This window comes from Drosophila kikkawai, chromosome X (genome assembly GCF_030179895.1).
Source record: "Drosophila kikkawai strain 14028-0561.14 chromosome X, DkikHiC1v2, whole genome shotgun sequence".
NCBI classification, from domain to species: Eukaryota; Metazoa; Arthropoda; class Insecta; order Diptera; family Drosophilidae; genus Drosophila; species Drosophila kikkawai.
Genome location: NC_091733.1, coordinates 17,177,323 through 17,728,100, shown reverse-complemented (window position 1 = coordinate 17,728,100; position 550,778 = coordinate 17,177,323). Strand labels below are relative to the sequence as shown.

Genomic DNA, 550,778 nt, shown 5'->3' with positions numbered 1-550,778 from the left:
TCTCGATTCTGTAATTTTGTTTATAATTCAACATAAAAAGGTAACAGAGCTCTGTGTGATTGAATAGCGTCACCTGTGTACGGCCGTTACAGCGTAATTTCCTGTGCCTGGCTATTGGATTACCTTACTGCTAAAATATTGCCAGCAGATGTTGGCAGGGGCCAGATGGGGTTTTCCCAATAAGTAAATACGAACTGAGCTGTGAGCTACTGCTCCATTATTATAGATATGTATCTACGGGCATCTGTGCAATTCGTCACCTATGCAAACGGCTGTCTGGCGTTATTACAAGGTAAATAGTGTTAGTGGTAAGGTAACTAGCTGGCTTTCCGGATGACCCATGGGCAATTTCCTATTGGTGGCTCGGTTGCAGTGCATCCGCTGGACCAATGCTGGCCATAAGAACGTCTGTTAATGGCTTTTAATGTCCAGAAGGTGCAACGCAACAACAATTGTGTGAGGGGTATGCATGTATGTATGTATGTGCGACACGACGCACACTCACATCCACCTCCCAGGTAGTAGGTGTGTGTGCGTGTAGTTCCCACAACGGTACTTTCGGCCATTGCGCTTTACTTACAGATCTTGGATACCAGATTCCTTGGCAGGGCCATCTTCACTCAACTTGGTGTTATATAAACAGGGTGACGGCGCCGAAAACCCTTTTGCAGGCCAGTTTTGTAAATAAATCTCCCTTAATCGTAGCAGGTGTGAGAAGATATAGTCTGTGATCAGCTGTCTTGTTTTTTGGCTGACGGCCTCAACACCAAACCTCCTTTTCGTGCAAACAAATACGAAACGAACATAAGCGCGAGGACACCGGACACCTACACCGTTATACGTTGCTACCACCGCGCTCTCATCGTATCAAAACAAATAATGCAACTGGAAAATCGGACAATTCTGGTGGACAAAAACAAATGCACATTATAATTACAGCGACGAGGGCTGCACCAGCTATCGATGAACACCGCAGCCAGGGCTGCGAGCCAGTGGTTCGCGATTGAAATTAATCGAACTAGTGTTGGACAATAAATATAATTATGTATTATTTTCCTATTAATTAATAAGAACCACTAATTTTTAAGGGTTAATAATATTATAGTCGTCCGATCCGGCCTGTTCAGACATATATATAAGCGAAAGTATTCAGAAGACTATGGTATGTGCAAAGTTTTATTCAGACAGACGGATATGGCTAGATCGACTCGGCTGTTGATGATGATCAAGAATATATAAACTTTATAGGGTCGGAAATGTCTGCGTCGCAAACTTCTGACTGAAATGAACAAGTTATTTAATTTAATTTATTAATATATCGAATAAACAAGGCTTGTGGCATCGAAGTTCTCCACCTAGTGGCTTATTTAGTACATATTGCAAGCCTCGTGGTATATTTGAACTGTCCAGCCGCGGTCACACTATACCGAAGCATCAATTGCAAATTTTGTTTTTAATTATTTCCAAAGGGCAATCGGCTAAAGGTGCGGGAACCTAAGCTTCTGACTCCGCTTCTGATCGCGAGACGGAAACGCAGTTGATCCTGCTGCCCACTCGCTATCCTTGCCGTGGTGCGAGTGTCGAGTGCTTTCGCTGCGCCAGTGTGTGTGTGTGTGTGTGCGCCTGTGTTTTTGTCCGCCTCAGTGTGTGTGCTGTGTGTGTGAGTGTTTGTGGCTGCAAGCGCGTTTGTGTGTGTGGGGATCTCGCCGAGAGCAATTACCCGAAAGTCGCTCTTTTCCACTTGGTAAACAAAAACAAAACAATTGGATGTGACCTGGTCCACATCCGCGCCAAGCACCACCATTACTCGCCCAAGAAGCAACCGAAACAGCCGCAGCAGCAACAGCAGCAGCCAGCGAAGCAACATGTCCTCGTCGACGTCAGAGCGCAAGCGCTACCACAAGGACAACGCGCCCACCGACGACATCCTCACGCTGATCAATCTGGTGCGCCAGAACCCGGCCCTGTACAACTACAAGCTCCAGCCCAACCAGCGTCGCCGTTCCGACGTCCTTAATGGCTGGCAGGAGGTGGCCCAGCAGATAGGCAGTGAGTATTAGAGTCCTTCTTTTGCTGGCGGGGATTTCTCTTTGTCCCTCTCTAAAAACATTCTTCAATTCTATTAAATCGACCATTCAAATTTCTCTAAATTGGTTGGCCGCAATAGATTGCCTAATTTTAGGCGGTTTGGTAACGGGTTTAATCGATCGATCGATTAAAGATTAATTTCCTTAAAAACGAATATTTAAACTGAGAAAGAATCCTTATTACCCTCTTCCAGACAAGTACACGGTCCAGGAAGTGCGGCGCAAGTGGAAGAACCTGCGCGACACGTACCACCAGTACCGACTGCGCACGCCCAAGTGCATCGAAGGAAGGCTATCCAAGTGGCGATACGCCAAGGAGTTGGATTTCCTCTCAACGGTGTACCAGCCCAAATTAAAGTCGCATCGTACCACCCAGAGCAGTGGCTATGAGGCGGGCAACGGCGGCGGGGACGGTGGCGGAGGAGGAGGAGGAGTAGGCGGTGGCGGTGCCTCCAGCAACAGTTTGCCCATTGGGGCGATGCTGCATTTGAAGCAGCACGACGAGGACGACGATGATGACGAAGTGGTTGACGATGACGGGCAGTCAGATCACGATACAGCCACATTGTCCTCGCATCACGGCGCCTCGCAGATCACCCTGGTCAGCGACGAGGCAGAGACCTTCATCCTGACCGCCTACGAGGAGGGCGTTGCGGATGACACTGTTTCGCAGCACCATCACCACCACCACCATCATGGCCACCACCACCAGCAGCACCATCACCATCAGCAGCACCATCACCATCATCACCACCATCAATCCCAGCACGACGGCAGCATCTCCAGCATCGAGCTCTCGCAGATTGCCCACGATGACGACGTGGTCGACGATGTGGACGACGAGGACGATGTGGTCGATCACGACGGCCATGTGGTGGACATTGTCAAGCACGAATTGGACGAGGACGGAGCCACCGGCGCCGAGGTGGACTACGAGGAGGTCTGCCTGTACGAGGAAGCCAGCGGAGCCCATGTCGACTGCGAAATGGGCGTTGGTGACGGCGTGGACGGTGGCAGTGACGTGACCCATGGCAAGAGCTTCCACTACATCGATGCCCACGACTTTTGCATAGCGGACATTGAGCCGCAGCCAGTGCGCTCCAGCCAGCATCAGTTCCAGAGCGCTACGGCCTCCGCATCCAATAGTGTCCTTGCCGGCGGCTCTTTGGTTGATGGCAAGCTTAAGAATCTCACGCTGGTCACCACCACGGCGGCGGGCGTTAACGGTGGCGCCTCGAATCGTCACGATTCCTCCTCGTCCGTGTCAGCACAACAGATTTCGCTGGTGGATGTTACCGAGGCGACCAGCACCAGTGTAACCATTTCCAGCACGCCGGCAGTGTCGTTGAATGCGGCCACAGTGACCACAACGCCGGCAGCCGCCTTGTGCAACACCACATCCTTCACATCCACGCCAACGGCCACGATTCTGCAGCTGCCTTCGCTGAGCTGCGGCTCCGGGAACAGCAATGGCAACGCCACTCCATTGGCGGTCAGTGCGGCGAGCAGCAGCACCAGCAGCACTCTGGTCAAGGAGGAGGACCATCTGCAGCACCAGCAGGCCCAGCAGGTGGCCCAGGCGCTGGCCAAACGGGATGAGCTGGATCTGTTCTTTGACTTCCTCAAGAAGAAGATCCAGTGCTTCAGCAAGACTCAGATCACGCACATCCAGATGGAGTTCCTCAACTGTGTGTGCCGGCAGGAGTCGGCCGATCAGGATGGCAAAGATTAGAGTTTGCTCCGCCCCAGTTCCCCGATTCCTTGTGCCCGAACCCGGATAACCACCGTAATTCCGGATTCCAGCGTAGTTGCTTAGTTTTTTTTTTGCGTGTATAGGATTTTAGGACTCGTATCGTTTACCAGTTTCGCAAGATCGCGTTCTTCACTTAGCTTTACCCCTGCCCCGCCCACAGCCCGCACCAAGGTCGGAAATACCTTCATCCAAATTGCGTACATATATACATACATATATATGTATATATTATACATATACACATAACCCAGAGTTGTAAACAATTGTAATTGATAGTAAGTAAAATAAATCGATTCTCGAAAGTGATGTGACAGGTGGTTGTTTTATGGATACGTGGATACTCGGCGGGTTGAGTTACTCCCAAGCCAGGCAAGACGTTCCCGCTCTCCGTATAAGGGTTAACTGAGGAACTTGCTTTTTTTCACCTGGTTGAATTGAGTCACAAGCTTGAGGTCGACTCTTGAGAAGCGTCTGTTTCAGCTCTGCTGATCCGTATCCTTGACCTGGCCGAGTCCCGCTTGAAGCTCGTTCTGAAGATAAAGGATTTCTTGGAGGGTTGCCTGCAGACACAGCAGTTCCAAGTTTGTATTGGCCAGCATCAGATTCCCCTGGACTTTCAGAAGCACAATGATCAGTTCCTAGAATCCTAGAACCTGACGGGGAAGACTAAGCCGTGATGAAGAAGAGGCTCAGATGTGTATAAGAATTGAAAGCGACAAACTTGAAATGACCTCCCTTTTCTCCCAGCTTTTCTAGCTTCTTAAGAACTTAGTTAAGCTTTAGGCAGGACAACGCTAGGAACTACACCACGCAGCAGAGCGTTCTCTTGAAACAGATGCTTCTCGTCAAGAGTGAGCACCTCACGCTTGCTCGCCAATGATCTTCAACCCCTGGTCAAGAGGCGCCTCTACATAGGGGTGACAGGGCATTTCATCTTGGTTCTTCTCTTTTTGAACTGCCTTGGAAACTGTTAGCCAAACTTGCATTTTGTGATTTTCCGCGTGGAGATTTATTTGGCGCGGCGACAGTCGTCCGAGGTCCGTTGGCGGATAAACAAACTTAAACGCAACACTTAGGCTAGGCGATTGTTAGGCTGAAGGTTAGCTCGTTAAATATACACATACTGGGTTCTCACGGGGATCACGCTGCCGGCGCAGTGTCCCCCTTCGAAGACGTTCCGTCCTGCTGGAGCTGATGGGCGATGTGCTCCGAATTAAAGTAGATGACGGTGATGGTGATGTCGTCGCGGTACAGACGCACCACATCCTTGGGCAGCGACAGATAGTACGAGATCTTCGAGTGCTCGATGCCATAGTCCGTGGCACCCAAAGCGTTTCGGATGAGATGCGTGGCCGCGTTCTGGTCGACGGGCTTGCGGGTGAGGCCAGCTCTGGCAAGGGAACAAAATTATTTGTTACGTTTTAACGAAATTACAACAGGAATACTGACTTTCGCTCGGCCAACTGATCGGAGATTTCCTGCAGCGTTATGTCGCCCTCGGGCAGGCGCATTGGTTCGAGGATCTTCTTCGAGTTGATGTGCTCGCCGACGAGGCTGACCACCTCGCTAGGCGAGAGGAAGTCCCAGAGGCCGTCGCTGGCTATGACTAGAAACTTGTCGTTGGGGCCCAGCTCATGCTGCTGAACGTCGGGGCGGGCGGTCAGGTACGGGGGCGTGTAATAATTGGGCGCCATCGTGTGCTCCCCAAACATGGGCACCACCTTCTGCTGCATAGTGTCCACGGACCACTTGTAGCGGAAGTCACCAAAGGCCCTCAGTGGCGCCAGTTGGCTCAACAGTCTGCCGTTCCGGATCACTGTCTCCCGCTCGTCCTTGGGATGCTCGGCGAGTATGCGACGAACCTCGGACATGTTGTCCGCATTGTGCTCGGTGTTGAGCTTCTTTGGGTGCCACTGCTGCGTCTGTGGATCCAGAACGCCCAGCACAGCGCCGCAGTCACCGGTGCTGGCCACGTGCAGCTGCAATCCCTCCAGATGAACCAGACAGGCAACGGCTCCTAAAGTGGGAGGAGAACCAAGTGAAGACTGTGTAAGGTGGACAAGTAAGTCGTAGACTCCTCACCTGAGAGCGCCACACTCATAGTGCGCACATCGCTGTGGGCCAGCGCCTCCTCGGACAGGTTCTCGTCCAGCTGCAAGAAGGCGTGTACCAGCTCACTGGTCACGTCCCGCTGAGGCGTCTCACTTAGCTGCTTAATGTACTTCTGAAAGCTGGCCTCGTAGATGGGCCTGATCTCGCTGACAAAGTCCACATTGTCGTTGTGGCACTTGAGGAACGACTGGCTGCTGCAGCCCTCCTTCATCTGTGCCTGCAGCACCTGGCGCGGCAGCGTGGCTGCAGAAACGTATCGTAGCAGCCGCTTGGATACCACCTGGCCGCAGGAAGCCCCGGCATGGCCATCGAAAATGCCGCAAATGAAGCCGTTGCGATGGAGCAGGCTGGCCTCAGTCCGTGAGTCCTCGCAGGGCGAATTCGATCCCAGCTGATTGGTCTCATAGCTACGGATGATCCCCTCCACGGGGAAGTTGTACACGAACTCGTTCTCCCTCAGGACCAGGTTAACCTGCGATAGATAGATCAGGAGGAATCCAAGGTAAATTGCATACTTTTGGATGGGATTTATATGGGATTTCAAAACCAAGGATTATGCTAAGTAAAAGGGAGATTTGGATTGGTAATTTGATAACAATTTTGTACATTTATCTGGGAAATTCATATTAAATATAAAAATGTAGATACAATTCCCGAATTTTACATAACGAAATAAGCTAGGAACTGCATTGGACTCTTGGGGAACGTACAAGTAAAGGCATAAAAATAAAGATATATGTACATATGTATGTATGTATGTTTTTAGATATACAAATTGTGGACTATACGAATATATATCCCACGGGCACCAGGCACCTGGCACTAGGTATCTGCCCCAGGCCACCCTTTTGTGCTCCCCACGGCACTTACATCGTATGGACTCAGCTGCGGCAGTTGCGGCAGCAGGCGCAGTGCGTTCAGGCTAAACTCGCGGACATTGGCGCGCACGTAGCTGGCGGCGTCGTTCAGCACAAACTTGAACATCTATGCGGCTATATAGCGATATCTCCTATATGCGCACCGCCTGCAGCTATAATTAACGGTAATAATATTTGTTCCGTAACCTTGCGCGCACGTTGGAAACCGGCGGAGAGGGAGACAGAGATTCGGTACAGTGCGGAACGGAGTCGGGAGGGGAGGTGGGTGGTGGGTGGTATGGCAACAGAGAGTCGGATCGGATCGGGATGGGATTCCAATAACTGGGATTACTATTAGGTTTGACTAGCTGCCTCGCTGTCTGCTGGATGTTAGAGGGCGAGTGTTTGTCGAAGCTGCTACCGATTGCCCGGCGTTATGTCTGAACATTTGTGTGCGAGAAATACGAACAATTTCCACGGAAAACAAACGTAAAAATATACGTACAAATATATCTACTATCAAACAGCTGTCAGACTGACAGTTGGCCGGTGTTGCCAGATTTCGGCGGCAGCACGATTAAACTTGTTCAATATCGGAAATATATCGCGATAGTTAGCCGATATTTTTAGCCGCAATCTCAAATCTCAATTGCAAAACAAGAATATATGTATTCTCCTATATAATCTTGAAATATTTTAAGCAATGGATCTTTATTTTCGCAAATTTTAAATTTAGTATTTGTAGAAAAAATTTAATATAGTATATATTTATATATTTGTAAGAATTGAGAAAAAAAATATATTTTTAAGATTTTCATTTAATATAAACGTTGATTTGTAAAACAATTAAATTTATATAAAAATATCGATATTGATTTAAAGAATGCGAATATCAGAAACCAAAAAAAGTGAACTGACGTATAATTATAATCATTAAAGAAATTAATATATATATTTTTTTATTTGAAATGTTTTTTTTTTTTTCTATAACACAAGTTTTATATATTTTTAAATATAACTGATTTTAAGCCGTTTAATTAGATTCTGACATTTGAAATATTCTTTATATATCATCGACTATTGTAGCTATCGATAGTTGCATGCTGTCTGGTAGCACTGTCTTTATCACACACACTCACACAGTCGCATTTTCGCATTAGAAAAAAACACAAAACAAAACAAAAGGCTGCAGTTGAGTCCCCTGATATTTTATTTCCGATTTACAATCAACCAGCATCGCGGAGGCCGGGAAACAAGCATTACGGAAACCAGGAATCCGACAAGGGGAAACACCCGCAGCCTGGCAGCACCGAGTCGGCCGACACACAGCGGACGGAATAATTTGCGTCTCAATCCGCATCCGCCGAAGCGTCTGAGAATAGTTCCAGTGTCTGGTTTATTGAAACACCTGCTCCAGCTTCCGCAGCTCGGCCGCAGCCATGGTGGAGCCAATTTTCGAGTACCAATTTCGGATGATCCTCATTGGCGACAGCACCGTGGGCAAGAGTTCGCTGCTCACGTTCTTCACAGACGGCAAGTTTGCCGAGGTGCGTATGCGTTGCGGCCCACTGTACTATTGTGGGTCAAGTGCGATCTCCGCCGATCGGCGGTCAGTGCAGTTAATGCTTCGATTACATAATTAAGTATCAACAAAGAATAGACAAAGGAAAGGGAGTAGTCGTCGAGATGCTGCTGCCTTAGTCACCTTGTGTGTGCGTGTGTGTGTGCTTGCGCTGTCGCCTGATAATGCAGGCGCACAGCCAATAACAACAACCACACGAGGCTGTACAAGGAACAGGGTTGCCACATTGAAAGAGCGCGCAATTTGAAATGACATTTTAGATAGCGAAGAAAGGGAAATCACGAAACAATTGTGAATTTAATACTTATATTAGTTTTGCACATTGTTATCCATGTTCTAATATCCGTACGTGTTGTTACAGCTCTCCGATCCCACAGTCGGAGTGGACTTTTTTGCCCGCCTCATCGAGATGAAGGACGGTACACAGATCAAACTTCAGCTATGGGACACCGCCGGTCAGGAGCGCTTCCGGTCGATCACAAAGTCCTATTACCGCAACTCGGTGGGTGTCCTGCTGGTGTACGACATATCCAACCATGCCAGCTTTGAGCACGTACCGCTCTGGATGATGGAAGCCCAGCGTCACATTGAGCCCCATCGACCCGTATTCGCGCTGGTTGGCTGCAAGCTGGATCTGATCAATGCCGGCGGCCACCGAGAGGTAACCACGGAGGAAGCCCAGAAGTTTGCCAAGCAGTATGGCCTGCATTTTGTTGAGACATCGGCCAGAACGGGCGCCAATGTGGAGGAGGCCTTCCGCATGGTCACCCAGGAGGTGTACGCCCGCATTCGGTCCGGGGAGTACAAGGCCGAGGATGGCTGGGATGGCATCAAGTCGGGCTTCGCGAGGCCCAACAGTCTCGACTTTAATCTCGTGGTGGCCGAGCCGGAGAATTCGTCCTGTTGTTGATTACCCCTGTCCCTGTCAATATCACTGTCGCTGTTCCAGTCCCTGTCCCGTCATTCATTACGTCTCCCCTTGTACATTTATGTGTACCTTATCGGTGAGTCCAGGTCCAGGCCACAACTCTGTCCCCATCCCCCTGCCCATACCCACTTTGTTGACTCTTATAATCTTGTTTAATGGCCTAGTTTAGCTGAAACCAAACCAACCAAAACATTTATACAGTACTCTTAGTTTCGCTCCTAAGTTAATGTTAGTTAGTTGACTCACGGGAATTGGTCAAAACACCTTTAGTTCCGAAATTGGTTAAACAAATTTTTTGTTTTTTGTTAGTTTATTTTTTTTACCCCTTTGATTGGCAGCGAGTCACACGAGAGATACGTAGTTTCCGAGTTGCTGTGCTCCTAACTCATACATCGCATAACTCTACATATAAATGACCGGAAAACCTATACTAATACTTGAACTTGAAATATAAACGTTTTTATTAATACGAAACCTGATCGTTTTCCCTGTATGTGCAATATGGTAAGTATAGTAATCTAATCACGGCGTTCAGATAATAGTGCACTTTACGTATTTACGCAATTTTTGATGCATTTTCAAGGTAAAACCAAATTATACTTGGCAGATATTACAAGAAATCTGCGTTCGTCCTTAGTAACTGATGTATTTTAAAGGCATATCTCTAAAAGTAAAGTGGACCAATGTGAAATAATGGGCTTTTTGTGTGTGTGTGTTTTTTTTATGATTGAAACAAGTTTTTAAAATAAATTGTTTTTAATTGAGTTTTTGTATTTATTTCTTCATTGAATTTAACTTTTTAATTCTAAAAGTTATCTGGCAGCTAGATAATAAAACACAAAAATAATGGCTTTTTTCTATACGTCATAATTTGTATTGTATTTGCCTAAATTTCTTAATTTATTTAATTTTTGAAAATAATCGGATAAGCTTAAATCAGACCAGTCTGGCAACCCTGCTGGGCTTTTGCCTTATTTAAGATTTTATCGAGTATCGCCTTTCGGGCACACTCTCACGAACATCCAGCTGGTCACGCTGATTTGCCGTAACTTACAAAAAAAAAGCACGATTTAGCGCGTGCAGCTTGAAATTTCATATATTTTCACTACATAGAAATGGGCAACGTGCTAGCGGCATCATCTGGTCCGAGTGGCGGCGTTGGCGCCGGCGGCCTGGGCCTGGGACTGCCCGAACCGGCGCCCCTGCCCGCCGAATCTGCCTCCCCCGCCACCGGAGGCGGCAGCAGCAGCACCTCCTCCCTGGCGGATTTCGGTGCGGCGGCCAAGGATACGCAGCTGGAGAATCCCGGAACCGTCGAGGAGTTGCACAAGAAGTGCAAAGGTAGGTGGACTTCAGTCACCAGTTGGCCGCCGGGCCCTTCTGAGTGTGTCGAGTGCCGAATCTCGTCCCTCACTGATGACATAACCTACAACATGTGTGTGCGAGGGAGATGGGTAGTGCTGGTGCTGGTGTTTTTCTTTTTCTTGTGCTTTGCTCGTCCCCCCCCCGCTGCCCATCTGTGATTATGTATTATCAGGCCAGCAGTGGCCGCCTTTCCATGACATTCTCATAATGTTGCAATGTTTTTATTACAGACATACAGGCCGTCACTTTTGAGGGCGCCAAAATCATGCTGAACAAGGGCCTGAGCAACCACTTCCAGGTGTCGCACTCCATCAACATGAGCAATACGGTGCCCAGCGGGTACCGGTTCTGTGCCACCTATGTGGGCACCAAGCAGTACGGCCCCACAGAGGCCTTTCCCGTTCTCCTTGGCGACATTGATCCGTCGGGCAATTTGAACACCAATGTCATTCATCAGTTTACGCCGCGTGTGCGCTGCAAGTTTGCCGCCCAGGTATGAGTGTGCAGTGCTTCTCCATACAGCCTACAGAGCTCATATCACATCCCTGAATATCCAATCCACAGATCCAGGACTCCAAAATGGCTGCCACGCAAATATCGACCGATTATCGTGGCAACGACTTCACCGCCTCGTTGACAGTGGCCAATCCCAGCATATTCACCAACTCCGGTGTGATCGTTGGCCAATATCTGCAGTCAGTCACTCCAGCCCTCGCCCTGGGTGCCGAGCTGGCCTATCAGTTCGGCCCAAATGTTCCCGGCCGTCAAATTGCCCTTGTTTCCGCCGTCGGCCGCTATACGGTCGGCAACTCGGTGTGGTCGGGAACATTGGGGCAGAGTGGTCTGCATGCGTGCTACTATCAGAAGGCCAGCGAGCAGCTGCAGATCGGTGTGGAGGTGGAGACCAGTCTGCGCATGCAGGAGTCAGTGGCCACGTTGTCCTATCAGATTGATCTGCCTAAGGCCGATCTTGTCTTTAAGGGTAAGCTGGCTAGCTTTTGTACTTACCCAGATATATATATTCTCAACTTTGCTCGTTTTTAGGCGCAATCGATTCCAACTGGCTCATTTCTGGTGTCCTGGAGAAGCGTCTGAATCCATTGCCATTTACATTCGCCCTAAGCGGACGCATAAATCACGTTAAGAACAACTTCAGACTTGGCTGCGGGCTGATAATCGGCTAGAGGCCGTCACAGTGCAGCCACAGACCACCTCCCCTCAACACACACACATACACACCTGCACACATCCATCCTATATTTTTTTTCATTCGCAAACCACAAGAACAATGAGATATACATATATAAATCAGCTGACAACCGTTTTTATGATGACCTGACTGTCGTTTGTGTATAAGATGTTCCTCATTAAAAGAACGAGAAAGAGAAATGGAGAGAGAGAGAGAGGGAGAGAGTAAGGTGTAGATCAAGGATCTGATGGCTCCGTTTGAACCCAGCCTTTTTCAGCCAGTGTGCCACTGTGCGTGTCGTCCGTTTTCCGTCACCTAGTTTATCCCACTGACAGGAGTCGCCATAGAAATGCGGAGTCCGAAATTCAAATGAGAAAAATATTCCACAATTAAATTTATATAGCACACCACACAACAATAACAAGCAATAACCAGAAGAAGAAGAAAACACAGCAACAACAACAACTACAAATTGTCACAGTACACTTTAAGTAGCTTCCTATTAAGAGACAGAGCCATACGCATTTATTTCAACAAACAAACCTAAAGCTAAGAAGCCTATAACGAAACCTGAGCAGCCAACCAGCAGAAACTAGCAGCAATCTTCTAATAAATGCGTATGAAAAATGTATGTTACAAACTACAAAATTGGTAACAAACTGCTTTAAGTTTATAATTTATAAATTTATAATTAGTTATAATAACAAAAACTTTGTTAAACCCACTTTAAATACCTTGAGAGGGCGCCAGAAGAAGGAGATAGCCAGAATTCAAAAGGAGACGGCGCGCCGAAATGTTGTGAGGGGCAAATAATAATTATATTAAAAATACAAAATAAAGGAAGAGAAACCAAAACAACTCCTTAAAACAAACCCAACCAATGTGTTAAATTTGTGAAATAATTAATTTACATTGTAATCTACCCGTTCCCAAAACAAAAACAAAAAGAAAACAAAAAAATATCAACAAGATCCACAAAACAACAGAGAAAACAAGAGATGATAAAAACAAAATAGGTTTTAGCAAACAAAAATAAACAATTTAAATACAATTCTGCGGTTTTGGTTTTACTTTCTCGGCTGTTCCTAGTTCCTCGGTTCCAGTTGAAACATCCACTATCTATTTCTTATCTGCCAGACCACTTGAACTTGCAGGTAATTCTCATTAGCATTAATTGAATGAGTCAATTAGCGTTTTATTATAAATTACTATTGAATTATGATTGCTATGAATTTTTGAGTTGGATAGATGGAATTGAATTTTGAACATAAAGTTATACTAATACTATTACTAATTTACATTGATACAAACTTGTGGGTCAAACTTGATCTAAAATGACATTCACTTCTGGAAAGTTCAAGTTTTTTTATAAATAATCATGAATAATGCGCTCAAACTTTTAAAGTTTTTCATAATTTTAAGCACAATTTCGTGTAGTTCCAGTCATTGGTCGCATATGTTGTTGCCATTTTTCCATTTGCAGTGCAAAAGTCCAAAACTTCGTATAGAAAAAAAATAGCAAGTTTCACGATAACAGCAACAACCTATAAATACCCTGTTTTTAAATAAATAATGCAAAGGTGGCAAGAAACAAGGGTATTATATAGATTCTATGGATTATATGACGTGTGTTATTAATTTGTATATAAATAAACACTTATTGGTCGTAGAAGAAAATATTAATAGTCTTTAAATTCTCAAGATTTCAGAAGCCACAAAAAGCGCAGATTTTTAAAACACTTTCCTGTCAGAACTACTTGAGAATTTTAATTTGTATTACCCTTAAATACTTTTTGGTCGTAGAAAAACATATACAAATAATACAATAGTCCTTAAACTACCAAGATTTCAGAAGCTACAAAAATCATAAATTTTCATGGCACTTTCCTGTCAGAACTACCCTATGGATACCCTATCGTTATGACAACAGCGAAAGCAAATTATATGCAAGCAAACTTTGTTCAATCAGCCATAGAAGCGATTCTGTTGCTGTTGCTCGTGTTGTTGTCGCTTTGCCAGTGCAGTAGTCGCAATATTGTTTAGATAAGAAAATGTTGCCACTCATACACACATTTTCCGCTTTTCCTACTTACCCCCCTCCACTCCACTCCGCTGCGCTCTCTTGCTGCCTATCAAAATGGTTTTTGCTGTGCACATTTTCTTTTCGCTGCCGCCTCCCCCTGCTGCTTCTGCCTTTTTGCCAAATGCAATTTGAACTTTCGGAAAAAGCGGCCGCCGATTCAGCAGAGTTTTCCAGTGACCTACCACCCCACCCCGCAACCCTTTTTTCCCCTTGGCCATGCCATTTGTGCGATAAGCAGGACAGCGACTTTCATATTTTGTGAAATTTCCAGCGTTTCCTTTTCCCCCAGAGAGCAGCTCTTCCATGTTAGTGGATGCACGAAGAGAAAAATGTATAGAAGTGTTGATTTTCAAAGGGAATTTAAGTAGTTTAAGCAAATGAAATATTAGATATTATATGTATTATTATTGCTGAGATTATTTTCTCTGATTTGCTTTTAAGAAATATAGAAGCAAGAAAGTTGCCCTCCTTACAAGAAAGTTAAAGCAGAATGAGATTGTTGATCTTCTCCTCCTTGTATTATTTTTAATTTTGCAGTGTGCACAGTATGTATGTAAGCCGCGAAAGCTGTTTTCCAATTCAATTGTCCCATGCCCTCCTAGACTGCCAAATCCACTCATGGCCAAGACAAAGGGAATTTGTGTCAAAAGAAGAGCCAACCAGCCAACCGACCAGCAGCAGCAGCAGCAGCAGCAAAAACTCATTAACATATAAAGTAGCCGCGAGAATTGCGCAGACAAATCTGGTAACTAATTACGCAACAGACGTCCAGTGCCAGGGATGGGATCCTGACATGGCTCATAAGGCGCAGTGCCCTCGGGAATGGGGGGAACTTAAGCCAAACTGCACTTGAGCCACTGAAATGTTTATTCGCCCTTTTGCGCACTTCTCCAGTTGGTCAGAAGAAGAAGGGCTCAGTGCGAGGCTTAGCAAGTAATTAGCAGCTCATCTCCTCCTCCCTTTCCAGGATTTTAAGCTTGAGATAGTGCCACGAGATTTTAAAGTTAAGTCGGAGAAAGCTTCAATTACTTAGGGTGTGACCTATTGTTTCACAAAAGCTTTAAGCTAATTACTTTTAATTTAAGCTTAATCACAACATCTCGTGTTAGTAGCTAAGATTTTAAACTAATTTTATTTATTTAATATAATAATTTTCTTGTATCCCTTTGGACTACGGAAATTGAGATTTCAAATCTCTGATTTGTTGGTTAGAATGAAATCAGCTAGAGATGTTCAAAGAGCTTACAGCATACTTTTGGGTTGCTAAAAATATAGATTTCAAAATCTCGAGTTTTCTTTTTACCTTCACCCTTAGCACAGAATTCCAGCATAAATATAAAATTGCTTTTCATTGAAAATTTAGTTTATGTTTGATTTGAATTAATTATTTTGCCAATGCCTACAGTTTGGACAGGCTAAGTACTATATTAAGAGCTGCTGGTGGCATCCTTTGACAGCGCATTCTCGTCTTGTTGTTTGCTTAAAACAAATTACAAGCTGAGTGAGAGAAATTAATGAACTTTAAGCCGGGGCAGCACAGCAACTAAGTGCGTGAGCAATTGTCTTTTGCCAGTAACTCAACTCTACCTCTGGAACGAAACGAAACGAGAGGCGGACGGGAGGGCGAGTGTGCTGTATGCTTGGCATATTTACGCCAACTTTAGTTATTTGAATTACGTGACTTCAGCAACAGTTCCATGACTGACTCGCACACAAACACACACACACAAAGCTTAAACTTTGTGCAATTTTTTAAGCACACACTACTTACTTTACTCACCCGTACTTACTATCTTCGTCTGTTGATTACAGATGCATGTACTATACACGAAAAAATAATATTGGAAAAGGGAATCCGTACGAAGGGGCGCATTCCCTTTGAAAAGGACTCATAAATATGCATTTCTAGGGATTTTAAAGCATGGCATTAAAGTCAGTACCGAGTACTTTTTGGCAGCACTTTTGGAGATTTGAAATCTCCAGATGATTTAAGTCCACTCAATTAATTAACAATATAGTCTTCTTTTTAATCGAATTATTTGAAATTTTTTTACATTTTCATATAATTAAAACCAAGAACTTTTAGAGTTTCATTTTATGCAGCATACTTTTTGGCAGCACTTTCGGAGATTTGAAATCTCCAGAGACCTTTCATATTGTTGATCTGGCTTAGCTTTGTCTAAATCTGCTCTGGTATTGAATATATTCCCAAGAAAGTGTATCAAGTCCTTAGTCTTTATTATTACAATTCTTCCACCGCCATCTCCGTTTTGGCCCCTTTGTTGTTATTGCCATTTTTGGCTTCGAGTTTCTAGCCTTAAGCCAAATAAGTGTTTTAGCCGTCATGCAGGAGATAGGAGGAGGCGAACGAGACATGGGGGGAGGGGAAGCGAGAGAGAGGAACCGGATGTTGCCACGACAGCTGCAGGAAACTCTAACTCACTTACACAAACAGCCAAAGCGCGCACCTTTCGTGTGCGTGTGTGTGTCTGTATGTGTGTGTGTGAGTGTCTGGCCACGTTTGTGTCTGTGAATTGTTGAAAGTTAGCAATAGATTTTTAACGGAAGTTGCACATGTGCGCACGTGTTGCCCCCCGAAAATTTCTTTGCTCCCACAAAGACCACACATCTATTCCCCCCTCACTTAACCCTCTGCCGTTGCCGCAGCAATTCATTCGTCTTCTTCTTTGCCTGCCCACCAAAAAATATTCGGCTTAACTCTTGGCACGTTGTAATTAAGGCTTTGTCTATGTGCATGTGTGTCCGTGTGTGGGCGGGTGTGTGAGGGCGTTGGGCAGTGGGCGTGGCACATCATCATCATTCAAGCGCAGCAAGATTAGACCAACAGATTATTGCACGGTAATAAAAGGAGTGTATACAATAAATATCTAGAGATTTGAAATCGACAAAAGTGATGCCGAAATGTATGCTGCAACAAGGTATATTTCTATTTTACTGTTCATTTCGTGTGAAGTAGTACTTAAAAACGAAAAACAAACGCAAATAATTTAAAGTCTTCTAAGATAGCATTTAAAATTATTCCATAAAAACTGCCTAAAAATAAATCCTAAAAATTATTTTTTCCTGTCTAGATCAGTAAGGAAAAATCTTTAGTGCTTTGAAATTCACAAAAAAAAAGATTCTAAAACTATGTGATCTTAAAAAAACCTGTACCATTAAATTTGAATTGTTTGCATACTTTTAGACACATTAAAAATACAATTTTAACCCCCAACAATTTCTATGGCACCTTCCCCATATTTTTGGACTATTACATGATTTTCTAGATTTACCGAAAGACAAAGTTTTCGCCCAGTGTGTATCTCCATCTTGTTGACTCGGATTCTCCGCGAAGTGATTCTTCTACTTCTGGCAGCGATTGCGTGTGCGCGTCTACTTAACGAAAATTTATGTTCCTACTGCCGCTGACATATTTACCACTTTAACACTGCTTTGCCGCCTGGATTTTGGATTTGGGACTTTGGATCTCGACCTCCGCCACCGCCCCGCCCATCTTGCTGCGGTTAAGCCAATTATGAGGTTCGCAATCCTTATGCCCAAACATAGAGAGAGAGAGAGAGACAGAGAAGGAAAAAAATAATGGGAGCATTTTCTTACTGCCGAATTTCCATTTCGCATTAAGATTCAAGGAGGGGGGAAAAAGGGCTTGCTTTCTTTCTGGCTCTGCAGGCCTTCTGCTAGTGACTTTCGGTGTAATTTAATGGAAAAATCGCTGAGGATCCTGTGTAATGCATAATGAATTCGAGCAGATGAGCATCGCAGCATTGCTCATACGCCTATTTGTCACTCCTTAAGGGGTGAGCGAGCTGTTTTTCAGGGGTGATATGAGAGGAGGGGGCGTGGTCGTCTGGTGTCTGCTGTTTGTGAGTTGTGTGACAGCCGGAGCTAACAGATTCTGTCGCAGTCGCTGCCATTTGTGCCTCAATTAGTTCATAAACCTGACAGCGACACGAGCCACCTGGCGGCGGGTGCTGGCACTTGAGCTTCTTTTGCTCGAAATACCCATTAATTTGTATATATTTGGAGTATATGTGTACAATGGGTCATTGTGAAATAATAGAAATTAATTTGAAAATTCTTGTTAATTCAAAAGTTTGCAAATTTCTTATTTTGAATAGTTTTTAGTTTGCCAAAATTATTTATTATTTAATTATTCCTTAAGTAAAAAGTATTTAAAATTTCGTATGCTATTTAAACTCTACTTTCTGGGACTGAAAACACATGTAGATGATTGGGCATTGTTTAACCTAAGGATTTATTATTATTTTGCATGTTTCTCGACTTAGGAACTGCAATTGCAACGGCAAACTGCAGCAGTCAGGTAATAAAACACAGGTGGGCGTGCGCTTCTAAGTAAGCAATGCTTTGTGGATTGCCAAATTGCCGTAGAAATGTAATGAATGAGAGGGAGAGTCGAGTCCCGTCCAGTTCAGTTCATAAATAAATGCCTATTGTGCACATTTGATTCATGGATTAGGTCAGCCAGGTGAGAGATGGCAGACTATTTCAAGAAAGTGTTCTAGTTCTTTAGATTTTATACTTTATTTTGTATTAAATAAGATATTAATATATATTTACTATATATATTTAAATATCTAAATATAATTACTTATAACAGAATTAATCAATAGAGCTAGTTCACACTCGAGCATCACATAAATTTAGCAATTTAGTCTTTTGCCTTAGCACCAAATCCTCTTCTTCCCTTTGACTTCAGTCGGCAAGCAAAGCAAAATAATAATTAAATATGCTCGATTGGAATTGTCAATGAAACGCAAAACCAAAGACAACGCCAAATAACGAAGGAAGAGGGAATAAAAATTGTGTGCTACTGCTGCATCATAAATAAATGTTTATTGTGCTCAAACATTGATTCATGGACGAATGTCGTAATGGATTCGAGTTCGATGTCTGCGAATCCTATGAAGCGCCTGGCTCCCCCGTCCTGGCGGTGAATTAAGATTCAATTGTCTGCATTTCAAAGTTGTCAATGTTCATTATCAATGGAACAAACGTATCGGGCGTGGACGTGGCTATCGATGCGCCCTTTCGTCCTTCCTCCGGCGACCATTGTCTTGCATTGGGTGCCAGATTATAAGAGTGTGAGCAGCGGCAGTGGAACAAAAGTTTAAAAAAAAAATCTGTTAAATTAATTATTAAAATAATTTATTACAAAATAATTAATGTAATTAAACTTATCATCAAGAAAATCGTTTTCAGATTCTTCTCAAATTTTACTGTATGAGAAAAAAATCATAGTGCTAATTTTGCAGTTAGTGGTCAATTTTTGCTGTAAAGCACATAATTGTGCTGTAAGGCGCATTATAAACAAAAAAAAAAGCTGTAAGTATATATTTCTTCTTATCCACTTGGGTCTGTTTTCAAAAATGTTAACAGAGGAAAAGTAGCGTAGCCAGGAGAGTTAATTTAGAGCTCATGTGAGCTTGTTTATTGGACTCATCCCATATCCTGTGCCTTCTTTCTTGTTTTTAGCTACTTTTGATCCCATTTTAAACCATCTCAGCCACTGTAACTCGAAGTTGATTAAGATAATTTGGGCGAGTGAACCTAAACTGGCCATTCCCAGACTTGGTCTCTATCCAGACCCAGCCTTTTGGCTGAGTAACGATGCAACTGGACAACAGGACAACCAGGCCAGGACTTCCGGGAGGGAGGAGAGATTCCAGATCCTGCGAGTACCGTTCAGCAATTGTTGTGCCGCACATTTCGCTGCACATTTGTGCGCTTAATGGACTTCGTATGTCATTTTCAAATTGCAATAGACTTTGAACGGGTCGAAGCTGAAGCTGAAGCTGAAAAAAATGTCACACGCAGAAGGGCGAAGGACGAGCGAACACCCAGCATTTATCTGTCCATCCATCTCTCTCTCTTTCTCCCTGCCTCTCTCTCTCACTCTTTCGCAGGGATAACTGTCAACGGCAGGAGTGTGTGTGTGTGTGAGTGAGTGTGAGTTGTATCTGTGTGAGAGTTTCGAATAGCGCTAAATGACCGCAAAGTGTTTTCATTATTTGTGGCTGCCAACAATTTATATCGTTCATTTAGGAATTTCTCTTTTTACACTCTCCACTGGGTAGTGTGTGTGTGTGTGCGGAAAAAGGGATGCCAGTTACAGTACACTGTCAGAAAAAAAGGTAGAAGAAGGAATGACTTAAGAGCTAGGCAAGCGCCAGTGGGTATGCAACACATTTTGAGGAGCTCAGTTAAATAGTTGAAACTTCTGTTTTCACCTTTTCCCCAAGACAGTTGAAACAAAAACAATACTGGAAATATATGGAATATATGTAATATGCTTTTTCGCTCTGTGTAGCAAGGATTCACAAGGCGGATCAGCTGAGAGGACCCTGGTCTGTGGTTCTACTTCTGCCCCCCAAAAAATTCCCTCTTCCTTGTGATGGGACCGCATGTGCATGGCTTCATTATCGGCTCTCATCGGGGAAGTACCCAATGCTCGGTCTGTACCCAGTCCTCTAGACCCATTCCTATTCCCCCTTACGGGCACCATCATCATCATCAGCATTATCGTCTTCACTTACAGTCGCATTGAACTGGTCGTTAGAGCAACAAAAATGCCATCTCAACTTTTATTCGATTTGCGCGTTTCGCTTCACAAGCGATTTATCCGAGAGTAACTATAGCTCAGACTTAGACTCCAGGCCAAGGCACTGAAATATTATTCTATATTTCGGTTAGAGTTACCCTTAATTACGTAAGCAGGACTAGACAAGACCCTTGGCCCAGATCGGAAAAGTATTTTTATAATTGTCCTTTTCGGGAGTCTTTAATTTTTAAAAGCATTCTTGGTTGGTATTAATATCCAGAAAATGTATTAAAATTTTAAATAAAGTATATATACTACCATTAAATCTCTCTTGTTAAAAAAACTTAACTATAGTTACTATTGGCCAACAATTTGCGGGCAAAAACAAACTGCAAACTCCATTTTGGTCAGGGGAGAATCGAAGCAACAGTCCAAACAACTGCGACGACTGTGCCGGACAGTTGGACAGTGTTTTGTGTGCAGTTTATAAATGTCGATGACGATGACGATGACGACGACGATGGCAATGGCGATGCGGTAAGGACACCAGGATGGGGCCGATGGGTACTCAGGACGCAGCGGTTAAAGTTGCTTGATGCGGTAAATGCCAGCGACCGGAGGAGGCTGAGGTTGTCGATAATGGTCGTGGCGTTGACTGTGGCCTTGTTGGCGGTGCCAGTTATTCTATAGCTCTATTGCAGTTTTTCCCCTTCCTTTTTTTCCCCCATCCCTTTCGTCCTTCCATAAGCACTTACACATACACTTACTTAGTCAGTGGTGTGTCTGTCCTATGCGTCGATGCAGGGCATTTTAGTTGATAACGACAACATCAGCTAGAGTGGCAGCACTTGCTGTGGCTCTACTTCAGCTTTTGCTTCAGCTCCTGGCCCAGGTCCTTTTTCTTCTCCTGCTCCAACACCTGCTCTAGCTGTTGTAGTATTCGATGATGGTGTTGCCTCCAACACTCGTAGAATAATAAGTCGATAAAAGTAAGGTTAATAATGCTTACAATATATAGTTGTGTTTAAAATGACCAAAACATCCGGCTAATATATTTTATGGCAAAGTAGTTCGTCGAAAGTTGGAATCATTGTTGGTGTAATTGTTGGTGTTGCTTAAAGTTGCTTAAAACATTTGGTTTCAGTTTGGAATCTTTGTTGGAATCTTTGTTGGTGTAATTGTTGTTGTTGAAATTGTGACATTTGAGATGGTGCTATTGAAATAGAAATCGGCGTAAAATGGTCCTAGTTCAATAGCCGATAAGCCGGCAGGCAATCGCAATTACAATCGAATTCGTAATGCAATGGCAATTGCAATTGTCAGCCATTCAATTGCGACTTTATTGAGCCGTTTGTCTCTCCTGGCGGCCACTCCTCGGAGGAATCCAACCCTTGCTCCTCCGCCAGGACAGTCATAAATTTTGTGGTGGACTTGCAATAGAAAATCAGCTGGCAGCCGGCTATAAGTTTATTCCACTCAATTGAATTGCAATTTCGGTTATTTTCCCCAAAAGCGGATGCATTGCATCTTGTGTGGAGCCCTTTGAGCGAATGATAAATGTTTTTTTATTTAAGGAATTCCTAGTGGTTTTTAATTTGGTGACTCTGTAATTTTTGCACTCAATTTGCGATGCATTTTCGAGGGGTTTACCAAATAAAGATGTTGGGTGTGCTGCCTCTCACTCTCCACCCTGCCACCCTGTGTTATTTTCATTATTTATCCTAGGATAAGGATAATGTAATCAGATAATTACATTAGACGGGCCCAAAAGTATGGCCCCGGGCTCATTAAGGCCACCGCCTCCTTAGCCTCGTTTTCAGGAAGCTGAAAGCAAACAAATCTCTGCAAAAAAAAAGGAGCATAAAATATTTATGCGAGCGAGGGGACTTGAGCCATGATGTCTCCCCGCCATCGAGGGCTTATTGATGAAGCCATTTAAGCGCACGAAGGCCATTTATTATGATGCCGTGAAACAGGATGCAAGGCCCTCGGCAGAGTATCTGCAATAATTGCTGCCAGCAAGTAAATCCAAATCCAGGAGCTTCATTAGTATCGATTATGCGTTTAACGAGTCCTGGGAGCGGGGGCAGGAGCCGGGCACATAATGATTGTCGCCATAAATGTCAAAATACCGAAACGGTACGAGCAGCATTTATTGAATAACTTTATTGATTTATACGAAATTTTCTTCTCTGGCAGCCAACCAGCCGGGGAAAAAGATATCTGGCCTGTATTGCTGCAGATAAATACCTACACTTTGGTGTGCGTGCGTCTGCAATTTCCACAACTTTTCGCAGTGCCAGCAATAAAACAAATGGTATTTTACAAAAGAAAACTTTTTCGCCCGGACCTCTTTTCTATTCTTTTCTTTGCACCCATCCCCAGCAGCTACTTTCCATAATCAAACTTTACACATTTACAGCGAGTGGAAATGATTTTTAGTTTGAGTTCACTTAAACAGGGATATACTTGGGAGAAAAGTACAAAACAAATTGCTGAAAAATGTCTCTTAACTACGTAGGATCGCTAAATTTTCAAAGAAGGTTTAGTAGTAATTACTTGAGTGGTGTAAAAATAGTTTAAAATTCATCTTTCCTTTCAATTTTATCTGAATTCATTGTATAAACTCCAAATAAATAGTAGTAATTGGTAATAAATGCCAAGCTATCGGCCTGAAAGGACTCCCTCAATTTCATGCAATTTGTCTGACACTTTTCTCGGTCATCCTGGGTCCGAAAATGATTTTTCATGCATTTTTAAGTGAAATTTCATTTGCGAGCAGAGCAAGTTGTTTGGCCAAAGGCCCGTGACCAGGCCCAAAGCCCAGGATTCAGCCAAAACGCACTCGCACATGCACTGGACAAAAAAAAATCACTCGATCTTGGTAGAGTTTATTTACAAATAATAACTACATCTAATGGGTTTTTCTTTTTAAGGGAAATAAATAAGAACTGACAGCATTTGAAGTTCCTCTTATTCTGTGTGATATTTATTCAAGAGGGTTTTTAAATATTTTAAACTATTTTCTCTCTGCACCTTCTCGAGCTAGCTGGTTGGGCAAAGTTTTTGGGCTGCTAAACTTTGGGAAACGTACGAGTATCAGTGGCAGCAGGAACTCGACTCGCAATTTGAAGTGGCTCAAAGCGACTCCGGGAATTTGTTCGCAAGTCGTCCTTGCCCTGGGACTCCTTGCAACTAGTTGCAATTTGTTTGCCAAAGTTTTAACACCATTTAGTCGGTTTCACATGAAGACAATTAAGCGAACGATTAAATTTATATTATCAAGGGATAAAGTTGCTCTCCTCCATATATCTGTTGTCTGACTCGGTCGCCCTGGCCATATCTTCATATCTTTTGGTAACTTTTTCGGCCTTGTAAACACATCCCCCAGCCCCGAAAAGGGGCGAAAAAGGGAAAGGACAAAGGGAGCAAAGGGATTTGGAGCAAGGAGCACGGACCACGGAGCCGTTAACTGAAACAGAGACAAAAACTCGGTGCGATTTTAATATTCATATTTGCATTTCAGTTTGCATTATTTTTTCATGGCCCCCTTAGCTCACCGACCCTGCTGGGCTCGGCTCTGCTGCCCCTCAGGCTCATTAAATACACATTAAAGTTTAATTATAAACATTTTGCTCTTGCACTTGGCAGCAAAATGGCCCCGAAGGGATGCCACGTCCCGGAGTCCTGGGCGCCAAAAAGTGGCGAAAAGCGCAAGCGAAAGTCAAAGCAATTTAACCTCTTTGCACTCTTTCAGCCAGGACCAGAGGCATATTGACTGCAGTTTTCCCCAAAACAAATCGGGAAAATACATGTTTATCGAAGAGTTATAATCGAGTTGCAAGTGGTTTGAATAATTTACTACAAGTTTAACTGCAAAAGTTTGCCAATAAAAAAAAGGAAAATAAATAAAGGAACTTTCGATCGTTTCAAAATTGGGAATTATTTTGGGAAATTGCAAAATTAGGAAATTAAGCATTAGCGTAAGTTAAGTTTTCTAAACCCGATCGCTGCTAAGGAAAAATGGTTTTGGCTTGGACTTACGCGCTGAAGAGGACACTGTGTAGCCTTTCATTTTGACACAGAAGCTTCGGCTGAGATTCATTAATGATTAAATCCTTCGATGGCAGAGATTCTTGGTGTTTTTGCACGAATATAATAAGAAAAGACACTTTTCCACTGATCCAGGGGTCTTCCAAAATGGTTGAGATGCACACGTGGCAGGTGAACACGGGGGGAGGCGCGCACAGACTGAGGCTGCGGGAGCAGAGGGGCCTCTATTTATAGGTAGGTGGTGGGAGGGAGATAGAGAGTAAGAGAGAGAGAAAGGTTGATCGAGAGAAAGAAACAGAGAGATATCTGCCTCTCACTCCCACTCTCTCTAACTGTCGATCAACCTCTCTCTCTCTCTTTATCTCGATTAGTCTCTCTGTCTCTCTCTAGACACCTATAAATAGAGGCCCCTCCGCGGCCGCAGCCTCAGTCTCAGTCATCTCAACCCTTCTGAAAGACCGTTGGATCCGTGGAAAAGTGCCAGTTCATATTATATTTATGCATAAACACCAAGAATCTCTGCAATCAAAGGAATGAATCTCATCCAAGTCTGCAGTTTTAAGATGAAAGGCAACAGAGTGTCTTTTACGGCGAGTACGCCCAAACAGCGATCGAGTCTAGATAAAAATTACTGCTGGTAAGTCAAAGCCAAAACAATGGTTTTACAGACATAGAGTTACAAGAAAGCTTTAAACTAATATTATAAAATACCATATATACACCAGAATGAATAGATTCTTTATGATTCAATTGTAAACGGCAAGGAGGGCCGAAGTTAGCTTCCTTTCTTGTTCTGATTGAAAGCCTTTGTAATTGATTAAAACATTGCATTCAATTGTTAATAAATAATAATGTAAAACATTGTGTACATTTTTAGCCAACATAATTAACAATTATTCAGGACATCGGCATGCTCGGCTGATTGTAGCGCACGAGATTCGTAATGGCCGCACTTTGCATGTCCTGCCTTCATCCCCAGACCCAGCACCATCCCTTTCTGGAGGTCCTTTCCAAATGACTTTTATAAATGCCATGAATATATATATGCATACTGTAGTTTTTGTTGTTATTTTCTTTTCGGAGCCGAGTGCGGGGGCCAAAACATAATTTTTAACGCAGCATTTCCTCTTGAAGCAAATGGGGGCGGAGAAGTTTTCCATGGTGGGGGAGTGTCGTCCTTCAGCTCTGGCCCTTGCAGTTGACCATTTAACATTTTCACATTTCGCACTTTGCACTCGTGCAGCTAATTTAGCCTTAGCCCCCAAACATTTTCCCTGTTTTACACAGAGACAAAAAAAAATGCGAATATAATATAAATAATTATTATAATCAAAAATATTCTATAGAGACAATTAACCGAAAATCTATCGATTCTAGGACAACCATGGGTTTCATTCGTATAACCTTATGTTAAACACATTTTAAAATCTTTTTCCCCAGTGCACTTTCCTCGACTCTTGCCTTGCTCGAGGAAAATGCTTAAAGTTTTCGGTCTTGGGGTGCTAATAAGCTTTAAACAAAGACACAAATGGAATATCCTTGGAGCCGAGGACAATGCCGATGCTTATCGGCGTTTAATGCGGTGGCTTTGCTGCCGCACCACCGATTCTCCTATTTTTTTTTTCGTTTCTTTTTTTTTGTTGGCCAGGAAAGGGATACAAGGGATACATTCAATATCGTTTTACTTATCGTTTGGCCATAAAAATTGCCAGCCCAGAAAATTGTTTAGTCCTTTTGGCATGTCTGGCACTTTGAGAGATTGGCTCGAAGGAGGAGGAAATAGAGATAGGGGTTTAGTGGATTGGTTTGTAGTTCGTCCTTCCTCTTATCCTTATCGCGGCAATATTTTGCTCCTTTTCTTTTTTTTTCTATTTGGTTTGCTTTTGGGGGAGCCCTCATTTGGGGCTTGTCTAGTTTTATGGCGGCCGGGCAAATGTTTCGATTTATTTGCGGCCAAATCTGCACATCGTCGCCGTCGCCTGTCCAGCGATGATGATGATGATGATGATGACGGGGAAACTCTGGCAGGGAATGAACTAAATTCGGGGCAGACTCGTAGCCATTTTGTAATTTTAGTTTATTGCCCAGGCATTTGCAGCCATTGAAAGTCTCGACATTGAACTTGATGGCAGTCTTCAAGTGGGTTGAAATGAAGAAGGGTTTGGGACTTAAAGTTGGCTCTTACCTTACGGGTTTTCACTGATAATTTCAAGTTGAAACCGGGAAAGTCTTTTATTACAAGTAAATCTAAGAAGTTAATCTTGGATATATCAAAAATAATTCAAAAACAAAACGAATCACAATTGAAGTCGTGTCGTGTCTTGTTGTGTTTCGACTTCCGTTTCTATTTCCGTTCCCTCTGTCAGGCTCTGCCGCTTCCGTTTCAGTTCCCTTAGTTCCTGCTGCGGTTGTCACTGGCAGCGGTCGGTTAGCAATTAAAAACTTTGCAAATTTGCTGGCCTCTGACTGTGTTTGCTTATTTTGAGTATATTTTTTGTATATGGAAGGGCGTTGCCTGGGGAATTTCGAATTTCGCGGGTCATTTCAATCAGCGCAAAACTTAAATTAAATGTCACCAAAAAACAAAAAAAAAGGGAAACCCAAAATGGGCATTGGTGGGGTGCCCTGTTAGCAAGCAGCTCGTGTCAGCCGGCATAATGAAATAATTAATTGCTGGCAGGATAAGGACAAAGGGCATTGGACAAAGAACATCGGATGGCTCCAGCGGCAAGCCAATTAAATGGGGGCTGCACTTGATTATTAAGTGATTTATGCTGAGCACCTGCCGTAGCCCAGATTCTTGGCTCCCACTCCCCGCAGGATGTGCCCCTTGGCCCCGGCACTTTGTCCGTGAGCCTTGCGGCTCAATTTGTAATTTGTGCTAATGAGTGCGTTAATTTAACGCCTGATTAACGTTGCGGTTATGACAGAGCAGTCGATTGTCCTTCACTGATCAAAATATTTACAAAATTAATTAAAAAAAAAAACACATTCTTATAAAGAACATTGCTTAATTTTATTAAAACCATAAGTTAAGTGTGTATTTTTAAATTTTAATAACTCATAATGCAGAATATCATAGCTCCGATTCAATCCTTATTTCTCTCTCTATATCGGTCAGTCTCAAGTCGAAAGTCATTGGATAAGTCAGTTAGCCTTAGGCCTTAAGGATTTTCCACTTACAAGGAGCTTAGCATTGGCCTTACATCACCGTCACCACCCAGCAACCAGCAACCAGGACCCTGCAGCATACAAAGTCCATTCCTCTGGCTATTCCATCGCATTTGTATCATTTTGGGACCTTAATTATGATTAATTGTTATTATGCGGCCTGGCCGGTGTTTACTTTTCAATGACTTGTTCAATGGACTGCACATAATTCGCAGGGAATCGAAATTAATCGGGGAATCTGGGGGTAATGAGTGGATCGGATATAAATGGCTGTAATGCCGTTAATGAGATCAGGCAGAAGTGAGAATAATTTGCGTAATCAAGTCAAAGGAGACTGTCTGCTTAAATATTACATAACAACCGGCTATAAATCTAATTTCCCTTGAAGGAGCTTAATAGTTTAGTCCTTGAAACAAGTGGATATTAATGGTTTACTTTAAGATACAAAATTCTTATAAATTCAGAAGAATTACGGAAAATGGCCCACACTCACACATACTTATGTCAAAGTGCACTCAAATAGATACATTAGTCGTCACTTCATAATCACATTGATAGTCACGTTAACAGGGCCCAAAGGAGCGGAGCGGGAAAAGGTGGGAAATGCCCACAAACAGAAACATACACTCACATACGTTGGTGGAAAAGTTTGGCAGTTCTCTCTCTCTCTCTCTGATTCTCTCTTTTTCCCTTCTGGAAGAGGCAAAACAACAAAAACTTTGGCTAGTTACTTTTACAGTTATTATTGAAAGCTGCAAAAACTTTGGCTTATTTCATTACGCCAAAAACTTTTCATTACGCAGAAGAAGAAGGAAGGAAAAGCCAGTGAAAATGGTTAGGAATGAGCCATGAAAGTGCGTGGAAATGCTGGCAGAAAAGGAAAAGAACAGATCCAGATACCATTCCATGAACAGTGAAGAAATAGTGATAAATTTAAAAGGTTTAAAAAGAAAAATAGGAAATAAGATAATATTTATAACCAATTAATTGAAAACTATTGATAAACAATACGTTCAGCTCGATTTATAAAAAATTAAATGTAATCGATCAAAGAAAATGTAAGAAAATCATTAGAGCTCAAAGTTAACAGACGAACATGGCTAAATCGAGTCTGCTGTTGATGCTGATGAAGAATATGCAGACTTTATAGGGTCGGAAAATGTCTCCTTAACTACGTTGCAAACTTCTGACTAAAATTATAATACCCTGCAAGGGTATTCAAATAAACTTCCTATGGAATAATAGTAATACCTTAAAATAAAAGTGAACTTCATTACTTTTTTCTCAGTGTACTGTGTCTGCGTTAGCTTATCAATGCGAAAGTTTTGCCAAGCCAACACAAAGTAACCGAGAAACAAAGCGAAACGGATGGAAAGGAGCGGATAGGAAAGAAAAGCGGGGGAGTGTCGGAGTGCGGAGAAAGTTGATCCAAACTAGACGACATATCATGTGACCCTTCAAACAAAAAGTGCCAAAGCCCCGGCCAAAGTCAAAGCCATTTAGGACGTCAAGCAAATTGAATTGTTGAACGAAGGACATTCGACCCAGTTCCCAGCTACAGTAATATCCCCAATAATTGTCGCTCAGTTATGGCTTTTCCATTATGCTCTCGGGAGGGAGAGACAGCGAGACAGGGAGGCAACGAGACAACGAGACAGAGGAGTAGCGAGACAGCGAGAGAGGGGCAGCGAGACAGCCGTGAAATCGAATTGCTTGCGACGTGTGTGTGAGTAGGCTTTTAAGGTTTTTTATTACATTTCATAAATGAAGCAAATATCAATTTCCGGGTAAGGGAACTACCACTACCACTTGAGTGCCTCCTCGGCTATCTGATATGAAAATTGATTTGTTTGATTAATGCCCATTGTCGCCGGACATGTAAGCAAGTTCCTATTAATTGACCCCTAATTGCTCACTGTCACGCAAGCGAGAGAGAAAGCACTTCACTTTGGTTGTTGTATACCCTTTCATAATTAATTTGTATTTATATTGATTTAATAAATAACAATATAAATAAGTAATTGTTTTTAAAATATTTTTAATATAGGTATTATTATGGTTACATCACCATATTTCTCAACTACCCCCCTTGTAAGGGTATTACAAATGCCACTCCCCTGAGATTTGCTAATTGAAAAAGTCGCCGCACAAAACTTATTTAAATAAACATTGGGAGTTCGTATACTATATATATAAAAATGTGCATATATATAGAGCCACAGAGTAAAAATGCAAATTAATTTGCTCCACAAACTTCATCAAAATGGGTAAAGGGAAGGGCGAGAAGTTGGGAGAAGGGAAACAAACATTTTCACACCATAACCAAATTAAAAGTTCTGCCAACTAAAAAACAATTTGTAAGCCAAAGTTGAAGCAGTCAACAACTAAAAAAAAAATGAAAATAGAGTGAGATGGCTGCTGCCCCCGCGGGCCATTTTGTTATAAATATTTCTTGTTGTTTTTAGTCCCCTTTTTTTATTTTTGCTTATCTAATCAGCGCAGTTGGCGCCACAACACTTCAAAGCTCCGGGGGCCAAATGCAATTTTTCCTTCACTTTTCTCTCTCTATTTTCATATTTCTTTTTTGGTTCTATTCGATTTTACTTGATTTTTGCACTGAGCTTTTGCTGTTGGAAAATGAAATCAGTGGAGAAAATCAATTTCATTTTCATATGGCAATTTATAGGCAGCAGCAGCCGTTGAAAGCACAAAGAAAATTTTGATTGAAGGCAAAAGGAGTTTGGAAAACGGAAATAGAAATACAAATCTAGCTGAAAGTGGCGACCGTGACAGGGTCAGAAAGAGCTGATTTTCCATGTCAAAAGATATTTTGTAGTTGTGTTTTGTGATTAAATTGAATTTATTTACTTTAATTATATTTATAAAATATTTTTAAGGAATAGTTTAATAGTTTAAATACATTTATATACAAGTTAAAAGCTTATTTAAACTTTGTTTTTAGTTCTACAATAACTGCACGTATTTTCTAAGTTGATTATAAGTAGTAACCGTTTTTAAAGTTCCTTTTCAACTTTAAATTAAATTTAAAAAATAAACTACCATCCTCCAAGCATTTTCCCCAAACATTTTCCCCCTGGCTTTTACTTTCCACCAAAACTGTCACACATTTTGGGGGCTATAACACCGCCCATTTAAATCCATAAAGCCCTAATAATTGTCTTTTGACATCATGTTTATGCTTATTGTTGTTGTTTCGCTCCTACTAATTGTTCCAGTGATAAGAAAGCGAACAGCAAAAGGACTATGGGGATAATGGATAAGCTTTCCTAACCCTTTTTTGCGGGTTTCAACCGTTTTCCCAGCCAGGCAGCCGTTTAACGTCGTTTACATGACACTTGAGGCTTAACCCCCGAGAAAAGCCAGCAAAATGTGTTAAACCATTAAATGAAATTGAAATTCTTGCCGAGTTTACTTGATTATACTGTCACCAATAATTAAATGTCGCAACAAGTTGCCAAGTTGCCCAGGGCCCGGGTATTCCCCGACAGTAAGGGATCCCAACGATTTCAGGCATCCGCAGCGATGAAGGACGGGACGGGATGGGATGGCCAAGGACGCTGCCGTGCGAAGGACAAAGCCGCCGGGTTTTGGCGCTTTAAATAGCGAGCTGCCAGAGTCGAGCCGCTGGCGCGTGATAAATTGTACTCATTAAAATATTTTAATTTACTTGCCAAAGCGCGACCCGCACAATGTCGCGATGTCCCTCGAAAAACGGGGTGGCTGTGGGTTATCCCCGGTTAAATGTGACATTAAATTAATGCCGAGCACATTTTCGGAGGTGTGAAAAACCCGCACTAGGTCGCTTTTGTTTGGTTTTTTGAAATAATTAGTTATATTAGGCAGAGCAGCAGCTAGCAGGTTCTCTTCTAATTACCCACTAATCTTACATATATTTTTTTCTGTTTATCTCTTTGTTTTGACTTTATTAATTAATCAAATAGGGGGTAAAGGAAGAAGGAAGCTGCCTTTCTTTAAGTTATAATTTAACTTTTAATTAAGGTTTTTCTCTATTTTTCCAGTTGTATGTCCCGTTATTCTATCCCTAAATGCGAATTTTAAAAATATTTCGTAATTCGTATTCTTTATTTTCCACTAATATATCTTGTTATTCTATCTCTAACTAGTAAATACGAATAAAATAAGAAAGATATTTCTTTGTTTTTACCTCGATTATCGATTGCTTATAATTTCATATCGATAAAGCTTCGATTACCTTGAAACTTTAACGAAATCTTGTTTTCTTATTTTCAAGTAATAAATCTAGTAATCCCATCCCAAAAAGCGAATATAATAAAAAAAAGAACTGCAGCAACCATAATTGCGAGATCGCACCTCGTTAATCGACCGCTTATGGTTTCGATAACGATAAAGAAGCTTGGATGGCCGCCTGGGGAAAACCCAAAAGGGACTCCTCAGGGCAAAACGGATAAACAGAATTGTGTAAATTACCCGAAAATGTCATCAAGTCAATTTGCAAAATGAGAAAAGTAATCAGTAAGAGAAACACTGCAGAATGGGGGGTGTTGGGGGGTGGAGGACAAACACACAAATGCAAAAAGTACTTAAAATTTAAATCACTTCACAGCAAATCCTCTTCCTTCCACCACACAGGACCCGTCCCTCTTCTGGCGTTTCTTTTCGCTCGCTCACACATATCCCAGCCACAATATAAATTATATTCTGAGGGTAAATAAAACACTTAACGCCCTTTTAGCGGTTGTGCATCCCCAACCCCAACCCCAACCCCCTCCAGTTTTTGGCCAAAATCCCACCGAAAGCAAAGCCACGACATGCTCTGTTAACGGCGCTTCCTCGCGAAAGGACGCGAAGGACGACGCCAGGCACAAAACAAACACATTGTCGCAGCGGGGCGTCCTTTAAGCCATCATTACCAAAATGGCATGGCAGGCGAAGGACGTGGGGGAGTGGGAAGGGGTGGGAAGTGAGAGACTAAGACTAAACAAATTTGCCCCGCTGATGTCTTCGTCAGCTTTACTTTTTCTCATAACTGTCAGTTGACAGCTTCAGAGTCGCTTTTCCAGCCAGCCGGAGTTTTCCTCGTTGACGAAAAGCAAAAGAAAAAACTTTGGCGCTTTTGTTTTTGTCGCTTTCTTTGCCATTTTTTCGCCATTCTCTTCAGTTATCACCCGCTAACCGTACTTTTCTACTCTTTTTATAAAGGGTATTTTGATTTATAAAATAATTATATATTGAGTAATTGATGAAGCATAAAAATGAAGGTGAAAATGTCTAAGAAAATATTTTAAAACATTTTTAAAACCCGGATTAGAACTACCCAAGCTATTTTCAATGTTTTTTTTTATAACCTAGCAGGGTATTAGAATTCATACTACTAAATATCGAAACTAAATATGAAATAATAAAAATTAAACTTTTCTATTTATTCTCTTTCAGAAATGAATAAAAATAAAAACTATATTTTGTATTTCAATTATTTACTAGAGCATTTCTCTCTTCGGCTTTCATCTGCTAAATATTTTCCTTGCCAGTGCTTTTCCTTTGTTGTTTTTTTCCTGTTGGCTTTTCGGTTTTGGCTCCGCGATTTGACATTAACCTGTCAGCGTTGTGCCTCCGACTGCCTGAGTGCCCGCCTGCCGTCTTGCATTATATTTATGGGCGTGAGCGACTGCGACTGCCTTCATGTCTGACGATGTCTGAGGGTAAGGCACTGGGACAGGCAGGACATACTGATGAACTGACAAACTGAGTAACTGAAACTTTTAGACGAGTTCTTTTTTATTTACCGGCATTGATAGACTGCCTAAGCCGGCTTGAGGCGCTTCCGCTCAAGTAAATCGCTATCGGCAAGAGTTGTCGATTATTCGTGGTAATCGTTTAAATTGGTGTCAAGGGACTATTTTCATAGAGTGTAATCTATTCGGATTTTTGTTATATATCTCTCTTTTTCAATATCTTTCGAGCTTTCTTTTTCTTACTCGCTTTTCTTGCTTTATATATCCATTGCTGTCTTTTTCTCTCTCTTTTTCAGTCTCTACTTCTCTTTTTCTCATTCTCTCGCTATCCTTTTCTATAACTAGCTCTCTAACTCTATCTATTTCTCTCTGTCTCTGTCTTTGACTTTTCTTCTCTTTTGCTTCCTCTGAGTTTTTCTGTATCAATTCTCTCTCCCTCTACATACATATCTATCTCTATCTCTTTGTTTACTTTTCTATATATCTCTTTCTTTCTGACTCTATATCTTTAATTTGATCACTAGCTCTCTTTAAATATATTTTTCCCTTGAAGTTAGCATCTATTATTCTTCTACAAAATATTAAACTAAAAGATATTATGAAATGCCCAATTTTGGAAGCCCAATCCATCCCCTTTCTAACCCTAGGACCCCATCGATTGATAATCGCCTCATAAAGCCGCAGGACACTTAACCCTTGAGAGGCCGCTGGGCGCTCGAAAGTATGCAAGGAATTTTTGCATTCAGCCTGCGAGCCCATGAATCAAGTAGCGCCCACGCACATGCCGCAGGATCTGCGGATAACCGCACACAGACAGGGGGACAGTGGCAAGGTGCTCAAGGACACACACATAGACACCCCAAAAGGACCCTCTACACACTCGCACACACACACACACACACAGAGTTCTGGCAATGTAATTAGTTGCTCGAGGTGCTTTAATTAAAATGTATATCCCTATTGTTCTGCCAGCAAGCCAACTACTACTACTACTACTACTCCTGCTGTCCCACTCGCCTCGTAATTGTTCGTGTTACAATTAATTATGTCAAATGGACCAGCCCCGCCCAAACGATTCGCCCACCAAAAACGGAAATACCCAAAAAAAAGAGAGAAGGCTGAAAGCGGAAATAGGAAATGGGAGGCTAGAGGCACGAGGCAGGAGCAAAGGAGAGCTGTTAACTAGAGTGTTTTTGTCAATCAATTTGCATATCGATGACCTAAACGCAAAGCCCTCGACCGGGGACCATCGGGTGGCGTTTTCAATAAATAAATTTAATAACTGCGAAGCGGCTCGCGGCCATAAAGTCGATGGATGCAACAGCAGCAGCAGCAGCCATTGCAGCTCCTTGCTGCCGCATACTAAATGAAATTGAAATTGCAATTGAAATTGAAATTGCAATATGAAATATGAAACACGAGAGGCCACCACGCCAGCCACCGCAGTGCTCAAGCTTTGTTAATAAATAATAAAGCTGCATTAAATACTTTTCTTATTTGCTTGGGCCACTCAGAGGGGGTTGACCTCGGACTAAAGCTTGATTTATAAAATAAAAATAAACTAATCATCACTGTAAAATGTAGCATACAAATTTAATAAATTACTTAACTTTCAATACTTGCTTTAATTATTATTTTAAGAAATTGAAAGTCTTTTCTTGAAATCTTATTTAGTCAAAATATTTCCTTAAAAATTAAATTTAATTTTAATTTGATTATTAGTTTGTAATTTATGAATATTTTTTTATTTATTATTCAATTCAGTAAAGTTAAGCAAAAATCGTATTTAATTGGTTTACTACAAATAACTATTGTTTAAAGCATTTGGAAATTAATTTATGGTGTTTAATTCTAACAATTTTTTAGTGTTTTTAAGGCTTGTAAATGAAATAATGAAATATATGGAATAAGTTCTCTTAAGAAACGAACGCAAAACCGACAGCTGTGAAAGTCGGCCAGCGACTGTCGGCAATCCGGCAAAGGCAACCGGCTTTTAAGCAGCAAAAATCCGTATAAGACTGAAAAATAATGGGAATGGTTTGTGTCCAAGGGCTATGAATGGAAATAGTAAACAAGAAAAGAAGTTAAACTTGTATACTCTAGGTGACGAGTTTGAAATTGATTATAAGTAAGCCAAAAAAGCATTAATTTGAATTTCTGTGTTGATATTTTTGGATTAACAAACAAGCAAATTGAGTTTAAAATACAAGAAAATTTCATTTTCAATTATAATAGTTCGAAAATATTTTTAAATTTAATTTAAATATATTTAAAATATTTATTAATTTAAATTTAAGTAATTTTTTCAGGCAAATAACTGTTTTAAAATATTATAACTAAGCCAAAAATGCAATAATTTAAATTCGATCTGATTTTTACTATCGAACATGGCTAGTTCGACTCGGCTGTTGATGCTGATCAATGATACTGCATTGAAAGTATACTTTTAATACCGGGATCTCCCTTCCAAGGCTTTGATCAAACGCTGCCCCAAAGCACCCGCAGGATTTGCTGACTTCTGAAATAACTTCAGGAAACTTGATTGCTTCTTATTTAAAATTTTCCAAATATATATAGTCAGCATCAGAGCTTTCTCCTCTTGTTTTATTGAATTATTTTATATTTATTCAATTTCCATATTGTAAAAGCCATATTTTTGGCGGTCTCGTTTTCTCAATATTTGTAAAACATTTTTAATTTGCTTTTCTTTTTGCGGTGAAGCCAAAATGCATCTCGTTTCTTTCCTTGTCTTTTCTTTTGTATTTTTTCTTTATATTTTTTTACGGCTGGCGGCTTTGGCGCTTTATTTGAGTTACGTGACCCTGCGCCATTGAGAGCCGGAGAATTTCTTGCGACATGAACATGGCACACATGGGGGGGCGTGGATGTGGATGCCCCCGAATCGCACCGAAACAACATGCAACATACGTAGTGGCCCACCCAACATCATCATCGTCCTTACCGTCGTCGCCCGCTGTTTGACTTGTTCGTTTGCCTGTCTGTTCGGCGGGATTCCTGTGTCCAACTGTCATCCTCTTCGTCCTTCGTCCTTCTCCTCCTCCAGTTCCTTCTCCTTTCTCCTGCTCCTGCCCCCAGCTCCTTATCCTTTTTGCAGTCGGGCTGTGCGAGCTTGTTAAGTTCATTAAGGTTGAAGAATAACAACAGTAACTACATTTTAAAGGAGTTGTCAGTTGTCAGGAGCGTGGCCTGTGCCCTTCCAGTACAGTAAGGCTAGACTATGTGGGAAAACGGAAATTAATTGGAGCTTTGTGTAGTTAACAAAAAGAGTTTATTTTTTTTTTTTTTTTTTATAAAATGTGTAGTTGAAATGATTCTATATTTTAGGTTGTTTCAATTTCTAAAAAACAGGAAACACTTTGACTCCTTTATATTGAAAATATATTCAAGAGCTGTTTTGGCCATCTGATGCCAGTCCGTTCGAAAAACCTATATTTTCTATGGTAGAACATGTCGCTTTTAAAGTTAATTGGTTTGTATTTTTTAATATAACATGTCCATACATTCTAGGACATTTTAATTGAATAGGCAGGCCTCTATTATCCATAGGGGTTTTCACTGTGGCCACGTTCCTTCCGTGACGCTCAGGTGTGCTGGTGTCCTGGTGTCGTGGCGTCCTGACTGCCACCCGCCCCCGCTGTGTGCTCGCCCTGACTTCACTCATGTTGTTAACTGCTCTTATTACAACTTATTCTACTTATTCTACTTATGCGCTCCTTGTTTGTCAACAACAAGTACGAAAAAATAAGGAAAACAAGGACATGCCAAAGGGGCGGGCCACCTCTCGTGCGAGGTTAAAGTTGCATTTACATCGCATCGGAACTCTTTATTTTTAACTTTTGGCCACAGAACATGTCTATATATACACAAATATTCCCCTTAGTTTTCTTTTTTTTTTTTTCTTTTTTTTGGGATGATGGGGCTAATCCCAGTCTGCCTCTGCTTCTGCTCCCTTTCTGTTTGTCTGCCGCGGGGCCATCCAGCATCCAAAACATCTTCGCAGAGGGAAAAACACGGGCCGGCGATTCCTCGACATGTGTGGGCGCAAAACGAAAAAAAAACGAGATGAAAATAATCAAGTTTCCGACAAACATCAACATGACGCCAAGATAAAAAGCTTCCAGGATGCGCTGGCATCGCTCAGCCACTGCAGGACAAGATAAGACACATCATCAGGAGCAGCAGCTGGGGCAGAGGGAGTGCACTGAGACAAAATTAATATTTACAAGGTGCTTAAAAAAGGTATATTTTATTTTTTAAATCAGATCACAGAAATATAACAAATATAACAAAAATAACAAATATAATAAATATAACAAATATAACAAATATAACAAATATAACAAATATAACAAATATAACAAATATAACAAATATAACAAATATAACAAATATAACAAATATAACAAATATAACAAATATAACAAATATAACAAATATAACAAATGTAACAAATATAACAAATATAACAAATATAACAAATATAACAAATATAACAAATATAACAAATATAACAAATATAACAAATATAACAAATATAACAAATATAACAAATATAACAAATATAACAAATATAACAAATATAACAAATATAACAAATATAACAAATATAACAAATATAACAAATATAACAAATGTAACAAATATAACAAATATAACAAATATAACAAATATAACAAATATAACAAATTAAACAAATAAAAGAAATATAACAAATATAACAAATATAACAAATATAACAAATATAACAAATATAACAAATATAACAAATATAACAAATATAACAAATATAACAAATATAACAAATATAACAAATATAACAAATATAACAAATATAACAAATATAACAAATATAATACAAACACTTTTTGTTTCGCGTGCCGCTGCAGGACCACAAGTTGGTCCATTTCCAGGACTTGGCTTGAAATTGGCTGATGCCGCCGCTGTTGCAGTCCAGAATGAGGCTCCCTGTGGGTGAGTGGGTGCTTTTCCGGATGCGGGCTCAAGTGTCAGCCTTTTGCCATCTTCTTCGGGCCTTGTGGCAGCCTCAAGTTGTATTCGTGTTTGCTTTGAAAAGTATATTGGATTGCCCGGCCACAAATATTCCTACTGCGCACATATATACGTACGTCTGTGCTCATCTATGGCTATAGCTATGTGTATATGGATATGTTTCTGATATATCAGCGGTCTAACCAAAGGCCGTCTGCTGCTGACGTTGAAATTTTTCCACTCTTCGTTTGTTTTGCTTTCTTTTTTTTTTAACATTTTTGCGGGCTGCCATTTGGCTTTGTTTTTAATTTCTCTAGATCGAAATGGGGCTGATTTTGGGCGTGTTCTCGACTCTACAAATATTTCCTTTGCTGTTTTTCTTTTTTTTTGGTTAGTTTGCAAACAAAGGCACTTTAAATGTTAAACAAAATTATAACTATGGATTCATATTGGTGGGAGTTGGAGGAAAAAGGGTTAGTTCGATGCCAGTGGCTAGTGGAGTGTGTGGCACATTGAGGCGCTGTTTGAATTTCTGCTGAAGTTAACATTTTTATAATTCCATTAAGCGGCAGGGTCCTGCCTCTGTCTCTACTCTCCCCACCCCCCCATCACCTTCTCGTGTGTAACATGAGGATTTTCCCCCCATGACACACACACACACGCCCACTCACACAATTCACAAAGTTGGTCCGAAAAGTTTTTCGCATTCATAAATCATTTCCCTCTTTTTTCCAGCCTTCCACCTTCATGCCACGTTTTAAAGGTGGAAAATACTTTTCGCTGAATTCGTACAATTTCTCCAGAGGGGAGTGAGGGGCGGTGCGCGTTCATGTTTCATATGCCCACAAGGGGCTGGGGCAGGATAAAGGGTTGGATGCTTTAAGGACAACGTTAGGTTGCAACTTGTTGCCTGCTTGGGTTACATGATGCCGCCCACTTGTCCTGGCATATCCTTGTCATTTTTAATTTATGCGCAGACCAAGCTTGAACTTTTGCAAAACTTAAGAAAATGTGGGTTGTGTTGGGGTGGAAAAGGTAGCCCCAAAAATGGGCGCTCTTATCAGTGGAGCGAGAGATGTCCCTTGTCCCTTGCCCATGGCCGGTAATTTAATTGCTTCGCTGATCAGGACATCTTGCAAATATTACATAAATATTTAAATAAATACAATTGTAAGAATGGTCATATTCTTTGGGAAAACGTTGAAGAAAAATCTTTATTAATATTTTTTAATCCTTGTTGCTCTGGCTCTGAAAAGGACTCTGGATCGTGAAAATTCCTATAAGATTTTCTCGATTTTCCACTTTCTCTCTCTATCTTAGCTTTTCCTACGCTTTCTCCTCGATTGGCCCAATCTGATGATGTCTTGTTAGGCAGATGAAAGAGCTGCAAAGTTCTTATTCAGATGCAGGATTTTTGCTCAATGGGTGGGTTTTCTTAAATGGCATTTTCCAACCAAAATCCCATATCGCTTTGTTTATGAAAGTTGCCCACTAATTGCAAAAACAAAAGGTTGCAAGCAGCGCCAAGTGGAGATAAGCGTGGGGGAAATGCATGTGTGTAAGTTTCACGGATCTACTAGGCACTGAAAAAAATAATTTGAAAAGGCTTGGAATTAGAAAGAATTATTTACAATTTTATAGTATTTAAAAGTGCATAAAAAGTTTATTTTATTCTTATATTTTGAGGATTTTATTGCTGTACTATCATTATTATTATTACTATAATTTCCAATATAAAAGTCATTTCCGAACCTTTAAATAAAATATATAATTTGGGTCAGCATCAACAGCCGAGTCAATCTAGGAACTAATTTACGAGTTTATTTATTTATTTAAATTATAAAAATTGTAAACAAAAAAAAAATAATAATAGATTAATTTTGCACATCATTTAGCAGATTTTTTGACCTTATAAAAACTAGCACAGAAAAATATTAAAAATAAATGTTTTTGGGCGCAATAATCAGTCATTACCATTATTTGTTTTGTTAACCAAAATACTGAACTACAAGTTATAATTTATAATTTCTCTCAGTGTACGCTGTGTGCATTCATGCATGCAGCTACTGCGGCGCTTCGGACATATCGCATCGCTTTCGCCCGGGACCCAGTACCGCATTTGCATTTATATGCACATCCTTTGTGCCCAAAGGATATTACATTTTTCCACTTCAAGCATTTTTGTGAATTTAATGAAATTTTTAATTTTTATGCGCGCCAGATGGGTTTCAAAGGGAGGTGGGCGTGGTGAGAGGGTAGCAACGGTAGTGGCCTTTCGCTTGGACTAACAAGCCGCAGAGATATGCTGGCATTTGCCTTGCCTTCCCACTGGACTTTCCTCAAAGATAAATAAAAACTGTGGCGGGATGCCAAAATATCCTTTGCCCCCGCCAAGTCTTTGGCTTTGCCCAGCTCAACTGCACTTGTGGCAACAGAAATTTTGGATTATCCTTTGCTTTGCACTTGTTGTGCAGGATTTTACATTGGCTCAGCCTGTAATGATAATATTTCTTTCGTTTCTCTACGATTTATTTACTGAGCTAAACTTGGATGATGTAGAGCTCTCTTTGAATTGTAGCCTAATGGATCGTTCTCGAATCCTTCGTACTTTTCATGTGCTGCTCTTGTACTCTTTCCCAATGGAAACCTATTTTAAACTAATACATTTAAAAGCAGTACTATGTATGACTCCCTTTACAAGTTACCCTCAAGACCCTGCCAGGACTTTACCAGTACGACATTAGCTAATTAGATGCTTTATTAAGATACAATTGGATCGGGGCAAACATGGCTAAATTTCCACTAATTAGAATTTGATTAAATCGCAAAAATTAGGTTTGCCATTAGGGTAATTGGTCAACTCCTTCGGCGACGATGACCAACTGTGACTGGTGCAGTGTACTTGCAACGACTGTGGGCGAATGATGATGTTGCAGCAGCTGGCTTTCCTGCTGGCCCTCAGTGCCTTGGCACTGGGCGCACTGCATCCGCCAGAGACCGGGCACATGACTCCCTTGGTGGCCGCTGCCCTCGATATTTTGGACGAGCAGGTGAGCCCCTCGCAGAGCACGCTGGCAATAATAGAGCTGATCGGCAAGGGTGAGCATCGAGATCATGAGCAGGAGGAGCTGATGACCACCATAATCGCGGAGGTCGGTGACTCGATGGCGCTGCGTACGTTCCAGGCTCCGCCCCAGGATGTTCCGGCCAACTATGTGCTGTTCCTGGTGAACTCCGCCGAGGCCTTCAGCACCCTGAGCTTTGACTTCACGGAGATGCACTCTACGCGGGAGTACAACTTTCTGATCCTGCTGACGCGTCGCATGTCCTCGCGAGCGGAGAGACTGCAGGTAAGTAAGTGCTCCGCCCTAGAAACAGAGGACTTCTGCATACTATGTATCCATGGCAGGCGCTAAGGAATATATCTAGGACCTGCGTGAGTTTCCACACCCTCAACGTGATCCTGCTCACCCAGAAGAACAGCGGAGTGGTGCTCACCTATGGCTATCGTATATACAACCAAAACTGCGACCTGAACCTCTCCTTGGAGCTGATTGATCGCTACGAGAACGGCTCCTTCCAGCAGGGGCACCAGGATCGCACCTTCGACCGGGTGCTGAACAGCCTGGCCGGATGTCCGGTTCGAGTCAGCTGGTATCCGTTGCCGCCGTTCACGATCTTCAAGGGAAACGAAAGCGATCCGGAAGAGCGGGCGCAGACCTGGCGCCTGACCGGCATCGATGGCGAGCTGATCAAGCTCCTGGCGGAGATCTTCCGCTTCCGCATCATTCTGGAGGAGCCCTGCGACAAGTGCCTGTCGCGGGACATCAAGGACGGCTGCAGTGGCTGCTTCGACCAGATGATCAACAACGACTCCTCGATCCTGATCGGTGCCATGAGCGGATCCCACCAACATCGCTCGCAGTTCGCCGCCACAGCGTCCTACTACCAGAGCTCCCTGGTCTTTGTGATGCACATGGACACGCAACTGGGTGCGGTGGCCCAGCTGGCGGTGCCGTTCTCGGCCGGCGTGTGGCTCGCCCTGGTGGTCAGCGGTGTCCTGGTGGTGCTGGTCATTTGGACCTGGCTAAGGATCAGCACCGGTCATCCGGACGTGGCCGCTCACGCCCTGCAGGTACTCACCACCCTGATGGGCAATCCGCTGGTGGCCCGGAGTCTGCCAACAAACGGCAGGATGCGTGTCTTCTACGCCGCTTGGCTGCTCCTCGTCCTCGTCCTGCGAGTCGTGTACCAGGGCAAGCTGTACGACTCCTTTCGCCTGCCCTACACCCAGCCCATGCCCGGACAAATATCGGAGCTGATAGCCGCCAACTATACGCTGATATCGCAGGAATACCTCGATTTCTATCCCCGCAACTTGACTGTGCTCACCCGGAATGGATCCAGGGTAGGTAGCAGCATATATAGCTTTCATTTTAGTAATAAGATATCACTCGCACCCAAGGACCGCTTCGATAACATTCAGGAGCACGGCCAGGATGGTCGGCTGACCACCACCTCGCTAATTGCCAGCATGTCGTACTACAACCTGATGCACTGGAGCACCAGTCGGCTGACCCACATCCGGGAGCACATCTTCCTGTACCAGCTGGTCATCTATTTGCGCCGGCACACGCTGCTCAAGTTCGCCTTCGACCGGAAGATCAAGCAGCTGCTCTCCGCGGGCATCATCGGGTACTTTGTCCGCGAGTTCGACAGCAGCCTGTTCCAGGACACCAACATAGAGCCGCACGAGGTGTCGCCCATTCCGCTGGAGATCTACTGCGGCCTGTACTATATCTCGGCCATCCTGCTCGGTGCCTCGGGCATAGCCTTCGTCCTGGAGTTGCTGAGTGTTCAGCGAGTCAACTGGTTAAGGCGCTACTTTGAGTGAGGAAATCGAATAGGTTTTTTATTAGTAAATGTTATCAATGTTCTCTTTTTTTTCTAATATAATAATAAATTAATTAAAAGTCAGTAGCCGCTCAAAATTTATAGAAGGTAACCTTACCTGCCCCGCCAGGATATCCCGAAATCTTTATTTCACAATCTGCGTCCTCGGTTCATCCATCTGACAGCCAAGTTGCGATACAGCCGCCGGCGGCGTTTTATGGGTTTTGTGGCATCCACAGGACAATGGAAGGACCTCGTTAGTTGGCGCAAAAAGAGCAGCAACAACGCAACAAAATCAGAGTGCAAGGAAAACAAAAAGGAAAGCCCAGGGGAAGGGTAGAACAAGACACGTCCGACACAGAACGAACTCATTAGCCTACATGGCCGCATTTTCCGCCTACACATGTGTGGAGATGTGCACAGGCTAGGCCAAGTTGTTAGGTTCAGTTGGGGTTTTTGTTTGTAGAAAGGTATTAGGAAAACACAAAGTGCAAAAGAAACAAATTTACACGGAATTTTGTATCTTTAAAATAACAAAGCATACTTTTAAACACGTTTTTAAAAGTTTGAAAACTCCTAAGGATTTCTGGAGTAGCCTAGTAAGTATAGAGTTCCTACATTAACCTCTTATTTTGTATTAAATATTAAATTTTATTCTTGAACTATTATCTTGACTGCAGCTGTATCCAAAGAAAGAAACAAACTGGAGAAAGGATGCAGAAGGGTCTAGAAGGGTCCCCAAATGGAAATGGGAACACAAATGCGCTCTGGCCCGTTGCAGCCGTGTTGTGTCCTCCTTGTTGCCACATATTTTGTTTGCTTAAATGCCGGAAGTGTTGCATGCCACAGCAGAAGGACAGAAGGGCAGAATTTTCCAAGGGGAAACCCTGGTGCCCCCCAAAAACTGCTGCCACTAGCAAAGTATGGTCAGCATTTAGTTGCCAAAGTATGACAAGAGTAAGTAAGAGCCAAGGTCTAAGAGTATTTGCAATGAAAAGGGAAACAAAAAGTATTTGGTATATTTTAATATATATTTTTAATTATAAATTGAAAAGAATATAATAATCTTGTATATTTTAATAATAAAATAAAGATAAAATTAAGCAAATAATTCACAAAGTTCCTCAAACTACATCGACATTTTTATAATTTCTGTGTTTTTTTCAGCTTTAACCTAAATCCCTTTTGCTTTATTTTCAATGTCACAAACAGCATTTGGACACATATTAATTACTTTAAATCGCTTGCTTAGGTGTTGAGGGAAAAATCTAGATCCAGAGACCCCCAACTCCTACCGAGTTTTCCAGCCAATGGGCGGGCACTTCACCGAAGTCCCGAGGGGGAACAGACCTGGCCATGGCCCTTGGTCCCTGGTCCCTGCGATTCCGCCTGATAAGAACTGATAACAAAGGTAAACAAAGCGCCGCCAGATGATGCCCTGGTGCCCTCCATCCGTGGACTTTGGCGGGAAACGCTGTAATTCGTCAGATATTCCGCACCCGAGGGCGCATGCGTCTCAAAAGGCCACGATTCGGTGGCATTCGACACTCGAATTTCCATTCGTTTTTCCCCCAGCTCATCGGTTCCAGTATAAGAGCGGAAAAACCAGTGGCAGCACAACAGAAATATTGGGAAATTTATGCAAGATAAAGCTTTGTTGGCAGTCGGAGATCAGGATCGGCATAAATGTATGTCTAATGAAAGCCGAAAAAGTTAATTTTAGTCCAAGGTCTGGCTCGAGTTTAGATTGATCTTTGAGGGTGCACTGAAAAAAAAGATATTTTATAAGAATATCTTTAGTTTAATAAGAGTTTAAATTTATGTTTTAACTTCAGTTTAGAGGAGGAATGGTAAAAATGTTGCGGGAACTTGTTTTAATATCACAAAATTGATACAAAACATACATTTGTAAATTACTAATTATAAGCAATGAAAATGCTTAATGTTTTATAAATTATATTAAGAATATTTTCACTTTCCCAAATGCATATATAAAATTTCGAATAAATGGTAACGATTTTTCTCCAAGTTCCCATAACTTGGCCTTGCAGTTTTGGCCATAAAAGCGTCTCATTTGTCGTCTGCCAAGCACAGTTGGACTTAGGGTCTAGCAGAGCTAAGAGTTTTTCTTTAAATTTTCATTCTTCGAGATGCTGCCACAATCAATGACATTGATTTTGATCCTTTTGGTGGTCATTGTCTGTGGTTTGTCAGCGGAATTACCAGGAAATGCCTACTTGCCGCCGCCACCGCACCCCAAATCGTCATTCTCGATGGCCGCCGACGAATCCTTGCTGTCTGCTCTCAATAGATTTTTGATCTTCGATAACTCAGAGGACTTTCAGGACTCACAGAACTCATTCGCCCGATATGCCCCCGTCTTTGTGGACTATCCTGGCCTTCAGCAGCAGGAATATGCCTTGGACCTGCCCTTCAACTAGAACTAGACTCTAGTTCTCTGGCCAAAAAAGGAGTTGGTTTCTTAATGAGAAATAAATAAAGGATATTGCTAAAATCCACCTTTTGAGGAAAGCAAAGTGATCCGATCCTAGTTTCATTCTTTTTTCCTGTGATGCGTGTGCAACTTCGACTTGCTGCCGCATAACCGCAACTTAATCCCCGACCTGTCCTTAGCCGTATCAGAAACTTTTCCCACTGCATCCGCACCCCCAAAAAACGCCCTGGAGGACTGCCCAGGGTGTGTGTGTGTGTATGTGCGGTTTTAATCAAGTTTCGCCACTTAAGTTTGTGCTCAGGTGGAAAACACTCAAAAGCCGCCTGACCGAACAGAACTCTAGCCTCGGAGCCCGCTTGAACCCCTTCTCTTCCCAGCCCGACGAAGTTTGAAGAGCTTAGCGACGCGTTGTTGCTGTTGATTTCGTTGCCGAGTTTCAGTTTTTTTGTTTTTAATTTTTTTTTGTGTGTGTGCTTCACCTGTTACACATCTGTTGTTTGGCTTCCGGTGTGTGTGTGAGTGTGAGTGTCCCCCCGGCAACTAGCTGCAACTTCCGCTGGAACTTTAAAATCAATTAAGCTGAGTGCCAGCATGATTGGTCAAAATGATTGTGCATATGTCTTGGTCCCGTGGCACCATCAACTAATGCCATTTAAGCCATTTTTGGACACAAAGAGGATAATATTGCTTAGGGGAAAAGAGGGAGAGGCAGTTAATGAGGGTATCGGTTCCTTTGCAAATATATATTACTTACACCTTTTTAAAACATATATTTAAGTCTGTACTGAAAATATCGAATAGTACTTTAAAACTATATATTTGTACCACTAATTGTGCTATAAGTTTAACTATTAGCAACAATTTATCGATTTAAAATCGATTTTTGCTTATAGACTTTGATTCTTATTATCAAAGTGAGTGATTAGTGATTACAAAACCAATGATTGCATTAAAAGTTTATTGAATATTTGTATTATTATTTATTTTTAAACTTAGATGGTCACTTTTTTTTAGAACATTGATGTTTATCGATTTATAATCGATGTTTATAACACATTTACTAAGCAAATGATTTCCTTTTGAAGACAATTTTCTTTTTGAGACCCAGTTGGGCGTTATTTATTAGAATAGCTGTTCTCCACTAGCCAGGGCAGATCAATAGGCATATACTATATACATATATAGTACTGATAACGCCAATAAGTAAATAAATCATTTTATGAAAATCTTCCAAGCCGCAAAGCTAAATTACTTGCCTCAAGAATGAGTTCTGGATGTGCGTGTGTGTTTGTGTTGCTAAGCCAAAGTCAATTGTCAAATTGACACACACACACCGATATAACATATGCTAGTGTGTGTGTGTGTGTGGGTGGGTGGGAGGTAGGGTTTTGTTGTAAGCTTCATTATTTGCCAAGTAAAAGTAATGAGACTTTTGTTGCCTTGTTGGGTTGCACATGAGTGCGCCTTCTATGAATTCTTTGTGTTTACACAGACACACTCGCACGTTGGCAGAAAATAAGGTTCCACACAGACACACTCACACTCTGGCGGTGTATCTGTGAGAGTGTTGGCCTTTTGTGTATTGGACAAACAAAAGAGCAAAGCGTTGACAGCGGGAGAACGCACAGTGGGTTGCACAGTGGGCCTGAAAGGTTTTTACTCTTTAAAATTTCAAGAAATACCCTAGAGTTTATCCTAAGCCCTAATCTTTTTCTACATATGAAGACCAGCCCATTTTCTCTCAGTGCATTGAAGCAACAAAGCTCAACAACTGTTGGCAGGAAAGTAAACAAAGTAAAAGCATTTGGAAATGCAGGAAATGAGCGGGTTTGGACTGCAATTTCACTGGCTAAGTTGCCCGGGGCCAAATGGGAGGACCTACTCCTACCTCAACCCCCTTTTCCCACGTTTTTCGCGCAAAAGTAGGGGCCATAGGGAGTTAAAAGCGCTCTACTGGCTGCTGGCCAGCTTGCGATAAGAACCAGGAATGCTCTTCCTGGTCCTTGTCCTCGTCCACCCTAAAAGTGGCGCCCAAATGGGCCCCATATTACCGATAGAAAATAAATTAATTTTCATAATAATTGACCCACACTTGACTGTGCCCTAAAGCACCCCTCCTCTCCTCTCTCCTCTCTCCTCTCTCCTCTCTCCTCTCTCCTCTCCTTCTTTCCACTGAAACACCAACGTTCAGGAACCAATTCACTGCATTGCCCTGGGCCTTTCGCAAAAACCCCTTTTTCGGAACCGGGCGCCAATAATAATAACATTGTTAACACAACGTGCGCGTGTAATAAAATCGTTTATTGAATTGGCCATAAATTTTCGCAGCTACAACAGCCGCAAAAGGCGCACAAGTCAAAAAGTTGCAGTCCATTGGCAGCAAAGGGGTTAACGGGGAAGTCCCTGCTGCTGCTTCTGCTGCTGCTGCTGCCTTTTGTGCGAACGGTTAGAGAGGGTTTTAGGGAGCGCATCAGGCCAGAAGGCAAAAGGCAAAAGGCAGGATAATGGAGGAATATCAAGGGATATAAAGAGGAGAAGCGGGGGGAAACCTGTGTGGGAAAAGCCAAGCGGAAAACTCGATGGTTAATACTACGGGCCGGGTTGCCTGGGTGTTTATCTCTTTCCCAATGGGAAATATCGTTCACCTGTAAGCTGCAGCTACCTCAACTACTTACTCAAATGCTTCCAGCACTCTCACTTGAGTGTAATGAGCCAGCTTAAGTAATTAAATTTGCAGTCTGCCAACGCTTTCCACTGATTACCAAAGTGTTTTAGGCCACAATTAACTAAGGATATAATCAAGCAGAATACAAATAAAACAGCTCGGTTCTCTTGATCATTTTTCCATCCCCAGGTAAGGTTCTCCTGTGGCACAGGTTTCTTTCTTTAAGAGCAAAAGTTGAACTGAGATATGTAGTCTTATAAGTTTCCTGGCATACGGCTTCCATTAATATGCGCCAGCGTTTCAACAACCCAAAATAAATTGCATGTAGCGTCATTAATAAGCATAAAAGCGCCTCGAAAGAAGGTAGCAGGCGGAAAACGGGTGGATAAAAGGATGGAAAATAGCTGGGAAAGGGTGTAAAGAGGCCACAGCTTCTCCACTTGCCTGTCCTGTCTCGAGGATGCGAAAGACGCGCTTAAAATGTTTTCGATGCTGTTCAATAATTCGCCGCAAAAGGACAACAGAGTGCCTGCAAGGACGTAAATGAGGACGAGGACGAGAATGCGACAGCGACTAATGAGCTTGATAAACGAGCTGAGACGAGAGACAGAGTGAGAGAGATAAGACTTTCTTTTCCCCAAGCAGGACTCGTTTCTCTGCGTCACTTGTTTGCTTAAAAAATTGCCAGCGCTCAATGAAGTGATGTGTAAATAACGGTATTATATTTCAAAAGGCGCTCCAGCGAGTAAAAACCAGCTCACAGCTCTCATCTCTCAATCCAGCCAGTCCTGCAAGTCCCCATCCTCCGTGCTAATTATTGGATGAATATGCAACAGGAAGTGCAGACCAGGGCGGGGAGCCTGAGGGGGGGGGGGCCTTATCTATCTAAGTGGTACAAAGGACATTCCACACGAGGACTTGCCAATGGTGAATAATGAATGGGATCAGGCGAGGGCAACAATAGACTCTCCTTGCCGGTCCTTCTACTCCTCCTTCTGTTCCTACGCCTTCCTAAGTCACATTTTTCTGCTCCCTTTCTTTGGCTCATTGTGGGCTTTTCCTTAAGGCAGCCTATGACTGATGCACTGAGGAAAATCTTACATGTTTTTGAAGATTACTACTAGTACTATTTTTTTTTATAAATAACTACTATTTACTACTTTACTTTACCTTACTTAAACATCCTTAAAATATGTAGTTTTCTAAACTACTTTACACTTTCTTATTATTACTTACTTACTTATAACTGTACCTTTTTTCTGCCAGTGTATCCACGCTTCACTTTACTTTTAATATGTTAAACTGTGAGAGTTGACGACGCACAAAAGTGCGGCATGCCAAGCATGTGGACCCATTACCCACCCATTTCCCCGCCCATTCCCCCCAACTAATGTGGAGTTCATAAAAAATGTAAAGAAAAGCGGTCAGGGGCAGGAGCTGAGGCAGGAGCAGCAGCAGGAGCATAGGAATGTGCGCAGATAGGACACAAAGCAAATGCACAAACTGTGAAACTGTAGCCAAGCACTTTTTGATTTATGGAGAGCCAAGCGGGACTAGGTTAGACAGAGGCGGGGTCCTTTTCCATGAGAGCGCAGTTTGGTCGGAAGTGTAGACAATTTGTTAGAATTTATACAAAAAATGCAGGCATGGAAGCGGGGTAGCACTGGAGTGCCGGCGAATTGCGAGTGGGTAACAGTAGGACCTAGAATATATATATATATATATATATAATATTTAAGGCAAAAGGATCCGCTCCTTTTTCGGCCATATAAAACATGAGAGGCATTTCATTTTAAAGCAGCTCAAACAAAACAAATGCCTGGGCTTTTGTGTGGACTTGAAACTAATGATTTTCACTTACCACAGCAATGGAGTAGGAACTGGGGAAAAGCTAGGGGAAAAGCCAGGGAAAGCACAGACACACACACACACACATGGTACGGAATCTCTGCACAGATTTACATGACATTATGTCATTGTTGTTGCTGTCTGTTTTTATGACGTCAATTATGTTTATGAGTGTCTAAACAAAAAGTCCTCGACAAAGCCTTCAGCATTCCCGTTGTCCTTGTTATGCCTGGGAGGATGGACGGAGGGTCCTGCGACTGTAGTTTGAGTTTAAGTGAATTTATTACCATGAGCAAAATTTATTTAAGCAGTCAAATGCACGTGAAGTGCATCTCAAGAAAGCTGTCACACTGTCTGCCTGCCCCAGCCCCTGCCCCTGCCCCTGCCCCTGCCCCAGTTGTGACGTCAAAGGAGCAGGATATGTGTAGCAAGATGCTGCCACTGCTGCTGATTTTTTTTTCGGGCATTAGGGGTTCTATCAGGATCATGCATAAGCAAATAAATATCTGATGAATATGTATATTCTTTGAGAAATGCTTTAAAATAATTTAATAAATTCCAATTAAACGATTATTTTCTTTATAACTTTTATAGAGATTTTCAATTGTCTGAGTGACGTACCCTGATGCCATATCCTTGTGCCAATGACTGACATCCCTCGCACACACTCACTGCCCTCACTCACTCGCAGGACTCTCACACACGTGGCTCTGGGCTATGCAAATTCAAGTTTGCCGCTGCAGCTTGAAGCAGTTCAGTTGTCAGTAATTCCTGGCGAATGGCAGGCCAGGACATTTCACAGAGCATCAGCTTAGCAGCGAGGACATGACAGAGGATCGGAGCGGGATGCAGCAACTTCGTTGCCACCGTTCGCTGCTGGAAATCAAATCAAATTCCCGACAAACATCAACAACAACCAGGACATGTCGGGGGCATACATATGTATGTGTGTGGCTAGGTCTGTGTGTGTGTGTGTGCAAGATAATCAGTGTGATGGGGGGTGGGGGAAGTTGAACAACAAGTTCCCGATTGCCTGTCTTGGCCAGAAATTACAATTTTTAATGCCAAATAATTCGGGCCCGACTGGCAGGCATTGGTTTTGCCTCATTATTTCCTCCATTTTTATTTTCTGTTAACCAGGACAATTTCCGGTGTCCTGTTTTTCAGTTAAACTTGATCTATTTCCGGGCTTATGTGTGTGTTAATTGCACAGAGCATTAAGAATCGAGTTTAAAATGAATTGAAAGTCAGGTAAAAAGCAACCCTGCTTTTTGTTATCGCTATCGATCAGGGTATATCGATGAATCGGCTAGCTAATTATTTATATTAATTCCCTGGGATCTTTTCAGAGTGCGATTCCGTGTCTTTGAAGAAGCTTCTGGGGGGGGGGACAGAGAGCGCGCACCTACAATTTCCGCATGTCAACTGCACTTTGCATGAGTGCTCAGGCGGCGTGTGGGCGGGGCACACAGCCCCCTTACTCCGTTAGCCCACTCTTCTGCCACATCAGCACTTCAACTTTTGGCTCCTCAACTTGGTTGTGCTTTTCCGCAGACCGACTCCAACCGAGCGTCATCATGTGGATCATCATCGTCGGCATGGTTCGCTTCCTTTACCGCTTTTCCGGCCCCATCCGCCTCCCTGAAAATGTGTTGCTTCAAATGCCCATTACTATATTTTATATTTTAGTTGTTGAATTTATCGATATTATAAAGATCAGTTAGCGTTATATATTCAGTTTACTTTTATATCGAAAGTTATCGTTTTTAAATAAACATTACTTTTAATTTAGAACCCCGCCATAAAGTAGGCAATGCCTTTAGTCCAACGCATACAGGGTACCCCATAGTCGTGGCACAGTTGATGTAACCGCTTTTCTTTTTTTTTTTTTGCCTTCTGTGTGGCATTTCCACTTGATTTACAAAACTCAACGCAACAACGGCTATGGGGCAAGTGGAGCAACAACAAAACCGCATTTGACTGACTGACGACTGACTGCCACGCCCCCTCCACCACACCCACCACGCCCACGTCACTGTCTGGTGTATGTGTGAGGGGTGGTGTGTCTGCCTGTTACGGAGTTGATTTATATGCACGTCGATTCGACGTAATTGAAGACGTGATCGAAATTCAAATTTTTGATTTTTAGAGCCCGTGACTGGATTGGCATTTGTACAAGGACCTTCCGCTGCCTCTTCCCCCACGTCCTTTTCTCGTTGCCACTGCATTTGCCGCCCACTTTTCACCCACTTTCCCATGGTCCTGGGCTTAATGTGATTTTGGTCTGTGAGTCGCTTCCTTGTCCCATGTATTTGCAATGAAATAATGTCCTTTTTTGTGACAGCTCCTTATTTTGGCAACAAGTAGTAGTAGTAGTAGTAGTAGTTGTAATAGTCGGATGCAGTGGATATATCTCTATATGCCGACAATGAACTTCAAATATAGACTTGGATGGGGTTTTAGATCCTTGGAAATGCTCTTGAAAATATATAGAAATTATAAGAATTGACAGTTCTTTTTGCATTTCAGCTCGATAAACTAAGGAGATGATTTTTTATAATTTAAAGAAAATGCAGATAAGCTAACTCGAGCATCAGCTAAATTTTAAAAATGTTCTCAACTTTATTGAGAAACTATAGTAATTTTTTAAAATATATTTTTAGTCAATAAAATAATATACTACATTTTCCTCATATATATATTAGAACCTCTTCAGTATAGGATCCTAGGGTATTATGGCTAGTACCTTTTTGGGTTTTAAATCCCCGTGTAGCGGCGCGGGCCTCATCCCTGAATCTCCATATGTTTTTCATCCCAATCCCGGATTCTCTCAACTTCATTTTCCGTCATGGCATTTCCATTCCAAACTTTGTTAAATCAGCCATGAAAACGGATTGTCGTCTGTGCATTTTTGCGTTTCTTTGCTCATTTCATTGACTGACTGACTGACTGACTGAGTGAGTGACTGACTGGCTGACTGGCTGAGTGGCTGAGTGGCGTGGCCTGACAAAACGTGACCTGCTGTCATGTCTAACAGTTTTCAATAATAATGGCAACCCCCCAAGCCCAACCGCCTTTTCCTTATTAACACAGCCTGTCTTGGGGATTATGTCTCCTTCACTCACGCACACACACGGCCTCACAGCTGACATTAACTTCAACACCTGGTTTTCAGGTGTGTTTCACGAGGGGGGAGGGCGGTGAAAACCTGGCCCGCACTCATCCAGATGCTAATGGCTGTGTTGTCGACACTCCAGACATTTACTGGCTTTATGTGTCACCCGTTTGTTGCTTCTGCTTTTGCCCCGCACCCCTCGGTGGGTGGGGTTGCCCACTTTTCCGCCCACTTTTTCACATGTGTTCCGCCTCAGTGTTGTTTTTGCTTGGGAAAAGTCCTGGGCCTCAGTGATGAGCAGGGGGTTGTGACTTTTCTGTTACCCATCACAGTTTGGGATTTACATAGTTAAGGTTTTTATTAGACGTATTAATGATATTCTTATAAATTATTTAGCATTAATTGTTGCTATTAAATATAAAAAGAATTTAATTTTATTTACAAACCAATTTCAAACACAGCCATAGTTAAAAAATGTGATTTTAGAATATCACTGTTGACTTCACAGGTCCTTTGGTGAACTGTTTCCTCTGCCTAGATCGTATTGTGCTTTTGTCTTGGGCTGCATTTGTGTTAATATTTACATAATTGTGGTTAGAAGTAGCTTTTAAGATGTTTTTAACTGGCATATGGTGGGGGGAAAGGTGGAAAGTGGAGTATGGAGTGTCTCCTTTCCCCTGCGTCGAGTTGGGCTTTTGTTTTCTTGCCTTTGAGTAGGGGGAATCCCCGACATATACAGGACAGACAAATGTCAGAATCCGTTTTATTGCCAAAGTCCTCAGCTAGGTACCCCTTCCACGCCCCCCTTAATGGCTTGACATTTTAATAAAGAGCCAGTTTTAAGGGGGCAGAGGGTAGAGGGGGCAACAGCAACTTCAGCTATTTTGGTTTGTTTTGGCCACACACGCCGCACAACAAAAGCTGCCATTTTTCACTATTTACACACAGAGAGACAGAAAGAGAAACAGAAATGCTGCAGAAATATTTTTGGCAAACCTCAAACATTTCATTTTGCATTTTTCAGCAACTCTTCTTTTATTTTTTTTCCCATTTTTTGTCGGCTTCATATATCTATCGTATATCGTATCTCATCTCAGCTTTTTTGGCTGCATTTTCAGATGAATTTGTTGGCAAAATTGTTTCGGCTTTTAAAATATTGAAGAGCCAAAGAGGTGAGGGGGCAGGCAGCACGTCCCCGCATCCGTTTGTGTTTAGTTTAGTTAGCTCTATCCCCCCTCTGATAAAATGTTTGTTGGTTTCTCACAGGACCAAAGTCCTTACCCCTAAACCCCTTAAGCCCCCTAACAACCACCACTCTCTATACTTGTTAGCCATCGTTTATGTGTGTGTGCGTGGGCGTGGCACTTGATGTGCTGCAACTTTTGTTGTTGGCAGCCACAGAAACTTTAACTTTGCCGGCAACTTGTTTCAACGCTTCCATCAGGGAAAGCAAGGGTTAAGGGGGTTCGCCTGGTCAGCCGCACAAGGCAAAATTGTGGCCGAGAAAGCTGCACAAGGGCCGCAAAGCGAGGAATAAGTGATAATGGCCAGAATCTAAGCGGAAACGGATTACGGAAATTCTTGGGAGCAAAGGGGGTGAAAGTTAGGCAAAGATTTCTTTGAAAAGTAACTGTCATAAGGAAAGTGGAATGGATAAAAATATATAGAATTTACCTATCAAAAATAAAGCTGTAGCTGCCATATAGACTCTTATATTGATTTTGTGGTAAGAATTTAATAATTTTAAAGGCTTCTTGTTATTGTTTTTCTTGCTGCCAAGTGTCATTAATATTGCTTAGCTATTTGAAAGCTAAACCTTCATTTGCAGCACTCAATTATCCCTGGGCCTGTGCAATTCCAACTGTCAGTTTAGGGCAAAAATGAGAAGGAATCTCGGAATCGGTGGGCTCTGGGGTCTCCACTTTCCGCCGGACAATTTGCGGCAATTATCGTGGCGATTAAAGAGTTTCCACGGAAAAACGGCACAGGGAAAGTTTTTGGAGCAGAGCAGAGCAGAGCAGCTGGCGCGCAATAAACGTAATCAAATTTAATTTCGACAAATTGCTTTTGAATTACGCGACGCGACCTTCGCTGGCGCCGCTCAAGCGCAAAAGAGTTGGAAAATTGTTAAAATAATAATAACTTTCCACTGAGCCATTGCCACCCTTTCGATATGTGTGTGTGTGTGTGTGTGTGCCGCAGCAGAACAATTGCCGCAATAACAACAGCAATTTGCTCGCCGCCCACGCGACGTATACGTAATCATAAAAATTATTACTCATTCGCCCCGTCAGACACCGACACAGATTGCCTGGCTGGCTGGTAACTTGACGGTAGTTGGAGCAAGCTCTGGCTCTGACTCTGACTCTGGCTTTGGCTCTGGCTCTGTTCCTAATAAACAAATTAATTTGATTGAAGCCGGAATGCAAACTTTTCATTACAAATTGGCAAAAGCAAACTCGCCTTTGGTTTCTCATCATCGCTAGTGGCTGGCCTTCTGCTGATGTGGGAAAGCCAATAGTATACCCTGCTTAAAGTTACTGGAAGAAATTGGTTTACTGTTTATTTCTTAAATTATAATTTCAAGTAAGCATTGCCTGAGAAGGATTTACTTTGTAGATGATATAAATGGGAAATTATTGGTTATTCAAAGGCTAAGCCTGTAAATCGATATTACTTCACTTTTTCATGTTCACAATTAATGGGAAAACGAAGTTAATTATTGTTTTTATTTATGGAAATTTAAATAAATTTTAAAGGAAAAATAAAAAGTTTATTCTGGGTTTTGTGTGTGGGAAATTGAAATAAATAAATTAGTAAGTAATTAATTTGCTAAATCCAACTCAATACACGTTTAGTTCGTTGCTTTGGCTTTGATAAAACTTTGCAAAAATCATCAGGCATCCATGTCCCGCTGGGACAAGCCACAAATCTGGGCGTTTCATCAATTCCGGTTGGTGGAAATGCAACTGGAAAGCTGCTAATTAAGGCTTTGACAACGACTGCTCTGGAGTGTTTTTGTTGTTGTTATTCCCAGGTAATTTACAGGTAAACAATTGTTTAATCCCTTTTTTTCCTGGCTGACTTTTTTTTTCCAAAGCCAGCAATAGTGAAAAGGGATATTCAAGGGGTATATATGTCTGCCATAAAATAATTTTTAATATGTTTAAAAATATGTAATTAATTATTTGAAACTATTAATATATTATTATTAATTATATAATACTAATACATATTTATAAAGATTTTAGGGTGCTTTACAAAAAACAAACGGGTTTAAAACCCTTAAACATGTGTCTAAAAAAATCTACACCTTTTTCTAGGTACAAAATACAAAAATTCAGGGTAAATAATATTTTGTTAAATTTAAAATTTTAATTAAATTAAATTTCTGCACATTCCGATTAATTTTTAAATGAATTCCCAGCAATATCAAGCAAGCCGCTGCCTGAAAGTATGCAACGATTTGTGGTGATATGAACACCGGGTGTTTACTGGTCCGGACACTCTTCGCTGGCCCTCTGGCTTGTTTCTATTCCAGTTTAAGCCATCATCAACTGACAATTTGGCGGTACTCACTACCGGCTCTCGCTCGGCTCGTTGCACATTTACATTTTGGCCAAAAGGCGGGACTGGAGGGTCGAAAAAGTCAAACTAATCTAACAACTGCTAACAATAAGAACCAGATTTTGCCCCTTTAGCCCTTCTACTTCTATTTGTTGTTTGTTTTTATTTTTTTCTGCATTTTTTTTTTTACGCCAAGGGCAGCCACCGGGTTTCCCCAGCATTTCCCGTCCGCCGCCAGCGGCATTTTCCCGGCTTTGTGTTAGTTGCTTTAACAAAGCATTTTGTAGTTGGCAAATATATCTGTTTGCAGGCACACACATACATATATAAATATATATATATATACGTTGACAATTCTGCGTTGTCAGTTGTTGTTTTAATTAGAAAACTTTTTTACCAAACAACAGCAATAGCAACAGCAACAGCAGCCATGGCAGTTGCAAAACACAAGAGCATAGCTCAAAAAAGCGATTTGAAACACCACAGAATTTGCAGAGAATATATTTCCCAGCCCCCTTCTACCCAGGGGGCAGGCAGTAGTGCCAGGCAGTATTTGCATTTTCTATTTTATTTTCCAGCCTGCCAAATGAATAATGAATTTCTCTTCATTTTCACATTTTCAGATTTTCAGATTGCTGTTGCCAGGACTCGGACTCGGACCAGGACTCTGGACTGGTGCTGGTCCTGGTCCTGGTCCTGCTGATGGTGTGTGTTTGAATTACTTATCACTGAATTCATGGGCTCACATAAAAGCTACCCACTTCAATCAGGCAATGCGATGAAGATCTATAAAGCAGATATTTCATCCAATCCATCTGCTCTAAGGAGATGCTAGTGCTCAGTACTAGTTCCCTCTTATGTTTCCCCAGTTCCAGTTCCATTTTTTTTTTTGTTTTTGTGTTTATTTTGCAAAATTAAATCCAACGTTTTAGTTTTATGAGGCAAAACTTGCTTTGTTTGCTGAATGAGAAAGCGAGGCGGGGCGAGAGGCCAACCGCAATCCCAAAGGCCAAGCCTAAAAATGAGGCAACGACTTCTGAATGCTCTATGAAAAGTAATTTTAATATTTCTTGAAATATATTATTATTTTTAAAATATATAAAAGGCATTTCTTTTGCAAGGTCAATTTGAATGTATTTATAATTGAAAGATTGATGAGTTAAGGAGCAAGTTTAACTATATAAAAAAATTTTAAAAATATTTGCGTTTGGTTTTATTAAAACAGAATAATTTTTATACAATTTCCATTGTTTTTACAATATTTTAGTAATTTTAGCATAATTTTATTATTAAATAAACAAAAAAGTTAGCAGGGCATCTGGCTTAAATAAAAATAGAAACGCTGCATCCGATCAGTGTATATCCTGGGTGTATGTCCTGTGTGTGTGCTGCCAATGCGGTTTGTTGTCAATCTCGTTAGAAACGAATCCTTTCGTAATCCTTGTGCTTCAGCTGCAGTTTTTTTCTCTTTTCGAATCGAAACCCACAAGGCAGTTCATGCGTTTTTCCTGCTTAATCCGCTGCCACTATCAAGATGAGCTTCATGTGGGGGGAAAACCTTGGGAAAGTCCCGTTTTTGGGGGAGTGGAAATGCTGGGCAATCAGCAGCTCAGCATCTTGCCTCCACCCCACTGGCAGCGTTTCCAATTTCACGAGGACGAGGAGGACCAGGACGAGCCCTGCAAATCCCACATAAGAAATTGTTTTCGAGTTATCTTTCATTTTCCGCCGTTTTTCTTTTATTGTTTTTCCACGACAGCGAGTGTGTGAGTAAGGAAAGAAAGTCCTCTAATTATTTAGGCTAGTTAAAAAATAGTAAAAAAAGAGAAGGAGAAGAGACAGCTACAAATGGGCATCATTATTTATAAGGGATCTGCCCCCGATTTCCAACGCCAGGCTAAATATGATTGATGGCCCTTGTCGCGTTACGTAATCGCTGTCATGAGTGTGTGTCATATGTGTGTGTGTGTGTGTGTCGTGAACTCTGAACCCTTCAGTGGGGAAGCCATAAAAACTCAAACATTTTTGCAGGTGCGCCGCCGTTGTTAACACTTTGTTGCCATTTCAGCCACTGACATGCAGCCGTCACAAAGTTGTTTACGTGATTTTCAGATCATTATCAGCATATTTTCAGTGCACTGTAAAAAATTTAACATATTGAAAACTGAAGAAGATTAGTTTAAAGGCTATTTAGTGTAAGAGAAGGTGGTATTCTTAGGCAAAAGTTTTCAAAGGGAAATTTAGTCTTTCATCTTTGTTTTTTTACTGAAATTTTTATGCATATAAGCCTTACAGATATTATAAATATTTACCAGTTTCAGATCTTAAAAGAAATATATGTATACAAATAAGATGTAAGCTTTAAACTCATTAGAAATGCCTTCGAGGACACTTACAGGACATGGATATTGATCTAAATCCTCTCGTCTAATCTTTTAAGCTGAATGGCGCCGGGGTGCTGGTATTCTAACGCCCTTGGCTAAACATTTATTTTGCTAATAATTTATTTATATGCCCTGTCAATATATACATGCTGTAAGTACGTCGCTCGACCCTCGGGGCACACATACAATTTGCTGAAATAAGCAGAAAGAAAACAAAACTGTTACGGCAACAAGGAATTGATTTGCTTTATGGAACGTCAACGCTAGACTTTGTCGGGTTTTCCCCGCTTTTTCCTGCTGCCTTTCTCCCTCGATGCGATTATTATGCACCCCTGGAAAACGACGACGAAGTCGTTGTCGTTGTGGAGTCAGTGACTCATATCATTATGGCGCCTTGTCCTGAGGCGCCACGCGCCTTGCATCAGACCGAGCGTCTTGCCACACCCTCAAGGGTAATCCTTGAGTATCGGGGTATATATAACAGAGCAGATAAGTTGGAAGATAAAGTATATATATAAAATAAAGTGTACTTGCAAAAAAGTAAATACTTATTATACAAATATCTCAACAAATAACAGAACACTCTCTACCGGGTATCTCATAGTCGGTGCCTTGGTTTGTGGCCTTTCCTTCTTGTTTTTATTTCTGAAAAACGGAAAACCGCACTCGATTTCCAGATGAATGGGTCCGGGCAAGCTAAGGATCAAAATGGAAATGAGAAGGAGGAAGCACGACGCAGGCTAGAGGAGAAAAATGTCTGCCAAGGACTCTCGGTGACTCCCTCGGAGGTGGTGGCCTACCTGTTTGTTTGCCTCATCCATTTTTATTCGCTCCTCTAGCCGTGTTTGCCCCATTGATTAATGCGTAAATATGCGTTCCATTGCTCCGATCCAAGTCCGAGTCCAAGTCCTGTTTGTTGTCTGTCCTTGACTCGTCGGCGGCGGCTGCTTTGAACTCAATCGAAACGAATTGAATTGGAAAGGAATATGGAATATGGAAACTTTAAAAACCAGAGGCTTTAAAATTCCTACCATAATTTTCTTGAAACTTTTAAGAACCTTTTAGCAATTAGAATTTAGTGTTTGCTTCATTTAACATTTCAATTAATTTATGGAATGTTTGGTGTACTTTCCCTGATAAACATTACAAATTCCTGGACTAAACTAAGTTTTTATTCCTTAGCTTTCATTTCTTGCCACATAAACACAAATCGATTCGCTTCATTTGTCTTAATTTTATATTTTTAAGGATAATTGTCAGGATAATTGCATGCCAAGAGTGAAAGAAAGGAATTGAAGGCGCTGAAACAGTCTTTGGGACAAACTGATGCATAACACATGACGATGATGCTGATGCTGATGCTGGAGTTGGCTTCTGGTCCTGATCCTCGTCCTGCTGCTATTTGCATGCGCCGCCGAACAATGCGAGGACGAGAATTAAACCAAGTTTATGCCAGGATAACTGACAGATGCAAAGGACCAAAGACGACGCGGGGCTCTCGGCTTCGGTTTTGCTGCAAACTTGACGACAAAAGTTTTTAACCGAATTAGCATCTTGCCAGACAGTTTCCGGCCATCACACAGAGGCATGGCATGGCATGGCAAGGCAATGGAACTGGCAACGGAATTGGCCCAAAGGGGGGAGCAACTCTTCCCCCTCCCCCCGCCCCCCTCTTTGATTTCCATATGTATTGTTATCTGTTATCCTGGCTGCCCATTTGTTTGTTGTTTTAATTAGAAAACTTGCCAAAACAGTCGTCGACATCGGACCGAATTAATGAATTTCCCATTCCCAGGGCCATAAAAAATCGTCCAACCGGCAAATTGGCAATGCCCATGGCCACACACATACTCTCACACTCACACACGCACATTCTGCAGAGAGAAAAAATATAGTAACCAAAATGTGTTTTTTTTTAAATATTTTTTTTTGATAAGTTAAAACAAAAAGTTTGATATTAATTACATATTTATAAAGACTGACTATAGTCCTTATAAGGATATAAAAATATAAGAAATATATCTTGTTCCAATTGCAAATATCTCTATAAATTTTGTTTACTATATAAATTTTTAAGAATTTCCTTTGGCGCGTGCCAATTTTCCGCTTATCTCTGGCAGAGGTCCAAGGGGTCTTCCTACGGACTCCATATGGAGCTAACAATGCCTGCAATTTATGTTGATTTGCGTGTCATTTAATTGCAGGATTCGAGGGTCCTTGCCGCCGTTCTGTGCTTTCTTCTGCTTTTTCAACTTGGGCCGTAATTAATGGGACCATCATAGATTCGTTGGGGAGTGGGAAAAGCGCACAAGGAAGTGTCTTTTTCGCACTTTCATTTCCATTTCCGGTGGGGAAATATTCCAGGGATGTACAGAATTTTTCAAAATATTGAATGTAATTGGTTTATGTGTATAGATATATTAATTGTTATTGCATAAGTTATCGAATCGATCAAATATCGAAACTGTGTTCTACCTAAAGATGTTGTTTTTTAATTGTTTTTTAATTATTATTAAATATTCCAAAACAATCACTTCCGTGAATATATAATGCTTTCGTTTTTATCAAGATCCTATCGATATAATATCTAAATTTTTTATATCTATCTAGCAATCGAAATAGATTTTGAGGGATGTGTAGAATCTATAAATTAATCGACACCTTGAATATCGAAAAATAGAATATCTAAGCGTCTTAAAACAACATTTCGATAAAATATCTAGCTAGTTTTATGTTATATTAGTTATTATTGAATGAGAAATATCGGTTAATTATTTCTAAACTATCGAAGATCAAAATCTAGACATGTATCTCGCCAATTTCAAGCAGTTAACGCATCACTTTACATTTTCCTGAACCTTAACCCTCGCCCTCGCCCCTCATTTTTTTCGCCGCCGTCAAACACTTTCTCTTTTAATTACCGCGTGGCGCTGGTAAAATTAATGTTTGCTGTCATGTTTGCCCGGCGAATAAAAAATGATGGGCGAAGCCAAGAGTACTTAGCGCGAATGACAAATGCTCTGGGGTAAATGGAGTCCTTTTGCAGGAGGAAGCCCCACACAAACACACACAACGGACAGTGGCCAGTTTATTAAGTTTCGTATCCTTCCGGCCAAAAACAACAATAGCAGAACCGTGAAGGAATCCTTTATGCCCGGCGGGCCACTTTATTAAAATCAAACTTAATGCCAGAGCAAATTAATTTTCTCGGCTGCCCCCTGGTAAACATTTAATCTTTGGCCGGGATAGTTTTAGGCCCCCGACAAAAAAAAAAAAAACAAAACACCGGACAGCTGTCAGTGGGGAATAGGGAAAATCTGAGGGAAAACAATGGAGGGCCAAGAATTTCCCCTTTTGTCCAAGGCAGCAGCAGTATTATTTTAATAAAGCAAAAATGTGAGTGTGACATTTCACCTTTTTGTTTGTCTCCAAAATGGAATTTCCATCTCGCCCTCGTCTTGATGAGGGTCAGTCGTCGTCGTCGGCATCTTAAAGCTGGCCAAAAAAAAAAGGGAAATGTAAGGAAAAATAGATGAAGAAAACGCTATGGAAAAACCGAAAACCGAAAACCGAATGCCTGAATGGCTCTGTGACTGTGACTGTGGCTCTGGCTGAACGAAAGCATTTCATTAAAAACTTCCAGGCTATTAAGCAAAACTTTGTGCAGCGTTTTGCCAAAACTGTGTGATAAGTATCTGAACAAAATGCAAAGCTGCCAAAGGACGCAGGACTCGGAACGATGACGATGACGATGAGGACGACGACAGCTGATGGAAATCGCGCGCGGGCGCCTCAGCTTTCCTCAACAAATCACAATTTTCGCCGCAAATTGCTGTCGGGGAAAAAGAAGTTCAAACATTTGTCCAAGGATCCAGAGAGTCGAAGGAATCCGGACGAGGCGTTGTTGAGCAACAATTGAATTGCAGTTGCTGGCCGTGCCTGGCGTGACAAGAGTGCACGAAGTGGGCCAGGAAAATTGGTGTGTGGGCGGGAAATCAAGGAGGTGGCGCCAAGCGACGCCGCTACGAATGCGTGCTCTAAAAATTCAGCTAAAAATGAAATGAAAATAAATTGATAAAGATCGAATACTAAATGCTCTTAAAAAAAAGAAAGACTCATAAGAAAAGCCAAGTGTTTATTATTTTTCAAGTTTTGATACGTTTTTTTAAGCCCTTAGATGCGGTAGTTATTTTTCTCACTGTCTTGGCCAGAGTTTGCTGCGTGAATGAACTTCATTTCCGCTGGGTGTGGGCATTCCTTGGAGATCCTGCAAGCTCTGCAATTCCTGCGACGCCCTGCCTGTGTTTGTTTTTCTATAAATTTTGTGGCAATTGGCAGAAGCCACAAGAGCCGATGGCTTGGCTAATGTAGCACATGATTTATAATATTTCAAATGACAGCGGCTGCTGCGGGAGTCCCCCGTGAAAAGGAAAAGGATTTCTTGGTAACGGTACGGTTGGGTTTCCGTTTTCCCCCCAAATGCCAGTAAATATATGCTAAATAGGCTTTTTGACATCCTACCTGACTGTCTGTCTGTTTGTCTGTCTGCCTGCCTGGGCTTGGGCCAGCTGTAGGCCAGGTCCTGGCATCCAGTTACATTTCATTAAATTTTATTCTTTCGTGCCGTCTGCCAACCTTCCTTTCCCCCGCCCTTCAGCCGCCTTGTGGCATTTTCGGGGCCATTGTGCGCCTCGTGTGCGCGACCTTAAGCGGAAACTTCGACAGGAAACACCTGATTCGTAAAATATTGAAAAAGTTTTCTTTTTTCCCCCCAGCCACTGCTCTGTTTTTCAACGTATATAAATATCATTTTTGGATTTCTTGAGACTCCTCTTGCCTGATGCTCTGCAATGTCTTTGGGGCTAAAAATCGAATAAAAGATTACACAAGATTTTTAAGATTTAAACACCATCTTCATGGCTAGCTAAAAATATAGTTAAATATTATTTTACATTTTAAATAAATCTATTGAAGTGGGACAGAGCATCTGCAAGGAATTATGCCCATCTTGCGCGAGGGATAAACATAAATGTTGTTGTTGTTGGCTGATGTTGATATGAAATTATTGCAAAATAAATGCAAATTGAATTTCTCATGCATAATTTGCTTGGAAGTTGAGCCGAAAAGTTAGAGCCTAATGCGATGCGATGTGAACTTTGATGTATTTTGTGGGTGTTTATGGCACAGTGTGTTTTGTGTTTTGAATTTTAATGCGACATGTGCTCAGTGATGCGTTGATAATCGAAAGGGAAATGTCCACCAACAGGACAGGGGGTCACTAATTGCAGGAAGAGAAAGGAGTATCTACAACATATAGTATATCTTGATATTTAAGAGACCTCTACCTGGACCTCATTAGCTAGACTCCTCAGCCAAGGACATCTTGCTCACGTGTGAGCTCTCGTATTTCAGCACGTTTCTCATATTTATTTTGATTAATGTCCACTTATCCACTTGCCACCAGCAATTTCAATCGTCCTCAACTTCTTGGCCGCACGTGCTGTCGAAATGCTGGGAATTGTCTATTGGCCAGTTAGCTGCACTGCAAAAAATTAAGGGTATAAACAAAAAGAGAAACTGAGAGAACCAAGCAAAAAAATATATAGAAAATGAGAAGAAGGGGGAATTAATTTGTAGAAAATTATATTAAAAATATTTCTGGTTAAATTAATATTGATATAAATATTTAAGGCAGTTAAAAACTTATTTAATTAATATTTAGATGAAAATTTCATACAATAAAACAAGCATTCGGGGTTTATCACAATATCAACCTTCGACTAGAACCTTTTGGGAAGTATTAATAAAACTTTATATTTCTTTTTTTTAATTTCTTTTATATTTATTAACCCTCTTTTTTGATCCGTGTAGCTTTGGGCAGTCTGTTGGCCAGTTGGCAGAGACAGCAATTGATGTGCCGCCCACTTTTCACGACCTTTGCACCTGGCCCAAGGCCCATAGCCCAAGGACCACGTAGACAGGATCCCAGGATCGGTTCGGGGTTTCGGCTCCTGGCATCCTTCGCATCCATCGCATCCTTGGCATCCATCGGCATCAGTTGCACCGAGCTGTGTACGTGTTCGCACTTCGCCGCGCACGTGACTACTAAAGCCAAATTTATTGAATATTTGCCATTGGCCATTTGATTTCTTATTAACAGGGGTCCGAGCGAATCCAACTTTAATGCATACTACACATAAGCCACAAGCCACACATTCGAGTATGCTAATCTAAGGCCGAGTGTGATACTTACATAATTAAATACGAACAGAGATTTGTTCGCTTTAGTGCATATTTATTCCTCTCACCACCTGGCGACGACCTTTAGCCCAAATACCCCCACAACACCTCCCAGGTGCTTGAGCCACACCTGCCAGTGAATGCTCTACCGGGAGGGGATATTATATATATAACTGCTACCGGAGTTATTTTAACTGAAACTATCCTGTAGTAACTCGGGACTTGATAAGCGGATTGAGCTGAAAATTGGTATCATACTTCATGTTGCTTCAGTTGCTTGTAATTCAATAGAACACATGGTTATTATTGATTTATATTTATTTTGATATATATTTGATATTATATGGTAAGTGTAGTCAAAAGTTAGCAATTCAGTAAATGAGACAGACATCAGGACAGACGGACATGGCTAGATCGACTCGGCTATTGATGCTGATCAAGGATATATATACTTCTGACTGAAATTCTAATACCCTATAAACATAGTTCCTGGCACAACCAGCATGCCCCACCTGGCTGCATTTTACGAGTTGCAGGTCATACTAGAAAAACACTCGCTCGCTCACACAACATACTTACTGGCTTCCGACTGCAACTACAAGTTTATAGTTAAAGCACATTCCTGTTTGTGAACGTGGTGGCATATGCATATTTTCATGATTTTCCAGGTTTTTATGCGGCGTACAAAAAGTGTTTTAGCAGCGACCGGGAGCACTGGAGCTCCGAGCTGGGAGCTACGAGCCCGGAGCTGGGCGCACTTTGCACTGGCAGGATGACACTTCCACTTCCGTGTTATCTAGCCTCGTGGAACTGGGAACTGGGTTAATGTGGCAACTGACAGCGGCAAGAACTGCGAAAGTTTCTGGCCCGCAATTTCGCCACTAATGTCCTTTTCAAAGGGATAGTGCAGGATGGCGGAGAGGGTAAGGGACAGTCTTGGCTTGGCTTTTTGGGTGGCATTTGATGTGTTAATCATGCGTGAAATTAATTCGTTCCACAATGTCTCATTAGTCTGCATTAACTGAAGCGGCCAAGCGGTCAGGCCAACAAGGACACAGGACACAGGGCACAGAACACAGGACTCGGGGCACACACAACAGCAACGGCAGGACATGGCCACTCGCTCACATGGCTCATATATTATTAAGTTAATCCCAAGCCATCGTCTCACCATCGTCGCTCTGTGCGCTCAAGTGCTTAAAATTAAATAATTAATTAAACTTCAGCCTCAGCGGGGAGCGAGGAGAGCCAGGAGGCGGGAAGGACCTCACGCTCTGCTGTAACAGCATGGTATCTCTATTTAACTGTATTTGTACACTGAAAACAAGGGAGAGGGGAAGAACTAAATATAATACTTTTTGTTTTTCTTTTGATTTAAAATTGAAAAGAGTTTTTTAAATGTTTTCTTAGCACTTATTTTAAAATATTTAATATATATTTATTAAATTTTTTTCAGTGCTGTAACTGTAACGGATACCGTATCACAATGCGAGTCACATCTGCGCTTAGCAGCTCATGAATATCGTATTAACTTTTACTTTTCGTGCCCTCACTCGTGAGTACGTGTTTGGTTTTTGGCTTCTTGGTGTTTTTGGCCAAAAAGGGGGGCTCCGAGCAGGTGTTTGCTGGGCGTCGAGGGGAGCAAAGCCCAATGAGGGAAACCCCAAAATGAGGCTAAGACCCACATGACAGCCGAGCGACAGGCAACAGTCGACGGACGACAGACAAATCGCGGAAAGTGAAGGGAAATGCTAGCAACGGATTTTCCAGGTTTGATTTTATTATTTTTTTATAGTTAAATCAAATCGTTAATTTATACATTTTTCAGCCTAATCTTTAAATCACCTCCGATCAGTGTTCAATTTATGTGAAGAAGAGACTTTTTCTGGCCAAGGACTTCTGTTAAAAGGGCGGGTGGGCGTAGGCGTGGCAGCAGGTGTCATCTCAATTTTATGACCAGTCGCTGCTGTTCGTCCATCGCTGGAAGTGAAAACAAAAGAAGCCGATGATTTATGCGCCTGGCTACAAACTTTGCGGTTTTTACTTTCCGCAGCATTTATTTTTTCTTCTTTTTTTTCGTGTCCTTTGGGAGTGGGCGTGGCCAGGTGAAAAGGGGGCGTTGGCGGCATCTCCAATACTTTGGCCAACTGAATACAATTCACACTCTGTTTGCACTTATGGCTCAGGCACAGGGAAAAATATTCATAATCGAAATGAAAAAATCATTTTTTATTAAAATATAAATATTTTTTTACAATACTATAAAAGTAAGTTAATTGGTTTAAGTAAAGTAAATGTATAATTTCATAATTAGATGTATGATATAGTCGTCCTATTTGGGTATATAGCAGTGAGAGAAGTCAGAAGACTATCTCTAAAGTTTCATTCAGATAGATTCAAAACTAAGGGAGTAATATGGCTAGATTGACTCGGCTGTTGATGCTGATCAAGAATATATATAGCTTCTAACTGAAATTATAATACCCTGTGAAAAGGGCAAGTAGTTAGTCACATAGAGCATCCAATTATGATGTTGCAATGCCTTTGAAGGAGTTCTGTGATCAGAGGGGATTGTTTCGGGTAGAAATTCCGGGGGGGTTAGAGGTCAGTGTGCGGTGGACTGGCGACTGGGTGGGAGGGAGTTTCGGCAAATGCTGCCTGCAGGTCACGTAGCGCAAATAATGAACTTGGTTCGACTCAACTGGCGACTGCAACCGCTCTCTCCTACCGACCAACTGCCGCAGTTTGTTTTGGCCCCGAAGTCCCATGGAAGACTGGGGTCTGGAGGAGTATACTCCTCTTTTTCCCCGTTGCCCGCTGCCCGCTGCCCGTTTCCCGTTTATCCCGAGCCGGCTTTAATGCCAACAAGGATGGACCATTCGAAATGATTACGGGTTACTGATTACGGCTCCTCCAACAGGCGATTCCGGACAAAAGGGGTGACGGGTCATGGGTGACGGGCCAGGGGCCACGGGTAATGGTTGGCCATCGACTGGGATTGAAGATGATTCCACGGGGCAGGCGCCGCCATATCAGGAATAAGTAAGAAGTTAAGCCAGACAAAACAATTAGCTTTGGTTCGCTGGGCATGTTTCCTAGCAATCAGAGCTCGCCTCTGCTCTCCAATCACAATCGATCGACTTCGTTTCATTAATTTTTCATTAAGTTTGCCCAGATCTTGGCAGGTTTCTAAACAACCCGACCTGTATTTTTAGCCCTATTTTTTTATTAGTTCTTTCCAATATCAAATACCAGCTCTGCTCTCTATAATTACTAAGGATAAATAGGTCCTGGCCACCAAAGCCGTTGGCAAACTATCATTAATGCCGGACAGGCAACGGTGGCGAGTGGTTGAAGTGGTCGAATGTCAAATATTCAATTTGCGCCATATTGATTGACTAATTGAGCAATCTTGATAATTCGAGTGACTTCGTGGCCGCAGGCCTCGCAATTCCCCGGAATTAAACACGGCGCTATATGCGAGCATGCGGGTTCCAATCAGCAAATTAACCCCAATAATCGACCGCATTATTTGTTTAGATTATATATGTATGTATGTAGTATGTGCATGTGTGCGGCACAATGGTCGAAATCAAAATGCTTAATTAATAGATTAAAACCGAATTATGTGTTGGTCAAGTCCCCCCCATCTAGCAGCCATCAATCATTCAATTGAAACGTAAATAATGATCCAGGACTCCAATACTCGAATGCAGGAGACCCTGAATATGAATATAATTACGGGAAATTGTTGCCAACTAAAATTAAGTGGATAGAACAGTGGGTCTCGGTCTCGGTCTTGGAATATTGCATTTTATAGCCACTTTTCAACGTAATTAACTAACTTAATTGCAAGGCCAATCGGTGGCCACTTGATGTCACAAATGTTTAAGGCTTCTCTGGCAGGATTTTCTATATATTAGAGAGTTCTTGGTAATATTTGCTAGTAACATTTCACTAGTCTTTGCCTTAATCAACCTGAAAATGAATGATCAACAACTTGACCGACTGCAACTGTTTTCCCAATGCTTTCGAGGCCCTATTAAATGTGATTTTAATGACTTTGCGGGATGTGAATGCATATTAGTCCATGATCACTATCACTAGCATACGCATTTGTTTATTGTTTGGATAATTACCAGGACATTGTAAGGACAGTGTAAGGGGAGTGGTGAAATCATTTCCATCTCCCTTGTGCTTGACTTGCCATAATATTAGAGCTAATAAATGTGGCCCCGTCAGGGCAATCAGGCTAGTGTTTGCCCTTCGGTGGGTGGGATTGGTGACGAGGAGTGGTAGGATGGCGATGGGTAATGGGAATGGGCATGGGCATGAGCATGGGCATGGGCACTCTCCTGCCAGATGAATGGCTGATGGCCTCCGGTTATGCGAACTACAATCACGCCAATAAATATGCAACATGGAATGGCACAAATAAAATACATGTATTTATTTATGTGCCATTGCAATGGAATGCGTGTGTGTGAGACAATTTTGCATTCCTAATGCGACAAGGCAAAAAATAATATATGTATATGTATTGAAAAAAAAGAAGAGAATTCATAACAAATTTACAAAAATACATAGCATAAATAAAATACCCCAAACAGCAGAGGGTGTCATCTACTCCTCCCCACAAAATGGCATATATGTATGTACAGATACTTGTATTGATACACCGAGAGAAAAGGGGTAATTTAAAAGATTGTATTATTAGCTAACATCTTCCTTGATTTTTAGCTATTTTTAGAATAATTACGCTATTTATTTTTACATATTTAAGACTTTACATTTCATATTATGGATATTTCTAAACTTACTATAAGATTTCCTATTTTGTCAAGCATCTAGCCTTAGAATTCTCAACTGGTTCTAGAAAATATTCATTGAAAATCCCACTGCCAAGTCTCTTAAGGAAGCATCTCTCTTTAAGGAAGAATATTTTCTGGTGTTCCCGCTTTCTCCAAGTCCACATCCATCTGGCTATACATATATATTTATACTTATATTCGGGAAGATAAACAGCGTCGCGTTGCGGCTGTCCAAGTTATGGATAAGCAGGAAAGAGGGGCTGGGGGTTGTTGACGTGGCCCGCAGCACAAATCAATTGGATTAGAAAATTGTCAACGAGAATGTCAGTGGGTCCGGGGGTGGTGGTGGGTCGGCCAATGGGGGGTGTGACTGTGGCAAGGACGCCGGCAAGACGACGCTGAAAATGTTGCAGCTTACATTGATAAATTATGGATAAGAGCGACAAGCAAACCAGCAACAACAATAACAAATCGAATAAATATTTATGAAACTAATGAAATGAAATCAGCGGGATTTGCTGTGCTGCCCATTCGAACATTTTCACCCATCATATATTCCTGTATTTGATCCTAGACGCTTTGAATATATTTGAATATTAGCTTTGTGTATTTAATAAATTTCTCTTACGTTATTATAATACATCTTTTGGAAGGTCAAATAATTCAACTATTCCTATTGTTATTATTCTTAGTTTTCCATACGATTTTCCATTAGCTTTTTCTTCATTATATTGCCTGCCAGCACTGGTATCAGCGAATCCTACGTATCTGTGTGTCCTCGTTTCGGTGTCTGTTAATCTGAGCGAAGAAACACACCTTGAGAAACGAAACAGGATAATGGAAACGACTGCCATGCGGGGATGATGATATTCTGATGGGGCTTACAAGGATGTTCGCCGCTGGAATAGACCACGAAAACCTTTTAGAATGCTAATGACTTGCGAGGGCCTTGGTAATCTCCCAACCCTCCCCCCCAAGAAAACAGCCATGATGTAATGTCTTCTTTGCCGGGGCATATTTTTATTGCTCTGTTCCATATTTGACTCAGGGCAAGTCGTTAAAAACACAAGCCAGGACATTCCACAAGGCACAAGGAAACTTTTGGCAAAGCAGTAGCCGAAAATAAATGTATTGGGTTCGGGGAAAGGGAAGGCAAAGGATTAAAGCCAGCTAGTTTTATTGCCATAATTAAAATATATAGAAATATATAGAAACGAGCGTTAAATTTCTATTATTTACTTATCATAATTGAATTTTTGACCTTTTTTTGCCTGCATTACAAATTGCATTCTTTGGCTCTTTGGGGCCCCGAAACAATTAAATGTCCTTTGTTTCCAAATTGAAATTTATTGAATTTTTGTATCGTGCGTGTGTGCGCTCGTATTGTGTGGCCCCAAGCGCTTTAATTAATTAATTTGGCTGCGTTTAATGTTAACTAAACACGCAAAATCGTTTCGTTTCTCAAGTCAAGGCGAAATGTGGAAAATCAAAGCCAAAATCCAATCGAAGTTCCTTTTTAGAGAGAATAATGGGGAATATGATGCATCCTTTATTTATAATAAATTAATATTCTGAAGCCCTCTAACCTATTCGAATTTTAATTTACAAAAGTGTTTGTTTTGTGATCGATTCTTAGCCACAAAGCCCCAATTTATAAATTACCAATGCCATTGTAAGCTTTCTTATTTAGGTTTTAACATTATCCTTTTTTTTTTTTGAGGAGAAAACAGTCTCACGTGCTACAGTTGAAAATTGATGAGGCAGGCGGTGGCTCGTCCCTTTCCTTTTTTTTTTTTTGTATTTTTTGTATGGAAACGGTGTAGTAAACATTTAACGGCGTCAACATGACAAAGGATAACTCGGCCGGGCACCACAACTGACCGCAAAAAATCCGATGGGGGGAAGGAGGCTACGGATTGAGAATTGGTATTGGGTTTCGGAGCTCGAAAGTCCGGGAGTCGGAGTCAATGAGCCATGACGAGCAAATCGATTGCTCGAGTGCAAAACCGCAAGCGAATTTAAGACCAGGCCAAAGCCCAAAAGCTAATGTGGTTTAGGTTGAGGTTGAGGTTGAAGTGGAAGTCGCATTCGAAGTTGGAGCCAAGGGAAATACATATCTTCGACGGGGAGTTGCAAATCTATTTCACAGGACGAGGCCGCCTTGCCTTGACAGTCGATAGATTGGTGCCGCTCTTAGAGATTGCAGTAAACGTCAAAGTATCGATATTAAAAATCGATTATTTATGGTAAATCGAAAATAGCTTTAACAAATCAATTGATGTTTGGTTGTAAGGCCGCGCGCACACTACGAGCTGAAAGCGGAGCTGACGGCTGGCGGCTTATCAGCTCTCTGAAACAAACACACTACTTGTATGAGAGCGCGCACACTGAAAGCGGAGCTGAGCTGAGAAATTTGCACTGAAATTATCAGCTCGCTTATCTCAGCTCCGCTTTCAGCTCGTAGTGTGCGCGCGGCCTAATTCGTTATAAAATATATTTAAAATAATTTCTTAATACCTTTTATATATTATAAAATCTAACGATTTTGTTTTCGATTTGTAAAATATCGATAATAATTCCGCTCTTTGATTACATTACTTAACACTGTAGACTTTTTCCCCTCGTGACAGGACATCCCTAGCATCCGGGATCCTGGCGCAGTCAGCCAGCCATCCATCAAGAGAATTTGGCGCCCGAAGCGTTAATCGTTGTCAAAACCTGATAAAGACTGATTGAGTGCTTAATGGCATCGCTGGACACAAAATCGAACGGCAGCGGTCGGCGTATGATAATCAACTTGATGTCCTCGCAAATAGAAAGTAAATCTCAGCGGGGGGAGGGCGGTAAAGCAGGCCGGAACATTTAGGATATATGGCCCATGAGACACGAGGAGCTAGGGAATCAAGATGAGGGTAACACGGCTCTAGGTGAGTTGGCCCAACTCTGACGACAGCCCTGATGAAGATTGAACAGCGGCGAGTCCCTGCCAACGGCATCCGCTTTGCTTAAAGCCAAATATTTACTGGTTATGAAGGCAACACAGTCGTTGAAACTAGGGAATTTATAGAGTAACTCCTTCTTCTTATAGAGCGTACACCGAGAGAAAAAGTAGACAACTCAAATGAAACTAAATTTCAATAAAAATGCAATTTAAAATGGAACACCAAGTTTTTTCATAGATGTATATATATTTTATAAGAACTAATTTGATAGGAAACAGACAGTTTTTAATAGTTACATTTTTCTGAGTGCAGCAGGTTCCCATCCTTGGGGAGTGCCATCAGAGTGAGTTTGGCTTATTTAGACTTTATCTTCAGCTGATGCTCTGCTGCTCTTGGTGCTCCTACTGCCTCCTGCTGACCTCCAGAATCCCTGAGAGCCCTTGTTTTTGTTTTTTTCGGAACGCGCTCCTTCACTTCTCTTAGTTTTTTCGGGACTTTCAATTGCAGCCAGCGTGTGCGGGTAAAGTATTTGCATATGACGCTATGTAGACTGCATTAGAAAATGGCTGTCCTGCCCCTGTCCCTGTTCCCTTTCCGCTGCATTGGTGTGTGTTGGCACTTGGCAGATGCGGATGTGGATGTGGATGTGGAGTCTGAGGCGGAGGAGGAAACGGAAGCAGAGCTCGCCCTGCTGTTTACAGTGCAGCGAAAGATGGAAAAATGTGTGAGCGCAAATAAAAACGTGCTGCACACGAACAAACAAGTACCAACACACACTCGCAGATGCACTTACACCAGCAAATAAACACACACACACACACGCATGAACGGGACCAAACATGAATATATTTTAAATATTTCAGAAGAACTCTGAGAAATGTGTGTTTTAAAGACAAAATCACCCGTACTTCCAAGAAAGTCAATGATGAAAATAAACATAAAATTTAGCTCTACATTTGCCAATAATTTACCAATCATTTTCCGAAAGTTCAGTATAAATTCTCTTTTAAAACGACTTTAATTTTACTTTCATAAACCTTATGTAATGACTTCCATAAGCTATTATAAAGTGAATACAATGCAGGACTTGAGGTGATCTTAATTGGGCACTTTGCATCAGGACCTAATCCCAATATTTGCACCAGACTCGGATTAATCTCGACTCCAACTTGCATGGAAGGTGGCCAGTGGCCATGACCACTCCGCTGCCACAGGACTGGTAGTCCAATCAATTTATGGTAATCAATTTCAATAAACAATAAACAATCAATATGCCATGTGCATCGAGAGCGCTGCATTGGGCACATGGCTTTTTAAAGCCCTGCTTCTGTTTATCCTGCTGCTCCCGCTCCTGCTCTTGTTCCTGCTCCTGCTCCTGTTCCAGCTCCCTTTTGTGCTCCTTCTGTGCACCTCCTCAGGCCTCAAAATGTTCCATTTTCCACTTAAATGGCAGGCGGCAGGCAGCAAGTCAGAAATTTATGCATGTCCACTTGCTCTTAGCGCTGCCACGCCTTCGCCCCCGCACACCACACACCACACACCACACACTACCTAGCCACACCCCCTCTCTCTATCTAGTGTATGTGTATGTTCGCAGTTATAGCTGCAATCATAGATTTCAAGCTGAACAATTCACGTCAACTGCAGTTGGATTGTTGAAGAGCAATGGGGAACGGGTGTGAATTTGGGTTCCGGATTCCGGGCTCCGGGTTCCGGGTTCCGGGTCTAAGGATCGGAATGAGTTGGACTGCTGTTTTCTGCTCCAAAATTCTACGGGCTGTGGTGTCCAGTGGAATCGGTTCGGTCCAGTAAGGTGTTGGCATTTTACACGCTCGCAATCAAAGTCAAAAAGTGCACAGGACCAAAAATTATTCAGAAAACCCATATGGTATATTTATTTATTTAAAAATGCTAAAATATATATGTAATAATACTATTCTGTTCTAAAAATACAGTTATTAATCCCTAACTTTATTAAAATCCATAGGTAATCAAAGATCTCAAAGGGATGTTCTTTCAGTGCACTGTCGAGCAACCCCCCAACCCTTTTTTACCCACTTTGCTGGGAATCCGAATCCGCATCCGAATGTGAATCTCAATCGGAGTCAAACTCCAGGCTAGCTGCCCGATGCACCGATGCACTTCATCTCCACATCTACACCTACAGCACTGGAGTTGCCGCCGCCGCCTCTGGGGCGATTCGTCCTTTCGTCCTGCCGGCCTTTGTTCGCAGGCGGGCTCAGTTTAGTTGGCCTAGGTAAATACATCATTAAACATGTAAGGCAAATGCATTGTCAACAGCAACTGCAGCACTAATCGAGTTGTGCTGTTCTTGTTGTGCTGCCATAGGGGGTCGTGGCGGGGGAGGGGAGTGGCCGAGGCGAGGACCAAGAACTTGGCTTGGTGGCGGCCAAATTCTCTCACACGAAATGCGTTCGCATTGCTCGACGTGCTCAAGTGTGTGCCATTGTGCACCTGATGTATCAAGAAGGGGTCTAGGCACAGACCGGGTCAAGTAAATAGGCATTTCTATTGAGCTTTCATAATGTTTTACTGTAAATAACGTTAAGCCCGCATGAAACTGTTGATCCTGCTTTCGGACTTGTCCAAGATGCAACTAAATAAGGTGGTCTTATCAGCTTACATTTTCAGCTCTCTCGCTCTCCGCTTCCAGAGAGCCAAGCGCTGTATTTTACAGCAGCAAATACCGCCTTTCAAAAAGAGAGCACTTCTAGGCTGTGAGACCACCTTGAAAGGTTCCATCATAGACTGGGGTCTCTCTCTCTCAGTGCTCTCTGTATGACGCAGATCGAAGAGAGCACAAGCTCCTTCTGTTACAAAGAGGCAAGAAACGTATTACGTATACGTACATATATAACGTATACGTAAGATACACGGCCAAGAAAATAGTAAGAAGTTTTCCAATTGATCACAATTGCTAGGTATATGTCCTCCTTTTGCATCACAATTAATATTACCGCTGCTGTGATTTCAAATTTGTGCAAGTGTTCGAGTGTGCGTGTCCTGTGTCCTGGCATTGACGTGCCAAACAGCGGGCGGTTGCCCGGCGCCAAGACAAATGCACATTTTGGTAACTTGCATTTGCATTTCGAGAATTTGCAATCATCCGCTCCCGATCCTGCTCCCACTCCCCCAATTTGTGGAACTCCCCTCGCCCTATATGCCATGTATATACTCTCATTCCCCGTTCAATTGTTGCATCCAGACCCTTAATGGCAATTTTGGTTTTTGTGCCCGTGCCCGAGCCCTGGCCGCTGTGTTTGCGTATGTCTTTGTTGTTATTCCCTGTGAAAGTGGTTTTCATTTAAAGCGGAAATTAAAAAATGTCCAAGCGTGCAATGCAAACAACACCCATGTGTAGTGCGGGGGCAGCAGGGTCGAAGGAGCGCAAAAAGAATGAAAGAAAATAATGAACAACGAGGGATTAACAAGCGTCACGCTCACGCCCCATCTCCAGCTTTAGTCGATTTTATAAAGGGCAACGAGAGGGTATATTGCATGTGTCTACTTCTACTATTAAAGGCAAACGATAATGCCAATAAATCTGAACAGGATCGCGGGTTTATTTTGATATGTATTATCTTACAGATATTGTAAGCAAGGAGAGAGAATAGCTTCGGCTCTCTCGGGAGCAGCTTGGCAGTCCACTAGACTGGGCTCTCTTTCTCTCAGTGCTCTCTGTATAATGCAGATCAAAGAGAGCACAAGCTCTTTCTGTTAAAAAGAGACAAGAAACGTATAACGTATACGTATAACGTATACGTATAACGTATACGTATATAACGTATACTTTCCAATTGCTTAGAATTGTAGTTTTATATTTCTTAAAATTAATAATAATATTTCTATTAACATTGCTATTCCCAATATTTACTTTTGGGTATATCAAAGTCGTGGCTCTCTTCATACTTTTATTATTGGCCAAGCGCCAGCGAAAGTGTTATCAACACCAATCCACAGCGGCAAAAAAGAGAGTGGGACCGAGATGCAAAAATTGCTTTTGTTTATTTATTTGACACGTTTATTGTTTCGTACACTGTGCTTTTTGTTTTTGTTTTTGTTTTATTTTTTATTATTTGCTCTCTCTTTCTTTCTTTTTCCGTTGCCCCGCACTAACTTAATATTTATTTTCAATTCCATCTATTTCCCGTTTGTATTGGTGCTGCTGCTGCTGTTGCCTTTCTATCTCGCGAAAGGTGTCACCTCTCGGTGGATTTTCCTCGATTTTTCCCGCCGAGCTGGTTGTCTATTAGCATTAGAAATCGAAACCAGCCAGCTTGGCTGCATTGCAGTTTTCACAGCAGCGGGAAAAACGAAGCAAGTTTTTCACATGATTTGTCGAGAAAAATAGAAAGAAGTCGCTTTAGGAATACTCTTTTTTACTAACTATATACTCTAGTGCCAAATAAATAATTTAAGTTTTCCAAGGACCTTCCCCTTAATTAGCTAGGATTAACATTAGCCCATTAAAATCTCATCGAGCAGCCACATTCCCTGGATATATTCAAAGCCATATCAGGGCAGCATATTAAACAGCAGGTGGCGTTGTCCTTAATGTATGAATGCGAAATATGAAAATGAATATAATGATGTGCATGTGTTCGCTTTGAATACACACAAGGGTACATATACATATATCCCTGCACAGATTGGGCTTCGATTGCAGTCGAAAAGGAAGCTGTGGTGTGTGCCGAGTGTGTGTGTGTGTGTACGTCTCCAAGCACTTCATCATCATCGTTATCATCGAGGGCATAATATCATGGCCATATCAGCATCATAATCATCATCGCCTGCGCCATTTTCATCATCGTTGTTAGCTTTGGCTGTCATTATTGTCCCCACGTCATTGACACCTCATCGATGGCAGGCCCTATACATCCGAGTCCTTAGCAAAACACTGGCAAAATAAAACGAGTGGAAATTGCATTAAATTTTCAATTAATTCTTAGAAAATCTCACAAATATTGCATATTAATTCCCGTTATTGTTCAAATATTATTATCTTATTTGGATATCAATACTTCTCGCAGTGTAGGCAACATGTTATTGCATTTGGCTCTCGCTAGCTCGTTCACCCACTCGCCCACGGAGACAGTTGCAGTGCCTGTCTGAGCTTTACAACTTCAATCAAATTCAATTGAGTTCAATTCAATTGTAACGTATTGTATTTTTATTGAGGCATAAAAAAGGGAAGCTGTCGCGCCACATGTGAGGGTGGGGAGTGTGGGTGAGGGTGTGGGTGTGTGAGAGTGTGTGGCACACTCTCGGATTTAACAAGTGCGACATAATGGCGCTGACAAGCAGCAAACTGGAGCGAGACCTTACATATATACTCGTACAGTTGGAATTTTATAAAAGGAACTTATATATTAAATACAACTTAATTTGTATTATTTTTATAGTTCAAAGTAAATACCAGAATTACTCCTAAGGCAAGAACCTTTTCTTTGTTATTAACTATATAAATTTATTGATTAAGCGGAGTATTAGATTTAAATATTGGCATTTTACAAGTCTTTATTTTTCTTTAAGCCTTTATTTTCCCATTCTTTTTCTTCTAGCAGTTGGTAGTCCTGTCAATGTTAGCCAAGCTCTACTGTTTAGGACGTGGAACATCGCAATCACTGACACGCAGCATAAGGCTTATGGACCCCCCGCCTCCGCATCTCTCATTTTCACCTCACTTCTTTTGGGGCGACGACTTTTATGACTTCAATTCAATTTGTTTACGAGCCAAGGGCTCCCAAAGTGCGAAACATCCGCATATTCCCGGCTTGGCCTCAGCCTTGTGCCATTTTCAAAGGACCTTTCGCGCGCTCACAACTGTATGCTATGCTAAATAAGTAAGCAAGTCGGCGGGAAACACAACAACAAGGTCACAGCACAAGCACAGCACCGCCAGCAGGTGAATAGGGGGCGTGGCAGGGCGAACATTGGGCGGAACAGCGGCAGGTGATGAGCGTAAAATTTATGCAGCCACATGTAAGGCAGACACCATGAAAGTTGTGCCCCAAAGGGGCAAAAACGCCAAACCAACACTGAAGTAAATTAACAAGCTAAGAGAGAGAGAGAGAGAGAGCTTTGATTTGGTTGAATGTTGTTGTTATTTTAAATATTTTCTTTAAATATACATCAGAAACTTCTAAAGAAATATAATAATTATATAAATACCTATTCTACATTTTAGACTTGAAAATTTCTCACTGTGCAGTAAAAAGTGTAAAGTACTCGCTGTGCTCTGGAGCAGGGGAAATGGGCTTGGGTTTCCCCGCATTACGTTGACAGATTTTTCGGTATTATTGTCACGTCACGTCTGGCGGCGGATTTGCCCTGACACCTTAAAGCACTAGCAGCAAGGACGAACAGGAGCAGCACACACTGCAGGACGGCTTTAAAGGGCGGCCAGGACACTAATTAAACAAAAACTCAAGTGGCCCGGATGCCAGGTGGCATTACCAGCTCGCTACTTCTTTAGCTTTCTTCCTTGACTTTAGCTTTCTCTCGCCAATTGCTGTCAATTAAATTTCATAGATAAACACGGCGAGGAAATGAGGAAAACCAGAAGGGGACTTCTGGCTATTGCCACCTCTTGGTGGGAGGAAAAATCGGGGCTTTGCCGCTAGCATTTTCAACTTTCGCTTAAATTGAATTTCCAACAACTTTTGCCGCGTCGACGTTATGAAGGCGGTTTCCCAGACCCCCTTTTTTTTTTGTAAACACAAGAAGAAAATCCAAAATAAAGGATGGATATTCGGAACAGCACAATGGGTAAGCAGAAAAAAGTGCCAGCACAATGGGCAACAAAGGGTTAAGCGTTTGATGAGCGTTGAGACTAACCGTCTAATTTCGGTTTCCCCTATGGAGATGGGCTTAGGTTTTTAGTGATTCATCTTACCGATGGATATTGCCAGTTACACTGAGCCAAATTTTGGCATCTAAAGGCTATAGTTCACTTTAATAATTTGCATTTGTAAATGTATATTTAAGGCTTTCTTGGCTGAGTGGCAACAGATCTATGCAACGAGAATGAAACCAGAGGGACGAGTAAAAACAACGAGTACAAGCGACGAGCAAGCGATAAGCAAGACGACGAGTAAAGACAACAAAAGGAAAGAGTAGAGAGTAACGCCTTTTCTCATTTGATGTTGCAGAAATCATAATAATTTTACAACATTTTGTAAGGGGTTTTACATTTAATGTTTATTTCGGTAAAAAACCAATCCTTATTTAGGCTCAATCCACTGTGCTTAATTCGACACTGGCGGGAATGGGTTAATCGGTAACCAGAAACAAAAACCAGTTAACAGCATTTTAAAATTACAAACAAACAAAAAATGCAAAGGAGCGACGGAGGAAAAACCTAAATCAACTCGAGGATGACGTCGTCGGCTGCCTTAACTCCACTTCAATTCTTTTCACACTCTTTCCGCCCGACTCCCAGCCACCCCTGCAGCCCTTAACCCTCGTCGTGCCACCCGCTTGATGCTCTTAAGCGGCGGCAATCGCGTTTTTGCACCACTTTTTCAGACGTAATAAAAAGTTCAACTTTTGCCTAGTGCCTTGCCTTGCATTCTTCTTTTCTTTTTTCTATTTTCATTACTTTTTTGTTTTGTTCTTTGGTTTTTCCTTTTTGTTTTTTTTTTGCATTGCTTTTGCCTTTGCTTTTGGCATTTTCATTTGCCGCCACTGCAGTTTTCCTAGTTGGCGCAATTTTCCGCGTTTTCATCGTTTTAATCGATGTTGGTCAAAGTTGATGGCGCACAGCGGCGTGGCTGTGGGATTTTCAACGGGGGCGGGATGGATTCCGGGAGGTTTTTCTACCCGGGCAGACAGACACTTGGTGGTGGAGAAGGGGTGTGGAGTGGGAATAAGCGGGGATGAGCGGCGCAACAGCAGCCATCGACAAGGACTAAAAATCTTTGTAACCATAATTAAAAGTTGTGCTGCCTTGGCGAATCCATGAACACCGAACCACACCCCCCAACCGCCGCCACTGGCACTTGTGGTGCAAACAATAATTAATTTAAATTGAAACATTTTAGCGCGCTTACTGCGGCGGGGATGAGGGGGAAAATAGCCCGGGAAAAATGAATAAAAAAGAAGCTTTGCAGCCAGCATGGATTAAAGGTTAGCTTAAATTCAAGATGAGAAATAGTTATTAAAATTTATAGAAATTTAATAAAATTATTATAAAATTGTAAGAAAATCGAATCTTAGTTCCCCTCTTACCTTTACCCTAAAACTACGATCGATAAGGTATGATTTTAGTAGTAGGAATTGGCCAGTCTTGAACTTCAACTTGTGAAGTAAGCCATCAAAAGCTAGCAAAGCTGTATTGCTTGTTTTCAAAAGAATTACACATATTTACAAGTAAAACAAAATATATACTTTTTATTGAGAAACAATCGTGTGACCTAATCCTGGCAAATACTTAGCACAAAATCGATTTACTATCAAGAAAGGAAGCTAACTTCGGCACGCCGAAGTTTGTATACCCTTGCATATTGGGTTCGATGTTTATATTATAGATTTAAATGCTGAAAACACTCACAAAACAGAGTTTCATTACATTTTACCTATACTTATTATGTTTACAGTTTGACAGTTACAGTTTTACATTCCCAGGTTTACATATTTTATACATTTACCGATCGCTTCTATGGCAGCTATAAGAAATAGTTGTCCGATTTTCATGAAATTTATACCAAAATTCTAGAATAATAAAAAAAGCTTATATCTCAGAGTAAATAAAAATGCGTTGAAAAACAACGAAGCTATAATTTTATTTCTATTAATTTCCCGATCGTTCCTATGGCAGCTATATCATATAGTCGTCCGATTTTCATAAAATTTTTTACCAAAATTCTGAAATAATATAAAATGGCCATATCTTAAAAATTATGCAAAAATGTTTATTATTTTTCTTAAAATTTATCGAACATTTGTATGGCAGCTATATGAAATAGTCGTCCGATCCGGCCCGTTCCGACATATATAGCAGTAAGAGCATATAGAAGACTATATGCAAAGTTTCATTCAGATAGCTTTAAAACTGAGGGACTAGTTTGCGTAGAAACGGACAGACGGACAGACGGACATGGCTAGATCGACTCGGCTGTTGATGCTGATCAAGAATATATATACTTTATAGGGTCGGAAACGTCTCCTTCACTGCGTTGCAAACTTCTGACTGAAATTATAATACCCTGCAAGGGTATAATAAGAACCTTTCATATTCAGCACATATGTTGAGCAAACTTTATATGTATATACATACATTTATCTATATAATAGCTTATAAACAAACTGACGATCCTGTTAAAGCACTCAAGTTCACGGGGATTCCCCCGAATAATTGCAAACTGCATTTAAGTGGAATTTGAGTGCAAACTCCAAGACTTGAGCTCGAATATTTTTTGAATATATTTAGCCAAGAGGGCCTTGGCCAAGTTTATAATTTATTTAATTTTAGTTTATTTTCCCTTCGACTGGCAAGCAGGCATTTATTTATTTATTTATTTATGCTGAAAATGTCGACGCATTCGAGCGGCAAAGTCGCTTCGAAAAATGGTGTCTTCTTCGCCTCTCATTGTTATTGTTATTGCCCTTTGAATTGTTATTGTTTTTTTGTTGTTGTTGCTATCTGAGTTTATTGTTTTTATTATTGTTTTTGCTGGCGCCGTGTTACTGGCTAATTGTGATTGCATGTAACTGAAGCATTTTTAGGGGAATTATCTTTGCTTAATTGAATGACATGGCAATTAATTCAGCCATGTTGGAGGAGGGTTCTTATAAAAAAAAAAAAAAAACATCACAAAACTGGGGGAAAATGAAAAGGGTTAACAAGAAGTGCGGGAAAACATGACCTCTTCCTAGCAGCTATCGATGTCCTGAATTATTGATTCTCGTGTTTTCAAAAAGCAACAGGAAAATTGGATATTGAAATTTCGCTGCGGACAGGCATCACTTATAACTAGGACGTGTAATTATGGCATAGACTGTGATTCGTGATTGGGACGTTAAGTTAACAGGGTAAGGAAATGTAAATATATAATAAATAATATGTCAAACTATAATTTTCCTTTATTCTTTTTATTTTATTTAATCGATAACAATATCCCTGCTTTTTTTATATTTTTAATAATTTATATTTACAAATTAAAGTACATAATACAAGTATTTCCTTATAAAATTAATTATTATTTGTCCAAGTGTATTTCTCCAAGTGTAGCTTAGACCTGCCCGTGGTCGGAAACGCATAATTCATAGCTGCAATCCTGCAAAGCACCTGTCAAGATGCAAACACTGTAGCCTACTTTTGTGGGTGTCCGCAGCTATTTGCATTACCGCCACGAAAAACAGTGGCGGTGGCAGTTGCACACGGCTGCACTGCTGCAGCACAGTTGCTACAGCTGGAAAATATAGCGAAAATCAAGAAAAATGAGACGGAAATGGCGCTGAATGGATGCGGCTGTCAAATGCCGTGCAATTTGCCATGCAGCCAGCCCCCTGTCCCTCCCTCCCTCGGTTGCCAAACTCGACTCAATCTCAGCTGCGGCAAATGCACAACAAAGGGGGTTTTTGTTAAGGGGGGATTAACAGTAGCAGGGGTGGTGCGTGGGGGGGATCCAACAACAATGAATGGCGGGAAAAACGGGGCCATCTGGCAATCTATCTCCGCCGACGCTTGCCATGAATTTTCACTCGAGTGGGGAGGGGGAGGAGAAGTGGAGTTCGTTTTAAGGGGGTGTTTGGGGGGGTGGGGGTGAAAACTCCCGGGGCATGTGTGATGTATTGCTTTGTGTGATTCTGACAGAATTAGCAGCTGCTGCTGCCGAAAATTGCACAACAATTGCCGAAAAGTTTCGCATCTTCGATCAACGAATGGCCAGTCTCTCTTTGGTCATATTCAAAGTGAAGAAAAACACAAGAAAATCTCAAGAAAAACCCAAGAAAAAACCCAAAACCCAAGGCAAACTTCTTGTAAAAATACACAAAAATAAAGACAGTAGCTGGGACAGGAGGAAGGTGCTTCAGTTTTAATGTACTTTCGGTCTCCAAGGATATATTAATTTGGTTTTTATGTAGGCCCGCTTTTAGCCCAGCAGCAGGAGCAGCGGTAGCGGCATATTTTTATGTTTATTAGCCATTAATGCCGACCACAAAGTAACCATCCGGGCGAGGTGGAGCCCACAACCAGTTCCGGGGGCCATAAATTGGGAATAGAAACCGCAGAACTTTGCCAATTAAAAGTTGATGCGAGTTCGGATTAAAGGTTGCCAAAAATCAAACGAAATGAAACTTTCCCCCGGAAATCGAAGTGGGGTGAGCAAAAAGGCCCCGACTGTTGGTGGTGATTTTGTAAACCTTATTACAGTCCTTTGCATACAAAGGATTTGTTATTATTCTTGAAGAAATTCCTATTAGTATGTGGTAAAAAGAGATACATTTTCTTAATGAAAATTCAATTTCAATTTACTAAAAACTAATTATTTGTTGCCTCTTTAAATAACTTTTGCATTTGTTTATATGTTTAAATGGCCTTAATTATTACCCTCTAATCTGGCAACCAGCCGAAACTCGCATCTTAAGCGAACACATGGATACACATATATGTAATTGCAGTTACAGTACAGTCGTCACACAATAAAATAACTTTTAATTACGCAACAACTAAGGCTGCTTTGCATACATACGATGCGTGTACATTTTCTGTGTCTGTGTGTGTGTGTGCGAGATGTCCTGTGGCTGCAAGGAGTCTCGTAAAATGTAATTAGAGTTTTGTGTAGTGAAGTTGTCAGCTTTTGGATAACCGAAAACGAGCGTTTTAACAAGTTTAATTGGTGCAAAGTTGCACACAAGTTCATCGAGTGCTCGCTGCTCGCAACTTTCTCTTCCAACTTTTCGCAGAATTTTGCCAAATATACCACAAATATATGTACACATATATATAATATATATACATTTATGCCATGTGTGTTGTAAGTTGTAAGATTGAGTGGCCGCCAACTGAAAGTTGTTACACAAATTGATTGACATTTGGCCGAGTCGTCCGACTCGGTATTGGTTTACTTAAAGGCAGCGAACTTCTGTGATTCAAAAGATATATATATCTAGATTAAGTGTGATAAAATTTGTATAGGTAAAGAGAATATCGATTGAGTTACGATAAATCATTGTTTGGCTATCATATTTACGAGTAGTTTCTACTCGTCGCCTACTGACCTTACTCGTCGCTCGCTCGTCCTCTTTATTGGCCGTTCGGTTCACTCGTCTCAATTGTTATTCCCTGGACAATCTTCCTCGCTAATTATCGAATCTAAATTTAAATTTAAAAAAAATTATTAGTTTCGAAATCCTCCGAGAGCACTCCTACTCGTTTCGTTTACACCGCTTTCAGTTACTGCTGTGACATTCCGATCAAAGACCCATATTCTCTTAGCGGGTTAAAGCAGGGGATTAACGCTTTGTGGTCTGCCGCTGACAGGAATACCCCTCTTTATTTCCCAGCTTGAGGATAAGAAGCCAAGCCAAAAAGCGACAAACTTTCACCGGGCAACTTTTGTCATCTCATTCTTGACTCCAGATTTCTTTCTCAGCTTTTTTTTTTTTTTTGCTGTCTTTGTTGTTGCTTTTGTTTTGCTTAGCTGCAAAATTTTCATATTTACTAACTTATGCAAAAAGTGGCAGCCGCTGCTGCTGGTGTTGTTGGCTAATGAAATGCAGTCGCTGCTGCAAAATCTTCCTCGGCCCCTGAGTTGAGGTAAAGCGAGCACAAAAAGCCAGAAAAGAAAGTAACAGCAAAAAGCAAAAACGCAAAGTGTCGGCGGCAACTTTTGCCAGCTGCCAAAACTGGAGACAGTTGATGGCCCCGAGGGAGGAGTGCCAACTTGGCCCTAAGTAAATGCACACCATTCCTTCGGGCTTTTGCCCACTTTTCCACCTGCTCAACTCTCACCTGTTCACCTGAAGATTTGGCTGGCAAATTGCCCAACAACAGCAACAAAGGAGCTTCAATTTGCCGCTGGTTAACAAATTGAATTGCCAGCGACTCAGTTTCACTATCTCTGGACATTTAGCACTGGTAAAAACGAGTGTTTGATACAGGAGACTTTTAACCTTTAACCTTTATTGGTTATCTGCATTAATGGCATTTAATTTTCAATAAGTTTTTAAGTTTTTCTAGTTAATTTATATGGTTTTTAAAAGACTCAGTGCTTACCTAGAATATCTTGGACAAGAACCCTTGAAGTAAGCGAGCAAATGAGGATCAAAACAACGAGTAAACACAACGAGAACGAGTGAAACAGAAGACAACGACATGGAGAGTAGAAAGGTGACGAGTTTAAAAGCTGAAAGACGAGTAAAGACAATGAGTTGAGAACCAGCAAGGATTCCAATGTCATATGTACCCCTATTCTGTTAGAATTAGCCGCATAAAAATCTGTTTCCTTTGAGCTAGATTTAACAGATTTATAGCTGTTAATTACACGATTTTAAATCACACCATTTTCCTAACTGCCCCAAACGCCTTTTCACTCTCCCCAGTTTTTTTCCAACACCGCTTGTGTTTTTTATTCAAGCTTCTTTTTTTTGCAGCTCCCCGAGGACTATTTAAATGGAAAACATTGACAAACAGAGCCCACCGCCTGTCGAGAACAGACCGAATGGAGAGCAGCGGCCCAATTGACAGAGGGAGGTAACCCATCCAATACCCAGTTGCCAGTTCATGTTACCCACTTCCCTTGGGGGATTGCGGAGGAGCACCCCATTGTGAAAACAAAAGTTTGACTGACTGAGTGAGAAAGGCCAAGAGCAACGACACCCCTGATTTTGCCCCGCCTGTCAGTCTGTCTGGACGTTGTCCAGCATCCACATTGATTTACAGGAATGGAACCGAATCCCTTCCGGGGGCACTGGCCAGTGGCCACTTAACGCAGCACACACGCTCCCAGTTCTTGTGTTTTTTTTTTTTTTTTGTTCATAACTGAACTGTCTGCCTCGCATTTTATGGAGTTTATTAATTTGAGTGCTTTTCACCCTCTGGTGACACGGTTCAGGCTCAGGCTCGAACAACAAATGGCGACCGAGTGCGAGTTCGAAAAACGAGCCAAGGGTATGGGTGAGGCCCTCCAACGCATGTGTCGCAACTGTCAATGAAAGTAAACGGATTGACTTTCAAACACACAGCTCTTGACCCTCCCGGTGTTGCAGTGGTAGCAACAACATCTGTCAGTCTTCGGGCAATTGGTTTTCAACTTTGTCTGCCACGTAGTTTAAAAATATTTTATAAATATTGACACTCCCGGGCTAAGCAACTGGAAGAGAGAGAGAAAACCCCGACCATGAGATACCTCAAAGAAATAACAAAGCATCTCTTATAGCCAAAAGTAACGTTAAAGAGATTTCCCAAGGATTATTCAGACTGATAGAGTTTCCTAAACATACCCTCCTATATCCAAAAATTTTCCGGCCTTAAAGAGTTGAATAAAAATACAAGACAAGCCAAGGACTAGCAGGCCAAACAAATAAATCACGTATACGCCTTGTTGCCGCTGTGTGTGGGGGAAAAAGTGCGTGAGTGCAGCAATTAGCATGCAATTAGTGGAAGAAAGCAGCCGAAAGCCGAAAGGAGATGGAAAATCCAAACGGGGAGGTGGGAAAACTTTTTGATTTGTGTCATTGTCTTTTCCACAGACACTCTGTGCCGTTGATGTTGTTTGTGCCTGGCGAACGTGCCACAAGTTGAGTTTTCCCCGAGAGAGAGTGAGTGTGTTCATCTTGAGGCAGCCGCCAAAAATGTTGTTGGGGCGCCAACTTTTTAATTGTTTTCCATGCGGAAAACCCAGAGTGTCCTTTAAAAACTCAAAACCCAAAAAGAAGTCGTGATACTTTAAGCTGATTTGAACTTTAAACAGGGAACTTCTCCTAAGTCTCCATGTCTATCCGACTCTCTCAGTTGGCCACAAATTGCCAGACAAGCCGAAACATAAAACAATTTGCCGGCTAAATAGCAAAACGCCGGCAAGATGCGACAATGAAGCTGCTGGAAGGAACCATGATGACAATGACAATGATGATGGTGATGATGGAGATGGAGATGGAGATGATGACAACATCGCCAGACGGCAAACCACAACAAAGTGCAAATTTATGCCACAATAAATGTAGCCAGCACCGGCCACTCTCTCTACCTCTCTCTCTGTGCCTCTCGAAATAAAAACAAAACTTTAAGGACTGCAGTGCCCAAGAGGTGAAAACAAGGACCAGGATCCCTTACAATCCATTCAGAGCTGAGGTCAAACTAGTAATATTTTGTTCCCTAAACAGTTTTTTTTCTGAAAAGTAGAACAAGCCGGATCGGACGACTACATCATATCGGACACTATATCAGCTATATGATATAGTCGTCCGATCCGACATATATAGCGGTGAGAGTATATAGAAGACTATATGCAAAGTTTCATTCAGATAGCTTTAAAACTGAGCGACTAGTTTGCGTAGAAACAGACAGACGGACATGGCTAGATCGACTCGGCTGTCCTTTCTTCTTACAATTGAAATTATCTATCTTATCCCAATTTCTGGGCATAAATGAATTATTATCCTGACTAGGGGTCAGTTCGTCCCCCTTTTTAACCCCTTTTGGCCCACTTCTAAGCAGCTTGACGAGCCGAAACGAAATGAAATGAAACGAGACGAGACGAGACGAGACGACACCTTGAAAGGCCGCTCAACCTTAACCCACAACAGACCATAAATAAAACGCCTCTTGTCTGGCTACCTCAAGTGGCCATACCTGTCTGTATATATATGGCTAAATATATAGTACAGGATCTCAAAGTATACTGTGTGTGTGGGTGTGTAAGTATGTAGGCGAGGCCCGTCGCCGCAATTTTAGTCTCCATAAACTGTCAGGCATCAGTAACTTATCGACCCTTAGCTTTTAAGTGGATGATTCCAGGTCTCAGATTTCCGCACACTCGCACAGGGACACTCGCACAGACACACACACAAAGGACATCACCTGGGCAAGAAGGAGCTCTTGTGTGCGAGGGTATTTTGTTTTATTTCACTTTCTACGCCTGCTCTACAGCTGCTGTTGCTGTTTCCCTCTATTTTCTTTATGTTTCCATTTTTCCAGCATTCTGTGGGCTCAACCATTATCCTCATCATCTGATACACTCGAAGGAAAGCTGGGTTTATTACTTACCTTGAGCTGGAGAGCAAGTAAAAATAAACAGAAAATTAAGAAATTAAAGTTGTATATAGCTATGTAGCAGGTTTCTGTTCAGATTTTTCAAGTTGAGTGGGAAATATTTATATTATCCAACTCTTTCTCCGACTTGCTGCCGCATCACCATCATCGCTTTCATCCTTGTTGTCGTCATTTTATTTTATAAACTCCAGCACTTCTGGTCAACTTGACTGACTTTTAGTTTAGCGCACGGTGGGGAAGGGTCTGTGGACTCAGGACCAAGGACTAAGGTCTACGGATTCCGGGCAGGAGCCATTTCGACTTGGTTCGAGGTGTGCCCAGCTTGTGGTTGTTGTTGTTGCTCCTGCTGCTGACCCTGCTCCTCTTTCTGTGCACACGTCAAGTGTCCTTAAAGGGATTAAGAGTGAATGATAGCGGCTTATGTCTTAGGTGTGTCCGCTGTGTGTCCTTTTTGTAAAATAACTACACCCGGTGTCCTTCACTCGGCTTTGATTGCCAGTTTTGTGGTTTCAGTTATTAATTGCAAGGAGCTTTAATAAAATTTCTAGTGATCATCATGTATATTTTTAGTTCAACTTCCGCTCATTGGTCCTGGTTTTTCCATTATGGCGAACCCTTTCCTCTTCTCAGGGCAAAACTTATTCCATTTGGGACAAGACCAGCCTTTCGAGGCACTTAATTAACAGCAAACAATATAATTTTTGCAAACATTACCCCCCACCCCCCCTCCAATGTCCATCGGCCAAAACTTTTGTCATTTGCGACCCGCCCACACCCATGATTCCGAGCATCCCAATGCCATTTCCATTACCATTTCACTACTCATTAGGAAAGCTCATTATTGTCAATAGTTTGCAGATAATTTGCAGACCTTTTCGCCGTTGTTTTATTTCCTTTTTCCTGTACACACTGTGCCGATTGGCCCTCTTTTTCTTTATTTTCCTTGTTTTTATTTTCAAAGTCATTACGAAAGTTTGCCGCATCGATAAATGGATAACCAAAACAGGAGGAGCCGCCGCAACAGCAACAGGATGTTGAAGAAGGAGGAGGAGCAGGAGCAGGAGCAGGATAAGGGCATCCTGACCAACTTTGTGTTGTCATTGTACCCTTTCCCTTCCCCCTCGGCTGACCAGCCATTTTCCTACCTGCTCCTGTCTGCAGAAAATTTCCAATTGACTGCGGTGCCCCCACAACTAATTGGCAACAAATGAGCCCGAAGTCGGGCTGGCCAGGTGCATTGTCTGGCCTTGAGCTGCGGAGAAGGGGAAGTTGGAGGGCAGAGGACTAGAACTTGGACTTAAGGACCTGCAAATCAATTAGGCATCGCAGCACGTTGTTAAACATGGCAAAGAGCCGTTTTGCTTTTGCAAAAAGTTGTTAATTGAAAGCGGCGAATGTTTCGCCGTCTATTTCCTTTCCATCTATTTTCTTTTGCTTTTTTTCCGCTGGCACTAGACTTCCTAAGCTTTTTCCGGTTCAATTCGAACGGCCAAGGAGTCACTCGACTTACTCGACTGACCCCTGACACGACAAACCCAACTGAATTAACACATTAAAATTACATTTTATTACAAGTCACACAAGGACAAAGAAAAGGCTCTTCGTTGAGTAATAAAAGGAGGAGGAGGCAAACCCACGCCCAAGAAGACACACACACACACACCCCTCGGGGCGTCAGGTGTTGCGTGTCTGTGAAATGTTGAGCGCCATGTGCGTGACCGTATAAGAAAAGGCTGCTCAGGCAGCTCCTCAGGCACTCTGCCATCCCCACCCAGCGTCCCAAAGGGCTCTGCACACACACACACATGTCGGCCAAGTAATACCGTCCCTAATCTGCCTAAAGACTTAAGACTCCGGCTCCGACTCCAACTCCAAATCAGTAACTGCTAGCTGTAAATGCCCAGAGTTTTGATTTCAGCCTGGTCTTTGCTGGGGGAATAATCAAAGATGGCCGGAGATCATGATTTATATTCAGAGTGTGGATACTCGAGTGGCTATCAAGGGTTGACTTTGGCCTTGGGAGGGAGAAAAACTTGAGCTGAAATCTTGTATTTATATAAATATAAATTTATATAATTAAATTTAAATTCCCCTACCACTACTCCGCGATATCAGGACCATAGAAGACACCTTTCTGGTCTTCGTAGAAACCTATTAATTCTCGCATCCATCCTGGCCATAAACATTGGTAAAAAATGTAAGATATTCTCAATAGTTCCTATGGAAGGTATAAATTATAGTAATCTGATCTACCTTGATCTGATCTATCTTGACTACAAAATCAAGATTAGTAAAGTTTCAAGTTAATATCTTACAAATTCATCAAAAGAGTATTAACTTTTACGTTCTGGAAACACTCCTCTTCAGCTGTAACTTTTTAATTCCATCCTATAATCAAAAATGAAGCTCTTTTTATGGTAAAAACAAATTCAATCGGATTTTTTGAAACCATGACATGGGTCAACCCCCTTTAAATTCGATCGCTATGAACCCGTGGGCTCCATACAAAGCAATCGCACTTGCAATCGCAATGAAAGTGATGCCATCAAGCCACGCCGGAAAAGCTCGACAAACTCGGAAAATTGCCAGGTTGTGCAGCGAATTTGTTTGCGTCACCGGCAAATTAGATGAAGGAGCACTGGCATCGGGCAGGAACGATGACTGGAGGGGCATGGCTGAAGGACGACCGCAAGACAGCCGGGTGATTGAGGGTAGGAGAGAGTAAGGTGAATGGAAAAAGCGACAGCTACGAAGAGAGGGAGAAAACGATGACGATGACGATGGAACCGCAAAAATTCAATTCAAGGAATGCAACAAACGAATTCGATTTCCCAGACAGATGGCGTTAGGAGAAGGGAGAGCGGAGAAAGGAGTCCAGGTAAGGTCAGGTTAGCAGCAGCGTCAATTCAATATTCAAAATGTAATTTAGCGTAATGCATACACACACACACACACAAACACCAAGGAGCAAGCACCCAGGACCAAGGACGAGAGAGAGCAACAGTCAAGTGCTGGAAGATGAGACGCAATTGCAGCGATAAAGTTGCTCTTCGATTGCCCAGACCGCAAAGATAGGATGTGGATGTGGATGTGGATGTGGCTCCCCCTCAGCTCCTCCTAACCCCTACTGCATCCAGCATCGGCAATAAATTTCAGCTTGGAGCGTGAAAATGCAGATAATGTTTACACCTGAAGGCCAAGCACACACACACACACACACAAAAACACACAACAGGCAGTCGGGAGATTGTGTTGCAGTCGGTTGGGAGGGGGGCAGGAAAAATGGAAAGCGGATATGGCGCCTTAAACTAAAACGGAAACGGAAATATTTGTGTAAACCGAATTAAAAAGGCTAAAGGAGCAATGCTGCTGGACAGGACAAGGACACGCTGGGAGCTCGGCAACTTGAGCTATGATAAGTTCTGGATAAATAAATAAATACAAATTACATGGCTCGAGGGCTGATATGGCTGAATATCAGCATTTATATTATATATATTATAAGCTAGCTCTAATTAGTGTGGAAAAAGCTCAACACCTTGGGGGGCTTGCCTTTTCTCAAATGAATTGTCTTTGCCTGGAGTTGAAATTCCAATTAAACTCGAGTGCCTTGCTGTCCGCTTACTAAATCCAGCGTTGGCCTAAGGGTTAAGGCCAGGCTTCATTCATCACACTGCGTGTGTTTGTGTGTAGTTGGGGTTTTTGTAGCCACACACACACACAACACAAACACAAATACAGGCGGAATTTCGCATCCAATACCCAAAACCTAAGCAAATTTACCGCTGACGAAACATGGAATGAAACAAAAGGAATGAAATGGAAGGTAACGCACTACGGGCATTTTCTGGTTTTTAGTTTTCCCGCGAACTTATGGGCGAAAGGAAAACCTAAGCACACATACCATATATGGATGTATAATCATTTATGAAGAAAAGAACGACGCAGATCTAGTGACTGCATCGACTTTGAGATACCCATTAAATCCTGAATAAAAAAATTCTACCTTAAGGATGCCAATTCTGAATTTTTAAAATTTCAAAAATAAATTTTAATCCTTATATATCCTTTTTATAAAGATTTGGAGATTTTAAATCTTTCTCAAAAAAAATGTATAAAACCTTTTACTTTCCCTGACAGACATACACTCAAGCTGCAGAGTTATAAAGCTAGAAAACGTAAACATAAAGCGAAACAGGGGACGTGGCAGGCCAGAGGTATCCGTCAGATACCCAGGCACACCAAGCCGATTGAATGCGGCGCCATAAAACCTTTTAGTTATATTAATTTCAAATCACACCCCGTGCGCGTGAAAGGCGTAAACCCAAAATGCCGTAAAACTTGTATGGCTTCTACTTTAGTATCGGCCCTGTCGTTTTTTCTTTCCTATTTTTTTCGGCCCAATTTCGCCAGCTTTAGTTATTTATTTTGGATTGGTGAGAATTTACAACAATTGCAGACCTTGAACCTGCCCGTTCGCATCCAATTCGATGGCCAAATTGATCTTGTCGCATAATTCTCAGCAAATTGCCACAGCGATTTGTCTTGTTGCCAATTAGCCGCAGTTCCTGCTGTCGCCGGAGGGCGCGCGGGCGTGGAAATGAGGTGGAAAATGAGGCGAACGGTGGGTGGGGGCCAGGGGTCAAGGAGCAGGGACATTTGCTGATTCTACACGGAAATGGCAATGGCGATGAGGATGCTGCTTCTGGGTACGCAGGCCAATGGCAATTGCCGTTGGCGTTTTTAATTAGAAAATGCGCAGTGTCTGCGAATGAGCCACCCAATCACCCAACCACCCATTATCCCGGCCCCACCCAACCACCCACACCCACTCACATTCAATTCGCCGTGTCGGTTTGGCAAGGTGTAAAAACTAATTACATTAAAACTGCCACGAATTCAATTGCATTGCCTGCAATTGCAATGTGCGAATGTGCGATTGTGACTGTGTATGTGTCTGTGTGCGTTCGTATAGCTGTCAGTTTCTATGTGTTTGTGTGTGCCCACTCAGAAATACGTTGCATACTTTTTGGCGCTCACGGCCTTAATCAATACCGCATGCCTGCCAATTACATGAGCATCAGGCAAAAAGCATGGCAATTGTGATCCCTGAATTAAATAAAAACAAGAAAGGAAGCTAACTTCGGCTCGCCGAAGTTTGTATACCCTTGCAGATTGGTTTTCATATTTATATCATAAATTATAATGCCGAAAACAGACACTAAACAGAGTTTCATAACATTTTACCTATACTTATTATGTTTACAGTTTGAAAGTTACAGTTATACATTCCCAGCTTTACATTTTCTCTACATCTACGGATCGCTTCTATGGCAGCTATATGATATAGTTGTCCGATTTTCATAATATTGTTACAAAAATTCTGAAATAAGCTCATGTCTTAAAGTAAATGAAAATACGTTGAAAAACAACGAAGTTATAATTTTGTCTATTACTTTCCCTATCGTTCCTATGGCAGCTATAAGATATAGTCGTCCGATTTTCATAAAATTTATACCAAAATTCTGATAAAATACCAGAAGCTCATGTCTTCTTTTTTTCTAATATTTTAACTTATTTTTTTGGATTTTTAAAATTTTTTTAGAATTTTAAAAAAATTTTTAAATATTTTAACTGCCAAGTTTGAATTTGAATTTAACTGTCAAATTTGAATTTAACGACGATCAGTTTCAGTGTGCCCAGGTGCAGTTGTAAAATAACACCTAAATTTGGATTCAAAAGGTTTGAGTCTCCGCTTACTTCCGCCGGCTCCGAAATGGTTTGAAACTTGGACTTTTTATAACAGTTTATACCAGTTTTCAGTTGCTTGCTGCTGATTTCTGTTCGCCTGTTACCCCAATTTGGGAAACGGGCAATTTGCATGGAAATGTTCGGAAATTTGGATTGGCTGCTGTAGGGATTGTTTTTGTAAAAAGGTTGTTGTTGCCATAAGCTGTTGTTGTCGGCAACAAATAGGTATAAATGCATAAAATGAAATATAACAGTTTATACCAATTATTATTTTTGCCCAAATGTTTTTATAACAGTTTATACCAGTTTTCAGTTGCTTGCTGCTGGTTTCTGTTCGCCTGTTACCCCAGTTTGGAAAGCGGCCAAATCGAATGAAAAAATTTGCTCACTTGCATCAGTGATGCTCATCTCCATCAGTGATGCTCACTTCCATCAGTGATGCTCAATTCCTTCAGTGATGCTCACTTCCATCAGTGATGCTCACTTCCATCAGTGATGCTCACTTCCATCAGTGATGCTCACTTCCATCAGTGATGCTCACTTCCATCAGTGATGCTCACTTCCATCAGTGATGCTCACTTCCATCAGTGATGCTCACTTCCATCAGTGATGCTCACTTCCATCAGTGATGCTCACTTCCATCAGTGATGCTCACTTCCATCAGTGATGCTCATCTAGCTATATTGCAATATTGGGAGGCTATAAAATCGGGCTTAATGGCAGTGATGCTCATCTGGCTATATTGCAATATTGGGAGGCTATAAAATCAGACTTTGCATCAGTGATGCTCATGTAGCTATTTTGCAATATTGGGAGGCAATATATCAGGCGTAATAGCAGTGATGCCCATCTAGCTATATTTCTTTATTGGGACAAAATAGATAGATGAGCATCACTGATGCAAAGTCAGATTCAGTGTGCCCAGGTGCATTTAAGCAACATTTTAGCCAAAAAATGTACAATATGGTCACATCTGGTTTGAGTCTTCGCTTACTCCAAGATCAATGGTTCGAAACTTGGACTTTTTATAACAGTTTATACCAGTTTTCAGTTGCTTGCTGCTGGTTTCTGTTCGCCTGTTATCCCAATTTGGGAAACGGGCAATTTGCATGGAAAATTTCAGAAATTTGTATGGACTGCTGCAGGGATGTTGTTGTAAAGGGGTTGTTGTTGCCATCAAGCTGTTGTTGTCGGCAACAAATAGGTATAAATGCATAAAATGAAATATAACAGTTTATACCAATTATTATATTTGCCCAAAAGTTTTTATAACAGTTTATACCAGTTTTCAGTTGCTTGCTGCTGGTTTCTGTTCGCCTGTTACCGCAGTCTGGAAAGCGGCCAAATTGAATGAAAAATTTTGCTCACTTGCATCACAGGATGCTCATTAGCATTATTAAAAAATTAAAGCATACTTTTGGGGTTTTCTATTAAAAACGTGGCATCTTTTAGGCGGAAGTTCAGATTACAGTTTGATAAGCACTGGTCGAAGTGAGATTCAACTTTTACAGTTTGACAAGCACTTTTCGGATAATATAAAATGGCCATATCTAAAAAATGGTGCAAAAATGTTGAAAAACAGCTAAGTTATAATTTTTTTTCTAAAAATTTATCGAACATTTGTATGGGAGCTATATGATATAGTCGTCCGATCTGGCCCGTTCCGACATATATAGCAGTGAGAGTATATAGAAGACCCTATACAAAGTTTCATTCAGATAGCTTTAAAACTGAGGGACTAGTTTGCGTAGAAACAGACAGACGGACAGACGGACAGACGGACAGATGGACAGACGGACAGACGGACAGACGGACATGGCTAGATCGACTCGGCTGTTGATGCTGATCAAGAATATATATACTTTATAGGGTCGGAAAGGTCTCCTTCACTGCGTTGCAAACTTCTGACTGAAATTATAATACCCTGCAAGGGTATAAAAATAAGTATTAAATAAATATATAAATAATTATTACAATCTGCAGCACACTGCGGATTACCTTTACGAAGAATTCAGAAGTCAGGCTAATATAGTGTTTCCGTAAAAATCAAATAATAAAGCAAAAAACTATGACGAAAATTCCCTTTTCCCTACTCAAAGGGTCCGTTTTAGTGTTTCCCATATATCACTAGGGTTTTAAACCTCTTTAAAATGTGTCTAAAAGTATGCAATACAATTTGTTAGGTACAAAATTTAGAATAAAACTGTTATTATAATATTTTTAAAGTTTTTGTTTTAAGGTTGCAGTAAGAAAAACTTAAATAATAATAAAAAATGAACCCTAAACGATTTTAAGTTAAATATACCCGAAATATCTGCCCCTCTGACGAATCAAAAACAGAGTATTTAAAGGGCTATGTGGGATTTTTGTTGGATTTTCGTTATTGTTACCATTAGCTGCTCTTGTGGGGCTGCCTTCGCATTCAATTGCAATGTCAAGTGAATTGGCTTCCGGGGGGGGGGTGGTTTTGGGCCAACTGCCGCCGAGTGACTTTGATTGAAATGCCGTTAATAATGCAGCGAGACATTTGAATTGAATTACGCGGTGAGAGAGAGTTTATGGATTAGTTGCTGTCGATACGATTCGATTTTGGGTTTTAAAATGGATACTGTGTAAGCGTTTAGCCCGCACATTAATATGTTATTCAATCCCCCTCCCCATATATAGTTATATATCATATACATATATATTATTTTTCGCTAATTTATGCGCACTCGCCGATTCTCGTCCTGATTTGCGATTCATCGACTCGACACTCGCTCTCATTTGTATGCAAATGAGGTGAAAATCTAATTACTGGCAAAACAAAGGCCCAAATCTGTGCTGTCTGTGTTGTCACCAGGCAAGACGAAAAATTGCTTATGCCTTATGTCCTTATGTCCTGTCCCCCCATATCCTTGTTATGTAAGGCGATTACATTATGTGCGCCCTCCCACACACACACACTCACAGGACGACAATTTGTAATGCGCCAATAAGAATTTATATCAAGCTGAAGAAGAAACGACGACTCCCGCCGAACGGCACAGGACGAAGGACTCCGAGGACGAGTCCTCGCCTTCTTCTTCTTCGCCACTGATAAGGTGCCCCCCCACCCCTGGGCCCCGGTCCTGGAGCACAAAAAACAGGCAACGCACGTAACGTTTCGCTGATTGCCAGCAGGACTACAGCAGCAGTGCAAAGGAAGCGCCAGGATAACAAAAAAAATAGAAGTAAACAGCAACAACAAAAAATCTACAAAAAAATAAAAGGGAGAAAAAAGCCACAACCATAACCCAGGACAATCAGGACAACACAGCGCACTCCTAGCACGTGGCTACCAAGCGCTGTAATTCGCCGGATCCTTGCCACTCGTCGTCCCAAAGTCGCGCAGGCGTCGGCAGCGACGCCAGCACCTCGTGTCCTTTTGCCACGACCTCAGCGCCAACGAAGCCAAGCGACCTAATAGAAGAGTGTAGTCCTTGTATAAGAGATAACCCTGGGAACAGTCTTGTATTGTCTTGCAAACACTGTGCTAAAGTTGCTTATAATAATTAATAACTAATATTTCTTAGGGAAAATATGTTGTTTATAAATTCTTAAAAAATGTATTACTATTCTTACTCCTTTTATAAACATATATAATAAATATCCCACTGATTAGATATATATTTAAGAGTCTAAAGAAAATAGGGAAGAGTTGGTGATGATAAAAATCTTGCTGAATTTTAAAACTTACGTATATTATTATTCATATATTATATATTATATATTATTATTTATTATTATAAAAGCCCTATATCTTAAGAATGTTGTATTAAAGTTTCACATCGTTTAAAGCAAAACTGATAAAGTTTTGGGTACTTGGACGTAGTTCGTTTGGTGTTCAATAAACGAGTATCACAAAATTTTAAGCGCTTTTCGAAATCTATTAAACCAATGTTTTTGAAATTTGGAACATAACACCTTTAACTAATTCTCATGTTGAGCTTTAATTAATTTAACAGTTTTTATATTTTTTATTTAACAATTTAACCCAATTTTGTAGACAAAATGTATGGTTTAAACTACCAAATTAACCTTCTTCTTAATTTCGCAACAAAAATATAACTCGAACTCAGACTAGAAGTATTCTATTGGTACAACAAATCTAAATATTAATATTTACTACTTTCTCTATGATTGTTCCCAGTTGGATTTTCTTGGGCTCTTGTTATCATATTCAATGTGGTGTTCCTATTATATGTTCCTGCAAAAGCAACATCCATAATATTCACCAGTATTTCCTCGAATTCCTTCACAGTGTTCCCACAAGGACTCGTGGCGCCGGGTGCCCAGACCCAGTATTTTCTAATTCCAACTCCTAGTCGTGTGCCCTCGGCTAACAGACTTCGTTGGCCTTCGCCGGCCTTCGTGTGGCTTCGTCCTTGGCCCCGAAACACACCCCGCAAGCCGAATATTCATTCGGCCAGCGACTAGGACGACGGTGTTGGTGCTTGTGCTGCTGCTGCTGCGGCGGCAAGTGCTGCTGCTGCTGCGCGCCTGCCGACAGGACGTTGCATATCCTTTGGCGCTGATGCCACTGACAGTTCAGTTCAGTTTCAATTCGGCATCAGGCACAGGCGGACGCGTGTCCCTTGCAACTGCGTTCTGGCGATACTCGAAGAAGCGCGAAATATTCTCGGTGAACGGTCAGCTAGTTCTTCTTATTTTCAACATTTTTTTCAAGTGCAAAGTGTCGAGACAGAGATAGAGGCAGAGAGAGAGAGAGAGCGGGAGAAGGAGCCGTGTGAGTGGGAAGAAAGAACGCTTGAAGGACGGAAATGAAGGATGCCAGTAGCGGAAATTAAAATTTGCATATATGCAAAGAGGCGGCGGGGGCGGCGGGCCATTGGCCCAGCATCAGTTGAGCGATGAAGATGGAAATTAAGATGAAACTGAAACTGAAATCGAAACTGAAACTGAAACCGAATTCCAAACTGAAGCCGAGGAGGCCCAAGCTGACCGATTCGAGACTCAAGTGCCAGATCTAACAGCAGACTTTGTGTGCGCAATCCAACCCACCAGTAAAAAACCTAAAAACGCAACGCAAGAGAGAATTCAAATCACAAAATCAAGAAAAAGTAAAAAGCATAAAAAATATACATATATAGAAAAGTGACTCCTCCAGATCCACTACCAAAAGCTATACCCCAAAATAGAGAGACAGCGATGCCGCCAGGACACACATTCTGCTGCTCCACGGCAGGATTTATCGCTTGCTCAGCAATCGTTCTGCTCTGCAGTTCCGGTAAGTGAAATATGCCCAACAAAGGGATCGAAGGGATGAGGCCCGAAGGGACCCCACTGGGGCTCTCCTCACTCACTCAATTCTCGGGCTACGGGCCAGGCACTGGACTTTACTTTCTTTTTCAGCCCGATTTCTTTCTGCTTTCTACTATTTTTTCCCCCTTTTTTTTTTTTGATAGCAAATTTGATTTTGCCAGAGGAATGCGCTGAGGAAAATGTCGAGTAACAATTGCAGCTAAGTTTCAGCCAATAACAAGCATTCTTTGAAGGGTTTAGGTTTTAAGTATGAATAAGAAATAATAAAGTTATACAAAAGGGAATAAAGCATTGTTTTTTAAATATAAGAATCCAACAAGAATAATGTTGGTTTAACTACAAGATTCCAGTTACACATTCCCACAGAACTTTCTCTCAGTGTGTTTGTGTTTATTGTTGACGTTGCATCTTGCAATGAAAACGTCATCGAATGTAAAATGTTTTGCGAGGCAAGTTTAAAAGGATTTTGGCAGGCACACACACTCTTACACTCCTGTCAAGCAGTGACTCCCGGACACATACATATAGTACATCCACATATATAGATAGAATGCGGAGTCGAATCCCAGAACCGCAACAAAAACGCACCGACACTTGCCACAAACAGAGAAAAGGGACGAGGGATCAAGCGGACAGGGACAAAAAGCAGAGTCTGCTGGGACAAAAGGACTCTGGAGCCGGCGGACAAAGGACGTGTGGCAGGATGTTCTTGGACAACTTTAGCTGAGTTAATGCATTTTGTAGCACACAAAAACATACCCAAACGCCCACTCCAAACACAAGTGGCCAAAAAAATAAAAGGGAAAGGAAAGTGGAAGTGGAAGTGGAGGGGAAAACATAAATATATTTTCACTAAAAATGTGAGGAAAACAGTTGCAAGTGGAAACAAATTAACGTTCAAGTAGCTCAACCTCTGACCTCTGGCCCAAAAATATTTCAAACAAGAAAACTGGAATTATAGATTCAATTCCGAAAATTCAAATAAATATATTTACAGCACTTTACTCTCAGTCTTCATAAATTTTTAATTGAAATGAAAACAATTTAAGCCTCAGATTTCCTACTTAAATCCGATCGAAATAAGAAAAATCTAAGTAAACCTGAGGCAAAACGTATCTACAAACTGAAGGAAACTTTCAACAAGCTCTTGCCTTGGGAAACTTTTCATAAATACAAATATATATATATTTTTTTCCTGTGGCTACAATTATTACAAATTGAAGTGGCAACAAAAACGAACAGAGAAACACATTTGAAATACTCAAAAAAGAATTAAAAGCGGCAAAGCTACACCGAGACAGTTCATCAGGCTCATGATTTAATTCCAGGAATTTTTTCCCCTCAATATACACTGCGCATCATATAGCTTTATTTATATAAATTTAAATCTTGTATTCATAATGTTTTTACATACATCGAAAACAGAGCGCATTAGTGATAAAAACCGCAGACGGATCGAGCAGGGCCGCGGAAAATCAGGCTGAAAACTTGTCAGGACGCGGACACGATGGCGTTTATTATAAAAATTGCAGCATAAACAAGTGCAAATAAAAATAATCGGGGCAACTAACAAAACAACAACAATAGCAATAGCAACTATAACAAGAACAACAAGAACAACAATGCCACACTGCGGTCAGACAACAAAAACCGAGTGGGAAAAACAACAACCGAACGCGAAACTGAAATTGCATAAACTGCAAAAGTGCAAAACTGAAAAACGTGTGAGTGAGAGAGGCCAGTGGAAAATGGGCGTGAAAACACTGAAAATTCCAAACAGGGGAAGCCCCGGTGTGTATGTGTGTGTGTGTGCGTGAAATGGCGACAAAACATTGCCAGCCATAAATATGAAAATATTAAAAATGAAACTCGAAACCAGAAAAAGCCAACTGCAAATGCTCTTTTCGTAAATATAAAATGTATTTTGCATTTTTTGTACATTTATATCTATATTTTTTGAGGTGGAACTTTTTATTATAAAATTTTTAAATATTTTTTTACAGTTCCATCTTTTGTTTGGAAATACAAGAAAATCTCTAGCTTTTAATAAAGAAGTTTGTTAAAATGTTTAAAAATCAGAAAAGTACGCTAACATTGGGAAGGCAAAGTTTTTATAGACTTGCAGCTTTCCAAAATATTTTTTTATCATTTTTTTTCCAACAGATCAAAGCTTAAAAAATGATAACTTAGACCAAGAAGCATAATTTTTTAAATGAAAATATTAAATTGAGACTCGGAAACCTTGAAACCAAACTGCAAATGCTCTTTTCGTAAATATAAAAAATATATTTTATATTTGTTCACATTTACATTTTTGAGGTAGATTTTTTATTATAATTTCTAATCCCTAAAATGTTGTTTAATTTTTTTTAAACATGATTTCAGTTCCATCTTTGTTGGAAATACAAAAAAATCCTATTTAAGAAGTTTGGAAATGTATTTTAAAACAAGAAAGAAAGCCAAGCAGCATGCAAAAATATTTTTTTATGATTTTTTGCACAGGTCAAAGTTTAAAAAATCATAACTTAGCCAAAAATACATAATTTTGAAACCAAAAAGCCTGTCTGTGTTGGTTTTTAAGGGATTTTGAAATAGTATAAGAAAGTAATACTGAAACTATAATTGTTGCAATATTTCAATTTAATTTTAAAGTGTCTAAAAATCAAAGGAAACCCCCTAAAAGCATAGTTGAAACTATGTATATTTTATTTACCAATCAGCTTACTTAAAATCTAAAATCCAAATAATCATACGAACGTGGCCAAAACGGGGGCCTTGATAATAATCCGAAGGCCTTTTCCGTGGAAGTCGTCCCATAAAAATGTATGGCGGGGTACGAAAAGTCAGCCAGGAAAAGCGGAAAGCTTTTTGTGGGCCGTAACACAGGCGAGCTATGGCTGAAATGCATGCAGGACAATCAACTCTCCCACACACACACCCACACACACACACACACACACCCACGCACACAGTCTGTGGCCAAAAGGGACTCGGTGGTTTATGATACCATTTAGCCGGAGGGTTGTTTTGACAAATTGTGCAAATTATTGTGTTAAATTTGCCCTTGAGGTGAAAAATCACTTTGACATGGCAAGAGCTAAGAGCCCAGAGCCATTGAGTGAGACTCTACCCACTTTTCCGGCTTTCCACTTTCCCCTATTCCCGCTCCGCCAAGTGTTTAGTGCTTAGCTGATTGTCCTTTTGTCTGTTGGCATTAAGAAGTGCCAATATGTCAGCCAGCGGTGGTAAACGCCTCGATTTGACCACCGATCGAGCTTAAGTGGCTGTCTCAATCTGCTGAGTGAGTCCAGAGACAGGATAATTCTTTATATTCCCGAAATATAATATATATAGTTAATCAGGAAAGGCTAGCCTTCATTTAATGCAAAGATTTGATTGATTTTATTGGCTAAATGTTTGGTGTTTACTTAAACTTCAAGCTGTTTTTGTACTTGTAAATATTACCAAGAATTTTAAAATTAATCGAGACTCTTTAGGTCCCCTTTTTAAGGCCAGTGCCACTAATTGAGCCACCGCAAATATTTTCAGGATGAAGTTCCCTTTTCCCAAAGCTGGAAAAAGTTTTCAAAAAACGATTTCGCATGTAGCGGCGTTGACGTGACTCGCATTAGTCTCTCCCCTCTAAAACTGCACACACACGTGTGTGTTTGTGTACACCTTTCACCCCTTTACCCCTGCTGCCCCCTCGGTGGGAACAGGAAAGTGCACTGTGGATACTGTTGCTTATTATCGAAATTGTATATGCCAAGCAGCAGCAGCACCACCACCACCACAACTTCCTCTTGAGCCTTATTCGGCGCTTTTCTTTTCAGCTTTTCAGCCACTTTTCCCCCGGTCTTGGCCCGCCATTCCTTTCTTGTTTTTTTTTCTTGGTCTCTCCAATGGAGTTTGAAGCCAAAGTTGGTAAAAGTTTGTTGGCACCAACAAATTAAGATAGTTGGTTAGTTGCGAGCGGCGAATGTCTAGACGGTTTTAGCCAAATTATGGTTTTCAAGCGTTCTATTTGCTAGCCTTTACCAGGGTTTCCCTTCACCTGAACATGAGCTTTTGGCCAATTAACTCCTGAGGTGCACCTGGAGAAATTTTAAGCAAGTTGTAGGTACAACTTAAAGATGCTTTACAGGTCAAAGAGAACTCTTTATATTAAAAAAACAAAAAGAGGGTACCGTTATTAATATCATTTTAAACGGAAATTTATCTACTATTTGAAGTTGTTTTTTAATATTTAAATGTTTATACATAAAACCCAATTTTGGCTCTTAAAAACTGTTGTCTTTTGGGATTTTACTGGTTTGTTTCTGGAGCTCATTGCTCCTTCTCTTTCTCTCTCTTATTTTGGGTATTATTTTCCTCCGCCAAGATCCTTATATGAGTTAAATTGCTTTTCAATCAACGCTTTCGAGAGCATTTAAACGCATTTTTCGCAGCATGCGAAAAAATAACAAATCAACCAGCAGCACAAACATCAACTTTTGCTGTTAACTCATCGCGTGAGTTGAACGTTTATTTCCCTTCAGCATTCCCAATTCCCATTCCCATTCCCATTCCCAATACCCATTCCCTTCCTATTATTTGCTCTGACCCATTTTTTAATTTACCCGAGAAGATGAAATGGGAATTTTATTTTTGGCACCAGGAAGCAACAAAAGTATTTCACGCAAAAATAAAATGGAGAAGCGAAATGAAGTGCGGAATTCGTACAATGTTTCTTGGTCAAGGAAGAGGAATGGAAAAAGTTGAACAACTATTTAGAAAAAACAAAAAAAAAACATGTAATGGCTTGGAAATTGTTTCTGTTCCTCATTTTGCGGGTTAATTTGTTGGCTTTGCCTTTGTGAAAATGTAAATAGCTGACTAAAAAGCCAGGGAAACTTTCATCTGCAGAATATTAGGTGTGTCATTTTTTATAGAAAATTAATTGTTTATTTTTTGAATTAAATTCAAATTTAAATTACAGTTCAAATCGAAAAAAAGAAATATCAGAATGAAGGAATTCAAAAATGATGGTATTATGACACTAGACTCTTTAAGGGGTTTATTGGAGAGGAAAATAAATCATGATCCCCTTTAAAATATTGATTAATTTCGATTTAAGAAAAGCAAATATTAAAATTAAAATTTAGTTAAACTTAGTTAAAAAGAAGTTAGTGTCATAAGCCAAATAACCAATTCTTTGGAATTTAAGCAAAGTTCAGAGCTGGCAATACGTTTAAAAATGCTTCCCTGTCACTCTCTCTCTCTCTCTCTCTGTCTCTCTCTCGACTACCTGCAGTTTTCCGCAAATTTTCCGCACTTTTCCCAGCCATGCATTATGCAGCTAATCAGTTTTAATGCGCTTTCCATCGCAATTCAGCGCGAGCTCTCAGCAAAACAAATTAAAAATTTAAGTGAAAAATGAGCAAACAACACAACCCAGAAAATCTGATCGAATGTTTGCGAGTAAATTAACTCGCTGAAAGCGTTTTTTTTTTATAGGGAAAGGAACGCGGGGACCTTGGGGGAGGGAGGAAAGGGAGAAAATGTGAGAAAATGGGGGAGTTATGGTCGTCAATCTTCGGGGACTGCCAAGGCGACAGTTTGATAAACTGAAGGCAGCGCTTCAGATACTAATCAGCGCTTCGCAGGAAGCAATAAATTTGCCGAGGACATGCCAGGATATATAAGCATACCCATATACACACACGCACATACAATATATCCGCGCCCTCGTCTGGAGATTTTAATTAAAAGCGATGACACAGCGAGTAATTCTATATCAAAATGTCGCCTATTAATTTTAAGGACATTTCCTTTATTGATTCATTGTCAATATAATATTGAAGCCATAATTTACACATAAAAGGGCTAACCCCGCCCCACATCCTTTGGCGTCCCCCCATTTGGGTCCTTTGTTTGGCCTGTTTAATTCATTTAGACATTGAAATGTTGCCGGGCGTGTTTGCCTTTTGATGGGACCCACGCACGGCATTGCCAGGATATGCGGCAGGATATATGTATGCGGGGATAGTGCTGATAGTTTACTTCAAAATAAGCTAAAAAAGGTACAAAGAAACGTGTTTAATGAAGAGGTTAAGAAAAATATAAATTTATAAAATAAGGCTTATAAATAATATAAAAATATACAAATATATTCTTAGAGTAGTTGGATTTTATTGAAAAACTATACAATTTATTTAAAGCTGTAACAATTAAACAGCTAAAAGGATTCTATGACAAACTAAAGTCCTATAAATCTATTGATTTTGAATAATTAAGTAATTTATACTAGTTAAAAAATATGTAAAATATACCCTATAAAAAAGCTAAAGTAATGCCAGAAAATGGACAACTTGACAGCACTGCTGTGCGTGACTGTGTAACCCGGCGTATCCTGACCAAAGTCGAGGACATTTCCCTAGCTTTTGATAGCCAAACATTCCATCTTTACGCCATTTTCATGCACGAGAAAGGCAAACAAACGAATAATAATAATACCAACAAATCCGCCTCCACCTCAGCCCACTTGATTGTGATTCAGATTCAGATTCAGATTGAGATTCAGTTTCAGGCTCTGATTTAACGTTCAACTTAATTGCTGGTTATGCAAATGTCGAGGGAAACCGAGTTAATTTAGCCATCTAAACGCTCTTGTTATTGATAAGAAAGTGACTAGTGACTCCGTCCGGCACTTAATTTGTCTTTTTTTATGAGGTCACTGGGGCGTAGAGAGAAAACATTCAGAGTTGAGAGGGTAAGGTTGGGGGAGTGTTCCATATATAAATTGTAAAGTTCATTAATAACAAGTCAATTTGATTATGAGAAAAATAAAGACAACTAGACGAAACTTAGAAACTTATAGCAACTTAGTCCAGCTTCCTTCTCTATATCTTCTCATTTAGTTCTTAGATTGACAAACTCCTTAAAGCAGCTTGAAGCTGGCACAAAGGCCTAATGCCTCCGAATGCCAAAGGGGTCAAAAGATATAGTTGTACATAAATAGAGTGGGTTTCGGGTTGGGTTTAGGGACTGGGTTAGGGATCGGGATCGGGTAGAGATAGAGACAATAGACCGAGAGCCAGATTCCACATTTGAATGGCCAACAGGAACCCATAAACCATTGGCCGTGTACACACAATTGTGGCGACAGACTGACTGTCTTTGCCATTCCATTTTTTGTTGATGCACTGCCAGAAAAAGAGCCTGAAAATGTAGAAAATATATATAATAATCAGACAATTTAATTTAAGTATATTTTTTAATAATGTTTAAAGAAATAATATAATAAAAAGACGATAAAACCTAACACTCTCTCAGCAAATGTTGTTTAGAGTTTAATTGGTACTATACTTAATTATTTTATTATTCAAAATTAAAATACAAGAAATATACAAGTCTTATTAAGTTCTTAGATCATTACATTATTTTAATGTTTAGCAAAGAAAATTCAAGAGAAAGTAATTCTTTCACTGCACAAATACCCGAAAATTGTGGGGTCGATGAAAAATAGAAATAGAACTGTTATAACAATAAATTAAGTTGCTGTTGCAGCATAAAAGCGAATTTGCCAAATGACTGAATTGACTGAGGGCCGGGCCAAAGGGGTCGGTGCTCGGTGCAATCTGTTGAGGAATCATTGGGAGATGAGTCTGCAAATCGGAAAGGGGAGACCCCTTCTGGTCCCAAAAGTGGACTCTAGCGGGGGCCAATTTAATAGCATACTTTACAGCGCTAAGCAGACAATAATAAAAGCCCAGAATGGAGGCAAAAACGATGTCGGACGGCGACAACAAGAAACAAACAAAATGAAGTGACGTCGCCGAGTCGCAAGCCGCGAGACTCACAAAAACGGACGTTCATTGTTATGCCAAAAAAAAAAAAAAGACAACACGACAAACCGAAAAGGAATTCAGCGGAGCAAACAGAGACAAAGGACACCGAAGATGTCCAGGAATGGCGGGGCAAATTGGTGACACACTCTTCCCTGAAACAGGGCCTGAAAACCACTAGTCTTAATTATTTATAAAATATTCCACAAGAGATATAACCTCGATCCTCAAAGATTTTTTAGCAAGGCATAGATCTGTCTGCCAAGAAGGACCTCTTACTGAAAAAGAACTTGCAAATGGACTTCCTTCATCCAAAAATCGTGGTACTTACCCACAACCCAAGGGTATTCGCTATGATGGCGGCAAACAGGAAGCGGGGCAACGGTTCCACCGACTCCCTTTTGAACTTCCGCTTTGGCTTGCAGCAATTTCTTTGGGCTTTATTGCCGAACTCCCCGATCCCCCTTTCCTTTCGGAAAAGAGAGCTACCCCCGAAAAGCCAAAGGACGACCGACGCATATAGCATAAATTTTGAATACTCAAACGGGGCGGCAGGGAGGCGGAGGAGGGCCATGGAAAAAATGGCGAAAATTGTCTGTCGCTTGATAAAGCGGAAGCTGAACTTGCCCATAAACGAAATGTGGCAACTGAGTGTAAACTTTATTGGCGCCAGACTGCCTGGCGACATCGCTGTTGTCGTCGTCGTCCTACTCACCCTGGCTCTGGCTTCTGGCTGCTGGCTGCTGGCTGCTGGCTCCTGGTTCTGCTTGTCTTTTTTGCTGGCCTGGACACGCACTGCCGGGATAAGCTCCCGTCCAGGACCGATGGCGTCTCGATGGCTGGCAACTAAAGTCATCGTTTACCCCCCAAGAAGAAGCTGCTTGTTTGTTTTGTCTGACTCCGCCGGTGACTCTTAGTCTGGGCCGGGGAGAAATGTGAATGTGTGCGGAGGATATGCCGTATAAAAATCGGGGGCAAGTCTTACATTAGTTGATTTCATGCGCTGTTTACATTGGCAGCGAATTATGCGCATTGGAAAACCAAGATTTGGCTGCCAGCGCGATATGAGATGAGATTCCCACTCCCTCAAACTCTGCATATATGCAAAGGGATCTGGGAATGTGCATCCTTGGAGTGCATTCGGCTTTCTGGCGTTTGGGGGCTCAGTTTGTCTAGACTTTAAGCTCCTTGGCACTTCAGTGCTTCACACTCTTCCTGCAAATGCTTTCTTTCATGACCTTTTCTATATCTTTTCAGAGGTCCTGTCCAGCTGGGAGGAGTGGTGGACTTACGACGGCATATCCGGTAAGTGGTAATAAGGCAAAATCATTCCGTAACATATACTATATATATGTACCAGACTTATTTCTTAGTTCTTTGTAGGTATTGAAATTAGAAACCCCCTATTTACAATACCCAAAACTTTGTTTTAATTAATTTCCTTTCGCTTAATATCCTCTATGAATAAATTGGTTAAGCTTTGATATATAGTATGCAGTGGCTCCTGCCCCCCGCCTCGAATGCTGCGGCTGATTTAATTACATTTCAAATCGTTCGCCAACAAAAACGCAGACAGGACAAACACAAACGAACGAATGAGCGGGGGGCAGGGCGACAAACACCGAGCACAGGACATATCTGATGGTTTTTGGATTGTAGGATGTTGTTGCCGTTGTAATTGTTGCTTGTCACTGTCTGCATTGCCGGCAGTGGCGCCCCTTTAACCCGCAACAGCTCAACCCCTTAACCCCAGTCGTTGACCAGCGTTGCACTTTTATTTATGCAATGCCAGACAAAGGAGGCAAAAAAACAGAAACAGGCAACATTGGCTGCAACAAATGAATGCAAGCTAGAGATGAACAATGAAATAATCGAAATATCTGAAAGAAAAAATCGATATGGAAACGATATTTTATTCGCAATGGTAGTTCTTAATATTTATAATAGTTATCTATTCATTTCAGAATTAAATGTTACCTATTAAATATATTTATTTAGTTAAATTTTATCGATATCAAATCGATAGTTTGAATTTGTTTTAGTTATTGATAGGCATAATTTGTCCTTTTCAATTGTATATTAAAATGTAAAGAAAAATATAAAAACCCGCAAATTAAGTTTTCAAAAACGTATATAATTAATAAATATCAATAAAAAAAAATCGATTTTTAATCGAATTTTGTTAAGTACTATTTTTTTATTATACATTTGATATTACGCTCCTAGGCCAAATTGTCAGCTCATTGGTCCTGGAATGTACCGAATCTTAAAAATCGATATACGATACAATTTTTCACAGATCGATACTTTTTCATATTTCAATTGTCATCCGCAATGCCAGACCAACAAGAAGAGTAGCCACAAGCGCGACAATTGCAGGGGGCTGAAACAGGGGTGTTCTGTGGGTGGTTTCGTGGGCGGGCACAGGAGCACTCTTTTTAAAGTTTGGCATTTATTGCCTCTGTGTCGCGTGTCATCATCACAAACACACACACACACATAGAGAGAGACTTTGGTCATCGAAACCAGAAAACGGAATTCGCATTCTGGCAACTGGTCTATGAATCGTCATCGGATGGGTGATATTAGCTAAGTGAAGTGATATTACCTGCTAGGGAAATTTTTAAAAAATTTGAGATTTTTTTATCAAGAGACCTATTCCGATTTCTGATATTATAAATTTTAATTATGTAGCTTAAATAAAAGTAAAAATTTTAAGTACAATTAAGGCCAAGAGTTTCGGTTCTTTAACATAAATTCCTTCTGGTATTTCTCTTTAAAAAATATATATAAATAAAATACCGAACCCATCTCATAAAAGAGTATTTTGTTAGTCGCTACACTTGGTTTTTGGCTCAATTTATTTGCGTGCCAGCAACATATGGAAAACTATTACATTTTGTATAAGGCACAAAGACCTAATTCCCCCAATGGCCTCCCAACACAGCATCCTCTTCAGTCTCTATTTTTTTTTTTTCTTTTTTTTTTGTGCCCACGTTTCCCCGGGTTTTCAACCAAAAATAGCTGAGCGTTGTTTTGAAAACTTTCGACAGTTTGTAGCCCGTCACATCACTTTTGGCGTAGAGCTTGAAAAACGCAAACAAGTGAGGGGCGTTGGGACTTCCCCCTACGGGGCATTTAATTGCCATTTAAGGGGGGTCAAAGGGGGTTGAAGCTTATGAAATTTCATTTGGCATTTGGAATTGTCATCGATGCCGCTGCAGTTTCTGTTCCTGCTCCGATGAATACTCCTGCTCCTGCTCCTGTTTCTGTTTCTGTTTGCATTGCGCGAAGAGGCGAAGACACGTTTTCCATTTGGTCGATTGACAGAACTGTAAGGGGGATGGGGGAAAATGGGAAATGGGAGACCAAGAGGGGCCAATAAATGTATGCATATGGCATAGTGCAGTCAGTGATGAAGAGTTTCCATATACCTTTCACCCAAACAGTGCATTTTTCATTCGCAATTCGAACTTTTTGCAGTACGTTTTTTAATCGTTGAGCTTAGGGAATGTTTTTACGACCTTTTAAAATATATTTTCTAGAAAGAATTTATTCAAAAATAAATTTTAACAAGCATAAAATGACTTAAAGAGTTCGTTTTAGAGCTAAAAAAATATTTAAAGTATTTAATTTATTTATTTGCTCACCTTAATATTAAGTAGTTTCAGAACCACCATTTGCCTCCTCCTCCTCCTTCTGCTTCCTTCCTTTAATTTTCTTCCTTGTTTGTTTGTGGCAGGACCAAGCTTCTGGGGCCTCATCAATCCCCAGTGGAATATGTGCAACAAAGGACGACGCCAGTCGCCCATTGACGTGGTGCCGGACAAGCTGCTCTTCGATCCTTACCTGCGGCCCCTGCACATAGACAAGCACAAGGTGCGTATACTTTATATTCTGTGAAAATTACGTATACGCCACCGAGCTGACCCACCCGCCTTCTTCCAGGTGTCCGGTACCCTGCACAACACGGGACAGTCGCTGGTCTTCCGCGTGGACAAGGACACCAAGCAGCACGTGAACATATCCGGGGGACCGCTGGCCTATCGCTACCAGTTCGAGGAGATCTACATTCACTACGGCACGGAGAATGTCCGCGGATCGGAGCACTACATCCAGGGTTACAGTTTCCCCGGCGAGGTGGGTCTATATTTCGAAATTCTTATATTCCTAGGCTATATATTCTGGTGTTCCCCCCCTTTGCAGATTCAAATCTATGGGTTCAACAAGGAGCTATACCACAACATGTCCGAGGCCCAGCACAAGTCCCAGGGCATCGTCGGCCTCTCGTTGATGGTGCAAATTGGTGAAACGCCCAATCCGGAGCTGCGCATCATCACGAGCACCTTCAACAAGGTGTTGTACAGAGGTGGGTCCTGTTCTATTTCACCACTTCATTCCCTTCCCCCTTTAAGGATGCCCGCCTTCATTTCCGTCTACGCAAAATGCTACCGGAAATGTTGCAATGTTAATACCCGAAACGAACCCTTGCTAGTTGCCTTTCGACTTGCGGGCTGCCCTTTTTTATGATGTCATTGCAACGGCAACCGCAGCTGCAGTCGCTCCATAATTATGTCCTGGCGAGCCATAAAAAGCGGCTCAAGGATCAAAAGGAGCAGGGAAATTGAGACTGCTCCGGCACAAAGTGACGAAAATGAAACCTCGAATTACACTAAACCGACACTTAATAATTCCCCCAACCCAACCCAACCGAGGCCAAGCCAAGTCCAACCCGCTGGCCAATTCCACTGCACGTCTGGTTGGCATTTTCCTGGCCAGTTTAATAGCCTTTTTACAGGTCGTACAACTTTATGGGAGCCCCGGCCGAGCCAGGACCCAGCCTTAATTTGTGAAAAGCCAAAGTAGCTCGACCGACAGAAACCGAGAAATATGCCAGGCCACCCATCTTCTCCGCCCTGCGAACAACAACAACAATAACAGTTGCACAGCGCGAAAAAAACGTTGAGATCAAATTAATATTAAGAGTAAAATTTGAAATAGGGAAAGTCCTTAAAATCTTAAATTCATAAAGCGTATTATTATTATTATAATTTATTATTAGAGAAACTTTCTTTTGTCTCCCATATCTTTAGATATTTTTTTCGTAAACTAAAAATACTGATGTTATTTCCTTATCCGAAAGATACCGCCCTTCCATTGGCTGATTGAGAGCAGAACTTATACCACCACCTAGATATAGTCCGTCTCTGAGGCTTAGACTCTGAATTGGGGCTCAGAAGGCCCCGCGAGTTGCTTTATTTCCGGCTGGCAAAATGATTTGTATGAATAAAGCAGAGCGCCGACGTTCAAGTGGTGTCAGCAGAGCTGCACATTTGTCTTTTTTTTTTTTTTTTTGGGTATATAGTATGATATTCTATGTCTATTTTTTAAGAAACGTAAATGTACATAGATGAGTCTCTAGTAAAATTCAGACAAACCAAACAGTTTCTGGAGAATAATGAAAAATAGAAGTAACGAGTAACGAGAGAGCCGCCTGACGAGTAAAGACAACAAACAAAAGAAGAACGAGAACAAAATCATTCTCAATTACAATTAACACACAAAAAGATTAATATATTCCCCAGCCTTAAGGTATTAAATTATATTTTTATTTTATATTACTTAGTATTTCATAGCATATAGGGAAATATCTCTAACTTAAACCTCTTGAAACATATTTTACGATCTCAATTTGTCCTCTTTTTCAACTATATCCTTTTGGCATCACTGCTGTATGTCCCTGGGAGGTTCTCCGTTGGTTTTGAATTATTCATTAGACTCAGGCAGACGTGTTTTCGTATATTTTTTTTGGTGCGATATGCGCATAAATAGCGCAAACTACGACCCCGCCTCTTTTTGCACCTTGAACTTTGCATTTGGCCATGTTTTATGCACTCACCGTCTTAGGATTTCTCGCCCTTCGTCCTTACAGGCTTTTCCACGCCCATCAGGCACATATCCGTGAGGTCGCTGCTGCCAAACACGGATCACTACATCACCTACGAGGGCTCCACGACGCATCCGGGCTGCTGGGAGAGCACCGTCTGGATCATAGTTAATAAGCCCATCTATATCACCAAACAGGAGGTGAGTCCCCCCGAGTACCAGCAAAAATCTATCTTCCCCAACTTACAGGCGAGCCGCAAATAATTAAATGCATTTTGTGTGTGTTTTTCGATTGCAATTAGAGCGGCTTGTAGTTGCCGGTTTATTTATGTTCAATTCGATTCGATTCGATTTTTATTTTCAGTTTTGTTATTTACGTTTTTTCGTACCATTCTCGCCTTTTTATTGGTCGCTGATTGGAAGTACAATGAAATCGCATAAATGCAATTATAAAATTGCTCATCAATTTTGGCATTGGTCAGATCGCGGTGGAAATGCGGTCAATATTCCGCTCTGTGCATAATTAAAAAACAATATTTGGTTAGTTTAATCAATTTGCATAAATGCATATCAAACATGTGTAATGGCCATGCGGCGCGGGGGTCAAAGGGCAGCGAGTGCCACTGCCGAGTAAATGAGTCAACAATAAAATAGAACAGGCAAAAAATTCCTCAAAAAAATACATAGACTGGAGTGCAAACAAGTAAGCGATTGACAAGAGTGATTTTTTTTTTTTTTTTTATATAAACTCAATGAGCTAGTTGGGAATTATTTAGTGGTTAAAAGAGGAGGTAAATATGACAAAAACTGTCTATATTTATTAACAAACAAATTGAGAAAAATTCCAGGGAGTATAGAGAAAACAATTGAACGATTATGGTAAACCAGTTGAGAATTATAAGCGAGTCTGAGAAGTAACAAGCTTAAAATTTATGAGGAGTTTGAGAGAAGAGAATGGGAAAATACATTTTTTTTTTAAACAAATAATAATTAAAGTTTTAGTTTAGAATTATAAGGAAAGTTTAAAAGAAGAAAATGAGATATTTCTTAAAATATGTTGAGAAAAATATATACAAAACTTATTTGATCTATCTAACCATAAGAACCACTTGAGAATTACAAGGGAAGATAGTTAAATAATTTTAATAATTTTCAAGATAACAAAATTAATTATTTTTGGGAATTATATGTTAAATTAAAAAGTGTATATTTCACTCTTTCTCATTAATAATAATTCTGTTGCATTTAAAATATGTTTAAAAATATATAGAAGCTATTTCGCTAAAGAATAAATTTAAAAATAAATTTGTAATATATAAATATATATTTTACAATGTATAAAACCATCGACAAAGCATAAATTCTAGTCTAGCCTTAAATTTTAATTTTTAATTAAACACTTTAAAGCCCAAATTGACCAAAGAATTTACCAATTAATTAAGTGGCAGCTAGTTGGCTATTTAATGTGACGCTGTTGTGGCCATTTAAATGCTTTTGGTCGCTGACAATTGTTAAGCCCTTACCATATGATTCAACCATTATCCTTTAATACCTTTTTACAGTTGTACCAACTCCGACGACTGATGCAAGGCTCCGAGAGTACACCAAAAGCTCCACTAGGTAATAATGCGCGACCCGTGCAAAATTTACATCATAGAACCGTAAGAACGAACATAGATTTTAAGCGCAACAAGGTGAGTTCAAACCTGTAATATATAAATATTATTTCTTAATTTAGTTATTATTTCCAACTAAAACCCCATAGTAACCAGAAACCTAGATGCAATTATGGTTTTATTATTGTTTACTTTCAAGTTGCCCCCCTTAATAGCACCCCCCTGATATATATACTTACTCAAGTGTCTCAATGTCTTCTCATTGTTTACTCAAATATCCACAAAACATGGACAGAATCAATATGCGTGCCCCTCGATGTACAAGGATATGTACTACCGGGCGAATCGGTGGTCGCCCGACACGGGACTCCTGATACGTTGACGACTGGACATCGGCGAAAAGCAATTACTGCTATTGCTATTATTATTATTATTATTATTATTATTATTATTATTATTATTATTATGTGTGGTAAATAATGCCGCGGCAATTACAAGTATAATAACTGCAATAAAGGAGGTTGCAAAAATTGTTACAAAAACGTTCAGACACACCAACAACAACCGAGAGGCTGCATTTGCATTTGCTTTTGCATTTTTTATGTCCCATTCAATTTTTATACTCATGTTTACAACACGAACTCAGGACTGGTTTTCCTCCTACAGCAGCAAATTATATTATTTATTTCAATATTATTAACAATAAAATGTAGAGAGAGAGAATGCGGCAAAATATATAAATAACAATTGCGTAAAATTCCAGGACAAACGCAAAATGTTAAATTCAACATTTAGCAAAAATACCAAATAGTAGCTGAAAATATGAAATTATTTCAATTAATTCAATGAGAATTCAATAAAATTCCTTTGTGTCTTGGCTTTGGGCTGGCATAAAATGCTTAAATTTAAGTGTGTTTAATAAACCAACCAGGACACTGTGGAAATCTGGTTGGTTTAAGGGCTTAGACTTAATCGGAGTGCTCATTTAAATATTTCCAATTCAATGCATTTCATATATATTTATAATTATTTTTGATTTGCATTTGTTTTGCCACACGAATCCTTTGTTCGATACTAGCCAAAAACACAAAAAAAGAAGGAAAAAAATATAAAAAACAAAGTGAAATAAGAGAATTTCCGTAAACTGGATGGGTGGACAATAACTAACGAGTTGGAGACGAAACATAAACAAATAGCAACAGAAATTAACAGAAATAAATATTCATATAAATATATATAATAATATATATAGCATATACACATCTCTCTATATATATATACACACCACATGCAATATATAATACATAGAACAGCAATGCAGCCAGGAAGTTGAATAAAGTCGGTACACCATAGAGGAACCTATATATACACCATGAATATATATAGCACACACTCCCCAGAAACTATAAGCGTCTATATACTTGGCTTCGCAGATGACAGCCCCTCATCATACATATATAAACCACTTGTAACAGGGATGCCCAGGCCTAGTCTACAGCGAGTAGCATGGGCACCGCTGACATCTATATAAACCCCCCCTATATCTAGTCACCAGTCATGGAGTATACACCAGCTAAAAGAATGGGCTACAAAACGTAATCTAACTGTAGAATGCAAGCATTAGAATTAACTATAAAACCTAACTAATTAACTAGCCGAGAAAATCAAATTCGAAGTAACGAGTAAACTACAAGATAATGTGTTTTTTTTTTTTGGCGAGTGACGAGTAACGAGCAGGCGAGTGCTGTAAAGACAAGTATTATGGCTAATGTAGAACCTAAGTTACTGAATAGCATCTAGCGGTTAGCACCACCTGAGTTTGTATGATATACACGAACGAACATATAAATACCATATAGCTAACATATATCGGATCCGTTCAATTCCCACATTCGCAGCTGTCGAGCGACACCTTGTGCAATTATTTTTTCGGGCCAGCCACTAACTAGCTAACTTACAACTATCTTACCAGCTCCGACTAGTAGCTAGTGTGTAGAGAGCATTAACTATTTGTATAAAAAGAAACAACTTTGCTACGACTGTAAGTTACTATTGTGTTGCCATACGAAAAACCCAATCTTGCAAGGTCAGAAACTATATATATGAATATATATATATATATAAATAAGTTATACAAATTCTATATATATGTAACTATAAATGCAAGAATTACTAAGCATAGCAGCAGTTGCGAGAGGGAAAACATGAAATCGAAGAATGCAAAAACTAATAAATGAAAAGCGAAAGTATTATATGAAAAACCAAAGAGAAGAGAAGAAAAACCCTTGTTTTTTATATGGGGCGGTGGTGGTTGTGCTGTAATCCTGGACAGCCGATGCTCCCAATATCCGGCTTCTCGTAATCAGCAGCTCCAAATAGAAATGGAATTTGAAATCATCGCCAGATGTTTGTCCTGTCGGGTGAGTGTGAGTGAGGTAAGGATTATAAGTGTGGCAGAGTCCGTCATCCGCCTGATGACTTTCCGAGCATTTCCCGGCATCAATTGGGAAATTAATTCGATATCGTAGAGGCCTCAACACCATACATTCTCTCAGGCAATGAGAGGGGGGATCCCAAAGCTCTTTAGTTTGGTTTCTGTTCACTGAGAGAAAGCGAGCTAAATTCGTGGCCTCTGATTATCGGATTAAATTTAAGGCCATGGCTTGTATTTAATATGGAAATATGACCAGACAAAACATTTCTTTCATTTAAAAATATAATATATATAATTTCAAGAACATCTTATTGTGATCCCATGATATATTCCTGTCGTAATAATCCCAATTGGAATGTCTTTGGTCAGTAGAACAATAATAATACAATTAATTAATTAAAAAACCCCATTTTTGATTACCTTAATCTTGCTCAACATTATGTCTACCTCAAAAATATAGTTAAATTATATGAAAGAAAATTTTAAAAATATTTTCCTGTTGGCCAGTGTAATCGTAATTCAAATGTCCTTGGCCAGTGGAACAATAATAATTATAGAAGCGACTGCGTAACGCAGTAAAGTGCTTAGAAATGGGACAGTAACAAAAACACGCTGTAGTATTTCCGTTTCCTGCCACAATGACGCACATACACCCATCTATATATATGAATATATATATTTATATATATATATATGTATATATATAGTAGTAGTAGTATACGGACACAGTGGGAATGGCCTGTTTAAATATGCAATTTCAATTTCCGAAAAACACAAAACGCGTGCAACACGCAGAGGATCTGCTAGCAGCTCAGGATTTCAATGGGCATGGATATGGAGAAGGATGTGGCTGTTGTGGAGATGTAGAAATTGGGTGGATGTAAAATTTGATGTTGGACGTTGCCAGGCAATCGGAAATGGCGGATTTGAATGGCGTCCGGGCGGCGGCCGCATGTTTAATTGGACGCAATTGAAACTAAACTAGCGTAAAATAGAAATAAAAACACAAATAGAGCCCCTCGGCCATATTGCAATGGGAATTCATTCGTTTCGATTCGTTTCGTTACGTTACGTTACGTTTTGTTTCCCATAAAAATTAATTACAAATTAATTTACCATAAATTTCAATTGCAGCAGCCCTTCGCCAAGTGCCCTGTTGGGGGGGGGGGGTGGTGTCTCCATATAACGACTGTTTATTTGCACCCCCTAAAACCATGCACAGTGGTCAATTAAATCATTTTTATTATTATTATTTTTATTATATCTGATTTTGGTATGAATGTGTTATGTCTCAAGACAATATTCAAAGTCTTCAGATGAAAATATTTAATTGATCCATGGATATTCATTGCAATACTATTTATTCGATTATTTCGATAGCTAATATTGGCAAATTATTCGATAATTACTTTAATTTATCTATTTTTATTAATATTTTAAGAAAATATTCAAAGTCTTTAGATGCAATTATTTCATTGATCAATGGAATACTATATCTTCGATAGTTCGATGTATTACAATTGATTTCGATAGCTCACATTGACAAATTAGTCGATAACTTCTTTAATTTATCATTTTGCTTTATTATTTCAAGATAATAATACAATTATTTGACGAGCTAATCTCATTTAATGATCTGGAATATTATTTTGTATGTATTACATTGATGTGGGACCCACTTTACCTTATATGTGTACTATATTTATTCAGTGTCAACAGTTTTAAATGTAATTTATTTCGACTTGCACAACATCCAAGTGTTTTCTTGCAAACTGAGTTTTTCCCACATTAAACCATACTTTTTTTTATTACTGTCGATTTTTGGTCATTGTTGGGAGGGTTCTATGGTGGAAGGCAGTGGGGCTTTTGGGCCCCCCCAACCGCATTTTACGAAATGCGGTCAAAAGGACTAATTATGCTAAATGCCAAAGCCGCAACAACCAGTTAGCCATGGCCAGAAAAACCCTTCATTTGGCCGCCTCCGGCGTGGCCAGGCATTTTTATTTAGCATTTTTATTTCAACTGCGATGCGATAAACCAAAAATTGTGCGCGATATTTCAATTAAACTCGTATGCCGATGGCCATGCATATGTAATGCATTATGATTCCATCGAATGCGCACAGTTTTGGCCACATTTTAGATGCTTTTTTCCACTCCCCACGAAAACAAAAAGTGTTTGCGCAACAAAACAGAAAACGGAGGAAGGCCAGAGAGGAAAAGGCGGGACAGGCGGACTGGACATGTAAATAACAGCAAAAGTTTTAATTAAATTTTAAATACAAGTTAATTTTTGTGTATTTTTCCCGCTGCACACACACACACACACACACACACACACACACTTGCCATCCTAATGCTGGGAAAATCCGTTTTATTTAACTTTGTCTATTATTTATCTACGAGAATGTGTGTGCGAAAATGAGTTATAAATATTTAGTTGTAATTCATGTTTAGTTTGCATTGTTTGCGGCCTTAAATTCGAAATTAATATTCATGAACAAGCGGCGCGGCGCGACCGCTTCAAATTTTAATTACAAATAAATAATAAATGGGATAAGCAACAATTGCAGCACTTGTTGCTGTGCAGGCATGGGTTTTTCCCCCCAGTTTTTCCCACCGTTTTCCCCCCCGAGTTTCCAATCGGTACTATCACAAAGGCCACATCCATAATTCGCATCGCATTCAGGTGATTTGCAAGTAATCATGATGTACATGGCCAAGGCACACATCGCATATTGATGACGGGCTGCCTTCCCTTCGATTCCAAATCGGATTCCAAGTCCTATTCCTCTTCCGATACCGAATCCGAATCCGATCCCTACTCCTATTCAGATTCCAATTCCTGCCCTCCTTTTTTCAGTAATAAACGTGCGTAATCAAGCCAGGAAGGAGCCAGGCTATATATGTATCGAGGATATGTATATATCTGATATATCTTGTTGAATGTCGGAGGCGCACAACAAAAGCCAATGCATGGCACATGTGCCACACTGCAAACTAAAAGCATTCTAAATTATGTATTATGGGGATTCCCAGAATGACTGAACATGTCTTGCAATTGAAACTTGGTTATAAAATTTAACGGTTGAAAATATCGATTAAATATCGCCATACATCGAAGATCCCTTAACCTCTCGATATTGAATAATGTAATGATATTATCGCATCAAATATCAAATTCTTAAAGTAATTTTGAGAAAGGGAGGACCGGGCACACTGTCAAAGTTTACATTCGTCATTAGATTCCCAGATTTCTCATTCGTTATCCGGCAGTTGTGTCTGCCAGTTGTTCTTTCATTTAATTTTTTAGTTTAATATTTTTTTTATTTTTTATTCTAAAACTATTTACCCTTAAAATTCGCTGATCAGAATCACAGCAATCCCCATAAGGGAGATTCAACTTTTCAACGGGTTTCCTTTTTCATTTTTTATTTTATTATTTTCAAGCTAAAGAATTATTTAATTTTATTTTTGGGTTTTGTCAATTGGCGACAGATTCTCCCTTTTCATTTTTTAATTATCAAGAGCAGATCAAACTATTTCATAATTTTAATTTCGAGTTTAATTTTGCACGTAAATCGTTAACATCAATTTTCGTTATTATACTATTTTTCGCCAGGTGTAATATTTGATTTTGATTGAAGTGCAGTCGGGCATGTGCGGCCAAGGAAAAATCGCACGAGACCTTCCTTGCCTGTTGCCTATTCAGGACCTGTCAGTCCCGGAGTCCGGAGTTGGAAGCCAGGAACCAGAAGGAGTTCAAGACGAACGCATAATGAGTGCCAGAGGCAAAGCCGGAGAGAGGATGGTCCTGCAAAAAAAAATGCATTTTAATGCCGCCTGCCAACCGACATGAACGTGTACGAGGAGGCTGCCATCCTCCATTCGGGACACCATTGAGGCTACGTGACTAACGGGGCCAGGAGCAAGTCGATCCTTTGGATTTTATAAATTCGAAAATAGTATATATTCCAAGTATTATTTGTAAGCTTAAACCAACGAAAAAAGATTCTAAATTATTATTAAATATTAAAAAATAAATAAATATTTTTCATACATTTTACTGAATGAAATATATTGCCTTTTCTGTATATTTTTACCAGTTGCACTATGAATTTCGCTTAGGGATTAGGGTAACGCTTTGCCTACTCATCTCGATGCGAGCTGTCGGGCACCACCCCCGGAACACGTTGAGCTCCTTTCATCCAGAGGCTAAGCCGGCTCAGACTTTTGGACTTGGCTTCGACTTGGGCTGGCTGGTCCTCTCTCTCTCTCTCTTGGCCTTTTTCACGCCAGGCAATTTTATGGTCTGCATAAATCAGAGAGATGCCTCTCGGAACCCATTCCCATTCCCATTCCCATTCCCAATGCCATTGCCATTCCCCGAAAGCAATTTATACATGATGACGTTATTATTTGGAGGAGCTACCGAAACTATATATATATACTATATAGGGTGTATATGCCTGGCTACGTATATAGTTTAGGCCTTGGTAATTGCCGACACTCGTTGCGCATGAAAATTTAAAACGCAACAAATGAAAGAAAATGTTTACTTTTTTATGCTCTCCCTCGCTTTACTTTTTTTTTTATTTTTTATTTTTTGCAACCGACACATTTCCAAGTGGCTTTCTGGTTTTGGCTGCGAATTAAGGCAGGACGGGGGAACGACGGGCTCTCCCTCTCTGGGCCACAATTTGTTTTGGCCCGTTTTTATTTGGCTGAAAAAAAGCAAAAAAAAAAAATACAAAAAAAAAAACATTTAGGCAACTTGGCCCTTTGAAGGCTCGTGGTCATAAATTCCGTTCTCACCACATTTTCCCCAGCCAGCAGCAGCCCGCTTTTCCTGCGTTTTTCATTTATTCGCTTTCTTTGTTTGTGTGTGTGTGTTTGGAAGGTGGGGTAGCCGAGGCATTTTCGTCTGCCAAGGTGCAAAAAACTGTGGCAAGCAGCGTCAAGAGTTGGCCACCAAGACAGCTAGCAAAAAAAAAGGTGCCCAAAAAGGACAAATTTAAATGCTCTGTAAAAGAAATTAAAGACTTATTCTGGGAAAAATTATTAATGGCCTTAAGAAACTATATATTATAATATTTGTTAAATTTAACAATAAACCCTTAAAAGTTATTTTATAATTGCAGATACGAAAGGGTACTAGTGTAATTTATAATAAGATGGGTAATTATATCAAGCTTAGTCAACATACCATAAGTAACAACTTAAATTTATAATTTATTAAATATATACTTGAAAATTTAAATATTTTAAACAATCAAAGCCCAGCCTGTTCAGTTTTGGCCATAAGCCCCATTTTAGACACAGACGATTCTTTAGGCTCTGGCAAATGCCAAACAAAAGCATATTTCTGGCCTTTTTGACTTTGCTTTGGCTTGGTGCTTCGTCTGGGTCTGGTCCTTCAGAGGGAGAGAGGGCAGCAAGGAATCTAAAATGATAATAAAATATTCATATTAATCTGCTTGGCTCATAAAATATTCAGCTGCGTAATTGTTGGCATTACGTTCGAGTCGAAATCCAGGCCCAGCCAGCTATGACGACAGTCGTCCTGCCCGGGAGTGCCATCATCATCATCAGTAGCAACACGGAGAGAGATAGGGAGAGGGAGAGTGAGACACAGGAAATACCAAGTAAAAATCTCACAAGTTTTGTAATTTACACCTGGCTGCCCGCCCAGGCCCTGCCCCAGTCGGTTTTCCTCCTTAAAAAAAAAACAACTTTAAAATCCACTTTAAAAGGGAAAATCAGGACAAGCTAACATTTTCATGATAAGGAATCAGCAAATAAATAAAAAATATATGTAAGCATATCTTGAAGTACATTTCCACCTTTCTGTTTCATTTCCATTGTGTTTAAAATCAAAAGAACTAAAATCGTTTTTAATATAATAAATCTGAGCAGATAAACTCACAACATATACTACAAATTAAACTGGGATATATTTTAATTTGCTCCTTTTTGACCACAAATTACTTTTATAATTAAAAAAAAATAATATTCAAATATAATTATCACTTTATAGTACATGAAGAATTGAGATATCAAAGGGAATTGAGTTGAGGAAAACCAATGCCAGTCACTGGCAATCCCATTAAGCTATTCATAATTGCTCATAATTTTTGGTTGATTTCATTAGCATATGTAACATTTTAATTTGATGTGTGCTCCCACCCATCTGGCATACACCTGCCACCCTGCCACCCTGCCACGCCCCCATGGCCGCAAAACTCATATGCATAATCAATGGAGCCTCATTAACCTGTCGCTGGTGTCTGGTGTGTTATTGTTGTTGCCTGTTAATTACGCAACCCATAAAATATATATTGCTTCTCATCGCGCTTTACATCAGAATGACGTCGATTAACACCTCATAAATGGCCGTGAGTGTATGTGCGGTATGTTCTGTGTGTGTGTGTGTGTGTGTGTGTGAGTGTGTAAAACCTGTTAATTGGTTTAACGTTATAAAATTGAAACCGCCGACGTTGTTGTCGGAAGTCGGAAGCCCATGCGGCGTATGCGTAATATATTTGCCACCGCTCACAGCGAGCACACCCCGCTTCCTGAATGCCATACACCTGCCCGAAAAAGGGAAAAAGGATAAAGGATAAAGGGTTATCCCCGCCGCAACTCTATTGCCATAAAGTCCAGCCTGTGTTCCCAGCTTTAAATCCTTCCTAGATATTTGAAAAAAAGAACTTGAAAACTTAACAATTTAAACAGCGAATTTTCCTGATGAACCCTTTCTGGGTCAAGTTTGTCTGATTTTATTTCTACATTTATATGTTATCATTAATTTAATCTTGGAAATATAACTGTAAAAACATTGATAGTTTTCCTAAAATTTTTCAGGTTACTATCGATACAATGCAATACACTAACTATCGGTTAATAAAGGCAATAATGTAATGATATAAGATTTAAGATTTGTCGACAATTTGTAAGCGATTTGAGAGATTGGAACAAAAGCCAGCTCATTAATATTAATGCATTTTGTTTGCCAATAAAATGCCGAACGGAAAGGATGGAACCACACACATATGCATTTAGTGGCTTCTGTTAATTATGACGCAGACTGTATATAACACATATCAGAGAATTTTGCTATTGCCTGTGTCCTAAGAAGTGAATCAATATGAATAAAACGGATACGATTGACGGTGATACCGAATCTGTATGGCTTTAATTTGATCTGATTCCAATAATAATTCATAATTGACTTAATAATGGACTTGATATTAATGTTAATTAAACCCGGCCGCATGGCAATTAGTTTTTGAGCCCAGGACCCAGAAAACCGGCAATGTGCAACCTGCAACCTGCAACTTGTAACTTGCAATTGCAGCTTTTCCAGTCTCGACCCGAGACAAAGCCCCAAGTTATCCATGCAAATGCATGACTTTGTTCAACATTTCCGTTACACCCTTCACACACACCCCACACCCTGTCCACACTACCGCTAGCTGCATATGCCACACAAGGCCACAATCCAGGGCAGAGGCAAAAATTGAAACATGAATTTGTTGGGCCTGGACTTTGTCGATTTGAGCGAGGGTTGACTCAGGAATAAATCCCTAGACATATCGATAAATACACTTATTGTTAAACATCGATAAACATTGCTTTAATTTAAATTAGTTTCGATATTTTTTTATTAAAGAAAAATTGGGGTATTACAAATTTAGTTTATCATTTAGAAACATCGATGAGCAATGTATTTTTCAAATAACTATCGATAGTTTGAGTATTTTATTATTTAAAATGATTTTGGGAGAAGTATTTACCAAAATGGTTAATAACATATGTAGAAACCTTATAATCTACTTGAGAGGTAACTTGCAAATCTTATGTTTTCAATCCGCCCTCGTTCCTTCCGACTGACCATCTGACTCTGTCAACTTTGTGCCACCATCCCCCAGATCCAACTGCCCCTTTATCTCCCAGTCATCGCATCTTTATGAAGCTGAAGACAAAATTGTGTTGCATCGTTAGTCTAATTGCATTTTGGCCAGGCGACAGCGACAGTAACAACAGACTCGTGTTTTGCTGCTCAACAGTTGCCGGTCGGTAACTACTACAACAACTACCATATAAATCAGATATATATATATGCATATATACTTATATATATGTATTATCCCTACATGCAGGCGGGCAGGCATGCGTGAATGTTGCAGGAATCAAGGCAGTCTCGGCAACAGGACACGTAGTCCCGGACGGCTGATGGTATTTTTTGGTTATTAAGACGATACGGCCATGTCGTCGTCGTCGTCACACACCCGAAAAAGGCACCAAAAATCACACACACACACACACACACTCATGTAATAACTAGTAATTTGGGTGCTGCGACTTTCGACTCTTTAGACTTGTCTTGGCCCAAATGAACCTGACCAACTCGTAACTGGCATTTAGGCATTCGATTAGAGCCAGCTAACCGACTAATAGATACCTGTGCCAGTAAATGGCCTAAATGCAGGGCTAAATAGCTGAGTCTTGGCTTAAATAAATGTCTTTATGGATCATATTTATTATGATCATCAAAATATGAATCAGTAATTTTGCTAAACCCTTTTTCTATTTTGAGGAATAAGCAAATCGGAATCAAGTTCAATTCGAACGTGGAACCAGAGGGTCTGGAATCCAGATGCCATTCCTGATCCTGCTGCCGCTCCTGCTTCTGGCTCTGTCCGCTGGAGTGTGGCCCACAAATGTGTCGCATTCAAATGAACCAAAACTGAATTGTGTCTGAGCCATCAGCCCCATCATCTCCAGGATGGCCTGGCCAGGACACAGTGCTGCAGCAGTCCTGCAGTCCTGTTGGCACATTTCGTCGTAGATTTTTGATATTTTCATTACGTGCATCTGCCAGTTACGCTCCATTGTGTGTTGTGTGCGGTGTGTGGACTGTGGACTGTGGTGTGGTGGTGGTGGTGAGTGCGGGGGAGCAGCAGTACATAAAGTGCGGTACATGTGTCCTTTCTTGGCCACTTCCATTCTGGCAGGACTTTAGTCGCTTAATCTCTGCTGACATTTGCTGAAACAGAAGCAGAGACAGAGGCAGGGCAGCGTCAGATAAAGAGTCGTGCTGCTGCTTTACAAGCTCATGAATGGGAAAACAACGAGAGGATGTTCGGAGAGATCTACGACTCTAAAAGGACTCGGAATCCTTTCGGTTTATTAACTCTGAGTGCTGCAATTCAAGTGTGTGTGTAATCGAGGCGCAACGCAGTCCCCTCCCAAAAATCTAATATTCATTTTAAACGAACTGATTATATATGAGATTATTTATTTTTAAGGCTGCTAACTATTTATTATTTATAGAAATAGAATATAGTGTGGAAGTTTGATTATCGAATTCAATCTTAAAGTACTTCAATCATTCTCCGATTCCCCTTTTTACTATCCCTAATGTTTCACTATTTCCAAAAGCGCAATCGTTACCTTTACTCGTCGTTCTGTTCTCATTTTCTCCATCTTTACTCGTTCATTTAGTCTCGCTTGTCTGGGGTATTTCGGATATACTTCTTTGTGACTCGTTGTTCTGTTCTTATACTAGTCGTGTATACTCGTTGTTTTAATCTTCGGTTACTCGCTCGTCTCAATGGTTGCTGTCTAAGGTATCTTTGATACACTTTTACCTTTGTAGGTTTATTATCGAAATCGGAAGCAAACTTATTTGCTTCATTTATTTATTAAACAATATTCATTGAGATATATCCAACAATTTACTATACAACTCTGATTTGTCATTTTCCGACTAGGCTACTCGGCTATGCTCACGAGGAATCCATCATCGTTCTTTCTCTTCCCATCTATTTAGTCCCCAAGGGGGGGACATTAGTATCCAGGTGACGCACCATCTGGATCTTGGGCACCGTACGCCAAAAGAGCAGGCCTCCACGGTGGTGGCCACCGCGGGCTTGAAGATCGGCAAGGCAGTCGACCCAGTGGTTATAAAGCGGCATCCGTGGCGGCTCGCAGGCGGAGAGCGGAGCTCCGGTGGCCGCCATGCAGGCGGCAGTGACATGCAGGGGATACACCAGCTTGCTGATCACCATCTGGATAATGACGCTATTGTACTGCTGCTGGATGAAGCTCATCGGAACGAGGCGGTGGCACAGGTGAGTCGCAACACTGGTGCCGGCCAGGATGGCCCACTCGCCCAGGAAAAGCGGCACGACGCCGGCATAGAGTCCCGCCAGACCATCGGTGTCCAGCAAAGTCTTCAGACTGCTCCAAAGGCCCTCGTAGACTGCTTCCCGGCCCACGAACTGGGCGACCTGGCGCACCATTACCACGTAGAAGGGATGCGTAATGGCCACCGACGAGGCCAGCCTCATGGTGTCGCACATCAGGTTCCAAAGAAACTCCTGAGCTCCGAATCGGGACTTTGCAACGCAGCGGGTGTAGGGAGTTAGGTGGATGGCATCCAGGATCACGTCGCCCAGCAGATAGTCAAAAGCACCAGAGACTAGACGGGGACCGAGTCCGCGATATAGACCCCTGAAGCCGTCCAACTGATAGATGTGCATGACATACTGCTGCACGCCGGGCAGATAGAAGCGTGGACGCCATCCCACAAACGGAAGCTGATATGGAAGCGCCGTAATTGGCTCGTGGCCCAGCTGGATGAGTATCTTTGCCATTTCGTATGGATGGAGTAGGGCGCTTAGGCCCAGGCGAAGGCAAAAGCGCACCAGCGGATTGGGCTGGGGCGCGGGCGTGTCGGTTAGCTCGGAACCTGACAATGGCTCCGCCACTATAGCCATAGCAGCACCTTCCGAGGTAGCGGCTCCAGCGGCACAGGGCAGGATTATGTCCACCCGATCGGAGCCGGATCGACGAAGACGAGGGCGAGACACCATCTGGCTGTTGGCTATCGGACGCTCCACTTGCTGTTCCACTGGATGATGATGATGCTGTTGCTGTGGCTGCTGTGGCTGCGGCGGCTGCTGCTGCTCCGCATCCGGTGCACGCCGCATCAGGACACTGTTGTCCGCATCCCCGCCACCCAGCGACGGGCTCTGCAATCCTCTTGTGTTTATCTCGCGACGATTATGTTCCATTGTATATAAATTTCTTAGTATCTTTCTCACAAAACTCGAATTTGGGCGAACGAACGGATGATCGAACCGAATTTGCCTTTAGTCGGACGAACAATGACTAGCCAAGGGGGTCTGATTGCCACTTGAACTTTGACACTTGGAGGAAGGGCCTGCTGGGATGGCACTGACTTTCGGTTTTTTTAACTTAACCCTTATTCAATAGCATTGTATCAAGTACCAAGTTTTTTTTATTATATTTTACTATTTAAGTTTTATCGCCATTTGTAGCTTTAGTTTCAAAGTTCAGAAATTGAACTCGACTCATTAAATTTTCCTTATTGGCTCTTCTGCTGGCGCTGCTTTTCTTCCTCTGTTTCTGATTACAAATCCCGGAAAATCTGGAAAATGGCAGCCCTGGCTACACCCGCTCTGCGACTCCCCCAATGGCTGTCTCGTACTCACTTACTTTTGTAACATGAAATTTCAATTAGGCTGACCCCGCAGCCCTTTTGCTGTTTTTCTGGTCAATTAAATGCAACCAATCCGGCATCAACCCCGGCCCCCAGCGATGCCCTTTGCCCAACGGACTGCATGTTTTTCTTTTTTTCTTTGTTAAAAGCCGTTAAGACCTAGTACCAAAATCGAACAAAACAAGGGATATCACTGGGCAGGCCAACACAGTAAGCTCTCCTGAAAAACAGGAAAGATAAAGAACCTAAAAAGGGATTGTTCGCGGTTTCCAAAAAATACGAATCTTTAAAATTACATTTGCCATAAATAAATCTCGGCGTTAAATATACCAGTTTTTGACTAACCACTCGCACTGAACGACCTTGAACTTGGCACATCATTATTCGACAATTTTCCACTTACCTCTCGTACTTAGAGGTTCGCCGGGTTCCGTTGAGTCCAGTTAAGCTTTGGCCTTTTGGAGCCTGGAAACCAATCAAACAGCCCTTAGTCCTTTCACCCTAGTTGCCCCATCCTTAACCCCCCATCGCCCCCACGGTGCATGCAATCCATTCCGACCAAGCGACCGAAAGCAAATGCAACTTATGCGACACGCACAGTTGATTAACAATGTCGCAATTTTTGAACCGACCCAGCGTCGAGTCGAAGTCTCTATTGCCCATGGCTAGATTACACAGGGAAAAAATGTTTAGGAATTATTACAGTTGCAAATGGGCTTTTGTAAATTGTTGTATGTTATTATTGATTAGTTATCCTCATTTGTTTTATGTAATTAGTAATTATTTTAAATATTTTAACTAATTTATATTTGGTTATTTCAAAGGTTTAAGCCTTCATGATAAATGGTTTTTATTGTAATAATTTAAGACTTGACATAACATTATCATTTGGAATTTAAAAAGATTATGTATTTAGAAGCGAAAGTATATTTATTATTATCAACATTTATATATATTTATTATTAATTATATTATATATTTCATTGTTTTCCGTGTACCCACACACACTGTCACGATTATTGCACATCACTAATTAGTGATGTGTGCGACGCATCGCGCCTAAAATTTCTGACCATCAGGGAGGTGCGTGTGGTGGGAAAGGGCTTTATAGCAGTGGGCTAGGGGGTGAGGCTAAAAGAGGTGGTGGCCATTGGCAGAGCGAGACCTGACGTTGACATTCCACTAACAGTGAAATTGTTTTCCAAATCCTAAGCTTGCATGTTAGCCACAAGCAGCAGCATCACCATCCCCAGAGGGGTTTTCATGGGGGGGGGAGGCTTTCAAGGGGGTTTTTAGGGGGGTTTATGAGGGGGTTTCAAGGGGTTCTACGTGGTGGGGACAACCACGAACGGCAGTGGCGAATGAATGGCAATGAATGCGACACTGGACAGGCGGCCGGAGCGGACAGTAGGCATTTTCAGCGCCATGGCCATGGCCATGCATCACCGAAAGGCCATGCAGTCGCCGCCACGAGTTGCCCCTGCACCTCTATACCCCCGCGAGCTGTGTGGATCCCACATTGCGTGTGTGGTAAATAGTGAACTGTTCGCATTTTCCCCGACTCCCTGCTACAGTTCCCTTACGGAATGGGAAATATCCACTAAGCTGATAAGTTTATTTTTTAAAGAATTTTTTCAGGCCAAGGATTTCGTTTTTTGAAGTTCAAATTCGGTTGTTTTTTAAGGAAAATTACTTTTGAATGGGGGAAAAAATCTTAAAATTAGATGACTTATTTTTCCAACAAATACACATTTGTGATTTTTATTTTAAATTGTAACATTTTTCTTACAAAATTCCCTTGAAACTTGCCATTTAAACTAGTTATATAATATTATTTAAGTTTAAAAGTTGACTTTTATTACTAATTATTTTTATAATTATTATCCTGGAAAAATCATCCAAAATCCCACTTTCTTGTTGCATTTGCACTCAAACAATTTTGTTGTTTCTCTTTTTTTTTTTTTTTTTTTTGTTGGTGTTTGGAAGAGAACTGAGAACGGAGGACTGACTAACCGAATGGAGTATGAGCAGAAGCAGGAGCAGGGACAGAAGTTGGACTACGATAGGCGGGAGTTAGTGGACATCGCTGCTGTCTGGGGATTAAAACTGCCGGATGCAGTGCGGAAATCAAAATGCTATGGCGGCCAGCCATCGGACACAACTGACGAGCGGATGGTGTCCGCTGCCAGGACTCCTCTTCTCTACCCTACTCTTCCCCCGACAAAAAAGGCCAAAAACCCAAACGATTCAGAATCAAAATGGAACTGGAAATGGGAATGGGAACCGGACAAGGATTTCGGGTAGAGGAGGTTGGGAGGGGCGGTAACAGAAGTTTAAATGGCAACTAATCGCAAAAGGCAGTTGCTCTAGTTTCGTGCAGAGAGAGAAATCGAATATTATATTATTTTCTGATTTTTATTTTTATTATTATCAATGCCTTTTCTTAATTATTCTGAGTTTTTCAAACTCTTTTTCACAATATTTTGCTTTTAAATTAAATTCAAATTTCTTGCATTCTTTCATCTAGAACATCTTCTTTCAGTGTGAACATGGCGCATCGGACATGGCCACGTTTAGATAGCCATGTGGAGGTGTTTGCATAATGAATGAGCCCCGGCCATCAACTGCGGCTGCTGAATTGGGGAAATGGGTGGAAAATGGGTGAAAAATGGGCGGGTAAATCGGGTACGCTGACTTGGTCTCACGCACAAGACAATGAAATCAAACGACAAACGCAAATGTGATCAATTACAGTTTGTGAATTTTAACGGCAGGCGACCAGGCCAGAAGGCCAGAAAGCCGAAAACTGCAATTGCGATTGTTGTCCATTTGCGGCAACGTATCCTGCCTGCAGCAGGCGGACTTTTTTGTGCTGGCTACAAGTCATTAATGTAATTATGTTAAAACACACAGGACCCAGAGATCAGAAGGCTATGACAGCTAGGAGACCTAAACTGCTGCTTGCCGGAAGTCTGTCAATTTGCGTATAATTTGTTTATGAGCTTCACACACGCACACCAGTACAGAGGGAGAGAGAGGGAGCTGCACAGAAACGCCACCAGAACGGAAACGGAAGCTGGAAATCTGAGCAAGGAAACATTTTGATTTCATTCAGACGTCGCTCTCTCCTCCTTCTTGGCATATTTGGGCAAACAGCAATGACCATTGACATAGCAAAGAATAATTTAAATTAAAATTAATTAAATGTAGATATACCAAATATAAATATCTTAATACCATATTACTGTTTTTTCAACTTGAAAGTTGTAATCGAAAAATATTTCTCATTTAGCAGAATGCTATTCGGCTGACCGCTGCTGTAAGTCTCTGACCTCGTGACACAATCGTTGCATGGAATTCTTAAGTACTTGAGGGGGTCAGCAGTTCAGCTAGTGTGAAGCCAGGCGGGAAAGTGTTTTAAAAATGAAGGCATCCTTTGGCACTTGCTGCATTTAAGACCCAAACTTGTAGAGTCTACATTTTAATGCTTTAAAGCTACAAATATTTGCCAAAAGTTTAAAGGCACAACCTACTCAAAGCATATTTACACACTTTTCTGGGGCAGTTAACAGTCATACATCACTCACATTTTCCGAAAAAGCATCGTAGTTTGTGTGTATTTCTAGCTCTCTCTTTTTTCTATTATGTTCAGGCTGTGATTTCGGAGACTTCTGTAAGATCGCGTGCAAAATTCATTATCGTCGGTACACAAGCAGGCAACATTGGAACCAAGACATGGCTCGGTACCTTGCGAAGATCATCGGCCTGGGCGCCCAGGCGATGGGTCGGGCATTAGTGAAGACAGTGCGCCAGGAGATCGAGGCCTTTAATGAGGCCGCCCGGCTCCATCAGGCGCTCAACAACAACAGCAACGACGCCGCCGTCGACGATAACAAGGTGAATGGTATGACTCTGACGGAGGCTAGGCAGATCCTTAACGTCAAGGATTTGGACGATCAAAAGGCGATCGATACGAACTACCAGCACCTGTTCCGAGCCAACGAGAAGCCCTCCGGCGGCTCCTTCTACCTTCAGTCAAAAGTCTACCGCGCCAAAGAGCGCATTGACCAGGAGCTGGTCAAGCTACAGACGGTATTCCCAGGTGGCATTCCTCCTTCGTCTGCAGCCGCATCCATTGGGGCGGAAGCGGAAGCCCACTTCAAGGCCACAAAGCCAGGCCCAGAGAGCCGGACAGACTAGTCGTGGTAGGACTTCAAATATCCTCACCTGGCTGGCTGCTGGTGTGTCATCGAAATCCATCCTGTCCTTCGTTTAATCACCAAAATCGTGAAATATGTAGATAGATATATGATAGACATGTGAAAAATAATGCTATATACATTTCTATGAATAAGAAATGTGCTTTTAAGTAATAAACATGTACAAATATCAATGAAACTGTATTTTGAAACTGTATTTTGACTGAAATAATACTTTTACTTGTATCTTCTTTAAACATATCTCTATCCTTCTAATCAAAACAGTTTATATATTTAAAATTTCGATATTTTTTATTAGAATTTATGTTTCAACTAGAATATGTCACCGATAAGGAATTTTTAGTAGTTTATTGATGTTTCTACTTCTAAGTATGTTGAGTCTTAGCATTTTTAAATCGAAGTAAAACTTGAAATAATACATTCTCCTTATAAATATACTCTCTTTTAACATATCTATTATATATATTTCTCGACATATTTTCCGATAATTTGCTTGTCAACCAGCATACGTCACCGATAACAAATTGTTAGTTGTCAACTTTATACGATCTGGAGGAGCAACGCTACTACGGTGACTCCACACGGCCAACAGTTGGATCTACCAATATGACAACAATGCAGCAGTACCTGGCAGCAGCAGAGGATGTGGCCGATGAGGTCATCAGAAGCGGCAGAAAAGTAATACCCAAGGTAGGGAAAATTTGCCTCATTGCCAGCTTTCTGGAGGACGGCCTACGGATGCTCTATCAGTGGGACGAGCAGCGAGAGTTCGTGGAAGAGACCTGGCTATGTGGAGGGTTCCTCGCCACCCTGTTTGTGCTTATCAACATGGTCGGACAGCTGGGCGGCTGCTTGATGGTGATGGCAGGCAACAAAACCAACGTTGCAGTGAGGGTGCTCCTCTCCATCGTTCTGCTCCAAATAATGACCTACTCCATTTTCTGGAACTTGCAAATCCTGTTGCTCAAGCTCGGGCTGATCGGCGCTCTGCTCCTCGCCCTGGCCGAGGCCCAAATGGAGCAGCACCGCAACCTATTTGCCGGCTTGCCCTCGGTGGGCGACAACAGGTCCACGATCTTTATGCAGCTAATCGGTCGCACCCTGTTGGCCTTCATGTTCATCGGTCTGATACGGTTCCAGCTGAATGTGTTGCAGATGATCCAGGATATTGGCACCTCCTTGCTGATGATCTTCGTCGTGCTCGGCTACAGGACGAAGCTGTCGGCCCTCATCCTGGTGGCCCTGCTGACGGTGCTGAATCTGTACCACAATGCCTGGTGGAACATTCCGAATTATCGGCCCCTCCGTGATTACTTGAAATACAGTTTTTTTCAGACACTCACGGTCATTGGGGGACTGCTAATGATAGTGTCCTTGGGCCCTGGCAGGGTGTCCCTGGATGCGAAAAAGAAGTGGTAGAAATTAGATATTTGATGTTCTTAATATTTTTTACTGAAAGGGGAATGTTTGTATTTGTTAATTAAAATTTTAAATAATATTATTATGAAATTATTTGCAAAAAATGTGTGCAAAATGTTGTATTTCCTCCACGAATTTCAAGAATTTCCATTCCTCTCTCTTTAGTAACATAAAATCCACTCTGTAGAAAAAAACTTACTCTCTCAAGCCTTTACTCTTCACACCAACACTTGTAGGCCTAGGCCTTGATGGATGCACGATCTCTCTGAAACCGCCATTGGTATTGGTATCTCCTAGTAGGAGTAGGAGAGAGAGAAGGAGAGAGTCCTAGGCAAAGCTTATAGGTGGGTCCCATCAGCTTTGCTAAGGACTCTCTCTTTCTCTCTTTATAATTCCAGCATGGCTGTTGGCATCTCCTGATTGCGCTTGCTTCTCAGAGAGCAAAGACAGAGCTTCAAATGCTCAGTGGCCTTGGCAAAGCTTAAGAGACCACCTTATACATACATACATACAATCTCACCATGGATTAGGCTAAGCATGAGAGGTGCGAGACCACCTTTTATGGTGGCAGCACCATGAACTAAGCTAAGCATGAATTAAAAACATCGAAGCGAACAATTAAGACGCCATTAAATTTTAATGGTAAATTAGTACGTCATCGGTTAATCTATGGCCACACACTTTAATACTAATTTTCAGCTACAGACACATAGGCATAGGAAAATGTCAACGAAAATGAAAAAGAGCAACAATTTACATTCGGATGGCGTTTAATATCTGTTCGGGACATGTCATTGATCTCTATAATGAGGCACGTTTTACCAAAGCAAAAGTTTTTCACACACACACACACGTGCATATTGTATTATGGCAATTTTCAATTTGCGTGTGCATTTTAAATGCAATTTTCCTTTTTCCACCGGGGCAAAGTGAGGCGAGGCAAGGCGAGACGTGGCGAGAGGTTCAATAAAATGCATGTGATTTATTTATCCTCATTGTTCCGTGGCGGATGCGGGCGAAGGGCAGCAGGCGGACCAAACTCTTAATAAAAACAATTAAGCCAAATTGGCCACAATTGTAGGCAAAAATGGAAATAAAAACGCAAATAAATTGAAATTGGATGAACAAATAAAGAGCGAGCGTTTCTCAAGATGGCGGAAAAGTGAGTGGAAAGTGTATGATGGTGCGAAAAAGGCAAGCACTTGAGTGGAAATGCAGCCGAGTGTCGTCATCATCATCAAGGGGACATCGCATCGCATCGCAGTCAAGGAAAGCTCACACAAGTGCGGAAAATCGAGTAAAGTGACACTTTTACACTGGGGAAAACAGTAAGCGGGAAATCATAAGCAAATGCTATTTAAATTTTTACAATTACATTTTTTGAAAATTATATGAATTATTATTTTCTATATTTTTTTGTTTTAATTAATTAGCTTTTTATTTTGATTAATATACTTTTCACAAAAATACCCTAAAAAAATATACAAACAAAAATAAATCAATAAAACAAAATTGTTACTTGTAAAAAATCAGCTATACATGGAACAGCTGCCTAATAATAAGTATTCGTAAATAGAATGCTAAGTTATAATCATTCATTATAATCAATTCTATTTAAATACAAACTCCTGCTTTAATTTTGCTCAGTGTACATACAGATATTGGCAGAAGTGCAGCAGCAAAGTCGGCGATGCGATTTGCGTTCTTTCTGGTGTTCTTTTTCTCCAGGAACTCGTTTTAACTTTTTAGTATGGAAAAACTATTCAAGTCTAATGGCACGAAAGAAAATAATGACGCGCAATACACTTCGACTGTTTAAGCGGATTCACATGATTACAACTGAGTGGAGGGAGTGGAGAGTGGTGAGTGGAGAGAGGAGGATCAGGGAGAGTGGAGCGTGGAGAATGGAAAGTGTAGAGTGGAGAAAAAAAACGGGAAGTAAGTAATGACGTCAGTCGGTGGTTGCAGAAACTTGTTAACCATTTGAGGGCGACAAATGTCAGTCGCATTAGACCAAGTTATAAGAGATGGTAGTGGAAAGTATTTGAAAAATATATGTATTAAAATATTTGCAATAGAAATATATATGTATTTTTGTATATATAGAAATATAGAATATTTAAATTTATAAAATATTTATTTTTCTCATTCTTGTTCCTGTTTAAAACTATTTAATAATCTTTGTTCCTATGCATTTGCTAAGGCTTCTATTTCAGTCAATTTTCATTCCATTTTATGTTGGAAAATCCCCCTAAATCATCCACTGTCTTTGGCCACTGTGCCTTGATCTCCATCAGGCACTTGATGGCGTCTAGCTCCACTCGAGGAGCTTCTAACAAATTGCTTGAGACATGAGGGGCCCAGAAAGCCCATGAGGAGCTCTGCTCTCGTAGTTTTAACAAATTTATTGCTTTTAATTGCAAATATTTGACAGGACCTGCTGGTGCGGGTCAAAAATCGATGAGGATAAAACATGGCCTAATAAAGTGGCTGGTTTATTGGCGAAAAGGGGAGCAGCTAGTGGAATAGTGAAAAAGTGAGAGAAGGAGTGGCCCCGAGTGCAAGGAAAAAATGCATGTCATGTACTGAGTACAGTGTACACCGTTGTCGTCTCTGTGATTGCCTAATTCAATTATTATTCAAATCATATAATTTCATTTTTTTTATTTTATTTTTTTTTTTCTGTGACACGCACCGACTGCGGTGACAGGATGTTGTAATCACATTACGTATACGACCGCGCATGTGGCGTATACTTGATTCGTGGCATACGCCAAATCCAATTTCCCGCTGTGCGAATGAAAATTGCTCGCTTCATTCCATACATTGTTCCATTCCTTGCGAGAAGTATGCTTTGTCTCCGGCTTATCCTCCATTTGTAGTCGACGCCCACCCGCCCCCGCCTGTATTTATTTTATTCGTTTTCTTGTTCTTTTTTTTTTTTTTTTTGCATATTAATATTGTTAAAAGCGAGCCGTCGCTCTACAAAATTAGCCAGCCATTCATGAGCACTCCGCGCTCGCCATTCACCAGCCGCCAGCCGGCATTCACCGTTCCGGGAATCCCATCATGGAACAGCAGGAGTCGGAGGCGGAGGCGGAGGCCATATCAATTTACCCACCGGAAGGCACGCAGAAGCAACATCGGTGGCAACAAAAGGTATGAATCGGTTTGGTCCTTCTCGGCGGGAGTTCAAAAATCGTAAACATATCCCCGACGTGTTTGGGGAAAGGATACAGGAATGCCAGGACCATGAAGACCAAGCTGGAATGAATATAAAATAAGAATAGCAAGCATCTTGACAAAATGTAATAAATTTTATAATAATATTTATTATTATTATTATTATTATGTTACTTTTATTTTTTTTTTTAGGCATCACTTGTAGCCAGTCTTCACTGTAACCTCGTAATATGAGTGTGCGTCTCTGTCCGTTTGTATGCACTTATTAATGCGTATTCATTGTCACATCCGGCGCGAGGAAATTATATTCCCCACCAGACGGGACGGAGGGAGTCCCTCGTCAGTCCAATGCCAATCCCCATCCAGCCACCTCCCTTCCATTTACCTTTTCCAGAGCCACAATCATCGACTCATTTGCCGGCACCGCCTTGCCTTGCGGAGAGCAGACGTTTTCCTTTTGTCGATTTAATTGAAATAATTGCAAAAATGCAAATTGAATGGACAACAGTTGACACAGGATATTAACCATGGACGGGAGCATGGCCGTGAGGAGTAACAGGAGCAGCGGGATCTGCCGTTGGCCGTGGATGAGGTTGTGGGTGTGTATGCTCCCGCTGAGCAAGGAACCTTAATGAGCTAACGAATGAACGCTGTATAATTGAGTGGAGACCACATGTGCAGCTGGGCGGGATCAATGAACCTTTGTCGCGGATCAGGAGCAAAGAAAGCAGTTGCCTGCTTAAATAAAGATTTCAAAATTCAAAAATTGAATCAAGATCGAAGGGAAGCATTCGATAATGATATTCCTTGTTTTTTTCCCTTTCTAGCATCCATCCGTAATGAGGCCAGGAGCGATTCCAATGTCCAACAGACACGCTCGCCACATTGTGCAGTGGTTCCCATTACCATGAAGGACGAAGGATACGGGGTGGAGGCGTGGCCGGATGCGGTGGCAACTCTGGCCTAAGCTGCGTCCTCATCGAATGTCGATGTCGATTTCGATGACGATGACGCTGTGTCTGGGCAACTTCCGCTACATTGAGTGTGACTCTCTGTGCGTCTGTGTGTGTGTGTGGTGTCCTTTTATCCTGCGTACGAGCCAGCGAGTATATGTGTGTAGCCGCAGGTTGCACCGTAATTGTGTTGATTAGCTAATTAGATGTAATTTCGCGGCCGGAAATTGGCAGTTGCTGCAGTCGGGGCAGCCATTAGGACAAGGACAGTTTTGCCGAGTGCCTGGTCCTTGTTGCCACCGCCCCATGCAAATTTTTAAGTGCCACCGCAGCGTAATCTTGTCATGAATATGTTTGTTTAGCGAGCGAAGCCTTGAAGAGTTCCGCTCTATAGGATTCGGATCCGGATCCCGATCCCCATGCCCTCTTCTCTTTTTTTTTTTTTAACGCAACTCGGATGATGCTGACGTAAAAGTCGCGCCATAAAAATTCATTGCCAAACGAGCCAAAGTATTCTTGGCATGGGGACGAGGACGGGGATGAGGATGAGGAGGAGGAGGAGGATGTGGCAGTGGATGTGGCACTGGCACTGGCAATTGCCGAGAGTAGTCGCAGTCCAGACTGAGCTGCAAAAAGCCACTGGAGCGCCGTTTGGGTAACGGATGTGAAACTTCAACTGGGCCACGGACTGGGAGCTGGGCGAGACCCTGGCCTAAGAATCATTTACAACGTTAACCCTAAATGTTAATCATTCAAAAATATCAAAAAATTTCAACTAATAACTATTAATTTCTTTACATTTATAAAACATTTTATAGACTCCTAAAAATAAAAGACACATCAATAGCTGTGCTAAACAAACTTTCAGAACCGCTTTCAATTCTTTAAAATACATCTTTAAAATCTTTATTTTTAAATCCCTAAAAAGCAGCGAGTGTATAAGTCATTTACACTCGCTGCTGCAAACCAAAAATAGGAAACATTTTATAAAAGAAATTGCATAAAGTTATCTTTCTTATTTTTTTTTTTTTTCTTTTTACTTTTCCCCTAAACAGCGCAGCGTATTAAAGGCGACAGTGGGGAAAATGTGGGCTGGAAAATGGGAAATGGGTTGGGAAATGGGCGATGGGCGATGGTGGATGGGATGTATCGCTTCAGACTGTGCGACGAAAACGACATCGCAGGCAATGAGCTTAAGTTCAATACATTTACTTGAATTTCCAGCAAGCGACAAGAACGAAGACGATGTCGTTGACTAGTTGGCTCCCAAGGATGAGTCGAAGGCAGGGCGAAGGAAACGGGGGGGCAACAAGGAAGCTGCAAAAGCTGGCAGACCGCACACAGAGAGAAATATAAGGGAATATACCAAAAGTAAACTATACTTTAATTAATGTATGAACTACATTTTATTCAGAAGTATAATAACGACGAGATTATGACCAAAATGACGAGAAAAGACGGCGTTCAAGGCACGACGAGTCTGAGAGCAGAAGAACGAGTTAAAATGACGAGACTGAGAGCAGAACAACGAATAAATACGAAGAACCGAAGTCATAAAGACGAAGAATAACGAGTCATTCATCACGCATTTTAAATTTGTAATTAAATTAAATAAATAAAATATATATTATATAATAATCTATATATTGATACTTTAAATTATCCAAATATTTTTTTGCTGTGCCCAAAGCCGAAGCCGGGCAACGTTGTGCCCATTACAGACAGTTTTTGTGGCGAGAAATTTCAAAAAGCTCAAATGTGCGAGGCGATAAGCAAAGCAGCAAGAGATTGGCCCTGGTAAGGTCCCGGCTAGGTCCTGGACTGGAGAAGTGGTGGAGGAGGGCAAGGGGGCAATGGCAGCACTTACATGTAACCAGTCGATGGCGACAACGGCAGCCGCAAATGTTGCAAGGATTGCCGGCAAGAAGCACACACAGAATTGATGTCTATGTGGTGTGCGGCGAAGGACGAGCGGGGACGAAGGACGTAGCTATACGGTGGTGGTCCTTGCCAGATCGGCGGGGGTTGATTCGCCAGCGCAAGTTTTGGTTTTCAAAATTTATCGCTTTTAGATAAAACGTTTTGCGTTTTTACGATACGAGCAGCGAACACTTTGGCCAACTATCCTCGAAGCCAAGCGCAGCTGGAAGGGATGTCCTTCGAGCTGTGCAGCAGGAGCAGCAGGAATGGCGAGTGGGAGTGGCATCTGTGGATTATGAAGTAATTTAATTAAAACGCCTGGCCCGCAAATAAATCGAGCCTTATTTATGCGCCGCCCCATTGAAGAAACGTGACAGCAGTCGTCGCTTAAATCGGTATTTTTACTTGTCTAACAACGTTTAAATATACATTTAATATAAATTAATTAAATAAATAAATAAAGTTGTATTCGAAACAAATATACTTTAAGAAATATTATTTTCCATGCTTGCGACATAAAAACCCCTTCATTTTGCCATACAAATCCTCGGGCATTAGTAATTCCAAGACAAAGACAAGCACCGCCACGATATTGGCCCAGAGGATGAGCCAGAAGAGGGCAGCCAGCTCCCGCATGGAAAGAACATTCTGATGCACGGGGGCCACCTGCTGCTCCTCAGCCTCTGAGAGCCGTGGATCCCCATCAATACCGTCCAGGGTGCTGTACGCGGTGGTGGCTATCCTGGAGACACTCTCGTCCGCCTCGTCCACGGCACTCACATACTGACGCGTCCAGTGCTCCAGGAAACCGTGAGCATGGGCATGCTGAATCTGCTTGTTGAGGACGCCGACCAGGTGCGAGTGACGGCGCACATAGAAGGCCAGTTGCTGGGTGTAGATACGCTCCCGGACCAGATGCAGGCGCCGGCTCATCGGATGCACCTTCCGAAAGTAGCCGAAGTACTCGTACGGCGTCAGGATGGCCAATCGGGCAGCAGTGCCACTCTGCCTGGCCAGGACGGGAAAGGACTGCAGCTCGCTGCCCTGCAGCTCGACCAGCTGGCTGGGCTGGAGCTCCGGTAGGCTGGCCAGGATTCGGGCCTCATTCCCCTCCGCCAGCTGAATGGTGAAGCGCTGGGCCAGCACCTCGGCAATTGTCTGCGGCGGATTGCGCTGAGTGTCCTGGCGCAGCAGTTGGTACATCCCGGACTGATAGCCGCTGCGCAGGACCAAAGAGGACAAAAGCCAGGTAAGGATTACGAGCCGACCGGGCAGCCTTCGAGGCAGGAAGCGATCCAGCAGGTTGCCGCCCATGGTCAGCACCAGTAGCTGATAGTACGGATGCGGTGGCAACTCCTGCTTGGGCCATCGCCGCACCACCACGCCCAGGAGTAGGCAGGCCAGGATCAGAACCACGGCAATGGCCCGCCACAGGAGGGGGGCAAAGGGAAAGGCCAGCTTTTCGTAGGCGGAGTAGGCGCTCTGCAGGTTCGTCACCAGCATGATGTGGCTCATGAAGTAGTACGTGGACTGCGAGTAGGGGATCTCGCTGCCGGCACTCGGCTTGAAGTGGAATCCGCCTAGCGAGAAGTCGGCGTGTTGACCGAATATCTTTTGGAGATGGAGATGGAGATGGAGATGAAGATGGACATGAAAGGGACTAAAGGACTCGTAACATACCTCATCGAAAATGCTGCCCGACTCGTCGAAGGTGGCCAGGACCTCGTCCTTGTTCATCCAATACAGGCCAACGCTGAAGTTAAGGTTATCGGCCATGAACTGCAGCAGTGCCCCCTCGATGCCCACAAAGGAGCCAGAGCCGGAGTCGGGCCGCCAGACCAGGTACGGCATATCCTCCCAGGTGGCACAGGTCAGCCGGCAGCCATGGAAGTTGTCCAGCTTCTCGGGAAAGTAGTCAGACCTGGCCCAGATCTTAGAGTCCCAGTGAAAGCGATTCACCACGCTGACTTTGATCTCCTTGCAGCTGTGGTCGGGGCTGAAGGGGAAGTAGCTAACCATGATGAGCTCACGGGAGCCAGAGCGCAGCACCAGGCCCACATTGAGGACACTGAGGCGCCACAGCAGCTGGAGGGCCAGCTGCACCTCGTCATCATCCGCCACCGTTGGCAGGGACATGTAGATCAGCGTGTGTGAGAGATCCTGCGTGGCCCGGATGCGTCCGTAGATCTCAGCCAGCGATCGAAAGTCATTTACCAGCACCAGAACAGCATGCACATAGGGCTTATACTCCATGGGCGCCTGGCGGTAGAGCTGCCTTGCCTGGCCCGTGGCCGGCAGGCTGACCAATAGTCGACTGAGCAGCTCCTCCAAGTGGAGCCCCGTCGCCGCTGGGCCACTGATGTGTGTATATATGTACAGGGTATTCAGCTGACCCATCTCAGATTTCACCAGCACTTGGGTTAGAGCCTTCGCTAAGCCCGAAACCAATTCCGATCCCGACTCCGATCCAGATCCAGTTTCAGATATCACTCTTGGCACTGTGCCAGCAAGAAGGAAGCAAATCGCGACACGCAACCACCACTGCATGGTTAAGGACTCGTTCAAGGAATAAATGGAATAGAGCCTCCTGTGCTCGCTCCACCCCTTCTCCTTTTCCCGGGGGAAATCTTTGGAGTGGCTCTGACCAATCGCATTAATCGTATCGCATTAACGGGAATTCCCCTGGGACCGATAGTTGGTTACGAAGTCAACCCATTATTAGCTCCTCGTGGCACCTGTTAATAGGGAATCCTAGCCAGCTTTGGAAAGTATTCTATTTTATTTATTATATTTATTGATTTTTGTATTTGTGTTTATTTGAAAGTAAACAAAATAATTTAGAAGAAGTTACCAACTTATTAGGATAATTGTAATACCACATTTGGTATTAATTTTACCTTGTCTGAATTTTATTTAAAATTTATATTTAATATAAATTCGTATTTATAGCTTCCTTTTCTATAAGTTTAGTAGAAATTCAACAGCCTATACGATCTAGAAATGTTCGTTACTATCTTTCTTAAATGTATATAAAAGAGACCCTTTCTCTATATATATTTTTCATATTTTCTTATAATTTTATTAATTTTTCCTTGCCTTGCACTCTCTCAATTTGCATCTTTCTTTCTTTTTTCTTTATTTTAATAACTCACTAAGTCTTTATAGTCTCAATCTCTGTGGTTTTCGCTACCTCTTTCTCTCTATATCTTTATATTTTCCACTCTCTCTCTCTCTCTCTCTCTCTCTCTCATTCTCTCTCTCTCTCATTCTCTCTCTCTCTCTCTCTGACATTCTTTTTTAATTTGTACCCACATTTTAAAATTAAAATTAACATTTTAATCATATTTTTATTGACATTTGAACAAAAGTCTAGTCATCAACATCATCGTCGTCATCGAACTCAAAGTAATCAATGTCATGGTCCTCTCTCCAAGGTTCGCTGCTGATGTTGTCTTTGGGCTCACGTTCACTGCTCTCCTTGGCCACCGCCTCCTTCGGGTCCACCTCCGCCTCCTGTTCGGACTCCTTTCCGAGGGAATCCCTTTCCGTGTCGTCCTCGAAGAGGCTTCGCTCGGCGGCACCCAGCTCATAGACAGGTGCCTCCTCCTCCTGCTCCTTCGTAGGTTTGGCATTTGGTTTCTTATCGTCGCTTTTAATTTTGCCCAGAATCGGTGGCTCCACCTCCACCCGAGTCTGGTTCTGGTGGTGACTCAGCATGCCCTTATAGAGGTGGGGGAAGCGTCGCTGGAAATCGATCTTGATGCGGAGCAGCCTCTCCAGCATGCCGGGCGTAAGGATCCCCTGTCCCGGTTGGCTGCCCATGATGTGCGTGTCCCGGCGATGGCGACCGTCCCTCAGATAGGCGGCGTAGCTGCCGCCGCCCGTATAGAGGGGATAGTGGGGGTCGTAGGGCTTGGTGTTCCAGGGATCGTCTGGTCTCTGCACGGGCAGCAGGCCCATGAACGGGTGCAGCAGTCCCTCGCCGTAGGTGAAAATGGAGCCCACTTGAGGGTCAGATGGTGGTGGTGGTGCGGTGGTTTCGATGTCGGATGGTGCTGATGATGGACTGATATGAAAATGGAAGATGAAGATGGATGGGTTGTGGTGATTAATGAACTACTTTGTCTAAGCTCTAAGCTAGGATTATGATTATGATTATGGTTAAAGTTAGGATTAGGGTTAGGAGATGCTTATGGACATGGGCTGGAAAGGATTACATCCCAATGTGGCTTCTGATGGTGCTGGATGGGGCTGGCTGCTGCCTTTTGCGGAGTCTCTTGCGCTTAACGAGCTTGCTGCTCGCCGAGGTCTTGGCGAGCACATTGTTGCTCTTCAAGGAAGCATTGCTCTTCAAGGCGCTGGATCTGCGCTCCTTCTGCAGCTGCAGACGCAGCAGATCGTTGAGCACATCCACCAGGCGATCCAGATTGGTGCTACTAACGCTGGCCTGGGTGGTAACCCTGGCGCTGCTGGCTTCCTTCTTCTTCGGTGTCACCTTTCTGGCCAACGGGGTAACCTTTTTCTGGGGGCGCTGTGGCATCTTTGCCTGTCGCGTGGACCTCACCCAGCCCTCATCGCTGGGAATCTCTATTTCCTCTTGGCTGATCTGGCTGATCCGGCTGTTCTTTTTCCTTCCGGCGCTACTCCCAGCCGTGCTGCGCCGTCGCATAAACTTACCGCGCAGGGCATAGGGAGTGGGTGCTGTGGAGGCGTCACGGCGGCCACCCCCGTTGAGGGCCACGTTCAGCATATGGGCCCTTAGCTTCACGCTCAGCGGAGCAGCTGCCCTCTTGGCCTTGACTTCGGAGTCGGAGTCAGGGGCGGGTTCATCGGCCTGAAACTCCGGATACGAGGAGTACTCCTGGCTAAGGGGTGCATCGTAAGGCGAAACCTTGGGCAGCTCCAGGTTGCCGCCTTCGGCGTACTGACGCTCGTGGCTCTTGGTCAGGTAGTCGGTGTCGTAGCCCCGATTGGCCAGGATGCGCTGCCAGTTGCCCTCCTCCTCCTCGTAACCCAGCTTATTGGCGTCAATGGAGGCTGAGGCGACGGCAGAGGCGGTACCAAGCTGTCGGTCCACCTTGGCTATGGCATTGGCTTCTTGGGATCTTTGCGATGGAGGAGAAGGTGGAGGTGGGGGAGGAGGACTGGGGGTTACAGGAGTCTCTGTGGTCGTTGTGGAGGTGCCCGTGCACTCGGTGTCCTCCTCCTGATCATCTCCTTCTTCCTGCTCCTGCTGCTTTTCTTCCTTGGCCTGATTTTCCGTGTCGGACTTGTCCTTCAGAGCCTTGGGTTTCTCCGGTTCCTTTTCTAACTCTCTGGTTTGCTCCTGAACCTTGGCCTTGGGCTCCTCCTCTGTGATTGGCTTCTTCTCTTTCTCCTCTTTCGGTTCCTTCTCCAACTCCTCCTCCTGCTCCGGTTCCTTGACCAAATTCACCTTGAGCTGCTCCTGTATCTTCTTGCACCTTCTGTTGGCATCGAGAAGCTGCAGCTTCAGCGCATGCACTGCCTTGTGCAGCTCGTGAATCTCCTCCTTCTGCTGGGACATGGCCTCGGCCACGCGCAAGGTCTCGCTAGCCGCGGAGTCCTGCTGCATCTCCGCCTCGTCCAGGGTCTCCGTCTCCGTGGGAGGACTCACTGTTGTGGTTGTGGTTGAGGTGGTTGTGCTTGTGGGAGTTGCTTCAGAAGTGACACTGGCCTCAGTGGTGTTTGAGGGCGGAGGAGCAGCTGTCGTCAGTCGCACAAAGTCCTGGTGATGGTACTGGTGATGGTACTGGTGATGGTGATGCTGATGCTGGTGCGGATCGTGCTGCAGTTGCTCAGCATCTACCGGCTCCTGGGGCAAATCCTCGGCATACTCATCCCCGCCAATCTCTAGCGGCACCTGACTGGCCCGCTCCAGGGCCTCTCGTATGGAGGCCGCGTTGTAGCGCATCAGAGCCTCAGCAGGATCCTCGTCCGGACTCAATGTGATCTCCTTGAGGCCCATCTTGTATTCCCGCCGCAACTCGTTGAGAGAGCCCTCGTCGATGGTCTCCAGGGTTCCGTACTCGGCGGTACTGCGTCGATTGCGTCGATTACTGCGTCGATACAAGGACTTGCAGGGGCATTCAGAGCTGCCCAATCCCCTAGAGCTCCCACACTGACAGCTTTTGCCGCAGGAGCACTGAGATCTGCCGCAGGCGCATCCCTTGGGCGCCGAGTTTGACCCATCCTCATCCTCATCCCCATCTCTGTCCCTCCCGAACCTGCTGTGGAAGATGGCTAACCTTTTGTGGATTTGGTGCGTCGGGGACGACGGCGCTGGTGTGGTTGTCGTCATGGAGGCATCAGCTGTGGCTGGGCTCCCGGCGACCTGTCCTGGTTGCGGGTTTATTGTCTGAAATGCGTCGCCTGTTTAATGCCATGAGAAGAAGGGCGAATGAATCGTATGAAATGGATCAGATGGCATCTACGGCTCTACGGGGTGTGTCATGTGTGTGTGTGTGTGGTGCTGATGTGGTGTGGTGTCTGGTATCTAGCGGTTCTACAACGAAACTCACCCTGGCCAGTGTCTGGTGGCGGCGCAGCATCTCGTCCACTTCGTCATTGCCCACGGCTGCCCGATACCCTGGCGAGGCTGGCCTTTGGTAGGAGGAGCCGCCGGCTCCATAGGCATTCGATCCGTAGCCACCGCCTCCGTAACTAGTTCCATAGCTGGGGGCGGAGTAGCTGGGACGCGGAGCGTAGCTGGGACGCGGATCGTAGCTGGGTGGTGCATAGCTGGGTGGGGCATAGCTAGGTGGGGCATAGCTGGGCCCATAGCTGGGACGCTGCGCTGGTGTAGAGTAGTACAGGTTGACCACCGTGGGTGTGCCTCCAGACTTGGACTTCGACTTGGACTTCTTGCGCTGGTTGCCGCCCAGTCCCAGGGCATCCACTGTAGGGGAGACGGAGATGGAATCACGATTTCGGAAGACGCCGTAGAGATTACCTTTATGCCGGGCAGTGCCCTCGTTCTCCGGCATCTGGGGACCTGCCTCTCCCAGGATGAGATCCTCAGACTCCTCGTTGTCCAGCTCCGGCTGCTGTGACATTTGCTGGATGGCCTTGGACTTCTCATCGGCCCACTGGCGTTCAGCTGGCATCGTCATCGTGGTTGCCTGACCTCCCATTTGCCTCTGCTGATCCTCGCTCCTCTGCTGCATCTGCTGGATCTGTTGAATCCTTGATGGGTCTTCGGTCCACTGGATCGGCTGTTGGTTCTGGCTCTGGGCTGGTGGATTCTCCGCAGCCATTTGGCGCTGCTGCATCATCTGTGAGGGATCCTGCATCATTTGCCTCTGCTGCTGCTGCTGCTGCATCATCATCGCATTCTGCTGGATCTTGGCCTGCTCCTCGGCCCACTGTCTTTGCTGCATCTGCTGGATAGCCTGAGGATCCTCAGCCATCATCTGTCGCTGCTGCATAATGGGATTCTGTTGGATCATTTGCTGCATCTGCTGGATGGCTTGGGGATCCTCCACCATCATCTGCCGCTGTTGCATCATCTGTTGGTCCACGGCTGCCATCTGTCGCTGCTGGATCTTGGCCTGCTCTTCGGTCCACTGCATTTGCTGCATCTGCTGGATAGCCTGAGGATCGGCCATCATCTGTCTCTCCTGCTGCTGCTGCTGAATCATCTGTATCTCTGGCATTTGCCTTGGCATCGTGGGAGTCTGCTGGTTCATCTGAGGTTCTTGGATCATTTGGCGCTGCTGGATAGCTTGCGGATCTGCCATCATCTGCCTCTCCTGCTGCTGCTGAATCATCTGCTTCTCCGGCTGCTGCTGGATCATCTGGCTCTCATGTTGCTGCTGCTGCATCATCTGCCTCTCCTGCTGCTGCTGGATCATCATGGGATTCTGCTGGATCATCTGTGGACCCTGCATCATTTGACGATGCTGGAAAGCTCCTGGAATTTGTAGCGGGACCTGCCTCTCCTGCTGCTGCTGCATTTGCTGCATCTCCTGGACCATTTGGCGCTGCTGCTGCATCTGCTCCTGTTGTTGGCGTTCCATGGGCTTCGTTGAATCCTCTGATCCCGTCCTGTAGGCGGCATAGATCTTGTCCTGCTTCTCCTTTTCGGCCATCTGCTCGCTGGCCATGCGATAGGCATAGGCCATGATCTGGACAATGTCCTCCTTGGACATACTCTGGCCGGGCTTATCCGCTTGACGCTTGTAGCCGCCGGTACTGCGTTGCAAATCCGAGATCCTAGCCTTGCGCTGCGCCTCCTTCTGGAGCAGCCGACGCACGTAGTCATCGCGGAGAGCTCGCTCGATGTCCGAGCGCGTGATCTTGTGCACGGGCGTCCGGCTCAGCGGATAGCTGATTTTGTAGGGCGAGTCCTTGCCTTGCGACGCGGATGCACTGGAGCGCATTTCCTTGGCCATCAGCTCGATCTTCTGGAGCATCTTTAGCTCGGCAATTACCTGGCGCTCGAAGGCCCTTAGTTTGGCCTCCACGCGCAGGTCCTCCGCAGTCCTCTGGTCCTCCGAGGTCGGATTGCTCGGCATGCGGAACCAGAGTAGTGGCACTCGCTCCTGCTCCTCCTGCTGCTGCACCTTCTCGGTTTCCTTCTCCAGCGCCGTCTTAATCTTGAGCTGTGCCACCTGCGCCTCCGGGGCGTAGGCTACCTCTGGCCTCACCCGCACCTCGGAGATGTCGGAGGCGGCCGGTGTGGGAAACATTTGACCCAGGAAGTTGAAGTTGGGCAGGTTCGCCGGAGCCTGAACCGGCGGCATTTGAGGCATTTGGCTCAACAGGTTCATGGTCTGGCCTAGCATGTTGTTGGCATCGAAGTTTTGCAGGTTCCAGGGTGTCTGACCCAACACTGGAACAGGAACAGCAGCTGGAGCTGCGGCTGCCTCCGCGGCTGGAGCCGAGGAAGAAGCAGTCGCAGTCGCATCACCGGCTGGAGCGGCAGCTGGCGTGGAAACGGGACCAGCAGCTCCCAGCATGCCCTGCAGGCCCTGCAGACCCGAGAGGCCGGGCAGGCCCTGAAGCGCGGTGAAGGCAGTCTGCGGATTCATCAGCGACTGGCCAAGCGTATTGGGATCAAAGTTGGCAACGTTAGGAAGACCTTGAAGGTTCTGGATGTCGGTCAGGAACGAGAAGGGATTCGGCTGACTAGCAGGATCATTCTGGCGAGTGACTCGCGTTTTGGCAGTGGCATCATCGGCTAGGACAAGCACCACCTTGGAGGCAGCGGCCTCCGAGCCGGGAGCCGGGGCACCCAGGAAGGAGTAGGCGGGGAAGAGGCTGCCCCAATGGATGAGGCTGCCCAGGGCCGGGAACATCATGTACAATGCATCCACCGTTGGGTTGCCACGGCTAAAAGCCCTAATGGGCGGCGTCTGGGAGAGAATCTGCGGGGTGGAAATATTGTTATGAAATTCCCCAGAGAAACCTCTGGCCTACACTCACCTTGGAATCCTGAAAGCCGTCTCCAGCGGCCGTGCTTGTTCCTCCATCCTCTGCAGTCGCAACGGCTGCGGTGGCAGCTGCTGTGGCGGTGGCATCCTCGCCAGCTTTTGTGGCAGTGGCCTGGCCCAAACTGGCCGGGTCGCATGAGGATTGGGCAGCCACCTGGATGCCGAGCAGCGCCAGGATTAGCAGCTGGCTGTGCGGTCTCATCCTGCGATTATCTTTGGCGGAAGTCTCGGGAAGATCGATCGATGCGATCGGTGTGCGCCGGAGCTCGTTGGCCGACTGACTGCCGATTGCCGCTGGACAGTGGCCCAAATAGATTTTTTGTCGCCTCAGAAGTGCCGACGTCGTCGGATTCGTGACCGATGCACTGCAGCATTTTGCACGCACCATCACGGGCAGCAGCAGCTGCGGGCAGGGGAAATGGAAATGCAAATGAAAATGAAAATAAAAGTGAAAATGGGAGGGAAAGGTGGTAAATGGCAAGCGTTTCCGTGTGTGTGCCCCCAATCGAGAACGAGACCACAGCAGCCGCCGCAGCTGCAAGAGCTGCAAAAACCTTGCTCAACTATTCCGCTGGCCAGCGTTTCCATAGAATCAGCGCAAATGATGCACGGTAAACAGTACGCCGGAACAGCAGGGCCGTAGCCACGCGGAAGGGGTTTTGGGCGCTTAATAATATATGATTACTAATTTGTTATCTATTTTATGTATTAAATGACAAAAAGGAATAGCAAAGCGAACGGACAGGCGAAAGGACAAGTGAACGAATAAATAAACGGACAAATGAACGGAGAAATGAATGAACAACTAGGCAGTTAAATGAACAGACAAATTAATGGATAAATAAACGGACGAAAATAACGAAACATAATAAACAAATCAATGGAAATTCGAATAGACAAACGTAGCCTTAGGACAGACTAATAAACAGGTTATTATTATTAGATATTTTTCCATTTAATAAATATTTATTAATATTATTACCTAATTTAATATTAGAATTTTTGGTTTACTAAAGAAATATAAGTAATATATATTATCAATAATATAAAATATACAAGATCACCAAGTCATAAAGTTAAAAAAAACCTTTATCACCCTGAATTCGCACCTGATTCAGTAGTTGGGGGCCGTGCTGGAGGTGCTGCCCTTCAGGCGGCAGCGGTGATCCATGGCATTCTCGATCGTCTTATCGTTTGTGTGTCACCGGCACCACCTTCGGCACCACCTCCACCTCCGTGGCCACCGCATTCAGAGAGGTGGCTGAGGTCAGCATTGAGCTGAGAGTCGGGAAAAAGGTAAAAACTTGTAGTGACAAGGGAAACAGAGTTTCGGTCAGCGGGTGGTTTTCGCAGAGGTTAGCAAAAAACTGCGAAAATCAAGAAAGTCAAGAAAATGCAGAATACATATACTAAGTATGACTTTGAGTCCGCACAGCGACCTTTGACAGGTTCAGATTCTCATTCGCATTCAGATTAATAATACTGGCGACGCGTAGCCGAGATTGTAAAATTACTCACATCCGAAATTAAGTCACGATTCAACTGACATGAGACCGACATAATGTGTAAGTTAGATAGCTAAGACTTTAATTCAAAATAAAATTAAAATAAGTTGAGAGATAATATAAAATGGTATTAAAAAAACAGCCATATATCATGAGTATCATTTTTATTTCAATGGAAATGTGTCTTGATAAAATAAATATTATACAAAGATCGCGTTACCTTTTGGTTTTATTCAATGGAAAGCTCAGTTATCTCTCGGCGAGTGTTCATTGACATATTTATACTTTGTAGATGTTTTTATATATTATATTTTAATACCTTATATTATTATTTACTTCTTTATTTATAGCATTTGTTTAACCCTTTACCGAATCAATATTTATTCCGGATTAAACAAAAAACGCTTAGCCCTAAAGGTGTTAACAAAAATAAAAATACCTTGTTTAATTGCCGTGTAATCACATTTTATTGTTTTTATTTTTGACAACCTACTTTCCTGCATATTTTTTAAGTTAAGAAATGTTTTGTTACATGTCTTAATATTCAAGTATATATAAAAAAAACCCTGAGTTTGTGAATTTTATTAGACATTTAAAGAGACCTTCATGAAATCGCCATTAAAAAAATATTATATATATTTAAAGCTAATTAATAATGCATTTGCATTACAGATGGCCATAAATGGAACCTTCAGCACGCAACTTGATCGGCCAGCTAAGTGCTTCCCTTTTGGATAATGCTAACGAGCCACTGCATAGTGGTGCAAAAATTTCAAAAGATAAGAAAAATAATAACAAAAAATATTTAATAATTCACTTAAAGCACAACAACAATATGCAACACCTATTTACCAATTTATAAACTTGAAAATTAGTTTTTTTATTAACTTTATTATTAAACTTTATAACTTTATTATTAAACAATTTATACAGACCAGAAATCACTGTGTCTTAAAAGCCTTAAAACATGCCCATGATGGCTCACCCAGGACATCGTCCAGTTAGACACCGACCAGCAAAGAAGCCTCATCATTAACATGTTGCCCAGCGGCACACAAAACGTGAGCCTGGTCTACGCCTTGGTCTGGGCCATCGACCACTATTACGGCCGCTCCACGAGCACTGCCCTGGCGGTGGTTAAGTTCCCCACCAGTCGGGCCAGCCGTGGCCACCACAACGATCTGATCGACGAGGCTCTGGCCAGATCCGCGGGCTCGGGACGGATCAAGTTCCAGCTGGAGGACGACCACATTGAAAGCACCACCAATGGCACCGATGAGAGTGAGCTGCCGCCGCCGAGCGGAGTGACGGGCAGGCCCATTGCCATCTGGTTCCTGGACAGCCTGCGCTCGTACTTCCGCCTGGAGCTGTACCTGAACCAGCTGGGCAGTCCCTACAAGCGGACCGGGAACTTTCTGCTGGTCTACACGGGCCTGGAGAGCCAGCCAATGGAGTCCATCAAGATAATGTTCCGGCGACTGCTTAACATGTACGTGCTGAATGTGAGCGTGTTCCTGCAGCGCAACGCGAGTGTCCACGTGTATACCTACTACCCCTACGGACCGCATCGCTGCCAGTCCTCGCTGCCCGTCTTTTACACGGCCTTCCAGGAGCTGGAGGCCGGCGTGGTCGGTCTGACCAAGCCGCTTTTCCCCAGCAAGTTGGCAAATATGCATGGTTGCCAGCTGGTGGCCGCCACCTTTGAGCACCGGCCGTATGTGATCCTCGAGGACGATCCGCTGCAGAAGGACGGCAACGACAGGATCCTGCACGGCATCGAGGGCAGAATTGTGAAAACCCTCGCCGAACGCATGAACTTCAGCATTAAGCTGGTGGAGCCAAAGGACAAGGATCGCGGCCAGATCCAGCCGGACGGCAATTACACGGGCATACTCAAGATGGTAATGGCTCCTTGCCAGACTACGCATACGCCCAGTAAACCTTCTCCTCCCCTCCTCTTGCAGATTGTCGACGGCGAGGCGAACCTCACCTTCGTGTGCTTCATGTACAGCAAGGCTCGATCGGATCTGATGCTGCCCAGCGTGTCCTACATGAGTTTCCCCATCGTCCTGTGCGTTCCAAGCGGCGGCTCTATGACTCCGCTGCAACGCCTCACGCGTCCCTTCCGATACATCATATGGTCCTGCATCCTCGGGAGCCTCCTCTTTGGCCTGCTGCTCATCGGCCTGCTGCGTCTGAGGCAGCCGCAGGCACTGCATTACCTGATCCTAGGCAGGGCTAATCACCGGGCCTGCCTGGGCATGTGGAACGTCCTGCTGGGCGGCCTGGCTCTGTACCATCCGCGGCGGAACTTTGCCCGGTTTTTGCTGCTGATGTGGCTACTCCAGACGCTCGTCCTGCGGGCCGCCTATACCGGGCAGCTTTACTTGCTACTGCAGGACGTGGAGATGCGGGCGCCGCTTCAGAAGCTGTCCGAGGTGGTGGCCCAGGGCTATGTGTTCCACATGCTGCCCGCCCTGCAGAACATCTTTCGGGAATCGATGACCGGCATCCGGATTCATGTTGTGGCCAGTCACGAGGAGTCGCTGCTGCGGCTGCGAGAGGAGGACGATCCGGGCATAGCAGTACCAGTGCTCCAACCGACGGTGTACCAGTTTGACTACCGCTCCGGACCGAACCGGAGGCACCTAGCCGTGCTACCGCTGCCGCTGATGACCGCCCCGCTGACGATGTACATGCGACCCCACTCGTATCTCAAGCGACGCATCGACCGCCTACTGATGGCCATGATGTCCTCGGGCATCGTGTTCCGCTTCCGGGGTATGTACCTGGACCGCATCGAGCGGATGTCCAAGCGGCGACGCAGCATGGAGCCCCAGTCGCTGACCCTCTGGCGGCTCTCTGGGATCTTTGCCTGCTGCGGTGCCCTCCAGCTGCTGGCCGTCCTGGTCTTTGGCCTGGAGCTGCTCTCCGCCGCCACCGGGCATCCCCAGTTACGCAGGGCTTTAAGCTTGTTAAATGATTTTATTGCATAAGCCCAGAAATAGAAATATATGCCAGACACCGCCTCACAGCCTCTCCATTAGCCAGGCCAATCTACGCCAGCTTGGCCGCCTCTGACTTAGCAATTCCAGGCCGAGCACCGCCAGGGAGATGCTAAAAGATGCCATTAGGCAGTTGAAGGCGGCCAGGACGAAGCCCATGGACTCGGCACGTCCCTTGACCGCACTCTCGCAGGAGGAGGAGGAGGAGGAGCGAGGATTTGCTGACCTCCCCAACGAGTCCGAGGTGGTGGGCATGCTGCCCCAGTCCAGCCGCTGCGAATGATGCTGGAAGAGACCGAAGCTGCGCATGTTGAACAGAATCTCATTGAACTCCAAGGCAAAGTAGGAGCCGGGCGGGAAGTAGACACATAGCATGTTGTCCAGCATCTTCTCGGCGAGAATCACCAGCCGGTGGCGGTGGTTCCGGTGCCGTGTTAGGTGCTGGGCCAAGAAGACGCGACTGGTAAAGGCGCCGGCCCTGCCGGGCTCCCTAAGCAGGGCATCGAACACATCCACCGGCTGTCCCGGCGAGATGCTGGTCCTGCCCTCAAAGGCGGGGAGCTTGAGGGTCATCCGATAGGTGGCATGATCCGTGATGAAATGGAAACCCGCCGCCAGCGTCTGCTCGAAGGTCTGCGGCAGCGGCTTCACCGGCGAATTGTGTATAAAATTGAACACGGACGCCTCGTAGCTGGCCCGGATCACAAAGATCCAGAGCATCCAGCCCGCCAGAGCGGGCGATGGCAGACGCCAGTGGCTGCCCAGGAGCCAGTGAAAGCTGGAAACGAAAGCCAGGAGCAGCCAGGCATAGCCGTTAAAGGGGAAGAGCATCACCTCGTAGATGCTGTAGCCGCTGCGCGGACGCATCACGATCACGTAGGCCATCTGGCTGTAGGGACCGGTGGCGGCCAGGTAGGTGGATCTCTCCGGCGTGCAGGCGGCACAACCTAACGTGAAGTTGGCCCTCCGTTCGCGAAGCATCTGATAGGCGCCGGTGAGGGTGCCGTTCACGTAGCTGGAGCCCCCGATCAGACCCTCCGGCTCGTTCCGTATCAGTCGCATAGTGAAGTTCATCTTGGCGGCCACGATCTGCAGCAGCAGCCCGTCCAGTCCCTCCAGTTGCTCAGCCGGTTCGCTCTTCTCCCAGTGCACCGTCATGTAGGGCGGTATGTCCCACACGATCACGCTCAAGGGACACCCGTAGAGGTTCTTCAGGCGGGGCGGAAAGATATCCCATATCCCGGCATCCTTTAGCTCGATCCTCACCGGCACCAGGCTCATGCAATCCGTGGGCGTGTACGGCCGAGCATTGTAGGCCCGGACAGCGTAGAAACTCGGCACCAGGATCAGCACATTGATGTTGTAGCGTTCCAGCAAAAAGTACGCGAATATCCGGGACATCACAGGTGCTTGCTTTGACTCCGGGAAAGTTGTCAGCCACACAATCAGGTACAGGCCGTTATTCTCCAAGTCGGATGCAATTGCTCTGAGAAAAAACATGAATATATATATAGTTTACCCTATAGTGCCCAAGTAATTGTTTCGCAGTACATAACCTCCTCGGGGCACTCAACGAACAGCAATTGGACTAAGACCTGGCTGCTAAGCCTTTCGGACAGACGGGAAGCCAGCACAATGGGCACAGCCGACTGCCGGTGACCCAGGCTGCGGTCCAGGACCCGCTGTACCAGCTGCACCCGATCCCTGGCCATCTGCTTGTAGGCGGTGCTGATGAAGACGCTGATGTTGTGGGCGGCAAAGGCATTCGTAAAGATCTTCTGCAGCGTCCCAGAGATCCGCGTGGCCAGAAGCTCCTCCATGGGATGCTGGTCGGGCCACAAGCTGGAGTGTGCCAGTGCCACTAGAAGCACCAGTAGGAGTAGCCCACTCGCTGCTCGGCGGAGTTCCATGTTGAAAGTGTAACATTTTACGGAACATTTTGCCGATTTTATAGCGATTGAACCTTTGGCAATCGAAGGAAGTCGAGGGAATTGATTTGGCAAACGGGAATTGGTTGGTTTTAAGGGTTTATTGCTTTATTATCAAAGGGCCAATATCTCGAATCTGTACAGTGTTCTTTTTTTTTAATTTTGCATTTTAAATTAAATATTAAGGTGTCTAAAACTATCTTTTAGATTTTAAGGGGGGGGTAAGGTATTTAATTTTTTTTTTCGTAAATTTTTTTTATTTTTTATTTTAAAAGTTCAATATCTTAAGAATATTGTGTCCAAGTTTTACATCAATCATAGTAAAATTGACGAAGTTATGCGGAGCTGAACGAAGGTCGGTTGGTGTTCAATGCATGAGAATCACAAAGTTTAAAGCGCTCTCCTGAAAAATGCCATTTTGAAAATCGGTGTACACGATAACTAAAAATATACTGAACCAATCGGTTTGAAATTTGGAACATAACTTCTTTAGATAATTCTACAGGTATTCTCGTCGAGCTTTTTTTAATTTTTAATTTTCTTATATTTTTTATTTAACAAATTAACTTAATTTTTTAGTCAAAAATCGGGGTTTTGACTTCAAATTTTGATAAAAAATAGGGAAAAAATTTTAAAAATAAAAACGCTTCGAGAATACCTCGGGACACTTATCCTTTAACGAATGAGGTATAATTTTTGTAGATCGGATGATTCTGTGGACAGTTAGGATGTACACCGCAAACCAACTTTTTTTGGAGGCGACTCGGGAGATTCCCTATAACTCCTCTACCTCTAAATATTTTTCAATACAAAATTTATCACAAACTGTTCAAATGTTGTGTTATTATATGGTATTTAATTCGTTAAGCTAGCTTTAGCCGTTTCGCCACAACATTTTTTTGAAAAGTGGGCATTTTTGCACCAAAATTCATGGTATATAATTTTCTGACATACTTTTAGGCTGCATTTAAAGTGATTTCAAATCAATTGCGATTTCTTGGCAACCCCATGCCTGCATATTCAGAAACTATTTTATGTTTTAATTACCTTACTGATATTATTTAAATATTTAAATTAACACCAATGTTTATAAAATATCCTTAAGCTTAAATTGCTTGCACTGTTCGCCCAGCGGAACCCTCCATGTATTATTTGGGTTTCAGAAGGTAAAAAACTACCAAACAAATTACTCGTGGGTAAAAGTAATGCATTAACAAATCCGTGTTCATCACTTAAACTAATTGCCGCGCACAGGCGAGCACTGCCTAGCCACCCATCCACCTCGCCAACACCCAACACCCACCACCCACCGGTACCGCACTCTCCGGAGTCCGTTCCGGAGGCATGTGCGTGACAGGTTTCGGTGTCAGTATTATGCATGAGGCGCATAACCATAAATTAACACCATCAACGGCACACGCACACACACACACACATCTACGAGTTAAAGGGGGCGGCAGGGGTGGTAGGGAGCTAGAGGGGGGCAGCGGCGAGAGTCAGTGTCAGGTTCATGCAAACGCCATGTCGGCCGTAAGAGGTTTACAAATAGCCGGATAATGTCCTGACTGCCAGAGAAACCACACTACCGCTCAAAGTCATTCAGAAACACAGCAATAAAATTGGGTTAAACTAGAACAAAAAAAAACTTTAGTATATATTTCCTTAATTTAACATTTTTTGTTTATATTAATTGTTTTTTTTTTTTATTATATATGTATACTTGGATTTTTCTATCTTATCTTTACAACTTTAGGATAGTGAAATCCAAATTAAAGTTTGAGTTAACGCAATAACGCAGCCTGGTGTAAATAGACTATAAGTTTTCTAAAAAAAAAAAAAGACAGAACCTATGTATGTATCCACCCAAACCAAAACCAAAACATGCTCAACACCCACCTTAAACCTATACAAAACCTACCTAAAACAGCAAACAAGTCGACATAAAATCAACCTCAAACCTACCCAAAATCCAAATCAAATCCAACCCAAAAAAACACCCAAAAATCCACCCAAATACAAAGCGAAACACACTAAAAATCTACTTAAAAGCGACACAAAATCAAGCCAAAAGCAACCAAAGGCCTTTTAAAACTCCTTAAAACCCGCCTTTGAACTGCTAGGAGAAGAGCCTTCTTAGGAGCCGTGATCGTTGGGAGAGCAGCTCGCAGAGAAAGACAACGAGGCTGAGAAGCAGGCCAACAAAGACCATGAGAAAGATGGCATAGAGCTCGACGAGGCCCAGAATCTGATAGCTCTGCTCGTTCCCCAAATAAGTTTCCACCAGCTCCCACCTGGACCATACAGCCAAGAGGCCCACGGACCTCATCCACAGGATCTCCTCGTTGAGGTGGTCGATGAGAAAGGAGTGCTTGGCCAGGTACATGGTCAGCTGCATGTTGATGATGTCCTCCGGCACGATCTCGAAATGGGCTACCGTTGCCGCCACGTTACCGCCTTGACGATGCACTCGCTCGGCGCTCAGGCGATTGAACTGGATGAAAATGTCCAGGGCAGAGGCGGTAACATGCTGGCGCAGCTGATGATTCGCCTCCAGGAAGTACAGTGGCTCCAGCTCAGAGTCAGTGTCCTCCAGTAGGCGGAACTTCATGTGCTGGACGCTGGGTATTTCCTCCAGCACCTCGAGGACAATGGGCGTCAGCACCACCGTGTAGTTGCGCTCCACCAGCGATTCGATGGTCTGTGGCCACCGGTTCAGCTGGTGAGTGCGGATCAAATGATAGAGCAGGCCCTGGTAGATGGTCCGGATGATTAGTGTGTACATCATCAGCATCAGGCAGTAGAGGCGTGCGGTGTGGCTCCTCGGGATATCCATTAGCGGCATGCCCACGAATATGAGCTCCAGATTGAGCCAGGAACGTGCTCCCAGGATTGCATTCGTCCCATGTTCCTGGAGCAGCCGATCCACGGCCAGCTGGAGGAGCGCCGAGAGAGCCACCACACCGAAGATGCCCAGCCAGATCTGCAGGCGGTACGGGTAGAGCAGAATGTCCAAGGAGGTCAGCTCGTAGCTGGAGGCCAGTACGCCGAAAACTTCGCGGGTCTGGTGGTAGTTGTGCGTCGACGTGGCCACCAGACTCCGACCCACCGTCTGCCGGATTCTGCCTAGGGTTAGATCCGCTTCGCCACGCTGCAGCTGCAAGGAGGGAGAGGTTGCACAGTAAAAAATATCTATATCCCATTTCCAAGAGGAACTCACCATCTCCAAGGCACCATCAATGACATTCGTCTGTATTGGACGCACCGCGATACTAAAGTTCATCTTCTCGGCGAGGGCCAGCAGCAGACGCCCCTCATAGCCACCGGTCACCGTGGGGGCAGCCACATCCTCCTCCGCCAGACGCAGAAAGGGTGGAGTATTCCACAGAGCACACCTCAACGGACAGCCGTAGAAATTGCGCAACTTCCGCGGGAATAGCTCCGGCTCCACCAGCGTGCTCCCGTTGTAGCGATTGATCAGCTGCGGCTCCATGTCCGCACATCCCCGCTCCCCGAACGGATAGTAGCTGTAGAAGAGGATGTCCCCGTTGGATTTTTGCACCTGGACACTGCAGTGGATGAGCTGGTAGCGCCAGCAATAGTCGAAGATCAGCCGCATCTCACCCTGGAGCAGCCGGTCCCGGGCCTGCAGAAAGATGAAATAGTGCTCATTGTAGTTGTAATCCCGGGCATAATACTCCATCCGGATCTCCGCGAAGGCCTCAAAGGAGTCCGTGAAGATGACATTGAAGTGCCGCCGCCCAGCAACCGGATGCCAAGGCACGCCCCGCTCCACATTGACAATCTGGAGCGGGGCCAGGCCCCACTGGCGAAACAGTGTGTTCATCATCTCGTTGTAAAAGTTGCACGTGTGCTCGCTCCGACAGCACAGGGTCAGCACCAGTGACGGCGTCACACTGAGTATATAATGGTGCACCACATGGAGCAGAGCCCGGGCCACCACCTCGTTGATGTGGTTCATCTGCTCGCCGGATAAATCGTAGTACGAGTCGAGCAGCGCGCTAATGTTCATCATGGGCTGCCCGCCGGCTAATGACGAGCCCAGTCTCTGACTTTCCGACTTCCGGGTGGAAAGTACACGCACATGCATTGATTTCCTGAACTGTTTTGTGTAACTTGTCTCCTGGCCATTAGGTGAAAGTTTTGAATGTGATTAATGACCTGATCGAGTGGGGCCCTTGCTCACAAAACTCAAATTAATATCGCCTTAAAAGCAATTATTGAATCGGGAATGCCTCGATTTTGACAAATGCCTGTCGGTCTGTCCATAAGAAGCATTGAAGTCTGCAGATTAAGTTATAAGTTAAAAGCTTTATTTCTAAAGAAATTGGTAAATCTACAAAGTTTGAGGTACCCCAACCCACGTCCCAGTCCAGTTCCACCTCCGAAACAATAGTTCGCCGGCAAACACAAGCCCGGCGAGTGTGTACATCGCCGCCATGACCATGTAAATACCGGAGAGCTTTGCATGATTAATGTACCGCCGGCTGGTCTGCTGCAACACCTCCCGCCGGTGGGCCATAAAGGAGGCGCGGCGCCATGCATGGATAAAGCCACCGGCGTCCAGCCGTCGCACTGTCTCGTCCACCTTCTCGTAGAGATAAGAATGCTTGGGCATATAGATGCCGGTATACTCCACATTCACCGGCTGCCTGACCACATGATAAGCTTTGGGATGGCTGCTGGAGTGCAGAAAGGACAGGACCACGTCTTGGTTGGCCACGGCAAAGATCTTGTGCTTGGTATTCCGCTGCAGTGCCTCCAGCACGGCCCAGTCGGAGGGCGTGTCCAGGGCATGGATGCTGTCCGGGCTGCCGGCCAGCTGCGGCATCTCGAGGAGCAGGCGTCGCGTGTTCGCCGTACAGATCCCCTGGAAGCCCTGCGCCAGCAGCTGATCCAGCGAAAAGGATGGCGTGCTGTACAGCTGCAGGCGGATGAGGTGGAACAGTAGTGACTGGTAGGAGATCCTTAGCGGTATGCTGGCCCACAGCCAATGGGCGGCGATGAGACGGTGCCGCCAGGCGCGTGGCAGCCGGGCCAGAGCAGCGCCCAGCAATAGGCCCAGAATCTGTAGACCTCCTCCATTGACTTCTCTTTCTCCCCCCAACACATTCCTTCGCCGCCGCCTACAGGGCAGGTAGAGGCCCATGTGAATGACCAGGGCGAGGAGCAGCAGCAGCCATACGGGCAGCTCGAAAGGAAACACCAGCAGGGCGAGAGAGCCCAGGCGATAGCGCTCCAGCTGGAGCACGGCCACCAGGTTGGCGGAATAGTACGACATGGGCGTGGTCAACAGCTGGTTTCGGCGCGCTGTCTTCCGGAAGTAGCCCATGCTCATGTTGGCACTGCGATGCAGAAGCTGTCCAAATGTTATATAATACAAATAATGTGTAAATCAAAATATATTAATATTTTTAACAAATAAAATGTAAATATAAATATTAATAAAAACACATAATTAACCAATTTTTATAGTACACTGCAAAGATCTCCCGCGCAATCCCAGTTGACTCACCCGCTCTATGGGTCCATCGTTGGCTCCATCCGCCAGACGGTAGGCTTCCGGTCGCAGCAGAGCCAAATTTTTCAGCTCTATGCTGAAGTTCATCTGGCGGGCGAGGTGGCGCATCAGCTGAATCTCAAATCCTTTGGCCCGGACTAAGCCGGAGGCCGCATCCAAGACCAGTTCCACGAACGGCGGCAGATGCCACGTGAGCACGGTAAGCGGACAGCCGTGCATCTGGCGCAGCTTGTCCGGAAACATGGAGGAGTTCGTTAGCCAGCGACGGCCATCGAAGCGATTCACCAGCACTGGATGCGCCTCCTGGCACCTGGCCGCCGTATAGGGATAGTAGGTGTACACCAGAACGTCCACTTGGGCGGTCTGGACCATAACGTTGCAGTGCAGCCAAAAGTTTGCCAGACAATGGTTCAGAATCAGACGCAACTCCTCAGGAATGAAGGCATCTCGCGTCTGCAGGAAGATAAAATAGTAATCCGGATCGTCAAAGTCGGCATTGTCCGCCGTTATGTTGGTGTCTCTGCGGGGAGTCACGGGTTAGTGTAATCTCTTTCGTTTTGGATGCTGAGCACTCACTGCAATCCGCTGTAGGAGTCCACCAGGAGCAGGTTGACCCGCTTCCGTCCCGGCACTGAGATGTGCACCGAATCTGGCCGGAATCGCAGCAGCTGGACGGCCGTCATCCGCCATGAATCGACCAGGTTGTTCATCATGTACTCAAACCACTGGGCGGTGCCCAGATGACGCGTGGAGATGGTTACCACCAGCGTGGCGCTTAGCTGGGCGAGCACATTCTCGATGACTAGGCGGAGGGCCCGGGCCACATACACGTTTGCGTCCTCCCCCTGCATGTCAATCCGCGAGTGCTCCACGTAGCTGCTGAATATGGCTGAGGTACCGAAGCCCGGATTTCTGCTAGAGCTGCTGCTATTCATGACGCCGTTGGAGGCCTGACTGTAAGAGGACTTCTTGGCTTTGGACTGGGCCAAAGGGTCGGTCCTTCAAGGGCCAAAGATCCCAACGGAGATTTGACTAATTAAAAGCAAACAGGGACTGAGATAGATTACGATTTTGAGGTAAAGGAAATCCCTTTCAGAAATACCTACATTTAAAATCAGGTTTTTATTTTAATTTCTTGAAATTTATTTAATGTTTGTATTGATTAAAATTCTAAATAGATTTTGAATGATTTTAAATCATTTTAAAACTGGCTAAAGGAATGCAATTAAATACTTGTAACATGTTAGAGCGTCGTTTTGTGCTGCATTTTAGACACAGAATTCATTGATAGTATTATTATCAAATAGAAAATCATCAGTTTTATAATATTTAGTTCAGTGTAAGTAATGCCCAGACAAAGAAGTGGGAAATCCGTGTCCTCATCAATCAATGAAGCATTTCCACCACCTTATAAATAGAAAAACACGGCCGATAAAGCCATAACAATATACGATTATTGACATCAGTTAAGGTCGGACTCATAACCACCACCATCTTATATAGTAGGTGGGAGTATAGGATCTATTTATGGTTAGTCATAACGGACAGATGTGCGTTAATGGATGAGCATTGATGACCAAGGATACAGGTACGGTTAAAAATCAAATAGGATTTTTAGTCAAGGGACAAAATACCCACAAAATAATACGTACAATTAACCTCACCGGAACCTCACCTAAAAGTCATTTTTGGTACAACTGTCTGAGGTACACCTGTCCAGGTACTAGCCCAGCACTGCTATGGAGTGTCCAACTTGGTGCGTGACGTGACCCACAATGGTTACTGTTTGACTTGTCCTTGTCCTAATCGATGCGACGCGGCTAATGAGATGCAAACAAGGCTCGCAGCTGGAATTAGGATTAGGGCCCTGTCCGGCTGGCAGTACTCTTCCCGATTGCCTGACAGACGGGACGGAGATGAACGTGACCAGCCTGCTGCAGTTCGAATCGATGAAGTACATCGGCGCCCAGACGCAGACGGCGGCCATCAACCAGCACGTGGCGCAGGCGCTGAGCGTTTTCATCGAGGACTTTTACCAACGGATTGCGCCCGCCTTCATCGTGATCCTCTCCTGCCGGCGGCCCAGTCCGATGAACTTTTACCGCACCATCATGCAGTTGCTGTACGAGAGCGTGGATACGATGATCATACAGCTGGTGCTGGTCGAGTTCGGGCGACCGCGTCGAAGGATCGAAGGACCGAGGACGCACAATCTTCTCCTTGTCGATTCGTTGGATGCGCTGCTGTAAGTTGGCCGATTCTGGGTTGTAGCCCACTTTAAGGTTCCTACCGTTCCAGGGACATCGAGATCCACACGTACACTGCCCAGTCGGACGGCAGCGAATACTACTTTATATTCCTGCAGCAACGGGATGCCCTCATACCGCAGGACATGCAGGGCGTCTTTGCGTATTGCTGGCGGCACCAGCTCATCAACTGCAACGTGATGACACAGAGCTCCGGCGGCCAGGTGCTACTCCACACCTACTTCCCCTACGAGCCCGATCGCTGCAGCGAGACGTCCCCCCGGCCTGCAAGAATCAATCGCTTCCTGGGCGAGTCCTGGCAGCACCGAAACTACTTTCCCTCCAAGCTGCACAATCTCAACGGGTGTCCTTTGGTGGTCCTGGCCCGGTCAGTGGCCCCCTTCTTCGAGCTGCAGGTGGGGGGGCCCCGACATATACTGGTGGGTCTGGAGGGCCAGCTGCTGCAGGAACTATCCCACCGGATGAACTTCAGCATTCAGTTCGAGGGCTTGCAGGAACAGCAGAGGAATCAAAGGACCTGGACAGAGCGCCAGCTGCTTCAGCGGTTTCAGATGGAGGGCCGACGCACAGCGGCGCACCTGGCCATAGGCTATGTCCGAAAGCATATCCAGTACTCCGGCAACCTGACGCCGGTGTTCCCGCACTACTCCAACCGCTTGGTGGGCTGTCTGCTGCTCAATGCCCACAACCTGACCAGCCGGGAGATCTGGGCCTTCCCGTTCCAGGCCCTCACCTGGCTCTGCCTGTTGGCCAGCTTCGTGAGCATCTCGGGTTTGGTCGTTCTCCAGGGACGAGGGGCGGGCGATCGGGTGGCACTCCTCCTGACGGTCTACGCCGCTGCCTTGGGCCTGCCCATCGATCCGCCGGAGCGTCCATCGCTGTCGCTGCAGTTCCTCTTTGCCAGCTGGCTGTGCTTCGGCCTGATCGTGCGCGCCATGTACTCCGCCCTGTTGTTCCTCATCCTCCGCTATCATCTTCACCAACGGCTGCCAGACACTCTGCAGGAGTTAGCCGACGGTGGCTATGCGGCGGTGATGAGTCGCTCGACGTTCGAGGATCTGCAGAAAGTGGCCAGTTTGCAGGACCTCCTGGGACTGGGTGGATCCGTGATGGTGGCCTCCGAGCGGGAAGAGGAGGTCCTGCGGCAGCTGGATCTCTGTTCCACTGGATCACATCCCCTTATCTTTGGCCTGCTCTCCGAGGACGCCCTGCTCCATCTGACCCAGAGGGGACATCGAGCGGGATCCTATCACATAATCCAGCAACACGTTCTGGAGCAACAGCTGGCCATCTACCTGCAAAAGCACTCGCATCTGGCGGCCCACTTGGACCACCTGGTCATGTCCATTAGGTCGGTGGGTCTGGTCCACCACTGGGCTGGCCAGGCGGCTAGCGAGCGCTACTTCCGCAGTCGATTCCTCTACCGGGAGAAGCGCATCCTGCTGCCGGATCTCCTTGCGGTCTATCTCCTTGTCGGTGGACTCTACCTCTGTTCGCTGGTCATCTTCATCTGGGAAGTCTGGGGTGCCAGACGGGGAGTCGTAAATCCAAGAGCCGGAGAATAGAGACTAGTTAGAAAAAAAAATAAAACAAATTAAATTGTTGACAGAAATCGTTGGTTCTTTACCTTAGAACATTTATTAGGCATTTTCGAATCATTTTCCGATCATTTTCGAATTGCGCATGATATGAAACCTGTGTTATCATTTCAATGACTCAAAAAAGACTCATAGAAGGGGGATTATTGTAAATATGACCTTTCATATGTTGGCTGGGTTGGTTTTTGTGTTCCTAAAAGGGCCACAGCGCGAAAGAATTATGTTTCGCAGGCAATTACAAATCTAATCTCTCCCAAAACTGAATGTTAATCTCACTAGCTCGCAATAAGATCAATTTGTTCCTTTAATTTTCACTGTTTCATAATTTTATTATGCGAATCACATGATTTCAATAAATGCTGAAAATAGACAGACAGACATCTACAGATTTAAAAACAAAAAAAACTTTCCATGAGTCCAATGACTACGATAATAAATGCATTTCTGGTTGAGAGAGAGTTTAGCTCCGGATCTATAGCTTCTCCAGCAGAATGGAGGAGGCACCGCCGCCGCCATTGCAAATGGAGGCGCATCCAAGCTCGCCCTTTTTCAGACTATGCGACAGATGGGCCACCAAACGCGCTCCAGACATGCCAATAGGATGGCCAATGGACACAGCTCCGCCGTGCACATTCACTTTGGCGGGATCCACGTCCAGGGTCTTGATATTGGCCAGCACCACCACGGAGAAGGCCTCATTGATTTCCCACATGGCCACATCCTCCTTGCGGACACCGGCACGCTTCAGTAGCTTGGGCACAGCCAAGGCCGGGGCAATAGGGAAGTCAATGGGATCTGTTTCCGCATCCTGAAAATATATAGAAAAAATATTTAAATCTTTTGAATACCATTTGATTTTCTGGAAAACTCTACCTGGAAGGCCACAATTCTAGCCAGTGGCTTGAGTCCCGCCTTCTGGGCTGCCTCGGCGGTCATCAGGACGACGGCTGCTCCTCCGTCGTTCAGTGTTGAGGCGTTGCCGGCGGTCACAGTCCCGTTTTCGCGCTGGAAAACGGTAGCCAGCTGGCCAAACTTGTCAAAGTTGACCCTCTTATACTCCTCATCCTCGGCAATGGTGACTTCCGGCTTACGCTTCAACTGGATCTTAACGGGCACAATCTCGTCCTGGAAGACCTTGTTGCCCCACGCCGCCGCCGAACGCTTGTACGACTCCACGGCGAAGTCGTCCTGCTGTTGGCGCGTGATCTGAAGCTTCTTGGCTGTGTTCTCGGCACAGTTACCCATGTGGAACTTGTTGTAGACGTCGAACAGGCCATCAAAGACGATGCCGTCGGTGAGATTGACACCGCCGTAGGGCGTGGCGCCGCGCTTCATGTAGTAGGGCACATTCGACATGGACTCCATGCCGCCGGCGACCACGGTGTCGGCATAGCCAAGCATCAGCGACTGGGCGCCCAGCATCACGGCCTTCATGCCCGACGAGCACACCTTGTTCACGGTGGTGCAGCACACACTGGTCGGCAGACCGGCAAAGATGGCCGCCTGGCGGGCCGGAGCCTGTCCCAGGCCGGCGGACACCACATTGCCCATGATCACCTCCTGGACATCGGATTTTCCAATTCCCGCCCGCTCAATCGCCGCCTCAATGGCCTTGGCGCCTAGTTGCGTCGCCGACAGCGGCGCCAGCTGGCTCTGGAAGCTGCCGATGGGTGTGCGGGCGGCGGACACCACCACCACTTCGGCGATCTTTGAGCTGTAAGATCGTAGCGATCCCTGGGCGCACAGCTGGCGGGTGGCCTGCAGCAGACGGGCGGACATCTTTGGATTAAATATAGTTATCTAAACAACACGGGGCTAACCACACTTGGGCGGTGATAAAACAAGAACTTAACTAAGAAATCAGACCAGATCGGTGCTTGCGTAACAAACCGGTTATCGATAGCGCTGGCCTATCGCTAATCGTCAGCTGGCGCGAGGCAACAGTTGTGACACCTGTTGAATAACAGCATTTGCCTGAAAAAGTATAGAAAATGGCTAGATTTGTAAAAGCTTAAAATAAATTAATTAAAAAAGAAAAAAAGAATATATTAACAAAGAAAATATAAATATATTATTAAACCTTTAAATTAAATAAATAATATATTTAAAAACAAGTATATAAGAAGTTTATTAAAAATTAAATATGCACTCTTTACCCATTAATTCTATAGAATGTCTTGAAAACCAAAATTAAAAACCTCAAATAAATATTTTTTATTTTTTATTTTTATTTCACATAAAAAGTTTATTAAAAATTAAATATACACTCTTTACCCATTAATTCTATAGAATGTCTTGAAAACCAAAATTAAAAACCTCAAATAAATATTTTTTATTTTTAATTTTTATTTCACATAAAAGCCAATTAATATCGTAGGCAAATTGCACAATGTTTGGCAGCGAAAAGGACAAATCTTAAAACTAGTAATACACTCGCAAAAAAACGGACAAAAAAATATGATATATGTACATATAAAATGTATTAAAAAAAAAAGAATATATATGTTATATTTCGGAACTTATTCCACATCACAACGCGGGTAGTTTCCATGGTTTCCATGGCTCTTGACTCCACAGTCTTCCCTCCTTAGATCATCATCTGGTCGCGCGTTGATTGCTTCTGGTGGCCACTGGCCAGGACCATAGATCGCCGCATGCGATTCCGCTGGAGCGTGGAATTCCGCTCCCTCACCGACTGTCGCAAGTGCTGGCGACGCGCTCCTCCGGCGCCCGATAAGCCCGACGCTCCGGTCGCCTCCCTTTCCGCCGCATTCATGGCCGCCAGGAGCTCGAAGGCTTGCTTCTTCTGCTCCTTGGTCCACAGATTGGCCACCGCTGGAGTGGCCACCGGCTGTTGTTCCTGCGTGATTGGTGGCTTTACAGTCAATGGAGGACGCTGGACCCGTGCTGGCATAGCAGTCATTGGCTGATTCACCGCTGGCAGGGATTTCGACGTGGCTTTAGAACCGCGACTCAGCCCAAAAAGGGACAAAATGGACTTTCGCCTGGTGGAAGAGGCCTGACTATCGCCGGAATCATTGCTGGACACACTCATCTGCATGGGTACACCACCAACTGCAGCAGCAGCAGCAGCAGGAGGAGGATTACCCGTGCCGGGATTAGCCACTGGCGGCATATTCTCAATTCCGTAGGTGACAAACTTCTGGGGCGACTGGAACGTGACCTTTCGCAGGGTATTCATCGACTTGGGAGGCGGCAGGGTGGCCAAATTGAGTTTGGCCACTGTGGGCGATGTCTCGTTTAGCTCGATGGTGCAGTAAGTGTCATCGTGGTGGCTCTTGGCCGGTTTCCGGGGCGGAATCGGTGGAGCTACCGGGTGCTGAGTGCAACGACACGAAGGCTTCTCCTGCTGCTGCATCAGCTTCTCTTGGAGCTGAAGTTCCAAGGATTGGACGCGCTTTTCCGCAAGATTCAACTCCTGCTCTCTCATCTGCAGCTCCACTAGCTTCTGCTGGAGCAGTGACTCCTGGGCGCGAATGGCATGAAGCCTGGTCTTTAAAACCTCATCGAAAATGTTTTGTGTGAGAGCACGAGGACTGCTATGGCCTTTGCTCTGCTCATGCTTCCCATCCTGTTCCTGCACCGGTCTCTTCAACTCCTCGCTTACGATATCCATCTCCTTTCGCCGTCGACGCTCATCCTGCAGCTCCAACTGCCGCTCCTCCTCGCGTTCCTCTCTCCTTATACTCTCGTATAGGGCGGGATCCGATAGCTGCAGTTTCTTGGAGGGAAACATCCGTCGCTTGGCGGAGTAGAAAAGTTCGTTTCTCAGGTCCGGGGTGAACACGCCCGTGACACTCAGCCTCCTTTGGCCATAGCCTTCGTTGAAGCTGTACTGCTCGGTGAACAGTGTGCTGGACAGCTCGGGCGGCACCTCATGCTCCTCTTCCTCCTCGTCGAAGAGTCTGCCGCCGGCGGGCAGCCTGTAAAAGTCCTCACCAGTCTCGACGAGGTTCGGAAACTCTCCGTCCAGCTCGCAGATATTCCGGACCACCAATGGATGCCGGATGATCACCTCGATGCCGGGACGCTGTTCGTGATCGACGGCTAACATAAATGCGATAATCTCTTGCAAATCGGAGCTGTAGACGGCGGGAATACGGCTGAACTCGCCCTGGGCGATCTTCTCGGAGAGCTGGTCGAAGGCGCGTCCCCGAAACGGCGGACGCAGGGCGCACATCTCGTACACCAGGCAACCCACGGCCCACACGTCGCTCTTGCGGTCGTACTTCCTACCGCGGACCAGCTCCGGACTCATATAGTGTGGCGTGCCCACGAACGAGGCGGCGAAGCTCTGGTCCCGACGCAACATCCGGGCCAGGCCGAAGTCGCCCAGCTTGGCATTGCCGGCGGCGTCCAGGAAGATATTCGCCGGCTTGATGTCCCTGTGCAGGATCGTTCCATTTGGAATCTTGTTGTGGCACACCTGCAGGGCACGGCACAATTGGAAGAGCACCCGCCAGATATAGCGCTCCTCGAACCGGCGACGCTGGGATCGCGCCCGTTGAACAATCTGGGCGAGATCGCCGCCGGCACAGCACTCCATCACGATGTAGACGGACTTGGCCTCGCGGTTAACCAAATGGTGGTAGTACTGCACTATGTTCGGATGCTGCAGCTGCCGGAGCACACTGATCTCCGAGACCAACGCCTCGCACTTGTCCTCGTCCAGCTCGTCGTAGTTCATGCCCTTCCAGGCGAACAGTTCGCCAGTGCTCTTGTCACGCACCTTATAGCAGGTGCCGAAGGAGCCGTTGCCCATCACGGCCAGAACCTCGTAATCCTGAAGAGTTTTCTTGCTGAAGTCCATTCCCGTCGCTCCACCGGACGCTCCTGCAGACTCCTCCCGCCTCTCTCGCTCCGTGCTCATTTTTCTGTGATTTAATTCTGTATTCCTGTTCGTTTGCCTCCCGATTTCTTCACTCCGCTCACTTCAGAATCCCAAATAGAATTGAGACTGGTTTTCGGTTGCAGGATTTTTGAACTCTCTTGATTTCGGACGCGCACCCACACAAGCAAGCGGCGTACCTGCAAAAACCGGCGATCAACAACAAACCATACAGACAAGTGGAAGGGGGGAAAGGACTAGTGCTGCTCAATAGTAGCCTGCCCGCTAGATTTGGCTAGAAGTCCTGGAAAATAGCTAGGTTCTTGGTCAGTTTCCGCTAAAATTTTAGATTAGATTAGATTTTAGTTTGAGACTAAGTTTTTATATTTACATACATACATATGTATGTACATAGATAAGATTGACCATCCAAACTTCGTATAATTTTCGAAGCTAAAATATGTATATATTTCTTAAAACGTCCAGGACAATATCTATTTCGTTTTAGCACTTCCATTAGAGATCCCTTAACATTAACCTTCATATTAAAATTTAAAATTATTCCTTGAACTTTTCACACCTAGTTGTTAATGCATTTAGCTTTTTTCCTGTTATAAGCCGGTCTCAACACTATTCCGTTATTGCTGCCCGTCTAAATATCTTGTTTCTTTTCGTTCCTAGAAGGAGGATCGTGCTCTCCCTCTCTCTCGCACTTGGCCAATTTGGGATCTCACTCCCACCCCCGCTGTGAGAGCGCTTGTGCACTTGTGAGAGGCGAAAATCCACTCACCCCACCCCCTCGAACGATCCCACTGCGCCTGTGTGCAAACTGGTGACCAGCGGACACAATGGAAAAGAAAGAGAAGGAGGCAGCACGCCCGAAGTGCACAATTCCATCGATTCATCACGCTCGATCCCTCAAACTGAACCTGAAACCCTAGCCCTGGCCATAAAAATAAATTAGTTTTGTTGCATTGGCATTTCAATTTGCTGCCTTGTTTGGAAAATCTGGAAATGTGCTCATCGAATTTCATATTCATTTTTGGAGAGAGCAGAGCGCGATCCCATTGAGCGGGGCATTCATTCTAACGGTTTCGGTCAAGAGCACACAGAAAGAAATTACGGAGCTTGTTCGTATTGTTAAAATTGTTTTGTTTGATAAAGAAAATTAAATTAAAAAAAAAACTTTAAGTTGAACCAAATACATTATGAGGATTAATCTATGCATAAAACATTAAAATTGATTACATCAAAATAAAGTGAATTCTGTACGGTCGCGTGCAAATGCCGTACATTTTTGTAATTATTTGGAAATAACAATGTTTAGCTATAATATATTAATACACATCCTAAAGAAAAATCCAAATGAAAATTCACAGCATACGCCACAGATGGAAACTAAAGGCACTATGGACTAGGGATCAGGCCAGGTAGAATCCCTAGAAAAACGAGTTATCTAGAGATTTTCGGGCTTATCGTTGGCCGTGTGCTGATGGTTTTATGGTTTCGTGTGTAAAACAAACAATGCGACGCAATCCTTCACAAATAAATCATGTCTCCGGTAGGTTCGTCCCCCAAACCGCAGAGTTCCCGGCAGGTAAACATAGATCCTCGCACATTTCTCCGGTTTATTGTTGTTCAACAGGGAAGAAAAAAAGAAAACATGGGATTACACTAGACGGATGTTTCCGCGATGAGCTGGTTTACCAGGACGGCGGCTTGTCATCTCCGGATCGGCCGTACAGAGCGCTCTTGTCCCGGAACATGGTCATCCGTTCCGTCTCCTTCTTGTCCAGAAAGTGTCCGATGGCGAAGCCGAGCAGGGGCAGGGCTCCCCACAGAGCCCGCTTGTCCAGGCCGAGAACCATAATGGGATGTTCTACTTCCTTAACTCTGACTCCTGAGCTGCGCGCTGCGTGCCAACTGAAGCTGCTGGCGTTTCCACTCGCGGGTGTGCGACCAATCTGCGTAAATCGATCCGACTGCAACAGTGGGAAAGAATATCACTGCGCCGTACTTTCGAGCCAATTGCACCACAATCCCACTGCCCATAGGTCTGCAACACAAACACGGATATAATGATTATGAGGCTTATGAGGCACTGCGTGCGGAAAGATGTTTTTGAAGGAAATGGAGTGGAAGTATTGTTCTAGAGCCCCTGCCCGGGTTACGTAATAAAACTGCTTGAGCACTGGCCCGCTGCGTATTAATTTCGAGCCGATCCGTGTTCCCGGTTTACTCCCAAAGGGTGCCAATACACTGACTTAGGTTTCCGGGTGATTTACCTAGGAATTCGGGCTCCAATTGCCAAATTAGTTTTTGTTTTCAACTCACCTACTTAATGTCAGTGTTTTATCGGCCACGGGCTATCGATAACTGCTGGGCGGCGCTGCCAACTCGCTAAAAAGGCAGCAAAAAGCCGCTAAAGAAGTTATAGCTAGATTTTAATAAATTCAATTTGGTTTTTTGAAATTTTATAAATAATTTTAAAATGTTCATAAAAAAATGTAGAAGGATTTTACCGAACAATGAAAAAGGAAATTTGAGAGCTTATTTTTCCTTTAACTTACTGATTTAAGAATCAGCGAATCGATTTTTCTGATTGGAAAATTATCGATGCCCGGCAATGTTCAAACTTAATGTATCGGGGTATCGATTTATCGATATGAATTGCAGCTGTATTAGCCGCGTCCGAGCGCGGGACATTTCTTTAGCTTAATCGCAACTCTGGATGAACTTGCCGTCGAGGAGATGATCGCCGTCGCAGAACCGCCGCTGGAGTTTGTGCCGCGCGGCCGTCAGTCGGCCGCCGAGCATCCCGGGCCGCAGGATCAGCCGCTGCCGAGGTACCAGTTACCCACCTCAGAGCATGTTCTGCTGCAGCGGCTGCAGAACGTTAACATCTCGGCTGCTGGCGAAGATTCGTCGGCTGGCCAGGAGTCCTGGTCAGTCCGGGAGATGTACGACGACTATGAGGCGACGGAGGATCGGGCGGCGCGACGCAGACAACTAATAGAAAGGACTAAACGATGTGGACCGAAGGCTGCGGCGGCTACGCAGCTAACGTCTCTGCCGCAGAATCTACTCAACCCGGCGCCGGAGCGGCGCGAGGAGCCGATGTGCGACTATATGGTAAACAACGAGGAGGAGCTATATGTGTACCGGAACACTGTGGTGTGGACACAGGGCCTCGACGACGGCGACGATGGCGTCTACAAGCGCATGTGTTTTACGGCGGACACGCCCGTAAGGTATGCCTGCTTCCTGAATCGTAACTTTGTCCGCGGACGCCTCGCTCAGCTGGAGGCGGCCATCCAAACGAAGGACGACGCCCTCACCGCCATCTGTGTGATGGACCAGGACTCGCTGCGCGTCTATTGTGACGACGGCGAGGACTTCCTGGCCAACCTTGACTTTCCGGTCTCGCAGGTGTGGCAGACCATCCACGGCCTGCTGCTGCAAAAGGAGTCCGGCCAGGCCCTCGTCTCGCACCTGTCCTTTCCCATGCCGCGGCTCTTCTCAATGTCGCATCCCCTGCACGAGGCCTGCCCGGTGGTCCTAAAGACGGCCACCAACTCGATCGGCTACATGACCGAGCCGGAATACAGTGTGGTTTTCACCACGGAGGACTCCGACCTGGTTCTGCTGTACGACGTCAAGTTCTTCAAGCACTTCGTGGCTCGGCTGCGAAAGGTGACCGTGGAGGAGGTCAACCATGTCAGTCAGACCCAGGACCTGGGACAAACGCTCCTCGGGCCCAGGTCACAGTCGGCGGGCAACAGCCTGAGTGGCATAAAGCAAACGGGAGGTGAGTAGGAAAACACTAAGGTTCCTCCCCGATTCTAACTTGTATGCTCCGTCACAGCAACGCCCAAAGCTCCGGGCGGGTCGTTTATGGTCAGGAGCAACACCACCACTGGCATGGGCAACATGTCTAAGTTCGGGCTCAGCCAGTCGCAGTCATTTAGCGGAGTCCTCGGGCAGTCCAAGTAGGTTTTTTGGAAGGAATTAACATAAATCCAAGGTTAAACACTCACCCTTTTTCTTCTCCTCCTCCTCCAGCCGCGCCTCCCTGGGAACGCCCCTGAGCCAGCTGCATAGTAGCATTAGCCAGCAGTCCGCGTCCATGAAGGAGATGCGCAAGATAACGAACGTGAAGCCCGCTAAACCGATCGAGCCGGAACTGTGTCTAGAGCACATCTGGACAGAGAACATCTACGGAGTGTGAGTAGTGTGCTGCCTGCCATCCGAATCCGCCCTGCATCTCGTATTATCATATCCGCTCCCCAGACCACGCGACCTGTGCGAGATGGCAACCCGAGCCTTCATCCACACGGATCTGGTGGGTCAGACGTTTCTGTGCTACCTGTTGGCCCGCTCCAGCCGCCTCCAGATGGTCCGCCTCACGGGCTACGGCAGCAGCGAGGTGCAGCTCTCCACGCTGGCCACGACCCTAGCGGCCAAGGATGCTGTCGGTCTGAGCAGGCTGCAAATGATCGCAGTCCTCGATCCCAGCGGCAGCCTTATCCTCTACACCGGCACAGTGCTCATCTCCAAGGTTCACATAACGCCGCTGCTGGCACCCACTCCATCACCAGTGCCGCCGCCGCCGCCACCGGCTCAAGGGAAGACTGGGGCTTCCGACAACACCTCCTTCGTGGAGGTGCGACGGAGCAGTCTGCTGCCCACCAAGGCGCCCGTGGATCTGGCTGGCTTTGATGAGGAGCTGCACATGCTGTCGCCGATCCTGCCGCAGGCGGTGTCCTATGCCCAGCGGCAGGCGCATAATGTCTGCAAGTCCCTGAGAGATCCGGCGGGCAATCGGTTGACCCTGGTCTACGCCACCGGCCGGATGCTGCGAATAGCCCTGCCGCTGTTGAACGACACCCGGCTACTGACCCGATGCGTGGCCACGCTGCGTCAGGTCCTGAGTCCCAGCCAGTTCCTGCACTTTGTGATCCGCTGGTACAGCGCCAGGAATCCGCCGGGGTCGCGGGACTACTCCATCGAGCAGGAGTGGCTGCTCTTCCGCAGCACATTGCTCGCCTTGATGGGCCTGACCGCTGCTCCCGATGTGGAGGCGGCTGGGGGCTACGGTCGATGCGCCACCCCGCCTCTGAATGCCAGCTTCGGTGGCGGAGTGGCTGGCTCTGGCTCTGGCTCCGGCTCCAATTGCAGCTCCAACTCGACGCTGGGCGCCCAGGACGAGCCGAAGAAGCGGAGAAAGTACAACGACTGCGAGGACTACACCGATGACGACTGGGAGTTCCTGCTGCTCCAAACGACACTGGCTCCCTGCGGCGCCGATGGGCACAGCTACAGCGTGGACATCGGTGCGCCGCTCTTCCCGATGATCCCCGCCATCTTCTACAGCCTGCATTTGCTCTACGAGGACCTCAAGCTGGACGCCGTGTTCCATGCGGCGCTCCCCTACCTGGCAACGGTAACTGTTCCCTGGTCCCTGGCCTGAAATCCCTGGTAACCTTGGTCTCTTCTCATCTCTTCTATCCAGTATCTCCACCAGCTGGCCATCGACATGCAGCTAGACAGCTACGTGCTGCACTACATCCTCGACTTCCCGGAGCTGAGCCATCGGACGGGGAAGCTGTCGCTCCTGGGTGCCGCCCATGGAGCCATGATGATGCACCAGGAGTTGCTCCGAGTGCCCGCGCCCAGTATATTTGCCCAACTGGAGCACATAGTGCTCGGCGAGGAGGAGGTGCTGCCCTACAGCTTTGTGGGCAACGTGAACGAGCGGAGCCGCAATCTGCTGCAGCTCGTCTCCTTGGTGGTGCACGGTCAGGAGCGGCTCAAGCACTGGTGGCAGTTGCTCGAGCTACCCGAAGCCGTGCAGGCCAACTATCCGCGGAGGCCCAAGCGCAGCATTACGGCGGATGCGCCGCGCAGCCATCAGCTGCTGGAGCTGATACTGGCCATGCAACTCACCCGGCGTGACATCGAGCGCTTCCCGGCGGCCGTCCATCTGATCGTGGCGGAGGCGCTGGAGGAGGCGCGTCTGGCGCCGCCCCTCGGCTGCAGCACGGCCACCTACGACCTGATTCTTCGCCCAGAGCTGGCCGAGCACACCCAACTGCCGTTCATGGAGGCGAGCATTGGGCAACCGCATTGCGGTAGGGTCTACAAGGAGGACTCCTTGTCCACCAGATGCCCACCGCCCACTACCGGCGTGATGCCGGAGCATGACTCCTCGGACCCCATGCGATACGATGACATGGACAACATGGACACGAAGCTGCTGCGACTGCGCTTCCCGGACGACATGCGCGTGGAGGAGGTGCGCCGCTTGCTGAACAGCTCGGAGCCGGTGCTCATCGAAGTGCAGCAGTCGCCGGGTACCAGCGACCACGAGTTCATCGAGGAGCAGGAGAAGCAGCTGTTCGCCCTGTGCGCCCGGACCATGACCCTGCCCCTGGGCCGGGGCATGTTCACTCTGCGCACCATGATGCCGCGTCCCAGCGACAGCCTGTCCATGCCCAGGCTGTGCCTGGTGGGCCGGGAACCGGTCAAGGGCACCACCATCGAGATGCAGCAGATTGAGTTCCCCGCCAACATGCACATGTGGCCGTCGTTCCACAATGGCGTGGCCACCGGCCTGAAGATCTCGCCGCAGACCCAGGACATTGACTCCACGTGGATCGTGTACAACAAGCCAAAGGCCCAGGCGAACAATGCTCTGGAGCACGCCGGCTTCCTGATGGCCCTGGGCCTCAATGGCCACCTGAAGAGCCTCTCCTTCATGAGCCTGTACAAGTACCTGGTGAAGTGTGACGAGATGACCAACGTGGGCCTGCTGCTGGGCATCTCGGCCGCCCATCGCGGCACCATGGACACGAGAACCACAAAGCTGCTGAGCGTCCATCTGGAGGCCCTGCTGCCGGCCACAGCCATGGAGCTGGACATACCGCAGAGCACTCAGGTGGCCGCCTTGATGGGCATCGGCCTGCTCTACCAGGGTTCGGCCAAGCGGCACATAGCTGAAGTGCTGCTGCAGGAGATCGGACGGCCGCCGGGCCCGGAGATGGAGAACAGTGTGGAGCGGGAATCGTATGCCATGACGGCCGGTTTGTCGCTCGGCCTGGTCACCCTGGGGCAGGGCGAGTCACCGGCCGGCCTGAGGGACCTCCAGTTGCCGGACACGCTCCACTACTACATGGTTGGTGGCGTGAAGCGTCCCATCAGCGGCTCCCAGAAGGAGAAGTACCGCCTGGCGTCGTTCCAGGTGCGGGAGGGCGACAACGTCAACATAGACGTGACTGCGCCGGGAGCCACGCTGGCTTTGGGGCTCATGTTCTTCAACTCGGGGAACACGGCGATTGCCGAGTGGATGCAGCCGCCGGACTCACGGTATCTGCTGGACATGGTGCGGCCGGACTTTTTGCTGCTGCGCACCATAGCCAGGGGCCTGATCTTGTGGCAGGATGTGCGGGCGGATAACGAGTGGTTCCAGGCGCAGTTCCCGCAAGCACTCCGCGTCCACCTGCGGCTCTCAACGGCGGATGAGGATGCGGCCTCCTCCGATGACGGTGATGTGGACTATGAGGCCATTACGTAAGCATCCGCTATGAGCACCCATCCGAGGGGAAGCCCCATAACCATTTCCTCTTCTTCCCCAGACAAGCCTACTGCAACATCATGGCCGGAGCAGCCTTCTGCATTGGGTTGAAGTACGCCGGCACGGAGGATGCCGTGGCCTTCGCCACACTGCGGACGGTGATCAAGGAGTTCCTGCGGTTCCCCTGCTCGCCGATGATCGACTGTGCCGGCCGCACCACCGTGGAGAGCTGCCTGATGGTCCTGCTTATCAGCATTTCCCTGGTGTTCGCCGGCTCCGGCAACTGCGAGATCCTGCGCATCATCCGGTATTTGAGGTCGCGCGTCGGTCCGCAGTATCCACACATTACCTATGGCTCCCACATGGCCATTCACATGTCCCTGGGCCTGCTCTTCCTGGGCGCCGGTCGCTTCACCATTGCCAAGACGCCCGAATCGATAGCGGCGCTGGTGTGCGCCTTCTTCCCCAAGTTCCCCATCCACAGCAACGACAATCGGTGAGCATTCATTTAGGGATTCTGTTGAGCCACAGATGAGACTCATTGCACACATATTTCCCCCCCGAAAGATACCACCTGCAGGCTTTGAGGCATCTGTACGTCCTGGCGGTGGAGCCGCGGCTGTTTCTGCCCCGCGACATCGACACCCACCAGCTGTGCTTGGCCAACATTTCGGTGCTGGAGATCGGCGCCACCGAGATGCGGCGCCTGCCCATCGCCCCCTGCATCCTGCCCGAGCTGAGCAGCCTCCAGCTGGTGGTGGTGGACGACGAGAACTACTGGCCAGTGCGCTTCGAGCGATCGCGTAACTGGCATCAGCTGGAAAAGGCGCTGGAGATGAGTGCACCGATCGACATCAAGAAGCGCACCGGTTGCCTCTCCCACCTCGAGGACCCGGACAGGCTGAAGAGTATGCTGGCCCAGACGCTGACGATGGAGCAGAGCATCTGCTGGCAGATCGACATCAACGATCTGCACCAGTTTGGCAACGAGCGGCTGGTGAAGCCGTTCCTCAGCCGCTGCCTGGCCACGAAGGGCACGGACTTTAGCTACCCGGAGCTGGTGAAGCGCCACCAGATGATGCTGCTCTTCTACAACGCTGTGGTCAAGGATCGGATACACCTGCTGCCCGTCTACCTGACATTGTACGACGTGAGTATGCCGGAAAAATCGGGGAATTCTGCAATAGAGATTCAAGATTATCTATTATCTATTTCGCTAGCACGTGACCAAGTCCATGATAAACAACATCGACGTGTGGCAGATGAAGTTGGTAGACGCCTACTTGGGCCGGAGGGACCTGGCGGAGCAGCATCCGCTCATCTCCGTGGAGCTCATCCAGATGATGCAGGAGCTGTTCAAGCAGGAAATGGAGGACTCCACGTCAGAGCTGTGCCTGCCGCTGAGGGAGTTCCTCAGCCAGAAGCGTCTGGAGCCCAGCTACGTGACCACGGTCAGTGGTCCGGACCTGCAGCGCGCCTTCTGCGTAATTAACTACTACAATCTGATGCCCAACATGCTGAGTGGCGTTGACCTGGGCACGGGTATGGGTCCCGTCAACTACATGCGCATCCTGTACGAGTGCCGGCAACAGAATCTCGAGGCGCACACCATCTTCGGGCTGATGAAAATACTCCAGGCACTCGACGCCACTACCGAGGTGGTGGTGACCCTGGACGAGGCGTCGCTGCTGGCCTACTCCATGGCCACCCAATGAGCCAAATGAATTGTTAGTTAAGCTAGAATATTGGTATAATTTGAGAATGCTCTAAAGTGATTTCAATACTGAAAGTGTGTTAACTCTGCGGGAGGTCTTCTGTCGGGTATTAAATTTTTAGTGTGGCTCGAGAGTAATTCTTGTCTGCAAGTATTGTCGAGTATACCAAGATAACAAGATGCATAACGAGCCACAATTATTTTAAGTCTTTGCCCAGGGACACGCGTCCCACAAGTCCTTTCCCATTGTAAGACGGACAGTTGAAGTATCTCCAAATCGAAGTTTATTTTAAAATATATATATATATACATGGAATGTAATACGCTTGAGATTAATGCATACCTGCTGGGCCTTTGTCAGCCAGCCTCAATCCTATATTAAATTGTATATAAGTTATCAAAAACATAAATACATATATGTATGTACAATCAAACTGCATACATATATAATTTATATATATAGTATCTATGTATAAATAACAATAAAATCTTCCTCAACGACTTGAATTACAGAGGAATTACTGATGACAGGTACTCCAAGGAAGCTATAAAGACACACGTAGAAAATTTAACAACATTGAGCTTACACAATCCGCTCTGCCTCGCCAGCGGAGCCCTCGCTTATTTTATGTCTGCAGCATCGATTGTACACATAGATGCCCAGCAGGGGCAGCGGCGTCATCACTGCCACAGCTACCGGCACAACTGTGGTAATGTCCCCCACCGGCGATCCCAGCGCCCCCAGAAGCAGGAAGATGGCAATGCCCGTATTCTGGATGCCCACCTCAATGGCAATGGTTAAGGCGTCGGCGGCGTTCTGGTGCAGCAGCTTGGACGCCAGCCAGGCGAAGATGTATCCGAGCGATGGCAGAGCCAGGCCAGCCACGGCAATCTGCCAGGAGAACAGGTAAAACAGATAGTAGTTGGTGATGATGGCGAAAACGATGATGATCAGCAGCAGGGTGGCGGAGATCGGCTTCAGCAGGCGAACCAACACCCGTGTGAGCCTTGACGATCGCTTCTGGATAACCAGACCGATGATCAGCGGCACGATCAGGCCGGCGCAGTAGGTGGCGATCTTCCTATACGGCACCTCCATGCCAGCCCGCTCGAAGATCAGCTGTCCGAGCGTGAATGTCCACAGAGGTATCGTGGCGAAGGCGGCCACGTTGCCCACAGTGGTCATCAGCACCGAGAGATGTATATTGCCGCCCAGCACAGCGGCCCAGGTGTTCGAGGCGCCGCCGCTGGGCGAGATGCCGGTAAAGAAGAGGCCCAGCTGCATTGCCGGCGACTGGGGGAAAATGAAGACGCCTAGGGCGTAGCTAAGCAGGGGCATGCCCACCAGCTGCATAACCAGTCCGATGCAGGGACCAATGGGCCGCGTGACCAGGCCGCGCAGCACCTCCAAATTAAGAGCAGCGCCAAAGTTGATGTACAGCAGCGACATCAAGACAATGATGGAGCCCAGGAATATGTGGTCTAACACGCGGTTCGGCCGCTGGACGGTCACCTCCAGCTGGCTGTCGTTACTCCAGTTGGTGGGCAGTTCGCTGGTGTTCAGCCTGAGATCGTGCAACCGCACCGTCACATTAGTCAGCCCTAGAAAGTGGGCCTCTATGACGATGGGGCCGCTCCAGTCGCGGGTCTGCGGATCAAACAGGCTCAGCGGTATGGTGGCGTTCTCCTCGGGCACTCTGGCCAGTCCCTCGTTGAGGCTCTGCAAGCGGAACACGAAGCGATCCGGCTGCTGCAGTGTCGACGGGGCCACATTCCCTAAGAAGAGCTGCACCTGCGTGCTGTTGCCCATGGGTAGCCTCAGCTTGGACGGGCGAAAGTGGGCCATCCAACCGAAGGCGGTTGGCGGCAGGCCTGCGGCCAACACCAGGAGTAGGAGACCACCGTATCCGTATCCCATTGTGTGTGATGTAATTTCGGTCCGGGAGTGCTAGAATTTTGCACCCCTTTCGCACTTGTCGAGTTCAGCGGGCGAAGTGAAGTGAAAAACAACGCAAATCACAACCAAAACAACTAACAAAATAACGCCAAATGTGTTTTATTTTACCGCTGCAATTGCATGTGCAAGCGGGACGGCTGTACTTGAACACTCACTGCACTTGGCGCAGAGCGTGGGAGAGAGAGCGGGACAGGCCTAGCTGGCGAACAGGTCGCGATCAACGGCATCTGATCTGTCATCTCTAATCTCGAATACCCTACACCCGGGTGGGGATGCTGATAAGCTAAGCGCGCAGATGTGCGAGTGGAGTGAAACCGTTGAGTCACTCCATCTCACGCGACATATTGTTTCTTTTTATTTAATTAGATTATGAATTTATTTTCTGTCGGGTCATGGAGCAATTACGTTGTTTTTCGAAGATTTCCGCATTTAAGGGGAACTGGAAACAATATGTTTTTATTTAGCAACTAACTGAATGAAAAGTAATTTTTTCAAGGCCTTTTAGATTTTTTGAATAAAAATCATAGGTAATATTAATATATATATATCTATATAAAACTTTAAGCAATTAAGCAAAATTGTTTTAAATTATTTCATAAAATTCTTAAGCTTGTTTTTAATGTATAAACTAATTATTTAATTTAATTATTTATTTCTCTCCAAAATATCTCCCAAGCCAATATACCCCATCTGCTAGAGTGTAGAGAGAGAGCGAGCGTGTAGAGACATTTACTCAAGCATGAATTGGGGTTTTTTCTCTCGCCGAGAGTACGTGAGTTGTTTTTTTATTGGAGCTTAGGTGAACAGTGAATTGTGCAAACAATAGATATAACTAGTGGGTAACCATAGCCGGCTCTGCCGCACGCGGGCGCGGGTGCAGAGATCGGAGTGGGCACTCAGTACCGGTAGTGATCGGGCTTGAAGGGGCCGGACTGCGAGACGCCCAAGTAGCTGGCCTGCTTGTCCGTCAGCTTTGTGAGCTTCACGCCCAGCTTCTCCAGATGAAGGCTGGCCACCTCCTCGTCGAGGATCTTGGGCAGAACGTGGACGCCGACAGCGTATTTGTCCGACTTGGTCCACAGCTCAATCTGGGCCAGCACCTGGTTGGTGAAGGAGTTGGACATGACGAAGCTGGGGTGTCCGTGGGCACAGCCCAGGTTAACCAAACGGCCCTCGGCCAGCAGGATGATGTGCTTGCCGTTATTCATGGTATAGCGATCCACCTGCGGCTTCACGTTGACCTTCTCCTTGGCGTTCGCATTCAGCCAGTCCACGTCGATCTCGATGTCAAAGTGACCGATGTTGCAGACAATTGAGTCGTCTGGCATCTGCACTAGGTGCTCGCCGGTAATGATGTCCCGGCAGCCGGTGGTGGTCACAAAGATCGAAGCCTCCTTGCAGGCCTCCTCCATGGTGGTGACCTCGTAGCCCTCCATTGCCGCCTGCAGGGCATTGATTGGATCGATTTCGGTGATGATGACACGGCCACCGAATCCCTTAAGGGCCTGGGCACAGCCCTTGCCCACATCGCCGTAACCGGCGACGCAGCACACCTTGCCGGCGATCATCACGTCCGTGGCCCGCTTGATGCCATCGATTAGTGACTCCCGGCAGCCGTAGAGGTTGTCGAACTTGCTCTTGGTCACCGAATCGTTGACGTTGATGGCCGGGACGCCCAGGCGACCCTCCTTGAACATCTTATACAGGTTGTGCACGCCAGTGGTCGTCTCCTCGCTCAGGCCCTTGATGCCCTTCAGATACTGGGGGAACTTCTCGTGCACCAGGTTGGTCAGATCGCCGCCATCGTCCAGGATCATGTTCAGGGGCTGGCCGTCGGGGAAGACCAGTGTCTGTTCAATGCACCAGTTGTACTCCTCATCTGTCTCGCCCTTCCAGGCGTACACAGGCACTCCAGAGGCCGCCATGGCTGCCGCAGCATGATCCTGTGTGCTGAAGATGTTGCAGCTGGACCATTGCACCTACAGGATACCATAGGAAATGAGTTCTATTGAAATTCTGATGTATACTACTCCCTGGATAGATCTTCCTACAGATACGAGGACAACGAATACTTTAAAGCAGATGTATCTCAAAAAGAACCTGCCAAGATCTTGTTAAGGACAAGAATGTGCGATTATTTTCAAAAGGTAAGCTAGGCTTCTACATTAACATTGAATTGGTTACCGTTGGCTTGATGGAATAACTGATTGGGAATCCTTGGTTACATTGTAAAACTAGTTGGAAAGTTCTGTTTGAATAGCAAACTAATTTTGCTAAGTGGAAGACGTTGGGGTCTCTTAGAAGCCCATTATGATTCCGCAACAGTTGCCATGTGCGAGGATCAAAAAAATAACAAAACGTGCTGCGTCAGAGGAAATAACAATCTTATCTCGGGCGCCTTGAACTTGCCCCCCCTCAGTCAAAACGAAAGTTTTGTTATTCAAATCGGTGCGTAAACAAAAGATGATAAGGGCACGGCCCTTTGACACCGATGAGGAGTATCTATCTATTTTTAGTGCTATTCGGCAAATCTAGGTTTCATATAAATACAAATTGTATTAAAAAATTTCGCAATGTTTTTCTACATCTTGAACTATAGAAAATAAAGTTAGGTGTATTTTCTAAATATCTATAAACATGTCTTAAAACCTGCAAATTAATTTAAAAAAAATTACATTAAACATAAATAAATAAAATATATTTTGGAAAGGAAATTGAGTTGAATATCTATCTAATCCCTATTCCAGCCTAAAACTTTAAAAATATGTTTGTTTTGATTGTGATGCTAGTATTGTGATCGTAGCTGTGGCACTTTTATCTAGTATAATCTTTGCTTTGAATGGAAACTCACCTTGGCGCCCAGTTCAATGAGGGTTTCAATGAGAACGGCCGTCTGGACGGTCATGTGCAGGCAGCCGGTGATGCGGGCGCCGTGCAGGATCTTGGAGGGACCGTACTTGCGCCGAACTGCCATCAGGCCGGGCATCTCGTTCTCCGCGATGATGATCGCCTTGCGTCCCCATGGCGACAGACTGATATCGGCTGTCGGCGGCAACAGAAGGGCGAAGGAGGAGATAGATAGAGTCAGATAAGCTTCCTGTGCTTGATTTACGCCTCTTTCAGCCTGGCCCGGCAACAACGTGCTCTTCTCGCCGGCGCACGTTTAACCTCAGAAACATGTGCGCGCCGCGCATATGTGAGTGAGCTTGTCGCCTGTTGCCGGTCGGCGATGTTCTGCACTTATTTATAACTCACCAACTTTGTAGTTAGGCTTCGACATTCTCGCAAGGATTGGGTTCTGGGCTTGGACGAGGAGCAGACAGAGAATCGCACACAACCGAATGGAAGACGCGGGCAGCGGTGAATGAAAAAAACCCAAAACAGTGGATTCTTAAGGCACCGGGCGGCGATAACGATGCAGTCGATAGTTTTGGGGCCGGCCGGCACGATGATATCGATAGGACCCCAAGTGTGGCTGTAGCAAAACCATTAAATTATTTTCAACTAAATTTTACATAATAATATTAGTTCTTGAATTTAATTATAAATGGTTTTTCAAAATTGCTGAAATATCAGCAATGTATTTGGCGAGTTTTGAGAACCAGAGTTGTCTGGGGCAGGGCAACGCTGTTATTTGCCAACTCGAAATGACAGGAAAATGGAAGAAATCCAATTAGAAGACTAATTAATGGATATTCTTAATAAATTGGAGTACGTATTATTGCATTTCTCTTAATTTGGCGACATAATTTTTTAAATTGCCCGTTTCGAGTGCTATTTAGTGTGACCACTCGTGGGATGTTTCAGCTATCGCCACCTGGCAACACTGATTTCTACACCTCCGGTCACACCGTCCATCAACTAGCTCTTTCTTTTTTGACGTGACCAGCGAGAAAATGGTTGGTGTTTTTTGTGCGAAAATTACTTTTAAAAAATAAGTGACATCCGTGCACGAAGTGGACTGCAAGGCCTAAGGATGCACAGCCAATAGAGTGCTTTACACGATGGAAATGCTATTTTTTTGTGTGCCACTCGAGAATGCGAAGATTATTAATGATATGTTTTTTGTATTGTTTGTGTTGTCGACCAGGTGAAGGTTAAGTGCTCCGAGCTGAGGACGAAGGACAAGAAGGAGCTCACCAAGCAATTGGAGGAGCTCAAGACTGAGCTGCTCAGCTTGCGTGTGGCCAAGGTGACGGGCGGAGCTCCCTCCAAGCTCTCCAAGATGTGAGTATATGCCCCTGTGTTCCCCCTGTCCGTGCCAAGCTAATCTAACCATTCGCTGTTTATGTTTACAGCCGCGTTGTGCGCAAGGCCATCGCTCGCGTCTACATTGTGATGCACCAGAAGCAGAAGGAGAATCTGCGTAAGGTCTTCAAGAACAAGAAGTACAAGCCCCTGGATCTGCGCAAGAAGAAGACCCGCGCCATCCGCAAGGCTCTGTCGCCGCGCGACGCCAACCGCAAGACCCTGAAGGAGATCCGCAAGCGCTCCATCTTCCCACAGCGCAAGTTCGCCCTCAAGGCCTAGACCGTGGATCGTTTTCGGTTGTCTATATAGTGTGCGTTAAGGTTCTCCAGATGAAGAAAAGAAATAAAACCTTTTTTTTAAAGTGAAACGAAAAACTGTGTGCTATTTGTTATGTTTTTTTTGTCTGTGAATAAGAGAACCGCGAGTGTCTGTCACGTGGATGCAATGATTCTACTATTGAAACAAGCTTTGTAAGCTGTCCACTGAACCGGAAAATGGCGCGCATTTGCTAGCTGAAAACTAGAGGAGTAGAGGCTTACTCTCTTTATGATTTTTAATAACTAAATGACGTTCACTAAACAAAAAGTACTTGCCTCTATAGTTGTCATGTGCCTATGGTCGGTGGTTACTTGTAAATTCTCTTGAAAAGCTCCGCTAATCTGACTTGCAACTTGAAGTTGTTTAATCATATAAATATGGAAGACAGACCAATGATTTCGTGCACCCATCACTCCTTTATCGGAAGACACTCAATAAGCAGCATGGATATAAATATTTTAGGTTTTCAAAGTTTCTACTGGTAGTTCCTTAATGTGTTTCTTGATTAGGCGTTCTAGTAGAAGGCCGTCTTATATGACAGTGTATTTGCTAATCGAATTTTAAACAGTTTTTCATTAGAACTTTACACAGAGATTGAAAAACACTAGCATTTCTCAATTGGTCTACGTATATATATTTGTCTTTGATGTAAGCGCAGCCATACATCGATGCGTATATTTATAAATTAAACGGTAATAATTAATTATAGTTGATAAACGAATTACAAGTTCTTAATGCAAAGACTCGACACTGATTCCGACTCTGATTCGATTCGATCATACTGAATATGTTTGGCACATTTGGTTAATACTATTCTTCTGCACAGCGTGGAAGAGCGGCGTGCTGCGGATCACGCCCGACAGCTCCTTGGAGTTTTTGCTTTGGTGATAGTTTCTACTTGCCGTCGTCGACAGCGGCTCGCCCCAGAACTTGAGCAGCGCAAAGATCTTGAAGTAGGCCGCCCTGTAAGACAGTAATTATTGCAATTAACGAGTTATGGACATCGATTAAGGTGAATGAATCCTACCTGTAGTTGCGATTGCTGGCCGCATAAATGATTGGATTAATGACGCTGGAGGCCCAGGCCATCACCGAGGCGATGATGTGCAGCCAGGGATACGAGGTCTTTCGCTCATCGTCCACCACATTGGCCAGCATCAGCGGCAGGAAGCAGATGAGGAAACACAGGAAGATGGTGACCATCATTACGGTCAGTCGGTTGTCTTCGCGCGCCTTTCTCGTACTTGTGGTGGTCACATAGGAGCCGCCTGCCGAGGATCCCTTGCCCGCCGCATTCGCTCCAATCTGAAAGTTGTCGTGGCTGCGGATCTTCTTCTTTTGGTGCAGCACAGTAATGTAGATGCAGGAGTACGAGACGATGATCACCAGGCAGGGCAGCAGGAATCCAATCAGGAACAGTGTCTTCTTGATCGATCGTCCCTCCTTCTTAAGGATCGTGCAGGAGAATGTGGCTTCGTCCAGTCCCATTTCACCCCAAATGCCGAGAATGGGTGGCAGCTGCAGGAAAATGTATTATTTTTTAGTAGCATGTCTTTAATGTTTTTATTAGCGATTGAAAATCACCCTAAAGACATTTCTATCTGGAAATCTCACTTCCTCTTCTTTGTACTCACCAAAAGCAGAAAGGAAACGGCCCACACAAACAGCAGCTGGAGGGTTATGAACTTGGGCTTGTATATCTGCGAGTATCGGCTATGGCAAGCGATGAGTATATATCTGTCCAGGGGATTAGGTTTCAACGTGGAGGATTAGCTGATTTGAGCCGGAGCGGAGAGGGGATTTTGGTTTACCTGTTCAGGGTGATGCCCACCATGCTGAGGAGTGAAACGGCCACGTTGCCGTAGAAGATCACGGGAAAGATCTTGCACAAAGTGGTGCCAAATGTCCAGCTCTGGTTTAAATAATAAGCAACGATTATAAATGACACTATTATCCTCTCAGCTCGACTATTACACTCACCTCCTGGAAGAATCGCACCGCTGTCAGCGGCAGACTGAAGGAGCAGAAGAGCAGGTCCGAGATGCTCAGCGATATGACGAAGGCAGTGGTGGCATGCTCCCGTATCGTGGGGCTCTTGAGCAGCGCCAGCAGGGTGATCAGGTTACCTGCGTGCAATGTCAAGCCAAGCAGGTTAGTGGGCAGGAGATGCAGGAGAAGGAGGAGGATTACTCACCCAGCACACCGATCGTCACAAAGACGCAGGCACTAATGGCGGCGAACAATGTCGCCGAATGCGGGTAGATCGACTGCGTGGCCGCTGGGGCATCCATCTGCATGTCCGTCGTCTCCAGGTTCATCGTCATTTCCATGTCCATTCTGGAAGAAACAATGAAATCGAAAAGGCAGCATTAGCGATGTTGAGAGCAGGACTAATCCCCATTTGCAAACCAGCTGTCCTCTCTTTGTTTAACTTAAACCCAAAGTTTAATCACATTGATATTGTATATATTTCTGAGCAGGATTTATGCAGTTTATAATTATTATAAGATATATTGTTTGAATCATCAAGAGTGCACTACTTGAGCCCGCATAATTTCTGATAATCTCGTGGGGCTCTTTTAAAGATTAGATAACCGGATGTGTATTAATATATATACCTAATTAATTATTCCAATTAGAGGGGAAGCCCGGAACTTGGATTTAATTGTACCAAGGGTCCAGAAAACCTGGTAATGTGAATTAATCTGCCATTATTGGGAATGTAATTCTGATAATTACGAATAAATTGAAGAATTTATAAGTATACAACAACATGGTGACCCATTCCCAATGCATTTTTCTGTGTGTAAGGAAATACATATATAAAGGAAATACATATAATCACCGAAATCAAGTTTCCATCGCGTGAAAATGAAAAGCTCTGGATGAATGAATGGACGCACATAAATAAGTACGTGAGACGACTTAAAACATTTAACTAATTTCTGCATTGCGGATGCAATATAGCCCAGTTTGCTTCACTGGAGTTTAGCTCAGTGCAGGCTGAACTGTGGAAAAACTCGATCTAAGCCGATCCTGTAGCCGGGATTAGCGAGGAAGTCTGCATACTCCCACTGGCAACGACAGCGACAACGACCTATTCCGTGAGATATCGCATCCGAGACATTTGATTTATGCGGACTGATTTCGTTATAAGATCGAGCTCGGCCGGTTAACTGGCCATCGTAATGATCGAGATCCGATCCCAACCGAGCCAGTTTTCGCACGAATTTAAATTAAACATTTGTACGAATTTTTCATCGCAACATTTCTAGTTTTCCGGTTTTCGGTTTCCTCCAATTTCCTCATCAGTCGGCAGCAAGGCGAACGGCTCTTTCTGTGGCTTTGGATAACACAGCATGACATACACATATCAAATAGCTGCTGACTGTGACTGTGTAGTGATTGATGGCCACAAGATTATTTATTATCAAATCAGGATTCAAATGGAGATCAATGTCAGCGCCGACCGGGAACATGAAAGGATAATTAAGGAGTCGTCGGTGCCGAAAATTATAACGGTCAGATGGCTTTAAGGCCTTACAACTGAAAGATATAATTAAATGATAATTTTACTCGTTTTACAGTTCCGTTTTAATTTATTATTGGAGTCGCTAGCTAACAAATACTTGCAATTTGCTTAAAACTAAATAGTAATGGCATCTCTGAAAATCAGGTAAAGTTAGTACTGATGACTCAGAATCGACCAGTTTCTGCGGCTTTCTTTTTATTAAATCAACGTATTCATTTTGCATTTAAATGGTCTTTCTTCTTAGTCACGTTCTTTGTATGGAAATGCAGTTTCTTTAACTTAATACACGCAGACCTATCAGCACTGATATCGGAGAGCGTTTAATGTGAATGAGAGTGATTAAGATTCCGGAATATTATGGGTTTTTGGTTAGTAATGAATAATCCCAGCCAGCTGATTCTGGTAAAGCCAGTCGGGAAAATACAGTTTTTATACATTTTTAACTAATCGGAAAACTGCAATTTGGCTATTGTATGTCTGGTGAGGGAGTTATTCGACTTAATCTGTCTTTTCCTTGGTCTGTGGACTAACATGCGAGAAAAGCTATTAACATAAAGTTTGCTACCGTGTTTGATGATTAAGTTGTGATAAAACCTGTCATGAATTTTGAATAAAACCTGAACACATTGATAAACTTATATTATTCGGTTTATTGAAGAAAAGTGTTTACTTTTTATTAAGGAAAACGCGTTTTGATTACATACAAAACTTGACTGAAAGCGATTAACACATGTATAGTTTGATTAGAGCCGTAATTCGATAACCAAAACCGATTGTCGCCCTTGTTAGTGTCTTATTTCTGATTTTGAAATAAATAATGGTTTTGATATGCTGTCAGTGAGTTTTTGAAAGCGATTTCTTATCTGCTTGAGGCCTTACACATAACATACATACACAAGTTCTGGGTTCCGAAACAGTCTTTTTTCGAAATCTCGCTCTTAGCAAAAGGCCTCTTTGAATTTGTAATTGTTATCGTTGCGAACAAGGGCTGTAAGGAGGTATCAGCGACATTAACATTAATGCACTTTTTTACGACCAATTAAATTTTCATTTTCCTTTCTCTTCGAATTGATAAGAGGCGAAAGCGATGGCTACAGTGCCCGACGACACAAATTGAATCAAATGGTTCCCGTTCAAGTTCCCAATCGCATTTCCATTTATATTTCCATATTCACTGCCGAGTTACACCCGTCTTTCCGTTGCCCAGTAAAAACAAGAACCGACCATCATATGCTGCGCGTATTGAATCAATGACACTTTCAATTAAGCCGCGCTTTGTCACTCTCTCAGTAACTTTTTGTTTTTCTTGTTTTTCAGTTGTATTTTTTGTGCAGAGATAACGCTGGTTGCGTCCAACTGTTTTGCATATGCACACAATTCCATTTATTTAATGCTTTCTATTTGGTTCGGTTAAATTAAAAAGCGCCTTGTTACGCATTTAACGATGTTTCCGGTGCGTGCTGCTAGCTACTCTTCTGGGAAAGCTGGGAAAGGGACCGAACACCACCAGAAGAAGGGGGTGCTACGTACACACATGCATATGTACATGGACATATATGGAACCATGGGGAACGGGAACCATGGAAAACCAAGGAAGCCCAGAGGAAGGGGGTGATAAGTGGGGACAGCGGTTCGCTTTCATGCATGATCAACATGTGTGTTTGTTTTCAGAGCTCTTGTTGTTTCAGTTCTTTCCTTTTTGGTTTTTGGACAGGGGAGAAGCAGAGTAAAACAGCCCGCAACTGGGAATCTGAATATGCATCCCACATAGCACAGAACACCATGCCCAGGCCATGCCATCCCATACCACCGCATCCCATATAAGAACAGTCCCAAGTCGTGCGTGATCTTACAACAGCGGTGGAACTAATAGAGACAATCATCATATTTTATCATATATTTTATAAGGATTTAAATATTTAGAGATTAAATATACATAGATTCTATAGAGTATTTCAACGATTGTAATATTTACGTACGTTTTAAAGCTAAAGTTTTAGGATTCCGAGTTCTGGGAAAGAACACACAATATCAATCTGCAAGAGCTATGCTGCTGGCCGCGAGTGTGGGGGAGGAGGAGTGCCCCTCAACAGTTGGCAATGATGATGGCACAGATATCAGAGATAACGCTCCCCACTTTCAGCTGGGATGTACGGATTCCTCCAGTTTTCTCCCCCTCTTTCAAAAATACGCACATTATGTACACACAGCTAAGCACATAATGTTTATACATACATACATGTGCATATATTTACATCAAAGTCTTATCAGCCTTGGTTTCCCACCGCCAAAGTTCCTTATAAGCCCCCCTATCGAAAATCCAAGAAAAGCAGCGGAACGAAGCTTAAATATAATCAATCAATAAATATGTGTTTTACGTACGGAAGGAGGAGGCAATTGTATGCAAATAATTATTTCCCACAGAGAGAAAAATATGTGTCATCTTATCTGTGTGTGACGTTATCGACATTACAGACTTACGCTTGAGTATTATAAATGATGGATTAAAATAAATATACATATATATTTAATATCTTCATATTAAGCTTTTAAATATTTAACATAGACAGCAACAGTTCATTACACCCGTCATCTAGTAAATCCAACTTTGAGATCCTATTGTTAAAAGTTACAAAATTAAAACCTTTAATAGGAAGCAATAGGTCTTTACTTTTATTTGCTGTGCTATTGTACCATAAATATTTCGCACTTTCGTTGCACTTTGCTGACTAATCGAAAGCTAAGTAGCAGCTTTAAATCCCCAATATGTTTTTTGAAAGTATATATGTATGTAAGAATACATATATAAATCTATGTATGTATGACGTACATATGTAAATAATGCACATGTGTATTGGAACGTTTTGGAGCTGGGTTTTTTCTCAATATTTTTTCAGAGACTTGAGTTGAATGAGTCGCCGCAGTTCTGCTACCAACTGTTGTTGGGCGGGAAAGAGATGGACAACGGGGCAATGGGATGATTCATGCAGCTGACGTTTTAAAAGAGCTGGGAGGGAAAGAGAAGGCGAATCGGAAGCAGCAGAATCAAAAATATCGGTGTAAATAAAAACAAAAGCCTTTGCGGGAGGAGAGGAGGGGATTATTGAAGACCAAGAATGTAAATAAGCAGAGAAAAAGATAAATAATATAACAATATTATTTAATATTAAAATATTTTAACTAGTAATTTTCTATTACCCTGCCTGACCTTCATATTACGATAGGGATTTTTCTTATTTATTATCGCATGTATTATTGGCAAACATTTTTCTGCCAGTGTATTGCATTAGCCTGCTCCCATCATCTCTCCCTCTCCTTATTCCACTAATGTTCTCCCCCTCCCTTATCATTGCAGATTTTTTTTTGTTTTAAGAGGGTGGAATCGGGATTTCGGATGCGGCAGAGCGAGATGGGGATAAACTCATGAATAGGGAGAAACAGCCGTTCCTTAATCGTTTTTTTATACCCATACCTATGCAGTTCTGCGCGTGCGTGCATGTGTGTGCGTGTGGACCAAATGCAGCAGCGGCAACAACAACAAGGCTAATAACAAAAACCCGCACAATTGTCTTGACTTAAATTGTTAACAAAAGTGGCTGATTGCTTTTTGGACAGAATCTGGTATTGGTAACACTCACCTGAACTCGTTTCTGTACGCGTCTGTGTGTTTCCGCTCGTTATTTTATTTGTACTCTTCGTTCCTTAAATGCGTTTAAATTGCATTTTGTTTGGCGCACAGCACTCGTTTCGAATTAACAAACACAGATATTAAGCAGGACAACAGGGAAAAAAATGCAAAAATAAATAAAAGTATAAAGTCAACCGATTCTGGCCTTCCTCTGACTGTGGCCTTTTGTTTTTGTTTTTTTTTAACGTTGGCAGTGACACGCTGTATGACAGAGGGGGGGAGGTTAGATCTCCGATCACGCAGCTCGTATTTCGTACGTTTCGTATTTTCTTTGGCAATTAACGGCAATAATAAGAACAACACAACGGAACGGGAATGGGAACGGGGGAAAAAAGAGTCTCCGCGGAGAACTTCTTTGCTCGCGATTTCGATTTCGTCTTAGAGCTGGGAAACTATCGATGGTACTATCGAGGTATCGACTTTTTCCTTTTTTTTGAGCCACACAATCGCGATTTCGATTGCCAAGCTGGGTTTGGAGAAAAATATCGATACCCTTGGAGAGTTTATTCTCGTGCCGTTCTGTTCTATCGATATTTCGGAGCCGCTGCGCAAGCGCGGGTGAACAGAATTTTGAATTGTTAAAACTTACTTTTATATTTTTTGAAAAAGGAATACGATTGCAATTTAAAAATTAGAAAAATACAATTTCCATACTTGTAAATATTTTATATTTTTGATGTGCCCCAAAAAGGAATTTCTGAAATCTCAAAATTCAGGAAAATTCAGTTAAAATTAAAACAAACCTAAATCATATTAGATACATAAATACTAACAATTAAAAATTTTTTAATATCCGGCCACTCCCTTTTTTATTTATTTCTGTCACTTTAAATATTTTGCGCAGATTTCTCCTGTTAGTTGTTTAGTTTCATTTGACCAAAATGGATAATGATCCAATTGTAGACTGTAACAGTAATTATTTAGACTTTTTTTACATTAAGTTTATGGGTTTTGTATGCATAGTTGAATTTTGTCCACCTGTGTCCACAATTTGCATGTTTTAGCACCATTTGGCTTTCACCTTTTGCCGGCAATTAAACTCTTATTAGCAGTGACAATAAGGTATCATAAGTCATGTGTACCTAATTGGGGTTTTTAGGTACTTTTTAATATATAAGTAACCTATATACTATAGAGTCGGTTGATTTTTTGATTAAAAAAATGTATGCCCTATAAGTAAGAAATCTTTTGTCGAGTGTACTCCATTCTGAAATACCCGGAACCCAAAAGTGGGCATGAAAGCCCGTAGGTACAATTTCCGAATACTTGGCATCACTGCTCATTAGTGGGATAACAGGTGGATTTTCTGCACCTTTGCATTCGAGGATTAGCATACAGGCAGGATGCGTTCGAAATGGGAAAGGTTTTCAGGACGGACTAGGCTATCGAATCGTTTAAACCGGGCCGTACGCCAATTCCATGATCAAGGAAGGACCTTTCTCGAACATCTAAAAAGGGACGTGGCCCAAAGTCGAGGTGGGGAACTACACAAGACTACTAAATGGCAATTAATTAATTATATCTGAGGATTTCCAGAGACCCAGGTGCGCGGCACAAGACAGAACTTCCTCCACAACGGCACCTTTCATGAGGCAGTGGCTCCTGTCCTGGCGGTGGCCCAGTTCTTTTGCATAATGCCCGTCAGCGGGATATGTGCCGTCACCCATCGAGGATTAAGCTTCAGCCGAAGGAGCTGGCGGTTCTGGTACAGTCTCCTTTACCTCTGTTCCACATCCGTAGACCTGATGTTCAGTGTTCGCAAAGTGTTTCACGGTGTCCTGGATGTGCGCAGCGTGGGTGAGTGTCCGAGTCCAGGTTCAGTCTTAAGCCTCCACATTCTCCTACTCCTCCACAGAGCCAATTGTTTTCCACGTTGGCATCCTGATCGCCTCCTGGCAGTTCCTAAACTTGGCCAGCCTCTGGCCCGGCCTGATGCGTCATTGGGCTGCCGTCGAGGATCGGTTGCCGGGCTACCGTTGCTGTCGAGACCGGGATCGTCCTGCTCGTCGCATCCAGTTCGTGGCCTTCCTTTTGCTGGCCCTATCCCTGAGTTGGGTGAACCATTAGATACCAAGAATTATTCCCGTTTTGAACTCTTAATTCACACCTTTGCAGTGGAGCACCTGCTGAGCATCATCTCGGCGGTGTACTACGACTTCTGTCCCCAGAGAAGCGACCCCGTGGAGTCGTACCTGGACAGCACCAGTCTCCAGCTCTTCTCCGTGTTCCCCTACTCCAATTGGCTGGGCTGGCTGGGCAAGCTGCAGAACGTGCTGCTGACTTTCGGCTGGAGCTACATGGACATCTTCCTGATGGTGCTGGGCCTGGGACTCAGCGAGATGCTGGCCAGGCTGAACCGCAGCTTGGAGCAGCAGGTGCGACAGCCAATGCCGGAAGCCTACTGGACGTGGTCGCGCACCCTTTACCGCTCCATTGTGGAGCTCATCCGGGAAGTGGACGACGCCGTTTCTGGCATCATACTAATCTCCTTCGGCAGCAATTTGTACTTTGTCTGCCTGCAGCTGCTCAAGAGCATAAAGTAAGTTGGAGGAGGAGTACTTTTTAGGAGGAAAAGAAACTAAATCCACCTTGTCCCCGTCCCAGCACAATGCCCTCCTCTGCCCACGCCGTCTATTTCTACTTCTCGCTTTTGTTTCTGCTGGGCCGCTCCTCGGCCGTGATCCTGTTCGTATCAAGGATCAACGACCAGGCCCGGGCGCCTCTGCGTCTGCTACGCATGGTGCCTTCGGAGGGCTACCATCCGGAGGTTTCACGTTTCGCCGCGGAGCTGGCCAGCGATCGGGTTGCGCTCACCGGTCTCAAGTTCTTCAGTGTCACCAGGCAGATGTATCTGGTGGTGAGTTACCTAGAGTAGCCCGCAAATGATATATTTTCAAGGTTTTGAAGCATGACTTGGCATTTCCTAGGTGGCAGGAACAGTGGCCACCTATGAGCTGGTGCTCATTCAGTTCCACGAGGATAAGAAGTCCTGGGACTGTTTGCTAAACGATGATGATTAAGGTTATACATACATATATACAGTTTGGCAATGAAGGATGGCTAGCTTTTTGTTTTGTGGTTTTCGTTACGCATACGCAGTGTTGCTTTAGCTAAAATTGATTTTCTCGTGGGTTTGTTCCCTCAACTAATAGATAAATTTTATGGATTTTACTGTACTTTATTAAAGATTGGATTGGCTATTTGAGAGAGATGTCATGACATCTAGTTGTTGGTTATTAATCCCATCACGTATACGCAGTGTGTTCCTCTATTATTAGGCTTTTATTTATACATTTAATGTGATTTTTGCCCAACTGAATTCATAAGCTATTGGCATATATATTTGGTCATTAAAAATGCAACTCGGTTGCGTTGGAACAACATAAACACTGTGCTACACAGCAGCTGTCAGGGAATTGGAGCTGGATAACCAGTTTCCATCTGCCCGCTTTTTCTACGCGCTTTTCGGCATTTACTTTCCACTTTTCACATTATTTTGGATTTGGATTTGTCCAGTCGTCGTCCAGGCGTGAGTATGGGTGATGCAATGGCCGGCCATAAATGGTGCACGCTTCCTAGGCACACCGCAATGCGTGGATAACGGCGATTGCATTTGAACTGCGACGAACTGAACCAGTTGGCCAAATGCCAATGCCGCTTGCCTGACTCCTCTGCATCTCTCCAGCTCTGCTCCTCGACATCCCACAACCCACATCCCGCATCCCAGCTCCTCGACGCGCCGACACTTCCGGCCAGCGGTCCGGTTCCAGTTCCAGCCAACTCCAGCTCCAAGCCAGTCAGCTAGCCAATTGTTAACCCAATTCGCGACGAATGGAGTTCGGGGATCATATCCCCGACATGGTCGCTTTGGGGTATATAAAGCAGCGCATTCGGTTCACCGCGCAGACACACATCGCGCACTGCAGCTCCCGTCGAGTCGTTGTAACTATGGCAAGATATCCGAGTAACACTTATTGCCTGGGCGGGATTGGGATCCTGTTGGTCCTGGCCCTGGGCGACCAGTTGGCTAGCGGCCAGTACCTTCCATCGCCTCGATTCCCTGGTCCCGTGGCGATTCCACGACCGCAGAGATCCCTCTTTGGTCCTGGTCCGCCTATCGGTTGGAGCAGCGGCGGCGGTCATGGGTGGAGTAGCAGCCCGAGCTTTGAATTCAGTCATTTGCCGCCATCTTCCAGTCCGCACGTAACCAAGGATGAGCTGCTAGCCCTGCTGGCTGCCTGGAAGGATGTGGCGAGGCCGACTACACCGGCGCCAGCACCGGAGCCGGAGGACGAGCCAGAGCCCGTGACGACTGCGGCACCGCCACCGCCGGAAGATGAACCGGAGCCAGAGCCCGAGCCCGAAGCTCCGGCACCCGAGGCCCCGGCGGGCCCACCGCCCGGCGTTCCGGTGACCGTTTCGCTGCCCGCTCTGGTGCCCATTCAACTAGCCGCCATGTGGCAGCAGCCAGGACCCGGAGCAGCGCCCGGTGGATTGGGCAACTTGGGCTTGGCTGGCCTGGGCCTGGGCGGTGGGGTTGCACTGAATAATCTAGGAGGCGCAGCTACTGGAGCCGCCGCCGCTGCTGGTGGAGGTGGAGGGGCTGCAACCGGAGCCGCAGCTACAGCCGGCCGTACCCAGGCGCGGGCAAGAATCGGAGGAAGGGCGCAAAGCATCCGTTTCCCGGTGGCCAATCCCCGCAGCTTTGCTTCGGGCAACTATGTGGCGCCCAGGCCGCGTTACTACCGCGACACGGAGCCCATGCGGTAAGTATTTATAAATTTACCCCGAATCTGGAAAACCAGCTTTATTTTGAAGTCAATCCAAGTTAAATGACTCGGAATTTTCTCCGTTCCCGCAGCTTCAACGTGATGGCATCGGCGCCATATCAGCAGGGTCCCGTGCAACTGGCGAGTGCCTACTGGCAATAGTCTGCAATTTTTATAACTATGTATATAATCGTACTGTCCATAACTCTCTGTATAAGCTCAAAACTGTACAAAGCTATATAGTTATATGCACATGAGTATGTATATAGAATGCCATGGAATGCCTGTTAACAAAAGTCGTATTTGTATTGTTTTTTTTTTTGAGATTTACCAATAAAATATTTTAACAAACAATTCAAACACAGAATTATTCTTGGGAGTTATTTAAGATTAGAAAGATCGACAATAATTTAGGTTATTGGTACAAAACAGGAATCGTAACAGTTGTAATTTGTAAAAAATTTAAAAATAATGTTCATTTTTAATTATTTTAAAAATTTAAAATAACGGTTATAACTTCATTTTACTTTAAATATACTTTAATTTGAGAACTCATATTTCCAAGCTCTGCTCCTTTAAAGCTATCAGTATCGAATGAATGAATTTGTAGAGTTAATTCAGCTATAAAAGATTCAATTTTTTAAGCCCCCATTAAGGCCTCAATAACACCATAAACACTTTGGCTAATTGAAAACGAGTAAACAGATATCATTTACGAATTCAGTGCGAAACCAGTGCATTTTATCGCTGCATGTTACACAACACCACGAAAGGTGCCTCTCGTAATTAATTGATTTTTTAATGGTAAGTCTCGTGTCGACGTGCACTAGCACCTGTTTGGGCTGCATTAGCATATGCCTGGAGAGCGAAATGTCATTATTTAACAAATCTCGACTTTCGTCACATTTTCGCTGACAGATGTCGGCATCCATAAAAGCATTGCTTATGAATCTCTGCATGTACATATATATACACTGATGGACAGGACAGGACACCTAGCCTTATCGGGAGAGCGTGTTTAACTACTGAATATCAAATCCAATCCAAGCCAATTCCCGATGGTGTTGTAGGTAGCCTCACCCAGTTTGCGTGATTGCCATGACTGCTCCAGATTGCCGCCAAATGAGACATTAAGTATGTGAGGATGGTGTGGATGGCACGAAACTGGATTTTGAATCCAGTTGGGCAATGCTAACACAGCACCAAATCAATAAATCGAAAGTCTGCTGTTGCATACTGTTTATTGTTATTTTTTTTTATTAAATTATCGTATAAAATTGTAAGTTTGTTTAGGAATCTAAATAAAAAAAATTTTTTAAAAATACTTGACAGGACGTTTTACATTGTGGCAGCTACCTACATGTATCCCACGTTGATTATCTAATTATTTGATCATATGGAAACTATATAAAAGTAGTATCAAGGTAAGCACAAAACAAAACAAAACAAAACTATATCAACTATTAGTAAGTCTTTGGTCTTTTCAAGCTAAAAGGAAAATCCGAGTGCTGGTGGTTTATGGCATTTTCACACATTTTACGCAAATGGAGATTGACGTCGTGACTGCCGCCACCCGAACGATGACCAAAAGTGCCGGCTGTCGGCTTGCTGGCAGGCGTAAAAAACAATTAATACGTGCATTACGCACGGGAGAGCACGCCCATTCGGTGTGTGCCCAGTTTTGGACTTCCCGCTAGGACCCAGATCTCGATCTCGTGGTCTCTTGCGTAACACTGGGGGACTGAATTAACTAACGCACGGCAATAAATAACAAATTAACACATGGAGAACGAAGAAATTAAACTAGATTCCAGCCACACGACGCCAAAGTATCCAAAGACTTTGGTGCAGCGCCAGCAGAGCGAAGGCGGCGGCCAGCACAAAGTTCAGCCTGTAGATGGCAGCCTGGCAGTACAGCAGAACGATGCCGGCCAAGAAGTACAGCACGATGGAGAGCATCCAGTAGCCATAGCTGCAGGGGGATAAGGTGTTCAATGGTTTCAGTAGAAGAGGAGGAGGAGGCACACTCACCATTTCTGGGGCGCTCGTAGTTGGAGAAGCAGGCTGAGAGAGCCCAGAACCACGATGCTGGGATACAGATTCGGATCTGGGAGCTCTATTCCGTGGCTGAAATCGAGAAGGTTTAATTATATAGTATATTCCTGGACCACAACTTACCGGCGACTGCGCAGCCAGGCCAAGCTGCTGGGGGCGTTGAGCAGGAGCTGCATGAGCAACATCAGGAGCAAGGTGACGTGGAAGGAGAAGTTCTGAAGCCCCAGGCAGGGCTCTGATTGCTCGCCCTTCCGTCCCTCCTCCTCCTCTTCGTTATCTTCCTTCTCCTCCTGCAGCTGATTCTCCGGCTCCTCTTCTTGGGCATCATTCTGGGCCACCGCCCTGGGCTTTCCACGCACCAAATTGGCCGCCTTCTGCCACAGGAAATCCTCCAGATAATCCTTGTAGGCATTCGACAGCATCAGGAAGTAGAAGACAAAGGCCAGGAGCAGGCCCAGGCCGCTGCACGTGCCCACGGACGTGGCAATAGTCAGAATGCCATACGTGATCGGCAAATGGGTCATGATGGAGATCATTATATTGGAGCTGGCCTGCGAAAGGCGGGTGAGCCGGAGGGCCACGCGATAGAAGGCATTGCCGTATAGCGTCAGGGCCAGCCAGGTGCACAGAGTGGCCATTAAGGACAGGGCCATGGCTGCGCAATGGATCACGATGGACACATTGATGCTATAGTCCAGGTTCTCCGGCTCTGGCAGGATTCGGCTCGTAATGATTACCTTCTTCAGTAGGCGACAGGCGGTGACCACATAGAGCGAGGTGTACTGCAGGTAACCCACATAGGGCCGCAGGCTGCGGAAGCTGCCCACCTCGTGGAACAGCTGCACCTGCTTCCTGAGCACAATTAGCAGGACGCAGGCCAGGTGGGCGGGCAGCCAGCCATAGAACTCCAGCACCAGACGGGACAGGGCCGAGGCATAGGAGTACTCGTAGCTGGAAGCAAAACAAAGTGGATCAGAGCGAGAGGTGGTGGGTCAGTGAAAAAGAGAGAGAGAGAGAGAGAGAGAGAGAGAGAGAGAAAGAGATTTCTCACCTGATCCGATATCGACACACGGGATCCAGATACAGGTCGAGTGTCACCGGGTTCAGCGTGGTATTGTAGTGCCTGGGCACCAGGGTGGGCACATTGGCGAACAACTGCGGCTTCTGGTCCACCGATCTGCAATAAATTGAAAACCACAAGTTAAATCCTTTCCCTGGAATAGCCTAGAATTGGTAGTCCGTCCTACTTCAATGTCTGGTAACGTTCAAAGCCCGCTGCCCAGGGAACACACAGCCTGGCGGTCACTCGGTACTCCGGATTGATGCACTGCAGCGACTCCACGATCACCCGGATACTTTGGTAGGGATCCACCATCTCGGCGATGCGAATGCGATGATGCAGAGTGCCCTGGAGCGTCTCATTGATCATCGGCAGCCGAGCCATGGTATACCAACGGGGCATCCGAATGTCTGTTACCCGCTCCTTGGGATCGTAGATGTCCAGATTATAACCGGTTCGCCGTTGGCTGGGCGGTAGCCGCACCACCACATGCGTCCACTGAAGGTACGTCTTCCGCAGGTTGTGTAGATCCAAAATGGCAATGCTGCGCGGATCGCGATCTTCGTTGGGCAGCCGCTGGACGAGATGCATCAGCGAGGTGGCCTTTTCGCTGGATTAACCAACCAATCGATTAGCTATACGATTTATTATACTTCTTCGTATATTCACCAGTAGAGCTGCCCTGTTTTGTTGTGCTCCTCGGCGGCGCAGCCGAACAGCCAGTCATCGTCGTCGTCCACATTCAATGCCTCAATGGTCATCTTCTTGTACCGCTCCTGGCGTTGCAGCCCGATCAGATCGTAGTAGATGCCTTTCAGGCCGTTGGTAAAGAACTTGTTGATCACCAGGCGCCGCTCCTCGTGCCAGTTGCCAGCGGCTCCCAGGCGCACAGTGCTTTGCTGACGCCTTCGTGGTTTCTGGGGGTTAATTAGTAATCAGCGGCATGGAATCGTCTGGGCCTGGGGGAAACTCACCACAAAGTGGGCGAGGGCTGACTGCAGGTTACGCTGCTTGTTGGTGCCGAATATCACCGATGAGCGATCTTCGCGGACGTGGGCAATGCTGAACAGGAAGCGGTTGATTGCCTGCATGAACTGAAGGCACCACACGGCGGACAAGTGGTCGCAGCTGAGACTCACCCGCGGAATAGCCGAGGTCTACACGGGGAGAACGAACATATTAGACTAGGATCTACACTAGATACTTGGATAAAATACCATTGCGTGCAGATCGTTGAACCTGGAGGTGGTCAGCCCGGGTCGCACAAGGAGATCCCTGTTTCCGCCGCCCGTGGAGATGAGGAGCACATTGTCCAAGCGCGCCGAGCTTTCCTGGCTGGCCATTCGCACTACACTCGGCGGCCGCTGGTGCAGGCTGTCGCATACGTTCGTCGTACTCGTGGGCACCGTGGCAGTGCGCAGCTTCCCCAGAACGGCGTCTGTCTGAGCGTAGAAGGTCTCCAGCTGGCCGTCCAAATTGAGCACAGGCTCATCCAAGGGCGTAGAAATGCTGATAATCGTATTTATATGTTGGCCAATCACCGGGTCCATCAGCACCGACTGCGCCAGCTTGCCGCCCATGGAGTGGCCAATGAGCACGATCGATGGCTGCTCAGCGCGATTCTCGTAAATGGATAGAATTGTGCGGATGCACAGCTTCAGGTAGCCCAGCTGGCGGTGCAGGTAGCCGCCATAGAGAGCGGACAACTCCTCGTCAAAATCGATGGTGTAGTAGTCCAGACGGATGCCGGCATCATCGGACATGGCCTTCCGCAGGGCCACGGAGCCCAGGGAGCGTACCTGCTTGTAGGAGCCGGCGTTGCCTGGAACGAATATCACCGGTGCTCCGGTCATCTTGCGCTTCAGCGGATCCACCGGCTGCCGCAGGGCTTCGTAGTAGTAATACAGTCCGTAGTTCGGGTACTGGTCGCCATCCTTCACTCCAACAGGCTGACAATCACGTAAATTCAGAGTTTGCACATCCAGAAGCACGAATACTTACAGCAAACATTGGCTCGCTGAACATGTAGGTCATCCTGCAGGCATTTGGCTCCACCTCCGAGTGCAGGTGGAACAGGCCAAATATGAAGCAGCAGACGGAGCCGATCACCAGCAGTACGGCGCAGTTGCGAAACATAAACATTGTTAAATTGTCAATTTTTCATAACTTTGTTTATGTCGCTTTGTATTTTGTTTTCCTTTTTTTGTACACAGCTGATGGCAGCGTTATCGATAGGCGATAGCTCGCGTGAGTATTACAACGGGGGGCTGTTTTATTAGCCGATAGTTATCTGAAGCTTATGTTTTTCCATAAAACTATGGATATTTTAAACGTTTGTTAATTGGCGTACGTCTTTATTGTACATTTGTATTCCTATGCAATTACCTTGAAATACGGACATATTGCAAACTGACTTTGTAATACATATTTGAACTATTAGGTGATTTTTAAATACATGCTGTATTTCTTAAGAATATTGCAAATTTTATATTATTCACACCTGCCTTGATTTATGTTAATACCAAAATATAACCGCAATTAGTCAGTGAATTAGTTTATGTGCAGATGAAGATGCACCCATCTCTAGGGCCGTATATATGTATGTGTGTATGCATGGGTGTCGTACGAATCGATCACTGTGTTGTTGCTAGTTGATCATTCAGTTAGCGTACGCGTGCGCCTCGCCTTCGATCCGCCGATCCTCGCCGATCGATCTTCCAGATTCAGATTGAAATTCCGATTCCTATCCGAACGTACCGGAATTGTCAACAAAGGCAGCGGCGCCGGCGTCAGCATCATCGATTCGAATTGACGCTTCGTAACGTGTTTACGTTTCTAAGTCTGGCCTGTCCATGTGTGTGTTAGTGGTGTATGTGCGTTTGAGCCAGCCTGTTTGAGCCCGGAGTTTGTGTGTGCGCGCTTAATTCGCGTACTCGTGTTGGTGCGTTTGTGTCGTCTAGCCGCTCTTGTTGTTGTTGTTGCAGTTTGGCTGGAAAAAGACAGTTTATGCCCTAGCAATAACAAAAACAAAAACAACTAGAGGCCGCTGTCGCTTGCTCAGCTGCCGTCGACGTCGGCGTTGACGTCGCAGCCTCTGCTGGCGCATGTGATCCGTCGTCGATCCGCTCGCTAGTTGTTGCTATTTAGTGTTCGTTGTGGTGTCGCTTGTTGTTGTTTTGATCGGTTGCGTTCTGTAATATATAGTTCGCCCATTATAAGTTACATATATATAGTGCAAAAAACCATCAAATGCCTGGAAGCAGCCGTTTGTGTCTGTCGGTGTGCCTGTAATTGTTATTTGTTGTAAATTGCACACGCACACGGCAGAAGCCCGTATATATACATATAAGTATATATATACAGTACAGTGGCATCGCATCTGCGGCTATAGAGTAACTCAAAGCTATAGCATTCCATTCCGTTCCCGACCGTTACCCCAAATACACACGCACACGACACACACACACACCTACCCACCACACATCATCATGGAAATTTGGCGCTCGCTGACAGTGGGCACATTCGTGCTCCTGGGGATCCTCTGCTTCTATGGCACAGTGGAGTCCTGCAACGAGGTCGTGTGCGCCTCGATCGTCTCCAAGTGCATGCTCACCCAGAGCTGCAAGTGCGAACTGAAGAACTGCTCCTGCTGCAAGGAGTGCCTGAAATGCCTGGGCAAGAACTACGAGGAGTGCTGCAGTTGTGTGGGTAAGGTCATATGAACCCGATCGCTGTTGCAGCGCCGCTGCTGGGCGGTGGGTGGTGTAGGGTGCATAAATGGTCGAAGCGATTGTATTCACTGTGATGATGTGATTTCCAACGCTTTGTTTTTGTTGTTTTTTTGTTGTTGTTGTTGTTATTCGACGTCGTCAAGTGTGTGCGGCGCCTTATGTTTGTATGGGGGAGAGCTTGCGATGTGCCAACTATGTATGTAGTTATCGATAGCGGGCTTGAGCTGGCGATTGACGGAGCCTTAACCCTTCCGGGAGCGAGTAAGGCTTAAGGTACTATGGTGGAAGCACAACAAGTTTGAAAAGCCTTTCTGTAATGTACTTCATTATTACACCCTTGGAGGGTATCTCAAGTTTAGTTAGATATTTGTAACTGATTTCTTACCCATTTCCGGTTCATATCTTTATATTTTTATATTTGATCATTAAATTTGTCAACAATTAAATAAAAATAAAACTAGCACAGCAACTTTTCCGTATTGAAATTTATGCATTTTCCATTTGTCCAATAAAATGTCATAATATTATCAATTTATAGTCTCTATAATGCACATATCTTAGGTCTTCTTGGTGTTATATAAAGGCCAAAACGAAAATGATTGACAAAACTTTCACATATTATGATTTCCCATTAATAACTATAACATAAAAAGCCTACAATTGATTACATATTAAGGGATATCAATACCAATTTGAGTCATAAGCAATGCGAAATGTGAAAAATGTGTTTGAAGATGTAAATAAATAGATTGGAATCATCACGACCGAGTTTTTGTGAAATGAAATTTACGTTGGATCCACATTGATGTTGTTTATAAACAAATCGAGCATGACGTTCAAAACAAATGTGCACACGAGATCCGAGAAGGAAAAGCGTGTCTTTTTTTCTAAAAATACAAATAAATCATTTTTAATTACTGGCTGCTCAATAAATCTGGGTTTAACAAGCAAAGAAAAGGAAGAGGAAGTTATGATTTGCACAGTTTTTTTTTTAATTGAAATAATTTAAATAGATATAAATTAGTATAATATAACTGATCAAATAAATAAATCAATCTAAACAATTTCACAGAACTCTGCCCAAAACCAAATGACACGCGCAACTCGCTGTCCAAAAAGTCTCATGTGGAGGACTTCGACGGAGTTCCAGAGCTGTTCAACGCCGTTGCCACACCGGATGAGGGCGACAGCTTCGGCTACAATTGGAACGTGTTCACGTTTCAAGTGGATTTCGACAAGTACTTGAAGGGTCCCAAGCTGGAGAAGGACGGACATTACTTTTTGAGTGAGTGTCAAATGCTGCAATTGAAGACGAAGTTCCTTATAGCCTCAATGTCTAATTTTCAGGAACCAATGATAAGAACCTGGATGAGGCGATTCAGGAGCGCGACAACATAGTGACCGTGAACTGCACGGTCATATATTTGGATCAGTGCGTATCGTGGAACAAGTGCCGCAACAGCTGCCAAACAACTGGTGCCAGCAGCACGAGGTGAGAGATCAAATCCAGGGCTAAAGTCCCATGGAGTAGCTAATATCTCCATCGGATAGTGGGACATACATATATTAGCGCTTGGATCCTAATTTTTTTTTTTTAATTGAAAAGAAAAATTTAATATTTTCAATTCGAATATTTGAAACTCTCTCTCAAACTCTCGCTTTCCTTACAGATGGTTCCACGACGGCTGCTGCGAGTGCGTGGGCTCCACGTGTATCAACTACGGCGTTAACGAGAGCCGTTGTCGAAAGTGCCCGGAGTCCAAGGATTTGGGCGAGGAGTTCGAGGACGCTATGGAGGAGGAGATGCAGGACTTTGGCGACAGCATGGGCCCCTTCGACGGCCCCGTGAACAACAACTACTGAGCGCAACAATGCCATTACACAACGAACAGAACAGAACGCAGAACAACATTTAACAAATTTAGCTACTCAATTCAGTGACATTATTATTATGTATGTATGTATGTAGTACGAAGTAATATTTGTATAGCACTATTATTATTATTTTTATTTACGAAAATCGAATAGGCGCTTTGAATTGTTTTACTTATTAAACCGGCCAATATATATACACATATATATATAAATATAAACGACTTTTTTTAAAACTAAAATAAGAAGTAACGTTTTTTAATCAACTATCGCATGCATCTGTCTCCGTGCCTATCGATACAAGCATCGTTCATCGTGCCTTCCCAATCAGCTGATGAATATCGATAGGTAGCCGTTTGCGGCAAAGTAAATTTCGTGTGTTCTTTAGTTGGTTAAATCACTTTTTTGGGCGCCGGCACGCAAACAAAATAAGCGGGGTGGCCAAGGGAAGCTCGGAGCCGGCAACTGGGCATCGACCCCCCACCTATCCAAAGAAGATAGCGACTTTTTCTGATCTGTCAGATATACAGAAACAAAGTTACGTATTCTACGTATTCCGAGGGCAGTTACGTATTCGCATTCGAATTCTGGGTTCTAGCTGGCCGCTGAAATAAGGGAATGATGTTGAAGGGCCTGCGGCACGTCCGGAATGTGCTGCTGCAGCGTGGCGGCCACCAGTGGGGTCCGATCCGCGGCGCCAGTGGTAAGCAGGGCGTCAGCCCGGAGCTATCGCTTCTGCAGCTCAGCCGGCGACAGGTGAGTGACCATGAGGTGCTCCAGAAAGCCTATTAACGTCCTTGGTTTTTTCTTGCACTGGCAGGTGAAGCAGCTGCAGGCCGAATACAAGGCGATTGTGGGCGTAATAGCTCGCTCGCTGCAACTTACGCCCCGGGAAGTGCGTCTGATGCACCTGCGCTGCTTGAGCACCTCCGGCAAAGCACCGAAGGAGCCGACGCAAGAAAAGGAGGGATCCAAAGACAAGCCTACGGATGAATCTAGCAAGCAGAAGCCAGCTGCAACATCTGTAAGCGATGACAGTAGCAGCAAGTCCCCAGGAGGGGAGGCGTCCAGCTCTGCCAATCCCTCAAGCAGTTCCAGCGGCGATTCTGCCGAAGATCCCAACAAGAACAGCAATGAGAACGACGAGAAGATGCGATCCGTCCTGACCAAGGCCGTGCTGTGGCTGTTCACTATCTACATGTTCGTGGCCTTCTTCTCCCTGCTGATCACACCGCGCTCCGAAAGGCCAGAGGTGACTGCGGCCCCTTGAGGAGTAGCTATCCATCCATTCACCACATCCATTTCCATTCCAGGGATCCACGCGCTACGTCTCCTGGAACGAGTTCGTTCACCACATGCTGGCCGTGGGCGAGGTGAAGGAGCTCATCATTCGGCCAGACATGGAAATGGTCACTATCATATTGCACGATGATGCCGTGATCAAGGGTCGGAAGGTCTCCTCCACCATCTTCCACATGGCAGTGGCCGATGCGAACAAGTTCGAGGAGAAGCTGCGCGAGGTGGAGAAGCGGCTGGGCATTAAGGAGGGCGTCCCGGTGACCTACGACCGTCAAACGGACACCACCGGCCGCATCCTCATGCTGCTGCTCGTCTGTGCCCTGCTCATGTCCATTGCCACGCGCATGAAGAGCGTCAAGAGTCCACTTAGCATGGATTCATTCGTAAGTGGACACGACTAGATATCCCAAACTATCTCAAACTAAGCGGAATTCCAGAACCAAATGGGACGCGCCAAGTTCACGCTGGTGGACCCTTTCGATGGCGGCCGCGGCGTGCTCTTCCGGGATGTGGCCGGCCTTAGCGAGGCCAAGCAGGAGGTGAAGGAGTTCGTGGACTACCTCAAATCCCCGGAGAAGTACCAGCGACTAGGAGCCAAGGTGCCGCGCGGAGCCCTACTCTTGGGTCCCCCCGGCTGCGGCAAAACGCTCCTGGCCAAGGCAGTGGCTACCGAGGCCCAGGTGCCGTTCCTCAGCATGAATGGCTCCGAGTTTATCGAGATGATTGGCGGACTGGGGGCAGCCCGGGTGCGTGATCTGTTCCAGGAGGGCAAGAAGCGGGCACCATGCATCATCTACATTGACGAGATCGATGCCATTGGTCGCCAGCGCTCTGGTACGGAGAGCATGGGCCAGGGCAGCTCCGGTGAGTCGGAGCAGACGCTCAACCAGTTGCTGGTCGAGATGGATGGCATGGCCACCAAGGAGGGAGTCCTCATGTTGGCCAGCACGAACCGGGCCGACATTCTCGACAAGGTGAGTGTGATTCCAAGAGGAACGCGACTGGCCATATTCATTCCATTCGCTTTCAGGCCCTGCTGCGTCCTGGTCGCTTCGATCGTCACATACTCATCGATCTGCCCACACTGCTGGAGCGAAAGGAGATCTTCGAGAAGCATTTGTCGTCGGTGAAGCTGGAGTCGCCGCCCGACACATACTCGGAGCGCTTGGCGCGCCTGACGCCGGGATTTTCGGGCGCGGACATCGCCAACGTCTGCAACGAGGCAGCCCTGCATGCGGCGCGAAATACGCAGAAGGAGGTGAGCAGCAAGAACCTTGAGTATGCCGTGGAGCGCTTGGTTGGTGAGTGGTCAAAACGAAGGAATTTTAAGGATCCAGAGAGAACCTCTAATATTATTTGATATTCCAGGCGGCACTGAGAAGCGTTCGCATGCGCTGTCGCTGGCGGAGCGCAAGGTGATTGCTTACCACGAGTCCGGACATGCTCTGGTCGGCTGGATGCTCCCCAACTCGGACATCCTGCTCAAGGTGACCATTGTGCCGCGCACCAGTTTGGCCCTGGGCTTCGCTCAGTACACACCCAGCGAGCAGCATCTGTACAGCAAGGAGGAGCTCTTCGACAAGATGTGCATGGCGCTGGGTGGCCGGGCGGCCGAGAATTTGGTCTTTAATCGGATTACGACGGGCGCCCAGAACGACCTGGAGAAGGTGACGAAGATCGCGTACTCACAAATAAAGAAGTTCGGCATGAGCAAGGACCTGGGTCCTATCTACGTCCGCGACGCCGACGAGACGGAGAGCGGCGGTGCGATGGGCAGCGGCGGCAAGAAGCCTTTCTCACGGGCCATGGAGACGCTCATCGACAACGAGGCGCGCCATGTGGTGGCCAATGCTTACCAAACCACCGAAGGCATACTCACCGCCAACCGTGATAAGCTGGAAAAGGTAAGTTTTTTAGTGCGGAGTCGGAGTCCTGCTTCTGGTTTCTGCGGCTTGTAGTTTCTATTTCGGGTGAAATTAATTTCAAAATCGCATCGGAAACTGGTTACGTTCGCTGTATTTTGGATGTTTTATTCATATTCATTCATCATCATTCATTTCTGTTATGGAATCGGTTATTCCGGTTTCCGGATAGTTTATTGACTTTATGTCCGTCATCGATCACCGGAAACTTACCTTACCTTAACCTTGCCCTTTTCTCTTTCAGCTGGCCGAGGCTCTGCTGGAAAAGGAGACGCTCGACTACGACCAGGTGGTGGAGCTGATCGGACCGCCGCCACACGATATTGGCAAGCGGCAAGTGGACGCCGTGGAGTTTGAGCAATCACTGAAGAACCTGGGCACCGAGCCGGACCCAGCCAAAGCCTGAGGCGACAGTCGGAGTCAATAGTCAGCGGCCACGTGCCGCAAAGTCGCCAGTGCCCGCCCGAGTCGCTCACCTTTCCACACCACCCCTGGTTTATGTTCGTTAATTGTAAATAAAGTTGTTTGCCTTATTAACTGACTCCCAAGCCGTGCTTGTTCTCTAATTGCCCCACTTATAAGGCGAGGCGATGCCTGGCTAAGCTAACTTTATGGCTTATAACTTATAACTTTATTGGATAATACAGTCAAGCTTGGCAAGTTGGAATGAACTTAATCGGAAAATGAAGAGGCACAGTTATCAATGGTCTTAAAAATATAATTAACATTTGGTAAATGTTAAATGTTTATCTGGGGAATATATATTTATATCTTGATCAGCCACAGGCCCCTGTCAAAGCAACCCCATTGACGTGGCAGAAGAGATCAAGAGTTTAATTACACTCTCGTCATCGCTCAAAAGCTGACCTAGAGCCGGCGGCTGACACGCACTGTCACTTAGTGTCCGATCTGATGGTCAACCACTGGCAGGCGGAACCACTAACGCCGATTCTCCAGGGGATATCGGGTCGAATCGAATGCGTAATTGCTTTCGTTGCTTTCTTTGGCAGATTCCAGTTACGCAAACATCAGGGTCTACCACATTATGTATACTTTTGCCTTATTGGATGAATTTCTAAAGTTCAGCCAAGATGATAGAACCTCTATATATAGTCTATAGATCTGTAGGGGGGAGGGAGGCTGGTAGAAGCGAACGGAGTGAGAAGAGAAACCCGTTCTCCATTGCAACCAAGTCGAAAATGATTTAGTTTTCACTCATATTCGATTTGGATGCGATTTATGTGCCGAATGCGGTGTTCCGGCAACCCACTTACTCTGTGCTCATCCGGGAAACTTTGTATATATCTGTATAATTAATTTGGGAATTATTATAATATAAATAATTCATTTGGAAAATTTTAAATATTAAAAATAAATAGTTAATTTAGGAAATATTTATTATTAAATATAAATAATTAATTTGGGAAATTTATAAGAATTCATAATCTTGTAAACCAGAAACCCTAGCCCAGGGCAGGGATCTCCAAAGAACTTTTACACAAACTGGAAAGTTTTTCAATTATTCGAAGTTACTGCATATTGGTCGACCGATTTCTTAGATTACTATATGTATAAATTTAGTAATTTAAGCACTAAAACCCCCCTAGGTATTTCCGTTTCGATCAAGTTTCCGTAGGCAATAATTTTAATAAAGTTTCAGACAGTACGATCGGGTTTAGGCGCAATAATCCGATCTGGACCCAACATCGCTCTTGAACTCGCACCCCCAGAGGATGCATAAATAGGCCCGGCTTTCGGTGGGACTTGGTCAGTTCATCAGTTGTCGTTGCGGGAAACGAAGAAAACGGATATACTACGGAAACAGATACAATTTTCACGGGGAAAAAAATGCAGTTCATCGGCGTTTCGAAGGTTACGTTCCTGGCATGGGCCAGTCTCCTGTGCCTAATGCCTGTTAGTAACCAGGCTAAGGGTGGATTCCGTGAGTAGACAAGATTACCCCAGGACTGTGAAATGTGATCTTTATGAAATTATTTCCTGTAATCAACCACAGCTGCTCCACTGAAGCTCTGCAAGGTGGAGGACGAGACCTGCTTCGTGGCTCAGGCCCAGGCCTTCCTTAGAGCCTTCAAGCTGGGAATCCCGGAACTGCAGGTGGCCAGCCTCGAACCACTCGATTTGGGTACTGTGCGCGTGGAAAGTGGTGGCCACTCGGAGTCGGTGCAGTTCAAGCTGGTGATGGCCCAAGCGAAGCTCCACAACCTGGCCGACACGGGCGTTGTGAAGAGCCTGAAGGGCTTCGTCAAAGACCCCAGTTTCAGCAAGCCCCTCAAGCTGGTCATGGTCATCGACGTCCCGGAGCTGGAGCTGCGCTCCAAGTACGACGTGAACGGCAAGCTGCTGATCCTGCCCATCGTTAGCAAGGGCGACGTGAGCATCAAGATGAAGGAGGTGCAGATCAAGTCGCGCATCACGGCCATGCCAGTGAAGCGAAACGATGGTCATACGTATCTCAGCATCACCGACTACAAGGTGCTCACCAAGATCAAGGGGTGAGTAGCGTATGCATGTCGTTGGAGCGGAATCCCTAAAACCGTAGCATTATTTATCTTTATTATTTGTACAGTGGCCACTTTAACATGTCGAATCTATTTGACGATAACGTGGAGCTGCGGGAGAGCACTTTGAAGGTGCTTAACCAAGAGTGGAACACCCTGGCCATCGATGTCCAGCCGAGGATCAATGAGGCCAGTGCCACAGCCTTCAAGTCCATGCTGCAGCATTTGTGGAACACCATACCCTACGACTCGTTCTTCGAGAACCAGTAAACAGTGCAGTTTATCATGTACTCAAGATTGTTATATTCTTGTAATCAATATCTTTGAATAAAACAATATATTGCATTTACTTACACATATACTCTTTGAGACGAGCGATCATACGAAGATCAATTCGACGACTAAAGCTGACGAGTACAGATGGCGAGTAAAGCACAAGGACGAGTAACAAGAGCTTCGACGAGAGAGTTCCTCATTTTCTCTTATCTCCTCATATTTTGATTTATTTTTGCACTAAAAACCTATTGAATCAATATATAAACAAAATATACCCAAATCTTTACACTCATGTCAAGGATAGTTAATTGAATTAAGATTTCCAACCGCTTCTAACGAATACTTAAATACACAGGCAGGGCTTGGTGTGGGTGTGGGTTAAAAGTCTTCTTTTGAAGCTATTTTATCCGATTTTATTACTTTGTGGCTCAATACAGAAATAAATAAATTAAGAGCCGTATTAGTCACAGCATTAAAACTGAAAAAGATTCTCTGCAGGTTAGATAGTTTTCATTGAAGGTGCTGAAATTCCTCGGTGCAATTATATTGCATTGCTTTTGACTTTTAAAAACTGAAGTCTTTCTGGTTGCTGGCAGATCCTCTTTCTCCGCTGGGTGGGTGGCTATTGTGTGGGTATCCTTCGAGATCATCTGGCTTAGAACTATGCTTGGAGCTGCTCCTCCTCAGATTCAGACTTAGATTAGGGGCTTCCGGATCATCCGGAGCACTGAAAAGGAGGAGAGTGGCAATGAGTCGGAGGAGTCTCGTAAGGACAGGGACTACCTACACATGGCCCAGATCCCTACGGGTCTTCGGTAGCTGCTGCTGCTGTTGTTGGCTTCGTCCTAGGGATCGACGTCGGTCACGTTGGTGACCCGGTTGTGTACGTCGGTCAGCAGCACCTGCGGGTTTAGCTACCCATCCCCGTGCTGCGTCTGGTCCTCCTCCGGATGCTCCATGATCTTGCTGTCCGCCGTATTGATACTCTGTAAGATGTGACATAATCGTTCTAGCATTACTCAGCTTGAAAGTCTCCAACTCGAAGGCCCACCGATGTCAGTCAATGGAAATTCAAGGCATCTCTCTCATATTTAAGAAGTCAGTCGATTAACCTGAGTAAATACCTTCAGCTTACGGTGCTTGGCATCCTTGTCGTTATCCGGCGGGCTCTCTGATCCGTCCGTAGTCTTGATGAACGACGAGTAAAACGAGGAGAAGCTGGAGCCGTCCATGTCGTCGCTGTTTCCATTGCTGTCAGTGTATTTCTGTAAATATTTTGATATTACTTTAGCTTATTTTCTTCCTTCAAAGAAAGCTTAGCTTTTTCTTGCTCACTTCCTCACCAACTAGTTCTGGAAGAAGGTGAGCAAGTGGGCAACTCTTTGAGCTGCTGAGTTAGCCTTACCTTCGTGTTGGTTGGGTTGCTGCTGCAGGGCGGGTCTGAGGTGTAGTCGCCCATCACAGAAGCGATGGGCGAGGAGTCGGGTACCTCCTTCTTAGACGAGTCGGAGGGGGCCACATTGGAGCCCGGCTCCGCCTTCACAGAGGTCGCCTGCGAGGAGGGCCGCTGCAGCTGGGAGGGAGTCACCGAGTGGAACGCACCCGGCACCTTGGTCGTCGTCGCAGACGGGGCCACCATTACCTGCGGCGGCTGCAGGAGAGGAATATGATTAGTAGACGGTAATTCAGGCATCTTGGGTGGCTTCAACTCACCGTGTACACTGTCTTGTTGTAGGACGACTGGGCTCCACATGGCTGCTCCGGCACCTGCATGGCATTGGCCATTCCGGGAAATGGCATCGGTTGGTACATCATTGCCGTGGCCGCCGCTGCCGCCGGATGTGTGTAGAAGAGCGACGGATGGGGGTACATAACCCCGGCCATGTATTGCAGTGGCATGGCCTGGGCCGCCGCCGCTGCCGCTGCTGCTGCCGCCTGCTGTGACGTCGTCGGCTGCTCTGGATTCTTGTGGGAATGCGAATGGGCCATCTGGTGCTGGTGCTTGTGGGAGCGCGGCGAGGGACTGGGGCTGGGACTGGTGGGCGCCAGCGAGGCGGGGATGTAGTAGAAGGTGGGGAAGAGGCCAGCGGAGGAGAAGCTGCTCTGGGCCATAGCCGTGTGGGTGGAATGGACGGGGGTGGTGATGCCGACGGAGAAGGGCGGCCACAAGTTTATGTTCTGGGTGCACTGGGGATATGAGGAGGGCACCGGTGTGGAGCTGCCCACAGAAGAGGTTCCAATTCCTCCTGTTCCTGCTGCTCCTCCTGCACCTGTTGCTCCCGATCCTCCGGGAGTTCCTGCTCCTGGTGTGCTTGTCGGCGTGCCTCCGCCTCCCGTTCCTCCTCCTCCCGCCACGCCCGCTCCGCCGGATCCCACGCCACCGGTTCCGCCGCCACCAGCCGCTCCCTTAGTGGTTTCGCCTGTGCCACCGCCACCGAGACCGCCACCACCGCCTCCGCCTCCGCCTGCCGTAAGTGTCAATTGCTGCTTGGGTTTGTTCGCCTCGCCCTCCCAAGAATGGGAGCCGCCACGCTTGATGCCATGGCCCGGGCCACTGTACTCCAACATCTTGAGCGTGTCATTGGCGGACGACTTCTTGCCCTTGTCGCCAGTGCGTCCGCGGGACTCGCGGTGTTTCTTCAGCATGAACTTCTCCATCTCGTCGTTGTGCTTGTTCAGCAGCGATTCGGTGAGGGTCACCGGCGGTGTGCTGGACGAGGAGTTGTTCCCGGTGGCGGTGGTGCTCGTTCCCGTTCCCGTCCCAGTGCCCGTGCCGGTTCCACTTCCGCTTCCACTTCCAGCCGTATGGGTATCCGTTCCTTTGCCGTTACCCGTTCCGGTGGCTGTTCCGGTAGGAGTACCACTTGCCGTTCCCGTGGCTGTTCCACTGGCGGTACCAGTACCCGTGCCTGTTCCTGTGCCCGTGCCCGTGCCCGTACCCGTTCCCGTGCCTGTGCCAGTTCCGGTGCCCGTGCCCGTTCCAGTGCCCGTACCGGTGCCAGTGCCTCCTGTGCCGCCGTTGCTGGTATTCGTTACACTGCTCATGTGGACATTGCTGCCGGTGGTGAAGTGCCCGGAGGAGCCGCTGCCGCCGCTGCCCTCGAAACCGGAGCCGAAACCCTGAACGGGACTGAGGGCGCCGCGCGCATCCTCGCCCCGGCTCACGCAGGTGCCAGCCCGTGACTCGCGGGGCTCCCGTGACTCCGCCGGCTCCGTCTTGGGAGGATCGGGGTCCACGGGCGCCGTGATCGGCTTGCTGTTAAAGAAACGCAGCAGGTTCTCGTTATAGTTGAGCTGGTTGTAGCTGGGCGGCGTCTCGGTGGAACTCTTACTGTCATAGTAGTCGTGATGCGGCGAGATCTCACCCAGCATCACGCTGTCGCGCTCAGACACGGTCAGCTCGTTCTCGTGCGGCAGCTCCAGCTTGAGATCCGCCCGCGACACCTCGTCCATCAGTGTCTCCATGAAGCTGGCCAGGGCCTGGCACCGACGCGACACCTCCTGCTTGACCGTGTCCGACGGACGTGACACCGTCTCCGCCAGCAGCTTGACGATGTCCTCCTTGATCCGAGTGTTCCGGCCCATCGCCTCCTCGGAAATCTTCAGTTTGCAGGTGGGCGCCGCCTCGAACACGTCGCACTGCTTGGGGCCTGGACAAAGGGTATATATGTAGATAGTACATAAATTCCAAGCGCAGCTCAAGATGGACTCACCCTGAAAGACGCGATGGTGACCCACGACGAATTCCAGCTTGCGGGACCACGGATTCACGAAGCTAGTCCACTCCGTCTCCAGGAGGACGTAGCAGCCGTTCTGGATGAGGAACCGGTACGGCTTGCTGCAGAAGGAGGCGCCGGCGGTCTGACCCTTCTTCATCACCGTCTCGTACGTCTCCTTCATGGCGGCGAGGTCCTCGTGGTGGTAGAAGTCCATGATGCTGCGTCCGATGAGGTCCTGCGGCAGGTAGCCCAAGGCACTGACCGCCGCGCTGTCCACGTGCGAGATGATGCCCGTGGCCGTGTGCTTAATGGCGAACTTGGGGCTCTTCTGGGAGAGCACCTCGTCGGGAACTGTGGATGATGGGAGAGTGGAGATATGAGATATTTCACTGAATACCCAATTAATGGAGGACCCTTGCGACTCACCCCGATAGCTGCTCTTGATGGGCGTGGCGCAGATGACGAGCAGCATGTTGGTGCCATTGGACACCAGGTAGTTGTCCGGCCGCGCCTCCTCCGGCGCCTCACTGAAGGTGAGTCCCAGCCGGAAGGGCTCGTAGCTGACGGAGCGCCCGATGACACCGAAGCCCCCCGACTTGAGGCCGCGATAGCGACGCAACATCACGCAGAAGGTGCTCCTGGCATCCTTGGGTATGCTGCCACGCGACTCGGCAATGGGGATGCCGGTGGTTATCTGGCTGGCGAAAGTGGCGCGGTCTTTGATGTGCACAAAGTCGATGAAGGATCGGCCCAGCCACATGTCGCGGGGAAAGCCCAGGACGTCCGTGATGCTGGGCGTGGTGTACAGAACGATGCCATCGTGCATGGAGATTACACAGCAGAAGCTGTCCTCCTTGACGCGCTCCAAGCGAACCCCTGGCGCTCCGGCCCCGACGCCGACGCCGCCGCCGCCGCCAAGTCCGGCCACGGACTCCAGCTTACCCGGCGCTGATTCCCAGGTCTTCTCCGACTTGCCACCAATGCCGCTGTCCACGCAAGACACGCTCACGTGGCAGGGCACCGATGGCGGCAGAGTGGTCACCGACAGCGGCGAGGGTATGGGAAAGGTTTGTGTGGCTTCTGTCTTGACCACGCCAGCGCTCTGGTCTGCCTCCGACTCCTCGGTGCCGGACTCCTGCTGCTGCTGTTCCTCCTGCTCGGCATCGGGCCGGTTGCAATCCTCGCCATCCTGCAGCTCCTGCAGATTCTGCTGGTCTCCTGCGCCAGCCTCGACGACGCTGCTTTGGTTCTGTCGCGGCTCCTCTGTCCTATCTTCCCTTTCCCTGTCCAGCGTGGTGCTGGGATGTGGATGTGTCTGGGTCTGTGCCTGGCCCTGGCCAGTGCCCTTGTTCTTCTTCTTCTTGCGCGACTTGTCCTTGTTACGCTTGATGATCATGTCGCTGCTGCTGGCCTGGGTTGAGGGCTTGCCGCCATAGCCGCTGCTCCCAGAGGAGTGGCTGCCGCTCAGCCGGGACTTGGAGCTGCCACTGTAAGGGAAAAGGAGGGAGAGATCAGGGATTAATAACGAAGATAAATTCTTGAGGGATTGCTTCAGGCAGGAAGAGTGCCTCGCTCTATCTTCTTTTTCGAAAATTGCAATCTTGGCAATTCTTCCAAGAGTTGGAGTTGGTCAGAAGCTGTGCTTATGGAGATTGGATACCTGCGCTGCGACTGGCTGTTGCTGCAACTGTTCGAGTAGGCCGAATCGGACACCTTGGTGTTGTGTGTCGACTCTGTGGACTCGCCGCCCTCCATTGTGTTTGAGTTCTCCAGTTTTTCAATCTTAAATGTACCCAGAGAGATATCTGCCAAAGGGAAGATATTGAAAGACATTAAAATAATTTTAAAATTTAGAAATTAATCTTAAATATATTCGCAGCCTTATGGCCTTCTCTCCTTCTCATAGTTTCATATAGTTATTTCTTTGTTTTCATTTCGTTCTATCTTATTTATTTATTTAAATCCCTCCCTGAATTGATTTTGTGGAGTATTTCACAACTATGGTTTCACTTCGGTCACTGCGAGTGATGAAATAAAGTCACGAAATCTGTTGCCGCATTTCAAATGCGCTTGCAGAGCTTGCCACCCTCTGAATCAATTTACTTCCACTTCACTTTCATTTCGAATTTCTGGTTTAATTTAAAAACAAAATAGTTGCTTGGTGAATCAAATTCATCAAATTCACGTTTGAGGTTGCCACAAAACGAACAAGTAATCGTAACCATTTTGCACCTTAATTAACTTCAGATTAGTGGCCTGTGTAAGTGGGGGAGAATACAGTAAAGCTTCTCTAAGGTGACCAAGGTAAAGGAAGAACTAATGTAACTACCTAATATATTATGGTACAAACTAATAAATATTAATAATATTTCTATGGTAATTCTCCATCAAAAGATTATTATTTTGATTAGAACGGATGCCACAGCAGTTGTCTTAGGCGGTTTCTACTGTGTGCTCAGAACTACAGTTCCCTGAAAGGGGGGTGAATGGGTGTGCGCTTCGTTGCATTCACGTGCAGCTGCAGGCGCTGTCAGTTGTTGCTCTCTCTCTCCGACGGATGCCGTTATGCAGGCAGCAAGCGGCCAGAGATGCAGATACATTTCACAGACACAAAGATACTTGGATACGCCTTCATTATTTTTGTATTATTTATTTATTATTTGCTTATTTGGAACATCTTTTGACCTTTCCTTAAATAGGATTATTAAAAAAAAACCTAAAAATCCTATTAATAAATACGACTTCATAATTTCTTTTTCAAAATTTGTTGCATAGTGTACTGGAAGTGTAGTGACTTCTGCATAAATTCGCTGACCATGGCGTTTTTTTTTTAATTGCCAGGCAAGCATCTCATTTTTCGTACCCAAAATAATTACGTATGTCATAAAATTTCGCAAAGGAGATTATATAACCCCCACAAAAATAACATAAAAAAGGAATACAAAAACCAACAAATATAAAAAAATATATTACACAACAGTAAAGTAAGCCATTGATTTATTTGGAAATAAAAGATAATAAAAGTTATAAAGAGAGTTCTTCTATCAAGAAATCAATGAGGATTTCAACATAATTTAATGCAATAAAATTAATAATTTATAAATATATATTCCCGGTAGATGTATCCACTTTAACAATTAAAGCATATAAAATGTAGAATAAATGTAAACAAAAATTTGCATTGATAATTTTCAATATTTTCAGCTTCAGATTGCATAATTTCCCTTTAAAAAGTGAACAACTTGCAATTAGGCCTCTAAAAATAGGTAACAACCAATCAGTACTAGTATCGTTTGTATAATCCCCTTGGGAAAACAAGAATCCAATTATCCAACGCCATACGTCAGTTGGCGGAAGGAAGCCCCGACTGGAGGATTGGGCTGCAGGATTACATATGGTCGTGCGTCACGACGGCGGCGCTGTTAGATAATGCAGCGCAGGATTCAGGACACCAGGACACACAGAATCTCGCGCAGATGGTGGCTTAAACTCAGTTATATCGTAGACAAAGTCATAACTGCTGCCATTTGTGGTCTATTTGTGGCATCAAATGCAGGGCGAGTCATGGCATTTAGTGGATATCGAAGGAGACCTACTTAAATAAGTCGTAGGTGGATTTATTTTTGGGTAAATTTATTATTTAAACAGCATTAAAATGGATCGAAAAAGACTTAAAGGGGATATTTATAGGACTGTAATTAATTGTTATAATTTACTAAATTAAATTAAGTGAACACCTGTAGAAGGCTGTTTGATTTTTATTGAAAAAATCTTTTCAAAAATAAAATTAAAGAGTTAGAATTGTGTGATTCTGTAGGGCCTTTCTGGACTATATTTTTGATTATTTTAATTGAGTGAAGAATTTTAAAGCAAAGGCTAAGTTTAAGTCTTCAAAATAAATACAAGTTGAAAATTGTCAAGTTAGGAGAAAGAATAAATAAATAACTGAAAAAAATATATATATAAATATTGGAATAGGTGAAGCGTAAACTAAATGGGTGCAAGTTCCTCTCTACATATGTAAATTCTGTGAAAGACCCGGGGTCCAACGCGTCGTATGAGTAATATTACTGATAACTGGTTGCAAAGGCTTATGGAAAATAAAAGATTCTAAGCAAAGACTCAACAGAGCTTATGATATTGTGGTTTGAGGTTATTTTAGGTAAATTTAGGTTGGTTATTTTAGTATATAGGACAAAGTAGTATCCAACTGTATGAGGAAGCTAAGTAAAATGTTGCCCCAGGTCAGAGATTAAATCCCACATCGCTTAAGATCATTACTAAACCAGCGACCAATGCATTTCATATTCCTTAAAGCACAATCTGTATACGGACACACACAAGGCGATTTCAGCAGGGATCACGCTACGTATGCGTAATATTAGGCCAACAAGCTGTAATTGGGTGTAATTCGGTCGCATAGCTCAGACAATCGGCGAGAATTTAGAAAGGGTCAGGTATGCGCCGAGCAGAGCTTTTGTTTACGCTGCGATTACTTTGCCGATGTTGTTGTTCTTTTTGCATTTGCAACGTGCACGGCGCGATACTGATGATATTTGTATTTATTTGCCAATTCCGATGCCCGCCCATTGTTGGCGTCTCGCTCTGGCCACCGGCCCCGGCTCCGGCACGGCACTTATTAATAAACACTATATACACTCGTTACGAGCGCCCGACATGGGGTTTATGTAAGTTGCAAGGCCCGAGAGTTGTTTTGCTCTTTGCAATATGATAATAGGCGACGCGACGCGACGTTCTCGCTCTTTTTCTTCTCTCACTTTATTGCAACAACGTGACAATTGCACTCACTTACTTTGCCCTCTCTCGCTGGCACTCTTGGCTGCTTAAGGGTTTAGGTATGTCCGGGTATCTGTGATACCTGGACTATATCCTATATAGTTCACTGTAGTGGTAGGTAGAGGTAGTGGTTAATAGTCACTCTCTGTGGCACCAAAGAAATAAATTCAAAATAATTGTGTGTGTCTTTTGAGGTCGCTATTTCGATACAATGTTCTCGGTATAGTTTGACGAGCGAGCTTCACGACCGTCTTGATGGAAATTTGCACGAATACTGAGCTCCACAGGTTTTCCACACAAAACAAACTGTAGCCCGCAGCTCGCATCGTGGACTTGTCGTATTTTCATTCTCATTCACTCGACGAGCTGCCCAGCTTCGTGAACTGCGGGGAACTCGGGGGACCCGAGATTCGTAGCTTATCGCCCACAAGTCGGCTGACATAGTTTATCGTTGGGCTCTGACTTTAACCCTTGGCTTGGTTTAAGCGGGCTAAAAGAGGATAATAATTAGTAGAGAGAAATATTAAGAGTTTCAATTAAAAACAGATCTAGAGTTGGAATTTATTTGTTTTTTATTATTAAGCTCTTAGTTAAGTTAGGCATTTTCTGAATTTTAGAAACTTGTGCCATACAGGCATTATTATTCTTTAAAACTTGGACTCTGTGAAAGCTTTAAATTTGACTTGTAAAAGCTTGTATATATTTCTGAATTGTAACTATTATATTTACTATTTTTTGAAGTGTTCCTTTGGGGACTCCATTATTTATATTTTCTTTCTTCCACCTTCAAAGCCATCTCATCTACAAAATCTACTAAATGAGGATAAAGCTTACCAATATTCCTATGACAAAACAAACCGACAGACAGTCTACAAAGACAAACTTACGCCACATAATAGCCAAGATATAGCGAAGAAAATAAGAATATAATTTTAGATTGACTCGGCTGAACAAAGACAAACTTATTTCACATAATAGCCTAGCGAAGAAAATAATTCAGCGAGTAAGACCCCTGGCCACCGGCTTGGGGTTAAGCTCAACCAGGTGAGGCTGCCACCTGTGTGGCCATCGGGAAGGGCGCCGTGTGGCCGCCCTGTGGGTGGTGTCTGGGTGAAATGAAGTAGGGCGGCAGCGGGTGGCTGTGGCAGCACGTTGACTCTTCGCCTTCGCACGCCGTCCGTGTGCTGGCCGTCTGTGTGTGCGTGTGTGTGTGTGCGAATGGGCCGACAACACTAAGAAAAACGAAATGGTTTTAAAATGATTAAATGGAAAAAGAAAATACATATGTATAATATAGTGTCAAAGAAGAAATCGAGTAAAAATGAGAAAATCTTGGACAATATCTTATTTATAATTTTAATTAAGATTCTAAAAGTTTGCCATAATTCTAAAAGATAAATAATAGACTACAAAGTACATTAATACATTGAAAGAAAATTATTTTGTATTGACTCAACGACGAGTTCCATGAATAACACGTTACACTTTCCCGGGGGGGTGGCTGTGCCGGTTAAGTCACGCATGGAGCCACGTGAGTGGCAGCTTTTCACTGCCTATACGGCCTTTTGTGGCCGTTCTCTCGTATATTCAGAATTCGCCTTTCCCTGTTCGCATTTCGCACGATGACTTTTGCGTATAGGCAGCGGCGGCATAACGGTATTAGTCACTCGTCAGCCTCTCGCTGTAGCTCTTGCTCCGGGGTCTCCTTCTCTAGACTCTCTGGGGCTCAGTCTCCGGGCTCTCGTTCGTGAGTGGCGCCAAGCTTTCCCGCCTTGGCCGCCGCTCGCTCACCCCCCACGAAGTTTTTGAATGGTGGCTCTTGCTCAGATGCGCGAATTCAATTGCAGATTCGACTGGTTCGATGGATGTGACTGGTGGCACGTACGAAATGCCAATGACACTTCACTTTCAGACAGCTGATATTCCGGCTGCAGCCGCCGCCCAGCTGGTTATCGATTGGGGTAACGGGTCTTTTCAAACGGCGAGTGGCGAGCTCGCACTCTATGACTGCCAGATGGCGCCACTCCTCTGCGGGAGGCAATTATTTTGATAATTCGTTATTATCAAACTATTTAAACGAAACTATATGCGAAACACATGTACGGTCGGAACAAGCCATAGCGGAAGACTTTATAATATCAGATATCTGGAAGTAATTGTCTTCTAAAGTATAGCCTTCTCTTGGTTTCTCAATAGCTTTTTATCTTCTTACTTCATTTCCCTGTCTATTTCTTTATTTTTATCTTTATCTCTTTCTCTATCTGCCCTTTTATTTCTATCTTCTTCTATCGATATATGTATCAATAAATCAATACATTTTTAATTCTCTATCTCCATATCCATATGTAAACCTCTCTATCTCTCTAAAATTATTATATAAAACAGGAAAGGACTAAAACTGTGATATCCTGCAAGGGTATAAATATAGATTGGAATATTGTAAATATTTCAGGGCTTCTTGAAAGCGGAATATATTTCAATTCACCAATAAAATCTTAATAAATATAAATTAAATATGAGAAAAACTGAAAAAAATAGTACTACATTTTTTTATATTTAAAAAATTTTTACAAACATTATTAATTTAAAAAAAAATTTAACCTATTAAAAGCTAACAGAAAGATCATATAAAAATTCCGATAAATATAGATTCGATAAAAAGTCAAACATATTCCGTTTTGCCTTTGAAATAAATTATGAATAATCAAATATTGAAAATAAATGTTTAAAATTTAACCCTATATTTCAAAATGTTTAATTCAGAATGCAACTTCTGCATTAACCTAATAAAAAGCAACACAGAATTGAAATCAATGCTTTTTTGGCTAAGTTATCGAGGCTACATCCTGCAAGGGTATACAAACTTCGACATCCTAAAGTTATGATATTTTCTGGTTTTATTTGTACATTATTAATTATTTAAATTCATTGTACTAATGTTTTTTGCTCAAAACTAAAATCTTTATACATTCAGAGTGGTTTTTTTGTAATTCCCAATATATTTCGACTTTTTTAGCTGGCCTTCAACCCCTTCTCCAGGATGCCTGCCTGTCCGCGGGCTCAGCCCATGCCTTATCAGCTATTCGCATCGCCCTCTGCGGTGGCTGGGAGTAATTGAATTTTATTAATTGGCGGCTTTGCCGCCGTCGAGTGGGTGTGAAAATCCATTTCGGCCAGGGTCACGTGTGAGTGTTTGCCGAAGTTTGGTCCTTATCTGCGCCGGCCACACACGTGTCCTACCCGCCAACAGCCAGTCGTCCGGAGAGGACGGGCCGCCTGCCGGGAAAGTGATAAAGCGCCTTCGAATTAGCCACCAAGCTGGTGCTAATTTGATTTTGATGCTGCCGCGGCCACTGTTGACTTTTCCTCCGCCGACTCCGTTGACTTTTGGACTATTTTGATCCGAAATTATATTATTTGATTGCCACTAATCGGATTCCGGGGGGTGGTTTTCCTCTACTTTTTGCTATTAGCGGGAAGTGTGACTTTAACTGAGATTGGGATTAGGCCAGAGTTCCCAGGCCTAAGGCCAACCCTCTGGCCAGGACCTGCTCATGAATACGGATAATGATTGATATCGAAATGGTATCAAATCAGGTGGGTTGTTGGGGTGCGGAGAAGGAGAAGGTCACCCATCTACATACGTATATATGTACATATCTAAGTTCTGGAAGTGAAAATGATAGTACCTGACAATTCAGAACTTAAAGCACAAATTATTAACATTTTTAAGCTTTTATTATTAAAGGCTCATTAGGAAGGTAAAGATGAACAAATTATGCTTAAAGAATATTCTAAAAAGGATATATGACCAGGTTGCAACATTTTTGCCTAATAGTTTACAAACTTATCACGTTTTATGCTTTATGCTAAATGTTATAAACTAACCTCTATTTATATGTTTTTAATTCCTCAATTGAGGTTTACTAACCATTAATATTTGTGCAAAAAACAATACAAAACTTTAACAAGGAAGCTAATACCGGCACACCAACTTGTATATACTCTTGCAGCAAGCAATTGAATTCTTAAGAACCGATTAATGATGGTCAATTAATTAATTAATGATTAGTCAATCATCTAACTGGGAATTAAGTACATATGTATAACCATTTTATTATAACAGTTGCTACAATAAAGAAGACACTTTTATGAAAGTTATAATATGAAAGTTATAATAAAAATGAAAATAGGGATATAGAAAAAAAAAATGATAAAACAATTTAATTTTGATTTAAGTATATTATATAACTATAGATCAAGGTTATAATAAAGTAATATATATAAATTATATACTTATTTTAATTAGAATTATAGTAATATATTAAATATATGCCATAAGAAATTGTTGTCTAATCTCGCCCCTTAGGACTATATACTAATGAGAATAGTAAAAATACCATATGAAAAGTTTCATTTGGATAGCTAAAAACTGAGAGATTGGCTTGGAAACGGACTGTCAACCGGGCATGGCTAGATTGACTCGGCTGTTGTCAAGAATTATTAATTAATTAATTAATTCCTTATAGGGTCGGAAATTACTCTATCACTGTATTGCAAACTTCTGACTAAAATTATAACACACTTCAAAGTTATATAGAATATTCATGAAGGATTAAAATAAATAAAATATTGAATAACTATTCATTTTAAGCTCTCCAGTTGGGACTCGAACGAATCCCACTTGGAAGTTTGGCACAACTGCCAATGTGTGTAGTAAACTTTACTATATTTATAAGTTTAACTTCTTTTCAGTTATTATTCACTAAAGATTAGTACACATTTTTACAGATTACTGTAAACTAAAACCAAAAATTTTAATAGAAACCGAAACACTCCGAATTTGTTGATACAATAGTGACCACTTACCTGTACCTCTACTACCTATACCTGTACAGTATACACCTAGTAGGATATCTGAGAAGCTGTCTGGTGAATCCCTGACTCCGTGACATTTGAGCTTTTGATTTAGTCTGGCAATAAGAATTATTTCCATACTTGGAAATACATATTTCGCAACGAAAACTGTCCTGGGAAATAGAAAACATCCCTCAAAATCCCGTTGACATGGCTCCGCCCCTTGGCGCCTGCGCCTTGTGTGTCCTTATCCCCTGCGAACTCCGCACTTCTTTATGTTTTAAGGCTCTCCTCCCAAAGGATAATTATTTAATTGATGATGAGATAACAAGATGCTGCGACATGAAAAAAAAAGGTGCAAAAGGCAAATTTCCGTGAAACTTAAAAAGCAAGAAAAAGGCGTTGAAATTTCCACGCTCAACGGAAAACTTTTGCCGGACCTTAATCTCGAATTAAGTGTGCAGTCTTCGCCTTGAGATTAAAATCTTTGAATGGTAGAAAATCACAAAGATGCTAAGGGATTCGTTGCAACTTAAAATGGATTAAGTTGGATTAAATAAAAAAGGGATGGAATTTTGTAATAAAATACAATAAAATGCATTTAAAGATTCAACAAAATTAATATAAAGAATACTCTATTTAAACATTTAAATTTCAGGTATTTTTAATACAAATAAATATTTCAGAAGAACGAGTTCCTTGTGAAATAATTGGAATGCTGTTGAGGAGGCCTCATCAGTAACTGTCTCCAGCACTAGGTTTTTTCTCTAGGTAACTATTCAGTACCATGTTATTCAGTTATTTAAGTTATTGATTTATTAACAATTATTACATTTATTCACTTACCCATTTTATATATTATTTTTAAATATTATCAGCCAGCTCCCTGCCTTCCCGTCCCCTCAGCACCCTTTAACCTCCCATCGCCATCGCTGGAGACCAAGCCTAAGCCTCCGCCCCTTTGTGTGTATGCCTTGTCCGGGGGTGGTTCGCCATGGTCTTTGGTCCCGCCCTCTTCCATGTCGCGGAGGGTTGATTGTCATCCAGAACAGAATCAGCGAAGCCAGAGCTCGGCTAGATGCTGCTCACTTTGCGCCGGCCCTCTGAGGGCAACACACACACTTAATAAGCGTACCCGCATCCTGACCAGCAGCAGCATTATCACCATCAGCGGAAGATGGCCTGGCTACCCAGCAGCTCCAACGGAGCGGACAATGCGGACGAACGGAGCACGGCCTCGAGCGGATCATCTGGACACAGCAGCGGGCGCCGCGATGACTCCAACAGTTCACCACGTTCCGGAAACGGAAGTGGAGCTGCCATCCGAGACTCGGGACGAACAGCTCCGCCGGCCCTGTTGCGTCATGCCACGCCCCACCTGCAGCCCAAGACGGAGTCCGTATCGGACGGTGATGGCGACGGTGATGCAGAGCTCTCCGACTTTTCGCTTAACGACACCGAGGAGGACGAGGAGGATCTACGCGATTATATAGTACTCAATGGCAACCAGGCGGATGGTAAGTATTGAGAATTTAAGACTTTAGCTTGGGGCATTTGTCTGAGTTTAATTGGGGACTTGTTTTTATTGTTTGTATTTCAAAAAACCTGGATAGTTGGGCGAAAGGCATTTACTTACATATATTAAATGATTCCATATCCCAATCACAGCCAGTCGATCGCTATCCAGCTCGCCGCGCAGTCACTCCCGCAATGGACTGCTCACAGCGCCTCCCAGCTCTGGCAGTTCAGGATGCACCGCATCCGGCGGAGCCGTTGCAGGTGGATGTGGAGGCACCGGAGGAGGAGGAGTAGGAAGCGGCGGAGGTACAGGTGGCCATGTCGTTGGCGGTGTTCGCAAAGTTTTCACCAACACACGGGAGCGATGGCGACAGCAGAACGTGTCCGGCGCCTTTGCGGAGCTGCGGAAGCTAGTGCCCACACATCCGCCGGACAAGAAGCTATCAAAGAACGAGATCCTGCGTTCGGCCATCAAGTACATCAAGCTGTTGACCGGCATCCTCGAATGGCAGCAGCGTCAGGTGCCGGCCCATCCGGCATATCCCGTCGTTGGTCCGGAGACCAATAACAACGACAACCGCACGGTGAACGGCCATGCGGACTCTGATCTGGAGCAGCCGGACATCTCGACCGTGCGGCACATCAAGTGTGAGCGAACGGATGGACAACATGCGGTCATCGGGGGAGGAGGAGGAGCAGCGGCAGTGGCACAGCGAAATGGAGGAGGAGCCAACGATCTGCTCATGATCGCACCGGGTGCGCTGGTCAAGACCGAGCACTTGCTTGAGTCGCCGCTGCCCTCAAGCCATACCCATACCCCAGCCCATTCTCTGCCAGGCAATGCCGCTCTAGTCGCTGTTCCGGAGTCAAGGTTAATCAGCAGCTCGGCGAGAGCCATGGTGCCTAAGCTGACAGCCAGCAGGAGCAGCAAGCGACGCCTCAAGTCGGAGGCGGGTGCGTGTGCCACCGATCTTAGCCTGGGTAAAAGGCGTCGCACATAGGAGTTTTTATTATTAATTTATAATTAATTAATTTAATTATATATTAGTTACATCTTTAGCAGATGTAATGCTTAATTATAAATATATGTAATGTTTTTTTTTAAATAAATTAAAAGGGTTGAGATGGAAAATTGAAGCTTGCTCTTTCTACTCTCGAGTCTTTCCTTCGTCCTTAAAGGACTAAGACTTACCTGAAACCTTAATTAAGGCAAAACATCAAGGTATCCTTGGACCCCCTTGAATCCCTCATGCAAATAAAGCAATGCACATTTGATGTGTATATTTTTTGGTTTGTAATTTTTATTGTTTTTAAATTAATGTTGTTTTTCTTTACGCATTTTGTTTCGTGTTGTTCTTGTTCTTGTTTCATTCTCGTTATCGTTATCATTTCCTTTGTCAAAATTGTTCGGTTTCCCTCGTTTATTTAGTATTTTCTTTTTATTTTATAATTTGCAATTAGTTTAGGTTTGTGTTTAGTTGTTAATTAAGTTTAAGTTGGGTTTGGTTTTTGGTTTTGGGCTGCTTTTCTCCTGCTCTGTTTTTATTTTTTATGGATAAAGGGTTAAGTTTGCCTCGTAATTTAAGCGAAACGCTGAAATTTGTTCTTTCTTTTTCATATATTTATGTATATATGTTTCTTCTTTGCATATATATGTGAATGTGTGTTGGATTTTATTTCCGTTTCCTGTGGTTTCTACCGAAATCGAACAGTAAGTATACTTACAACTGTGTGTGTGTGTGTGTTTGTGTGTGTGTGTGTGATTTATATAATTTCTGGTGTACTTAGATTAATTACTAAAATGCTTTTGGGGCATGTCTCGCGGGGGGTATTAAAGGTGTTTTCTCAAAATCCGAATTTCTTGTATTTATTTTCTTTTTTTTTTTAATATTTTCTTTAATTTTTTGTTTCTTTATTTAAATTGTTTTTCTTTTTATTTTGAATTGAAATCATAGTCGCAATTAAGTATGTGCGTGTGTACGATGTACGAGTGTGTGTCCTTGCGTGTCCTTGCCGTGTGTGTACATAGTAAATACATATGTATGTAGTTTAGATTTAATTAGTTTTGACGCCACAAAACTCAACGTTTATTAAGTGTACATATAAATGTATCATTTAGTTTTTAGTACAAAAAAAATATACGTTTGTTTCTCATTTCATAATATATATAAGAATATTGAGTTTGAGTTTGAGTTCGAGTTCTATGGAAATACATACAATTAGACTTGCTATCCACCTAATGCTCTTGCTTTTCTTAGTTGCTCAAGCGCCTCTATAGGGTTCTATGTATAGCTGAAATGTGCTGGGGGAAATAATCGAGATTCAAGCAGTTTAACTGGGATCCAAAATGGGTTAGAGAACCAATCGAACCGAGGAGCGGTAAGTACATACATACATATATAGTAGTTGCGATTGGAGGAGTGTCCTGTTGATCTAATGCCTTAATTCTAAACAATCATCGTCGTCGTCATCCTGGGCTGTATTTTCCTTCAATTTGTTTTAAATTAGATTAGATTTTCAATTGCAGCTAAATGGTTTGTTTTGTCGATTAGTTTTACATAATATATATATATATATCAAGAATCCGGCCTTGGTTTTTCATTGTTAATTTAAGATTATGGGTGGCGTCGCGCGCTAAAAGCGTTTTCCTCATTCATTCAATTATGTTTACCTGCTTTCATTCACTTTTTGCATTTACGTCTTTTATTTGTTATATCCATGATCCTTGTTATCCTTTATTGTATATATAGTGTATATTGCAATCGATCGCTTCCTAGATAATCGTAGTTAATGCTAGACTTGGCTTAAGAACAGGCCACCAAAAATGTTGCTATACTCGTTACTCGTTACTTGTTACTCGTTACGTTGAGATTGTGGTTTGCCTAGGCTTCTTTTTTATTTCTTTTTTTTTTTTTTGGGTCGGTTGGGATGCTACTAGGATTACGAATGTTTGTTTAATATCTCGTCTATATATATATATATATGTATATATATATATATATGGTTTATATAATATCTATATCGTAACGGTATAGATGCACTTGCGCGAGTTTAGTAAACATTTTCCCTTTGCTTTTGCTTTTGACCTGGATTTTCATAAATGTTTTCCTCTAGTTTTCCCAAGCGATCTCGTTATATATATTTTTGCCATTTACTTTTACTATGGATTGCTAACTGCTGTGATCTTTATCATTACTTGTATAACTGCATATATGCATATATATATAAACATTAAATGGGACAAAAAATTTTGATTTATTTCACTAAGTAATCCTCTCTCGATTTATTATATCTTGGTTTATGTTACGTTCTTACGATTTAGTTACGTGTCGCCAGCTATGTCTTTAATGTTATTTACTATATATATTTTTTTTTTTTGGGTGTGTTGTGGGGTGGCATCTAGGCAGGGGAAAGGGAAAATGGAAAGAGGGAACTGGAAACTGGGAAGAAGAGTTTTTCTTTTCAACATTCTCCTTGCTTTCTTTTCTTGCTTCATATATAAATTATTATATATATTTGGGGGTTGCTTCAATAATACAAGATAATTTTAATTATTAGTTATGCATAGTTTAAAGATGATTTTTGTTATTTTATGTGTTTTTTCTTTCGTTTTTCTTGTTTTTTATGCTAAGTATTTGCCTGCGCCCAATGCATATAGCTAGATATACATACATACATGTGTATTGGTGTGTGTGGTGTGGGGAATGTGTGTATGTGGGTGTACGTGAACGTATGTTTGTGGGGGAAATTCCTTTTTCCAGGCCACCTTTTCTGGCTTTTTCTTCTCTTGTGTGTGTGTGTGTGTGTGTGGTGTTGTTTGCCGGAAATAGCGAAAATCTTGCGAATAACATTACATTAACAGAGCGCTACAATCGCGCTAACCGGACGCCGCTGCCTCGGTCTCAGCTCCTTCTGCCGATCCTGCTGCTCCGCTATCGCCGGCATCGTTCTCGTTGCCTCCAGCCGAGCCCGGTCCAGATCCGGCAGCCTCTCCATTTCCGCTTCCGCCACTACCGCCGCTGCCCCGACTTCCGTTTCCGCTGCTATTTAGGGCGCTGTTCGATTGCGAGCCTGCAAACGAAATAAATGTAGATGGCATTTCGTACTCAAGAGCGTTTTTCTTTGTTTTTTTTTTCGGAGGAGAGCCAAGTCAAACTTAAGTGTTTCCCCCCTTTTCAGCCCTCTAGGTCAGACTTACCCAGGGCGGAAGGCTCCTGAAAGGTTTCACCTTTACAGGAATATAACCTATAACCCAAAGCCAACTTCTTACTTCCGTGAACCTAAGAACCCAATTTATCCCATCAATTTGGAACCTATCTACATTCAATGCTTTGTATACATTCCAAATAGTCCAGTCCTTTCGTAATATTTATGAAAACTTTAAATAAAATTCTAAAAAACTAGAAAACTGTAAAATGAACCATTATTTTTGCGGAAAATCGAAGAGTTTTCTCGGAATATTATAAAGTTGAAATTTCTGTGGAGAAATCACTGTTTTTAGAGATCCCATTTGTAGTGTTCTTGTGAAACGGAAAGAGATAGACGACATACATTGATCGAGCGCAATAACGAGGGTCTCTTCTAGCATGCATACAGAGTGGACAGGACATCAGGACATCCGCCAAGCCCAACGGAAACGGAAATGGAAAACGGAAAACGCAAAAACGTAAAGAAGGAGAGCTCACACTGAACAAAATTATATATATGGTAGACTACGGTATAGATTCTACGTGAGATAAAGGAAAGGCAACGGAAAGGTTTTACTTTCGTTTAAATATTGTATTTGTTTCTCTTTTTATTTGTTGTATCTTGTTGTAGTCATTTATTATCATTATCATTACGGCTTCTTTGCTCATCATTATCATCAACGATTCTATATATTATCATGATTATTACAGCATTACATATACAATTGTCAGAGTATGCGTATGTACGTGTACGTGTACAGTGTACGTGTGTTGGTGTGTATTTAGTATAACTTTTCTTTTCGCTTTTTTTATGGATTTTTTGTTTTCTTTTTTTTTTTATTTGTAATTAGCAAAATTAAAAATTAAGGTAAATGTGTTGAATTTTTTGTTCTTTTTCCTCTTTATTTAGTACGCTTGGTTGTTGGTTTTTTTTTTTTTTGTTTTATTTATTTTTTTATTAATTTTTTTTTTGTTTTTTTATGTGTTGTTTTTGTGTGTGTGTGCCTAAATTACTAGGAAAAATGTATTTTCTTCTGCGTGTGTGTGTGTGTATCCATTAATCGTTTATAATTAGCATACAAATTAGTTTAGGGTTTCGATTATAATAAACTATAGAAATAAATATATAAGTTTTTCGCTCACTTCTCCATCTAATTTGTAATCCATTGTTATCATTTATCATGATCATCGTCGTTATCCATCTTGCTTATGCTAATGCAAACATTTTTATTTCTTCAATCATTTGTTTTGCTTTTTTTTTACATTTCTGCTAACCGTAATATATATATATTCTGACGAAAAGTAAGTGTAGTAATATTTAGCAGCTCTGAGTGGGGAAATATTTTGGGGAAGATAGGAGAGCGGGGGAAGAGGGGGGAAGAAAAGGCGACACTGACTATGCAATACTAATTAATTTTGGACCTTATCTACATATTGCAACTAAACCGTCGGTTCTCAGATGCCAGCTATCATCATCATCATCATCATCATCGTCTATCGTCCCTGCTAACTGATATCATCTGCCATCTGTATCCAGTATCCGTAATCTGTGTATCTGTTCTATAACGTCAAAATCTCGACTACTGGCTAAATAATAATACATACATCCTTCGCTTAGATATCTGTACATATATATTCAGATACAAGAAAAAAAAAACAAAAAAAAACATATTTAGTGTACATCAATAATAATCGATTATAAGCGATTATTCTGTAGATTATATTACGATTTCCACGCGCGCTCTCTCTCTCTCGTTTGTTTTTTTTATGGTTTTGGATGCATTTCTCTCAGTGTATGTGGTTTGTCAATTAATTATTTGCTTTTATTTATTACAAAATAATAATAATAATTATTTAATAAAAATAAAAATAATTTATTTATTTAATATATGTATGTATACATAATGCGTGTGTTTTGCAAAAAAAAAATTGTGTTTGTTTATATTTATATAAAGATTATGTATATATTATAATATATATGAATAGTTTAAACAGTTTTGCTTTTTGTTTTGTTTCTTGTTCTTCTTTTGTTTTTGTTTTTTTTTTCATGTTTTTTGTGTTTTTTGTTTCTTTTCCTCTTTTGTTTTTTTTTTTAATCATTTGCTTTAAATTTAGGCTTTAACATAACATTAACTTTATGCTCTCGTCTTCAGCTTCAGCTTCTGCTTTTGCTTTCATTGTTTAGGGTAAGGTCTTAGCATCCTCTTGAACCTTTCCACCTCAATAACTTTATATTTATCTTTATGTTTATGTTTATCTTTATCTTTATCATTATCTTCGTGTTCCACCTTCGCCTCGATCTCTTCGCCATCAGTATGTACTCTTGCTTTGATTTAAGGTTCATTTGCTCATAATTCAATTGCTGCCTTCGCTTAATTGTTACTACACAAAACTCTCGGTTATTCAGTTAGCGTTCAGTTGGTATTAGTAATTAATTAAATACGCGGTCTCCTTATCAGTTAAACATACTAAAAACAAGGTGGTACAAATAAAAATATGCCATGACTCTGTTCAATATACACATACAATAATTATTTATTTAGGCTTTTTCTAGGCGTCAAAAAAAAAAAATTATAATCATAATAGAAATAGGAAAAGGATATGGGAATATAATTAATATATAGCGAGACTGAGTGAGAGCGAGAGCGAGAGGGAAGTAGGAGGGAAAATACATAATATATATATAATAATTAAAATGACAATCGATCAGCGCTTTACTATTATGCATAGATTTATGTGTGTTGGTTGTTTCTTTTATTTATTATTTACCATTATTGTTTATTATTATTATTATGCTTATTAGTTTTATTTTAGATTTAAAATAAATTTAATTTTACCTAAGTAAAATGTGTTTTTGTTATATTTTTTGCGTTTGCCTTGGCTTCTGTATCCCTACGACTTTTACTTTTACTTCTGCATCATCGGTTTCTGCTTCCCGCTTCAGCTTGTGCTGCTGCTTTGCTCTTTTCTGCTTCTGCTTTCTGCATTCGGGTTTCTGTTTTGAATTGTTTGTGGTTTTGCTGCTGTTCGCTTTCTCATCAGTGTTGCATTAATTAGGTTTATTATTAATTATTGTGTGAATATGTTGTATGTAGGCTGTGGTATATATCCATTTTTTGTTTTTATGTTTTATTGTTGCTCTCTTGTTGCTGCTGCTGGCTTAGCATTTTTCGTTTTGGCTTCTAAATATATGCTTGCTGCTGTTTATTACCATACATATATATATACGTGGATATATATATATATATATATATATATATATATTTATACATAGAAGTGTGTGTGTATGTACGTGTGTGTAGGTATGTTACTATTGCCCCTATGAATCTGTAAATAAAAAGTTTAAAAAACAAACGAAAAGAAAATTAAAATTAGCGTCACTAAAAATTAAAAAAAAGAAATAGAATAAAAATGTGTGCTATAAATGAAGAATAATGAAAGCAGGTGGCTTGTTATCGATAACGATGACATAACACAGGTAAAGCTGTGGAAGCAGGGGCAACACCAATCCCCAAAAAATAAACAAAAAATGCAATTAAAAGGCACAATTTCGTTTAGGTTTCACTAATATCGCTGTGCATATGGAGAGACCAACCCTTTTTAGACTGACCAGCCCGTGGAATGTTCATCCTAACGAGTGACCAGCCCGCGAAATGTTCATCTTAAAAGTGACCACCCAATGTAAATTTCATTTTTCATAAGCTATTTTCCGGCAGAGAAAATTTACAACAACCAAATGTCCATATTTCCAATATTACCCTTTCTGGCTTTGCTTTGAGAATGTAACTAACCTTTTCTAATATTTTTAATTCTTGTTAAGTACATTTACCCTTGAAATTTTCAGCTACTGCTAGTTTTATTGCTCCGACTGTACTGCAAAAAAAAAAAAAAACAAAGCATTGGCAGGACGCTTTTCCCTGCCAAAATAAAAAGATAAACGGAAATATTTGTAGGCCTAGTTTTAACGTCGTGTTGGCTTTAATTATTTTCTATTTCTTTAGGGCCTTGAGTTCTCTTGTAGTTTCTTGAGGTGGCTGCTCTTGAGATTCTTATGATGGTTCTTCTTAAGATTCTGCTATTCGTGGACTTTCAAATAAACTCCCTCTCACACTGCTCTGTGGCTCTCTCTCCCTTTCCCTGGGTCGGCTCGGTTCAAGGGATGGGTGCTGCTGGGTGCTGGGTAAATGTGGATGTGGGTATCGGATAATGGATGATGAGTTCGGCACGGGGAGACCTGATTGCGCAGGAAGGGCTGCTTTATACGCAATGGTAATTTGGTAGGTCGCTTCATCATAAGATTGGCGCCAACTGATAATGGTTAGGATGAGGGGGATGGTTAGTAGGTGATTGGGTGAGTTAAAAGGTCGTATATACGGATGAGGATGGGGATGCGGAGGTGCATATGGAGAGGCGAAGGAGAGGAAACCGCTGGCTGGCCAACCGCCTACTCACCTGTTACATTGGCGCCACCGGCATTGGTCGTGGCCATTGAGCCAGCTGCTATAGCAGCAGAGCCCGCCGCACCGCCGCCACCACCACCACCAGCTCCGCCGGCAGTGGCGGCATTTGACTGCTGCGCAGTTGGTGCAGCTGCAACGGCAGACGGCGCACCCGATGCTCCGCCGCCGCCACCGCCGCTGCTGCTGTTATTACCGGAACCGGCTCCGGCGGCACTCGCTCCACCGCCGACTGCTGCTCCTGCTGATGCGCCCGATCCCGATCCTGCCGTGCCAGCTGCCGCAGCGACTGGTGCCTGCGACTGGGGCTGGCCGGATCCTTCCGCCGAAGCGCCACTTCCTGTTGACGAGACGCTGGTGGAACCGCTGGCCGCAGCAGTGGGGGCTGCGCCGGCCGTTGTTCGGGTGCCGCCAGTTGCGGCTGCGTTCTGGAGATGCTTGGGCAACAGCTGTGGCACTAAGCTAGGCTGTATCGAGAGCTCTGTGGAAAGGAGTGGCAGGAGGAGGAGGCGATTCATTAAATACAAACATCAGGCAATCAGAGTCAGCACCAAATCCACTCACCATGCTCTGTGAAGTTGAACAGTGGCGGCATCTCGCGACCATTGGGCAAGGTGTGGTTACCCTCCATGCGCAGCTCGTCGAAGAACGGATGTGCACAGGCCTTGAGCGGGGTAATCCGGGCGCTGGGCGTGTACTCGAGCAGCAGGGACACCAAGTTGATAGCTTCTGTAGGAGTGCGTATACGGAAAACCTGTGGGAGGAAGAACGGAGCAAGAGATCAATCAGTGTGTGTGTGTGTGTGTGCGCATTCCTGGGCAAATCGTCCGTGGGAGGAGCATCTTGTTGCAGGACAAAAACAGGGCGGGACAGAACATGGACAACAACAGGTCAGCGGGACAACAGGGCGGGGGCAGTACAGTAACGCAATCATCATCATTGGCAATTTGGACAGGACAAAAAATAGGGCACAGAGGAAAGCGAAAGAGAGACAGACAAACGCCTCAAGGATCCTCGCAAGGATCCCTGGACGGCGCTGGTGCAACTCATTCTCAACAGAGGCAAGTAGGCAAGAGGGCAGAAGTAGAGCAAGAAACCAAAACAATCAATTAAATTCAACTCCAAATCAATGTAAAAGAACCAATGTAGAGCACCACCTGTACAGCTTGCCGTTGCTGCTGCTGCTGCTGCTGGCAAAAGCTGGACAAGATCAAGCCAGAAGCCGCGAAGAAGCTGTATTCTGTATCTGCAAATGAGTGGCGAGACTCTGACCATGATAAGCTATGCGAGTGCAATTAAGAAAAATAACAGTGGGAAACCTAAACAAAGATTTTGGCAGGGTGTAAGCCCCAAAGGGTATGATGCCAGGCCTAGGAAAGGCAGAAAATATCGAAGCTGTATCTATATTTCATCTGAAGGCTGTTCAATATACGTGGAAAAGGACAAAAACAACCGGATAACTCTTTTTTGAACATTTTCTAAATTTTTCGATATTTAAAAATTGAAATTTCAAAAATTTAATATCATATTGAGCTTGAATATTTGTGCCCAAATAACTTTGTCTCCCGATTACATGGGATATATCGAAGCAATATCGTTAATTTATTCCATTTAATATATCGAATTAAAGTTCTGTTTCCAAAAGGCTTTATCTTGGTTTAAACCATTACAGTTTGAAAGAGATATAAAAAGATTATCGAAAATGTAGTTTTAAAATAAATCGATCAAATAAAAATGTTTCGATATTTTTCAATATTATTGATAATGTCGAAATTTTAAATATTATATACATTATTGATAGATCAAATATCTAAATTTCAAAATCTTCTATGTAAATTCGTAAATAATTTTAATTATTTCCATTTTCGATTTTAATCGATTATAATCGATTTACTTGTAATATTTTTAAGAGGGAATCAATTTATTTGCAGCTCTAGTCCCTAGTAACTCCCCTGTTATTCATGGGTTATTTGCTAAGGCATTATGGCATTAGGGAATTATGGCTTTATATCAGCAGCAAATAATTTTTGAATAATGATTTTTGACAACAAATTTTCCTTGGATTCATTTCGGATTCGTTTCTTGGCTTACTCTCAATCGTTGTTTCTGGTTTAGGGCATTTGGAAATTGGGTGCGTTCGAGTAGTGACTGCAACGAGTTTTTATATACACAACACAGATTTTCGGTTAAAAACACATTTTGTTTTGAAAAGAGAGGAGACAGTAGGGGGTAGGTAGGTGTAAATAATGGGTCGAGGCGGACGGCTGGCTTTCCCTGGAGAGATACGAGTGAAGGAGGCGCGAGACCGGGGAGTAAACATGAACGATAAGCGATAATCGCCAAGGATCGTAGTATATAATATATATCATTTTTAAGGGACGCTCCGCCACTTACTTTCTGCCATGGATGACTCTTAATTTGTGGAAACTTGAATTCCGTATAGTTTGGATTCATTTCGCGTATCTGTTCTCTTGTCGGTGTGCCCAGGACCTTGATGACCTCAACTAGCTGATCGACACCGGAATCGCCAGGGAAGATGGGCTGGCCCAGCAGCAGCTCGGCCAAGACGCAACCGGCGCTCCACACATCTGTAAAAAGAGAGGGATAATTAATTGATTAATCAAGAAAGAGGGAGAGAGGGTGACTGAACACTTACCGATCTTTGTTGTATAATTGATGGCGCCAAAGATGAGCTCGGGGGCGCGATAATACCGGGAACAGATGTACGATACATTCGGCTCGCCGTGCAGCAGCTGCTTGGCGCTGCCAAAGTCGCAGAGCTTTAGCACAGCCGTCTCCGGATCGAGCAGAAGGTTCTGCGGCTTGATATCACGATGGCAGATGCCCAGCGAGTGGATGTAGGCCAGACTCCTGAACAGTTGGTACATGTAGAGCTGTCAATTGAAAAGATAGTATTAGATCACAATCCAAAGAGAGAAAGACGACTTGACTTACCCGAATAAAGTTGATTGGTATCGTTTGCTTGGTTTTGGCATATTGGCGAGCCACTTTGTATACGGTTTCTGGTATATATTCGAGGACTAAATTCAAAAATACTTCATCACGCTGCCAGGAGAAGGATACAAAGTCGATTAGCATTTACATTTAATATATTCAACAGGCATTATTATTGTATGTGATCCGTGTATGGATTTATGTGGGGAGAGAGAGTTTGACCGATGAAGCTGCGAGCACTCAACATGCGTTTCGGGTTTGCGGTTTCTGGGATTCGTACATATATAGATCTCAACATGGCATAGCAACTAGCATATAGCAGCGGGGTTCGAGTCACAGGAGGTGTGTCTATCTGTAACCATGCGGTGTACGCTTCACAGTACTTTCTTCCTCTTGAACTTGACAGTTATTACATAGCATTTCGAATGAGAGATTGAGATACAGACTGAGAGAGATTGAGAGACTAAGATTGAGAGTTGTTCGCTGGCTGAATGATCTGAGAGACTCGAAATTCGACTGTTTCGATACCTGAGGCTTAAGCACACTCGCGAATATTCCCAAATCGATGGGGAACTCGGCCAGCTTTGAGACCCATGTTTCAGTTTCAGTATCAGTTTCAGTTTTAGTTTCAGTTTCGATATGCAAGTGAAAAAGATTCAATTCAATTGGTAAGCTTAGCTCGGAAACCTGCCAAGAAACGCTCAGCGATAAGACGCTCAAATAAATATATATTGTAATCCAAACATTGAACTTGGTGCGGCGGGAGGTAGTAGTAGTAGTTATAATAGTGGTGGCTCCTTTATTCCCATCCGCACCAAGTGATCGAGATTACCGGATATATGTATGCGCTGGCAACTTCAGCAGTTCGTTTTCTACCCAACGGAGACCGGACTTGTGCCAGGTCAAGTAACTCACCTTTTCACCGCTCGAATAGAAAAAGTACAAAAGCTTTACAATATTACAATGCTCCAATTTGCGCATAATTTGCAATTCACGATTCTGCAATGGGAATTAAGTAATTAATTCACACAAATATATATAAATACTGGATAATTACGCACCTTAAATCGTCTGTCTTGTAAAACTTTTTTGATTGCCACCAGTTCGCCGGTGTCGCAGAGCTTCGCCTGGAACACCACGCCGAAGCTGCCATTGCCGATGACCTTTGTGTCTGTATAGGAGACCTCTTGTACACGATCGGTGCCTTGGCCGGGGGTTGCGACGACTGTTGTGATTTTGGAACCATCGCGACCTGTTGAGAATCCAAGGAAATGTTGTTAGATAACTATATATAACATATAAATGTAATATAGTATAATACATAATGTATATACACACACACATATACCTAATAGATTCAATTTACTCAGAGAGAATCGCTGGTGCTTAAGCTGTTTACCTCTAGATACTTCCACCAGCAATCTCTCTGCGTTTACCCACCCAACCTTAAGTTTCTAGTAGCTATACACCTGTGGTCTCCCAGGCTCCCTCCAGCTTCTCCTTGCTCCTATCGACCTCCTTTGGAATGGACAGTGCCACACTGTGCTCGGGCCACAAGTCGTTCAGCTTGCCGATCAGCTGCTTCATGCCTATTACAGCCAATATAACCATGCACATGTGTATATATTTAAATATAAATATATTTATAATCAAGAGGTAGTCAGAGAGGAGGAGTCTTGGTCTCCGTAGAATGTGTTAGTGGGAAAACTGGACAAGAGCTTAAAGAGCGGAGAAGTTGAGCTAGTTAGGGAAGATATATGATTGAGAAACCCCATGAGTTATGTAGAAAAGGTATCTTGGAAATTTCCTAGTAAAAAAAAAAAAAACAAACAAAAATCGAGATAATATAAAAAGCTAAACCTTAACCCTCTAGGCAAACCCTTTAGTACAAATAAAGGGAAAATATTAACCTTAATTCAAAATATTTCAGTTTCTCCTCCAAAATCTTGTAACGCTTTCAGCTTTGTCTAAATTTTTAATTATTTTGTGTCACAAATACAAAATTATTATGCCTGATTTCTGGTTGTATGCCGAATCATTCCCTGTGAACCGATTCCTTTGCCTTTATTTATTTTGTTATAGTTCTCTTTTCCCAATTAATTTTGGCATTGGCGCCAAAGATGCCAATGATAATGATGGCCCTGATGACTATGATGACGACTATGATGATGACTATAAGATGAAGCGGGCAGCTGCTGCTGCGATCAATGGACGGACTGCCGTGCTCTTGGGACCTGAGGTTTTGGGGAACGGGGAAATGATATTTCGGTGGGGGGTTGCTCTCATCTCTGTACTTGGATCCTTGTACTGCTTGCCACCGGCGCCTCCACCGCCTCCACCGATGCTGGCGATGCTGGCTCCACTGCCGCTGGACCGATTCAGGGGCTTGGTCTTCTTAAGGGCGGCGGCCACCACCAGCGAGGACGAGCAGGCGGACTGAGCCGCCTTGGCGGCAGCGGATAAAGGCTTGTGTTTGCCATTGGCAGCCTTAGACTTGGTGGTGTGGCGAGAGTCCGAGCCGCTGCTACTGCTGCTGCTGCCACTTTCCGATGAGGAGGCACTGCTGTCGGTCTCCGACTCACTGCTGGCGCTGGACGAGCTGCTGTCCTCTTCGCCAGACTCTGAATCATCGGAGTCGTCTTTGTCGTTCTCCTCGCTGGAAGATCTCCCGTTGCTCTTACTCTTGCTCTTGCTTTTGCCCTTGGTGCCAGCGAGAGGCTGAGTGGGCGGAGCTCCGCTCAGAGAGGCCCTTTTGCTCCGAACTCCTGTCGCTTTTGCCGCTGCCGGTGGTTTGGCCAGTGAGGAGGAGCTGCTGTCTAAAGAGTTCTGGCGAATGGATGTGGTACCCGTTCCCGTTGCTGTGCCCGAACCGGAGGCGGCTCCTCCATCCGATTCGCTGGCCTCGTTGTTGTTGACGGATCCGATCGACGGCCGTTTCTTCTTGCGGACAACGCGCACCACCTTTCGGACACCACGCGGCACCGCCACGGGCACCGCAACCTGTGACCTATCCACCTTGAGACTGCCGGCGGAGTCGAGCCGGAGCCTGCACCACCGAACCAGAGCAACACCGAACCACTGTGCCCGGCCAGCTAGCGGGTGTTGGTGCTGGTGCTGATGCTGCTGTGGCCTAGTTTTATTTTCGGTTCCTTTGACGTTTCTCGAGATCAATCGGACGACTGATCGATCTTCAAATAGCCAATATCCAACAGCCAAGAGGCAATAACCAATAAAAATAAAAAGTTGAGAAAAGTGCAAGCACGCGGCACAGCAACAACAATAGCAACAAAATAAATATATATATCACACAAATTACAACAATTAAATGATAAACTAAAAAAAAAAAAAATAGCACAGTCTTCGATTAAGCGATTTAGCAGCGAGTTTTTTAATTGATTTTCGGTAATTTTAACTTTTTTTTATTTTGTTTTAAGAATAAAAACAGAGAGGGAAATCCGCTTGATCCCAACGATCTGATCGCTCGAGCCTCCGTTGCACAATTGGCCAAAAAGAATGCAAAAAACAGAGGACGACGATCGGAAGCCAAAGACACGAAAAGGTGCGAAGATGCACGAAGGAGCACGAAGATGGCGACCGTGATGCCATTTTAGCATGTATATTTAATTAGTTTGTAAAAGAAAAAATAGAGACGAGGCTGGAAAGTAATATATTTGTTGTTGTCTTTCCATTATTATTTTTATTTACTTTTCAAAACTATTTACTACAAAAAAATAAGATAAATAAAGAAGAAACAAGGAAATAAAAAATATAAAAAGAAAAAAAAAATGGAAAATAATTAAGAATAACTTAATATTAAGCTACATCTTTACGATATAATTTACCCAATATTTAATTTAATTTATATTTATTTTTTAAGTATTTTTTTTTTAGTAATTAAGCTACTCTTTGTAGCTAGATATTTGGCGACACTAAGTGGCACCCGAATGCCAGCCGAAGTTTGATCGCTTGCGATCCACATTCACAATCCACATTCACAATCCACATTCACAATCCACATTCACAATCCACAATACACGTGAAATTCACGATCGTTTGTAAGCCCCAACGCATGCGAGTTTGGCGCGTTTTAAATCGCTTCCAAATGCCAAAGGAAAACATAAATAATAAATAATCAAATATTTGATAATTATTTTGAGCAATTTGTTGCGATTTTTGGGGTTAAATATTTTTAATTGCAGAGAAATTGCGGACTGCAAGGCCAGGGAAGATAGACCCAAAAGACAGAAGACAGACAGTCGCAGCCAAGCGTGGTCAAGCATGCGACAGCCACGCCCCCTTAATGGCGCAGCGTGCCACATGCCGCCCCCTTTGCTTTTCTATTCTATCTTTTTTTTGTGTGCTACGACCTTTTTGCGACTGACAACTGACAGTTCAATGCGATCGGGAGAAAGAGGCAGAGGCTGAGCAGAGCAGTGCGAAGAGCAAAGAACCAGAAAAATGAGAAGAACCCAAAGAAAGGGCGCCGAAGAAGAGCAATACAAATCAAAGGATATTATGTATTGTGCATATACGCAGCCAAAGAGTCGTAATCAAATTTAGTTTTATTTTAACGAACCAATTTAAAAGAGTTGCCACAAAAATTAAAAGAAGAACAACAAATTTAATGAAATAAAATCGAAAAAGGCCAAGTAGACTTAACCCGCTTCTGGCACTGACATTGTTTCTCATTGCCTCACAAAAAAAAAAAAAAAAAAAAAGGAGAACATACCGAGAGATGGTTAGATATGCCTTTTTGTAAATTCTAAGATTACAATTTACCATTTACTAGATGCCACTTACTATACAAAAATATATAATTTTAACCAATTTTGTATATCGATTAATTCCAACCACCGTCCATAAAGTAAATAGTTTGTAAGTATCGATTACCTCGAATTTTGAAACTAATTTATATTTATAAACCCACATTCACTCTTCATACAAATTCAAACTTAAATAGTGAATCGAATTGATTCGATAGTTTGTGGAATTATTTAACTAATCTACATTTATACTCCCTGAAGTTGCTAGCTTATAAATATCGATTAGCTTCGATAATTAAGGAATTTCACAACTAATCTAAAGACACATCTTAGCATATTCTCTCTACAAACTCTTTCGCCTCTGGCTTTTACGCGCAATTCCATTTGCGTTTATCGATTTGATCATCAGGTGTACATCGTTCCTATTTTAGCTCTCCTAGTCTCACATTAATCAATTAAATTTATTCAGAGCTACGCGCGGCTAAATCAATCAAATTATCAATAGGCTACACAACACACACTCACACCTCTCTCCATCCTTGAACAAACATTGAAAAACTGCACCGAAAAGAAGAGAAGGAGACGGAGGAGAAGGGGCGGTGGGAGGGACACATGGAGCTGTCCAAATGGGAAAGCAATTTGTTGTGCCGCCGCCAACGGTCGACGGAAACTAATCGATATACAAGCAGTTGGCACCACTTGGCCACGCTAAAAGGGGTTGCAATTGGGGGTGTTGGACACCCAGAAGGGGTGGCAAAGGAAAACAGCAAAGACGGGAGATAGAGTGCAATAAAAGAAAACAGGCCAAATCATTGAATCTATCAGAAAAAAAAACACCTATCCTCTATATGCCTCTATATGGCCGTATGGAGTCATCGCTTCTCGGCCAGAGCCGTGCCAAAAGCAAATTAACAAAACTCTTTCGGCTAAAATTAAACACAACCCACGCCCACACACACACAGCACCTAACAGAACAGAACACAACAACCACCCTCTTCTACCCCCCTATATTCCAAATTCAAATTCCATGAAATATCTATTCCGAGCCCTAGAAACTCATTCAAAACAAATGGATATACCAGAACCTATAATTTAAACAGAGTAATCGAGCTTTTGGAATCAATGATATATAGTATATAGGGGTAGGTCCTTGAAATAAACATGTGTTTTACTTTAGTTAACCCTGATTTGTAATATATGAAAGTATGTTTTAGAAAAACTAAAAAACCCCTTTAGCAAGCTTATTAAAATACGAAAAGTATGCCCTTATAATTGCATTAATAAAATTTTTCCCTAGCTAAATCAGCACAAAATTCCTCACCTTTTGCACCTTGCATTGCTCGCTGCTCTGCTGGCAATTAAAAAATACATATACGCACACATACCAGCAAAGATGTTTATTTAATTCAAATTGAAATTAAATTAAAATTGATTTCATTTTATTTTCTTTGGCTAACGTCGCTACCTGTCGATCAACGAGTGATTTTTTTTATTTTTGGGTTGGGGAAAAGGGTTGGCCAGGCCAGATGACGACACCACGCGGGCGAAGATCACGAGATGCAGGCAGTCTCTTGGCAATATCATTCGGATCTGCGATCTGCAGCCATTATCACTCTTGGCAGCATTATCACCGCCAAAGCAGCACACAAGAAGAGGAGGTCTATATGTATGATTTTCTAAAAGTATGCACCTGCTGAAGCATACTTTTAGGTGGCAGCCTGGTATCTCTCGCCAAGAAGCCAGCAAAGTGCTGAGAACTACACAGCAAAAATGCAAAATAAAATCAAGCAAAGGCAGAGAATTTGTTGTTAAAAAAAACAAAAAACAAAGCCCAAGGGAAGCCATTTTTTGCATAAGAGAAATCGATAAAAAGAGAGAAACAAAGAGAAAACAGAGACGATGACCCACCAAACTCTTCAAATCGCAGCTGTTTAAACTATAAGCCAAGCGTGTAGCTAAATTCAAGTTGCTAAAAAAAAAAAAAGGAAAATAAAATAAAATAAAAGCAAAGGCAAAAGCAAAAACATCAATGGAAAAAACAGCTGAGCAAAGGCAGGCACATTAAAAAACAACATGTGACTCAGTGGATCTCTCCATCGGCAGAGTACAGTGAAACCTGCTATTGGCCCATCTAGCAGTCGATAGATGCAAAATAAAGATTATGAACTATTTATAAACCGTTTAATTATTTCCACTCTAAAAGCACAAAACAAGAAAGAAAGAAAACAAAAAGCGAAAACCTTTTAAATTCCTCACATACAATTTTCGTCTCTCTTTCGTTTTTTTGCATCCAAAAATATACCAAAAGGCATAGAGATATTAAATGTTTATAATTTATACACAATTTATTATTCAACAATTCGAAAATGTAGTGTAGATGCAACACAACAGGTTGCTCTCTGTGCTTTTTCCACTTTTTAAAAAGAATTTTTTGAGGGATTTTTTCCCTTAACAACTTGATCATACAATTTTGCACAGCAACAGCTGAGGCTGTGTCTTTTATTAAATAGTAAAACAAAATACAATAAAACAGCTACTGATGAGCCTGCTGTTGCCATCGCTTCTTCGAAAACGAAACCGAAATCGAAATCCTCGTTATCTCTCCCAACCCCCCCAGCAAAGCCAAGAAAAAAACATATTTTTTTCGCCTCAAATCAATGGCTAAAAAATAAAATTAAGGCAGGGCAGGAAAAGGGGAGGAGGTTGCAAAACAACACACGACCAGAAGAAGAATAAAAAAAATCAACATCAACAAGCTTAGCGAGGAGAGACACGCCTCCATTTTGGTCACAAATTTAATGAATACGCATATAAGTCTATATATATATATATATTATATATATATACTCATGTATTTAAATACATATATTCTGGTGAACGCAAAAGAAATCATTTCACGAGTTCAATATATGTAGTATGTTTTGCTGGCTTTGATATTTTTGGAAAAGTTTTTTTTTCGCCCTGTCATCCGTTGAATGAGACGAGAAGCGCGTGATTGTCGCGCGGAATGACAGCAACAACAACTAAGACCGGGTAATCTCTGCTCCCAAATCCCCAATTCGGATCTAGATTTGGTTTTCACTCCCCCATAGGTGTGTATATATATAATAATAGAGTGTAAGAAATATAACCACTTGATTTTAACTGTTCTAATCTAAGATCACTTTAACTAGGCCTTACAGAGGGATAGTTAAAGGTTTATATATACACCATTATAGATTTAATAGCACCCTTGGTTTAGAAACTTTAGTTTTTAAAAGCAATTTAAATATTTTATAAAAATTCCAGTAAAGATACAAAATATTGTAATTTTTGGTAAATCTCCCGTTTGCCGCTTGATTTTGCTCTCTATATAGGCCCCATTATCAGCCAAAAGGCTCCGTCAGCCACATTCTTATCACTCAGCATCTGCGAAAGCTGCAAATCATTTATACGACTCTGGCCGGATGGAGACTGAGACGGCAACTTGAGAAGTTGGGAAGCTGTGTTGTCAGATGAGCTGATGGGTGGGATAGGGACTGGGACTGGGACTGAGACTACATAGTAGGTGTCAAGCACGCTGTGACACAGTGCCTTTGTGCCCATAAAGTAAAAATAAAATCGTAATGCAAGGGCTTTGTTATATTTCACACAGCAGCGTTATTAACGCTTCGCTAAACTGCCGCGGTACAAGATTCCAAAATGATGCAACAACAGCCTACAGTAAACAGTATATCATACGTAATAATTAAATATGTAAGAATGTGAAATTGAAACCCTACTAGGTGTACAAATACAAGTATCAAAATTACTCTACAAATTGCATAATTATTTACCCAATTGTGGTTAAATTTTTGGTAAACTCATTTCCCTGATTTTGGATTGTCACTTTTTGCGTACTTAGTATTAAGCAATGTAGTCTCTTTTGTACTATCAGACACGTATTAAGTGTATATATACTTTATATACATTATATTTATAATCCAAAGTTTGCCAGTCATAAAGAATAATGTGTAAAGTACGAGAAAGAATCAACATCAGCTGCTGGCATAAATCAGTGCTGCTGCTCCATCTCCTTCTCTCTTATCAACCAACCAAGGAAAATGTAACAACTGAGAAATATGGCCTGTTGTAGAGAAAATTCCCATTTCCCTTATCTACGCCTGCCTTTTCACAATAAAGACAAGATCGCCTTTTATATGGGCAATAAACAGAGAGAGATCCCTGAACATTTCCGCTCTGGTGTATATATTTTCGCTTTTGTTTTATCACACAAGAAGGGGAAGAGGAAAAAACTTGACAAAGCTATCAGAAAAGTGCACTCGTTCAACGACCTATATACACATAGACTTGTATATATTCATATATTCCCATAATAAATCCCACAAATTTATAATTTTCCACGAAGTAGACGTAGACAATTGTCATTATCATCATCCTTCTATAATTTCATTCATAGACCAATCAAGAATTTTCACACACAGACGTTTTACTTATCACTTATCACTTTCCATTAAATCCCCGAAAATTTTCCATCGTCATATAAACATTTATATGTATTTACCCCAAAGAATCATAATAATAATACTTATCTACATATAAAAGTCTTTGTATATGTGTGTGTGTACATAGAACAATCTCACCCGATAGTCATCAGGAGGAGGGAGTTATGAGGAATTGTTTCCATTCGTTCAACACTTACCTAAAAAAATAAGAGAAAGAATGAAACATTTTTAGAAAATCAGGGTTATATGGTAGGTAAAAACATTATGCACTATACTTTGACTCCACAAAGTTAATCTGTCTTAGCTTATTTTATAATTTAAAGTCAATTATCTTTCGTAGATACATTTAGGCCCAATTGATGTGGCCTTGAATATGGTATGTGTAACAGCTAAAAATTATATACAATTATATTAAAATCTCTTGTGGTTAATGGCTTAAAAAATTACGCCAACCTAATATATAATTTGCCACAGTGATTGAATATAAATTGATTTAATTCTTAACCATTATATATAATTTATGAAGTTTTTAAAAAATAAAATCTTTAGTAAATAGTTATTAGAGCAACTGATAAATTATTAGGTATCTCTTATCAGACTTTTACTTAATATCTGATCAGTATTACCGCCTTGCATTGGTCATAAAATATCTAGATTTTGATTCCAGAAACCGATTCCCCAATATCTTTTATCAATTTCTGCATTATTTTGAAAACTGATTAAAGCAGGTGTGCTGGGGATGATTACCTAAAATGTTCTTGAACTTTTGCACCACTTTGGTCCAACTGACGCAGGACTGTGTTCTGGCCAATTTGGCAGTCTTAACATTCTCGCCACTCTCGTCGCTGTCACCGTCAGCGTCTCCCTCGAGATTGGGCTCGGCTCCCTGCTCGATGTCCTCTGCGGCGGTGTCCTGCGACTGGTGATCGTTCTTGGGGCGGGTGCTGGGTATTCTGTCATAGTGGTTGTCGTGGCTATGACGGCGCATCTTCACGGCCTCATCTGCGCCGGCGTCCACGTCCTCCTCCACGTCCACCACGAGATGATGATTATGATAAATGGTGGTTGGGGGATTGGGTACAGAGTTATGTTTGCTCTTAGAGCTAGTATCACAGTGCGGTTCATCCTCTTTGGTCATACTATCGTCCACGGCCCCGCTGGCCGCCAGATTGGAGGCGACGGTGGTGTTGCGCTTCTTGCGCTGCTCCTCGCTCCGCCTCTCGCGCTTCATCAGCTGCTTCTGTTGCTTGGCCAGCAGCTGCTTCTGCTTTCGTGCGAACTTCTCGCGCAGCTTCGGGCTGCCGAACTCGTCCAAGTAATACATCGTGTCCTGCAGCCCGTCCTTGCGGTTGATCAGCTTCGAGTCGATGTGCGAGTCCTCGCTGATCTTGAGCAGCGGAAAGTAGATCTGCCCGTCGGTGGCCAGGCTCTTGGCATCCCGTCGCCGGGCCAGGGCAGCTGCCACCGTCAGTTGGGCCTGATCCGGTGGCAGGAGCCTAGAGCTACTCTCCTGCTTCTGCTGTTCCTTCTCCTCCAGCTTCTCCTTCAGCTTCAACGCCTCCTCTGTCGCTTGGTTGCTGCTACTTTTTAGGTTTATGATGATGCCCGACTGGCTGTCCGATTGGTTGTCCGCCTCCTCAACGTCGTCCACGTTGACGCCATCATCCTCTTCATCATCAACATCGACTACATCGTCGTCATCATCATCGTCGTCACAAATGTCCACCTCATCGATGCGATCCTCCACATCGAATCCCTGGGTGCCAGTGCTGTTTGTGCTCTTGTACTTGATGCGACTGCGCAGGATGTTTGCACTGCCGACGCCGCTACCCTGCGGATTATGATGATCCGTGCTGCCGCTGCTGCTCAGCTCCAGGGCGGAGGAGGCGCGCACTCGACGGCGAGTCTCCAGGGGCGTCTCCTCCGGATTGATCTCCGAGCAGTTGCTGCCGAGGCTTTCGCTACTCGATTGACCCGACTCCTTGGAGGCGACCGAGGAGGATGTGTTGGAGGTGGCTGCCGCGTGATCCTTGGCTGGCTTCTTGCGCGTGGCTCCCGTTCCACCTCCTCCTCCTCCATTCTCGATGCCGCTATCTTGGCTGAGCAATAGTTGCTGTCGCTGATGCTGCTGCTGTTGCTGTTGGCGCCACTTGCCACCGGGGGGCGCCTGAGCCAGACTCAGGGAGCCGCTGCTGCTGCGCGGCGGAGGTAGCTGCAGCTGCTGCAACTGCTGCTGCGATGCACTGGAAACAATTACTCCGCTGTCCGCCGATCCCGTGGAGGTCTGTGACGAGAAGCGCTCGCTCAGCGGTATCTTGATGGGCTGGCTAATCACGACGACATTGCTGTTATTGTTGTTATTGCTACTACAATTATTAATTTTATTGTTGTTGTTGTTGAATAGCGTTGTGTTTTGGGTGGTGGACAGTAGATTTAGCGCTGGCGCAGCGCCTGCTGCTGTCGCTGCCGTTGTTGTTGTTGCCATCAGGTTTTTAATTACCCTTTTTTAATACTCTACTATTTTCGCTAGAGTATTTTTTGTCAGCAAGTTATTATCAAGTGTCCCAAAGGCACAGTTTTTTGTTGTTATTGTTTTTTTTTCGTTTTATTTAATTGTTTTCTGGATCGTTTCACTCCAATGCGTTTTTTAAGCGTTTTTAGCGTTGATTTTTCGTGCTTTTTGGCGCTTCACAGTCACATTGCCTGCTCTCGTTTAAATTGAAAATAAATTAGTGCTGGTTTTTAAACAACAGCCGCCGTTGTTGCCGTTTTTGCTGCATTTTCAAACATTTCGTTTTTCTTTGGACCTGGCTAAATTTAGCTCAGCATTTTGCGTATCTTATTTTTATTTTGTTATTTTTTGACACCCAAAAAAAAAAGGAAAACAAAAAGCACACACCGCGCATGAAGCAAAAGAGAGAGATGTCAGGGAGAGGGCTTTTCCTCAGATTGGATATTTCGCTATTTTGGCTTTACTGTCTGTCCGTCTGCTTTCTTCAGTTTTATTTATTTATTTGTATATTTTTGCGTGCAACATGTGCGGCCGCGTTTGAGGTTGCGAATGAACTGAGAACTCGGAAGGCAAGAAGCCGAGAAACCGAGAAACTGGGGAAACGAAACCGAAACTGAAACCGAAACTGAAACAGCGGTGGCGGCACAGAAACGGAGGGATAGAAACACAGAGCACACCAGAGTTCCAAAAGTTATTATCGCTGACGCACGGCGTCGCAGCGGGTCAGCGGAACGAACGGCAATGGAACGCTACGCAAGAGAGGGAGCAAGCGATGCGACTGAGCAGAATGCGTCGACGCTTTTGCGGCTTTGGAACTGAAACATAATGCCTCGTAAAGAACGCCTGTGCCGGAACGTGGCGGAATGGAATGGAAAAGCTGCAGTTTCTGGAGTGCACGCGGGCGGAAAAGAGATGGCAATGCCTGCTGCTTGCTGACTGATAAGATTCGGTAGCCTGTTCCTCATGCTTCTTCTTGCCTTAATCTTATCAGCACTTTAAAATGGCTTTTTATCGGCCACAAAAATATACAAAAACAAAAATAATAAAAAAAAAACAATAGGGTCGTAGCCTGTTTTATTTATTTATGCATATGGCAGCGTTGTTTTATTTTTGTTTTTTTTTTTAAGCTTAATTTACAACTGCACACATTTATCAAGAGCGTTAAAGTGCGAAGGTGGTTAAAGTCAACAAATATAAATTAAGCAACCGCCAAAAACAGCAGATCGGCTAAAAATAAGCTCCAGGCTTAAATGGAACTACACCGAAAATACCGTTAAAACAATATGAAAAAGGCTTACAATCTTTGTAACCTTTGATGTAATATAATCATTTCAGTAAATTTATTAAAAATTCCCAATACTTATTAAATAAATAAATTCAAATGAAGGAACATTTCCAGTGGCAGCAAGCAATATAATTTGCGACGTCGAATTAATGTTAGTACTATTTACCGACTGCGGTAGTGTGTACTTTGCATTTTCCCCCACCGACACTAATTGAATCCAAACAGGATAATGCGGGACTATGGAACGCGGCAAAAGAAGAGGGGAATGAACATGGGAGAATGAAAGGTGATTCGAGGGGAACGCGATTTCGAGGACAACGACACATTAACGCAAAGGAGTGTCCGCATGGCAAATTGATTCAAACAAAATGAAAGAAGCCAAAAGTTCCACCTAAAGAACAACGGTAAACGTATAGAGACTAAACGTATAGAAGGTAAACATAAAAAAAGAAATAGAACACACACATATTATGGTCAGCAGACGACAGTGCGCAATAGACCAAAGACGAGACCCATAAAGGCAACAATACAATTATTGCATGAGTCGCCGGGTCTCTCTGTCTCCGTCTGTCCCTTTCCATTCCCCATATACGGTTTCAGGTTGAAAGCGGTTTTCCAACGATGACAAGTGTGGTAAAGTGGCTGGGGAAGGGAGGCCCAGAATGGGGCATTACGGAGGGTGCTTAGGTCAGTTTGTTGGCTTAGTTGGTTAGGTCATGCAATGTCGCAAAAACAAAGGAAAAGGAAAATAATAATGAAGAAGAAGCAAAACTAACTACTGGGGGTTGAACCAACAGGGCGAACTAAGCCATATTCCCCTCACACAGGGTGTTCACTCCATGCATAGCTTGTCCCTTAAATTTGTTTTCCTTAAGAAACGTAACATTAAGGTGGTAGCTATTACAAATTTACCGAATAAAATAATGAAAAAAGAGCAACAGGGCCTTGCCTGATCACCCTGTTGATCCCTGTGCACCTTATCCAACAGGGTGTTCCATGGGCTAAAGGGTGCTGCTTGCACATCATAACTAAGAGGATTTACCAAGATCTACAGTGTGCTGCCTGTTACATCCTGTCAATTCTTTAACTAAATTGATTTCAGGTAAAAATGGCATATAATTAAAATCACAAATAGAATGAATATTTGTAGTAGAAGTCCAGGTAGAAGAACAGATAGGACAACTAATTAACTAACTAACTAACTAATCATTATCGAAATGCGTCGCAAAATATGACTTGCAGGTAAACATGTCAATAAACCACGCCCTTTCACCTTTCTTTGTGCCTGCTCAACCAACTAAACAGAATTTTAAATCATCTCGCTAAACAATTTCCCAGCCCTTTCGTGTTGTGTCGTGTTGCCCTCCATCAACTTTTTCAAACTTTCTTTGGTTAACCCATGCGCGACTTTGACTTTGACTTTCGTCTTAGCTGACATTTTACCTTGACGATTATTATAGTATAGACCTTAAACGCTAGTCGAAGCAACCCTTTTTCTTACCACCACTGCGGTATTTGCTTTTATTTTTATCGACTTGACATTGAGCTTAGACTAGACGCAACCCCATTATTTTCTTTCTCTTCTCTAATTTATAACGTCTAAAAGTTATTACTTTTTCCCTGCCTTTGAAGAGGCCACTACAGGTTTTAGGATAAGACTGGATTATATTGTTTCATAAAATATATTGCTTATTTTTCAGGAATGAGGGCTTTTCAGCCAAATAGTAAAGTTGGGCTATTCTATTGACATATGAAAGACGCCCCTAAGGAAATTTCCCACTCAGCAAAAGTCAAATAATCAAGATATTTTCATATATCCGATCATTTCAAAGAGTATTTCTTAGACTTTCTTGGTCATTTCACATTCTCGTATAGCTATTATTTGTCGTATAAAATGTTCATTTGGCGCCGGGTTCGGAAACTTGCACTGTTCTCCACGTGCCGGGGATCGAGTTTCGAGTCGACTCCAATTTGAATAGCAAATGAGCAGGGGCCGGGCTTAAGTGCTTGGGCTTCTGAGTTGAGGAGGCGGGCCCCTCTGAAAGTCTGGGAATCGGGGAACTGGGGAAGACGGGGGCCTTTGGGTCTCTCGGTTCTTGGTTGTTTGTTTGGTCTTGAACTTGCATGTCGATAATGCGCCCTGACATTTTCCGTAGTATTAACGATGTAATTGCCCCAAGACATGTTTTCCTGGCTATTTTTACAGCAGGGAATTATTGATTCACGCTGATGTCGTAGGAGATTGTCAACATTTGTCGTGTTTCACAAGATTCCGACTCGTTCCGTCCGTGCTATTTTTTTAAGTTTTTTTTTGGGTCTAGGCTATGAAACCTAGTTGAAACTAAAAATACTATTACGAGACGGCGGCATCGAAAGTGAAATGAAAAACAGCAAATAAACCGAAAAGAGAATGCACTAAAAATAAAGACCCAAATGCAGGGAGGCGAAAAAATATATCAGAGAACGCACTTTTTCTCGATTCAATTCCGCCGTCCCGACGCCGCCTGTTGCTGTGAATGCAGCGCCATCTGCTGGCCGCCAGCAGAAAAAACCCAGTGAAAGTGAAAGTACAATTACGAGAGCATAGAATATAATTTTATGGGGGGAAAAACAAAGAAACACTAAAATATTTGCATTTCATTTATGTCGAAAAAAAAAAGAAAAGAAACGGCAAGAGGAAAGAAGAACGGCAGGGAGGGGGACGTGCAGAACGTGCCGCAGGAAATTTGCGCTTCTATTTGCCAAAGACTCAAGGATACCGAAAGAATACAAAGAACCAACGAAGAGTGGGCACTGCAGGAGGCACGGTATGAAAATATTTATATATTAAAAAAAAGTGATACAAATATAAATAAAAATAGGAAACAAATAATAAAAAATAAATAAAAAATGAAGCCCAAGAAGCAGCTTGTGCACTGTTATCGCTATCTCCTGCTAATGACCGATGCGGCAATCAATAATTAGAGCTGACCAAGGCAATTAACCCATGACAGACCGCACATCATCATCATCACATCACACCAGTGGCGATCAACGACCAAAGGCAGGCATATGACTCCGATAGCAACAGCTGGCTCCGATTTTAGCGATAGCGATAACGATAAACCACCTTAAACTGGTTGTGAAGGAGAAGAAACAAAGCGAAGAATGCTGATCGTAATATCTTTCCTTTGTTGACACTCTTTAAAATCTGGTTTTATTCCTATTTATCCCCATTTTGTTTGAGAACAACAAAGATTAAAACTGAATACAAACAGACTCCAGTGTCTATCCATATTTAACAGATAACAAATGTTCCATTAGTAATTAAGTAGCTACTATAATTTTCTAAATGGAATATAATTAATAATAATTATAAGAGATAATCTTAATAAACATGATTTTAGAATAAAGTAACAAGTGTTACTATTAATGCGTTCGCTGCTGTGTTTAAATGCAATTTGCCTGGCCAATCGATAAACCGAGACAATGAGGCAGCAACAAAGGGAAATAATGGCACACAAAGAGCGGTGAAATGGTGAATAGCCAAAGATAGAGGCGCCAGCCAGCTATGGAGAATCATTATGGGGGCGGGTGGGAATGTAAAGTCAAAGGAAAAACCAACGGAGAGGCGAAACAAATAAAATGTTGGGGAGGGTGAAGAGATGGCGGCAAAGGCAACACGCGATTAGTGAATGCCCAATCCCGCTAAACAACACCAGCACCCACCAACTCACACCTTACGCCTAACACCTCCTACCCACCGCCCACACACTTATTGTATAACGGTTTCATGTTCCACCAAAAGGCAACAAATGAAAAGGAAAACAAAAACTGGTAAGAACCGACAAAAAGCTAACATTCTAAGCGGCAATTGCGTCTTGGAAAACACGATAATTTATGGTAAATATTCCATAATCGAGCAAATATGTCAGGGAGGCCGATAATACAAGTAAATAATATATTTCTGAATTAAAACAATCAATATTCGCGTTGATTAGGTATGGACAGCCGTGTTTACTGGTATCATTAGAGCGGCAATTACATGATAATTATTAAACCCACTGACAGTGGATCACAGCTAACTTCAACTAGACCCAATCAAAATATTTAAAAGCCTTTAAAACAGTGTATATGACAACTTGCAGTGCGCTTCACATGTGGAAAACAAAGAAAAGCAAAATCGGATGCGATTTTCGAGACTTTGAAACGCTTAAACCAATTCCATTCCCAATTGTTTCCGATTAGTTTTGTACAGCGATATGTGGAACGCCCTGGAATTGAACAAAGAACCGAGTACCAGAGATTACGGAAGAAGTAATTGCATTAAAAAAAAAGCCCTAGAAGCCTGATATAAAACCAAGAACTTTAATCATTAACTGTTTTCAGAGGAAAACTAAGCATTTATAATATATTATTTTTAAATTGGAATTATCTTTAAAATGGTCAAGTCATTTTCGTGATTAACACGCAAGTGAAATTTCATCGGACTTGTTGGAATAACTTGATACATATATTACAATTACCATAAATAAGTGAAGTGAAGATATTACCATTAGCAAATAAATGATGAAATATCAAGCACTTCAAAAAAAATAATTGCCACAATCAAGTAGTCACTCTCTCTCTCCCCGTTCAAAGTTCCACTCACTTTGGATTCACTTTCGTTAAAAAAAAAATCGATCGGTCGAAGAGTGGGCTGATGAATGTCAAGTTGTCGCCACAAATCCAACAATAATTGTCGAGAGTGGCCTTGCTGCGATCCGTGGGCGGAAGTGGGTGGTAGTGGGAGTGGCATCACTCAACTACTGCCACTGCTGAGCCACCACACGTGCGCACCGCACCACACGAGAAATCATGAGCCAATCTTATCAGGAAAACAGCCAGCAAAAACAACAAAAGTTCAAGCAAATTGCCTAATTAATCAAAAATAATAATATAAAACGCTTAGCTAAAGTGAACTTTGCACACAGCCACACTTGCGGTCGAAATAATAGTACAACATGTTTTTTTTTTAGCACAACTATATTTCTACAAAGTCTTATTTTTTCAACCATAAGTCTCAGTAGTTTTTTATGAAACTTGAGTGGAATGGTACACTATTTGAATTTTAATAAAAAATATGTTTTATTGTTTATTTTGTATTACCTTTTAAAATAGTTAACTAATATAATAAGTAGCTATAAAATAGGCAGAAAAAACATGTTTTTTAATTATTATATTAGATGACATTGCGAGTTGACCAGTAGTGTACATGTGAGTGTACTAAGTACCTTTCCCTGTTAAATTTGGAACAGAGTGGAATGGAACAGGGCTAGATGCCATAATTGTTATATTAGAAGCAGCACGTCGAATGGATCGTGTATCGCCTATCTATGTGACCCCCGTCATATTCAAGTATGCACATAAAAAAGTTTATATATAAACCGAGAGCAGCGATTAACTTAAGTTGATAAGCCTCACACTCTAAATAAGCTTCTCATCCGAAAACCCCCCTGAGTAACCCCTTTTTGGCGCGTTGCCAGGCAAACTTCAGCTTTCCTTGCTGTTAATTGTCCTTTGTTTTCTTTTTCTTTATTTGTTATTTGTTGTTTTACTGCACTTTATTATCATAATTACATGCACACATCATTCGCCCGAACAACAACAACAACTGTGCATTGCTCAATATAAACAAATAAACAAGCCAAAGAAAGTCAACTTTACTCTTTGATAACATAATTACAAAATATTTTTGTTTACTTTTTCAAGTTGGAATTTATGGGAAAGTCATTGCTGTGATTATAAAAAAGGAAAAACTTGGCACAATTTGCATATATATGTAGAATATATAAACAACAACAACACAATGAGTCAGCTATCTGAGACGCACGATTAACCCCTTTTATTTTTGTAGTAAATATATTTAATATACAACTTATTCAACTTATTACAAATATTATGAATCATGTTTCCCTATTTTTACCTTTCAGAAGTTAATCATTTCAACGACCTTGCAACCCAGCCAAAATAATTAGGGCCATTTACTCTTTACCAGACTCCATGACTGCTAGTTAAATATTATTGTAAGATTTGATACACTTCTTTTTAGTCTTGTAAAGGAGAATTTTCAATAAATAAAGGTAAAGTCTAGAAAAAAAAAAATGGTTAACAAAAAAACCCCCCATATTTGGTTACTCATCAAAGCCACAGTCAGTGGGTTAAAGCCACCGGGATTGGCGGCATTGGCTTAGTCACTCTAAATATATATAGTTTTTTTTTTTGTTACCCCAAACCAACCACACGGCGAAGCAAATTATAAACAAAAAAAAAGGCCAAACGACAAGACAAATTAAAAAAAAAGAGAGCGCTGTGTGTGCTGACTAAATGCAGAATTCCAAGTACTTGGGTTGTCCCCCAAAACGCGAAGCGAGCCAAGAAAACCGAAAACAAAACAAAAGCAAAAGGTAAGAAAAAATAAAGTTGAGTAAAAATAAAAGTAAGCCAGCGAACTCCCTTCAACCCGTTCTAAAACCTAAACCTAAACAAAAACTGAACCGAAACGGAATGGAACGGAGAGCGGGGGGAGTGGAGTTTTGAAGGAAACATACGCAAAACCATCAATGAATTTCATCAGCCAATTGAAGTGGCTATGGGGGCTCTGATCGCTACATCAATGTTTTTCAATTGAGGAGACCAAGATAGTGGTGTGGCGGAGATTTAACCGATTTTTCCCGGATTTTCCCACAGCCAAAGTGGTTGCTTGTACCCCCACAAATTTGTATTTATTTATAGCGCCCTTCTTCCTTCACTCTCGCTATCTCCTCTCCCCCCCCCCCCCCCCCCCCCCCCCCCCCCCCACCGCATCAAATGATTGGGCCATGTGTCATCAGCCGAAAAATACCAGTACCAGAACACCAGAGAAAAAAACAACAACAAATTATTCGACAACAAAAAGTCAACAAAAAATCGAAACATTAATGAGGAGAAAAGCCGACGCCGACGACGTTCGCTCACTCTCTCATGAGAGCAAAAATAAAAGTTGCGTGTCTCTTTCTTTCGCGCATCTCTGCTCTCTTTCTGGCCACAATGACGCAATGCGTGTCAGCATTTACGTCAGGCAAAGACGAAAGCGAACACGAGCCCCGAAGTTGCTCTTTCTGTTTCTTTCTCACCATTCTTCACTCCGTTTTTGAACTCCCAAAAAGTTATTGTTTTTTGCTTTATTCTTACTGAAAATCAAAAGCTACACAGTGCAGAGTCCACACAAAGGTCAGGCTCAGTTTAGTACAGTGGTAACTGCCTCAAGGAAAACGATTTTAATCATCAGTATAAGTTTAGGGTGTTGTAATCTATCTATCTAATTTCCCAAGTATCTTTAAGATCCACTAGGTGATAGATTCAACAAGTTTAACCTTTTTAATTTTCATGGAACTTCCACTGGTAATTTGAGTTAGCTGTGGATCTTTATCATTTCTCAGCACAAAATTTTCTTCAGTTTCCCTAGTTTTACCCGATCTACATATGCTGTGCCGAGTCATGATCCACATAAGCACCCTGGTATCTGGCGCAGACACTCCACTTCCCGACACCAGACAAACACTACGTTATAGTGGCGATAAGATTTTACCACAGACAATCCGGCTTTTACCCCAAGTGCGGCTGCACTTGCACAAGCAAGGGAAAGGGTAAACGAGTTCAGGCCAGACCATACCAGACGGAACCCTGGGAGCTGGAAGCGAAACGGAATCGGAATTCCGATTCAGATATTTGGGGGTTTCACAGAGCCACAATCGGGGGCGTTTTTGGGTAAGCACGTGATGAGCGGATTTTCGATGGACAACCGCTAAGTGATAGCCCCTATATAAATATGAGTATTAGAGTCTGGAATGTTTGCCGCGGGCAAACTGCAAGGCGGAAAATGAATTCGACGCATAAATAAGCAGGTGCTAATTGCCGGTCGACAGTGGAAAAGTTGTGTGTGCTGCTGTGCTGTGTGTACTTCCTTTCTTCAATCAATAATTATGGATCGGTGGACAAAAGAGACTTCACCTTCTCGCTCGATGCCATTAAATTTTCATCCAATAATTCGCTACCAGTACTTCCCTCCCATCCGTCTCTTTCTGGCTGGTTGCTAATTAAATTTGCACGCAAACAAGCTGGAAAGAGATGAAGCTACGAGAGCTAGAGATGTGCTAATTGTGCTCGCTAATTGCGTCCAAAAGATTCGCAATGAAACGCAATAAAAAAAACAAGAAAGAAAGCAAATTTCGACAGACCGAAGTTCATTATACCCTTTCATTTATTAGCGACTGAATATCGAAAAGGTAGGAAATCAACAGAGCTTCGTTCTGTGAGCATATGTCTGCATAGGAACGGAATGTAAGGAAACAAAATTACGCTCAACTAATAATCACAAAAGTCCCTTTGCCTTAGATGAGATTTGTTCTTTTTCGATTTATCCAAATCAAAATTACAATGCTCTCGGCAAGGGTATAGCAATAATATTTAAGAAAATATGTATCAAAAGAAGAGGAACGTTTCGTGTTCCGTTTCACATTGTTGTGCAGCAGACTGGAAAGTTTTGGCGAGCGGTGAAAAGTCTCAATGTAAACGGGAGAATTTGAGGCTGGGGACGGGGGATTGCGATTTAGTTGGTCATGCGATAATTTCGTTAGACGCCACGCGCCACTGATTAAACGCCTTCGCCTCATCCTCCTCTGTCGTGTTTTCCCACCTCATTTCGTCACCTCCTCCTCGTCCCCCTTTTACCACTCTTCAAGCAGCAGAATTGCATTAAAAATAGCCAATAGGCGAGTGTTAAATATTTGAAAAGGGGTCTAAGGTCTATTTTTGGCTTAGGTTTGACCGATTCGAAACGTTTCGATGATTGTTGATCGACTAATTGGCGTCCGGCTAAGTGATGCTAACTAAAGTGGAACGAGTGGCAAGGAAACCTGCGCCCGCAAGGCTACAGGGACTGTTAACTGTACAGCCGAAATAGTCAAATTAAAATGCAGAAAATATATTAAATCAATCATGGTAACTTTCTAAACTGTTTATTTGATTTTTTGCAGTCTTTTTTATTATATTTTTTTTTTTTTTTTTTCCCTTGCTGCCTTCAGACTGGCGGTCGATAATCGACCTTGGCAATTAGGCAGGGGCGGGAACGATGGGAACGGAGTGGTGGCGTGAAGTTGTCGACACCAAACAACAGGTTTCAGTGCGGTTAACACTGGCCTCGCACACTAAACGAAAACACTGAGAACAACACTAAACATTGAACATGGCAAATAGCACCATAAACAAAAGAGCCGCAAATGGCCAAAGCCAAAAGACAAATCTGAGCCCAAATCGGCAAAGGTTAAAAGCGCACTTGAGGCTACATCCAAAACATATATACAAGAAACTCTATAGAATACGACACGAAGTGATTCAATACTCAGCTCCATTCACCTGCACTTAATGCGGGAAAACACAACTAAAGTACAAATAAAGAAAAGAGGAGCGAGCGCCAGGCACAAAGGCGAATGGCAATGCGAATTCCGAATCCGAATGCTTTTCCGCCATTTCCACATTCTCGCATAAATTAAGTGCACTTTTTGTTGTGGCTATTTTGCGCTATGGATTTCCGCAAAATCAGGCAGCAATTTATCGGGGCAATAGCCCCTGCAACCTGCGCCGCCCCTTAATTGACAACATTTCGCTTTAGAACTCAATTAACAGATTAGATTCTGCCTGCCAATGGCACTTGTCGATCAATACCATTGATCGAAATGGAGCACTTTAGATATCAGCAAATCAATTCCCGCAAACTAAATAGGACAACAGGAAGAATTAAGCCTTATAAATATATTTTTCTATTAAATAGGAAAAGTGGAATAGAACGTCGCCTAATCAAAGCATATTCAAACTTGTAAAAAATAATTATGAATTCTGTGAATGTAATTACATGATTAAAAATATGAATAACAGGTTGAATTTGTTGTATTTTGCTAACATTTAGCTGATTAGAAACAAGCCCTTAATGTAAGTTAATTCTCTTAAATAGTATAACAAGAGACAGTTCAAGAATTAGTCGTATTTTCCAACTATTTTGACTGTGTTGTCATTAAACACGAAATAAAAATTTTAAAGGCAACGATGATGATTATGTCCAGGCCCCCAATCGATTTGTATGCCCCACACGCAATCCCCACAATCCAATCAATGGACAAACCCTCGTAATAAAAATGTATGCAGTAAAAAATAAGTTAATTAAATGAGTGAGAAAGCAATTTTGAGCGCGGAACGAAAAGGAATGGAACAGCGCGTGCTGTAGGAACTGTTTGTCACACATTTATTACCCGACGTTGTCGTCGTCGTGTGGCTTCTTGGCCAGCTTTTTGTATCCAACCGACGACATGTTTACGTCGGATATCGTTATTTTTACTCTTTTATTTGGATCGACTGCCACTGCCGCCTTTCCTTTCCTTTCCCTTCAATTTTACTCCATTGCATTATACTCGATTCGATTCCGTATCATCCCCGTCCACCCGTCCAGCCAACCTGCTTTGTCATTATTATTGAACGTATTATTTTATTGCAAATTGAAGTAAAAAATGTTAATTGAACGATAACAACAATGCGACAACGTCATCAGGTTCTTTTATTGCGAGTATACGTATCTATATTGTGTGGGAATAAAGTGCGTATAGCGTATATAATTCAATCGTTTTACACAATCATTTCTTATTAAACACCTTTTTTTATTTGGTGAGACCTTATCATATTCATAAATTCAGTTAATGAACTTTTTGATTGCTTAAAATTTAAATTATAGAAATCAATCAAGCAATTTTATGTCACCAATATTCACACATGACCGGAAATTGTTGCAGTTGCCGAGTTATGAAACTCCGTGTACTCACAAAACGGACTGGCATTTTTGGTTGATGTTATTGTCATTATTATATGAGGTTGCAATGGTTTTTGTGCCATTGACCGTAATTCGCTTGTTTTTTAATAAATATACATATAAAAATCACATTCTTTACAATCACATTGCATTTCTAGTTACCCAAAAATGCCAAAATCCTTAATTCACCTCCAAAAATGAGCGTGAGAAATCGCCTGGGGCAACTTCCTCCTACTCTTAGTCGTATTATTTTTTTCAGCTCGTCATTGGCGTTATAATAATACAACGACTAAATACATCAAGACGTGCAAATATGTTAAAGATCCCCCGTTCTGATCCTAAGCACTGAAGAAACTAACTAAGGAGGGAGGACCCCAGTGCTGGGGAACGCGTGGGCACGTATTGACTATACATAAGTCAGCTGACTCCAATGAAAATGGCACACGCAGCGCCTGCGTTGGAAAGAGACGGGGCTCACGGAGATTATAGGCGACAACAACTGCATTTAACAAGATCGAGTCGGTTTTGATAATGAGCAGAGACTAAAGAAGAAAGAGGCTGGCAGGAGAAGAAGAAGATGCTAGAGACGAAGAAGAGCACAAGCTTAAAACGTGAGCACACGGTACAAATAAACTCATTGAAATCATTCAACAAATTCAGTTACTTTCTTATCTCAATCACTGTTGGGCGCCATTTTTAGGTCGCGAGATCATGATATTTAAAGTTACAAATTTAAATGTATTTATTGTGGGATTTTTTTTTAAATATAAGATTATAAACCAATGATTATACAGGAATAACATTATTTCGTAATGTTAATAGTAATAATAATATTATTAGTATGTTTTGGTATGCAGTTTTGGCCCCCAAAAATAAAAATAAATTCAAACTAAGGCAAAGCTCCTTATCGCAGAGCTTTTCGCGGAAAAAGCTCCCTCGATTGTTCTCTTCCTCCCCCTTTGCCCCCATCACCTTCTTCTTTCGTTATACATTCCGTCCCGTCTGCCTTGAACCATTGACACATTTAAGGCGTGGGCGGAGCAGTGAAAGAGCGTGGAAGAGAGGAAGAAAGGCGAGCTTAAGAGAGAGAGAAAAGTGATCGTCATATTAAAAAGCAAGCTATTTGCCTTAAAAATAAATTACTTCAAAATCGCACAAGACAAATGTAAAATGAGAAATGCCAGGGCATGGAAGGGAATGATAAAAAACGGGAATAGAAGGGGTAGGTAAGAGGAGAATGGGGAAAAGGGCGAAAGGCGAAGCACCAGAAAAATCAACAAACAAAAAAGCCAGGCGAAACAAACGAAGAAAATTAGCAAATGCTACAACATGTGTTAGTGTGTGTGTGCAAATATTTCTTCGTCTGCGCTATTTTTATAAAAAGAAAAAAATGTTGAAGAAAAAGAAACATAAAAAAAATAAAAATAAAAAGAATAAGAAAAAACAAAAAAACTAAAGCGAAAGAGCGTGCAAGCGCAAAAGCAACAACAACATGAAGTTACTTCGAATACAACGTTTCGCCTTTGGGGGGCACTCGAAGAAGCAGAAAGAGAAGCCGAAGCTGAAGAACGGGGAGGAGCAAAGGAGGAGGAGCTCAGCCGGCACAGTTCATGCGAATTTTTTTTGGGAATTTTCCACTGGCAACGCGACAGCAGCAGCAGCAACAACGTTAATAATTCACTTTTGGCCCAGACCACCATTAACAGCAGCGGTCATATCAATAGTCACAAAGACTCATATGCACAGATTTTCATCACATTAAAGCACTTTCGCCCTTGATAGCACCTATTTACTCTAGAATTTCTCAAATCCTAGTCATTCTATTGTGCTAACCCAAGGAACACGTTCACACTGATCTAATAAGCAAACGTCTTGGTCACACATAGCTAGCTAATCCCCCTAAAATTGATCTATGAAGTATATTTCTTAGCCTAATGCCTAATAACATAACTTGAAACATTAAGGAATCATCTATAATAAAATATCAGAAGCAAATATGTAAGGGGAATAAAAAGTTGCCAAAACTCTAAATTGGATTTGGGAAGAAAGAGAAAGAAGTGTATAATATTTATTTACGGAAATTACCCATGATAAAAAATACACGATTAATTAGCACGCATTTGACAAATTTTACTATACAAATTTCGTTGCTAAGGCCGAGTGTATTTTTTACAGAAAACTGAGGCGGCTTTCAGTTCTCCGGGCCCATCTGGAATATCGCAATAGCAGGGTATCTATTTTCTTGGCTAATGCAGTGTTTTCCCTGACATCGGTTAGAGCAGCAGGAGCAGAGGCGCATATTTCAACATTGTCGCCAATAAGGAATTGCATGCACGTACTGCAACCGACTCAAACCAAACACCGCCACCACTCCCGCCTCCCCACCACGAATACTCATTGAAGAACTTTTGCCCATAAAAGCAAATGTTGATCAGTGGAATGGGGCGGATGGAGGGAGAGGGGCAGGAAGGGGTTGTGGAGGCGGGGGAAGAGGAAGAGAGAGAGAGAGCCACCAACACCAATTAGCGCGCAGACGCAGCGGAGCAACAACAGTAACAAACTGCACTGAAAACTATGGTTTTCTTCCCAATATAGTAGTTTCTACTTTTAACATGTTCCAATATATTACTATACTAATTATTATTTATCATATAATATATAAAGGTAGCCTCAGAACGATGATATGAACGTTTCAAGTTTACAAAATGAAGAGATCTCCCTTTTGTGCACCGAGTGCACTTAAAGTTCCGAAGTACGAATTCGGTGAACCCTTTTAATACCCAATCCGACAAAACGACTTTGATCTAACCATAAAACAATCTTTAAGCGTTTTCCAAAGTATCCAATAAATATTTCAAAAGTGGCAACCCGTTGAATACTTCCCACTTGAAACTAAACCCTCCCGTTTTTTAAAGTGTAGAGCACAAACAGTAACAACAACGATACACAAAAAGAAGAAACAGGTTTGAAGACGACGACGCCGCCGCCGTCGCTGCTTTGCTTCGCCACTTGTTGTGTGCCTCACAGGAGGGAAAGAGGGAGGACGCGAGGGCACCAGAGAGCGAGACGGGGATATTGCAAAAACTTTTCCATTGATGAATTTTTAGCCACTTCTTCTTCTTCGTCTTCGTATTCGTTTTGTAGTGAAGATGCATGGTGCACGTTTGTGTGTGTGTGCGCGCCCGCGTATGACAAGTGTTTTTAATAAGAGCCGACGAAAAATGGCTTAAAAAAGCTTTCTAGAACATTCTCTTCTGTGCTGCTAAAAATAATTCCCCGAACTATAAATACAAACATAAATACATAGCAAGCTTGGCGTTACGCAAAAGTGTGCGTGTGCGCGGGCGCTTGTATAAGTGTTATCCGTCAAGTTAAAGTTAAAGTTGCCAAATTTCACAATTCCCCGAAATGAACTCCAATTAGATGGAGATTCCATCCATCGGATTCATTCATTTAAAGCTCCACTTTTGTATTTCTCCCTCTTCTCTCTATATTTTGCCTTCAACGGTGTAACGGTGTCAGTAGAAAAGGCAGCAAAAACAACAATGGGGCAACTAATTGGATTTCAATGCATATTGATTTCGATTTTTGGGGACACATTACACTGCACTAAACACACGGTCGACACACAAAAAAAAGAAGAAATAATCGGTCGCGTCACGAATTTGTTTCACTTTTGTTTCTCCTTTTGTTTTTATTTTTATTTTTATAATTATTTTCTTGCTTGCTTGCTGATAAAATCACAAGTAAATAAAGCCAGCGGAACGCGAAATCGAACGGGGAACGCCCGAATGAAACGGGATGAAACGAGGGGAGAGTACGACGCCGCCTGTTCGATGGATTCAACGCGAGTGAGCGAGGCGAAACATCGGCATCCACATCACATTCACACCGCTATCGCCAACGACGCTGGCAGCGCAGCAGCTGCGACGCCGCCGTCTACAGCACCGTTCAAGATAATATAATCTCTAACCTTATATACATTTTTTTATACATACAAACTGCTGAAAATATCGTCTAAATAACGCCATACATCGCCGATATTTTTAATAATTTTTAACTTTAACTTCTCTTCCTGATTTTAAGTTTGTACAGTTTAGCAACAAAGCTTTGATTAAACAAAAAAAATTTTGCTATTTTATTTTATTATTTACGATAGTTTTATGATATTGGAAACGATAAACAAAATTAATCCCCAACCTTCTTAAAACAAAAGAATAAGAATATTATAAGATTCCGACAACTATTTTGTTTTTCTTGAAACTAGTTTATTGAGCGCTGATGTAAAAGTATCGGAGCATTGAACGTTGCGAACAACCGCAAAATTGATCGCCACATGGAAAGAGAGCAGCATAGAAGTGACGGAGAGAGAAAGAGAGAGTGCGGAAGAGTGGGGGCAAAGGAGAGAGAGCGCACGCTAAAGAATTTCTAGTCAACGGAAAGCTTATTTGCATGCGATGCGTGTGTTTACCACACATGTATGGATGTATGAGTGTGTGAGTGCTGCACCGGAATCTCGTGTGTCGGCTTATGCAAAAATTAGGTAACCGAGACAGAGGCAACACAAGAAAGTGGAAGAGAGAGGAGACGCGATGAATCAACACACAAATAGCAAGCAAGCGAACAGAAAGAGAGCGAGAGAGAGTGGGTGGCAAGGCCTTGCGTGGCACAGTTAATGCCGAAAGCCCCCGAAAATGCAGCCAAGAGGTAAAAACAAAAAGTATCGTTTGATTAACAAGCGCCGCCCAAAAGTATGCAAAGGCAAGAGCCAAGGCTATCACGCCTTTTATAAAGGCCATGCCCCCACAGGGTTTCTATTTAGTTACCTTCAAGGATAAAAGGACTTAAATATAAACAAAATATACTTCTTGGTTAAACGTATCTTTGAAATAACTTGAAATGTTTCAAAGAAAATACGTCTTCAATTAACGGACTAAAACGTACATTTTAACATAATATTTAACAAACTAATATTTATTTAAATCTTTAATAAGTTGAGTATTTTAAATCATCATAAGTCTTCAAAAAAGAATTTTGCACATATGGATAATTAACAACAATTTAAGCATATTTTTAACAGTTTTAACCAAATTTTATAGATTTTATTCTGTCCCACTTAGTGTGATTAATTTAATACAATTAAATTAGCTATACATTTTTAGATACCTTTGGTAACGATAAGATATTTTCTTAAAAAAATATGATTTATGATTCCTGACTAACTACTTTAATACACCCTTGGTCCCCCTGAAAACACACTAAAATCGATGATACGTTGGTTTACTAATTACAATTAATTTACTACCACTTGTCTTAAAAAAATAGAGACTAAGTTTCCTGATCTTCCCCTTTTCTTTTTAAGAATGCTGAAATAGTTTGGCTCAATTTATGGCACCCAACTTACAGCTCTAAAAATCCCCGAATGCATTTAAGCCAAGACATTCGCTTACCCGCTTTCTCGATATACTCAAGGCTTACATGACTCTTACCCACTAATGTAGGAGGTGATGGCAAAATAATTGTCAACTTACCTGGAAAAAAGAGAGAAAAGAAATGTACGATTATTATTAAGTTATCAAGAGGGTAGACTGTCAAGAAAGAGTGGTGTGATGGCTTAAATATACGTGTGACTTTGAGGTGACACTAACTCATTAGCGTGTGCAAAAACTGATGATCCATAAGACTGTCCGTCCTATTAATGGAGCCCGGTGGATATGCTGTGTTCTTGCTCGAGCTACCACCATTGACGGCGCCCTTGATATTCGACCCACTAGGGGCGGTGCCCTTGATCGAGCCACGATTGGCGGCCCCCCCTTTGGTAGTCGAACCGCTGGGGGCGGTACTCTTCATCATGCTAGTATGTACGCCGCTCTTAATCGAGCCACGGTGGGCGGCGGCCTTGACCTTAATATCGCGGTCCGGAGGACCCATCTTTCCGTACTTATTTTGCATATAATTCTATGATTACGATAGCTTTTTATTGACCTTTTAGGGATAATGAGGAGCGCCGTTATATTGGATACTTGGGAGGCTAGTGTTAGGACTACAGATTTTGAAGATAATTTTGACGTATAAATCGGAGTGATTATTTGTGATTACTTTTATCTACGAAATACGAGCAACAATTTCCATTGAAGTTCAAGTTGAGATAAATAAACGGAATTAAATGTATAATAATCAAATCAAATATTATCCAGATCCTCTAACCTACGATGATTTCAAGTCGAACTAGTTTTAGTGGAAATACAACATTTTTTTTTTTTTTTGTAATTTGTATTACAAATGAAATTAAATTGAATAGAAATTTTTAAGTGATTAAATATAAGGTTGTGCAGAATTCTTCAATAATATTCTAGAGGTCTGTGCCCTTGCTCGATCTTATTTCTGTCGCTCGAAAAGAATTTCGTATCATATTATTAACGTATAGATTTGTATACAATATTATATATTTAATTTCTTTATTGTATTTTCCTCTGTGTTTCGTCAATTACAAACAACATTGATAAATTATGGATTGTGGATTTGGACCAGCGCCAAGTGCACGCAATATTAAACCGAAAACAGAAAAACGCATTTGGGGGTCGCCGATCGCGAAACAAGAAAAGAAAAAAAAATAAATAAATAAAAATAAAAACAAAGAAGCAGCATTATAAATTATAAATAAAAATAGCAACATTTAATTGCATACGCGAATTACATAAATATTTATGAGGGAAGCAGAGACAGCAACAGCAGGCACAAACAAAAAGCAACTGCAAAAACATCGAAGATCGCCGCCGCTGCATTTGCTTTGGTATGCGCACCACCGTACCGCTCCACCTATGCCCTCCCGCTCCCCTCTTGGCATCCACATATGTGGGTCATTATCTTGTTTACGCCGCAGTGACGTCGATGACGCAGCGCTGCCAAGGCGAGCAGCGATGCTAACAGCGCCGTCAACGCACCACAATGATCGAAAGAAAAAAGAACGTAGAAATGCGCAAGAGAGCGGGGAAATTAATCAATTACTGCGTTTATGCCAAGAAAATTCAAGATTTAAGCTTATTTTTATTGTAATTCATATGTATGTTTGTATAAGAATATATGTAAGTGTGTCAAGGTCTAATCGAAGACAGAAACAAGTGTTGATTTCATTAACTAATAATAATTATCAAAATATTATCAATACAGATATTTTTTATAGTTCTGACAACGCTCATTACACTCCATAAGTGTACGCAAATTGACTTCTACCTTGTTTTCCAAGTTGAAATACTTTTAATATTGATTTAATGCAATCAAATTCGCAATAAACGTGCCACGTGGAATACATTTTGGGGAGGAGGAGTCAATAATGGCGGGGGAAAACTTTCAAGATGGCTTTAGGCATTCCAGCTAAACCGCAGCGAGCGACTGACCAATGACACGAGACAACTGGAAGTGCATTCCAGGTGCAGCACAGGGAAAACCAAATGAAAATCGAATAATGTACACATTTTGATTTCATTTAATTTGCAAATTGCAATGCCAAGCAAAGCCAACGAGATGATGGCTTCCACCTTGATCAATTAGTTAACGATGATTCATTGATTGATTGCTTTAACGAAAGTCATAAAGAAAACTTTTCAACCGTTCTCAATGATTTCGGTGGTTTTAAAATTATTCTGATACAATTAGCATACAGCATTGTTTGTTATTATTATTATTATTTTTTTTTTTAAACCTATTGCATTTTAAGTTGAGTAAAATTAAAAGTCAAAACCATTTAAAAATTATATTTTATACACTTTAAAACAAAACTATATACCTAAGAAGTAAGTATTAAATGTGCTGACTATTTAAAAAAAATTAATTTTCAATATTTTTAAATATTGTGTCTATTGTACTATTTATTATTGTATTTTAATATAATGCTTTTTAAAGTAATATTTTAAACGTAGAATCTACCCTGCCCTACTACATTTTTCACTATTTAAATTCGCATAATAATTTTCCATTTCCTCGTTGGCTATTTTTAACGCCGGGCGTGCAAATTGGATTATGATCCATTTTGTTAAATTATTAATAAATTATTAATTATATGTTGTGCTCTATTCGATATTTTTAGATATCCAAATGTGTCGCTTGCTTTTGATTTCTGTTTTTACAATCCAATTTTCGCGACAGGTGGAGAAAAGAAGCAGAAGAACCGCGGAAATAGAATACATTTGGTATTTTTGTTGATTTATTGTTTAAATTATATATTTAAATTTTGAATGTGAATTTTTTCTAGAATATTGTGTTAATTTCCAGCGAGCAGAATGATTATATTGATAAAATTAATATCTAGTAATACTACAGAATATCTTTTGGGTTATTTCGGTTATTCTTTTTTTTATGCAGTCAATAAAGGGGGTTGGCCATATTAGCGCCTTTGATTGGGGTAACTTTTTTCTAATTAAATTACAATTGTTTCTTAGTATTGTATGTATGTGTGCCTATTAGAAAGTTATAATTTTTATATATTTATTTAATAAATGTAGAGAAGGCCTTTTTGGTGATATTTTTCGAGTAAAATTTCCTTGATTTAAATTGTTATTTTTCCCCCATTTTTGTTTGTTTATGTTCTTTGCATTTTTCGAGGATTTCCTTAGAAAAAAAGTGAGAGTTTTATTATTTTATTTTTTTTTTTTTCGTGTTACCTTCGAGCAGGGAGCCGCGGTTGATCAACATGCTCGATGTCTTGAGCAGCCAGCAGTAGAAGCGAAAGAATAGAAAAACGCTGGGCAGCGGCGACGCCACTGTCGCGGTCGCTGTCGCTGCCGCGGTCAAAGTCGCTGTTGCAGTCGCAGTCGGCGTCAGCGCGGGTGGGCGGCCAAAAGAGAGAGAGAGCGGGAGTCAGTGGAGAGGGGGGTGCGGAAAAGTGGGTGTGAGTGGGAGAGGGGGAATTCCGAATTGGAGTTCTCTCAACTGTTGACCTTCTTTTTATTTCTCTTTCCCGTTTTCTTCGTCAAACTTCTGCTTGCTGCAGCGGTATTGGCGTCGCAGTCGCTGCGCTGTCGCTATCTGCAGCGCAGCAGCAACTTATACACACATACACACACAGGCACAAAGACAGCACTTAAAAAACAAGAGGTTACTGTTCGCAGTGCTAATATTCTTTTTCAGTTTCTTGACTTAATTTCAGTTTTATTTCCGATTTCTTATAATGTTTTATTTCGTTTTTTTATTTTTTGTTTTGTCAAGTAAAAATGCAAAGCGGAGAGTGGAGAACAGAGCGGTGAGAATGGAGAGCGTTGCGAGCGTGGAGAGAGAACTGAACTCGCAGCGGGCGAATCTCGATTGGAACTAAAATTTCGCAGTGGCAGCGCGCAGCGGGGGACGCAGCGACGCAGCAGGCAGCGACGCGGGCAGCGGCAGAGTGGCGGCAAATTTAGAGTTTTCTTCTCCCCGTTTCAGTCACAGTCTGTTTTTATTTGTTCCGTGTTTTTTTCTTATGTTTTTCGTTGTGCGGAACTTTAATTTGTGGCGCGCGCTTTTTTATTTCAGCGTTCTTCTCGCCACGAATTTCGTGCTACTAAAAATTTGCCTTTTTCGCTGCGGAATCCGAGGGAAAAAACTGAATAAAACAAAAAATAACAGCAGAGACACACACACGTTGAGCTGTATGCAGCAGCAAATGCGGCGAATTCAACAGAGAGAGAGAGAGAGAGCGGAGAAAACTGCGAAAGACCCAAGTAATTGAAGAGAACACAACTTTTGAGGCAAATATTGAAAGAGAGAACTAAAAAAGCATAAAAATATTCAAGTAAAACGTTTTTTAGAGCAAACAAGCTTAAAAATATAATTAATTAACAGTCTAAATTTGAGAAAAGTTTTCAATTCAATAACACAAAGAATTACACTATATTTAATAAAGAGTAATGCGGCATATGAAGAGAGCCTTAGGAGTTGCGGCGAAACACCAAAGCGCTTCGGTTATTGCGCCGAAAATATAGAGCAATTATGGTAAGAGAATACAAAGAGGTATAAAAACCAATAAAAAAATAAGCATTTTTGAAACTTCCATTTCAAAGCTTAATCTAAATGGAATTAAATAAGGTGAAACCAATTTGCGATAAGTATTAAAATAGAGAATAAAGAAACGTCTTGAAGTTGCAGCGAAAATAGTGAGATAGCAACGGCGAGAGAGAGAATAAGCGGCGAAGAGCAGCAGTCAGCAGGTCGTGGGTGAAATGTTCACTTACACTTGCGCAAGTGTGCGCGTGTGTGCTTTCTCATGTGCTGGCATTGCACTATGGTCTAGCCGACCATTTTTTCGGTCAAAATGAATAACTGTGTAAATTTAAAATATATGCAACTTTACCAATCGCAATATTTTGCTTACAGGATGAAACTGGATCAATTTATTCGGATCAGGAAACTACATCCTAAATCTTTCATTGGCAAATTTTTAAAATAGTAATAAAAATAATGGTCACTATATTTTAAATACAACTTTATGTATGGGTTATGGGTTTTGGCCAAGTAAAGTGGTCGGCAGGACCATAGTGGATTGGCATGCGCGTCACTCGCCGTCCGTATGTTATTGTGAGCGGCGAATTAATTTGGACACTGCACAGTGGGACGGGTTACGTGACAGACCGGCGAACCGAACTTCCTTGGTATTTATTGCATGCCACACGCAAAGCGGCAAATTTGCAACGCGGCGAACAGACGAGAGAGTAAGCACTCGGCCAACAGCGAGAGCGTGCGAGTGCTAGATTAATCTCCAATTGGGAGAAAGAGCGGCAGAACTTACGATTGTGGTGAGTAGTAATGTGCTTGTGTGTGAGTGCACAAATCGATTGGCGAGCAAAAGAGAGTAAGGAGCGAGTAAATGAGTGGAGACGGGCGGTGCGAGAGGGGCTGTGTACAGGTGGACACACAGCAGGCCCAAAAGGGGCGGCGGGAAATACAGGGGACGAGCGGTAAGCGCTGATAATACAACCGTTTTAATGTTTTTATTCAGCATTTCTAGCGATTCGAGGGCAAAAGCAGCAGTTTGCAAAAAAGAACAGTAATATTTGATGGCATAAAAAAACATAATAAAAATAAACTCCCAGCAAAATTAACGTGTAATTCGTGTAATTACTTAAAAAAAATGTATAAATAAACTCCAACCTAACATTGCTTAAAATAATAAATTAAAGTCAAGAAGAAGTTCTAAAAGAATTTTTTGATTTAGAAGTTGAATCTATTAAAAAGTATTTCACATTTAAATAATTTTTCAAAATCGAAATACTAATATTATAATTTAAATATTATTAAACGAAAGTTTGAAAATATATTCTAACTATTTTTTTTAAATTTGAATACCAATAGTACTTGTAACATAATATTTATTTTAATTAAAATATATACAGCTCTCCATTAGATTTTGCGTACTGATTAAAGCAATGTATATACAAATTACATTTTTAAGACGTTATCGGATGATGCTGTAATGGAAATAACTTGCTTTGATTTTTTTTCTGCCTATGCATGTTCCGCTTTTCCATGCTGACCTTGAACTTCCTCAACGTCGCTTCTTTTCATTTTGTTTTCCGGTTGCGAATAGCACACTTTCGGGCTGACCTCAGATATTGATTGCATCTGGCGAACATTGTGCATTTGCGGATCGGTTCGATAAACCGGATAATTAGTGTGTCATCTTATTAGTGTGTCATAAAGTTCTAGGCTTCTTTTTAAATGCATTATACTTGCACAGTTTCAAGTGATAAAAGATGATTATTAATAAAGAAGATGCAATAATGCAAGAATCATTGTCCTAGAAGCTAGGGGTTTACGCGTTTAAGACTCTTTCCCCCTTCGAATCTTACTACTCATTTTAGTATAATATATGATACTATATGTATGAACTAGAACTCTAGACCCATACATTTTTCATAAGAATTTAATACGTAAAAATATTGAATATAAATAAAATTTACCAGAGCAACATAAGATAGATAACGACTTGTGTTGATTTTAGAACTTGTAACCTTTTTATATCTTAGGGTAGTATCTCCATATATTTCCATACATTTTCCACAGATTTTGATTATATTTCTAGGTAATTTGGATAACTAAATTTAAATAATTTGTGTCTACAGTTAATCCTCATTGTTTTCGGGGTCTAAATTATGTGTAGCTATTAAAATTTGATGTATCGATATACTCACTGCATGTTTTGACGCCTCCCAGCACCAGACTCGGCGACTGTTTATTACCCTCGGCGAAGGAGGAAGTTCTTGGACGACCGCTCATCTTTTCAACTTCTTCAGCTTCTGTGCTTCTTCTGCTTCTCTCTACCCTTCTCGCGCTTCTTCTTAACCCTTCCTCTTCTTCTTCTGCGTCGTCGATATCCTACTGCTTCCTCTTATGCCTTTTTCTCCTCTCCTGTGTCGTATCCTTGCTGCCGTTGCTGTTCTTGTTGTTCTTGTTCTGGTTTTGGTCGGTGATTGGTTCTGTGTTGAATTAATTAGTTTGTTGTGTTTATTTATTGTTCTTGGATATTGCTGCTGCTGGTGTTGTTGTTGTTGTTTTTTGCAATTTAATTTTCAGCCAAGCGTCATTGAATTTTATATGTTTTATATTGTTATATTAAAATTTAAGCTTATTATTTATTTTTGTTTTTCACCACAAAAAAAAGGAAGCTTAATAGCAGCTATTGCTCTCCTGCAGTAGTTGTTGTGGTTGCTTTTTGTTGTTTTTGCTTCTTCTTCGACTGCTGCAGTTTTTCGCAGGAAAATGCAGGGCCATTGGCATGCAAGCAAGTCTATTTTTTGTTTGTTCTTATATATTTGATATTATTATTTAATTTCTTGATTTATTTAATTTTTATTGTACTGCTGCCTGGGCATTTTCTTTGATTTTTTTAATTTTCACTTTTTTCCTATGCCTATTGTTTTTAACACTGATTTATTTGCTGTAAATGTTAAAACAATAATAAAAACATGACTTATTCTGTATTATATACCAAAACATTTAAAATGTTTAAATATTTAGGTGCTCAAGGTTAATTTTTAAAATTAAAAATAATACTAAAGCCAATTTTGATATATTAACTTTTTACTGCAAACTAAATAAATTTAATGAAAAATTTACTGGTTAAAAAATATAAATATTTATATATATATATTATCCTATGTTTTTTTGTTTATTTTTATATGCAATCTTTCTTGCAGTGTTTGGGTGATATTTTTGTTGCTTTTGTTTTTTACTCACATTCACTGACTCATTCACACTTATTTTTCGTTCTTTAGTCTGCATTCTTTGTTGTTCCTTCTTTTCAGATTCTTTATTTTAATGTCGCGGTTGTTGTTTATTATTTTCTTTGTTTTTTACCTTTGTTGCACAACAGCAAGACATTTTTTTAGTTAAATTTTTGGTAAATTTTGTCAGCTGCTTCTTATTTTGTTTTGTTTAATTCACACCCTACATGCATACACACGCACACACACACAAAACACAAAGAACTGCAGTTATGGTCCAATTGGGAGTAGTGCGCGCCTATTCTCTTATTGGCAGTTCCTCAAAAAGTGTCGGAGAAAGAGATGGCTTGCCTGTAAGAAGAAAGAGAGAAATTGGCATTTAGTTGTGTGTAAATTGCAAGTAAATTAAAGCTAAATGAGGCAGCGAGAATGGGAGAAAAGGGTTGACTAATGACCCCTCTCTCGCCCGCCTCTGCCCCGTCCCTGTGTCAACAAAATAAATTGCATCGTAATTCACAAACAGATGTTAATCAAAGTGGAAGAGTGTGCCAGCGAGTGTGAGAGCGAGCGAGAGATGCATGGATTGGCTGCGGGTCAGCTGAGAAAAAAAAAAAAAAAAAAAAAACAAAAAAAAAAAAAATAGGAAAAGTTAGGTCAGTTCGGTGGGGAATATCGAAGGAAAGTAGGAGAAGGCAGACAGGCCGCCACAAAGCGGGTAATTTCGGTTGCGTTAGTCACATAGGGGCGAAGGTTAGGGCGTGGCCCGAAACAAACTGATTGACCTATTTGAAATCGCCACCCCTGTGTGAAATCCACACCCCCAAAGAGCACCTACTTTCCCTTAATAGATTTTTCTCCTTCTTGTCTAAGTGCTTTAAATACGTCTTCTACGTCACCCAAGAGCCCAGAGTTGCATGCTATAGTATGTGCTTTCACATAACAACAAAACATCAGAATGTTACACTTGGCCAATTCGTTGAGTTCTTAAATAAAATAATATAAAAAGTTCTGTAGGTTATTTTTAGTTTAAGGCACATTTTTAAGGGGTTATATACAGTTGTGATGATAAAAAAAATCGACTTTTTTTTATTGCATATTCTTCAAGTATATACTGTTGAGAATACTCTCAGAAAAATTCATAACGATCGGAGCTTTAGAACCGAAGTTGTAGCAATTTATAGCGCACGATCTGCACGTCGGCTGGAACAAACTTGAAACTTTAAACGCGATTATCTCAGAACCTTGTTTTTTCGAAATTACCTTTGCGGTGGACACGATAACTAAAAAACTATTAATCCGATCAACACCAAATTTCGAAAATCTTATACCTTGAAAAAGTAAATTTTTTGTTAAAACCGTCGCCATTTTTTTTTTAATCAAAATTTTTACAAATCCATGGTCTAGAGGACTAGGCAATACAATATACTAACGAAATTTTTTTGAATTGTTGATTTCGGATGAACCGTTCTCGGGATATGATGTCCACCGCAAGTCACCATCGAAAAAAAGACGATCTTGGAATTCGGCCATAACATTTTTAATATTTAATATTTTTTTATGAAAAAATTGTATAAAGTACCCAGAAACATGTACTAAACAACGACGGTAAAACATTTTTGATAAATATTTTTTATGATGTCAAAAAAAAATCGACAAAATTGCATTTTTTTGCGCGGTACAACTGTATATAACCCCTTAAGGGCTTTAGGGTAATGACTACCCTTAGATAATAGAAAATATAAGCAAATAGGGTAAAAACTTTATACATTTACTAGGAGACCAAGCTTACTTCGCTCTAATTGATCGGAAGTTCTTTTCTTGAAATATTTCTTATAGCACAACAAATCGATTAAAAAGGTTTCCAAAAGTAATACTGATACTGATTTTCTTGATTTGCAGCATACTTTTTTTTACATTTTTTTTTTATTTACAAAATCAAAAATTCCGATTTTTATATCAGAATTCATTTTCAAAACCCATAGAAATGGAAATTAATTCCAAATACTCTCACAAAACATCAGGAAAGACAATATACCAATGTAAATAAAATAAAATATATAAAATATTTATAAAAATTATAAACTTTAATACATTAGTTTACCAATATTATTTATTTATTTTATTTTTAGGTTCTCCCTAATTTCACATATTCTAACTAAAATTCAACTAAAATTGAAGCAAATATATTCTAAGCCGTATGAATATGCCAAGACTAATATTATTTAGTGGTGATTTCATTTGGATAACTTAAGCTGCTCCTCTGAGCAGGCGAAAACAATTCAATTAGGACACGGCGCCCCATGAGTCCTTTGGCAGTGTCCTGCAGCAGAAAAAAAAATTATAGAAGAAGAAGAGAGCCAGAGCGAGAGCACTAGAGAAAGACGGATGGCCGTGTGCCAATTGCCTGCGACCGCCTGACAATGACACCATTTAATTTTAAATAGATCAACAACAAAAACACTCTCCAAGCGTCCCAAAGAGAGTAAGAGAGAGAGCTTCAGCGCCAGAGAGGGAGGGTGAGAGAGCGAGGGGTAGTGAATGAAGAAAGGGGAGCCACGAATTTATGGGTTTCCACCACGCAAACGACCAAACTGCAGGCAATAAATTCAAGACCAATAAAGGACGAGTATAAGTATAGAAACATACTACATAAAAAAAGCAGTAACTAAAAGTCAAAATTATCCTTGTAACATTCAAGATTTTTACTGAGTGTAATAGTTTTGGAGAAACTAGGGATTTTTACAAATATAAAAGTATCATGGGAAACGCATTCATCTAAAACCCTAAAGATACACATAATAAACTAATCTAAAATAAGCCTGGCTCTATGAACCATTAAGATTATATCAACCGGACTTGGACTTGACTCTATAGTTGTTATTTTTTGTCGAATCAATATTACCTTAGTCAAGGCAATCGCAGGTAAAGGTTTTAATTAAATATTGAATAGCCTTCCGCCTAAAGGGCGTATAAATAAATAATTAAGAAAGAACACAAAATAAATTAAAAAAAAGGGACAAATTGCAGGAAAAGAACAAACTAGGGGAGGAGTCGAGAGGGAAACATGTCAAAGGGCAGAATTTCCCGAGTGACTTGCAGGAGAGTGGAAGAAGAAGATGGGTGGCAACCACTGGCGACACACCGACGATGACAACGAGGACGTTTCGTTGCTTTTCGTGGCTGTCGTCATGCGACTGCCGCCATTTGACCCACAAAACCAAATGCCGCAGCGCCGAAAAGGTTCTCCAATTTCCAAGCCACCCCAGTCCCCATACCCATCACCTACTTTCCTTCTCACACCCCCTTGGAAAATAAATCGTAAGCTCATTTCCATTCATTCAATTAGCTCATTCAAAATTTGACCAAAAAGTGTAGGAAAAATAGAAATACAAATAAAATAAAGCACACACAAAAAAACGAACCCGAAAACGTAAAGCGAAAACGAGAAGTATTGTGAATGAGGCGAAGGTCACTTAACCCAAGGAAATTGCGTGTTTGGGCTAAGTAAATTCGCGCAAAGCCAGCTCAATTCGGTAATTAATGTTTTAAAAAGGGATATATATTTGCGTATTCGAGGAATTTTGCCTAAATTGAAATAATGCTGGACAATTGACTTTTAGCCGCACTTAAGTGATTACTTCTTTAATTCCTTGGAGTATTACATTTTAGTTTTGAGTCTGAATCTTGTATTATATTTGGACATTACTTGTATATTGTCTATATGTACAATTTGAATACCCAAATAATTATAATTGATATCATTAATATGTGGTAATAATATTAATATGAGGAATTTGCCTTAAAGCTTATATAAAAGAACAACCTACTTCTTTAAACAAATATTAGACATTACATTTATATTACATACACATATTTTTTATAATATATATTTTAACTTAATATTTAATTTTTTCCTATTTTCAAGAGATTTATTTGCACCTAATTGATTAAAATTGTCAAAGAATCAATTGAATCAACAATTTGCAGCCAAAAATTGCAAAGTTGTGGAACTTTTAAAGGGATCAAAGGCAATATCTTGCTCGTCACATCTAATAACCTTTTCGTTCATTCAAAAATGATGCTGACGAGGCTCTATCATGAAAATTATCGATCTAAAGAGTGACAAGAGGAGAGGGTACACAAGTTGTAAGCATTGCGGCTGCCTGGCGACCCAAAAAAAAAAAGAAAGAGACTACTAAATACACAACAAAATCAAGAAAAAAAAATAATAAATAAGGAAAAGCGGAAAATCAATGCCCGGCCAAGGGGTAAGAGATGTTTGTGTGTGTTTGTGACCACACTCCAGAAAGTATGCTGAGGCATTTCGGAAGCAAACATTTCTCCCACCCACACCACCAACCAACCCCCGCTTTTCCGCCCAACGCCTCCAACGCGAATCCATCAAGGTTAAAAGCGTCAAGGCAAACATTTTGGCCGCTCCATAAAAAAGGGGCTAAAGCTGAAATGAGAAGTGTGAGCGGAAAGAACCCATTCTCTCAATACGTTTTAATTATTATACACATTAACAAAAACACGAGAATTATTAAATTTATTAAATTGTTAATAAAAAAAAAAAAAAAAAATTGAAACTAAATCATGTCGTACAGTTTTTATACAGACTTTTGTGCTTTATTTAATTTTTTTTTAAGCAGAATTCATTAAGCTTCAATTCTGCATACTTCATTTTGTTGTAATATACTTCCCGATTTTCCTACGAGAGTCGAAAGAAAGATTTTCGGGGTGTCCTATAATTGTGGACAGGAGTGTATATGCGAGAAGCATTTCCAAAATTATTTCAATTACACAATTACGTTCAAAGAGAGATGATTTCATGGAAATGTGTGTAAGAGTTCCTAAATTGTTGTTGGTTTTCAATCATTTTGTGAAACTTCTGGCATATTGGCAGTTCGATTCCCTTGAGTTTAAGTCTTATTGAATTTAAAATGGAGAGTCAGTCAGTCATATGAACACCTTCGAATCAAATTGGAAAAGGTCAATATGTGAAGCACTGAGTGGAACCATTTTATATTCAAAGGTAAATTATAAACCTTTGAATATAAAATGGTTTAAATGGAGCATTAAAGTACCTCTAATAGGAGGCATTTTAAATTATAATATGAATATAACTATAAATAAATGCATAATGTCACACAAACTAGTAGTATTTTTACAGATAGTTTGAATTGTGTTTGAATTAAAAACCGTATAAATTAGTTTTCAAGAAAAGTATCCTGACGTTTCATAGAATAAGTATGTTATCCCCATTGTATTTTTTTTTTTTTTTTTTACGGGGTACGCTTTTGTTTATTGGCATTTGATTTCCCAAACCCATTAAACTATTGGCAGACAGCAGCTCGATGATTCCCCTGAGTTCGCTTAATTGAATTTAAAATGGAGCCATTTATATACATAGACCTCCCTATTTGGTAACCCCCTTTTTCCGAGGTATTCATGGTATTCCATCGGCCCCATTTCCACCTCCGCGTCTGAACAAAAAAAAAAATTAATAAACGAAAAGAAACCCACTGAAACTGTCGCCAATGGGGATTATTTTTGGCAAAAAGAAGGCGGGGTCCATCGAGGTCGCCTTCGCACAAAAGTCGCGCGCGCGTCATAATTTTCGCCTCTCCTTTTCCCTGTCGTATTTTCCTCTCGCTTTCCATTTGCTTTTGTTGTTGTTGTTGTTGTTGTTGTTGCTATTTGCCGGCTATTTTCGCGTGCTTTTCACACGTATTTTTAGTTGGCTTTATTTATTGATACACGCGCCCCAACCAACAACCAACAGAGCGAGAATTACGAATAAAGCGAATAATTTGGTATTTGCATGTCGTTGTTTTCCCTTACTTTCTTAACTTCTCCTGCCCCCAACTTCAATTATTCCTTTGCATTTTGGATCAACGAGGTTAAGGCTAACAAATACCTTTTAGGGAGACGGTATTGGGCCTATTGTTAAAGAAATAAAAAGCAAATCCGATGATTAACTGAACTATTTATCTTTAAAGAAAAAATATTTCAAAATTTACCACAAATTCATAGTTTTATTAAAGCTTTTTTTTAGATAGTTTCCAGCTAATACTCAGTATCTATGTATCTATCGTAACACCAACTATTTCTTAAACACTCTATATAATATTGCTTAAACTTAAAAACACCAAAATATCAATGAGAGAATGAATCGAGAGAGCAGGTAAAATAACATACACATACGTTTTGTATATTAAAATCAAGTAACAAAGAAGTTAAATAGGCACAAAATCATAATCTTATCGATTGTGTGTGTCTGTATGGAGTTTTTAAATCTCTTGTATTTTTTGCACTTCATTCTTTTGTTTCGAAACAATTTGTGAACAATAACAAAAAGCCACTAGGCATTTCCAGGCCGATTGTATCAGCAGATAGCAAAAGTGTTCATATTCCTAGATTACCCAATAAGCAAGAGGGTCTTTGTAGGGGAATTTTTTATTTTTTTTTCATTCTCGCTTTGTTTAACACAATCAGTTGTGATCACTGATCGATGATTGAGAAGCCCGGTTTTGGTTACAGCATTGTTGTCTCCCTCGAACTTTGCCACTGTTTAAAAAATATATTAGCTAATTGGTTTCACACCTGTATTGTCACTAAAAAAAAAAACAGTACTCATAAATAATAAGCTTCCAGGTTAAACATATAATATTTTTGCTCTGCTTTACACCGTAAAGTTTGTTTGACTACCCTTTCACAGAGATAATTTATGGGACTTTCTAATATTTTTAAAGGTCTTATTCGTTTTTAGATCTTTAATGGGACTTAAAAATTTTAAGTTAAATTGTTTTAAAAGGTCACCAGGAAAAATAAGATAAATGACCTGTGTGAACAAGGTAATATTAATATAAGAATAAAAAAAAATTCAATATTAGAAGCTGTACATTTAATAAATAAAGTCCTTGCTTACTCTTTCTGGTGCGAGTTTTCTTTTAAACAACTAACACACACGCGTATACACAAAAAAAAAAAAAAAAAAATTTATTTTTAATTGTTTCTAATAGATCTTTGTTTAATTTTTAGTTTGATGTCTGCGAAAATCGAGTTTCTGGATTTTTTTTTTTGCTGCCGGCATTCTTGAAAATGCAAATTTTAAACTTGCGATGCCGCCTACACCCACACAATAGCACACAAACACCGTTGCGAGAGAGAAACGCACGTGACACAAACACATACACAACGTCGCACACACGCACACAATTATGTAATGCCAGCAGTTGTTTTTTTTTTTAACATAAATCAATGCAGTCAATAAATATTTGAAAAAAATAATTTATAAAAGGCAAACCGCTGGTGGAAATACGAAAAAAAAAATGCGGAAAACGTGGCAAGACGGCAGCGCGGAAAATTCGCATTGATTTTGTGCTGGCAGAATTCGACTGACAAAACCGACAGAGCGCTACAACAGTGTTGCCAAATTATGACCAAAAATAAGCTTAAAGAAGCTATAACCAAATACTACAACGTATTAAATTCGACTTTTTTTTCGTAATAATGTAAATATTTATTTATTGTTAATGTATATAAGCGTAACTCATTTTTCTGGCAACTTATACGTGTGACAACATCCAAATTCTTTTGAAACAATAAAAATATATAAAATAATTTTAAACAAAAACGGATTTTTTTTATTTAAAGTGCAATTTATGCACAACAAAACTATTCAAGAAACGTAAACCATCAACAAAAACAGAAACACAAGTAGGGGTTTTTTTTTTTTATTAGCGTCAATGGATATATTTAATTCATGAATAATTCACGAAAAAAATGTTTCTTGTTTTCATGGTTGTTCTTGAATTCTATTCATCCCGGACAACAACAAATACTCAAAATAACTGAAAACAGCTGTTTTCCTACCAACTGCATTTACGATATTCTCAGTCATTTAGCTAATCCGAGGTTGGAAAAGTCAGTGTGGCTAAAGAGTTTGTGTAAATTAAAGGTCCATTTTTGGATAATACAAATATGCTATACTGACTGGCAATACTGACTAAAAGGCAGAAGAAAGCTAAGGGGCACAGTGAGCCAAGCGTTGCCAATTTAGATTTTTGGATGATAGATCGGACGGTTTTCAAAAGGATCCTCCGTTATTTTTCCATATATATTACCAAAATCGACACACTCAAAAATATCGTTTAACTACTCTAGCGTTATTTTTTAGCTGTAATCTAAATTTTCTGGCGATTTACAGCTTTTTTTTTAAGTTTAAGGTTAGATTTTTTATGTCGAGAAGAGTTGGCAACACTGAACGACGAGAACGAGTACGAGAGAACGAGCCTGGCGTTCTCTGAACATGCTCTGGAGAGAGACAGCAAGAGAGCGGTTATAGGAGCTCAACGAAAGGAGCACAGGATATCGCAGTCGGCGTCAACGTCAGCAGAGCAGTGACGGCGACGCAGCGCAACGCAACTAGTGCGAAATCGTAGCCAGCGTTTCTCGGTCAACGTTAACGACGACGCCGCTGCCTCTGCTGCGGCCGTTTTACAACACTGATAAAATTACACTGCTCCAATCGATTAACGAACGAAAAATTATGTCAGCGTAGCAGTTTTCCCGCCAAAATCAATAATTCTAGTTATATATATATTATAATTTTGTAATAATCCTTAAATCAAGGATTAATTTCAATATTTTATCTGATTTTCGTGCCCCATCAGAGAATTTATTTATACAAACAATTATTCTTCGAACTATCAAAAATCAATTACATAGTATTATAATTTTTAATCGACAACAACTGTGTTAACTACTGACAACAATTAAAAAAAGGGTTAATAAGAAAAGATAATATCCAAATATTGTAATAATAGTGGAATACTAAGAATGAATACTTAATAAAAATATGAATAATTATAATTCATTCATTGATAATCGAATTTACTCTGATGCAGGTTGGAATAATCGATAAAACTCTGGCAGTGTGCAAATTGTGTACAAAATATCGAAAAGGAAGTGAAATGACGCAGTCGAAGGACACCGTACACACACACACACACTTGCTAAGATATGTACGTGTGAGTAGTGTAAAAGTGTTGCCAACGAAACGCAAAAATCGGAGCACACACACATGCATGAGGAAAACAGCTGTGCCCGAAAAGTCCCGACTTTAAACTGTTTATTTCCATCTTTTTTATTTCTGTGGCGTTGCCAGGCAAGACACGTACACGTGCACAGGAAGTTGACAACACTGGCTCTGCTCATGCATGTGTATGTGCCTCTGCAAAAGTTTGTGGGCGTTGGTGTGCCTGTGGGTGTGATATTGTGCCATCATATAGCGTGCAATAGTTAACTCTCTCTCTCTCTCTCTCTCACTCTCTCCTGTCTCTACCACTTCCCGTTTGCACTTACACTTAGTTCCTTCCTCTGCTGCCCTCTCCCTCTCTTTTCGGCCTTGTCGCAGACACCCTCGCAACCTGCACAGCGAATTTCCTTAATACAGTAAAACCTTGCGAGTGCAACACATAGTAATTAGCTGGAAATAATTAACATTACAGATAATATAGAAAATTATTGTTTATTAAACGTGGTTGTTCTCCTTCTTATTTATTTTAATCTAAGGTTAACCCTAATGATAATTTAAATAAAAGTCTATTATCTTAAACGGCACTTTAACTTTGGGGACTGGTTTCTCTACTCACTGTTACAAAAAAAAGAAAAGGGTATTGTTCACCCGCTTTTATTATGATATAGAAAAATTACAGGCGAAAACTGTTTGTTTGTTTTGTTTCGACCCCAAGTTTATCTACATACATGGTTCTTTTCGTTCAGAAAAATACATTTTCAACTATGGCTTGTTTAGTTGAGGATGGGAAACAACTAACCGATAACCACAGTATTTGATTCTAAACACGCACCCATATCCAGATAAAGAACGACTACCCAAAGCTGACAGAAAATGGAAGAAAATCCAACTTCAAAACATTTTATAATTATGTGCTGCCGTCATTTTCAATGTCATTTCCAGTGCAAACGTTGCACTTTGCCGCAATAATGAAATACACAACAACAGGCGCGCACACAAAGAGTTTTCGTACAAAATTCGTTTTATTTAATTTAAATTCCTTTGACCGGCGGACTGTTAATTTTATGGAAACGTCGCCATAGCCGCCAACAGACGTCGTACAGTAGGAATTCAATAATTTGTATCATTAAAATGTTATCGAGCCGTTGAGAAAATGTTAATAAATTATATTCGCATCAAAGCTTTTTTTTATCAACTAAAAAAAATTGTATTCAGTTTTGGAAGATTTCATTAAAAGTCGTACATTTAGTTAACGAAACATTAAAGAATATTATGAATAGGACCAACTAACCACTGAATGATTAATTTCCCACCTTTCACATGACAAAAAATAAATAAATAAAAAAAAGACACATTAACAATTTATAATTTCGCTCGTTATTTCAAAGACATCTCCCCAAGTCTTTACCACTATAAATTATTTTTTTAAACAACAATTATTCTTATCGGTCGTTAATGCTAATTCATTACAAGGTAAATGATTATAAAACTCTTGTAAGCCTTTATTTTATTGGTGATAGAAAGCCCACAACTAAGATGATCAAAGAAAGAATAATAGCAATAATCAAAATCGCGAGAGAGCCCATTTTTTAAACATTTTGGATAAAGCAAATATATTTTACAATAGTAAAATACTATCTTTAACTTGTAAATATCAAACTAACACTGAACCAATGAAACTCCCTAAGAGGAAACTAATGTTTTTTTTAGATATTAACAATTTTGTACACCTTTAAATATGAATATTTTTTTACAGGACAACAAAAAAAAGAATTAAATAGATTTAAAGAAGATGTATAATTTAAAAATGCTTTAACATAATTATTCATTTTTTTTATCGAACATATTTTTAAATTGCGAGCTCATACATATTTGTTTATTTAAAATATTTTATTATTTTCAACGAATTACAAGCATTGAATTTAGATTCTCCACCAATTCCAGGGTGTCTGCACTGCTTGATTATATGTATTATATTCCTCTGGATAGGCTACTTACTTGGCTTGACTTTTGGCTCCACTGTGCGCCGGCAGCACTGCTTACGTCGACGTCGACGTAGGCGTGGGCGTTGAACGGACAAAATGTGCAGCTAGCTCGCGCTTTGGCGTGTGTGTTTGTTTGCTTTTTGCAAAAATTCGCATTATTTTTGTGATTCTTCCTTTTGTTTGTTATTTTTTACTTTGCTTGCTTGCAGCACTTAAAAAAAAATTACTCGATTATCGGAGGCACGCACACACACCACGCAGAGAGAGACACGCGACACTCACGGACACGGCACATATATACACACACATGTACACTTGTTCACCACAGCGAAGGTTCTGACGTCGTCGGCAGCGCCGCGACTGCGCGGCCGGCAGCGGGCGTGCTTGTGTAACGCAATTTCTTCGCTTTCCCAGAGCGTGTGTGCGTTTGTGCATTTTTACCAAGAAACAAAAAAATGTCACCTCTATTCGCAATTAATATGTTGTATCGTGTTTTAATTGCAAAGTATTTTCACCAATGCACACAAAAATAAAAAGGAGGCATGGTGTAAAAAAAACGAAAATAAAGAAGAAGCACACACATACTCTCGCACGACCATGTACAGCGCACCCATACAGACGCGAGCGGAACTTATTTATTTCAAAAGAAAATTATTAGATTCGCTCGTTTTTCGCGTTTATGTACATATACGCTTTCCTTCGTTTTTTCAGTTTTTTCTTGCTATTCATTTCCATTTTTTCGATTGCTTTCTTTTCCTCGCAATCGCACTCACACACACACACTCATGCGCGCTCTGCTGACTTTTTTGTCTTTTGCTACACCTTGCTTCCGTTTTTTATACCTTTCACAGTCGCTTCGCACAAAGGGGAAATTAAGAATTAGAATTAAAAAAATACAAATAAATGGGGGAAACCGAGGAAAACTCCAGTTGCGGCACTTTTCTTTCGGCGTTTCTTTCATTTATTTTGTGTATTTTATTTCGCACGAGAAATTTTTCGTTGGCACTTTTGCTACGCCTGCCTTGCACGCTCGTTTATCGCCACCTCCACTTTAAACTCTCGTTCTAATTACTTTACTTTACTTACAACGCGTGCGTTTCAATATTTTTTGTCGGTTTTATAGTTTTTTTTTGGCACTTTGCACTCTGGCGTTCTCTCGCTCTCTCCACTCGCCCCTTCTCGCTCGCTCTGACGGTCTCTGGGTTAATCGTGGTTTTTTTGTTCTTTTTCTTTGCGGACAACAAAAAATAAATGTATATTTTGTTAGGAATGATTATCGATATCGAAATCGACTATGGCGGATATATACAAACACAACAACAACTAGCCGAAGCAGCAACAACAAGAGCACTACTTACACTTTCACTAAAAACGAAAAAATAATATACAGTGCGCCGCGCGATCCCTGGTTTTGTGGCTAAAAATGCGCTTCGGTTGCCCAACGCGAGAACATTGCACGACAATTAGTTTATTCGATTGGACTTGCTAGGCGTACGTTTTTTTCGGCTGCTTTTTGCCTCAGCTTCGTTTCTGCAGGGTTGTTGATAAATATATCGATATTTTCCCTGAGAAGGGTATCGAAATCGCGATATTTTTCAGCAAATATCGATATATTTTGATCTGGCAACGCTGGTCGCGGCACCGAAAAGTATGGCAGCGTTGCCAGACTTTCCGTGAACCAGATCAAAATATATCGATATTTTTGCTGAAAATGATATCGAAATCTGGCGTTGCCAGACTTTTCGGCCCGAGCGACCGAAAGTGTTGCCAGTCTAGCTTATTTCAAGCCGACGCTCGTGAATTTTATCGTTTGTTTTAAAAATTGTACAGACTCAAAACTCAAAAGAAATGAAAACGATTAAAATACAGAAAATTCAATTTGATGTTACTAAAAATGTTGGCCTGAAATATGGCGCCAAGTTATGATTTTAAGTTCAGTTGCAATTTGAAACAGATAGTCAACAACTACAACTAAATATTTAGTTGTACTAGCAGATTAAGATTGTCCAAAAGCTAAAGTTCCGGTTCCCCACCCGTTTCCGCTTCGCCACCCTTCAAAAACACTATTAACTCGGTTTTTTTTTACCACTGTATAACATATTGCCCTATAATTGATTTAATATTTATAAATATTGTATAATAACGCATGTATGTGGCGTAAAATCCTGGTAAAGTTCAACATCTTACAAGTACGCGGAAACAAACAAGGAGACAATAGCAAAATACCTGAAAATACGGTTGAAAATACAAGGTGAAAGAATAATACGGTGTAAGGAGGATTGGGATGGGACTTGGACTTGGACTTGGAATTGGAATTGGAATTGGTATGGGGTTTCCCTTTGGCCAAACAACGAACAAACAACGAGCGAACAAGAGGCGGATGACTCCTAGTAGGGGATCTGGTTCTGGTAGTACTGGATCATGTCGTAGGTACGCGTGCGGAAGTTCTGGTACGAGTTGCGGATGACGGAGAGCATGTGGGCAGCCGCCTCCTTGTTATTCTTGGTGGCCACAAAGCGCTGCTTCAGCAGATTAATCGTCTGGCCACGGAAACACGGCAGCCCGGTGTCCAGCATCAGCGATACGAGCGACACAATAGCGTCCTGATATGGCCGGACGGCGAGGAAGGCCTGGACGCATAGCTCGCAGAACCATTTGAAGGCCGGCGAGTCCATTTTGCCGCCCATGATCATGACCATTTCGTCGGTGAGCTTCATGTCCGGCTCGAAGCCGATGTTGCCGCCGGGCGATGACTCGAACATAAAGCCAAAATCTGTGTGAGAGAAAGGGGGATAGCAATCATCATAGAGCATTAAGAGAGAGCTATGCTCACCTATGTGTATGATGTGGCCATCCTTGTCGATCATTATGTTGCCGTTGTGGCGATCCTTGATCTGCAACAGGTAGCCAATCAGCGAGTAGGCAGCCATCGACTTGACAAAGTTCGCCCGCGCCGCCTGGAACTCCTTGGAGCTCTCGTCCCCATACTGATGCTGGAAATACTCGGACAGGCCGCTGTCCGTCTGCCGGCCAAGCTGGTCCCGCGACTTGGCATTCGGCACGCACTCGATGACGCCGCACTGCAAGGCAAGGCATAGGAGATTAGGAACTCAAAATCAGAGTGGGCAGAGTGCCTGAACTTACACCCGGGGCGGTGGCCACCACGCGATAGGGGAACAGGAACAGGTCGAGTCCCACCTGCTGGAAGATGTTCTTGAAAATGGTGATAACCTGCAGGGCCAGCATATCCTGACGCACATCGTCGCCCACCTTAAAGATGGCCGCCTGCCACGACTCCACGCCCAGGGTCATCTTGGCATCCTCCTGGGAGTTCTGCCACAGATCAAGCCATCATCAGGTTAAAGGAGATAACAGGATTAATGCAGAAGTAGCTTACCGGGTTATTGGAAACCTCCATAGCTCGCGTCTCCAGCTCGGTAATGCCACAGCGATATACCCGAAAACGGGCCAGATACGGCGCCTTGGCCGCACTCTGCATGGGCGTGCCGCTGCCATAGTCAATGTCCAGGACCATGGCCTCCGGATTGGAGGGTAGATAGCATCCACCCTGGACCTTAATCCGGCTGAGCGCCGCCAAACAGGCATTCTTCCGCTCGATGCCCTTGGGGAAGGAACGGATCTCCCCGGAAACGGCCGTGATCTTGCCAAAGAAATCAAACTCCCGCTCGTAGAATCGCTTGGCGGCGCCCGAAAAGGAGGCAATGATGCTCTGCGACAGCTGATCCAATGCCTCGTACAGATTGGGGTCCCTGTGCTGCTGGTCCTCGTCCATGTACATGTTCGTCTGCATGTTCCAGATCAGCTGGTGGGCCACTATCTGCGATCGCCGCGATATGTTCTTGATGAACTCCACCACATAGCCCATGGTGTCGTGCCGGAGCGCCTGCACCAGCTGCGGTATGTAGGGCAGGACCGACTCGGCCGGATACGAGGATAGCGTCTTTACGGCATACTGAGCTGTAAGCGGATGCGAGGGATATTGGCGCGAGAAGTAGGCCAGCGCCTGGATGGGAGTGACCGGCGACCAGGAGAGTATGTACACCAGATCGGGACTCTCCTGCAGCAGGTTCTTGGTGGTGCACAGGTACTTGAGTGCCTCCGGAATGTGGCAGACGGCAATGGGATCGGAGCAGACCAGGCGGGAGACCTCCTCGTCAATGATTTCAGCGTTCTTGATGCGCTGCGGCAGGAAGACGGCCAAAGCGGGGTTGTAGCACCAGGCGAGGCGGGCATAGTCCCGCCAAACATTAGGCTTGTACGGTCGGGTGCGCCACTCGGTGATCTGTTCCTCGCCTGCGGGAAAACGGGAAAAGAGAGATTCATAGTCATGGGAAATCCCAGAGAGAGAGAGAGAGAGAGAGAGAGACAATTACCGGGCACTGTGAGGTCTGGAAGGCTGTTGGGATTGTACCACGTGATGAGAAACTCCAGCTCCACGGCCAGCAGCTCGAGGATCAGGTTGCGCTTCTTCATGTAGTCCTTGTCGTACGAGTCCTTCTGGTACTGAAGCCGCTTGGAGCGATTCGAGCGCTTCGACAGCGTCGACGTCGAGTGCGGAATCGTGTTGTACCAGCCGCTGTTGCTACCGCCGCCTGTGCCGCCCATGCCCATGCCCATGGCATTGCCGCTGGTGCTCATGGATCGTCCATAGTCCGAGGCCATGCCCCCGCCGCCGCTGATCAGGGATGCCGTCTCCGGGTTGGCCCGCACGGCCAGCATTTGAGTGGAACTGACGGAGGCATTGGTCAGATCATAGTCGCCCACCTCGGAGGTGACCAGGTGCTTCTTCTCGCTGCGCATCGTCTGCCAGAACTTGAGCAGGATCAAAATGTCCTCGAGCAGCTGCTCCCGGCTCTGGTTGGGGCACGTGGGTGGACCGCAGAAATAGTCCAAAGCGTTCGAGTAGATCCGCTCGCGGAGGATATTCCGCGCCAAAGACTTGGGTATGGTGTTGCCCTGCAGCAGCGACAGGCCGCACTGCAGTAGCTTGAACCGGCAGCCGACGGTGGAGACCTGGCGGTTCTGCTTGCTGCTCTTCAGGATGGGAAGACAGCGATGGAGCAGCAGGCAGAACATCTCCACCTTGTCGCGGTTGCAGTACTTGGCCGTGTCCACCATCTCGGAGAGAAGCTGCAGCCAGATCAGATGCGGAGCAATCAGGATCGGCTTGCACACGAGCCGGCAGCCCTCGTAGGCGGCCAGTGGATGGGTGACTTCCGTCTCCCAAGCGAACAGGCCCATCCGCTTCTCGAATGTCGTCTGCCAGGCGCTGACCATCTCCTGGATGAAGCACAGCTCCAGATCCTGGCGCGCCGTCAGCACCCACTGCCAGCACTCCACCGCCGTCTCCATGGCCGATTCGGTGAACAGCTCCAGCTGCGAGCTGGCCACCGCGTGCAGCAGCTTCCGGTCAATCTCCGAGCAGATGATCAGGTAGGCGGTGGCCCGCCATAAGGCGCCGCGATGCCGGGCATCGCTCTTCTCCGAGCACGCCTCCCACACGTCGCTGACCAGCCGGTCGGCCAGGCCGGCCTTGTCCCGCTCGCTGAGCACCGAAAGCAGTCCGCTGATCTCGCCGGCGTACTTGCTGCGCAAGCAGAGCACAGACACAAAACGCGGCGTGTCCGAGTTGACGCAGCTGGGCCGCTTGCTCAGCGTCCCCACAACCGAGCCGGGGTGCATGGCGCTGCTGCTGCTGCTGACCACCGAGTCGAAGGCCAGCGCCAAACCGCTGTGGTGGGCCAGCACGGGCGTGGGTATCTGGTTGGGATACTCCTGCAGATGCGACCGCGTCGATCTGGGCGCCCACTTCATAGCCTCGTTGACGATGCCCTGGCACCGGTCGGCAAAGTCCTTCAGGCGCAGCTCCCGCGCCGGCAGCGAGTCCATCAGCTGCAGGGTATATGGTGTGGAGACCACCCGCAGCGTTGGCGTCTCCTCGTTAGGGTCCAGGCTGAGGGAGTAGGCCAGCAGCTGGAGGATGTCCAGCATGCACCAGAGGACGCGCCGGTTCCACAGCAGGTGGGGGAACCGGTCCACCAAAAACGACAGATACTGATCGGCCACCACCTGGATGGGCTTGTGGATGTGATTGAAGTAGACCAGCAGCAGCGTCGCCTGCGACTCCAGCACCTTCTCCCGGATCTCGTCGTGGGCATACAGCACATTGCGGAACTTTTCAAAGACCTGGTCGGCCACGCTGTCAGAGAGGGATCAGAGATTAAATACATTCCTAGACTGATTCCTCCTCCAAAGATCTTACCACTTGACACACTGCCAGATGCCCGTCTTGTCCCGCTGCAGGGCCGTGTCGCAGAGATAGCTCATGATCGGCTCCAGACTCGGCTCGTCCGCGTTCTCCACGCGCAGCATCTCCAGCCAGTAGACGCTCAAGAGGTAGGTGCACTGGGCAAAGGTCAGCTTGTTGATGGCCGTGGCCACATTGTCCGTGGAGTGCTCGAGCAGCACAAGGATTTGGCTGCGCAGCTCGTTCACCGAGTCGCTCTTGATGGCCAGCGTGTAGTTGAGTTCCCGCATGTCTGACTTGTGGGCGGTTTGCGAGATAAGGAGCGGCGACTTGGCAGCTATCTGCTGGACACCCTGATACCAATCGGCGGGCCACAGGCGGGCATTGGTGAAGCCCATAACAACACAGTAGGCCCAAAAGTCCTTGAAGAGCTTGTGCAGGCGCTGGCGGGGATTCTTGATCGGCGGAAGGCGGCGCACCAGTACCGCAATCACCGGTATCAACATGCCCAGATTACCTGCCCGGGAGCTGGCCTTCTGGGCGCCCGGTGTGTTGTCGTAGCTGCGCTCGCCATCCAAACCGATCTGGACGAACAGCTCTAGCAGTTTGCCCAGCAGCTCCAGCATCTCAGCGTCGCCCTGGATGTTGGCCGCGATATTGCCCAAAGCATTCACCACCGCATCGGAGACATGGTGGAACTGTTTCCGGTGCTCCGGGTCCGAGGTGTATGCCAGCGAGGCCGACTGTACGGTCACGCGAGAGAACATCTTCATAATCTCGTCAAAGACATGCGTCTCGCACTGCGAGATGATCATGCAGCCCAGCTGGTCGACGATCAGGGCGTTCTGCTCTGAGGGCACCTTGCAGAAGCGCTGGATGAAGAACTGCAGGATGTTCTGGGTCGTCTTCGAGGTGTCCTTCAGCGCCACAGCCACGTGGCCCAGCATCACGATGATGTTTAGGCTCACCAGGTTCGATTCGCTTTCGATTCGAGCGGTAAAGAGATGAACTAAAGTCATGAAAAGTCATATTTATGGGGGAAGAACTCTCACCTCTCTGACTTCTCGGCGGTAAACAGGCGATTGGATACATTGGCCACCAGCGCCGGGACACAGAACTGGTCCAGGGTATGGGCCGCTCTCAGGGCAATGGACAAATTCTCTATGGCGGCATCCCGCAGGGCCTCGAAGGCGGCATGGCCACTCCGGCCTGTGCCGCCGCCGGGACCGCTGCTGTTTGGCGTCTTGCCGGCGCCATTCTCCCCAAAGATATCGACGACAGCCCGCGAGTCCGAATGCTGTACCACAATCTTGAACGGCGTCAGCTCCTTCTCCTTCTTCTGCTGGGCCAGCGTCTGCATGGCGTGGGCATGCAGCTTGCCCAGAATGGGGCTGGGATCCACCAGGAAGTCGCGCAGATACGAGATCGAGGTGCCCGCTATGTTGGGGAACTTCTGGGCCAGCTTGCCCAGCCCCTCCAGGCAGACCATCAGCAGCGGCATGTGATCCATCACGATCTTGTGGCTGAGCACCAGGTTGAGCTTCTGGGAGAGCCGGCCGCACAGCTTGTCCGCCTCTGGGTTGGAGAGGAGTAGGATTAGGAGTGGTAATATTAATATTTTACATTTGCATCATTTTGTTGCGATTTCATTTTCGCTTGGCAAACAAGGGAACGAGGAACCAATAATTAGAATTAATCTGGGATGCGCAGGAGGAGGATGTGGTGGATCTGGAGGCGGATCATCATGTTGCAACATGCAGCGAACATAGGCCAGGCAAAATATTAACAATAATAAAAATAATAGGCCACAAAACCGAACGATAAGCGAGATGGAGATCTTGATCTTGCTTCTTTTTGCTAATTTCATTAATTTCTTTCAATTTACATAAATTTGTGCCGTTCTGAAACATTCAGTTTTGTGGCTATATATGCATGTATGTATGATTGTTATAGAAAAAATCAAAACTAGGACAATAACACTGCTTCTCTTGACCTTTCTTCAATAAAAATTGCAAGCCATTCTGCAGGGATGGCACATTATAGTCGACGTCAACTGAACAATATTCCGGGTTCCGGCCACCAAAAAACACACAAAATTACAAACAAAAAAACTATAAGAAACTAAAAGGAAATTAAAGGAAGTTAACTCAAAAATTAATTTGTTCAAAAAAGAGCGAGATAGAGAAAGAGAGCGAGAAGGGGAGAGGGTTTAAACAAACTTTTATAAGAGGAAAAGTGAAATGTTTAAGAAACCGATCGATATTTTTAATTAGCATCAACAGTCGAGGTGATCTAGCCATGTCCATCTGTCCGCTTCTATATTTTAAGTCTCCCAGAGTAGTTATTTGCTCGATTTATTGGTATGTAAAAATCGTAGGTGTGCTTTAGACCTGGTTCTTCTTCTTTTGCGGCTTTTAGGCGGACAAAACGTCCTATTCAGGCTCATGAACGTTAATAAACTTAATCATCTGTCAAGGATTTTGTGAAAGCAACACCAAATGCTATCATTTTCGTAACCTAAGTAAGATTTTAATTGCGGCCCTTTTGCGACATCATTAGCGGGTAGAATAATAATAGAATTCGCGATTCTTGTCCGTTTGCGCGTCCGTTTTGAGCATTCAGCAAAACTAATGCGGATAGTCAATTTCTTAGTCCGTATTTAATATCTTTAGCGGACATTTTTCGTATCCACCCGCTTATGTTTGCTTTCTTTAACTGCTGGGAAGCTAAATATATATGCTACCAAGTCCCTTTCCCTTCTCTTTCGATCTCTTTTTCTCTCGTTGGCCCTTGCTATATTTTTGAGCTGGTTTTTGACATTTTGCATTATTGCCATTTGGTTATTGCGCTGAGCTGGAATTTATAGATCTGCAAAGTGTGCGAGCACAACAGGCTCTTCGCTTACCCGTCTCATCGCGTATGGCCCAGACCAGAAGGTCCACACAAGCCGCGTTGGCCATCACATTGACCTTGTACTTGTTGACCACCGCAATGCCGTTCTCCTCGCGTCGCTCTCGCTCCTGATCCTGCTGCTTGTTCTGCAGCTCCGTCTGCCCGTTGAGAAACAGCCGCTTGACGAACTCCTGGACATCCTTGGTGAACGGTGTTGGCAGGTCCACCTGATGCTGCAACAACTCGCGCAGCAGGGTGACCAGCACCAGGTTCAGTGTCTCCGAGAAGCTCTTGTAGCAGTAGCCCTTGATTTGGTGCAGCGAGAAGATATCGCTGGCCTGCTCGTCCAAGTGCTCCAGCGTGTCCTTGGTGAGCAGCTTCTTGGATACGGCGAATATGGTCTGCAGATGCTGGATGGGAAACGGGGGCACACGGTACATGGCTCGGGGACCGGGGCCGGCCTTCGTGGGCGACTCGCAGACACGCATATTGGGGAACTGGTTAAAGCTGGAGCCGTAGCGCGTGAAGAAATGCGTCCGCGGATCGTACGGCACTGAGAAGTAGCTGTGCAGCGACGGCTTGTGCTTGCCCGCGGTGTACCGATGACGTGCATCGTCATGCGCCTGCGCCTGCGCCAGGCTCCCGGACATCGAGCGGGGTATTATGGGTCGGAATTGGTGTGTGGCCGCCAGGCGTTCACTGCTGCTAAAGGAACCGCCACAGGTGCCGCTGGCACTGCTGCTTGAGCCACCATTGCCGTCGCGACCCCATCCGCGTTGGATGGGCAGCAGCTCCGGCGGAAAGATGCGGCACAGCAGCGGTGGATCGTTGCCGGCATAACGACCCATCGATCGCGCCAAGCCAAAGAGCAGCGGCACCGTTGCCTTGCACAATATTATCGGTGGCGGTGCCGAGCTGCTATCCCTGCTGGACTTGACAATGTTGGCCAGGGCACCGAGGGTCTCCACCTGATTGAGAATGATCTCCTCGCGGGAATCGGGGCACTTGGCAGCTATATCCGAGAGCAGGGTGTTCAGACAGAAGCTGAACTTCTCCGCCGAGGGAATGCGAATGCCTGTTGGTAAATATACGAATATATAAACAAGAAAGGAAGCTAACTTCGGCACGCCGAAGTTTGTATACCCTTGCAGATTGGTTTCGATGTTTATATTATAGATTTAAATGCTGAAAACACTCACAAAACAGAGTTTCATTACATTTTACCTATACTTATTATGTTTACAGTTTGACAGTTACAGTTTTACATTCCCAGCTTTACATATTTTATACATTTACCGATCGCTTCTATAGCAGCTATATGATATAGTTGTCCGATTTTTATGAAATTTATACCAAAATTCTAGAATAATAAAAAAAGCTTATATCTCAGAGTAGATAAAAATTGGTTGAAAAACAACGAAGCTATAATTTTCTTCCTATTAATTTCATGATCGTTCCTATGGCAGCTATATCATATAGTCGTCCGATTTTCATAAAATTTTTACCAAAATTCAGAAATAATATAAAATGGCCATATCTAAAAAATAGTGTAAAAATGTTGAAAAACAGCAAAGTTATAATTTTTTTTCTAAAAATATATTGAACATTTGTATGGCAGCTATATGATATAGTCGTCCGATCCGGCCCGTTCCGACATATATAGCAGTGAGAGCATATAGAAGACTATATGCAAAGTTTCATTTAGATAGCTTTAAAACTGAGGGACTAGTTTGCGTAGAAACAGACAGACGGACAGACGGACAGATGGACAGACGGACAGACGGACATGGCTAGATCGACTCGGCTGTTGATGCTGATCAAGAATATATATACTTTATAGGGTCGGAAACGTCTCCTTCACTGCGTTGCAAACTTCTGACTGAAATTATAATACCCTGCAAGGGTATAATAAATAAATATAAATATTTAACATGTTTATAGCGAATTTAGTTAACCCTCTAGGGTTAAGGTACAATTAAAAGTTTCTGTTTTAAGTTTTGGGTTTGAAATATTTTCCAATCACATTTCAAAGATTTCCGTGTCAAAGTGACTGCATCCCATTGAACATTTCGTATTAAATACTTAAAAAAAAAAAAACTGTAGAAAAACGTACGCTCAATTTTGCTGCTTCGGGCATCATCGATCCAGACGGCCTTCGGCAAACATTTGGCCAGACGCAGCAAATAGGGCACGATCTGGGATTCGTGCTGGCAGCCACCTTCCAGGAAGTAAATGCCCAAAGCAATCACCGCATCCTGAGCCCGGGTGTCCAAGCAAAAGACACCGGCCGCATTTTCCTGTGGGCAGTACCGGAAAAGGGTCTGAACCTGTAAGGAAAAGGAGATTACAGTAAATAAAGTAAGTAATGGGTATTAGCATTGTTTTTTTTGTTTTTTTTTTAACATATTATTTGTGGTTTTATTTGGAATCTAGAATTAGTACAATTACAAGTACAAATTATCACTAATCTGTACTTACTACTGATATTATTAAGCATCTATATTGTTTATTCTTTTAAATGCTTGCACTTTTTCAATTATTATTAGGATTTTAATTCGATAACACCCAAAAGCCACAAAGATAAAGTATTGAACGGAATAATATTGGGGCTTCCAAGTGGCTACATCATCACTAGCCAGCCCCACACCGTCACCCACGCCCCCCACACGCATGTCTGTTTTTTCTTTTTATGGTCACCCCCCGTTCAAGGTCGTGCGAAAAAGTCGATGATTGCCACGGCGGGCACTTCCGCTAAAAGCAGTCCCCGTGCCCGCTGGTGGGATCGTACCTTCTCCCAGGGCGTCGGCTGGATTCCGGCCAGGACGCGGGCCAGGCACAGGACCGTACGCTGGTACGTGTATTTATCCGAGGCGGTCATCGTCATTGTTGCTCCCGCTCTCCTCGCTCCGCAGCGCTCCTCCACCACCTACACCCAGCACCTCCTCGGCACAGCTCTGATCCAGGGTCTCCAAATGCCGTTTCTCGTTCCTCGTTCGTGTCTCGGTTGGCTATCCGCCTGTGCGTGCAATTTGTGTCCAAATGGGCTCGCTAGGCCTTCGTCATTATCGTTATTTCGCTTAAGAATCGGTTTTATTCGTTTTTATTTTTTTTATTTTGTTGTCGGCCAGTGTGACCGTTTGATTACCGCTGTGATTAGCCAACTGGTTCGATTGTCCAACTTATCGCTATCGTTGGGGCATTGGCAACTAGTTCCGTTTGTTAACTTGATATTTTTGAATTTAAAAAATAATTTATTTAATAATATAATATTATATTTATTTCGAAGGGCGAAATAAAGGTAAAAATTGAAGCTGTACTCGCGTAAATACTTAATATTAGTATACCTTTCTTAAGTGATTGTAACTTTTTTATTTTATTAAAATAAAAATAAAAAAATTAATTATAAATACAAATCATTTGAATTTTTGAGATAACGTTCCTTTTAATTTTGGCAATGAGTAAAAAGTTTTCAAAAATTCAAACAAGAAAGTTTCTAAATTTTCTGTTAGCTTGAATATTTATTTAAATAAAATAATATTAAAAAAAAAACGTACAATGAGGACTTTGAGAAAGTAACCCTTTTAATCACTTTTAGTAACGCTCGTAATCCAGTGAGCTTTCCTTATTATTTCCAACCTTTTTCCTCCCATTAGAAACTCCCACAGATTTTCAAATAAAAGAAAGATAAGGCCTTAAAACAGCCTTGAGATCCCCTCTAGAAATGGTGCGCAAACAATATTGGATCAAGTTCTTCATAACCGTGGTGCTCATCATTCTCCCCGTGACTGCCATGGGACTCATTGCCGGCTTCAAGCACGAGGAAGTCAAATTCAAGAACATGCTGTCCAGCATGGTGATGGTGCTGCTGTTTCAGTACTTGCTCGGCGATCCAATCCGGTTCGCCATTCAATCGATCGACGAGGCATTCTGGCCCCCGCCCATCTATATTCCGCCGCGGATGAAGGAGCCCGACACCATTAACCGGGTGGACTTTCTCAAGCAGCGGCTGGCCAGCCAACGGAGGAATCTGGTCATATCATCGCGGTACCGCAACTGGGCGGTTAACGAGAAGTATGTGCTGATCGCCCAGGACCTGCTCATCTATTGCAAATATTTCCTCTGCCTAATGATCATGGTGCTGATGTCACGGGACGAGACGCACTACCACAACACGCGCAGCATCCAGAGCCTCTTTTGGAACAATCACACGGACTACTATGGCCTAAAAGAGGTGTACTTTCTTAACCAACTGTACGATTTTATCGAGTCCACACTGGTCGTTGCCTTCAATGCCAACTTAAGCCGCTTCGGCGGCCCAGGCTGGGTGCACGCCGAGCAGACGGTGATGCTGGGCGTGATTAGATTGCGCCAGGTACGCGTTGAAGATACCAAAGTTGGCTGGACAGAACCCCAGTTCTCCGACATGTACTACATGCCCGACTGGCAACTGCCCTATCGCCGGCTCCACTATGCGGATAAGTACTGGCGCATTTACGAGCCCTGGATACCCATTACGATCAGCTTCGAGTTTCTCGACTGGCTCCTCATGAACTTTGACCATGTGGGCTATCTTCACAGATATCCGGAGCTCATCGGCTATGTAAGTCTGCTGGCCAGGAGTGTGCCCAACAACTTGAAGGTGGGTATTATTTTTAAATGTGATTTTAAAATGAAATATATAAACTAGAATAACACCAGAGGAATGTAGGACCAATATCATAATGGAAATATCTTATACCTTGATATAGATATCTAAATGTTAATTACCGAATTAACCTTAAAATATTTATATTCTGGAAAAATATGTATGCCCTTCCTATACTAGTCTGTTTCTTGCTTCACTTTGCTTGTACATTGCAGGCAAAGCGTGGGGATAAAAACTCATATCTCTCTCACGGCAAAGATCTTCTTTAAAAAACTATGCGGACTTAAGACATAAAAAACTGATTTAATATTAAATTAAACCATATTTAAATTACACAATCTTTTTATTAGAAAATCCTAGCTCCCCTAGAAAAGGGAAGGGTCCCCTGGGAGACACCTATTTATCCAAGACTGAATTCTTGTTATTTTGTTTATTTTATTTTTGTAATATTATACATGTTTAAAGAAGAACTACTCACTCTACCCCCCTTTGGCTTAGATCTTGGACTATCTCATCGAATACCATTGGCTGTCGCTGAACACTTCCGCGGTGTTCATAGACTTTACACTGTACAACGTCGACGTGAATCTGTTCAGCATATGCACGCTGCGCGTGGAGAAGACCCCCTTTGGGCCGGTGGTGCCGCAGGTGGACGTGGACAGTTGGAAGCTGCTTGAGGAAACGGACCAGATGTCATACACCAAGCTGGCCTCCTTGTCTATCTACTTGGTAGTGCTGATCCAATACGCTCAGATGGTGGTCCTCAAAATGTGGTACGAGCCGAATCTGCTGAAGGACGTTTGGAACATACTGGACATACTCATCATACTGCTCAACGTGGTGGTCATCGTGATGGTGCGGATGCGCGAGGCGCTCGTTAACAACATGCTAGTTAAGGTGGCTGGGACCAGCAAAATGGAGTTCATTGACTTTCGTCGCCCGTCGCGCCTGTACGAGATGTCGATTGTAATGGTGGGCTTTCTCATATGCCTCACCACGCTCCGGCTGTGGCGGGTGCTGCAGTTCTCCAGCGTGTTCATGATATTCACCCGGAGCCTGTACTTGGCCTGGACGGGCGTGGCCAACACGGCGATGGTGATCTTTGTCTTCCTCATGGGCTACTGCCTTGCGGTGGTGACCATAAATGGGAATAACAGCGAGCACTTCGTCGGCCTCGTAAAGGCCGTAGTCATGTGCATGTGCTTTGCCTTTGGTTTCAGCAGCTCGGTGAGGCCCTCGGAGCTGTTTCATGGCGGCAGGGTGCTGGGCATGATTCTCTACGCCATTCTGGCCTTTGTCCTGGCCGTCCTCCTGATCAACTTCTTGGCCTCGCTGATCAATCACTTCTTCATCGTGTCCAGGGCGATCCGTGACGCGCAGCCCACGTCGGGCATAAACTTCCTTCAGTTCCTGCGCGTCGAGTATCCGACCTTGTTCGGGTGCTTCCGCAAGCTGCCCTGCTGCCGGGGGCTCTACGTCCGGAACAAGCGAACGGTGGCGGAGAATGTTAAGCGAAAGCTCGATGCCATAGATGCCTCTCGAGCAATGCGGCGGCGCAAGCTTTGGGGATACCGAGAGCAACGTGAGAAAATGTCGCCGGAATGGGAGAATTTGAAGTATCGAGATCGTGGCGAGAAGCTCATCAAAGTGGGCAAGCTCCTGTCCGACCAGCTGAGCCTGCTCGAAATCTTCCTCTTCGATGACGTTGACAAGGATCTGCTGCATGACGAAGATGGTAATGATGAGGTGGAGCCAAGGCGGAAAGGGAAGTGGTGGCAGCGCTCCAAGTCAAAGTCCAACTACCGGGTTGAAGTTCAGGAGAGCGAAACCCGTGAGGCCGAGGTCTAAAGATCATTGTTTTTTGTTTTTGTTTTGTCATTTATTCTTAGAGTTGATTTTCAGGGTTAACCTAAGCCAAGGAAAGGGATCTAATTGAATCATTAAACCACCTTCTTATCCTTGTTTAAGCTGCTTTCCAAATGCATCTAAAGCTCACCGCTCTCTTTAATTTCCTTAGACGATTCCTAACCATATATTGAATATAAGGATCCTGGCCTCTGGCACAGGATTCGGAGCATTTTAAGTGGCGAGTCCGCTGGAATACTTCAGTTGTGTTGCTGTCGGGGTTACGCTAAACTTAGTCCTACTATCCTAGTTAGTCTTTGGCTCAAGCGTCGCATGGGCGTTTGGTGGTTTCGGCTCCTCCTCCTCCTCCTCCAACTCGGTAGCCTAGTGATCAGCGGTGGTCTTCTTCTGGACATGACGCTGACGCGGCTTGCCGCTGCCGGACTTTACCATCACCAGATCATCCGCATCCGATGTGTCATTGAGCGGATCACCGCCCACGTCCGCTATATCGGACTTGTCGTCCGCATACGCAACCAGATCGTCATCGCGCAGGCTGCTGGCGCTGGAGAGGATCACGCTGCCGGCGGCGCTGCCGGGCTGCAGCGTATTCGTGAGACGGGCATACTTGATTTGCAGGCTGTGCAGCCAGCTGGCGTCGGACCAGTGGTACCAGCTGAGCAGAAAGACGACCAGTATAAAGAACAGATTGGTGCTAATGGCTGAAAGACAGGACAGGAAGCAGGATTAGCAGGTACAAGGTAGCCAGAATCAAGGTCAACATACCCACTATGGCCGACAGGACGGGCCAGTTGAACATGATGTACCGCAGCCCGGTAAAATCAGCCACAATATGCAGCGTCACCGTGTAGAACTGTATCTTCTGCGACTGGATCTCCACATAGACATCCGTAATCGGATGCTGGCGCTCCTCCAGATACCGCGAGAATATCTCCACCGGCACCTGCTGGAACTCCTCCTTCCAGCCGAGCACATACAGCGGACTGAGCGCCCACGTAGAGATCATTCGGATGAGCGGCGAGCGGTAGCGCATCATGGCCGAGCGACAGGAGTGACCGCGCAGCATTGAATCGTAGTCCCTCATCTCGGCGCACACCATGAACATGCCCAGCTCCAGGTTCTGCGGTGATTCCGGCATGTCAATGTTCACGATCACCTTGTACGCCTGGCCCACCATCAGGAGCTGTTGCTTCTTCGTCAGCGAGACGTGGGCATGCGGAAAGGTGCAGGGTGTGCTCGTCTCCAGGCAGGTTCTGCAAGCGAAGAAACAAAATTTCTAAGTGGTCAGATAATTTTGCTCATGACACCATTGCCCCCAACTGCAATAATCAAACTGAAACCCCTGACAGTTGGCCCGATTATGGCTATTTTTATGGCCAGCAGTCATTAAGATAAGCTCAGGGTACACGGGAAAGCCAATTGAGCCATGCTTGGGCACCTATCTAGTTCCATGATCGGAAAGAGAGAGGGAAATAAAGACGAGGAAAGACGGAAAAAGAGAGAGCCTGACAGCCTACATGGCTCCTGGCTTCAGTGTTCCCAGATCAGGGGTTTTCCCGCCCAGAACTTCAGCCAGACAACAAAACTCACTTGAACTGCATGTGGACAGGACGTGTGTGCGAAATGGCCGGCATGTACATGTAGTAGAAGGCGGCGTACATGAAGACCGCCAGCCAGATGATGAGCACCACGGCAAAGGCGATGAGGCCCAGGCGGAGTACTAGCTCCCGAACCGTGCCCACCTTCTCGTCCGCCTTGCTTCGCACGCGATCGTACACGTTCCAGCCGAGATTCAAGGCCGGGCGGACAAAGAAACGCCGGCCGAGGCCCAGCGGATCCAGGCAAAAGACCACGAAGCGCAGCAGGAAATTCATCGTGACGTCGTCGTCAAGTGTAGGAAGTTGCAACTGAATCCCCCGGCGACTAAACAGCAATTAAGTAAGCTTAACACTCGGCGTTTTGTGTGGTTGTCGATTCGTTATCAGTTATCAGCACGCCGACCGATTGCTTATCGACTTCGATAGTGGGGACTGGGACTGGGTCTCGGCTCCGTTCTGCTCTCTGCGCCCGGAGATTTGCATAGTATTGCTTCGCTCCTTCGCTGCTCCTATCTTTCCTATCGGCGGCTGATTCATATATATAGCAGCTCCAAACCAGACGTTGTACCGGCTCAAAGGTCAAAGCCACAAGTGATTTCGCCGGGGCGTTTTTTTCCAATTCCAGGTTTCTGTGGGACGATAGACGGAAGAATTACACTGGTCAGCAAGCAGTTGATCCTCTTCAAGGAGTTTTGGGGAAATCAACTTAATGGGATGCAAAAAAAAAACTAGTTTTATGTTTCAAAAACTCATAAGCCGGTGATTTTTTATTTAATATTTATATTCTTAAAATAAATAATAATAAATAATTTAATTCAAATATGAAATAATTAGCAATTGAATAATCATTTGCCAATTTTTTTTTTAAAGTTCACATCTTATAATCCATTATTAATAATAGAATATAGATCAAATAGTTTACCAACTTTTCAGGTTTAATTAAAAAATTAACGTTAGAACTTGTTGCGCAGTTTAATGTTTGCTGTCCGCCGCCAATCAGCTGTTCTCTGTCATCGATAACCGATAGCCAGCACCGATACGCGCCGTCCGATTGTTTTCATTGTTTATGTACGCGTACATACATATGTGTGTTTATAGTTGATTAAGTTAAACTGGGCTTTGGAGAGCGATTAGCTGGACTTAGCAGGAATCGAAAAGTCGTAAGGCCAATGCCTATGACAGCGGGCGTAGGGCGTGCAAACAGAGTGTGAAATAACTGCCAGCGAAAGGGAAAGAGGAAGCAGCAGCAACAGCCACAAATTTCTGCGAAGGAGAGGAGAAAATTTACGAGATTTCAATTGAAAATAAAAGAAAACGCCGAGGATGAACAACTACAGGTATCAGGGGGGCGGCGGCGGCGGTGTAGGTGGCGTGGGGATGATTGGTGGTCGCGGATACAGCGGGATCGAGGTGCGCGACATGCATCCGCATCACTTTACGTACGTGAGCCAGTTCGTCAAGTATATGATCTTCCTGCTGAACTTTGTGTTCTGGCTGTTCGGTGGCCTGCTCCTCGGCATCGGCATCTATGCGTTCAAGGACAAATGGGAGGAGGCAAACGGCTGGGTGCGTCTGGAGACCATTTACGATGTGATCTTTAACATCTCCCTGGTGATGATTATCGCCGGCATGGTCATCTTCCTTGTTAGCTTCTCTGGCTGCCTGGGCGCCCTGCGGGAGAACACTTTCTTGCTGAAGCTCTACTCCATGTGCCTGCTGCTCTTCTTCCTCATGGAAATGGCCATCGGTGAGTCATCATCTACAGCAACTGGCAGCTGGCATTTGGTTTCCTTTTGTGATATCACTTTTCCCCTCTTTCTCTCTTTCTCCGACAGCCATAATTTGCTTCGTGTTCCCACAGTACATGAACTCATTCCTGGAGAAACAGTTCACGGACAAGATCATCCACTCGTATCGCGACGATCCGGACTTGCAGAACTTTATTGATTTTGCCCAGCAGGAGTTTAAGTGCTGTGGCCTCAGCAATGCCGGATATCAGGATTGGAGTGAGTTAAATCTGGGTTTTGATAAAAGATCTCACAATAACAAGAGAAAGAGATTCATGGGCGTTGCATGCATCTTGCTTTATAAGGTCTCTAGTTTAATCTTTTAAATGGCAATTGGTTAAGTTTGTTTTGATTAGGATTTATAAATAAAAAAAACACATACGAATTTGTTTTGTGCTTCAGATAAGAGAAAAGCTATTTACTCACTAAATATGTAGCTTAAAAAAGCTTTCAGTTGCTGTAGTTTTATCAGGAAACCAAATGAAAACGGAAACCAGGCGTTCCAAAGTTAGCTTCTTTTCTTATTTTAAATAAATCTTAACAAGTTTTCTAACATAATTTATAACATCCTTTCTGATTTACAGGCAAAAATGAGTACTTCAACTGCAGCTCGCCATCGGTGGAGAAGTGTGGTGTGCCCTACAGCTGCTGCATCAATGCCACCGATATATCCTCCGGCCTGGTTAACATCATGTGTGGCTATGGCGTCCAGGAGACGCCTGTGCCGGAGGCTAGGAAACGCATTTGGACCAGCGGCTGCATTGAAATCGTACGCGTGTGGGCCGAACGCAATCTGTACGTGATAGCTGGCATCGCTTTGGGCATCGCTCTCGTCCAGCTGCTGGTCATCTATCTGGCCAAGACCCTGGAGGGTCAAATTGAGTTGCAAAAGTTACGCTGGTCGGCGTGAGATCCGGGCCAGCCCGAATTTTACGGGCACTACGACCTTCAACCGTAAATGACCCCTGTGACCTCTGTCGTCCTCCCTATCTGTATAGTAATTTCCGTGGATATCGCTCACCTGATCCTTAATTCAAATTTAAGCATTTAAAAATGGAAAAATTGAAAGCAAAGTATTAACCAAAAATGCAGGAAATTCACAAGATATTTTTTTGCAATTTAAACTTTGAAACGTAAGTGAGCGTTATTCGCATATACATTTTTTTGTGTTAACCTTAAGCTCACTTTGGTATCGTGCAATATTCATTTTGACCTCTCCATATCCAACAAGAAAAGCAATGAACAAAGTTATTATTTAAGAGAAAAAATATTTTAATCTACAGTAACTCCAATATCTACAAAGGCAGGGCTGCCGCAAAAATTGCTTTGCATTTAAGATGGATTTCAAATTATATCCCAGAGAGAGATTTCTGTGGCCTCCAAGCCTGTCTCAGCCCCATACTTGTTGAATACTCTCCATCTCAATCCGACCAAATACGCCATATCATATATTTGGCCAGTGAATATTCTTGCGAAAATCTCAATGTTGTATAGCCACAAACACAAACTTACTATATATATATATATCCAGACTGTATATACGTACATAGAACGGACAAGGTCTTACAATCCGTAAACGCATTTATACGCAACATTTCTAGTGAACACAAAAAAATAACCAATCGAACAAAACTTAAATATAAATGTAGCATTTTTTAATATTAGTTTATGTATGTAATATTAATGTAGAACCCTAAAATGTAGATTTACACTATAATAAAAACACAGTAAAAGCAATATACAGTAGTTATTATGATAAAAGCTGGTCAGGTTTTAATGGAAAGTAATTCTTATGTATTTGCCTGAAGAAAAAGAGCTTATCCATGACTGGATTCAAGCCAATCAGGGGCAACGCGGTGGCAAGTAGACGTGCTGCGTCATCCTGATGTTTGTGTCGGGCACCATTGACTCGTTGTTCTTGCCCCGCTTTCCCGACACATCCCTGGTGACATTCATCAGTATGTCGGCTATATGCGTGCTAAAAGTGTGTAAAGACACAACCATTAAATCAAAGCTGGAGCTTCTGAATGGGTATCGCTCACCTGGACGAATGCTGAACGATGTTATCGCACAGGCTCTGGATGAACCAGCTGCCGTTGTGTGTGTGCCGCAGAGCGGAGAAACCCTTCACAGTTGAATTGGCACGCAACATGTGCAAATGCTGGCCCGGCGACTGTGTGGTGGCATCTAAGGGGTACTGCACGGAGCAAAAGGGAAACAAACAGAACAAAAATTAGCTCTCGTAGATGTAGAGAAAGAACTCCTGTTGTTTGCTGTCTTACTGGCAATCCATGCTGATCCTGCTCCAGCTTCTTGTCAGGCTCCGTCTGGCAGGCCTGGATGAATAGTAGCTTGACCAGGCGATGGGATTGATCGTATAGGCTGGCATCGTCGCTGCATAGCACATTCTCTAGCTCCGAGATCCGCAGAGCGATACTGTTGGCGCCATACACAGTCCCCTCGAAGCCGTGGCTTAGGATGCAGACCACCAGCGAGTCCCGGATCGCGGATCTACTGCAGGCGTTGCGTATCAGATGCACCATATCCATGTGGTCTACATCGGGATGCGACTCCACCTGGTAACCCATTGAGGAGAAGACCTCCCCAAGCCGCCGCTCGTCCACATCCGTGCCAACGCGACTCTCCAGTTTCTTTGGCGACAGATACATCTGTACGGATAGAGTTTGGATTTGGGTTTTGATTTGATCAACAAAGAGGTGGCTCTACCTTCAGTTCTGGGCTGACGTTTCTGTGGAACTGGCGTTGGTTGATGATCAGGGCAATGCCGGCGTTTTCCCGACTCAACTGCAGGGCATCGGCCCGTCTAAGAGATGCTGTAGCTGTAGCTGGAACTGAATCTGAAGCTGTCGCTGGAGCCGTCTGGCTATCCTTCAGAGTCTCCCTTTTGATGGCCAACGGAGAGGCGGGCGCCGGCACCCGGATCTCTTGGGCATTACTATTGATCGTATCAATTAACAACTTTGCCTGCTCCTGCATATCGTTGAATTTGAGGTGCTCGATTAGCAACTGGACGTCGCTGCCCGTAGCATTGAGATCACCCAGTCGAATGCATCGCCTTGTCAGCCAATCCAGCAGGAAAATCTCTAGGAAACTGGTGTCGTAGAATCGCAGCGGATCACCAGCTCCCGCCTGCTGACGTCCCACCTTCTCGCTTACCTCGAGAATAAGGCGACCGCTCTGCGCCATCGTCAGATCCTCACAGATCCTGTATAGGCTCTTTAGCAGCGGATGCACATGCAGTGAGATTCCCGCTATGTGCGGTAGGTAATGTAGCCGCAGCTCAGTCCACCGGAAGCCAAGTTTTCGGAGAACCTGTCGGGCACCAATGATGCACAGAGCCTCCACGAGCTGCCGCCGCCAAGTATCTGGCCGGGACTTTGAGTACTGTGTCAGCAGATCGCTTGGCTGCTGCCGATCCCCGCCGGCCATGGCAAGTAGCTTCTGTAGTATAAAGGCGGCATCGGCATCGACGTCACTGAAGAGCAGGAAACAAAGCCCAACCTGCAGGGGGAAGTCAAAGGAATTAGCCAAGAAAGCGTAATGTCACGGCAAAAAACCAGGAATTAAGCTGGAAGACAGCTAGTAGTAGTTCTGCATCCATTATCGAAAATTCATATTTTGAGTCATATTTTTCGATTTATCTGTGGTGAAGCACACTCACCTTTTGGCGGAAGTTCAGATCGCGCTCCACATAGACCAGATCGTTCACATCGATGGTGTCCACTTGGATTAACAGATTCGATCCGTCCATAGCGTCGCGCAAATGCGGGGAAGTACCAAAATACGACTTGAGGAAAACCGTTTTTCCGAAAGACTTGCTGGCCCAATAGCGATGGGCAACAACAGGTGATCAGCCTATCGATCTCGAGGTTTCGATAACACGAAGCACAATCAAACTATCGATTGCGCTTGGTTATTGATTAAATAAATAATTTTGTATTGTAACAAATTTTTAAATTAAAAACCCACAATCAGCTGTTATCGGAATCAAAGTTTCTTATCTATAAAAAATACCTACTTTTTTCACACGGTATAAATAATCGTTTTGTGAGAACGGTATATATTTCAAATTCAATCGAGTCTCATGAATTTGGCTAGTATTTTTCTGATATATCCTCGAAGGCCTTACTGTGCTTTTTAATAATCCAGCCCGGTCACACTGCAGTGTCACTTAATTGGAGTGAATATTTTTTCTGGCGTAAATATTGTACGAACAATCTGATCGAAATGACTGCCTGGAGAGCTGCTGGAATAACGTAAGTATTATATAAGTGCCAGGCGCACCATAATGCAATGGATGCTGTTTAATGAGCACGCAGGCCAGATCCCAAAAATGATGCACATTACGTAATTCCATTCGCAGCTACATCCAATACTCGAACATTGCGGCCCGCGTTCTGCGAGAGTCCCTGCGCACAGAATTGCGTGTGGATGCGGCCAAGAGGAACGAAAGCCATGTGAAGTTCACACCCTGGGCCAACGGCAGGCCAGCCCGTACGTATAATACTTTGTAGTTCCTCGTCCTTTTTTTCGATTGTGCAACTTGGCAACCTGTCGCCGGAATGGCCTGGCCAAGAGTTCCATTACATAAAACCAAAGCGGAATTAGGGACCCAACTCAATGCAGACATTAGATTTCTACTCTTATATATAAATCCTGCATATTCTCGTGTATATTTCACAGATGAAAAGGCCTAAGTATTCTGCCAACAATTGTGGGCTTAAAAGACTGGTGTAAGTCCCTGCTAACGCACGGGTTAACCCAACTGCTCTGCTCCCCTTGTTTGCCTTGCATTTTCAACTAAAACCATATATTTATGTCCGTTAAGTGTCTAACTTTGACTGCAAACCGATCATCGACCACTTCCGAAACCTTTTTACCCCAAGTTAACTAACTATAAGATCAAAATTGACTGATTATTATTATTATTATTGTTGTATGCCATAAAAATTAACGTATTTCTCTCTTATCCCACATGCAGCTCGCCAGAACCAGTCGGAATCGTAGACGCTCTTCTGGCTCTTGGTGGTAATACCAGCCTTAGTAATAACCAACGCCTGCTAAAGCTGCAATGATTTCGAAAAATAAAAAAAATCACTGAAAATTAATAAACAAAAAAATCTTTCAAACAAAACTTTGGATTTACTTCTAAAATGTGTATCAAAATACAAAACAATCATATAAAATGTATAAAGACTGAAGTCTAAGGCATGTACATATGCTAATATTCTTTGTCACTGCTCCTCCTTTTCGATATTGTAAAAATGCGGCCACTTTTGTATCTCCTCGTACAACCGCTTGCCCGGACTCTCCGTCGAATTGCACTGGCAGTGGCAAACAAGTCGGTAATCGGAGGCAATGTGGCCCTCCTGCACGCCGCGTGCCAACAGATTGCGACACATATTCAGCGCATCTGCCGTGGGCAGTTCACGCATAAAGCAGCCAATGAAACTGATGCCCAGCGACAGCTTGTTGTAGCCAAGGGTATGGGCTCCGACCGTATGCCATCCGCGGCCCTCATAGATGTTGCCGTCACAGCCAATCAAAAAGTTGTAAGCAATGTCGTTCCATCCCCTCGACTCAATGTGAAAGCACTGCAGAAGATAACAATTTAAAATGGGTTTTTAATAATTAATAACAAATTAAAGTCCCTGAATTTACTCACCTGCATATCACGGATAAGACGGACATTTATTGCGCGCTTTTCAGAGCTCTCTGTGGCCGTGTGTACTATTGGGAATATACAAAGTATTTTCAAAATGAGTTGCTTGAAACGAAAAACTTGATTTAATTCAAAAAATAAAGGATTGCTACTCACATATAACCACATATTTTACGGGTAGCTGTAGATTTTGTGGATCCTCCATAGGATTTTGTGCCAGCCAGGAGTGCCTGGGTACTATCGAACACAGCTCTTTTGGTATTTTGAATTCTTAAAAAAAAAGAGAAGACTAGTTACATGATTACGAATACATAACATAAATTTGCCACTCACTTTGGCTACTAATAAACACATCCGAACGCACTTTCTCCTCAGCCTCGTCCTGGTCATCCGAAAGGGAAACCCTTCTGGCCCCTTTTCGCGGCCGACTTAATGTGTCCGCTATGATCTGTATGTTGCCATTAATATTGGTCACATTGCCGATATGTACATTTGTAGAATTGCTGATGTTAACGTTGCCCAATGTCTGTATGCTGTTGATGCTGTTCATCAAGTCCCGCAAGGTTTCGCTGATTACGGAGCGTTTGTTTGCCGCTGGTTTTGGGGTAGCAATTGGAAATTGAAGTAATGATTAATGGTTATTTTTAAATGTATAAAAATATGTCCAATGACCCTTATAATATGTTTGACTCAGACTTATGTAAATATAAATATATAAATGTACATCCTATATATGAATCTCTAAAGTACAAAATACCTTTTCTTTCATATCTAGATACTCTCGACTGCAGTTGTTTTCTATGTCATTGCAGGGTATTTTCAGTCAGATCTTAAAAACGCAGTGAAGGAGTCATTTCTGACCATATAAATCATATATATTCTTGATCAGCATCAAAAGCCAAATTGTTTTAGCCATGACCGGAGGTAAAACTATTGTTTGACATTTTTTTCAAAATTTGATAAGGGGTTACATCGTTAAAATTGTCAAAAATTTGCAAAATTTTTAATTAAAAATTATTAACCTTATAAAGACAAACTCCTTACACATTTCCAAATTCAAAATTATAGATTTTTGCCTTAGTTATGGTATTTTACTCAACAAATTATAATATAAAAATATATGTATATTTATTTGTGTTGTATTTATATTGCCAACTGGAAGGGTATTCAAACTTTGGATCCCAAAGTTAAGCTTATGATCCTAAACTTGTCAAAATGGCCATATGTAATGCATGCATCTCGCTCACATTCATGGCTAACAAACCCCTATCTATCGTTGGTTTGCGTACTAACCTTACATTTTACGATTTTACAAAGAAATGGTTAACGGCCTTGCTAAACGCTGCGCCCTAAGGCTAAGTAAGTACGTATGCAGATATGTACATACATAATTATAACTAATCTTTATTTATTCTAAAAGTTAAGCCAGTAGCCAATGCACTCCAGTCACCATTTCACAATATTATAAATACATATGTTTGGTCTTCCCCTTATTAAAACTTAATTAATTAACTTTTGCGCCAGAACAACAGCTAATATGTACATATGTATGTACGTACATCGTCCGTATGTAAGGGTTTACTTACGGATTTGAGTGCCAAGCGTTATGGTGCTTATTTCCTCAAGGCTGTTGTTGTTGTCGTCATCATCCTCCGGATCTTGGGTGTACTCCGAGTCATAGTCCAGGCTGTCAACTACCGATGATTCGGCTATGGACTCCAGCTCTTCATCCTCCACCGATGTCGTCGCCTGTGAGGCCAGCCACTCCCGGGTCCGCTCCTGACTAAGCTTCGATTTGGATGTGGACGTGGGCATGTTGGACATGGCTGCAATTTGGGCCCTCTTTGTTAATTATACGCGTGTGGCTCTATTTTGTTTATCAATACTATGAGTTAGCAATATAATACTGCTTCACTATTTCTATATTGATAACTTTCGACAGCAGTCCCATGTCGCGTCCACCTTGCGCGATAAGATAAGGACAATCCAGAGCCAGAGAGCCTGTCCACCATTATATGCTAAAAGAATGTGGATGTTGTATGCGGAATTGCATAGGTATTGGGCCCTTCCCTTGTTGAAATTGTATACAATAATATTTATTAAGTTCTATCACTGCGGCTATCGATATACAACAATTGATCTCGATCAAAGAGCGATAGTTTTGGTGACGACCATTAATTATTTAAATGAATTTAAGATTAACATAGAGAATATATCAAAGTCTAAATATTAATCATACATTTTTATAACAAAATATATTTACTTTATTCGATATTTTTGCATTTTCCGTTAATGAGCTTAAAAAACAAGGTCTTTAAACGGTTTAAACTGTATGTACAATCTCTTTAATATGCTTTTAAGCAGCTTTAATCTTAATAATAAGTTTAAAAGCAAAATAAAATACAATAAATGGGAGTGTGAACAATGCAAGGTGAATACTATCGCACGAACCACATATCGATAACTAAAATAACAATCGCACTGACGGGTTGCCCAAAATAAACACACAAATCCGCTGATATTGCGGGAAAACTAAAACTGTGCCCTCCTTTCCCATGTATCCCTTCGATACAAATTAGGTAAGCTGCAGATACCAGTGGCAGAACGGATCAGTGCTGTGTCCAAGCAAAAACCCTTGCCAATTGAGCGATTTAACAAGGATTTCGGGTTTTTTGTAAAATAATATTTATATAATTTAAGCTAGGACAAGGGTAATTAGCGCCACCCCGGTAATCGTTCGCTTTTATTATTATTCCGCTCAACTGCCGTGCACCTTGGCCATATTTTATTTATATCTGAGATTTCAACTACAAGTGCATACTACATATTTATATACTACACACTTGCAGCTTTGGTCGGCAGTTGCTGTGACCACGACTACGACCTCAGACGATGGGCGATAATAAAAGAATAGCGACGCAACTGCGCCGTAGTGTGCACCAATGCCTCGAGGACTATCCGTACAGCAGGGCCAGCGAGGCCCAAAGCAACCTGCAGGCCAGCTGCAAAAGTAGGACGTCCGTCGGTGCTATGCAAAAATGAACTAAATTCGATTTTATTCCGTTCCGCAGACTCGCTGAGCTTTGTGCAGCGACTGGGATTGCTGCAGACCCTGTATGTCCATAATGGATGCGTGAACACGGTTAATTGGAACGCCAGTGGCACGCTTATCGTCTCGGGCTCCGATGACAACCATTTGGTGGTCACCGATGCCCACAGCGGGCGGGTGCTGGCTAGGAGCAAGACCCAGCACAAGCATCACATCTTTAGTGCCCGTTTCATGCCGCACACCAACGACAGTGCCATTGTCTCCTGCTCCGGCGAGGGTCTAGTCATGCACACAGAGTTCCTCACCGAATACCGTCAATCCGCCAGCAGGAGGAGCAGCGAGAAGGCGGACGACTGTTGTCTGGTCGGTGAAAATGAGCGCACTACCAATACCTTTGACTGCCATAAGTTTGGTAGCACCTTCGATGTCCTGCCACTGCCCGATACTCCGCGCAGCTTCCTCAGCTGCGGCGAGGATGCCACAGTCCGCTGCTTTGATCTACGCGTGTCCTCCAGTTGCTCCGAGCGCGTCTGCCAGAAGCATATATTCATAACGGCACCCTGTGCCGTAACGGCCATGGATGTGGCTCCCATCAGCCACCATACAGTGGCCATTGGCTGTTCCGATTCGATAGTTCGTCTCTACGACAGGCGCATGCTAGCCGGAGGAGGAGGAGGAGGAGGGGCATCGGACAGCTCCACGATGATGCCCTATAAGGCGTATCCCATACCCATGGAGTATACGCGTCGTCACTATCGTCCCACATGCGTCAAGTTTAGTCCGGACGAGTCCGAGCTCCTGGTCAGCTACTCCATGGAGCAGCTGTATCTGTTCGATCTGAGGCATCCCGGCTATAGCGATGCCGAGCTGCTGAAGAGCGGATGCTACACACCAAAGATGCGACGCGACGATGATCCGGAACCGCAAATGCCAAGGCTCCGGTTTCGGGGTGATTGGTCGGACACCGGGCCCAACTCGCAACTATCGACGGGAGTGCAGGGCGTTAACCAGACCAACATCGGCCAGGCTCGTCCCGCTCTGGAGCCCGGTGTCTTGAGCCGTCTCAGCGACGAAATATTTCGCCTGCTTAACTCGCCCAGTCAAAGGCGTCAGCAGGCCTCTTCTATGGCAGCACAGCCGGAAGCACCAGGAACCCAGGCACCGGGAAGTGCAGCATCCGCAGTTAGTAGTAATGGCCATCGTACTGGTCCCAGGTCATGGCAAAATGCAGTTTTCCGCACCATGGCAAATGCGTCTGCAGCCACAGGCGACGGCAGCGGGCAAAGGCCGAGCAGCAGCCCTCCATCCCGCTCGGCAAGCAATGATGGTAAGCGAGGGTGTGGAGGAGCAAGGATCTAAGACTGGACACATTACATATATTTCCTATTTCGCAGATCTTCCAAAGAGCGAAGGGGAGACGGCCCAGCAGTTTCCCATCAAGAAATTCGATTACGTGAAGATGTCCTTCAGTGGCCACCGGAACTCCAGGACCATGGTGAAGGGTGCCAGCTTTTGGGGCGATGACTTTATAATGTCCGGTTCCGATTGCGGTCACATATTCGTTTGGAACCGGGCAACGGGCAAGGTGGTCAAGACTCTGCTGGCTGATAACCGTGTGGTCAATCGAGTGCAGCCGCATCCCAGATTGCCCTACCTGCTTAGCTCTGGCATTGACTACAATGTGAAATTGTGGGCGCCGATAGCGGCGGAGCCCCTCTTTGATGAGGTGGAGTGCGCCGGGGTAAGTAATTGCCCAGATTATTTGATTATTTATTGTTTTGTGTACTTTTCCACTCTCTCTCTCTATCTCTTTAGTTGATCAAAAGCAACGAGATTATGCTGGTGGAGACGCGAGATACCATAACCGTACCTGCCCAGATAATGATTCGAATACTGGCCAGCTTGCATCATGCCGCTGGCAGCGAGTCGAGATCCCGAGCAGCTGCAGCAGCGGATTCAAGTTCAATTGCTGTTGTTAACAGTGACGCCGCCCCAAATGCTAGTCGTGATAATAATGAAAGTGATCACGAAAATATTAATAATGAAGCTAGTAATATTCCTGAAAGCGACACGATCTAATCCTAATCTAAAATCCTAGTTACATTTTGTTTATGTATGCGTAGCACTACCCTAAATTATATGTATGTACATATGTATGCATGAAATGCACATGAAAAGCACATGAAGACACGGCATCATTGTGGAAATTGCAGTAATCTCCCTTCAGTATCAATCCTGAGGAATTCATCAGGAATTCCCAAGGATTTAAGCCATTTTGGAAGGAATTCTTGAGGATTTTCGGAAGGAATTTGTTCAGTGCATGACTATGAAGTCGAGAAATCAAAGTTCCTGAGGACTTCCTTAGGTATTACCTGCAGAATTCCCTAAGAAGTTCCTTGAGAATTCTTGAGGAATTCCTCTTTTTGTCGTTCTGGTAAATTAGATATATGACAGACGGACAAATTTACACAGGGAATTATCTAGAAGACCAGAAAATAAGCATGACGGATGGGTAACGAGCGGCAAAATAGACTTTGGACCGGCACTGGAACCTTTTGATGAATTAAAAAAAAAGCTTAATAAGCCAGCACTTGTTTCATTTTCAATTTATATATATATATATGTATTTGAAATTTTGGTAACACATTTTCGAACACAAATCTGTATGTAATCCGAGAATTTGAATTTTACAATTTTGTGGGTTTTGCAATGAGAGGCTCCAAAATTTGCATTTTTCGGTGTTTCAAAATTTACAAACGAACTATATAGCCAGCCAAATAAAATATGATCAGGGTAGATCGATCATCATCATCCATCATTTTGAAGTATATGTAAAAATTAGTTCTTATTTTCTTTCCCAAAAATCAACAACGACTTGCATGACAGAAATTAGACAAGACGGTCCACCCGTCCGCTTTGCATATATCAGATTTCCATATTGATTATTGCTATTTACGAGACGTCTAGCGCCGCGTCAGCCACTAGCTATGCAAATAGCAGCCATCCGATGCACAGAAAGGCCAAATAAAGAAACAGTTTCGAAAGGGTTTGCTCGTCCTCGTATTGCGTTGTGCCACGATTGGCAGCTGGGGATGAGAGAAAAAAAAAACACGGTCATTACTCATCTGTATCCTTCGGATTACAGAAAAGGAAGTGAAGGAATCTCTTACCAGCCGGACGTGGTTCTCCAAAGTTAAGCGAAGAAGTTATGAAGCCAAAGGGGAAGGCACCAATGCCGAATGACATGTGGAAACCATCACCGAATCCAAATCCTGGAAAGCCAGGGGCAGGCTCTGGCTCTGTCCTGTGGCCGGGGGGACGTGGTGGAACTTTGTTGCTGCAAAATAATAATGGAATTATTGTATTAGATTCGACACTCTCAATGATGGCAATCAGTGTTGGCCTTACCGAGGATCTTCTTGGCGAGTGCTGTTTCGGCCATAGAGCGGTATAACCTTATCCTTATCGACAGCCGCTTTACACACGGGGCAGAGCTTGCGATTGGGCCGTGTCAGGAGCCACTGGTGCAGACATGGCCAGCAGAACAAATGGCCGCACATGCTCACCACCGCATCCTTTGCCGTATCCAGACATATGTTGCACTCGTAGAGGGACTCCTCGTTCTGGTCCGCATTCTTATCCTTGCTCTCGGCGCCCTCCGAGTTAGTAGTGGTGCCATTCGGGTTGGACCCAGTGTCAGAGGCATTGCTAGATTTTAAATCTTTTCCCGTGAACGAATATGATGTTGTAGATGGGTTTGCCTCTGCCGAATCACTGGCAATCTGTCGTAATTGACTTGTAGAAGGCTCCTCCTCGGACATGGCTTCCGTTATGTCGCCTCCAGTCCACACGATTTTGTCGTAGTTAACGTTGGATGTGGATGAGGCCACAGTGCTGGACGATGATGTACTGGGAAGCTCTGACGCCGGTACTTGCTGCGGCACTTCCATTGTCAAGCCAGGATGGTAACGCAAAGCGGTTGCTGCTGCTCTCCTGTGCTATTGGTTCAAACTGCAACAGGGGAAGGATCTTATTTTTAACTCGAATTTATTGCTTTTTGTTGGAAGCAAAGCCACACACACAAACCTAAGAGTAAAATTGATCTGAAGCTACCACAAGTTCGATGTATATGAAATTTAGGCTCTAGCAGACTGACAACTGTTTCATTTTGACAATGACTTTGAAGGAGGCTTACTGCGTTGCAAGGGTTTAGAAAGGTACAGGTACAGGTACGGGTACGGGTACAGGTAAGTTCCAATAGATATTGTATTGTACCATTCAAGAACCTTTCAGATCTTACAAAGTCGCAAAGTTAAAATACTTGAAACAATTTCTTGGGTTTTTTCTGGCTCTCAACAAGTTGCTAATTAAATTAATATATATGTGTACATATGTATATGTACCGCTTTATTTGTTATTATTATTATTTGCTCTCTAACCTTCTAAGCTTTTGACTTTTACACCTGAAAGAATCAAAATGATTGTGAAATATTCATTTAATGAAAACATTTACATACATCGCCGTTGCAGTGGAAACTTATCGCGATTCGTTAAATCACACAAAACGCTGTACATATGTAGATATGTAAATACAACTGCGACTCGAAGCGCCGTTTAAAATGAACCTATTTATATATGTACTTATGTATGTATGTATATAGGTATGTATGCACAAAAACACTTGACATTACATTGTGTAGCTGGGGGGATGTTTGCTAATTCCTATGTTTACTTAGCGGTTTTCGTGTCATGGGACTTTGATACTACGTCTTATTTAAATATGCACCTAATCACCGAATATCCAACCTTGTAAAGAAAGTCCTTGTATGCCACGAAACAGGTAAGACAAATATCAATACGGAATCGGAATCTCCTGACAAAAACGGGTTGGAACAATATGACGATACGTGCCCAGAGTCGATAGACCTTTAACCTATCGCTGCGCACCTTTAAAATGCGTATTCCCACTGGCGTTGCTTCGCTATCGATATCACAACAACGAACAAGTAATAAAAACAATTGCAAAAGCCAAAAAAAACGCCGAAAAGTACTATCTACCTCGTACTGTGTGCTTTTACATTAAAGTCAGTACAATTTTGCCATCACTAATTTAAATTTGATAAGACTGCATTCGATTTTGGTGGAAAACTAACGGTTTTACAAGCCACATCGGATTTAAAATTTAAATATTATATTCGGCTCTTACAATTTATTTAATCAATCATAAAAAATAGCAAAAATGTAGAGTTGATGACAATGAAAGCGCCTATTTCTGCATTTTTAGATATCGATTGACATATTGTCGCAATAACGGCGGTTTAGGAATCGATAACCACTTTAAAACGAGTTGGCAGAGCTTGAAAGAGGACGCAGTTGTTAAAGTTAATTATTACTTTATTTTTTTGTTTACATGTACCCGCTAAGATAAATCCACAAGAAAAACCGCACGGCTCCAAATTTCTAAAGAGACGAATCCACAGAGCCAATGCCGCACATCTTCGAATGCTAAATACCCAAACATTGCAAAATGAATCCCTGTGTGTTGCCCACGCCTGTGCTTGATGAAGATGGCGACAACCGGTGGCACAGTATACATCGCCGGTTTCTGTCCGATTGCCGTGAAAAAGACCCTGACGTCATATTTCTGGGCGACTGCATTTTCGAGACACTGCAAGACGGCGAGGCGTGGAATAAGTATTTTGCTCCGCTGCACTGCCTTAACTTCAGCATACGTGATGACTGCACAGAGCATGTACTTTGGCGCATCGAAAATGGAGCTCTTGACAACGTTAATCCGAAAATAGTTGTCTTGCACGTCGGCACCAACAATGTAAATAACAGTGCCAACGAGGTGGCAGAAGGTGTTCTCGCAAATGTCTCGAAAATACGCCAAAAGCTTCCAAACGCCTATATCCTGCTGCCGGTAAGTGACCCTTGAATTGCAAATGTAATGCGACAGTATGTACATACATACATATATGTAATAATAATTTGCAACATTTTCACAGTCACTACTGCCACGCGGACAGCTGCCCAATAAGCTGCGCGAGAAGAACGCCAGCATTAATGAATTGATCAATGAAATGACCAAGAAACTGAATCGTGTCCAGACCGTGGCCATTGACAAGGGCTTGGTGCAGAGCGACGGTAGCATAAGTCATCACGATATGTTTGACTACAAAAATCTCACAAATGCTGGCGCCAAAAAGATCCTTGAGCCGCTCTACGATTTGCTTTCGCAAATTCTCAATGAAAACGAACCAGAAGGCGATCTCACTCCCTCCGAATGAATATGCATCGTGCAGGATGGTGCATGGAGTAGCGACGACTGTATTTGAATGCAAACTGTTGGCCTCTTCAAAAAATCTCAAAAAGGAATCGGAGCAGTCTGCAAACTACATACCACAATCAACACACAAATTCACTCTTACTCACTCTCATCTATAAACCATCGCGAAATACCAATATGTTTCCCACAAATTCTATGTTTAAGATACATATTATAATTACTAAATTTGGAGTAAAATGCGTAAATATGTTAACATTTACATTAAACATATCGCTGAATTCATTTGAAAATAGAATTTCAGATCTTTCCTTAACGGATATTGGAGTGGGTTGAAGGTAATGTGAAATATTAAACAGTTTTTTGAGTAATAGCTTTCAAGTCTCTCTTTCTAATTGTCTTGCTATCTTCTTCAGTCTCACTGTCTTCCTGTTGGAGAAGCAAGTGACTTAATAAACGAATCGCTGAATCCCGGTCGTACATTTTAAAATTGCTTAACAATGAGGGAAAACTATATGCAGATTAAAATTATATACTATGTATATGCATATAATTTTTTAACAATTTTTGCCCTTCCAATTTCCTAATTGCCTGAGGAAAAGGGGAAAAAGAAACAATTTTCCATGCACGCGCAGATGTTGTACGCTTCAGACATGTCTGTCTCGAGTGGCTAATGTACCCCTGGCAAAAGGAGATAACAAGATCTCGCAGTTTTGTCTATAAAAACAGGCCATATGCAGAAATTTTTCGTATTGCAGCGTAAGTCTCGGTCCTTTTCTACAATGAAAGTTTGTACGTAAATATTTGCCGTTCTTTAGTTTGTTAAAATTTGATATTTTCAACGATTTGAGCAAAAAGGATTCTAAAAAAAAACACACACAAAAAGTGTCCTTAATCAGGATCACCAACATGGATTAAAAGAAATTCTTTCGTGTCTTTTTTTTTTTTTGTGGCTCTGTAGTCAAGGACTGTTGTGAAATTACTATCAGAGATAAAATAATGTTTTCTCATCTATTCTCACCAGACAACGTTGTGTGGCTGACGCTCGTGGTCACAATATGTTCACTGGTAACATTAGCCTCAGCCAATAGCCCCGAGTGTGCGGAGATTTTTAATGGCATTTCGTTTGCGGACCCGGAGAGTTGCTCAAGCTTCTATGTTTGCCTGCGTGGCAAGGCCCTCCGACGAGAGTGTACTCGAGGTCTCTACTTCGACCCCAAAACCCAAACTTGCAATTTACCCAGTTTCGTTAAATGTTTTAACGGAGATCGTAGCGGGTCCCAAATAGAGCAATCTGATTCTGGCGAGCTTTCAGCAGTCGCGAACACACCTAATAAACCTCCAATAATACAGCAGCTAAAGACTGAAAATGCAAAGCAAAGCCCAATTACAATTGACACCATCGCTGCTACAACACCGTCTACAACAACGATCGGTTCAACAACAACCAGCACCACGACGACCTGTACAACAACAACTTGCACAACAACGACCTGTACAACAACGACCTGTACAACAACGACCTGCACAACAACAACGTGCACTACGACGACCTGTACAACAACGATCTGTACAACAACGACCTGTACAACAACCACCTGCACAACTACAACGTGCACTACCACGACCTGTACAACAACGACCTGTACAACAACCACCTGTACAACAACCACCTGTACAACAACCACCTGTACAACAACGACCTGTACAACAACCACCTGTACAACAACCACCTGCACAACTACAACGTGCACTACCACGACCTGTACAACAACGACCTGTACAACAACCACCTGTACAACAACCACCTGTACAACAACAACTTGCACCACGACGACCTGTACAACAACGACCTGTACAACAACGACCTGTACAACAACCACCTGTACAACAACCACCTGTACAACAACCACCTGTACAACAACAACTTGCACCACGACGACCTGTACAACAACGACCTGTACAACAACGACCTGTACAACAACCACCTGTACAACAACCACCTGTACAACAACGACCTGTACAACAACAACTTGCACAACAACGACCTGTACAACAACGACCTGCACAACAACAACGTGCACTACGACGACCTGTACAACAACCACCTGTACAACAACCACCTGTACTACAACCACCTGTACAACAACGACCTGTACAACAACGACCTGTACAACAACGACCTGTACAACAACGACCTGTACAACAACCACCTGTACAACAACCACCTGTACAACAACCACATGTACAACAACCACCTGTACAACAACCACCTGTACAACAACGACCTGTACAACAACGACCTGTACAACAACCACATGTACAACAACCACCTGTACAACAACCACCTGTACAACAACGACCTGTACAACAACCACCTGTACAACAACCACCTGTACAACAACGACCTGCACAACAACAACTTGCACCACGACGACCTGTACAACAACGACCTGTACAACAACCACCTGTACAACAACAACTTGCACCACGACGACCTGTACAACAACCACCTGTACAACAACCACCTGTTCAACAACCACGTGTACAACTCTTAAAACAACTACTAAAAAAAATCTATTTCTACTACAACGTCCCCAACAACGACCACAACAGCTACTCCCACCAGAACTACAAGAACAATTTCAACCAGAACCGCAACAAGAACCACAACAACAACCACAACAACAACCACTACAACTTGTACTAGAGCAACTTTTACTGCAACAACTTGCACAACACCAACTAGCAGAACAAAAGCTTGCACAGCAACAACTTGCAGAACAACAACTTGCACTACAAAAACTGGCTGAAACGCAACAAACTGCACTACAACAACTTGTAGATAAACAACTTGAGGATCAACAACTTGAAGAAGAACACCCTGTAACACCTCGTGGTCATGTGGCATTGCTGGACTTAGATGAAGAAGAATTTTTACCTCCAACAACAAGAAAGCCTCGTGTTCGTGTGGCACCAGCAAATACTATTGATGTATTGAGATCTTCGGATGATTGTCGTGGAATCGATGATGGAGTAATCCTGACAGACGCTAGACACTGTCGTCGCTATTATGTGTGCACGAAAAATCGACCCAAGCGCCAAATGTGCCCATCAACAGAGTGGTTCGATCGAGAAAGTAGGACTTGCCGAGATAAAGAATACGTTTTTAACTGTCCGGCCCGACGAAACTAAGAGTGAAAGGATACATTTCGATAAATAGTCAATAGTACCAATAAATGTCAAAGAATCGGTTCGAAAACAATATTTCAATAAAAGTATTCCCTGCATTGACATGTCTTTATATAAATAAATCCAATTTTTATTTAAAGTTTCCCAATTCTTTATGTCGTCGCCCGCAATTCAAATAAACCAGCAATAATCAGAAAGCATCTTTAAAATTGCGTTTTTTTGTATAATTTAGATATTTTAAGAACCTCAAATTTCTGAAAGGTTTGGGAGTCGAAGGCATCTCTAAATAATCATCGCTGATGCCGAAAAACCACCCCAGATGGAATACAATTGTTGTATGTTTCAAAAATAATTATATATATATTTTACTATTTACAAATAATTTAAAATATCATTAAGGCTCGGCTGGTTCATACATATTTAAGAATTTTAAAAGTTAAAAACAGAAGATGGAAAACTAACCATTCAACTAGCTTTCCTTAGTTTCTTTTTGCGGTGGCGAAATGCACATAACATATATGTATTTTGTATGATGCACAAAAATAAATAAAAATATTAGTCTTAAGAATAGAAAATATTAGAAATAAAGTGAGCCATGGCGGGGACATTGATATAATGAGCTGGTTGATCTGGTCTTTTTATAAAAAAATATATATATATATCTTTTACAATATATTTCACTATCCTCTGGAGAGTTGAACTCAATAAAAAATGTAATTAAGGCCTCATGACACATGCGTGTGTGTATGTCCTAGAATATTTTAGCTAAGCTTGGCGTGCGACGAAAGGGATTCCATGATCGAGACGACACGCTGCCCACGAGTCGTGCCTTATTGGCGTTCTTCAGCTGGAGCTTCGGCTTTGTGGCCGTGCTCGTGGGACTTGGGGAGCCGGATGATGAGATACCCGAAGAGCTGGCGGCTGATAGCGTTGATATTGAGCCCTTCGACGACAGCGGCTGCAGGTTAAAATAACCATATTTTTATATCTGATTTCTATAATATTAATCGAGTATTAAAAACCTTCAAGTAATTGCGATCCATGGGCGTTATGACTTTTAATTCAAGTGCAGAGCCACAAGACTGTATTAGCTGAACGACCTGCTGGTGTGAGTACCACTTGACATCCATGGCAGCTATTTCGACTATAAAATCACCCTCCTTGATGCCACCAAGCTGCATTTAATTAATTAATTAATAAAATTAATAAATTAAGAATTAATAAAGAAGTTGTTCTAAGACAAAGCCCATCAACTTACATCGGCTAGAGAATTAATCTCCACGTGGGCAATGATCACTGGCGCATCGCCGCGCACATGAAAGCCAAAGTTTTCAAACTCTTCCTTAAAGCCACTGTGCTCGGCTGTGTTAAATGTGCTGGAGGCATCGTGATATATGGAGGACGTAGACAGGGATGCGGAACCCTTTTGTAGGCGGACACAACGCGGCGCTGTCCAGTGGCGTCTTGCCGAGAATATCGCTATGGGTCCCAGGCCCTTGAATGGATCCTCGACTTTGTACGATGTGAATTCGGGCCCAGTCAATGATAACGTAAACTTTGAAGAAGCTATGTATAGGGAAAACAATTAGAAAATAAAAATATATATTAAATCAATATATAAATAATTACCCTCAACCACTTGATCTAACAGATCGTAGCACTCTTCTATGTTATTGGCCGAAGCCTGCACTTTGAATTTCTCGTACTCCTCTTGGGTTTTGTACAGCGATTCCTTGATCACTTCCGTCAGGGATGTTTTGTTCTGATACATACAACAAATGTATAAAAATTCAGCTTTATAGATATGTATTTGTATGTATATATAACCATACCTTAAGGTAGCGACACATGCGCTGCAATCGCTGCGCCTCTTCGTTACTATTCATTGCTTCTTTTAGGTGGGTGAGCTTGATTGCTATGGAAGAAGATGACGTGGAAGTGGTGGACTCGCTTTGGGCTTCTCTTGCATTGCCAATAAATGATTCTTTTGATTTGGCAGCAGCCAGATTCTTTTGGTTAGACAGACAGGTCAAGGCCCCAGCACCGGAAGTGGTATCTATGCTGCGGGCCTCGTAATAGTGGGCAAATGCTGGAATAATACAAAGTAGATATAGAAATTACCATTCAGGTTCGTGTAGTATTTTTATATATTTTTTTTGTTGCTTCCTTACCCTTGTAGAGTTCGGCTTTTAAAGGCACCAGCCCAGCCCAACATTCTGGCAGATAGGTGTGTGTGTCATTCGCTTGAATATTTTTGTGCATGTCATTATACTCGTACGACAGCTGGGCCGCCTCTCCAGCCAGGTCCCGATACAACTGTAGAAGAAGCGAATAATCCAAGGAATATATACATATATATATATATATAATTTATATATAGACTTACGTGACGAGACTCTGAAAGATCTAACGCTTCAATTTGTAGCTGCAATTTCTCAAAGAGACACTCTCGGGCCTGGGAGAGCATCAGAGAAACGAGTACGTCCAGGACCTGCGGCTTCAGGTCCATCGAAGGGGCATTCGTAAACGTATCGTAGATGTGACGGAATATGCCAGCGGCCCGCAAGAAGCTATCAACGGCCAGATCCAGTCCCCGTTCGGTGGTGCGATCATGCCTCGCACCGATCTGTGTATATATTCCACCCAGATTGAACAGAGTACAGGCCTTTTCGAAGGCAATCGTACGCTGGCAAGAGGGCACGCCCGTAAGAGAGTCATACCATTCGAAGTAGACTCCTATATTGCGATCGGGCGGAAAGAAGCGACGTTCCACATAATAAAGCAGGTTGTAGTAGCGAAAAAGCAGCGCTACGCCGAGGCCATCACGTGATGGCGTCTTCGATGCCTGTCCAAACAACACACTTGAATAAATTGTGGCGATATGTTTGGAAAACGAAAGAAATAACCTACCTGCCTGGTATCTGTAATATCCGCTATGGAATCCATATATATCGAGGGCTCTTCGCTATAGTGCTCCAATATGAAGTCCGAAAACGGTTCCATGAAGTTAATCTCCTTGGTTTCCTTTAGGCCCAATGGTATCATAGGCATGACACTGTTGAAACTATGCCAGGGAATCCAAATAAAATGTAATATTTGTAACTATTAAGTTTGAATCTATCTCACCTCTCGCTTTGATATATTTCCACCGATGAATTTAATTCCGCCAACTGTTCCTTCAATAGCTGCAAATTCGAGTTGACGAAGCTCAGTTCCAGGGCAACTGTGTCCCGCAGCTTACGGTTTGTTGTGGCCTAAAGTAAAAACGGGTTGTACAGACAAGGGTAAGTATCTTTGTTTTTTTCCTATTTAACTTTTCCTTATGACCAGTTTTAGATAATTTAAAAACTTTAGTTAAAAATTATAATGAAGGAATTCACCCTGCAAAATCTATTCCCACTCATACAGACCTTGTATAAATTTTCAGCCCCAGCGCGTAGGCGAAGTTCTTTATTTATTTCTTGGTTTAATTTGCAGCGTCTGTTTTGCAGTTTACTTCGACATGTTGCAGCTCTGGGATCTGAGCCCTGCAAGACAATGATATATCCATTCAGAAACAAAGTAAATATTAAAGAAATATACAATATATAAATTGAAGAAATATAACAAATTTTTAAGAAATATAAAAATAAATAAAAAACGAGCAAAGCAACATTTAAAACTTATTTCAAAACAAAAACTAGCAAAGATGATCTTTAAGGGACCAATAAGTATTCTTACATCTATGATTGATCTCCACACTCACCCGAATGAAGCAAAAGGATAATCCCTGGGTATCCTGGGCATCATTGTCGTTCTCCTCATTCTCCTTCGGCGCCTCGTCAGCAGTGTGATTGGCTGCATCCATTTTGAGAGCTCCGGGAGTGCCTCAAAATCCAAATATAAACATATACACCAGTTAGGAGGTTTTAACTGCCGGTTAAAATGTCACAATAAGCACAAATTTCGATTTAATTACGACTCTCGAGGGCTTTATATATTATTTAATATTTAAATAAAATATTTCTGTAAGTTTAAACTGTATTTAAGCCATATTTACAGACTCAAGATCCAAATATAAACATATACACCAGTCAGAGGGTCCTAAATGCCGGTTAAAATGTCACAATTAGCACAAATTTCGATATTATAACGACTCTCGAGGGTTTTATCTATTATCTAATATTTAAATGAAATATTTCTGTAAGTTTAAACTGTATTTAAGCCATATTAACAGGCATGCCGCTCGATCTTAATTAGTTTGCACCAATTTGAGGTCACCGAAAATCAGCTCTAGACGATGATCAAACACACATACCAAGAGTCGCGCAGATAATATATAGAAAATATTATCGAGAACCGGGTTCTGTGTCAACAGGTATTCGACTCTTTTTGGGGTCATGTAACGCCCAACAAAACGATTGCAAACACACACAAAACGGGTGACAAGTTTGAAAGTTTTTGTTGGGCATTATTAAGCTCGTACCAACCCAATTTTATTATTATTATCATATCGTTCGTATCATTTCCCGATTGCACTGGCCCCGATGCGTAATTCGAGGATAGATTTGGAGCACTTTTATAATGTAAAAATGCATACACACGAATAGTTTAAAATCGTGTTGCCACTTTTAGTGGTTTGTTCAACATTTTTTCAGCACCAAAACGATAAACAACAGTTCCGTTCCACATCATCAGTGGCAGCAGCCACATTCTTACCACATTCCACTAATCTCAGAACTGGCATAGGTGTGTTTTATTATATTTTATTTATTTGTATTATATGTTGCATTTATGGCACCAGTTTTTATTTTAGTTTTCCGTTTGAATTGTATGGGCGAGAGGAAAACTACCAAAGCCATGTATATTTACCTTAGTTGGTTGAATTTCCACTCGGGCACATATACTAGTAGAAAACGAAGGAAAACACTTGTTGCACTGCACACATTACATTACACTCAAGCGAATTGTGTTTTGAATAAGTTTACGATTTTAAAATTGAGCCTGATTTGTGTGTATCTAACTTGGTATTCCGTTTTTCACTTTCCACAATTATCAAAAACAACAAAAAACAACAGGTTACTGCATTTGGGGATAGCGACGAAAGCGCGCTGGTACTTGTTTCCGTCCGAACAGTCGCAGTAAACTCTCAAACTGGTTATTTACCCAACGATACGATGGCCTTATTGGAGCTGAAACTGGAATTGAATTCAGTGGCCAGTGTGACCGTGTCGCAGATCGATAAACGCCACAGGTGGCAGGTGAAAGCCAAAACGGTCATACCCGATTTACACTGGATCGCATATTTGTGTGACCTTTTCCATATTAAAAAACTGGTTACACGAGCGGTCAGTGTGATCGTTTGACAAATCGGTTAAAAGCAAAACGATCTGGCAATAAAATTTGAAAGCTTAAATTGAGAATATTTTATAAGGGAAAACTTACTTGAAAACCCCTTGTCTAAGATCAATTATTAATCAACATTTTTTGTTTAAAGAAAAGTTAGTTAGACAGGAATTTCTTATAATAAAAATAATAATTTAATATTTTAATATGTTGTTATTGTTATTTATTTTTCCAAGAATAGAAAACCGAATGCTTGCACACTAACATTTTAAAGAGAATTAAGTTATACAGCCATTTCTGATAATAAAACAAAATTTTATTTTTATGGATATTATATAGAAAATTGTATAGAAAATTGCTTAAATATATAACCTCTTTCAATAGTAATTGTGTGATTAATTTTTGCAGTGTAAACGTTAAACCAAACTTCAAAATAATGCCTTTTTGGGGCAGGCAGCTTCGATAAGCTGACTTAGATTGATGGATTTTTCCGTGTATTACAATATTTTAGCCACCGACTAAAAAAAAAATGTTAAATTCGAGCAAGTTAACTAAATGAAATCCTGAAATATTAGCTCTATGCACATAGAAACTTACCGTTACTGCTGAGATTTGAAGCCTTAAACCATAAGCTTGGTTGTTCGATTTATTTTTAATTTATTATAAATTTTATTAATTCATTTCAGTGTAAAAATTAAAATGACACAAAAATTTTCTTATGTAATTTTCACATCGTTTTTTCTTAACCTCATTTTGTTTTCTTTCTTTCTTATCTGCAGCTCTTGCATTTTGCCTAAGGATAAATATATAAAACAAAGTACATATGTATATATATATCTATATATATATATATATATATATATTTATGTAGATACACACATAATGAAATTTGTAAATATAATTGCAATTTTATTGTTTTACATATTCACTGTTCGTCCTTTGTTATTGTTTCAGTTATTGGTATAAATTTATTAATAAATAATTTAAACACTATTAGCTATTGATTTTTTCGTTTCATTTTCATTTTCTTTGCTTAAAGTGTACGTATCTTAATTATTATTTAAATTACACGATAGCAAAAAAAAAGTAGTTTCTCTTTAGCGATTCCCCCAACTTAATACATACGCATGTATTTTTCTTATACACTCGCAAAATACGTCAAAATTAAATATATATTTAATAGACACAATACCCATACATATTGACAATTTACATAAATACATAAATCCATACATATGTAATTTCATATTTATGTGCGTACGTATAAACCCTCTTACATACATACATACATACTGCATGATCGGAAGCTTACCTCCTACACTCTTTGTGTTTATTGTTTTTGTTTTTGTTTTTGTTATTGTTATTGTTATCTCTTCTTTTCGATTTGAATTATATTGGCATAGATACTATATACACGCAGACCAATCAATGGCCGTGTTTACCATCACACCCACACACACACACATGTTGCACCTGTGCTTTTGATGTATGCAAAAACATCATTTACATACACATGTTTAGGTGATGTATGGTGCTGGTAAACGCTACTAATGTACATAACATATACTAAGAACGATGTAATGCACCGCTGAGACAGATCCCTAAACCATTTACAAGTGTGTTTAAAATAATATCAGTGCAAGGAATGTAATTATTTAATAATCTAATTTATTTAATTTCTGCATATTTGTGGGTTACGAATCTATCGCTTTCAAATATTATATTATTTTTTAAAAACTCTAATTTTGAAAATGTCCCATATACTATTATTATTTTAAGCACATTTGTAAATTGGCTAAAAGTCCTTTGTGCGTGTGTGTGTATGCATGTATATGTACATATGTAGATAGAATAATCCTGGTAAGCCTGCTACGAAAAAAGTGGTTTGTTAATTAGTGTCTTGGTAAATGATCTTCTTTGCTCTTTTATTTTTATTTTTATTTTTTTTAATTACTTTCTTAAGTTAATAACGAAAAATGAGATTTGCCAACAAACACATATGTAAGTATGTATGATTGTATATGCAATCAATTCACAACAACCGTTAATGTATGCATGTATTTACTCAAAGCAGTTACAGTTACAGTTACATTTGCAGTTGCTGTTAAATTACATGCTACAAATGAGCTTTCTAACGGAGTTGCTAGATTCTTGGTCAGGTCAAGGTATCATTTTATTAAGTTTTAATATTTGCAAAGGGGGTTTTTTTTTTTATTAAATTCTAAATTGTAAGGTCTAATTCTGTTTTTCCACTTTTATCTCGAAAAAGTCTTTGATTAAAATAAAGAAAAAAAATCATGGAAATATTAAAAAAAAATTAAAGGTAAATGTTTGTAGGTTTATTTTGGTGCGAATAATACAGATTTTATCTGAATTATGCCCCAGAGACGTGAAAATAATTATTTAATATTTATAAAATGAGAGATATTTAAATGATTAATTATTATTAAATATTTTCAATTGTATTTTTGTTAATTTCTCCTTTGCAAATATTAAAAGCTTGACCAGCCCACAATTTCTAAAATTTAAGTCCGCCAGAAGCTATTTTCAATTATTATGCACTTGTAGCACAGTGTCAAGTAGTATTAGTTGTATTTTGAATTGGAAAGTACGCATGGCTGATGGCTTGATGGTGAAACAACAAGCCGCATACTATATAATACTTTGCTTCTGTTAGGCACTATTTTTTTTACTTGATTTTCATCTCATTTTTGAAACTTGCTTTTACTTAGTAGTGTTTTTTTTTATGGTAATTTACAATAGTGTTGCCGCACACATACATATATCTTTTGATAAGAAAAAAAAAAAATTGATTTTTGAGTTTACAATTTATTTCTGTTTATTATCTTTACTTTGTGTGTACATTTTATGTCAATCGGGTTGTTCACTAGTGATAACTATGGATAATTACTGATAAATCTTGAAATTGTTTGGGTCTCGTTTAGTCCTCGAAAAAAAATACATTGAATTTCATCATTGTTGCGGAACATGCAAAGAAATGCGTATTTGTTGTGGTCGTACAACAACGAAATACTATTATTTATAATAAGTGTATTATGTTTATTTTGTAGCTATACCGAAAGTAAATGAATACCGCTAATAATATTCAGTGTAATTTGAATTACAATCGATTATATTTAGAATACATACATATAGTATTATTATCTTTATTCGTAGCAAAGAACACATGTAGTTCCCCTGCACTCCCCTACATATGTATAGTTTCTTACAGTTTTGGACATATTATACTTGTGTGTGTGTGTGTGTGTTCGAGCTTGCCTTCGGTGGATGCAGAAATGGCTAATTATATACCAGTTTCGTTACTTTTATAAAATATATATATGTAGGCATTAATAGTAATAATTGATTTAAATCAATAGTTAATAATTTAAAAAACGGTGGATCATTTTGACTCATGCTTAATTGAATCACGCACATGAACATCCATATATACCATGGAGTAGCATGCCATATTTCACGCTCTATTTCTCTATCTATCTAAACTTTTTCTTTACTTCTTAGGGCCCTACATACATACGCCAAAAATTAGAAAACAAAAAAATACTTTCAAAAAGATATTTAAAAAAAAGTAGTAGAAATAAATAGTAGGTATTGACTTAAAATTAAAAAAAAAAAACTAGTTTCAATTCTTTTTTACAAAAAGATTTAACGACATCCAAAGTTAATCCACCGTCGGCATCATACCTCAAAATGTGTGTTTCTGACAAGCTTGAATTGATTTGATTAATTTATAAGAGTTTAAATATAGATTATGCCGCTTATGTTATTAAAGTTTACACCTTTATTATTTTTATACAATTTTTAAATCAAAATATCACAAGTCTGGCTCGGCATAGTTATAGAGAAAGCAATTTTGAAAATAAAAGAAAACTATAAAAACTTGTATGAGTTATCATGGCGACCGTGACCCACCATTTGGGGGGGGCGGAACTATGGGTAATATTTCTCGCTCTACTTTCCCAGAGATAAGCCTAAAAATATACACAAAAGAACAACAATATGTTAAAGAATAAAAAATAATAATAGGGTTTCCTTTTTTGTATAAAATTCTGGACGTACATATGCAGGGCCCTAAGTCTCTAGCTCCAGCTGCCTCTTCACTGAACAGATTTTTATAAAGAGCTTGCTTACCATATAGTTTAAATTAAATATATATATATATATATAGCTATTGTGTTTTATCTATACATTATTTACTCAATATCAAAAACAAACGATGGAAGCAAATAAAAAAAAAAAAAATGGTTTTGTAATCATACTTTTGCACGTGCTATATATTTATGCATCTGCCTTTCTTGTGGCGGCGTACGCTCTCTTTTTTTCTTTGTTTTTGTTTTTCTATTTCAAAATCAGGGTGCGACAATTGCTAATTATTTATTTTTGCTTAAGTTTTTTTTTTTTAGGTTTTATAAAAAAAAAAAATACACACACAAAAATATATGTTTTAAGTAACTTTGAGATCATTTAAAAGTATTTTTTTCTTTTATATTTTTTTATGTAAATGTATGGTACAATTTTACAGAAAGCACTCTATATACAAAACTAAAGTCGGTACAGTGAACTAATTATTAAAAAGCAATATATATATATAGATATATATATGTATATTCCTAAACAATATCTAGTTGAATGCAGTAAATAAGAAAAAACTATTTCTTAAGACGAGAGAAAATCGGAAAATAAATTTGTTAAACAGCTTACATAGGATATAGAGTGCTTACTCTTTAGAGCAGCGGTCCCCATGGCCCTATATTCTCTGCACGGCCTCTGCTGGCACATATCTAGGCCACTTTGTTACACTTCTCACTCACACAAATGCAATGCCGGCATGCGGACCACTGCCTTAGAGCATGGGGTTTCTTCTTCATTTTATTGCAATATATAACACGATACACACTTTTGATTTGCACAAATGAGAGACAAAAACAAAAAAGAAGACTAAACACCGATCATAATGCCTGCATTTTTCCCTCGAATTAACTCACTGAGAAAGGCCGTGGCTCATGGGCTCGGCGGCGGTTCCTTTGTTGCCGCTGTCGGCGGCAGCAGCGACCTGACGCAGCATACGAAACTCTTGGGTCTCATCCATTAGGTCTGGCTTGGACGATTCGCCGGATGCTGCATCCTTTTCGCATCCGATACTGCTAAGATTAAGCGCCGCCGAGTCATTCGTTTCCGAGTTGGGTTGATGATACTGGTGGTGGTGGTGGTGGTGTGGGTGTTGTGCGGACAACTTGAGGAACTGTTCATAGTTGGCAAACTGCTCCTCCTGTTCCTGCTGCTGGTCATCATCGTCCTGCAGCTGCAGTTCCTTGCTGTCATATGCCGTTGCCGTCGCCGTTGTCCGATCCTTATAGGTGGCTTCGTGCAGCTGTTGTTGGAGCGTTGTTGCCTTGCTTGACTGCGATTGCGATTGCGATTGCGACTCCAACTCCAACTGGTAGCTACTGCTATCCGCTTGTGTCTGTGTCTGAACATATATTACGTCTTCGACTTGGAGTGCATTCAGTGTGCTGGAGATTGCGTTCGAATTGTTATTATGATTATTGTTGTTATTGTTATTATTGTTGTGGCCACTAGTACATATTTTATTATTGCAATTGTCGTTGTCGTTGTTATTACTATTACTACTACCGATGCTGACTTGTGCATTGGGGGGATTGCTGCGGTTGCTTTCGGACAGAATGGGCTCTGTTCCATGCAGCTCTTGCTATTCCTTGATGAGACGATAGATGTGGTGGGTGGTGCCGCTGTTTTGAGCCGCCACCTCAAAAACGTAGGCAATGCAAAGCAGTGTCTCCTGCGTCTCACGCGCTCGCATTACCTTGAAGGAAATAGAAAAGCAAGCAAAATATAATTATAATAAAAGAATCTGTAACCTAAAGTATTGCAGCTACTCGAGGGTCGGATTACTATCAAATCAAAAGTATAGAAAACTTTCTAGAATATTGCATTTAACGTTAAAATATCGAAACAATCGAAATTTATCGAACAAATCCTAATTGGTTTATTATTTTCTCTTTTCGATTATAATACTCCTCTCTACGAAACAGAACAAGGATTTATACCCCCACTACGTTATAAATTTATATATCAAGTTTCGCCTTAAATATCGCTTAATTATCGATTTATAATTTTGTACCATGCTTTTCAAACCAACACTCACTTGCAATATTGTAAAGTTTTCCAGCACACTGTTCATCATGTAGCGTTCAGGTAAGTTTTTCAGTTTCTGTATAAAGTTGATCATATACTCGCACATGGGTGAGCGCTGTATGCGATATACATAACGATTGTTCTCCAGCCGCGAATACTCGCTCTCCACCTTCTCCACCACCTGCTTTCCGAAGGAGCAAACGATCGTAGAGCAGACAAGTACCACGTTCTCGTTGCTCTCATATCTAAGGAAAAGGAGGAGGTGTGTTGAATAATATAATAACAATCTGCAAGGATAATAATAATAATAAATTTGAATTAAACTTACTGGCTGGTTACGCCATAGAAATCGCCCGTTTCGCTGCCGGTCGTTATGTCAGTATTAAGGTCTGCCCAGCATTTAACCAGATAGAACGCATTTTGTGGCCCCTTTTCGTAGAGATCTTTGAGCCCGCCGGATTTTTCCGGAAACTTGTCGAATATTTGCCGGATATCAACAGTCTGCAATAATAGGGAAACATTTTAAAATTGCTTACAAACTTGTGTGAATACTCCACTCTCACCTCTAGTAGCGGATCGGAGAAGGATGGCTTGCCGCCTAGTTGTACAAAAAGGTGACGGTTATACTGAAAATATAAATAATAATATATACAAATCGGTATTATCATTATCTTAGCTATCGGTAGAAAGATATAATCGTAGGCCTGTGTAAGGCATACACAATTTTATCCTCTACTACTTCAGTTCAAATTAAAAAATCACTCAGCCTCTCCCCCTCTTACCATATCATCTCTTTGGATTTCCATGAACGCCGTAAACTCCAGCAATCGGAACTTGTGCGTGGCAATGGCTCGTCCCTCCCAAGGCAATTGAGCTGGCGGAATTCCAGTTTCATCCCCGGACACCGCCGTCGATGGCTTGCCGGCTGGATAGGGTGGCTGTGCGAAGGGCTTGATGCTGTAATCATAGAAACTATTTTGGTCAATGCAAATGCGTTGTGTTGCCAGCTTGTGAGGTGGGGGCGAGATGCCCAACTTACTCTTGTGACGTGCTCGGCTGCAGTCCAGGCTGCCAGAATTGCTATATATGCAGAGAGAGAGAGAGAGAGAGAGAGAGAGGGAAAAGGAAGGATGCGTTAATAAAGGTATTAGATATTGCCTTATTCGGGAGCAAGAGCTTTAAAGTCGAGTCACTAAATGATGTAAATATATAATTTTTGGGGGTTATCCAAGATGATTTAACGAATGGTAAAGCCATTTGTTAGTCAACATATCGGTTATCGATTGCCATTATTAAAAGTTAGCCAGCGAAATCCATTTTGGCCAGCGAGTGAGTGTTACATACAAAATAGACACAATTTTCTACACCCAGTTTCATAGATTCAATTTCATAAATATGCCTAAATATTCAAAATCATTGCTAAACTATGGAAAATCGAATTTTTCCCAACTAGATCTAGCTTTGTAATTGTGAAAATACCGATAAGTCGGCCACAATATCGATTTTATATGCCTAACTCAATATATAAATCGATATTATGTTTGATATATTCGACAAATATAATTGAAAAATGAGACAAATAAATTAAATAGATAGTTTAATATTTTTCAATATTTAAAAATTCGATATATCAATGATTACGATTTTTTTTTATATGATATAAGAGGGTTTTTTATGTCAAGATATAATAAAGAACTTTCTATCTCGATTTACATATCTAGATTGTATAGAAAACGTTTCTAAGTATCTCAAATTCATTATCTCTGATGATAGGCCAAGATAATGTATCATATATCATGACATTATCTCACAATATAAGTAATTTTTTGAATAAATAAACAATGATTTTGTATTGCTATGAAACTGGTATGTATTGCTAATAGAATATCCTATAAGTAGGCTCAATGAAGTACATAATCCGTACATAATCTCTTCGTGGTCGTTGCGATTTTTTAGCATGTCAAAAGCAAGGAGTCAATTTCAATGAGCAAGCCAGCGTAAGCGGTGGGTACTGCCAGTACAAAGTGCATTATCTTTGGTTTAGACACATAATAATGCCGAGGAGAGCATACCGGAGATACATGTATGTATATAAAGAGGAGATACATGTATGTATATATATAGCAATGATGGAGAAGAGGGACACAGAGAAGATGATGATTTTCGGGTGACACTTAAATGAGCGAGCGAATATATCGTCAGTGCAAAGCTAGTGTGAAACGAGTATGGCTGAGAAGCTAAAGGAGTCGTATCACAAGAATCTGAACATGGTGATGAGTATAAAACACATATAGTAATATTTTTGTATATTTAGGAAAATGTAAGCTCTAAAGCAGTACTAAGCACTGCTCTAAAGGGAGAAGACCCCTTGATGAAACCATCTTGGAATTTATTATTCCCTTTAGGAGATGATATGCATTTCCTATTAAACTTTGTAAATTTCATCATTTATTTACGGATATTATTCGGTAATATATAGTTTATAGACTGTGCAATATTATCATTAGCAGAAAAGCCACATGCATCAATTAGGAATTCTGCTTAAATCTTTTCACATTTAATTCTTCTTTACAACTCAATATATGATACGGTTTTATCTTTTTTTATGCAGATGAATGCTAAATGTGGATTGCAAATCCCAAATGGAGGGAGCACTTAAGATGATGCAGTGGTGATGCTGGGCGGTGGTGTGGGCGTTGGTGTTGCTACTAACATATAATTATTACACTAAGCCGAATGGAGATTTCAATTAATATGTGTAGATTAATTTTTAGCACCTCAGAGATAAAGAGCGAGTTTTCTTTTATTTTTTCTTTCGAATGATGATGGGGTGCTGATGATGCCGCTTAAGGTGGTTCCATGTTTAATAAGGTAGATAATGACAGCGTATTTGGCGCAGTGCGGTGGAAACAGAGATGGGTAATTAAAACGTTCGCTTACGCCCGAATACAACGGCGGCGGGGGGTGGTGCAGCGTCGCTGGAGGTGGTGGTGGTGGCGGTGGACCAGAGCCTCCGCCAGCACAACGTACCACTGGACCGGAGCCAGAGCCGGAGCCAGAGCCAGAGCCAGAACCAGAGCCTGAGCCTGAGCCAGAGCCGGAGTCCGTGACAGAGTCGCTCGGCGCAGTTGTCTGGCGCTGCTGCTGTTGCTGCTGCTGCTGCTGGAGATGGTAGACCGCTGCCACGGCTGCCGCATGTGGATGGTGTGGATGTGGATGTGGATGAGGATGGGGATGAGGATGATGCACATGACTGTGCGGTATGTGCGTCAAGTTGGGATGGGAATGGTGATGGTGGTGATGGTGATGGTGGAGGGCTTGCACGTGCGCATGGGGATGATAGTGTTGTTGTCGGGGCGAGCACGACGAGATTAGCGGCGGCTGACCGGTGACCAACGGGGATGAGGTGGAGGAGGACCCCACCGGCAGGTGACGGGGGTGAGGATGCGGGTGCACCGATAACGCCGACGCAGCAAAGGCAAGATTGTTGGCCGCCTGGGCGGATACGATTTGCGAACTGGTCATTGTGGTCATGATCTGCAGGGTCGTCTGCTCTTTCTCGTTTAACAAGTGCAAGGACACGTCATTGGGCTCCTGGAAAAAGGCTTCAGTTCTTCAGGTTGTGGACTGGACTGTGATATCAGTGAGGGATATTCTGGGAGGTGCTTCGTTTATGCGAAAAAGTGCCCTACGAAAAGCCAGGTGAGACTCGGTCTCGGAACAATGCAGCAGCAGTGCCCTTGCAGCTCTTGTATATATATTCCCCCAGTTTCACAATAAAGCAATGATTTATTTATTAAATGTTGAGCTCACAAGAGAGCTATTGTCTTTGATCTCTTTTCAATGTCTTTAGAGTTTACTTTCATTTATTTAAGCACAAATATTACAAGAACACCGGTTGCTCCATCGTTTACAACCAGGCATGATATTTTATATGCTCTTTTGGTTTTTAGTTTGTGGAAACTGGCTCTAAAGAGTGAGTTTTTCCCCCTCACCCAGTCTGACACTTCACAGCTCGTCTTGCAACTGACAAATCTTCCTTGCTTTTCATGCTCATTTCATTGTAATAATGTCTCCTAACCCTTCAATGTAAACTCACAAGCCGATGATAAATATATATAAAATAAAATATAAAAAATATATCCCCAATGAGGAGATTAAATGGTAAAGGCCACTTACAACTTTAATTTTCGCCTGGATCTCGCGCAGCTTCCGTCGGGCCAGCACTTGGATGTGAGAGCTGACTTGTTTCCTGGTTCTCGTCTTGCCCGTCCGCAGTTTGATATACCGTGCGATCAGCTCATTGCGACCTAGAAACAGGGATTAGGAGCAATATATCAAGTATGGGATTTATATTTAACAAGTAGGCAACGCTCTAGCCCTTAGTGTATAAGATTTTAAAAATGCCGGCGGCTTGAACCACTCGTCAGCGTAATAAATTTTCATTTAACCATAAAAAGGGATTGTTATTTAAGGCTAAAACTGCAGGGAAAGAAATATATTTAGACATAATTTTTTTTACTAAAAAGTAGGAAAAAGTTACAACACTTCATCGCTGATAGTTTTGTCTAGTAATTATAGCTAAAATCCACTCAATCTTATATTATTTTTAATTAATTTCTAAGAAACTTTCTTGACTTGATATACCACCTCTTGTAATCTTTTATATAGTTTGTAGAAAAGTACATATGCTTACCATACATTTTACCCTCATCGGATAAAATGATTTTTCTACGTCCACATGGTGGATATATAGATAAAGCCTCTTGAAAGCTCTGTTCGATATCCGGACTCCAGACACCTTCGGCATCAGCAGATGATAGGTCCTTTTCATCCTGAAAACGAAACAGATTTGGAAAATGTTACACCATTTGAAAGTCTGTTTTGTTAAATTAAAAATTTAAAATTTATAACTAGCTAAGTAGCTTTTTTGTCGCTAAATGAAAGCTTTAAAATAAATCAGAGTTCATATATTATGTAAGTATGCGCATTTTGAGTACATTTAAAAACTGTACATACTAAAACTGAGGTAAAAATTAAGAAAAAAAATATTGTTAATCAAAGCTATTTCGTCTTTTGAATAATTTAATTTGAGAGTCACCACCAATATCATACTTTTGGTACAACATTAGCATTTTCATATGCCAAGTCACAAGTGATGGTGACACACACAATCACTATATGATTCACCACTGACCAGGGATGTTTTTAAGCATGTCATGGATAGTGGAGTAAAACAAAAACATTTTTACTTCCCGTTTTATGCAAAATTTTCACTAATACCTCAGTTTCATTGATAACTTACATCGCTCATATCACCAACATCCAGGTTTTTACTATCCACCATGCTGCCATTTGTGTCTGCCGATCCAAGGGCACCTGGAGGACCGGCATTTACTGGTGTCCACGGTGATGGTATGGTGCCGGGTCCAACTGTAAACAAAAACAATATCTTTTGTTAGTAAAATGATTATGGGAAATAAATTAAGTTTGTGTACGTTTTTAGGGGTAAATATATTTAGCAAAAACCTTAAAGTGACACAAGAAACTGATGATGAATCGCAAAAAGATATCAAAAGAGTTTAAAATTAAAAAATTTGTATTAAATATTTAAATATTCTATGCGATTTAGTCGCTTCCTTTATAATCTATCTTTTAATATATTTTAAGATTAAATTTAAGGTTAAGAAGGTTAATATTTCACGTCTTCTTGGGGGCATAAGATGGCCAAAAAGCCAGTTATTTACAAAAGTAATATAAATTCCGATTCACCATTCAAATCTTTATAAATTTAAAAATATTGGAAATAAAATTTGAAAAAATTATCCAAGTTTGTCAAAATTATAAAAGGCGTTACATCATTTAAATAGCCATAAATTCAAACAAAAAAATTAAGTTATTTAAAATTTAAAATTTAGTATGCAGATAAATTTTCCTAATAAAAACCAATGTAGAAACGCTTTAAGAATTTAAATAGGTGCTTTTTAGCTTTGTTATGATTAATTTTTAATGGTTTTATTTCCAATTGCAAGGGTATACAAACGTCGTCCTCCCAATGTCAGCTATTTTCCCATTTTGAAAACATTGTTAATATTTAAACAACATAAATTAAATTAATTAATAACTCATTATTATAAAGATAATAAATTCTATTCATTTATTTTCTTATCAGGCTGAAGCTGATATAATGATATTCACGATGTGAATCACAAAGCAAATATGTATAACCAAAAACCGAATACCTTCGTAAACTAACAATTAAACTGCGATTTCAAAAATCAACTAAATATTATAAAGAATAATTAAACGTTAGGAGGAACTTGAATAACTATCGGCTGTTCTGAATAACTATCGGCTCGCAACTGAATTGTGGAAAAACAACCCCCTTGGGACAATGAATGGAATGCGACATTTTCTAGCCTTCCTGGACCATCCTGGTCTTCTAGATAATCTAAACAGTTGAATCTAACTTCATTTAAATGTGAAATTAAGAAATTTTAGATGACCTAAGAGAGAACCTGGATGGCTGGTCAGTGGGTCACTCAATATATCAACTCACCGGATAACGCTTTGAATTCCTCAAGGGAATCTAAATGGTTGGCGAAGGGCGCCACTTTTGAGCCGATATCGGAATCGTTTCTAACGAATTACGACGGTGAGATAAGACTTTTAAATCTTTTAATACATAAACTAGTAGCTTGGAATATATTTTAGAATATATTCCTATTTAATTTAACATATTGCAAGCATTTATAAATCACAAATTAAGCGAAATCTCAGCGATATTCTTTATAATATGCAATTTATTTATAATTTTTTGTTGTTTTTCTTCACAATTCATTGCATTTGAAATAATTTCTTTCCGCCGATTTCTTTCTATATTTCACAAAAGCAACCACACAAATACACACAAACACAGAATACCGGAAAAAAAAACAAACTAAAATGCGTCTGGCTGAGGGAAACGCGTAGTTCGGACTGAACTATGCCATATATTTTCAACTAATTTCTATTCTTTGTTTTGGCCCGTCGTCCCTTTGCCTTGGCCGATTCCTGTTCCTTCCCCCATATTGTAGTTACAGGGATGATTCTGGGTATTTATGAGACACACAGGATATATGATGCACATACCCTCGCTGCGCGCCCAACTGAGCGAGGGGAAGGTGAGTGAGAGGCGTCAAGTGCGACCGAATCGGCGGCGGGTTGGTTATAGAATCGAGTGGAACTCAAAGTGGAAAAGCCGAAAGGCAGAAAGAATGCAATGCAGTCTTCATTTTCTCTTCAGGCAAGTCCATCATCCAGGATCACGCTCTACATGGTAGCATATATGTACCCCCAGGGGAGGCTACCGCTACACTGCAGACTACAAGTCTAGAGTCGGCAAATCTGTTTCACAATTGGAAACGCGTTGCCTACAATTATCCAAGTAATGCATACTTGCAGCTCGCACGGTGCAGGGGTTGGGATCGGTTCAGGGTTAAATGTACAGTTTTTCATTCAGCGGTTCATTCGTCGTTCCCCAGAAATCTCTTTCAGCTGCATTCCAATTCTCTCCCTTCAAAAACAGATGCCGGAAGATTTTCTTACATATTTTGGGAATGTATTTATAATTATAAAGTTAAGTGTTTAATCAAACTTAATTTGCAAAAAATTTCAATTCAATTTATAACAAACAATCTTCAATAGAAAAATGGAGAACTAGCAACAAAATAATGGGAATATATAATATATTTTTGTATTATTATCAAGATCGGTTGTATTTAATAAAGCTAAAGCAATCTTTTATATGTATTGACTGAGGTCAAAGATATCCCTCCAACAACTCCTGACTCTTTCCAACGAGTCACCAACAAATCTCTCCAACACTATGATCGATTTGCAAAATCTTTAGAGATTTGCGGCACAGCACCCCCCCTCTTTGAATCTCGTAAACACTCGAACGCACACTTCAAACAACGAAATTAAGTAGAAAGAGAAAGAAATAACTGAACCGTGCATTAATATTATCATAAAGAATTTCAATTGAAGCTGTTCGGGGTTATTTCCAATTAGAAAACAAGCCACCGCCTTTGCCTGGACTAAAATTTCCGCACCGCACTCGCAGCTGCTCATGTTGATGTTCAGAAATAATAAGGGAATGTGTGTCCTTGTCGCTGCTTTTCCTACCCTTAGCAGTCGGTCCCAGTCCCAGTGCCAGTCCCACGTCCCAGGTCCCAGGTCCCGGTCCCGGTCCTAGTCCCACTCCCAATGTTGTTGTGTGGCAATTGGAATGTATGGTATGCATTTTGCTTTTTCATTTTCTTTATTCATGCTTCGTCGCATGAACACAAGTATATATGTATGTATGTATACATATGTACATATATATGTACATATGAGCCTCGATGCGACTATGAACAGCTGTGTTATTGTGCTATGCCTATACCTGGCGCATTCAGGATCAAGAATACATAGCTAGAATTGGAAATGCGATTGTAACTGCAGTTGGGAAAGCCTTAAATATCTGATATATCCTAGTGTCCGGTGGGTTTCCCCGATATTTGAAATATAGGATTGCTAGTGGTTCTTGCCCATGGTTGTTTCTCATTAAGAATTTAGGATATAGCCGTCTCTAATCTTTCGAAAATGTATTTATTTAAATATAATCAATTCAAAATGTTCTTTATTAATCATATATATGTTAAATGTACCTATGTTCACAGATCAAGCATGAAGATTTTATAGATCCGATAAGTCCTATAACTGAATTTAGACAGCAGTTCTTTTAATCATCAAAGAGGTAAAAGGTGTACGAACTTTCTTTTCAGTTTTTAATTAAAGTAAAAGATAAATCCATCCAAAACTATCTTAGTTAGTCAAATTGTATGAGTATTTGTTTATGCACATATGTATAACAAAGTTTTCAATTATTTAATTATCGTATTCCGCAGGTTGCTTAATGCTATAAGTACTATTTTAAATTATATACATATATCTATATAGGTTTGTACAGACATATTTCTTCGTATCGTGCCTACTTAATCCAGAGGTATTTGTTGTGGTCTAAACCAGCCATGGGCAACAACAGAGTCGCTCAAATTTGGCAATACCCTAGTGTTCGTTGCACATAGCTGATTCTCTTGTTTGTATTTGAATTATTACAGCGTGTACTGATTTACAACATATATAATATATGCATATCATTTTTAAAATGTTTAGTCTACTTTAATAATAATAATTAATTAATTTTAATATGTCGATAATGTTGTATACTTTAAGCTTTCATCAAAGAAAGTCATTTCCAGGAATATATCAGATATAATATCTATAGAGATACCCTAAAACATTGAATGATTTTATAAAAAAAAACATTGATTATTTAGAAAATTGTTTTGTATTAATTTAAAATTGAAGAATAAGCCATTTAAGAAGGAGCAATTTACAAAACAATTATATATTTTTGAACAGCTCAAGGTATTTCCTTTTTTTCTACACTAATTTTAATCAAATTTTATAATTTAACATACTTTTGATAAAAACAAAATTATGCATTAAAAAAATGGCTTAATAATACAATTTAGAAATAATATTTTTGGATGCTGTTCAAAACTATCTGTTAATTTTAACCGATTTACAACCTTTATCTTTAGCTGATTTTAGTCAAGGAAAATAATGTTGGTCAACAACAAATGCGTTTTATGTATGCAACATAGGTATTTGTTCAGTGTATACGTAGATGTGTAGGTATTTTGTATTCAATTGAATGCTGAAAGAAAGACGCGACGATAAAAGAACGCCAAATTAACGGTACTTATTGTCTACTGCGCCTTTAATTAGAAAAAAGACGATAAACATGAATATCGCCAAGGTGTATGTGTGTCCACAAACATTTATACCTATATGTGTGTTTGTGTGTTGTGTGTTTTTTGTGCCACAATTCGGATTGGCTTTAATAGTTAAGTTAAGGTAAGGTAAAGGTACTTAACGCACCTGTCGCCTCTGGTTTTTCTGCAACGTCCAACTCGCCGCCGCCGTCGCTGCCAAGGTTGTTCTGCAGTTGCAGCAGCCCCGTGCTGCAAGTGCTCGAGCTTGTAATGTTTTTCATGCAGCCAGTGTAGAGCAACGGGCCTCCCTGTGCGTTGGGCAGGGCAGGGGGCAGGGGCCCAAGAGCAGGCGGAGTGGGGAGTGAGAATCTTTCGGGGTCTACTAGATTTAGACTCTGATGTCAGCGGCGGCGGCAGCAGCAGCAGCAGCAGTAGTAGCAGCACTGCCGCGACTGGTCACTGTTATTATTCACTTTTAAAAAGGTTCGCTTTTACTCGCGCCACGCCACGCCACAAGCAAGCACACACAGGCGAGCGAGCGACTATTCTTCTGCTGTGTATGGGTGTTATTATCTTTCACGATTACTGTGATAACACGCTGTATAGTCACAAAAAACACTTTTGGTTAGGATTATGTAGTGGGCCAACATTTCCACTTCACTGTGTCACGTTACGTCCAACACACGCACAATAATATACACATTGCATTACATTACATTACGAGTAGCTGGTAATGTAATAATTCATGAATCTCGACTTCTTGGCAAGTGAGAAAGATCTTTTTCAGGCAAACTTCTTTACATCGAACACTCCCTCTCTCTCTCTCATACACACTCTCTTTTTATATACATATACGAATCTTTCTCTTCCCCTCTCTCTTTCTCGCGCTCTCGCTCCGGCTCTCTCGCGCGTTCTCCTCCGCTCTCTTGGCGTATCTGTGTGAGCAGCTTTCTACGTATATCGACGTCTTTGTTCCAGTGAGAGTATCTGTGTATCTGTAAGGTTTTCAGTGGAAATAAGGCGCAGCAGCAGCAGCGACGACAGGAGGAACAGGAAGACAGAACCATATGCCAATGGGGGGGAGAGAGAGAGAGAGCGATTTGATACCCTTTTTGCGGTTGTTTTTGGCAAGGGAGAGAGAGACAGAGAGAGCGCGAATTTCGATACCCGAAATTGATGTGATTTCAATTCGATCGTGTTCATTTTTATCAGCCTAAGCAAAGAATCTCTGTATTTTCTGCACAAGTGCAGCTACTAGAAGTATCTTTCATTGCATGTATCTACATACATATATGTATTTAGATATGTATAGGTGGGCGTTTGGCAGTGCAAAAAACACACGCGCACGTACATACATACATACATTTGTACATTCACATTCGTACATTTGTACATTCATACAGATGTATGTATGAAAGTGTTTTCAAATTCGTGTTTCTTGAGCACCCAAAGACTCGAGATAATTATCTTGGACAGCCGCACACATCTGTGATGTATGCATGTATGCATGCTTTATTATTCACATACATATCTACATGTGTGCATGTATGGATGTATACCCGCAATTGAATAAAATTTCAAACGTTGACGTTCTGCCTCATCGTTCTTCTTCGTTATTTATTTATTTATATTTGGTTTTTTGCTAGCTTAGCCTTTTCTTTTTCTGCTTCCGTAGCTGGAAGGAATCACTGTTTTGTTAACCGCATCTAGACATTTTGCGATATACACGATATGTACACATGTAGATTTCGGAGTAGGAAGAAGAGAGAGGGAAAGATCGCATCCCGATCGTGCATATTTATGTTAAGCCCACTCTCATGTAACTTATTTACATGCCATTTCATTATTATTGTTATGCACAAAACGTAAAATAACCATAAAAAAATTTAAAAAATAAAATAAACTTTGCGAACAGAACGAAAATGTATCTAATGATGTTGAACCCAACCACACATACGCACGCACTCACACACACAGGCACACATTGACAGCCACTCACGGAGCGTGGCACTAGTAAGGTGGCTGCGAAGAGAGCGCAGAGCGGGTGGAGCGACGGAAAATCGACAACGAAAAATCGCGGAAACACTGCGAAAAACGCAACGCGCAGAAGCGAGAGAAACAATCGACTGAATCCAAATTCGAATCAATACAAAGAACCACACATACGGTCGACGTCGGCGTCAGCGTCGATAAGAGAAACTAGCTGGTGGCTGGTCTGGTCGTTGGCGTTGGCCAACTGGCTTGGCTCATTCTCAGTTGCTGCTGCCCGACCGATGCTTGCTAGCCCGTCTCCGTCTCTGCCTTTGGCTCTGCCCTGGCAGCTTAACTGGCTCTGGTGAATCTGGTTGTTTAGTTGTTTCCTAACACAAAGATAACCCGATCAAGTCCCAGCACCACCACTAGCACGCCAGCGCCACCGCCAGCACACATGCAGAGCTAGAAGAGAGACATTACTCTCTGCTCTCTCTCTCTCTATGCCTCTCTCGATTTGTGTCATACTTACTCTACTCGCGCTGCTGGGGCACAGTTACGCCGAATTGGTATGACTAATCACACTGTGCTACGTGAATTTGGTACTCCCAACCCAACCAGGTCTAGTTTGACTTATTTTAAGCATTGTCTAATACATGCGGTTCCTCCTTTTTCTTTTATATTCCGATCTTCGTTTGTTTACTGCGTTGACATTCTCAACTGGTTTGGGCCACGTTTAAAGCTGGGAAAGGGGATACTGATAAAGAATATGAGCTACCTGCAGAAACAGCTGTATATCTAAACACTAAACTAAGAGAGTTATGGGAGAGTTTCATACTAATGAAAAGATTTACAGATTTAATTATTTTAAACAAGTGACTCCATTTGAGATAGTAATCTATCTTACAGATTAGATTGTCTACTTGTGATCATTACATACTAATGAGCTTCGGGATATATTTGAAATACGTATGTTTTAATTTTCAAGCGAATTTCCGATCCCATAGATCCCATATTCTTGATCAGCTTTAACACCGGAGATATCTACACACGTCCGCTCCTCAGTATAAATATCTAGTTCCCAGCAGTGGCTTTTTGTCCACAAACTTGTATGAACCCCACGCAGATCAAGTTTGTTTTTAATTTTTTTGTCACGCCCTCTCCACAACTCACAACTTTTTGGTTTCTTCTAGCGTCAACAGTTTTTGAGGTACAATAGCTATAGCAATAGGACTTCTACCGAAAATGTAAGTGTTTGCTATTTATCTGCCGATTCGGAAACTGCAGATCGGACAATTCTTATAAACTTTTTATGTGCTGTGTTATTGAGAGCAACCTCTCGTGTATGTAATTCTTAATTAACTCGATTCTCTCACTGCTTAATTGCAACATGACGATATAGGAAGAAATTGTATTTGTTATATTTACAAACAAAGTTGTAATTCATTTTGCACTTTTAATATTTTTATGTTTAATTTGAGCTTTTCTTATATAGTTTTATATCTTACTGTCTTAATATTAGAGCAAATGTGGGTAAAAAGGTAAGTAATATTTGGTGATACTTATAAAGTTATAGAATTTGGTTAAATTTATTAATAATTGTTTTTGTATAATACAAAATAATAATATAATATATAAACACGACTGTTAACCCCTTATTAGAGAAAGAAGATGGTGTCCCGACCACGGAATATCTGGCTCTCAAAACGTTGCATACTCTCAGGCGCATTTTAACCTTTTAATCGTTGAAATAAATTTAAAATCTCTTGTTCCATTTTAACTCTACCATTTAGGAATTTTAATTTTAAATTAGTATTCAGAAATATTCAAGTTTAATTTCCCTGAAAACCATTTCGTAACTGATGGCAGCCACTGCTTGCAATATTTCAATACTAAATCATATAATATTTAAATAGTTTTGCTCCTAAAAAAATAGTTCAAAGCGTGAACAGGACTCCAAAGCATAGATTTGCCGCCGCAGTCACAGTGATTAAAAAATAATCTTAACATTTTTTTTTCCTCAAACACACCATACGTGATCTTTTATTTATAGAAGTATTTTCTACCTCTTCTTGTTTGGCACAGTTCCAAAAAAATTTAAGATTTTGCCGAAATAATAGTACTACACACATGCGGTTGAGAGAGCAAGCGCAGGGAACGACAATCTGGGAAATTACAACTATTTCACGAAGAAAAAAATAAAAACAAACAACGAAAGTGCGCGAAATATAATTTCAACTTGTTCTGGACATAAGCCGTTTGACTCGTGAAATGTTTTAAACTAAAAACAATGACCAAGTATACGATCCTGACAGCTATAGCGGAAAATCAATTAATAATCTCAATAAAATCTCAAAAAACAAACGCTAAATGAGTCCTTTACCTATGTTTTGGCGCTCAACTGAAAACACCGATATTAATGAACTACTCAGATCACTTAAAAATACTTTTAATATTTATATCAGAATTATAAACAATCTACAGCTTTATTAATGTTCAATATAAGCCAATAAATTGTAAAAAAAAAATTCGTGCTGAGCGCAATTGTAATTCAAAACGTTGCGTGTCAATATATCCAAATGAATTACTCATACGACACGTGTGTCAGATCAAATTCTGTTGAATAAAACTCATTACAACTTAAAGTCTTCTTAGTTTTTAGGCAATATGAATGGTTTTTCTGTAAATATTTAAGATTCCAAATCGAATCTAATCGTGATTCAAACAAAACTTTTCAGCAAAGGCCACAGTACGTATGAGTGATATACTTTGAGGCCAAAAAGTTACAGAGCCTAAAGAACCATTAATTTTAATATATAGAAGCGAATTCTTATTGAAATCGTTACTAAGTATTACCATATCTGAGATAAGATATTTTTAGCAGAATAATGAGGACAGTATAGTGAAATTTTATTACTTTAAAATCGAAAAAGGTTTAAAACTTTAATTTATTGACAAAATAAATGTATGTATTTAATCAGAAAAGAAAAATAGCTATCGTGTGGTTGAGGAAGGCAATATATATGATTTAAATATTTAATTATTAATCAAAATTTAACTTTCAGATTGATTTAAACAATTTGGTATATAACCCCCGAAAGACACAATTATAATTAGGTGTCAGCCGGAAATATGCAGTAATTGAAGGACCAAGTATTCAGTGATCGAGACTCTCGATTGTGATCCTGCTTTCTTATCGTCAAGTCACATGTACAATACATATTTGAGAGAAACAAAAATGCACTTGTGCGTTGAAGATCCCCCACTGATTTTGCTCCTGATGACGACTGCCGTGGGATACACATATACATACATATACTGGTTTTAATTTTCCACAAATTAATGAGACTCGTTTTTTATCTGTTTCTTTTCTTTAACGGATTACCACCGCCACCACCACCAGCCACATTGTGCGTTTTCCTCCTTTTCCTCTTCTTTTCCTCTTATAAAACCTCAAAAGCGGCGACCAAGAAACGGAGCACAGCAGCACCAGAGCTTCTCGTTAAAGCGGCAAAAGTAGCAACTTGAAAAAAAAGGTCATCGGAGAAGAGTTGTTTCTTTTGCACGAGATAAAAATATTTTTTAATGTTTTCTGAACACAGAAAATAATTTAAGGAATGTCACGTTGTAGCGCTCTCTTACTCTGTGCTGTGCGTTCCTTGTATGCATTGAGCATTCGTTTTGGTTCCCAGGTCGCTGCTTCTGGCCTGCCCCGATGTTGCCGTTGCTGTTCGCGTCTCGTCTTTGGTATGAAAAAAAGGAAGAATTTCTTGCATACAAACAAAAAAATGTTTGATTGAAATTTGACCAAAGACGATGGTAAAACTCTTATTTGAGATAATTCATGCCCTTCTACCAGGCAAATACATAAAGGCTTCTTTTATTTACCAGAAACTATATAGTTATATACAAAAATATACCATACCTATGTTGATCAGGAAGGCTTTATAAAAACTATTTCTTAACCAGGTGGTAGACTTTGGGAAATACCCAATACTCTGTAGTATCTACATAAAGTCTGAAAGTCTCATGAGCATGATCATCAAGATATATATAAATGTGTTAAAGACTTTCGTTCGCGTTGGTCTCTCAAATGTGTGCTCAAAATTGAAGAAGAATGAAACTTTTAAGATATAAAAACCAGGGAAGCCGCAGTGATTGAAATAATTAGTCTTACTTTTACAAGAACATACGAACATTATAAGGTTTTTCTTAGAAAATAATTCAATTTTTTTAAGTTTGAAATGCTTTTTTATGTTTTTTCAAACCTTAAGACTATTATATTGATAAAAAAAAGTAATTCTATATATTTACATCTATCTTCATTAACGTTTAGTTGATCTGTCTGTCTATAACACCTGGATCGCGGGGAACTACAAAGGGTTTATGTCATAGAGCTTGGATTTGTGCATGAACCCCACACAGAACAAGTGCATTTCAAGGAATTCTCAGCGAACATGTAGTAAGTGGCTGCTATCTACACAGTGAAAAAATATTCCTATATGTTAAAAACAACAGCTGAAAATTTAAATATATTTATTTTTACTCCACAGATTTTCTTGAGACCTCGATAAGGGTGTGTGTGTAGCTAGATCAATGTGGCTATTGATGCTAATATAACAGTACATTCACCTTGTGCCATACAAATTAAAAACGCTTGCCGCAAAAATAAGATACGTCAAAGCTTAAACAAAAGCCAAATAATTTAATAAGTAAGTTCTTTGCTTCGGCAGCGGAAGACGCTCCCAAACGGTCCGCAAAAACATCAACATGGGGTTGGAAATAAGGACCGACGATGTGAAGCAGCGCAGACAGGCGGGAGGGAGAATGGACAGGGGACTGGGGACTGGGACCAGGGACCAGGGACCGAAGACCGGGAACGAATGAAGGGGGATACTGGGGATCGAACAGGAGGGCTCTGCCTCTTAGTATGCTCTTTCAGGCCCGGTGCGGCAAAAATAGCCAAAGCCAACATGGCGGATGTTGCATGGAATTTATTTTTACGTTGAACTAAAGAATTTGTTGAATTTCTGAACGTTGAAAAATGTTAAAAGCGACAAAACAAAGAATGCACTGGTGTATATCTGTGTCTGAATATTTTTAAGTCACTCACAAGCAAATAAAAGAGTCTCTGGCTTTTCTGAAAGGGCACACCACACACAGCCGCAGGATAGACCAACAACTAAAGATATTAAAACTATGATTTAAGTCTAGAATGAGAATGGGAGTTAGCTTAAAGGAAGCGTTTTATAATTAATTTTGACATATTTGAAGCCATAATATTTGTATTAGCCAAAGGATTTACTTAGGTAGTGTATAGTTTGAAGGCATAAGTCTTTTTGGCCTTCTAGGCTCTTTCTTAACTATACATACAGGAAGAGATAAAGCTTAGAAATGAACAGAAGTGAGTTGCTTATACTTTTAACAATAAAGTATATAATTTTATTGAGACTGATATTTAAAAACACACAGCTATGATAGTTTGGAAGAGCACATGTATGGGATATAAGGCTATATTGGCTTTCAAACCTATAGATTATAAATGAAAGAACTCAGCAAAAAATAAAATATTAAGAAATATTTTACAATGTTTTAATATGGCAAAAAAGAATATTTTATATATTTATAAAGCTACAAATTAATAGAACGAATGTATTATCTTTATGAAAATGCTTTTTAGGTTTCTAAGCAAAGAACTAAACTTTTCATATCCCAAATAAAGGAACCTTTTAAGATCTACTGAACGACGCGTTAATAATAATAATAGTTTTTTCCGTTTAGAGGTATTTTTTACATGAAAAGAATACCTACAAAAGAAGAATACTTTTAAAGACGCCAAAGCAAAAACAATAAATAATAAATAAAATAACCACAATCACTTTATACACATTTAATGGCATTTTCCATATTCAAAAGTTGTTATGTATTTTTAAAAAGTTTTAGAAACGTGCCTTAATGTGCCTCTGAATCATAAGAAAGGAAAAAGTTCCAGTTAGCTTTGAAATTCGAAGTTTTTATACTCTTTATTAGTTTTTTAAACTTTTTTATTTTATAAATAATAATTAAAAGCGGTTATATTCCCCGTTTCCGATCGGTAACTATTCCTATAACAATCTAGCTTTTGAACACCTAGAGGATATGGAAAACTATTACTTTAGATCCAATAAGAGCTTTGGTTATCAAAACACCTGTTATAAGAGACTCACAAAAAACACAAGTAAACAACATAATTGGACGCCCCCCGAAAGAAGAGATACAAGTGTCCCCTTTATTGCAAGAGGATCACTTGTCAAAATAATTGATATTTCCATATGCCGTCTGCTTAAAACGATCCAAAACCGATTAATGGCGAACCGGAAAAGAATCTCGGATCTCCGCTCGCGCCGGCGATGTTTATATTTGGTTTGTGTAATCTGGAGACGGCATTGTGGCACTCCCCCTTCCGATTTCGTGGAGTCAGCTTTGAGAGTATTTTTTTGTTATTGTAAGCCAACATTAGAGACAATCGATATTGGCTACTCGAAAGCCCATCATACTGATCATAACGATCATATTTTCGACAAGTTCTGTGTACATTATCCAGTTGCAGTTTGGTATCTCGATCTATAAGAGATTTGATGATGGTCTATACTTCTAAGTTCGAAATGTTCATATGGCCAGTAGAGATTGAGACATAACTAAGTAAAATCAAGACTATAAATATGTACAACTGCATATATGTATGTACTTCCCCCTGTAACATACCATTGCTATGAATCTAGTATACAATTTTATTACTCTTCGTGTAGAGTGCGGGCAATATATTCCCCCGTTCTTCACGTGCGTGCTGTTTCAAGCATTCCAGCTAGTAATAGATTCGTCAATTTTGTCGACTGAAAATGTTATACTTATATATATGCAGGTGTACCCAATAGTTTTAACATAAGAGAAGGGCAATTCTTGAGAGAGATTTAATAGAAAATAATGTCTAATGACTACCTTGCAAGCTTCTGACTGAAATGGTAATGCACTGCAAGGTTCATTCGATTGATTAGATATATATTTTTAATGTGGTCACTAGTTTAAAACAAATATGTATCAATTTGGACCTGGACATATCTATATTCTATAAGCTTTTGGCCAGACAGTCTCTTTATCTTTGGCATATGTACATACATACATATAGACATGGTTTCGGCGTCTCGGCTGTTGGTTCTGATCAGGAAATATATATACTATATATATTCGTGGCATGGGGAAACGCTTCTTTCCTTTTGCCTAACGAGTTGCCCACGGCAATGCTTCAGTTATTTAAGATCGCAATAATTGCAATTTGTTCATCAATTTGAATGCAATTGCCACACTTCATGCGGAATCAAAGACTATTCGCAAAATAATAATGATTTTTATAGTGTTTTTGTACCTTTCGAGCCATATGGGCTCGAGACGGCGTGCTAATTGCCGGCGGAAAATGTGAAAAATTGAAACTTACTTTTGTATAGAAATTTGGAGTAATCACAATCCATAATGACCTTTCGGTTCGGTTGATTTAGCGATAAGCTCCAGGATGATTCCACTGTAGTTGATCCCGTTGTTGATTCCTGTTCTTCTGGTCTCCTCCTCCGCCTCTCCCACGAACATGTGGAACAATTGGTGGTGGGGGTTCTAGATACGCTGACCTTGGGGCGATTAATTGAATCGTCGTCGTCACCTTATCGACTTGGAAGTGGGCCAAAAAAGATGAGATGATGAGATAAAACGAGGCGGTGGCAGCGGCGGCGGCGGCAACTTGAGGAGCTTTCATTGGGTCATAGCGATGTCCTTGTTGTGGGCCAGGCCGAGCTGGAGTTGCATAAATGATTCGTACGGCTTTAGTTTTGGCTTTGGATTTTCTCACTCTGTATTGCTCGAATTTACTCGAATTTATTTTGTTTTTCTTTGTTGTTTTCTTGTTGTTTTATTTCCCCCTTTTGGTGTGGATTCTGCTTAGGTGTTTCTTGTCGACTCTTGCCTCGACGATTGCATCGAGCGAATGTTGCTAGCGATGCTTATTATTATTGATGCGCGGCGGGCTGTGGTTGTGGTTGTCATTGCTGCAATTAAATACCACTTTCGGCTTAAGTTTTAACATGTTTTTATGTTTTTGTTGCTTGGTTTTTGCTTTCTGTTTATTTTGGCGTTTTTTGCGACCTCTTCATATTTTTTGTTTATTTTTTATTTACACAGTAGTAAGTGGGCGGTAACACGAAGTCAGCATCGGCATCAGCTGCGCGGTGCTTGTGGCGCTGCCATTCTTATAATTTCACAACATGCTCCCTCCCAGATCTATGGATATGACAGGAAATTGGTATGTATTCGTAACCGTATATCTTGGCCGTGTATTTTAACGTTGGTCTTTGTAGTTTTTATGTAGTTTTTTATTAAGTTTTTAGTTTTATTTGATTTTAAAGCACACACACACACACACTCAAACGATTTCTCTTCCGCGACTATCTTATCTCGCGCTGTGATTCTTAATGGATTCGCATTGGAAATTTAGGAGAATTAGTATTAGCATTTGATTATTTTTGGAGACTAATCCACAAAGGCCGGGAATTTTTTTTCTTCTATTTTTGTTTTGTTTTATGTAGTAAGTTGACTTTGATTGGTTTTGGGCTTTTGGTTGGTTTAGCAGCTTTGGCAGCTGGCGGGCTATGGCTATAGCTGGAAATGGAAATGGAAAATGTGGAAATGGAAATTGGGTGCAACAGTTGTGCAGCTGCTGCTCGGCGCAACTGAATATCCACGGTGACTCATAAGACGGTCGAAATAAATACACTTGAAAAAATGTGAAAAAAAAAAATGTAGAAGTAATGCCCAAAAACCATATGCAATATGCAATAACAATAACAATAACAGCGCGAAACGGTACACTACACTGCACACACACACTCGCAGTACACACGAAAGAACATACGCACACACAGGCGGCGCGGCAATGTGTAATATTAATACATATATATAAATTTTCTTTTCCAAGGTCTGTTTTGGATCCGGTTGCAGCTTTTGAGCGGAGCAAATTTAACTAATTTTAACCTTTCTGCTGGCCCCACAGAGAATACTCCCTAGGACCGCTTGCCGCGGTGCCGGCGGTGCCGATTTTTTGCAGTTTTACTTGACACTTTTTACACACACGATAAAAGATAGCGACGTTAACGAATTGTTATTGCATTTTAACTGTTACTACTGTTACTCGGGGCGGGATTGGCAAAGGGTTTCGGTTTCGGTTTCGGATTCGGATTCGAAAATCGAATTGTTCTAGTATCTGCGCTGCGCGGCTGGGGGCCTGGGGCCTAAGTTTCGTTTGATGTGTATTTCATTTTCTTATTCTTTTTTTTTTTTTTTTTTTTTGCTTATACGTGCTGAACTGAACAGCTTGCGAAATGACGCCAACACAAACGACGGTATAAACAAAACTACCAATAAGAAATTAGCTCAAATGTATTTCAGGCAAAAATTAAAACAGTAAAAGCGCTCATTGAGCACACGACGGCAACAACAACTCGGCGGAGCGACGTGAGCGAGTGAGAAAAGCGAGCGAGCGAGAGAGCAGCGTGTGACTGTATGTGTGTAAAAATAGAGAGAGGCGCGTAAGCACAAATTCGAAAGGGGTAAAAAAGACTCTTGCAGCGTCAACAGATTGTTGGATTGGATGCGCGAGCTGCAAGTGATGGCGCAACAGCTAGACCAGCGAACAGGTAACACACCCTGATTATTCGTAATACCATTTTAGTACTATATTTTGAATAAACACTACCTAAATATATATTGATTATCGCTTGAACATTTAATCTGAAGCTGAGTAAGCTCTGTAAAGTACACAGTTTTGTCAAAATAAATGTTTTCATACTAGAAATCTGCTACAAGTCTAACATCCAGGATGGACAATAAAGTATATAGGAAGATATCGAAGGATACTAGGGCTGATGAGTTCGAAATGGACCGATACAAGGCAAGAATGTTAGCATTGCTGCAGCGTATGGATCGCCTGCAGGCTATGTTGAAAATGATGAAAATCATAAAGCCCAAAACAGGACAAAACAAAGCGATATAAAAGAAACAGTTATAGTTCGCGATATTACCAATAGTTGTATTACTTTTCGGTAAGTCATCGAAGTTTGGATGAGAATAACAACTTTAAATTAAAGACCTTACTTTCAAAAAGTTTTTCGCAGATTACAAAAAAAATGTATCTTAGCCATGTATCTTCAAGATGAAAAAGCCAAGACGCTCAACACTGCTCCTAAATTGTGAGTATATGGCGAAAGATAGATGCGAGAGCGAGACAATGAGTGAGGTGTGCGCGACAGAGAGGACAAAAAAGAGAGATGGTCAGAGAGAACAGAGCAGCGCGCAAATGCGAGAGAGCGTGGGTGCTGCCGGTTCCGATTTTTAATTCTGGCTTTTTCTTTCAAGAAAATAATTAAGGAGTTTGCGGAAGATGGGAACTCTGGAGTTATATTAAATGTAGTGGCCAATTGTTCGCTTTATTAAAATTTATCACCATTTACACGCACTAACAGATGCTTATTTTTAATATTTTTTTTATAGATACTTTTAGTTTTTACAACTATCCCTATGATATATGGAATTGTCTAAATATTGTAACTAAATTTTAAAATTATTAAATAGCTTTCCTACAAATGTTTTGGAAATCCAAACTAGTTGTTTAGTTTTTCTACAGAACATTTTAAGTTTATATTTCTCTATATTATTTTATTTTTATTTTTTTTAATAAAAAGTTGCCAGCACTGGTTCGAGTGAATGTTCACAGCGCATGAATCAGCTTCCGCTGTTTTGACTGGAGTTGCTCGAACATGTGCTGAATCGACTCGAGTAAATTTGAGTTTAATTTGCCTCGGCACAAGGGCGTAGCCAAAAGGGGTCTCTATAAAATATGATCTTTTAAATATGTACACTTCATTCATATAAATTTAAACAATTACATTTTGTACATATCACGAATAAATATTATAAAAAATGTAAGAGAAAGACTACTCATGGTTGTTTATTAAGTGTATCTCATTCATATGATTAATTGAGATAATAAGGCTAACGAAATACTCCACTCCTGCTCACAAGCAGTTAACTGCACAGTCGGTCGATTAAGCAGTTGCACCTGCAGGAAAAGCTGTTTGGCCAATGACCAAAAATACGAATTAACTAATTGACAGCTCGCCACCTCGACCACCCCCACTACCACGAAATTGTTTTGGGCCCGTAAAACGCAGTTATCAAGCGATGACTCTTTTTTGCACACAAGTACGTGTCATTGAAACATATCGGCCAGAAGACTAGACAGACTCTGACCCTGCACAACTTGGGCTTTACATGTTTACAGTGTCGGTCAAAATAAAAGCCCAGCAAAAATATAATTTTTAAAATAATTAAATGCTTTGGGTCTGATAATAAAGCAGTTAATTTTTAACGAAAAATACTTTGAGTAATAAAATTCAGTTGTAATTTAAAAAGCATTAAAAAGCGTTTAAAAACGATCAAAATAATATAACATAAAAATGTAATACTATATAATAATATGTAATAACTGATAGAAATCTTTTATTATGACCGCAACTGTACTTGTCTGCCGATGTGCTATGCAACGGAAGCGCTACTGTCTTTCCAGCAATCAACAGATTCACCCACCACCTCCACCTGCTCGTCTCTCCGAGCCTCAAGCTCATCACTATCCAGACAATAACCACAACAAACCATTTGATGATTTTCGCTTTTTAATTTTCAGTTTACATGTTTATTTTATAATTGAACTGATACAGGATTATTAATGGTCCCTCTATAGCAGGCACCTTGGTCAAGGTTCTACGCTGAATAATTAAAAAAAAAGGTGTCATTTGTTATATATCACATCAAATAATAAATATGTATATGTATTAAGGATTTAATTATAAAATCAAATAAGTCCCGGCTTGTCCATCTGATATTTGGGATTAGTCGATTTAATTCCAATCTAAAAAACAAAATTTATTTTTAACAACATTTTAGGGTAAGATTCGGTGGCCGAAACTTAAATATACCCTTGCAGATACTTTTTTTGCTACACTCATAAAAATATTTACAAATATATTCAGAAATTCTCCCCAGATTTGAGAAACTGTTCCCCTAAAATCAGGAAAAAAAGCTTCTCAAAACTATGGAAATGTAGATTGTAATGTTTTAGCACATATTTAATAAAACAAATGTACAGGCCACTGTCAAAATCTAAGACCTGCCACCGTCACTTCATGCGGGGCAGTTTAGAACCGGTTGGGAATTCTAAGTGCACACGAGTGAAATTTTTCGCACCAAAAATTTTAGGGTGATTTCAGCAAAAAGTATAATTCGCCCTTTAATAATTAATTAATATAAATAAAATATTTTTATGAGTGTAGGTTTTCGAATCCTTTGACTAAGTTATTTTCGAAAATATATAGTTGAATAGATATATGGTGAAAATAATTCTGGAAAACATTTTGTAATATAAATTAGGAATATATTAAAATTTCTTACTCAATGGGAGACCTCCATAAGCGTTTTATATTATATATTCTACAAGGGTATATACAAATATTTTTGCTTGATCCAGCTTTTGGAGTCCCTGAGATACAGGTGTTCTTAACGGACTGAAATATTTGGATGGACACAAGGATATGACTCTAGATACATAAATTTTTTTGTTTGTTTTTTCTTTTCGGTGTAAATGTTGCTTTTTTTGTTTCAGACTATAAAAGCTCAATTTTTAATAATCAACTCTTTTCGATATATATATTTATATATATATATATATATATATATGAGTGTATATATATGAATGAAAAAGCCATTGTAAATATATGAACATAGGTATGTTTTAACAAAATGGAATATTAAGCCGACAATTGAAAGCATTGACTTAAGACTACAGTATCTGTCCAATACTTGAGTAAATATACTACTTATATATAGATAGCTATCATTCCAGAATATAAAATAACCAATAGCCCAGGTTGAACGCAAGGAAACTGATTGGAAATATCATTCGTGAGTATTTGTCAATAATATTGACATCTTTGATCTTCGGTATAGTTGCTTTAATGGCAGAGGCACCCTTTTTTAATGCATGCATCATGCGGGGCCGGGTGGAGATTCCTGCAAAATATATACATAGATAAATCCTTAATATATAGCTCTCAAGTAATAATCATAATATTTAACTTACCCCTTTGTGTGCGATGCCTGAGCTGGCTGCGTCCAGTGCCATAGTTACGAGTTATACGAAAACTAGGCGGAAACTTGCCTAAATTCATGGTTTCGGTTCCGATAGAATCGAGGGTCGCATTATAGTTACCTTTGCGTAACGAAGGTATAGGGCTCATGCGAACATCCTGCAGCTCGATTATATCTTCTGTAGTTGAACACGTTTCGGATCTTTCACTTTTGCCTGCATAGGTAAAGAGGGAGTATAACCATAAAAATATTTAAAATATCATATAAAAAATATATATCAACCAGAATATTGATTTATCGTTATATATATTATATATTATCGATTTTCCGTCAAATATCGAAAATATCGATTTTCTTTTTAACCCCTATGTCTTACCCATCTTACGTCGATCACAGTCCTTTAGCTTTTTGATTTTCTTTTTGGCCCGCTTGCCCCAATAGGTGTAATTGACAGCAGCGTATTCGAGAAGGGCGGCAAAGACGAAGACGAAGCACATGACCAGGTAGATATCGATAGCCTTTACATACGATATGCGAGGCAGTGAACTGCGTACACCCGTACTGATCGTGGTCATGGTCAGGACAGTGGTGATGCCCAGTGCTACACGGGCGCTGGTCGCTTCGTGGTTAATCCAGAACGAGACCCATGAGAGCATTACAATGAGAATGCTGGGCAGATAGGTTTGGAACACAAAGTATCCAATGTTTCGCTGTAATTTAAAGGAGAGCGATAGCCGCTGATAGACGCCAGTGGCCAGGCGCTCCTTCCGATCGTTTGTCTCATAACCAATGATGGTGAACTGCGGCAGTTCAGCGTCCTCCACGCCGCGAACTGGCGTGGGTTTCCAATACATGACCACATCGCTGACCGTATAGCCATCTAAGGGTAAGGTGAATCATGAAAACCCGAACAGAGGACATTTTTCAGCTTGTATCTATTACTCACAACTCTCTATCTCTACGGTGCAGTTTTGGGAATCCAATGGATAGTAATGCAGGTCCATCATGCAAGCCAAAGTGGTGGTGAACCGCATGCCATACGTCACAGCTCCATCGCCGCCGAGGCGCACCAGCTTGTTTCTCTCAGTGACATCGTGCAGAAAGCTAGAGCGAAGCCAGAAGTTAAGGGACTTACCTTTAAATACCAAAAGCAGCCTTACCTGTTTTTGTCATTGGCAAAAAACGTATCCGGCACCCATATCTTTTCAGCAAAATCACCGGATAATGTCAGCACATCGTTCACCCCATCGTCTTCGGCATCATGATCATAGTACTGACCGAATATATTAAATGCCAGGCGCTCGTCTCGCCAATACTGATTTAAATACATTGTTATTGTGTAATCCTGCAAATATAAATCGGAAAATAATAATGTATTTATATTATTTGTATAATCCAAATGAGTTATTCTTACCATGTTAACCTCTGAGATGGCATCAAAGCTGGCTATAGTCAGGTCCATGCCCACATGGAGTGGCTCTCCGCCAAAATTGGGCCTTAAACGTATATCGTAGCCCTGGAGTATCTTTGATATTGTCTGTGTAACATTTTCCAGGCGGCCAGCAAGCATATCTTTGCGACTGCATCTGAAAGTATGATGGGGAGACACCTTTGATTCAGCAAATCGATTTAATATAACTAAACTGAGATATTTTCACATACCGAACTAGTTGTAGCTGAGCGCCCAGCAATATCAGCAGTATCGCCAGACTATAGTTCACTCCGAGGCAGGTGAAACGAGCCAGATTGGCCACCTTTGCTTGTGTCATTGTTCGAACTCAACCTCAACTCGTTGGCATTGACTGCGCCGGCGTTTCCAGTTTTCCTTCTCCTTTCATCGCGACAGCAAAACGAAGGCATTGGCTATCGTTCCTCTGTCATGATGTTCGTCAGCAGCTGTTCCTAAAAATTAAAATAATAGGTATTAATTTGTTTAATTATATAGATCGGCTGAGGCAACTCGGTATATAGAACATGTTGGGTTATTATTAAAAATATACACAATAAGTGTTTATCTCCCAAGAAATGAATCTATTGAAAAGTATCTGAACTAGAGATACGAATTCTAGATCCTTCAGTTTAGGGATTACACAAACAAAACATACACATTGCCGAATATGAAATGTATACAGATATAAATAGTGATCAACAAACAAGCAGCAGACTGGCCAAAGTAAATGTGGCTGGTAGAGAGAGTGTTTCAGAGTGCTTACCACCAGTTTGAAGCTAGAACTGGTTGGGAATTTTTAGAGCCACATAAGCTCCTAGTGTTTTATAAACTTTATAGAATAATTAGAAAAACAAGGATTATATCGGTTATCCAAGGCTATCTTGTATAGCTTCCTTATCAGGGAATAATCTAAAAGTAATGTTGATAAGTCCAGGGACTGACTATCTAGAAAAGGTTATTTTCTTTTAAGATATCTGAACTCGCCGGCACGAAGGAAGAATATTTGTATCACTTAACTAACTTTTAGTCAAAAGGTCAGATGTAACCTGAAAACTATCTGAGTTAGACACATGAATGAAGGACCTAAAAGGGCATTAAATTATAATAACACTTAAATTTTTAAAGCAATATTTGAAAAAAAAAAAGCATAAAGCGAGACTGCTTCAAAACTTTGACACTCTTTGACTTGTCCTACACCGAAGCAGACTTTTTCAATCCACACACTTGTGTATCCTTAGGTCAGGCGACCCAATGTTGCATTGATTTTATGCAATACAACGAAATAATTTGGTTTGTTTACTTGGCATTTGTGTGTGCTCTTGCTCGTGCTCGTGCTTTTGACTCGTGCTCGTGCTCGTGCTCGCCTGCTTTGCCCTTCCATACACACATGCTGTGTGCTGCGCACTTGTGCTGCTGCTGCTGCTGCTGCTGCTGCTGGGCTGCCAAAAAGCATATTTGCGAATCAGGCATGCAAGTGCACAATTAAAATAATTGCTATATGTGTATACACCGTGTAGGGGGGAGAGGCGCTGACGCAGAAATTTCAAGTGACTTTTAAGTCGTTGTGTCCTTAGAGTCCCCTGGCTGGCAGAGTTCTCCCCTTTCTCCGAGGAGGTTTTTTATAGTGACTATTTTCTGCTTTTTGAGTCTCTTATTGAACGAATCTCCTTGGAGACCTAGATTCGATTTTCGGTGGCAAGGGAGATTTCTGGGACGAATGCATGTCAAAGATTCAGCCAAAAAGAAAAGAGCAAGCAAAAAGCAACTTAATTTTGTCCGCTGCGTTGGCCTTTTTTTGTTGGTCCTTTTGCTTTTGCTTGTGTTTGTCAGAGGAAATTAGAACTCGCACACAGACTTGAGACACATTGTCAAGCCATATCACTTGTCCCGCTCCCGTTTCCGTTCCCGCTTCCGTTTCCGCCGCCGTTCCCGTTCTCAGACCCCACAGACCCAGACCCGCCGACGCACCTTGTTTCCTCGTCTATTTCACTATTTTGGGTCTACGCTCAACCTCGGACTGCTGTGTCTATCTTATGAATGATGGCTCACGGGGATGCTGCGCTTATGCAGGAGCTGCTCGTGCTTGGATTCGGGTGCCTTCGTTTTCATTTCGGCTTCGGCTTCGACTTCGGCTTCGGCTTGACCCGCATTGCGCATCCTCCTGTTGGCTGCAATCAAATTGTTTACCCAATATGGCAAGTACATGGTTAAAGTCCCACAAAAGGGGGATTTTTAGACTAGACCCAATATAAAAATATACTTATTTAAACAAAATTTAAAAAAAATAACATTAAAAAACAGAAAATAGCCGTTCAGCCGCACAATTCGGAATCTACAAATGATATAAAAAAAGTTTTGTAAAACCTGTTGGCCAAGTTGCATGTGCTTGGTGTTAAAAGCTTTTGCCAGGGAGAGACACCTATCGGTGTTGGTTTAAGCAAAGCTTCCAAGTAGGGGGAAGAATTGAAATTGGTAATATTTATTCTAGTTATTTGATTTTAAAAACAGATGTTGTTTAATTATTATTTAAAAAATAAATGAAAATTCGTTTAAAAAGACCTAAGTTCTACAATATCGTTGTAGCCAGTTTTATGGAAATATTAATCATATAAATTCATTATTTTAGGTTCTTTGTTAGAATAAAGCTATCAAACCTATTTAATTTAATTTTAAACAAATTTCAAACAAAAACACATTAATATATATTGTTCACGCCAGAAAGGCGCTCAATTTCGGGAGGCAGTGTGATCCCGAACGCTCTCCTTTTCTCTCCCTCTTCCTCTGGACTTCCAGTCCAAAGAGCTTCAAATCCGCTCTCCCTAGCTATAGTTTCTTTTGTATAGTTTATTTTTATTTATTATTTTTAAGCAATCATATTGACCACTGTGCCTACGTTTATTGCTCGCCGAGATCCTAGGCTTTAGACACTAAATATTACACACAGAAAAATAACAAAAACAATATGACGCTCTTAGCATCAATTCACTTTACCCATGTGGCCATAAAATTCACAACCAGTTTTAGCTGAAAACTAGTGGTAACCATGGATTCTGGGGACAACTCAGGACACGTCAGAAGCAGCTATATATGTAAGTGTGTGTGTTAAAAGAGCCTTAATAGGCCCTTCTTACTAGGTGATAAATAGAAAACAGGCCTTCAATAATTTAACAATACTACAATAGAGTTGTATTTAAGTGATTGAAGAGTTAATTTAAACAAATACATATACAAATATATATATAAACACCGATCAACGCACAAGCAACAGAGTGGTGAAGCTGTCTCTCACCTGGCCATAGTGAATGCGGCTGGTAAAGAGGGTGTTTCTGAGTGCTTACCACCTATGAGCAGCTAGAACTGGTTGGGAATTTTAGGGCCAAGTAAGCGTTGGTGTTCAGAGGGCCATTTGTGTTTTTTTGACTTTATGGAATAACAACAAATATAATGATTAGATCAGTTCACCAAGGCTGTCAGATATAGCTTCCTTATCAGGGAATAATCTACAAGCGTTGATAAGTCCAGGGACTATCTGGGAAAAGGTTTCTTTTGTGTTTTTCTCTTACCTTTCCAAGAATATAATATTAAATCTGATAAGAAACAATTAGTAAGACCCAAACTTAAAGCTAAATAAACTTTTTTAACAAGAATGACATGAAAAAGTGGTAAAGCCTTTAATATCCTGCCCCTGCCTTTGTTTTTTGTGTTCATAAACAACGTACAGGATCTGGATTTCAGTGCAACGAAGCGAAAGGTTTGCTAAATTTTCTAAAAAGGAGGTAATTCATGCTTTGCGCATGCCAACTGGCAGCTACGCCAGCGGCTACAGAGCCTGCATTATGTGCCTTGTTAGCATTGAGTGCAGCGCGGGACACAGTTTGGCTTCAGAGCTAACCATAAGCACTGAAAGCGATGGTCAGACCTTGCGGTGTTCGCATATTATAATCTGGAAAATAAATTCACGCGTTCCTTGGGATTCGAAATGGTTTCAGCATTAATTCTTCGTCTGTTTTCCGGGTAAGTCATTTTATGTTGTTGTATTTTTTTTATTTATTTTATTTTTTTGAAAAGAGACGTCCCTGGACCTCTATTGTTTGCCATTCAAAATCGCTCACTTGGTATTCGTGTCAAGGACCATAATTGTTTGTTAAATAATTACACACCTAGCCGAGCTGTGGGATATTTCGCAATTATTTAACACTTAATGCCGCGCGTATTATGTAATTTTTTTTTTTTTTGTTTTGTTTCTAAAAAGCCAGATGTGGAACGATGTACCAGTTTGGGGTCTTCATTATGGATGCATCCATGTACATATAACTTTTTTAGCAAGTCAAGCAGATTTTTGGCTTGACTCCTGGCTTTACACATGCGGCAAATCACTGCACAAGCCAAGCGTCAGCATCAGTATCAGCATCGGCGTCGGGCGTCAAGTGGAAAATGTGGGAAATGGAAAATGTAGGCTGCCGAGACTTGGCCCTCTTTTATTTAGCATGTGCCGGGGGGACAATCAATTAAAGTGGATTATCATTCGATTGATTTGGTACGTCACGGTGGCTACACTGCGCGATTTACAGATACAGTTTTGAATTTCTTATTGGAAGTTATTTCAAAAATGCATAGTAGTTTTTTTAAATTTAATACTGTTTAAAAACTTTAATGGAGCTCCTTTTTAATTCGAAAAAACTTTTCAGAGATTATAAATCATGTCCAGAGATGTCTAAAAGTAGGCAATGAAATATTTGGTGTCTCAATTTTCAGATACTTTTTTTTAAAAGTGCATTGAGTGCAAACATTCTAACCAGAAAACTATCTAGGGATTTGGAATCTATTAAAAATTAGTTTGAAAATAGGTAATAAAATATAATACTTGAGACCTGAAATCTTTTTCAAAAAATTTGCTGCCAAATTTGAGGCAATATTTTTAGAAGTGTCTAAGAACATGACAAGGTTTTGAGCTTCTCTTTGGATTTGTCTAAAACAAGGCAATGCAATATTTAGGGTCTCAAAACGTTTGTGTCTTTTTTAGCCTACATTTTGGAGGCTATATTCAAAGGAAACTCTTCCCTATTTTACTTTCAGATTTTATATCTACTTGTGCATTTTGGAATGCCACCTTAGCAATGGAATACCAGCACTTAACTCGTCGGAAGTTCGATCTGTGGAGCCTTCTGGTGGTCAGACACAGACCACAGTCCTTACGAAAATGCCGAATATTACCAGTGAGTTCACTGCGAGCAGGATATACGAGTCCTTTCGCGTATTGCCACCGTCCTTGCAACAGCTAACGAGCCGACATCGCAGCCAGAAAAGTGTTAGTTTTCTTTCCGAGAATTTGGGAGCAGGGACAGGGACAGGTGCCGGAGGAGGAGCGCCACGCACGGCCTCTGCTGATATGCTTAGTCGTAATATTTCCATTATTCTGGAAAATCTACTCAAGCGCTATGAACAGTCACAGCTACCCACCCACGGCCAGGGTATGCCGACGGTGGTGCAAACGAATATACTTATACGTAGCATGGGACCGGTATCTGAACTGGATATGGAGTATTCGATGGACTGCTACTTTCGGCAGTATTGGCGCGACAAGCGCCTCAGCTTCAAGGGTCCCATCAAGAGCCTGTCGCTCAGCATTAAGATGCTGGACAAAATCTGGCGACCAGACACGTATTTCTACAATGGCAAACACTCGCATATACACACCATAACGGTGCCCAACAAGCTCCTTCGTCTGGACCAGAATGGAGGAATCCTCTATTCCATGCGGTATGTGCTCCGCCCCTCCAGTTCCCATTTTCCCAAGTACCCTATGTAAGGGGGTTTCTGTGTTGCAGGTTGACTATTAAGGCCACTTGTCCCATGGAGCTAAAGAACTTTCCCATGGACAGGCAATCTTGCCCTCTGGTAATCGGCAGTTGTGAGTATTTATCTTGTGAGCCTGTAAAGCTGCTTGCGTGGCCCTAAATTGGTTGGGAATTTTAGGGCCACTTGAGCTTTAAGTGCATTGATGCCTTGAGTTTATATAATAAAATATAATATAATTTTTTACATTAAAAATTCAGATGGTTATACCAACCAGCAACTAGTGTACGAATGGAAGAACCAAGATGATGCCGTCTCCTTTGTCCCGGGAATGACCTTGAATCAATTTGATCTAATTAGTATGATGTATCGCAACTTTACTTCAAGGCGTCGCGAGGGTGACTTTTCCGTCTTGCATGTTGCCTTCAATCTGAAGAGACACACTGGATACTTTCTCATACAGGTGAGTGGGTGGTATACACTAACTCTAATTTTATATTATTTCAGTTTCTCTCACAAGACTAAATGGGGGAGAATCAGAGAAGAGAGGATCCTCTTTGAGCTCAAAGGGGATTTTTCGTTCTCAAAGTTTACTCAGAGCTCAGCTAAAAATTCTTTTAAAAAACGTATTATATGTTGTTGCTGCTTGGCTTGTACATTGCAGGCAAAGCCTGGAAGCATGGAGCGGTTATGTCGATTCCCCTACTGCTTGCTCTGCTAAATATTACCTTATGTCTCACTTAGGTCTATGTACCGTGTATACTGATAGTGGTCCTCTCTTGGGTCTCGTTTTGGATACATCGCGAGGCCACCAGCGACCGGGTGGGTCTCTGCGTAACCGCTGTACTAACCCTCTCCACAATTAGCCTGGACTCGCGAACCGATCTGCCAAAGGTCAAATATGCCACGGCCCTCGATTGGTTTCTATTGATGAGCTTTCTGTACTGCATTGCCACCCTGCTGGAGTTCGCCGGCGTCCATTACTTCACCAAGCTGGGCAGTGGGGAGATTCCCAAGCTGGAGGAACAATGGGAGGACATTTGTGCGGCCAACAATCCATCGCCGGAATATGTGGCGGAAGTAGAAGTCGATCCAGCGGCATCGGCTGAAGAGGATGATGCCAGTGATGATGCTACGGATAATTATGAAAACGATGAGGTGGCCAGTGAGTCGATTAACTCGAGGAATGAGATCTGTTCTTGCGGCCAGCATGACGCCCTTGGACTGGAGGATACCATGGCCACGGGGGGTTTTCGCAAGCGTGCCGCTCTCATTGGTCCCCTGTTTAATGTGAGTAGCAAAGTGGATAGCCGGATGTAATCTAGCATATCCTTGGCAGGACCCCTCAGCATACATCTATCCGAAGACGTCGTCCCATGCCTCCACGATGGAGCGCACCACTCAAACGGAGCCGCCGGTGGTATCACGCATGCGACAGATTTGGCTTTGCCTTAAAAGCGATGACAACTTCCGGAAGCAGCGGGAACGCGACGCCGCGGCTGAGAAGAGCGGCCAAGGACGCGGCGCCAGTTATGTGAATAGTGTCTCCCTAATCGACCGCGTTGCACGCATAGCCTTCCCCATGTCCTTTGCGTTTTTCAACCTCTTGTATTGGTTGGCTTACGGGATGTACAAAAAGGAGTTTTCATGGTCCAGCATAAAGTCGTAGATCTTTGGCTCTTTAAACTATATACGCATACATATATATTAATAATCAGCATTAATCAGGCGAGTCCATATAGACACTGTACGTCACTGTCCGTCTGTTTCGAGGCGATTTAGAAGCTGAGTTAGTGTCTATCCTTATAGGGATGTATCCTTATAGGGATGCTATCCTTATAGGGATGTATAGAAATCAAAATCAAAAGAAGCTAATCGGATATTGTATTGTCGGGGACACTCCGACTATAGTCCACTTTATAAATAATATAATCAAATGTATTAAATTATTATACTGTATACAAAAGCTAATCAAATGTTGAATAAAACAAATAGTAGAAGTATGTCTCGCCACTTTTTAATTATAAAGCTCTACTTTTTCAAATTTGATTGCCCGCCAATCGAAATCAAAACAAAAAACAGCTGTTTTCTGGAAGAAACACACATCCCGATTAATTAAGTATTTTCTAGTATATTTTCGATAAAATAACGATAGACTTTTATCGATAACAGCAAAACTTGAGTTTCAGCGTTTTAGTGTGCCCAGAAGCCGCAAAAGCGAAAAATCTCCAGGTTTTTGAGATTTTTTAGGAGAGCACCCAAGTTGTCATCTGGCAACACTGCGCATTATTTTGTTATATTTCTGACACATATTTTAACTAGGCAATCGGCGACAATCGAGAGATATAATTCGTGATAAACAAGTAAAAGCACGTTGAGGGACTCGCCGCTCCCCTCTAAAGCCTATCATTAGACCAAAAAGAAACGGTGACCTGAGTGCCAACAACAGGCTGCATGCTGAACGTGCCCATCGAATTATTTCACGCGCAAAACGTTTTCTATTTTTTTTTTTGTGTGTGCCAGCCGCACATTCTGCGAAACTCTGCTCGTTCCAGCGTAATTACTCGGAATTACAAGGCTCACGCGAATTCCTTTCCAGCGACAGGGACGAACTGCCCCGCCAGTAAGTGTGGCACAGGCGGCGAGTCAGCGATCCGAACGATCCACGCACATCGCCGGACTCGAGAATCGCAGGGGAAAGAAGAAGAAAAGCCAGCAGCTATAGAAACGCCAGAAGAGCGAGGGAAGCAACAGCAGCAGCAACCTTGGGTGAAGAGGAGGCTGCACAGGCGTCGCCATGAGCGTGGACACGTATGCGCCCAGCTCGGCGCTGTCGTTCCTGGACATGGACGACACCGAGCTGATGCCAGGAGCAGATACACAGCCCACGCAGTATGATTATCGTGACTTTACCATGCCGTCCAATTCGCAGAGTCAGCAGGTTGACCACCAGCAGCAGCTGGAGCTCCACGTGAGTGTAGTCTGTCCCCGCCTATTCCCACCATCCATGTTCTTAATTCCTCTTCCCTTGGTATAGTCTCGCGGCCAAACTGGAGGCGGAGGCGGTGGCGACTCGCATCCGCGCCTGGCCAGCATCACCAACGATTTGGCCGATTTGCAGTTCGAGGAGGAGGACGACGACGGCGGCAGCAGCTCATATGTAAAGGAGCTGCCGGCGCATGCCTGCAAATACTGTGGTATCCACGACCCGGCCACGGTGGTGATGTGCAACAATTGCAAAAAATGGTTCTGCAATGGACGCGGCAGCACCTCCGGCTCGCACATCATTAACCATTTGGTGCGGGCCAAGCACCGCGAGGTGACCCTCCACGCCGACGGGCCGCTGGGCGAGACCGTGCTCGAGTGCTACTCCTGCGGCGTCCGCAATGTCTTTGTGCTGGGCTTCATACCGGCCAAGGCGGATTCCGTTGTGGTGCTGCTCTGTCGCCAGCCTTGCGCTGCCCAAAATTCACTGAAGGACATGAACTGGGATCAGGAGCAGTGGAAGCCCCTAATCGCCGATCGCTGCTTCCTGCCTTGGCTGGTGAAGCAGCCCAGCGAACAGGGCCAGTTGCGGGCGCGCCAAATCTCGGCGGCGCAGATCAACAAGCTGGAAGAACTGTGGAAGGAGAATATCGAGGCCACGTTCCAGGATCTGGAGAAGCCGGGCATTGACTCGGAGCCGGCCCAGGTGCTGTTGCGCTACGAGGATGGGTATCAGTACGAGAAGACTTTCGGGCCGTTGGTCCGCCTGGAGGCCGACTACGACAAGAAGCTGAAGGAGTCGGCCACCCAGGAGAACATCGAGGTGCGGTGGGATGTGGGTCTGAACAAGAAGACCATTGCCTACTTTACGCTGGCCAAGACCGACTCGGACATGAAGCTGATGCACGGCGACGAGCTGCGTCTGCGATATGTCGGTGAGATGTATAGTCCTTGGAGCGAGACCGGGCAGCTCATCAAGGTGCCGGATAACTTTGGCGACGATGTCGGCCTGGAGTTGAAATCCTCCTCCAATGCGCCGGTCAAGTGCACCAGCAACTTCTCGGTGGATTTTATTTGGAAATGCACCTCCTTCGATCGCATGACCCGTGCCCTCCGCAACTTTGCCATGGACCGCAATTCGGTGTCCAATTTTATATACACGCGCCTGCTGGGCCATGGCCGTGCCGATGCCAACGACGAGGTGCTGTTCCGTGGGCCACAGCCCAAGCTGTATAGCGCCCCGCATCTGCCGGATCTGAATCGCAGCCAGGTGTATGCCGTGAAGCATGCTTTGCAGCGTCCCCTCTCGCTCATCCAGGGACCGCCGGGCACCGGCAAGACCGTGACCTCGGCCACCATTGTCTACCAGCTGGTGAAGCAGCACGGCGGCACTGTGCTGGTGTGCGCTCCCAGCAACACGGCTGTGGACCAGCTGACGGAGAAGATCCATCGCACCAACCTGAAGGTGGTGCGCGTGTGCGCCAAGAGCCGCGAGGCCATCGACAGTCCGGTGAGCTTCCTCGCTCTGCACAACCAGATCCGCAACATGGAGACCAACACGGAGCTGAAGAAGCTGCAGCAGCTCAAGGACGAGACCGGGGAGCTGAGCTCGGCGGACGAGAAGCGCTATCGGAGTCTGAAGCGCGGAGCGGAGAACCAGCTGCTGGAGGCCGCCGATGTCATCTGCTGTACGTGCGTGGGCGCCGGAGATGGACGCCTGTCGCGCATCAAGTTCACCTCGATCCTCATCGACGAATCCATGCAGTCCACGGAGCCGGAGTGCATGGTGCCAGTGGTGCTGGGCGCCAAGCAGCTAATCCTCGTCGGCGACCATTGCCAGCTGGGACCGGTGGTCATGTGCAAGAAGGCCGCTCGCGCCGGTCTCTCGCAGAGTCTGTTCGAGCGTTTGGTTGTCCTGGGCATCCGTCCGTTCCGTTTGGAGGTGCAATATCGCATGCATCCGGAGTTATCCCAGTTCCCGTCCAACTTCTTCTACGAGGGATCGCTGCAGAACGGCGTCTGTGCGGAGGATCGACGCCTTAAGTTGGACTTTCCATGGCCGCAGCCGGAGAGACCCATGTTCTTCCTGGTTACCCAGGGTCAGGAGGAGATCGCCGGCTCGGGCACCTCCTTTCTCAATCGCACCGAGGCTGCCAATGTGGAGAAGATCACGACGCGCTTTCTCAAGGCGGGCATCAAGCCGGAACAGATTGGCATCATTACGCCGTACGAGGGACAGCGTGCCTACTTGGTCCAGTATATGCAGTACCAGGGTAGCCTTCACTCTCGCCTGTATCAGGAGATTGAAATTGCCAGCGTGGATGCGTTCCAGGGACGCGAAAAGGACATCATTATCATGTCGTGCGTGCGTTCCAACGAGCGGCAGGGCATCGGCTTCCTGAACGATCCCAGACGCCTCAACGTGGCCCTCACTCGCGCCAAATACGGTATCATCATCGTGGGCAATCCCAAGGTGCTCGCCAAGCAGCAGCTGTGGAATCATCTGCTCAACTTCTACAAGGACCGCAAGGTGCTCGTCGAGGGCTCGCTGAACAACCTGAAGGAGTCGCTCATCCACTTCCAGAAGCCCAAGAAGCTCGTCAACAGCATGAACATTGGCGCCCACTTCATGTCCACCATGATGGCCGATGCCAAGGAGGTGATGGTGGCCGGCTCAATCTACGATCGCAGCGGTCGCCCGATTCCCGGCCAGGCGGCTGTGAATGGCTCCCAGTTTGGTAGCGGCGGCGGTGGAACTCCCTATGGCGGTGCATCTCCCCTGGGTTATGGCGGTGGTGCCCCCGGCAACTCCAACTCCATGCATGGCTTCAATCTGGGCGCTGTCGGTAGTGGCAACAACAACTTTGCCAGCGGCGGTGGTGCGGGCCCAAGCTGGGCAGCTGCCCACCTGCACCACGACTCCATTGGCTACATATCCAATGAGCATGGTGCCGCCGCTCTGGGCAACATGCCCGTGCCCGTGGGCATGTTCATGAACATGACCAATCTGCCGCCGCGTTTCTACAACCAGCACCAGCAGGCGATTATGGCCGCCAAGCAGAATCGGCCCATGCAGCAGCAGCAGTCTGGCAACTTCCCCTCAAACGCTGCCACAGTCAGTGGAGGCGGCGGCGGAGGAGGAGGAGCCGGCACCACCACCGCCGCCGGGTCGGGAAGTAACTCTCAGGCAGGCGGTGGCAAGAAATCCCATAACAGGGGCAAGCTACGGACAACGAGTGGCCACCAGGGAAGTGCCGGAGCTGGTGGGGCAGCGGTGGTAGTGGGAGGACCTACCAGTGGACAAAGCTCGGGAGGGAGTGTGACTCCATTTACCCAGCAGCCGGTGCCATTGTCGCTGCAAATGACGCAGCCGAGCGGATTTGCACTATCGCAGCAGCCGGAGTTATCGCAGGACTTTGGCCAGATATCACAGATGGACGGTTTGCTCTCCCAAGATGTGGCCTTTAATGTGGTGAGTTTTTAATTTGATTAAAATATTGTGGCTCCATCTCTTTCTCCTTTAACCTAACATTCATTAAGGCTAATTCGAGGCAAAACAGTTCACTTAAAAAAAAAATTAAATTAATTAAGTAAGCTTAATGAATTAAATACCATAAAATAAGAAATTTAAACAATTTTGTGTTAAATTTTGTATTGAAAAATATTTAGAGGTCTAGGTAGTTATAGGGAATCTCCCGCCCTCTTCCCCTGTCCGCAGAATCATCTGATATCAAAACAAGAAAATATGATGCTAGAACTAGTTGGGACTTATAGTGTTAAGCGAGTAATTTTTCTTAAATTAATTATTTATTTATTATTTTTTATTTTTTAATTTTTATAGTTATTAATATTTGTATATTCTTTTATTTCGTTAGGTTAATAATTCTGAATATTGAATTGAATTCAAATATTAATTCATAATTTTATATGTTAATTTTTGGAAAATGAAAAGGAAAAGAATAAATCTGCCTACTAATATTTATTATTATTATTTTGATAATTTTTAAAAAGTTTTACAATGTAACCTCTTATAAAATTTTGAATAATATGGATAATTGGATAGATTTTGTTGAAGTTAAGTCAAGTTACTTTGTTTAATAAAAAATATAATAAAATTAGAGTATCTGTAGAACTAGTTAAAGAAGTTATGTGCCAAATTTCACAACGATGTGTTCAGTAGATTTAGAGTTATCGCAGATTATTCACAATATACTCATAAATTGAACACCAAAACGACCTCTGTTCAACTACGCTTAACTTTGTCAATTTTGCTATGATCGATGTGAAACTTTCACAATTTATTCACAAGATGTTGGGCATTCATAAAAATATTAATTAATAAAATTTTATTTATATTTGCAGTCGGGCGAACGCAGTTTAAATCAATTCTCACAGCCTTATTGAGAATCCGGCCGCCGCAGGTGCACCACCAAATTACAAACGATTACAAAAGCAACCCAAATGAAAAAAAAAAACAACAACAACAAACTCAAGATTTTGAAAACAACAATCAAAGAGTAGCAGCATCAGCAAGGAGCAGACACCAAACAAGGAGGAGGACTACGAGCACAGGGAAACAACGACAGATGCGACAAACGGCGCAGCGAGAGGACCTAGGAGGACATGAGTACGGGCGGGGCCGCCACCAAGGACACGGAGAAACGGGCAAAAGAAAATAGAAGGAAAGGGTATACAGAGAGAGAACGAGAACGAGATCGAGAGAGAGAGAGAGAGAGAGAGAGTGCGGAGTCCATTACAGGCGGTAGTGAGCAGAGCCAGATCACTCACAGGGCCACCCAAAAGAGGATGACAGAAAAAGATGCACTGCAGCAAGCGATGCTGAGCGCTATGAGCGAATGAGCTCCGCAGGATCGGAAAAGCCTGCCGGCCAGCCAGTCAGCCAGCGATGTAACGCATTTTCTTGAAAGGCGTATGTCGAAGCCACTCCCAAGGGAGGTGCCAGTGGCCCATCATCTTTTGAAACCTTCTTCACACCATTCTCTGCCTTCCAGTGCAGCAGTGCAGCCATGAAAACCCAAGCTCATGCTCTAGACTTTTAATTCCAAAACACGTTTACACCTCACATCGGCCGGCCCCAAGCAAAGCCCACAACTGTTGTACATTTCGTAAGTCTTCGAACACTTTTTTGACTTCTGTATGCATTTGTTATCCACAAAAAACCAACAAAGCAAAACCAAACGAAAAGAAAAAAACAAACAACAACAGAAAATGTTAAAACTAAATCAAAAACGTAAGAATAATGGATACGGGAATTCACACAATGTTTCGATCGCGGGGCTTGCCAATTTCCACGGGGCGGATGATTGAAAATCGAATGAACGATGACACGACGGATGTGATCTTCCCACCCACCCACAAAAAATGAGAAATCCAAAACACAGGAACAAAAAAAAAGAGGATCAGAAGAGGTTAATATTAATTCTAATATTAATGCAGTTACACAGATGCCTGTTGATTGTTTTTAAAACGATATATGAAAAAGGGTATATATTTTTGTCAATATAATGTGAGTTTATTTTCCCCCAAAACGCAACTCCTTGAAGAAAGAAAAATCGATCCGCTTTTCTTTTCTTTTTCCCCTTTGAAATTCTAAATAAAAAATTTCAGTTTTTCTTTGCAAAAATCAACACATACTATGTCGTTTATTCTGGGGGTATATTTCGATATATTCGATAAACAAGAGTTAACGATATTTTCGATAGAATATTAGATCCGATCATTTTTTCGATATATGTAAATTCTTTGTTCTCTAAATCGACTTTCTTTTTCTTCGAAATTCTTTAACTAAATTGTTAAATAAGTTAAATATGGATTTACGTCATTTAATTTTTTAATTTAATCTATCGATATATTTGTAATTATATTTAAGCACTTTGGTGTTCCTTCCCTTTTACATGACATTGGAAATGTGACATTTACAACCTTAAAAAGTATATTTTCAGCTCTACTTGGATACTGATTCTTACTTAAAATATACACAACCTTTTAAAGTACTTTGAATTAAAGACAACAAGTTTTAAATTTATTTTTTGCATTCTTTTTTTGTTTTAAAGTTTATTTAACATTTTTTTTTTGTTTTACATTTTCGGGTGACATTTTTGCATTTCACAAGAGGGGGGACGAACATCGCACACCTCCGTGGATGTTTACAATAATTGATCGAATTCGATTAAACAAATTGATGGAAGATAAATGCAATAAAAATATTGAAAATGAATATATGACATTTAACAAAATATAGAAGCGTTAGTGTTTACTGAAATTCAACCACGATTTTTTTTTTCCAATCGGTTTTCATTTCTTTTTTTCGATTTTCGATTCCGTGAATTTCAGTTTCTGGTGGGCTGGTGATATTTTTATATTTTTTGGTTTAACCATTTTTCTTTTCTTTTTTCAAGCTTTACCTGCAACGATTTTAGTATATAATAAATAACACTAATTAACATATTTTCTTTGTGAAGCTTGAATTTGTATAAATGATTACTATCTCTGATAATTTTTAAACTTATTGTCTTTGAAGCCCTATTTAATATTAATATTAATATTTTGTATTCAAATAAAATTGGATCACATACCTATTCTTCGATCTACTTGTTAAAATTCCATCAATTTAAAAATAAATATTGGTATATATATAGTTATTGAACCTGAACCATCACATTATTTTACATATTTGCACATTTAAATAATTTTTTTTTGTAATTAGTATGGAACTTATACATTTTTTTTATTTGGGCTCAATTTTTTAAAGTCTTTTATAATTTCCATTCTTGTAAAAATTGTTCCTATATCGACTATAAAGTTTTTAGGAAATAATTTTTAATTGTTCGTTTTTTTAATTTAAAAAAAAAAGGTTTAAGGAATATTTTTAAATAGTTCTTTCTATAAAAAATATAGACAATAAAATGTACTATGGAGTTAAGAGCTGATATAAGGCAAACTTGTTTCAGGTCAAGTGTTTGGTCCACTCTAATGTCAGCTCCGTACTCTGTTAAAAAAAACACTAAACTGTAAGCTCCGCTGTTAACATTATTAACTTAACATTAGAATGTTAAAATCCTTATACTGTTAAAAGCCAAGATCAACTATTTGCGACTATATTCAGCACACTTGTGCATGGTATCCATCATCCCTAGAACCCAACTGACCTGAATGTGCCGCCACCAGCCGTTTCGGTTGTTTCTGGCTTGACCATTTTGTTGGATCCAGCGATATCGTCTCCGCCGCGCGGTGGCTCGAACTGCTGCTGGTAGGGAAACTGCTCCTGGGCATGGGGGACGATGGGACGGAAGATGGACGTGAGGTCCAGCGTGTGATTCAGCCGATGGGCTGTGGACAGGAAGATGCCTTTGACGCGCTCAAAGGTGGCAAAGTCATACACTGATCGCGCCGTGTTCGATAAATCGAATGGCTCCTCGATGTTGAGCTCCTTCCACTGGTAAATATCATTCCGCTGGCTTCGCGCCATCCGACAAGTGGACACCGGCAGGACGCCACCGGTGCGTATGGAGATGGCATAGTTCCGGAAGCTGAAACAGGAAAACCAATAAATTATTGGATTCCAAGGATGAGGACACCGCGCGCGCTCACTCGAATTTGCTGTAGTATTTGAAGAAGCCCAGCAAAAGCTCACCCAGCGATTGGGTATTCAGCGTCTGGTAAGGCTCTATCGGCTCGATTAGATCCAGATCCAGGCAATCCTGCTGTCCCAGCCGAAACTTTTCCGGATAGAGCGAGTGCAGGCAGGGCAGGACATGTGGCACGCAGCCATGCTGCAGATAGTGCAGAACCATTAGCACCAGCGAGTAGCTCGAGATGGTCATGCGTTTGGCATCATTGATGTCATGGTATTGGGCCCAGAGCTTAACAACCACCACCAGCGGGCGAGCACGCCAGTCCACTGAAAAATATACAAGATTTTTGATAATTAAATATTCATTTAAAAAATTTTTAAGATATGATTATGATAGTCAAAGGGTGTTTATTGAGAGTATTTGAAACAAGTGGTTAAAAAGCAAGACTTCCTAAAAAAAAAAAACAAAATTAGGCTTAAAGTTTATAAAGAGTAATATCTTTAAGCAAAAGAAATGGACCAGAAAGTGAGAGGTGGCTAATGAGAACACATCTTGATCTGTGACTTGACAAGCTTTCATGGGAAAATGTATTGTACTCGCATATTCAGACTTACACTGAGCGTAAAGCTGTAGCAGATAGGTGTTCTTAATGCCCACGCAATTGTTGTAGTTGAGATCGACCTCGATCCCGTTGGAGATGTCCTTAAAGCGCAGTATCGGCACTCTAGCCTCGATCAGATTGAAGTCCTTAAATACCTCTGCTGAATAGAGAAAGATATTCCGCTGCAGAAGATGCTGATGCTGTGCCAGCTGCTTACCTGTCTCCCTCAAGACGGCATTGAACAGACTGAGGGTGATGAGGGCCTCGGACCGCTTTGCATTGTGGAAATGGTGCTGGTGATGGTGATTATTATTCGGCGGCTGCTCGGGCAGCAGGCACATGTCTATGTCGGAGGAGTCTGTGCCAAAGCCAGTGATGGTGGAACCAACCAGGCAGATGCGATACCCCTCGAACATTTGCAGCTACAAGTTGGTAAATTAATTGAAATATTTCCATTCTCTGGACGAACTCACATTCATCATGATGTACAAGTAACGCCATAGCCGCATCTTGGCCTTGAACTTGTAATGCGTCTGCCGGGCGCCACGGAACATCTCCCAGATCTCCACCGACAGGTTATCGTACTTGCACATGCAGATCAGTTTTTCCGGCTGAGCCGGGACCTCCACGTTCCTGGCATGGGCCAGGTAGCGATCGGGTGGCAGCATCATATCGTACCAGGGACCTCCTCCTGGACCTCCTCCAACCATTTCAAAGGGAACTACGGGATTTCCATGGTGATGGGTGATGTGCAGCGAAAGCAGCGGCGGCGGTGGAGGCGGTGGTGGTGGTGGTGGTGCTGCTGCTGCTGCTGCTCCTCCTCCTGACGGATGATGATGCGGGGTTTTCGGCCCCATCTCTATTAAATGTGGTGACAATTGTCCGGTTTCTAGAGGGCTGGGTGTGGGAGAAATGGATAGGTGCTCTCCGTTGACCAGGCTGAAGAAGAAAGAAAAAAACAAATTCTTGCCAGGTTAAACTCTTGTCACAGAATAAAAATCTTTCTTTTTGTCAGTCGGAAAACTACAACTACTTTGGCGTAGTCTACTATGATTTTTTGTTTAAAAGTACTTTATCGAGGAAGGAGGAAGGCCACACCTACCGACATCGATTGCTTGGGCCACTCCAATGGGAATCGCTGCTTAGGGTGGAGGTGGACAGGGCGGGTGACATGGCCCGCACATCCTTGTGGTTATGCGGCGAACTGCCGTTGGAACCATATGGCGGGCCCTGGTAGCAGGGCAAGCCGGAATGTGGCCACACTGCCGGTGTTTGAAGGTAGACCTGTGGCGGAGCACCACCGCCGCTGTTGGGGATTAGGTGCGGCGGTGGCGGTGCCTGTGAATGCTGCTGTTGTTGCTGCTGCTGCTGTTGTTGCTGCTGCTGTTGATGCTGCTGCTGCTGCTGCTGTGCGGGATGTGGCATAATAAAGGGCACTGTTTGGTGATAATTGGGACTGGATATAGACTGCTCTCCATTGGCGGCCGCCGCCGTGATGGCCTCGTCCAGCTGCGCACAGCTTATCATTTTGGTGGGTGTATTCATGCTTGGGGAGAGCATCCCATGTCCCCCAATCATGGCCAGCGGCAATGGGGGCGGCGGCTGTGGAAACATATTGCGGCCATGATTCAAAACTGGATGCGGAGGCACGGAACCGGATACGGCGGATACGGGTATAGGGACCGGCAGAGATCGGCGCACTGTCGAGGGCCCCGGAGCAGCAGGCGTTAGCGTAATACTGGGTTTGTTTTGCCGCGATATCTTTGACCTGTCATCGGTCGATCCTGGGGCGCCACCTGTGTTGGTCATGTCCACATTAACGTAGGTAAGATTGTACAAGTTCTGGCGTTCGGCAGAGTTTGGCGTGAAGCCATCGTCGTCTTTAAGGGAATGGTGGTGGTGCTGCTGCTGGTAGTAACCATTTTTGCCACCTCCCTGACTGCGACGATGGACTGCATTAAAGTTGCTGCTGGCCAGGATCTCAATTGTGTTATGCTGCTGTTGCTGCTGATGCTGTTGCTGCTGATGCTGTTGCTGCTGATGCTGTTGCTGTTGGTGCTGCTGATGCTGTTGCTGTCCCGATGCAGGCGACGCATCTCCCATTCTCCCCGCCACTAGACTGTAGTGCATCTTCTTCTGAATGCCGCTGCCACTGCTGTTGCTCTCGCCATACTTCCGCCGAAAGTGCGAGCTGCCCCCCATCCCTTGCTGGTGATGCTGTTGTGCCTGGTGTGGGACATGATGTTGCTGCTGATACTGCTCATAGGCACACTGGGCATTGCGGTAACGCTGCTGCTGGGGATAGCCAACATTCCCTCCTTGTTGCTGGCGGTTGAGGGCGCCGCCACCGCGTTGCTGCACGACACCGCTCTTCTCGGGCAACAGGTCCTTCTGCAGGAACGAGGCAATGGTCAGCTGCTTGGGCTGCGGATAATAGTATTGATAGTAATTGTGCGGCTGATGGTGTTGTTGGTAACCAGAGTTTCGTCTGTTCTCGAAGGACAAAGATGCCTGTTGTTCCGATGAAGCAGCAGCAGCAGCAGCAGCAGCCGCCGCAGCAGCCGTTACAACTGCTGCGACCGTCTCCTTCTGAAAAGGGATTAAGTAATTTTGTGTATTAATTTAGTGTATTAATTAATGTTTTAATTCATGTCTTAATATATGCTTTATTACATCTTTTAGTTGCCTGGCAGCTTGCTGCGGATAATTGGTCTTCCAGTAACTGAGCGGCTGCTGTCGTGATCGTTGTTTGGCCGCCATATCCTGTGGCTGTTCCGAAACCCGTAGGGACTTGTCACCCGTGGTGGTTACCTCCGGAGAAGGCTCTGCTCTTGAATCTGTTCTCGGTGGCGGGTTGATGTTTTTTGCTGCTGCCGTTGTTGATGTTGTTGAATCCGCAGAAGCTTCAGAGTTTAGACTGTCGCAAGAATTGCGATAAAATGCAGAAGATAATTCTGTCGAGGAGGAGGAAAGCGAATTGTGCTTTTTGGGAAGGCTTGGCTTGCAATCAGATATTTGCTGTTGTATAATATTCTGATTCTTCACTAGATTGTTGTTATTATTATTATTATTGTTGTTATCGTTGTGGTTGTTGTTGTTGTTGTTGTGATAGCTGCTCACCTGTCGCAGCAAATTGGCCGTCTTACTATTATTGTACTTGCCAAATTTCAGGTGACACTGGCTGCTAGACTTGGACACCGGCGATCCAGCGGATATCCGTTGTCGGAATTGCAGCGACTGTTGCTGCCGATGTGGCGGCGGATGCTGCTGCTGCTGCTGTTGCACGGGCGTGTTGCATGCTGCTGTTGCGCCATCGTTGGCATCTGCGGCAAATATCTTCATGTTGCCGGCTACTCGGGTGGCATACATAGCCCTCAAAATGGGTTTTGAGGATCAAAGCGGAAGTGTTTACGTTTCTAGGGCTCGAGTTTTGGGCATAAAAAAATCGCTCGGCCTCGCATTCAGTTGCTTAAAACTATATTTTAAGTTAAGCTAAAATTATGGTGCTTTTTTTTTAAGTTCTCTTTGTGTTAGGAAACCTTTTTTTTTTTTTTTGGTAATTATTAAGATTTTTTTATTTTTGATTTTGTTTTAGATTATATTTTTTTATAATTTTTTTTGTTTTTGTTTTAATTTTGTTTTGTTTTTTATTCCTTTTAGGTTACTTATAATTTAATATTTCACTTCAGATTATTCCTTAATCCGGGACTTTCACTATTTTAACGGCCACGAGTGTAAAAGTGCCGCTCTTCCTGCGCTTCACACAAAGAAACATGCACCGCCCGGTGTTATTTGTATATTCGCACACTAGCTATCTCTCTCTTTCTCGTTTCGCAAAGTGCAGTGGAAAAAAGATCCGTTATGTGCAGGAAGAAGGATTGAAACTGCCACGCAGAAGGGCGCAAAAGAACAGAAAATAATGAACCGGCAACTGGGAAGAGGAGAAAAACGAAGAAATAGACGTAAGAGTAGGGAAATTAGCATATAAAAAGCAACTTATCAGATTACCAAATATTGGCGGTGGCAGCTAGCTCGGTAGGGAAAACGGTGCTTATCTCGTTGAGCGTTCCGCGCTCTGCTCCGTTTCCATTAAAGTCGCAACACACACTTTCCACATCAATTCAAACATTCATAAAAAAAAACTAAAACTCCGCCTAAACTAACTTTACGAGAGAGCGAAACCGATCGACCAATCCGCGCCTATTATCGATAGCTCAAGCTCTGGAGCTATCCACCCACGAGCTATCGAGAAGTCGAAATAAAGCTAACTGCTGTGGACTGTTGTTGTTGTGCAATTTGGCTATTATTATTTGAATTTTCTTAAAGTGTAATTCCTTTCATGTATAATACGCAAAACAAACGCTTAGCTTCTTATCTATCAGGTATTTTATTTCTTTTTAAAAGTCAACAACTAGGCATCAAGCCGAACTAGTAAGTAAACTAACTGCCAACTGGCGGGCGCATTCCTTTGGCTGCATCAGTACCGATTGAGAAGCGACTTCCAGAAGAGACGTGCCGGCAACAGGGTGTCCCTACCCACGCACGACTTATGGGTCAGCCTACAGGATACAAGGAAATAAATAAGTTTTGAACTTTGAGGATAAAGGATTCGCTAAACTCACTGAAAGTTAGCCCGTCTAAGGCGCTCCAGGTAGCCATCGGTTGCAACGGCAGGGAGAAAGATTTTACGCACTGGCCGTGGCACCTGATCGTGCAGTTTCCTGGCCAGATTCAGGTGCGTATTGGCGGCACTGGCCACCTCGAAGATGCACTCCTCGACGCCCTTATCGTCGCTGCGGCCACGGATGACACGCTCCTGGCTAACGCCATGCCGCACAAGCACCTCCAGCGGCACACAAACGGCTTGCTGTCGGCCCGCATGAGGAATAGCACGCAGCAGAGTGGCGATCCCTAGTGCTTTGCCCAAGTGGGAGGCGGCATGGTCTACCTGTAGGTCACGCACACCGCTGATCTCGACCAGGAGAAGGAGCAGCGAAGAGAAGGTTTGCTCGGCGTACTCCTCCAATTCGCGAACCGACTCGAACGCCTTGTTGGGCGGACGCTCACGGGCTGTGACCAGGCGGCGCAGATAGACCTTGTTCAGCTTTCGGCCGCCCACCGTGTGCTTCAGTTCGCGCAAAACTGGCTGATCCTTCACGTAGGATGGCTGGGACTCCTCCTCAAAGCACTTGTCAATGGAGTCGTACCAGAACTTCAGGCGCAGCTTTGCTATTTGTGGTTCAATTTGCTGCAAAAAATCGAAATACATAGCATTTGAAGCTGTCATTGAATAGGGACCCAAGACCTCATCACTCACATGACCACTGACCGATCTGGAGACCTCCACGTTAAAGGCCCGCAGGGCGAAGGCAGCACGCCGTAGATCCCGGGGCAGCAGCAGCGTGCTCAGGTAGTTCTCGTAGTCGTACTTCCTGCATGGGTGAAGCGATTAGCGGACAGGAATACTGGGATATTTGTAAAGCAAGAACTTACTCCACCAGGCCCATGCAGTGCTTGGCCCCATAACCATTGCTCTCCGCCTCGACGGCTGCATCGCTCTTCCTCTCGGTGGCCGGCTGCTGGACACTGGCATGTCTGGCGTTGGCATAGGGTCCAAGAAAGCCGGAGCCGGCATTAAGTAACAATGGGTTAGTCCAACTCCTCGCCAAGCACCGCATCTGAGAGCTGCAAAAAGATCCAGTGGGGATTTTACACTTCGTGGCAGCTGGTCTTACCTAAATACAACGTAGTCCAACAACGTAGTGACGTTAAGTGATCTAAAACGTAATCCCTTGGCAAACTTTTTTAAACTCGTTCCCCTCCTATCAGTGTTATTTTATTTGTTTAAGGTGAACGACACTTTGTTTTTTTTTTTTATTATTATTAATTTTTTTACTCTAAAAATAATCTAAATTCTATGAATAAAATCCTAATCCTAATTCACCGATAAGTTTAGACCGATATTTGTATAGCAAATCAGCTGCTCAGCTACCATCTCTAAACACCACGTCAAGTTTTGTGTATTTTGTAAACATTAATTAAATATCACTAAAGCAGTAACTTTTTACGACTGTGTGGGATGGCTTACATTGATCAAAGTGAGTATATACTTTTAGACATCCCCTTGCCTCGCCTGCTGATCCTTGCTCTACTTTGCAGACGGTCGCCTCTGGGAGAAGCGCCCTTGGAACTGGCAGCGGATCTTGTCCATCATTATGGGCTTGTGGTTCGCCATCAAGCAATTGTATGTATTAAGAAACGAAGTCTTTATATGGGACATGCAGCAAGTATTCTTTATTCGTAGGTTCCACACATTCCTGGCTCCTTTCAATGGCGGTGACAATAACCGTGGCGGCTCCCAGCGAGGAAACGGCTGGGGCTCCAGTGGCTGGGGTGGTGGCGGCGGGGGAGGTGGAGGTGGCGGTGGTGGAGGAGGCGGCGGCGGCGGTGGTGGTGGTGGTAGAGGTAATGGTGGTTACGATGGACTAAGACCGAACCTGCGAATTGGACGCATCCCACCGCCTTCCCAATCCTGCAGTGCTGGTGGCTGCTGTGGATAGAAATTGGTGTGTACTTAAGCACAATGACGATGCAACCAGAAATTATTGGGGTTAATTTTAGTTACCTTTTGGGCTATTGGCCAACATACAAAATATTTACACAATCAAAATTAGTCATAAGTTATTGAATATCAACTGGACTCCTTGGTTTTTGGAAGTTTAAGATGCAATTATAACTAGTTTGCTCGCATGACGAGGCTTCAAGCTTAACACTCAGTGCGCAATCCTGCACAGGATTTAAATCTTGAGCTTGCGTTTAAAAAGGAATCACTGAAATTCAAGAAAACACCCATCCTAAACCTCTCCACTTGTACAATTACGATATTTATTAATAAATGAAACCTTGATTTTATATTGCAATTCTTTTTATTTCATTAAAAAATGCTACATTTCAAGTTGTTTCGAGGTGTTTTGGATAATACATTTGTTTTATTTACCTTATTTGTTACCCGTAAACATTCAAATATGGAGCCTTAATTTTTCAGAAGTAGAAAAAGTAAGCTATTTCGAGAGACCGACTACGGCCACGTAAACAGCGATCGGAAAAATCGACGACTCATTTATCGGCTGCACTCCGCTCAGTGTAAGAGTTTAGGAGGGCTGCGTCATAGGACGCCACATGGGCGTGATGAACCATCTCAATTTCCGATTATTTGTGGTGCTGTTTGACTTGGCCGCTTACAGTCGGCGCGACATCCGTCCCAAATGGGACCGGATGTCGCTACTATCCTCATCCGCCGCCAGCGACAGGAATATTGCACGACATGGATGGCTGTATGCGTCCGATTCGTCGGTTTGGCCTGTATTCTCCTCTGTAGCCGCTGCCTCCTCCTCTCCCGCCGCCACCACCTCCTCCTCCTCCGCCTCCGCCACCACCACCGCCTCCCCAGCCGCTACCGCCCCAGCCATTGTTGCCTCGGCGAGCATTGTTGTCGTTGGCCGTGAAGGGAGCCAGGAATGACCCAAATCTGTAGATATTCACAAAATGTAGTAATCCTGGGCTGCAAAGTACACGTGTGACCACTTACAGGTGCTTGATGGCGAACCAGATCCCAACAAAGAGCTCCACTATCCGTTGCCAGTCCCAAGGTCGCCTCTCCCACACGCGGCCATCTGTGAATAAAAACAAATGTGGGTCAGAGTTGGAAGGCCGATCTGGATTCCCACGGCAAACTCACTTTGGTCGATGTACGCCATGTTGCCGCCCAGAGAGCATCCACGCTGCCCTCGTCTACGTCAGTTTATTGCACAATTTGAGATGTCGCAGTTATCCAAATAAACATTGTGAGATATGGAAGGTCCAAGCAGCTAGAGCTGGAACTTGGCAGATAAATCGAAATCGTTTTCGATAGATTAGAAGTGTTTTTGGTCTAAATTTTAGAGCAATTTTTAAACAAACATGAATTATTATAATTTGGTGAATTTCGATTGTATTCTGCCTAAGTTATTGGGAGTTTTTAAATTATGAACCATGAGCTTAGAGTCTTAAGATTTAAACTAAGGATTACTCTCGCGAGAACTACCGTTTTGTGAAAAGATTGATCTAAAGGACATATTTCAATAATTACAGCTTTGTATAAATAGTATCAAAATGTTGTATACAATTCAGGGATAATTAAAAAAAGAATACGTTACCGTTACGCATTATTTAAAATCAAAAGTCTAAATAACGTTAGGACCGATAATATTGTTCAGCCGATAGTTTAGCTTATGTTGTCACCATCTCTAATGCAGTGTGGCCAGACGGGCAGCATTTTGGAGAATTCGTTTTGTGCTGTGTTTGTTGTAAATTGTAAAAACAGAAGAAGGTCCTGTGAAGTTCGTTTGATTTGTTTGTTTTCATCGACTGTGACACGCGGGGCGTGCGGACCGAGAGCGGGTGTAGACGGAATAAGCAGCAGCAGGTGGAAATGGTCCTGGTCGCCGTCTGCATCCAACTCTAAGCCACACCATACATCGCCACAACAACAAAACAGGTGAGTGTGGTGTGCCCCGGTGAAGGCAGAGTCCCAACGGAATGTACTACGTCCTGCTGCTAACAACGCATCGTTTCTAACCAAGCTTGCAATCCCGTCCAGGTGTAGCCAGGTGTACCCCTTGTCGTCATCGCCGTTGGCCCACTGCAGATCGCTATAAATAGAAATTGTCTACATACAGACGCAGGGAGATGTTGTGGTACATCACAGCGTCATCCATCTAATCATCAATCCTTGGCCACCGCAAGGCTTTCTCTCTAACGGCACATTTCGCATTTCTCTGTGCTTCTAAGCCATTTGCGTGTCTTTGATTCTTTCCACCGCTCCTCTCCCCTGCCGCTGTGTACGAAACTGGTTTTATTCTGACCAAACAACCAAATCGAAACATATGTATGTATGTTGATGTATGTACATTTTGCACTTTGCTTCTGTCAACAATTCACGGAGCGATGCGATGCGACTTGACCTTTTGCCATCCACGACGGCGGCGGTTAACCAGTTTCGCGCGCCCAAAAACGTACTCTCCACTTGGGCGGGAGCCGCCACCTTCGCCACCGTGTCCCACAAGCAGGGATTTCTGTAAAGGGTATCTGTGTCATCTTTTCTCAAGAGGTGTAAGGTGTGTGTGTGTTAGCGGCATAATATCTTCATTTACATATGTATATTCTTGATCAGCATAAAACACCTAGACTTGTATAGAGCCCACGCAGGTTAACAGGTCCACATTCTGGTTTTTAATCTATATACATACACCTAAAGACACACTAATAGAGGGTAGTATTTGGTGTGTGCCACAAACTGTCCAGCCTGAGATTTATGCCCGAGTATCCCAATGTTTTCAAAAAAATATTAGCTACCAAATTGGGTGACAACAATCTTAAAGTTACAGATCTTAAAGCACATAGAGCTAGCAAAAATCGCAAAGTTTCTAATGTTTTCTATGAAAAAGCATCTGTTTTAATAGAAATTTTTGGATTTCTGTGGAAATTATTGTGGGTTAGATTATTAAAATTGTAAAAATATATAATATATAAATTGTAATATATAAAATATAACTTTCTGAATTGAAATTAATGCAGTTTTGGCCCCCTTATCAAATAGAAAACTTCAAGGGTATGCTAGCTTCCCAAAGTTGGCGTCCTTTCTTTTTATTATTTAAATATCTTAAGAACTTAAAAACTAATTAATGCTTTGGTTTTTTCCAAGGAGATTCGAGTAATTGGTTCAGAAATAGTCATGGGAAGTGACTTACTTAATGCACAAAGCATTACTATATCTTCCCAACATTTTCCTCCCTTAATATATTCCAACATAAATGGAAAACTAGAGCATAGTTTGGGACACTGTGCAACGTCACGACTCGACGCCCGCCTATTTTGGCAATCAGTTTTCTGTGGCAGTTGTTGCTTTTGGTGTTGCTGCCGCCTCAGTTGCTGGTGCTGCTGCTGCTACCGCTGGCGATGTCGTCGCCGTCGTCGTTGGGGTTTGCTCAGCTGGCAGCCAGCCGGCTGGCAAGCCCCGAGCCGAATTTTGCGTGTGTTTCTGCTTCTATTATTCTTTTCGTACTTTTGTTTTCAGTAATCGGCAAACAACGCGAGCGAACGCATGCATTTCTCCTCGCCGTCGCGTCGGATCCACGTCTATTTTTCCCTCTGACATCATCAAACACCCAGCGGATCGCGTCCAAATCTCCAGTGTGTGTGCGTGTGTGGGGTCTGGGGTTCTCTGTTTTCCTTCATTTTTTTGTGTGTGTGTGTGTGTTTCTTTCCTGTGGAACCTCAACGAGCTTATCGAGAGCCGCATTCAACGCTTTTTTATTCCGCCCGCCGTCAGTCGCTAAGCGTAATGCGTACAAGCCGGCGCCGCTGCGCAGTCGCCGAGGAAGTGCCGAAAGTTGGGAGGATCTGTCACGGTCGCCAGGACTCGATAGGAGCAGCGAGCAGCGAAAGCGATCAGTGATTCTTTAAAGACTGCCAAGAACACATATATATATTAAATATACATTCCGCACTTCCGACGCCAAGCAATCATGTATTCGGCGGGTAAATAAATAATCAAATGAGTTAACAATAATTCCACCCATTGCACTCGCTCTTTTGTTAATTATTTTTGTGTTTGAAAAATGATTTCATTTTGTTCGTTTCTTACCAAATATCAGTGTGTCTTGCCTTATTTTGGATCCTATGTATGTTAGCCCAGCCCCTCCCCGTTTCGGTTGAAAGCTTGAATTAGTTTTGATTGTCTGTGTCCGCTGGAAACTGATCATCATCATCAGTACCCAGCCAGCCAGTCAGTCAGTCAGTCAGTGAGCCACCCCATCCATGCGTTCACTCTCATTCATTCATTCATCGAAGCTTTCACACGCATTAGCCGGGCATTAGCTCATATTGTGTTCATTGCAAATGGGGGGACCATTATATTATATAATTGACCGCATTTAAATGAGCCAGAGCCCAACCACCTCTGTTGGTATTAGCAACAGCTGCTGGTCGGTGGTCTTCTCTGATAAGTTCACCTACAAGTTGGCCTTCCTTCCCATTATCAGGATTTATATGGGCTTATCAGTAATTAATACAAACAGAACTGATAGATATACTCCACTCTATCGGTACGCTAATTTATTTCTAGCCCAGTTACGCTAGCTTTAATCTACGCTGCCATTCCCTGATATATTTTATTTATATTTTTGGCTGCCAACAACAGCCTGGGCTCATTAAATTGGAAATTGGAAATGCTTTCAAGGTCGAGATGATTGTTCAAAATTATTGTAATTAAAGGCACCTTTTAAAGTTTGATCTGTCAGCACAATATAGTAATTATAAGGTTTATGTTAGGGTCAAAAATTAATTTATTTATTACTTTAAATTTCTTTAATTTATTTTTCTTTGTTTTGCACTTTATTAATCATTTTATTTCCATAAAAAACACCTTATAAATACATTTATGACCACTTATTATGCATTTTATGTGGAGCCAAGACCCAGTGATCTTGAGAAATATAAATATGCAGCATTTTCTTGGCGTAATGCCACTTGGCCACCACTTGCATGCACCTACACCACTGCCACCCGTCACCATCACCACTTTTCACTTCTCAAACCGCTTGGAAAAGCCTCTCAAAAACCTCTCTCAAATTCTCAGAAGACTAATCCCTTACCATGTGCCCTTTGTTCCAGTCCGCACCCACGACTACGACTATCCCGAATCGGAGATGGACGAGCGGGAGAGCCTGTATTTCGATACCATCTCCCTGGCGGACTCGGAGGCGGCCGCTGCTGCGGCGGCTCATCGCAAGTCGCTGTCGCAGTCGAGGAACACCATTTATCACTCGGCGGTGGATCTGGCCGGCGATGAGGGTCGCAGCGGCAGTAGCCTGCGTCTGGGTAGCGGCGCCGCTGCCGAGCATGCGGCGCTGGCCTGGCAACCGGGCTATCGCCAGTCGACGGCGCTGGAGCACCTCAACGGAGGAGGAGGAGGGGATCACACGGATGCTGCCCTGACCGCCCAGATCCTAGCCCTGCAGAATGGACGCGGCCACCTGCCCACAGGCATTGGGGTCAGCGGATCAGGCGGCGGATTAGGCGGAGGAGGTGGTGACGATGAGGTCTCTAGACGTCTGTTAAGAAATAGTAGCACCGTTTCTAATAAAGATAAGAAATTGCCAATAACATACTCCCAGTGGAAATCGAGGGTAAACATACGATCCAATTAAAATTTCAACAAAACCAAAAAACGACATTCCACATACGTTCCACAACGATTAAGCACTTAAAAAAAAAAGAAAAGAACTGCCACGGCTCAACTGCATCATCATTCTTGCTCTGCCGCCGCTGGCTTGTCCTTCGCACGCACGCACTCGATCTCTCACCTCATGTTTGTTGCCTGCGCCTGTTTGCCTGGCTGCTGTTGCTACTTCATCATCTCCATCCACGTCCACCACGCAGTCAGTCATCATTATTTCGTTCTGGTGTTTTCTTTGGTGAAAGTCGTGTCCTCTTTGTTGCAGAATCTCTGCAAGACTAGGCTTTTTTCTATATATTTATATATATCCTTGAAGATTCAGCTATCAATTCATACTTAATTCTTTCTTAAAGTTCAAGAGAGGAAAGATAAGAAAAGCAAAGAACTCAGTTCACTCCTGTTTTCTTTCTGGTTGCTCTATTAACGATATGTTTCAATATGCTTCAGATATTCTTATATGGTTATATCCCTAGAAATGATGATTTGATCGTATACTTAATATTATTACAAAAATACATGTTTTCATGGTTATTATATTTAGTTTCAGACTATCTAAATTTTAGGAAAATATCCGAAAAATATTTTTAAAATTATTTATTTATTTTTCTGAATATATTGGTAGGATATATCAAAGAGAATATCGATTTATCGCTCATATATCACTTTAATTAACAATGTCTAACATATCTTACTCCTTTAGGATCTATATATCAAACCGAAAACAGACATTCTATCAAATCCCAGAAGATATTTTGGAAATAGAGCTGGGAAAAAATCGATGTCAACATCGATTACAACGATTCTTTCTCTTTTGAACCGATTCGGTTTTGAAACAATCGATGTACGCAAAACCAGTGCTTAATGGAATTTTTATTTATTTTTTTTTTGTTTTATATTATGCAAATATTATTTTGTTTTTTGGTTTTACTTTTTATGTTATTAAAATTTTAATATTCTTTATTCAATTGAAAAAATCGATGTTATTTAAAAAATTCAATCGATAAAAATCGATGCATTGATAATCGATTTGTTTTCCAGTTCAAGCTGCATCATACTCATGAGCTCTATATACCCAAGTTAAATGTAGTTATTCTCTATTTTGATAAAATTACTCCCAAATTGCTGCAATTAAAAGAAAGAAGGCTACATCTGGAAGACTGCTGATCAAGACCAAAAAATGTATACTTTTCAAGGTCGAAACTTGTGAAAAGATGTATATAGTTCCCAGCAAAGGTATATAAAAACTCAAACGAAATTACAACGATACATCCGGATATTTATCACAGATATTTGTATAATCAAAAGGAGAAACAATGTAGATAGAATTACAAACCGTATAGCAAGGGGGATTGCATTTAGCTAGCCACCACTGTAGACATAATTATCATCATCATCATCATTATTTTCAACAACATAGCTATAGCCGTCTAATCACTTTCTGCACTCGAATCACGCCTTCGCTCTTCTTTGTTTGTTCAAATACACTTACATATAGTTTGCTTTTTGCGGGATCGCTAGCTTTGTTTATTTTGGAATCCTATATCCAAGAGAGCTGATCGGAGCACTCAGTGCCAGCAGCAGACGGTCGCCCATATCACCGGAGTCTCTCGGCCGCTTCGGTTGTGTTAAGATATTCGCTCCTCCCAGCGGCATGCTTAGTGGCCTTTTACACTGCTACCGGCGTACCGGAGAGCAGCAGCTGGAGGAGTCCGTCAAGGTGATAAGGGCGCCGCATCCGGGACGGGGGTCAGAAGGGGGAGAGGCACTCGCACCCACACGCTTTGCTTCCGTTAAGATAAGCAGATGTATTTTTAAGATTTCTGTCCCTGTGTGAATCACTTTTAATCTGATGATGCACTCTCTTGCTCTCTGTTCTCTTTCATTTTGCTCTCAACGGATCTCTCTCACTGGCTCTCTGGGACGTGCAGACATACAGGCGCTTTGACGATGGCAAAAGGAGCGTGGACTTCGTGCTGGCCTACAATGGCGAGGACCAGGTGGAGGAGCATCGTCGGAAACGTGAAATCTTCGAAACGAACCTGCAGCGCGAAGGTCTACAGCTGGAGCATAACAAGGTGCAGCGGGTGCACTTCATCAAGATTCATGCCCCCGCCGAGGTGCTCTATCGGTATGCGGAGATACTTAAGATCAAGGTGCCGCTGAAGCCCATACCCGGCCAGGAGCAGGTCTTTGCCGAATCCGAGCACCAGTTCAAGTCCGTGGTGAGCCGCATGTGTCGCAGCCTCTTTAGCTCTGTTCAGCTGAACACGGCCCTCTTCCCGGAGCGTGAGCCGCGCATTCATCTGGAGTTTTCCCGCAACTATCTGGAGCTATACGATACCGAGCATCCGAATTTCTTTGATGCCAGCACCCGCTATTCCATCATCAACTTTATACTCCAGCGACAGCATTTTGTCGAGGGCGAGGAGTCGGCGGACAATCTGGGCATAGAGAAGCTGGTACAGGACAGCGTCTACACGTGCTCCTACACCCTGCATGATGTGAGTTCAAAATATATATCTTATAGGTGGATATATACTATATTTGTAACGCTATCTTTATGGCAGAAAGACGATCGCGATCGCCTGCTCAAGGAGTGGGCCAACATCACCAAATGGAAGAAGTAAGTAGAATCAATTCTGTAATCGATATTTTAGTTTAGTGAAAACTGAGCTCGGCTTTTCCAAGTATTTTCCAAAGCAAAACCTCAGTTTCCCGGGAAACCTGAACTATTAGAACTTGAGAACCTGATCTATAAGCCAGCGCTGTTTGTAGATAAACAAACAATAAAGCTGAGTGGGCAGATTTTAAAAAGAAACTCCTTGGGAACGGTCTTATTTTGCATACTTTGCATATTTATTATTAAAAATCTTTTCAGCCTGCAGCCGTTAGACCAAATCAAAGACTACTTTGGCGCCAAGGTGGCCCTGTACTTTGCCTGGCTGGGCTTTTACACGCAAATGCTGATCCCCATCAGTTTGTTTGGCGTGGCCTGCTTCCTCTATGGCTTCATAACGTGGAGCAGCGATCCCATTAGCCGGGACATTTGCGATGACAATGGGACGATCATGTGTCCGCAGTGCGATCGCAGCTGCGACTACTGGCGTCTGAACGAGACGTGTACGTCTTCCAAGTTCAACTATCTGATCGATAACAATATGACCGTGGTGTTCGCCCTGGCAATGGCCGTTTGGGCGGTGGCCTATTTGGAGTTTTGGAAACGTTACTCGGCGGGCCTGGTGCACCGCTGGGGCCTCACCGGATTCACACATCACGTTGAGCATCCGCGTCCCCAGTACTTGGCCAAAATATCACGTTCCAAACGGCTGGCCAACAGGAGGACGACGACAACGACAACGACGTTGCAGGGAAACCATGAAGCCAAGCCAAAGGTTACCCTGGATCCGGATGTGCCTTTCTGGAGTATCAAATTCCTGCCCAACTTCACCAGCTACAGCATCATGGTATTGTTTGTGAGTAGTTGCCAGGCTCGGTCGCAACCGGTTTCCCATTTTACCCATGCTGATCCCTTCCAGATTTGCATATCAGTCATCGCCATTGCGGGGATTATCATCTATAGAATGGCCCAGCGGGCCTCGCACAGCATCCTGGGCAGTGAGAATTCCATGACATTCAAGGTGATGATCCTGCCGATGACGGCGGGAGTGATTGATCTGATTGTCATCTCGCTGCTGGATCTGGTATACTCGAACCTGGCGGTGCGTCTGACCAACTACGAGTACTGCCGCACCCAGACGGAGTACGACGAGAGTCTGACCATCAAGAATTATGTGTTCCAGTTCGTCAACTACTATTCCTCGCTCTTCTACATAGCCTTCCTCAAGGGCAAGTTCGTTGGCTATCCGGCCAAGTATAATCGCGTGCTTGGCTTCCGTCAGGAGGAATGCAATCCCGGTGGCTGCCTCATGGAGCTCTGTATGCAGCTGGTCATCATAATGGCCGGCAAGCAGGTGGTGAATGCCATCGTTGAGATGCTCATACCCTACCTGATGCGCACCCTCAAGGAGCTAAGCTACCGCCATGGCTGGTACAAGAGCCACAAGGACAATCGCCTGGTGCCGTACAATCAATTTACCGAGGACTACAATCTCCTGCCCGCCGAGAGTAATTCCCTGTATGTGGAATATCTAGAGATGGGTGAGTTTTGGCCTGGAATAAGGGTATATCGATTAAGCCATCGACTGATTATTGGTTCTCCCTCCACATTAGTTGTGCAGTTTGGCTTCATTACCCTATTTAGCTTGGCTTTTCCTCTGGCCCCGCTGCTGGCGCTGATCAACAATGTCGTTGAGGTGCGCCTGGATGCCATCAAAATGCTGCGCTTCCTCCGCCGGCCGGTGGGCATGCGAGCCCACGACATTGGTGTCTGGCATAATATCATGACCGTGGTTACGCGGATAGCCGTGGCATCGAGCGTGAGTCCTAAGAAATATGTCTTAAGTTTTGGATTTGAATTTTTCCCTTTCCCTTCTATAGGCAATGATCATAGCATTTAGCTCTAATTTAATACCGAAAATTGTTTATGCCGCCTCCATGGGGGATCCGGAGCTGAACAACTATTTGAACTTCACCCTAGCTGTGTTCAACACCAAAGACTTCCAGGTGGAGCCGCTCCTGGGTGGCAGTCAGTATGTGAACGAGACGGTGTGCCGCTACACCGAGTTCCGAAACCCGCCGTGGCATCCGCAGCCCTACAAGCGACCCATGATCTACTGGAAGATACTGACGGGTCGATTAGCCTTTATAGTCATATACCAGGTATGTTCTATGGTTAATCTTTAGTACTAGAACTGGAAATATTTTAGATTTATATCATTGATTCATAATTTTTTGGCTTCAACTAAATCGATTATTATCGAAAAGGAAATTTATAGCATAATTGAAAAATATCGATGAATCGATTATAGTATCTTTAACTGTTAAATAATTATTTAATCATTTTTAAATTAATAATTTAGAATTCATAATTTTTTAAGTCATAATCTATTAATTCATAATTTTTAAATTAATAATTTTTAAATCAATCATTTTTAAATCAATCATTTTTAAATCAATAATTTTTGAATTAATAATTTTTAAATTAATAATTTTTAAATCAACCATTTTTAAATCAATAATTTTTAAATCAATATTTTTTAAATTAATATTTTTTAAATCAATAATTTTTAAATTAATAATTTTTAAATTAATAATTTTTAAATTAATAATTTTTACATCAATCATTTTTAAATCAATCATTTTTAAATTAATAATTTTTAAAATAATAATAATTAATTGTATCTATAATTCCTAGAACATCATCACCATGCTGCAGGGCATCCTGCGTTGGGCCGTTCCGGATGTTTCTGGACGCCTGCTGAAGCGCATCAAGCGAGAAAACTTTCTGCTACGCGAACACATCATCGAATACGAGCGGCAGCAGGTTCACATCCAAGCAGCGACGACGCCGACGACGACGGCTACCCAGTTGAAGTCAGAGGAAGGCTCTGCTCTGCGCCAGCGACAACGCGAGACCGATGACAACAACACCAACACATCTTATGTATAGGAGGAGGGAGCCAGCTGTTTTGTTCCTTGGCTCCTTCGGCTCCTACATGCCATGTTTCTGTTTCGTACTTAACATGATTTGTGTGGAAATGCTCAACGAATATAGAGGGAAATGTGCATCGAATCGAAGCCCTCAAAGTCAAGCAATCGCATTTTTTTTAGAAAGAAAAAGGTTTTTATATATTGTTACGAGATGCAGGTGAGAGGATCGAATCACTGGCATCCCCGTTAGCGTCGCTTTGACAGCACCCCGAATATACAGTTATAGATATATGTATGATATGTATTTGAATATTTTTACACGTCCAAAGTGCATTAAAAAAAAAAAAAACAAAGGAGGAAAACAACGAGTATTTATAATTTGTAACGGAAACTGTTGGTAGCTATATATATTTATATGTACGATTATTACCAGCTAACAACACGTAACACTAAGAAACAATCCAATATGTACCTTACAAACTGTTACCCACACAACCGAAAAGCGATACACACAAACATATGTACAAGCAGCAGCTCTCCTTCAAATCCCTAGTTTGTTTTTTTTATCCTATTATTATTGTTGATTATTGCCAAGCGAGAGAGCGAGCGCAGTATTTTTTTGAACAATTCGTAATGCTACTTACATGTACATACAAGTGAATTGTTGTTTTGATAAAATATATTTATACGATAACAATGAGGACTACGATTACGATAGAGATTAAGGACAACGAAACGAATTGTGTTGTGCGCTGCCTGTGTCTGTATGTGAATTATTCAATAAATAAAGGATTGAGCTCCATTAATGTCAAAATGCAAAGTGTGTAATATTCATGATTAGCATCCTCAGGCGAGTCGATTTAGAGCCAATTTCTTGGCGCACTCAGATGGCTGTCTGTCTGAAAAATATATAGAAACAAATTGGTTTTATCAATGCCTGAAAAAACGATATCAAATATATCCAAAATCCTATTCCCTTTACTTATATTTAAAAAAATCCCTTAATATACAGACGAGGTCATTCTGCGTTGAAGTTTCCATAAATTAAAAGTAAGTTTTATTGGGTGTTTTGAGTGGAAAGAGAACCGGATGCACTCGGCCTTATATAATGAGCTCTATTGGAAGGCGATGAAGCAAATCAATTGGAACGCTGCCCAACAGAAGCTTGACTGGACAAGACGCACACACTCAATTGACAGCGACACCACCAAGCTGGGGACTCATGCCACCTAATATGCACACATATACTTAAAGATAAAATATAATAATGAGTGCAAGGCACAGTGGTCTTAAGAAGATGTTGTTTAGTATAAGATAAAGGTTTAGAATTTTAGAAAAAAATCTTTTTTAAAAGCTCCTAAAAGCATGCTTTAAAATATGTTTCACTAGATATTCCTTGATTTCTTGTTTTATTCTTGCAAAATTATGAAAAAAAACTTTGTTTAAAAGGAGATCTTAAATTATAAGATATAAGATTTGTTATACATAATATCCAAGCTATGCTTTTCTACCTGGGTCCCAGTGTATCGACCTCGCACCGAGCTAATGCAATTTGATGCAAAACGCAATCGCTCCCCGTGCGAGACAGCTGGCAATTGTCTTTGGTTGTGGATGTGGGGTGTCTTCCAGCTTGAGAAGCTCGTGGCACTGGGGATTAGTTTCAAATCTGTTGCGTCCAACGCTTGATGGTGGAGTCCCTCCTTCAAATCCGGATAAGTGTCGACTCTCTATCGAAATGAATTCGGTGGGTAAAGAGAACCAGAAAGGGATTAGCAAGGAATTAGGGATTATATTGAGTGATATTTTTTCTTGAGAGATGGAAAACAAAATGAATTAATATATATAATAGTTACATTCAAGCTCTTTAACCCCTTCTTCAAGGTCAAGCACCTCAAGGAGCTGAGAGAGGAGGAGCGTGAGGAATTCTTTGATTCCTTTAACTTGGTTTTCTGCGATTGCGATGGTAAGTGAGTAAAGAAGCGTATGATGAAATGCGTTCTCTACACTCTCTCCCTGAAACAGGTGTGATTTGGTACCCCCTGCGGGACTTTATACCCGGCTCGGCCGCGGCCCTGGCCCACCTGGAGTTTCGTGGCAAGCAGGTGACCTTTGTGACCAACAACAGCATTAGTTCCATGAAGGAGCACATCGAGAAGTTCGCCCAACAGGGACATCTGAAGATTGACGCGGTGAGTCAAGGACTCTGCCTGACTTTAACAAATCAACGTTGTTTTTTTTTTTTGCCAGCACCAAATTGTGCATCCTGCCCAAACCATTTGCGATCACCTGAAGTCTATCAAGTTCGAGGGACTCATTTACTGCCTGGCCACGCCGCCATTTAGGCAACTCCTTAAAGAGGCAGGCTTTCGGCTGACTGAAGAGGTAGGTGATGGGATTACCCACAAGCTGCTTTGATCAGTTAAAAGGAACATTTCGATAGAGTGGCCCTGGTATCATCAGGAGCCTCAAGGATCTGCATGAGGCTATCTATGGCGGAGAACCCGTGGCGGCTGTCGTCATCGATGTGGACTTTAACCTGTCGGCAGCCAAGATGATGCGTGCCCATGTCCAGCTGCAGAATCCCAAGTGCCTGTTTCTGGCCGGAGCTGCTGATGCCCTGATACCCTTCGGCCAGGGCGATATAATAGGTTAGTGATACCTCAACCTGCTGGAGATTTATTTCGATTTCGTTTTCAAATCAGGACCAGGACCTTTTATTGATGTGGTTACCCAATCCGTTGGCCGTCAGCCAATTACATTGGGCAAGCCGGGAGAGGATCTGCGCCAGCTGCTCCTGCAACGTCACCCGGATGTACCGCCGAATCGCGTTCTCTTTGTGGGCGACAGCCTGGCCAGCGATATTGGATTTGCCCGAGCCAGTGGCTACCAGACCCTGTTGGTCCTAACCGGCGGCACGCGGCTGGAGGATGTGCAGCGGCTTCCGGCTGGCCATCCCCAGGTACCGGACTATTTGGCCGATTGCCTAGGGGATATATGTGGCGCTGATAATCGCTAAAGTCAAGTGTTTATGCCTGATAACTCGCTGGCTATACTTTGTATGTATTAATTATATAATAAACTTGACATTATCGATTATAAAACAAATAACAAAATACATCAAAAATACAGATTTGGCTTTTATGGTAGATTAAACTTTAGCTATTCTATACTTGTTTGCTTTATAATTAATTAAAAGAAATTATATTTCTGCTTAGCAAAATTGTTTAAACATGAATTTATTGCAAACTCTTCCCTTAACCATAAAAAGTGCGCTCCTGAGCTTTGTTCTTCCTTTTTTTTTTGGGGAATTGGAGATGGCTAGACATGCGCCTTGGGTCCCTCGCCCAGCATTAGGGCCAGGTCGGCCACACTATCAGCATAGTAGTCCGGAATGTGGTTGGGATTCGTCTCGGCCTGCAGCTGCTCCAGGGTGCAGCCGCCGCTGAGGACAAGCAGCGTCTGGAAGCCGCACACGCGGCCAAAGCCCACATCCTGGGCCAACATGTCACCGATCATGAGAGCGCGACTGGGCTGGCTGATGGCATAGTGCTGGACAAGCAGTTCACCCAGCTGGCGGCCCGGTTTGCCCAGGGTAAGCGGCGGCTTCCCGCTGGCCTCCTCTAGGATAGAGGCAAAGGGTCCCGGCCCGATAATGTTCACCTCCTTGGACACAGGCAGTAGGCGATCGGTGGCACCGACCAGCAGGAGGCACTCGGGGCGCCGCAGGTACATGTGGGCACGCAGAATCTTCGGGGAGCTCAGGTTGAAGTCCACATCGACAACGACGGCGCGGACCGGTTCGCGGCCAAAGATGTGCCTGGCCAGGCTCTCGTAGGATTCCTCAATGAACTCATTGGGCTAAAGCAGTAATAAGAATAAATATAAAATATACAAATCATGGCGATCTCCGATCCTCACTCACCCCATCCAGCAGCTGAAAGCCCGCCTCGCGCAACACAGCCTTGAATGGCTGGCTGGCAATGATGTAGATGAGGCCCTCGAATTTAATCCTTTGCAGGTACTCCACGATGCTCTGCGCCGGATGCCAGATCTGCTCCGGCTTCACCTGCAGCCCGATCTTGGCAAAGCGACGAACGCACTGGTCCATCGTCCGGACACTGTTGTTGGTGACAAAGGTCAGTTGCTTGCCGATCCGCTCGAGGGCCTTATACCCGTCGGCGGCATGGGGCACCAAGTTCTCCAAAGCCCATAGAACGCCATCAATGTCGCTGAACACGTGATCGAAGGAGTCGCAAAAGCTGCGTCGCTCCTCCTCACTCAACTGCAGAATGTGCTTGGGTTTCGTCTTAAAGAAAATTAATAGAAATATATTAATTAAACAGTAGAAATTTTAAAATTATTATTGCTATTTTTTAACAATTTTATAATAGTGATCAGAAGCTTGAAAAGTAGCAGGAGTCATTTCCGATTCTATAAACCATATATGTTGTTGATTAGCATCAACAACCCAGGCAATCTAGCCATGAATGACATAAAAATTTTTTTTTCATATTTTTCGAAAATTTTGAAAGGGGTTATTGAATTAAGTATGCAGATTTGTTAACGTAATAATAACTAACATAACAACGTTTTCCGAATTCAAATTAATGTTTTTTTGACTGAGTTATGGCTTTTTTAAACTTCCAAAAATTGGATAAAATTTTTAAATGTTTTAAATGCTAAATTGACTATGCCAATATGTTAACCTTATAAAAATTAACATAACAATGCTTTCCAAATTCAAATTATTGCTATTTGATTGACTTAATATTTATATAATTTTTTTTAAATATATATTTTTACAAAGTATGATATAATAATGATATACAAATATTGATAAAAATTGATTTAAAGAATACGAATAAAAATATTTAGGGCATAAGATGTCCAAAAGATATGCCAAAAATAATTTTTATTTAGAACCATATACATTTTAATGAATTATAAAGAAAATATAGAGAAAACATTTTAGATATTTTAAAAATTTTTCATAACTTTAACATCATTAAATTGATCAACAAATTTTAATTTTTAAAATTGTTATACTTAATGTGTAGATTTGATACACGGATAAAAACTAACACAGGAAAGCTTTCTAATATATGAATTTAATGGATATTAAATCGATATTTATTGATATTATTTTTAATTAGTGATTAAGACATTAACGATTATAATGATCTGGCGAAATTTTTTGTCGACTGGAAAGTGATATCATCGAAACCATTCAGCCAATTTTACGAGCGCTGGTTACTTACAGTTTGTAGAAAATGTCTCATATGTTATGTGAGACTTCCTCCTTTTTAAAATGGAAAAAGTAATAAACTTAAAACGTTGTAGTATGAAAAAGCTATCTATATATAACCTAGGAATTGTTACGTACATATGTGGACCTATAAATATGATCATGTATGGATGTTATTAAATAATAATCAAAGTTTTCATAATTTTTGTATGAAAATATCGATTTAAAAATTATTAAAATCGATTTTAATTCATAACTCGCCTTAAAATAGGATGGTTTTTCTCAGATTTAATTATTAGTAGGAAAAGTAAAAGCATGATCACTATAATACCTACTATATCGTGTAAGGATTAGCCCAAAATCGATCTAAAATAATGAAGTTAAATGTGTTTCTTCACGGCATGGGTGTGGATGCATGGGTGTGCTTGGACTCTACGGAATAGTTGGATGACTCCGATTAGATTGCTCACCCTTCTGGTGGTAATGCTGCTGGCCTCCATGGCGCTCCTCAGATAAGATCTGCCGCGCGCAAAGAAAGGTGTTGTTATTGGGGCTACGACTGTGGGCCAACTAACGCCGCTAAATGACAGAGCTGACGAAACTGAACTAAAAACAAAGGCCTGATGCGGCGAGACCGTAACCGAATCCCGAACCCGACACTGAATTAGCACCTCAAAGCGGGGCGGCGAAGATCCCCCCACAAAAGCAGCAACAACAACCACAACAATGTTGGCGGAGAATCAAAACAAAAGCAGGCGGAAAACAATCGCAAAGAGAACCGCCGAACTGAACACTTCCCGGCTTATCTCTTATCGCTCCCTGTTTGACTCTCTCCCACTCTCAATTTCTAATTACATATCTCTCTCGCACTACTTTCTTGCATTCTTTTTACAGTGAAAAAAAAAAGGTTGATAGCCTATTTCTTAATTCTGTCTCTTGAATTTTTTACAGTGGAAAAAAATTTATAATTAATTCTAGTTAACTAATATTCTGCATTATTTTTGAATTATTTTTTTTTTTTTACAGTGGAACAAAAAATAATAATAAAAATTCGAATTCTCTCATTATTTTTACACATGAATACAAGTTTTATGTTTGCTCAGTGTAAAACCAGGTTTCGACTGGAAACTTTTCCAATTGTCTACCAATAAACTTAAGTAAATGATTAAAAAACGGATGGTGGCTAAATTAAATAAAATTTCCTGTTTATGTTTATAACTAAATTTAAACCGGGTTTATTAAATTCCTAAGCTGCGCTTATAAGCTTTAAAAAGTTTAAATTATTGGCGCTATATTTGGTATTATCAAGCAATTGACTTACGGTCACACTGAGAGGATAAACACGGATTGCGAGTGCGAAAATGATGCGTTAAAGCTCTAAACAAAGTGGAAAACACGCCCCGGATCGATAAATGGGCGCCGAGCACTCCCAGCAGCGGGCCGAGGCCGATGGCCACGAGATCTTCGAGGGACGCAATCCGCCCGGAGCGGATGGCCTTGCCACCGATGGCAGCTCCATGGCCCTGGCGGCCGCAGCTGCAACGGCCGCGGCCAACAAGCGCCGCGGAGTGGGCCACCGTCAACAGCAGCAGCAGCAGCACCATCAACATCAGCCACATCAGATGATGCCCAGCGGGATTGGCGGTGGTCCGGCTAGCATTGTGATAGCCAGCAAGCAGATCATCGCCGAGGCAGCCTCGCCTGGCGGCTCCGAGTTGAGCAGACCACCATCGCCGCCGCTAAGCGTTTGCTCCGACCTGCCGTACGTCTCCTACACGGACCGACCCATCGGCGACTCGCCCAAGATACGCAGCAAGCCGGCTCACATGCTTCAACAGAGCAGTGCCAGCCGGGCGGCCGCCCGCAAGTCGCATCCAGGCGGATTCACCACAACCGCCAAGCCGAAGCGGCCGCAGTCGACAGCCTCCAGTCACAACATAGTGATTGTGCGTCCGGGTGCCATCGATGCCGGCGAGGATGTGGACACGGACTTGGCCCGGCTGCGCAACATTCCGCAGTTCCTGCCCGTGCTGCGCGAGTCGATCACGTCGGCCACGTATACGCGCGATGCCGAGATCCTCGAGCGCCTGCACTCGCAGCACCTGATCAACATATGCACCCGCATGCAGACGCACCTGAATCTGTGCGCCAGCTATGTGGCCAGCGAGCAGAATCACTTGGTGGAGCGCACCAAGGTGGTGAGCAACTCAATAACGACTCTCTTTGCCGGCTTCGTTGACATGCAGAAGACCTACGCCTCCTATGCGGAGCAGTTTGCCAAGATCCGCAGCGTCTCCCATCAGCTGAGTCGCTGCAATTCGCTGCTGCACGAGAATATCGCCAGCCTGGAGGCCATCAATAATTTTCTGGATGACGAGGACCGCTTGGAGCCGTTTATCTGGCGCACCGATGACAACAAGCTGCGTGGCGAGGCGGAGGGGGCCACCGGTGGCAACAGCAGTCGCCTGTGGCGTCTGTAGGGCATCTTATCCAGGATTAGCGCGGATCATGCCTTCTCCAAAGATTTTCTTAGTCCGTAATCCTTCGTGTATTTATTATTGTGTATAATATTCGTGTTAACGATGCCACTTAATCGTGATTTTTAATTAGTAAATCCTACTTAATATTATGAAATGCAAGTTGGGATGTTTGTGTTAAGTACTTCGGTTGGAATTTCAGAGCTCTATCGGTGGGTATTATATATCAATATCGAGAGTCGATATATGATTTATTTTATAAATTATATATAATTTCGAACATTTCCCATTAAAGTTGTTAGTAACAGAGAGGCTTTATATCTCAAATTGGAACCTTAAACCGCAAACCTCAAAAAGATAGATAAAGTTATTCAGTTCAGAAACAGGAAATGCGGTTTCTTAGACCACAAAGAAAAGCGGACACGTCCGCCGATTGTCAAATATATATATTTACAGTCTCTGATATATAATGCAATTCATATATATCCATAAATCCATTTAGAGTTCAACGAAATCACCAGCGATATTTAACAAATAGACAGCACCAAAAGCACATTTATTTAATACACCTTACAACAAAATCCTTCTAGATCTTAGAGCCGAGTCTAGCTACGGGGAGAGGGTGTATTATGGCATACAGGATATTCATACTGACTAAGGACTATGGACAACACATATTCATCTATGTTTGCTTCTGTTTTTGGTTAACGCTACGTGAACAACAGCTTACATTTAATATACACACATGCAACTGGTTAGTATGGTGGCCTCCAGCCCCTCTTCTGCTACTTAGACTACGACTCGGGATGAGTGATTTGTGTTTGAGGGGAAAACCATTGCGCAAAATGATGAGTAGTGTTCCGAAATGCATCTCTCACAGTATGATGAAGCCGGCGATGGAACAATCGCCTGCCGTTAGTTGATTGTTTTTCTTTTGTTTGTCACCAGCATCGTTGCATCGCTCGCAGCAGCTTTCTGAGTGTCCAGCCGCAGAGAAATAGATTGGCCAGTGAGCAGAGCAGGACGAGGCCATGGGCGAGGGTGACGGCCAGCGACAGGAGGGGGGGCAGAGACAGGTACTGCTAGCGCTGCAGATAGCTGCTCCAATAGACCAGCAGCATGAGCAGCACGTTGACGGAGCTTATGTTCTAGAACAGCTTCTGCATGTGGATGCGGTCCTGGACGTTGCGAGCATGCTGTTGCTCCTCAATCAGCTTCAGCTCCTTGGCCACAGTCGTCTTCAGTGTGGCGTCCAGGGCCAAAGCATCAATAAAGTCACGTCGCGCCTGCATCGGATTCCAGGCCCCAGCATGGGCCTTGGCCCGCCGGAATAAAGCCTTGACATTGCGCGGATCCAGATTGAGCACCTCGTTACAGTGCTCGATCACCGCATAGAAGTCGCCGGCGATCAGTCGACACTGCGCGTAGTTCAGCAGCAGCGGCGTCTTAATGGCCGCCAGCTCCTGCCACTCATCGTCGTGCGGCTTCTCCTTGAGCATCAGCTGTTCGACAAGACCCACGGCCTCGCGATAGCAGGTCTCCGCCTCCGAGAAACGTCTGGCCTTGTAAAAGTTATTGCCACGCTCGCGCAGCGTACTGGTGGCCAGCATCTTCTCGTCGTCGGACATCTGCCAGCGCTCCTTTTCGTACTGCTCGGGCAGTTCGATGGACGTCAGCTCGATGATGAACTCCAGCTCAGCAGGATTTTGCAGCAGCTCGTCCAGATCGGGATAGCCGATGCCCTCGTTCTGCAAGGTCATGCCGCAGCAGTGACGCCGCTCCTCGGGCTTCTTGCCGATATCCCGCAGTGTCTTCGATATGAACGGATACTGGGCGCAGAGCTGTGAGAGAAAAAAATCAGTGAAAATTGGGTCAATCAGACACCCCTGTGGCCAGTGACGTCCGAGCATACACTCACCGACTTGTGCACGGTGAACTTGGCCACCTCGTTGAGCGACATCTGCTGCACAATCACCTCCCAGACCTCCAGCTTGAACTTCTTGCCCAGGACCAGCTCCATGGGTTTGCCCATTTTGCGGCTGTCGTCAATGATGCGGCTGTTCCCGGCCCTGCGGGTCTGAAAGTGGAACTTCACCTGAAAGACAAACCAGAAACCAGAGAGTGCGGCAATTAGAACACCACCACCCACTACATGCCCGCCCCCTTGGATGGCCTTGGCCTGCTTCCACTGTTCCTGCTGCAGATGTTTTTGCGGTTTGGGTTTCGTCGGGTTTCCCAGCGGATGCAACAGCTGCAGCTGCAGGCACTTACCCGGGTGCCTGGCTTCAGCTCGATGTAGGCATTGCCCGGATTAAGGATCTCCTTGCGTATGGGCTTCATCTCGGACTTGGCTTGGTCCTGCATCGCGGTTGGCAATTAAATAAAAACGCAACAAACAAACTTCCGAGCAAATGAAAACGATTGTGTTGCCAGTCTGTCGGCAGGCCAGTGATGCCAGATGGCCGGACTTGCGAAAGCTACATACCAAAAATACCAAACGGCTTTAGGGCTAGCTTAAAATACTGAAAACTTGCTAGACGTTAATTCAAAAAACGGAAATAGGAAAAACTATTGAAGTTTTTGTAATTTTAAGTAAGTAAAATTGAATTTAATTTTAATTTATAACTCTTGGTAACTATAATCAAAAAAACAGATTCCCCTTACATTCCTTGTTCTCAGTTTTTGTTTTATAAAAGAAAGCTCTTTGGAAAACGCTATAAAATACTACATTTTTAACGACCGTTATATAAATAAAATAATAAATAATTATAAGAAACTCTTGGAGTATTAAAATCTTTATAACTTACTTATAATATCCGGAAACTTTCGTTATTTCTTCCCAGTTTTTGAAAATAAAAGAAAACACCTTTTGGAGAATACTCTTCATATAATTTTTATGCAGGTATCAATATGTACGTAAGTATTTAACATTTAGGGGTGTACCCAGAAGGTGACTGGAGGAGGGTCGGTAAGGTTGCTTATATACTTTGTAAAAGTTATCGTAGTTGATTATTATTAAAGTTCTTACAGGCCACACACCTCCCCCAAATCGCCTCCTGCGCACACCATTAACACCATTTAACATTATTTGTACAATCTTATGTATTTTCCGGGTTTCTAAATCCACGTTTTTGTTTGCTGAATGTTTAGCTAAATACGCAGGGACTAAGACTATTAAACTGATTTCGTTTCTTGACTAGCTTTTAGTTATTTTTGCTTTTTGTAAACAGCATAAAATGTAACTCTCTTATTCTCTATGTAACTAAATCAACTAAATTATTGCTGTTTTTTTTTTTTTTTTTTTTTTTTTTGTTGAATAGGATTAGTACATATGTAGGTAGTTTCCTTGCTTGGTGTGTGTGTGTGTAAAATATTTCTGCTGCTTGATGTCTCCAATGATATGTACGCTACTTTTATCTCATTTTGTTGACTAATTGTTAATTGTTTTTGTCAAAAATACTCATGGAGTAAAATTTTGCCATAATTCTCATAGTTTTATACACATAAGCAGTGATGGGAGTTGGAGATCTAAGCACATTTCCATTGAAAACACAAGTTAATTTGGTTTTAAGATATAGGAAATTATTCCAGCCCTAGATTGTTTATAATATTATAAGCGGAAAATTCACAAAACTTAATAAAATTAATTAAAAATATATATAGACCTTGAGAAATCCCGTTTTTATCTTGATACGAGATTTGATCACTGAATATAATAGTGAATATAATTGTGAACAAGTTCATTTACTTTCCAACTGTTCACTCAGATGTTCATTCAGCAACTAAAGCAACTTAGAAGTGAGTAAACAACTGTAAAGGTAACCAAGTGAGTGAACAAGTGAACTACTTATCACTACTCCCCCATCACTACATATGTATATGTACATTTATGTGGGTTTTTTGAGTGCGTTGGTGTGTGTATGTCTAGTGTAGATAGGCTAGAAAGGATTAGAGGATCAGTTTCGTTCGTTTCAAAACAGCAGGGCTCCCACAACGTTAAGCGCCTGATGGTTGCTGTGTTGTTGTTGCTTCTGTTGTTGCTGCTGCTGTTGCTTTTGTTGTTGTTGTTGTTGGTGTGTGTGATACATGCTTGTTGATGTTGTTGTTGTATTTGTTGTTGGCGACTTGAGTTCTTCCACAATAATGGCACCGTGCTCGTCCACCGTGTGATTTAAGAGTAAATTCTCAACCTGCTCATCGGACAGCAGCTCTTTAGGCTCTGAAGATCTGTAAATTGTGTGTTGGTTATTATTAAATATTTAAGATTATTTACAGCTGAACAGGACACGACAGTTAACCGATTATATATGAAGCATAGCGATTGATAAAGCAATGGGCACAATTACAACGAACTAAAGTAACAATAAGAATTCGATTTTTAAAGTAAAACAAGGACCTGGTACTCAGATATTTATCTTTAAGTCTTAATTTATCGTTGAAATATAATAAATCAATAAAATGAATATCCGAGTACATTTTTGTTTTCAGGCAAAAAGGTTTATAAAGCTACATACATTTGTAAATCAAACAGAAAAAGAAGCCTAGTTTCGGAGGTTAATGATGATGTAAGTGGTAATGGAGTGAGTAACATATATATATATATATATTTTTTTTTTGTTCAGAAAACATAATCACATTTAAATTATTAAAACACACACAAAGTTTGCATTCAGTTTTGAAAGGGAATGAGAGCGAAGGTGAAGGTTTCGACTTGATTGAGAGGGGGATAGCGAGAACAAGTATTGTTATTAGATATTTAGTATTAACTAGCAAAAACAAAAACAAAATATAATAAAAATTGGGGCAAAATAACATGTGATAATAAATTGTTTTAAATTTTTTTTGATTTTTTTTTTGGCATTTTGAGCAGTACATACAGAATTTTTTGGTTTTTTTGGTTGTGGTTTTTAAGCGAGTGTGCGTTCGTGCTGTAATGGTTGTTGTTGTAATTGCTGTTGTTGTTGCAGTAGTTGTTGTTGTTGTAATTGCTGTTAGTAGTATATATATACATACAGTATATATATATATCTTTTGTTATAATGTGAGAAATATTGAAAGTAGCAAAAGCAGAGACCAAATCAAAGCAGCCAATTGTTGTTTGTGATATCAAATAGAATTATATAAATTTTGCAGTTATTTGTTGTAGGTTCTTGTTGTTGTAGGTTGTTGGATAGATGAGTGCGTTTTTAGAGTTAATTTTTTTTCTTGAGCTGGTTCTAAATTCGAGAGTCGCAGAGTTTTCGGGGTTTCGGATTTGGTTTTCGGTTTTCGGATTCGGATTCAAATGAGCTTGGTCAGGCGGCTCTGCAGCGAGTTGAGCAGGCTGCGACCTCCGCCGCCACTACTGCCACTGCTACCGCTCGCCTTATCACCATCTACTGACCTGCTGAAGAGGAAAAAATCACTTGGCCCGGAGGATGATGAGGCGGAGGCACTGGAGGCCGATGTCACCTCAGTGTGCGCGGTGAGCAGGGCCTCCTCCTCGGCACCGCTGGCATTATCGCCGGCCATCTCCGATTCACTGTTGCGTCGCTCCAGGCTGCGTCCGACCTTCTGGAAGCCGTAGCTGAACACATCCTTCACCTTGTCCCCGGCATCGATCAGGAGGTCCAAACTCTGCCTTCGGCCACTGCCCTTGAAGCTGTTCGAGCGGGACAGCCACTGGCTGAGGCTCTGCTTGCGACTCATCTGCTGGCCACCGCTTCCAGTACCGCTTGAGGCGCTACTATCGTCCTGGAATATCGTCGTGCAGGTAACTTTGCGCTTCGGCTCGTCCGATGACGAGGTCGAGTGCTGCGACTGGGCATCGGCGTCCAGCTGGTTCCGTCCCAGGCCCAGGCCCAGGCCGCCGCCAGTGCTGCCCGCACTCTCCAGGCCATGCTGCTCCAGCAGCGACTGGTTTGAGTAGCTGGAGCTGGTGCTGTCCGAGTGCGAAAGCCGGATCTCCGTCCACTGCTCGATGTCATTGTCCGCCGGTGCTCCAGCGGCCGAGGCAAAGGCTGAGGAGGCCGATACGGAGGCGGATGCGGAGGCAGATGCGGAAGCAGAGCCAGATCCCAAGGAGCCGCCGCTGCCCGACTTCAGATCATAGGGGGCATGCAGGCCCAGTGGCCCCAACCCGGACTCCCCATCCGCGGCACTGGTGCTAGCCGACTTGTGCATGCCGCCGGCTAGCTTCTGCGGGAAGGTGAGCACGGCCTCGAAATCGGTGAGCAGGTGGGGGCACTCATGGCCCAGCCGCTCGGGCATCTGCAGGTACTGCTCCTCGGGGCCTAATTCCTCTGGCTCCTCCTCTGGTTGCTGCTGCTTTGGCGCCACCTCGCCCGCTGTCAGAGCATCCACAGCATCCACCTGACGCAGCATGGCCTCGTAATTCAGGAGATTGTTGCGCTGCTGGCGCTGCCGGTGGATATCCTCGGAGATTTGCTCTAAATTCTTCAGTGCCTCGTTGTAGGTGAGCTTCGCCGCACTGACCTTCGCCTCCAGCTCGTTCACCCGAGTCTTCTGGGCCTTCAGCAGTCCATTGTAGTTTGCTCGCGTCTCGTAGTACGGCCTGCAGTATCGATAGCGATATGGGGGGATTCCCCCGGATTAGTCCTATGCACAGGTGGCATTAACTCAGTGAGCGATACTCACGAACAGAGGGTACAATACAAGGCGTGCATAATGCTAAAATATCTCAACAAAAGTAAATTGCGCTTGAGCTGCAATCTATAAAAGAAAGGAAAGAATAAAAAGAAAGAAGAAAAGAAAAGAAGTGTCGAAAATATATATATATATATAAAAAGCAGTTAGAAATGAGGGGAAAAAAATGAAGAAAACTTAAAAGTTAATTATAAAATGAGAGCCGAAACGGGGAAAACGTAACTTCGGTATATATCCGAAGGGAGATATTAGTAATTACGATTTTTTGAGTCTAATAACGCAATATCCTTGGGGTCAAATATCTATACAGTACCGATAAATCTACTCTCGAACGCTTCCATCTTATAAAATAATAAATTAGTTTCTTTGTAGATACTCTTTAGAGATACGCTTTATAGATACTCTTTGTAGATACTTTTTATGGATACTCTTTATAGATACTCCTTATAGATTCTCCTTATAGATTCTCCTTATAGATACTATACATAGATACTCTTTATAGGTATTCTATAGATACTCTAAGCTAGCTCCTAGTTTTTCAGACCATATTTAAGATCTGTAACTATCTAGTCTTTGGGTTTAGAAGTGTTTATACGGATTTATATTAATATTATCGGACATGGGAATTAAGGACACTTAGAACCTGCCTATATAATATAATATAATTATATCCTATTCAGAATTTTACCTGGATGCCCGTAAAGCCTGCTTGAGCTGTCCCTGCAGCTTGCCAACCCGATTATTGGCCACCTCGAGCTTAAGTTGACACATTTTGAGGGCATTGCGGGTATCGGTGACCTCCAGCTGGGATTGGTTCACCTTGCTGGCGGCATGGCTGAGCATCTCCTGGCAGGCGGTGTCCAGTGTGGATTTCTCGCCGAGACCCTGCTCGGCCAGATAGACCATTTCCTTGGCGGCGGCATGGATGGACTTGGCCTTCTCATGGTTGGCGGCCGCCTGCTGTGTCTCCTTGGCCAGCTGGGCGGCATAGATGCGGGATTCGTAGTAGGGCTTGGCGGCATCTATCGAGTTTCCCAGCTTGTGGGCGGCGGTCTTGATCCGCACCACGCTCTCCGCCAGCAGGCGTTTGAACTCGCACTTGGCCTCCTTGGGAAATATTGGGGAAAAATCGGGTCAGAGGGTTCACTTTTTTTTTGTTTTTTCGTTTTGGGGGGAAAAATCAATAACTGCCACTCACGTCGAGCTCCACCTCGTAGCGATTGATGTTGTCCGTGGCCGAATTCAGCTTCTCCAGCTCAATCTGGGCAGGTCAAATGAGGGTTAGTTGTCAGCTCCGGATGCGTGGGATGCAGATGGCTTACCTGGACCCTTGGATCCACGGGTGTGTTGCTCTCCGTCGACATTGCTGCTACTGCTGCTGCTGCTTCAGTTGCTTCTTGTGTTTTCTGCGCTTTCACTGTGATTTCACTACGTTCCGGGCGACGGGCGGCGGATGCACTGCATCCAAGGTTGCTCGCTTGTGGTGGCTGCTTCTACGCTCTGTCAGTTGCGGCTGGCAATTTGTTTTTATTAGGGAATCCGCAGCGAATCAATTGCTCCGACGGAGCTGCTGCTGGAGCTTTTGCAACAACAAATGCGTACACATAACTATGACAACACGACGCACGCAGCTTTCTGCCAGCAGAAAAGCCCCGCGAAAGACAGCTGGGCGAAGCCGTCAAGCACCACCATAGCCAAGGTGACCATCTGATGGGGTGGCAGCCGGTGGGCCGTCGGCGGGGAACACCACCCACGCACAGCTTTCAAAGCTCGGTGATGCGAAGTGATGCCACTTACAGCGAAAAGCTTGCCTAAGCTGTTGGGCAGCATGGCCAGGTGGGAATAGAATTTTGAATTTAACGGGCAAGAGAGCTTCGATTTATTGATCCTATTATTTAATAATTATTATTTACTTATTTATTTACTATTATTTAATACATTTTAAAGAAAGGCTTTTTCAAGATATATATCATAATCCATTTATGAACTGGAGCTTCTTATTGGCTTTAATTTTTTATAGCTTTTAGCATTCCGTTGAAATAGGTTCGGTATCATGATCTGGAACACGATCCAGAATTAATACCAAAAAAGTTTAATAACAATCGACTCATCGATGTTTCTATCGATGTTCTGCCACCCCTATTATAGCTTTTTTCAAATGCTGGCATAGCTTTTTCAAGAGTTGGCAGCACCGCCCGTCGCTGGCCGAGCTGAAAAACCAAACAAACCGAAAGAAAGCAGAAGTGAAGTTGTTGTCGCGACGGAAAGGTGTTAAAAAAAAATAAAACGCGAAGCGCACCGCAGTCCGGTTGTTATAATTTTTTTTTTCGGTGCCACCCAGTTTTGTTTTGATTTTTAAAACATAAAAGAAAGAGATTAACTGTGCGCGTTTCCGTTTGTTTTCCTTTTTCGGTTTGCGAAATGCGCGCGCGCAATTAAAGAAAAGCCGAGGAGGCGAGCGACTCTTCTTAAGGAAAATGTAAAGAAATTCAGATTTTCCAAGTAAAATGCAGTGGCAGTCGAAGAAAGCGAACGTGCTGCTGCCGCTGCTTACTGTTATTGTTGTTCTGGGCCATGTTGTTGCGGCTGCTGCTGGCTGGCTTTATCTGCATTGTCTGCGTCTTAACTCGTTTTTCGGTTCTTTCCTCCGCGCTCTTCGTGCGTGCCTCAGTGTGTGTGTGTGTGTGTGCGTGTGTGTGTGTGTTGTCTATAGATGCGCTTAGACGACGTTTGCCTTTGGCTTTTCCTCTGCTCTCCTCTTGACTCTTTGCCACACGCCTTTTTTTTTGTTAGTTTTTTCTTTTTGTTTTCATTTTTGGCTTTGCAGCAGTGGTAACAACAACAACAAGCTGCCGCAAAAAATCAATAACGGGATTGGCAGCCGTTTCGCAGTTGCTTCCTCCTTTACTTCCTCAAGTTTGGACATGTCACCTGTGTGTGTCTCTCTGTCCCTTCAAGTTAGATAACCGAAAAATAGGGGAGCAGAGGTACACAGAGAAAAGGCCCAAAAGAAAGGCCAAAGAAAAGAAAACCAGTCAGCAAGTGCATGTGCATGTGTCCATGTGGTTGTGTGTGTGTGTGTGTATTGACTGCACTTGCCCCCACGCGTGGTGGTGCCGCCGCACACACAATTCTTGCTTAATCAAAAGCCAAACATTTAATTAGGGTTAACTTCGACTTCTCCGCTTCGCTCCATTCAAACTGTCTCTCTCTTATTCTCTTCCTCTCTTTCTCTGGCTCCTTCTCTTTCTCTGCGGCAGTCAGCTACGCATCTTGAGGCTGCAGCGGCAGCAGCAGCAGCAACAATAAAAACGCAAACAGAAAAGGAACCAAAAACTAAACGTAAGTTCACCTTTGTTGCAAGTTAAATTAATAATGAACAATAATAATATTGTTAATAATAATATACTAAGTAAAATGTTTTATATAATATCATTATTTATTATTATTATTTAAGTATTTTTCAGGATTATACAGTTTGCTTTAATAACTAAATTATAAATTACAAAACAAACTTTAATAAATCAACAATTAGCTACACTGTTAGCTTGTCTATATTTATTTGTTTACTAAGTGAATATGCAGTTATTAATAATTATTAAATTCCAACTGACGAGCGATTTTTTAAAATAAATAAGTTATATTAATATTCAATGGCGAACTTATCTATTTTTAAAAATCACTCATACGTCAAGTATGTCAGCTTATAAGCTTTTAAACCAATAATTCTTGCAATTCTTAATAAATAGATTTTGCTAACAAATTATAATTTATTAAATTTCCAGAAATGGAAATTACTTCCTAATTTAATCATACAAATTACTTCAAAATTAAGTTATGAGGTTTAATTCGTTATTTATAAAAATATTTCTTGTTGTATTAATATTTAAATTAGTCACGACTTGAACTTATCGTTCATTCATCCATTTGCAATTTAGTCTTACCCTTGAGTCCCTATGACGACTATATCTAGAAACCCAAAGATCCGACGTGACTTTTTGCTAAATTCAAGTAAACTGAAATCAAGAATCAAAAATATATAAATCAATTTCTGTATTTTATGACGTTAATGTGGCTTTACAAGGTTTTTTTTGTTTAATATTTTAGTAATTAATGTACCTTTAAAGCTGTACCTTTAAATCGATTAAATTAAATATAGATTCAAACTTATCACCAAAGAAACTTTAAAGAAGATACAAAATTTCGAATACCATAATTTATGACTGAGAATGGAGAGTTCCCAGTGATCTTTATAGTACCTAAAAGGATTTATGATGTACCATATTAATGGTACAATTTGTACAAATTATAAATCCATACAAGACTATACCTTCTATAAATAATTCTGTGTTAGGGCGAAACACACACACTGTGTACAGCCGCCGGTAATGGTTAATGAAAGCTGCTGCAGCTGACACATGTTTTTCAGTGTTCTCCCGCAGATTGTTTTGATTTTTTTTTAATATTATCTTGTCTTGTTTTCCCCCTGTGCCTCCACACATATCTGAAAAAGGAAAGAAGAGGCTGGGCTGGGCTGGGCTGAGAAGGGGTGAGGCAGCGAGACATGCGACATGTTGTCTCTGTGAAATCATGGGGCTCGTTTGATTTTGTTATTTTTAAATGGTCTTCACGGCTCCACGCCGATGATGATGATCGCTCGGGGAGGAGGATGCTCCTCTGGGCTCTGCCTAGCTCTCTCTCTGTGTTTCTCCAGTGGCCCTGTGCGCTTTAATGCCATATCGCATTGTTATTGGTAATAACACTTGGTGCATTGGCCTCCTCGACCTTCGGCGTCGCTTAAGCAATTTTCACACGAACAAAGCCCCGGACCCAGGCTGGTGAGGGGCCCTTCACATGCACTTTCTGCGGCTGCTGTTGGTGTAAATGTTGGTGTGTGCTCACAAGTGCATAAATATTTCACTTATTGTTTGCGAAAAAAGGTCGCCAAAGGCGCGATTCTCTATAGAGTTCAAGGATACCACTGTGTTAGGGGTTATATGGCCAATATGTGTCGCTCTCACGGTTTATGGAAAACCAATGAAGAAATAGCAACGATTCCAGTCTTAATCTGCACAGAATGTAGGGGATATTTTATCTTAAAATATCAATATAATTACAAATATATTATAGAAATTCGATCCAAGTTTTTTGGTTAATTTGCGCATCGTTCCATCAATTTTTTGCCGGTGCAACATCACCAGGCACACGCATATGAGCCCTATATATCCATATCAGCGGCTGCATCTTCTTTAGCATCTCTCTCGCTTCGGCAAAAGGCAAAGTGCATTCTAATGGTTCAATGAACTTTGACCACATTCTCGTAGCTGTGGCTGTTGCAGTTCTTGTTGCTGCTGCTGCTGCTGCGGTGCGGTACGCGCTGCAAATTTACAAAAACTTGCGTTGTTCGCAACAACGACAACAGGCAGGCAAACTTACATGCAGCACCAGCAAAGCCACACTGAAAGAAATAAGGTTTATAGAACCAATCTGTTTTGATTAATTTTTGTTCTTTGGAATTTTTGTTAATTTAAATGAATTTTAATTTTATAAGAGCTTTGATTGATTTAATTTACAATAATACAAGAAGAGATACCACAAAAAGTATAGGGAATCTTTGTTGTTTTTGTATCTGACTTTGTACTTGGAAATTTTAAGCCATCATTTCTTAGATTTATGTTCTTTTTATATAAAATTATTGACAACACGAACGGTTTTCACAGTGCATCCACAACAACTTCATTATATTCATCATCGTTTGGTTTGAAAGGCAAAATGTAATTGCAACTTTTATGCTCGCCTCCCCTCTGGCTCTCCTCCGGCTGCTTCGTCATCTCAATAGCTCCATAGATAACTCCCCCTGCATTTCCCAATATCGAGGCATTTGTTTTTTTGTTTCATTTTTTTCGATTATGGCGCATTCTGAGAAATCGTAACTCAGCGGCGCCGGCGTCTAAGAATTCAACTCACTTAGCGCACAGACAAATACATGGTCAAAGCTCTTTAATTGACTTTAAACATTTTCGTTTCCAATTATTATTTGTTGCGGTTTAAATATATATTTTGCTCACGAGCTGTGAGCTCTGCTGGTGATTTATTTTTTATAAAAAAAAAGTAAATAAACCGAAACAGAAGCAGAAGCTACAACAAATAGTTGATGGGTCTTGGCAGATGATGATGGGTAAATGGAAAAGTTGATAATTTGGCAGAGAAAAGAAAAATGCCTTGTCAATGCTAAAGTTTAGTGAAAGGAATGTCTTAAAAAAACACACACAAAAAATTAACTTAATTTCCCGTTGTTGTGTATTAACAGCTCTTTGGGGTAGAGCATTTATTTCTCGGCTTGTCCTTCGCACAACTTTTGTATGTTTTCCTACCCCATTGTTTTGTGTATCATTCCCAGTTTGAAATCTATATATATAAAAATCAATTGCTGTTCATTAGTCTCGCTAAAACTCGAGAATGGCTGAACGGATTTATCTTATCTTGGTCTTGAATTATTCGTGGAGGTCTAGGGAAGGTTTAAAAGGTGAGAAAAATTCGAATAATTGCCGGGAAAATCCTCAAAACAGTATTTTTCTATTTCCCATACAAACGTTTTCTAAATAAAATGGAGAGTCAATTTGTAATTTATTACCGCTGTATAAAGTTCAAATTCGCATGCGCGTTGGAGGATCTAATATCGCGTTCCGAAACTCAACAAAAGTGAAAGTGAATCGCGAACGCGACAAAATTGCATAGTCTCACAGCTTCATATAGCTTCGAGAAAATTAATTTTAGCTAACTTCAGTTGTTAATCTGTCTTTTGTTTTTAATAAGACTATATAGAAATCGAAAGATAAATCTTAAGTTTTGTCACAAACGTTAAATTATAAATCTTAAGTTAAATTTCTGAACGCAATCATAATATTTGACATTAGATTTGACAACCAACTAATATGTCAATCCATCCTGTCTGTCGCTTTTCAGTCAGAATGGCAGTTTCGGCAGGACAAGGAGGAATCTTCTTTTTTATGCACTCCTCCGAAACGGCTTTACCGATTCTCATGAAATTTAGTGTGCTTATGCAGTTTGGTTCAACTTGAGAGATAGGATAGCTAAGATCTTTAACATCATGGCAGTTTCGGCAGGACAAGGAGGAATCTTATTTTTTTATGCACTCCTCCGAAACGGCTTTACCAATTCTCATGAAATTTAGTGCGCTTATGCAGTTTGGTTCAACTTGAGAGTTAGGATAGCTAATCATGGCAGTTTCGGCAGGACAAGGAGGAATCTTCTTTTTTATGCACTCCTTCGAAACGGCTTTACCGATTCTCATGAAATTTAGTGTGCTTATGCAGTTTGGTTCAACTTGATAGATAGGATAGCTAAGATTTTTTACATCATGGCAGTTTCGGCAGGACAAGGAGGAATCTTATTTTTTTATGCACTCCTCCGAAACGGCTTTACCAATTCTCATGAAATTTAGTGCGCTTATGCAGTTTGGTTCAACTTGAGAGTTAGGATAGCTAATCATGGCAGTTTCGGCAGGACAAGGAGGAATCTTCTTTTTTATGCACTCCTTCGAAACGGCTTTACCGATTCTCATGAAATTTAGTGTGCTTATGCAGTTTGGTTCAACTTGATAGATAGGATAGCTAAGATTTTTTACATCATGGCAGTTTCGGCAGGACAAGGAGGAATCTTATTTTTTTATGCACTCCTCCGAAACGGTTTTACCGATTCTCATGAAATTTAGTGTGCTTATGCAGTTTGGTTCAACTTGAGAGATAGGATAGCTAAGATCTTTTACATAATGGCAGTTTCGGCAGGACAAGGAGGAATCTTATTTTTTTATGCACTCCTCCGAAACGTTTTTACCGATTCTCATGAAATTTAGTGTGCTTATGCAGTTTGGTTCAACTTGAGAGATAGGATAGCTAAGATCTTTTACATCATGGCAGTTTCGGCAGAACAAGGAGGAATCTTCTTTTTTTATGCACTCCTCCGAAACGGCTTTACCGATTCTTATGGAATTTAGTGTGCTTATTTAACCAAATCTTTATGCTTTGCTCGGGCTATTTTGTTGATGAGTTTGCACCAAATTGGTTGAGCGGTTCTTCACGAATTACATATTTTGTAATATATTATTTCAATAAATCGCATTTCGTCAGAATGTCTTTTCTTTTCTTGTCATTTGTCATTCATAATTATTGTTTTGTGTTTATAAGTGGTGAGTCTCTAAATTATCATTTGAAATACATTAAGAAGGTAAGATAATATTTTCAGCAAAATGCCACCGAAAAGATCGAATCTCAACAACGTAAGCAGCAGAGTGGCACGACGCAGACGTTTCGAAAGAGCTCATCAGTTGCCAGAACAAGTCAATACAAGAAATAGAGCTCAAAGAATTAGGACAGCAGAAGGTCGTGCACAAGAATCCCAGGAACAGCGTAGCGAACGTCTGCAGCAGAATATTACGAGAATCAGGGCGGCTCGAGATAGAAACATAGATATGTATAGTACGAGCACCAGTACGACAAAGGCAGCGGAACAGTCGCTCATTAGTTCGTACATCATTCGTTCGTCTTGCTTTTGAATATGCACCAGATATTAACTACTTTGCGCATTCAAAAATTGCTATCGGTGGAATGGACAAAGTATGTCAATATTGTCAGGCGTTTAAATTTCGGAATGAAACTGCCGGTATGTGCTGCGCAGCAGGAAAAGTCGTTTTGCAACCTCTACTTGCTCCGCCAGAACCTTTATTATCCCTTCTTGCTGGAAATTCAAATGACTCAAAATTATTTTTGCGTAAAATACGCAAATTTAATAGTTGCTTCCAAATGACGTCATTTGGGGCCACTAAAATTTGTGATCTTGCATCCGATGGACGTAATTTTGAAACTACATTCAAAATACAAGGCCAGATGTACCACAAAATTGGATTATTGATGCCTGATGATAATCCGAAATTTCTTCAAATTTATTTCATGGGCAATTGTGAAGAGCGCGTAACGACCCGATGCCAGTATCATTTTATTGAACAAGCAGAGGAAGCGGTTTAGGAGTCTATAGCGAACAAACATAGTGACAGGAGATTTTTATATATTAAGATTACTGTTGAAGGTTTAATATTTTATTTACTGACAACTCTGTAATATGCTCATTGTTTCCGTATTGTTTCCTACAAATAATATGCATGACAAAACAGTGTTTGCCGGGTCAACTATAATTAGTACGGGCCCAGCAAAGCGGGTCGGGTCTGCTAGTATATATATATATATACATTTTTAGCCGCTCTCGTTGGCCAGTGGCAGTGCCTGTTGTGCGTTGGGCCAGGTGACGAAGCCGTCATCGTTGCAGGGAACGTGACATGCATGCAAATTGTGCATTGACTTGACTGCGGGGCAACCTCACACCCGCACAACCTGGCGACGGCAACGGCGACGGCAGCAGGTGATAAGGCACAAAGAGGTGGCCAAAGACTCGACTCGGCCTTCTAACCTTATGTCAGCGCGTTAAATTGCTTAACAACACGGTGACAAGTAGGAAGTGCCATTGAAATATGTATTTACTAGGGGAATAACAAAATAAAAAACCTTATGTTGTTGGCCTTTGATAGGCGCCAGAAGAAAACATTGGAATATTAAAATGATTTTAATTTTAAAATAATATTTTGAATATTAATGAATTATGAGACTTTTAAAGGGTTTTAAAATTATTAAATCTAATTATTTAAACTTAAATTAAAACTAGAATTTATATTATCAGGATTTAAGGTATATTACCAGCTGCCAAAAACCCTCTTCCCTGAGTCAGCTTCCACCCAAATTTTTGGCTTTATCTCTCACTTATGTAAGGCCTCTTTTCGCGAGTAATCGGCACTTCGTGAATGAGTCTCTACCACTTCATTCGCACTCAAGTGGCGATTGGTCGGCGGCTTGTTGAACGGACAGACACACGGCTTTTGTGGCATTTGAAAAATCAACAAACAGCGGTTCTAATACTCCGATAAAGTTGTTTGCGGCTGCAGGAGAGGAGAGTGTGGGATCCCAATGGATGGGCCGATCCGGAGAATCGGCAGTCCATGGGATGCCCACACAGAGATACAGTAGAACTTCGCAATAAATAATTATGTAAAAGATGTCTACATGAAAATAGTTATAAATACTTTTATAATGAGGTATAATAGAAATTATTATAAAGAGGAGTGATTCTTAATCTAAATTTAATATTAATTTGAGTTTCTACAAAAGATGAACCTCTATAAAATATTTGAAACAAAAAACTTTTAGACTCTCTTAAATATAAATAATGAAGGCCTTTAGAGAAATTTGATTTTTAATATTTTTTATATTTTTAGGAGGCTCACAATTTATGAATATTATTGTCAACGATTAATCTCTTCTAAATATATATAAAAAATCACAATCTTAGGCTTTTAAAAAGTTGGATTTAGGTTTTAAAGAGACTTACAATTAGTTTCAAATTTGTTTATAATATTGCCAACTATGAAACGCACTTATGAATTTTAGATATAAATATTTAGGAGACTTAAAATTAATAAAATAATTTATAAATATTATTTTTGCAAATATAAGATGTTTTATTTAACAAATAATCCATGCTACCTTTTAAAAACGTTATATATTAAGCAACATTAAAGTTTTACATGGACAAACCTTTAAGATATGACGGACTCTGGTGAAGTCTGGTCTATAGAAGTTGGACTGCATAGATGGGGACCTAGACCAAAGCAGGAAGAGGGGCTGCAGGGGCAGCAGGGGCATCAGGGGCTGGGGCAAATGCCAAACTGGTTCTCGTCGCAGTTTGCATGCCACATCCAATTGGTGGCGTATTGGGGTCGCAGTTGGCAGTTGGCGGCTCTCGGCTGCAGTTGGCGGCTAGCAGGCGTTGGCCAATTACGAGCACATATACGTTTCAATTGATTTCTAATTAACCATTTTGCATAGCTGCGTGCCGGTGTCCATGTGTGACTGTTCTCACGTGTAGCATACATACACTTGATCTGCTTCAAAGCCATGTGCCCTGCCACGCCCTCGTGGCTCGTGTCCCACGGACCGAGTTGCGGGGGATGATGGTGTTGTATCCATTTTGTGGGTCAAGCAGCGTCTTTGTCAGCATCCTGTGTGGGCAGACCTCAAAAAAGATGAAGAGTTACTGATATGAATTATGGCCAAGGTGTTTTTTTGTATCTTGTATTCATGGAAATGTAGCTAAATTAGGTCGAAAAAATGCTTTGCTTGTATTGTAGAAAAGGGTTTCTTTTAACTTTGCTAATAATAAATATAATATTTAAGTATATAGTTGTTTATTGGCTTATATATATAGTTTTTGGCTTGGTTTTACTTTCAATTTGTCATCACCGAGTTCCGGACTTCGTTTTGACTGCCTGTCGTCTTTGTTGCGGATTACTAAATGCCGCCACAGATTAGACAGACGCCCATATGCGAGTCAATTAGTGCATGTAGGCGCAGAAATTAATTTGTTCGCCGCCAAATGTGACAGAGTCAGCACAAAAAAACAGAGCGAACAAAAAAAAAACCCAGCTTTAGCGTAAGCTACATAGCCAATCAATTATGGATATAGCCATATATCAGAGATAAAGCGGAGCCTAAATAGCTCAGGCCTAACCCAAGATGAAAGTGCTAATGAATACCCTTCATTTCCAGAATATTGTTTCAATTAAAATCAATGGAAAATGTCTCTGAAAGTCTGCTTTTAATATTTTGAAAATAAAAATAAAATATATAAAATTTATTGTAAATTTGTTTTATTTAAAGAAATACCTGTGGCACCCCTGGTATAAATATTTAGCTAGTTTTTCGGCAGAATTCCAGCTTTTCCATAGAAAAAAGTTACTGAAATAGTAAATACAAGGTAGAGATGGAGAAAATCGATGGCGCTATCGACACTATCGATGGTTCATAATTTAATATCGTCCAATATCGATTGCGGCCACTATCGATAGTTCTCATCCTCTAATACAAGGCTTTAAAATGTACTTAGCTTTTAATTTAGTTTACATATTTTTTTTAGATACTGGTTATATAACCTCTAGAACTCTAAGATCAGCATTTAAGCGTGCAATTAAGCGTATTATAGTCTCTATATCTCTAAGATCAGCCCATAAAGTGTATTTTGTTTTCAAGGCAATGCAAATTAAGTTTAAATTATACATCAATAGTTGCCTTGGAAGTCGAAACCCTTAATTAAACAAGTAATTAAACCGTATTTAACCCTATAAAGCTACAACTAGTTAGGCTAGATCCAGGTTAGGGAAGTGAAAAGTAACGTAAATAGCATTAAATCTTAAGTTTATAGCATTCTGTATATAGGAGGTCCTGTTGCAATCCTAGTTGGGCCTTAATGAACTCTATTCGACCAGTTAATTTGAAGCTATTATGGCTGTCCATGATTTGAGAGATTCTTGCCTGCGTTGGGGGTAAACCAATCAAATCGGACGCTGGCCAGGAATTCCATTCCCGTTCATTACAAAGCTCCTTACATAGTTGAGGCTGCATAATATTGGTGGTGAGATTCGAGATTTGAGTGTCTGCAGTGTATCTGTATCTGTAAATGTATCTGTATCTGTGCGGACAGCGCGGAATGTGCTGGCAATTAAAATGAACTCACGCTGGCAACCCTGACAAAAACGTGCCGCCGCCGCCAAGCAACTGCAACTGTGCAAATAGCTCAGCCAGCGGCTGCTTGAAATCAAAAGTGATACAGATAGACCAGCGTCCGAGCTCCAAAGTTAAAGCCACTACTGTACACCAAAAGCGCGCACATTGATTAAGTTTCAATATTGTGCACTGAACTCGAACCGACTCGAACTTAGCCGAGTTACTCCAACTAACGCAAGACACTTGCGCACGCGCAGCAAATTTGTTGCCTTCGAGCCTCGAGTGTGCCTGCTGTGTGTAGTTTTGGTGATAGACAGGTGACTGTAGACCGACCAGCGAAAGCCCTGCTTGGTCAGGGTAATGCCACTTATAGATTTTTATATATTTAGCTCACCATAAAATACTTTAAGTGGGAGATTAGGTGTTTAGGGTAGTTCGCTTAAGTTTTAATTTGAAACCAGGATTTATAAAAAATATCACTAAAATATGGCTTAAATAATTAGCTGGAGATTGAATATTTATTAAATTTTATTTAAAGAAAATTGTATCTAAAACTATAGTTTTAAAACTTTTTTGACAACCTTGCAGGGTTTTATAAATTAGTCAAAAGCTGGCAAACTAGTAAAAGAGTCATTTCCGACCCTATAAATCATATATGTTCTTGGTCAGCATCAATAGCCGAGTCGATCTGGTCATGCTTGGTGAAAGTAAAATATTTTTTCGATGTTTTCGAACATTTTGTAAGGGTACCAACGTTAAAATTATTAAAAATCTAAAAAAAATGAATTTATTTTTAGATGTAATATTAAGTATGCTGATTTTTTAAAATTAAAGAACGTTTGGCTTAGCTATGATCGATTTACGATTTAAATAAACAGGAACCTAGACTTCAACTTAATTCTTAATCGATCTTAAAAATTATTCTTTAATATCCAAAATCCTACAAAATGATTAAAAGAGCACCCAAAAGTTAGCCTAAAGACCGCCTCCAGCTACCTATTATTAGCCTTATGTTCTGGTTTAACATTTTAATTTAAGCACTAGCCAATTTAATTTCATAACAAAGTCATAACTTGATCGGGGCGCGTTGGATGTACTGTACTGTGGACTGGCCTGGAGGGTGTGTGCGTGTGAGTGTAGTTATTGTTTCGATTGTTTATCTAATTGCTAATTTGATCGACATGCCAATGATCAGGCAGCCGGCCAGATGATTGTTCGTATCTCTCAAGCCTCCTCGCTCCACTCGTCCGTTGCCGATCAATCAATGCCGTCAATCATGTCTCAAGCGAGTCAGAGGCTGAAGAAATATTGAGAGGAGACTGGAGAGAGGTGGACAGGCCCCTGACAGGCTGGGTACACAAATTATAGTTGTTAATGCCAGCAATTAGCTACCTCAGAGTGTAGCGAACCCGTTGAACCCCATTGAGAGCTGCTGCCTGCCCCTTTTGACCAAAACAATTATCACGGAGCCTGGCGCCTTTGCAGCCACTCTGGACAAGAGAGTCTTGAGTTGGCCACTTGAACTTGTCAGCGGGTTGTTCCCTCTTTCGGACTGTGTGGATGTTTGTCCAACACTCCACCAGCGGCGACGACGACGTCGACAAGGTTATTGGAATTCCTGGTGTCAGCTGGTAGGCAGAGCTTTCTTTGGAAAAGTTAATTAATTTAAATGCAGGAAGAAGAGTTGGGCCTTATCCATAAGTGGCCAAGTTTGGCTATCTATATCTGGCTGGAGCGATTAGAACTATCAAAACTTTGGTGTGTGCCCCACCAAACAAACACTCTTTCCAACTCTCGGACATTATGTAATTTATTGGAGGTGCTGACGATGCGAGATGCCGGACATAATATTATAATTTACTGCCCACTTTTAGAGCGACGCTTTACGCTTTTTACGATATTGGCAATCCGCTTATGGCTGGGCAATTAAGTGGAAATCATTGGCAGAACGGTGAGCATTTGCCAATTTATAGCAGTTATAAATATACAAAAACGAAAAGTAAACAGAGAATAAAAATTAAAGCCACATCTGGGGACAATCTTGCCGGCCACTTTGACACAACACATACAAATTGGTTAATTAAAAATGGCACTTTGATTGCGATTACGATTAGCATTTGCTAAATGCTTGGGCACGTCCCAAAACGAATCGAGACGAACAAGTTCTCCAAACAAACAGTGCCCCAAAAGCATTGCCCCGTCTATTTATAGTTGGATTCTTGCCTCTATGCTCTGTACCCAAGTGTTTTCATAACTCATTGTTCCATTCGCATTGCTCATTATTTGCGTGACAGGGCAAAAGACGACGCTGTCAGATGTCGCACACATGCTGCGAAGATCAGGAGATGAAAGCGTAGTCCAGTCATAGGGTTCTGCTAAGATAATGCCCCAGTCGATCGATCGATTTCGATTTCTATATCTATTTCGAATTTTAAATCGTATTTTAAACTTTAAATACAGATAAGGAAAATGTGGTAGTTTCTGTAGTGAAAAATAGCTTTCTTAAACCTCTATTTGAATCCCATTTGATTATAAAATAAAATTCAGTAGCTGCTTTCTTGATTTTGTAAAAACAAACCGTGTTTGTGAAAGGACAACTCCATGAATTCCCCTTAAAAATTATATTATTTTGTTTTTAATAAAACACTTTGTGTGTGAAACAAAAAACCTCATTAATTCCCCTTAAAAATATCTAAAGATAACTTAAATTGTTTTGTTATTATTAATAAACTTTGTGGGTTAGTTTCCCTGGAACAAAATATTGCAAAATATTTATAAATATTTAATGGCATTGGATTGCCAAAGGGAAAACAAATCAGTGCAGTGCTTTCGACTTGAATTTTGATAATAACAAGTGGAAAGGAGCGGGGGGAGGGGTTAATCAGCTCTCGAGTGCCGCTGATAAAAAAGCAATGGCAATACTCAAGTGCACATGCAATGTTCTGGCTGTATATCAAGTTCTACCTTGGTTTTGAATCGGACAATATGAGACTTGGACACGAAAGTCAAGTTAACAAAATTGTCTTGAAGTATTTAGTAAATTTCCTTTTATTATATACATAGTAAGTTTGTTATAGAGATTATAGAAAATTCTCAACTCCCTGCTGGGGGGGTGAGGAAACTTGCTAACGGCGATTGATAAGACGAGAAGATAGATAAGCAGAGGTCTGGGAAACGCTCGCTCTGACGTGAGCTGAACAGTGTGCATATATAAATTTATATATATGTATATAAATATATTCGTAAGAAAGCGGCCGACTTATTATAATTATCAATGATGTCTCGCGACTGTCGCTGGCGGCTTTGTTTACGCTCTGCGACAGAGAAGAAAACCTTTTATCGATTTTGGGGACGAGTGATGTCATGGGGGCCTATGTAGATGAATAGAAAATGTGTTAAAAGAGGAGGAATATTCTTAGAAAATTGATGCCAGCAAAGAAAAGTTTCTCCCTTCTAATATTTATTAATTTATTTTGTTTTCTTTTTTTAATTTCAGTCATTAAAATAAAACCCTTGGAGGAGACCTCTCTCCCAGAGACAACAAATGTCGTAAACATTGGACTAAAAGGGGACATTGGATTCTAAGCACAGCAACACATTCGTGGGACATTTTTCGCTAAGAGCTTCCTGGGTAAGTTGGAGGAGAACACGGATAAGTGCCAGTTGTTGTTGTTGTTGGTGTTCCTGGCAGGCCGCCAAAGGGTCATCAGCACCGCGAGCTTATAATGGTTTAAGTCTAATGCCAGGTGGGAGGTAGATAGGAGAAGCATATGTCCTGCTAAACGGGAGCAGGTGCTATATGTGTGTATGTATGTTAGCCAGGAGGAAAGGACTGCAACGACGGCCGCTTCCTGTATGCGTGGGTCGCTGCACCCAGGACAACTGCAATTCATTTGGTTCATGTCTAGTTCAACAAACCCACAAGTTGTCGGTGTCTTTTGTCCTGGCGGTAGTCCTGTGCTCCTGCCTGAATTCTGAATTACCCATGATATATACATATATATAAGATAAGCAGTTGGCGACCACAGCTGCTGTCCAGACTCTTCTGCATAATATTTTACTGGCCTTCTGCTGCTGCCTTGAAGCTTTCAAGTTCAAGAACCAGGACGAAGGCAGTCAAAACGTCAACTTTGCCAATTTCTTTTTCATCGCGTCCTTCCGGCTGTCTTCCGCAGGCTCAGAGAATCAACAACAAAAACCAGAAAATAGCAAAAGCACAAAAAAAAAAAAACGGAGAACGAAAACAAACGGAGAAAACGTCCCTTTTGAGCATTTCAAGGTTTGGACGCTGAGTTTTTATTCGTTCGGATTTTATATCAGATACCCTAGAGTGGAAGGGTATATACATTTTAAGGGCAGGAATAATAAAGAGTTTTCTATTAGTCATATAAAATTGGGATTATAACAAAAATATTATTTATTTTACCAAAGAATTTTAATGAATTTGAAATTGGTTACAAAATTATAGTTATATATATAGTTAGAAAATACAAAAATATAAGCTCATTTAACAAAAATCTATAAAATATTTATTTATATAATACGTATTATACGTAATATCTAAGTAAAATTCAGAAAATTTGTACTACTTCTCCGCTTTTATTTTCAATATACTGAAAACCTCTTAGTCGAGTCTAGAGCCTTGTTTTCTTTTCCTGTTTTAAATGCTGTAAAGTCCAAGTCATTAACAATAGAAATTATTATTTTCTTTGCTGTCGGCACTTTGTTTCATTTGTTTATCCTATATTTAAATGTTTCTTTTAATGCTTAACTAGCTGTAATTTTAAAATGTAGACTTTAATTGAAATTAAGGATTTCAGTTTTTATGCATTGGAATGTGCAAGGAAGGGGAGTATATCACCTGAGATTATAGTTTTATAATCTACATCCTTGAGTAGTTATAAGCTCAGGTTCAATGACAGTTATAGGTCGCTAAGGTAATGCATTTCTTTATAAAAAAAAACTAATATAATTTTAACTCTGATTCGTGATTTAATGGACAAATTCCGTCAAGACTTTTGATAACATTTTACCTGAGCTAGCACATTGCATTGCCCCCTCGTTTCGTTTTTCGTTTTGTGTTCAAACATTTAATATTCATAATGGGCACTCATTCACTGACGCAAACCCCATTCCGAATATTCCGGGTATCTCTGGGGGGGACGGACGGGTAATTATGGATTTCGGATACGGTTTCGGTTTCGCTTTTGGGTTCTATTTCAGTTCTCTGTTATTTTTGTTATGTTTGCGTGCCCTGCATTGGCGAGGACTCAAGGTTCTGCTGTTGTGCAATATAATCCGGCTAATAGCCAAGATTACGGATAATCAGCAGCTGAGAACTCCCCTGAAACAGCATCTTGGGCAAAATGACAGTTATTACCTTTTTCTTGATTTGTTTCGATTTAAGTTTTATATATCGTTTAGTTCAGGGAAAGATAATGATAGAGACAACCCGGGCATTGGGTTTTCTGTACCGGATGCCTTTGAATGATCTCCGATCATGCCGATCATGCAACTTCCGGTTGCAATAAAAAGCAATCAATTGTGCTTGTGCGGATTCCGCGGCAAAGTAATGGTGCAGAATGATGATGACATTATCTACAAATGAGTTTGTTAGAGATTACGTTTTAGATTTTTGGTTTAGCAAGTTTTTACTTTAAATTTGGGGTAAAATATCTATTTGGAATATTAATAATATAATTTAAAAAAAATATATAAAAATATTCAAAAAACCAATTAAGGTATATCAAAAATATTCTGAAGCATACAAAAATATATAAACATTTTTAGAGTGACTCATACTTTTATTTAATTTTAAGAAAACTTAAGATTAACGAGATCTTAAACTTAAAGAATAAATATTTTCTGTACTCGCCTTTGTCCAGGTATCTCCTCTGATTGATCAATCTCCTTGATTTGATCTTTGATCTTAAACTCTATCCTCTCAGGAAGAATGTTAGCTTCACCGTTTGTTCTATTTTTTACTTGAACTAACGCTTTAATTTCGCCACCATCGATCTTGACCGGCGCTGTGACGACGACGGAGCTCTGGGTGTCCAAGTGTCTGGCTGTCACCTACTACTACCACATACCAAGCAGGCAACAGCAACCGTTGGCCAGGCCATGATGTGGCATTGTTTTCAATGCTAACCGTCAGTCTTGTGTCTAATTAGAAATATCTTGAAAATAGGCAAACATTTTATTACATAAAATATGGAAGAAACGAGCACGAAATATCGAAAAATCTAAGAGCAAGCATTTAAATACTTATTGTATCATAAATTCGTTGTATGCCTGCCATCCATCCATCCGGAGGCCTGTTCCCGACCCGAATATAATTCAAGCGTGCCAGGAGCACACCCTTTGGCAGTATTTTTATTCGGAACACAGAGCAAAGGGATGCATTCACACACGATTAACCCGTTTGGGGCGCTGCTGCTGCTGCTCCGCCAGATCGTTTGTCGTTCAATCAACTAGCATTATGGGGGAATGGGTTAAAAATAAATTTTTTTTTATTGATTTTATTGTGTGCGATGGCCTTTCGGGGTAATTTGCATGGTGCCCTTGCCTTGCTTTGTGCTTTGCCAACCTCTCTTTCTCTCTGTCTCTCCTCTTCTAAGTCCTCCTTGGCCACTAACGCCTCCAACGCCTCCAATGCCTCCATTGCCTCCACTGCCTTCTCATCCACCTACTCCCCCGCTCTGCCATTCATTGCGGATGCAAAGCCACGTCCCAGCCAGCCAAGCGATTCGTCGTCAGTCCTAGGTTTTTACATATAGTACGTATGCTCGATGCGTTTCTGAATTTCTCACTTTGTGCTCGGGCGTTTAATTAGGCGCAAACAAATGCCATAAAAGCTGGCTGAATATCGAAAAGTTCGCAGAAAAATCCATCAAATGGAAATTTTGCTTTGAATCTAATACGGGTAGGCATACAACCCACTTTGAAATTGGAATAAAAAAAGGGTTAAGAGAGATTTATATCTACTTGAATTTTTGTTTCAATAATTTGTCTATCAAACTATATTAAATTTATTTATTTATGATGATATTAAACATTTATTTATTTATTTATTTATTTATTAGTTTAAAGTGTTTATTTGCTTCGTTAAAGAGTAAAGAGATTTTAAACATAACTATTTCTATTTTCTTCTATAATAAATTATATAATATTCGTTCTATAATTTTTATAACATTACAATCTAATGATTATATCATATATTTATCATAAAACTAGTTGAAAAATATTATACAAATTTACATAATTCCCTAAAATAAGCTTTTGGCTTGGTTTTAGTTTTTTTTTATATACCAACAATTTGTTTTAGTTTTTGTTTAATTTTTGTGGCAGGTGAGGTAGGTTTTCTCCCAAGTCTGACTGTGCCTTCTAGGTGTGTTCTTCTCTAGGTGTTCTTCAAAATAAGGGGGAAAAGACTCTACCCGGGTCGTTATCTCAGGTAGATTCTGCTCCAGTGTTTACACGGGCCTCCATAAATGCAGTGCAATGCACTGCCAGCTGATACAATACCGCCTTCCCCCAGCCATATACTCTATAAACACATGTATAAATATACATATATAAGGAACATACGTGCACATCTAGACTCTAGATCCCCACGTGGTTCTGGCATTTGGAAATGAAGGAACAGCGATCTAACAATTGCAATGATTTTTGCAGGAAAAATTCTAAGAACTAAGAGCTCAGAAAAAAAATCTATAAAAAATGGAATAACTTGCAGTACTTAAAAGCTGAAGCAATTGTTGTTCAAGAAAAAAGTACCTAACCCAAATGTAAAGTGTCATAATTCATGAGATATATACAAATAAATTGAAGTTTCTCATTTTTTGTTTTTGGAAATTCTTAAAGCTTGAAGCATTGAAAATATTTTATTTACATTTTGCGAATGATTGACAGACGTCTTTAAGTTTCGCTGAGAACCTGTTATTTTTTAACACTTAACCGTCAAAGTAAATACTAAATGGCTTGGCAAACGTCAGAAGGCAAATCTCACAAGTCAATAATACCTTAAGTTGGGGGATTATTTAATTTATAAAAGCAATTACGCTTAGAAAACTGATCTTGTCAGAGGGAAAATCATAAATAAATTTGTTAAATATTATAAGTAGAATAAGTAGAATTTAAGTAATATAAAGCTTTGCTTATTTAATTTATTAATTTTTAATTGAATTTATTTTTGCTTTAGGAATATTTTCTTAAAGTCCATGGCTATTTATTTATTTAGTTTCTCCTTTATTTTAATTTAGAAATTTTATATTTGAATAATTTGTATTACTTATTAACTGAATTTATATATTTATTTAATCTTAATTTAATATTTCTATTAATCTCAAATTTCAATTTTTTTTTTACAATTTTTTTAGAGTGTTTATAGAATGAATACACCTTGCAGGTGGGCTCTGTTTCCGTTTGGGCTTCAGGTGAATGCTTTACATGCATCTATTTGTTTTTGTTTTTTTTTTTTTCTTATTATCTGAGTGCAAAGTGTAATGTTTATATTAATTCTTATCGTGGTGGAGAGTAAGCCAGAGCTCCTATAATTTTCTGAAATTAAGAGAGATATGCAGAGAGACAGAGAGAACTTTATCATGAAAACTAAAGATGTGCTACAGTCATTTGCCAGATACTAGCTTGTACCTCAACTGAAATATTTGAAATATTTTCTTTATATTATATATATTATATTTATTCAAACTAATGTTGTTTCCATGAAAATATAATTTAAAATATTTAATTTATATTATATTTAATCAAACCATAGTTTTTCTTGAGCCTAAGCCCAGTGTAGCCCTGGTTACCAAGAGTTTTCTTTTCGTTTTTCTTAGACCAAAGGTCACAACAATGTCGTGGATTTGGTAGTCTTACAATTTTATGCTTTATGCTTTTGTGATGGATATTCCTATACAAACATACATGACACTTGATAATAAAAATGCAAAAGCCTCGCCGAATACCAACCAAATTTAGGCACAGAAAAAAATGCCTTGAAAATAGAGTGTTTCTTTTAAATAATTTAATAAATTTAATAAGAAATAATAAATTTAATAAATATAAATACATTTTTAAAGCTTTTTCTGGTTATGTACCAGAAAGCTTTGAATTTTTTTTTTATAATTATTTTCTAATGTTTCTTTAATGTTCAAGTTTAGTTTAGAACCGAGTTTATTAACTTTCCACAGGAAAACTAGAGTTTTCTGAATTTTTCCAGGTTACCTTAGTGCTTTTCTATATATATATTCTCTATATATACTTTCTATTCCCTAAAATTAATGAAATTAAATTCTTAAATGAGTAGGATAACTTGTTAAGTTAGTGTTGGTTGGTTTGGCTTTAGGAATGTTGACTCACAATAGCCTCACATATACGAGTTCCTTGACGCGACACTAAAATGTTGTCTGCCGCCAAATTTCCCACCCTCTTTTTCCTACTCTGAAGGCTTCCAGACCAGCTCCAATTTACGGGGACGTGGGACTAAACTGATTTAGCTACAAAAGGGGGACCTGCGAACATCCAATAGATAGCCTACTTAAATGGCCATAGGAAAAACAATAACCAAAGAGAGCATTTTAGATGCGGATAATCAAATTATTTTGTGTTGGCCCAAAATTCGCAACGGATCCACTAATTGATTTTGTCTTTGCCGGGCAAAAAAAAAAAAAAAAAAAAAAGGGGGAAAATTTGAACATACATAGGCTGTGACGTGCGCGGTGGTGGTGACTCTATATTATAATTGGTTTTTTGGCTGCTGCCGAGGCAACTTTGTTGTCCATCAGGGAAATTGCAGTTGAAAACTTTGCTTTTAACACAATTTGCTGGGCCTGAAAAATGGATATATGGGCGGACCACATGGCGGATGAGTGTTAAGAGTTTTGTTTAATTTGTGAGATGGGTTCTCGGGGAACAAAGTAAATTTATACTTTGTTTATTTCACAGTTTGATAATTAATATTGCCAAAAGGAAACTGTTTACTAGCTGCACTTACTTAAAGCACTTAAAGTGCATCCGGAAACGAAGCAGTTTAGTGGGCCATAAAAAAGCTTTAAAAGGCCAATGTCTATATTATATATATATTTAGATATATAACCCAAAAACTTTTTCATTTCCTTCTTGCTTTTCCTTTTTTTTTTTTTTGCTAAATATTTGAGCTTGCGTCATTTCGGCTGCTGCTTTTGCATCGACTTTTCTATGGCTGTTTGCCTTAATTTGTTTTCCGGGCGCCAGACGACGACTACGACGAAAGCGAAAATTGGAAATTGAAATTTGATTGATTATATTACGATGATTACGGGAATGATTTCCCTATGCTCGCTTAATGCTGGGAAGCCCATCAAAGTGTTGCAAACTTAATTGCTGTCAATTGAGGGGGAATGGAAAATCAATCGGGAGGAATCACTGCAGCCGAATCACTTGCAGTGCCAGTGATTGACACTGAACTTATCCTCTCGAATGAGTGGGGGCGTGGCCCCTTCTTAATTGAACACAGCGAACACTGTTGGCAAGAAGCCTCTTTGGACTCTGATCTCCTCCGTAGATGCCGAGGCGGTGGCTGACTGGCTGGCTGGCTGCCTGTCAATGGGCCGCTCGTGTCCGTCAAGCGGAAACAAGCGCAAAACACAGGAAAATGTCATGTTTTCGCTTCGCGAGGGATATGCACGCCCTCGGTTAATAAGCAGAGGAAAAACCGCATTAGATATAAGAAAATCTAAGACTGAAGGCGGCTCAGTAAGCGTCAGTCGTATATATTTGTGTATTTTTCCTAAAAAGCAAGTGGTTTCTTGATTATAATTCATACATCATAGGGTAAGTCATGCTTTTTGTTCTTAAACTAGTTGAGAACTATAAGAAAAGTCTGATGAATACATACATAGATTTAAACAGACTTTCAAATTACTTAAAAGGGGTCTCCCTTTGAGCATCATTTCCCTAAAATTCCCAACTAGATTTAGCTGCAAATTGTATTTATATAAACTTAGTATTCTAGCAATTGGCCGCAATGTTGACTATTTTATGTGGGTATTTCTGGGTGGGTATCGCTGTGTGGGGTATAAAATCAATGAGAAAGTTGCTCTGCTTCGATGCCAAGTGCTCCTCGCCGATTCCATGGTATGTTCGCCAATCGTTCGCCGACTGACAAAAGCTCTCATAGCACTTGAGTTCATTTAATTCATTTCGCGGCCAACAACAGCCTGGCGCAATTTATGTAGGACACATAAATATATAATTTCCAAAATACGCACGAAATTCCCAGTGTTTGTTGACGTGAATTTATTATGGCAGTGCCAGTGATTCTCCGTTGCCAGTTGATTTTGGTTTTTCGATTTCTGATTTCTAATGTCTGATTTCTGATTTCTGAACCTGCAGCAGTGCGAGAAGGAAGCACACACACGTATTTACACTTGCATAACTCGGAAATATATGCCCGAGCACTTGGCGTGCCGCAAATAGAATATATATTTTTTGTTTTTGGACAAGCCCACACACACGCAGAAAGGCAAGAGCATTAAGTTTGGTACAACTACGAGTGCGAGTGCGACGTACGTGGACGCAAATTGAAAATATTCACGTCTCATTATATTAATGTCGCTGCGAAAATGCAAATTCTAAATGCGTACATCAAAAATGATTCAAACAGCAGCCCCCAAAAGCAAACAAACAAGCCGGCGAGCAAACAAATTGATGGCAGATCAGCGAATAAGCCAACTGTGTGACTGTCAGACTGACAAACTGCTACCACAAAAACAATGCCAACATTCATGTTGACGTTCAATTGTCGCTGGATCGTCAGTTGGCAAACTGTTTAAACACAAAAACACAGCCTGATCCAGCTGTACTCCTCATAGGAGTTCATTCGCACTGTTCATGGAACACCAAGTGATGATGGAGTGAAGGATCATGTAGATACTTGAGGGCTTAAGATAAATATAGAGCAGAAAAGATCAGTCAAAAACTTGACAAGCTTATATAGATTTTCAAATATTTTCAGGCTTTACAATATACAATTGCTTTAGGCTTACCTTAGGGGCTTCATCAGTGCTATTTGCTGATGATCGATCGGTCTTTAACTTTTGCATCTACCTAAATTCGTACTGAAGAGTTCTAAAAATTAAATTATCAGTTTGAAAAGGATATTCTTTGCCTCTAGAACATTCCTTTTCATTAATTTTAAATCCAAAGTATGAGTAGACCCAACCAGATGACACCTTGCCTCCCAGAGTCCTCTGGCTAGGTTAGCTCTGGGCAGGTGCTGTTGTTGCTGGTGCTGGCTGCTGCTGGCTGCTGTGGTGTGGCAATGTTCCACGGTTGTCTATAAATGTTTTCATGCCTAATTGATTTAACGTCTTGGGGCAGAGCCGAATATAGACATCGATCCATTGGCGGCGGCTGCTTCGGCCAAATATTCCACGCTGCACTCGTTAAAGTCGGCTAATTACGGTTTTTATTTGCGAAATTAATTTGTGCATAATATTTCAATGAATTTAACGGATTGCCGCATACAAATCGCAATTAATCTTCTGCCCCAAAGTCGGTTGTCAGCAGAAGCCCCAGGAACCAGAAGCAAAAGTTATCTTTGGGCCAGATCCCAGGGTTCCTGGGACAGAGAGGCGGGTGACCAGCTAAACATTGATTGATTTCTCGCCAGCTTCTGTCCGTTTACTACTTATTTTTAGCAAATATTGTGGGGTTTTTTTTTTTGTTGTTTAGCAAATGGTAAAGGAAATTTTATTTTAAGCGATTCCGCACCGAGGCGTGTGTGCAGACGGGAGGGGCTGTGCTGTGCTGGGCATTGGACATTTTCCCCTCCAATGGTTGCGTGCGCCATCGTGAGCATGGTGTCGTGGCCACCCCATCAGGCATACGGCTTCAAGGTCACCTGGTTACGTTTACAGGAAGAGAAAGATGTAGTGCCTAGGTGGGCATGGTATAGTTCTTTTTGTTAGTTTGAAAGTTGTTTTTAGATTCCGAGTTTGGAACAACAAATCATAGGGGTTTTGTGATGCTTCTACATAATCTAGTAAAAAAAATATTATGAATAATGAGAGACAATAAATTAATTAGTTAATTTCCTCTCTTTGCAGTCCCTGGAACTTTGTAACCACCACTCAACCACCTTTGGCAGGCGTCGACTGTTGCCGCTGGGTAGCAGCGGCGGCGCCGCATGGACCATGCCGTGAAGGCGACGCGTGGCCGCCCGCTCAACACGCTGCGCTTCGAGAATGATGAGCTGGAATGCCTCTACCAGCGGTACACGCTCAAGCTGCAGCGCTTCTCGGTGCTGGGCGTGGTGGCGCTGGTCGTTGTCCTCTGCGGCGTGATGGCGGCCCTGTCGCTGGCCTTTAACAATGCGGCCACTTTTCATGTAAGCTTTATTTCTTATATAATTAACCCTCTAATAAAGGGGTTATAATATGTAAAATATCTCTAACCCTCCCGCAGAACATCTTCAATGCAATTGTTTGTGTGCTATTCGCTGTGGTCCTGGTCTTGCTGCAGTGCTCCGTGATCAAGGACCATCACCTGCCCACTTTGTGCTATGGCATCCTGCTCTTTACCGCCAGCATTTGTGTGGTGTCTATGCCAACGCTGGGCAGCGTGTTCCCGGTGGACACCAAGGAGGTAATGGCCGAGGGCGTCTGGCAAATTGTCTTTGTGGTCTTCCTGGCCTATGCCATGATGCCGCTGCAAATCTGGGAGGCGGTGGCCTTTGGTATTGCCCTGCCCTCGGTGCACATTAGCCTGACTGTCTACAAGATTTTCACGGATGCCTTGCGTTACCTGGAATACAATCAGCTGATTGCCAACATTGTCATCTTTATTGGAGTGAATGTGGCCGGTCTGGTGGTGAACATCATGATGGAGCGGGCCCAGCGTCGCACCTTTCTCGATACGCGGAACTGTATCGCCGCTCGGCTAGAGATCCAGGATGAGAACGAGAAGCTGGAGCGGCTGTTGCTCTCCGTGCTGCCGCAGCATGTGGCCATGCAGATGAAGAACGATATTCTGTCGCCGGTGGCCGGTCAGTTCCATCGCATCTACATCCAGAAGCACGAGAACGTGAGCATTCTCTTTGCGGACATTGTCGGGTTCACGGTGCTCTCCTCGCAGTGCAGCGCCCAGGAGCTGGTCCGGCTGCTCAACGAGCTCTTCGGGCGCTTCGATCAGCTGGCCCACGACAACCATTGTCTGCGAATCAAGATCCTGGGCGATTGTTATTACTGTGTTTCCGGTTTGCCAGAGCCGCGGAAGGATCATGCCAAGTGCGCCGTCGAAATGGGACTGGACATGATTGATGCCATTGCGTGAGTAATAGTTTTTTTTTTTTTTTTTGCTACCAAAGATAGTATAATAAAATAATCTTGGGATCGTTAGAACTACTTGAGATTGTTGGTTATTTTCCATAATTTTATTTGAATGAGTCTCTGACAGCACTTTTGTTTTTTTGTTGTTGATAAACTGCCTCTTCCGTTGATAACAACAAAGACACTTTAACCACGATTGTCAGTGTTTAATTCTAATTGATATGGTACTTATCGTGTCACAATTGATGAGACAATCAATAAAACAAATTAAATATGTGTGTGTTTAAAGATATCTGGCCTTGTAAAATTAAATTAAATTAATTAAAATTAAATTAAATTAATTAAAATTAAATTAAATTAATTAAAATTAAATTAAATTAAATTAATTTAAATTAAATTAAATTAATTAAAATTAAATTAAATGCAATATATATTTTGAATACAAATGTTTCGACATTTTCCGATAATAACGATATTTTAACTTTAAATTCAATATATTATGATATTTAACATTTTGATAATAAACTTGAAAAAAAAATAGAAAAGTGAAATAAATAACACATTCCAATATTTTCATATATATCAATATTTCTTTTTCGATATTTAAAATTTCGATACATCAAAGTTTACGAAATTATCGTTATGATATTGAGCGCTATAACGCTATAATCTTACTAGACTTTCTTCTTCATATATCTAAATCCCTAATGCTTCATCCTTTGTATGGCTATATTAATGCCACCTATTCCTATTCCATTTCCGACAGAACCGTGGTGGAGGCCACCGATGTGATACTGAACATGCGCGTGGGCATCCACACGGGTCGCGTGCTTTGCGGCGTTCTGGGTCTTCGCAAATGGCAGTTTGATGTGTGGTCCAACGATGTGACCTTGGCCAATCACATGGAGTCGGGCGGTGAGCCCGGCCGGGTGCATGTGACCCGTGCCACCCTCGACTCGCTGTCCGGCGAATACGAGGTGGAAGCAGGCCACGGAGATGAGCGTTCCTCGTACCTACGCGATCATGGGGTGGATACGTTCTTTATTGTGCCGCCGCCACATCGCAGAAAGGTGAGTTGCCTGGACAAAGTTCTGCTGGATTTATGAACTGATCTTTTGGATTTTTCTTTTATTATTCCCCCACAGCCGCTGATGCTTAATACTCTCGGCGTACGATCGGCGATTGGAAGTCGACGAAAGCTCTCTTTCAGGAACGTGTCCAACGTGGTCATGCAGTTGCTGCACACGATCAAGTTCTCGGAGCCCGTTCCGTTCTCCAACATAGCCACCGGATCGTTTCCTTCAGCGGCAAGCGCTTTGGGCGGCGGTGTTGGTGGCGGTGGCGTCGGCATTGGTGGTGTGGGCGTGGCACGTGGCAGCAGCTGTGAGGCAAACACCGGCAGCGGCGTGCAGGTGTCGGAGAAGGGAGGTTCGCGTAAGGTAAGTGGTGTCCAGGATTATCTACCACTCCACGGGTTGGTGTACTTGGTTGAGGAGCCAAGTTTTGGGGCGAGTTTCGCATCTAGAAAGTTGGTTCTGTAGCTCGGTTGTGTTCTGTTGTCGTAGCTCCAGTTGCAGTTAAAGTTGAAGTTGAAGTTTCAGTTTGAATTTCCGTTCCCGTTTCCAAGTTTCAGTTTCAGTTTGAGTTTGAGTTGAGTTTCAGTTCTAGATCTCTGCATGTCCGGTTTGGGTTAAGGGCTCGGTGGGGATCATAACGGTTAATGGTGACCTTTTCCTTACTGTGTAAAATATAACCCGAAAATCTATGGGTAGTTGCCGCGCGGACTCTCTCTCCTTTTCATTTCTTTCTTTGATTTGTTTCCTTTCGTTTTCTTTCAGGATGCGGTAAGTTTGCCTCGTGTCTATGCCTAAGTATTTCTGCCATCAGTCGAAACCCCCGATTCCGTTACCGTTAAAGCCGATATATATATTACATATAACCTAATCCCTCCGCTGTTTTTTTTTTTTTTTTTTTTTTTTTTTTTTTTTTTTTTTTTTTGATTTTCGCTCTTTCTTAGTTCTACGCCGGGTTTGCCTTTTCGGTTCTCCCGTACTCCGTGGGCCCTGTCGTTTATGTAGTCGCATTTTATATTATTAATAATTATTAATTGTTACAAATATCAAACATATAAATATAGACATTCGTAGCATTAGCTTAAATAGAGATCAGTTCGTAAGCTACTGTGTCTACTAACAACTGTAGTGTGTAAAGTATATTGAGAGCATTCGTTTGGTTTATCTTTTTTTTTTTTGCATCGATGTTGTTTGTATAAATGTAGTTTAAATGTAGAACTACTTGGCTAATAGGTTGCAATATATATACATATATATATAGATCATATATCAGAGTCAACGTATTGGAAAGAATCAAAATATGTTTGAATAATGCTACACTGACCTCAGATGATAATTACTTGATCTGTACTAATGTCCTCGCAAATAACTGATTAGGTTTCGGCTTTTAAAGGTTATTTTTCTTTTAAAGGAATACAACTTGTAGAAGTTTGGCTAATTCTTGATCCCTTTACTATCACCAAAGTCTAGCCAGTCTCCATCTATCCTTTTATTTCTGTTATTTTTTGGGTTATTATAACTTTAATTAGCTTGAAAAAATAACATATAATTCCCAACTGGTTCTAACATCAATGTAATGAAGTTTTGGTAATAATTTAATTTGAAAAAATAACAAAAATCGCCGCGATATTTCTTATCAGACTAAGCTCCAATTTTGTCACAGTTTTGACTGCCACAGAAATCCTTCAAAAAACCTTCAAATTGATATTTCTTAGTTCCGCTAACACGCTATTTTGGCCCACTGTGCTATTAAGCCTGTACTCACCTATTATTTTAGTGCTATTATGATTATAGCCAGCGATTGCTCAGTTTCGCTACAATTACTATATTTCGAGTTTTGTTTTTACTTAAGGCATAACACCAGAGTATACAAAGATATAGATATATTTTTTTTAAGATGTAAAAGAAATAACATTACTAAATATATGGAAATAATTGTGAAATGGTTCGATTATTTCGATTTTTCATTTTATACACCTGATAAAAACAAGAACTGTGGTTTTACGCCTTCAATACGCCTCTTTTTTTACCCTACTCGTTATCTTCTTTCTCGCCCTAACCAAACTTACCGTTACTCGATTAATTGTACTTCTCGCTACTATTGAACCTAGCACTAGGATAAGCAACTCTCTTTCTCTCTCTATCTTTTTGATCTAATGTACATATGACTTATACAAGTATACGTAACACTTCTCCGATCTAGGTGATCCGTCTGCAAAAGATCTTGCATGCAACACCGCCACCGCACGGCGTGAGCTATGGCAGCGTAGGCGGCGGTGCCAGCGTCGTCCTTGGTGGTAGTGGTGGTGGTAATAATGGAGGAGGTGGTGGCGGTGGCGGTGTGGGCAGTGTTCAAGTGACCGTAGGCACAAATCCCAACTCAACAGCGAGTACGATTAGTCGCATTCATAGGCACAATCACAAGAACAATAAAGTGAGCAGAGCAGCAGCCAACAACAATTTTTACTTTCGTTCATTTGTTCAGTCGTTATTTCAGTCAATCGTTCTCTCGTTCAATTACTCGTTCACTTGTTCACTCGTTCCTTTACTCGTTCGTTCAGTCGTTCGTTCGTTCAGTTTGTGTTTCGTTCATGTGCTGTCCATGTGCGTTTATATCCATTCGTTCAATAAGTGTGTTACTTGTAACTAATCGTAAGTGTGTCTCGCTCGTTTATTCGTTAAGTTATTGCGATTGCTATAAAGCCAAGTTACAAAATGAGTTACAATACGCTTTACCAGAAAAAAAGCCTCATGACACTGAACTTTAACGAGATCTATAAATAATATTTTTAGATTCATGAATAGCCCTCCGTTTGTAGACTATTTAAAGTAAGCTTTATGCCTTTATTTAGCTATTAGTATATTTCATACTTTGTTTTTAACTTTAGATATTTTATTTTCTTTCTAGTTGCAAATATAACTTTAATAATTCTTAAAGTCGGAGAATTTTAGATCGAACTTTTTATTAGGGTTAGATCCCCTTAAAGTCGCTTAAGCCAATTCAGTTCAGTGTCAGAAACTAGCTTGCCCAGTGCCAGCTTCAGCTCTAGCTAGCTCTCGCTCCATTTTAATTTTCCTTTTCCATACCCCATACCCCATTTTCCATTTTCTATCCCTCATCCGGTGTGCATGCTCTAGCCCAGCTTTTTCGCTCCGCATGTTTAGTGCAACTGCCCAGCCCTGCCTGCTACCTCTCAGTGATCGGTTTTCAGCATGTAGTTGGTGTGCACACACGTAGAACACACACACCGCATACTCTCTCTCTCTCTCTCTTTATCTTTAATTTTAAATCTTCAGCGAGTGGCGCCATCAGCGAGACGAAAGCAGCGAGAGCCACAAACAAAACTAACAATCAACTTTTCTTGCTCCCTCTTGCATGGCTTACCGCCCCGGCATCCACATCCACAGTCGCAGTCAAAGGTGGCGGACAAGTTCAAGCGACCCTTCCGGAAGCGTCACTCGGTGGCTGCCCATCATCAGCCCACCAATCGGGTGAATCGCTTCCTGTCGCAGGCGATCAATGCCCGGTCCGTGGACTGCGACAAGTCGGAGCACGTGGATAGGCTGACGCTGCGCTTCCGGCAGAGCGACATGGAGCGCGAATACCACAAGGACTTCGATCTGGGCTTCACCACGGCCATGGGCTGCTCCCTGCTGCTGCTCATCCTGGGAGCGGCACTTCAGGTGACCGCCTTGCCGCGCACACTCATTCTGCTGCTGCTCTTTCTCACCGCCTTCATTTGGGTGAGCGCCATACTAATGCTTCTACTCGCCGTGCGTCTCAAGTGGATCATCTGGGACATTTCGGAGAGCTTCTCACTCCGCATGGCCATCACGATCTTTACGATAATCCTTATCTACTCCGTGGGTCAAGTGAATGTGGTAAGTTTATCTTTTGTAATTTTTAAAAAATGTTTGAAACGGATTTTCATTACCGTTGCAAACTCTTTAATGGTGTTCTTTACCCCAGTTTACTTGTGTCTCGGACCATCCCTGCTCTGGCAATGCAACGGCCACTGCCTGGTCTAGTCGCCGGGAGCTGGACCCGCACTTCTTCTCCTACCCAAACGATTCGCACCGCAAGTGCTCCCTGCCGCAGTACGTTTCCTTGTCGGCTGCCTTTGCCTTTCTGTCCGTCTCCGTGTTCCTCAGGTGAGTATGGGGGGAGGATGCATGCCTTACGTCACAAGGAGAAGCTAATCGAGAGTCATGTTCCGCCACAGGCTGCCCATAATATTCAAGTCGCTGCTGGTGCTGGGCATGGGCACCATCTATGCTTTGTTCATCGAGCTGTCGCACCAGAACATCTTTGAATGCTACGACAACCGGGTCAAGTAGGTCAACTCTTTCATATGTATTTATTTTTTCTTATTTGTTGCTAACCCCTAATGTCTCGGCCTGCAGCGCCTCGATTCCGCTTCACTTGATCTCGCTGGCCCGCATAGCCATCTTCATGATTGCCATTCTGGTGCACGGCCGCCTGGTGGAGGGCACTGCCCGGCTGGATTTCCTTTGGCAGCTGCAGGCCTCGCAGGAGAAGAAGGAGATGGACGTGCTGCAGGAGTCGAACAAGCGCATTCTGCATAATTTGCTGCCCGCTCATGTGGCTGCACATTTCCTCGATGCGCAATTCCGCAACAACATGGTAAGTGCTGCTCCGCTGACCCACTTGGCCAGACCAAAAGGAAACCGATCAATTCTCTACGGGAAAATCAATATAGAAAATATAAAAATTGAATACCCTTTCTGGTTAAAGGAGCTCTACCATCAGAGCTACGCCAAGGTGGGCGTCATCTTTGCCAGCGTGCCCAACTTCAATGAGTTCTACACTGAGATGGATGGCTCTGATCAGGGTTTGGAGTGCCTCCGGCTGCTGAACGAGATCATAGCGGACTTTGATGAGCTCCTAAAGGAGGATCGTTTCCGGGGCATTGACAAAATCAAGACCGTGGGCAGCACCTACATGGCCGTGGTGGGTCTCATACCCGAATACAAAATCCAACCCAACGATCCCAACTCGGTGCGGCGCCACATGACCGCGCTCATCGAGTATGTGAAGGCCATGAGGCTATCCCTCCAGGAGATCAACAGTCACTCGTACAACAACTTTATGCTGCGCGTTGGTGGGTAGAATCTGTGGATATATACATATATCCCCCTTCTATATCCTTGGAATATCCATCCTTTAGGCATCAACATTGGGCCAGTGGTGGCCGGGGTAATTGGAGCCCGGAAGCCGCAGTACGACATCTGGGGCAACACTGTCAATGTGGCCAGTCGAATGGACTCCACCGGTGTGCCGGGCTACAGCCAGGTGACCCAGGAGGTGGTGGACAGCCTAGTGGGATCGCACTTTGAGTTTCGGTAAGTTTCAGAAGGTTTTTTCGGTTTTTTCCTTGAATTTTTATGTCTCGTATTCTCTTATAGCTGTCGCGGCACCATCAAGGTGAAGGGCAAGGGCGACATGGTCACCTACTTTCTGTGCGACAGCGGCAACAAGTCCTTAAACGGGGAGGTACGCAACGCCATGTCCCTGCCGCAGAGTTTGCATGCCCCGGACTATTACATGAAGGCCTCGCAGTTCCCGGAGAATCGCGTCAACACGGACACCTACAGCAAGAAGGAGAACGGTCACCTATATCCGGGTGGCGGCGAGGAGCAGCAACTTCTGCTGCAGCATCAGCACAAGCAGCTCGATCCGCTGCCGCTGCCTGCCCCGCAGCCACCGCCACCGCCGGTGCACCATCATCTGCACCAGCAGCAGCAGCAGCGGCTAAACAGCAAGCTGCAGAAGCAGCCCAACTTCATGGCCAACGGCGGACTGCCCAATATAAGGGAGAACGGGAATGGGAATGGAAATGGGAACGGGCACAATGGCGAACAGCAGCAGCATGGGGACTTCACTTCCACGACGACAGCGCCGGCTGCAGTGGCGGTTGTTCCCTTCCAGCACCAGCTACAGTTCCAGCATCCACACCCACACCCACATCCAGTGCAGCACCACCAAATCCTACTCCAGCACCAGCATCAGCTGCAGCTGCAGCACCAGCACCAGAACCAACCCGTTCCTCCGGTAATGTTGCGCGAGTTTAATATTATTGAGAACCCAACTTTGGGCGGCATCCGGCATCCGCAGTTGGAGCAGCTGCCGCCGCAGCACCATGGCAGCCTAGATCTAAACGAGATGGGCGGAAACATGGGCTTGGGCATGGGCATGGGTGTGGGTAGCGGCGGTGACTGCTTCATGATGCCGCGATCGCGAGATCGGGACTTACGCACCTATGCGCCGCCCTTTAACCAGCATGGCCATCATCCACTACTGCATCACCTCCATTCGAATCCGAACCCGCATCAGAGCCAGCATCAGCATCAGAACCCGCCATCGTCCACCAGTTTGGGCCTGGGCTATGGCCACTGCCGGGAGAGCGAGCCGCTATTGCATGCCAGCAGCGTCGCGCCGGTAGCCAAGGTGAGTGAAGACGCTGAACACCTGCTCTGGAGCAAGGAGATACTCCTCTGAACACAGCACAGTCCTGCTTGCTCTGTTCCCCAGTGCCAAGTGAATCTCAAATAACCAGTCCTTGGATCTGCCTCCTCCTTCTCTTCCTCCTCCTCATTCCATTCGTAACTAACATCTGAGAGACCTGGAATAGACTTCATATGAAAATGAGATGGTTTTCTCGTCTGAAAAAAAGCTTTTTAAAGTTTACCATTAATGATTGCTCTCTAAATTCAATTATTTGATTCATTTGGTTAATTTTGACCGTGAAATTGTATGGCAAATCAGTTATAGTTATAATTTTGATCTATATTTATGCAATACATAATACACAAAGACGGTTGTTATTGACTCTCTTCCCAAATTGATTTTTGGAAAGAATTTCCATATATTTTATAAATATATACAACAGATATTTCTAACTTTTGAGGCTTTATTTTTGGAAGATTATTCCTATTCGTCCTTAATGTGATAATTACAGACAGTAACTGAGATAGTTTATTTAATAATTAACGCTTAAATTCCAAATAAATTAATTAGAAGTTTAGAAATCATTAAAGTTCTTGAGAATTTTTACATTTAAGTCCTTATATATATATGATCCCTAAGTCCCTGACCCCAGATGGGTATGCTTGCTCTTGCCCCAGTTCCACCTTTATATATCTATTATTGTGTATATCCATATGTGTCTAACTCTCTGTGTCCGCTCTTTGCCTGCCTGCACATCTCTCTCTCTCTCTCTCTTTTTGTTTCTCTCTGTGTGTCGCTCATCTCCGACTAACCACGCCCCCAGATCATGCCCATGCAGCATGCGCCAAAGTACGAGCCACCACGTTACACTTCTCCCCACACCGTGTTGTCACAGCAGCAGCAGCAGCAGCAGTCACATCCCGCCCAGGATCAGCAGCCACAGCGTCAGTATGCCATGTATTCGCAGCAACAGCAGCTGCAGCAGACAACGCAGCAGCCACAGTTGCCCCCGAAGCCCGTGCTGCGTACGTACATGAAGCCGCTGCCAAAGCTGCCGCCGGCAGAGCTGGAGGAGAGTCGGGACATGTCCTCCACGGACGATCTTAGCTCGCGGCCACACTCGCCCTCGATGAGCAGCTCGGATGAGAGCTACTCGAAGACCACCGAGGGCGAGGGCGATTGTGATGAAAATCCGCCGCCGCCGCCACGGCTTCCCAATGGCGGCCAACTGCATCACCTGCAGCACCTGCAGCATCTCGCCCAGCATTTGCCGCAGCGCAACGGTCTGGTCAATCCCCTGCAATGGCTCTATCCCTGCGACATCCAGGTGGATCCCACCTCACCGGTGGTGGAGCAGCTGCATGACTTTGAGCTGAGCTCCACAGCCGAGAGCCAGGGTCAGGGACAGCACACCACCAGCAACACGACCACGACGACGACGAGCAATGCCCAGCAGAACGGCAAGGGCGATCCCAAGGTGGTGACCGCCACATCGGCAACGGGTGTGGTCAGTGCCATCACCGCCACCAAGTCACCCTTCGAGCGGGAGCTGCAGCGTCTGCTGAACGAGTCGACGCGAGCCCGCTGTCTGGCGGCTGCCACCACGGATCACACGACCAGCAATGGCAGCCGCGACATGAGCTACTCCCTGAGCAACGGCCGGCTGAGCTCAAGCAATGGCCATGGGCCAGCAGGATCCGGTTCGGGGGCGGGCAATGGCAGTGGAAGTGTCAGTGCTAGTGGCAGCGGCAGCAGCAATGGCAATATCAGTGGTGGCAGTGGCAGCAATTCGAACACGGGCAACAACAACGGCGGCCACAAGCAGCAGCAACAGCAGCAGGAGCACATGGAGCACCTGGAGCACGAACTGGTGTCTGGCAAGTTGCTGCCCGGAAGCAGCAGCTTCATGATTGCCAAACATCCGGTGGGCTTGGAGGCCATCAAGGAGATAACGCGCAACAAGAATCCCTCGGAGTCGAGCCAAATGTGAGTATGGCCATGAGATCAGTGATGGGAGGAGCAAGGTGGATCTGCCACCCATCACTGGCCATGACACGCGTGAGCCGCTTCCATTCCATATTCCCATTGAAAGTCATGTGGTGTGGGGTTCGCCGCTTTCATAACCGGTGGCTTCTGGTTGCTCCCTAACCTAGTTGTAGTTCCTCTCTTGAATCCCTGAAACCATGAGCTATAAGTTAAGGTGACTCCTTGTTGCAGGCAAACCTCGGACACGGAATCCTGCGAGATTCTGCACGAGAATCGCAACCAGCAGATTCAGGCCCTGGCCCTGCTGGAGATGCACTCGATCAAGGAGCAGCAGCAGCAGCAGCAGAGGTCACACCGCCAGCGACCACGCTCCAAGGAGCTGCAGTACAGCCACGAGAGCCTGGACGGTCTGGATGGAGTGACCCAGCAGCAGCGGCATCCACGCTACCACCACCATCACCACCACCAACAGAGGCAACAGCAGCATCAGCAGCAGCAGCAGCGATATAACCATTTGCAGAAGCAGGAGCAGGACGAGCGTGACGATACCGAGGACAACCTGGCCGACGAGGAGTTTGAAGACGATGAAGTGGGTCGCGATGTCCGCCAGAAGCGCCAACAAAGGCCCTCGGACCTCGGCCACAGGCCACAAAACGACGATGACGATGACGAGGAGCAGGAACAGCAACGGGATCGGGATCGCAGGGATGCGGCAGGGTATGGCCTGGAGGCCAATGTGATAAACGACGAGCTAAAGTATGGAGCGGCGCACCTCAACCATCAGTCCATGGACTCGAATCCCTTGGAGAGCCAATCGGAGTGGTCGGACGACGATTGCCGCGAGGAGGCCACAGGTGAGCTAACGATAAATAGGAGTCTCCAGAGTCAAGTGCAAATCTTAAATTCCAAACCTTCTCCCAACAGGTGGAGCCGAGTCAACTGGCTACATAACCGATGAGCCCGGCCTGGAGAACATCTCCCTGCTGAATGAGGCCGGGCTGACCGATGCCGAGGGCGCTCTGTCGGACGTCAATTCCCTGTACAATGCACCCGATGTGGACGACACCTCGGTGTCCAGCCGGGCCAGCTCGCGCCTGCTCAGCCTGGACTCGCTGAGCGGGCTCTATGACTGCGATCTGGACTCCAAGCAGGAGCTGGCCATTGTCAATGCCTCGCACAAGATAACCAGTAAGTTTGGGCCGCCGCCGCCGCCATCGCCGGCACAGTCGCAGTCGCAGACCCAATCCCAGAATCAGGCGCAGGCGGAAGAGCTGGAGTAGAGAGTAAAGATTGAAAGTACTTAAGAGGGGGAAGTGAAAAATGAGAAACTCGAAACGTTGTTATTGCTACAAATGCAAAATGGTGTCTATTAATTAACAAAAAGCATACATACATGTAAACCTAAAGCTAGAATATATGCATATACATATGACGTAATGCCCCTTAGGTATTAGCGAGACTCTCGTATACATAGTATATGCAGTTGAGATCTATATATATATAATACATATATATCTGTAGCTAGTAAGCAGCACGTACATCCAGTTAAGCGTTTCCAGTTACTATATCCCGCAAAGCAAAGCAAACTTAATCTATATTTCGCGATATGTGTAAGACCATGTATTCATCATTTAGTGCGCTTAGGACCTCCTAAGGACTCCCATCTGTTATTTATACCATATACTATATTATATGTGTGTGTATTTTGAAGCGAATTAATTGCATGACAAGTTTTGTAAATAAACCTAATAAAATATACAGAGACTGCGGCACACATTGAGCTGAAAGAGAGGATTGCAAAAAAGTCTCTTCTTTGTTTTTTTTTAAGTCCCTTTTTCCCCTTTTTCGGTTGCCACGCCTAGCGTCCCCGTGTGCCATTCTATGTAAACGAAAAGCTGGCCACATGCTTAGCTTTTGTGTATATTCCATGATATATGATATTGCGAATTTTCTACTTTAAGTTACACGAGAGAGGGGGCTGACTTGAAGTCGCCTCCATGATGGCAGCTGCACAACTAACACTTAATTCATTTGCTAAAGCTAATACCAGTCTATAACTCATAAGCCTTAGTTTTTACTCTCGACTTTTGTCAGTTTGGGAAGTTGTTCATAAGCAAGATGCGTAACGAGCCCGCACAAATTTGAGAGCGTTACGCATCATGAGGCTTTAAGAGTCTTTGTCTTATGCAAGAGAGAGAGAGAGAGAGAGAGAGTGAGAGCAGGAGAGAACAAACCCATAACTTGCTCTCTTTGATTGCACTTTTCTCTCTCTCTCTTTAGTCCTTGAAGGAAATATTCCAACAGCTACATAGGCTACGTTTCCTATCGACTGCAAATCATGTATGTACATAAACCATTTGATATAAAGGGAGGAGAAAGTAAGGAAAAAATGAATATTATGATTTACAACTACTAGGTCTTTAAGGAATGCAAAGAGACAAAAACATATTCTTGATATTGTTGCCCCGAGAAAATAGAAACAAAATAAAACCGAATCCTAAGCCCAAGCCCAAACAGAAACCAAACGAGAAACAAACAAATAAATAACAAAAACAAACTGTGCAAACAATACAAGTATATAATATATATATATATTCTAGAGAAATGTAAACAAACAAATCCATATTTTGTGTGTGAAATTTATCAAGTCCGCTAAATATTATTAATTAACGAGACACAAGCTACAGCAAGAACTGCAAACACAGCCCACAGATAAACTTCTTATGCAAATAAGTATATATAGCGCAGATCGGATATATAAACTTATGCAGAGTCAACCAGCTGGAATAAATACCTATATATATATATATATATATACACAGAGAATAGAGAGAGGTTGCAAAGAGAACATTTATCTATTTATTTTTCGGTACCAAAAAGAAAGCTAAGCAAGGGCAAAAAATAAAATATTATATGCAATGAGACAGCCACCGCCTGTCCTAGATCTACACAAAAGTTATGTTGACAACATCCGGCAGGACCTACATACATACAAGCATATACATACATATATATATATTATGAAATTGCAAAATTTGTATTGAATGTATGAGCAACTACTTGTAAAGTTGACAAAACTACCTTGTAAGAACAGAAGAACCCTACTAAAAAAATACTTCAAAAATGGCAGCATATCAAATATGTCAAATATATATAAATATATATATATGTGAATATATATATATATATGAATATGTATACACATGTTCAAGGGTTTTTTTATTTGTGGAATCAAGCAAGGGGTATCTTTCATATCGGGTAAGTAACTGTTCACACATGAACACGTATACATTTAAGAATTATCTTTAAAATGTTAACATGTTCTTTTAGTAACAATTTTTTTTAAGCAATTAAGGAAAGAAATTTCAGAACAACACATATGATTTGTTTTTGTAATCTACCAAGAGCGCCGAGCAGTTTTTAAGCGTGAATCCCCTTCGGGTGTTCTAAACTTAAGTGTATCGAGTAAATATAGACACAAGAGCATATAGAATATCGTATATATCTTCTATCTATATAGCTCCAAGTGCATTGACAGCGCCAAAATCTTCGGTGAGTTGAGATTGCCACAAATACAGGTGGCACGCTGCTGAAAATAAAGTTGAAAGAGGGCAAATATTGAGATAAATCGCACAAAAGGGGTAATTAAATATTATACACACCTGCCGGAATTAAACAATGGCCATTGTGGGTTTATTTTTTCTCTCTCCAAGAAGTGGAGGCTATAAAAGGTATTGAGCCATTATGCCATGGCCAGAAGGCACTATATCTAGAGATGTTGCGACTGCTTTTGGCCCTGATACCGCTGGCTCTGGTGCAAGGAGCCACCGACTACTGTGACTCCTCGCTATGCGGCACCGCCCAGCACATTGCCTGCAATAATAATGGGGTAAGTAAGCCTAAGAATTCACTCGTGGATCTCTTCTGATACCCTCCTGATCTTCTTTAGGCCTTTTCATCCAACTGCTCCACGAGTCCCGCTCCCAGGGCGGTGAACTTCAATGCCAAGCAGAAGACTCTCATCGTGAAGCTGCACAATACCTTAAGGAACAACCTGGCCAGCGGCAAGTTGACCAAATACAAGCCCGCCAAGCGAATGGCCACCATGCGTTGGAACAACGAGCTGGCCACGCTGGCTGCCCTCAATGTGAAGCAGTGCGAGATGAAACACGATGCCTGCCACAACACCAAGACCTTCAAGGCCAGTGGTCAGAATCTGGCCCTCTTTGGCTCTAGCGGCGATATAAGCACCACTGCGATGGCCAAGCTAATCAGAGACTCGGTGAATGCCTGGTGGAATGAGAAAAAGGATGCCAGCCAGGCCATTATGGCCAAGTATCCCAGCAACTACAGTGGACCGTGAGTTGGATTTTTTGCATTTACTTTGAAAAAACATATTATAAACTTATATATTATTGTTTTTTTATTTGGCAACAGGCAAATTGGTCACTTTACGGCCATGGCCCAGGAGAAGAACACCCATTGCGGCTGCGCTGCCGCCTTCTATGTGAAGGATGGCTGGAGTTATTACCTGATGGCCTGCAACTATGCCACCACCAATTGGATTGGTCAGCCTGTTTACCAGGCGGGCACCAAGGCCTCTGGCTGCAAGAAGGGCGCCAATGCCAACTATACGGGTCTGTGCAAGCTCACTGAGGTCTATAATGTTTAAAATTCCTAAAATTCTAAAATTTCTATTCAAATTCAAATCAAAAATTAAAAAAAATTTTTTATTTGGCAATATTTAATGTTGTTTATTTCCTAGCAGCTGTAAAAATATCCAAGCTGCTGGTCACAAACTTTCCTAGAGCTTTGTTGGCCTTTTCCACGCCTTTCCAGTTGGATTAACATTTGACTAGTGAACGGCACGTGCCGGACGGGGAATTGTTATAAACGGAGTAAACATTTAATGAGCTTTGAAACAATTAAAAATGTAAATCAAATATTTACAGGCAAGTAAATAAAGAAACGAAAGCAAACCTTGAGGGCAAGGGCGATGGGCAAGGGACTTTCTCAAGGGAAATTTCTATAAGAGATCTATTTATTATTATTTATTATTATTAAGCATAATTATTAGGCAGCTGCCTGAGAGTAGGCAAGGTTTTGTGGCAACAAGTTTAGTGGGAAATACTTTTCAAGGTTGCTATCTCAGTTGATATAAATAAATAATACAAATATAATTGATTTACAAGTTTTAAAAATGTAATACAAATATATTATCTTAAAGCCTGAGATTACTACACATATCTCCTTCTCTCTTTCATCTCAAATACTCAGAAATCTATATTTTGCCAGGAACAACACTGCGTATGCGTGATATATAGTACTAGACTTCATACATTCATCACTCATACGTACTGTGGTCTCCAGTTATATATTTATTTTCGAACACAAAGCTAACACTTGTCTTGTCCCCTGACCCTTTTACTATAGTTTATTTAACAAACTTCATAGGATAAATATAATGAGATACAAGCTGACACGTGTAATTAATATGAGTAAAACTCCTTGCTTCTCTCAACTCAAAGGGCATTCAAACTTCGTCGAGCCAAAAATGGGACTCCCCGTCTTGTTGTTTTCCCTTTCCTCAAATTACTCACCACAGCTCTGTTGATTCTTATTGTTTTTTTTTTTTTTGAATTGAAAACAATCAGTGATGCCAGCAGATTGGCGGCAAGCAACTCTCAGCTCCACACAGTTGTTTATCAGACCTTTTATGTGACGTCTTTTGGGTGGCAGCAGCGAGCTGTGGGCGGGTAGGTTGGTTGGTTGTAGCCCAGTAGTCTATGTATTTGAACGGCGGCGTAGCAGACTCAGCTGGGACAAATGAGACACTCCGGCGTAAATATTTAATCAAATGTTGATAAAGAAACTGCACGACCAAGTCTCCATAAAAGCCCTTCGTTCGCGCGGTAGTTCCAGCAATCAAGTCCGGAATAGCAAAATGCGCAGTCATAGTGGAAGCCTAGTCCTCCTTGGCCTCCTGGCCCTGGCCACCACCGTCTTGGCCACGGATTACTGTAAGAAGAGCTGTGGCACCACCCAAAATCTGGGATGCGACAACAATGGGGTGAGTGATCCTTTACTGGGCGACTGCTAAGCTTCAAAAACGATAAAGAAATGTTTTTTAAAAATATATACAAACCTATATAGGAATATAATAAGTTTGCTTATTATATGAAGTAACTTCTTGAGCCATTAGCAAGATAATAAATGTCAACAACAACAGAGGCAAGCAATTATATGGAAAACAACACACACCGGAGTTACCTCTGGTGTTATCTCCCACTTTTAATTGGTTTTCCAAGAATATTTAGTACCCAGAAAAGCATGAAAACACTTTAGATAAAGCATTAAAAACAAAAAAAAGGAGCTGTAAACGTTAATCCAGACTTACTTTAGTTTTTTTTCCTGGGAATAAGTATATTTTTTATTCTCTGTTCAGGCCTGGGACTCTAGCTGCCCCAGCGACGCCGCTTTGGTGACTCTTACCACCGCCCAGAAGGCCGCTCTGGTGGACAGGACCAACGAGTATAGGAACACCATTGCCGGCGGTCTGAATGCCAATCTGAGTGCCGCATGTCGCATGGCCACCATCAAGTGGAACGACGAGCTGGCCTACCTGGCCTCCTTGAACGTGCGTAGCTGCCAGATGCGCCACGATGGCTGCCACAACACCGATGCCTTCGACTGGTCCGGCCAGAATCTGGCCTGGATGGGCTGGTACAGTCCCTTGAATGTCACCCACTATGTGGAGTGGGGCGTGGACATGTGGTACAGCGAGCATGTGTACACCAAGCAGGCCTACATCGATGCCTATCCCTCGAATTACAATGGCCCGGCCATTGGTCACTTCACCGTCATGGTTGCCGATCGCAACACGGAGATGGGCTGTGCCGCTGCCACCTACTCCGTTTCGGGGCAATCCTACAAGGCCTTCCTCCTGGCCTGCAACTATGCGGCCACCAATGTCGTGGGCATCAAGATGTACACCTCCTGTCCGAAGGCGCCGGCCAGCAAGTGCACCACTGGCAGTAATCCCACCTACAAGAATCTGTGTAGCTCAAAGGAGGTGTACGATGTGAACAACATGTTCTATTGAACAAGTTTGATCCGATAAAGATGTGAGTGTGTGTGTGTGAGAACTTGACAGCTCATCATCAGCAATTATTCACTTGTGTTTGTATTTGGGAGAGGAGTTTCTATATGGGGTAGATATCCTTGAGAGTAGATCCGATTTATCCGATTTTAAATATTCATTGAAATATCACGCTGAATATGTTTTCGAAAATCTCTTCAAGTTTCATTTTTCGAAATTTAAAATATCGAAATATATCGCTTTCAACCTTACACTATAGATACTATAGTAAGACAGTATTTAATTGATTTGTTTCTAAAGGAACTTATTTATAGCATCAATATAATGCGAAAAAATACCCTTTTCTGATAATAGTCAACACGATAATAATATCGGGCTTGCCTTTCTCGATAAGTTATCGATTGATATCGATCGTTTGTTTTAGATCTAGGAAAGGTCGATAAAGTGCCTCATTATATCTATATAATCTTAATCCTACAACGATCAAGATATATCTTTGGATTACCGATTTTCAACCATCCCTAACCCTAGCTAAAATCCCCTTGAATTAATCTTTTATTTATTTTTTGTGTTTCTTTGTTCATTGCTCTTTGGGGCTGTACATGAAAACAAACTAATAAAATGTTATAAATCCGGTGGTTTTATTTAAATTGCGGTCGTATTTTTGGCTCTAATTGAACTAAGCAGCTAGTTGCCGTCTTTCCCGTCTGCACGAGTCTGCCCTGTCCGAGGAAGTGATCCATAAATTGATCGGCAATCTGTTCTGATAAGCCTCATCGGCTTCGAGTGTGTCTATCAATGGAGGTGACCTACCCCAAGTTGGAGTCTTGACCGCTTATCAGGGCCAGTATCCTGCCCAGAGATGTCAGGTTGGGTGTTTTTCTGTTTAGTTATATGTGATTTTTCAGTTGGTTACTATAGGAATATAATACTTTAGGGTTTTGACCATGAAAAATGCTTGGTTTTCAGATGCTGTCCAGGGGGAAAATTATAAAAATTAAACAGTATTCAGCTTTAATTTTGTTTAATATTTATTTATAAATAATAAAATTTATTATAATTTCTATTGGCGCAACACTGATCGCACCCCAAAGTCAATATCGAATTGGCACTCATAAATATTGATAGGAGATTAGATTTCGCTGGGAAGGAGCTCGTGTGATTTACAGTGGCACTTGGCCGCCCCCGATAAGTGCCGGAGCTGCGGCATATAAGCTCTCAGTCCAGGAGTTCTCGCTTTAGATCAGTCCATTCCTTGGGCAGGAAAACAACTCACAATGAAACTCGCTTTGGTTGCCATCCTCCTGGTGGCTGTGGGCCTGGCCCAGGCCACCGACTACTGCTCGTGGGACATCTGCAACGGTGGCTCCCACATTGCCTGCGGGCACAGCAACTGGTGGGACAGCGCCTGTCCCGGCGATGCCGAACTGATCGACATCAATGACGACTACAAGTGGGTCTTTGTCCACTCGCACAACGACAAGCGAAACTACATTGCTGGAGGCTATGATCCCAATCACAATGCCGCCTGCCGCATGGCCACCATGGAATGGGACGACGAGCTGGCCTACCTGGCCTCCCTCAATGTCCGGCAATGCAACATGGTCCACGACAGCTGCCACAACACGGACGCCTTCAAGTACTCTGGCCAGAATCTGGCCTGGCAGGCCTATTCCGGCAGCCTGCCCGACATGGGCTACATTCTGGACAACAGTGTCCAGATGTGGTTCGACGAGGTGCACAACTCCAACAGTGGCATCATTGATGGTGGCTATCCATCGGGCTACAGTGGACCGTGAGATCAAGTTGAGTTACTTGCTATTCCCTTTCCTTATTGGTTTGGTTTTTCTAGGGCCATTGGTCACTTCACCGTGATGATGTCCGAGAGGAATACCCGCGTGGGCTGTGCCGCTGCCAGGTATAACCGTGATGGCTGGAACCAGGTTTTGGTGGCCTGCAATTATGCCACCACCAACATGATCGGTCGCCAGATCTACTCCAGCTGTGACTATGGTTCCCAGGGCTGCAACTCCGGCAGGAATGATGAGTTTGGCAACCTTTGCTCTGCCTCCGAGTGGTATGATGTCAACAGCTGGTAGGGATCTGCTGGCTTGGAGAGATTAAAGCCCCCAATGAGATACTGATTTGTTATGTGTTCCTATGCTTCGGGTGGATATTGCTGGGGGGGATTGATCTTCCAGAAGTTCTGGTAGAAATCCTGAAATCAATCTCGAATCCCAGCGACTCAGATTGAAAGCTAACTGTGGCTCTAAAGCTACTGTTGCTTCTCTTGGTTCTGTTGCTCCTGATGCTTCTGTTGCTTCAGTTGCTTCTGTTGCTTCTTTTGCTTCTGATGATTCTACTTGTGCTTTTGGGAATCCCCCCATCGGCTGTGTAATCTCCTGGCGTACAGTTGTCGCGTTTGATTTGGTTCTTCCCTCCTCCCTACTGTTGCATTTCGGCACAAGGAATATTGCTTCCGGCAACTGTTGTCTATTGCTTCGATAAACCCTGATCCCCATGCTACACCTCATCCATCCAACTCATCCTGGAGCCACGAGCTGGAGTGCTTGGCGCGCTGTCATTGTTGTTACATGCCGAATTTGTCGTGAAATGTTCCTGGTAATCAATTTATGTGTTCCGTCGTCGCTAGTTTTGGGTGCTTTAAGCCGAGTCGCGGCGGCAGATGCTCCAAACGTGTTGTAGCCGCAAGCCGCAAAGTATTTCGGTGGGGGAGCAACAGGGAGAGGATGTGGGTGGGTGGGTTGCCGGAAATTCACCTGCGAAATTCTCAACGATAACGCGCCCTGTCTTTCCACTCATCTCCGCCTTGCGGCCATCAACTTTGACGGTCTGTCTGTCTGTCGGTCTGCCCTTCCATTCGATCTGTCAGGATGCCGTTGGTCCTGTTGCTGTTGCTTACACTGAAAACAAAATACAGTGAATAAATAAAAGTAAAATAAATAAATATAATAAATGGTTAAGTGATTCAAAATGACTCTTTCACACATTTAAAATTCGGCTTAAACTGAAATTGTTCGATTTTTCTTGCAGTGCATTTTCCGCTTTGCTCTTGGCGTACGTGAAAATGAAGCATTTTCCATTTGATGATAACAAAACATGTTTGGCATATTGATGAATGTCTCCAGAGAATTGTTGTCCCTGTCTATTTTACTCTCGCCGGGTTCTTGCTCCTGGCCAGGAGTTGCTTCCTCCTGCTGTTCCTCCTCCTCCTCATTTTCCTCATCCTCCACCTCACGTCAAATTTCTGCACATCTTGCGGCAAGGATTCGAATTAGGCGGCTCGAGCTGGAAGCTCCGCTCGCTCGATTTTAATGATGTGACTGATGGACGCCCACCGAAAAATGTGCTTTCTTTGGCTCAAAGCCTTGCTGTGTTTTCCCAGCTTTCCCTGGCTTGTGCTTACTTTTCATAACTACCCACCCCGTGACTCCCTTCCCCGTTTATTTATGCGTTTGTTTGCCTTTGTGAATACGTGATTCGAAGCTGAAGATGGAGATGCTGCCCCTGCCAGCGGTAGTAAAAATATATATAAATAATAATAAAAATAATTTCTCACTTCATTTGTTGCACAAATCGAAAATAAGCCAAGGAGCACAGCAGCAGGAAGAAGTTTTCTTCGGTTTATGGTTGGAATTTCAATGTGGCCATGTGGCGTATGAGTGATTTCTGGCGAGCCACGTAAATACAGCCCCAATACAGGGGCGTGGTTAAACCCTCCTCCTCCTCCTTCTCTCCTTTTCCTTCTCATAAAATGCCGCATAAGCCACTGTACAAATCAGCTAATGAATATGGGGACGTTTGAGTGAATGACTAAGCTGGTTTGTTCATGAATGTGCTAAGGATTGAGACGTGGTCTTAGGCGTAAATAAATATATAGTTACTATATAGGTATTATGTGATGAATTATTCAATAAGTTGGTTGGAATTCCTTAAGTTATTGGATTGATTTTTATTTTATTTTTATTATTTTGTAATTGAATCATTCTGAAACGATTCAAGTTGATTAAAAAAAATATACATTTAGAAGGAAAACATAATTAAATATTAGGGAAACGAATTTTCATTTAAACGAAATAAATTTCAATGATTTCCCTTTTGTTAAACTTTAATTATTCATTTAAATCCTAATATAAAATATAAAAATAGATTCAAAAATTTAAAAAATTTTAAAATATAAAGGAAAATATAGGAAAATATAAAGAAATTTAAGAAAATATAGGAAAATAAAAGAAAATAAAAGAAAACTTAGAAAAATATAAAAAACCAGAAGGAAATTATAAGAAAATATAGAAAATTGAAATAATAAAAAATATTTATAAATGATTATTGTTAGGCATAACTTCTCGTTTGACCCTCGTCGACTTTCAATATTGGAAATGCCATGCATTTCCAGGCCAATGCTCGGCTGCAAAATCATTTAAATTCAATTACAGCAAATTATGGATCACCGCAGCAGCAGCAGCAGCATCGGGATGAATCGGGATGCCAGCCAGGTGCAATTTAAATTACCAGCCAGGTATGTGTGTGTGTGTGTGTACGATATGTATCTTGTCGTATCTATTTTGCACGGTGTACAGGAAGCCATAAAAATGTTGGCTGCCAGGAAGCCAAAAGGGCGGCGTCAGATATAGAAATGGCAAGGAAGATGCGGGGGAAAACCGTTTAAAGTTAGCGATGTGCCCGTATTAGCATTTCACTTGAGCAAAGTTCATCGAAAAGCCAATCATAAACCAATTTAATAAATCGGACATGGCTGAAAGTTTGTGGCCAAAGTTTTATCCCCCCGGAAAGGTGAGGCGGAAGGACTTAAAGAAGGCAAAGGTGAGGCGGAGGTCAGGACCAAGAATTTGGGGAAAATAAATCGTGGAAATGCTAAGCTTAAGAAATGCCACGGATATTATTATGATAGTTGTAAGCCAAGATATCTTACATACTTTTAGGCTGAGAAGGAAATAATTTATAATAAAAGATACTTACTGTAAGATACAAGATACAAAGTAGAATTTACCCTTCATTTTGGTTTATATGTAATTTTGGCAACTGTCAGGAAAAGGTTTTCCCTTCCAGCCGAGGAAATTATTTGAATGCTTACAACTCGTGTCTGTGACAATTATAAGAGGAGCAGAGCTCCGGGAGCTCCCCCACCCAGCCAGGACTCTTCACTGAAAATATTAAATTAGCTGCCAACTTGTGAGCCAATTTCAATTTGTGCTTCGCGTGGCAAACAATTTTTAAGCCATGTCAGGACGCGTGGCTTTCTTCCTTCTTCTGCAGCGCCGTGTCGTTGACACTTCGAGGGTGTGTGTGTGTGAGCCAGTGTGTGTTTGTGTTGGCTGCATGCCGTAGCATACTTTGGAGCGCTGCCATTCATTAATCAAGTTCAGGGCACTTTAAAGTGGTTGCCCAGCCTCGACTCTGCGAGAAGAAGCTGTAGCTAAGGCACAGCCAGGGGCAAAATATTAGCATTACTTTGCTACCAGAACTATATCTTTTCATAAAGAATATAATCAAAGAAACTCGCTTTTTTATGAAATATAATTTAATATAATATTGACATCATCATCTCTACAGGCCAAAGCTTTAATTTTCCCCACACAACTGTTTTTATACGCACAAAAGAAATGTTATAATGATGAAATAATAAAGCCGCAGCCTCCCCAGTTCCATCCCCAAAACAACCAAAACAAATCCTCGGGGAGCTCCTCAGTCCTCACCCCTCGCATCCTGGCCGCAATAAACGCTGATAGTCATAATAAAAAATGCCAAAAAGGAACGCCCCAGCCCAGCATCTTGACAGCATCCAAGGCATCCCAGAGCAAACAAAGCGGGGATGCGGACTTCCCTTAACAGCAGCTCCTTATCACCGCCGAAAACAGAGATATAACCCCTTGGGGGAAGCCTCAGAGCCTGTCCAGGCATTTTCGTTATGTTCAATTGACCGCTCACATGCAACGTTTTGTGGGTCCGTCCAAGGTCCAAGGAAGGCAATAAATATTTATATGTAAATGCCAGAGCCATATTGTCCAACGTATGTTATGTACCCAGGGGTACAGTTCACACTGGGCTTAGGGCATCCTAAAGCTGGCCATAAAGCCTAACAATTGTTAACATTAACACGGAGAAAGTAACTGTGGATGGATAGCTTCATCGTTTTGCTTTGACCAAGACAATTCTTTGGTTTTTAATTTAACAAATTAACTTGGGATATTTGTTTATGCATATATACATAATTTTATTCCAGTTAATCTACAATTTCCTTTAGTTTACTTCCAAGTATCTTTGAGATGCTTTCTATATTTCATTGACTTTCTTCGAAATTACTCTCTCAGATCAGTTTGATCTGTACTTTTGGTATTTCCCCTTCAAATATTCCATTGTCACAAAAGCCTATGAATGCATATGGTCAGCTCCTGTATGGATTTCGAGTATCCTGTTGTCCTGATGTCCTGGCACCCCCTGCTGGTTACTCCAACCCATTGCCATTTCACAGAGGCATTCCAGACAGCCCATCGGCATCTCCCATTTCCTGAGAGGCTGCAGCAATCAATCAATCGTTTTCCACTGACGAAAAAATTATCGCATTTATTCAGATTACTAATTTCTAGTTTCTATTTACTCTAGATATATTTTTTCTCTGTGTAGCCTGCAGTGATTTGCATTGCTCTAGCAGTTACTTCATTATAATTTATCAGACTGCTGCGTGATGGGCATTTAATGGTTGATTACGATTGCAGGCCAGCTCAACCACCTCCCCCCCCCCCCAGGAGCCTGTGTGTCCTGGCAAGGACATCTAGGTGGGGGATGAGGGAACTTGTTGCTGCTGGAAATGATGCGGTTTTGCCGGTGGATTAATGAACAGCACAGCGGGCGGCAAGAATTGTTCGATTGCCATCGACTGCATTCGAAAAGGAAGCCTGGGACATAAGGACTTTATCAACAGATAATTTATAGCTCTGAAGTTCACATATATACATTCTTCTTATATATATAGTAAATTTTCGGTTAGAACATTTTTTTTACAACCATTTTCTAACCGTTTCCATAGCAAATTCCATTTCCAGCCACGGTTCAACCTGCTGCCATGGCTCTGGAGACAATGGCCAAGTGCCGCTTGAGTTGCCCCACTCCGGACTCCAGTATACATATATAGAAATATATTTATATATGCTAGTTGTAGGTATAAAGCGATGCTACTAAATTGCAAACACAGAGCTTATAATTTGTTTATCCAACAAATGACACCGCCACGATTGACAGCAACAGCAGCTTCGACCGTCGATTGTTTGGCATTTCGTGTCTCGTGTTATTTTCCTTTTTTTTTCTATTATTATTTCTCGTTCTTTATTGTTGCTATATAATTATACCAACTACTGAGGGGTGTACTGTAGAGGTCAAGGGTGTGTAACGGCTTTTAGGTATTTTATTTCTATGGAAAATGAAATCGAAAGATATTTATACATTTATGAAAAATAAAAATTTCGGTGTGTTGGCCATTGTCATTGAGGCATCTCACTTTCGACCAACTCTTGTTGCGCTGGACCAACTTTTGACACCAGTCTAGACCCGGCCTTAACTAACCCCAAAAATAAATATATTTACGGCTCTGTACTGATTGTGCACATCCACTTCAATAGAGCTTTTCTGTGTTGCGAATGGAGCTGTCCGAGATGAGTGTCAGAGTCCATTAGATGGCACGTGATGCTGGTTGCCCTACATAAATGGGGTATATATGACAGGCTGGCTAAGTGGAAAATCCCCAGGAAGTTGCCTTTTAATAATTACTTTTAATATAAAAATGGTTGCTAATAAGATTGAATTAATAATCATTTTTAAATAGAATTTTAAAATTTTTAGTTAGGATATTCAAATGTCTAATCATGTGAATTTCATAGTCTGCACTGACCAAACATGTTTATCTTTCGCTTTGCTGTTTGTTCTGGTCTAACGATCGGCTCCCTCAATAATTATTTATCAAAATTATGTGCAAAACGTCAATGGTTTCGGTCAATTAGCGACAACACAATTAATCAATTGGGCAACCGATCATCGGTTGATCGGGTGAAAGTGGGTGAAAATTATGTATGTATGTATCGATCCTAATTTATATAACCAACAGCCAGAGATGATGTCACAGGCAGGCGATTCTTCCGCCAATATACACAAAACGGGTTTTGCAGTTACTAACTAGTTAGTTAGTTTTGCATAGATTGAGATGGAGTTTCAGGTAATTTGATAAGTCGGTCGGGGGCGAAAGGGCCGATGACTGATTTATGGTTGCCACTTGGGTTGCATTGTCCGATAGGATCGGGGGGGAATCCAGTAATTATGCTGCGTCCCCCCTGCATAATCGCAATTAGAAATTAATCAGCGTTCCGAGCCACTTGCATTTGCATTGAATTACCAAATACTTAACTAAATATTATTGCAGTCTGTGTCTCCCTCCAAGCATCTCCGCTTTTTGCGGTCTCCGCGCCATTGTGGCTTTGTGAGTCAAGGTCGACCGTCCGATGAACCCCCTCCTCCCGATGATGGGCCCCCCATCATCAGCGCGTTATTAGAAGTGGCAGCCAGGGCGATAATTACGGCCAGTGGCCACCGCTCGAGAGTCGAGAGTCGCTGATTGCCGCGAGCCACGAGCTGGTACTAACCACTAACTAAGTACTAGTTAGTAGCTTCCAAGTACTTGATACTAGATGCAGCCAACAGAAAGTGAAATTCTAGAGGCCAAGGGGGGTCACGTTCAATGTTTTGTTTTTTCTAGTTTTTCCCATTTTAATTCTTTAGTCCTGTTCTAGGCTTTATTTGGATTTAATTATTCAACTATTTGTTTATTTATATATTTATTTATCTTTTTATTAACTAATTTATTTATTATATTTCTAAGAAACAGCTCTGTGAAGAAATTTTCTGTGCTTATATGATTGGAACGAAATGAAATAATATAATAAGCTTGTGTCGTGTTAAGGCATTGTTTGTTGCATTGTCGTCAATATCACATTACTTGACCAACTGTGTCTATAATCTCCAGATAATTTACTGTATGTATAAGTTATATCGATTACTGATAGAAAAGCAACTGTCATTTCACTTTAATGTTTCCAAAGCAAATGTTTTATTTAAGTGTGAGAGAGATGTCTACTTAAAGTGCTAATTATAAGGCATAAATATAAATAATATACTAAAGATAAATACAAATATAAGGGTATAATAAGTTGCTAATATAGGCTTTAACACAGTTAAGGGTTACTTGTCCATTGAATAAAAATAAGAGAATAGAAAGTTGGACGTTCAAGACAAAGCTTTCCCCTCAAGAGAACCGTTGTAGTTTTTAATAATTTATAACAAAATGTATAAAGGATATTAAATATGTCATAAAAAATAATATATATTATATATATAGAAAAATAATATATATTTATAAAATTTAGTTCAAGGTTAATTGTCTGTCAAAAAAAAAAAAGAGTGAGAGCTGCTATTAAAGAGTTCTATGTTGTATTTACCCTAATAAATTCATAAATATTTAAAAAAAATACACATTTATATTATTTACCTTGATAAATAAATTTATTAAATTAAGTATACTTTTATATAAAATATCAATATTCATAGTAATATATTTTATAATTTGAAATATTGGCAACCAATGCTAAATACGACTTAAAAAAGCCTTAAAAAATATTTTCTACTTCAGAAATACTATCTATTACAAAGTTGTCCCATTGTCATTGTATTTTCTGTACGTAATCATGTCTTAATTTTTAACTAATTAACTTTTAAACACCAAATTTGAACTACTAATTGCCACTTTTGCACAGACATTGTGCTCCGCCGTGTGGAATCGTAGATACTATTGACAGGGAAAGTATGGTTTTACAATTTTAATCGATTATTATTAGGGCCACGTACACATCAGCTAATTGCCAATGAGCGGAGGTGTACAGAAACAATTGTAATTGTATTTTGAGGAAAACATAGAGCTTGGAATTTGAACATATCACTGTGGTATGGTGTTACAGAGCCTAAAAGGCCTTTTTGAAGCTTTAGTTTTCTTAAGTTTTTGGGTTTTTGGATTTCCCTGGCATCGTATGATTTTCCCATCATTTTTTTTGGGTTTTCTTTTAGGTTTTAAAACTGTTAAACATTCCCTCTTTGGCAATTTAAGTCAAAGCCATAAACTAATATATAAATCAAACGAAAGGTATTGAAAATTAGCATCACTTAAAAAGTTCAGTTAAAAAGTTATTGCAATTCATTTTTATAATTTCCATTTTTAAAATAAGTTTATTGACAATTTAAAAAAAAAATATATATATATTTATATATATTTAAAAAATCCATAAATTAATCATTTTGTAAATTGTTACAAAACTCTTTTTTATCGGGCTTATCTTTTTATGGTCAAGTCTTGCCACCATTGTTCTTAGCCTTTGTCCTTGGCATTTGGAAACCTTTATGATTGGAATAACAGGGGATGATGCTTCCGATTGTAATTGATATATATTTTGTCATGGCTTTTTGGGAAATGCCATCAGGCCTTTGTGAGCGTCTGTTTTTCGCGCTTATCGAGCGCTGCAGCAGCGCTGGCTTGGTCGCCGGCAGCGCTGCTCTCTACAATATATCTACCGATCCACCGATCGTGAGTATACACCTTATATTCGCACACCCGCACACACACTCGGTGTACGGTGTACGGTGTACGGTGTGCTGCGCTCTGCCGACCGAGGCAGCGATGGTGCCGCCGGGCGACGCCGGTGGTTACTGCCCAGCGAACGTTTTAGTATCCGAGTTTAGCTCAACGCCGCTGGTTTGGCTTTGGGTTTTGGGTTTTGGACACCGCCAAGCACACACACACACACACACACACACGGCTCGTTAAGCCGCCGATGCCGCCGTACAAGTGCCTTTAATTCAATTCCCCCGAAAAGCCCACACCCGCCTGCAGCTGCAGCCGCCATGTCGACTTAGGTGGATTTTTTTTTAAAGCTATTCGAGGAACAGCTTCCAAGTGCTAGCCAGGTGCCAAGCCAACAACGAAAGGAGTCAACATAACACACCTGCCCATCCAGCCTAGCGAGTCTCAGGTAAAAGCGTTGGAAAGTCCGAAATGGGGAAAAGCGGGCGGGGGATTCCCACAGAAAATTTGACTATGTGCCTAGTCCAGCAATGTGCGTGTGCCAGTGTGTGTATGAGTGTGTGTGTGTTCAGTCTTCTTTTTTGTGTTTGTTTTTTATTTTTTTTTCCTAATTTTATTAACGACATGTAAATTAAATCAAATCTGCGCCATCCGACGGCTCTTTGCCTTTCGCTTAGGGTTGTCGAAAATGTTTACAAAAAGTTTAGGGAATAAATGTTAAAAAAGGGGGTATATATGTAAAATTATCATTAAAAAATTTAAGTTAAATATAATATATATCATCTATATAATCTAGTAAAAATATATAGAAAATAAATCGGGAACTACATGAAATTTGGTGTCTTTTTAGATCCCATCTTAATGGTCTTCTTACAAAAAAGCCATTTAAAATGGGATATTTTTTTAATTGATCTTGTAAATAATATTTCTAGAAATGTAAAAATATATAAAAATTAATCGAAAAGAGACTATACACTATTTAAAATGAGAAATCTGGCCAAAAATACGTACTTAAATCTAAATAATTATGGCAGACTTACCAAAACATCATCTTATTTGGCATATTTTTTGTTTTTCTTAAAAATAAAAATGCTAACTATTTAAAATTGTATTAAAAATAATTTAGAAGTCAAATTACATAATTAAAATTACCATAAAAAAGACATAAGCTCAAGGAAAGCTTAAATTGTTTCCAAGAATGATTCCAAAATTACTGGCAAGTAGAATTCCCATATAAACCCATAGCAAAACAAGATGTTTTCTACTTAAAAACTGGTAAATATATATTACATTAAAAGGGGGTTTTCTAGCCCTATCTGTGTTTATTTTCCAACTTTAATTAGCATTTTTACCAATCAAGTCAGGTCAGTTTACTAACCCAAAGCAGGCTCAGCTGCGTTTTTTGGATGCCTTGACAATCCTGCTTTCAGTGGACATTTGGCGAACCATTTCCCAAACCATTTGTCAAGCCGAATTAATTATAATTATGGCCTGAATCAATTTACACAAATCGCATTTAATTTATTCTAAATTCGCTTGTTTTTGAATTTTTTGTTTGTTTTGTTTTTTGCCAAATGAGATGAGTCTTTTTTTCGCTGTTGTTTTGATTGTCCAAATTGTTGGCTCGTTTATCATTATTTTGATCGCCAACTTCTCGGGGTTTTTATATACATTTTTGATCAGTTTTTTTTTAAGTGTGCGTGTGTTTATTTTTTTCATCAAGTTTTATTTTGCTGCTCTGCTTCTGCGTCTGTTTTCCTCTCTCTGTTTTCTCTATATTTCTATGGCAGCTTCTGCTTTGCCGGAACTTCCGCAGCTACACTGAGAGAAATTATCATTCATAGATATAATGTCTATTGAGTAACAATACTGCATTTTTTTTCAAGTGTTCAAAAACGAGGTTGTGTGTGTGTCTCTGATTAGTAAACTATTTTTAGCGGTTAATTTTAACATTGAATTGTGCATAAATAAAACCAACAAGAAAAGTTTTTCTTTCTTCTGTTACTATTATTATTTTTTTTTCTTTTTTTTGATTCTGTGATTTTGCCAGCTAATTGTATTTAATTATTCCCAATTTAGTCAGGGACTAAGGCCGAACTTTATGTCACCGGCAGACTCCGCCGCCGTGTCTTTGTATCCGCATCCGAGTAGCTGTATCTGTAGCTGTATCTGTATCTGTATCTCTAGCTGTATCTCTAGCTGTATCTGCGGCTGTATCTCCAACTGTATCTGTATCTGTAGTGCCACATTGTACTATATCTGTCGTAGACATGCAATTAATAACGTAAATGGCTAATTTGGGGCGCCAACCGTTCGTTCGATACGCTTGTGTGAAAAGTTTTGTCAACTTGCCGCCGGAAATGAGCGAAGCCAGTAGTCCCCCCTAAAAGCAAGATTAGGAAATTAAATAATAGCACAATGGCGTTGACAAAATAAAAAAGTAACAAAAATAATAATAATGGGCACTCGCCAATAGCAATATTCGCTAATAATTGCTGTAATTCCGTCTATCAGAGGCTTTATCTTTATCCGCCGTGAATCATATCGTGGGAAGACCCTAACGGTTAAGTGCAGAGAGAAATTTAAAGAAAATATATGTTTTCCCAAGTGTTTTCTAATTGTTTTTATAAATGTTAGCCCTTAGACCTTTATCTTTACCTTTAAAGGTAATGATAAATAGTTTAAATACCTGTTAAATTTCTGGATTTACTTGATTAATGATTTCTAAATAATATTTATGGAAATATGCAATCAATTAATTGACTAAAATTTCCCCTAAAAAACCAGCCATGACTATGAAATATGTCCATTTCGGCGCATATATGTACATATGTATAACCACTTCCTGGAGTTGCACATACCCAGGGCCATCGACTCTTGGCTAGTTAATATGCCGCTCAGCCAAACGCAGAGCCATCAATAACAGTACCCCTTCATATATAGTCGCCATATAGTGTATATTTATACAGTATATATAGTAGCAATGCTTGACGTGACCGATCGGCGGCCAAAATGACCTCAAATCGGGCCAGTAGCATCTATTTTACCTATTTTACCTATTTTTTTTCAACTCTTACACCTTTACAATGCACTTCTCTGTACCCATAATTATGGTTTCATTATGTTTTTCTCAATGTAAGAATCATGATTCAATGTCAAGAGCTCTTGGGCTAAGATTTACAGTCTCAGCAAAAATAGTAATTGCTTTATTTTTTGCACAGTAAACGGATCTTAGTTCGGGTTAATAAAAAATGTATGCAAATGATGGAATAAAAATATTAAAATTAAATTAAATAAGTAGAAATTTGCAAGTTGAAAAGATTGATTTTTGATTTATATTAGCGGTGAATTTATAGAATAAAATAATCTTAAAGTAGTGGGACAAGTACTAGTATATATAAGGGCATATATATATTCTTCTGGCTCGATTCTTAAATGCTCAACTGCCGCAATTAAAGGCAATTAGGCAAAAGCAGACGAGATTTGTCGCTTTTGCTTGAGATAATTAACTATTTAAGAGCTAAAGCTACAGTGAAGATCCCCAAAAAAATGAGATAACCAGTAAATTTGGCACAACCTGTCAAAAAAAAAAAAAAAAAACCCCGACGACAGGTGTGTGTGTGGGTAATTAGAGTGTATTGTTTTTTTTATTATTCGCGGAATTTAATCGTTACTTTTGGGTTCCACTCTAGCCAAGCCAAGTGGGTGGACTTTGTCCGTAGCTTTCTATGCGAGTTTTGGCCAGTGGATTCGACTGCGTCATCGCCAGGCGGAAGTTGGGGATTAAAACGGTCACTGATGCACTTTATGGGTCGCTGGGGCTTCGCCTAGGCGAGTGTGTGCGAGTGTGTGCGAGTGTGTGAGCACCTGTCAAGGTCAATTAACTTTGCCTAATTTTAGTTAATTTGAATTACACGCAGGGTATACAAAGGTATATTGAATTCGGTGGCAAGTTAGCGATAGCGAAGGCAGAAAATATCAAATTAATCGATACGGTATCGATCAATCAAAAAATGTTAAGGTAACGGTAGATGGGCGATAAATGAATATTCTGTTTAATATATGGGATCAATACATATAATCAGCAAGAGAGAAATTTATATTTAATAAATTTTTAAATATTTCTTCCATATTTTCGATATATATCGATATCTATCTATCATAATATCGAGCTTTATATATTTTTCAAAATATTTTATCAGACATTTCTTTTCGATATTCACTATTATTTCTTTAAGAATTACTTTAAGAAATGTATTAAAAGATATTTGAAGTTTTTTGTAATCACTTAAGCGTGAATGGGGCACTTATTATTATGTTCACAGATAAAATTAGGAATATTTTGCCTAAACACATTAATGTAAATATTTTGAGAGACAATCGCAAAGTCAACACAAACAACAAAACATCGGCCAAGACCCTGTATTTAATAGTCCAAAGATTAATTATTTCCCATTGAAGTAAGCTATCTGTCTGCCAAATATTTAACCGTGTACAGTTCTGTGTCTACATATAGTAAATATTCTTAAATATCTATATAATGTAAAGGCAAAAATCAACAGTCGCAATCGTCATTGTTCTGTAAATTTGAAGACGCGTCGGGGCTTCGACAATTCGCCAAGATAAGGTTAATGCGCTTGGCGAATGGTTAAATGTTTAAATGGTTGAATGGAGGGAGGGCTGGAGGGCTGGAGGGAGGAGTGGTTGGATGGATGGATGGATGGAGGTGTGGAATGGCACATGCCTTAAGCCAAAATGTGGCAACAATTGTGTAAACACAACGAAACAAATCGACAAATGCACTTGGCAAAACAATTAAAAGCTACATAGTACAACGCAATCGAGTGGAAACCCGAATGAAAAATGAAAACTTCGTTGCCGTTGTCTGGGATTTCCAAAGCCCCCCCCCCCCTCCCTCGTGCCATAAGCGATCGGAGTTCCACTAATTACACAGCGTGTATATCATGACATATAGAACTCTGATTCCGTCGTCTCATTAGGGTTCTACAAGCGGATGCTGGGGCAGGGGAATCCCGCCCAACAGCTTTCCAACCGATAACGCTAGCGATAACCTTATCGATAACACAACACTGTCAGAGTTTGAACCGTTGTGTTTAAAAAGAGAAGAAAGAGAAAACTCACAAGGTTTCACTGGGGTTTTACAGATAGCTTAAATATACATAGATTAATATATTTCAAGATATATATAAAAGATGTCTGATCAGAGCTTAGTTTCTTCCCCTCACAGATCCTGGAAGGATGTCACCCAAGGACGGCAGCCTGGGCGATGCCAAGTTCGGCAAATATACGGTCAACCATGCTCCGCCTACCCCAGCGACCACAGAGCCACTAGCCGCCAATTCGGACCAGAATCAGAATCAGCATCAGAGTCAGATCCAGGTCCAGAACCAAAATCTGGAGAAGAACAAGGCCCAGGCTGGCGCCAAGGAGAAGGAGAGCCCCGTAATTAAGCGTACCTGGCGTGAGAAGATCCGCCTGGTGGCCAACAACATCACCGTAGAGCCCATCCTGGCCGCCTACATCATGCCCAGCGTGCTCTCCAACCTGGCCACCCAGAACCTCAACCTGGAGAAGGCCTGTCGCGTCAACATGGCCTACGGAGACGAAGTGTGCGATGCCCTCACCCGCCGCCAGACTGCCAACTACACACTGTAAGGATATCAGAGACTATAATCACCTCCATAGGATGATCTTTATTTGATTTTTTACCCAAAGAGAGGAGGAAACCATACAGCAGATGGTGGCCAGGATGGCCGCCTGGAAGACGGTGATCCAGAGTCTGTTTCCCTGCCTGCTGATCTTGTTCTGGGGCTCTTGGAGCGATCGTCATCGCCGGCGGAAGCCCTGCATTCTCATCCCAGTGGTGGGTGAGTTCCTGGGCGTGGTTGGCCTTATGCTCTGCGTGTACTTTGAGCAGGCGCCCATGGAGGCCGCCGCTCTGACGGAGGCCATCTTTCCCTCGCTCAGCGGCGGCTGGTTCACCATGCTGATGGGCGTCTTCAGTTATATAGCGGACATAACCACAGAGGAGGAGCGAACCCTAAGAATTGGCATACTCAATGTGTGCTTCTCGGTGGGCGTGCCCATTGGCATGGCCTTCAGCGGAGTCCTGCTCAAGTGAGTCCTCTTAAAGGAACTTTATTTGTATAGATAAAAACGTATCAATCCCTGCAGGCAAATTGGTTTCTATGGCGTCTTCTCTATATCGGCTGCCTTCTATGTGATCGCCTTTGTGTATGGCTTCTTCTTTTTGGAGGAGCCGGTGGCCAGGCCGGAGAAGAGTCCCGAACAGAAGAGCCTGCTGGCGGACTTCTTTGACAAGGAGCATGTGGTGCAGACATTCCGTGTGGCCTTCCAGCGGGGCGAGAATCAGCGTCGCAAGCGTGTCATCCTCCTGATGATCGTGGTGATGGTGATCATTGGCCCGTTGCACGGCGAGATGGCTGTGACGTACCTGTTCACCCGCTTCCGCTTCAACTGGTCGGAGGTGGAGTTCAGCTTCTTCTCCACCTATGCCATGTTCACTGGCCTCATTGGGGTCATCTTCTGTGTGGGCGTGCTCTCGCACAAGCTGAACATTGACGATGCCCTGGTGGGTGTGCTGTCCAGCACCTCGAAGATCCTCTCCTCCTTTGTCTACGCCTTTGCCACGCTGCCCTGGCACATGTATCTGGGCGGTCTGGTGGAGATCTTCAATGGCACCGCCTTCATAGCCATGCGCTCGATAGCCACCAAGCTGGTCTCCAAGGATGAGCTGGGCAAGGTGAACTCCTTGTTTGGCGTGGCAGAGGCCCTCATGCCCATGGTCTTTGCCCCCATGTATACGACGCTATATGCGGCCACGCTGCGGGTTCTGCCGGGTGCCTTCTTCCTGCTGGGCGGCGGCCTGACCATGTTCTCTGTGATTATATTCCTGTGAGTGTTGAGAGGCTTCTCCGTGAAGGGATTTCTTTATCTTGATCTTGATTCTTGCCAGGTGGATGTACCGCTTCCAGGTGAGGCAGCGGGGGAAACTCTCGCGCACGGATGCAGAGCGGGCCTCTGTCAAGGATCCCAATGGCAACATCAATGCCATTGAAGCCTTGGCCTTGGCCAGCGAGGCCAAGGGCCAGATGAACGGCATTGTGGCCAATGTGATACACGAGTCCTTGGAGCATGCCAGCGCCGAGCCGCATCCGCCGGCTAGGTTGGAGCCTGTAGATGTTGCCAATACCGAAGGTGGCATTGAGAATCCCGGCTATGTACAGGAGGAGGCCAAGGACAAAGCCTAGGTGGCCAGGAGCTGACCCTTAAACCCCTTGTACATACACATGATCCGCGGGATAAACGAAGCCAGAACAGGATCTCTCTCTCTCTCTCTGACCTCCATTAATGTTGTTAGGAAAATATAACAAAATTACAAAATTAAGCAGAAATTATTTAGAGTTTGAAATAGTTTGAAATTGAATGGTTTCCATTATCTTTTTGGTTTCCAGAAGAGAGAGAGCTAATCCCCAGATAGTGTCACAGCCCGAGTGCTTCTCCCGTTCCTGCCCCTGACTCCTCCACCTAACCAATGTGTACAATTACAAATATTATCCTTTTCTTTTTTTTTTATTTAGCCTTAAGACCTACATGTATTTTTTTGTTATCTTAATACGAATTGTTATTTTTATAATTACCCTTGGTCCTTTCCTTTCTCTTGTGTGTTTTTTTTTGTGCCTAGTCCTTAAGCAATCCTTAGAAGTATTGAATAAATGTGTAAAATCGTCCTTGCTATTGAACACCGTAATCAGCGTGGCTGGCAAACAATTACATACACAAATGAACAGCAGAGTGGTGACTGGAGAGTGAGCCTATCGCTCGCTTCCTGCACACACGCACACGTGGGTCGGCATCCGGACAGGATGCAGGATATAGGCGGGCGGACATGGGGCATGGCACTCGGCCTGAACAATTGGTTTGCTCATGTCGCTGATAATTGTCGACTGCGTTGCACAAAACGGATGCGTTTTGTTGTCGTCCGTTATTGTCGACATTGTTGTCCTTTTTGCGGTGGCCCCGGTGGCAAAGGATGCGAGTGTATCAACGGGCGAGATAAGTTCGGAATCGCATGGGGACATCGCCAGGACCTGGCGTGTGGGTCAGACCCGAAATTTCACAGGGAAACGTGGGGTCAAAAAAGGCAAAGCCTAGATCTAATTGTGATGTGGAAACTTACACCCCAGTAGTGCTAACTGTATGCTTTATTTTTATACTCTATGATTAGGATTTTTTTTTAAATTTAAATATTATTTGAAAATCTACAAGGAATTACATTTTAAATGGTGGTTAAGCTTCTGCCAAAGGTTTGAACTATCAAATATTGTCTAAAAATATTAATAAAAATTTTAATAAATAAATAAATTATAAAATGTATCAAATTAGTGTTGAAAAATGAGTTAAATAATAGTTATATATTTAAAGTAGTTCTATCAATATGCATTTAGAGATATTATTTCATTTTACACTGGCATACTTTTAGGCAAATTTCTTAATATTATTTCTTATTAATTATAAGAAAAAAGCAATCAAAGATAGAAAGATCAAATATGAGAATACATATTAATTATTATTATTATTTATTTTCTTCGTAAATGTATATTTATATGTATATTTTAAAGCGTATTCCAGGTCGTTGCCACTTCATTTGCCATTTGCCATGTGCCATTTGGCCATCTTATTGCTGGTCCGGCAATATTTGGGCGACTGCATTTGTGGCACGTATTGCACTTGACAGGACGGCGGACGGTAGACAGTGGGCGGGGGGCGTGGCTGTGGCAGCGCTTAACTGCGACTGGCATCAGCATTTAGCAGCGGCTGCGGCATCAGCATCGCCAATGTCTCGCCGCTGCCTTTAATTACTTTTTCGATATTGACTGCGCGCGGTTTCCCAAAAAAAAAAAAAACAAAAAAAAAATCACATAAAAATACGCCCACGTGGGACACGCCCACCGCCTCTCTCTCTCTTTCTCGTTCTTTGATCGCCAATTTCAAATCAAGCCATAACCCTACACAGCCTACAGCGGAGCTCCAAATAATAGGACTACAAATGTTAATTAACCAAGAATAATAATAATACAAATTTTGTATATGATTATTTTTTCTTCCAAACATGGCTAGATCAACTCGGCTGTTGATGCTGATCAAGAATATATATGGTTTATGGGGTCGAAAATGACTTCTTCACTAAAATTTTAATAACCTAAAAATGTAAGGATTTTCAGATAAAAACAAAATATTTACCCACATTTTGAAGAGCTATTATTGTCCCCACGACTGTTTGCGCTGGCAACTTGTTGCTGGCCACGAGGAACGAGCCCTAGCTAGCAACATTACCGGCAGCCGTGCAACATGTTGCTGAGCGTAAAGCGCGTGGTGAGTTTCTCATTTGAAACTGGCTTATTGAAATTTGATATTGCCTTTATTTATGTTATAGTTGCTGCCGGCCGTTGTTCGAGAGACCTGGCCAAGATGAATTTCTGACCCATAAATAATTGGAGTGAACAATGCCGAGCGCAACGAATTCGAACTCGCAGAGGGCACACAACATGGCCATAAATCTGGAGCGGGCTGCATTTAATCTGGCTTAAGCACGCATTTTCTTGACAATTTCACAGTAAACTGTTCACTTAACATGTCCCCAAGAGCTTGTTTCCGCTTCGATCCGCTGTGTTTCGGGGAAAATGAACTGGCACCGAGCACTGGCCATAATTAATACATGATTCGGTGAATAAATCAAACGAATGCCAGCGGTAAATCAAGCTCAAATGCAAGCTCAAGACCCCAGTGGTCACCGGAATGAACTCCGGCATGGCCAGCTCCATCTCCAGATGGATCTTCTAAGGCATCAAACGAGTTAATTAGGCGTAAGCTGTCCCAGGCTTTCAGGGTTACAAAAAAATAAATATATACAAGGGACTGTAGCCAGTAGCGAATGGGGAGATACCCTTTAATATTTTTTCCCAAGTAATTTACGTCTGAAAATCCCCTAAGGGTTGCCCTTAATTCCGAAATCCCCATTTAAATATGAGAAATACATTTCCTCAATGGAATACTAGGGAGAAAGGAATCTCTGAGTCAGAGAACCTCATGGAATGCCTTTCTGGACAGGCAAAAGTCAAGCGATTTGACCGTTAAATTCCCGCAAAGGGGCGAGTACTCCAAAGTAGACATATACGCCGCCGCGCCACGCCGCCGCCGCCGCCGATTTTTGCCTTATTTGACGCGCCGCCGCCGAATTATGAAAAAAACGGCGCGCCGCGGCGCGCCGCTGGTGCGGCACCGGCGTAGCACCGGCGCGGCCTTCGGTGATATTATTCTTAATATAACTTAAAAACAAAAATAAATAAATCATACAAATGGCCAAATACTCGATATAAATAATCGATTAATCGTTAGGATTGTCTCATCTCCCATCTCCCTATGTCCCATCTCTAGAACAGCTATTTGGTGTGGTTTACTTTCTAAAGCTGTGTTTTTTGTGCGTAAATATGCAAAGTAAGTTTTAAAATACTATTACTAGTGTTAGGAACATATGTATTAATTAAATATTCTCTAAACAAATAGATGGATCAGCCATTGAGTATGTACTCAATTAAACACAACCATTACTCAAATCGAAAGAGCAAAGTGTGGGAGTTTTTCGGCGCATTGCAATTAGAGAACAACTGCATTGAAGTGGACAAGGTGTTCTGCCGATTATGTTTGGATGTTCAGAAAAAAGACGACGAAAGAACAATCTTTTCATGGTAATAATTAAGTTCCTTTTTTTAAGATTCAAGTAAGATTTTGTAAATTGTTTCAGTGCTAAAATTCAGTCGTATTCCACGAACTGTTCCACAGGGAATTTAAGTCGACACCTCAAAAATGAACACAACATTCGAGATATCGACAGTCCGAGTACTTCATTGGCTACACGTGGATCAATATCAAATTTTTTCAAAAAATCGACGCCAATTATATCTCCAAAAGATAGTAAGTGGGCGCTGGGACGAGAGCTAGCTTTGTGGATGGCTAGAGATTTGCTACCATTTCATATAATTTGTCACAGTGGACTTAAAGACTTTTTAAAAAAATATAGAGTTGTGGCAACTGATGCTGACATTCCACACTACAAAACGCTGTCAACAACTGCACTAGACGATGTGTATGAATGCATTTTACGAGCAGTTACACGGATAGTATCTGGACAAAAACATTTTGCCTTAACTTTCGACTTGTGGACAGATAACTATAGAAGAAGAAGTTATATAACGTTCACCTTCCATTTTCTGTCAGCGAATTTTGAGATGAAGCATTTAACGCTGGAAACAAAATATTTGTCAAAATCGCACACGGCAAGTAACATTTTAACAGAGGTGGAAGAAGTTACTCAAATGTATAATTTGCAAATGGGATCTAATTATGTCGTAACCGACCAAGGCAGCAATATCAAAAAAGCTATTAATTTGGGGTGTATAAAAAACCACTTCTGCCTTGGACATGGACTACATAATTTGCTAAATGTTGATGGTTACAATTCAGAGCCGGAAATTAAAAATTTGATTGTGAAGTGCAAAAATATTGTGAGTGCCTTACGATTCAAGACACATGTTTTGAGATGTCAAGCTGACGAACTTCAAAAGGAAGTTTTGTCAAATATCGACAATTTAGAAGAACTGCTGGCATCCGAAGATAATGAATGGGTCGACTACGATGATGATTTTGGCCCGTTAGATGATGTTCCCTTGCAAACTTACAAGAATATTAACAACCCTAATGACTTACAAAGTAGTTTGGTGGACAAGAGAAATGTTTCACTTAAGAACTCGGTCCCAACAAGGTGGCACAGCGTGTTAACAATGTTAGACAGTCTTGGGTGCCAAAGAGCCGCATTAAATAAGTTGCTCACAAGCAGCAATAAGACTCATTTAATATTATTAGAAAATGAAGCACAGCTTTTATATAAATTATGCGACTTCTTAAAAAAATTTAAAGATGCAGTTACCGTTTTGTCTGGAGATTTGTATCCATCAATAAGTCTTGCGTTAGTGATAAGAACTGAAATCGTCTCAATATTGGAAGAACCTGAGAACAATGAGCCGCTTGCTTTGACTCTCATGAAAAGCCATATAAAAAATAGATTTGATTCAAGGTTCCCGATATCGGATATACTAGTCTGCGCATCCCTATTAGATCCGCGATTCAACTCACTTGATTGTGTGTTGGAGTATTGCGAGAAACAAAGTTTAAAAAGAAACGATTTTTTGTTAAAAATGTTTAAAGAGCTGATTGGAGATGTTGAACAAGATAGCGATCAGCAGCAAGAGTCTCATTCTGCAAGCAAAATCTTAAAGCTTGCTCAACGGCATTCGACCAATACCAAAGATAACAATTTGGAAGCTGAATGCCATCTACTCCTAAGCTTATCTTCATGTCAAGACGTATTGACATTTTGGAAGGAAAAGGCACCTGCAATGCCCTTACTTTCGATGCTGGCACAAAAAGTGTTGTGTATTCCTGCAACGAGCACTCCAAGTGAGCGAGTTTTTTCTATTGCTGGTCTTACAATTACGCAGAAACGGTCGCAGCTCAGTCCTCACAACGTAAATAAAGTAATTTTTATACATGACAATTACGACACTTGCAAAGAAAGTTTAACTTAAATTTACAAATTGAAGAGATAAAAATGAACTGAATTGAAAACTGAACATTAATTATGTGAATTATGAATGAAACTTATTCAAGTCAAGGAAAAAGACTGCTATTTTTATGTTTATTTTTATTTGTTACTTAATTTTTATTTATTTTCATTTCATTTACCCAATTAATTTACTCACTTATGTTCATTTTATTGTTATTGTTAATAAAGGCGTTATAAACTGATATAATACAATAATACTAATTTTATTTAATTTGAAAAAAATCTGTACGCCGCCGCCGCCGATTCTTTCTGACTACTACGCCGCCGCCGCCGAGTCATTTTGACCTCTACGCCGCCGCCGAAGTCTTTAACCATCGGCGTAAACCTCTACTCCAAAGGGGGTGGCCATGGTATAAGAGTGGGTGTGGAAGTGGGAGTAAGTGGTCTCACCCCACCTAAATACACACACACACACAAACGAAAAGGCAGACACACATGTCAGTAAGCCTATTTTGTCTCTTGACCTCATTCCTCGTCTGGGCTTTCACTTTCCCCGAGAGCGTTGGTTGCCGTTTCTTTGCTGTTTCCGCTTCCGCCTGGCCAACTCCGGACTCTGGAGTCCCGAGTCCAACTTCCGAGTCCAACTCCGATGGCAAATGCTAAGTAGTTTCGCTTTTAGTGCAAAACACTTGCTGCTGCCTTCGCCTCTAGCCCACTTTTCCACATCCACATCCGCATCCAGTCCCAGTCCCAGTCCCAGTCTCAGTCTCAGTCCCTTGTTTTCCTTGTCGCCACTTCACATTTGTTTGACTTTGATATTTGCCACACTCGAGGGTGGAAAGGTTTTATTTTGTTTGGTAATGGGGAAGGGGGAGGGAGAGGCAGCCTGTGTATGCTGGCAATTTCCTCAAGAGGATTCTCGTTGGGAAAGCTTCGGCGAATGGATGGACAGACGACGCACTGCCCTAATCAATGGAATTGGCCCCTGACCGGGGATCAGATCAAACCAAACTCCAACCTCCCGCTGCGGGAGGTCATCAAAGGAATATATCCAGCCCCAAAGGCTCATCCATCCCACGGGGGCTGCGACTATGGCAACACCCGGAATGCAAAGTCAACTCTGGAGCGGAGCTGCTTATTTACCGTCGTCTACCGAGTCAATGTTGAACTTGACGTTGCACTCGCAGCGGCACAGCTGCCACACACTGCAAGAAATATGGTAATATTAAAAAGGGAAAAATTACTAGAGCCTGAAAGTTCCTTTTTATAACCTAGCAGGGTATTACACTTTCAGTCACCTTTCCGAATTAAAAAAAAAATTTTATTGGCTTACGTAATACATTTTTAAGCTTAAATGATGTATGATAAAAGTTTGCTCTTGGATTACAAGGACTTAGCTATCAAATATAGTAATTTGTTAATAAACAATTACACTTTTCTCACAGTGCATCACTGCACTGAATGCGGGCAATTAAGTCGAACTACTGCAGCAGGAAGTCATTGTCTACTCCAGCTACAGCTACTCCTTCACGCTTCCCATCCTCGGTGGGCAAGTCAATTGGTTGCCACCACAACATTAATGTGGCCCTGAGCCTCCCCCTCACTGGGACCGGGACCGGGACCGGGACCGGGACCGGGACCGGGCTTAAGTAAATATTTGGTCTACGTGCCTATTACGTGATTTTCCGATAGTCTCCCATCGATGTTGATGAAGACGGCAGCCGGGGGCAGGAGCTGGGGATGATGATGTTGATGGCGATGCTGATGGGACGGTGCACTTGAGAATGGGACGGTGCATCGCCTGGGTCCCGGCCACTCGAGTGGAAGACGTCGTGGCATGCCTCAGTGCCACCGTGGAAGATCTGTAGAAATCTTCCGCTGATTCTTTTGTATTCGGTTCGTTGAGCTCGGCTAGAGATCGATGAGAATCGAGTTCCTCCAAGTCACAAGTGACATTCTCACCACGTTTGTCACGACCCTCTGTCCCAATAAATTGTGTTCAAAATATACACGACCAGAAAAATATAAGATAATAACCTTGAAATATACAAAAATAAAAGCTTTTACCCCAAGCAAAAATAATTTGTGATAATGGCCAAAGTTTTGGTCGGAATTTCCATTCAAATTGTTTGCCTTCTTCCCTCTTGGCATTCGCATTGTAATTTTCTAATTTGTTGATTTCATATTTCCTGCAAATGAAAATGCCTATTTAATATCCTGTCAGGAGCAGACCAGGACGCACTGAAAACTGCAAACATTCTGTGGTAAGCGACGGAGGCACGATATAATAAAAATAATACATCTGTATGCCACGTTTTTTTTTTTTGTATTTTGTATTTTGTTCATTAACTCGATGGGGCTCTGTGGCGGAGTCAAGAGGAGCTCCAGGAACAAGGATGTGTTCTGTCTGTCTCTCGGCCCTGCTCCCTCCCTCCTCCTTTTGGCCGAAACATCGCTTATATAGAAAACTTTATGCTTCGTTAAAAATGATGTACAAATCAAATGCCAGAAGCAATTTCCTAGCAACAACTAAAGCAAAAACACCGGCAACCAAAGCAGCTCGGGCAAGCCACAACAATGCGGGGGGTGGCGGGGATAACAGAGGGGGGGTACAGGCCAAGACACACACACAGGGGCATTTACACAAAGAGAAAACAAAAATATAATATAAAGCATAAGACGCATATCGTTGGGAAATATTTTTACAGCTCTTTTGTATTGTCTTGGGGAAAAGCTGTGCTTCAACTTGACCACTTAACTTGGCTAGTTATTCATCAAGACAACCTTAAAATTCACAAAAAGCTATAATTTGCAACTGTAAAGTTGGGAAATATATATAAATACAGTGTTTTGGCCAGCGAAATTACTTTCAGTGGAGGGGGAGGAATGTTTTGTATGTGTTTTAGGGGGCGGCCGGGCCAAAAAGCTGGCGAAAGGCAATGAGCAAAAATAAATAAATCATTTAAATGAAAGAAATTACACACACACACACACACACGCACGCACACACAATAGAGGTGGGGTAAAGGGGGTCCAGTCACCCATAAGGCTCATTAGAAATACATAGAAGCAACCGCAACAGCCAGAGACGAGGGAAATAACAAATATTCTAGCAAACATTCGAAAGCAGCAAACCGACAAATTTTTTGGAAAATGAATTGAGAATTTAATACAAACGCAAATAAATAAATATGCCAGGGGATTGGAGGATATGGATTGGGAATTGGTATCGACCGGGAGTATGTGTTATGTCATAAATATCTCTCGAATGAGGCTCTCTCAGGTGAGAGTGATAAATAAATATACCATACATATACTATATAAACTAATTATATATATTTTTGTGAAATAAATAATATATTCTAGATTAATTTCGAGACATTTTATTTCCCTAAATATGTTGTTAAAGCTGAAGAGTAATTATTAGTTGTTGTAATTAATATATAGTCTTCATACACCCAACAAAACGTATATATATTTGATAATATAAATTAATTACTAAATATTTATAAATATTTATAAATTTCTATTTAAAATATATACTAAGGCATTCTTTAAAGTCTAAGTTACCTCCATTTAAGTCAAGTTTTCCATTTTTAGACATCAAAGTCCCATCTTGATTCAGGTTTCCATGCGGTTTCTTCCATGAATAAGTGTGAGTAAATGCAAAATGGTTTGATTTGTGTTTTGTCTGGCATTTTATGATGTACAACATGACCAGCTCTGGACAGGAATATGGTTCGAGTTTCAGGTAACTTTAAAGACAATAGAAAAATGTGCAAATTCAAAAGGGGAAAAATGGAAAAATGGTTAGTGTTAAGCATTTAATAAAATAATTTTAGAACTATTAAAATTATTTTATAATTTAATAGAATTAATATTCAAATATTATTTAAATTATATATATTAATTGTGATTTATTTAATTTTTGTTAAATTTAAATATTTTCCCTGTAATAACGCCTGCTCTCATCTCATTTTACCCGCTTTCATCGACTCCCGAAAAAGAAAAGCCTTTGCTTAGGCATTTTCCTAGCTTAGTTTTATTTTTTAGTTTGTAAAATATATATACATCGTGAGTAATTTGGCAAAGCCTATTCGCCGGCGACACGCCCCCTTAACGCCCAGCTATAAGCATGGCCATCAACTGGTCCATCGGGCCAGTTCTATAATGTTTGTAATGATCAGGTGCTGGCCACTTCCATTTACGCCCGGCCAACATTGGGGCGTCATAATTACACCTTACGTTTTTATGTGCTTTTTTCGGTGCACTTTAAGAAATGAAATAATTTTGAATGGTTTATTATAAATTAACAATAAAACAAATCGCAGGTAAGTGCTTGCCTTTTCTCTTGTTTTTGTAAGTAAGGGAGGACTGACCTGACCATAATTTCTAGCTAAATCTTATAAACGAAAACATCTAGTTTATTTTGTGAAGTGCACCTTAAGCCGGGAGCTATCGTCAAGCGGAGGAGCTGCTGGACAGGAGTTGGAGCTGGAGCTGTTGCTAACTTTCCTGGCTGGGGGAGTGCTCCCGGCGAAGTGAAATCGCGCTCGACTGGAAAGTATTCCTCGACAGCTAGGCCAGTAAGCAAATAAAATTAAAATTCCATTACGGGCATCAGGAGGCATCACCGAAATCACCAAAATGAACCCAAATCAGGGAGGGAAAAAACAACGAAAGCAAATCCGGAGCAGGTCAGAAAAAGGAGAAGTCCTCATCACATGTGCGGCCTGGCATAAATATTTATAAACAATGCACGACGGAAAGCCAAAAGCGGCGGGCAACAACAAATCCGTTATAAATAAAACATAACGAGCAGATTTCCAGCTCCGAATCCACTTGAAACGCTGTGACTTGGACTCGGACTCGGACTCGAACTCTAAGGAGGAGGAGGAGGAGGAGACGGAGCGGTTCGGGGCACCGAAGAAATGTGAGCCGACGACACGATGTCGAAAAAATGTCAAAAACAATAAATCAAAAGGCGGCAAGCAGACCAGAAGAAGTACACGGGAAAATATTTAATATATCTTAAATATGTTATTTAAAGACTGCAAGCCAGAATATATTAAGGTTCCATCTCCTATTGTTAATTATTTGTAGTCTTTTTGTTTACAAAATCAGTTAACCAGCACTCGATATAAAAAGACTGAAAGGTGGTTGAACTCCAAAACAAAACCCATTTACTCTCTTATGTTTTGTTTATTCTTGCCTTCAATATTTATATTGTTTATTATCTTGAATTGTCCATTTTAATATTAATTTTTCCAGTGACTTTCTGTGAGGGAATGGTACAGTTAGAGGTGAAGTCCATTTGAACGGAAGCTTCGTCGCAAAAACCCTGGAAAAGATCTCTCTTTCTCTCTCGGCACGTTCCACTTGTGCACTTAAAGAATTTAGAGCATAAAATTAAAATATTTAAAGATAACTCTGTATATATCAAGCTTTAAATTAAAATAAGATATTTTATCCCACAAAATATTATATATATTTTAAGCTAAGTTGAATTCCCTAATTGTTATGAATTGATATATTATAAAATGTAAATTTTTTTACAAACATTTTCACAGTGTACCTCTTAAGCCGCTCTTTACAAATTACTGGCCAGCGGGCGTCCAATGAAATGGGTTCAGGGAGGTGGGAGCTGGGAGTTGGGTGGCTGGGACATGCCGCTGGGCAAGCTCGCGGCATTAAAGATTTCTGCTTCCCAGGAAGCGTTGCCGCGGGCAGCGAGGAGCCGGCGGAGGCACAAATCGGTTGCGCAGGCGTCTCAGTGTCTTCTCCGTCGCGACGCCACAGTTAACCCGCTCTCACGCACTCAGGCTGCATCGCTCGGTCCTTGTCTGTCTGCGTTTTACAGTTGTGAATGGAAATGGAAACGAATTCATGACAGCGGAAGTTTTGAGATCGAAAAATGGAGGGTAGGGGATCGAAAGGCTTTAGCTATATATGGTATACAACTGGAGAAATCTGTACAAACATAGGGCTACAAAGACCCTAATACTACTTAAATTAAACGAATTTCTACAAACTTACTATAAATAAAATTTTTTTTCTTATCTATTGGTTCCTTTATCAACATCGAGGAATTCATGGCAACAATGATGCCAGCTAAAGAGAGCAAGCATCATATGTTGCCTTGGATATAAATGTTGCGGCGACAACAGTACAAGCAGCACATTTCCCCAAACCTAAAGCTATATATTTATTGTACATTTCATTACATTAAATACACATTCTTGATAATTTATAAATTTTAATTGGACTTATTTAAAGCATTTCCCGATTTTTAAACATTTTTATTTCTTAAAATGATAATTTAATACACAATAATGCAAACTAGTGAATGCAATATATAATAAAATATAAATTATACAATGCAAAGCTTGTTGAGTAATTTTATCCTGTAAATAATAATAATAATTTATGAAGTTTACGAATTAAGCTCTAATTTCTTACTTTGCCCTACCCAAATCGGTTTTTGATAACTATTCCTTTATGGCTGAAATAGTAAAATAGCAAAAAAATACATATATAAAAATTATTTTTTAGTTTTTACGTAGACATATCAAAATTTATATTGTATTATTGAATGAAACCCAATTGGCTGGCATAGGCAGCAAGCACATGTTGCTCGCGACATAGAAGAGAGCTAGCAACATATGCTGCCGACTGGGCAGCAACATACATTAGCAGCATCTCACAGCGCACAGTGGGCAAAATAGTTAAATCAACGCCTTGATTTATTATTTAAACGGAAGATTAAAAAAAACTGATTGGAGACACAATTCATGGTGCTTATGTTATTCAGGGTATTATTATATTAAACAGAAGTTTGCAAAACGGTGAACGAGAAGTCATTTCCAACCTTACAAATCATATATATTATTGTTCTGTATTAAAACTTTTACATTTCATTTGATGAAACAAAATATTTGAATACTAATTTTGATTTAAAGTAAAATAGTAATATAAATTTAGCGTAAAAATAGTTTTCATAATATTTATTTGCCATAATTAATATCTTCGCATGAAATAAATGCTCTCGCAATCCCACTGTGCAGCAGCAGCAGCCAGCAACATGGCATCATTTAGCATCACGCTCTTCGCTTTCAGTACCAAACAAACGTTTCCCAGGTGAACAACAAGGCGGAAACGCGGAGTCCGAGCCATTCCGAGCGAGAACGAACGAACCCGAGCCCGAGCCCGAACCCGAATCCGAATCCGAGGCGCGTCGTGTCTTTTTGTTGCTTTTTGTTCGAGTGCGAGTGAGAGTGCAACATGCCGAGCCGAGTGCGGAGGTGAAACTGAAACCGAAACCGAGTCGGAAGTCGGAACAGACTCCAGAACGGAGAGCCAGGACACTTTTGGGCCAAGTTGGCGCTAGGACGTCGCCGCTGCGAACAGAACCACGCTGGCCGTTGACCGAGTGGCAACGCTGCCCGGAGAATCCACAACCTAGACAGAGAATTGAGAATTGGCAGTTGGAGAATTAGGGAACCCAGAACCTGAGCCAGGGACGGAGCAGCTGTTGCATGCCGTGACAGACTCAGTGACGCCGCCGTCGCTGCTGCTGTCGACGTCGTGAGTGCCGCGCCGCGCCGTCGTCGCCGCGTCTTTATTTTTGTTGTTGTTTGTTTTGGTGACCGCGATCGCGAATCGATCCTCGCGAGTGAGTGAACGAAAAAGAACTACGAACAGAGAGAAAGAGGAGTGGAGAACAATAATACAGAGAAAGGAGTGGAGTGCGAGGTATCGCGTATTCGAGCCAATGTACGTAACGTTCGCCAGGACTCCCCCTAAGCACTGATATTCCCAAGTTTCATTCGAGTTCAAAGTCGATTATGGCGCCCCATTGTGCACAAAAATTAGGGAATAACTCAAACTAACCACAAAAGAATTTCACCTATGGAGAGGCTCCTAACCCTTTATGTTTTTAATTGAATGTTTTAATTTTTATGGGAAACTAAGTGAAACTTCCTTTAAAATTTAAATCATGCCTAAAATATAACTTTTAAAGAAGAAAATTAGTAACTAAAATGTTTAAACTCTTTAAAGTTCAAATAATAATTTATTTTTTAAAGGATTTGTTATTCCAGCAATTTGGGATCTATGTATTTTTTGTGTAAATAAGAAGTGTAAGGTGTTTTAAAAATGAATTTGGAGCAGAAATAAACTCACATTATTTTAATCTACATGAGACATTTATTTAAAATAAAGTTCGCTAATAATATAAGCTTATTTCTGAGTAAAATAATTAATATTTCATTGTGAACAAATAGTTTCTTTAAGAACATTTAAAAGAGGTACATAACATAATAAAATTGCTTTAAAATTGAATTCAAAAATTTAAATGATAAGAAAACAAGTCGTAAATGCATAAATTTACAATACAATTTAAGCATAAATTAGTTTAAAAACTAATTTTGATTTTTTAAAATTAAAATTCCTTGAAAATGTCTAATTTTTGAATGTGGTTTGTGGTTTTTGATGCCCAAAATCGAGCTGGAAGTTTAATGAAACATGGAATACGGAGAGGCTTTCGGCGGTCACTTGACCTCTCCGTCTCATCATTCCAAACATTCCTTCTCCCAATCAGGGTTGAGTCTGCCAGCATGAGGACCCTAATCCTGCCACTGATACTGGCGCTGGCCGCCGTTGGACCCGCTGCCATCTCCGCCGGCGGCATCTCGGCCAACGATCCCTGCTACTTCGAGGGCAAGCCTCGCAAGTGCCTGCCGAGCTTCGTGAATGCCGCCTACGGAAATCCTGTTCAGGCGTCAAGCGTGTGCGGTGCCCAGCAGCCGGAGCGGTACTGCGAACTGCTCCGCGACGGCAGTGCCGGCGATTGCCGCCTCTGTGAGCCGCACCAGCGGTATGGAGCCGGAGCCTTGACTGACCTTAACAATCCCAGCAACGTAACCTGCTGGCGCTCGGGAGCGGTAAATGTGCCCCACGACCCCGACTCCGCGCCGCCGGACAACGTGACCCTGACCCTGTCGCTGGGCAAGAAGTACGAGCTGACCTACATCTCGCTCTCCTTCTGCCCGCGCTCGCCGCGCCCCGACTCCCTGGCCATCTTCAAGAGCTCGGACTTTGGCCAGACCTGGCAGCCCTTCCAGTTCTACAGCTCCCAGTGTCAAAAGTTCTACGGCCGTCCGGACCGGGCCAAGATCTCCAAGTTCAACGAGCAGGAGGCACGCTGCATCAATGCCCAGCATGATGCCGGTGCCGGCGGTGGCGGTGGTGGCGGAGCTGCCCAGCGATTCGCCTTTAATACGCTGGAGGGTCGACCCTCGGCCAACGATTTGGACGCCTCGCTGGTCCTGCAGGACTGGGTCACAGCCACCGACATCCGGGTGGTCTTCCATCGTCTGGAGCTGCCGCCGCAGCTGCTGAAAGCCCGCAATGCCAACAGCTTCAGCGACGAGATGGGTGGCAGCCGGGAGGCCGACGAGGACGACGATCCAGATTTGGAGTTGGACGGGGAGCAGGATGAGTACGATTATAACCTGCAGGACAACGACAGTGCCGATGCCGGCTACGACGAGGAGTACGAGGAGCCCAAAAAGCACCTCGAGTTGGACGACGACCTGCATCTGGACTATGCCAGCGACGGTGAGTCTTCCTCCGGCAAGCGTCACTCAAAGCACAAGGGCAGCAATGCCTACGAGAAGCACTACCAGAGCAAGCTGGCGGCTACCACGTCGCCCCAGCCGCCGCCGCTGGTTAAGAGTCTGCCCGGCAAGACCACGCCTCCGACTACACCCAGTACCAGTGCCGCCGCACCCCCTGCTCTGCCCGTCTCGCAGCATTACGCGGTATCTGACTTTGCCGTCGGCGGACGCTGCAAGTGCAATGGCCATGCCTCCGAGTGTGTGGCCACTGTTGGAGCAGGAGCGGCAGCAGGGGCCGACCAGGACGATGGTCAAGATGAGGACTCACCGGGCGGAGCCACGCTGGGCGGTCACTTTGGACGCATGACCATCGGAAGCAGCGGCCTGCAGCTGGGCGCCAAGCTGGCCATGACCTGTGCCTGCAAACATAATACCGCCGGGCCCGAGTGCGAGCGCTGCAAGCCCTTCTACTTTGACCGTCCCTGGGGCAGGGCCACCGACAACGATGCCAACGAGTGCAAGAGTGAGTAAACCAAAGACCAAAGAGTCCTCCTTTCTTATTCCAACAGAAGTGGTGTCCTAGTTTGTCTGGGATAATATATATATGGACAGATTTTAATGTGATTAATTGAGAGATTCAATCTTAAATATTTACTCTATTGTACTTACCCTTTAAAGTTAACTTTAAACGCGTTCAGGGTGTCCTTTATCCTTTCCAATGGACTTAATAGCTTTAAGAGAAAGCCTTGGTTAATCACTTTTCTGTGGGTTATTAATGATGCCTGGGTCATAATTAATGAAATAATTTGAGATAACACAAACTCAAATACTGTTTATCTTTAGAGGAAAATTTAAAAATCGTATACTATATTTCTTGAACCTCAAGCATAAAGGGCATATCTTTGTTTGGTAATTGAAGCTGACACTTGAAAAACTGTGAGATAGGGTTATCTGAAATAGTTTTGGGGTTCTAAGTCAGCACTAAAGAAGATATATTGAACTGATTATGTGCCCACACACTGAGCAAAACTTGGGTAGATGAAAATATTGATTTTTAAAGTGTGCCTCCTTCCTGCAGAGTTTTATATATATATATATATCGTCCTATTCCACACATTTTCCCATATTCACATATAGTATTTAAAAGATGCATGTGGCTTTGCCCGAAGAATAACCTAAATTAAATGAATGTCGTCTTTTGTGAAGGCGTCAGCGACGACAACGACATTTTCTGAATGAATTCGAAACCACTTTGGACCTTGGGCATTAACATGATGAACGAGGTGGCGAATCAGTATCATCTTTTCTGCTTCCATTGAACCTAAAGTGGTGCCTACCCATACCATTCCATACATCCCTCGACCGACCCTCGGTCAAGACCAGAGAGTTCTTTTCATGGTCACTTGCAGTGGACACTGCAATTGAGTGCATTTTGTTGGTTCTGGCGGGGAAATGGGGAAAGGAAAGGGGAAGGGGAAAAGGGCCCAGGCACTGGGCACGGGTATCGAGTGGCATTTTCAATTGCGAGCATTGTGTGCCTCGCCTGTGCCCCTCGATGTCCCTCGATACCCTCGTTACGGAGCACTTCGGATTGCCATCAACATTCTTCTCTCTTTTTGCATTTTTGGTGTTTTATTCAGCACTCGGAATGGCGCAGTTGAATGCCTCGATGCGAGACGATTGTCTGGGCCCAGAGAACCAACCCACCATTATCCACTTGCCGAGAAGGAAATACTATCTTTGGCGATAATCAAATGGCTCCTAATTCACTTTAAATCGAAGCCAGGCTCTCAAGGAAGATATATAATAATTTATGAACAAATGAAAATAGGTTTCTATGTGTGTGTGTGTGTGTGCACATATTTAATGTCAAAGTTTATGCCATCTTCATCATCGTCTTCTGGTTCGCATTACTCCGATGTACCGCCTCACCTAGGCTCGGGCACGCCCCCTGTTCCGCCTCCGACGAGAGCCATAAATTACTAACGATTAACTTTTTGTGGGCCATCGACAGCGACGTTGTCGTCCTCATCCAGAATTAATCAAAGGGCCCCCCAGAAAAGGCAGGAAAAAAAAAGCAGAGAAGGCCAGTGCCTGGATGCAGGGGAATGGGCCAGGGAATGGGCAAGGCAATGGGCCAGAGAATGGGTCTGGGAATGGGGGTCGAAGGTCAGCTTAAAGACTCAACGGAATGTCAGTTGGCACAAATTTATGGCTTATGGCGGCAGGGCAAGCCCATGACAATTGGCCCAGGGAAATGGCCTACCAACGAAAAGGATTAGCCAAAAAACAAGGGGAAATTAAAGAGAAAAAAATAGGTTTTTTGTTTTTTTTTTTGTTTTTGCAAGGAACTTTTAAATAATGAAATAATCTAAAAAATATATATAATTTATTATCAAGAAAATGTTTCGTATTTTTTCCTGCTTCCAAGACTTCTTCCTTAATGCTGGAAATCTCCATAAAAGGACACTAGATCCTGGCTGAAATTTGCCTAAACTCTTTAACGCTCGGCTGCCGGCCCTTAATTGACCTTGAAGCCAAACTAAGCCCAAATAAGCCGAACGTTGTTTGTCTACTTTCGAGTAGCAACCACCAACCACGCTGGGCTAAAGCTTTTTCCGCCCACCGTGGGGGTAGCGAAAAATTAATTTTCTATGGCTTAAATTTGAATTAGTCCTCCGCCGGAGTTCCGAATCCGAGACTCTGGACTTCATTACAAATGCAACGAAATAAACGGCGGGGATAAGGGATGAGTCTGAGCCCTGCTCTGCTCTGCCAAGATGAAGCGCTCGGAAAGTGATAAAAAATATTTATGTCTGGGCGAAATTCCAGCCGACGGCTGTCCCACTTCCTTTCCCTACCAGCTCCTGACCCCCAGCACTTGGCTGCTGGAGCAGCATCTCTCCTCTTTAGAGATTTACGAATACAAATAGAAACAAAGGGGATTCGAGATTTTTTCACACCGAATCTGCGAGTTCAGTGCTTGCTTTAATTTCAACATTAATATATAAAAACAATTTTATGAATGAAATAGGGATTTGACTTGAGCAAAAACTGATTAAAAGGGAAAACATTAATTTTATTTGATGTTTCTATGTAGTAGCCAAAAATCGTTTTTAAATTGCCTGTTATCTCAAATCAATCTATATTGGCTTTATAATCCCAATGTCTTTGACTACCCCTTGAGGCAGGGGCATTGTGTCGCGGGAATAGCAAAGAGTAAACATTGAAAGAGAGAAACGATTCATTTTGCTACCTGCTGCTGTCCTGTGGCTTATCTCGCGGTCCCCGAGCATTGTCCAAGCCAATCCAATCCCCTCTTGGTTTGCCAGCTCCACCCGATTCCAACTCATTGGGTCGCACATTAATATTTAGATTTGCTTTATTCGCTGACTATTTGTTTCGATTCCGTTTGCCGTTTCCCGGTGGCAGTTGTGAGCGAGCCGAGAAATTGATCCCATTCCCGTGTCCATCCACCCGCACAGAGTGCCCTGGCACAGTGGTTTGAAGAAGGAAAATAGTTAGTAAATAAATAGAATGAGAAAATATTCTATTATTTCATAGGAAAATTCGTACATCACATTGACATTATTTCTATTCATTTTCCGAGTCATTATTGTTGGAATTATTCTTTTCAGCAGAGGTGCCCTGAGTGTACCCTAGTCCAGATTTTTGACTGCCTGGCCCACTGTGCCAGCAGTGGCTCATTGGCTCACCGCTCGCGGGTCTCAGGGGTCGAGTGAAGCGCATCTAATGCGAGACATCTGTTAAATTTTTGGCAGGCTGCATTGCAGGACCAAAGGCCGAGGCAGGGGTGGGAGTGGCTTGTGGCAAGGGAAACCAACAAGCCAAGGGGACATTGTCCTGCTTCCTGCGTCCTGCGTCCTGCGTCCTGCGTCCCTCATTGAGATGCCGCTTTCTTTATTACATTTATTTGTGTGTGATTTTCATATGTTTACTATTCCCCCTCGGTGCGAGGGTGTTGCGAGGGGTGTTTGGAATGTTCGGGGGCGCGACTAATTCGCCGCGTTTACATTTGCAAATTCCGCCTGGTAATCCCGGCAGCTGTGCGCATTTAACGTGTCCGGGGGGTGGGTGGGATGCGAGAGAGAGAGAGAGAGAGAGAGAAGTGTAAGCGGAGCTACAAATTTATACAGAATCCCCGAGAAGGAGTACGAGCAGGAGTGGGAGTGTGGGTGTCCTGGGCTAGAGCAACTGACTTGCAACAAATTGCGGCAGTACTGCTTAAGTTGCACTGTCAGTGGTGCACTGGCAGAGAATATTGTTTAATCTTCAAAATCTTCAAAAAAATGTGTAAAATAATTTGCTCCCTCACTTCCAATTCAAACTTTACATGCAAACCTGCTAAAAAAAAATATTATAAATAATATAATAGATTAACAATTTCTCTCAGTGTCTGGGAAACAGTTGCTGGAACAGTGGCAGTAATGGCTGGAGTTACCTAGCGCGGTTGGCAGCTATATTGTTGCACATATGCAACTCGGAGCACTCTGGTCCGGAGCTCGGAACTCTGGTTCTGGCAAACCGAAAGCAAAATGCTACATTTTATTGCATAACCACAACATCCAGTATCCAGCATCCTGCAGCAAGCATCCTGCGGGGCAACGGGTTGGCGTGTCAATGTGATAAAATGGTGGCAGCTTCCATTTGGTTGGATTTGCTCTTGTTTCGTTTGCTTTGCCTCGGAGTTGAGCTGGCGAGGCGCCTGAAAGTATGCAGTTTGCCTTAAAAAAAAAATAATAAAATAATCCTTGGGAACAAAAAAAAAAAATTGTTTAGAGAGGACGAAGCGCGGAAGTGCATAATGAGTCTCCTTTGTGTAGTGGCAGGACTCGAGACTGTACTTAATTTGCATGTTCAGGCCCATTTAGCTGGTCAGCCGTCAGAGTCGGGTTATGGATGTGATTTCCTAGGCTGAATGCCTGGAATTTAAGGGGAATTACACAAGAAATGTTAATGCTTTTGAATAAAACACTTTTGTTTATTAGGCGGAGACTGAATGTCCCTACTACGCATCGCAGGAATGCAGAAAAGGATTCCCAACCAATTGAGCTCAAAGCATTCTCCAGTTGAATGGGAAATTAACAAAGCCAAGCACGTAGCGAGGCTGAGTGGATGCAAATTGAGTTGGGAATAGTTGAGGGTTTTATTTTTCAAAAAAAAAAAAGAGTGACTAAGTCACAATTAGTTTTTGCCCAAACGAGAAATACAATTAAGCAGATACAGCAGGGGAATAAATGAATATTTATTATATGATCCTCCTTAAATCCTTATTAGTTTCTGCCTATATTCTTGTTCTAGAATTTCCAGTACTTCCTTTAGCCCGCTTCTTGCATCTGAAACCGAAAACTGGACTTGGCTTTCTCTCTCTCGGGGGAATTCCCTTCGATCCTTTCCATCTGTCCAACCATAATGACTTTTTCTGGACTCCCATTTCCAGTTCCAATTCCTCTTCCAGCCTTAGTTTCTGTTCCCCCATTTGATTCATCACTTTTCCCTGGCATTTAATTGCTCCCCCGAGCATCAGAGCTTGGCAGTTCCCCGCCAAACTTGGCCTGCAACAGTGCAAGACAGGCCCGGGAAAACACCCTGCAACTTACGCTCTATTGTTGAAACCCCCCTCTCTTCTTGTGCCCGGTCTTGGCTTTGCCGAAAAACAACGATAAGTTGATGACTTTTTGGCTTTTAGCTAGCAACTCGAAACCTTTCAACTGCACAAGACCCGCTCTCCTCCCTCGACTAGCAGCATTCTTTAGTGGCTGTTTGTTGCATATTTTCCGTTTCTGTTGCTGACTTTTTCTCAAGCAATTACTTTTCAATTTGTGCAAGCATTTTGCACCAAACAGCAGCAGCAGCTTCGGTAGTTGCCACGCCCCCTTAAGAGCGCTTAGCTTCTTGTCTGGCTTTCAACTTTGAATGGGTTCACACTGAGGCGATAGGAACTTGGCCTTTAGGGGGAACTTTAACTTGGATTTAATGCCTGAGATATTAATGGTAACCTGGATTAGATTAATCGAACTTAAATAACCCATTGACAGTGTGAAGCTGTCAAGTTTACAAAACAAATAACAGCTTAATATGTACACAACACGAGGCGGAGGTGGGCCAGACAAATTGTGATTTGCTGTGGCCTTTTATAGAGGTTCCACCAGATCTATTTTGGCTTTTGGCAAAACAAGCAACGCCCACGCGGACCGCTCTGGTCCCGGTTCGGTTCCCATATGGAAGTGGTATCTCAGCCGAAAATTGGAAGTGGTTGACCGCCGTCCTCGAGTCATGTTATTATGGCTATTTTTGGGCAGCTGTTGCTTGCACTTCAAAGAGCTCGGGTCTGTCGTCATCGGTGCTGCTGCTGCTGCTGCTGCTCCAATTAGTTTATGTTATAAAATGTAAATTGTTATTTATGATCTCAAACAAACTGACCGCAGAGAAGGCAAGGAAATAGTCTTTGGTCGGCCAATCTGATGGCTTTCTTTGCGGCTCAGTGCTCTTTTGAGGTAATTTATGGCCAACTTGGCTCTAAAGAGGCCTATTCTAGGCATTTGCTTAGGCCTACACTGGCGAGAAATTGGTAAAAATTCTCAAAATATATGTTATATTTTGTAGCCTGGGTGTATCTCTGGATTTTTGCCTCTCACAAAAGCATATTTCAATTAATTTGCTTTGCCTTTACCCTGGCTTTTCTTTGGGTTTTCTTTATGTTTTCTTTGCATTTCATCTTGTTTGCCTTTATAGTGTTTACCCAAGTCCTGGGCCACAGAAAATATTTGCTTGTTTTCTTTGTTTTTCCCCAAAATGATTTTCCTCTTTTTTTTTTCGAAGACTTCAAAGCACTGAAGTGCATTATGCACACTCGTGGGAAACTCTTAATACACACTCGTACATTATAGGAATGATTCATGCACTCTAAGTACTCTGAGCTCTGATTACGACCCTGGGCTCTGGTCACGAAAAGATTCGTTTCGTTTCGATTCGGAGAAAACAAATCTGTGTCTCGGTTTGAATTTCGGTTACAAGTTCATATTATTCACTAATTATTCACTATTAAACCCAGTCGAGTTTTGTGGCTCCTTTGGCTTTGCCTTAGCTTTGGCTTTGGCTTTGAATTCCTGGCTTGTCACTTCTTTTCACTGGCATTGAGCTGTGCAAATTAAATTTGCCCGAGTCTGTGCACTGCAAAAAAATGTTTTTTTTTCTTTTTTGTATGTGCCTTCTGTATATTCAGTATGCTTCTTTATGAGTGCTTTCAGTGTGTGCCTCGGCACTCATTCATTCATTTAGTACGTCATTCATTTGCTCGTTCCATTCAGCGGGTAAAACTGAAAAAATCCTCACTCTCTGTGGGATTGAAAATGGCAAAGTTCCGTTTGTGTGCTCGTTGTCCTTCTCCCTCGTTTACTCTCTGCCTGTCTCTCTCTCTTTGCCTGCAAATTGCAATTAGTGTTGACTTATGCTGCTGCGATGTTGCAACACTTTTCCCGCTTTTCCGCCGGCATTTTCCTGCGGCTTCGCTCGCTCAATATCTCAGCTGCGCACTTGCCCAATTGAGTCAATGAAAATGCAATTTCTCAGCCCGACCTGCTTTTCCTTCTCTGCGGTCTGGCTGCCCACCTGTGGCCACCTGTGAAAAGCCGCCGTCCGGCGGTATTTTAATTGCCAAATGCTTTGTTCTATGCCGCAGCTGAGGCGCTGGCAAAACAACAGCAGCGATTACACTCAGTACATTCAGTATACAGAGAGAGAAAATCGGGAAATACCTAGTGGTGGGAGAGCAAAAATCATTGTCTAAAACAAACCTTGCTTAACTCTAAGTTTTCCTTTATTATTTTTACTAATTTGCTTTCTTTTTCTTGCTTTTTCTTTACCTTTTCCCTCTTATTTCTCTCTGTGAACCCAAAATAATGTCTGGTTAGTTAGTTTTCGGTTTTATTTCCCTTCCAGAACTTCATTTAAAAGCCATTTTCATTGCGATCCAAATAAATTTTGGGGGGGAAGAGGGTGACAAATCGAGTGGCGTTGTCGCCGAGGCTCGTTTACAATGTGTGTGTGTCCCCCTCATCCCTCACCGGGAACCGCTGCCCCTCCCAGCTTGCCACCTCGTTAGCTGTCTTGAAAATTCCCATAAATTAAAGGCAAGGAAAAACTATTAAAGCATTTTGTCGTGGCCAGGTTTGCCATAAGTGTGTGGTTGTGTGTGTGTGTGGGTTGGCTAAGGGACTGTGTGTGTGTTAATGAAGAAAATTAGAGGGGTCATGTAGCAGAGGGGGGCGGTATGGGTATTCAGAAGCCCAGTACAAGAGACCCAGAAAAACACACTGAAAGATGAAGCAGAGAAAAGGTTACATTTTGCATTAAAAATACTTTTATCTTATCTTTTATCTTCTATAATATATGATATATACCATATATCTTAGATTATCTCTTTTATTTCTTTCTTTTCTCTTCGACTAAATGAGCATTAAATATTATTTTCTATTTGCTGGGTAAAGTTTTTCCTTTGAAGGACTTAAGTGCAGAACAAAGGCAGAGCAGCAAAACTTAAAAAATAATATTTATGCTAACTTTTGGCCAAGCTAAAAGTTGTATTTTTCCCTCAGGTAGCTAAAACAGCAACAACTAAGTCGATTGTGTGTGTGTCCCAATGGGGAGTCCCCCAAGCACACGCACACGCACACGTACACACAAATTAATTTCCAGGCAGCATTTTGATGGCCCTTTTTCCTCCAGAAATGGAAATGGAAATGGCTTTGGGAATGGGAATGGGAATGGGGGGAGGGCCACTGTTAATAAGTTGCAGCGATTTGTTGCCTGTCTGTCTGTCTGTGCCCCTCACTCCCCCGCCACAGCAGGCAAGTGTTAATTACTTCCAATTCGAATTTGTTTTTGGGTTAGTTTATAATTTGCTCCCTTATGTTTGTTTTGTTGCTCCGGTATTAATGTGGACTTTTAACGCAAAACACTTAAGGGGAGAGGCGCCGTTTTATGGCAAAGTTCTCTGTTTCGAATACCATTTATGTAGCTGTATCTGCATCTGCATCTGTATCTGTATCTGTATCTGTATCTGTATCTGTATCTTTCTTTGCTGCAATTTGAGGCCGCCTTTTCCTGTATTTCTCTCTCCTTTTTTTTTTTTTTTTTTTTTGAATTGCCCCTGGACCGCAGGCGGGTCACTCGAGGGCAGGGACGTAGTGTTGCCAAAAGGGCTGCTGAAAGCAGAAAGGGGGTGGGGAAGTGGGGCCAGGGGAAAGGCTAGGTAAAAGGCAGTTAAAACTGCGGCACGTAGTCGTTAACGTTGAAAAGCGCGAAAGCGTAGCGTTGACTGCCAAATGAAAAGCCAGGCAAATAAAAGCCAGCCCAGAGAGGGCCACGTGGAGGGCGAGTGGGGGGAGGTGAGGCAGTGCTGCAATGGAAGCAGAGATTCGATTACACTGACCATGGGGGGTGGCAGGAGGGGAGGGCAGAGTGCTGAGAGTGGGGCAACCGCAGAATCATGCGGCCTTCGTTTGGTTTGAATTGCTTGCTCGCTTCTGCAAAAAGCAAAAGCATTTCAGATTCCATTTCTTCTAGTCCCCCCCTTGACCCTATATATCTTCTTCCCCTATCCCCTTTCCACCCCTGCTGCTATTCTTTGGGGCCTCCAGTTCTAGGGACGTCGGGGGCTGGTTAGTTGAGTGCGTCTCGTTGCATTTCATTGAGCCGTGCAAGTGTTAAAAGTGTAGCAAATTGCGTGGTTTTTATGGGAGAGAAGTGGTGCGCGGAGAGGAGTAAGGGAGAAAAGGGGGGGTCTCCGAGAAACCCTGCATGAGCATCTGATTGAGGATTGAGAGTCTCCGGAAAGACTGCCGAATAATAATGAGAAGCAAGTTCCCTTGCACGACCCAGTTTTCTCTGAAGAAACATTCCACTTTTATTGGGTTTCTCAGAAATCACAAATAAATACTGGGAAAGCTTTTAAAAAATATTTAAAATATTTGAAATATCTTCATGAATTCCCTAAAATAGAAAACAAATTAATTAATGTGGCTAGATATGAGGGAATACTTTATTTTCATATTTTATAGCAAATATCTAGGCCTAAAAAATGTTGTAAAATTCCCATTTAAGTGCACTTAACATATGCTTAGTCAACATTCTTGAACAGAGAAACTAACTTAACTTGGCCCTAAGCAAAGGCACAGAAATTATCTTTCGACTTCTATTAAAATTAAATCTTTATTTTAAAGCTAGCGTTGTGTCTCTTTACTCATTTCATATTTAATATTTACCTTGTGCCGCCTGTGTAAACTTTTGGTGTTTGTCTTTGGCCCGCATCTCGCATCGATAAACCATAATTAAACTTGGTCTTAAGGAAATAAAACTCGGCTTTAAGTTTCTTCAGTCGTGAATGATTTAAACTCTACTCTCTACCGATTCCCTATGCCCTTTGCAACGAACAGAGAGCCGACGGGATATTAATATTGAATTATTTGTCATTGCCCAGCGGCTGCTCAAACAATGGAAAATTAATTGACGAGTTCATTAACTTTCATATGAATATGCTAACAAGCGAAACAACGGCGATGGAAAATAAAACTCTGGGCCAATTTAATTTTAAACTGTCGCTAATAACTTTCAACCCAACAGTTGCCGTTGGCCGATAAACTAATGAAGGCTTAAATGATGTATTGTTGTGGCAGCAGCACGCCCCTCGAGCGACTAATGAGGTGGAAAAAGGCGGGTTGGGGCTCGCAATAAAATGCAGGCTAATTAAAAAAAATTAAAATGCTCATATGCACGCAAAAGTGCTTAACATTTTACATAAAATGTGGAAAATCAGCAAAGGTAAATGATCGAATCAAATATATTCTGTAAAAAGAGGAGAAAGTAAAGCTTAAACTAAGTTAAAAATATTTAAGAACTTTTAAAATATACAAAGTTAAATATATTTTAAAATACAGCTTGAAACTAACTCTGTTTTTGAGTTAATATACCCCTAAAACCCCCTTGTTTTCCAGGGTACTTTTTTTGTAAAATTCGCAAAAACACTTTGAAAAAGCTTAACAAAGTGATTTACTCCGACTCCTCCTCCTCCTCCTGGACGGAGGTGGTTCATTACGCATTATTTATGGCCGCAAAAGGCAGCCGAACAAAAGGAGAGCTAAGCCACCCACATGCTAGTATGTTTAAACAATAAAATGCACTAATAAAATCTCACATATTTTTGACTTCATTAAAATGTTGCATGGCTCATTGGCTGTTGTTGTTGTTCTTGTTGTTTCCACTCACATAAAGTTATTATTAGCCAGGAAGAGAGAGAGAGAGAGAGAGAGAGAGAGCGCGTTTCATTAAAATAAAAACTTTTCAAATGCATGCGGCTGATGCGGCGTATACGCAATTTAAATCGTTAATTGTCAACATTTTCCCAACATAAAACACAGACAGAAGAGGGGTGACGGGGAGAGGCAGGTACTCCGCTGAGTGGAAAATCGAAAAGCCACAATGCTAAAAACGTGACTAGGAATAAATTTGCGTAATTAAATTTTGGGTAAATACATTTTAAAAACGACAGCAAAAGGTATCAAGACAATGTCTGAAATTTGTTCACTTTTCCACCAGATACTCAAATATTCGAATACCCGAACACCCCTACTTTATATACTACCGATTCATTCCAGTTTCGATGCCAAAAAAAGCCGCACAATTAACTGCAGCAACAACAGCACCGGCTGCTGCTGATTGGATTGGTTTTTGGATGCCGCGGATTGGGGGAATTCGTATCCAGATTCGAGTTTTGGGTTTGGGTTTGGGTATTTGGGCCTGAAATTTATCCGCGATAATTAAATCGAATGCATTTTTAAGCTGAGCACAAATGAGTGCAATCAATTTTGGTTGATTTCCCTGCAGTTGCACACGGCGTATGAGTGATTTTTACGATTTAACCCATTAAGCGAGCGAAAGATTCGCCCCAGCTCTAGCGGTTAATATGTTCTCATTAATCACTCGGCCTGCCAAGGCGACTTTTGATTGATATTCAGTTGAGTTTTTCATACGAGGAAAAGCGGAAAAGCAGCATGCGTTTTCCATATGTAATTTAAATACCTGCAAAAAGCGGCATAAACATAGCAGATTTAATATCATTGCGGTTACTTTATATGGTTTATTATCAAGAGTAAATTCTCTTTCCTAATAAATCGTTCTATTTATATCAGTTCCCTTGAAGCTTATTGAGTTGTGGCATCCAATTTTTCTCGTCTTATTTAAATTCATATTGACCAGGCTCACTTACACTTCCACAGATGGCAATTCCTACAGAAGCCCAGGGTGAGGCTGGGCTCTGATTACAGCTCGCTTTTCGCTTTTGCTCTTGCTTTTGGGTTTTGGTTTCGGTTTCCATTTTCCATTTTCCGACCCCCCCAAAAGAACACCTCGCGATACCGAAAACAAAGCCAAATGGAATTGCTGTGGTCTTCAAGCCCAGGAAAGTCATCAACAGGAAGGGCCTCCCGCTTGGCCGGAAATGAATAAATTATTTTTTAAAATTAAATATTTGAAATGGCAAAGTTAACATAAAAAAGAGAGCGAATTATGCGAGCGGACAAACCGAAAAAAAAACAAAAAAATAAAAGAAGGAAAAGCTGGCCAGCGGATGTGGCGGACGTTAAAACACTCGCAATGAACTGTCGGAAGCAACCCAGCATCCAGGAGGAGGAGAAGGCTAAGGAACGATATTAATTTTATGCAAAGTGCGGCGGGGCACTCAAGTGATTGTCCCCTCCGCGAATGGACTCAGCCCCGGCTCAGCCGACTGGACATAATGCGCCAGCCCGTAGGTCAAGCAGAAGTCTTGGGCTGTGCTTCTTACCCACCCCGGGGGGTGAAATGTTGCTTGCTCCATGCTCCACGACGAGCTGCTGACAAGCTGTCTAGGCCTTGTTCCGAGAGACATGCAGCCCAAAGGGCAATCGTGGCCGAAACAGCAGCCGAAGAGCCTGGCAAAGAGCGGAGGCAGGGAGTGGAGTGACAAGTACGTGCAAGTGATACTACAGCGTACGATGTACTTGACTCTGCCCGGCCTCTGCAGCCCATTCCTCATGTTGCAGTTGCAACACAGTTGCTGCTGCCTGCCTGCGTCATATTTATTACACTTTTAATGACAGCGACATCGGCTGAGCCGCAGACTCTGACTCCCGCGACTCCAGCTGCTACTAATCTGTGACATCTATTACTCCGATCCGCTCCTGGCCTTACACTGCCAGAAAAAGGGAAAGAAAATGGAGAGTAAGTGCTCTTAGATAGGATTTTCTTTGGTTTTTGAGGCTGTTTTTCTGTATTTTCTAGCTAAAACTTTATTTACCTTTCGGCTGCGTTTTTGGCTGACTTTGGTTTGTGGGTTGTGGGGGTCACTAGGTGCTTAGGTGAGAGGTTGTCAGAGGGGGGCAAAGGCCAAGACAAGGCCTGATGTCGGGGCACGCGCCTCCTCTCACCCCTCACCCATTTCCTGCTGAAGCTGCGACTGAAGTCGAGTGCCAGAACGGGACTCTGCTGGCATATATAGATTTTTTTCCCTTCTTTTGGGCCTCAGTCTGGTATAACTCCTCCTCTTGCTCCACCTTCTGCTCCACCTTCTGTTCCTCCTCCCCTCCTCCCCTCCTCTTTTTTTCTCTGTGTATCGGCATGCGGAGATACCCACAATCGGAGAATAAGAAGAATGGCAACTGCCGCAGGAGGGGCGCATTTTTATGCGCTTTAATGAAAATCCTCTTATGCTCGTTGCCCGCTGACTGCAAAAGCAAAAGCAAAACCAAAGGCAGAAAGCGAATAGAGATGCCAGGGTATGTCTATAGGAAGAATATATATATATATATATATTTTTTTGGTAGGGGAAGTCACGAGCTACTGCTGCGATTGTTATTGTAACGTGATTGTGAAAGCAAAGCGGCTTAAAATAGGTAAAGGTAAGGAAAGTTAAGGTGAGACAGGGGCCGGAAGTAAGCTGAGGAGGGCTCAAGAGCTGTGACTGCAGAATGGGAACTGTGATTGGGGGATTTCCTATCGAAGGTCAGCATGTTAAGGGGACTACTTTTTTCCCACTTAAGGTTCAATAGAGCTTCTTCTATTTATTAAACTTGATATTATTTACCAGAATAATTCCTCTAAAAGAAAGCTAATTCATTTCACTATTTTTGTCATATATATTCTTCCCTTTATTCCCCCTAAAGTCACGGCTTACTGCAAGGGCATCTCTGGCAAACAAATAGCCCGCAACGTCAGGCTGCTTTGTGCCAAGTTTTGTTTAAAGTTTACTTTGGTTTTTGCATGGGCCGGCGACGACGACGACGACGACGATGGCAACGGCAACAGCAACGTCAAGCGTTAAGGCATCCTCTGTAGCAGCACCAGTCCCTGTCCCACTCCCTGGCTCCATTTGCATCCACAACCGCATCCGAGGGGCACCACCAGCAGCAACAAACAAACTGAAGAGTTGTCGACGCTTGACGATGTCGTTGTTGTTGCCACTGCTGATGCTGATGCTGAGGCTGCTGCAATGTCGCGACGGTGACGTTGTCTATTTACCTTTGAGTTGGTTAAACCCGATGCCGGTCTGCTGCTGCCGGCTCCGCGTGTATATTTTACTAATTTAGATTAACCTGCAGCAGGGAAATTCTATCGCATTGCACACATGAGCACGTACATGGCAGGGTTCCAGCACAGCCCCAGCCGAACCTGAACCTGGGCCCGGTCCTGGCAATTTAAGATTATGAACCACACGCAGACAGCGGTGGCTGGGAGAAAGAAGCGACGGGTCTAGGCCTTGGCATATGCTTCATTCTGGGGGCCGGCTGGCGCATGGCCAAGCCTCTTGGCCGAGTCCCTGGCAGGTGCAGGTGCAACTTAATTTTGATACACTTGCCCAGGAAGGGGTTACCTCAGCTAGTCAGTATGCATAGTATTTTTTATTAAAGTCTACTCGGTTAGGGTATCTTCTAGTGCGTCTACTATCCCTCTCTAATCCTAGCAACTTATTTTTTTTTCCCCCTGGGAGGTCTCTGGGAGTTGGCTTGCTCCCGATTGCCTTGCCAGCAAATTGTAATTGTGGGAATTAGCAGTCAGCGGACAGAGTCTCCTCTCTCCTCTCTGCTTCTTCCCTTTCGCTTCTTCTCCCGGCCACGCCTCCTTTGGCGGCACGCCCTCGTACCTGACGAGTGAGCAACTTCATTGCATATTGTAATTGAAAAGTTTAATCAAATTATAAGCTAACATTTCCCGTAATTGCAATTGAGTTGAGCATTTTGCCGCAGCAACTCCCACAGCTACGTGCTTCGATATACACTATATATCTGGACACTATAGCTGCGGAACGTGCCAAGTGCGGGTGGTCAATGAATATGCATGGGTTTGCCGCCGCTTCTGACTCTGTTGCTGTTGCTGATGCAGATTGATGGGGCAGGAACACGATATAAGTCCATCGAAGGGGCAGATTCCCCCTTGGATTCCTGATATATTAGATACAAATTAGCATTTCCTTTGGGATTTATCAGATATTGGGGTTCGTTTTTGGTAGTAGGCTTGAGTTTTATATATATATTCATAATTTAAAATATTTTTGAATATTTATAGTTAGGATCCCTAAGTTCATTGATCTTTTCTGAGAGCCTGAGGTATGTATTTCCCTTGGGCTAGAAACACATCAAAAACATGGCAAGTGAGATTGCAGCAATGCCGTTTGATCTGTTCTGCCACCCCTTGTCACCTTGTTCCAGCCCCGACCCTGTCTGTAGTGGGTCCTGCCCAGACTCTACTTGACTTCCTGCCGCCGCCCTCCTGGTTCTCAGTTCGTCAGTTCCTGGGTTGTGTTATGAAACATTAAGCACTTTGCAGGCTGTGGCTAAAGTTTTGGTTGCTTGCCTCGCTTGCTCTTGGGGGTAAAGGAAGGGCAAAGGATAAAGATAAGGGTAGGGGGTGGGAGTTAAAGGTAGGATAAGGGTTTAGCCAGGGGGTAAGCGGGGTAAGTGAAATGGTTACAAAACATTAACAGACATTAATTTTGCTTTGCATGTGTCGAGAGCGTTGCTTGTGTGGGGTGCACTGAGACTGCTATCGCGGGCATACATCAGATCAGACCAGAGACAGGCTACACTGTGAGAAAATAATTGGAATATTAAATAATAATATTCAATATTTTATTTAAAAATAATGCATAACTAATTAAAAACAAAACTTAAGCTTTAAAGCTATTGAGAAACCTCAACACTCAGATCTTTCTTAAGAGTTTTCTTTTTGGAATTTATTTCTCTCAGTGCTTGCCCACTCTAGCTGGTGTCTGGCCAAGAGGAGCTGCACGCACACGAAATGTTTGCCGACATCTAAGATTGCCAAAACGTAGCCGCCGGGTTACACAGTAGCAGCAGCAGCAACAACAGCAGCAGCAGCCGCCGCAGCAGTTGCCGCTTTTGAACAATGCGGCGGCATTGAGGGGTCAGGGGGTTAGGCAACTTCTCTGGCAACTGGCAAACCTTGTTAATTGTTATCTATGTGGCCGTCTGTGTGTTGTCCTTCGATTTTGTTCCGACGCCCACAACGGCGACAACGACTCCCCACGGCCCGTGGAGTTAGTCAGCGGCTCATAAACAAGGTTGAAGCCTGGCGAGAGGGGGAATGAAGGGGGTAGAGTGGGTGGGTGGGTGTCGTGGCACAGTGGGTGTCACACTTGTGGCTAGAGGCAGGAACAGGTGATGGAATCTATAGGCGCACTTATAGTATAAGTTGTATCTCTGGTTTTTTTAAATTCAAATTTCTCACTCTATTTTGTGTATATTATTATTCAAATTAGTTTAATTTGTTTAAATTTGGTGCTTATCGATTCTACGATCGGTTTATAAAAAGAGTTTCTGTCAATAGTCGCCATTGCGTTGTCGTCCTTTATGGCCCTCTCCCCTTGTGCCCCCTTTTTTCCTTCAACTTGCCTCTATCTATATATTTTTATACCCTTCTTTCTTCTTGTTCCCTGTCCCTGCCTCCTCTTTCTTTCCCTGTACTTTTCCCTTTTCCTCTTTCCCCCTTTCCACTCTTTTACGCTGTATCTGTGCGGCAAATCACAGTCTGTGCGGCGAACGCGGCGTATACGTAATGCTGACGCTCAAGAAACAGTTGTGTGCAAGAAAATAAGACTGGGGAAATTCTTTGCAAGCTAACATAATGATACAACATTGATATATTTAACTGGAAATTCAATTTAGAAATATTTAAAAATAAATAAAGCTTTTGGAATAGGAGAATTAATTATTTAAATTTAGCAGCAGGAAGTTTCTACAGTCTTTCGTTTTTTTTTTTTAGTTTGACTTATTCTATTGACCGCAGCTGTATGTCTGCGTATCATGACTATGCCGCTGAATTGTGATGGGAAAGGGACAGGGACAGGGACTGAGACTGGGAATGGGGCTGTTTCTGCGACTAGGAATGAGGATAGCGATGGCTATAAAGATGGGGATGCCCTGGCCTATGAACCTGGCTCGCTGCCAGTTGTGGCCATCGTCATCTGCCGTCTGCTCGGTGTGCGCCTTTTGAGTTAATTGCGTTTTGCTCAATTTAATATTGAATTTAATTAGGGGCGCATTTTTGCTAGGTAAGGCACGCACTCCTTCCCGCCTCCAGGGGGGCCACCCAGGACACATTAAAAGCTCTTAGGGCAAATGAGCAAATTAAATTTGATATGCGAGGACGACGACGACGACGACGACGACGATGGGACACTGCCCCCGTTTTGCGGGTGGCTCCCAAGTATCTGGGAGTATCTACGGGCATAATCCCATAAAATTAATGCCTTTAATTGAAAGTGTTAAGCATTCTGGCCACTGGCAATGGCAAGAGCATCAACGCGGCATTTGTTTAATTGCGGCTTCCACGAACTCCGCTGGAAAAGCCCCGGGAAAAGTGAAAAGTGTTGCCAACAATTGGCAAACTAATTGACAAATTGGTGCAGCCCCAAGTAGGGTAGCGGGGCGAAGAGGGGCAATCAATCGCTCATTAAATTGCTGTAGCTGAGCAGGAGGAGGGGGAGGGGGATGGTAAAGGGGTTGGGTATAGGGATGAGGCAGAGACTTGGGCACGGGTTCTCGGGCGCATTTGCAACTCGTTCGCTTCGCCATGTTGCATGCCACAAAATCATCAACACGTTAATTGAATTGTTGACTGACGCACACACACTAGCACAAACACACACACAATGGCAACCGGGGTGAAATTGCCGGACACGCTCCGTGCGAATGCGGTTCACCGCTCTTGGGTGCGGAGGCGGCGGCGGCGGCAACGCCGGAGACACAGAGGCGGAGGCGCGCCCCTCTTAGTTGATGGGAATGCGTTTGCTTTCACGGTTCGCTTCGCTCCTGGCATGCAATGGCCAGCAGCAACACCAATACACTTGAAGAAAATTCAGATTAGTTTCTAAAAATTAAATAGGAGAAAGATATTCTGCATTAAACTAATGTATTTTAGGAATTTTGAAGGTATAAAAGTACCTGATACACTTAGAGCTTGTGGTTTACTATAATTCCCAACTGGTTCTAGCAGTATACTATTAATATTCACGCTGAATGTCAGATTTAATAAAAATATACCTCCATAAAATATATTTGACTTGAATATAATAACAAAATTAAAGCCAAAATTAAATCACAAACTTTATACATTTCCTGGCAGTGCAGAAAGAGACTGGGAACTCGAGGCGAGTCACGTCAGCGCCATTTTCAAAAGCCTCCCCGACTATAAAATGGCTGCAAGTGGCAGCCACGCTTTGTCTATGTCTATGTCTAGTCCTGCGTGTCTGTGTGTGTGTGTGTATGTGTGTGCCTGGTAATTAATGAAATTGCAACGCATTTGAATTTTAATTAAAACAAAGCGCGCAAATTACGACAGATGCGAAATGAGAGAAGTTGCGAAAATAATGGCAACTAAAGCACAATGTCACCTGGCCATTAAAACTAACTGAAACTGTATTAAATATACAACTAAATTCTTTGCCTAAATATATATATTTATTTAAATTCTATTTAATTTGCTGAGGGACCGCAGCTTAAAGCTTAAGACTCTTTGATTTTTCAATCGCTGCTCGATAGACTTGCGGCTGCTTTGGTCTCCCAGCGGGACCATTGCCAATTCCTTGGCCTCGGCCTTTTTAGCAGCTAAATTGCCAGCTTCCGTTAACTTGCCCGCCGGGCCAAGGCAGTATAGAAAAAAAAAAAAAACAAGGCGAAAACGAGAAAAGTACAAACTAACTTCTGCCTGTGGCTACCTGTGGGCCATTGAGGGAAAGAGCAGAGACAAAAGCTCAGCCAGTTTGAGTGGCCTGCCTATTACGAGTGTGTGGGCACTGAAAGAAAATACTAGGATAAATATTAAAATTAAATAGAAATAAAAAATATATAGTAAAATATATGAAAAATATGTAATTTTTTTATTTTATGTATATTAAAATTACTTTATATTTCTTTAATATTTCTTCCTTTTTTGGTCAGTGCTCATCTGTGTGTAGGGTGTGCGTGTGTGCCTGTGTGTTTCCATCTATTGAATGGCCCACAATGTCCAATAGCCCCATGGGACTGAGTCGGGAGTCCAGGAGAGCTGCGAGCTGGCAGTTGGCTCTGGTTCTGGTTCTGTGTCCAGGACTGGACCGAACTGGCCGCCGCCGGGCAATTGCTTTTGTTTCGTTAGAACAAAAAAAAAGTATATATACATATCCCGCACACCCTCCCCCTAGAGGGAGTCCGTGTAATTGCGTTTGTGATATTAGCCTGAAGTACACTTGCTGATTCTTTTTTTTTTTGTTGTTGCTTTCGCATTTCATCTCCATTGAAGTTCCTGCCGCTGTTGCAGTTTTCAAGCACATGGCCCCGACCATGTTTAATTTGAATTGTTTTCATTTACAGTTGCCATTTATTCATTGGTCGAGGGAGGCAGCAGGGGAGGAGTAGGGAGCTGGGAGCGAGGAGCACTTGATTGGCGAAAAAGGCAGAAGGTCCGTTGGAGCTGCCTTTTAATATGGCTTTTGTTGTTCGCCTTTGTTTTTTGCCAAGAGTGGGGGCGGGGCGGCGCCTTTCATATAAATTGATTTTCATATGTGTATATATGTATATAAAGTCAGGGACTAGCCATAAAAAAATCCAACATCCATCGATTTGCAATGCCAGCGAATGGCCATTTTGTCACTTGAGGCTCTTGGGATGGAGTTGGAGTTGTTGAAACTCTTAAAATGACAGAAAGTGTGGGATATTTTGGAGTGTATATAAATATATATAGATAAAAGATAGCCAAAAGGTTTACACATCTCTCTAAAGACTTGAAAAAACTCAGATCTTGGCTATCTATGTATAGGTAGTCCCTTATCTTTAGACTCAAATATAGAGCACATCTTTCACTGAACCCATCTTCTTTCAGTCTTCTCTTTAGTTTGACCCACTTTTCTTGGGGTTTTACTTTTTTTGGGGTCGTGAGTGATGGACACTGTCAGTGTCAGCTTTTTGTCTTGCGTGAGTCACGAGTCACGCGGCGGCTGCTGAGTTTCGCATTGCGCATACGACATGTTGACCCAGTTGGAAAGACCCAAGCAGGAGCAGGAGCAGGAGGAGGAGCAGGCAGCCCCAGCTCCGCATATAAATTATAATTTCTCTTTGTTGATGTTGTCATTTGTTGTTAAGCGCATTTTCGGCTAATTAAAAAAGAGCGACAGGCGTATAAAGCAGCAGCAGCAGCGTCAAGAATGCAAATGAAATGAAGAAAAATGCGAGGGAAAAAACCTCAGCGATAAAACAAATGTGCGGGTAACAAGGGGACTCATAAACAAGCGAAGCTAAATTGAAACAAAAAAGCGATTAACAAAAATCTCAAATAAAAGCGAGGCGAAGAACAAACAAAGCGTCAGCCGAATTTCACCCTGACAAATTATGATTTATGCCGCAAGTCAGCTGTTGTTCAGGTTTTTCTCTCAGATTCTCATATATATAAAAAGTCATCACAGAGACACATGTTTAGCCGCTGCTACCCGCTGAGTTGCAGCAATTAGTTGAGCTCGAGTGCATGTAAATCCATCGATGAATCACTGTCCACATAATACAATCAAGAGTTGGCAGGAAGGAGTTGGTAAAAGGCTTGACGCTTCAATTACATACAGACAATGGCTCAAAGACCCAGCGGCGATCGTTAGAGTCTAGACCCAAACCCCAACCGAAACCAAATCCGACTCCGAGTCCCAAGTTGTCCAAGCTCTCGAGTGTGTGTGTGTGTGTGACCCAAACCCTGCTGCCTCCCAACTGCTCTTTCAACTTGTGCCTTCTGTTTCTGCTGCTGCCTGTTGAGAGTTGACAACTGTGCACTTTCATGGCCTATGGCCAGAGCCATGAAATATCTTCTCCAGCCTGGCCTGCCTCCTGCAGGTTTGTCATGCGAAATCAGCCAGCAGTTTAGTTTGGAACTGGAACCCAGAGGACTAGGAGAAGGAGGTGGCAGACGATTTGGCCAAACATTGCTCAGTTGCTTGCAGGCACAAGGCATTTACATTTACTCGACCGAAGGCAGGCCAGGACAGTGGGCGAAACAGAAGCAAACTCGTTAGCAGAGACACCGATAGCGATACCTGGAAGAAGAGTAACTTATGCTCAGTCAGACGAAATCTAGCAGAAAATAAATTGGCTAGGAATACCTGAAAGCAATCACTAGCTTTGGTAGATAATTACAAGAGTTTCTTCTAGGATAATAATAGTACATTAAAATAATACTTCAAGGTTCAAGTTCTGATAGTTACAAAATATATATATTAAAAGTGTCAGAATCCAATTGGATTTGGCCCAGTCCAGAGCCAGTCCAGTCCCCCTTTCAGCCGTTTAACTCGAAATTCAAACACACTTTTCGGTCTAGCGCTGATTGTGAAATCTTGTTTGTTTGCTGCCATCACCCTTCGTCTCTTGACCATTTCCATTCTGATTCCCATTCGCAATCGCAATCGCAATCGCAATCCCCTTGCCATTCCCTATTCCACCCACTCAATCATCGAACATTGGCCATTGTCCGAGGCTGGACGTGGCCTGGGCTATCTGGAGTGTCTGTCTAGGGTCCTTGGCCAGCTCAACTTGCTCTTTGCCTCTCACTCAGACTGACTCCGGGTCCTGGCCAAATTGAGTCATGAGCCACAAAATTGGAATTCAATCAGGAACGATGCGAGTCCATCCAGCATTTTTTGGGTGATCCGGCAGCGATCAGGGGATCATTGCGTGTTAACCCAAAAAATAAGAATAATAAAAGCCAAGAGGGAAAGCGTCGTCGTCGTCGTCGTCGTCGTCGTCGCGTCAAAACTAATTAAATAACTCGTTCGTCGTGGCAAGGGAGCTGGGAGCAGAGCTCTCCCTGGCTCCCTGGCCATGTTCAGATGTCGAAAGCAATTAATTTTCAATTATCTCTTGGAAATTACACAAAAAGCCAGAGTCGGACTTCGACTCTGAATCCATCTGCAGATGAAGTTGGCCCGCCTTTGGGTTGGGTTGGGTGTCAAAGCAAACAGAACGGAGGAGAAATAAAAGTCGGCCAACCAAATTGGCCAATTAAAGGGCCCAAAGTGTTTGATCAAATCAAGCTGGGCTCGGGCCCTCCGAGGCTGCTTGCTGACCACATCAAAGCCTAGGGCTTAATTATAATAATTCTCTAGGTTTTCATGGGAACTGGTAGGAATGTTTGGACTGGACTGCTTGGGGTCACCTGGCAGGGTCTAGAAAACCTCTAAAACTGCATGATGTGATCCCCCAAGTTTATGCTTGATTTGATGGCAGATCAAAGGCCCAGCCATAATGCTAAATGGATAATTTACGATGGAGCCCAGGCATTAGCCAAGCAGCTGCCAATGTTTCCGAAACAATGCAATTCAATTAAACTCAAAGGGGTAAAGGAATGGAAATGGAAATGGAAATCAAAATGGAAATGGTGATGGGAATGATGGCAAAATGCAAATGCAATTTCAGTTGCGGCGGCCAAGAAGACGAGACGTCTCTCGGCGCCTCATTTGACCGCAGCTTTCGGTCTGGCTTTGGTTGCCTGAGAAGACTGCGACTTGGCCCAAAAGGTGGCCAGGCAACAGCTTGTCTGGCGGCCACACCTTCTCTTCTTCCCGGCTCCCTCTGGCTCCTCTTGCGCCCGTGCCGCCGTTTTGTCTGCATCTGCATCTGCTGCGGCGTCATTATACCCTTGCAGGGTATTATAATTTCAGTCAGAAGTTTGCAACGCAGTGAAGGAGACGTTTCCGACCCTATAAAGTATATATATTCTTGATCAGCATCAACAGCCGAGTCGATCTAGCCATGTCCGTCTGTCCGTCTGTCCATCTGTCCGTCTGTCCGTCTGCCCGTCTGTCTGTTTCTACGCAAACTAGTCCCTCAGTTTTAACGCTATCTGAATGAAACTTTGCATATAGTCTTCTATATGCTCTCACTGCTATATATGTCGGAACGGGCCGGATCGGACGACTATATCATATAGCTGCCATACAAATGTTCGATATATTTGTAGAAAAAAAATTATAACTTTGTTGTTTTTCAACATTTTTGCACCATTTTTTAGATATGGCCATTTTTTATTATTTCAGAATTTTGGTAAAAATTTTATGAAAATCGGTCGACTATATGATATAGCTGCCATAGGAACGGTCGAGAAATAAATAGATAAAAAATTATAGTTTCGTTGTTTTTCAACGTATGTTTATCTACTCTGAGATATAAGCTTTTTTTATTATTCTAGAATTATGGTATAAATTTTATAAAAATCGGACAACTATATCATATAGCTGCCATATAAACCGATCGGTAGATGTAGAGAAAATGTAAAACTGGGAATGTAAAACTGTAACTTTCAAACTGTAAACATAATAAGTATAGGTAAAATGTAATGAAACTCTGTTTGGTGAGTGTTTTCAGAATTTAAATCTATAATATAAACATCGAAACCAATCTGCAAGGGTATACAAACTTCGGCGTGCCGAAGTTAGCTTCCTTTCTTGTTTAAAAATAGTTTTGCGAGGATGCAGAGGGTCGAAATGAGCAGGTTAAGCTAAAAATATGACAGCGGCCGGCCAGACTAACCCAGTGTGCAAATAAGCACTTGCAGGGCTTTGACTCCTTGGCTATGCCTTAAATAAGGGAATTAACTCGTAGTTTATATTGATTTCTATATAATTTATGTAGTGCCTGTGCTTATACATAGGTCTCTGGCCAAAGTGTTAACTGATTTGTTCATTAGCCAAAGATACCCACAAAGACCGGTTAATTCAAAGTCGAAAGCTGTCGAAGGGTCCAAGGTCTGAGGTCGTAAATCCAGCGCCAGCTGGGCTATCATAAAACCACTGGCCACTGGCCAGTCATCAATTCGAGGCTTTTATAAATTGATTCCGACGTCTGTCTCTCTCTTGATACTTTTATTATTTTATCTGCAGTCTGGCTTGTCTGGTCGAGAGCATTTATCTTGGGACCTCAACCAGTTCCAGTTCCAGTTCCCGCAGAGGGCTGACCCATTGTCACATTGCCAAAGCGATTAACTTATTTGAGCAGGGAGGCGACTCAAAGCTGCTCCTTCCTCCCCTTAAAAAAAGATCTCGATGCTAGGTATTCCCCAAGTCTGTATTCCTACTCCCTCGCTGTTGCTGTTTGCATTGCGTCTTTTGCTTAAAGTGTAAATATTATTCCAAGATACTTAACCATGTTGTCGTTGGCCATGCTGCCAAGAGATTCGAGCGAGTCTCGGGCTGCCAGAGCGATTAGCTCATGGAAATGGGAGGGAGGAGCGCGTCCTTGTCCCTGTTATGTTGCTGTTTGAGTTGTCAGCCCGTGAATGACTCACTGATGGATTGACTGAGTTGTGCTTACTTGTGTTTGCCTGTTGACATTGCTGGCAAGTAGCGGGGCGGAGCAGAGCAGAACGCTCCACTTGTGCCACTGACAGGCGGGCGGAAATAAAAGTCAGCGCCGAATGGCGCCGCGGAGTCTGGCCAATTAATGAGCCCGCTAATGGCATTGCCCGCTGACGGATGCAATGCAGCCGATGCAGCTCATTTGCAGGCATCTTTCGACGCCAGTAACCCCAGAGCCTCAGCCTCTGGCATGAATACAGTGGAGGTCAGGGCGATAGGTCTTGCAGAGAAAAGAGAAAACATTTTAATATAAATTTGTGATATTTTTTGGTTAAAAAATAACCGCTTTAATTTTGAAATCTTCCACTTTTCTAAATTTAGCTTCTATTTTTCTGACTGCTGCTGTCTGTTTCCGCCAGCCCTTTATCGCAGCAGCGCCACTATTTAGGCAACATCATCAGCCGGGGGGGAGTGTTGTTGTGTGCACAGAAAACCCGACAACAAACGCGTTGCACAGACGGAAACTCATTAGCGAAACTGTGTCTTGGCTGAAGTTCCCAACAACCCCCCCTCGGGATCCCCCTTACCCTTGTATTCCTGTCACCTGGCAGACTCGTTATGAAGCTCGCTCGGAAATTCCTTTTCGCACAGCAGCGGGTCCTGCCACACACACACACACACACACACACACCAAGTTCATTGGTGCCGCAGGTTTCTCCCTCGCGATCTTTGCTTGGAATTCCAAGGGACAAATCTCCCCAGAAAGATTTGTGGTCGGGTTCTTGGTATTTTTAGGCCTCTAAGCCCATACAAGAATTTTACATTTAATTTTAGCCAGCTGTGAATGGCTTTTAGCGGAAACCATTGGCACACTTTGGGCAGGCAGCCCTCGATGGCTGCCTTTGCGTCGAAGAAAGGCTATTTTCGGCCATTGATGAAACTCTGAATTAAGTCTTAAGTACGTGAAAATTTATATGTGGACAGCCGTTGTTGGTTTCTTGAGATGTTTCGTTTTTTGAAGGCAAATCAAAGTCAAAGTCTTCGGTGAAATGTCTTTCAAAGTGTGGTAATGTGATTTCTTGTTAAAAATAATTTAATATAATGTGGTTCTAAAATCGTAAAGTAAATTATTGTTATTTAAAAATTATATTTTATGTTATTCTAAAATATATATATTATATTAAACATTATAGTTCATATACTTACAAATATACATTTCTTTGTCTTGTTAAGATTTACACCTGGCGTGTCTTCTGGCCCCTATACCTGCCATATATCAAACTTATTGAGCGACATGGCCTCCCCAGGGACCGATCTCGATCTCTGGCTGGACCTGCACAGTAGTCTTGCTGGAACGAATCAATGGTTAGGGTATTCCCCTCTGACAGTGCTTGGGGTTCATTTCCACGGCTGTAAACTGTGCTTGCAGCTTGTCCCGCCCCTCCTTGTGCTCCATAGGCTCTCCACCTGCTGCTGCAGTTCCTCCTCAAGCTTCTCCTGGCTCTTCTCCTCCTCTTCCTCTCACCTTCCCCACTCACACAAACATTGTTCGCTCCTTCTGTCGTCGAAGTTGTTGTTATTTTTTTGCCTGTTTGTTTGTTCGCGCCCCCGTCTGTGTGTGTGTGCACAAATTTTTATGACGACAGGTTGGTTGGTTCGTCGGTCGGTGGGCCAGGAGGAGGCAGGAGGCAGAAGCAGGTGACTGGCAGGCAGCCCTGGAAAGCGATTTCACGCCTGACGTTGCACAGGGCTCGATGTGGCGCCACCTAGCGGGCTGCATGGCTGGAGGCGGCCACACTGAAAGAAATATATTTATTTATTTATTTTGCCAACAGAGAGTCGCCTTAACTGGTTACTTAAATACTTTAATACTAATAGTGGCATTAATTATTATTTTTTTTATTTTTCGCCTTAAATATTTACATAGTTGAGGTTGGTTTTCTGTGTGTATGATGCTGTGACGTTGTCGCGAGTGAATGAATGGCTGGAAAACGAGCAGCCCAAAAGGGGGGGCGGTGCGAGGCGGCTTCTGCCCGGTAGCCCGAATCCAAAGCTGGATTGGAGGCTATAGCTGGAGCTAGAGAAGGAGCTGGAGCAGGAGTTGTAGTTGGAGCTGTAGCAGGAGCTAGAGCTGGAGCTGGAGCTGCAGTCGAGTGAGATGAGTGGTTGACATGTAGCCGCCATTAGCGGTAAGATGACAAGCGTTGAAAGCGCGCCCGGGGAATTAAAACGCAGCAAAAAAGGAAAGGAACAAAAAGGAAAATGACTGAAAAAAGATAGGAAAAAGATGGAAAAAAAGTAAAAAAGACTAAAAAAAGGATGGGTTGAATGGGAGGAAAACAAGAGAATCGGATGCGATAGTTCTTTTTGCACGCCTTTCTCTGCTGCTGCTCCTCCTTGCTCCTCCCTCTCCTCTCCTCTCCCCCTCTTTATGACAGCTATGGAGGAGCCCAGCCGGAAACCGCAGTGGGACATGGAAAAAAAAGGTGCAAAAATCATCAGCATGCTGTCAGTGGCAGCCTCCCTTCCTACCCTCCTACCTCTTCACTCCCTTGAAAGCCGCCTGTCACATTAAAGTATCATTTGCAGTCACTCAACTAGAGTCATCCCCCCCTGGACCTCTATCCCCCCCTGGCCAACGTTTCACAGCCTGCAATTCGCGACGATTAAAGTCAATGGGATTCAGGGGCACACAGCCACCGCCTGCCACAGACTCTGCCTCTGCCACTGCCACTGCCACTGTATTGATTCCACAAATCGCAGACATAATTTATGGTCTCGCGATTTGTGCGGCGTTTTCCGTGCGATTTGTGCGGTTTACGTTTTGGTTTTTATTTTTTTCATGTTGGCCTTTTTTTTCAACGCCCCCAAGTCTCGGGCTGAGGCTCAGCCAAGGGGGCGTGGCCAGTGACCATTGAGGCGGCTCTGTAATGAATACATTAACATTAATAATTACCCAGGAAAACCGAGGAAAACAAGGCTAAGAAGGCGTGACCAAGTGGGTGGATTTGTGGCTGGCTAATAGAAGCAATTGTATCTTGCAAATTGTAACTCAATCTAAAAGTGTATACAGATATATTTAAGACAGATAGTTAGCAAATCTTCTAATAGGAATTCTCTTAATAATAGATTCAAAAGGCTGGCATAATTTGATCAAATATTTCTTGCAAATTCTAACTCATTCTTTGAGTGTTAACAAAGCCAAGTTGTTCTGGTTCAAGCCAGAAATTTAGCAATAATTTCTTAACAATTAAGCCCTAATCTGTCAAGTATTAGAATTCTTTTAATAATAAAAACATAAGCCTCTCGTAATGCCCAAGTGTGCCTCAATAAATCCATGGCCCATTGAGAGCCGGTTTTCAAATATGAAACTAATATGCATTACTAATTTTTAAGGGGCTACCATAAGCTATTTCTCAAAGCTTAATATTCAAATTCGAGGCATTACCACTTCGATTGGCACAACTTGGCCTTTAATTTATGCCATCCAAAAGTTGAATGAAAATTAAGTGTTTCTGGGGAACGACAGACAGCCTCTTCGTCGCCATAAAACTGGAAGCTTCTCAGCTTCGGTCGTTCAAGTAGCCTCCGGCCAGAGGTGGTAATCCGATGCCAAGACAGCTAATTCCGATCACGACAAAGATCGTTCAGATATACTCTTTGGTGTAAGCCGAGTGTGGCTTTGAGTCTGAAATTATGTGGCAACAGGATGCACTGACATTTATCACCTTTCGCGGAGTAAGCCAAGTTTTTTGGGGTGAGGGGTGGACCAGGACAGCAGCCACTCTTGATTACAGGGAACCGTGAGCCCGGCCCTGCCCCGACATTAGCATAAATTTCAGCTAGCTGGCACAACATCCAAGTATTGCGAGTATGAATATATAATGCGACGACGATGGTTGTGTGTTATTTATGGTGTGGTGTGTGTGTGTGTGTGTGTGTGTGAAGCGAGTGTGTGTTTTGGGGAACTTGGAGCAACTTTTCGACGGGTGAAAGCTGGGGGAGTTAGGCCGGAACCATGCAGGATAATCGCTGCTTAATGCAGTCGCGCACATAACGCGACCCATCCGTCCTTGCCGGCTGCCATTTGTCTTGGCATATTCCGGCATTGATAACGAAAGCGAGATGAGGTGGCAAGGCACTGAGAGAAAAATGGAATAAATGTAAAATGTATCTCATAGAAAAATGCTTAGATTGGCCGAGTTTTACCGTCCCTAGTGGCTTATTTTAGATTTGTAAACTCAAATAATTGTAAATTCAAGTCTTGAATAAGTTGAACCCCCTTTTGGCTCAGTGTAAACTTACCTCTGCCCAAAATTCAGCGCTGTGTGTGGGCTCATTGAAGAGCATTCAAATTTAATTTGCATGCAGGCTGAACTTTTGTTTACCTTGCGGTAGCGAAATCAAATTTGAATCCGCTTTCGCTTCAGCTTCCATTTCCACTTCCACTTCCGCTTCCGCAACCCGCAGTCTGTCCCCCCTTCCCCACCTTTCAAAGGGATCTAAGCCGTATCAAGACTAACTAGGCCGCGTCTAGAGAGTGCCAGCCGAAATCGCTTAAGTTTTGACCAGGTTTTTTGGCGGCGGGTAACTGCCCCCACACGCCCTGGAAAACTGTTTGAAGTTTTCTCTCCCCCTACCACCACCCCCACCCTTCTTGGGTTGGTTCTTTGAGGCCTTAAACGATGCCAAATTATTTTTATTTATTCGTGCGTTCAGAGGGAGAGAGATTAGCGCCCCCGCTGAATACTATATGCAAAGCCGTACAGAACACGTGTCGCAAGGAGATTTCGGGGAAGCCCACTCGCAATTGGGGCCCTCTTTATGGCAACGGCATACTTAAGGGTTAAGAGTTGGCCGAGTTATATGTGTTCTCAAATTCAATCGATTACCGCCATTAAGTCTAGGAGGCCGGGGCCATCGTTTGGCCAGGATTTATGAGTGCTTTCAGTGCACTGCCGAAAAGAGGGTATTGCCAACAAGAAGAGACAACTAACAAGGCTGGAATAAAACTAAATATGAGTTTGTAAACTTGTAGATTATATATTAATATATTTAGTTTTTAATTTCTATTTTTACTAGGACTTTTATACTTTAATTAACAATTTGTAGGGTATATCTTGTGCTGCTTATGCTCTGCGTTATGCGGCCATTTAGGCAGACCGAAAAGCAATCTTTTATTGATGTTGCAGGATTGGCAGGATGCTGCAGGCTGCTCCTGGCTGCTCCTGGCCTGTTGGCAAGCTCTTTGGCAGCTCATAAAAGCTGGCAATTGCTTGAGCCTCACATTAACCCCGACGTGTTTGCCGCGTTACCGCTTTACCGCTTTACCGCTTTACCTGGGCGCATGAATAAATCACGGAGTGATTCACAGCCACCGCCCTGGATGTATTGGTTCACCCAAATATCCCCCTTGTTCCCATCCCTCTGGCTTTCTACCCAAACAGCCAGATGATAAATGCCCCCGCCCGACTTGTTGTTGTTACACGCCCGGCTGCCTTTCTTCGATTTGCTTAACAAATTTGCGAGATTCTTGGCACATTTGCATATTGCGTAAGGGAATCCTCCTGGCTGCCAGAGCTCCTTTGCCGAGTGTCAAGTGTTGAGCACGCCTGGCATTCCGCGTCCTCTATTTATTTTTGTGTATTTCCCGAGGCAGAGTTCGGGGGTCTACCAATAAGTTGCACAGTAATGACGACATTTCCTTCCGACATGGCATCGTTTTCTTTTTTTTTTTTTGGTGCCTTCTTTTTTTATAATTTTTCTTTTTGTTGCGCTGTCGTTTGCGCTTTTTATTGCCGTCGTCAGTGTTGCCATCGGAGCTCCAGAGATCCCGTTTAAAAGGATTTCTGTATTGAGTTTATTTAGCTGCTTCAGGGGGGAGGCAGCAGGAGCTGGGAGCTGGGAGCTGGGAGCTGGGAGCTGGGAGCTGGGAGCATTGCTCAATCGAAGTCGCTCAATAAAAAATGTGCTGGAATTCCTTGATATTTGCGCCAACATTGACGCCTTGCCTTGGCTCCCCCCGCCCGACTCCTTCCTTCCTTTCGACGGTCTGTCACCATGTTCGTCGTAAAACGCTTGGAATTTCGAGCGATTTCATCGCCGCACTCGGGGGAATTGACCTGCATTTTGTGCTTTGTGTGTCTGTTTTTTATTTTACTTTATATTTTTCTCTGTTCTCTGGACTCGCCTGTGACTATGGAATGCCCTCCGAAAAGGTATTTGCTGAATAATTTGCATTAAACAAATGCCGAAACAAGTGACAGGTCAGCGGGGAGTCCTTCTCAATCTCCTTCCGAGTTCAATTCCAAAGTGGTTTGATAAATGTTGATTGTGCGGAGCTCGGTGGAGTCCTTCTGCGGTGATTATGGTTAGAACGTTCAAGGACTTTAAATTAAGCTTTCATTAAATTAAGCGGGCATTCTAAAGAGGAGTTTCTTAGCGAAAATGTGACTATATTCCCCGAGATAATACAGAGTCAAGCTTCTTTTGAAAATGATGGGTAAACAAGCCTATTAGGTCCCCTTGGCGACCTCTGCTCGAAGCCTAACACCTCGTAAATTTGCAAAAAAAAAAAATAATAAAGTAAAAGAGAGAAAAACAAATTATTTTTTCGCTGGCTTGGCACAAAAAAAAAAGTTTCCTAAGGGAAAATGGAAAGGGAAACCTTGCCGGGGCCACTGACCCGCCGCCGCTGTTTATAATGTTTTGTTTTTTTTTTTCCATACAACTGGCAGTGTGGAAATCCTTTTCCTTTTCCTTTTTCTGGGCTCCCTGGTCCTGGGCTCACATAAAATTTAATTAAGTGCAACAACAGCAGCAACAGCAGCATCGGGGACCCTGGCGATAGCAGCAGCATCGTTTATAAAATTCACATAATAACAATAAATTTTCAAATGCGCCTTGGCAGCCAGCGTCTGCCGTGTCCCTCGTCCTTCGTCCTTGGCTCTCGCCTAGGTATTAAAATTTATCGCCAGCTTGCGTAGCACGCGCAGCAAACGCGAAGAAATTTGCGTGCCGGATGCCAAGGGATCGCTGCCGGGGGGGCAAGGGGAAGGCCAGGAGTCTTCTGCTGCACTGTAAAAAAAAATAGGGAACAATTTATTTAATACAATTTTCAGCTAAAGAAGTCTTAGGTGAATATTAGGAGCTTTTCATTAATAAAATTAATAGTTTAAATGCCAAAATAAGGAAGGTGAAAATAAATGTGCAACTAGCAACTTGGGAATTATAAGCATAGAAAATAATATAAGCACAGTTATTTTCCATTATAACTGGCATCGAATCGGTATATAAAAAGTGACTAAAAGTGCCCATACTTGGAAGTTTTTCCCACAGATAGCAGCTAGCTTCAGAGTTAAATCATTTCCCTCTAAGATTATCTTAACTTTCTTTAAATCACAGTTTTTCCTCAGTGTAGCGGTATCTGAGAAGCGCTTGGAACTAGAGGCAAAGTGCCATGCCAGCTTAGTGTCCCTGTCCCTGTCCCCTGGGAAGCTGGAGGACACCTCACAGGCGGAGGCGGAGGACTTCCTTTTGGCCTCCAGGGCGCTTCATATGTATTCCCGATCAGCTTTAAGAATGTATAAGGCGGCAGTCAGATTGGCAGTCACATATGGCCAAACCCCCCACCTCCCCTCCGACCAGAGCCCCGGAATCATTTGTCTATTTGTTTGCTTTTCGCCTTTGCTTTTTCTGTTGCCTCGGCGGTTGGCTTGCTCATTCATTTGACTCGCATTAATTACATGACACGCACACAAGACCTGGAGGGGAGCAGGGAATCCGGATTCGGAGATGGGAGTTGGAAGACGGTAGCAGGAAGTCCCAGGTTCTCTGCGCCTCTCCCCCATTCGATTCCCGCTTGGCATAATTTATTAAAAAGACCAAAAAATAAGCTTGCCTCTTGGCTCACATTCGCCTTACTTCTTGGGCCTGCACTGAGAGAAAATGATGTGACTTACTTAGAATACTTACAAGAACTTCAATGCTTTAATCTATTTAAATTTAGAGTTTTGTTTGGCCTTTGAAATGATTCATTTGTGACTTAAGTGACACATTTAGTTGTTGGAAACCCTGAGATTTCTTTGACTTGGCACCCGCCTCCCACCACCCACAGCCACATCATCATCTGCAGCTGTCTGGCAGAGAGAGAGATAGAGGATGGGCATAAGGAAGGAGATGGCATGTATATGTTTGTGAGAACTGGGAGCCGCTCGTCAACGCAAATGACTGTCTCGTGTTATCTGCTAAGCCGCCTTATCTCTGGTCCGCCTCCTTGGGCCCAGCTGGTTGTCCTTGGAGCAGGGACTGGGCCTTTGTTACTTATTTAATTTGTTGCTTATTTGTGCTCGTCGGTGGAGGAGCAACAAGCTCAGTCGAACCGAATGCGAATTTCTGGCTCCATTCGCTTGTTTGCATATGTTTAACATGGTCTCTTCCCCAGCTCCTTGTTCTTGTTCACTGTTTGTTTGTTTGTTTGTTTGCTTCCTGGCCCGTGTTTGCCTGGGTATTGTGTCCCAAGAGGGGGGGCTGAGGGGAGGCTGTTTGCTAATGATTTTGCCAGGGTGCTAATCAAATTGCCTGCCCTGCAGCGGCTAATGTCATTACTAAGGGGAATGTCCCGCCCTGTCCACCTCCATTAGCATGTAAATACACAGACAGAGTCGGAGATTACAAGTCAGAGAGCTTACAGCCAGAGAAGAGGTGTTTAATAAAAGCAGGACAACTCCAGGACTATGGAATATAAACAATACTAGTGACTGGTTCTATCATTTCCTGGCTTCATTACCTTTTCCTTGTGTGTGTTTTCTGGGCCCTAAAGTTGCCCTGGGCCCACATTAGTCATTACTTCTTTTATTATTATCCGTATTTACTTAAACTTTAGTTTCCAGATGCAAACGTGCTCTCAAAACTTTAAAATTAAGTATAGTTTCAACCCCCAGCTCGAGCTTAAATTGCGGAAGTTCGGATCAAATATATATCCTCCTCTTTTGCCGGGAGAAACTTTTATCATTGATTGCCATTTCACTTGGCTGTCTTCGCCACCCCTTTGGGGTTGTGCTGCTGCTGCTGCTGCTGCTGCTGCTGCTGCTGCAGCAAGTTGTCGCATCCTCCGGCCTGTACCTTGGGCTCCCCCTCGAAGCCTCACCTTTCTATGGCTGCCTTGGGTCGCTAGCCGGCCATTTTCTTGGCGCATTTTTCGATTAAAATTTATTTGCGCAACTTATGAAAACTTAAATGCCCATAACGGCGCCGCCAGACCAGGCAGGCCTGGGTACTAGAGATCCTTGTTCCAGGCTTGTTCCTTAGAAGCTGTTAAGAGGGGCAGAAGATGGAGATGTAGACCTTCTCCCTTTTGGCCGAATGGCGCCTGGGCTGCGGCATTTCTTGGCTAAAAAGTTTCAAATATTTCATAATTTGCAACATATTTTATGGAGGCGCTAGCGAGCATATTGCACTTTTCCGGCCACGCCCACAGGGTCATAAAACAAGGCTGTCGTTGGGCCCTGTGCCTTACTCCTTTACTGCTTTACTCCATTCTGCTTTTCCTCTTATGTCGAAGCCAAAACATTACTCATACGCCGCGTGTGCACCAGGAAATAACGAGACTTTCGCCACTCGCTTCTCGTTTCTCGTTTCTCTTTTTGCTCGCTGCTCTTTTCTCGTTAAATAATTCAAATGACTTCCGACTTAGACTTTGACATTGAGGCTGTCGCTTCGCGGGCAAATGAAGCGCATCTTGGCCCCCTCACCCTCTTTGGCACACCTAAAAAGTAATTTTATTACACAGCTACTTAGGGGGGGGCGGAGGGCGAGCACTTGTAGTCATCACCTCAGAGGGTGGAAAAAGGAAAATTTCTTGGCGGAAAATGCTGCTCCTTTGAACGCCCATTGTCACACTATTGCTGGGAAGTTTTATTCAACCTTCGTCCTGCCCCGAGTCAACCTTAGCAGCTGATTGTTTTCGTACTCTTTCGTCCTGCGTCCTTTTGAGTTTTCGTTTACAAATTTTTCTCATTACATTTTTGCCTCGGCATGTCCCTTTTGACTTTTCCCAAGAATAAGTACAAGAAGAAGCCGGCGAAACTTTCCCCAACTCTGCTGACTGTTTTTCCTTTCGCAGTTGGCAGGTATCTCTGTCTTCCTGCTTGCTGGTAATTTAATGACTCCCAACTCCACGGGCAGAGGTGGGAATAGAACCCTCTAATATTAGCTGAGCCCCAGGAAATTTTCTTACAAAAATTTCAGTTTAAACACCCAAGAATACTAGTTAGTCCTGCGAACTTTAGGAATACTAGCTTGAAGATTGAGGAAACTCTTGTTCTGTGTAAAGTTTTTCACAAAATATAATTCTTTAAAACGCTGCCATTGACAGCTACACACTACACACACTCTGCACACACCCTTCCAATGTCAAAAAATGAAATGGATAGTGAGTGGCTGGAGCGAGCTAAGAAGTGACTTCTAATTTTCTCAGTCGGTATTCCAACGTTAGCCAGACTTTCTCCAGACTCCTGCGTCCGGTGTCCGCTGGCTTCTGCTGCTGGCATTTCATTTAATTACTTTTGACATCAGGTAGAAATTTTCGCTGCCGCATTTCAACCCTTTTTTCATCCATTTCTCCCTTGCAGCTGAAGAGGGATTGCCTGGGGCCAGAGGAGGCGGAAAAGTGTGCCAAATATTTGTTTAGGCATATTTGCCAATGGCCAATGGTGCTCTCATATCCGCCACTCATCAGGGCTGAAACATCCGCACACACATCCTACCCCTCCGACACACACACATATACACATTGTAAACTCTCATATTTGCATTTTGCTTTCTCAACGTTTGCTTTGAATTTATTTTGATGTATTTCCGGGCAAACTAGAAGCTAGAAATGCCTCTTATTTTCAATTTTGGGACCAGGAAAGTTCGGGAAAAATAAGGAAAACCAAGTCTACAAGTTTGAGTCTCGCTGAAACAGCAACGAATCCTTTAAACTCTAGATTTTCATTAGCTGAAAGCTGAGATTTCTTTTGATTTGAGATACGTCAGGAAATACTATGTTCAAAATTAGTTAATTAATCCAGTTTCCCAAAAGTCAACGAGACTCTTGCCACTCGCCACTTGCCACTCTCTTCTTGTTTGTATTTTTTTTTAATATATTTTATTAATTATTAGTTAATTAATCCAGTTACTTCTAGCCATATTATTAATACGCCAAAAGCAACGAGAGTCTCCCTATTCGCCACTTGCCACTCGTAGCTCGTCGCTTTTCTCTCGTTGCTCTTGGGCACACTTAAAGAGTATGCTCTTTTTGTTATTTGTTTTATTTAGTTAATTAATCCAGTTTGTGGATATTGTTTTGGGGAAAAGAGAAATGGAAATGGAAATCCAGCAAAGGCAACTTTTCACCGGCATTATACTCTCACTGGCTTAATCTGCATATGTGCATATTAATGAATGCCAGTAGTCCTGTCCGCTTTTCATCCGCACTTTTCCAGCACAAATGTAATTTCTGTTGTTCTTTTTGTGTATAGTATGTATATATATTTTTTGTTTTGTTTTTTTTTTGGCGAAGCGAAACTTTTGTTTTTGTTTCGTGTTTCATGTTTGTGTTTTGGTTTCGCTCACTCGCTTTTTGCCCTGCTCTCCGCTTCTGTTTCTGTTTCTGTTGTGTTTTCGGCTTGTTTGCTGTTACTTTTAAAAGCTTTTTTAAGTAACTCGAACTAAATTAAGTTAAATACATTTCGTGTGCGTCCGCATGAGGATGAGCTGCGCGGGCCACACGGCGTATGCGTAATGCGTGATGCGTAACCCGAGCAGGAGCTGCCGCATGGAACTGAAGCCGGAGCTCCTTAAAGATGATGGATGTATGGAAGACTGGCTAATGGATTTCACTCCAGGCCCCCGTCAGGGATCAATTCAATTAGCTTTGGCCCACATACGAGTGCGAGTGCGTCTTGAAACCTGCAACCTCTGACCTTTGGCAACAAGTGGTTCTCTGTGCTTCCCTGGGAAACCACTTAGAGCATTTCTTATGAAGGACTCCTGGGACTCCTGCTAGATGCACTTTGCTGGAAAGCACACCCCCACATCATCTATTTTTTCTCCCAGTGCAGCTTAGTCTCAGCTCCTTTGCAATATTTATGTTTCTGGGTTAAAACTGCAGTGTGACAATTTAAGGCTGCTGCGCCGCAAAAAGGAAGGGGGGCGGGGCTTAGGGCGGATGATGCGTTCCACATAGCAAGGGGGAGAGGTCTCCTCCTCCTCCTCCTCCTCCTCCTCTTCCAGCTCCCCTGCTTATTTTGCACAATTTTTCTGCTTTGTCAATACGCAGATGCCTGGGTGCTGGGTAGACATATACGCCGCCGCGCCACGCCGCCGCCGCCGCCGATTTTTGCCTTATTTGACGCGCCGCCGCCAAATTATGAAAATAACGGCGCGCCGCGGCGCGCCGCTGGTGCGGCATCGGCGCAGCTTCAGCGCGGCCTTCAGTGTCATTGTTCTTTATAAAACTTAAAAAAAAAAAAATAAATNATTAAAATGGCCTTTTTGCCTTATTTGACGCGCCGCCGCCGCCGGTTCTTTCTGACTACTACGCCGCCGCCGCCGAGTCATTTTGACCTCTACGCCGCCGCCGATGCCTTTAACCATCGGCGTAAACCTCTAGTGCTGGGTGCTCTTCAACCTCTGGCTTCTCTTGCCGGCAACTGCACTTTGTTTCGCAAAAGGATTTTCTATGTTTTCCAACAGCTTTTGTTTGCCGCTTAGCACACACATAGCACACACACTGTACACTATACACACACAAACCCACGAACCAAGAGAGCTTTTAGTTTTGCATTTTAAGCAGTTTGGCTTTGCATTTTTCCTTTTGCCGTATTCACAATACGCAAAATCATTCGGCAAAAATACAAATTCTCGTGCATATTTGCCATCTGCACATATGTAGCACAAGCGTAGAGGAATAGTGCGGGTTTTCCTCTGTGGAAAAGAAGATTGGAAAACTCCCACAACACAGAGTTCATCGAGAGGCAATTTAAGTTGTAAGCTCTTCAATTAGGTGCAAAATGTTGAATGGGAAAGAGAGGGGCAGCCAGGATTATAAGACTTTTCACAAGGAAACTGGGAGGGCAAAGTGGGGGTTTTGGTCCTTAAAATACCTCAAGTTTAAGCTTTTTTCCAGGCTTAAATCAAGCTGTATTTATGATTATTTATTGCCATAAATACAAGTATTAAAGACTGAACTCCAGGCTGGTAATTAACCCAAAAATAAAACACAGAAAGCACATTCGACTTTGACCAGCTCCAGAGCAAGCCTCTATGTGCAGCAGTAAAACATTGAATGAGGCCTTAAAAACCATCGTCTATCGATAGGCCCGATCCGGAATTGGCCATTTCTAACCCGCCAGACAGACCGAACGACGTCATAGAAAAGGCAATATCCACAAGCCATGGCCGATCCTCTGCTTTTAATTGCATTTTGATTTGACTCCGAAGACGGAGGGGAAATCGAAATCGAATTCGAGACCGGTTTTTGCACAATCGTAATCGCAACTTCTATACGGAGCTCATAAATCGTTCAATCATCAATTGGCACTTTGACAACCCCAAAGGCCGTCTTGACAGCCATTTGGTCGTGTGTCATCCATGGGAAAAAGCACCTCTCTCCGACACATACTCTTACAAAATCATAAATAATATATATTAAGCAGCATTTTTGGCAGGGCCTTTGATAGTCGACTTAGAGGCAGGCCAAGAATGTGCTTAGCCAAGTTGGAAAATTAATGCAATTTACTTACAAAATGTCCCATTAAAAGCGCTTAACCAGACACAGGGGCCTACAGATGGAGGGGCAATATGAGCTTGTCTCTCCAGAGGAGTTGGGAAACCATGTGAGATTGTAATTTAATGCTGCTGCAGTTTTTCGCCTTCTCATTTCACCCGACATGCACTCGAGAGGCCACAAATTACCCGGCCAAGTCCATGGAGCGCATTTAGCTAAATCGCAGAATTTATGTCTTATGAAAATGCTTGCGTCTGGAGACCGAAACCGAAACCGAAAACGAAACCCAAGACCCAAAACCCAAAACCAAACCCCAGGCTTATAGCAAAGGCCAAAGAAGCAGAGGCCAAGTGACATTGGCAGCCAGACTTGTCCAAAGTACGGCTCCTAAAAGTAATGGCAAGTAAGGGAAATAATGTCTTGCCATTAAAAAAATCAATGTGTATATAACATATACTTTCTCGAGAGATCTCTCGATATATACATATTCTTTAATGTTGTCTTTAAGTCTGTTACCCCTGAGGAAATGTCAAAAAAAAGACTCAAGATTCACTCGAGCTTCCGACTTAATTTCATGCAAATGTATTCGGCAAATAAAGCTTCAAAAAAATACCCTATTTATTCAGAGACAGATGATATGCGCTTGAGCATATATATCAGGGACGTTTTTTTGGAGGGAACAACACCTCAGCTGGAGCCAGCTTCGTTAGCAGGCCAAGTCTGAGTTATACCTCTTATTATTATTATTGTTGTACTTTTTGCTTAAATCATTTTCCCCTCTCCCCATTTCAATTTTCCGGCATTTTTCCGCCAAGTCCAAGTCCCCAAGTGGCACAATCCACCAAATTATGGCGTCTTAGCGGGTTTCTTTCTCCAATTTCGCATCGAAATAAGTGCGAGGCAAAAGTTTTCAATTCAATTATCAACGCCCAGGCATTTTTTTGCTTGGGGATTTCCAGAGTTTGGAGGTGGAAGAAGAAGGGTGCCTGTGCCTCGATTTGGCTCCGATTTGGGCCTGCAATTTTCTGTTTCCCAATGCACTTTTTGGCGTAATTTGTTTGCCAAATTCGCATTCGTGTGTTGGCGTTGCATTGGCCCGGGTCATCATCATCATCATCATGATCATCATGGTAGTTGTCACTCCATAGCCACATCCAGTGCCAGCTCTTGCGGGGGTGTCGATGGCAACAACAACAACAACAACAACAACAGCTGCAGCAGAAAGTGCAGCAATTGCAGCATTAATGCCCCGCCCCGCCCACTTGGCCATAAATAATTTCGCAGGCAAAAGCCAATTTCGCATTTCGGTGGGAGAATCTCAACGGAGAGAAGAAGGCGTTCAAGGCTCCTCGAAACAGGCACTCGAAAGGAAATTAATGAGGGAAAATCTGTGTGTTTCAAGTTAATTGCCTTGGCTTTTTGTTTTATTTTTTGTTTTAAATGTTGTATAACTTTTAATAATAAAAAAAACAAGTAAGAGACACCGACAAGACCCTTCTTTCCAATACTCGAAAATCACTTTCACTCCGCCCTGCTAGCTTTCCACAAATGTTTAGCCATCATTAGCATATATGCTTTCCGCCTTTCGGCTTTCGGCTGGCTGGGAAATAAAGAAAAGCAGAGCACACACTGCATTCTCGGGAAATGCACTCTCTGGGTCTAAATATAAAAATCAGTTGCCATTCAAGCGGCAAATATTTTGGCAGGGCAAAAATTTTGAGGCAGCCCAGAGGCTGGGAAAACTGTCAACACTTGCGAGAGGGAGGAAGCTTGAGGAAGACTTGGCCGAAAGGCTATGGAAAAATTGAAAGAAAAAAATAAAAATAAAATTATGCGGCCTCAACAGGCTGAGGAAAATCTGGGAAAAACGCACTGGAAAAAGAAAAAACCTCTGAAGGTTCAATCCCCCCATCTCATTGCGAATTCAAATCACACCAAATTCTAAAAACACACAAACCACGCAAATCGCCGTCGAACCAAATAAAAATGCGAGTACATAAAAATAATAATAAAAATAAAATAAAATAACCAACGGAGAGGGAGAGGGGCAATGAAAGCGAAAATAAACCCAAGGCGAGACGGGCTGAAAATTTCTTGTCAACGGGCGAGAAAATTACACAAAGCTGCTGGCTGCCTAAAAAAAAAAAAAAGAAAAAGGAATGGAAAGGAAAACAGAAAACCAGGACCTTGCCTTGCTCCCCCGAAAAGGACTCGGCGGGGACAAAGCCAACAAGCAACATTTTGTGCCGGCAAAGCAAATTTTCGGTGGGTTTAGATGAGTGGGTGGTGGGTGGTTGGGAAAACTTGGTGATACGGCAAATTTATTTCAATGTGTGTGTGTTGACTCAGACACACAAATTACGGCTGACAAAATGAAAAAGAGTCCAGAATTATGAGAGGCCCCTCCTCCTGCCAAGCCACTGTAAATCATTAGCTTGCAGCCATTTTATCGAAATTTAATGCTTAACTGTTGGAAAATGTGAGGAAATCAGGGAAAAGCGTTGACTTGAGAAGAGGTATTTACTTTATTTATATTATTTATTTATTTATTTAGTATATAATTAATTCACTGCACACTAGACTTAAGCCTATGTAATTTGTAAAGCCTTGCGGTTTGTTCTTTAAATCGATATTTATCGATATTTTTATATGATAACTTTTTAGAAAAAAATCCATATTACAAAAATCTGTAACTCAGCCAAAAAGGCATTAAATTCAATTCGGTTTTCTTTTTTATCTTAGTTTGTTGATGGTTAATAAATCTGCATACTCCATTTAGGGTTTTTTCTAATTTCATTTTTTGTTAATTTTTGACTATTTTAATGATGTAACCCCTTATCAAATTTTGAAAAAAAAATTTTGAAAATTTTTTTTTCTTTGGAAAAGGGGTAGATGGACTCGGCTTTTGATGCTGATCAAGAATATATGTATATGCTTTATGGGGTCGGAAATGACTATTGATCAAGCTAGGGGTATTGGGGATAGCAAAAAAAATATCAATATATCGATTCTGTCTTTAAATCGATATTTTAATGTGATATATCGAAACAGAATAATCCGAAAAATAGAATAACAAATTTAATAACATTTATCCCATGTTAAATGCGATATTTTTCGATATTTAAAATCGATTTTTATAATTAAATATGTATATATTATCGATAGATATAATTATCTATAATTCTTTAGAATTTCTTTTCCTCAAAGTCTGCTCATAAATATGACATGGATATTAATGCTTATATCCCTTAGTAATAGTAACTTAGCTTTCATTATTATGAATTTTGCAGTTGATGTATGGATTCCGGTATCTATACCTGCCCATCTGACTAACCCATTTCCGACTATCGCGAGTCTCTGGTGTATGATTTATGGGAACATTCGCTTACTTTCGGCAACATTGTTCCACCGGAGACTCCGGAGAATTCTCCGTTCTTCGGCAGACACACACACTCTGTGGCGCCGCTTGGAGGAGATCATATCATATCGTGTTACTTCCCGCCGTCTGTCTTTCCCAGCGCCTTTTTTCATTCCGTCTTCCTTGTTTGCAGTCTCGGTGCCTCCCACTTTTTTTCTTGTATGGAAAAAATTTAGACATTTTGTAGCCAGTTTATAGATGGTATGACATGGTCTGACTGTGGCTGGAGTTGGGACCGGGGCTGGATCTGGGACTGTGGCTGGGGTCTGGCCTGGCCGCGCGCACTCTCTTCCCCTCGGCAATTGAGGCCTGTTTGGTTTTCGACCATAATTTTGGTGCCGTTTTACAACAAACGGGCACATAACTCCCAGAGCCGTCGACTTGCGAATCCGGGCGGACTTATGGCAGTGGCAGTGCCTCTGGACCAGTCCGGTCTCGGTGCCAGTCTCCCGGCTTATCTGTCGGCGCCGGGCCTCTGCCTTGGTGCAAAATGATTTTCACATGTTTTCCTTTCGAGCTGTGAGCTGTGAGCTGTTTCGCACATCTGCCTTACCACTTTTCGTTTTCCATTTTCCATTTTCCATTTGCCATTCTCCGTTTCTCGTTTCTCGCTCCTCCATTCTCCACTCTGCAATCTGCATTCTGCATTCTGCATTTCCCCAGATAGCTTCCTCCGACTGTGTTGTTTGGCTTTTAATTAAAATTGCAGCTAAATTATGAACTTTTCTTTTCTCGACCGCCTGCAAATTTCTTTCCGCCGCTGCTGGGTCTGGGTCTGGGGCCTTGGCCCCGTCCGCTCGTATATCAAAAGCTGCTTGGGGCGTAAGTATGTGCAAATTTTCCAGATTTCCCCCGGAAAACGTGTAATGGGGCCGGCCGCGTCAAATGAACTGTGAAGGAAAATTCGCGTAAAAATGCGTTTTATTGTTGTCCAATTAAGTTGATCGGAGCTCTGCCTCCCATCTGAACCCATTCGATCCGCTTGGTTTAATTTTGGAAAATTTATGTGCTACTTTGGCTAATCGCCGGCAGCTTTCGGCAGTTTTGTGTCTGTTTTTTGGGCTCTGATTTTTTTTTTTTGAATTGGTTGTGGAATTTATGGACCCCGCTTTCCAGGCTTATTGTTCCGCCATATCAACTCAATTACAATGCGTGTCAATGGCAATCTGATGACAATGGGGGATATATAGATATATACCTATAGATTATTATTATATTATTAAGTGTGATGTGGGACTTTCATATCGAGGTTAGAAAGAAGGCACAATGGTCTCTAGACCATCCACTTTCCTTGGGGGGAGGCAGGGAATCAATACTTGGGTCACTCAGCGACCTAGAAATACTCTTCTTTAAGGCACACCCCAGCCAAGTCTCTTCGCCCAGCCCCAAAGTCGCCATGCTCGAGTGCTCCCTGGTTCCTGGGAAAGTCGAGTGTCAAGTAAAAATAAAATTCATTTTAATTTGTGCAACGACCACAACGAGAAACGAGCGATGATGACAATATGGATGGGCCAGGAGTGGCCTGGGGTGGGGCGGTGGTAGCACATGTTGTGCGCCTGCTGCCAGGATAAGGTTCCTCGATAAGTATTCCGGGGAGCTGCCTCCAGCTACAGCTCCAGATGCCGTCTGCCTTGGGGGATCCCATTGTTGGTGCTGTTGTTATTATTTGCCAAATAAGCGAACGGCCATCCGCGTTGTCTTCCCGCTACTCCTCCTCCTCCTGTCGAGACAGCTCCTTTGTTGTCAGCCTCTCCGGCCTGTGCCCGCTTCCCCTCTTGGCTCGTCGATGATGCAGACATAAGATATGAAAAATATGAGGCAACAGCAATCACAATAGTTGCACCAGTCACAAAAGGCAATCACCAGACCCATCCCCATTCCATTCCCCATCTCTGGAACCCCGAATCCTCGACAGGCGCTCATGCGTGGGCATTGGCGGACAATCCCTGGAACATTCATTTATGAAGGAACAGCAGAGGGCACGCTGTTAGCTATTAGCTAATGCCCCTGGCAAGTGCAGTCATTTTAGGGGAATATTGAAAGAAGGTTTTCTTAGTTTCTTAAAATAATAATCCTATTTATAAAACAGGAATTATATTTTTCTGAAATCTTTGAGTAGTTCTTTTCGCATGACCCCGACTGTACTCACTCGCACAAAGGGCCACGTGTGTGTGTGTGTGTGTGTGTGTGTGTGTGTGTGCGAGTGTGTTTGTGTATAAATCACGCTTAATGCCTTTGCCAGGGCCAGCGGGTGAGAGTGGAAAAGTGGGAGAAGGGGAGAAAGCCGGTCAGAAGGCACAAGTTCAGGGAAAAGCGAAGCCAACGCTGGACAGACTCCCTGGAACACCATAAATTGCAGTCAAGTGCTGCCAATTAGTTGCTAAAATTATTTTATGATATTGTCCAACTAATTAAATGGACATTAGAGGGCGAGCGGGCGGACGGGACTGTGTGGGTTTGCAAAATCGATAAACAACAGCGCCAAAATAAGACCATAAATAAATATAAAAAAGGAATGGTGGGCCACGTCCCAGGATCCTTGCAGCATTTTTCATCAATCAAGGCAGCAGGAGCAGCAGCCACCATAATCAATCATAGCCAGGGGAAGCTGCCCCCGCACCTGTCCGAAAAATAGAGCACATAACAGTTTCCTATCATTATTAATTATTTATGAAACGGGGCGGCCCACACTCACACCCACACCCGCCCTGAAGGCAGGCCGAGAAAAATGGCAGCCAGGGGCTGCTGGGAAGGACTGCCATTAAATGATTAGGTTTCTTCGGCTCCACTGACCGGGGCCGTTATCCTTGATAATGGCAAAATGGCCAAATAGGAGCGGGTTAAGCTCGTTAGGCCATGACGGTAATTTGGCGGGATGGGCAGGGCAATTTGTTGACACTCTATGCCCAGGATCCTGCCAGCTGAAGCGAAGATTATGGATAATATTGGGGATATTTAAACCCGTTTTATATTTACTATACTTTTGCCAAGGAACCCCGCTAATCAATGAAATATCTTTTTCTTTTTTCACAGTGTGCCAGTGCAATGGCCATGCCCGTCGCTGCCGCTTCAACCTGGAGCTGTACAAGCTGTCCGGACGCGTGTCCGGCGGAGTGTGCTACAACTGCCAGCACGACACCACGGGTCGCTACTGCCACTATTGCCGCGAGGGATACTACCGAGATGCCACCAAGCCGCCGAATCACCGCAAAGTCTGCAAGCGTAAGTGCTGGTGTCCTTAGTCCTGCCTAGAGTCCGGCGTTGATTGAATAAAGGGCGACACTAAGTCGTTGTTATACACTTCTTTTAACGGGGGAATATAGAATTTTCTAAGGGGGTTTGTTTGGAATTTGTTTTAGGTATAACTAAAGGATCTATAAGGACACTTTCGTAGGGAATTATTTTAATAATAGAATATCTAATAGAGCCCCCAAATATCTCCTCCATTGAATAACTCCAGTCTAAACAGCTTTCTTTAGAACTAGAGCTCTTTCTAGCCGTGGAAAGGGTATTCCTGTAATCGGTTAGCCTCTCCAAAAGTCCTTCCTCGCCTCTGGTTTATTGATAACAAGTCTGTCATCAATCAGCGGTCTCGTAAGCCGTCTGTCAGACAGACAGCTGGGCGGTTAGATAGATGGACCTAATGAGGACGACACTGACAGCCCTTGTCTCTTCCTGCTCCTTAGGCTGCGACTGCCACCCGGTGGGCTCCACGGGCAAGACGTGCAACCACCTGAGTGGCCAGTGTCCCTGCAAGGAGGGCGTCACCGGACTGACCTGCAACCGCTGTGCCCGGGGCTACCAGCAGACGCGCTCTCACGTGGCGCCGTGCATCAGTAAGTTCTCCAGCTTCTAATCCTGACCAGGAACTAAACCCTATAATCCCCGTGCTTTTCACAGAGGTGCCCACCAATGCCAACATGATTCAGGCCGAGAGTGCCGGCGGCGGCGGAGGAGGCGGCGGCACAGGCGACTACAAGGATGGAGGCGGTTCACAGGCCGAGGAAATGAAAAAGTGTAAGTGTACACTGGGAGAAACCCAGGGGAGTATCTCGATATACTCAACCCTTCTCATCCACAGACTGCGGCAAGTGCAAGGCCAGTCCCAAGAAGCTCAATCTCAACAAGTTCTGCATGGAAGATTACGGTGAGTGGTGCCCTCTTAGGGATAGTCAAGAGGTGGCTCTAATCCTGGCCTTGTTTTAATCATCCCTCTTGCAGCCATCCTGGCCAAGGTGATTGGACACGACCGCGCCTCTCAGGACATCAGCACCGAGAAGTTCTCCATTGAGCGGCAGAACGAGATCTACAAGTACGAGATCAACATCCAGACGATCTTCAAGCGGAACCCAATGTCGGGCACGACGAGCTCCCTGCTGGGACGCGGAAATATGATGCTGCTGGTGCCGCGCAAGAGCATCGAGTGCCAGTGTCCCAAGATCAAGCTGAATAAGTGAGTACCTTTTATAGAAAATATCGATTATATAGAAAATCAAAGGACACAGAAAAAGAACCCACTAAACCCCCGGTAAACCTATGTTCTATCCTTCTTTCACAGATCATATCTCATCCTTGGACGCGACTCGGAGGCGGCGCCCGGCTACCTGGCCATCGGACCCAGCTCCGTGGTCCTGGAGTGGAAGGACGAGTGGTCGCTGCGCATGAAGCGCTTCCAGCGAAGGGCACGCAAATGCAGTTGAATCGAGCCGGAAACGGAATATGTCAGAGCGGATTTCAATTTCACACACTTGGCTAGGTATCGGTTTTTGTATAAATTGTACAGTTTACTCAAGTTTCTGACCTTCTTCGGCATAATGCTATAAATTAATCTCAGTCCCAACCCGAACTCCGACTCGACTCAAGTTGAGCCCCAGCATCTCGTTCGAGCCACACTATATAATCCTATATAATTCCTGCCTAGATAAGCTTCCACCTGCAGTGGCGTTTCTAGTCCATAAAACGCTCTGCACACTCTACACACTCTACACACTCTACACACACATACTGCACACTTCCGACTTCCGACAGACATAAAAATCAGACATAGATCCCCCGAAAAAAGGGGGGTCTCTTTATAAATCGCCAAATGCTAATTACAGTTACCAGCGTGTCCCCAGCAGTTATGGCCATAAAAAGCAGTTATAACAGCGAAAAAGAGCCAAAACATTGAGGGAAAAGCGTCACATGTGTGACAGGGGCGTGGGGCATGTTTCCACAGAGGGGGGGGGGGGGGGCAGAAGGGGTAACAGCACAGGCAGCACATAAGTGCAGTCATAAACCAACAACACGAGCCTTGACCAGATGCCAGCCACTCGAAACACGCACATGCAACCAGTGGCGTGCCGCAAAGGGGGGGAGACCCTAACAATATTATATTTAAAGCTTTAGTTGCTTAGTAATATTATTTCCAAAAATGTCAAGCAAATTGCTCAATTTTAAATGTTCAAAAAATAACAAAAGAAACATAATTAAGCCCTGGAAAACCTTCAATTTAAATATTTAATTAATTAAATCCTAAAGAAAAACTAAAGCAAATTGACGTTTCAGATATCGTTTTCTATGCTAAAATATATTTTTTTGAAAATTAAATCCAAGTCGAAAACTAAAACCTATTAAAGCTGCTCCATTCTATAAATTCAATTCAATTTTTAGCATTTATTTTTGCTTCTAAGAAAAATGTAGAAAAAAAGCTACACACATTGTTGTCCATAGTTTATATTCCCTACAGTTTTTTTTTTTTATATTTTCGTATACGTTTCTCAAGAGTTTATGCAAACAGTTTTGGCTGTAATTATGCACATGTTTATTGACAGTTCGCCGGTTGATTTTTCACGCGCTTTTGCATAACAATTTGTTTGATGAATGCATCAATAAATGAAAGGAAAAAAGAAACAAGGCGACGAACACGCATTTAAAATGCATTTATCTGGATTTAATTTTCGATTTGAATTATGCATGCAAATTGCAAACGCAACCTGTCTCCGGACTCACTCGGTCTCAGTCTCCGCCGCGAAGGCGTCAAGAGCGAGGAGCGAGGTGTTATTTGTTATTTGTAACTCGTTTTTCGAGCCCAGTGTAGGCCACGCAGACTTGAGGCCCGTTACGGGGGAGCCTCTGGGTACAGTGGGGTCAGCTAATAAATAAAATCAAGTAAAAAGTAAGCTAGCTACAGAATATTTTATAAAATATGTCATATTCCACTTCAATTAATCCTTTACCGATTTAAATAGTTATTTTTTTTAGCTTTCAGTTTCAAGCTTAACTTGGAATGTTCCCCTTAGCCTGTGCCCACTGTACCGATCGATATGCATCACGTTTAGCAACAACAAAGCAAGAGACAAGCTGAAATACGTTACTCAAATTAAACAGCAGAAACAAACAGAAGATTGAGCTGGAGAATTACACTGCGAGAAATTGTGACGAAACTATATTTCAATTTACCAAGATTGAGCGAGAAATTCTATTCAACCCTCTGTTTTTTTCATATATCAAGTCTAGAGAGAATTAAAATTAAAATTAAATATATAAATTCTAGAGTCAATAGCCCCATAATTTGTGTAAAAGCTAACTTCGTGGGCCGAGCCCCCACACACACGCTCAGCCACCCCACACGCCACTCTCCCCTTGCCACTCGCCACTCGTTACTCTTCACTTCTCCACGCTTCCACTTTTCCAGTGCAGTTACACACATTTTTTCTTTTTTTTTTTTGTTCAATGTTGCTGCGGATTAAACATGTTTCGGACTCAAAATGTAACATGATATATGACAGCCAAGTGTCGAACTTGATAAATGTTTTAATGAATTTATTTTCGTGTTTATGTTCTGTGCCTGCCAGCCATCGAATCCGTCGAGTATCGAGATCTTTAGCCGACTTTAGCCACGACACCTACAGCCGCAGCTCCGTCTGTCTCTCTGTCCGATTCTGATGTCCAATGTCGCTGCAACCATTCCCAGTGCCATTCCCATTCCGATTCCCACTCCCAAGCTATTCAGGTCTGACCGTGACCATGATGTATGATAAATCAAAATGGGGCCAGCATGTGCAGGGAGCGGCGAGCATGGAGAGTCGGACAGTTAACATGCTGCGGCATTTAAGCCGAGAGCCGTGTTTGCATTCACTCTTCTACACCCACTCCCGCCCCAGGGACGCATAATTAGCCCGGACTCTGGCATCTGGCCCGGTGATCGGGATAGGGATCCAGGTAACTGGCCAACGTGGCGTATGAGTCACGAGCATACACGTGTGACCACCGCAAACATGGCTAAGAGAAGGGGGTAAGGGGGCGGGTGCGCATGTCCTGCAGCCAGATAAATGCAGAATTGTCAACTGTTAACTGGATACATTTATGCACATTTTTTATGAATGCTGCCAAGCACAGGCACAGGGTATATGAGCAGTTGAAAGGGCTTTGTCAGCATTTCAGAAATCAGCAATTAAAACTGATATTTACTAGAACTAATTAACTGGAATTTTTAAGAAGGTTAAGAAATACTTTTCAGAAACTCAGATCAGACTGTTATTTCTTTTTTTAAATAAATAAATTTATTAAAATTAAACACTTTAAGATTTCTCCCCTTTCTTTAAAAATAAATACCTTCAACAACTTAAACTCAAACTTAGGACTTAACATTTAAATTAAATTAATAGTTTTCCTCTACCTCTATATACCCAATGTATTAAAACTCCGACTGAAGGGAACACAAATATAATAATTTGAATTGTAATTGATGCCTGGCAGAGCAGGATCTGGATCTGGACACACACACAGAGCCCATTAGGTAGGGCTGGGAGTACAACCCCTTTTACCTGAAGCGTGCCAAAAAATAACGTTAAATAAATGCTGAAAATAATATTCAACCCCGCTGTAAAAAAAAATAAAAAACATAAAACAAAAAGGCGGAAAGAGACAAAGAAATGAAATGAGAAATTCAATTGTGGCCTCGGCGACTGCGGCCGGCTGCCTTCATGCATATTTAAATGAGATTTTGCGTTAACTGAATTTTGTCAACGGTATTCTACGGCCGGGGAGTTGGCATATGTGGGCGTGTGGCCATGAAAACCCCTATTAATTTATATATATACATATAGATGTATATATATATTTAAATAAATTGGGTTCCCATTCGCATTTTTCCTGTATTTTTTCACTTTTTGCAATTTTTGCCGTTCATTTAACGCATGGTAATGGCTCTAGGAGGGGCGTGGCAGGAGGGCGTGTTGTCGCATATGTATTTTAAATAGGATGCAGACTCCATTAGCATATAAATTGATGCGGCAGCTCTGGTTGAGTGGATAAGCAATGGCAGAGAAAAAAGTGCCAAGGATCCTTATAACATGGCTACTGCTCGTAACTGTTAACTAGCATTTGGTTGAAGAACTAACACCCACCAAAAGTATCGGAACAAAACAACAGCAACAGCAACAAGAACAAGACAGGAACAGGAACTAGCCCCAAGCTGACAAATTGACTTCCGTTTCCGCTAAAATATAACGAAAGAACGAACAAGTACTTAAGCATACTTAACGAGAAAGAGAGACGCAAACATAACCAAATTAGTCATTAGTTGATATGTCAAGCCGTTTATTTATTTACACCAACATACCCCACTCCCCCCCCCCCCTCAAGGACACCTTCTTCCCTACTCCCTAATCTTAACTTAAAATTAACACACTCGAGCGGAGAAATATATTTATAGCAACATGTATTTATATGTTACGGGGCGCAGAGCGAATCCAAAATTGTATCCTTCTCGTCCCTGGCCCCTCGGTCCGTACCTAAATCGGGGCGGACTGAACTAATCACATATCCTTCAGCCACACACACAGCTACACACACACACACACACACACACATATTATAATAAAATGTTTTTTTTTTGTGTCAGACTAATACGAATATCAAGTGCGTGTGTGTCCAGACGGAAGAATTATTCATACGATAAGCTAAAAAATATAAAAAAAGGGAATATATAAACGTATAATACACATAAATATAATCAAAAAGCCACACGAAACAGCATTTTTTTCTTAGATTTTTTGTAAATACTCAAAAAATACTCGAGGGCCGATTATGCGGAATTATTCACATTGATTTTTGCTAATTATTACGTTGAGCCACACTCTCACACACACACACGCCCACGAGAAGCAGGAGCTGAGGAGGAATTCACATTGTCTGATATTAAAGTATTGTAGTTGGTACTTATATAATATATATATATATATAAAAGATAAATATTAAACTATGATTAATCATAACAACACATATGATATGCAATTTTTGTGGCGAGAGATGAAACTATATCAAAGACAAGCAGATGGCGGGGCAGCCCAGTTATATATATAAAAATAAAAACAAAATATATATATATATATCATTTATGTGTACTTGAGAAAGTAAAAAACCGAAAAAGCAAAGCAAAAAGAGCATGAAAGTTTAATCGAATTAAGTGGACAAATTGCTAATAATAATAATAAAACTAATAACGAGATCAAAGTGATGTTTTTTATATATTCTATTGTGGCAGTGGAATGGTTACCAGGTGAGTTGTTGTTATTTACTTTTAAGATAATGAATTTTCCAGGTGTAATAATAAATAAGGATGCATCTTTTGAGCTACAGACATGGGCAACAAAGCCCCAAAAGTATGCCAGATTCTTGTACTTTCGTCTGTTGCACATGAATTCAGCTGCATATTTTTTTAAAAGCATACTTTCACACTGTCCCCAATATCGAATCGGTGTATTATTTTAAATATTTAACTTGATAGTTAAAAATTAGCAAAAAACGTGAAAGCTCTCAACGTAGTAGGCAGATATATTAACCTTATAAAAACTAACTTTAAGGCATTTTTAACTTACTTTTCATCAAATTCAATTGCGGTCTCAGCTTTTTTTCTGGTGCTTTACCCTAATTGTTCTTGTAATAATTACGATCCAATACATTTAAATATAGAATTTACATATATATAACAGATAATTTGAAATGAAATTACCTTAAATACCTACTCTCTACAAAACCATTGAGCTGACGCAGAGAATTACCTCACCCCTTATTCGGGGCCCTTGGGCTCATCACCATCAGGGAGGTGATAAAGGCGTCTCGTCGGGAGCTCCTGCTCCGCCCGGAGCATCATCAGCACTTCTTATTGATTTTGCATAAGCAGTTTATTGTGCTGGGAACAGCCTGAGACTGGGACTGGGATCCTGTCGCCTGTCGTCCTGCCACCCAATTTGCCTTGGCAAGGACCCAGTCAGCCCTGGACCTGGCTCGCAATCTCGGCCTGTAGTCGTCCTTGGCCGGGGCAAAATTAATTTAAAGCGCAATTTAAGTAGAATTTGCGCCCAGGGCCGTTTCTTAGTTTTATTTGAGCTTTGCTCTCTCGCCGGGAGCAGCAGCAGGGGCAGGAGCAGGACTCTGGATGCTGGATGCTGGATGCAGGACTGAAACTAATACGCATATTTATCAAATTTCAAGGCCCCGGGGTGGCTGCTGCTGCCGCTGCTGTTGCATCCCAAGTCGTGCCCAAAATGTAGAAAAAAAAGTGCCTGCAGCGCTTCCAGTTTCGGCAGCAAGGACTTTGCCAGCGAGGTGGTGGTGAGCCTTCTGCAGGATGTGCGGCGGGCGTCGGTCGACGGTCGACCGCAATGCAAAGCGACGGACCAAGTTTTTGAGTCTGGCAAACTTGACAAAGAAATAAAATGCGCCGCGTAGTAAGTGCTGAAGCGTTTCTGTGAGGAGTGCTCGACTAGGGGATACCTCAAAGGCGGCTAGAAGGAAAGTCCTACATTATAACCTTAAAATCCTCAAAATTACCCACTGCAAAATCCAAAGAAACTCTGCAAATCCTTTGTTGAATGGCATCAAGAAAGGATTCTCCCACTAAAAGCCCCCGGAGACGGTTTAATTCTGCATGCTCATGGCATTGGGTAACACGGAATGCTGAAAGGGAGCAAAAAATAATCCGAATATGCGAAATCAATACTCTCCCTGCTAAAAGGTATCACTTCCATATAACGTACACAAAAAAAAGAAGGGAAATAAACGCTGAAACTTGGCCAGGGGGTGGTGGGTGTACCGAGTTAGTTGGACGCGAACGAGTTCTGTGGTGGCGATGGCTCATAGGCTGCGCCGGTCTGGTTGCCCTGGCAATGCCAGGACAAAGGGGGGCGGAGAGATGAGCGTCTGTCAGCGGCAGACAGGAACCGGGGGCACATCCCCCTCACACCCCCCTGGAAAGCCACCCCAAATCGCCAACGCCAACGCCAACCCCCTTGGAAGCTGCACGCTTCATAGGCGCAACGAATGAATTTTAATTTGATTAAAGTGAAAAATTGAAAAATGCTTCCTTGGCAAAGCTTTCCGCTTTCGCTTTCACTTCATATTTATTTCTTTTTTTCAGGACTTTATTAAACTGGCTGGCGGGGGGGCAAGGATATGCGGGGATTAGTTGGCCAATCAGCGGAGACGACGGAGCCAGGCAGCCAGGCAGCCGGGATTTTGTGGCCTGCTGCACAAAACCTCATCGTCAGTTGGCGGCGTTGCGTTGCCATGGCCAGAAATGCCAAATGCCAAATGCCGATTGACGACATCGTTGCTGTCCCCTGCGGGAAAGTACTCACCCAACTCCCCCTTTGAGCAGCTGAGAGTGAGGGCTTAGGCCGTATTAAACCTTTTTCCCCAATAATGTTGTTTTTGTTACGCCTCCAGGCGGTTGGGGGAGAGAGCCCGGTCCAGGGATGGGGGCCAGAGCGCAGCCAGAGATGCTTAGCCCGGCTAAGAAGCATTCTTCTCCTGGTCGGTCGTCTGCTGGAATTACGCCGCTTGGATTTCAAGTGCTGCCACTTGTTGTTGCAGCCCCGAATGCCACACAAATGTGGCCAGGGACAGGTCTGCCTTTGGATTTCCATTTCGATTTAAAAATGAGCTCCCTCCCCCCGTCATACTGAGTCCGCTCCTGGCGTCAAGACAAGCCCCACTGCGGATCTATAGTTGCAGGCAGCCGGAGGTCAGGGGAAGCCAAGGGAACCCAGGAGAAGCCAAGGGAAGCCAGGAGACGCCAGTCAAGTATAACAGAATTTTGCACTGAACCCTAAACGCGACGAGGTCCTGGAGTAGTGCTGCGGGATGAGGAATCCAGGAAGTGAAACTGCGGTGCTGGAATCCCACCAATGGCATCCACATGGGGCGCATTGTGAAGTGCAAAAAAGGCGCATTTTACAAGATTTTTATTACATATAAATGTGAAAAGTATTAAAAAAGTAAACTTTTTATAGACTTTTCATTTTCTCTTTGCCGTTTTTTGGGGCGGGGTGAAAAGAAGTTGTTCGCTTTTCGTCTGGGCGTCATGATGCGTGTTAAGGGAATACACACACACCCCAAACACACACACACACACACACACACACAACCAGAACATCTTGCCATGGAAATGCTTTCACTGGGCTACAAGAAGCCCAAGGATGAGTGCGCTACGCTTAGCCAGGATGTTACTTGGGGTCTAGCAAGTGTTTGGAAACTAAAAGGGAGTTGTTTATTGAAGTAATTATTATTATAATTATTAAATTTAATTAAGGGATCATTTATTAATTCCTTAGCTTATTTAAGACAACAAACCTCACCTCAAAGTATGCTGATCTCCAGCTAAGTTTGATTTATACTTTTTGGCATACTTTTGGGCAGATATTCTTGTACATATTCCAGCTATATTCTTGCTATATATTACTTGATATATACTTGATATATTCTTTACAAAGCTAGTGTCCTTCGAAGCCGGCTCAGCCGAAAGAAAACCCGCAATTCTCCGCCGGCATCTCACACTCCTTTGGGGCATCCAACGCTCCGCCCCTTCAGCTTCACTCGCTGTTCCTGTTATTGTTGCCAGTGCTGGGATTCGGTTTGTAAGAGGAAGGAGACGGATCCAGAAGGGAAAGGGAAATGGCAATGGAAATAGCAAAGGGAAAGGGTCTGGACCCAGAGACGGGACCGTTGCTGTCGCTGTAACTGTTGTTCCGGGCGGGAGTTACTGGGCCCTTTTTGTTACCACAGACTTTTCATATTTTTCTTAACAATTTCGCCACCGCCTCTCCCTCGCACACTTTTTAAATTTTATTTTATTACTATAACAAGACATAAGTAGGCATAATGGGGCCCTATAAAATATTCAAAAGGAAATTGGCATAGAAAGTTTTCAAGCCGAGGGCAGAGTTTGTACGGTTACGGTTGCGTTTACGAGTCCTTGCTACTTGTTCCTGGGTACTTCTTATTTTTTTGCCACATTCAAGCGCGCAAGGCACTCCGAACCCGGACATGGACCCGGACCAGGAGTCTTGCTGTCACCTCGAGGAGCAGGCAGAGCGCGTGTTAAGCGATTAACAGTGAGGTTAATGCACTCCAAACTTGAAAACTGAAAGGCAGATGCACTGGAAACTTTGCCCTAGGAAGATCAAGGTACTAAAAGGTGTAAATGTATGGACATGGCTAGATTGACTCGGCTGTTGATGCTGATATACATATATATACTTTATAGGGTCGGAAATGTCTCCTTCACTGACTTCTGACTGAAATTATAATACCCTGTAAGGGTATAAAAATAAGCTTAAGCATTTATTAAGTGTAACATACAAACTAAAGAGATATTTAGGTATTCTTAGTGGTATAAAAACTCTTACAAAACTCAAGTAAATATGTCTTAAAATTTATAAAGGCTTGCTTAAAGGTTTTCTGATTGCAATTTTCCATGATTTTCAATTTTAAAGTTTTTTTTTTTAGCAAGAAACCCCTCTTTTCCTAGCCTTTACCTTAGCCTGAAGAAAACTCTAAAGAACATTTTTATTTGGGCCTTGAGTGGCACCAGCCAGGACTTCCGTGCCTGGGCCAATTTGTATATAGTATATGGCATCCTCCCAGTCCCCGCCCCCTGCCCTCACCCGCTGTCAATCATTTTCACAAGCGATTTGTCAGGCAATGCCGCGATGCAAATAAGCCGCGACAGACCCCAAACTTGGTGACTTTTTTTTTTCGGCGGGATCATCATGATTTTTTACAACTTTTCATTTTTGCGCTCGAGCTGCCTTAACTGCCGCCAGGAAGAAGGGAGCTGGAGGTGGAGCTGAAGCTTGGGAGAAGCAAGGAGCAGCATATGTGGCGGCTCAAATTCGGAAATCCTGCCGGGTTCAGGCCACTATTCAAATGAGCAGCTCTCGTCAAATGGCTTGGAAAATATGCTTTCTGGGAGGCGGAGGCGGAGGCTCGGCTTTCACTGGCTCCCTCCGCCCTTCTTGAGCACCCTGAGGCGCGAGTAGATTATGTCCCAGTCGAGATAGGCGCCCACAATGTACCGCGAGTTGCGTTCGGTGTCGTCGTAGCCGGTGCGGCCATGGAGCAGCCGGATGTTGTTGAAGGTCAGCACGTCCCCGGGCTGGGTCTTGAAGGCGTGGGCATCGGCGCGGGCCAGGCGGACGAAGCGGGCATAGGACTCGTACCAGGGCTGGACCTCGGCCAGCGGCACATTGAAATGGCTGTCCCGCTGAGGGACGCTGTGGTTCACCCGCGTGTAGCGTCCTTGGGCATCCAAACTACAAAAGATCGGAAATTAATACAGCTTGACAGGGGGAGGACTTCCACCCAGACTCACCATATCACCGGCGCCCGCCAAATGTTGTGGAACTCGCGTCCATCCTCGCTGCCAATGTCATTCCAGTCCACCAGGACCCGACTGAGGCGCTCAAAGTCTTCGGGATAATCGCGCCGCAGAATGTCCGCAATGTGGAAGGCATCCACCAGCAGGTTGCTGCCACCGACCGACTCCGTCTGGACCACGCAGTGCAGGATGTTGACGCTGGGCTTGTACTCGTAGTAGGGCAGGTCCGTGTGCAGGGGCAGCGGCAGGGAGAGATAGGCAAAGTTCTGGGCACCGGGCTTGGCCTGGACCACAAACTCCTCGCCGTAGGTGGTGCGTCGGATGAAGCCCACCCGCTCGGCCAGGCGCCTAACCACGCCCTCGTCCAGGGGTGCGCCGCGGAGCAGAGCCACGCCGTGCACGGCCAGCGACTGCAGCCACTCCAGCAGCACGGCGTCCTGCTGCATCACCTCCTCGTAGCTGAAGTGGCGGGCTATCGTAGGGAACTCCGCTCCGGACCAGTGCTTGGTGAGCGGCCGGTAAAAGTCCGCCAGGTAGCTCTGCTGACGCTTCTCCTCGAAGCTGCGTTCCCGCAGCCACTGCAGGGAGAAGCGGCTCTCGTGGGAGTCGCTCCACTGCACCACCAGCTCCTTGTCCGGCTTTTGGTCCTCGGTGCGCAGGCTCACCGGCTTGACACCGGTGTCGAAGTTGTCCCAGTCCAGCTTGCGTGAGCGGGAGCTGCCGTGGAAGCACTCCGGGCACAGGCAGTTGTCCCTCAGCCACACGCCCGGAAAGGTCAAGGGCTGCGAGTCCTGCTCCGGCCGCACCTCGATGTTGGTGTTGTCCACTATCCTGGCGCTGATCCGGCGGTGTAGCGAGGAGGAGGCGGACCGTGTGGCCAGGGCGCGACCCAGTCTCTGCGCCCACATGGTGACGTTGTTGCGGCGGCCTCGAGCGTCTGCAGCGGAATGAGCCGGCGGAGAAAGCGTAAGGGAAACTGAAACCGAAAACGAGAACGAAAACGATTTCCCCCAGATCAGCATTTGGATCGGGTCTGTGGACTTTGGATGCCAGCTCACCGCGACGACCAGGGCAGGGGCGTAGCTGGGGGTATTTGTGTGGCCTCAAGGGGGTTTTTTATAATTTTAGGAAAACGTTTGTCAGGCATTAAAGCGGTTCTTTAGGGGGTCTGTAAGCACTTAAGCCCGCTGTCAACCCCCTTACAAAAATCATGTCTCCGTCTCTGCTTATCACCAGATGGCGTTATCAAGAAACGAAATTGTTGATATGTGATCTCTGCCAAGTGAGCTCTTTGGCGAAGGCGACACGCTTGGGAAGCAGAAAAATAAGATTAGAATTCCAAGTCTCAGTCTCAGAGGGGTATTTGTTATCAGCTTTGCTGTGTGTTGTTTATACCCCAACAGAAGGTGACTGGGAAGAGTTTTTAATTACATTTTAAAGTCAATGAAACCGGTTTTAGAAGGGATTAAAAACTGGAACACTTTATCGACCTTCTTGTAAACAAATTCCGCTAATTCCAAGTTGCAAGTCAATCAGTTTGGTCACAAAGGCCACATTTGCTTGACGTCACTGCTGATAAGTCGGTTTGCTGCTTCTCCCCCCACCTCCCATTCAGGCAGGCAAGCGGTCAATCAATCAATCAATCAATCAATCAATTGAATCATCTTTGTATGCCTGCGGGCCTAAAGCCTTTAAAAGGGCCTCCACCGGATTCTCGTGAAAGCAATAAAAATTGCAGCGCCTTCAGCGGCCAAGGCTGACCTGTTGCACAATTGAATGGAGAGCACAGGCTGTGTGGCAGTTGCAACTGGCCGGGCAAGGGGTGGGAGGTATAAATACACTGTACGAAATGGGGTGAAACTTTGAAAGTACTTTCAATAAGTACTTTTAAAGGATTAAGAGGGGTTTTATAGCCTTGGAAAAGCTGCTCCAAAAAAACATTTTTGCAAGGGGACACGTTTAAGTGTTTTTAAAACTCTCTTTGTTTATTTTTTTTGATTTTTAAATGCATTTAAAATACATAATATATAAAATCATAAGCCTTTAAGTGTACTCCCTGGCCAGGAGGTTCGTCCCGGCTCGGGACAGGGCCGGCGGATGCCCAAATGTCTGCTGGCTGCCCTGACCATTTACAGCGCGGACAATAAATTCTTCATGCGCGGCTGCCTGGGTGCCTCCTGCCTCCTGCCTGCACCCTGCCTCTGCCACTGCCGGAGGCTTTTGGAAATGTTGCAGAAATTCCCAAGCCGGCGGCCATAAAAATGCGGCTCACATGTGACAACGATTTGTACTTTAGCTCCTTTTATGGCCCCGCCTGTGGCCCGGCCTGGCTCCTCCTGCCCGAGGCTGTTGCATTTTTAAAAGCAACTCGGGCTCACTCTCGGGCCTGGCAAATCTCAAAATCGCATCAGATTATACGAGTTATGCGACGCAGCGATGGAGCTCCCGTTTTGGTCATCTGCCGTTGTGGCTGTTGTTCCGCTTTGTAGGTCATCGCCTCCTCCTCGTGAGCCCCTTCCACCCTCGCCTCAATTGGGTCAATTAACACTGACGACCCTTGAGGCTGCTGCTATCGCCGGATGCGGATAGGTCCTTCCAGTCCAGGAGCCCCCTCCCCCTCCCTTAGATATGCTGAGCGATTCGATGATTATCGTGTCACCACCACTCGGGGCGAGTCCTTGTTCTTGTCCGGAATGTTAACAGTTTTCGTTTCATGTAATTAAGTGCTGCTGATCCACTAGGTTTTATCTCCATCTTCAAGACGCGCCACCGGACGCAGTGAAAGCTCTCTCTTCCAACGCTCAAAAGCGAAACAATGGAGGGCAGGACAGTGGGCCAGTTGGGATGGGTTAGGTTAGGGTCCTAGGGTTTGGGTTTGGCTTGGGGTTGGGATTGGGTTGGATCTGGGCGGACAGTGTTTGCAAACTGTCTGGGCGAGACAACGCCGTACGTGCCGATGATGTCCGACGGTCACAGATCCGGCAAAGGGTATATTGTGAGAGCTGCCATAAAGGATAAGGAAGAAAGGGGTTCCGGCTGTATATAAAGAGGAGTTTTTGTTGTAATATAAATATATAATTAAATCTTTACCTGAAGCTATAGAAACCTAGAGAAAAGAAGCTAGTTTTCTAGGACTCTAAAGACTTACATTAGGTATCTCTTAGTCGTTTCTCCTGCCGCCTCTGATTGCACTTCAGCCAGGCAAGGACCAAGGAACAGGGCTCGAAGCGTACCGAAAAATGTGTTAAGAGTCTAAACACGAACGTGCTGCTCAAAGGCCACTCGTTAACAGGCGCCGGGAGGAAGTCCCCTCGTCGCGTCTCAGTTGACTCAGCACAACGTCCTCGAGTATCGGTATGGACAGCAGCTATTGGTAAATATTTTCACTGCGAGATGCACCCACTATCCCCGGGGAGAGGCGGCGCAACTAGCTCCATACACGGCTTCATATATCTTCCTTACCTTTTATTATTATCTCTTTTCTTTTTTTTTTTTTTGGAGCTTCCACTTTTCCGACGGGATAGCAAAAAGGCTCTCTCCTTTTGCAGGTGGCATCTGCAGCAGCGTCTGCAGCCATTTCATTTGGCTGCTTATTTTATTGCCTTCGAGCCCCAGCAGACAGAGACGGTTGGCAAACAAACAAACAAACAACCAAACTGGCAAACACCCGACTGGTTTAGGCCAGAGATCCCGGCCAAGACATGGCTCTATGGAGTCGTCCTCTTTTCTTTATTTCATTTCTTTGCTTTTTTTTTGGGGAGTCTTCATTACGAATGCGGCAGGAAAAACGAAATGCAATTCATTGCACAAGACATTTGGACTGGCAAAGGGGGGAGAGGCCAGGGAGATCCTTGAAGCTAAGGCAAAGCACTCCTGGAAGCTACAGCTGCGGCAGGAATCGAAATCCTTGGGCTAACAGAGTTTCCATTGTTTTACCCAAACTAAACTAGGGATTATTTTAGGGAAAAGGATTATGTTCCATGTAAAGGATAGATGTTTAAACAAATACAGAGTAATCTATGGCTAAAAGGACATCTTTCCCTTTCAAGACTTATTGGACATTCTCCATCTCCCCCCTGTTGCTTTAACTATTTTCTGATTATTTTCTGCTCAAGTTGCTGCGATTCAGATTCACTGCAGTTAGTTGGCTGATGAACTCGGCCACTTTAAGCCGGGTTTTCC

At 42.8% G+C, this 550,778-nt stretch overlaps 70 protein-coding genes and 6 long non-coding RNA genes across 123 annotated transcripts in view; 39 read left to right on the top strand and 37 right to left on the bottom strand.

The window, feature by feature from the left end:
* Positions 1–964, bottom strand: part of kat80 (katanin 80) — a 4,506-nt gene extending 3,542 nt beyond the window's left edge. Inside the window, exon 1 of one of the 2 annotated variants that reach the window (XM_017162738.3) lies at positions 581–964. In XM_017162738.3, the coding sequence (XP_017018227.1) occupies positions 581–614 (34 nt within the window). In that variant the 5' untranslated portion in view covers positions 615–964. The remainder of the gene's footprint in view (positions 1–580) is intronic. The other variant, XM_017162737.3, reaches the window with a different exon arrangement.
* Positions 965–1,402: 438 nt separating this feature from the next.
* Positions 1,403–4,144, top strand: LOC108071796 (rho GTPase-activating protein gacF). The gene is made up of 2 exons (XM_017162676.3): positions 1,403–2,049; positions 2,282–4,144. The coding sequence occupies exons 1-2, from the start codon at positions 1,866–1,868 to the stop codon at positions 3,817–3,819; spliced, it is 1,722 nt and encodes a 573-aa protein (XP_017018165.1). The 5' UTR covers positions 1,403–1,865; the 3' UTR covers positions 3,820–4,144.
* Pdp (pyruvate dehydrogenase [acetyl-transferring]-phosphatase 1-like protein, mitochondrial) lies at positions 4,089–7,335 on the bottom strand. Of its 3 annotated transcripts, none has more exons than XR_011445492.1 (5): positions 6,823–7,334; positions 5,923–6,424; positions 5,290–5,857; positions 4,562–5,230; positions 4,089–4,493 (listed from the first exon to the last, which is right to left on the bottom strand). XR_011445492.1 is itself a non-coding variant. In XM_070287939.1 (5 exons), the coding sequence occupies exons 1-4, from the start codon at positions 6,934–6,936 to the stop codon at positions 4,981–4,983; spliced, it is 1,434 nt and encodes a 477-aa protein (XP_070144040.1). In that variant the 5' UTR covers positions 6,937–7,335; the 3' UTR covers positions 4,089–4,911; positions 4,965–4,980. The 3 variants fall into 3 exon arrangements, 2 of the variants coding, with proteins under 2 accessions (XP_070144040.1, XP_041630793.1); XM_070287939.1 differs by having other exon boundaries at positions 4,089–4,911; positions 4,965–5,230; positions 6,823–7,335; XM_041774859.2 differs by having other exon boundaries at positions 4,089–4,917; positions 4,965–5,230.
* A 606-nt stretch (positions 7,336–7,941) lies between these two features.
* Positions 7,942–9,793, top strand: Rab39 (RAS oncogene family member Rab39). The gene is made up of 2 exons (XM_017162773.3): positions 7,942–8,356; positions 8,753–9,793. Exons 1-2 carry the CDS (start codon positions 8,249–8,251, stop codon positions 9,299–9,301), a joined length of 657 nt encoding a protein of 218 aa, XP_017018262.1. The 5' UTR covers positions 7,942–8,248; the 3' UTR covers positions 9,302–9,793.
* A 465-nt stretch (positions 9,794–10,258) lies between these two features.
* Tom40 (Translocase of outer membrane 40) lies at positions 10,259–12,924 on the top strand. 2 transcript variants are annotated; one of them, XM_070288274.1, is made up of 5 exons: positions 10,259–10,364; positions 10,433–10,660; positions 10,915–11,177; positions 11,249–11,666; positions 11,729–12,924. In XM_070288274.1, exons 2-5 carry the CDS (start codon positions 10,435–10,437, stop codon positions 11,866–11,868), a joined length of 1,047 nt encoding a protein of 348 aa, XP_070144375.1. In that variant the 5' UTR covers positions 10,259–10,364; positions 10,433–10,434; the 3' UTR covers positions 11,869–12,924. The 2 variants fall into 2 exon arrangements, with proteins under 2 accessions (XP_070144375.1, XP_017018248.1); XM_017162759.3 differs by having other exon boundaries at positions 10,271–10,660.
* A 28,508-nt stretch (positions 12,925–41,432) lies between these two features.
* Positions 41,433–43,399, top strand: Ir7a (Ionotropic receptor 7a). The gene is made up of 3 exons (XM_017162468.1): positions 41,433–41,855; positions 41,915–42,913; positions 42,971–43,399. Exons 1-3 carry the CDS (start codon positions 41,433–41,435, stop codon positions 43,397–43,399), a joined length of 1,851 nt encoding a protein of 616 aa, XP_017017957.1.
* A 2,149-nt stretch (positions 43,400–45,548) lies between these two features.
* On the top strand, positions 45,549–45,839 carry LOC108071664 (uncharacterized). The gene has a single exon (XM_017162469.1). It carries the CDS (start codon positions 45,549–45,551, stop codon positions 45,837–45,839), a length of 291 nt encoding a protein of 96 aa, XP_017017958.1.
* Positions 45,840–100,020: 54,181 nt separating this feature from the next.
* Positions 100,021–118,621, top strand: CARPA (Carbonic anhydrase-related protein A). Its single transcript, XM_017162532.3, has 8 exons — positions 100,021–100,685; positions 109,804–109,851; positions 112,289–112,425; positions 112,495–112,686; positions 112,753–112,915; positions 114,479–114,633; positions 115,995–116,126; positions 116,344–118,621. Exons 1-8 carry the CDS (start codon positions 100,607–100,609, stop codon positions 116,428–116,430), a joined length of 993 nt encoding a protein of 330 aa, XP_017018021.1. The 5' UTR covers positions 100,021–100,606; the 3' UTR covers positions 116,431–118,621.
* A 4,433-nt stretch (positions 118,622–123,054) lies between these two features.
* Positions 123,055–123,821, bottom strand: LOC108071735 (uncharacterized). 2 transcript variants are annotated; one of them, XR_001770592.3, is made up of 3 exons: positions 123,688–123,821; positions 123,297–123,461; positions 123,055–123,205 (listed from the first exon to the last, which is right to left on the bottom strand). It is a non-coding gene; the product is annotated as an uncharacterized lncRNA (long non-coding RNA). The 2 variants fall into 2 exon arrangements; XR_005990843.2 differs by having other exon boundaries at positions 123,297–123,504; positions 123,688–123,806.
* Positions 123,822–128,143: 4,322 nt separating this feature from the next.
* Positions 128,144–129,667, bottom strand: LOC108071714 (mitochondrial carrier homolog 2). The gene has a single exon (XM_017162535.3). The coding sequence runs from the start codon at positions 129,560–129,562 to the stop codon at positions 128,309–128,311; it is 1,254 nt and encodes a 417-aa protein (XP_017018024.1). The 5' UTR covers positions 129,563–129,667; the 3' UTR covers positions 128,144–128,308.
* A 3,907-nt stretch (positions 129,668–133,574) lies between these two features.
* LOC108071723 (mitochondrial import inner membrane translocase subunit Tim16) lies at positions 133,575–134,414 on the top strand. Its single transcript, XM_017162547.3, has one exon. The coding sequence runs from the start codon at positions 133,747–133,749 to the stop codon at positions 134,209–134,211; it is 465 nt and encodes a 154-aa protein (XP_017018036.1). The 5' UTR covers positions 133,575–133,746; the 3' UTR covers positions 134,212–134,414.
* Positions 134,415–134,617: 203 nt separating this feature from the next.
* LOC108071730 (surfeit locus protein 4 homolog) lies at positions 134,618–135,714 on the top strand. The gene has a single exon (XM_017162555.3). It carries the CDS (start codon positions 134,838–134,840, stop codon positions 135,648–135,650), a length of 813 nt encoding a protein of 270 aa, XP_017018044.1. The 5' UTR covers positions 134,618–134,837; the 3' UTR covers positions 135,651–135,714.
* A 1,700-nt stretch (positions 135,715–137,414) lies between these two features.
* Positions 137,415–139,556, top strand: LOC138929196 (uncharacterized). The gene is made up of 3 exons (XR_011445649.1): positions 137,415–137,512; positions 138,621–138,958; positions 139,026–139,556. It is a non-coding gene; the product is annotated as an uncharacterized lncRNA (long non-coding RNA).
* Positions 139,557–142,201: 2,645 nt separating this feature from the next.
* Positions 142,202–144,253, bottom strand: Ir7b (Ionotropic receptor 7b). The gene is made up of 2 exons (XM_017162470.2): positions 143,387–144,253; positions 142,202–143,317 (listed from the first exon to the last, which is right to left on the bottom strand). Exons 1-2 carry the CDS (start codon positions 144,251–144,253, stop codon positions 142,202–142,204), a joined length of 1,983 nt encoding a protein of 660 aa, XP_017017959.2.
* Positions 144,254–145,033: 780 nt separating this feature from the next.
* Positions 145,034–151,430, bottom strand: dec (defective chorion). 2 transcript variants are annotated; one of them, XM_017162743.3, is made up of 5 exons: positions 151,151–151,430; positions 148,677–151,092; positions 148,246–148,622; positions 147,973–148,082; positions 145,034–145,772 (listed from the first exon to the last, which is right to left on the bottom strand). In XM_017162743.3, the coding sequence occupies exons 1-5, from the start codon at positions 151,358–151,360 to the stop codon at positions 145,076–145,078; spliced, it is 3,810 nt and encodes a 1,269-aa protein (XP_017018232.1). In that variant the 5' UTR covers positions 151,361–151,430; the 3' UTR covers positions 145,034–145,075. The 2 variants fall into 2 exon arrangements, 1 of the variants encoding a protein (XP_017018232.1); XR_011445591.1 differs by having other exon boundaries at positions 145,734–145,772; positions 147,973–148,096.
* Positions 145,779–147,964, bottom strand: LOC138929146 (defective chorion protein, FC177 isoform-like). The gene has a single exon (XM_070288348.1). The coding sequence runs from the start codon at positions 147,690–147,692 to the stop codon at positions 145,920–145,922; it is 1,773 nt and encodes a 590-aa protein (XP_070144449.1). The 5' UTR covers positions 147,693–147,964; the 3' UTR covers positions 145,779–145,919.
* A 1,161-nt stretch (positions 151,431–152,591) lies between the features above and the next one.
* On the top strand, positions 152,592–155,659 carry Ir7c (Ionotropic receptor 7c). The gene is made up of 3 exons (XM_017162471.2): positions 152,592–152,723; positions 153,336–154,564; positions 154,628–155,659. The coding sequence occupies exons 2-3, from the start codon at positions 153,701–153,703 to the stop codon at positions 155,657–155,659; spliced, it is 1,896 nt and encodes a 631-aa protein (XP_017017960.1). The 5' UTR covers positions 152,592–152,723; positions 153,336–153,700.
* A 33-nt stretch (positions 155,660–155,692) lies between these two features.
* Ir7d (Ionotropic receptor 7d) lies at positions 155,693–157,578 on the bottom strand. Its single transcript, XM_017162472.1, has 2 exons — positions 157,220–157,578; positions 155,693–157,154 (listed from the first exon to the last, which is right to left on the bottom strand). The coding sequence occupies exons 1-2, from the start codon at positions 157,576–157,578 to the stop codon at positions 155,693–155,695; spliced, it is 1,821 nt and encodes a 606-aa protein (XP_017017961.1).
* A 2,134-nt stretch (positions 157,579–159,712) lies between these two features.
* On the bottom strand, positions 159,713–161,626 carry Ir7e (Ionotropic receptor 7e). The gene is made up of 2 exons (XM_017162561.1): positions 160,814–161,626; positions 159,713–160,750 (listed from the first exon to the last, which is right to left on the bottom strand). Exons 1-2 carry the CDS (start codon positions 161,624–161,626, stop codon positions 159,713–159,715), a joined length of 1,851 nt encoding a protein of 616 aa, XP_017018050.1.
* A 205-nt stretch (positions 161,627–161,831) lies between these two features.
* Positions 161,832–164,366, bottom strand: Ir7f (Ionotropic receptor 7f). The gene is made up of 5 exons (XM_017162473.2): positions 164,242–164,366; positions 163,712–164,167; positions 163,130–163,655; positions 161,979–162,973; positions 161,832–161,898 (listed from the first exon to the last, which is right to left on the bottom strand). The coding sequence occupies exons 2-5, from the start codon at positions 164,068–164,070 to the stop codon at positions 161,832–161,834; spliced, it is 1,947 nt and encodes a 648-aa protein (XP_017017962.1). The 5' UTR covers positions 164,071–164,167; positions 164,242–164,366.
* Positions 164,367–164,905: 539 nt separating this feature from the next.
* Ir7g (Ionotropic receptor 7g) lies at positions 164,906–166,967 on the top strand. Its single transcript, XM_070288561.1, has 2 exons — positions 164,906–165,380; positions 165,434–166,967. The coding sequence occupies exons 1-2, from the start codon at positions 164,959–164,961 to the stop codon at positions 166,965–166,967; spliced, it is 1,956 nt and encodes a 651-aa protein (XP_070144662.1). The 5' UTR covers positions 164,906–164,958.
* Positions 166,968–167,286: 319 nt separating this feature from the next.
* Acat1 (Acetyl-CoA acetyltransferase 1) lies at positions 167,287–168,913 on the bottom strand. The gene is made up of 2 exons (XM_017162772.3): positions 167,874–168,913; positions 167,287–167,808 (listed from the first exon to the last, which is right to left on the bottom strand). The coding sequence occupies exons 1-2, from the start codon at positions 168,777–168,779 to the stop codon at positions 167,473–167,475; spliced, it is 1,242 nt and encodes a 413-aa protein (XP_017018261.1). The 5' UTR covers positions 168,780–168,913; the 3' UTR covers positions 167,287–167,472.
* Positions 168,914–169,370: 457 nt separating this feature from the next.
* Positions 169,371–172,180, bottom strand: Nek2. Its single transcript, XM_017162708.3, has one exon. It carries the CDS (start codon positions 171,889–171,891, stop codon positions 169,588–169,590), a length of 2,304 nt encoding a protein of 767 aa, XP_017018197.1. The 5' UTR covers positions 171,892–172,180; the 3' UTR covers positions 169,371–169,587.
* Positions 172,181–173,463: 1,283 nt separating this feature from the next.
* ND-MNLL (NADH dehydrogenase (ubiquinone) MNLL subunit) lies at positions 173,464–173,717 on the bottom strand. The gene has a single exon (XM_017162712.2). The coding sequence runs from the start codon at positions 173,715–173,717 to the stop codon at positions 173,553–173,555; it is 165 nt and encodes a 54-aa protein (XP_017018201.1). The 3' UTR covers positions 173,464–173,552.
* Positions 173,718–173,736: 19 nt separating this feature from the next.
* LOC108071810 (uncharacterized) lies at positions 173,737–174,318 on the bottom strand. Of its 2 annotated transcripts, none has more exons than XM_017162709.3 (2): positions 174,184–174,318; positions 173,737–173,905 (listed from the first exon to the last, which is right to left on the bottom strand). In XM_017162709.3, the coding sequence occupies exon 2, from the start codon at positions 173,899–173,901 to the stop codon at positions 173,737–173,739; it is 165 nt and encodes a 54-aa protein (XP_017018198.1). In that variant the 5' UTR covers positions 173,902–173,905; positions 174,184–174,318. The 2 variants fall into 2 exon arrangements, with proteins under 2 accessions (XP_017018198.1, XP_017018199.1); XM_017162710.3 differs by lacking the exon at positions 174,184–174,318 and adding an exon at positions 174,135–174,181.
* A 221-nt stretch (positions 174,319–174,539) lies between these two features.
* shtd (anaphase promoting complex subunit 1) lies at positions 174,540–181,643 on the top strand. The gene is made up of 8 exons (XM_017162568.3): positions 174,540–175,657; positions 175,715–175,838; positions 175,912–176,073; positions 176,140–177,292; positions 177,362–179,418; positions 179,484–179,918; positions 179,990–180,572; positions 180,643–181,643. The coding sequence occupies exons 1-8, from the start codon at positions 174,601–174,603 to the stop codon at positions 181,135–181,137; spliced, it is 6,066 nt and encodes a 2,021-aa protein (XP_017018057.1). The 5' UTR covers positions 174,540–174,600; the 3' UTR covers positions 181,138–181,643.
* LOC108071746 (P3 protein) lies at positions 181,398–183,209 on the bottom strand. Its single transcript, XM_017162569.3, has one exon. It carries the CDS (start codon positions 183,052–183,054, stop codon positions 181,720–181,722), a length of 1,335 nt encoding a protein of 444 aa, XP_017018058.1. The 5' UTR covers positions 183,055–183,209; the 3' UTR covers positions 181,398–181,719.
* Positions 183,210–183,837: 628 nt separating this feature from the next.
* On the bottom strand, positions 183,838–186,512 carry Ahcy (adenosylhomocysteinase). The gene is made up of 3 exons (XM_017162571.3): positions 186,349–186,512; positions 185,945–186,135; positions 183,838–185,072 (listed from the first exon to the last, which is right to left on the bottom strand). Exons 1-3 carry the CDS (start codon positions 186,371–186,373, stop codon positions 183,990–183,992), a joined length of 1,299 nt encoding a protein of 432 aa, XP_017018060.1. The 5' UTR covers positions 186,374–186,512; the 3' UTR covers positions 183,838–183,989.
* Positions 186,513–186,875: 363 nt separating this feature from the next.
* Positions 186,876–187,718, top strand: RpL35 (Ribosomal protein L35). Its single transcript, XM_017162573.3, has 3 exons — positions 186,876–186,992; positions 187,184–187,320; positions 187,392–187,718. The coding sequence occupies exons 1-3, from the start codon at positions 186,990–186,992 to the stop codon at positions 187,621–187,623; spliced, it is 372 nt and encodes a 123-aa protein (XP_017018062.1). The 5' UTR covers positions 186,876–186,989; the 3' UTR covers positions 187,624–187,718.
* Positions 187,719–188,298: 580 nt separating this feature from the next.
* On the bottom strand, positions 188,299–195,263 carry Tre1 (Trapped in endoderm 1). 2 transcript variants are annotated; one of them, XM_017162572.3, is made up of 7 exons: positions 194,833–195,263; positions 189,857–189,999; positions 189,643–189,788; positions 189,474–189,574; positions 189,297–189,399; positions 188,690–189,180; positions 188,299–188,625 (listed from the first exon to the last, which is right to left on the bottom strand). In XM_017162572.3, exons 2-7 carry the CDS (start codon positions 189,996–189,998, stop codon positions 188,439–188,441), a joined length of 1,170 nt encoding a protein of 389 aa, XP_017018061.1. In that variant the 5' UTR covers position 189,999; positions 194,833–195,263; the 3' UTR covers positions 188,299–188,438. The 2 variants fall into 2 exon arrangements, with proteins under 2 accessions (XP_017018061.1, XP_070144425.1); XM_070288324.1 differs by lacking the exon at positions 194,833–195,263 and adding an exon at positions 192,089–192,107.
* A 949-nt stretch (positions 195,264–196,212) lies between these two features.
* Positions 196,213–197,902, top strand: Gr5a (Gustatory receptor 5a). Its single transcript, XM_017162475.3, has 6 exons — positions 196,213–196,358; positions 196,419–196,679; positions 196,738–196,932; positions 196,998–197,421; positions 197,487–197,739; positions 197,810–197,902. Exons 1-6 carry the CDS (start codon positions 196,226–196,228, stop codon positions 197,900–197,902), a joined length of 1,359 nt encoding a protein of 452 aa, XP_017017964.3. The 5' UTR covers positions 196,213–196,225.
* A 906-nt stretch (positions 197,903–198,808) lies between these two features.
* On the top strand, positions 198,809–199,847 carry LOC108071736 (ESX-1 secretion-associated protein EspK). Its single transcript, XM_017162559.2, has 2 exons — positions 198,809–199,648; positions 199,744–199,847. The coding sequence occupies exons 1-2, from the start codon at positions 198,831–198,833 to the stop codon at positions 199,811–199,813; spliced, it is 888 nt and encodes a 295-aa protein (XP_017018048.1). The 5' UTR covers positions 198,809–198,830; the 3' UTR covers positions 199,814–199,847.
* Positions 199,848–200,875: 1,028 nt separating this feature from the next.
* Positions 200,876–205,107, bottom strand: PGAP1 (GPI inositol-deacylase). Its single transcript, XM_017162674.3, has 9 exons — positions 204,768–205,107; positions 203,984–204,715; positions 203,741–203,923; positions 203,436–203,683; positions 202,954–203,376; positions 202,758–202,883; positions 201,830–202,657; positions 201,683–201,778; positions 200,876–201,623 (listed from the first exon to the last, which is right to left on the bottom strand). The coding sequence occupies exons 1-9, from the start codon at positions 204,906–204,908 to the stop codon at positions 201,455–201,457; spliced, it is 2,946 nt and encodes a 981-aa protein (XP_017018163.1). The 5' UTR covers positions 204,909–205,107; the 3' UTR covers positions 200,876–201,454.
* Positions 205,108–205,412: 305 nt separating this feature from the next.
* Positions 205,413–208,590, top strand: cv (twisted gastrulation BMP signaling modulator crossveinless). The gene is made up of 4 exons (XM_017162675.3): positions 205,413–206,474; positions 207,570–207,782; positions 207,845–207,989; positions 208,168–208,590. Exons 1-4 carry the CDS (start codon positions 206,255–206,257, stop codon positions 208,358–208,360), a joined length of 771 nt encoding a protein of 256 aa, XP_017018164.1. The 5' UTR covers positions 205,413–206,254; the 3' UTR covers positions 208,361–208,590.
* Positions 208,591–208,707: 117 nt separating this feature from the next.
* Spg7 (SPG7 matrix AAA peptidase subunit, paraplegin) lies at positions 208,708–212,134 on the top strand. The gene is made up of 7 exons (XM_017162752.3): positions 208,708–209,125; positions 209,190–209,621; positions 209,683–210,051; positions 210,106–210,642; positions 210,699–210,969; positions 211,037–211,572; positions 211,835–212,134. The coding sequence occupies exons 1-7, from the start codon at positions 208,988–208,990 to the stop codon at positions 211,994–211,996; spliced, it is 2,445 nt and encodes an 814-aa protein (XP_017018241.1). The 5' UTR covers positions 208,708–208,987; the 3' UTR covers positions 211,997–212,134.
* A 1,167-nt stretch (positions 212,135–213,301) lies between these two features.
* On the top strand, positions 213,302–214,462 carry dyw (daywake). The gene is made up of 3 exons (XM_017162536.3): positions 213,302–213,532; positions 213,605–214,103; positions 214,178–214,462. The coding sequence occupies exons 1-3, from the start codon at positions 213,439–213,441 to the stop codon at positions 214,377–214,379; spliced, it is 795 nt and encodes a 264-aa protein (XP_017018025.1). The 5' UTR covers positions 213,302–213,438; the 3' UTR covers positions 214,380–214,462.
* A 298-nt stretch (positions 214,463–214,760) lies between these two features.
* per (period circadian regulator) lies at positions 214,761–223,182 on the bottom strand. Of its 4 annotated transcripts, none has more exons than XM_041774987.2 (9): positions 222,914–223,182; positions 219,765–219,909; positions 218,531–219,591; positions 218,099–218,455; positions 216,099–218,035; positions 215,791–216,036; positions 215,510–215,650; positions 215,173–215,371; positions 214,761–215,112 (listed from the first exon to the last, which is right to left on the bottom strand). In XM_041774987.2, the coding sequence occupies exons 2-8, from the start codon at positions 219,857–219,859 to the stop codon at positions 215,300–215,302; spliced, it is 3,909 nt and encodes a 1,302-aa protein (XP_041630921.1). In that variant the 5' UTR covers positions 219,860–219,909; positions 222,914–223,182; the 3' UTR covers positions 214,761–215,112; positions 215,173–215,299. The 4 variants fall into 4 exon arrangements, with proteins under 4 accessions (XP_041630921.1, XP_017018052.1, XP_070144100.1 ...); XM_017162563.3 differs by having other exon boundaries at positions 222,918–223,182; XM_070287999.1 differs by lacking the exons at positions 214,761–215,112; positions 215,173–215,371; positions 222,914–223,182 and having other exon boundaries at positions 215,462–215,650.
* Positions 223,183–223,455: 273 nt separating this feature from the next.
* Positions 223,456–225,077, bottom strand: LOC121502104 (uncharacterized). The gene is made up of 2 exons (XR_005990807.2): positions 224,327–225,077; positions 223,456–224,133 (listed from the first exon to the last, which is right to left on the bottom strand). It is a non-coding gene; the product is annotated as an uncharacterized lncRNA (long non-coding RNA).
* A 3,796-nt stretch (positions 225,078–228,873) lies between these two features.
* Positions 228,874–230,277, top strand: HLH3B (Helix loop helix protein 3B). The gene is made up of 2 exons (XM_070288639.1): positions 228,874–229,279; positions 229,431–230,277. Exons 1-2 carry the CDS (start codon positions 228,936–228,938, stop codon positions 230,275–230,277), a joined length of 1,191 nt encoding a protein of 396 aa, XP_070144740.1. The 5' UTR covers positions 228,874–228,935.
* Positions 230,278–230,546: 269 nt separating this feature from the next.
* Positions 230,547–290,524, bottom strand: sgg (shaggy). 7 transcript variants are annotated; one of them, XM_017162494.3, is made up of 10 exons: positions 268,379–268,594; positions 250,871–252,826; positions 241,937–242,127; positions 241,791–241,874; positions 240,876–240,986; positions 240,577–240,814; positions 240,315–240,508; positions 238,485–238,674; positions 237,916–238,401; positions 234,052–236,790 (listed from the first exon to the last, which is right to left on the bottom strand). In XM_017162494.3, exons 2-10 carry the CDS (start codon positions 252,606–252,608, stop codon positions 236,783–236,785), a joined length of 3,240 nt encoding a protein of 1,079 aa, XP_017017983.1. In that variant the 5' UTR covers positions 252,609–252,826; positions 268,379–268,594; the 3' UTR covers positions 234,052–236,782. The 7 variants fall into 7 exon arrangements, with proteins under 7 accessions (XP_041630917.2, XP_017017983.1, XP_017017986.1 ...); XM_017162497.3 differs by lacking the exons at positions 234,052–236,790; positions 250,871–252,826; positions 268,379–268,594 and adding exons at positions 237,410–237,771; positions 276,937–277,221; positions 290,355–290,524; XM_041774982.2 differs by lacking the exons at positions 234,052–236,790; positions 250,871–252,826; positions 268,379–268,594 and adding exons at positions 237,410–237,771; positions 276,937–277,682; positions 290,083–290,226.
* Positions 290,525–291,067: 543 nt separating this feature from the next.
* Pi4KIIIalpha (phosphatidylinositol 4-kinase III alpha) lies at positions 291,068–301,314 on the bottom strand. Its single transcript, XM_017162490.3, has 10 exons — positions 300,945–301,314; positions 300,270–300,483; positions 298,170–299,231; positions 296,317–296,839; positions 295,280–296,245; positions 293,391–295,216; positions 292,394–293,310; positions 292,141–292,329; positions 291,830–292,076; positions 291,068–291,769 (listed from the first exon to the last, which is right to left on the bottom strand). Exons 1-10 carry the CDS (start codon positions 301,038–301,040, stop codon positions 291,384–291,386), a joined length of 6,426 nt encoding a protein of 2,141 aa, XP_017017979.1. The 5' UTR covers positions 301,041–301,314; the 3' UTR covers positions 291,068–291,383.
* brv3 (brivido-3) lies at positions 300,373–304,785 on the top strand. Its single transcript, XM_017162501.3, has 3 exons — positions 300,373–300,514; positions 301,810–302,795; positions 303,300–304,785. Exons 2-3 carry the CDS (start codon positions 301,878–301,880, stop codon positions 304,647–304,649), a joined length of 2,268 nt encoding a protein of 755 aa, XP_017017990.1. The 5' UTR covers positions 300,373–300,514; positions 301,810–301,877; the 3' UTR covers positions 304,650–304,785.
* Positions 304,656–306,899, bottom strand: Seipin (lipid droplet biogenesis associated protein seipin). Its single transcript, XM_017162504.3, has 3 exons — positions 306,258–306,899; positions 305,433–305,920; positions 304,656–305,368 (listed from the first exon to the last, which is right to left on the bottom strand). The coding sequence occupies exons 1-3, from the start codon at positions 306,539–306,541 to the stop codon at positions 305,031–305,033; spliced, it is 1,110 nt and encodes a 369-aa protein (XP_017017993.1). The 5' UTR covers positions 306,542–306,899; the 3' UTR covers positions 304,656–305,030.
* Positions 306,900–307,326: 427 nt separating this feature from the next.
* Tsp3A (Tetraspanin 3A) lies at positions 307,327–309,789 on the top strand. The gene is made up of 3 exons (XM_017162505.3): positions 307,327–308,012; positions 308,101–308,271; positions 308,637–309,789. Exons 1-3 carry the CDS (start codon positions 307,589–307,591, stop codon positions 308,960–308,962), a joined length of 921 nt encoding a protein of 306 aa, XP_017017994.1. The 5' UTR covers positions 307,327–307,588; the 3' UTR covers positions 308,963–309,789.
* Positions 309,790–309,791: 2 nt separating this feature from the next.
* Positions 309,792–311,933, bottom strand: Dredd (Caspase-8 Dredd). The gene is made up of 5 exons (XM_017162503.3): positions 311,735–311,933; positions 310,780–311,574; positions 310,335–310,721; positions 310,095–310,249; positions 309,792–310,030 (listed from the first exon to the last, which is right to left on the bottom strand). Exons 1-5 carry the CDS (start codon positions 311,822–311,824, stop codon positions 309,895–309,897), a joined length of 1,563 nt encoding a protein of 520 aa, XP_017017992.1. The 5' UTR covers positions 311,825–311,933; the 3' UTR covers positions 309,792–309,894.
* Positions 311,934–312,167: 234 nt separating this feature from the next.
* sun (stunted) lies at positions 312,168–313,207 on the top strand. Of its 2 annotated transcripts, XM_017162765.3 has the most exons (4): positions 312,168–312,329; positions 312,437–312,567; positions 312,757–312,806; positions 313,055–313,207. In XM_017162765.3, the coding sequence occupies exons 1-3, from the start codon at positions 312,301–312,303 to the stop codon at positions 312,768–312,770; spliced, it is 174 nt and encodes a 57-aa protein (XP_017018254.1). In that variant the 5' UTR covers positions 312,168–312,300; the 3' UTR covers positions 312,771–312,806; positions 313,055–313,207. The 2 variants fall into 2 exon arrangements, with proteins under 2 accessions (XP_017018254.1, XP_017018253.1); XM_017162764.3 differs by lacking the exon at positions 312,757–312,806.
* Positions 313,196–315,835, bottom strand: PGRP-LE (Peptidoglycan recognition protein LE). Its single transcript, XM_017162763.2, has 5 exons — positions 315,322–315,835; positions 314,069–314,329; positions 313,892–314,005; positions 313,739–313,803; positions 313,196–313,667 (listed from the first exon to the last, which is right to left on the bottom strand). Exons 1-5 carry the CDS (start codon positions 315,557–315,559, stop codon positions 313,308–313,310), a joined length of 1,038 nt encoding a protein of 345 aa, XP_017018252.1. The 5' UTR covers positions 315,560–315,835; the 3' UTR covers positions 313,196–313,307.
* Positions 315,836–316,177: 342 nt separating this feature from the next.
* LOC108071814 (DDB1- and CUL4-associated factor 6-like) lies at positions 316,178–318,970 on the top strand. Its single transcript, XM_017162715.3, has 5 exons — positions 316,178–316,314; positions 316,585–316,745; positions 316,807–318,111; positions 318,179–318,525; positions 318,600–318,970. The coding sequence occupies exons 2-5, from the start codon at positions 316,628–316,630 to the stop codon at positions 318,861–318,863; spliced, it is 2,034 nt and encodes a 677-aa protein (XP_017018204.1). The 5' UTR covers positions 316,178–316,314; positions 316,585–316,627; the 3' UTR covers positions 318,864–318,970.
* A 404-nt stretch (positions 318,971–319,374) lies between these two features.
* LOC108071815 (suppression of retinal degeneration disease 1 upon overexpression 1) lies at positions 319,375–321,730 on the bottom strand. 3 transcript variants are annotated; one of them, XM_017162716.3, is made up of 4 exons: positions 321,591–321,730; positions 320,193–320,795; positions 319,955–320,121; positions 319,375–319,870 (listed from the first exon to the last, which is right to left on the bottom strand). In XM_017162716.3, the coding sequence occupies exons 2-4, from the start codon at positions 320,732–320,734 to the stop codon at positions 319,770–319,772; spliced, it is 810 nt and encodes a 269-aa protein (XP_017018205.1). In that variant the 5' UTR covers positions 320,735–320,795; positions 321,591–321,730; the 3' UTR covers positions 319,375–319,769. The 3 variants fall into 3 exon arrangements, with proteins under 3 accessions (XP_017018205.1, XP_017018207.1, XP_017018208.1); XM_017162718.3 differs by having other exon boundaries at positions 321,571–321,715; XM_017162719.3 differs by lacking the exon at positions 321,591–321,730 and adding an exon at positions 320,871–321,019.
* Positions 321,731–321,993: 263 nt separating this feature from the next.
* Paf-AHalpha (Platelet-activating factor acetylhydrolase alpha) lies at positions 321,994–323,368 on the top strand. The gene is made up of 2 exons (XM_017162523.3): positions 321,994–322,707; positions 322,793–323,368. The coding sequence occupies exons 1-2, from the start codon at positions 322,312–322,314 to the stop codon at positions 323,072–323,074; spliced, it is 678 nt and encodes a 225-aa protein (XP_017018012.1). The 5' UTR covers positions 321,994–322,311; the 3' UTR covers positions 323,075–323,368.
* Positions 323,369–324,467: 1,099 nt separating this feature from the next.
* LOC108071671 (probable serine/threonine-protein kinase clkA) lies at positions 324,468–325,744 on the top strand (the record flags this gene model as incomplete). The annotated part of the gene is made up of 1 exon (XM_017162476.2): positions 324,468–325,744. A coding segment is annotated over one exon (1,161 nt), but the record flags the coding sequence as incomplete, so codon positions are not given.
* Positions 325,745–326,645: 901 nt separating this feature from the next.
* On the bottom strand, positions 326,646–331,437 carry Rhp (GTP-Rho-binding protein rhophilin). Of its 2 annotated transcripts, none has more exons than XM_017162774.3 (12): positions 331,114–331,437; positions 330,008–330,174; positions 329,673–329,789; positions 329,389–329,516; positions 329,173–329,326; positions 328,649–329,107; positions 328,434–328,578; positions 328,095–328,351; positions 327,892–328,024; positions 327,521–327,828; positions 327,285–327,437; positions 326,646–327,220 (listed from the first exon to the last, which is right to left on the bottom strand). In XM_017162774.3, the coding sequence occupies exons 2-12, from the start codon at positions 330,107–330,109 to the stop codon at positions 327,014–327,016; spliced, it is 2,163 nt and encodes a 720-aa protein (XP_017018263.1). In that variant the 5' UTR covers positions 330,110–330,174; positions 331,114–331,437; the 3' UTR covers positions 326,646–327,013. The 2 variants fall into 2 exon arrangements, with proteins under 2 accessions (XP_017018263.1, XP_017018265.1); XM_017162776.3 differs by having other exon boundaries at positions 330,008–330,129.
* A 1,486-nt stretch (positions 331,438–332,923) lies between these two features.
* On the bottom strand, positions 332,924–358,942 carry sd (TEA domain transcription factor 1 homolog scalloped). 9 transcript variants are annotated; one of them, XM_070288718.1, is made up of 13 exons: positions 358,593–358,907; positions 357,415–357,842; positions 357,010–357,359; positions 343,070–343,197; positions 342,461–342,599; positions 341,944–342,074; positions 340,705–341,358; positions 338,804–338,844; positions 338,547–338,736; positions 338,328–338,390; positions 338,093–338,265; positions 337,775–338,009; positions 332,924–337,432 (listed from the first exon to the last, which is right to left on the bottom strand). In XM_070288718.1, the coding sequence occupies exons 3-13, from the start codon at positions 357,041–357,043 to the stop codon at positions 337,319–337,321; spliced, it is 1,902 nt and encodes a 633-aa protein (XP_070144819.1). In that variant the 5' UTR covers positions 357,044–357,359; positions 357,415–357,842; positions 358,593–358,907; the 3' UTR covers positions 332,924–337,318. The 9 variants fall into 9 exon arrangements, with proteins under 9 accessions (XP_070144819.1, XP_070144817.1, XP_070144815.1 ...); XM_070288716.1 differs by lacking the exon at positions 358,593–358,907 and adding an exon at positions 358,916–358,942 and having other exon boundaries at positions 357,010–357,842; XM_070288714.1 differs by having other exon boundaries at positions 357,010–357,842.
* An 86-nt stretch (positions 358,943–359,028) lies between these two features.
* On the top strand, positions 359,029–360,076 carry LOC108071765 (uncharacterized). Of its 2 annotated transcripts, XR_005990849.2 has the most exons (3): positions 359,029–359,254; positions 359,410–359,659; positions 359,722–360,076. It is a non-coding gene; the product is annotated as an uncharacterized lncRNA (long non-coding RNA). The 2 variants fall into 2 exon arrangements; XR_001770595.3 differs by lacking the exon at positions 359,029–359,254 and having other exon boundaries at positions 359,291–359,659.
* A 2,274-nt stretch (positions 360,077–362,350) lies between these two features.
* Positions 362,351–366,216, bottom strand: Lcch3 (Ligand-gated chloride channel homolog 3). Of its 3 annotated transcripts, none has more exons than XM_017162528.3 (8): positions 366,178–366,216; positions 364,422–364,661; positions 364,174–364,345; positions 363,920–364,104; positions 363,706–363,863; positions 363,136–363,639; positions 362,752–362,973; positions 362,351–362,681 (listed from the first exon to the last, which is right to left on the bottom strand). In XM_017162528.3, the coding sequence occupies exons 2-8, from the start codon at positions 364,526–364,528 to the stop codon at positions 362,506–362,508; spliced, it is 1,524 nt and encodes a 507-aa protein (XP_017018017.1). In that variant the 5' UTR covers positions 364,529–364,661; positions 366,178–366,216; the 3' UTR covers positions 362,351–362,505. The 3 variants fall into 3 exon arrangements, with proteins under 3 accessions (XP_017018017.1, XP_070144285.1, XP_070144286.1); XM_070288184.1 differs by lacking the exon at positions 366,178–366,216 and adding an exon at positions 365,510–366,030; XM_070288185.1 differs by lacking the exon at positions 366,178–366,216 and having other exon boundaries at positions 364,174–364,368; positions 364,422–364,526.
* A 1,868-nt stretch (positions 366,217–368,084) lies between these two features.
* LOC108071726 (gamma-aminobutyric acid receptor subunit alpha-2) lies at positions 368,085–371,879 on the top strand. Its single transcript, XM_017162551.3, has 6 exons — positions 368,085–368,223; positions 369,286–369,969; positions 370,038–370,120; positions 370,266–370,468; positions 370,750–371,295; positions 371,345–371,879. The coding sequence occupies exons 1-6, from the start codon at positions 368,189–368,191 to the stop codon at positions 371,672–371,674; spliced, it is 1,881 nt and encodes a 626-aa protein (XP_017018040.2). The 5' UTR covers positions 368,085–368,188; the 3' UTR covers positions 371,675–371,879.
* Positions 371,880–372,287: 408 nt separating this feature from the next.
* On the top strand, positions 372,288–378,638 carry Upf1 (Upf1 RNA helicase). Its single transcript, XM_017162608.3, has 3 exons — positions 372,288–372,976; positions 373,043–376,462; positions 377,353–378,638. The coding sequence occupies exons 1-3, from the start codon at positions 372,803–372,805 to the stop codon at positions 377,392–377,394; spliced, it is 3,636 nt and encodes a 1,211-aa protein (XP_017018097.1). The 5' UTR covers positions 372,288–372,802; the 3' UTR covers positions 377,395–378,638.
* Positions 378,639–379,362: 724 nt separating this feature from the next.
* Positions 379,363–385,387, bottom strand: wisp (wispy). Of its 2 annotated transcripts, none has more exons than XM_017162607.3 (9): positions 385,195–385,387; positions 383,860–385,117; positions 382,289–383,775; positions 381,660–382,125; positions 381,404–381,608; positions 381,200–381,343; positions 380,602–380,911; positions 380,160–380,540; positions 379,363–379,415 (listed from the first exon to the last, which is right to left on the bottom strand). In XM_017162607.3, the coding sequence occupies exons 2-9, from the start codon at positions 384,553–384,555 to the stop codon at positions 379,412–379,414; spliced, it is 3,693 nt and encodes a 1,230-aa protein (XP_017018096.1). In that variant the 5' UTR covers positions 384,556–385,117; positions 385,195–385,387; the 3' UTR covers positions 379,363–379,411. The 2 variants fall into 2 exon arrangements, with proteins under 2 accessions (XP_017018096.1, XP_017018095.1); XM_017162606.3 differs by having other exon boundaries at positions 381,200–381,346; positions 385,195–385,386.
* A 162-nt stretch (positions 385,388–385,549) lies between these two features.
* On the bottom strand, positions 385,550–387,061 carry sicily (NADH dehydrogenase (ubiquinone) complex I, assembly factor 6 homolog sicily). Of its 2 annotated transcripts, XM_070288264.1 has the most exons (5): positions 386,922–387,061; positions 386,680–386,871; positions 386,504–386,618; positions 385,809–386,434; positions 385,550–385,745 (listed from the first exon to the last, which is right to left on the bottom strand). In XM_070288264.1, the coding sequence occupies exons 2-5, from the start codon at positions 386,862–386,864 to the stop codon at positions 385,664–385,666; spliced, it is 1,008 nt and encodes a 335-aa protein (XP_070144365.1). In that variant the 5' UTR covers positions 386,865–386,871; positions 386,922–387,061; the 3' UTR covers positions 385,550–385,663. The 2 variants fall into 2 exon arrangements, with proteins under 2 accessions (XP_070144365.1, XP_017018020.1); XM_017162531.2 differs by lacking the exon at positions 386,922–387,061 and having other exon boundaries at positions 386,680–386,893.
* A 76-nt stretch (positions 387,062–387,137) lies between these two features.
* On the top strand, positions 387,138–388,098 carry LOC108071697 (glycine-rich selenoprotein-like). The gene is made up of 3 exons (XM_070288265.1): positions 387,138–387,284; positions 387,346–387,430; positions 387,491–388,098. The coding sequence occupies exons 1-3, from the start codon at positions 387,266–387,268 to the stop codon at positions 387,744–387,746; spliced, it is 360 nt and encodes a 119-aa protein (XP_070144366.1). The 5' UTR covers positions 387,138–387,265; the 3' UTR covers positions 387,747–388,098.
* Positions 388,094–389,084, bottom strand: SelG (Selenoprotein G). The gene is made up of 3 exons (XM_017162512.3): positions 388,925–389,084; positions 388,775–388,859; positions 388,094–388,714 (listed from the first exon to the last, which is right to left on the bottom strand). The coding sequence occupies exons 1-3, from the start codon at positions 388,941–388,943 to the stop codon at positions 388,477–388,479; spliced, it is 342 nt and encodes a 113-aa protein (XP_017018001.1). The 5' UTR covers positions 388,944–389,084; the 3' UTR covers positions 388,094–388,476.
* A 395-nt stretch (positions 389,085–389,479) lies between these two features.
* LOC108071789 (anoctamin-6) lies at positions 389,480–399,833 on the top strand. Of its 4 annotated transcripts, none has more exons than XM_017162666.3 (9): positions 389,480–389,722; positions 392,899–393,413; positions 395,392–395,964; positions 396,031–396,086; positions 396,342–396,936; positions 397,000–397,621; positions 397,694–397,899; positions 397,961–398,242; positions 398,778–399,833. In XM_017162666.3, the coding sequence occupies exons 2-9, from the start codon at positions 392,934–392,936 to the stop codon at positions 399,030–399,032; spliced, it is 3,069 nt and encodes a 1,022-aa protein (XP_017018155.1). In that variant the 5' UTR covers positions 389,480–389,722; positions 392,899–392,933; the 3' UTR covers positions 399,033–399,833. The 4 variants fall into 4 exon arrangements, with proteins under 4 accessions (XP_017018155.1, XP_017018156.1, XP_017018154.1 ...); XM_017162667.3 differs by lacking the exon at positions 389,480–389,722 and adding an exon at positions 391,301–391,764 and having other exon boundaries at positions 392,899–393,326; XM_017162665.3 differs by lacking the exon at positions 389,480–389,722 and adding an exon at positions 391,301–391,764.
* A 770-nt stretch (positions 399,834–400,603) lies between these two features.
* LOC108071700 (uncharacterized) lies at positions 400,604–402,078 on the top strand. Its single transcript, XM_017162515.3, has 6 exons — positions 400,604–400,757; positions 400,895–400,976; positions 401,036–401,202; positions 401,261–401,395; positions 401,454–401,661; positions 401,716–402,078. The coding sequence occupies exons 1-6, from the start codon at positions 400,749–400,751 to the stop codon at positions 402,027–402,029; spliced, it is 915 nt and encodes a 304-aa protein (XP_017018004.1). The 5' UTR covers positions 400,604–400,748; the 3' UTR covers positions 402,030–402,078.
* Positions 402,079–402,126: 48 nt separating this feature from the next.
* On the bottom strand, positions 402,127–404,873 carry LOC108071699 (chronophin). Its single transcript, XM_017162513.3, has 3 exons — positions 404,729–404,873; positions 402,936–403,319; positions 402,127–402,871 (listed from the first exon to the last, which is right to left on the bottom strand). The coding sequence occupies exons 1-3, from the start codon at positions 404,756–404,758 to the stop codon at positions 402,332–402,334; spliced, it is 954 nt and encodes a 317-aa protein (XP_017018002.1). The 5' UTR covers positions 404,759–404,873; the 3' UTR covers positions 402,127–402,331.
* A 698-nt stretch (positions 404,874–405,571) lies between these two features.
* On the top strand, positions 405,572–406,897 carry BORCS5 (BLOC-1 related complex subunit 5). The gene has a single exon (XM_017162749.2). The coding sequence runs from the start codon at positions 405,671–405,673 to the stop codon at positions 406,736–406,738; it is 1,068 nt and encodes a 355-aa protein (XP_017018238.1). The 5' UTR covers positions 405,572–405,670; the 3' UTR covers positions 406,739–406,897.
* Positions 406,898–407,270: 373 nt separating this feature from the next.
* LOC108071838 (AH receptor-interacting protein) lies at positions 407,271–409,181 on the bottom strand. The gene is made up of 3 exons (XM_017162750.3): positions 409,007–409,181; positions 408,654–408,830; positions 407,271–408,576 (listed from the first exon to the last, which is right to left on the bottom strand). Exons 1-3 carry the CDS (start codon positions 409,097–409,099, stop codon positions 407,884–407,886), a joined length of 963 nt encoding a protein of 320 aa, XP_017018239.1. The 5' UTR covers positions 409,100–409,181; the 3' UTR covers positions 407,271–407,883.
* A 431-nt stretch (positions 409,182–409,612) lies between these two features.
* On the bottom strand, positions 409,613–415,112 carry LOC108071832 (SH3 domain-binding protein 5-like). 3 transcript variants are annotated; one of them, XM_017162740.3, is made up of 6 exons: positions 414,703–415,109; positions 414,579–414,641; positions 414,069–414,487; positions 413,372–413,446; positions 412,119–413,288; positions 409,613–410,962 (listed from the first exon to the last, which is right to left on the bottom strand). In XM_017162740.3, the coding sequence occupies exons 1-6, from the start codon at positions 414,742–414,744 to the stop codon at positions 410,707–410,709; spliced, it is 2,025 nt and encodes a 674-aa protein (XP_017018229.1). In that variant the 5' UTR covers positions 414,745–415,109; the 3' UTR covers positions 409,613–410,706. The 3 variants fall into 3 exon arrangements, 2 of the variants coding, with proteins under 2 accessions (XP_017018229.1, XP_017018231.1); XR_001770597.3 differs by having other exon boundaries at positions 410,847–410,962; positions 411,613–413,288; positions 414,703–415,112; XM_017162742.3 differs by lacking the exon at positions 413,372–413,446 and having other exon boundaries at positions 414,703–415,110.
* Positions 415,113–415,578: 466 nt separating this feature from the next.
* Positions 415,579–451,629, top strand: rut (adenylate cyclase rutabaga). 7 transcript variants are annotated; one of them, XM_017162620.3, is made up of 18 exons: positions 415,579–415,859; positions 416,641–416,722; positions 429,503–429,637; positions 439,101–439,381; positions 439,459–440,321; positions 441,088–441,391; positions 441,467–441,760; positions 443,598–443,828; positions 444,803–445,276; positions 445,365–445,546; positions 445,618–445,728; positions 445,799–446,039; positions 446,151–446,517; positions 446,584–446,758; positions 446,822–447,863; positions 448,687–449,849; positions 450,081–450,703; positions 450,774–451,629. In XM_017162620.3, exons 4-18 carry the CDS (start codon positions 439,181–439,183, stop codon positions 451,127–451,129), a joined length of 6,627 nt encoding a protein of 2,208 aa, XP_017018109.1. In that variant the 5' UTR covers positions 415,579–415,859; positions 416,641–416,722; positions 429,503–429,637; positions 439,101–439,180; the 3' UTR covers positions 451,130–451,629. The 7 variants fall into 7 exon arrangements, with proteins under 7 accessions (XP_017018109.1, XP_070144015.1, XP_070144014.1 ...); XM_070287914.1 differs by lacking the exon at positions 443,598–443,828 and having other exon boundaries at positions 446,822–447,467; positions 448,762–449,849; XM_070287913.1 differs by lacking the exon at positions 443,598–443,828 and having other exon boundaries at positions 448,762–449,849.
* Positions 451,630–453,580: 1,951 nt separating this feature from the next.
* LOC108071673 (venom allergen-1-like) lies at positions 453,581–454,521 on the top strand. Its single transcript, XM_017162478.2, has 3 exons — positions 453,581–453,738; positions 453,799–454,208; positions 454,287–454,521. The coding sequence occupies exons 1-3, from the start codon at positions 453,625–453,627 to the stop codon at positions 454,519–454,521; spliced, it is 759 nt and encodes a 252-aa protein (XP_017017967.1). The 5' UTR covers positions 453,581–453,624.
* Positions 454,522–455,445: 924 nt separating this feature from the next.
* On the bottom strand, positions 455,446–456,374 carry LOC138929198 (uncharacterized). 2 transcript variants are annotated; one of them, XR_011445652.1, is made up of 2 exons: positions 456,247–456,374; positions 455,446–455,945 (listed from the first exon to the last, which is right to left on the bottom strand). It is a non-coding gene; the product is annotated as an uncharacterized lncRNA (long non-coding RNA). The 2 variants fall into 2 exon arrangements; XR_011445651.1 differs by having other exon boundaries at positions 455,446–455,950; positions 456,247–456,372.
* Positions 455,758–457,019, top strand: Ag5r (Antigen 5-related). Its single transcript, XM_017162509.2, has 2 exons — positions 455,758–455,919; positions 456,295–457,019. Exons 1-2 carry the CDS (start codon positions 455,794–455,796, stop codon positions 456,949–456,951), a joined length of 783 nt encoding a protein of 260 aa, XP_017017998.1. The 5' UTR covers positions 455,758–455,793; the 3' UTR covers positions 456,952–457,019.
* A 1,188-nt stretch (positions 457,020–458,207) lies between these two features.
* Ag5r2 (Antigen 5-related 2) lies at positions 458,208–459,092 on the top strand. Its single transcript, XM_017162529.1, has 2 exons — positions 458,208–458,743; positions 458,801–459,092. Exons 1-2 carry the CDS (start codon positions 458,226–458,228, stop codon positions 459,045–459,047), a joined length of 765 nt encoding a protein of 254 aa, XP_017018018.1. The 5' UTR covers positions 458,208–458,225; the 3' UTR covers positions 459,048–459,092.
* An 8,675-nt stretch (positions 459,093–467,767) lies between these two features.
* On the top strand, positions 467,768–475,377 carry LOC108071841 (probable peptidoglycan muropeptide transporter SLC46). 2 transcript variants are annotated; one of them, XM_017162753.3, is made up of 5 exons: positions 467,768–468,053; positions 472,854–473,277; positions 473,342–473,743; positions 473,801–474,541; positions 474,603–475,377. In XM_017162753.3, the coding sequence occupies exons 2-5, from the start codon at positions 472,865–472,867 to the stop codon at positions 474,895–474,897; spliced, it is 1,851 nt and encodes a 616-aa protein (XP_017018242.1). In that variant the 5' UTR covers positions 467,768–468,053; positions 472,854–472,864; the 3' UTR covers positions 474,898–475,377. The 2 variants fall into 2 exon arrangements, with proteins under 2 accessions (XP_017018242.1, XP_017018243.1); XM_017162754.3 differs by having other exon boundaries at positions 472,838–473,277.
* Positions 475,378–477,826: 2,449 nt separating this feature from the next.
* On the top strand, positions 477,827–480,620 carry LOC121502150 (uncharacterized). Its single transcript, XR_011445658.1, has 3 exons — positions 477,827–478,144; positions 478,214–478,395; positions 478,452–480,620. It is a non-coding gene; the product is annotated as an uncharacterized lncRNA (long non-coding RNA).
* Positions 480,621–487,410: 6,790 nt separating this feature from the next.
* On the top strand, positions 487,411–537,152 carry NetB (Netrin-B). Its single transcript, XM_017162619.3, has 8 exons — positions 487,411–488,042; positions 488,869–490,409; positions 534,986–535,174; positions 535,639–535,788; positions 535,853–535,969; positions 536,034–536,099; positions 536,174–536,405; positions 536,511–537,152. Coding segments are annotated over exons 1-8 (2,439 nt in total). The 5' UTR covers positions 487,411–488,040; the 3' UTR covers positions 536,653–537,152.
* An 8,395-nt stretch (positions 537,153–545,547) lies between these two features.
* LOC108071853 (gamma-butyrobetaine dioxygenase) lies at positions 545,548–547,570 on the bottom strand. The gene is made up of 2 exons (XM_017162771.3): positions 546,591–547,570; positions 545,548–546,531 (listed from the first exon to the last, which is right to left on the bottom strand). The coding sequence occupies exons 1-2, from the start codon at positions 547,502–547,504 to the stop codon at positions 546,213–546,215; spliced, it is 1,233 nt and encodes a 410-aa protein (XP_017018260.1). The 5' UTR covers positions 547,505–547,570; the 3' UTR covers positions 545,548–546,212.
* Positions 547,571–550,778: the final 3,208 nt, after the last annotated feature.

What these genes read in the sequence shown, in the direction of transcription:
- LOC108071796 (XM_017162676.3), top strand. Translation starts at nt 1,866, where the DNA reads ATGTCCTCGTCGACGTCAGAGCGCAAGCGCTACCACAAGGACAACGCG. An exon ending in GGTGGCCCAGCAGATAGGCA is followed by an intron (nt 2,050 to 2,281) that starts GTGAGTATTAGA and finishes ACCCTCTTCCAG; the next exon opens with ACAAGTACACGGTCCAGGAA.
- Pdp (XM_070287939.1), bottom strand. Translation starts at nt 6,936, where the DNA reads ATGTTCAAGTTTGTGCTGAACGACGCCGCCAGCTACGTGCGCGCCAAT. An exon ending in CGCAGCTGAGTCCATACGAT is followed by an intron (nt 6,425 to 6,822) that starts GTAAGTGCCGTG and finishes TATCTATCGCAG; the next exon opens with GTTAACCTGGTCCTGAGGGA. An exon ending in GATCAGTTGGCCGAGCGAAA is followed by an intron (nt 5,231 to 5,289) that starts GTCAGTATTCCT and finishes TTCCCTTGCCAG; the next exon opens with AGCTGGCCTCACCCGCAAGC.
- Rab39 (XM_017162773.3), top strand. Translation starts at nt 8,249, where the DNA reads ATGGTGGAGCCAATTTTCGAGTACCAATTTCGGATGATCCTCATTGGC. An exon ending in CAGACGGCAAGTTTGCCGAG is followed by an intron (nt 8,357 to 8,752) that starts GTGCGTATGCGT and finishes GTGTTGTTACAG; the next exon opens with CTCTCCGATCCCACAGTCGG.
- Tom40 (XM_070288274.1), top strand. Translation starts at nt 10,435, where the DNA reads ATGGGCAACGTGCTAGCGGCATCATCTGGTCCGAGTGGCGGCGTTGGC. An exon ending in GCTGCAAGTTTGCCGCCCAG is followed by an intron (nt 11,178 to 11,248) that starts GTATGAGTGTGC and finishes TCCAATCCACAG; the next exon opens with ATCCAGGACTCCAAAATGGC. An exon ending in GGCCGATCTTGTCTTTAAGG is followed by an intron (nt 11,667 to 11,728) that starts GTAAGCTGGCTA and finishes GCTCGTTTTTAG; the next exon opens with GCGCAATCGATTCCAACTGG.
- Ir7a (XM_017162468.1), top strand. Translation starts at nt 41,433, where the DNA reads ATGTTGCAGCAGCTGGCTTTCCTGCTGGCCCTCAGTGCCTTGGCACTG. An exon ending in CGCGAGCGGAGAGACTGCAG is followed by an intron (nt 41,856 to 41,914) that starts GTAAGTAAGTGC and finishes TATCCATGGCAG; the next exon opens with GCGCTAAGGAATATATCTAG. An exon ending in TCACCCGGAATGGATCCAGG is followed by an intron (nt 42,914 to 42,970) that starts GTAGGTAGCAGC and finishes CTCGCACCCAAG; the next exon opens with GACCGCTTCGATAACATTCA.
- LOC108071664 (XM_017162469.1), top strand. Translation starts at nt 45,549, where the DNA reads ATGCTGCCACAATCAATGACATTGATTTTGATCCTTTTGGTGGTCATT.
- CARPA (XM_017162532.3), top strand. Translation starts at nt 100,607, where the DNA reads ATGCCGCCAGGACACACATTCTGCTGCTCCACGGCAGGATTTATCGCT. An exon ending in TGCACATAGACAAGCACAAG is followed by an intron (nt 112,426 to 112,494) that starts GTGCGTATACTT and finishes GCCTTCTTCCAG; the next exon opens with GTGTCCGGTACCCTGCACAA. An exon ending in CAACAAGGTGTTGTACAGAG is followed by an intron (nt 112,916 to 114,478) that starts GTGGGTCCTGTT and finishes TCGTCCTTACAG; the next exon opens with GCTTTTCCACGCCCATCAGG.
- LOC108071714 (XM_017162535.3), bottom strand. Translation starts at nt 129,562, where the DNA reads ATGGAACATAATCGTCGCGAGATAAACACAAGAGGATTGCAGAGCCCG.
- LOC108071723 (XM_017162547.3), top strand. Translation starts at nt 133,747, where the DNA reads ATGGCTCGGTACCTTGCGAAGATCATCGGCCTGGGCGCCCAGGCGATG.
- LOC108071730 (XM_017162555.3), top strand. Translation starts at nt 134,838, where the DNA reads ATGACAACAATGCAGCAGTACCTGGCAGCAGCAGAGGATGTGGCCGAT.
- Ir7b (XM_017162470.2), bottom strand. Translation starts at nt 144,253, where the DNA reads ATGCAGTGGTGGTTGCGTGTCGCGATTTGCTTCCTTCTTGCTGGCACA. An exon ending in CGGGCAGCATTTTCGATGAG is followed by an intron (nt 143,318 to 143,386) that starts GTATGTTACGAG and finishes CATCTCCAAAAG; the next exon opens with ATATTCGGTCAACACGCCGA.
- LOC138929146 (XM_070288348.1), bottom strand. Translation starts at nt 147,692, where the DNA reads ATGGGCCTCAAGGAGATCACATTGAGTCCGGACGAGGATCCTGCTGAG.
- dec (XM_017162743.3), bottom strand. Translation starts at nt 151,360, where the DNA reads ATGAGACCGCACAGCCAGCTGCTAATCCTGGCGCTGCTCGGCATCCAG. An exon ending in GGGCACTGCCCGGCATAAAG is followed by an intron (nt 148,623 to 148,676) that starts GTAATCTCTACG and finishes TCTCCCCTACAG; the next exon opens with TGGATGCCCTGGGACTGGGC. An exon ending in GCCACCAGACACTGGCCAGG is followed by an intron (nt 148,083 to 148,245) that starts GTGAGTTTCGTT and finishes GACGCATTTCAG; the next exon opens with ACAATAAACCCGCAACCAGG.
- Ir7c (XM_017162471.2), top strand. Translation starts at nt 153,701, where the DNA reads ATGTTGCCCAGCGGCACACAAAACGTGAGCCTGGTCTACGCCTTGGTC. An exon ending in ACACGGGCATACTCAAGATG is followed by an intron (nt 154,565 to 154,627) that starts GTAATGGCTCCT and finishes CTCCTCTTGCAG; the next exon opens with ATTGTCGACGGCGAGGCGAA.
- Ir7d (XM_017162472.1), bottom strand. Translation starts at nt 157,578, where the DNA reads ATGGAACTCCGCCGAGCAGCGAGTGGGCTACTCCTACTGGTGCTTCTA. An exon ending in GAGTGCCCCGAGGAGGTTAT is followed by an intron (nt 157,155 to 157,219) that starts GTACTGCGAAAC and finishes GTTTTTTCTCAG; the next exon opens with AGCAATTGCATCCGACTTGG.
- Ir7e (XM_017162561.1), bottom strand. Translation starts at nt 161,626, where the DNA reads ATGAACATTAGCGCGCTGCTCGACTCGTACTACGATTTATCCGGCGAG. An exon ending in TTGATGGTGCCTTGGAGATG is followed by an intron (nt 160,751 to 160,813) that starts GTGAGTTCCTCT and finishes CCCTCCTTGCAG; the next exon opens with CTGCAGCGTGGCGAAGCGGA.
- Ir7f (XM_017162473.2), bottom strand. Translation starts at nt 164,070, where the DNA reads ATGAATAGCAGCAGCTCTAGCAGAAATCCGGGCTTCGGTACCTCAGCC. An exon ending in GACTCCTACAGCGGATTGCA is followed by an intron (nt 163,656 to 163,711) that starts GTGAGTGCTCAG and finishes GACTCCCCGCAG; the next exon opens with AGACACCAACATAACGGCGG. An exon ending in AGGTGGAACTGGACTGGGAC is followed by an intron (nt 161,899 to 161,978) that starts GTGGGTTGGGGT and finishes CTTAATCTGCAG; the next exon opens with ACTTCAATGCTTCTTATGGA.
- Ir7g (XM_070288561.1), top strand. Translation starts at nt 164,959, where the DNA reads ATGAGATGCAAACAAGGCTCGCAGCTGGAATTAGGATTAGGGCCCTGT. An exon ending in GATTCGTTGGATGCGCTGCT is followed by an intron (nt 165,381 to 165,433) that starts GTAAGTTGGCCG and finishes CTACCGTTCCAG; the next exon opens with GGACATCGAGATCCACACGT.
- Acat1 (XM_017162772.3), bottom strand. Translation starts at nt 168,779, where the DNA reads ATGTCCGCCCGTCTGCTGCAGGCCACCCGCCAGCTGTGCGCCCAGGGA. An exon ending in CTAGAATTGTGGCCTTCCAG is followed by an intron (nt 167,809 to 167,873) that starts GTAGAGTTTTCC and finishes ATATATTTTCAG; the next exon opens with GATGCGGAAACAGATCCCAT.
- Nek2 (XM_017162708.3), bottom strand. Translation starts at nt 171,891, where the DNA reads ATGAGCACGGAGCGAGAGAGGCGGGAGGAGTCTGCAGGAGCGTCCGGT.
- ND-MNLL (XM_017162712.2), bottom strand. Translation starts at nt 173,717, where the DNA reads ATGGTTCTCGGCCTGGACAAGCGGGCTCTGTGGGGAGCCCTGCCCCTG.
- LOC108071810 (XM_017162709.3), bottom strand. Translation starts at nt 173,901, where the DNA reads ATGGGCAGTGGGATTGTGGTGCAATTGGCTCGAAAGTACGGCGCAGTG.
- shtd (XM_017162568.3), top strand. Translation starts at nt 174,601, where the DNA reads ATGATCGCCGTCGCAGAACCGCCGCTGGAGTTTGTGCCGCGCGGCCGT. An exon ending in TGGCATAAAGCAAACGGGAG is followed by an intron (nt 175,658 to 175,714) that starts GTGAGTAGGAAA and finishes GCTCCGTCACAG; the next exon opens with CAACGCCCAAAGCTCCGGGC. An exon ending in GTGGACTATGAGGCCATTAC is followed by an intron (nt 179,419 to 179,483) that starts GTAAGCATCCGC and finishes CTTCTTCCCCAG; the next exon opens with ACAAGCCTACTGCAACATCA.
- LOC108071746 (XM_017162569.3), bottom strand. Translation starts at nt 183,054, where the DNA reads ATGGGATACGGATACGGTGGTCTCCTACTCCTGGTGTTGGCCGCAGGC.
- Ahcy (XM_017162571.3), bottom strand. Translation starts at nt 186,373, where the DNA reads ATGTCGAAGCCTAACTACAAAGTTG. An exon ending in GAAGCCTAACTACAAAGTTG is followed by an intron (nt 186,136 to 186,348) that starts GTGAGTTATAAA and finishes TGCCGCCGACAG; the next exon opens with CCGATATCAGTCTGTCGCCA. An exon ending in TCATTGAACTGGGCGCCAAG is followed by an intron (nt 185,073 to 185,944) that starts GTGAGTTTCCAT and finishes GGTATCCTGTAG; the next exon opens with GTGCAATGGTCCAGCTGCAA.
- RpL35 (XM_017162573.3), top strand. An exon ending in CCCTCCAAGCTCTCCAAGAT is followed by an intron (nt 187,321 to 187,391) that starts GTGAGTATATGC and finishes TTATGTTTACAG; the next exon opens with CCGCGTTGTGCGCAAGGCCA.
- Tre1 (XM_017162572.3), bottom strand. Translation starts at nt 189,998, where the DNA reads ATGGACATGGAAATGACGATGAACCTGGAGACGACGGACATGCAGATG. An exon ending in GTGGGCATCACCCTGAACAG is followed by an intron (nt 189,400 to 189,473) that starts GTAAACCAAAAT and finishes TCCCCTGGACAG; the next exon opens with ATATATACTCATCGCTTGCC. An exon ending in GCCAGCAATCGCAACTACAG is followed by an intron (nt 188,626 to 188,689) that starts GTAGGATTCATT and finishes ACTGTCTTACAG; the next exon opens with GGCGGCCTACTTCAAGATCT.
- Gr5a (XM_017162475.3), top strand. Translation starts at nt 196,226, where the DNA reads ATGCGTTCGAAATGGGAAAGGTTTTCAGGACGGACTAGGCTATCGAAT. An exon ending in GGACGTGGCCCAAAGTCGAG is followed by an intron (nt 196,359 to 196,418) that starts GTGGGGAACTAC and finishes GAGGATTTCCAG; the next exon opens with AGACCCAGGTGCGCGGCACA. An exon ending in CCTGGATGTGCGCAGCGTGG is followed by an intron (nt 196,680 to 196,737) that starts GTGAGTGTCCGA and finishes ACTCCTCCACAG; the next exon opens with AGCCAATTGTTTTCCACGTT.
- LOC108071736 (XM_017162559.2), top strand. Translation starts at nt 198,831, where the DNA reads ATGGCAAGATATCCGAGTAACACTTATTGCCTGGGCGGGATTGGGATC. An exon ending in CGCGACACGGAGCCCATGCG is followed by an intron (nt 199,649 to 199,743) that starts GTAAGTATTTAT and finishes CCGTTCCCGCAG; the next exon opens with CTTCAACGTGATGGCATCGG.
- PGAP1 (XM_017162674.3), bottom strand. Translation starts at nt 204,908, where the DNA reads ATGTTTATGTTTCGCAACTGCGCCGTACTGCTGGTGATCGGCTCCGTC. An exon ending in CAGCCCTCGCCCACTTTGTG is followed by an intron (nt 203,684 to 203,740) that starts GTGAGTTTCCCC and finishes ATTAACCCCCAG; the next exon opens with AAACCACGAAGGCGTCAGCA. An exon ending in GCCTGGCTGCGCAGTCGCCG is followed by an intron (nt 201,779 to 201,829) that starts GTAAGTTGTGGT and finishes TCTCGATTTCAG; the next exon opens with CCACGGAATAGAGCTCCCAG.
- cv (XM_017162675.3), top strand. Translation starts at nt 206,255, where the DNA reads ATGGAAATTTGGCGCTCGCTGACAGTGGGCACATTCGTGCTCCTGGGG. An exon ending in GGACGGACATTACTTTTTGA is followed by an intron (nt 207,783 to 207,844) that starts GTGAGTGTCAAA and finishes TCTAATTTTCAG; the next exon opens with GAACCAATGATAAGAACCTG. An exon ending in ACTGGTGCCAGCAGCACGAG is followed by an intron (nt 207,990 to 208,167) that starts GTGAGAGATCAA and finishes CTTTCCTTACAG; the next exon opens with ATGGTTCCACGACGGCTGCT.
- Spg7 (XM_017162752.3), top strand. Translation starts at nt 208,988, where the DNA reads ATGATGTTGAAGGGCCTGCGGCACGTCCGGAATGTGCTGCTGCAGCGT. An exon ending in CACTTAGCATGGATTCATTC is followed by an intron (nt 210,052 to 210,105) that starts GTAAGTGGACAC and finishes GCGGAATTCCAG; the next exon opens with AACCAAATGGGACGCGCCAA. An exon ending in ACCGTGATAAGCTGGAAAAG is followed by an intron (nt 211,573 to 211,834) that starts GTAAGTTTTTTA and finishes TTTCTCTTTCAG; the next exon opens with CTGGCCGAGGCTCTGCTGGA.
- dyw (XM_017162536.3), top strand. Translation starts at nt 213,439, where the DNA reads ATGCAGTTCATCGGCGTTTCGAAGGTTACGTTCCTGGCATGGGCCAGT. An exon ending in CCAGGCTAAGGGTGGATTCC is followed by an intron (nt 213,533 to 213,604) that starts GTGAGTAGACAA and finishes AATCAACCACAG; the next exon opens with CTGCTCCACTGAAGCTCTGC. An exon ending in GTGCTCACCAAGATCAAGGG is followed by an intron (nt 214,104 to 214,177) that starts GTGAGTAGCGTA and finishes TTATTTGTACAG; the next exon opens with TGGCCACTTTAACATGTCGA.
- per (XM_041774987.2), bottom strand. Translation starts at nt 219,859, where the DNA reads ATGGAGGGCGGCGAGTCCACAGAGTCGACACACAACACCAAGGTGTCC. An exon ending in AACAGCCAGTCGCAGCGCAG is followed by an intron (nt 219,592 to 219,764) that starts GTATCCAATCTC and finishes TTTCCCTTACAG; the next exon opens with TGGCAGCTCCAAGTCCCGGC. An exon ending in CATCAAGAGCAGCTATCGGG is followed by an intron (nt 218,456 to 218,530) that starts GTGAGTCGCAAG and finishes CATCATCCACAG; the next exon opens with TTCCCGACGAGGTGCTCTCC.
- HLH3B (XM_070288639.1), top strand. Translation starts at nt 228,936, where the DNA reads ATGGCCTGGCTACCCAGCAGCTCCAACGGAGCGGACAATGCGGACGAA. An exon ending in GGCAACCAGGCGGATGGTAA is followed by an intron (nt 229,280 to 229,430) that starts GTATTGAGAATT and finishes AATCACAGCCAG; the next exon opens with TCGATCGCTATCCAGCTCGC.
- sgg (XM_017162491.3), bottom strand. Translation starts at nt 252,608, where the DNA reads ATGGCAACAACAACAACGGCAGCGACAGCAGCAGGCGCTGCGCCAGCG. An exon ending in TACAAGACAGACGATTTAAG is followed by an intron (nt 241,875 to 241,936) that starts GTGCGTAATTAT and finishes TTCCCATTGCAG; the next exon opens with AATCGTGAATTGCAAATTAT. An exon ending in CGGTGGCGCCAATGTAACAG is followed by an intron (nt 237,772 to 237,915) that starts GTGAGTAGGCGG and finishes AACCATTATCAG; the next exon opens with TTGGCGCCAATCTTATGATG.
- Pi4KIIIalpha (XM_017162490.3), bottom strand. Translation starts at nt 301,040, where the DNA reads ATGACGATGACCGCCTCGGATAAATACACGTACCAGCGTACGGTCCTG. An exon ending in AGCCGACGCCCTGGGAGAAG is followed by an intron (nt 300,484 to 300,944) that starts GTACGATCCCAC and finishes TTTTCCTTACAG; the next exon opens with GTTCAGACCCTTTTCCGGTA. An exon ending in TCCAGACCTCACAGTGCCCG is followed by an intron (nt 293,311 to 293,390) that starts GTAATTGTCTCT and finishes GTTTTCCCGCAG; the next exon opens with GCGAGGAACAGATCACCGAG.
- brv3 (XM_017162501.3), top strand. Translation starts at nt 301,878, where the DNA reads ATGGTGCGCAAACAATATTGGATCAAGTTCTTCATAACCGTGGTGCTC. An exon ending in GTGTGCCCAACAACTTGAAG is followed by an intron (nt 302,796 to 303,299) that starts GTGGGTATTATT and finishes CCTTTGGCTTAG; the next exon opens with ATCTTGGACTATCTCATCGA.
- Seipin (XM_017162504.3), bottom strand. Translation starts at nt 306,541, where the DNA reads ATGAATTTCCTGCTGCGCTTCGTGGTCTTTTGCCTGGATCCGCTGGGC. An exon ending in CCTGTCCACATGCAGTTCAA is followed by an intron (nt 305,921 to 306,257) that starts GTGAGTTTTGTT and finishes CTTCGCTTGCAG; the next exon opens with AACCTGCCTGGAGACGAGCA. An exon ending in CGTCCTGTCGGCCATAGTGG is followed by an intron (nt 305,369 to 305,432) that starts GTATGTTGACCT and finishes CCTGTCTTTCAG; the next exon opens with CCATTAGCACCAATCTGTTC.
- Tsp3A (XM_017162505.3), top strand. Translation starts at nt 307,589, where the DNA reads ATGAACAACTACAGGTATCAGGGGGGCGGCGGCGGCGGTGTAGGTGGC. An exon ending in CCTCATGGAAATGGCCATCG is followed by an intron (nt 308,013 to 308,100) that starts GTGAGTCATCAT and finishes TTTCTCCGACAG; the next exon opens with CCATAATTTGCTTCGTGTTC. An exon ending in TGCCGGATATCAGGATTGGA is followed by an intron (nt 308,272 to 308,636) that starts GTGAGTTAAATC and finishes TCTGATTTACAG; the next exon opens with GCAAAAATGAGTACTTCAAC.
- Dredd (XM_017162503.3), bottom strand. Translation starts at nt 311,824, where the DNA reads ATGGACGGATCGAATCTGTTAATCCAAGTGGACACCATCGATGTGAAC. An exon ending in AGGATCAGCATGGATTGCCA is followed by an intron (nt 310,250 to 310,334) that starts GTAAGACAGCAA and finishes TGCTCCGTGCAG; the next exon opens with TACCCCTTAGATGCCACCAC. An exon ending in ATCGTTCAGCATTCGTCCAG is followed by an intron (nt 310,031 to 310,094) that starts GTGAGCGATACC and finishes ACACACTTTTAG; the next exon opens with CACGCATATAGCCGACATAC.
- sun (XM_017162764.3), top strand. Translation starts at nt 312,301, where the DNA reads ATGACTGCCTGGAGAGCTGCTGGAATAAC. An exon ending in TGGAGAGCTGCTGGAATAAC is followed by an intron (nt 312,330 to 312,436) that starts GTAAGTATTATA and finishes TTCCATTCGCAG; the next exon opens with CTACATCCAATACTCGAACA. An exon ending in GGCCAACGGCAGGCCAGCCC is followed by an intron (nt 312,568 to 313,054) that starts GTACGTATAATA and finishes TCCCACATGCAG; the next exon opens with CTCGCCAGAACCAGTCGGAA.
- PGRP-LE (XM_017162763.2), bottom strand. Translation starts at nt 315,559, where the DNA reads ATGTCCAACATGCCCACGTCCACATCCAAATCGAAGCTTAGTCAGGAG. An exon ending in AACGCTTGGCACTCAAATCC is followed by an intron (nt 314,330 to 315,321) that starts GTAAGTAAACCC and finishes CCCCAAAACCAG; the next exon opens with CGGCAAACAAACGCTCCGTA. An exon ending in CGTAAAATATGTGGTTATAT is followed by an intron (nt 313,804 to 313,891) that starts GTGAGTAGCAAT and finishes TATTCCCAATAG; the next exon opens with TACACACGGCCACAGAGAGC.
- LOC108071814 (XM_017162715.3), top strand. Translation starts at nt 316,628, where the DNA reads ATGGGCGATAATAAAAGAATAGCGACGCAACTGCGCCGTAGTGTGCAC. An exon ending in CCTGCAGGCCAGCTGCAAAA is followed by an intron (nt 316,746 to 316,806) that starts GTAGGACGTCCG and finishes TCCGTTCCGCAG; the next exon opens with ACTCGCTGAGCTTTGTGCAG. An exon ending in CCGCTCGGCAAGCAATGATG is followed by an intron (nt 318,112 to 318,178) that starts GTAAGCGAGGGT and finishes CCTATTTCGCAG; the next exon opens with ATCTTCCAAAGAGCGAAGGG.
- LOC108071815 (XM_017162716.3), bottom strand. Translation starts at nt 320,734, where the DNA reads ATGGAAGTGCCGCAGCAAGTACCGGCGTCAGAGCTTCCCAGTACATCA. An exon ending in ACTCGCCAAGAAGATCCTCG is followed by an intron (nt 320,122 to 320,192) that starts GTAAGGCCAACA and finishes ATTATTTTGCAG; the next exon opens with CAACAAAGTTCCACCACGTC. An exon ending in TGGAGAACCACGTCCGGCTG is followed by an intron (nt 319,871 to 319,954) that starts GTAAGAGATTCC and finishes TCTCATCCCCAG; the next exon opens with CTGCCAATCGTGGCACAACG.
- Paf-AHalpha (XM_017162523.3), top strand. Translation starts at nt 322,312, where the DNA reads ATGAATCCCTGTGTGTTGCCCACGCCTGTGCTTGATGAAGATGGCGAC. An exon ending in ACGCCTATATCCTGCTGCCG is followed by an intron (nt 322,708 to 322,792) that starts GTAAGTGACCCT and finishes ACATTTTCACAG; the next exon opens with TCACTACTGCCACGCGGACA.
- Rhp (XM_017162774.3), bottom strand. Translation starts at nt 330,109, where the DNA reads ATGGATGCAGCCAATCACACTGCTGACGAGGCGCCGAAGGAGAATGAG. An exon ending in ATATTACAGATACCAGGCAG is followed by an intron (nt 329,108 to 329,172) that starts GTAGGTTATTTC and finishes TTGTTTGGACAG; the next exon opens with GCATCGAAGACGCCATCACG. An exon ending in TGGATCGCAATTACTTGAAG is followed by an intron (nt 327,221 to 327,284) that starts GTTTTTAATACT and finishes TTTAACCTGCAG; the next exon opens with CCGCTGTCGTCGAAGGGCTC.
- sd (XM_070288712.1), bottom strand. Translation starts at nt 347,848, where the DNA reads ATGAAAAACATTACAAGCTCGAGCACTTGCAGCACGGGGCTGCTGCAA. An exon ending in AAATCCAAAGAGATGATATG is followed by an intron (nt 338,391 to 338,546) that starts GTAAGAGGGGGA and finishes TTATATTTTCAG; the next exon opens with TATAACCGTCACCTTTTTGT. An exon ending in TCTCCGATCCGCTACTAGAG is followed by an intron (nt 338,266 to 338,327) that starts GTGAGAGTGGAG and finishes CTATTATTGCAG; the next exon opens with ACTGTTGATATCCGGCAAAT.
- Lcch3 (XM_017162528.3), bottom strand. Translation starts at nt 364,528, where the DNA reads ATGACACAAGCAAAGGTGGCCAATCTGGCTCGTTTCACCTGCCTCGGA. An exon ending in GCTCAGCTACAACTAGTTCG is followed by an intron (nt 364,346 to 364,421) that starts GTATGTGAAAAT and finishes TCATACTTTCAG; the next exon opens with ATGCAGTCGCAAAGATATGC. An exon ending in CAGGCATCGCACACAAAGGG is followed by an intron (nt 362,682 to 362,751) that starts GTAAGTTAAATA and finishes TATATTTTGCAG; the next exon opens with GAATCTCCACCCGGCCCCGC.
- LOC108071726 (XM_017162551.3), top strand. Translation starts at nt 368,189, where the DNA reads ATGGTTTCAGCATTAATTCTTCGTCTGTTTTCCGG. An exon ending in GGAATCCTCTATTCCATGCG is followed by an intron (nt 369,970 to 370,037) that starts GTATGTGCTCCG and finishes TCTGTGTTGCAG; the next exon opens with GTTGACTATTAAGGCCACTT. An exon ending in TCATTGGTCCCCTGTTTAAT is followed by an intron (nt 371,296 to 371,344) that starts GTGAGTAGCAAA and finishes TATCCTTGGCAG; the next exon opens with GACCCCTCAGCATACATCTA.
- Upf1 (XM_017162608.3), top strand. Translation starts at nt 372,803, where the DNA reads ATGAGCGTGGACACGTATGCGCCCAGCTCGGCGCTGTCGTTCCTGGAC. An exon ending in AGCAGCAGCTGGAGCTCCAC is followed by an intron (nt 372,977 to 373,042) that starts GTGAGTGTAGTC and finishes CCCTTGGTATAG; the next exon opens with TCTCGCGGCCAAACTGGAGG. An exon ending in AAGATGTGGCCTTTAATGTG is followed by an intron (nt 376,463 to 377,352) that starts GTGAGTTTTTAA and finishes TTATATTTGCAG; the next exon opens with TCGGGCGAACGCAGTTTAAA.
- wisp (XM_017162606.3), bottom strand. Translation starts at nt 384,555, where the DNA reads ATGTATGCCACCCGAGTAGCCGGCAACATGAAGATATTTGCCGCAGAT. An exon ending in CTGCCAGGCAACTAAAAGAT is followed by an intron (nt 383,776 to 383,859) that starts GTAATAAAGCAT and finishes ATCCCTTTTCAG; the next exon opens with AAGGAGACGGTCGCAGCAGT. An exon ending in AAATACTACAGCAAATTCGA is followed by an intron (nt 380,541 to 380,601) that starts GTGAGCGCGCGC and finishes TTCCTGTTTCAG; the next exon opens with CTTCCGGAACTATGCCATCT.
- sicily (XM_070288264.1), bottom strand. Translation starts at nt 386,864, where the DNA reads ATGCGGTGCTTGGCGAGGAGTTGGACTAACCCATTGTTACTTAATGCC. An exon ending in CCAGATCGGTCAGTGGTCAT is followed by an intron (nt 386,435 to 386,503) that starts GTGAGTGATGAG and finishes GATTTTTTGCAG; the next exon opens with CAAATTGAACCACAAATAGC. An exon ending in CTTAGACGGGCTAACTTTCA is followed by an intron (nt 385,746 to 385,808) that starts GTGAGTTTAGCG and finishes TGTATCCTGTAG; the next exon opens with GCTGACCCATAAGTCGTGCG.
- LOC108071697 (XM_070288265.1), top strand. An exon ending in TGGTTCGCCATCAAGCAATT is followed by an intron (nt 387,431 to 387,490) that starts GTATGTATTAAG and finishes CTTTATTCGTAG; the next exon opens with GTTCCACACATTCCTGGCTC.
- SelG (XM_017162512.3), bottom strand. An exon ending in TGGTTCGCCATCAAGCACCT is followed by an intron (nt 388,715 to 388,774) that starts GTAAGTGGTCAC and finishes GAATATCTACAG; the next exon opens with ATTTGGGTCATTCCTGGCTC.
- LOC108071789 (XM_017162665.3), top strand. An exon ending in ACAGCATCATGGTATTGTTT is followed by an intron (nt 396,937 to 396,999) that starts GTGAGTAGTTGC and finishes GATCCCTTCCAG; the next exon opens with ATTTGCATATCAGTCATCGC. An exon ending in TGTGGAATATCTAGAGATGG is followed by an intron (nt 397,622 to 397,693) that starts GTGAGTTTTGGC and finishes CCTCCACATTAG; the next exon opens with TTGTGCAGTTTGGCTTCATT.
- LOC108071700 (XM_017162515.3), top strand. An exon ending in GGTTTTCTGCGATTGCGATG is followed by an intron (nt 400,977 to 401,035) that starts GTAAGTGAGTAA and finishes TCCCTGAAACAG; the next exon opens with GTGTGATTTGGTACCCCCTG. An exon ending in CGGCCAGGGCGATATAATAG is followed by an intron (nt 401,662 to 401,715) that starts GTTAGTGATACC and finishes TTTTCAAATCAG; the next exon opens with GACCAGGACCTTTTATTGAT.
- LOC108071699 (XM_017162513.3), bottom strand. Translation starts at nt 404,758, where the DNA reads ATGGAGGCCAGCAGCATTACCACCAGAAGG. An exon ending in GCAGCATTACCACCAGAAGG is followed by an intron (nt 403,320 to 404,728) that starts GTGAGCAATCTA and finishes ATTTTCTTTAAG; the next exon opens with ACGAAACCCAAGCACATTCT. An exon ending in GCTTTCAGCTGCTGGATGGG is followed by an intron (nt 402,872 to 402,935) that starts GTGAGTGAGGAT and finishes TTACTGCTTTAG; the next exon opens with CCCAATGAGTTCATTGAGGA.
- BORCS5 (XM_017162749.2), top strand. Translation starts at nt 405,671, where the DNA reads ATGGGCGCCGAGCACTCCCAGCAGCGGGCCGAGGCCGATGGCCACGAG.
- LOC108071838 (XM_017162750.3), bottom strand. Translation starts at nt 409,099, where the DNA reads ATGCAGGACCAAGCCAAGTCCGAGATGAAGCCCATACGCAAGGAGATC. An exon ending in AGCTGAAGCCAGGCACCCGG is followed by an intron (nt 408,831 to 409,006) that starts GTAAGTGCCTGC and finishes TTTGTCTTTCAG; the next exon opens with GTGAAGTTCCACTTTCAGAC. An exon ending in AGTTCACCGTGCACAAGTCG is followed by an intron (nt 408,577 to 408,653) that starts GTGAGTGTATGC and finishes TTTCTCTCACAG; the next exon opens with CTCTGCGCCCAGTATCCGTT.
- LOC108071832 (XM_017162740.3), bottom strand. Translation starts at nt 414,744, where the DNA reads ATGTCGACGGAGAGCAACACACCCGTGGATCCAAGGGTCCAG. An exon ending in GCTACGAGGTGGAGCTCGAC is followed by an intron (nt 414,488 to 414,578) that starts GTGAGTGGCAGT and finishes ATATTTCCCAAG; the next exon opens with GAGGCCAAGTGCGAGTTCAA. An exon ending in GATTTTTTCCTCTTCAGCAG is followed by an intron (nt 410,963 to 412,118) that starts GTCAGTAGATGG and finishes CACAATTTACAG; the next exon opens with ATCTTCAGAGCCTAAAGAGC.
- rut (XM_017162620.3), top strand. Translation starts at nt 439,181, where the DNA reads ATGGACCATGCCGTGAAGGCGACGCGTGGCCGCCCGCTCAACACGCTG. An exon ending in CGCCGCCACATCGCAGAAAG is followed by an intron (nt 441,392 to 441,466) that starts GTGAGTTGCCTG and finishes ATTCCCCCACAG; the next exon opens with CCGCTGATGCTTAATACTCT. An exon ending in CGCAATTCCGCAACAACATG is followed by an intron (nt 446,040 to 446,150) that starts GTAAGTGCTGCT and finishes TTCTGGTTAAAG; the next exon opens with GAGCTCTACCATCAGAGCTA.
- LOC108071673 (XM_017162478.2), top strand. Translation starts at nt 453,625, where the DNA reads ATGTTGCGACTGCTTTTGGCCCTGATACCGCTGGCTCTGGTGCAAGGA. An exon ending in TTGCCTGCAATAATAATGGG is followed by an intron (nt 453,739 to 453,798) that starts GTAAGTAAGCCT and finishes GATCTTCTTTAG; the next exon opens with GCCTTTTCATCCAACTGCTC. An exon ending in CCCAGCAACTACAGTGGACC is followed by an intron (nt 454,209 to 454,286) that starts GTGAGTTGGATT and finishes ATTTGGCAACAG; the next exon opens with GCAAATTGGTCACTTTACGG.
- Ag5r (XM_017162509.2), top strand. Translation starts at nt 455,794, where the DNA reads ATGCGCAGTCATAGTGGAAGCCTAGTCCTCCTTGGCCTCCTGGCCCTG. An exon ending in TGGGATGCGACAACAATGGG is followed by an intron (nt 455,920 to 456,294) that starts GTGAGTGATCCT and finishes TTCTCTGTTCAG; the next exon opens with GCCTGGGACTCTAGCTGCCC.
- Ag5r2 (XM_017162529.1), top strand. Translation starts at nt 458,226, where the DNA reads ATGAAACTCGCTTTGGTTGCCATCCTCCTGGTGGCTGTGGGCCTGGCC. An exon ending in CCATCGGGCTACAGTGGACC is followed by an intron (nt 458,744 to 458,800) that starts GTGAGATCAAGT and finishes TGGTTTTTCTAG; the next exon opens with GGCCATTGGTCACTTCACCG.
- LOC108071841 (XM_017162753.3), top strand. Translation starts at nt 472,865, where the DNA reads ATGTCACCCAAGGACGGCAGCCTGGGCGATGCCAAGTTCGGCAAATAT. An exon ending in CAGACTGCCAACTACACACT is followed by an intron (nt 473,278 to 473,341) that starts GTAAGGATATCA and finishes TTTTACCCAAAG; the next exon opens with AGAGGAGGAAACCATACAGC. An exon ending in TTCTCTGTGATTATATTCCT is followed by an intron (nt 474,542 to 474,602) that starts GTGAGTGTTGAG and finishes GATTCTTGCCAG; the next exon opens with GTGGATGTACCGCTTCCAGG.
- NetB (XM_017162619.3), top strand. An exon ending in TCACCGCAAAGTCTGCAAGC is followed by an intron (nt 535,175 to 535,638) that starts GTAAGTGCTGGT and finishes CCTGCTCCTTAG; the next exon opens with GCTGCGACTGCCACCCGGTG. An exon ending in TCACGTGGCGCCGTGCATCA is followed by an intron (nt 535,789 to 535,852) that starts GTAAGTTCTCCA and finishes TGCTTTTCACAG; the next exon opens with AGGTGCCCACCAATGCCAAC.
- LOC108071853 (XM_017162771.3), bottom strand. Translation starts at nt 547,504, where the DNA reads ATGTGGGCGCAGAGACTGGGTCGCGCCCTGGCCACACGGTCCGCCTCC. An exon ending in TGGCGGGCGCCGGTGATATG is followed by an intron (nt 546,532 to 546,590) that starts GTGAGTCTGGGT and finishes GATCTTTTGTAG; the next exon opens with TTTGGATGCCCAAGGACGCT.